The following is a 576716-nucleotide window of genomic DNA, read 5'->3' on the forward strand; positions in this document are numbered from 1 at the left end:
TTTGAACCGTACTGAAGAGGTTAAGAGCAGTCAAGAGTTTTTATGAGAGTAGTAGAGCTTGTGTTAGGATTAGAAATGGAGAGTGTGAATGGTTTGAGGTAAAGGTGGGACTTCGTCAGGGGTGTGTTATGTCGCCCTGGCTGTTCAATCTTTACATGGATGGGGTGGTGCAAGAGGTGAATGCAAGGGTAGTGGGTCAGGGGTTGGAGATGATTAAAGAAAATGGAGAAAAGTGGGAGGTGAGCCAGTTGTTGTTTGCTGACGACACTGTGCTTGTAGCAGGATCAGAGGAGGGATTGAGGAAGTTAGTGACAGAGTTTGAGAAGGTGTGTGAAAGAAGGAAGCTGAAGATAAATGTGGGCAAAAGTAAGGTGGTGAGATGTACAAGGGGGGAGAGTGACAGCAGGCTGGAAGTGAGCATTAACCCATTAAACTCCGATGACAAGATGTCTTGTCATTTGGTCAAATAAAACAAAAAATCATAAAACACCAAAATGTTTTATCAAGACGTCATATTCTTCTGGTGTTTGATCAAACATTTTGGTGTTTTATGATTTTTTGTTTTATTTGACCAAATAACAAGACATCTTGTCATCGGAGTTTAATGGGTTAAGGGTGAGAAACTGGAGGAAGTGGATAGTTTCAGATACTAGGGTGCAAATGTGACAGGAAAGGGAGGAGTGGGGGGTGGAGGTAGAATGTAGATTGAGAGAAGTGAGTAGATGTCTTGGTAGATTAAAAAGGGTAATGAGAAATAGACATCTGGGAATGGATGCTAAGAGGAGGTTATATGAAGGAGTGATTGTGCCAACAGCAATGTATGGGGCAGAAACATGGAACATGAGAGAGGAAGAGAGAAGGAGTTTGAATGTGTTTGAGATGAAATGTCTGAAAAGTATGATAGGGGTTACTAGGCTAGATAGAGTGAGAAATGAGGAGGTGAGGAGGAAAACTGGGGTGGAAAGGGAGCTGGGAGATAGGGTTGATGAAAGAGTATTAGGATGGTTTGGACACATGGAAAGAATGAGTGAAGAAAGACTAGTAAAAGAAGTGTGGAAGGAGTGAATATGAGGGGGCGTCCTTGTCTGAGATGGATGGATAGGGTGAAAGGGGCTTTACAAAAGAGAGGAAGGACAGGAGAGGACAGAAGATAGGGGTGAATGGAGAAGGATTGTGTATAGATGAGGCTGTGATGCATGAGGGGGAGTGGGTGGGGGATGGGGGGTGAGGAAGTGTGTATGAGAAAATTTTATGCAGCCCGAAGGGATTTCTCCCCATCTTCTCCTTTCCTGCATGAGGGGACGGAGAGGGTGGGTCACCGAATTTATGAAGCGGCCTTGCTGTGGATATGCTGTGTCTTGCGACACTGCTTCTGACCCAGGGCAGTGGACAGGATGCAGGGATGACCCGTCATCCAGGAGGTGCCAAGATAGGAAGGAAGGTGGAGGGGAGTGGAATGTATGGGAAATGAAATGGGTGGGAGTGATTTCTATGCCTTTTTCTTTTTGGCTACCCTCCCCCCCATGTTAGGGGGAAAAAGCCTTTGGTATATGTATGTTCTTTTTGGCTACCTCCCTTGTAAGGGGGAAAAGCCTTGGTATATATATGTAAACGACATGGATGAAGCTGTAGAATGTTACATGAACTTCTTTGCAGATGATGCAAAGCTACTAAAGAAAGTGAGTACAGAAAAAGATTGTGAATCAATACAGAGAGCTCTGGACAAGGTCTGGGAATGGAGCCAGAAGTGGGAAGTGGACTTCATCATGAAGAAATGTAGTATAATGGAATTTGAAAAAAGTAAAAAGGAATATAGGGGACAATATAAAATTGATGCAAAGGAAGTAAAGAAAGTTGGTTCCAAAAAGGGCCTAGGAGTAATCATCACCAAAGACATGTCCTGAAACAAGCAGATAAACAAAATTTATGCACATGCGCACACACACACATAATTTCTTGGATGGATGAGGTAATGGTAAAGAAAATACTAGTCACATTGATAAGACTAAGATTGGAGTACACTGCAACACTATGGACACCCAGTACAAAAAGGAATATAAGGAAAATAGAAAGAATCCAAAGAGCAATGACAAAGATGGCCCCAACACTTTCAAAATTGACATATGAGCAAAGACTGTCTAAAATGGAACTACCAACCCCGGAACAAAAAAGGGAAAGAGATCTATTGGCCATTTACAGAATCGTGAAAGGCATGGAAGTCCTTGACAGAGAAGACTTACTAAATTGGGATAGAAGGAAAACAAGGGGACATGAATAGAAACTCATAAAGAACAGTTATAGAAGAGATCTGAAGAAAAAAAGTTTTCCATAAATTGGACAAAACAATATTGTGTGTAAACACCATACATGAATTTAAGAACAAACTAGATGTTGTGAGATACAAAGACAGGTCACCACATGCATAGCTCCCCTTCCTGTACAATACAGCTAGGTAAATACACAGTAGGTGAAGTTGGGAATAATCGGCAAGGTTATTAGGCACAAATATTTTGGAGCTCTTCTATTGTGGAACATCATTAAGGGTAATATTACAGATTGCAGCTGCATCCTGTTTTGATAATGAACATCAGTTCCCCTGTTATATATGCATGTCGTCATAGTGACAACATGCATATATTGACGCTCCTGAAATACTTTAAAAACAAAATATTTTAACAGAGATACAATTAATTTTGCATCGTCTGCAAAGAAATTCATATAACTGTTTCCATACCTGTCAAGCTACTGTGGTGTCTTGCTGTAAGATTTTGTGTTAGAGACTATAAGTTTGTGTATAAAACAGTAATAACCATAAGAAGATAATATTTTTTTGTCATTCAATATTTACTTGTTTCAAAATAAATGCAGAATGAAAACAGTGTAAACACACAGTATGAACACCACATAATGAAAAACAGTACTGTTTACAAAAGTTCTTGTAAACAGTAGTTTTTCATTGTGTGGTGCTCATACTATGACATGTGTTTACATTGTGTACAACAACAGTAGTACAAAGACCATCAATGAGGTACATTGAAACACATAAAAAAACACATCGCAAGCATAGAAAAGGCGTAACAGTTTTAACTTACGCCATAAGACTTGAAAAGACTTACGCAAAGAAACATAAGACTTAACAGGTATTTGTTTCTTTGTCACTGGCAGAAAGTTGTAGGGAGAGGACAGCAGTTGCCAATTGTCAGCTTTTCATGTGTGATAAAGTGTAAGAAATATAGCTGAAGTTGATAGATCATGGGTCCAGACTGGAGATTGGGTGTTAGTGCATGAGTTCTTCACCTCCTGATGGAGGTGAGAAGGTTAATGGCTCTTAAAAATGAACAGCTTTGCTGTCCATTTTGCAGGACCACCACATGCAAGTACCCATCAATGTTACTTGGCACATGGATTTTTTGAGTAGCAGTGCAAGTTTTCCACATTTGTTAAAGCTTCTGCTTGACCATTTTGGTTCCCATTATTATCTACACAGTAGCCAAGCAGTCCTCTTGTTTGCCAGGGAAAGTAATTTCCATTTGGGCAGCAGTGAGGCTTTGTACTCAGTTTTGCATCTTCCAGAAGCTTTCGATGATGAGCACAGTCTGAAAGAAGAGAGGCAGAGTGAATTTGATTTTAATACAGTGTATTTCTCCAAACACCTAGAGTCCAGTCATGTGTACATACCAACCAAGAAGGAGACCCTCAAGAAAATATCCTCAGTATTCTTCTTTTCACTGAGCCTGCTGATGACATTACAAGAGAAATACCTTCACCTAAAATAACTGCCAGTGTATGTCAACAACCTAGCTCTTTTCTGCAGCAGAACCCACCAACTGCCTTCTGCAAAAAGCCATAACCCAAGTGCACCAATGGGCAGAAGACTATTAGAATGAAATTTTTCACCTTTAAAAATCAGTCACCATGCACTTCTGTTGATGACATTGCTGCAAAGATATTTCATCAATACAAATAAAAAAAATCATACTCCAAATAGTAAAAACAAACCCAATTTCTGGGCCTGATCCACGTCATTAGACTCACATGGACTTACAACTAAAAGCATTCTGTCCTCATGGTTGCAAACTCCCAAGATTATCTTGCACAAGATAGAGAGTGGGTGAATGTTGATCCTCATGGCAAACCTACATACCAATCACTTTTCAGACCACCATCTCCAAAATATGACATATAATCTGGAAAATTTCAAACTAACCACTTTCATCTTCCAATCAATAATCACCTCATTTCCTCAGCACCTCAAAAGGCAGACTATGGCAAAAACATTATTATTAGCCTTTAACCTAACCATATAAACTACAAATCCACATTCCTGTCTCTGAAGACTAACCTGGAATCAAAATAAAGTGTCCTCAGCATCTTTAACTTTACTATAGTTATTGATTATACTGTATATTTACCCCAAAATATACAGTATAATCAATAACCTACCCTGTACATATTGACCACTTTCTCCAGTGAACTGTATCTTCTGTAATCTAATGGGTTGAAGAGTTTTATTTTTTCACCTTAAAACCAGTTATTATACATTTCTCCATGCATAACCTGCCCTGTATATATTGACCACTTTCTCCAGTGAACTGTATCTTCTGTAATCTAATGGGTTGAAGATTTTTATATTTTTCACCTTAAAACCAGTTATACATTTCTCCATGCATCACAGCTGCAAAGATACCTCTGTCATGATTGAATTTGATCTCTAGGTCTGATCCTCAACTCTCATTTCTTGGATCTCACCTAAAACATCTAAAAACTTTCTGCATTCAAATCTGTGGCCTCAAATTGTTGTTCCACACAAGTTTAATATGTCTTTCCATTCTAAAAATTCCTCGTACATTACCAAGAGCTTCTTCCCCCTTACAGGGGAGATAGCCAAAGTCAAAAGGCATAATTCCACTTACACCCATTCCATCCCCACCCACCCCACTCCCATTCACCACCCCTCCCTCTTATCTTGGCTCCTGGAAAAGGGTCATCCCTGCATCTTGCCCAATGCCCTAGATCTGAAACATGGAGCAAGACACAGCACATCCACAGTGAGGCTGCTTCATTTAATTGGTGACCCCCCCCCCTCTATCCCCTTATATAGAAACATTTAAGACCTTGTACAAAGCAAGATGGGTTACAGATGCCAAGCTTACTCCTCTGCCTCACCCACAGCTCTTTGAGTGCTAGACCATATACACTTTCTTGGCTGACACCTTAGCACAGGTGTTTTCGGCAGAACCCCAGTGAAGAGTTTATATTCAGAAAATGGATACCCCATTTAAACATACATATACCAAAGGCTTTTTCCCCCTACATGGGGGGTAGCCAAAAAGAAAAAGGCATAGAAACCACTCCCACCCATTCCATTTCCTATATATTCCACTCCCCTCCGCCCTCCTCCCTCCCTCTTATCTTGGCATCTCCTGGATGACGGGTCATCCCTGCATCCTCTCCACTGCCCTGGGTCAGAAGCAGTGTCGCAAGACACAGCACATCCACAGCAAGGCCGCTTCATAACTTCGGCGACCCCCCCCCCTCTGTCCCCTCATGTGCAGTTTGCTCGTGACCTCAGCTAGAGAGCTCGTTTTTCTGCACAGACACCAGCTAGCGAATACCTGTGAAATTTATATCTCCGAATAGTGTTAAGTGATTGTGTTGTGTTGGACTAGTAATTGGTTGAATGGTCGAAAACAGAGAGTTGTTTTAAATGGAAAAACTTCTAGATGGAAAAATGTTACAAGTGGAGTTCCTCAGGGTTCCATTCTTGGGCCACTTCTATTCATAGTATATATAAATGATATAGACCATGGACTAAAATCTGCTGTTTCCAAATTTGCTGATGATACAAAACTGTGCGGAGTGGCAAATGATCACTCAAACCAATTAGATATTCAAGAAGATTTAGATGAATTACAGCAATGGTCTGAAAAGTGGCTAATGAAATTTAGCACAAAACTGTGCGGAGTGACAAATGATCACTCAAACCAATTAGATATTCAAGAAGATTTAGATGAATTACAGCAATGGTCTGAAAAGTGGCTAATGAAATTTAGCACAAGTAAATGCAAGGTAATGCACATAGGTAAAAATAACAGTAAGTACGATTACAAGTTATTTGGAAATTCGTTAGTAAAAGTGGATAGTGAAAAAGATCTCGGCGTAATTATCAGTAACGATCTCAAATCATCCAAGCAGTGTATTTCAACCTCTGAGGAAGCAAATAAGATTCTAGGACTGATTGTGCGATCTTTTGACTTCAAAAGTCCATCACTCAATAACAAGCTATATAAAACGTTAGTTCGTCCACATTTGGAATATGCTGTTTCCGTATGGTCACCGAATCTCATTAAAGACATTGACAGACTGGAAAAAGTACAACTGCGAGCCACAAAACTGATACCAAATATCAAAAAGAAATCATACGAAAATCAACTAAAACATATGAATCTGTTTTCCCTAAGAAAGCGCAGACTCAGAGGTGACTTGATACAGGTCTTTAAGATCTTAAAGGAAATTGACAACATCAAAAGTGACAAAATTTTCACATTGAATGAGAATCAGACAAGAAACAATGGTCTCAAACTGTGCAGAAATAGATTCAATTTGGAAGTAGGTAGAAACAACCTTGCCAACCGTGTAGTTATTGAAGGGAATAAACTTCCTGCACAGGTAGTGCAATGTAGTTCAGGTCGAAGCTTTAAAAATCATTTAGATAAACACCTAAGGAAAGATGCTGTAATTATGATTTATTTCATATTATTTGTTTTTTTATCATTTGTTTTGATTTTCATTTATTATTAGTTATATGTCAATTGACGCAGCCCGAAGGGATTTCTCCCCGTCCTCGCCTTATATGCAGAGGGGGACGGAGAGGGGGGGTCGCCGATTAAATGAAGCGGCCTTGCTGTGGATGTACTGTGTCTTGCGACACTGCTTCTGACCCAGGGCGGTGGGCAGGGTGCAGGAATGACCCGTCATCCAGGAGGTGCTCAGATGAGAGGGAGGGTGGGAGGGGTGTGGAGTGTATCTAGGGATGAAATGGGTGGGAGTGTTTTTATGCCTTTCCCTTTTTGGCTACCTCCCTTGGAAGGGGGAAAAAGCCTTGGTATATGTATGTATGTATATGTCAATTCATTATTATTTACTATTTACCTGTTTGTTTATTATCTAACTATACCTATCCATTTATTTATGTATTTTATTTGTTATTTACATTATTATAGTTTTTATTTAATATTTTATTATGATTTTTTTCACATCCGACCTAGATATGGACCAAAAGGTCTCCTGTCGGTATGCTCCGCCTTTGTAAACCTTTGTAAAAGGAGAAGACGGGGAGAAATCCCTTCAGGCTGTGTCAAATTTTTTCTCATACATACTTCCTCACCCCCCATCCCCCACCCACTCCTCCTCATGCATCACAGCCTCATCTATACATAACCCCTCTCCATTCACCCCTATCTTCTGTCCTCTCCTGTCTTTCCTCCAGAGACATTCCTCTCTTTTGTAATGCCCCTTTCACCCCATCCATCCATCTCATCCTAGGATGCCCCCTCATATTCACTCCTTCCACCTCTGCCTTCCACACTTCTTTCACTAATCTTTCTTCACTCATTCTTTCCATGTGTCCAAACCATCCTAATACTCTAAACATCCCAGCACCAAATGAACCAACAAGGTAGCTTGGGGTGCAGCATCGACCCCTTTCTGCTTAGACAAGATTTCCACCTTTTCCTGTCCATGCGATAAAACGCATGGCAAAAATGCTGGAATGAATTCCTGACAAACCAGCTATAGACTATCAAGCCTCATGTTTGCCCATGGCCCAATTATTACCAATATATAAATGCTTTGAGACAGCAGTGACATGCTAGAACAGGACATTCTTGTATCACCCATGGCTTCTCATGTCTCATGACAACCCTCCTTCTGCTCTTGTTGTACTCCTATTATAGCCCACATTTTACTTGAATATCCTACCTACTCAACCCCTCATAGCAGCCTCCTCCTTATTCTTCTTCCTTCTCAAGCAACTATTTCATTATGTCTTATTTTAGGATATCATCACCAATACCTCTATCTTCTCTTAACATTTTCCTTCAATGGCCAACTTCTTTTCCAAAATATAATCCCTTATACCATACACACCTTCAAACATAACACCAATGCTACTGTAGTTTAAAGATGTCACACTTCCATATTTACCCCCACATGCTTCTAACCAACCCACCCCTACCACCTTACTCCATAGCCCCCATTATGATCTTCAGCATCAGCACTATATTACCCTCAAGGATTAAAGCACTTGTGAATAGTCAGTAACAAAATATAAATACAAATACATCTCATTTATGGAAACCAACTTAATACCCTGATCTCTCCACTCTCTCTCATGAAACAAACCTTCATTACAAACTACTGTATATCCCCCATGTATTAATTATACTTTACATAACATCCTAACACCTAAGCAGTTCCAATAAATCATAATTCCATATTTACACCCACACTCTCCTAACCCACATCCATCATACTTCATAGTCCTATTATGATCTTTAAAATCAGTGTGCCATGGGCCTCAAACATAGGATTGCTGGTGGACTGCTGGCAACAATACACAGTATTTAGTATTATACGGGAAGGGAGCAATGCTCGTGGTGACCCATCTTTGTATCTTTCAGCATCAAGGTTTTTCTTAAAATGTTGAATAGTATTTGCACCCACTGTTTCTTTATCTAAGTTATTCCAGATATCCAGCACAAAGTGTGCAAAGATGGTGTGTGGAACAAGAAGGACAGGAGGAAACAGAAGGAAGGGTAGTGAATGGTAGGATGAGGAAACAAAGAAGGTTGTAGAAGGGAAGAAGCGACCTTTCACAGATTGGTTACAAAATAGGACGAGGGAGTCATATGAGAGGTACAAAGAAAAGAAAAGAGAAGTAAAGCACAAGGTAAAGGAGGCAAAGAGGAGAGCAGATGTGAAATGGGGTAATAGTATGACAGAAAATTTTGAAAGTAATAAAAAGATGTTTTGGAAAGATATTACGAGAGGAAGAGGAGGCAAATCAAGTAGAGAGGAAAAGGTAAAAGGTGTAGATGGAGAGATGATAATGGAAGAGAAAGCAGTAAGGGGAAGATGGGCAGAGTATTTTAGGGAGTTGCTTAATGTGAAGGAGGATAGGGAGGAAAAGATAGTTGCAGTGGGAAATGCTAAGAAAATTACCGTGATGAGTGAGGAAAATGGAGGAGAAATAAGGAAGGATGAAGTGAAGGCTGTTGTTAAGATGATGAAAGCAGGTAAGGCACCTGATCTGGATGGATACCGTGCAGAATGTCTAAAAAAAGGAGGTACAGTGATGGTGGACTGGCTGGTGAGGTTATTTGATGTTTGCTGGAGATAGGGTAGAGTGCCGGAGGACTGGAGGAGTGCCTGTATAGTTCCACTTTACAAGGGAAAAGGGGACAAGTGTGAATGTAGTAGTTTCAGAGGGATTAGCTTGTTAAGTGTAGTTGGGAAGGCTTATGGGAGGATCTTGATTGAGAGGGTTAGGAGAGGAACAGAAGGAGTAATTGGTGAGGAACAGTGTGGATTTAGGACAGGTAGAGGTTGTGTAGATCAGATTTTTGTGGTAAGACAGATATGTGAGAAAGCTATAGGAAAGGGGAAGGATGTTTTTTTGGCTTTTATGGATCTGGAAAAGGCTTATGATAGGGTAGACAGGAAGGCACTATGGGAGGTTTTGCGGATATACAGGATAGGAGGAAAGCTTTTAGGAGCTGTCAAGAGTTTTTAAGGGAATAGTAGAGCATGTGTCAGGATAAGAAATGGAGAGGTTGAGTGTTTCAAGGTAAAGGTGGGACTTCATCAGGGATGTGTTATGTCGCCCTGGCTGTTCAACTTGTACATGGATTGGGTGGTGCAAGAGGTAAATGCAAGGGTGGTGGGTCAGGGATTGGAGATGGTTAAAGAAAATGGAGAAAAGTTGGAGGTGAGCCAGCTGTTGTTTGCGGACAACACTGCGCTTGTGGCAGGATCGGAGGAGGGATTGAGGAAGTTTGGGAGAGTGTGTGAAAGAAGAAAGCTGAAGATAAATGTGGGTAAAAGTTAGGTGATGAGATGTTCAAGGGGTGAAAGTGGTAGCAGACTGGAAGTGAGCATTAAGGGAGAGTGACTGGAGGAAGTGGTTTTAGATACTTGGGTGCAAATGTGGCAGGTAAAGGTGGAGTGGAAATGGAGGTAGAATGTAGATTGAGAGAAGCGAGTAAATGCCTTGGTGGATTAAAAAGGGTAATGAGGAATAGACATTTGGGAATGGATGCTAAGAGGAGACTGTATGAAGGAGTAATTGTGCCAACAGCACTGTATGGAGCAGAAACATGGAACATAAGAGAGGAAGAGAGAAGGAGTTTGAATGTGTTTGAGATGAAGTGTCTGAGAAGTATGATGGGGGTTACTAGGCTAGATAGAGAAATTAGGCGGTGAGGAGGAGAACAGGGGTGGAAAGGGAGTTGGGAGATAGGGTTGATGAAAGAGTATTAGGATGGTTTGGACACATGGAAAGAATGAGTGAAGAAAGACTAGTAAAAGAAGTATGGAAGGCAGATGTGGAGGGAGTGAACATGAGGGGACATCCTAGGATGAGATGGATGGATGGGGTGAAGGGGGCTTTGGGGAAGAGGGGAATGTCTGTTGAGGAAGGATGGGAGAGGACAGAAGACAGGGGTGAATGGAGAATGGTTGTATATGGATGATGTTGTGATCCATGATGGGGGGCGAGGTAGTATGTGTGAGCAAAATTTGACGCAGCCTGAAGGGATTTCTCCCCGTCTTCTTTTATGCATGGGGGGGGGATGGAGAGGGAGGGTCGCCGATTTAATGAAGCAGCCTTGCTGTGGACGTGCTGTGAATTGCGACACTGCCTCTGACCCAGGGCAGTGGACAAGGTGCAGGGATGACCTGTCATCCAGGAGGTGCTAAGATGGGAGGGAGGGTGGAGGGGAGTGGAGTGTATTTAGGGATGGAATGGGTGGGAATGATTTTATAGGGTGCTCCAGAATAAATGCCACAGATTTTATCTCAGTTTATTTAAGAACGAACAGAGATGCAAGAACAAACTTTAGCATTCTGAAAAGCTAATATGATGGCAATTTGTTCAGCACTCGAGCAAACTTCTTGAAGTGCACGTGCCCGGTGTGAGCACCACGTCAATTAAAACATGGTTTGATCCGGAGGCAGAAATTCTCCGCGATTTTGCAGCATATCTCCGCCGTCACATTGGCTGCATAAGCTTCGACATTCTGCTTTAACTGGTCAAGGGTGGTTGTTGTTGTTGTTGTTGTCGTTCCCTAGACTGTCTGTCCGAGCAGTCCCGTCTCCCCAAGGAAGGCCACAGCCGAAACTGGGTTTTCCCACAAATCCTTTATAGAGTGTATGTTGTGTTGTTTGCGTGCATGATTGTGTATAATGCAGTCTTCCATTATGTGTTGTATGGTATGGGGTGAAGTGTTACATCCTGGGCAGCTGTTCACAACACGGTCGTCCAGCCTCTTCTGGTAGCTTAGAAGTGCTGGGTGGTGACCGCATCGCAGTCTGGCCAAGTGGACTCTGTCCTTTCGTGGGAGAGAGGATTCAGAAGGGTGGATATCAGGGGGTCTGGCATGCAGCAGTGTGTTGTCTTTCAGTGTGTTAATGGAGCGGTGAGTGATATGATTATGAATATGTTTCCGGAGGCTGGTATTTGGTGGTTGTGGAGGAAGAGAAGAGAGTATCTGCGTAATAAAGGTCTTTGGGTGTAGTTTTAATGTTTCTTGGTGTGTGTGGGTGTTCTGTTATGTAGTGTAGCGGGTGTGATGTGTTTGTGGTGGCTGCAGCAAGTGTTTGTGTGCCTCTCATGTCGAGGTGGTCCTTGACTTTGAGGACTTTTGTTTCATGGTGTAAATGGTCTGTAGGTGTTGTATTTGTGCAGCCTGTAATTGTTTTTAGGGCTTTGTTTTGTATGATTTGAAGGGTGTTATGGTGTGTCTCACTGAGATTAGGAGCCCATGCAGGACTCGCATAATTCATCACTGAGCGTATGCATTGTTTGTATATTGTTATATTAGTTTCTTTGTTTTGTCCAAATGTTGTTCCAGTGATTGACTTAAGTGCGTTAAGTCTAGGTGTGCATTTGTTCTTTATGTTTGTGAGGTGTTGTTTGAAAGACATGGATGTATCGTATGTTACACCAAGAATTTTCGGTGTGTTTGTGTGTGGTATTAGAGTGTTGTTGATGTAGAGATGAGGTATGTATTTGTGTTCTTTTGTCCAGTTGGTGAGAAGTGTTGCTGTAGATTTGGTTGGAGCTATTTTGAGTCTGTTTGTGATGAACCATGTGTTGAGTGTGTCAAGGTAAGGCTGGATTATTTCTGCAGCTTTGTCTGTGTTACGATGTGTGCATGTGATTGTTATGTCGTCTGCGTAGGAAGAGATTTGTATTTCTGAGGTGTCTGTTGTGGGTAAGTCATGCATGTATAGATTAAATAATGTGGGGGATAGAACTGAGCCCTGTGGTACTCCGTTCTTAATGTTTCTGATGTGCGATGATTGGCCATTATATGACACATGAGCATTCCTGCCTGCCAGATAATTGGCCAGCCATCTTTTGGTGTTATTGTGCATGTCTGTGTTATATATTTTATTTGTTAGGTTGTGGCGGGGGATAGCATCAAAAGCTTTACTAATGTCCAATGTTATAAGAAGTGTTCTGTGGTGGGGCCTATCTGAATTGATGCCATCTAAAATTCTTTGTGTGAGGTTTGTCAGAAGAGTGTTTGTGGAGTGTAGTGGCCTAAAACCGTGTTGTGAGTCAGCAAGGGGAATATATGGTGTGACAAGTTTAAGTATTAGGCGTTCAATGATTTTAGAGGGGGTGCAGAGAAGTGTGATTGGGCGGTGCGATGTTGGGATTGTTGGGTCTTTGTTCGGTTTTGGAATGGTGATTATTTTACCATGCTTCCAGATGTCGGGTATAGTGTTGGGTGAATAGCTGTAGTTTGCAATGTTTGTGAGTGCGTGTATACCTTGTGGTCCAATGTGTTTTAGGTGGATGTTGCTTATGTTATCAGGGCCACAGGCAGATGAGTGCTTGAGATTATGCATTGTGAGTTTTGTCTGACTGTCTATGAAGGGTGTATAGTCTGAGTCTGTGGGGAAGTCTTTCTTACGTCGAATGGTGCGTCGGTCGTCAGGGTGAGATGTAAGATGGCTCGTCTGTGCAAAATGACGTATGAGTGCGTTTGCTTGTTGTCTGTTTGAGGGTAGATTATCTGTTGTTGTGATTATTGCTGCGTGAGAGCGTGTAGTGTTAGTGTTGGATAGTGTGATGCTGTTGAGTGTTTTGTACAATTTGCTGGTGTTTGTTTTGTGATCAAGTGTATTGATAAAGTTTTGCCAATTTTGTGTTTTTTGTTCATGTATTTTATTGGCAATCGCAGTGTTTAGTGTTTGTATTTGGTCTGCTATGTTTTGAGGGATAGGTGTGGGGGTATCGTGTTTAAGTGTGTCACGTTGTCTGATGAGGCCTTGGATTTCTGGTGTGAAGTTGGGGTTGTGTGATTTTCTGTTGCCTCTAGGGATGTATCTCTTGTCTGCGTTTTGTATGATTGTATTAAAAGCGTGCACAGCATTGTTTATGTTTGTGATTGGTGTACTGTTAAGTGTTTCAAAATGTTGTTCTGTCTCTTCAGTAAAGGCTTCCCAGTTAGCTCTCTTGTAATTGGTGTAAGTGTGTCTGTGGCCAGCTGGGGTGCATCTTGTTTTGGTGGTGATGATGATTGGAAGGTGGTCAGAGCCAAGGGCTCCGACCACTCTCCATGATGTTGTTGGGGTTAGGCAGGGGGAGCAAAAGGTGATATCAGGAGAGGAGGGAGTGTAGAGGGCTTGGTATGGGATATGTGTATGATTATGCGTGTTGTTCATGATAGTCAATGAGTCGAATTGAGTCTGTATATCAAGCCCTCTGTCTGTGTCAGGGTTGTCGACATACCAGGCAGACGACTTGGCGTTGAAGTCACCACCCATGATCAGGTTGGGGATTGAGGTTAGTTGGCTAAGTTGAGGTCTGAAGGTGTTTGGAACTGTGGGGGATGATTGGGGGGGAATGTACATGTTAACTATTATCAGTGTTGAATTGTTGCCTGTGCGGATATGAATGGATTGGGTTTCTGTTGTGTTATCTGTGGTAGGGAGGAGAATTTTGGTTGTGGCACTTGTGTCCACAAAACAGATGGAGTGGTGGTCAAGGGTGGTTGGCTTGTTTGCATACACCTCTCCCTTAGACGCTCCCCACAACCAAAAGTCCAAGGGATTGAGGTCAGGGCTATGAGGTGCCCACTCGTGTGTTGTGCGTAAACTGATTACGCGGGATCCGAAAAGCTCTTTCAGCAAGCCGAGAGAATCGTGAGCTGTATGGGGCGTAGCTCCATCTTGCTGAAACCACATTCTGCTCTTCTGGTGGACAGTGAACCTTTGACCTAGTTCAGTGTTGAGCTTGTTGATGATTTCACAGTAACGTTCGCTGTTGACTGTCACTGTCTTGCCACGCCCGTCCTGAAACCAGTATGGTCCAAGAAGACCATGTCTGGGGTTGAATGCAATCCATGCAGTCACTTTGGCGCCCTTCAGATGTTTCTCACTCATCTCCTCAGGAGGCTCCTCGCCCCATAAAACGTTATTGTGATTGTTTACCTTCCCATTGAGGTGATAATGAGCCTCATCACTGAACCAGATGTTGTTCAACCACCCAGGTGAGCACTCCAGCTTCTCGTCCAACCACTCACACATTTCAATGCGCCTGGTCTTGTCCTCATCCTTCAAGACATGATGAGTGGAAATCCTGTAGGGGAAGAGCTTCAGATCATTCCTTTCCTCATGGAGCGCAGCAGTGTGGTTGGTGAAAGGCTTAGCTCATGTGCCCGTCTGCGATAGGACATTTTGGGGCTTCTCACAACTGAGTCCTTGATTTGCCGGCGTTTCTCTGGCGTCAGGATTGATTTTGCGCCACTTCTACCCTTGTTGCTATTGTGGAGTGTTTGCTCCTTTTCGAAGTGTTTAACAATCCTCCAGATTTACTTGTTGTCCAGTGTTTTGATGCTATGATGAAGTCCAAATTTGTTCTGGAATTTACGACGAACCTCCACGTACGAATATCTCTTGTACCAGAATTGCACAATTCTTTGCTTCTGCTTTAAAGTGAACATTTTCCAGCTGCTCTAAAAAGCAAAAACATGGTTAAAATTGCCACTAAGTAGTTAACAAGCCCCGAAAAGGAAATATTGGTAAAGCAAAAATTACGATTTTCACAGCCAAAACAAGTTGTGGCATTTTTTCTGGAGCACCAGGTATGCCTTTTTCTTTTTGGCTACCTCCCTTGAAAGAGGGAAAAAGCCTTGGTATATGTATGTATGTATTTTCAGATCTCTTCTATAGTTATCTTTTTTGAGTTTCTTTTCATGACCTTGTTTTTCCATTGTCATTTTTTAGTAAATCATTCCTATCAAGGATTTTCATTCCTTTCATGATTCTATAGATAGTAGTTCACCTCTTTTTCTTCTCTGCTCCAGTGTTGGTAGTTCCAATTTAGATAATCATTGTTCGTATGTTAATTTGGAAAGAGCTGGTGCCAACTTTGTCATCGCTCTCTGTATTCTTTCTAATTTCCTTATATTCTTTTTAGCACTGGGTGTCCATAGTGTCACTGTGTATTCCAGTTTTAGTCTAATCAATGTAACTAATATTTTTTAATCATTTCTTCATCCAAATAGTCAAATACCACTTTCATTGACCTTAATAGGTTGAAGGTTTCTCCAACTATTTTGTATATATGTTTATCCGGTGTCATGTCTTTGCTGATTATAACTCCAAGGTCTCTTTCAGAGTACACTATAAAGCTTGTTTTAAGAAAATGTTCTTGCACTATTGATCTATTTGTTGTATAGATGTATGATATTATAGGGGAAAAATGTGGAAGTAGTAGTATGTGTACTATGAATGACATGAGAAAAATTTAGACAAGAAATAAGTTATCCTTACTGCAGTCCATATCATCTGATTGGTAGATGGGTGCTGTGAAGTTTTCAATCTGTTTACCATTCTTGTCAGCACAGAAGGCATGGGTATCTACATACTGAACTTGATGGTAAAAGCCATCAACTGTACATCGTGGCTTTCGTGCTCCTGTTGAAAGTATGGTAGGCATAAGGTAAAGGTAGCAGAAATGTTTAAAACAAACGAAATTCTATATCCTTGTGTTCCTTCTTATTCTCATGCAGTGAAATCTGTGTGACATTGTATCACATATTTGTTGGTTTGTGTTAAATGACTGGATTGGGAAATTTTGAATACACAAAGTTGCTATTTCAGATGTAAAACTACATTTTTGTCTGACACTGTATATTAATAGCCTAACTAATATTTAGAGTAAAAAGTCCATATTCTGCTCATATGATTGTGAGCAGATCCCTCAGATCTCCCTATAGTTATACACACCAAGTTTCTAGCAACTGGGATGGTTTTTCGAGCCATGCTATCCCATTCTTGTCTTAGGTAATGTGACAGATGCTTGAATGAGTTGTTAAACTCTGGATACAAAAAATAAGCAACTTGAGTCCCTTGGACTACTATGTTTGGAACATTGATAAAAATGAGACCAATCAACATCACCTACAATCCCACATATTTTACTGAAGGCTACCATCGTTAAGATAATGTCCAAAATGAATAAGGAACAGTTTATTTGTGCTTGTCAACACTTCTGATCTCGCATTGAAATAATTGATGCTTAAGGCACATATAATAAACCTATAGTACAGATATTCACTGATAATATCATCTGCACACATTTTCATGAAAATATGGTTTTTGGTCAAATAAAGTTGTTCCACTAGATCATCAAATATGTCCTAAGATATTCTATGTAGTCTAAACCCAATGGTAAATGAGAGTTTGGGTAGAGGAAGATTATAACAAAATGGGCTGGATGTAATGCTGACAGCTAGTGAAGAAGCTATCACTATTAGTAGTGTTTTGAATCATTGGGCTGTCATTTCATAAGAACAGTGTTTAAAACATGCAGGGGTGGTGAAGTGAGAAGTCGCAACATTTTTTTTTTTTTTTTTTTTTTTTTTTGGGGGGGGGGGGGCAAATGAATGTGTTTAGTTGCCATACATTCCAACATCATTGAACATATATTTCATGCAGTGACCATGTAAGGAGCTGCGTAAAAATCAAAACTATCCTACTGTCAGTTGTTGAGAATGAGAATTGAAGTGATTTTAGTGCAAATAATCAGGTACCAGGAATAGGAAAATTTTCTGATTTTTTTATGTAGACTTTAAAATTAAATAATTAATGCACTGAATATTGCTGATGTATCTAGTCCCCAAATTATGTACAGTATTTGAAATTTTGTAGGTATTGATAAAGGTGTAAACAGAATGATAAACCAGTCCACCATCACTGAATGATAATTATTATAATAATAATAATGATGACGATAATAATATGTCGCATTCATTGAACTTGTTAAAACTAAATTTTCCATTACAACTGTTGTATGCCTCCAAAATAAATGCCATTCACAAAAACTTCTTACCTGTCGTGAAGTTTTGGGTTTCAGCCTCCATATATTTGTGATAGGCTTTCTCACATGGCTGCCAGTATGTCGAAGTATGTATGCTTTTGTTGTCTACCGCACCATTAAAGGATAGGAAGATATAAAAAGATATAAAGATTCATATGCACCTAGTTATTTTCATGAATAAATATACCTGTACTGTCTCTCTATTCCTTTCTCAATCTCTCTCTCTATATATATTTTTTTTTTTCTCGCACACATATATGAGGAAAGAGTAAAAGCACTGGGTCTGCCATCTTTGAAATAATGAAGAGAAAGAGGTGATATAATTGCAGTATTTAGGTCACTAAAGGGGATTGAGTGCATTGACAGAAAATATGGGAGAGGTGAGGTTGTGGGAACAAATTAAGAAAGACCACATCTTAAGGATGTGAAGAAATATATTTTTCTGTATTGATACATAAATACTTGGAATAGCTTTGATGGTGCTATAGCCCAAGCCTGAACAATACATGAATTCAAATCTAAAATTATGATAATTAAAAGTCAAGGATATAGATTAAATTGGAACTGTACATGAATTTGAGGCAAAGTATGATAAACTGGAGAGTAGGAAATGGGACCTAATAAGCATTGCTCTTTTTCCTGTATAGTACAATTAGGTAAGTACACAAATTATATATAGAATTCACATATATATGAACAACTGACTAAGATATATAGATGAGCATGAAAATGGTATGTTAGATAAAATGCAGGAGAATTATATCAGGACCATATCAAATGAAGATGAATGGGGCAATGGAAAATCAGGAATATTGAGCTACTATTCAAGGAAAAGATACATTAAAATTTGAAGAGATCATAGAAAAACAAAAGAAAGCGGGACAAAAAAAAATGAACATGCAGTGAAGGACCAAAAAAAGGAGAATCTTCTCAGAGAAGTTGTTGAGAAAAGGTGATGGACAGGGAGAGTTCTGGAGGTAAATGTATTCAAGGGAGAGGGCAGTGGTTTAGCAGGTTACTATCTAGTAGAAGGGATATTGATAATGGAGATGAAAAGGGAGGGAGGCAGAGAAGTGCTGAAGGTGAGTATATTAGATGAAAAGGAAAGAGAAAGAATATGAGGCAAAGCTGAGAGAAGTATGGGATAAAGGAGAAATGGGTAGAGAAGAATGGGTATTTCAAGGAGGAAGTGCCCAAAGATGACATGTGGGATAAAGAGGATAGGGTTAGCATAAGGAGAAACAGCTAATAATGGAATGAGATGAGGTAGGTGGTGGCAGAGAAATGAACATTTGCAGATTGGTTGCAAAGAAGAAATGGGGACAGAATCAAAACACAAGGTGAGAGTCCAAAAGGAGAACAAATGTAAGGTTTGGCAGGTATTTGATGGAGAATCTTAAATAAAAGTAAGGAAATTATAAAGGTGAGGGGTGAGTCCTGTAGAGGGTATAGATAGATGCTAATGGAAGTGAGGGTGGTAAAGGGAAGGTGGGTGGAGTATTTTAGGGGTTGAATGAACATAGAGGAGGCTTGGATTGTGGCAGAGAGATACCAGGAAAATTATCTTGAAAGAGAACAATAGCATAGGAAAAGAGGAGATATATATAAAGGAAGGTGGTGAGGAACATATGCCAGGAAGCACATAGCTGTGGCCAAAGCTGTCATCTGTGCTATATACACTTGGTTATTGGGAAAATTAACGGTTACTGCTGGGAATCGGAGGGGAGTGTAGGATTCAAACCCACAACAAAGTGAATGTGAGACCAGCACACTTCCAGTTATGCCCTTAGCACACACAAATATGGAGCATTAACCTCTTCACTCCGGGGCGCATCGCACATCTGGCAGCATTAGCTGCCCGACGTGCGATGTTGCGTCATAATAATCGCATTATAAAAAATAAAGTCAGTGCTCAATCGTTCATTCTCTTTCACCCGTGAATTTTGATAACCATTGAAAATATGATAAAGCCAGTTTAGAGAGAATGGAGGTTACGTAGGTACGACTAAAATAAATATAATCAAGACGCTGACGTCGGCATCATCACGTACCCACTTGCTCCTCATAACGCCTACATAGGCATCACCATATGGAAGTGGTTAAAGTTATGAAAGTTGGTAAGACTCCTGAATTAGATTGTTGTCACAGAGTATCAGCCAAGGAGTAGTTACAGTAGAAAGACTAGTGAGATTGCTTAATGTGTGTACTCTCATGGACTGAAGGGATGCATGTATAGTTACACTATATATGGGAAAAGTGAACAAATATGAATGTAGTAGTTTTAGAGGGATAAGTCTGTTAAGTATTTACCTAGTTGTATTTTACAGGACGGGAGCTATGCTCGTTATGACCCATTTTTCTATCTCTCCACATCCAATTTATTTTTGAACTCATGTATAGTTCTGGCATTCACTGTTTCACTGTTTAGTTTGTTCCAGACATCAATCACTGTGCAGGAAACTGTTCTTTTTCAGGTCTCTTCTGTAATTGTCCTTCTTTAGCTTTTTATTGTGTCCTCTAGTTTCTCTCTTGTCCCATTTCAATAGGTCATCTCTATCAAGAACTTCCATCCCTTTCATAATTCTGAAGATGGTCAACAGGTCGCTTTTTTCCCTTCTCTGCTCCAATATTGACAGCTGTAATTTCTCCAATCTTTGTTCATATGTCAAATTTGATAGTGTGGGTGCCATCTTTGTCACCGCTCTTTGGATTCTTTCTAATTTCTTTGTGTTTTTTCTTTGTACTTGGTGCCCACATTGATATAGCATATTCTAGTTTCGTTCTTATCAATGTAGTAATTATTTTCTTAAACATCTCTCATCCATATAGTCGAAGGCCACTTTTATTGATCTTAATAAGTTTTAAGTCTCTCCAAATAGTTTATTTACGTGTTTGTCCGGTGTTTACAAGTGTAGTTGATAAGATGTATGTCTTTGCTATAGACTGTAGTTTACCAGCACTTCTGTCCTTTTGGACAATCTCGTGTTACTGTTGTGCAGGTAAGTTGTATGGGAGTGTGTTAATTGAGAGGCTTAGGATGGAAACAGGTGGTAATTGGAGAACAGCATGTATTTACCTAGTTGTATTTTACAGGACGAGAGCTATGCTCGTAGTGACCCGTTTTTGTATCTCTCCACATCCAGTTTATTCTTAAAATCGTATTCACTGTTTCTCCGTTCAGTTTGTTCCACACATCAAACACTCTATGTGGGAAGCTATTCTTTTTCAGGTCTCTTCTGTAGCTGCCCTTCTTTAGTTTCTTTTCGTGTCCTCTTGTTTCTCTTCTGTCTCACTTTAATAAGTCGTCTCTGTCGAGAATTTCCATCCCTTTCATAATTCTGAAAATGGTCAACAAATTGCCTCTTTCTCTTCTCTGTTCCAGTGATGACAGATGTAATTTTTCCAATCTTTGTTCGTATGTCAGGTTTGTCAGTGTAGGTGCCATCTTTGTCGCTGCTCTTTGTATTCTTTCTAACTTTCTTATGTTCTTTGTGCTAGGTGCCCATAGTGTTGCAGCATATTCTAGTTTAGGTCTTATCAGTGTAACAACTATTTTTTTAACCATCTCCTCATCTATGTAGTCGAAGGCCACTTTCATTGACCTCAGTAAGTTACTTATTCCAAATTCCATTATGCTACATTTTTTAATGTTGAAATTCATCTCACTTTTCTGACTCCATTCCCATATTTTGTGTAGGTCTTCTTGTAGCAATATGCAATCTTCTTCTTACTCTCTTGAGTAATTTGGCATTGTCAGCAAAGAAGTTTATATAACAGTTTACTCCCTCTTCTATATCATTTATATATATGACAAACATTAAAGGAGCCAGTACAGACATGTGATAAGTTTTTGGCACTAGGGAATGTCTTCTGCTTTTTCATGATTTTGGAGAAGGCACATGAGAGACTGACATAGAGATGTTGTCGTTGTTGTTGTCGTTCACTGTCTGTCCGAGCAGTCCCGTCTCCCCAAGGAATGCCACAGCTGAAACTGGGTTTTCCCACAAATCCTTTATAGAGTGTATGTTGTGTTGTTTGCGTGCATGATTGTGTATAATGCAGTCTTCCATTATGTGTTGTATGGTATGGGGTGAAGTGTTGCATCCTGGGCAGCTGTTCACAATGCGGTCATCCAGCCTCTTCTGGTAGCTTAGAAGTGCTGGGTGGTGGCCGCACCGCAGTCTGGCAAGGTGAACTCTGTCCTTTCGTAGGAGAGAGGATTCAGAAGGGTGGATGTCAGGGGGTCTGGCATGCAGCAGTGTGTTGTCTTTCAGTGTGTTAATGGAGCGGTGAGTGATATAATTATGAATATGTTTCCGGAGGCTGGTATTTGGTGGTTATGGAGGAAGAGAAGAGAGTATCTGTGTGTGATACAGGTCTTTGGGTGTTGTTTTAATGTTTCTTGGTGTGTGTGGGTGTTCTGCTATGTAGTGTAGCGGGTGTGAAGTGTTTGTGGTGGCTGCGGCAAGTGTTTGTGTGCCTCTCATGTCGAGGTGGTCCTTGACTTTGAGGACTTTTGTTTCATGGTGGAAATGGTCTGTAGGTGTTGTATTTGTGCAGCCTGTAATTGTTTTTAGGGCTTTGTTTTGTATGATTTGAAGGGTGTTGTGGTGTGTCTCGCTGAGATTAGGAGCCCATGCAGGACTCGCATAATTCATCACTGAGCGGATGCATTGTTTGTATATTGTTGTATTAGTTTCTTTGTTTTGTCCAAATGTTGTTCCAGTGATTGACTTAAGGGGGTACGCGACACCTAGGGGGGTGAATTTGGTCAAGATATGGCATTTTTCAAAACTGTGTTCAAAATGTTCATATACCACTTAGAAATAAATCCCGACAAATAATTTTCCAGCCGCGCGCAATTTAAAGGTCCTGGGTGAGGTTTAAAGGGACAGATTTAAAGGCGCAACCCACACTAGAGGGAGGCGTGCCACTTAGGACCTTCAGGCGCAGCGAATAACGTTGAAATTTGATTGAATTTACACTCGCCCAGTGTATCAACGGCCAATACGATTGTGGAGGGGAAGGGAGGAAGGTGGAGGGAGAATATTTCGCCAACTTTGTGCGAAACTAAGCATTAGTTCCCGGCTAGCTCTGAAAAGGGAAGTACGCATGTCTCATGAGCTCTCATTGCAATCTATTACTTTAGCTAGTACATATTACTCTTTAGTACAGTCATCATGGGTAGCAAAAAGAACAAAAGAACATCACAATGACAAAAACAGCAGTTAAAGATGGCAAGCAGTCAAAGACGACTAAAGATCTCACCACCTCTCACTCCACCACCGCCCTCACCTGCACCTCTGTGACGGTGACAGAGGTAAAGGACAACATTAGACTAAACAATTCAAAGAGGAAGATTAAATCCAAAGAAGAAAGCAAGAGGAAAAAGATCAAGGCTATACAGGAAGAAGAAAGAAGAAGGGACATCATATGATGCTGGAGGGGGTGCCCTACCAACATAGATTGGCGAGGGGAATCTGATGAGGAAAGAGAAGGCGCCCACTACTGGAAAATAAACCTCTTTCCAATGATTTAGATACCCTGAAGACCCCCAGCAGAGAGGTTTCATATGAAGAAACCGCCAAAGGTGCAAAAAAGCAAATTATATGATGTTGTCGTCTATGCGTCGTCACTACTGTGACATACTTATACTTTATTTTTTCAGTATTTAAAGTACTTATAATTAAAATATGTTGATAATTTTTACTGTACTTACTTATTATATGATAAGAATTAAGCCATGAAAAAATCAGTCAAATTGGTGAAACTATAAGCAAGTTACAGATATATTCATATTTCAAGTTGCCATATCTCCGTTCGATATTTTTCTACTTTTTTTTAATCATAAAAAATCTAATATACATCAGATTTAGATGAAACTTACAGGGAATATTACTTTTAGTAACTGCTAGGGCCGATCGTTCGAATATTTTGAATAGGATGAAAGAGTTCGGAGTAATAATGGAAACGAGCAAATTTTTTTTATTTTTCACGATTTTTGCCAGACATTAAAATTGAAATGCCTGTATGCAAAAGTATAAAGGAAATTGTTCAATTACTCAATGACCGGCCCTAGGTGTGCCTACTGACTAATCATAGCCAAAATATAAAACAAATTGGTCCACGTATTATGGTGCTGTGCACTTTTAAATGTCGCTACTGGTATACGTACATGTGTACATACATCATTCTGCTTCACCTAAAATGTAGGCAATATGGATACCTATTTACCTGAGAAGTTTCAGCTCTTTACTCTAAATATTTTAGAAAATGACCTCCAGGTGTCGCGTACCCCCTTAAGTGTGTTAAGTCTGGGTGTGCATTTGTTTTTTATGTTTGTGATGTGTTGTTTGAAAGACATGGATGTATCGTATGTTACACCAAGAATTTTCGGTGTGTTTGTGTGTGGTATTAGAGTGTTGTTGATGTAAGGATGAGGTATGTATTTGTGTTCTTTTGTCCAGTTGGTGAGAAGTGTTGCTGTAGATTTGGTTGGAGCTATTTTGAGTCTGTTTGTGATGAACCATGTGTTGAGTGTATCAAGGTATGGCTGGATTATTTCTGCAGCTTTGTCTGTGTTACGATGTGTGCATGTGATTGTTATGTCGTCTGCGTAGGAAGAGATTTGTATTTCTGAGGTGTCTGGTGTGGGTAAGTCATGCATGTATAGATTAAAGAGCATGGGGGATAGAACAGAGCCCTGTGGTACTCCATTTTTAATGTTTCTGATGTGCGATGATTGCCCATTATATGACACATAAGCATTCCTACCTGCCAAATAATTGGCCAGCCATCTTTTGGTGTTATTGTGCATGTCTGTGTTATATATTTTATTTGTTAGGTTGTGGCGAGGGATAGCATCAAAAGCTTTACTAATGTTTAATGTTATGAGAAGTGTTCTGTGGTGGGGCCTATCAGAATTGATGCCATCTAAAATTCTTTGTGTAAGGTTTATCAGAAGAGTGTTTGTGGAGTGTAGTGGCCTAAAACCGTGTTGTGAGTCAGCAAGGGGAATATGTGGTGAGACAAGTTGAAGTATTAGGCATTCAATGACTTTAGAGGGAATGCAGAGAAGTGTGATGTTGGGATTGTTGGGTCTTTGTTCGGTTTTGGAACGGTGATTATTTTACCATGCTTCCAGATGTCGGGTATAGTGTTGTGTGAATAGCTGTAGTTTGCAATGTTTGTGAATGCGTATATACCTTGTGGTCCAATGTGTTTTAGGTGGATGTTACTTATGTTATCAGGGCCACAGGCAGATGAGTGCTTGAGATTATGTATTATGTGTTTTGTCTGACTGTCTATGAAGGGTGTATAGTCTGAGTCTGTGGGAAAGTCTTTCTTACGTCGAATAATGTGTCGGTTGTCAGGGTGAGAAGTGAGATGGCTTGTCTGTGCAAAGTGATTTTTGAGTGTGTTTGCTTGTTGTCTGTTTGAGGGTAGATTGTCTGTTGTTGTGATTATTGCTGCGTGAGAGCGTGTTGTGTTACTGTTGGATAGTGTAATGCTGTTGAGTGTTTTGTACAATTTGCTGGTGTTTGTTTTGTGATCAAGTGTATTGATAAAGTTTTACCAATTTTGTGTTTTTTGTTTGTGTATTTTATTGGCAATCACAGTGTTTAGTGTTTGTATTTGGTCTGCTATGTTTTGAGGGATAGGTGTGGGGGTATTGTGTTTAAGTGTGTCTCGTTGTCTGATGAGACCTTGGATTTCTGGTGTGAAGTTGGGGTTGTATGATTTTCTGTTGCCTCTAGGGATGTATCTCTTGTCTGCGTTTTGTATGGTTGTATTAAAAGTGTGCACAGCATTGTTTATGTTTGTGATTGGTGTACTGTTAAGTGTTTCAAAATGTTGTTCTGTCTCTTCAGTAAAAGCTTCCCAGTTAGCTCTCTTGTAATTGGTGTATGTGTGTCTGTGGCCAACTGGGTTGCATCTTGTTTTGGTGGTGATGATGATTGGAAGGTGGTCAGAACCAAGGGTTCTGACCACTCTCCATGATGTTGTTGGGGTTAGGCAGGGGGAGCAAAAGGTGATATCAGGAGAGGAGGGAGTGTAGAGGGCTTGGTGTGGGATATGTGTATGATTATGTGTTGTTCATGATAGTCAATGAGTCAAACTGAGTCTGTATATCAAGCCCTCTGTCTGTGTCAGGGTTGTCGACATACCAGGCAGACAACTTGGCGTTGAAGTCACCCACCCATGATCAGATTGGGGATTGAGGCTAGTTGACTAAATTGAGGCCTGAAGGTGTTTGGAACTGGGGGTGGGAATGTACATGTTAACTATTGTCAGTGTTGATTTGTTGCCTTTGCGGATTCGAATGGATTGGATTTCTGTAGTGTTATCTGTGGTAGGGAGGAGAATTTTGGTTGTGGCACTTGTGTCCACAAAACAGATGGAGTGGTGGATCAGGGTGATGAGTCCACCACCATTGCTGTCAGTCCAGTCTTGTCTGATGGTGTTTTGTGTGAGTGTCTTAGTTTTGTTTCTTGTATAATTGCAATGTGTATGTTGTGTTGTTTAAGAAAGTGTTCGAGTTCATGTTTTTTCGTGTTAATACCGTCAATGTTGTGTTGTAATATGTTGATGTTGTGTATTTACCTAGTTGTATTTTGCGGGAAGGGGAGCTATGCTCGTGATGTCCCGCCTTTGTATCTTGCAGTGTCTAGTTTGTTTTTAAACTCATGAATGGTTTTTGCGCATACTATTCCATTGTCCAGTTTGTTCCAAGTGTCCAAAACTCTATGAGGAAAACTGTTTTTCTTCAGTACTCTTCTATAGCTATGTTTTTTTATTTTCTTTCCATGTCCTCTTGTGTTTCTTTTGTCCCAGTTAAGTAAGTTCTCACTATCGAGTACCTCTGTGCCTTTCATGATTCTGTAGATGGTCAATAGGTCACCTCTCTCTCTTCTTTGCTCCAGTGTCGGTAACTCCAGTTTAGCCAATCTCTCCTCGTATGATAGGTTTGCAAGTGCAGGTGCCATTTTTGTAGCTGCTCTTTGGATTCTTTCTATTTTCTTTATATTCTTTTTGGTACTGGGGGACCACAATGTCGCTGCATACTCTAATCTAGGCCTTATCAATGTAACCAATATTTTTTTCATCATGTCTTCGTCCAAGTATGTAAACGCCACTTTTATTGATCTTAGCAAGTTGTAAGTCTCCCCGACAATTTTGTTAATCTGTATATCATAGGACAAGTCGTTCGTGATAATTACTCCCAAATCTTTTTCGGATCCTACTTTCTTTACTTCTTTGGTTCCAATTGTATATTTTCCTGATATTCTGTTTTTGCTTTTTCCAAACTCCATTATGCTACACTTCTTAGTATTAAAGTCCACTTCCCATTTCTGACTCCAGTTCCATACCCTATTTAGGTCTTCTTGCAGTGCTTCACAGTCCTCATCAGTTTCTATTTTCCTTAGCAGTTTGGCGTCATCGGCAAAGAAGCTCATGTAGCAGTTCACGTCCTCATCCATGTCATTCATATAGATAGCAAACATTATTGGTGCCAGCACAGATCCTTGCGGTACTCCACTGATCACCTCTTTCCAGTCTGAATATTTTTCTCTGAGCACTACTCTCATCTTTCTACCAGTCAGAAAGTCCTCTATCCATTTTAGTAGGTTTCCCTGTATTCCTCCTATGTGTTCCAGTTTTTTTAGTAGTTTTCTGTGTGGTACTTTGTCAAAGGCTTTTTGCAAGTCTAGGAATGCACAATCAGCCCATCCATTTCTTTCTTGCACTATGTCTATTAGTCTTGAGTAAAAGCATATTAAGTTTGTGGAGCATGATCTTCCTTGTCTGAATCCGAATTGTCTTGGGTTTAATATGTCATTGTCTTCCAGATGTTTTACCCATCTATTCTTGATTATTTTCTCACAAATTTTAGCTATGGTGCTTGTTAGTGATACTGGCCTATAGTTGGTGGGTTCTTCTTTGTTTCCTCCTTTGTGTATTGGTACAATGTTAGCGTTTTTCCAGTCCTCGGGTATCTTTCCTTCTTTGAGTGAGCTGTTTATTAAGATGTGTATTTTGTCTGTTAGTTCTTCTTTGCACTCCTTTAGAATCCAATTTGCAATACCGTCCGGGCCATGTGATTTTCTGACATCCAGCCTTGATAAATGTTCTGATATTTCCTTTAGTGATGCTGTAAACTCATTCATGAGGGGAGATTTCTTGTTTTTATCTATGTCACAATTTGGTATTTTCTCTCTGGTGAAAACAGATTTAAAGTGATTGTTCATGACTTCGGCCATCTCTAAATCTTCTGTGTATTCTATGTTTCCTTGGCATAGTTTCACCAATTCCTGTTTGTTTTTAAGTTTACCATTCACATACCGATAGTTTGGGTTGCTCTTTGCATTTGTCTATAATATCCTTCTCATGGTTCCTTTTCTCCTCTCTTCTCACATTAACATACTCATTTCTATAGTTAACATAAATTTGCCATTTGCTTTGTTTTTTGTCTTTTCTCCACTTTTTCCAAGCTTTGTCCCTTCTGTCTTTTGCCTTACTGCATCTTTTGTTGAACCAACATTTAATGTACTCTCTCTCTCGCTTTTGTCTTGGTACATGCCTGTTTACCCCTTCATTGTAGTTTTCCATCAATATATTCCATTTCTCTTCCACTGTTGTTTCTTCCCTGTAAAATATTTCCCAGTTTGCATTCCGGAAGAATGTCTTTAGTTTTGTAAAGTCTGTTTTGTTGTACCTCAGTCTTCCTTTCCTATGCTTTTCGTTCCTCTCTATGTCTATTTCTTCCTTTAGTATAGTTTCGATGAGTACATGGTCACTCTTTCCAATTGGTGTCTCATACTGGACTTTATGCACTATTTCAGGCTCTGTTGTAAATATTAGATCTAGTTTCGATGGCTCTTCATTATTTCTGTACCTTGTGTTTTCACGGACCCATTGGGTCATTGTGTACTCCATGGTCATATCTAGCAGTACATTGCCCCACGAGTCATCTCCTCCTTGCACTGTCATGCTGTCCCAGACATAGAAGTGTTGTGGGATGTGGTTGTATTGGATAGGGGAAAGCCATATAAGGGTTGTCAAAAGTTTTTACTTGAGGGAAAGAGATGACATGTTCATAGTAGTCAGGCCATTAAAGGGAACAGATAAAACTGGAGGAAATATTTTTGGTATGGGATGGATGATCCTCTCAAGATCATGGGGAAAAAAAATGAAGGATTTCAAGAAATACAGTTTTCCATACAGATGCATCATCTCCAAGAATAAATTAGAAGCTAATATTACCCAGACCAAATCTATAAGCAATTTCAAAGTTGAGGTATAATGGATGTGTGATAGGGAGCATCACTGAAAAGCTGGCACTGCCCTGGAATCAAACCTGGGACATCCCACTGTCCAGCCAGGCATGCTTACCAATTTCACCATAGTCACCTCTAGTGACCACTGGCACATCTCCTTTCCCTGGGCCCCACCAGTCTGGGAATGTGCACCATTGCAGGGGTCCTACTCACTGCACCATATATGATAGGGAGTGTGACTGAAAAGCTGGCACTGCCCAGGAATTGAGCCTGGGACATCCTGCTGTCTGGACAGGTGTGCTTACTGATTACACCACAGTCATCTCTAGTGACCATTTACACAATGGAGAATATAACTCTTTTCCTGCTCATTACAATATGATAAACATACAAAAGGAAGAAATTAAGAACTTTAACAAAGGAATAGAGAAAAATGAAAAGTGGTTAAACATACTAAGTAGATGCAGTGATATGAAATGGAAGTGACTAAATATGGTGATGTGAGGTGGAAGAAAAAATATACGAGTCAAAAAGAAATGCAAGATATCAGATTAGAAATTCCACCCAGTGCCTGGGGAAAAGAAAAAGAAAAAAGTATTCAGGAATATAAGATAAATAGAACAGAACTCCATAAAAAGTTGGTCAGTAGAGAAGTGATGAAGTCAGATAAAGTACAAAGATTAGTGGTAAAAAAAATGCACAGAAGGACCCACCTGAATACAGTACTGGTACAGTATATATACAAAACCCACTAAGGATCAAATTTATATGAAATGGATATCCTAAAAGTATTAAAATGACATTGAGATTTAGGGGAACCATTTATATGTCCTAGGAAGACCAGAATGAAGACTAAAAATAGAAGTAACATTGACATTCCTGAATTCAATTAAATACTGTATCCCAACCACTGCCCTAGGTCAGAAGCAATGCAGCAAGACACAGGATGGGATGGATGGGAGTGGGTACTTACCTTTTGACTTGGCTTCCTCCCTTGTAAGGGACCTTGGTATATAGGTAGACTATGAAATTGGAGAAAAATATGAATAGTAACAAGGGTTATATCAGAATAATCTGACTTTCCAGTTTAGGAGCAACTGTAAGTCCTATGAAACACTTGTTACTTACAACAGTCCAAATAAATCAAAATGTTCATTGGTATGGGGCCAGATGTCAGGGTTTGTGAGTCACTATCAAAGCAGAAGCAAACATTATTAATGCACTGAAGTGCATCAAAGTTGCCATTTGTCAAACATCGCATTCCAGAAGATAATTGGTCCTCGTCTATCTCATTCCAGTACCTCGAACATTCTGTAAATATTTTAGTAATCAAACTGAAGAACTTTACAAGCTGGAATATTTTCAGAGAGTTTTATTTGCTAATGTATGGGCCAACCCAGTACCTGTGACTACATTATTCTGATCTATGGATCTACAAGAAAGAATTGAGGCTAGAGATTGGCCAACTGATTTCAAGGTTTTCATATCTGGATTAGCCTACTGCAGATTTTAAAGATTAGTTAAATATGGTGTAATTTTACTATGGCCTTGGGTAAAAAGTCTCTAGGACAGCTAGTCACTGGACAGTTAGTTTCCAGAATATTCATCCCCAAATAGATCACCAAGAATAATTCATCACTATGTAGTATTGAATAAATGTATATCCTTGAGTAATAGTATATATTTTTAAGCTGAAGTTAGAGGGTCTACTCATATATACATGCTTTCTTTTTCAAAGGGGTTAGATATGTGATTGGAATGAGTTAGAATAAAAGCCAGATCAGTATGAAAAATATGAACAAAAGAAAAAAAAATAATATATGTCTAAAAAACAACAGTCTCCATAGCCCCAAAAGCACATTTTTGAGCTAGGCATTTGGGTTGAGCTCATCCCAGACCCTTATAGCACAAATCACCTTGCATTCAGAGCTATGGAGACTTGTTTCATAGACCAGATTTACTATACTAGTAACCTGGTTATAGACTTGAACAAAGTAGCTTAATTACCAAGGTTATAACTGGTTAGATGTGAACAATATATCTTAATTATAACCAAGGCTATAAATTTTCATTTAGCAAAACAGCTGAGAAATGTAACAATAGACTGATGTGATGCTGTATATATGGTAAGACAGGTTATAAAAAAGTAAGGGTGAAAAATTATGGGTTATAAGAGGGATTACTGCTTCACCACTTTTGATGCATTACAGTGGGCCTGAAAAGTAGGGCCAACTTTTACACCAATATGATAATTTTCTAGGTTTTTTGGCCACCAATAGGGAGTCAACTTTTACCAGTTAGTGATTTTTGGCGTCTCACAGGCTTATAATAAATATTTTTGCCTATAATAAAGGAACGAAAATGAAAACTATCCTTGATTGTGGGAATATAAAACAGAATATTTTTAGGTATTGTGTTTTAAGAAGAAAAGTTAGATCATACCACAGTTCATGTTGTCTGCATCTACCGCCAATGCTTCCCCAAAGATCCGGTTGCCATCTTTATCCACACAGTAACATCTGTAGGAAATTTAGAAAAATAACTGCTGCTTGTGTTTTAGAGAAAGTGAAACAGGATGCTTATGATAGTTTGTGGGTTGAGTTAACCCAAACAAATGGGGAAAAAAATGAATGTAGGTGTAATATATAGGCCAAAGACATTATCATTAGCAGACGACAAACTGTTATTTCAAGAACTGTCTAGTTTCTGCAACCGGGATTTATTGATAATGGGTGATTTCAATTTTACTGACATTGATTGGATGACCCTTGAACATGGCCATATAGGTAGTCGCTTGATTGATTTTCTTGGTGACAATTACTTTATTCAGCATGTAAAAGAGCCCACAAGATATGGAAACTTAGTCGATCTATTGATCAATAGCCGCGAAAGCATGCTAACTAATGTAGAAGGCTGTGCAACTGTTGCAAATAGCGATCACAACTTAGATTCAAACTCCTAAATAAAATTAGAATAGATACAGACGCTCCTCAACTTACGTTTTAGTTACGTTCCGAACGGCCGAACGTAAGTTGAAAATGAACGTAAGTTGTTACTGTACTATACATCGGTAAATTCTATTACCGTATCATATAAAACGCACCTAAATCATTAATTAAACACATAACATTGTAAAATAATAACATTAATTTCAAATAGATTAAATTCAAGCAACATAAATTGAGATGGAGGAGGAGGCAAGGCATTTTCAGTTTGTCGTCTGCGCAATGTAAATAATGGACGCAGCGTCATGCGCAAGTATCGTTTGAACTACGGAGAGCGCGGTAAACTAAAAAATTCACTCAAAAAAAATTACAATATTTTTTTTTTTTTTTCCGTCAGTTCAAACGTAAAATCGAAAAAACGTAAAACGAATGAACGTAAGTAGAGGAGCGTCTGTACTTGTGTTTCTAAAATACCTGATTTCAGTGAAGCTCAGTTCATAGGACTACGTCAGGAGCTTTGATCAGTTTAAAGATTGGGAGGCAAAATTAAGCGAAAGATCAGATGTGGGAAATATTTCAAAATACACTCACTAAGATGATTCATACTTCCATTCCTTTTAAGGACAGACGTCCCCCAAATCAGGCTCGCCCAAAGTGGCTCGACAAAGAAACTGAAAAAAGTATTGCTAAAAAGAGACGGGCTTATAAGAAATATAAGTGCTCGGGTGCATCTAATGACTATGAAAGTTATGTATCAATACAAAGAGATTTAAAAAAAAAAAAACAATAAAGAAAACGACAATACGAAATTAACATTGCTGATAAATCCAAAGAGAATCCCAAAGAATTCTATAGTTACATTAGAGATAAAAAGGTTGTTAGGAATCACATCATTCCACTATTATCTGCTGACGGTCAACTTGAATATTCAAATGAAGGAATGTGTAATATTTTAAACAATTATTTTAGCTCGTTATTCGTAAACGAAACACCTCAAAGAGAATTCCAAATGGAAACCTGTGAAAAGTCTAGGGTAAACTTACCACGGTAAATATAACAAAAGAAAAAATTAAAAGGTGTATAGAGAAACTCATAGTTAATAAAACACCAGGGCCTGACGGGTGGCATCCAAGAATCTTAAAGCAAATGAAAAATGAGATCGTTGTTCCATTAGAAATTATTTTCAAGAAATCCAACATATCCGGAGATGTCCCAAGAGAATGGAAGCTAGCTAACGTTACTCCCATATTCAAAAAAGGTGACAAAAAGAAACCATATAACTATAGGCCTATAAGTTTGACTTCAATCATAGGAAAAATAATGGAAACTATCATCAGAGATGCTATCGAATATCATTTAGAAAGTAACCGTTTGATAAATGATAGCCAGCATGGTTTCAGACGGAAACATTCTTGCGTGACTAACTCGAATTCTACAACACAGTTATCTCGAATTATGACAAAAGAAACAATATAGATTTAATATATCTAGACTTTGCAAAAGCTTTTGATACCGTCCCACACGAAAGACTACTCACTAACTTAGCTTTACACAGAATAAGTGGTAGCCTATTAAGTTGGACTAGTAATTGGTTGAATGGTCGAAAACATAGAGTTGTTTTAAATGGAAAAACTTCTAGAAGGAAAAAATGTTACGTGGAGTTCCTCAGGGTTCCGTTCTTGGGCCACTTCTACTCATAGTATATATAAATGATATAGACCATGGACTAAAATCTACTGTTTCCAAATTTGCTGATGATACAAAACTGTGTGGAATGGCAAATGATCACTTAAATCAATTAGATATTCAAGAAGATTTAGATAAATTACAGCAATGGTCTGAAAAGTGGCTAATGAAATTTAACACAAGTAAATGCAAGGTAATGCACATAGGTAAAAATAACTAAGTACGATTACAAGTTATTTGGAAATTCGTTAACAAAAGTGAATAGTGAAAAAGATCTCGGCGTAATTATCAGTAACAATCTTAAATCATCCAAGCAGTGTATTTCAGCCTCTGAGAAAGTAAATAAGATTCTAGGACTGCGCAATCTTTTGATTTCAAAAGTTCATCACTCATGAACAAGCTATATAAATCGTTAGTTCGTCCACATTTGGAATATGCTGTTTCCCTATGGTCACCGAATCTCATTAAAAACATTGACAGACTGGAAAAAGTACAACGGCGAGCCACAAAACTGATTCCAAATATCAAAAATAAATCATACAAAAATCGACTAAAACATGAATCTGTTTTCTCTAAAAAAGCGTAGACCCAGAGGTGACTTGATACATGTCTTTAAAATTCTAAAGGGAATTGACAACATCAAAAGTGACAATTTTCACATTGAATGAGAATCAGACAAGAAACAATGGTCTCAAACTGTCCGGAAATAGATTCAATTTGGAAGTGGGTAGAAGCAACTTCGCCAACCGTATAGTTAATGAATGGAATAAACTTCCTGCACAGGTAGTGCAATGTAGTTCAGTTCGAAGCTTTAAGAATCAGATAAACACCTAAGGAAGATGCTGTAATGATTATAATTTATTTCATATTTGTTTTTGTTTTGTTATCATTTGTCTCTTTTGATTTTCATTTATTATTAGTTATATGTCAATTCATTATTATTTACTTTTTACCTGTTTGTTTATTATCTAACTATGCCTATGTATTTATTTATGTATTTTATTTGTTATTTACATTATTATAGTTTTTATTTATTAATTCATTATGATTTTTTTTCGCATCCGACCTTGATATGGACCAAAAGGTCTCCTGTCGGCATGCTCCTCCTTTGTAATCCTTAGTACTAGCTTTGGCATGTAGGCATGCTTGTATTGTGTTCCCAAAAGAAGCTTTTCAATATTTACAGTATAAGTAAATATTAATCCTTGCATCTGTTACATGAACTTCTTTGCCGACGATGCAAAATTTATTGCTCAAGAGAGTGAAAACAGAAGAAGATTGCAGATCGTTAGAAGATGTATGGGAATGGAGTCAGAAATACGAAATGAATTTCAACAACAAGAAATGTAGCATAATGGAGTTTGGAAAAACCCAAAATAGAGTCTCAGGAAACTATATGATTGGAGATAAAGAAGTGAAAAAAGTTAACTCAGAGAGGGACCTAGGAGTAATCATCTCAAGTGACTTGACTCCTGACGAACATGTAAACAAGATATTTGGAGAGACTTACAATCTGTTAAGATCTATGAAAGTGGCCTTCGACTACATGGATGAAGAGATGGCTAAGAAATTAATTGTTGCATTGATAAGACCAAAACTAGAATATGCTATATCATTGTGGGCACCAAGCACAAAGAAATTAGAAAGAATCCAGAGAGCAGTGACCAAGAAGGCACCTACACTATCAAATTTGACATATGAACAAAGATTGGAGGAATTACAACTGATAACAGTAGCGCAGAGAAGGGAGAGAGGCGATTTGTTGACCATCTTTAGAATTATGAAAGGAATGGAAGTTCTTGATAGAGATGACCTATTAAAATGGGACAAAAGAGAAACAAGAGGACATGCAAAGACAGTTACAGAAGAGACCTGAAAAAGAACAGTTTCCCACACAGGGTGATTGACGTCTAGAACAAATTGAACAGTGAAACAGTTAATGCCAGAAATATACACGAATTCAAAAGCAAACTAGATGTAGAGAGATACAAAAACGGGTCAACACAAGCATAGCTCCAGTCCCATAAAATAAAACTAGGTAAATACATATATATGTACAGACGCTCCTCTACTTACGTTCATTCGTTTTACGTTTTTTCGATTTTACGTTTGAACTGACTTTAAAAAAAAAATTGTAAAAAAAATTTTTTTTTAGTGAATTTTTTAGTTTAGCGCGCTCTCCGTAGTTCAAACGATACTTGTGCATGACGCTGCGTCCATTGTTTACATTGCACAAACGACAAACTGAACATGCCTTGCCTCCTCCTCCACCATCTCAATTTATGTTGCTTGAATTTAATTTATTTGAAATTAATGTTATTATTTTACAATGTTATGTGTATAATTAATTATTTAGGGGTGTTTTATAAGATACGGTAATAGAATTTACGGATGTATAGTACAGTAACAACTTACGTTCATTTTCAACTTACGTTCGGCCGTTCGGAACGTAACTAAAACGAAAGTTGAGGAGCGTCTGTATATATATATTTGTGTGTGTGTATTTACCGAGTTGTATTTTACAGGAAAGGGAGCTATGCTCGTGGTGTACCGTCTTCATATCTCGTTTTATCTAGCCTATATTTAAATTCATGTATTGTTTTTCCACACACCACATTTTCATCTAGCTTGTTCCAAACATCTATTATCCTGTGAAGAAAGCTGTTCTTTTTCAGGTCTCTTCTATAATTGTCCTTTTTTTATTTTCTTTCTCCTCTTGTATCTCTACCATCCCATTTTATTAGATCCTCTCTATCAATTTCTATACCTTTCATGATTCTATAAATAGTTATCAAGTCTCCTCTCTCTTCTTAACTCCAATGTCTGTAGTTCAATTTTTGCCAGCCTCTCCTCATATGATAGTTCAGAAAGTGTTGGTGCTAATTTTGCAATTGTTCTTTGTATTTTTTCAAGTTTTGTTATACTTTATTTATTTTTTTTTTTTTTTTTGTACTTGGTGACCACACCATCGCTGCATACTCCAATTTTGGTCTAATCAAAGTGACTAGTATTTTCTTCACCATTTCTTCATTCAGGTATGTAAATGCCACTTTGATCTTATTAGATAATAAGTTTCTCCAAAATTTTATTTATGTTTCTCAGGGGACATATTATTCATGATAATGACTCCTAGGTCCTTCTCTTTTTCCACTTTTTTAATTTCTTCCTCTCCCAATGTATATGATCCCACTATTTTTTTTTTCTTCCAAATTCCATTATACTACACTTCTTAATGTTGAATTCCGTCTCCCACTTCCTACTCCATTCCCATACTTTATTGAGGTCACTCTGCAGCAAATCACAATCTTCTCCAGTGCTCACTTTTTTTCAACATTTTTGCATCATCTGCGAAGAAGCTCATATAACTCTCAATTCCTTCATTCATGTCAGTAACATAAATAGCAAACATTATTGGGGCCAAAACTGTTCCTTGTGGAATTCCACTAGTCACCTCATCCCAATTGGAATGTTTGTCTCTTATCACCACTCTCATTATTCTTTCATGCAAGAAGTCTTCCATCCTTTTAAGTAGTTTGCCCTGTATTCCTCCTGTAGTTTCTAATTTCTTGAGCAATTTCTTATGTGGCACCTTATTAAAAGCTTTTTTCAGGTCCAGTAAGGCACAATCAGCCCATCCATCTCTTTCTTGTATTATATCTATTAGTCTTGAATAGAAACACATCAAGTTTGTGAGATGTGCATTTACCTAGTTGTATTTTATGGGAAGGGTACCTATGCTCGTGGTGTCCCATCTTCACATCTCATTTTATCTAGATTGTAAATTCATGTATCGTTTTTGCACACACCACATTTTCATCTAACTTGTTCCAAGCATCTATTATCCTGTGGGGAAAACTGTTCTTTTTCAGATCTCTTCTATAATTGTCTTTCTTGATTTTCTTTACATGTTCTCTTGTATCCCTACCATCCCATCTTATTAGATCCTCTCTATCAATAATTTCCATGCATTTCATGATTCTATAAATAGTTACCAAGTCTCCTCTCACTCTTCTTTGCTCCAATGTCTGTAGTTCAAATTTTGCCAGCCTCTCCTCATATGATAGTTCTGAGAGTGTTGGTGCCAATTTCTTTATTGCTCTTTGTATTCTTTCAAGTTTTGTTATACATTTTTTTGTACTTGGTGACCACATCGTCACTGCATACTCCAATTTTGGTCTTATCAAAGTGACTAGTATTTTTTTCCACCATTTCTTCATCTAGGTATGTAATTGCCACTTTGATCTTATTAGATTAAAAGTTTCTCCAAATTTTTTGTTTATGTGTTTCTCAGGGGACATATTATTCATAATAATGACTCCGAGGTCCTACTCTTTTTCCACTTTTTTTTAATTTCTTCCTCTTCCAATGTATATGATCCCACTATTCTTTTTTTACTTCTTCCAAATTCCATTATAGAGTGAGTCCTCCTTATACGGTAATTCTTTATCCGGTAAATTCACAGTTATGGTATTTAGTAATTACCACCATCGATTCTATTTGCAGTAAGAAAAATTCACAGATTCAGTATCCGCTCGTGTTTTGAAGAGGAAAGAGCACAGAGAAGGTAAGTCTGCCATATCCTATTATTACATGTTATAATGGGTTCAGTATACGGTAATTTCAATTTGCGGTAAGGTTTTCAGGAACACATATGTATCATATAACGAGGACTTACTGTACTACACTTCTTAATGTTGAATTCCATCTCCCACTTCCTACTCCATTCCCATACTTTATTGAGATCACTCTGCAGCAAATCACAATCTTCTTCAGTGCTCACTTTTTTCAACATTTTTGCATCATCTGCAAAGAAACTCATATAACTTTCAATTCCTTCATCCATATCATTAGTATATATAGCAAACATTATTGGGACCAAAACTGTTCCTTGTGGAACTTCACTAATCACTTCATCCCAATTGGAATGTTTGTCTCTTATCACCACTCTCATTTTCCTTTCATGCAAGAAGTCTTCCATCCACTTCAGCAGTTTGCCCTGTATTCCTCCTGTAGTTTCTAATTTCTTTAGCAATTTCTTATGTGGCACCATATCAAAAGCTTTTTTCAGGTCTAGAAATGCGCAATCAGTCCATCCATCTCTTTCTTGTATTGTATCTATTAGTCTTGAATAGAAACACATCAAGTTTGTGACACATGATCTTCTTTGTCAAAATCCAAACTGCCTCAGATTTAGTACTTTTTTTTTTTCCCAAATGCTTTACCCATCTAATTTTGACCATTCCTTCACAAATTTTAGCTACCGTACTTGTAAGAGAGACCAGTCTATAGTTTGTAGGATCTTCTTTGTTTCCCCCTTTATATATTGGTACTATATTTGCTCTTTTCCAATCCTCTGGAACTTCTCCTTCCTTCAATGAATTGCTTATTAGACTATGTATTTTGTCTGTTAGTTCGATCCTGCATTCTCTCAAAATCCATTTTGCCATGTCATCTGGACCATGTGATTTTCTAACATCGAGATTACTCAAGTAGTTCATTATTGCATTCTTCGTTACTTCTATCTCTTTCATAGGGGTGACTTTCCCCTCCCACTCAACATCTCTAAGTTGTATGTTCTCTCTCGTAAACACTGATTAAAATTCTTGTTCATAATTTCTGCCATTTCTATTTCCTCTGTGTATTCTATTCATCTTTGTCGTAGTTTCACTAATTCTTGTTTGTTTTTCAGTTTGTTGTTTACAAATATATAAAATAGATTTGGTTGATCTTTACATTTTTCTATGACATCCTTTTTGTATTTTCTCTCTTCTCTGCACACTTGTACATATTCATTTCTAATGTACGAAAAAAGCTGGAGTCCGGGAACCATAATGGTGGAAACGTAGAAAACACCAGACTCAGGAGTAGGTAATTTATTCCCGACGAGATATATGGGGGAAACAGGAAAGCAGGCTAGTACCAGACTACAGGAACACCAAAGGGCAGTAAGCAGAAAGGACCAGAGTTCGGCAGTGTACAAACACATGGAACTGCATCAGCACGAATTCGACTGGCAGGGCGCTAAGGTTCTATACAGTGACAAAAAGAAAGGAAGCAGATTGTTCTTAGAAGCGTGGGCCACCAACGAAGACAGCATCAACAGGTCCATTACACTCAACTCTATATAGGCAGGAGCAAGAAGCAGGTTGACAGGTAACACTTCTCTCCCTCCCCCCCTGACCCTCCACCACACACTCTCGCTTGACCCAGGTCACAGCGCCTACCTTCTCCCCCTCCACCACCACACACTCTCGCTTGACCCAGGTCATAGCGCCTGCCTTCTCCCCCCCCCCTATGACAGGTTACCGCGTCCCCCCGGCGGGCGTAGCTACTAGTATATTAAGACCATGTGATCTCTGTATCCCATTGTATCCCATGAGGACGAGTCCCGGACAGGACTCGAAACGTCGGGAATAAATTACCTACTGAGTCTGGTGTTTTCTACGTTTCCACCATATTCATTTCTATAACCAAAGGATTAAAAAGGCGGAGCATGCCGACAGGAGACCTTTTGATCCATATCTAGGTCGGATGCGAAAAAAAAATCATATTAATAAAATGATAAAAACTATAATAATGTAAATAACAAATAAAATACATAAATGCATAGGTATAGTTAAATAATAAACAAACAGGTAAATAGTAAATAATAATAACTAATAATAAACGAAAATCAGACAGACAAATGATAACAAAACAAAAACAAATAATATAAGATAAATTATAATCATTACAGCATCTTGCTTAGGTATTTATCTAAATGATTCTTAAAGCTTCGAACTGAACTACATTGCACTACCTGTGCAGGAAGTTTATTCCATTCATTAACTACACGGTTGGCAAAGATGTTTCTACCTACTTCCAAATTGAATCTATTTCCGGACAGTTTGAGACCATTGTTTCTTGTCTGATTCTCATTCAATGCGAAAATTTTGTCACTTTTGATGTCAATTCCCTTTAAAATCTTAAAGACCTGTATCAAGTCACCTCTGAGTCTACGCTTTTTTAGGGAAAACAGATTCATGTGTTTTAGTCGATTTTCGTATGATTTATTTTTGATATTTGGAATAAGTTTTGTGGCTCGCCGTTGTACTTTTTGCAGTCTGTCAGTCTTTAATGAGATTCGGTGACCATACGGAAACAGCATATTCCAAATGTGGACGAACTAACGATTTATATAGCTTGTTGAGTGATGGACTTTTGAAATCAAAAGATCGCGCAATCAGTCCCAGAATCTTGTTTGCTTTCTCAGAGGCTGAAATACACTGCTTGGATGATTTGAGGTCGTTATTGATAATTACGCAGAGATCTTTTTCACTATCCACTTTTGTTAACGAATTTCCAAATAACTAGTAATCGTACTTAGTTATTTTTACCTATGTGCATTACCTTGCATTTACTTGTGTTAAATTTCATTAGCCACTTTTCAGAAAATTGCTGTAATTTATCTAAATCTTCTTGAATATCTAATTGGTTTGAGTGATCATTTGCCACTCCGCACAATTTTGTATCATCAGCAAATTTGGAAACAGTAGATTTTAGTCCATGGTCTATATCATTTATATATACTATGAGTAGAAGTGACCCAAGAACGGAACCCTGAGGAACTCCACTTGCAACACTTTTCCATCCAGAAGTTTTTTCCATTTAAAACAACTCTCTGTTTTCGACCATTCAACCAATTACTAGTCCAATCTAATAGGCTACCACTTATTCCATGCAAAGCTAATTTAGTAAGTAGTCTTTCGTGTGGGACGTTATCAAAAGCTTTTGCAAAGTCTAGATATATTAAATCTATATTGTTTCTTTTGTCATAATTCGAGATAACTGTGTTGTACAATTCGAGTAAGTTAGTCACGCAAGAATGTTTCCGTCTGAAACCATGCTGGCTATCATTTATCAAACGGTTACTTTCTAAATGATGTTCGATAGCATCTCTGATGATAGTTTCCATTATTTTTCCTACGATTGAAGTCAAACTTATAGGCCTATAGTTATTTGGTTTCTTTTTGTCACCTTTTTTGAATATGGGAGTAACGTTAGCTAGCTTCCATTCTCTTGGGACATCTCCGGATATGATGGATTTCTTGAAAATAATTTCTAATGAAACAACAATCTCATTTTTCATTTCCTTTAAGATTCTTGGATGCCAACCGTCAGGCCCTGGTGTTTTATCAACTTTGAGTTTATCTATACACCTTTTAATTTTTTCTTTTGTTATATTTACCGTAGTGAGTAAGTTCACCCTAGACTTTTCACAGGTTTCAGTTTGGAATTCACTTTGAGGTGTTTCGTTTACGAATACCGAGCTAAAATAATTGTTTAAGATATTACACATTCCTTCATTTGAATATTCAAGTTGACCGTCAGCAGATAATAGTGGAATGATGTGATTCCTAACAACCTTTTTATCTCTAATGTAACTATAGAATTCTTTGGGATTCTCTTTGGATTTATCAGCAATGTTAATTTCGTATTGTTTTCTTTTTCTTATTGTCTTCTTAAAATCTCTCTGTATTGATACATAACTTTCATAATCATTAGATGCACCCGAGCACTTATATTTCTTATAAGCCCGTCTCTTTTTAGCAATACTTTTTTCAGTTTCCTTGTCGAGCCACTTTGGGCGAGCCTGATTTGGGGGACGTCTGTCCTTAAAAGGAATGTAAGTTTGAATCATCTTAGTGAGCGTATTTTGAAATATTTCCCACATCTGATCTACAGGTCTTTCGTTTAATTTTGCCTCCCAATCTGTAAGCTGAAGCTCCTGACGTAGTTCTATGAACTGAGCTTTACTGAAATCAGGTATTTTAGAAACACAAGTATCTATTCTAAAATTGTTTAGGAGTTTGAATCTAACTAAGTTGTGATCGCTATTTGCAACAGTTGCACCGACTTCTACATCAGTTAGCATGCTTTCGCGGCTAGTGATCAATAGATCGACTAAGTTTCCATATCTTGTGGGCTCTTTTACATGCTGAATTAAGTAATTGTCACCAAGAAAATCAATCAAGCGACTACCTATATGGCCATGTTCCAGGGCCATCCAATCAATGTCAGTAAAATTGAAATCACCCATTATCAATAAATCCCGGTTGCAGAAACTAGACAGTTCTTGAAATAACAGTTTGTCGTCTGCTTATGATAATGTCTTTGGCCTATATATTACACCTACATTCATTTTTTCCCATTTGTTTGGGTTAACTCAACCCACAAACTATCATATGCATCCTGTTTCATTTTCTCTAAAACACAAGCATGAACATTGTTTTTAACGTACAACAGAACACCCCCACCTTTCTTTTGGTTTCTATCCTGATGAAAGTGTTTAAATCCCGCAATATTAAATTCAGCTTCGAACTCTGTACCATTTAACCATGTCTCAGTTATTCCTACCATATCGACATTTTCGCTTTTGACATACGCCTGTATTTCTTGAAATTTGTTCCTAATACTACGAGCATTAAAGTACACGGTTTTAAGAAACTCGTGATTATTTCTTTTTGACACATTTTGAGTTTCAATATCATGTCTTACATTATCCTTTTGTTTTTTATTTATACCTTGCTCTATATCATTATTTGGTCCTTCATTGACATTCAATGCCTCATTAACATTTCTCCCATCAAAATTAACATTTCCCCCATCACGGACATCTGGTCGATCACGGTCATCCGATCTCTTTTGTACATTTTGTCCCCCTATGTCACCGTGATTCACGCCGGCCTCCCGTCGTTCATTGACATTATGTCCGGCATCCCTTCCTAAAATTATATTTTGTCCTACCGTGATATTTTTTCCTCCTATAATTACATCCCATCGTGATCTTTTGTCTTCCACTGTCATTACATCCTATCATGATATTTTGGCCTTCATTGACATTTTGTCCGGTATCCCTTCCTAAAATTATATTTTGTCCTCCACTGACATTATATCCTACCGTGATATTTTCTCCTCCATTATCATTACATCCTATCGTGATATTTTGTCCTCCACTGTCATTACTTCCCATCGTGATCTTTTGTCCTCCACTGTCATTACATCCCATTCCGACATTTTGTCCTATGACATTACATCCTAATGTAACATTTCGTCCTCTAGCGACATTATATCCTAAAATTATATTTTGTCCTATACAGGCACATTGTTCTACATTAATGCTATACTCTACACTGTTTTCCCAAGTACATTCTATTTCCCCTTCCCTTTGGGCTTCTACCCTAAAAAAGGAGCTAATTCATTACAAACTCCCACAATGAGGTTTGTAAGAACATCTTTGCCTCTGCGGGTAAGGTGGATCCCATCAGAAGCGTAAAGGTCATGGCCCCTAGAAAAGCGATACCAAGGATCAAGAAAGTGGTATCCCAATTGTGTGCACAACTGCGATATCCTATCATTGATCCCTATGGCTCTGTTCCAACACGAGCCTGCATAGATCCTCGGGAGGATCCCACAGACTACGTGACGGCCCCCACGTTCCTTCATCTCCTGAAGGAGGACCTTGTAATTCCGAACAAGCTCATCTGATCTCACCCTACCTACATCGTTACTTCCCGTATGAACAATCGTAACCGTGTTCTTCCGTCCTTGCTCCCTGATGGACTGGGTACAATTGGCGATCCCACGGCCCGGTTGACATACAAGCTTGCAACGTCGCTTAGTCTTCCGCTGCATGATGTCGTCATAGCCTCGCACCATGGAGTCCCCCACCACCAAGAACTGGTTTTCAGCCACTTCATCCTCCAGTAGAGCAAAACGATTGGCTAGAGCCAGCGGTTGCTCCACAGGGCACACGTCTACCGAACGCGGGCTCGACAAACGGGACCCCACGGAGCGCCACTCGCTCACGGCAGTCACTTTCACTTATTGGTGTCTTATATTCAATTTTGTCCAATATTTCAGGCTCTGAATTATTAGGTCCAGTCTCGATGGCTCTTCTTCATTTCTATACTTAGTATTATCTTGTATCCATTGTATCATTGTATGCTCTATGATCATATCAAGTAGTACATTTTCCCATATGTGATCTCTACCCTTCACTGTCATCTCTTCCCAGCAGATTTCTTACAATTAAAGTCATCCAATATAATCATTCTTCCTCCATCTTCCATTATCTTATTTACTGTTATCCTTGTGTCTTCTAACATATTCTTGTGCTCCCTTCCAACGAAGCTGTTTTTGGGAGGCACATAATTTACCACAAACTTCCTGCTCTTTTTGCCCCTGTCCTCTATTTCCATCATAATCATTTCCACTCTATTCTTTCCATATGTAACATTCCTCACATTTATATCCTTCTTAGTCAGGAACATAACTCCACCACCTTGTTTTACTTCTCTGTTTCTAATCCAATAATGATATACACCATGCCCTACACTGTTGGGTGGTAATGGACCTTTCAATTTTGTCTCCACAATTCCCATTATGTCAGGTTCCTTTTCCATCAGGTAATCATTCATCCATCTATATTTGTGAAGGACACATTTTCTGCTACCTCCATCCTGTTTTCTGTTTCCCTTCTTTTTTTCTCTCCTATAAACCATTTCCTCACTTTCATATCGACTACTCTCCAATAGAATTTCTCTGACTCTGTTCTGTTCTCCTTTTTTTTTTTTTCTTAGCTTTTATTCTTTTTGTTTTCTCTTCCTCACTTTCCTCTTTATTCATCTCTCTTCTTATCCATACCTGTTTGTACTGATCACTTTCTGCTAGTTTTCCTGTTTTTGATAAGACATTCTCTGCTGTCGTTTGTGACCTAAATTTAACCTTAATTGGTCTGGTCTTGTCTATATAGTATTTCCCCCAGCCTATATATTTCTTCAGTTTCTTTCCCCATTTCCTGTTCACCTTGAAGTATTTTTAGTACCTTGTTCACTCTTTCTCGTCTCTTACTCTTGTAGTCCTATTTGGATTGTTTCTCTTCCATTCCTAATATAATTATACATTTCTTTTTATCTGCTAAGTCTCTTACTATATTCTCCTCTCTCATCACTTTAATAACTGTTGTTTCACTTTATCTCTAAATTCAATGTTGCTATTCTACTGAACCTTTTTCCAACCACTTACCTCTTTTTGTATGAACTCTTTATTTTCTTTGTTATTCCTCTTTAATTCCTCATTCTCATCTTTTCTTTTAACTGTCTTTTTAATTTTTCTATTTAGGTTTTGGTTCTCCTTCTTTAGTTCTTCCAATTTATCAACTCTTTGTGCCAGTTGACTAAACCTAACCTCCCATGATTCGTTCATTTTTGCTAGTTTTTCCTTTGGGCTTGCTAATCAGGGGAGGTTGTCACCTCCCTCATTAAATCCATAGAACTAATTATCTCCATTTTCTATTGCGATGACCTTATCTATATTTCTAATTTTCCTGCCTTTACTGATTTCTTCGACTTCACTTGTGTCATCTGCACATCTTTTTTTTTTGCATTCCTTCTGACGTCCGGGGCCCGTTCGTCCCCTTCCTCATTTTCTTCCATTTTCCTCAATAATCCCTCCCCTTCTCCTTTTTCTTTACATTCCCACTACACTATGAGTTTTTCCCTTTCCTATTAATACAACACAGGTACTCCCACGCCGTTGAAATCCACGAAAATTGCGTTTCTTTCCGGAGTTCCAATCTTCGCCGTCAATTCGACGATTGTGTGTATATTTACCCAGTTGTATTATACAGGAAGGGGAGCTATGCTCGTAGTGACCCATATTTGTATCTCGCAACATCTAGTTTGTTCTTAAATTTTTGTATGGGGTTTGCACACACTGTCTCATCCAATTTGTTCCAGATATCCACCACTGTGTGGAAAACTGTTTTTTTTTTTTTTTTTTTTTAATCCCTTCTACAACAATCCTTTTTAAGTTTCTTTTCATGTCCCCATGTTTTTCTTCTGTCCCACTTTAATAAGTCTTCTCTGTCAAGGACTTCCATGCCTTTCATGATTCTGTAAATGGACAATACATCGCCTCTTTCTCTTCTTTGTTCCAGGGTTGGTAGTTCCAGTTTAGACAATCTTTGCTTATATGTCAGTTTTGAAAGTGTTGGGGCCATCTTTGTGTATTTACCTAGTTGTATTATACGGGAAGGGGAGCTATGCTCGTAGTGACCCATCTTTGTATCTCTCAGCATGTAGTTTGTGTGTGTGTTTTCTCTAATACTTTTTGTACTTCCTAATTTCTCTGCCGATTCCCCAATGGTATCCACTAAATTCAAATTCATACCTTGAATGGTGTCCTTGTTAATTCTTAGAGCTTCAAATCTATTTTTAATTTCTAACTGTAATTCGTTCTTGTTATCCTTAACCTTCGCAATCCTTATTTTCTTTTTAAAACTATTTCACTTTTCTCAGCTTTGAAACTGAATTTAGCTGTGCATTCTTTGGTCACTACCTATGTTGACTTTATTTATGACTATAACATTGCTAACGCTCTTGCTCTCATCTCCTGATATGAAGTTTACTTTGTTCTTTGTTGTTCCATCTGGACTTCTCCAGGTCCATTTACGACCTACATGCTTTTGGAAGAAAGTGTTCATTATTCTCATGTAGTTCTCTGCAAATCTGAATAACATCTCGCCTCTGTCATTTCTTTCACCTACTTCAAACTTCTCAGTGAATGACTCATCTTGTATCTTCTACACTTTAACATTAAAATTGCCTATTACAAACGTATACTTACTTTTTTCTTGATCCATTTCCTGAATCAAATCATCATAGGACTCAATTTCATCATAGAGTGTACCTTTTACACGGCCTAATCACAATCCAAGCCATCCCGTCAGATAAACTACTGAACTTCACTACATTACCAGCATCCTCTCGGTTTATCAAGAATCCTACTCCCCTAGATCTTTCTTTTTCCTTGCCTTTATAGTAGAACAGATGGTGACTATCTTGTAACTGTATCTTTTCTTGTGCTCTTCGGACTTTGCTCAGTCCAACGATGTCCCACTTGATGTTGTCTAGTTCTTCCATTAAACTCGCCAGCCTGTGCTCTTCCGAGAGGGTTCTTACGTTGTAAGTATAGATCTTCATTTCCTTCATGCTATATAATGCCTAAGACGTGGATCTGCACGGACAGTGCTTACTCACATTTGGTGGCACACTGTACGTTAGCACACAAGGCAATGCAGTTGGACTTTCAAGGGACAATGATCCAACAAGAACGTCCGGCTTTCTTTTGGTTGTGCAATTAATTTTTGCTATGAAGGAATTTTGGCAGTAATCTCACCTCCCTGCTAAATGGTTTCTGGAGAGATATTTCTTTGGTGTCACCTTATTCAGTGTATTCGGTGGAGCTCTACATATCTATAGGGTGCCCAGTGGTCCACGCCGTCATTATGACGGTACTTCATAAATCTATGAGGAATTCCCTTGTTCACCATCAGGGACGTGCCAGTTAGCAGTGGATCCTGCAACTGTGTGCGAGCTGCTCTTTGTCTCATCTTTCATACAATACCTATTCGATATGGGTGACCCTGCAGAGATTTTCATCTCTATCAACATAGCTTTTGTAGTCATTAAGATTTTCAAGCCTATCCACCACGTGGAGGTGTCAACTCTCGGGTAGGCAAATACTCCAAAGCTACAAATAACCTAATAAAAAGAAGAAGGACTATGCAGATTAAAAGCAGGAGAGACGAAATAGAGTAGAACTAAACAAGCTTATGAACAAAAGACAGAGATCAGAGAAAGGAAAAGGAAATATGGATAAAATAAGGGAAAATACTGGGAACGGTAAGAGTATTAAAGGGACCGAGCGCAGACATGCTTTAGGAAGACAGCAAGTTATATACTTGAAGGATAGAAATGGAGAGATCAGTAAATGCAGAAAGAAATTGGCTGTGCAAACCATGATAACCACGTGGCATGGAACGCGCGTTATATCGCCCTTCACGGAAAACCGAAGGACCTCCTGAGGAACCCCGCCGTGCAAGCTGCCTTCTTCAACATCAAAAAAATACCTTTTCCGTGCCACCACCCCCTCCTTCCCTGCATCAGGTGCCCAGCTACAATTGGCACACATACACCCCTCGGTTTCTTCAGCACCAGTGTAGTAATGCTACTGTGAGAAGAGAAAGAGGTTTTGGTGAGTTCGTCTCCTTTATTTGTAAGGTAAAACTGAACTGATTTTACTTTTTTCTAGTTGAGTCCTAGCGGCTCTAGCCGATATAGGGACTTAATTTTCCTGTATAGGAGGGAAATTACTCATGTGAGATGGGAAACTGGATAGGTGGGAAGTGATTAATGAGGTTGAACGTGTCGGAGAAAGTGCGTGTGTGGGGGGAGGGGTTCAGGTTAGAACTGCTTTACAGCAGGGCTCCTACAGGGGAGGAGAATTGGCCATTCCAATATTACCCATAAATCTTTTATGGCAACTGGAGCAGAAAAGCTGGCCCCCAATGCCCCACTTGCCAAGTTGTTTTTGCAATTAAACACATTTTAACTCAGTGCCCTGCATACTCTAATAAGCGCAGGACAAACTTTTTAACAAATTTATCTCTTAAAGAAATTTTAGGAGAAGAGGCTCATGTAAAGAATGTTTTAAAGTTTTTAAAAGACATCAATTTATTTTATGAAATTTAAAATTGTGTATATGATTGATTGTGAGTGTATCTTGTTTTCATGTGTTTTTGTGAGTGGTTATTGTTTTTACTGTTTTACTTGAAATTTTATATATTCATATATGATAGACATGCGCTGAATGGCCTGCCGGCTCCGGCGCTTGGCCCTCAAGCCAAAAATTCCATAAATCAATTTCCCCTGTAGGGGAGGAGCAGATGAGGTGGGCTGCAAGGACTAACAGTGGTATTCTTGAAAATGAAATTTTCCTTATATAATTTTTTTTAAGAATACCACCGTAAGAATTTTATGGTGGTATTCTTAAAAAAATCTAATATAAATATTTTCTTATATAAATCCTTGGAAGAAAATATTTTTTTAAAGAATACCACCGTAAGTGTCTTCGTCCGACATCTGTGTCTAATGCTGTGTCAGGGTTACCAAGAAGGTTTCTGAGGTCGTTGAAATAATGTTCCAGGTCTGGGCAGAGAAAAACGCAGTGGCTGAAGGACACCAAAGGGTTCTTCGTCTGTAGAGTTTGTTACTCTGGCAGAGCTGAAGAGGTACCGGCATGCATCCATCTTTATGCAGCACCAGAGTGGCAAAACGCCAGCTTCGCTGTACACCTGCTCTTGAGGGACCGACCGCGGTAGAGAGTCCCACTCGTTGTGCCCGGCATTCAATGTCTATCATTCTGTGTATTACATACCTTGGCAGGTCGTGCAGGACAGGAGCACCAAACAGGAACCTTGAGCGTACTAAACTCTGCACGATGAGGACTAGAGTTTTTCGGTGCTGGTCTCAGGGCTCGTGCCCAATTGTTCTGACGAGGTTGAGGGCCCATTGTGCGTTGAGTGTGACCTGCTGTATATGCTTGGATCATGTATCGTCCCGTTGAAAGGCAACCCCTAGGTACCTGACGGACTTTGCTGGTTTTACCGGCGTTCCACATACATTTATATGACTCCAGTCCGGGTATGTCCCACTGTTATAGCCTATCTGGTGCACTGGCATGTACGTCGTTTTGGCTGCGGAAAGCGAGAACCCAAGGCTTGTGAGTTGGGTCACGACCAGGTCGACCTGACTTTGGAAGGGACGAAGCTCCGCCCTATGCTGAACCGAATCCCTCTTGGGCCGTCGGTGCCTAGACTTCCTCCAGAGAGCTATGTCATCGGCATAGACCGTGTCCCCTCGCACACTATTCCCCACATCTGCGAGAAGTAGCGTGAAGAAGAGGGGGGCCACGATTGAACACTGGGGGGACCCCATGTCAATGAGTGCTTTGGCACTAAGGGCACCGTGTCTTCTTACCGAGATGGGACGGCCAAAGAGGAAGGAGCGGACGAACTTGTACATTGCCGAGTTACTTCAATATCCACAGGAGCTTGGTGTGCCAGATTGTGTCGAAGATCTTGGCGATGCCAAGGAAGCATTTGTGGAGTACTCTTTTTTGTCTCTGAACCCTGCGGATGTGCTCAGAGAGACGGACGACGTGATCCGTAACACCCCTCGCTTTCCTGAATCCATCCAGGTGTGTCGGCAGCGCCCCTCTGGATTCAGTGAAGTCTTTTAGGCGATTGAGCACCACTCTCTCATACACCTTGCCAATGTGCGATGTTAGGGCAATCGGCCTGTGGTTCGCAATCTTGCCACTATGTTTCCCTGCCTTAGGGATGGGGACCACGACGGCGTAATTCCATACTTCAGGGACGTATCCCTCTTTCCAACATTTGTTGAAGAGGAAAAAAGAGGGCTTCCTTCATGGAAGAGGGAATGTGCTGCAGCAGCAGGTAGGTTACCCTGTCTGCACCTGGAGTCTTCTTGGTGGCCTTAGCTGCCCTCAGGGCCCAGTGCAGTTCATGGAGGGTGAAGTCTACGTCTGCCCCCGGTGGGGTGGAGAGGTCCATGCGGTCTTCTTCCTGGCGGGTTCGACGTTGGGCGTCAGGGAGGTTTTCAGGGGAGCTTGCTCCGGCAAAGTGGCGGAGAAAGTCCTCTGCATTTTCCTCCGGAGTGCGTAGTAATCCTCCATCGGGGACAGTGAGGTTTCTACTTGGTGGGCTGTAGCGCCGTTTGATTATTTTGAACTTCTCCCAAGCCGCAGTCAGGTCGAGATTGTCCTTCCTATTGTTTTTCCAGAAGTCCAGTTTGCCCTTGGCTATGATCCTCATGCACTCCGCTTTCGTTGCCTTCAGAGCGGTGAAAGATTCCTCCAGCCCATCCTTTAGGTAGCGGTAGTAGGCCTTCCCCTTGTTGTGGACAGCGAGCTGGCACTCATCCGTCCACTAGGGGTGGCCCCGCCTCCCAGTGTCGGTGTTTACTGGAGGGATGGCATGCTGTGCTGCTGCGAGCACAGTGGCAGTGAATCCTTTGTTCAAATCTTCTATCGTGGAGTCGGGGTCTTGACGGTAGTTTGATTTGACCAGGAAGGCTTGGAACTCATTCCAGTCGGCTTTGTTAAGGTTCAGTTTATCCTGCACTGGGGGAAGATGGAGTGTGGGGGAGAGGTGGATGGTGATAGATATTGGAAGGTGGTCCAAGGACATAGGGTCATCGATGGGGAGTCAGTCTGAAGCCCCCCACAAGGTTGGAGGACACGAAAGAAAAGTCGATGGCCGTCTTGTCGTGCTCTGTAACGTCGGGAAGCCTGGTGTAACTACTGTCATTGAGAAGGACCATGTCGGTAGCGTCTATCTGGGAGGTAATGGTCAGGGAGATATGGGCGTAGTTGCTGTCCCAAAGGGCGTCGCGACGGTTGAAGTCACCCACCACTACCCAGTTTTCGGGGAGGTCTTCAAGCCAGGCAAAGTCTCGGGAGGTCTTGGGATTGTACACATTGATGATGTAAATGGTTTGATCTCCTTCCACCGAGACGGGAATGGCCGGGTCCCTTCCTCCAGGGAGGGCTCCGGCAGTTTCCATGGTTGGGCGATCAGTCCCAGCGCAACATGTGTGGCCACATGTGCCTCTCCTGCTTCGTCTGTCTTGTAGAAGGGAGGGTAGTGGTAGCTGGGCAGAGTCGGGAGATGGTAAGGTTTCTTTCGAAGGAATTGGAATACAATGACCTCGTAGGAATTCCCCAAGAAGTGCTGCACCAGGATATCCCAGGCAGTGTTAATTGTCCGGCAGTTCCATTGCATATTTTCAAACGCAGCCATGGTTTGCAATATCAGCAATGGTTTGAAGAATCATGAAGATCCCATCCAATAGGCGAGCCACTTGAGGGTTTGATTTGGCCAGTTCCTGTTGAAATTCTTTTACAGTTCCTCGGATATGGCCGATGAAATTTCTAAAGAGTGGCTCCGTGAGGGGGCGGTAGGGGCCGTATGGGAGGCATCTGTTTTCTGTGGTTCTTCACTTCTTGGTGGGTCAGGGGAAGTAGGAGAGAAGGCTACTTGGATGGTAACTGGGGTAGCGGTTCTCTTTCGATTTTTCCTCTTTGTCTCTTCCCTCACCCCTCTTAGTCTGCGTTGGTTGGTGCTGAAGTGGGTGGGTGGTACTTTGCCAGGGACGCCAGTGCTCTCGTTGGGTTTGGGCGGGTTAGGAGCTATGCCGGGGGGTGCGCCGTCTGAAGTGCCGGTGGCTGGGATTGTGCCCGGGCTCTTATTCCTCGTTGGGGTCGTTGTGTCTGAGCCCTCGGTCCTCGCCGGGGCCTTATGGCTCTTTTGTGCAGTCTCGAAGTCCCTGTCACGGATCCATTCATCCTTGAAATGGGTGCTCCATCGTTCCCTGGCGACGGCTAGGGCTTCGGAAAAAGTGACGTACTGCTGGTTTTTTAGTTCACGAGCAATGTTCCTGATGGCGAACTCGGAGCAGTTAGGGTTGATTCACACTATCGGTCCGGTCGCGCTCCACTCCCGCTCCGCTCTCGGTGCGGTCCAATATTGTCTCATTAATTTCAATGGAAGCATTCACACTGGCGCTCTCGCTCCAGTCTCGCTCCGGTTTCGCTCCGGTCACGGTTCCGTCAAAAGATATTTTTACTGGAGTGAGACCGGAGCGTGACTGGACCGTGAGCGCCAGTGTGAACTCAGTTGCCACGGTCCTGCTCCTCCTGCTCCACTCCAGTCGAGATTCAGCCTTCATATAAGCAAGTAGTGTTACCTTCTGTCCTACCAAACCATGGATAATCCAAAGGAAACACCACAATGGGATCATGAGAAAGTTAGAAAAATGATAAAAATACATTTTATTTTTATTTATCACTGATACAATGACAATGCGTACAGCGAGGATATACATAAGCACCAACTGAATAAAATATAACCTACAAAACTTACTTTAATTTTGTGGATTTAGATGAAATGCTAATAGAATTAGTCAAAAGGTAAACCAGAGCTGTATGACCCGACTTCGCTGCACTACAGTGATAATGTTTGCATACTTATCATATTGCCAAGGTACTGAGAGAAAAAAATACACATTATTAACCGAAGAAAGAAATTCCATATGTATAATAACAACCTATTATCCACTGCGGAAATGCATCTCCTTAGCTCACTCAACAAATATTCCTACACAAGTTTGTTTGTCTACTTATATTTTATCATTTTGCCAAGGCATTGAACCAGCTGGGGAGCTGAAATAATCTTTCAGTGTTTCTCTCGCGCCAAAAGCCTCCTTTGTAGCATTATCCCCTCTTCCTCTCATTGGACGTACTGTGTTTGATGGAAGCATGACAACAGTATCTGGTAATGCAACAGCATTTGGGTGTATCAGATTGTGAAGTATGCATGTTGTTGTAATGATTGCATTAGCGTTAGAAGGCATAGCTTTAAGTTTCCTTAAATATATTCTGAAGGTTTGCACTAGAATACCAAATGTGCACTCAACTATCCTCCTGGCTCTAGATAATCTATAATTAAAAATCCTCTTCTCTACCTTATGTTCAGTCTGTGAACCTGGGTAGGGCCTCATCAAATTTCTCTTCAGCGGGAAAGCCTCATCTCCCACTATAACGTATGGTGCAAGCACATCAGTGCCAGGAAGTGCAGCATCTTCTTGTACATTTCAAGTCATCCTCAATTTTGGATAGTATTTTCTCAAATGTTCCTTTGTTCATTCTGAAATAGCTGTGGAATTTACTCTCATCATCAATAAGACGAGGCTACAGAGTATGAAATTCTCCTTCAGTCTTCCTATCTTGCAACATAGGATGAACCCACAATCTTTCTTTTTCTATTTTTTTTTCTTCTTCTTCTTCTTCATCAAGTGCAATAGCGATTATTGCCAACTCGGCGTCAGAAAAGTCACACATCCTTCGTAACTGATGGTAAGACTTCTACTGGTGTCGAGGGAGGGGGGATGACGGGAACGAGAGCGGACCGATAGTGTGAATACCTCAGAACCGAGAGCGGAGCGCGACCGGACCGATAGTGTGAATCAACCCTGAATACCTCAGAACCGGAGCGGAGCGAGAGTGGAGCGCGACCGGACCGATAGTGTGAATCAACCCTTAGGGTATGCAGCAGAGTGGTTTCCGCAGCAGTTTACCCAGAAAAGTTGCCTTTCCTGACATTTCTGTGTGACCCAGAAACTGACTGTTTGTTCATCTCCGCACAGGGGTGATGTAGGGAACTACCTGGTGAAGGGTGTAGCCCAGTTTAACCGTGGAGGGGAGGGAGGCCATGAGGAAGGCACTGAGCTGGTCAGAGCCCCGTCCCGGGACTTATGTCGTTTGATCGAGTCGACAGGAAGGTCGTGAGCCTCCATGTCGGCTTTAAGGAGTTGCTCAGCAATGTCGTCGAGAGGTACTCCTTTTCTTACTCCTACGACGATGGTCTTGGGGATTCTTATTAGAATATTTAATGGTGGTTGATGATCTGTTGCTAGCGTTGACGTGAAGCAGCTAATCAGCCATTCGCCGTTTGGGGTTTGGCGAATACCTTCTACTGGCCTAACTGCGTCATTAACAAGTTGGGCTTTTCTCCAGGAGCCCATCTTTGTGAAGAGGGAGGGGTTGTCAGCGGGTTTGAAGATGACCGGGAACTTTGAGTGTGCGTCGATTTGAGACGAATTGCCACTCGCCCCCGGTCGGATCACGGGAAGAGGTTATAGCAGCAGCGTATGATAAACGCATTGGAGCGTCTCCCTTATCTTCCTCATGAGCGATGACGGAGGCTTTCTCAAGCGGGGGAGGCGGGTGGGATTTGTCGGTGATGGGCTCGGCGGGTGGTAGGCAATTGTCCACTGGTAGAGCAAGGTCACCATCCATTTCTTTCTACAGGTCCGAAGGTCCGGGAGACGTGTAACTGTCTCGGAGTTTGCGCCACGGAGACGCTTACGGCGATGAAGGTCGGGTTGGGAAGAAACATCATCTTCCTCCTCACTGCAGGAAAAGATGCTTTTTGGGTGAGAGGGTTCTACCATAGGGACGAAATGAGTGGGTCTTGACACTCGTGCACTCGTCACTGTCTCAATGTAAACTGTGTGTGATTTTACATGCTCCTGCTGATAATGATGATAATTTTTTCATGTGAACTATGGTGGAGCCCGCCGATTTTACATGCGGCCAGGAGCCGATATATATACCGCATGGGTAGTGCCGTCTGATGTGTAATCACATAATTACACTGGATTAGGTTAGGTCGAGTCAAGCAAGGTCGCACTGTCATAGACGCGTCAGGTCTAGCCTTGTGGGCGACATAAAGTGCGTTCCATGCAACGTGGTTATCATGGTTTGTACATGGTAAACAAAACAGAAGAAATTTTACCACGAGCTTTATTCGTGGAAGACCGTAGTTGAATCAGTAAAATTCATCTGTAGAATTTAGTAGTGTACCAGAAATTACAAAGGAAGAAATAGCTCTAGAAAATATAAAACTAGGAAAAGCACCCGGTGAATATGGTATATCGATAGATCTTTTGAAAGACACAGGGAAAGAAATTTATATCAAATTAGCTCAGTTGCACACCCAGTGTCAAGAAAGCGTTCCCGAATCCCGGTGCAAAGTAATAGTGATTTTGCTTCATAAAAAGGAGACCAGAAGGACCTGAGTAACTACCGACCGATTAGCTTGCTATCAAATGCATATGAAGTATCCTTCAAGGTACAAATAGACTGAGTCCATTTTTAGATGGAAACCGAGAAAACAGGCAGATTTTAGAAATGGATATTCGACCCTAGACCATTTGCAGGCGATGAACCAACTAAACGAGAAAACGACAGAATACAATATACCTATCTGTTTAACTCTTGTAGATTACGAGAAGGTCTTTGACTCGGTAGATCAAATAGTAATATTAAACTCGCTACGCAAGCAGGGTGCAAACGAAGAGATAGTAAGGGTCCTAGAAAAGATTTATGCGAAAAATACTACTGTAATTCAACTACATAAAGATAGAGAAAAAATCAAGATCGAGAAAGTACAGCAAGGCGATACAATTTCACTAAAATCTACAGCTTGTTTGGAAGATATTTTATGAAGGTTGAGTTGGGAAGAGAAAGGTTTGAAGATTAATTGCGAATATTTTAACCACCTAAGATTTGCGGATAACATTATCTTTATTTCAGAAAGAGCAGAAGAATTGCAAGATATACTGAGTGATCTGAGCAAGGAAAGGTTCAAAGTAAGTTTGCAAATGAATAAGAGTAAAACCAAATTAATGTTTAACACGAAAGTTCAAAATATAGAGATTATAATCGATGGGGAGAGTCTTGAAGAAGTTGAAGAATATAATTATTTAGGCCAGATGGTGAAAGTGACCGAAGATCATGATAATGAAGTAAAAATGCGTATTACAATTGAAAAATGTATGGTAAGTATAATAAAATCCTGAGAGGCTCTCTACCTAATATTTCAAACGTAAAATTTACAATCCATGCATTCTGCCAGCAATAATCTATGGATGTGAGACTTGGAAACTGACGAAAGCGATAGAAACAAAGCAAAGGAATGCATAGAGGAGTGATCTGAACAAGGAAAGTCTCAAAGTAGGTTTGAAAATGAATAAGAGTAAAACCAAAGTAATGTTTAACACGAAAATTCAAAATATAGAAATTATAATGGATGGGGAGAGTCTTGAAGAAGTTGAAGAATATAATTATTTAGGCCAGATGGTGAAAGTGACCAAAGATCATGATAATGAAGTAAAAATACTTATTACAATTGAAAAGTGTAAGGTAAGTATAGTAAAAACCTGAGAGGCTCTCTACCTAATATTTGAAACAAGATTTACAATCCATGCATTCTGCCAGCAAATAATCTACGGGTGTTAGACTTGGAAACTGACGAAAGCGATGGAAACAAAGCGATGAATATGCTATTTATCGGCTGAAAGAAACCTGCACAGCGAATCTATAGCGATAATCCCATATCACACTCCTGGTCATATGGCCACTTCCCGAAGGTTGAGTGTGGTTGGAATTTTCCGCCAGAATCATCAGAAATTTAAAATTCCCGGCTCTGTGTAGGAATGCGCATTGTCGACCCCACCTACCCCTCCCTTCTTAGCCGGCTCGCCTGAGTCGTCACTTCTAGCGCGGAAACGGACTGAGCGGTATACCCGCTGCCGGCATTTGTTTTTTTGCCGGTGAGTCTCTTTCCTGCTTGTTAATCAACTGATAGTTTCAGCGCTTTCTGCATGGTTGCCGGTGAGTCTCTTTCCTGCTTGTTAATCAACTGATAGTTTCAGCGCTTTCTGCATGGTTGCCGGTTTGTCCCATTCTTCGACCACCCTATTAGTGAACCAGTTGTTGCCTTAAATCTATTTGGTCCGGTTTGTGCCCATTACTACGAGTCTGGTGGTGCGGAGGGGGGCGCCCCCGGGGGTCGTCTGGCCTCTCGGCGGCCCCATACCTCCTACGATCAATGGTCCTCTAACGCCTCACGGCTTGCATCGTCAGGCCCTAGGCGTAGTCTTTGCTCTTATACGCTCGCAATCCGTCCCCGTCTCCGAGTCGTCCCTGGTAAACAACCCGGGTCCTCTCGGAGGACAGGGGGACGTGTCTTATGGTACGGAGTGTGGCGCCCCCGAGGGTCATCAGGCCTCTCGGCGGCCCCATACCTCCTACGATCAATGGTCCTCTAACGCCTCACGGCTTACATCGTCAGGCCCTAGGCGTAGACTTTGCTCTTATACGCTCGCAATCCGTCCCCGTCTCCGAGTCGTCCCTGGTAAACAACCCGGGTCCTCTCGGAGGACAGGGGGACGTGTCTTATGGTACGGAGTGTGGCGCCCCCGAGGGTCATCAGGCCTCTCGGCAGCGCCATACCTCCGACCATCAATGGCCCTCTAACGCCTCACGCCTTGCATCGTCAGGCCCTAGGCGTAGACTTTGACCTTATACGCTCGCAATCCGTCCCCGTCTCCGAGTCGTCCCTGGTAAACAACCCGGGTCCTCTCGGAGGACAGGGGGACGTGTCTTATGGTACGGAGTGTGGCGCCCCCGAGGGTCATCAGGCCTCTCGGCAGCGCCATACCTCCGACCATCAATGGCCCTCTAACGCCTCACGGCTTCCATCGTCAGGCCCTAGGCGTAGACTTTGCTCTTATACGCTCGCAATCCGTCCCCGTCTCCGAGTCGTCCCTGGTAAACAACCCGGGTCCTCTCGGAGGACAGGGGGACGTGTCTTATGGTACGGAGTGTGGCGCCCCCGAGGGTCATCAGGCCTCTCGGCAGCCCCATACCTCCGACCATCAATGGTCCTCTAACGCCTCACGGCTTCCATCGTCAGGCCCTAGGCGTAGACTTTGACCTTTTCCACTCGTTATCCGTTCCCCATACGTCTTCGGGTCGTCCGTGGTAAGAACCCGGGTCCTCTCGGAGGACAGGGGGACGTGTCTTATGATACGGAGTGTGGCGCCCCCGAGGGTCATCAGGCTTCTCGGCAGCCCCATACCTCCGACCATCAATGGTCCTCTAACGCCTCACGGCTTGCTTCGTCAGGCCCTAGGCGTAGACTTTGACCTTATACGCTCGCAATCCGTCCCCGTCTCCGAGTCGTCCCTGGTAAACAACCCGGGTCCTCTCGGAGGGCAGGGGGACGTGTCTTATGGTACGGAGTGTGGCGCCCCCGAGGGTCATCAGGCCTCTCGGCAGCCCCAGGTCCAGACCCAGGCCGAGACCCAGGCCAGGGCACAGGCCGAAGCCGAGGCCTCAGACCCAGGCCGAGGCCCAGGCCCGGGCCCAGACCGAAGCCCAGGACCAGGCACAGGCCCATGCTCAGGCCCAGGCCGAAGCCGGAGTCCAGGCCGAGGCCGAAGCCCAGGCTCAGGGCCAGGCCCAGGCCCAGGCCAAAGCCAAGACTCAGGCCGTGGCCCTCTAACACCTTTCGGCTTGCCTTTTCGGGCGGGTCCGTGAGCCCACCTTCCTCCCGGAGCCGCTCACGTAGACCCAACAGGAAGTCCCGCTCGAGAAAGAGTTCTATCTCTCCCAAGAGGCCTAGGACACTCAGCTCGTCCACACCCTCCACATCCCGGTCACGGCACCACCCTCCTTCCGTCCCTGAAAGGCCCCTCTCATGAGGAACCCCCTCCCCCCAATCAGACGACCGTCGGGTTGGGGGACGGGGTGAAGGACCACCTCCGTTCATCTTTACCTTATCCTCCTACCACGACGGACTCTTACGAGATCCGCCCCTTCTCATGGTGTGACCTTACATACATCCCCCTTGTGTAGCGGCGAGGGATTTTATTCAGCAAAGAGGGGGTCTCGCCTGGTGGAAACGCTCTTCAGTACGGGGTCCTCTCATCACCTGAATGACATCATTTGACGTCTCGATCTGGACTCCGCCCTACTAGGCTGTCCAGGCACCCAGGAAATGACACCTCTCTATATCATGTGATCCTGTGACGTCAGTGATCCTTTGAAGTCACTATATGATTCTTGGATGTCACGATGTGTTTCTGTGACATCACGATGTGATCCTATGACGCCGTGATGTGATCCTGTGACGTCACGTGATACTGTGACATCACAATGTGACCCTGTGACGTCGTGATGTAACCCTGTGGCATCACTAATTCTGTAAAATTACTGTATGGTCCAGTGGAATTACAATGAAAACATATGACGTCACGATGGGGGTCCTGTGACGTCATTTTGTTGGTGTCGTCACGATATGATTACATGATGCCACGATGTGATAATAGTTCACGATGTGACCAGGTAACGTCAATATGCAATAAAGTGATGTCACGGTGTGATAAGATGACGTCATTATGTGATAAAATGACGTCACGATGTAGTCCTATGACGTCAGTTTGTGTCCCTGTGACGTCACGAGGCGATCCTATGACGCCATGATGAAATCCGGTGACGTCACAGTATAATCAAATGTCACTAGGTATTAAACATATGGAAGTCAGCTTGTGGGTGATGAGACGTCACAAACTGCCATAGAACACTATTGGATGAGGACGCTCGCCACGGGCCTCGAGGACTTCCCGCGGGAAGACTTGGGGTGAGTTGGATACATACCGAGGGTCCAGGCCCGTCTTAGCGGGAGACGCTCATGGAACGTCTTCACCCAGGACGAAGCCTCTTGACTAACGCCCACGGACGAGGTCGCTCGAAAACGACCTCGGCCTCGCATGTATACTGTTATACGTTCTACAATCGATTTTGTGACTTCACTACACCCTCCGGGGATCGGGATCCACCTTGCCCTACTAATTTGATTCTCTTTACCATACCAAAAAAGGCCCAGGAAAAACGAGACTGGCTATGAACCTGAGCGCATTGAACAAATTCTTGAAAGCCCTGCGATTCAATATGGTGTCGGTGGCTCAGGTCCGGTCAGCACTCCGGGGGGGGGGGGCGGTTGCCTCAACTTCGCGACCCCGGCCCTTCCACTGAGCCGCTTGGGGCGCCGACGGCTGGTACGGGAGGTCGACAGGAGCATACTGCTCCCGCGCGACCTGCCCGGGCCGGTACCCTCAGCACTCCACAGCTTGTTGCGTCCCTGGCTTCGGTCGGGGGCCCTACGCCGTTCGGTCCCATAGTCCCCGCCCCCACCTTGAATGGCAGGAGCGGCGGACGCCTCGCCTCGGACATGGGGTGGGGCTTCCAGTCGAGCTGGAGACATCAAGCTTGCCGGGGATGGTCGGAAGATAGAAGGTCACTACACATCAACCTTCGGGAGCTGATAGTGGTGAAAGAATGACTCGAGCGACACCCCGAATCCTCCTGCATGAGCGTCCGCTTGGACATAGACAATGTGACCGCAGTACAGTGCGTGCAGAGGCAAGGTACGGCCCGACCAGGTCCACTCCTAGCCCTGTCGGAAGACATCTTCGCCGAGGCATCACGCAGGGCCATATCACTCTCGGCGAAGTATGTTCCGGGCCGAGAGAACGACTGAGCGGACGCTCTATCCAGGTTTCAGGAGACCTCCGTGGTGTGGCAACTACGCCCACAAGTGTTCGAGTCGCTCTCCCTCCGCTACGGCACCCCAGAGGTGGACCTGTTTGCCTCCCCAAACACGACCCAGCTCCCCTTCTACCTCACCTGCATCCAAAGGACACGCACAGGAGGCCCAGACGCCTTCACGGAGGACTGGAACAGCTGGAAGTACGTATTCATTTTCCTCTTCCAGCGACACAGGTCCTCCTGAGGTGATGCAGACCCTCAGGTCCTTCAAGGGTCAGGTCCTCCTGATAGCTCCCTACTGGCCAACCCAGCCGTGGTTCGGGGAGCTAATGAGATGGGGCCCTTCTCCCCTTCTACTGGGGTCAGCCTGCCTAGCCAACAGCCTTACCGCACCTCTCCAAGCGTCACTTCAACTTCATACTTGGAGTTTCTACGGGGAGCTCTCAGCCAACTCTTCTCTACAGAGGCAGCAGACAAGATGCTCAGAGCTCACCTTCCGTCCTCAGTGCGGCAGTGTGGGTCCTGCGGACGGAGATTTCGGAACTGCCTTCGGAGACACACGATGGGGACCATCTCCGCCAGCACGGTTCTGGACTTCCTGACTTGGCTGGCTGACTCCACCAACAGGGCACCGGCGACTATCTTGCCTCACTATACAGCCCTCACTGATCCTCTACGCTTTGGCATGAACATCCGAGTGCCACAGAGGGCGCGAACCCTTCTAATGAAGGGGATCAGCGCCTCGAGAGAGCCGAGACATCAACCGGTCCTGGCCTGGTCCTTGCATCGTCTTCTGCAATACCTGGCGTTCGAAAAGGCCATTGTGGAGGAAGAACAATTCCCTCAACGTGTCGTCTTTCTGCTCGCCTTGACTACGGACTACAGGGCTTCACAGCTGGCGGTAAGCACCCGCCACCCGTCCTTCTCCAAACTGGAGGAGGACAGCTCGGCCCTAACCCTCTCTCCATCACCAACATTCCTGGCCAGGAACGGCCGAGCGGACGACATGATTGGCCCTCTCAGAATACAATCCTTCCGGGAGGGAGGACGCCCACAACCGCTGCGCCCGGTCCGTGCGTTCGAAGACTACATGGAGCACACGGAAGAGATTTCTGAGGATCATCTCTTCTACAACTCGAAATTTAGGATTCCCCTAACCCCGAGGTCCCGGGCGCACCTGCTTTGCCGCATTTTGGAGAGAGCCGACCCGGGCCATGCCCCGCACGCCCACAGCATCAGGGACTTCGTGGCATCGCTGGCGTTTCTCCCCACCCACTCTGGAGCGGGTGCGGGACCTAGGGGCTGGACATCGACGACTCCCTTGGGGACACGGTGTCTCTACCACTCGGTCGCCCCTGTCCCGTGTGTCGCCATGGAAACGGCTCCACCCCTCTCATCTTAAAAAAAAAAAAAAAAAAAAAAAAAAAAAAAAAAAAAAAAAAAGGTGGGTGGGTGGAGGGGGCAAAGGGCGACCGAGGAGTGGGGAGGGGCCCAGGAACCGCTGAACAGGATACGATTTTCGTATAATTTACGCATTGTATGAACAGTGCAATGTTGTGCATGTCACATTATTCGGTGCGGGTACTTGACTTTTCTTTTCTCCCCTCTACTGAGTGATAAAATGAATAAGTCTCCCAAAGGAAAGACACACGTAATAACGGTTTGAATCAGGCTTCACCTCTCCTCTCACCTGTCCTCGTCTAATGCATAGCTTCGCTGTGCAGGTTTCTTTCAGCCGATAATATTTCTTTGTCGCGGCTCGTGCCGCTTAAATTGTTTTTATCAGCTTAAGAAACCTGCACAGATTTAGGGTCCCTCCCTCCTCCCACAGGCGAAGCCTTCATTTCTCATTGAAGTGACGACTCAGGCGAGCCGGCTAAGAAGGGAGGGGGAGGTTGAGTCGACAATGCGCATGCCTGCACAGAGGCAGGAATTTTAAATTTCTGATGATTCTGGCGGAAAATTCCAACCACACTCAACCTTCGGGAAGTGGCCATATGACGAGGAGTGTGGTATGGGATTATCGCTATAGCTTCGCTGTGCAGGTTTCTTAAGCCGATAAAAACAATTTAAGCGGCACGAGCCTTGACAAAGAAATATTTTTGTTCGTTTATTTTTGTAATGTAAGTGATAAATCTTTACAAAAAGTGTTCATTTGTTGAGATAATGGTAAAATAGCATACCACAGAAAATAGTGCCCGAGAAATCTGATTTTTTTTCAAATATGTGCTTTTAAGTTCAATGAACTAATATCTTATATGCAATATGTGGTGTCAATTAAATTGCACATGTCGCACAACACCCAGTATGGGTCGTCCCCATATAGGGGGCGACCCGTACAAAATAAAAAATAATTTCAAATCCTCGGGAAAAAAAATGTCCTAACTGGGAAACCTTGAGGTGGATGCCATACATGGCTAAATATTTTAGATTTATTTTGCACCCATTGTGATTTCTCTCACCTCAAAAACTGAATCTTAAGAAATATTTTTCCACTCGTAGTACTACTCGCCCCAATATCAGCCACTTCCCCAAAGCTGAGCTTTGACCTTATAAGACGCAGACTGGTTTCCTGAGATTTTTTAAGCGCGTCTTACTAGCCATCAAATACAGTATTTGAATTTAGTTACATGCTTTCGTGCACACACAAGGTAACTTGAATGTTTACATATGCAAACATACAATAATAGCATGAATGGCCGGTACAGGTTGTTACCGATGACTTCCAAAAAATAGGCATACAGCTATCCTACCGTTTATGTAACTGTCATCGCTGGTCTCAAAACGTTCACTAGACTAAATAGTGCATTGATACTCACGTGCCTCCTGTTGTACACTGTCTGCCTGCATATTTGCCTTCACCATCACAGTTGGGTCGCAACTCACCAGGGTTAAAGATACCAGTTGTTTCATATTGTACAGATGCATTGATACAAGGTTTTTGGAGGTCTGGAAGTATTCGAGTCATCAAGGAAAGAAGTGGACTGTCTCTTACATTAAAACAATTTGCACAAACAAGGAAATGCCACAGATCGATACCACATTTTTTCTATAATGCCAACATTATCTGATTATTAATTTTATCAATAACAAAAAAGATGTTTTCTATTTTGTAAAGGAAATCTGAATAACTTGCTTGGAAAACAAACGGCAAATTTGTTACTCACTTTAGTGCTCAAGTGAGCCACCATTCTTAGGGTTTATGTATGAAATATAAATAGAATTGAGCATGCATTTTATTGTTTATACGCAAGTTTTTATCCTCTATTTCTAATTGTCACTATACACATTATTAAAGCATGAAAATAATATTATTCTTTTACAACCGCAGTAAGACTCGTTTGCAAAACATTCCCTGTGTGACGGATATGCAAGAATTTGCTAGCAAAGCAAGTACCAAAAACGAGTAGCATGGTAGCAAGAAGTGCTTAGTGTGCCACCACCTTAACGATCACAAATGCGACAAAGTAGTCCCCAAGATCTATATACTCGTATACCAGGTCTACCCATTTGAGCAGTTCTGCGCAGCTTCTGACATCATCGGGCTGCTTCTGTTTTCTCTTTGTGAAACACTGAAGAAAACTGAAACGCTAAGGAAGACTGGAATTATTATATTTTCCCCCGTTATCTCTCTCTCTAGCTCATTGCTATTATTATCAGTGTGTGTGTGTGTGTGTGTGTTATATCTACACCTGTCGCTGCTGGGACTCCTCATAAAAATTGTGATTCATTAGTACGAGTGTGTGGCCAAGAGGGATTTAAGAAATGCAATAATAGTACCAACCCTCACATATGCAATTGAAACATGGCTTTGGAATGAGAGTCAGAGGTCTAGAGTGCAGGCAGTGGAAATGAGTTATGTGAGAAGTGCTTGTGGTGTAAGTAGAATGGATAGAATGAGTAATGAAAGTGTGTATGAGCTTTTTCCAATGGGTCTCAAAGGCGAGGGGAAGAAATGTAGAGTGGTTGAAGAGGTAGAGATAGACGTTAAAGTGGTTTGGCCACATGGAGCGAATGGAAGAGAGTAGGATGACCAAGAGGATGTATGTGAGATAGAGGGGGGAATGATAAAGGGTGACCTCCAGTAAAATGATGGAGGGATAGGGTGCGGGAGTATGTCAGTGAGAGGTGTGAAAGATCATTGAGAGATCTTGAACAGGCAAGGAGAGTGTGTTTGGATAGAGATGGAAGCTCTTCTGCCGTGGTCATCTCGCTGTGGGAGCTCCTGGGAGCAGACGTCAAAGATGATGATAATGATTAGTGTGTGCTTGTACGTAAACATTCTCTCTCTCACACACACACACAATGGAATATCAAAACCGAAATAACAGGTAATAGCTTTTATTTGACTAGTTTAGAATATTTCCTTTTTTCACTCTTGTGAAGTCTTAGATTTCTATTTAGGTTACGCATTCTAAAAAACATGCGTGTCATTACAAAAAAAAAAAGGAATAACCTCTTGAGGCAATGTCAAATATGTACAGATTTGCGTTGTTAATTTCTCTGTGGAGTTGTTCCTGGTGTTAGTGATTTCTGGCCATTTTCTCAAGATCACACAAAAAACTCTCACTTGGTGTCATTAAACCACCAGAATATAACTAATTGCGTGGAGCGGTGCGAGCGGAGGCAGCAACATATCCAAGCAAAGAACCAGCTACAACTAACAGCGATGGGGTGCGCGAACCCCACTTTGACCAGCCCGGTGACGTCACGGGCCCGCTGTGCCAACACCCTCGAAATTCGGTCGGAAGTGGTTAGACCTGGTATATATAGACCTTGGTAGTCCCCATGCAAAGGGAAAAAGTTCTGCGGCCCCAGGCCCGGGCCGTCTCTCTTCAGATGTTGCAACGTCCAGATAGACAGAGACGAACTTGCTGACTGACTGCATTATCCTACAGCTTCATATGAATATCTCTTTACAAGATATGACCACATTATCTAGCATGAAAGACTTCCAACTTTGCGCTTTTGACATACTGCATTGTACTATTATATCATAATGAGTTATCCTGTGTTTCTTCCTTCACTTAAGGCCATTATCATATACTTTATATAGTAATATGAATTTTGTGGTTACATACTGCATTTTACTTATATATCATAGTGAATTATCTGGTGTTTCTCTCGTGACTTAACCCCCTGAACATGTAAAGATAATTTTGTTCGAAGCTGATTTTGACTAACGTAGACCATCTTCAGGCCGAAGTTCGTCCCTTCATATGGACAAAATCGCCAGTCCTCTGCCGGAGCAAAAATCTTAAAGTATAAAACCATGTTAACAGAATTAAGAATAGTTTAGTGTCAATGGATTAAACTTACTTTTGCCACAGGTGCGGTCACCTGTTCCTGTAGTTTTATCGATGCACTCCAATCCCCAGCCACATATCTCATCGGGCATATCTACATATACTCTACTGAAGCACTTTTCCTTTTCCTCTGAAAAGAGTATGGCGGTTTGTAATGGAGACAAGATTAACAAACCCATGTTATGGCAACTACTAACATGGAACTATACTTAAAAGTATTCAACCAATCTACATCAATGGAGTCAAGGAATCAGGTATATTGCAGAAGACATGCGGCCACCGGATTCCCACAGTCATTCGAGAAAGAGATATTGGGGTGTATGGGAATGGCTACAAGCAGAACAGTGAAGGATGAAAATCATATTCCCAGTTTTCGCCAGGTCTAGGTCATTGCCGGACATTTTGCTATCCTGTGGCCACATTTTTTCGTCTGGAATATATATATATATATATATATATATATATATATATATATATATATATATATATATAGTATATATATATATATTATATACATATATATATATATATATATTATATACATATATATATAATATATATATTATATACATATGTATATATATATATATATATATATATATATATATTATTTTTTTTTTTTTTTTTTTTTTTTTTTTTTTTACAGCTTAAACACAAGACTTTGATCCACCGTATTCAAAGACTCGAGAAATAATGAATGAAATGATGAAGGTCGTACACTAACCGAGATGCGAAAAACCATGAGCGGTATGTATTCAAGTCATGTTCAATTTTGACTCATGAGATTGATTAGGGTGGAGGGAGGTAAGGAGTGGGTCAAGACGCTGTGCTTCCCGCCACCCGTCCGGTATTAAAAGATAATTATATAAACCTTCCATTTTCTCTTTCATGTGTCACTTTATGGCAGGGGTTTTTAACCTTTTTTCTCCAATTCCCCACTTTTTAGTGAGCCAACTCTCCATTTCCCTCCACAGCATCGGTCTTTGACAAATTCGATTTTAACCCATGCAGTGTTTAGTTACTAAACACTGCATGGGTTAAAATCGAATTTGTATATTTACAAATTCACGAAATGTGACAAGAAGACACCAGAAACAAACAAAAAGAAACAAAAACACATCGATTAAAAAAAAAAAAAAAGACTGGTTCTTCTGTCCGACCGGTCATTCCCTACTTGGCAACTCCGCCATTCCCCACAGGTTAAGAACCACTGCTTTATGGGGTATGTGAAAGCACAGTCATATTCATGACTATTCTATATCATGGAAGATATGTTAAATTTTACAACCAGCCTCATAATGACTGGACACAGCGATAATAAGTAAAAGGCTGTATAGACATGAAAATTATATTCCTTTTCTTATACTCGCTATAATTTCTTTGCACTATCGAGATGGAAATATATGTCTAGGAAGCTTGAGGTTTCAGCCAGGTCAGCGGGGGAAGGGTGAGCAGGGCTGCCAACCGAAAACGCAGGATCGACTGAGATTGAGTGAATTGCCTATAGTTTCACTTAAAAAAAAAAAAAAATTAGATTCTTTAATTTACCTATAGGATTTATACAATAGAATCCACAATTGCAGGTGGTAATGTTTTTCAGTACGACGCCATCCTTGCAGGTCTCCGCGGGGTTGAGCTGCATATCAGAAGAAAAAAAAATATCATGTTTAGTCTGAGGTAGATGAAAGGGCACTCAAAAATGTTACTGTCATTTCAACAGAATGACAACTTTAATGAATACTGGAAGACCCGCCCTAGACATATACTAACAGCCATGTTACCAACAACTATCGTTTATGCATACACACAGATAAAAGTAACTGAAGGAAAAAATATTGTAGAATCAATTACGATACAAGTTGAAAGCAAACATATGAAGAGTAGAAATTTGTAGTGGTGTATGTGACCCCCAAAACACAGTCCTGGACAGAAAGCGATCATTCCAAAATATTAGAAGATACAAAAAATTAATTAACTGATATACTGAAGGACAGAGGAAATACAGTAATTGTGGGTGACTTTAATTCAAAAGAAATATGTTGGGAGGAAATGACAATGAAGGGCGTAGAGGAACTCTGGGGCAACGTCCTGCTCGACATGACCATCGAATACACAATGACTCGGTGGATAAAGTGAAAATACAAGATACAGAGGTAGTGAAGAACCATCAAGGCTGGATTTAATACTCACGACAGAACCTGAAATTGTCAATAAAATAGATTACAAAATTCCGATAGGAAAAAGTGCCCATGTACAAATAGAATTTGAGTTGAAAGAGCAAATGGATCAAAGCAGAAATGATAAACATAGAATAGGAAGACTAATGTACAACAAAACAAATTTTGAGAAACTCAAAAAATTCTTTCGCAACGCGAACTGGAAAAAATCCTAAATGAAGAAACAGGGATGGAAGAGAAATGGAATATACTAAAAGAAATTTATAATGAGGGAGTGAATAAATACGTACCACAACAAAAAATGGAAAGAACATACATAAAAAGCTGGTACAACAAAAGGTGTAGTGAGGCTAAGGATAAAAGAGACAAAGCTTGGAAGAAATGGAAAAGAGACAAGAAAACAAGCAAATGGCTAATGTACATCAAACTAAGAAATGATTATGTAAAAATACGCAGAGATAAAAAGAGAAACTATGAAAAGAATAGAAAAATGCAAGGAAGAACCCAAACTATTTTACAGATATGTAAATGGTAAACTGAAGACAAACAAAAAATAGAAAAGCTGCGCCAAAGTAAATATGAATATACAGAAGAACTGGAAATGGCTGAAATTATGAACAACCACCTCAAATCGGTATTCACAATAGAAAACCCACCTAACTGTGAGGAAATAGAGACATCCCCCTCAATGAAAGAAATAATTGTAACAGAAGGAAATCAGCGACCAAATCAAAACCATTGACGTCAGAAAATCACATGGTCCAGACGGATTTGCAAATTGAATACTGAAAGAATGCATGGAAGAATTAACAGATAAAATATACAATATAACTAAATTCTCACTTAAAGAAGGAAAAGTGCCACAGGACTGGAAGAATGCAATCATTGTACCGATTTATAAGGGAGGAAACAAGGAAGACTCATCAAATTACAGACTTGTCTCCCTGACAAGCACAGTAGCAAAAATTTGCGAAAAGGTCGTCAAAAAATAGATGGGTTAAACATTTGGAAGAAAAAAACTATACTGAATTCGATAAGGTACCACACAATAAACTAATAAGGAAGATAGAGTTAATAGGTGGCATCAGAGGAAAATTATTGGAATGGATGAAAGACTTCCTGACTGGGAGGAAAAAGAGAGTAGTAATTAGAGATAAATTCTCAAATTGGGAAGAAATGATAAATGGTGTCCCGCAGGGATCAGTACTGGCCCCGATTATGTTTGCCATATACATAAATGACATGGATGAAGGAGTAGAGTATTATATGAATTTCTTGGCAGACGACGCAAAAATACTAAAGAGACTAAAAACGGAGGAGGATTGCAACTCATTACAACAAGACTTGGACAAGATCTGGAAATGGATTCAAAAGTGGGAAGTAAAATTCAATATCAAGAAATGTAGTATAATGGAATTTGGAAAAAAGTAAAAACAGAATATCGAGAGATTATAAAATTGGTGAAGAAGAGGTCAAAAAAGTAAACTCGGAAAAAGACCTTGGAGTGATGATCAGCAAAGACTTGACACCGGATAAGCATATTAATAAAATAGTCGGAGAAACCTATAATTTATTGAGGTCAATGAAAGTGGCATTTGCCTATTTGGACGAGGAAATTATGAAAAAAATAACTGCACTAGTAAGACCAAAACTCAAGTACGCAGCAACACTATGGACACCCAGTACCAAAAACAATATAAAAAAAAAATAAAAAGAATACAAAGAGCAACAATAAAACTGACACCAACTCTTTCCAAAATGACATATGAACAAAGACTGTCCAAATTAGAATTACCAACTCTGGAACAAAGAAGGGGAAGAGGAGACCAACTATCTATAGAATTATAAGGGGAATGGAAATCTTAGATAAGAATGATTTATTGAAATAGGACAATGGAAAAAGAAGAGGACACGAAAAGAAACTAAAAAAAAGATAATTACAGAAGAGATCTGAAAAAAAAAAATAGCATCCCACACAGAGTAATAGATACTTGGAACAAATTAGATAAAGAAACAGTGTGTGCAAACACTATTCAATATTTTAAGAAAAAACTTGATGCTGAGAGATACAAAGACGGGTTACCACGAGCATAGCTCCCTTCCCGTATAATGCAACTAGGTAAATGCAACTAGGTAAATACACACACACACACACACACACACACAGTGCGCGCGCACGCGTGTGTGTATGTGCAAGTGAGGTTCACCTGCTTCAGTGCAGGAACGGCCTGTCCCTAGGGAAATGAAAGTCCCCTCTGTACCCCACTATGGTAGTTTAGTGTATAGTAAGGAATGCACTATACACAGTCATTAACATATTACAATGACTGTGGTTGTGATTGCAGTTCAAGGCTAGTGTAAATAGCTCGGTCATACTGACAACGTGCTTACAATGAAATGCGGTACTGGTATTTCGCACCTCTGATGCCCAAAGTTCCAGGGAGAGGTTGGAAACCCATGAAAGTGCCTCACACTAATTGGAGCAACTTATACCATGACCTCACGCGCCTTATTCAAGAACGCTATTTACTAGTTAATAGATTCTCTAATATCGTATCATACTATACTATCGTATCTTATTTTAGACTATGAATGAAGTTATTCCGTCCATTATTGACGCAGCTGAGATGGATCTCCACTGAGGTCCCCTGAAGGACGATGCAGCCTTTGTACCTCACCACAGTGGTTTAATCCTGCTTGGTAAGGTTGTAAGCATGGTAAGAAGTGCTTCATGTGATTTTCTTTTTCTTATGTTGGATGGCTGTGGTTGTGAATGGAGTTTGAAATCAGTGAAATCAGCTCGATCATACTGATTAGGTGCTAGCATATATATATATATATATATATATATATATATATATATATATATATATATATATATATATATATATACACTTATATGCGGCACTGATATACCGCATCTCTGATGCCCGCCGTTGTGAAGAGGGGTTGAAAGGCCATAAAAGTACTTTTGCACTTACCGTGGAAGGAGTGAATATGAGGGGGCTTCCTAGGATGAGATGGATGGATGGGGTGAAAGGAGCTTTACAAAAGAGAGGAATGTCTGTAGAGGAAGGACGGGAGAAGACAGAAGATAGGGGTGAATGGAGAAGGGTTGTGTATAGATGAGGCTGTGATGCATGAGGGGGAGTGGGTGGGGGATGGGGGGTGAGGAAGTATGTATGAGAAAAAAATTTACGCAGCCTGAAGGGATTTCTCCCCGTCTTCTCCTTTCCTGCATGGGGGGACGGAGAGGGGGGGGGGTCGCCGAATTTATGAAGCGGCCTTGCTGTGGATGTGCTGTCTTGCGACACTGCTTCTGACCCAGGGCAGTGGACAGGATGCAGGGATGACCCGTCATCCAGGAGGTGCCAAGATAAGAGGAGGGAGGGGAGTGGAATATATGGGAAATGAAATGGGAGGGAGTGATTTCTATGCCTTTTTCTTTTTGGCTACCCCCCGTGTAAGGGGAAAAAAGCCTTTGGTATATGTATATTATACTGTATTATATTATATATTGTATATCATATATTATATTATATATATTATATTACATTATACTATATTATATTATATCATATATTATATATTATATTATATTATACTATATCATACCAATATTGTATCATACTCGTGTTATATTACATATTACATATATCAAATGATCTTTCCTCCTTACAAAGGTCGCCTATTCAAAATATACTCCCACCATATTCCCATGCTACAACCATCCAAAAATCCACTCATCCCCCCGTCTTATCTTCTGGTGAATGGTCTCCCCTGTCCCCTGTGGTCAGAGGTAATGCAGCAAGACACAGTACCTCCACAGTAAGGACCGACAGCAAGAACTGGTTTACCCCTCTCGCCACTTCGTTTCTTGGCGCCCCCCTCCCCCACCAACTATCATTACACTACGTGATTTACATACTGTGGTGAAAAAGTGTAACATCGACTTCAACAACTGGGAAGAAAATGCAAGAGACCGAAACTTCTGTAGGTCCACCATTCGCGAAGGAACAACAACATTCGAAACAAACCTATATGAAGAGTTGGAAGAAAAGCGAAGGAGGAAGGAGAGGCAACTCCAACCGAAACCAGATCTCCCGCAAGGAACAACGTGCCCAACATGCGGAGAGCCTTCAAAGCCCGAATTGGTCTTATCAGCCACCTTCGGGTGCACAAATAACCACACTCAGACCAGAACGAAGACCATCATCCTCTGAAGAGAGAGGGATAGCCACGACGATAAAAGCGAATAGACGAGAAAAAATACACTAGGCTACACCACCTTAAAGAGAGAAAAAGTAACAATTGGGAGAGGGATAGAATTGCCGTACCTCTAAGACTCCCTGCGATTTGCAGATGGCCTTCATGTCATCGCAGAGAATTGATTTGACTTCGCCTGCCTTTGTCTTGCTTATCCCGACAGCTGCCAGCAGGACGACGATTGTCGCCGCGACCCATCTACCGAGCTTCATGGTGACAAGAGTTGATCTCTGTTTCTGGCCCTTTAATACGGATATCCGTGTTCTAAAAAAAGAAAAATTCTGTTTTTATTTTACTTGTTTTGTTTTTCAGCCACAGAAAACTCGACCGCAAAACGGATGGCCCGATGTCAGTTAATCCTTTGAATTTCATATTCGTCTCGTTTGCTACCACCATACGATTTTCTTCAGTTGAGGGACTTCCTCCAAGGTTTCATGAAAAAAGTTCCATCTCCTATGTAGGTCTATATATGTATATGAGTGTGAGTGTGTATTTCACAGGAAGGATTATCCAATACTCGTTGCTTTCCCTATCTATTCTTAATAGTCCTAGGGTAACACAATCCTTTTGAAAGATTCGACTCAAACCAAGCGTTTCTTTATGCTATACTGTATATTGTTTCTCGTTGTTTTTATTTATCTATTTATTTGTTTATTTATCTACGTAACTATTGATCACTTTATTGATAAATCAACTTATCCATTTATTCATCTAATTTTCTGGTTCGATTACCCCTTCACGCCCCTTCCCCGGAAGGGTATCGACTGCTTGCAGTCAGTATTAGGACTTCTGACATCCCTTCGGACCAAGTCACTCAGCATTTTTTCATGATTGGAAACTTGTCTCCGCTCAAAAATTAATATTGATCACTTTTAATTTCTAATATTCCTTCAATTTGCTACGTGCCTATCTTTTTCATTTCCACCTCTAAGATTCAACTTCTTCAATCCGTTATTGTCCTCGAGGATAGAAACGCTATTTCCAACAAAATACTCCATTTTTCATTTCCTTTTGCCGTTGTTTCCGGATGCCATGTTTTTGCCTGGCAGCATTTATAAAGGATTACAAAGAAAGGGCATACCGACAGGAAACCTTTTGGTCCATAACTAGATCGGATGTGAAATATATAAGTGTATATATATATATATATATATATATATATATATATATATATATATATATATATATATATATATATATATATATATATATATATATATATAGACAAATAGATCAAATAATTAGATAAATGAATAGATAATGATAACTAATAACAAATAAATGATAAATGATGATAAATATATAAATAATAATCATAATTGAATAGATATATAAATGAACAAATAAACAATAAAAATAGATAAAAAAAATAGTAATAATAAATGACAGGCATTACAGCATATTGCTTAGGTGTTCTAATGAATTTTAAAACTTCGAACTGTAGGCCTACTACCCTGCACTGCCTCTGTAGGAAGTATATTCCATTAATTTACTACACGGCGAAATTGTTTCTACCAACTTTCAAATTAAATCTACTTCGTGACAGTTTAACATCATTATTTTTGTCTGATTCGCATTCAGTGTGAAAAATTCGTCACTTCTGATGTCGCCAATTCCCTTTAGAATCTTAAAGGCCTGTATCAAATCACCCCTGTTGTAATGTACCGGAAAATAGCTATATTTGTGCGATAGTCTGCCTCCACTGATCATACTTGGCTCTAAATTCATTTATGATCTTTTATGAAAATATATCTTATAATAGGTCATTTGCAGGTGTATCCCTGGAAATGGTAACACGTAACTCATTACTACCTGCCACATTTTCTGCTGCCTTGCAGCCATAACCATCTGTGTGAAAGGCTTCAGGATTAAGCCTCGAGGCAAAACCAGGAGATGGTGTGTCGCAGGCAGTTCGCTATTGTATAACAACATCGCTTTGGGTACCCCACCGCTGGCGCTGTTGACAAAGTGTAACATTTCTGTTCCTTTGGAACTGCTGGTCCTCCATATCTTCTCGCCCTGGCTTGTGGCTTGGAAGGACGCAGCATTTATAGGATGTTCCAGAAAATTATTTAGTTTTACGGAAAGCTGTGTTTCATGATATCCCTCAAGCGCCTGGTCTTTTTATTTATCTGTTATTCTTTTTTTTTTTTCTGTGCCCTCGTTTCGCTCTCCCGTCCCAAGATAAAATATCACCCCTGTAAAATTTACCCACTCCTTTATTGATCTGATCACAGCGACAGCGTCACCTCTTTTTGGGCAGAGATCGTCATTTAGACAGTGGTCGTCAATCTGGTCAGGTCTCGCTGGGAAAGTTGGGACAGCTGTTCTGAACAGAGAGATGGGAAGTGATTGTGTTACAGTGAATAATATCGAGGTGCTCAATCTTTACGTAGTAGAATTGTAGCCTTAGAAGAGACTATTGCGAGCCTTTGAGATGAGAATAGAGTTCTTCGCTCTGCCCAAAACGTGGACGAAAATCCGTTTATGAAATCAGCTGATAGTGTGTGGAAAACAGTGACCAGTAAAATACAGGGGATGGAAGAAAGGTCTCATTAGGTCCGCCTGAGTGCAAGAACTCGTTCCGAGCTCTAGCACAGGGGTGCTTACGATCGAAGACATATCATGTGAGATTATACTGATAAAGATCGATAATTAGTTTGTTACTGATTTTATTTAAATTGGGATCACAAAAATAAGAATTGTCTGAAACAAATGTATTTTCCTTACTATAAATGAGCAAATGAAAGGCTACCGTACCTTATTATTATAATGTACAATCATAAATAATTACTTAATATTGGTTAACTGGGATGATTACACACGTACCATACTACAATACGTGAATCATACGTGTCAGACTCATAAACAGACAGCCAAGGATCACTCAATCTAATAATTAAAATTTTCAAGTAATATGTTATTTTCTGTTCTAATATAATAAAAAATATGTATCTTTGTGAACGAAATAGAAAAAATATGGTGAAATTGGTACACAAGAATATGAATTATTCAAACTCTCGGTGGGCTCTAGTTGGTAACACTCTCTCTCTCTCTCTCTCTCTCTCTCTCTCTCTCTCTCTCTCTCTCTCTCTCTCTCTCTCTCTCTCTCTCTCTCTCTCTCTCTCTCTCTCTCTCTCTCTCTCTCTCTCTCTCTCTCTCTCTCTCTCTCTCTCTCTCTCTCTCTCTCTCTCTCTCTCTCTCTCTCTCTCTCTCTCTCTCTCTCTCTGAGGGCCGCACTATAGCTTATCTATTTTTAGGAGAAAGGGCCGCAATGAAAGCCTTTGACGGCCCTTGGGCCGCAGGTTGCACAGGGCTGCTCTAGCAGGACTGCAACAAGAGGCGATGGAGGTGCAAGAGAAGAAGAGGAGGGCATTCGCTAAATCCCTGCCCACAGCCCACAGGTAAAATTTTAGTTGTGAGGGGATAGCCAAGTGAGGTATTTAGATAGGGCCATGCGTTACAAAGATAGGAAACATTGGGCACAGGTGTGTTTCCCGGGGGTGGGGGGATAAGTGGTGTTAACGACAAGGTCGAAGCATGCATTGTCTATCTGAGTACAGGAAAGTTAGCAAGTGAGGAAGTGTTTGCACGGTTTTGGGATGCGTTAAACAAGATTAGGGAAAAGAGTGGAGTTCCTCTTATATGTGGAATCCTTTCGAGGCTTACAGTTTGTGGCATGTGGCATTCTAAGGCTGTTACAATGAATTGTATGCTGTCAAATAATTGTAAAACCAATTTATAGGCATTTATCGATATTTGAAATAACTTTTACTATAAGAATTATCTATATACAATTGACGGAGTGCACTTGTCACTCAAAGGTTTTCTGCTCCTTGCTGAATCACTTGCGGGAAGTAGAATGTGTAGGGGTCGGGAAAAAAGTATCAAAAAATAGTTTAGACAAGAAAAACAGCTCGGAGAGGGACTGAAAGAATCACCTGAACAGGTAAACACAATGTTTACTATACAAACAGTAAAAGTGTAATGAATAAAATTGATTTGTTGAGAGGCAAAGTGTGCGTAATGGGATTTGATATCATAGGTTTTACTGAATTCTGGATCAATATGGCAGATAGGAATTTCCTTTCGGAAATCGAGATAGAGGGATATAGACTACTTTACAAGGATAGGGTAGGCAGGAAGGGGGGGAGGGAGAGGTAGAACTTTTCGTTAAAAACACAACTAAATTTATTATCAACGTATTGATTGAGGAAGAGGTGAGGACAGAATCTATTTGGGTAAAGATTATCAGGAGGAAAGAGACACTGAACCCTATTTTGACAAATTCATCTGTGACTCTCAGTCAGCGCTCCGCGCTCTCTCATCTACCAGTCCTATACATCAGCAAGTGGTAACACAAATAATGCGACAACTGGCCACCAGTTATTGACTAGGTAGTACCTGTAGAATGAAAAGAAATACTACATGGTCAACACCAAGGTGTTAAGACAGTACTGTATAAGGCTTGGGTATTTCTTAATAAGCCTGATGGTTGGGATCTCACTGGAAACTGTACGTGCATGGGAGCTAAGCTTGTGTGGCAGCACATCTCTTCAAGATGGAAGCAGCAGTACACTTCAAATTAAACGAGCCAGCCGCATGAACCAGCCAACTTTATTCCTGGAAGGCATCCAGGAAAAATGTCAATCCAGATCCTATCAGTGCAATATATTTCTCCAGATCAAAGAAATATTGTCTCCGCCCCCCAAAAATATAAATACATCTGTTGCAAGACTTTATACATGTACAGACCCAACATTTGGAATAAGCCCTATCTCACAAGAAAAGATCCAACAATTATATAAATTTATCCACAGACAGGGATAAGAGTATGACAGAAATGTTTTAAAGTAATACAAATATTTCTGGAAGGGAATTAAGAGAGGAAAAGGAGGCGAATCAAGTAAAGAAGAAAAGGTAAAAGGTGCTGATGGAGAGATGATAATAGAAGAGACACCAGTAAGAGGAAAATGGGCAGAATATTTTAGGCAGTTGTTAAGTGTGAAAGAGGATAGGGAGGAAAAGGTAGTTGCAGTGGGAAGCGTAATGAAAATAACAGTGATGAATGAGGACAATGGAGGACAAATAAGTAAAGATGAGGTGAAAGCAGTTATTAAAATGATGAAAGCAGGTAGGGCACCTGGGTTAGATGGGTGCCATGCGGAGTGTCTAAGAAAAGAAAGGAGGTACAGTGATGGTGTACTGCCTGGTGAGGCTGTTTAATGTTTGTCTAAAAGAAGGAGAGTGCTGGAGGACTGGAGGAGTGCCTGTAAAGTCCCGCTTTATAAAGGAAAAGGGGACAAATGCGACTAGTAGTTTCAGAGGAATCAGTTTGTTGAGTGTAGTTGGGAAGGCTTAGGGGAGGGTTTTGCTTGAGAGGATCAGGAGAGGAACAGAGGTGATAATTGTGAGGAACAGTGTGAGTTTAGGACAGGTAGATGTTGCGTGGATCAGGTTTTGTGGTAAGGCAGATATATCAGAAAGTTTTAGGAAAAGTAAAGGTGTTTTTGGACCTTTATGGATTTGGAAAAGGCTTATGACAGGGTAGACAGGAAGATACTATGAGAGGTATTGCAGATATATGGGATAGGAGGAAAGCTGTTAAGAATAGTAAAGATTTTTTACGAGAGTAGTAGAGTTTATGTTAGAATTAGAAATAGAGAGAGTAAGTGGTTTGAGGTAAAGATGGGACTTCGCCAGGGTTGTGTCATGTCACCATGGCTGTTCAATTTATACATGGATGGGGTGGTGCAAGAGAATGCAAGGGTAGTGAGTCAGGGATTGGAGATGGTTAAAGAAAATGGAGAAAAATGGGAAATAAACCAGTTGTTTACTAACGAAACTGCTCTTTTAGCAGGATCAGAGTTAGGAAGTTAGTGACAGAATTTGGGAAGGTGTGTGAAAGAAGAAAGTTGAAGATAGATGTGGGTAAAAGTAAGTTTATGAGATTTACAAGGGGAGAGGGTGGCAGTAAGTTGGAAGTGAGTATTAAGGGAGAGAGACTAGAGGAAGTGGATATATTTAAGTACTTGAGCGAATGTGGCAGGAAGGGGAGGAGTAGAGGTGGAAGTAGAATGTAGATTGAAAGAAGCGAGTAAATGCCTTGGGGGATTAAAAAATGTAATGAGAAATAGACATTTGGGAATGGGTGCTAAGAGGAGATTGTATGAAGGAGTGACTGTATCGACAGCACTGTGTGGGACAGAAACATAGAACATAAGAGAAGAGTTTAAATGTGTTTGAGATGAAATCCCTGAGAAGTATGGTAGGTGTACAACCAATAACACAACAACTGTGTGGCATTTTTCGTATCAAAAGTGTAACGCAAATCTCAAAAGTTCCGTAAAATTAGATTATCATTAATTATGACAATGACAGATCACGGCCAATGTTTAGCCCCACACCTCTCGCGCGCAGATACATGTAGACATTGCGAGTCTAGTTCAGAGTGAACCAAAACTATGGGTGTGAGATTCTGTGGCGCCACGACTAGGATTAGGCTCGAGCTATCCAACATGGCTGACAATGAAGGCTCTGAGTCCTGTATCGTGAATACGCCTGACCCTTGTAGTGCTTGAAGTTCTAATTCTGTGGTAACATTTCTGTACGAATTTTGTAGAGCCCATAGTTGTAAGCTACTTGTCAGCGTTATATGAAAAGCCATTCTTCGTGCATTTTTAGATCATAACATTACAATTTAAGTAAGATCTCTGGTAAAATCAACAACAATGTTTCACTTGAAGTTCTTGGCACGTCAATAACTTCTGTAGAAAGCAAACATTTTGATCAGGGCTCCTACAAAGGGAGATCAATTCCCTATATTCGTGCTGAAAATCCCTAGATTGGATAAAAAGTTCCTAGTTTACAAATTTTCACATAGATGTACTTACAGTATAAGAAAAAAAAACATAAATGAATATATAAATGAAATTAAGATTAAATTAAATTAGATTAAATAAGGATTACAAAGGATTACAAAGGTTGAGCATGCCGACAGGAGACCTTTTGGTCCATATCTAGGTCGGATGCGAAAAAAAATCATAATAATAAATTAATAAATAAAAACTATAATAATGTAAATAACAAATAAAATACATAAATAAATGCATAGGTATAGTTAGATAATAAACAAACAGGTAAATAGTAAATAATAATGAATTGACATATAACTAATAATAAATGAAAATCAAAACAGACAAATGATAACAAAACAAAAACAAATAATATGAAATAAATTATAATCATTACAGCATCTTCCTTAGGTGTTTATCTAAATGATTCTTAAAGCTTCGAACTGAACTACATTGCACTACCTGTGCAGGAAGTTTATTCCATTCATTAACTACACGGTTGGCGAAGTTGTTTCTACCTACTTCCAAATTGAATCTATTTCCGGACAGTTTGAGACCATTGTTTCTTGTCTGATTCTCATTCAATGTGAAAATTTTGTCACTTTTGATGTTGTCAATTCCCTTTAGAATTTTAAAGACCTGCATCAAGTCACCTCTGAGTCTATGCTTTTTTAGGGAAAACAGATTCATATGTTTTTGTCGATTTTCGTATTATTTCTTTTTATATTTTGAATCAGTTTTGTGGCTCGCCGTTGTACTTTTTGCAGTCTGTCAATGTCTTTAATGAGATTCGGTGACCATACGGAAACAGCATATTCCAAATGTGGACAAACTAACGATTTATATAGCTTGTTAATGAGTGATGGACTTTTGAAATCAAAAGATCGCGCAAAGTCCTCGAATGTTATTTGCTTTCTCAGAGGCTGAAATACACTGCTTGGATGATTTGAGATCGTTACTGATAATTACGCCGAGATCTTTTTCACTATCCACTTTTGTTAACGAATTTCCAAATAACTTGTAATCATACTTGCTGTTATTTTTACCTATGTGCATTACCTTGCATTTACTTGTGTTAAATTTCATTAGCCACTTTTCAGACCATTGCTGTAATTTATCTAAGTCTTCTTGAATATCTAATTGATTTAAGTGATCATTTGCCATTCCGCACAGTTTTGTATCATCAGCAAATTTGGAAACAGTAGATTTTAGTCCATGGTCTATATCATTTATATATACTATGAATAGAAGTGGCCAGAACGGAACCCTGAGGAACTCCACTTGTAACATTTTTCCATCTAGAATTTTTTTCCATTTAAAACAACTCTCTGTTTTCGATCATTCAACCAATTACTAGTCCAACTTAATAGGCTACCACTTATTCCGTGCGAAGTTAATTTAGTAAGTAGTCTTTCGTGTGGGACGGTATCAAAAGCTTTTGCAAAGTCTAGATGTATTAAATCTATATTGTTTCTTTTGTCATAATTCGAGATAACTGTGTTGTAGAATTCGAGTAAGTTAGTCACGCAAGAACGTTTCCGTCTGAAACCATGCTGGCTATCATTTATCAAACGGTTACTTTCTAAATGATGTTCGATAGCATCTCTGATGATAGTTTCCATTATTTTTCCTACGATTGAAGTCAAACTTATAGGCCTATAGTTATTTGGCTTCTTTTTGTCACCTTTTTTGAATATGGGAGTAACGTTAGCTAGCTTCCATTCTCTTGGGATATCTCCGGATATGATAGATTTCTTGAAAATAATTTCTAATGGAACAACAATCTCATTTTTCATTTGCTTTAAGATTCTTGGATGCCAACCGTCAGGCCCTGGTGTTTGATTAACTTTGAGTTTCTCTATATACCTTTTATTTTTTTCTTTTGTTATATTTACCGTGGTGAGTAAGTTTACCCTAGGCTTTTCACAGGTTTCAGTTTGGAGTTCTCTTTGAGGTGTTTCGTTTACGAATACTGAGCTAAAATAATTGTTTAAGATATTACACATTCCTTCATTTGAATATTCAAGTTGACCGTCAGCAGATAATAGTGGACCAATGTGATTCCTAAAAAACCTTTTTATCTCTAATGTAACTATAGAATTCTTTGGGATTCTCTTTGGATTTATCAGCGATGTTCATTTCGTATTGTCGTTTTCTTCTTTTTATTGTCTTTTTTAAGTCTCTTTTGTATTGATACATAACTTTCATAGTCATTAGATGCACCCGAGCACTTATATTTCTTATAAGCCTGTTTCTTTTTAGCAATACTTTTTTCAGTTTCTTTGTCGAGCCACTTTGGGCGAGCCTGATTTGGGGGACGCCTGTCCTTAAAAGGAATGTAAGTATGAATCATCTTAGTGAGTGTATTTTGAAATATTTCCCACATCTGATCTACAGGTCTTTCGCTTAATTTTGCCTCCCAATCTGTAAGCTGAAGCTCCTGACGTAGTCCTATGAACTGAGCTTTACTGAAATCGGGTATTTTAGAAACACAAGTATCTATTCTAAAAAAAATTAGGAGATCGAATCTAACTTAGTTGTGATCGCTATTTGCAACAGTTTCACCGACTTCTACATCAGTTAGCATACGTTCGCGGCTAGTGATCAATAGATCAAGTAAGTTTCCATATCTTGTGGGCTCTTTTACATGCTGAATTAAGTAATTGTCACCAAGAAAATCAATCAAGCGACTACCTATATGGCCATGTTCAAGGGTCATCCAATCAATGTCAGTAAAATTGAAATCACCCATTATCAATAAATCCCGGTTGCAGAAACTAGACAGTTCTTGAAATAACAGTTTGTCGTCTGCTTATGATAATGTCTTTGGTCTATATATTACACCTACATTCATTTTTTGTCCATTTGTTTGGGTTAACTCAACCCACAAACTATCATATGCATCCTGTTTCACTTTCTCTAAAACACAAGCATGAACATAGTTTTTAACGTACAACAGAACACCCCCCACCTTTCTTGTGGTTTCTATCCTGATGAAAGTGTTTAAATCCCGCAATATTAAATTCAGCTTCGAACTCTGTACCACTTAACCATGTCTCGGTTACTCCTATCATATCGAGATTTTCGCTTTTGACATACGCCTGTATATGAATATGATCATGAAATAAGATATAAATAAATAAATAAATAAAATAAACAGAATAAATAAACAAGAATTGATAGATAAATGAATAAGCAATAATAATAATAATAATAATAATAATAATAATAATAATAATAATAATAATAATAATAATAATAATAATAATAATGATGATGATGATGATGATGATGATGATGATGATGATGATGATGATGATGATGATGATGATGATGATGATGATGATGATGATGATGATGATGATGATGATGATGATGATGATGATGATGATGATGATGATGATGATGATGATAATAATAATAATAATAATAATAATAATAATAATAATAATAATAATAATAATAATAATAATAATGATAATAATAATAATGATAATAATAACGATAATAATGATAACGATAATGATAATAACGATAATAATAATAACAATAATAACGACAATAACAACAATAATAATAACACAAACAATAATAATAATAATAATAATAATAATAATAATAATAATAATAATAATAATAATAATAATAATAATAATAATAATAATAATAACAATAACAACAATAATGATAACAGTAACGATAATAATAATAATAATAATAATAATAATAATAATAATAATAATAATAATAATAATAATAATAATAATAATAATAATAATAATAATAATAATAATAATTGCATTATAAGAAAAAAAAAATTTTGAGTATTCAGAAGTTTATCTTCTATCATTATGCAAATATTCCATTACAGTAACTACTGAAAAAAAACTCTTTTTGACAATGATTTCCCTCGAGACAAAAAATGAATCAGTAACATAATGTTTGATTATTTCTTCTGATAAGAAAATTTCCATCATGTTTTTAATGAAAGAGATATATGAGATTTCTTAGCAGCTGAGATAGATTAGAGCGATTTTCATCAAGTTATATAACTAACAAATATTAAATTAGAATCTATAAAGAAATATAAATGCCAAGCATTAGCACTTTGACATTTCCCCAGTCAACAAAATATGAAAAAAAAAGACTTTTCATACTTTTTTTTATGTTGTTGACTCCGGTATCCAATGTTCGCTTGCGCATTGCCATTTAATAAACGCCAAGAAATAATTCTAAGTATTAGGATAGTAATAATAGCTGTAAATCCCTATATTATCACTAAAGACGACCAGAATCCCCCAGAATATCCCCCCCCAAACAAAAAAAATCACCAGATTGTCACTGAATTAATGAAAAAGTCCTAATCTGGGCAAAAACTCCCCAGAGGAGCCCTGATTTTAATCAAACTTCATGTTGTTTAGGGGATTAGTTGGGAGCATGCGCAATCTGAACTCGCCAATGAACTGAACTTAGAACTAGGTTTCAAACACTTAAGTCATGCGCCCTTACATGCCTAACTGCCGCCCCGAGGCAAAGTTCTCAATCCCCCCTCTCCCGCCATCATCACTTCCCTTCTCCACCATTCCTTGCTGCCTATGTTCCTAATTTGTGGGACGTGACTCTGGGATACCAGTATACATAATAAAAGATACATTTGCTGAGCATGGATAAACAAATAGACATTTTAACTATTGGCTTGCAAAATAATTAAACAGATGTTAGAAAAATAAATGTCACTATTACAGAAAGGATAAAAGAAAATATTTCATATTTCGTTCATTCTAACGCAGAAATCGTCGATTACGGTAAAATATTCAAGGGTCCTTTGACCTCTTTTTATTATCATTATTTTGTCAGCTTTGTGGGGGGGGCAAGTCCAGGCTAGAATTGCCGCCCCTCTCAAAGTGTCGCCCTCATGTATAAGCCCCCCCCCCCCCCATGTGAGGGCCCTGATGTCATGAAAAGATAACCATTTCCTTGTGGTGCAATTCCTGTTTTATTTGATCGAGATTGTTCTATTTATCGTCTAGTTATTATTTATTTGTTTGTCTGTTTATATCATTTTATCAAAAGTTGTTTAAAAAATTAATGTTTGGAAGTTCTTTTGGGATTGCTTGCTGTTTGCAAGGTTCAGAGTTCCAGTAAAATTCATCCAAGGCGCATTCAGAATTACCAACCGCCCTACTTTTCCCTGTGGGATCTAACATAGTTGTTAGCGTTTACCTTCAAACCCATGTTCTAGAAGTGCCATCGACTAGCTATAGTATCACACCTGCTAAATGAAACTAAACAAATAATGTTACCGCTTGGGACACTGATCCTCGTTTTCACTAACGGTATCACAACCACACTGTGCGAGACTAAGCGGCACTATATCTCATATGCCTTATCAAATTGCGTTATCAGTTGCTCAACACTTCACACTAAGCTCAGCAAAGTCAGTCTTATCAGATTTGGAAACAGGAAATTAAAGCATGTCTTCATAACACAAGTAATTGCGGTGATAAACTTTGGAATTCAACCAATAGGAAGGAAATGGAAAGCAAGTGATAACGACAATGGCCATAGCTCACCAACACTTAGCCATTATAAAATACAAAACTGGGGGTTCTGATTTTTTTTTTTTAATTGCAGAGAAGGTTCCTCTTAGCTGAACAAAATCCTAACATGTTTTAAGCATTCTTGCTTTTTCAACTTTTTACTGCGACTTCATGTTGATCTTTCATCCCATACTAGCAAGTTCTATCTGACATTTTTTTTATACAATCTTCTGATAAATATAATTATCTTATCACCTATTTTTCTTCGCTCTCCTAATAAGGGAAGTCTCGGTTTTCTCAATCTTTCCTCATACGTCTTATCATTTAGGTTGGAGATCATCTTGATTACTGCTCTTTGTCCCCATCTATATTTTCTTGTATATTTCTTTAGGTGCTGTGACCACACCACTACTTATTCCAGTCTGGAATGAATCACTCTTTCAGTTATTTTCTTCATCGAGTCCTCATCCATGTTATGAAATGCTACTCTTATTCTTCAACAATTTTTAATTCTCTCATGTTATTCTCTTTACACTGTATTGTAATGCCCACATTTTCATATTCAGTTATTCAAAATCACTGTATGGGATGCCTAGGGGAATTAAAAAAAATCTGAGATGTACCGCGACTGTAATTTATTATTCTTTGTCCAAAAATTCCGCATGTCTTACGATGCTCAGGAACCTGTATTTGGGAGCCCTCTCACCCTCCTTAATATCCAACCTATATTAAAAATTCTTATTAACTAGACAGGAAGTCACGGTCATGAATTCGTAATCAGAAAATGTCAGGGTTCGCGGAGCTTGAAGGATCGCTTGAAGGTGTCACTTTAAACCAGACCCTCCGCTCCAACATAAGAACATAAGAACATAAGAAATAAAGGAGACTGCAAAAGACCATAAGGCCTACACTAGGCAGCTCCGTATCCATCACCACCTGTCATCCCCATCCATAAAGTTGTCTAATCGTTTTTTAAAACAACTGATAGTATCAGCGCTTACTACGTGGTTACTAAGTTTATTCCATTCATCGACCACCCTATTTGTAAACCAATTCTTGCCTATTTCCTTCTTAAATCTAAATTTGTCCAGTTTATACCCATTACTGCGAGTCCTGCCCTGTTGTTTTATTATGATGACCTTGTTTGCATCACCCTTGTTATAGCCTTTGATCCACTTGAACACTTCTATTAGATCACCCCGCACTCTGCGTCTTTCCAGAGAGTGTAAGTGTAGGTGCCTAAGCCTCTCTTCGTAAGGCAAATTTCCGAGTCCTTGTATCATTTTGGTCATTCTTCTCTGTACTGATTCTAGTGAATTTATATCCATTCTGTAGGACGGAGACCAAAACTGTACCGCATAGTCAAGGATGGGTCTAACTATCGCTAGATAGAGTTTAATAATTACCTCTGCACTTCTATTCGTTACCGTCCTAGCAATGAAGCCTAATGCTCTGTTTGCTTTATTTCTGGCGCTAATGCACTGCTTCCTGGTTTTAAGGTCCGGACTCACCAGAACTCCCAAGTCCCTCTCGCAATCAGATTTTTCTAAAAACGTGTTATCTAAGTTGTATCTATTTTCGGGGTTGTGTAGCCCTACGTTTAACACGCTACACTTAGAGATATTGAAGTTCATTTGCCATTTCACCGACCATGTTAACAGTTTATTAAGATCATCCTGCAGAATCTGGGCGTCTTCTCCTGACCTAATTAGGCGTCCTATTTTAGTGTCGTCCGCAAACTTACTAAGAGGTAAGTACCCTCTCGTATCCTAGTTCCTCCCCAATCTTGAAATACCACCCCCTTTGGAAATATATCTATACAGTGACACACCTTTAGTAGCCAAAATTGATATGTATAGACCTTAAGCCAGACCCTCCGCTCCAACAGGGTCCACGTCTCAATATACGTACTGTAAGTTCAGTAGGTGCATTCAGAATAAACACACCACAAAAAGTTACGACAAAGGGGATGAATACATGATGAAGTGAAATACTAATAGAGAACAGGTGGTAGGGGTTGACGCAGTATGGCCTTAAGTTGCCCTCTGTTTCGTCGGGGATTGTATGAATAATAACGAGCTTTGTAATTATTTTGGTATTATTCTCTCTCTCTCTCTCTCTTTCACCACCCCTTGTCACCACTGTCACTTAAATTTGACTTGTAATATCACTCGTCTCAAGGCCCCGTGCCTAGTTCTCTCGTCCTTTGGGTTAATAAAAGGGTGGTGAATTTTCTTTCTTCTTTCACTGTAATTTCACCTTCTGCTTACACTCGGGATCTCTTTCTCTCGTCTCTACATCGTCTCCTGATCCTCTGTCGATCCTCTCTCCACACCCTCTCTCACGAGATCCCGTATCCTACGCTAAGCTACCTTCGTCTGACGTCACTAATTTTTCTAAACCAATCTCCGGTGACTTCTCAAATAAATGTCACTCCTTATGGGCGTGACTTTGAATTCATGCACCAATAGTTTTTTCCTCCTTCTCCACCTTGCACCAAGCCGGAAAGCCATTACAATGCCACTAGCGATATTGTTTACCTCAGCATTAGTCAAACGAAGCTAACCCGCGCTTACAGAGTTTGATTACATCATCGATTATAAAACAGTCACCACCGTCGGTGTGTTTACAAAGACATAGCGTCACCTCATGTTTTCAAAACAACAGGCGAGCAGGCTGGCTCATTTCCATTCGTACAACTACCGGCCTCTTACAGGGCTCGGCAGCTACCCTTGGTCGTCCCGACCAATTTCTTATTTCCCTCTTACAGGGCTTGCTAATATATTTCTAGAATAAGCTAATCTACCCTTGCGTAATTGTTAATCTACCCTCCAAAATACATCATTCATGCAATAAATTGGGAATAATACATAAACATAATACCTATAAATGTGAATAACATGCATCTCAATATATATATAAGGTATTGAATTAAGCGGTTACATGGTTGATTTGCTTTGACAGAGCCAATCTCCGGAATACAACAAAGGCAATCAGTGCTGCCACTAACACTGAAAGTAAGGGTATGATAAGGATTGGTAGTATATGTAAATCATTTGAGGGAGATCTTGACAATGGTCTTCTCTTAATTTTCAAGGGAGGAGAGTTTTCAGGCAATGTGAAGTTGAAGGTTGAAATGTAGGTGTCCTCGGTTAAATGCATTGTATTAAGGGTATTAGAAATGGTGGAAATAGTGTCTGCATGCAATTCGCAGTTATCTTGAATAGAGACAAGACCTTCAACCAAATCCAATTTAGGACTCAACCCGGGACAATTTATTGATACCTTTGTCTTGTTAGGGAAAAACAGGTAATGAGATCCTTGTATGTTACAATGAGGGATCTGGTCTACCAAAATTCGTTGGTAATGACAATTGTTCATAACAGACATATTCCTAACCAGAGAGTTCATGTGAAGCCTCTCGAACACAAAAGAGATCATGCTTTCTCTTAGATTGTCTACAGTAAGGATGTAATTGATTAGAAAATTCACTATGAGCACTAACTTTCAAATTTGAATGGTTTATAATCTTTTCAAAGATAATAGCAATTAATTTGCAAAACACACTAATCTAAAGTTTGTGTTTCTCTTCTTGTTCAATATTCATTTTTTTTTCAACACACTTCATTTCAAAGAGTCTCATTACTTTAAAATGGTCACAATACTCATGTGTGTACTCAGATGAGAGGTCCTTAAGTCCTTAAGGTTCCAAGTCTGACCACAGCAGATCCTAGGTTTTAGGTTTCCATGTATCTGCTTGACACCAAGTTCCAGTTGTTTAGGTCTCCCATCCCAAATACATACAAATGGTCAATACTATCTGTAAAATACATCAAGATTAATATTCAACTCTTGAAAAATATCATTATAATATTCTCCATATTCTCCAGGGTTATTAATATTTATGCACAAAGTATTACTATAATCATCTTCATAGATCTGCAAGCTAATTTTCCTTATGTCATCTAAATGTCCTATCAATTCTTCTCTTGATTCTAAATGTTTAAGTTTAAACTTGTTTCCACCTGCAGAATCAATTACCCTATATGGACCAGTGTACCTTGGTGAAAGTTTATTATTGGGTGAGGTTATTTTGACCATTACTAATTCTCCAATTTTCAATTCTAGTTTATGAGCTATTTTGTGTTGTTGTTCCCTCATCTCTTGTGAATACACCTGCATATGTTTCCTAACTCTTTGGTGAATACTTTGAAGAGTATTTATCCTATTGGATATATAATCATCCATATTATATATGGGTTTTTGCTCTGCAGTCAACATTTCATATGGCAGAGTTTTGTCCTCCCCAAAAATTATAAAATGAGGTGTATCCCCAGTTGCTACATTAATTTGATTGTTCAGGGTACACTTAACACAAGGAATCCAAGTATCCCAAGTTACACTATGAGGACTTATTAGGGTTCTAAGACATATAATTATCTTTTTGTTTAACCTTTCTACTACTCCATTACTTTGGGGATGGTTAACGAGTATATTGACTTTCTTGATGTGGAATACATTACATAGATTTTTCCAAGATTTTGTTATTAAATTCAGTCCCATTATCTGAAACTAGGATGTTAGGTGTAGTAAAATTACAGATTATCTGATCATAGATTACGGAAGCAATAGTTTCAGCTTTCTTGTTGATTATGGGTTGTAATATACAAAATCTTGAAAAATAATCAATAGCAACAAATAGGTATTTAAAGCCGTTCTCGGATAATGGTAATTCCAATGTATCCATGTGAACTCTTTCCCAAGGTTTCTGTGGAATGGGATAGGTGAGTATAGGAGCAGGTTTTTGTGTATTTCCCTTCACCTTTACACATTTTACACACTTTTCTATATAATCATATATAGTTTTCTTCATACCTAGCCAAAAGTACTTAAGTTGTGCCTGTCTATAAGTTTTATCCTTTCCAGGATGTGAACTACAATCACTATCATGAAGTAACTTCAATATCTCATTTACCAGAGTTTGTGGTATAACCAACTGATTTACTTGACCTCTAGAAATATCTTTCCCATTTACAAATGTTTTCCTATACAAAATTCCATTAATCAAATGAAATTCCTCTATCTTATACCCCTTTGGTAGCTTTGGAGGATCTCCTCTTGGGTTCATCAAATGCTTGATTATTGAATCACATGTCTCATCATCTCTCTGTTCTCTTATTAGCATTTCTTCATCTAAAGTTACTAATTCTTCTATACTACAAACAAAATTAATCAACCCAGTCCCAGTCATTGGTTGACTAATGTTTCTAGAAAGTGGATCTGCTACATTCCTTCTACCCGGAATATAATTAAATTGAACTTCATAGCACTGAAGTATCGCAAACCATCTAGCAAGTCTGCCTCTAAGATTCTTATGCTTAAATAAGTTCTTAATAGCTGTGTGATCAGTCCAAACTCTGATGGGATACCCTAGTATCATATCCCTAAAACTTTCTAAAGAATATATTACTGCTAAAGTTTCTCTTTTCAGTTATTACAAAGTCTGGATGTGTAAGCTATGGGTTTCAAAGTTCCATTTCTCTCTTGCATTAGTATGCCTCCTAACCCTATGTCAGACGCATCAGTACAAAGAATAAATTCTTTTTCATAGTCGGGAAAAATTAAAATAGGTGAACTCGTGAGTTTATCTTTCAACTTGTCAAAAGCTTGCTGTTGCGCAGGTCCCCATATGAACTTTGAGTCCTTTCTCAACAAAGAACTTAGTGGATTAGCAATGTCAGCATAACTTTGAATGAATTTTCTATAATATCCTGTTAATCCCAAAAAGCTCCTAACCTTGTCTACATTGGTCGGAACTGGAAAATTCTTGACAGCGTCAACCTTTGAATTTACTGTACTCAGTCCGTGTCTGTCTATCTTATGTCCTAAGTAAATGACACTGTCTTGCAAGAACTTACATTTTTCAAGTTTTACTTTTAACCCAGCTTCTCCTAGTCTTGAGAATATCAAATCTAATTTCTTGAAGTGCTCCACTGCAGTCTGAGAAACTATTAAAATGTCATCTAGAAATACACTGGCAGTGTTTCCTAACAATCCATCTAGAATAGTATTCATTAATCTCATGTAAGTTAATGGACTATTACATAACCCAAATGGCATTCTCTTGAACTCATAATGTCCTGTTGTAGTAGAAAATGCTGTAAACTCTCTTGAATCTTCATGCAATTCTATTTGCCAAAAAGCTGATTTGATATCTATAGTACTAAAATATCTATTCTCAGTTCCCAAACTTCTCAAAATGTCACCGATAATGGGTAATGGTAACCTGTCACGAATGGTGTGCTTATTCAGTTCCCTGTAATCAATAACTGGTCGCATAGTCCCATCAGACTTTGGTACTAAGATCAACGGAAAATTCCACTCACTTTTACTATGTTCAATAATATCCTGTGATAACATTTCAGTGATGAGTTTATCTACTACAGCTAATTTAGAGTGAGGAACTCTGTAGGCTGGTATGTAGATAGGTTGTGTTCCTGGTTTTAACTTAATGTGATGTTTTAAAACAGTTGTTTTGCCTAAGGCGTCCCCCGGCAAAGCAATTGCTTTTTTATGTTTCATAAGCAAAGCAAATAAAGCTTCATCCAACTCAGGGCAATTAGTTGATTGTAATAATTCTTTATATCTATTTCTTAAGTCTATGCCTTCTTGTACTGAACAAATTGATGAAGTTGGTAATTCTATCTCCTCACTATTCTCATTTAAAATCTTAATAGGTTTAGTACACACCTGAATACATCCTATTTGTGTACCTTTCTTTAAAACTATCTCTTTATTCATAGTATTAATTACTAATACTTCTACTCTGTTCTTATTTGTCTTATAAATCCCTGAGTCCCACTTCAATCCTTTAAGTTTAACTGATTCTGGGACTGTAATTACTTCAGAGTCTACATTGATTCCTTTCAAACACACTTCAACCTTATTAATTGACATGGGATGTAACAATGTCGACCTTGTTAATCCGCAATCTGCAATTCTCAAGGCATCTGTGGTTGATAATTTAGTAATCTCTGGGATTTCCTGATCTTCTGAGTTGGGTTCACAAATTGTTTTACTTTCTGTAGGGTTGGACCGCTCGGCCTCGCTATCTAGGATAGAAATGTTATCTAAGGATTCATTGATTCCTGTCACTGGTCTTAAGTCTGGTTGATTTAAGAATGGGATTAACTGTGACTTCACTAAAATTCCTAAGTCAGCAGGACAAATTACCATGTTTTCTTTTCTCATAGTTGCAAATCCTATCAATAAATCTCCTGGAAAAACAGACTCTTCTACCACTATCACTGGGATGTACAATTGTTCATTTGTATACAAGGCAACTTCTAGCTCAATCTTACCTAATGTTTTTAACTGATTTCCAGTTACACCTTGCAATGTGTAACGGATTGGTTCCAACATTTTCACTCCTGGGTTCAACTGGTTTAAAACTTTACTAGTAATTACATTAACTACAGACCCTGTATCAATAAAAATTTGAATAGGCTTATTGAACACTTTACCCGCAATGAGAGGTCCTACAGAAGTTTTACCAACAGTAATTATCAGTTTGTCAGTTTCTTTCATCTCCCTTGCATTCCCATATTTAACACAATACCGCCTATCGGTATATATATGGGGAGGTCTGAAATGGTTTATTCTGTGTCTGGGGGTTTTCCTCTTAGCCCTGGGGGTACCCGAAAATTCCGGCATTCATGAGTTCTGTGTCCGATTATATTATGGTAAATACAGAATGGAGGGTTCCTACATTGATACTCATTGTGACCTTCGTATTTACAATTTCTGCAAATAATCCCATAAAAACATTCTTGTGCCTTGTGTCCCCATGCATTACAATTAAAACATAGGATTCTGGTATCCCTATCCCTAGATGGACTTCTAGCATGTCGCCTATGTCCTACTTCTGTTTTCTTAAACTCTCTAGAGTTCCTATATTGGCTATGTTGATTTATAGGCATTACATATGGGTTTATTGTTCTGGTCTCACTGTATCCTTGAAGAAGATAATCTACTTCTCCTAAACAGATATTTGATTTTAAATCTTTGTACAGCCTTTCTGCTGTTAAGTCATCAGAATTCTTTGCCAATAAGCTAAATGTAATCAATTTGATTACCTGTGAGATTTTCATCTTCTCACTAGATCTTTCTATCCAGTCTGAATCTTTCAAGATAGAATTCATGTCTTTTGACCATCTATCTAATCTAGCTAAGTACTCTGTGTCAATTTCACTTGTCCTAACTTCCTTAATCATTTTTACCAATGATCTGATAGGATCCTGATCACATTTGGACATGAAATGTTTAAGAAAGGCTGTTTTGTAATTATCATATCGATTAATTGCTTCCATTTGCTGGAAGTTAATGACAAACCTCGCCCTTCCATGCTCTGGATCTATATTCTCCTTGAAAATCTCAATCTTACGATTCTCATTTGTAATGTTTTTACTAACTATAAGAGTGTCAATGAGGTTCAGGAACTTGTTTACACCATATGTGTTAGACTCTCCTGTGAATTTTGGAATATTTGTATTTGATGTGTGAATTTCGTGTCTCAACACGTTAGAATTCTGAGGGGTACTCATACTTATTACTAATACCTTGCTTTAGCCTGGCTGTTTGCGATGTCGCTTCGTGATGTCAATGTCTGGTTTGACGTCCTTCTACGGTCTTGTCATTCGTCAACGACGTTGTTCCTCCTCCATCACACACTCTGCCTTGAAGACCGCCTTGTAGATGATGATCACCTTGAAGAATCTTGAAGAATGCTTGTTCCCATCGTAGCAGTTACTTGAAGTTGTAGATTTCTCTCGTAGTCGTCTTGGTTGTCTTGTTCCCGTAGACTTCTTGCGCCACTTCTCTTCGGAGGTGTTTAACACCCAGTTCGTTCGTCGCACCGCTGTTCACCACTTTCACCACCCCTTGTCACCACTGTCACTTAAATTTGACTTGTAATATCACTCGTCTCAAGGCCCCTTGCCTTCTTTTTCCTGTAGTCTCACTATTTTCTAGGCCCCGTGCCTAGTTCTCTCGTCCTTTGGGTTAATAAAAGGGTGGTGAATTTTCTTTCTTCTTTCACTGTAATTTCACCTTCTGCTTACACTCGGGATCTCTTTCTCTCGTCTCTACATCGTCTCCTGATCCTCTCTCGATCCTCTCTCCACACCCTCTCTCACGAGATCCCGTATCCTACGCTAAGCTACCTTCGTCTGACGTCACTAATTTTTCTAAACCAATCTCCGGTGACTTCTCAAATAAATGTCACTCCTTATGGGCGTGACTTTGAATTCATGCACCAATAGTTTTTTCCTCCTTCTCCACCTTGCACCAAGCCGGAAAGCCATTACAATGCCACTAGCGATATTGTTTACCTCAGCATTAGTCAAACGAAGCTAACCCGCGCTTACAGAGTTTGATTACATCATCGATTATAAAACAGTCACCACCGTCGGTGTGTTTACATAGACATAGCGTCACCTCATGTTTTCAAAACAACAGGCGAGCAGGCTGGCTCATTTCCATTCGTACAACTACCGGCCTCTTACACTCTCTCTCTCTCTCTCTCTCTCTCTCTCTCTCTCTCTCTCTCTCTCTCTCTCTCTCTCTCTCTCTCTCTCTCTCTCTCTCTCTTTCTCTCTTTCTCTCTCTCTCTCTCTCTCTTTCTTTCTCTCTTTCTCTCTCTCTCTCTCTCTCTCTCTCTCTCTCTCTCTCTCTCTCTCTCTCTCTCTCTCTCTCTCTCTCTCTCTCTCTCTCTCTCTTGCTCGAAGTAAGATTATCCAAACATATCCTTCGAAAAGATTCTAATTATTTCTTTTTTATTATTTGGTATTTGCCTGGATTGGCCAAACGCTACCCAAACCCATCCAGTTAAGATATACATGTTGTGGAAATATGATATTGTTCAAATTAATGATAAGGATTACCATTTAGAATATCTGTTTTAGAAATAAGTACAGGTTCGTGTAGGTATGCGTGTAGAATAACACTGTAAGAGAAGAATAAAGTCGTAGAAGAAATCAGTGTATCTAACAGGAGAAATATTTTGTGGTTTATTTTTCTTCATTTTATTTCAGTAAGAGCAGAAGACTTGCAATGTATGCTGAGTGATCTGAACAAGGAAAGTCTCAAAGTCGGTTTAAAATTTAATAAGAATAAAACCAAAGTAATGTTCAACACGAAAGTTCAAAGATATTATAATCGATGGTGAGAGTCTTCAAGAAGTTGAAGAGTATAATTATTTAGGCTAGATGGTGAAAGTGGCCAAAGATCATGACAATGAAATAAAAATGCGTATTACAGTTGGTTGAAAAGTGTTTGGTAAGTATAAAAAAAAATCCTGAGAGGCTCTCTACCTTTATGTTTAAAAAGTAAAATTTGCAATCAATGCATTCTGCCAGGAAATTCCTATGGGTGTAAGACTTGGAAACTGACGAAGGCAATGGAGACAAAATTAAGGAATGTACAGAGGAGAATGGAGAGATCAATGATGAGAATAACGTTGAGAGACCGACAGCAAATTAGGTGAAAGAGCAGACTGGAGTGAAGGATGTTGTGGAGGCAGTAAAAGAGAGGTAATGGAATTGGGCAGGTAAGTTGGCGCGAACGCCTGATGAGCGATGGAGCAAGTGTGATACTGAGTGAACGCCACGAGATGGGAAGCGTGGAAGAGGGAGACGAGATAGAGAAATTTGCAGGAGTGACGTGGCAGAGGTCGGCGCGGTCATGTGAATCATGGAATGCTATGAAAGAGGCCTTTGATCGGCAGTGGACACAGGATGGCTGATTTGATTTGATTTTTTTTTTTTTTTCTTAACAATCTCGCAGCATTATAGAGGACAGCAATGGTCAGATGATAGAAATCCAGGTTATTACAATGGTAATTCATAACAATGGAAAAAATATCAACTGCATTACAGTATGACTTCCTGGCGATAGATCAGCCCTCATTAAAATCTCTAAATCCTTTTTTCCTATTTCCAGTTTGTTTGTGTGTGTTTGCCTTATTGTGTTTATCTAATTGTAATGTACAAGAAAAGAACCATACTCTCTATCTCTCTCTCTCTCTCTCTCTCTCTCCTCTCTCTCTCTCCTCTCTCTCTCTCTCTCTCTCTCTCTCTCTCTCTCTCTCTCTCTCTCTCTCTCTCTCTCTCTCTCTCTCTCTCTCTCTCTCTCTCTCTCTCTCTCTCTCTCTCTCTCTCTCTCTCTCTCTCTCTCTCTCTCTCTCTCTCTCTCTCTCTCTCTCTCTCTCTCTCTCTCTCTCTCTCTCTCTCCAGCTGTCACACCTAGTTATGGGGTCGCTCATGGATTTAGCTTGAGCTATATTACAGGGCATGATTTTAACATGATTTATTTTTCTCTGGGGGTAGTCAGAATTATATATCATAACACAACACTTTTTTATTTGTGAAATTCATGCTCTAATTCTTGTATAGTGGAATAAATAATGTTACAGTTTTAGTCTAGAAAATGTAAAGAAATTACGCTTCCTCTACATACAAGACTGCAGAACTGAAGGATAATTAAATATAAACAGTTTAATTCTTCTTTCAATCAGATATATTTACAATACTGTGGGTCCTCGAGTTACAACAGTTTTGTTCCTACGCCACGTCGTAAACCAGTTTTCGGCGTTGGTCGAGACCAAACCTAACTAAACACCTTTCGTGGTGATTTTTTTTTTTTTTTTTTTTTTTCGATGCACTGCCATCAGAAAAGTGTACCTTACTATTGGGAGTCAAAAAAGTAATCCAAAACAGAGCACAACCTTCAGTCTATCGTCGCACGGCGACGTAGTCCACCACACTCACCAAATAGTCTTTTGTATTATAATTGGTGAGGAACAGTGTGGTTTTAGGACAGGTAGGGGAGGTGTAGATCAGATTTTTGTGGTAAGACAGATATATGAGAAAGCTATAGGAAAAAGTAAGGATGTTTTTTGGGCTTTTATGGATCTGGAAAAGGCTTATGATAGGGTAGACAGAAAGGCACTGTGGGAGGTACCGCAGATATATGGGATAGGAGGAAAACTGTTAAGAGCAGTCAAGAGTTTTTATGAGAGTAGTAGAGCTTGTGTTAGGATTAGAAATGGAGAGAGTGAATGGTTTGAGGTAAAGGTGGGACTTCGTCAGGGGTGTGTTATGTCGCCCTGGCTGTTCAATCTTTACGTGGATGGGGTGGTGCGAGAGGTGAATGCAAGGGTAGTGGATCAGGGGTTGGAGATGATTAAAGAAAATGGAGAAAAGTGGGAGGTGAGCCAGCTGTTGCTTGCTGACGACACTGCGCTTGTAGCAGGATCAGAGGAGAGATTGAGGGAGTTAGTGACAGAGTTTGAGAAGGAGTGTGAAAGAAGGAAGCTGAAGATAAATGTGGGCAAAAGTAAGGTGATGAGATATACAAGGGGAGAGAGTGACAGTAGGCTGGAAGTGAGCATTAAGGGTGAGAAACTGGAGGAAGTGGATAGTTTCAGATGCTTGGGTGCGAATGTGACAGGAAAGGGAGGAGTGGGGGTGGAGATAGAATGTAGATTGAGAGAAGCGAGTAAATGCCTTGGTGGATTAAAAAGTGTAATGAGAAATAGACATCTGGGAATGGATGCTAAGAGGAGGTTATATGAAGGAGTGATTGTGCCAACAGCAATGTACGGGGCAGAAACATGGAACATGAGAGAGGAAGAGAGAAGGAGTTTGAATGTGTTTGAGATGAAATGTCTGAGAAGTATGATAGGGGTTACTAGGCTAGATAGAGTGAGAAATGAGGAGATGAGGAGGAGAACAGGGGTGGAAAGGGAACTGGGAGATAGGGTTGATGAAAGAGTATTAGGATGGTTTGGACACATGGAAAGAATGAGTGAAGAAAGTTTAGTAAAAGAAGTGTGGAAGACGGAGGTGGAAGGAGTGAATATGAGGAGGCGTCCTAGGATGAGATGGATGGATGGGGTGAAAGGGGCTTTACAAAAGAGAGGAATGTCTGTTGAGGAAGGACGGGAGAGGACAGAAGATAGGGGTGAATGGAGAAGGGTTGTGTATAGATGAGGCTGTGATGCATGAGGGGGAGTGGGTGGGGGGTGGGGGGTGAGGAAGTATGTATGAAAAATAATTTACGCAGCCCGAAGGGATTTCTCCCCGTCTTCTCCTTTCCTGCGTGAGGGGACGGAGAGGGGGGGGGGTCGCCGAATTTATGGAACGGCCTTGCTGTGGATGTGCTGTGTCTTGCGACACTGCATCTGACCCAGGGCAGTGGACAGGATGCAGGAATGACCCGTCATCCAGGAGGTGCCAAGATAGGAGAGAGGGAGGAGGGTGGAGGGAAGTGGAATATATGGGAAATGAAATGGGTGGGAGTGATTTCTATGCCTTTTTCTTTTTGGCTACCCCCCGTGTAAGGGGGAAAAAGCTTTTGGTATATGTATGTATAAAAAATGGGACTGTACAGAGATCAGAGCTGCAAGCGTTGTCACCACGAAACGACGGAAGTCGAGACCGTCGTAAACTGAGGGTTCCCTGTAATCATTTGTAAAACTCGACGCTTTGAAAGATCCTTTGGTACATACTCGTGAACGCTCGGCCAATGGATTAAACCCCATCACTTAAACTAATATACTACAAATGAAATTACATTGATAATAGGATACCTATAAAAAAAACTCAGCATTAACAAATTCGGACTACATGATATCTACACGCGAAGTCCACGTGGACCAAACTATGCCTCGATCCGCCCTTAGCTCCTTACTAAAGGTAGGGTTACACCAGTTGACGTTAAGCTTGCAGTCCACTATAATAAGTGATTACACGTAAGTCCAGCCTTACAGTATAGCGAAATTCCCGCCGAGCGCGTAAAAGGAGTTACAGCAAGTCCCATTCTTTATTCAGAATGAGGAACTCTCATTGGCAGACCCAATGCCTATGCTACTGTCTCAAATATTTTATTCACATAATGAGCTCTGAGTTCTCTTTCGGGAGAGAAATAGCTGTCGATCACGAGTCCAACACGTGATCCAAGACCATGTGGTGAATCATACACACACGCACACACATAGATTATCGAGGACTAGGCAGAAGATATTTGTCATCCATAGAGAACGGTAATTGAAGGGCTGACTCAGTGAAACAAAGAGATTATATGATAATTATCTCTTAATGTAATCGGGGTGTGTTGGGTGGGTACAATACGTTTTCCCTCAGCGCCACCTATATAATGAGGCGTGCGGGCACTGGACTATTGCGTGCGTATGCACATCCAATATATGTATGAGTGTGTGTGGCCAAGGTCACACACACTCATACATTGGATCACCCCCCTCCCCCTTATCTACTTTATAAAACGAAGATGTCACCAGTTACAATATAATACAGCTATATCGAGAAGGGTGCATTCACGGAGATGTGCATGCGCATTCTTATGCGTGTGCACATCTTGTGAATGTACGAGTGTGTGTGGCTGGGCCCACACACACTCGTACGTAATATCACCCACCAAACGGGCTCACAACCAAAGCCCGTGGGAGCCTCTCTCCCAATTAAACACACACACACACACACGCACTGGAGACACTGAGAAAAGATTTTCCGCTCTGTATGGACACTCTCGCTTCGTCGTCTCGCCACGTGATTCTCAAGATTTCAGCCGCAAATACCCGAGTCACTCGCTCTGTTTGTCGTGCTGCCGCTCACAATCCGTTTGCCCTGCTACCCGAGCTAATTCCCTCTTCTTTCGCGGAATCTCGCTCTGGCAGGTTATGCCCCATATAACTCTCCCTGCACGGTTAGCGTAGCCCTTGTGGTTCTTTTAAAAATAGTTTTCACGGCGGGAGAGGGGGGACCCTTCGTCAAGCATTAGCCCGGTCTCGCGCAACCGAGCCTCGTAATTTCGTTACTGCTTACAGATAGACAGGATAAGACACGGTATGAACGCGCTAGGTAACGCCCGCGATCACTTGCCCTTAAATTGCGAACTTATTTTTATTTTTATTTTTTTTTTTTCCCGTTCAAGTTGTTGAGGATACGTAGGATTCACACACGTTAGCATATCAGTGCCGCCATGGCGGCATCTGATACCGTTACTGGCGTGGTGAAGCGTAGGCGCTGCGCTCCAGGATCAGAGCCTCCATCTGATGATGAGGCTGCCGTGGTGATGGCCCCTCCTCACAATAGGGGTGGCAAGCTCCCCACTTTCAAGGTCGTACCCTCAGCAGGGTACGACACGGCTTTTGAAGTGGTACGAGCTCTTGAGAGGGGTCCCCTCCACGGCAAACTGATTTCCCTCCGGCCCCTCGGCGACGGTAACTTGTTGCTGTTACCGAGCAGTTACCAGTTTGTCGAGGAGCTTGAGGCGGTCACTTCGTTGAATGGACAGCCTCTGACCCTGGAGCGTCTTAATCCCGAAGACAGGCGACAAAGACTCGTGGTGCACGACTACCCGACCTCATACTTCACCGAGGCCATTGAGGACCATCCTCAGGTGGTCGGGGCCATGAGAATGCGTCGCTGGGATAAGACGCCCACCCGCCAGGTTATCATCACCATTAAAGGAGAACCATTCTCACGTATTGACCTGGGGATGTATGGCAGCTATGATGTACGAACGTACATTCCTGATCCTCTCCGTTGTTTCAGATGTCAGCGCTATGGTCATCACCAGGCGAGGTGCTCAGCGAAGCAACCCAAGTGCGGTATTTGCAGCTCGCCTCACGCCACCGAGACTTGCCTCGACAAGTTCAAGGCTGGCGCTGAGACAGTTCCCAAATGCCCGAATTGTAGCAAGAAGCACCACGCTTGGAATACCGGGTGCGCAGTGCGTAAGGTTCAGGCCATTGCCTCTAAGGAGAGGACAGAGAAGCGACAGGATTTCATACCTGCCCCCCCAGGAACATTTGTATGGGGCAGCAGGAAACACTCTCCCACCACAGTAACACAACCACCTACACATAACGCTCCTGATTTAAACAATCAGGAGCAATTTCCGTCACTAAACCCAGACCCCACACAGACACAACCAGCTCCCAAGAAAGCTAGCGCACCCCAACCCACGTCAACCTCTAAAACCGCACCCACTTCCAAACCCGCTACCAAATCCGCTCCCACTTCCAAACCCGCTTCCAAATCCGCACCCACTTCCAAAAACACACCCGCCTCCAAACCCAACTCTAAACCTAAAGCCAAACCCACGCCCCCTGTACCAACCCCACGAGCACAGGACAGACGGTCCCCTCCACCTCAATATCCGGCCGATATCATCCCCCTTAGGGAGGATGATATCGACCTGATTGTGACTGGTGTCGTTGCTGCAGTAGCTACCACCCTTGGAGAAACTGATCCAGACAGGACACTAGTCATCGTGGACAGGGCCGTCAAGAACGTGCTCAAACTCCTTAAAGCGAAGAGGAACCCTAGACGAAAGGAGAGGACTCCCTCCCCCTCCCCCTCCACCTCCTCCTCTCCTGCCTCCTCCCCCGCCTCTTCCACTACCTCTTCCTCAACCTCCTCCTCCTCCTCCTCCTCCCCTTCCAATTCCCCCGAGCCAGCCAAACCCACTTTCACCATTGGGACATCGACACCCACAACATCCAAGACGAGGAGAGTGTCTTCTGCCAGGCCCCAACGCCAACTTGCATTGAGGCTTGAAGACTCCTCTTCTGATGAGGAGGAAAAGGCGTCCACTGTTCTAAAGTCGCAACCCATCTTGTCGTCTGACCGGGGACAACAAGATGAGACCTTCATGGAAACTGACAGGGAAGAACATCGCCCTGTTCAATAATCACTTGAGGTTGCTACAGTGGAACCTTAACGGGTTCCGCAGTAAAAGTTCGTATCTCCTTGCGCTTGCGCAAGAGCATGATTACGATATCATGCTTCTCCAAGAGACATTGGTGAGCGACGAGGTGCGATTTCCGGGATATCGCATCTTTTCCCTCCCTCGTTCACTCACTGCTAGGGGGTGCATGATCTTAGTCAAATCATCCATCCCCTGCAGTGAAATCACGGACCCTGTATCATGTGGGGATGGTGTAGAAGTTCTTGCGGTTCGACTTCATCGGGCCCACGAAACGTACACCATCTACAACATATACAGGGGCCTGAGAGCGGAACTGGACCTTGGAGAAGTATGTACTCTTGCTGCGGACAGGCTCCTCATCATAGGAGGGGACTTCAACGCCCACCATGATATTTTGATGTCGACCCAAGGGCCCAATGTCGCTGGGCGCCACTTAAGTTCAGTATTAGATGAATGCCCTGACATTGCGTTGTTGAATGATGGAAATCCGACGCACGTGCAAGGTGGACGACTTGATCTGACCTTGGCGACGGCCACTCTCCTCCCTAGGGTAACCTGGGAGGTGCATCCTATTGTCACTAGCGATCACTTCGGTGTCTCTATGCACATACGGGATTCACCACCCATACCAGCTGTATTACCTGTTCCCAGGTGGAAGACAGCTTTGGCAAACTGGCCAGTGTTTGAGAAGTCTGTTGAAGAATGGGCAGCGTCCTACGTCCCACCACAAGACGTGGAAACGTTGGAAGCTGACTTTTCTGCAGCCATTCAGGTGGCTGCCAACAGAGCCATCCCAAAGACTCGCCAGTCCACCAGAGAACATAAGAACAGCTGGTATTATACCCCCGAGGTGAGAGAGGCCGACCATCGGGTGAACATGCTTAGGCGTGTTTTCCGACGGCACCGAACTCAGACCAATTTGGCCAACTTACGCGCTGCAGTACATGACGCTCACGTCATAGCTGCAGATGCCAGAAGAGCTAAATTTCTTGAATGGTGTGAGGGCTTTACTGCTCACACCTCCCTAGCAGAGCTGTGGTCTAAGCTCCGTAGGGCTACTGGCAGGACTCAACCACGACGCACTCATCATGCCCCTGATGCTGAGGCGAAGCGGCTGGTGCAGGAGTTTGTCTCTCGCTCCAGCAGCACCTCACTCCCGCAGTGTGTTCAAGACACATTGCAGGACCTCCAAGGAGTGAGGCGCCATGGTGTTGAAGACATGGTGAGTCGAACGGATGATACTGACGCTAGCTTTACGCTTCAGGAGCTACGGGTCACGCACAAGACCAGCTCAGACACGGCACCTGGAGAGGACCTCATCACCTACTCCATGCTGGCCCACCTTGGACCAGCGGGTGACGAGGCACTTCTACGGGTGATAAACGCGTCTTGGCGGACTGGCAAGCTACCAACAGCCTGGAAGACGGCAATCATAACGCCAATTCCAAAGCCAAAGGAACCAAGTGCTTACCGCCCCATCAGCCTGACAAGCTGCATGGGAAAGACAGCGGAGAGGATGGTGCTAAACAGGCTGCTGTGGAAACTGGGCCCATTGCATGAGCATATCCATGCTTACTGCAAGGGCACTGGCACAGGAAACAGTATAGCAACACTCCTCAATGCTGTCAGTGGAACACCGTCCATTGTGGTCTTTTTGGATTTGGAAAAGGCGTTTGAGCTGGCCAGTCCACTTGTGATATTAGACACCCTTGCTCGCAAGGGCGTAAAAGGCAAGCTGCTTTCTTGGATTGCTGACTATCTCAGTCACCGGTCTGCGAAAGTACGCTTTCAAGGTCACATATCAGAGGCCAGAATGTTGGAGAATGGCACTCCACAGGGGGAGTTCTCAGCCCCACTCTGTTCAATGTGTTCGTCTCCAACATTCTGGAACTACCTCTACCACAGGGGTGCAAGGTCATCTGCTATGCAGATGACATTGCGCTCTTAATTACTGGGAAACGGCAGTGCTTCAACAGGGCCCAAAGCTGTTTAAGCACTGTGGCAACGGAATGTAGCAGGTTGGAGTTAAAGATCTCCCCTACAAAGTCGAAAGCTATGGCACTGAGACTTAGGATAGAGGGGAAGCACCTCACCATCCAGGACCTTAGGCTGGACTGGGTTCACCAGTATCAGTACCTGGGGGTCTGGATTGATGAGAGGCTTACCTTTCAGAGGGAACTTACCTATCTCAAGGAGAGACTGAAGGCAAGAACCACAGTTATGAGAGCAATGACGGGGAAGGCACTCGGTGCCACGCATCGGGTCCTTCGCACATTCTATGTGCACGCAGTCCGCAGTCTGGTGGACTACGCTGCCCCAGCTCTCATAAATGTGGCGACTGCCAAGCTTGAAGACCTGGAGCCTTGCCAAAATGCCGCAGCAAGGATTATCCTAGGAGCTCAACCTTGGACTAAGATCGTTAACCTCCGAATGGAGGCTTCGTTGCCTTCATTAACATCACGGGTCAGAAGGCTGGAGGTCGACTTTCTTGCCAAGTTGGTCCAGAGCCCCAGGATAACTGAGCTGAGTCAGAGCCTTGTGACAGCTCTGGGACGGTTGGGTACTTTTATCCACTCCGATACCTGGCTGGCACAGGCGGCAGGGATCCTGGACTCCTTCAAGCTCACCAGCACTCTCCTTGAGAAAAGTAGGGACTCTCCACATTCAGAGTTCGAGCCCCCACCACCATGGCTGTCGATACCTGCAACTTTCGTTGTCACAAAGCTTCCCAATAAGAAGAAGTTATGTGACCAGGAGAGAGTACGAGCGCAGGCCCTACAAGGCGTCCGCGCACTGTCGAGACCTGGAACGGCGGTCTATTACACGGATGGCTCCGTAGACCCCAACAGGCCTCGTAGTGCGGGATCTGCTTTTGTGACGGATGGTTTGACCTACGGCAGGAGAGTATCTGATCATGCGTCCACTCTCCAAGCTGAGGCCATAGCGGTCCAAGGAGCGTTAGAGCATGCTCTAATATCTCGAGCTGGTCCTGTGGTGATCCACACGGATTCACAGTCCTTGCTAGGCAGTTTAGAATCGATACAGCCCAGCGACAATGTACGCCTACTGACCTCCATCCTAGCACTCCTGCTGAAGCTGCATCAGCAAGGCAGGAGTGTTACGCTCAACTGGGTGCCAAGCCACGTAGGCGTCCCAGGAAATGAGCTAGCCGACGCCGCGGCTGAAGCGGCGCGCAAAAGACCCGAAATCGATGTTGTCGTCCCTCTCAGCAGAAATCAGTTGCGCCTACGCACCAGGGCTCTGAATCAGGTACAACGGTTCCTTCAGCACAGACTGGAGGCAGAGGTGTCAGAGAGGGCGAGGTGGTACAGGGCAGTCACAGACTATGAGCCCCTTGTACGTCCTCGCTCCACACCAAGAAAAGTGGAAACTCTGCTCTTCCGTCTGCGGCTGAAGGACCGTTGTTTCTGGGAAATAAAGACCAACTCCACTCCTGAAGAAAGAAGATGCAGTCACTGCCGCCACCCCGAAGCCACCCTGAACCACTACCTCAAGCATTGCCCCGCAACTGCTTTTCTGAGGAGAGGGCCTCCGACAACATCTGAGGGTCTTGTGCGTCGCCTATGCCGCCACCTTAGCGATTACGAACTGCGTCGGCTGTTGGAGTGTCAGCCCCCCCTTTAATTATTATATATACATGTCTCTGTTCGGAAGGGTGAATTCATAGCGATGTACATACGTATATTGCATACGTATGCACATCTAATGTATGTATGAGTGTGTGTGACCAAGGACACACACACTCATACATTGAATCACCCCCCCCCCTTTTATTTGAATATATATATGCTCATTGTCCGGAAGGGTGTATTCATGGTGATGTGCATACACATATTGCATGCGTATGCACATCCAGTGTATGTATGAGTGTGTGTGGCCAAGGTCACACACACTCATACATTGGATCACCTTCCTCCCCTTTTTCTTACATTATATGAAGATGTCACCACCTACCATCAATTTAGTTACATTAAGAAGGGTGCATTCACGGAGATATGCATGCGCATTCTTATGCGTGTGCACATCTTGTGAATGTATGAGTGTGTGTGGCGGGCCCACACACACTCGTATGTACAATCACCCACCAAACGGGCTCACACTCAAAGCCCGTGGGAGCTCTCCCAAATTAAACACACACACGCACTGGAGAGGGCCTCCGACAACATCTGAGGGTCTTGTGCGCCGCCTATGCAGCCACTTAAGTCAGTTTGAACTGCGTCGGCTGGTGGAGTGTCAGCCCCCCCTTTAAAATATTATATATACATGTCTCTTTTGGAAGGGTGAATTCATAGCGATGTGCATACGTATATTGCATACGTATGCACATCTAATGTATGTATGAGTGTGTGTGACCAAGGACACACACGCTCATACATTGAATCACCCCCCCCCTTTAATTTCAATTTATATATGCTTATTGTCAGGAAGGGTGTATTCATGGTGATGTGCATGCGCATATTGCATGCGTATGCACATCCAATGTATGTATGAGTGTGTGTGGCCAAGGTCACACACACTCATACATCGGATCACCCCCCTCCCCTTTTCTTATATTATATTCACGAAGATGTCACCACTTACCATCCAATTCAGCTATAGTGAGAAGGGTGCATTCACGGAGATGTGCATGCGCATTCTGATGCGTGTGCACATCTTGTGAATGTACGAGTGTGTGTGGCTGGGCCCACACACACTCGTATGCACAATCACCCACCAAACGGGCTCACACCCAAAGCCCGTGGGAGCCTTAACTCCCAAATTAAACACACAAACACACACTCCCGGGCACCATCAAATTTAGTTACATTAAGAAGGGTGCATTCACGGAGATGTGCATGCGCATTCTTATGCGTGTGCACATCTTGTGAATGTATGAGTGTGTGTGGCGGGCCCACACACACTCGTATGTACAATTGTAAGGACAGGAATTTTGAAGGGATATTATTTTTGGAATTTCGTTTTATTTATCTATTTATTTATTTGAGAGACTGGGTATTATGGACGTCGTGACGGTTTTACTCAACCAAGAAGCAAAGTAGAAAATAGAGCCTTAATAGACCATGAATTTATTCTATTCTATATCTGCCTATCAAGATGTGTTGGCAAAGAGCCTTACTATAATCATTGAAGAAAAACATACAATAGGAGATAGCTACAAATATATTTCAGCTGATTTTGGTTCAACTAAAGCTTCGAGACGACATTAGAATGTTCTCGAACATAGCGGGCGCACCGTAGCTCCGCCCACCCGTGACGTCACTAAACACGTTCGGACAGAGGCGTAAACTAAGGCCATTAATTTTAAGAGTAATAGGAAAAATTCCCAACTTTCAGTTCAGGATTCCACTAGAGAAATAGTTTAGGGAGAGATTGTAGCAGCTAGGGGCTCTGTTGAGAAGCGAAATGAAGTTTTACGAAATAATACAACAGGGAGGTTAGTAGTTTACCCATAGATACGAACACATAGCCGTCTCGTTCTTTTTGTGCGCAGCTAAAATTTTAATCTGATGCCAAAAATGATTCCGATAACAGGTATGAACACGTTCTGTAAGATTAATGAAAACAAATGTCAATATGTGAGTTAAATGATATAGTGCAGATATAGTAGGTAGATAGTTATTATTATTATTAAGTTTTGAATCTGATGCCAAAAACGATTCCGATAACAGATATGGAAAAAGGGGTTTAAGGGAGTGTACTTCACAAACACTTTGCGTATATACATTAGCTATGAGGGTGTAATCCTTAGAGTACAATTCTGTCTGTGATCGTTCTCTAATAAGAATACGGGGTTGAAGGTAGACACAGTGCTGGAAGTAGACACAATATTGTAAGTAGACTTATACAGTGACCGGAAGGTTGGAGCGTAAATAACTACGTTTTTCCACGTGCCTGTGACCTTACTTATGATGCCCATAAGCAAAAAAAAAAAAAAAACTGTGTTATTAAATGTCTCGCATACCCATATATTTTTCATATTGTAAGGATCATTAGATTAGTTGGAGAAAACCACAATATACTTTTGTATTTCCTTACTATATTTTTGCTTCAGTGTAATAATTAACACATAGCAGACCTTCACTTATATTCTTTTACTACCCCCACTTGGGCATAGGCCTTTTCGCTACCCAGAACCAACCCCGAACGACCTGAGGAAAGGGGACGGAGTCAGACGTGAATAACAAGGAGCAGTTTCCATTTATGGTCAGATATATCCATATAGACGATTGGGTGGTGGCAGCGTATACCTTGATTTTTTTTATTTCCCAAATCGTTCTTATGTGGGTATCTCTGATCACTCCCATTGGAGGTGCTCTTGGTTAATCAATCGCAATCAATCGACGGCACCACACAATCACCCACCAAACGGGCTCACACTCAAAGCCCGTGGGAGCTCTCCCAAATTAAACACACACACATTCCCGGGCATTCCCTGACAGTCACTGTACGCTCGTAGAGCAAGGACCCAACATGGCGCAGTGAGTTCTCAAGTACCTACGATTGCTCAAGATGCCCCCACCTCGCCGGTCACCACGCTCGACGCCTTGGACCATCACCGAACAGCAGCAGGCCAACATGACGGCCCTTGGCGCCCACAGCAACACATTACCCACATCTCGGGTACCCCCCTCGGCTACTCCTGAGAAATGTGACCTGGAAATGACGCCGGCAGCCTTCAGGTCTTGGAGACGGTCAATGGAATGCTGGCTCCTTCTATGTAAATGGCCACAACAGGATGCGGTCCACCACATCAGGCTCCTCTGTACTCCATTACTGCAGCGCGCGATAGACGCCAGGTTCACCCTCGCCGAGTGGGACGCCCTAACACAACAGGAGTCGTTAGATGCCATAGGTAAGTTAGTGCTTCGCTCCTCGAACAAAGCGGTACAGTGGGCCGAGTTCTTTAATATTGCCCAGGGGCAGGACGAGTGCGTCAGTGACTATTTCATAAGGGGTGCTCAGAAAGCTAACGACTGTGCGTTTCAGTGTCCCCAGTGCAATTGCAACCTCTCAGAGTACCTGCTCCTGAAAAAGCTTACGGTAGGACTGCGTGACACGGTGTTAAAACAGCAGGTGTACCAAGTGTGCGATTCTACAGACAGCGTTGACGCCCTTAGGGCCATGTGTTCCGCGTACGAGGCGGCTCGCCGGCACGCCATGGACGAGAGCCCATGGCGGGAAGCCGGTCGTGCGGCTGGCACCGCACAGGTCATCGAAAACGAGAACTGCCCGCCTGACGTTGCGGCCACCACAGATGGCAAGGCGCAGCCCTCGCGTACCTGCTGGAACTGCGGTACCACACACGCCCTGGACAAGGCTTCTTGCCCGGCCAGGGAAGCTTACTGCATCGGATACAAGAAACGGGGCCACTTTAAGAGATGCTGCAGGAGCTCGAAGCGCCCCAACAACGCCACGCCTGCCAACGTCATCTCAGGCTCCGTGACAATAGCAGGCACACAGGTAACCCGCCAACCCACCGTGGAGGTAACAGTTACGCATGGAGGGGGAGCCAGGCACCGCACCGCGGCCATCGCAGACACCGGCGCCCAGGTGTGCGTCGCCGGGGAGGCTCTGCTGTCCAGGCTCCGCATTAGACCCGCGCAGCTGCGGGGGAAGGCGGCCTTGCGGGACGTGGCAGACCTGCCACTACAATGCCTCGGATCGTGCCGGTGCACCATATCCTTAGGCGGCCTTGCAGCAGAGCAAGACGTATACATCATACCCTCTGCCAAGTCGCTGTTCCTGTCGCTCAGCGCGTGCCAGGAGCTGGGATTAGTGCCCGCCAGCTTCCCCCACCACTCCCGGCCGGCGGTGCGGACGCTGACGGCAGAAAGTACAGCTCCTGAGTTCGGTCAGCCACCTATGAGACCTGAGACAATGCCATTCCCGCCACATGAGGAGCAGACGAAACGGCTGGAGGAGTGGCTGCTACAACACTTCTCGGCCACAACCTTCAATACCACCAGGAATCCTCTACCGGTGATGGAGGGCGTGCCTCACCACATCCACCTGGCACCCAACGCCATCCCCCACGCCTGCCACAGACCGGCGTCGGTGCCGAGACACTGGGAGGACGAAGTGAAGGCCCAGCTAGAAGAAGACATCAAGCGGGGCGTCATCGAGCCCGTCCCGGCAGGGGAGCCCACGGAGTGGTGCGCCCGCATGGTGGTGGTACCCAAGAAGTCTGGCCAACCTCGGCGCACTGTGGACTATCAGCGCCTCAACGCCGCGTGCCGAAGGGAGACGCACCACACCCCCGCCCCTTTTGACATGGTCTCTGGAGTCCCCAAGCACTCCTTCAAGACAGTAGCAGACGCCTATTGGGGGTACCACCAGGTTGAACTGGACAAGGAAAGCCGCCGTCTCACCACCTTCATCACCCCATGGGGAAGGTTCAGGTACTGCCGTACTCCCATGGGCCACTGCTCCGCCGGCGACGCGTACACCAAGCGTTTTGACGATGCCATTTAGGGCATTACGAGAAAATACAAGTGTGTCGACGACACCCTCCTCTACGACAGCAGCATCGAGGAGGCTTTCTGGCACACTTACGAATTCCTGTCGACATGTGCAGCCAAGGGGATTACTCTGAAGCCGGAGAAATTTCAGTTCGCTCGGAGGGAAGTCGATTTTGTGGGCTTCCGTCTGAACTGGGACGAATATAAACCCACGGATGAACGCCTTGCGGCCATCAAGAACTTCAGCATGCCGGACAAGCCCTCCATCTCGGACATCAGGTCGTGGTACGGGTTCGTGAACCAGCTTGCCCCCTTCCTCACCACGGCCCCAATCATGAACGACTTTAGGGAGCTCCTGAAAAAACCATGCGGCAGATCGGTGTATTGGGACGAGCAACTGCAAGAAAAGTTTCGTCGAGCCCAGGACACCATATGCCAGCTGGCCAAGGACGGCCTGGCGTACTACGACAAGACACGCCCGACAGTAGCCATCACGGACTGGAGCAGGGAAGGTATCGGATTCGTCATCCTGCAGCAATACTGCCAGTGCTCATCCGCTGTTGCCCCCTTCTGCTGCAAGGCGGGCTGGCGCCTGGCCCTGTGCGGCAGCCGCCACCTCACTGCTGCTGAGGCTGGCTACGCCGTAGAGGGAGAAGCTTTAGCCGTGGCGTGGTGCCTCCAGAAAGCCAGGCTGTTCTTGCTGGGATGCCCGAACCTCACAATTGTCACCGACCATCGCCCCCTCACCAAGCTCTTGGGGGACAGAGCTCTGTCAGAGGTGGTCAACCCGCGACTCTTCCGGCTAAAGGAGCGAACGTTGCAGTACCGCTTCCAGGTCAAATACCTGCCCGGGAAGAGAAACGCCGCGGCGGACTTTCTATCCAGGTACCCAGCCCTCAGAAGCCCCCCATCGGACGTTGATGCGGACCTGGACGAGGACCTCACCGAAGCAATCGCAGCTGCGGTGATTGCCACAGCAGGATACGAGGGTCACATCCTGGATGAGTCAGCGGTGAGAAAGCTCGCCGCCAACGACCCCGTGTATCAACTACTGGTGGCCAAAGTGCTAGCCGCGGACTGGCACCAACACAAATCACAAGAGGTGACCTGCCTGCGCCCATTCTATGGCGTAAGAGACAGGCTGGCAGTTATGCAGGACCTGGTGACGTACACATTCGAACAGGGGTGTGTACGCCTCGTGATCCCAGAGTCCCTCCGTCCACAGGTGGCTGCGAACTTACACGCCGGGCACCAGGGGCTCGACTCGATGCTGCGGAGGGCAAGGCAATGCGTATACTGGCCCGGAATGGAGGGAGACCTGCAGCACTACAGGGCATCCTGCACGTCATGCGAAACACACGCCCCCTCGCAGCCCGCGGAGACACTCGTCATCACACCGCCCCCAGAATACCCGTTCCAGTCTACAGTGGCAGACATGTTCCAGCACGAGGGAAACACTTACATGGCGTACGCCGACAGGCTCACTGGTTGGCTGGAGCTTACCCACTTCCCCTCCGGTGCCACATCGCAAAGAATCAAGACCCAATTGAGGCGTTACTTCACGCGATGGGGTGCCCCGGAACAACTGTCCACCGACGGAGGCACGAACCTGGCGAGCGAGGAAATGGCTGAATTCCTTAGGGACTGGGGCGTCATAGCACGCATATCGTCAGCACAGTACCCCCAGTCAAACGGGCGAGCAGAGGCGGCAGTAAAATCAGCCAAGAGAATCATAAAAACCAACACGGGCGGCGGTGGGACATTGGACACCGATAAAGCCTCCCTCGCTTTGCTCCAGTACCTCAACACTCCACTGCGAACAATAAACAAGTCCCCCGCCCAACTTGCCGCCGGCAGACAGCTGCGCGACGGGGTACCCACGGCCCGTTGGCACCTTAGGGTGGACAGGCACTGGGGCGGAACGCTTCGCCAGAGAGAGGTGCAGATAGGGGAGGCTGGTAACACCCTGATGGCCAACAGCACGCCCAGACACCTTCAACCCCTGGCCCCCGGTACCCGCGTGAGGGTTCAGAACCAGGCATCCAATGTGTGGGATCGCACGGGCATGGTAGTGGAGGCGCTCCCTCACAGGCAGTACACCATCAGACTCGACGGGAGTGGCCGCATTAGCCTCAGGAACAGGAAACACCTTAGGCCTACTTCCGCGCGAGCACTACCAGAGGCACGGAACGAGGTAACCTTAACAACCGAGCCCCCATCAACTCCTTCTCCACCCCAGCAACGCCTGAGAAGACAAACGAAGCGCCCAGGGTGGCTAAATGACTATATCTAATGTAGTGTACGCCCATTGTAATGTATAACGGGCACTGTCCCGTTGCACTCACAGTTGTGACGAACTGTATTCTATTTTGTTTCTTTGTATGCCTGGCCACTTTCGTTTCCTTGTGCCTTGTGGCCTACTGTACGTGACATTCGTCAGCTCAATGTGTTCTTGTTAGCACACATTATCTTGGAGGGGGGATGTTGGGTGGGTACAATACGTTTTCCCTCAGCGCCACCTATATAACGAGGCGTGCGGGCATTCCCGGGCTCTTCTGGCATCTGCAGCTATGACGTAAGCGTCATGTACTGCAGCGCGCAAGTTGGCCAAATTGGTCTGAGTTCGGTGCCGTCGGAAAACACGCCTAAGCATGTTCACCCGATAGTTGGCCTCTCTCACCTCGGGGGTATAATACCAGCTGTTCTTATGTTCTCTGGTGGACTGGCGAGTCTTTGGGATGGCTCTGTTGGCAGCCACCTGAATGGCTGCAGAAAAGTCAGCTTCCAACGTTTCCACGTCTTGTGGTGGGACGTAGGACGCTGCCCATTCTTCAACAGACTTCTCAAACACTGGCCAGTTTGCCAAAGCTGTCTTCCACCTGGGAACAGGTAATACAGCTGGTATGGGTGGTGAATCCCGTATGTGCACAGAGACACCGAAGTGATCGCTAGTGACAATAGGATGCACCTCCCAGGTTACCTTGGGCCAGCGGGTGACGAGGCACTTCTAAGGGTGATAAACGCGTCTTGGAGGACTGGCAAGCTACCAACAGCCTGGAAGACGGCAATCATAACGCCAATTCCAAAGCCAAAGGAACCAAGTGCTTACCGCCCCATCAGCCTGACAAGCTGCATGGGAAAGACAGCGGAGAGGATGGTGCTAAACAGGCTGCTGTGGAAACTGGGCCCATTGCATGAGCATATCCATGCTTACTGCAAGGGCACTGGCACAGGAAACAGTATAGCAACACTCCTCAATGCTGTCAGTGGAACACCGTCCATTGTGGTCTTTTTGGATTTGGAAAAGGCGTTTGAGCTGGCCAGTCCACTTGTGATATTAGACATCCTTGCTCGCAAGGGCGTAAAAGGCAAGCTGCTTTCTTGGATTGCTGACTATCTCAGTCACCGGTCTGCGAAAGTACGCTTTCAAGGTCACATATCAGAGGCCAGAATGTTGGAGAATGGCACTCCACAGGGGGGGGTCCTCAGCCCCACTCTGTTCAATGTGCTCGTCTCCAACATTCTGGAACTACCTCTACCACAGGGGTGCAAGGTCATCTGCTATACAGATGACATTGCGCTCTTAATTACTGGGAAACGGCAGTGCTTCAACAGGGCCCAACGCTGTTTAAGCACTGTGGCGACGGAATGTAGCAGGTTGGGGTTAAAGATCTCCCCTACAAAGTCGAAAGCTATGGCACTGAGACTCAGGATAGAGGGGAAGCACCTCACCATCCAGGACCTTAGGCTGGACTGGGTTCACCAGTATCAGTACCTGGGGGTCTGGATTGATGAGAGGCTCACCTTTCAGAGGGAACTTACCTATCTCAAGGAGAGACTGAAGGCAAGAACCACAGTTATGAGAGCAATGACGGGGAAGGCACTCGGTGCCACGCATCGGGTCCTTCGCACATTCTATGTGCACGCAGTCCGCAGTCTGGTGGACTACGCTGCCCCAGCTCTCATAAATGTGGCGACTGCCAAGCTTGAAGACCTGGAGCCTTGCCAAAATGCCGCAGCAAGGATTATCCTAGGAGCTCAACCTTGGACTAAGATCGTTAACCTCCGAATGGAGGCTTCGTTGCCTTCATTAACATCACGGGTCAGAAGGCTGGAGGTCGACTTTCTTGCCAAGTTGGTCCAGAGCCCCAGGATAACTGAGCTGAGTCAGAGCCTTGTGACAGCTCTGGGACGGTTGGGTACTTTTATCCACTCCGATACCTGGCTGGCACAGGCGGCAGGGATCCTGGACTCCTTCAAGCTCACCAGCACTCTCCTTGAGAAAAGTAGGGACTCTCCACATTCAGAGTTCGAGCCCCCACCACCATGGCTGTCGATACCTGCAACTTTCGTTGTCACAAAGCTTCCCAATAAGAAGAAGTTATGTGACCAGGAGAGAGTACGAGCGCAGGCCCTACAAGGCGTCCGCGCACTGTCGAGACCTGGAACGGCGGTCTATTACACGGATGGCTCCGTAGACCCCAACAGGCCTCGTAGTGCGGGATCTGCTTTTGTGACGGATGGTTTGACCTACGGCAGGAGAGTATCTGATCATGCGTCCACTCTCCAAGCTGAGGCCATAGCGGTCCAAGGAGCGTTAGAGCATGCTCTAATATCTCGAGCTGGTCCTGTGGTGATCCACACGGATTCACAGTCCTTGCTAGGCAGTTTAGAATCGATACAGCCCAGCGACAATGTACGCCTACTGACCTCCATCCTAGCACTCCTGCTGAAGCTGCATCAGCAAGGCAGGAGTGTTACGCTCAACTGGGTGCCAAGCCACGTAGGCGTCCCAGGAAATGAGCTAGCCGACGCCGCGGCTGAAGCGGCGCGCAAAAGACCCGAAATCGATGTTGTCGTCCCTCTCAGCAGAAATCAGTTGCGCCTACGCACCAGGGCTCTGAATCAGGTACAACGGTTCCTTCAGCACAGACTGGAGGCAGAGGTGTCAGAGAGGGCGAGGTGGTACAGGGCAGTCACAGACTATGAGCCCCTTGTACGTCCTCGCTCCACACCAAGAAAAGTGGAAACTCTGCTCTTCCGTCTGCGGCTGAAGGACCGTTGTTTCTGGGAAATAAAGACCAACTCCACTCCTGAAGAAAGAAGATGCAGTCACTGCCGCCACCCCGAAGCCACCCTGAACCACTACCTCAAGCATTGCCCCGCAACTGCTTTTCTGAGGAGAGAGCCTCCGACAACATCTGAGGGTCTTGTGCGTCGCCTATGCCGCCACCTTAGCGATTACGAACTGCGTCGGCTGTTGGAGTGTCAGCCCCCCCTTTAATTATTATATATACATGTCTCTGTTCGGAAGGGTGAATTCATAGCGATGTACATACGTATATTGCATACGTATGCACATCTAATGTATGTATGAGTGTGTGTGACCAAGGACACACACGCTCATACATTGAATCACCCCCCCCCTTTTTATTTCAATATATATATGCTCATTGTCCGGAAGGGTGTATTCATGGTGATGTGCATACGCATATTGCATGCGTATGCACATCCAATGTATGTATGAGTGTGTGTGGCCAAGGTCACACACACTCATACATTGGATCACCTTCCTCCCCTTTTCTTACATTATATATACGAAGATGTCACCACCTACCATCAAATTTAGTTACATTAAGAAGGGTGCATTCACGGAGATGTGCATGCGCATTCTTATGCGTGTGCACATCTTGTGAATGTATGAGTGTGTGTGGCGGGCCCACACACACTCGTATGTACAATCACCCACCAAACGGGCTCACACTCAAAGCCCGTGGGAGCTCTCCCAAATTAAACACACACACACACGCATTCCCGGGCCCTTGGCCAAGGTCACACACACTCATACATTGGATCACCCTCCTCCCCCTTTTTCTTACATTATATTTACGAAGATGTCACCACTTACCATCCAATTCAGCTATATCGAGAAGGGTGCATTCACGGAGATGTGCATGCGCATTCTTATGCGTGTGCACATCTTGTGAATGTATGAGTGTGTGTGGCTGGGCCCACACACACTCGTATGTACAATCACCCACCAAACGGGCTCACACCCAAAGCCCGTGGGAGCCTCTCTCCCAATTAAACACACACACATTCCCGGGCATTCCCTGACAGTCACTGTACGTTCGTAGAGCAAGGACCCAACAGGGTGTCTCACATCCCAAAGCGCCTCTTGTAGTCGTATTTTCTCTATTAAAACATGGATAACTTCAGTATCCCACTCCATCACGGCGAAAAGTGTAGATATCAAGGAAATGGTGAAAAGAGTTTCCGCGCGTAAGAAAACTGACCAATGTTTACATACTGCAGTATTCAGACGACTGTTTGATTATTGCCACGATATACATTCTATAAATTTTATTTTCTATTTCAAAATAATTTTATCTGAATAAGTTGTATACATATATTTATATATGTCGTAAATATGAATATGAGCGGTGGGTCCCCAGACTGGCCGTGGTGAGGTCACCTAAATCTACGACGAGTAAAACTATTAACATATATTTTCAGTTTCTTTCATCTTCTCCGAGGTGTGGACTACAACGGTTTTGCGTTGGGCGTCCCTAGACTTGGATTCCAACCCAAATCCTCCAGTGCTGGACGAAATCCATCCTTAGGCTCGGAATCCAACCCATTCGTTGACAAGTGTAACCGCACATTCTTAAAGGCGGGAGGACGCAAACGAAAAAGTTTTGTAGAATCGCGCCGCATATTTTGTAGTCAGCAAGGGCGAACCATGACTGACTTCTCGTTGGAGGAATATACTGAGTGACGGATCCCTAGTTACATCGTTCCGTCGTAATTAATTGACTTTTACGACATGCATGGGAAGCACGGTTACATAATTTTCCTTTCACTCCGCCATCACCACTGTAGTAATTCTTCTCTACTTATAGTCAGGCGCGGATACAAGGCCCCCCCCCCCCCCCAACGCCCCGAGTATGGTAAAAGCATAAATAGAACGTTGGACAATATGTTTAGTTCCCCAACGTTCAGTTCTCTGATGGGCGCGCAAGTGCACGCGAGTGCGAACATGTTTCCCAACATATCATGCCTTTTGAAAGTTGTGTTAACGCAACCGGTGTCAAATGCTCAAGCTGAGAGGTCTTTTTCAGCACTTAAAAGACTGAAACCATATCTTAGAAGCACAGTTGGGCAGGAACGCATGAATGGTCTTGCATTGCTCTCAGTGCATAATACCATTCCCATTTTCGTGGAGCAAATCCTGAACAAATTCAATGGAAAAGAACCGCCGTTTACTTTTCACTTGATATGTTGTTGCGTTGTGTTGTTGAACATTGGTGTCAATGGTGTATTACTGTTTTATTATGGTACCAAAACATCATTATTATCAATGGTGTGTTGTATTATTTGACGGTAATTGAGTAGTAAGCACACCTTTATGTTTTGCAGAGCGCGATCTAATGTCATGTTATTTTCATTAATGTGTGCAACAGAAACGCGGGGGGACGTTTGGAGTCTTTATTAATAAGTGGGTTATGCGTACAGAGGTGAGTCACAATAGGAGAGCTACATGCTCACAGTAAGACGGACAGTTCTAGACTGACTTGGGGGTAACGTCGTATTCCCTGCGCAGAGGGAAAACTATGCCACGTCCTACATATTTATCAATGAGGGCCTTGTGCCCAAAGAGTCCTTGTAAACCTATGGTGCCCTGCTCGTGTCGAACGCCAGGGCCCATGATAACACTATACCACAATTAATGATAATAAAAAAAAAATCACTCATCTCGAGTTTGATTCTCCTTGGATAAACACTTTTTAGTGCAAATTTATGTTTTGAATTATATTTGTGAATTGTATATGATTTAACATACAATTACGAGCAAAACAGACTTAGGTATCTGGACCAATCTCCAAGCCAACAGCATTATTCTTGGGGTTAAAATATCGGCGTGTTTCAAGTAGCAGTTATCGGTTCGGGCCTCCCCCCCCCCCCAATAACATTCCTGGATCCGCGCCTGCTTATAGTTACTTATAGTTAGTATATATCATTCTTTTCCTTATTCTATATGTAATACTCCTTTATTGTATATGTAGTACTTAATCTCAATATATAGAAAATGCTTTTATATAAGTAGTCGACCTAGTCATTACATAACGTAATCGCTTCCCATCCAAACAACAACCACCGCGATGGGTTTATTAAATTAACAAAGACGGCCAGCCGCTTGATACTTCGCGAGGCAGAGCGTAGAAGGACGAGAGGTCAGGTCGATCATGGTGGAACGCGGATAGATTCGGCGGGTATTTAGGGGGTGAATTGTTTGAATGTGCATGTACTCTGAAGAAGTCCTGGTAAGGACGAAACGTCAGAATAAATCCCTAAACGGTTCCCTGTGTTTATCTCACCACCCGTCCACTCATATATAAATATATATATAAATATATATATATATATATATATATATATATATATATATATATATATACATATATACGTATGTATATGTATATATATATGTATGTATGTATAAATTATGTATATATATATGTATATATATATATTTATGTATATATATATATATATTTATTTATGTATATATATATATATATATATATATATATATATATATATATATATATATATGTATGTATATATGCCTGTATTGTTCTACCTACAAGTTCCACTTGGCAACAGGGTGCCAGAAGTAAGTCAGAGGTCATGCTCCTACCCTGTGCCAGGCTCCCAGCTTACGCCTGAAGGTAGAAGGTACTTGGCTCTGGTAGTACGTAGATCTACGAAATAAACTCCGTGATATCGTAGTAAACGATGTTTCATTTAACCACACTACCACGACAAGGCGATCCAGGAAATGTAGTCATAAAAGTGGTAAAGGACAGGGCTGTGTAATGTCACTATTGTTGTTCATTGTGTACATGGATGGGGTGATACAGGAAGTAAATACGGGTATGATTGGCAGGGGATTGGAAAAGGTTAGTGAGAGTGAGGGGAGAAAATTGTAAGTAAATGTGGATAAAAGCACGGCGATGAAATAAGGCAAAGGGGAAGAATGAAAATGAGTTGTAGGTAAATATTTATGGAGAGAATCTAGCGGTGGGGATAAACCAGCTTTGGTTGTCGGGCCCCAGCTGTAATAATCTGACCCTGGCAGTGGGAGGGTGTCTGGGATGGTCTTTCGTCCAACTCCAAGGAACTAAGATAAAAGAAAAAACAAATGGATGCTGGATGGATGAGGGGTGGGGTGCATACCTTGGCTGACCTCCCATATATGGAGAGAGAGGCCTTTTGCGATATGTATGTTTGCATGTATATATTGTAAGTTGTTGGACTACATTAGTTTGAAGGCGTTGAGATAAAAATGCGTCGTTTGACTTCTATTTGTTAGTAAGTCTTGGCGGTAGCATAGTTAAGCCTAGTCTGTCGCTTGCCATCTTTGGGATTGACAAAGAGAATGCGTGTCGGCTGCCAACACGGTTACAATCCTATAAATATATTGCTTGTGACTAATTTTATGTACAGAATAGAACTGAGTGTGAGCATCCAGTATTATATATATATATATATATATATATATATATATATATATATATATATATATATATATATATGTATATATATATATATATATTTATATATATATATATATATATATATATATATATATATATATATATACACAGAATGTGTGTGTGTGTGTGTGTGTGTGTGTGTGTGTGTGTGTGTGTGTGTGTGTGTGTGTGTGTGTGTGTGTGTGTGTGTGTGTGTGTGTGTGTGTGTGTGTGTATTTACCTAGTTGTATTTTACGGGAAGGGGAGCTATGCTTGTGGTGTCCCGTCTTCATATCTCATTTTGTCTAAACTATTTTTAAATTCATGTGTTGTTTTTGCACACACCACTTTCTCATCTAACTTGTTCCAACTGTCTATTACTCTGTGAGGAAAGCTGTTCTTTTTCAGATCTCTTCTATAGCTGTCTTTCTTGATTTTCTTTCCGTGTCCTCTTGTATTTCTGTCATCCCATTTTATTAGATCCTCTCTATCAATAATTTCTATGCCTTTCATGATTCTGTAAATAGCTATCAAATCTCCTCTCTCTCTTCTTTGCTCTAGTGTCTGTAGTTCAAGTTTTGCTAGTCTCTCTTCATATGATAGTTTTGAGAGTGTTGGTGCCAATTTTGTAATTGCTCTTTGTATTCTTTCAAGTTTTTTTATAAAAAAAATTGTACTTGGTGACCACATCGTTGCTGCATATTCCAATCTTGGTCTTATCAAAGTGATTAGTATTTTCTTCACCATTTCTTCATCCAGGTATGTAAATGCCACTTTGATTGTTCTTATTAAATTATAAGTTTCTCAAAAAATCTTATTTATATGTTTCTCAGGTGACATATTATTCATAACAATGACTCCCAGGTCCTTCTCATTTTCAACTTCTTTTTATTCTTTCTTCTCCCAATTTATATGATCCTGTTATTCTGTTTTTGCTTTTTCCAAATGCCATTATATTACACTTTTTAGTGTTGAACTCCATCTCCCACTTCCTACTCCATTCCCATACTTTATTGAGATCACTCTGTAGTGACTCACAATCTTCTTCCGTGTTCACTTTTTTAATAGTTTTGCATCATCTGCAAACAAGCTCATATAACTTTCAATTTCTTCATCCATATCATTAATATATATAGCAAACATTATTGGGGCCAGAACTGTTCCTTATGGAACACCACTTATTACTTCATCCCAGTTAGAGTGTTTGTCTCTTATCACTACTCTCATTTTTCTTTCTTGCAAAAAGTCTTCCATCCATTTAAGCAGTTTGCCCTGTATTCCTCCTTCAGTTTCTAATTTCTTAAGCAACTTCTTATGTGGTACTTTGTCAAAAGCTTTTTTTAGGTCTAGAAATGCACAATCAGCCCATCCATCTCTTTCTTGTATTATATCTATTAGCCTTGAATAGAAACATATTAAATTGGTTATGCATGATCGTCCTTGTCTGAATCCAAATTGCCTTGGATTTAGCACGTTGTTTTTTTTTTCTAAATATTTTACCCATCTACTTTTGACAATTCTTTCACAAATTTTTGGTATTGTACTTTTTAGAGAGACTGGTCTATAGTTGGTAGGGTCTTCTTTATTTCCCCCTTTATATATAGGTACTATATTTGTTTTTTGTTTTTCCAATCTTTTGGAACTTTTCCTTCTTTCAAGGAACTGTTTATTATGCTGTGTATTTTGTCTGCCAGTTCATACCTGCATTCTTTCAAAATCCAGTTTGCTATTTCATCTGGTCCATGCGATTTTCTGACATCAAGATTACTCAAGTGTGTGTGTGTGTGTGTGTGTGTGTGTGTGTGTGTGTGTGTGTGTGTGTGTGTGTGTGTGTGTGTGTGTGTGTGTGTGTGTGTGAAGATATGGAGTCTGGGATCCATATTAGAAAACTGTAAGCACCAGACTCAATTTAAGGGTTTATTTGCCCGACGTTTCGATTCCCGTCCAGGAATCGTCTTCAGGAAGTATAATGGTTACAAGATTGTGAACTCCTTATAAATCGTCAAAGTGGTAAATTCTCTCAATCACATGTACAAAGCATACCTTTTTACAATGTTAAATACACTACAATTGAAATGAAATATTGGTACCAGATAAAATAAAATAAAATAAAATAAAATAAAATAAAATAAAATACAAATAAAAAGTTACATGGCTGTGAACATAAGACAAGCGTAGCAAAAGTAACAAAACGTAAAACTACCGTAAAAACATCAGAACATAGGACAGAGATGCAAATGGAGGTGGACCAAATGTCCGCAATGAAGTGTCAAGAACAAACGACTAAATTACAATCAAACAAAATACACTACAAAAAATACAAATAAGATAAGTTACATGGCTGTGAACATAAAACAAGTGTAACAAAAAAGCATCAAACGTAACACTAACGTAAAAACATCAGAACATAGGACAGAGACGCAAATGGAGGTGGACCAAATGTCCGCAAAGAAGAGTCAAGAACAAACGACTAAATTACAATCAGACAAATAAAAAACAAACAAAATAAAAAGTTAAGTGGCAGTGAACATAAAGCAAGTGTGGCAAAAAAGCATCAAAACGTAATCCAAATGTAAAAACAACAGAACAAAATCCAAAGACGCAAATGAAAGTGAACCAAATGTCCGCAAAGGAGGAAGGGGGAACAGGAGGAACATGTCTCAATAACAAACGACTACGTTACAATCAGACAAATAAAAAGAAAGGTAGAACCGACGAGAAAAAGGAAGTAGACTAAAACTGAAAAAGGAGGACAAAAGTCACGGGAAGGAGAGTTGAAAAGGTGTACTGGGAGACCGCTTTCGAGAAAGGAGGTCGGCCAAAAGCCAACTGGTGAACAAACGACAGGTCGTAAAGAAGCAGGCAGAGACTAGAAAACAGAACAAAGAAATAAGACTGTGTTATTACTCGTTCCTAGATAAATAGGATTGAGATCAATGCACCTGTTTATGCAATTACTCTTACTTTCCCATGCTTCCAAAAATAGTCTTTTCTTTTTGTTATTTTCTTTGTGTAGAGTTGTCACTCCATCCCAATCAATCCTGTGTTGGTGTTCTGTAGTGTGTTTGTACAGGGCCGATTTCGGATCTTCTCGCCTAACTGCACGTTGGTGTTCTTGTACTCTAGTGGCTAATTTCTTTTGTGTTTCTCCTACGTATTCCGTGTCACAGTCCGTGCAGCCTATGCGGTAAACTACACCGGCCAGTTGTGTAGGTTCTTCGGTGTCTTTGACTTTGGTGAGATTTCGGTGCAAGGTGTTGAGGGGTTTGTGTGCCACTTGTACTCCGTTGTCTCGTAAGACTCTTGCAGTAACCTCAGGTGCTCCTTTGATATAGGGGATAGTGACTCTGGGTGTGATGTGTGGTCTCTGTTCTGGGGTGTCGGTGGGTCGTGCTTTTGTCCATTTCCGTATAGTTTTGCTGGGATAGCCGTTGTTCCGGAACACCTGTAAAATGTGTTTTCTTTCGGCCTTCTTAGATTCCGCAGAAGAACTGACTTTATCTGCTCTGTTCCATGAAGTCCTGATCACACTCCTTTTGCGGCAATCTAGATGGTAGCTATCAAAGTCCAACAGTCTATCTGTGTGTGGGGGCTTTCTGTAGACACTTTTACTGAGGGTGTCACCTTCGCGCTTGACGCAGACGTCCAGGAACGGCATTTGGAAATCTTTCTCCAGTTCCATTGAAAATCGAATGGCCGGTTCAATAGTATTGATGTGACTGAAGAAAGGTTCTACGTCCTTGCTGTTCAAAATGGCGAACACATCATCGACGTATCTAGTCCACAGTTTAAGCGAAGAAGGTGCAGCACTTAGAAGTTGAGCTTCTAGTCGTTGTATCACTACTTCAGCCACCACAACTGAAATAGGCTATCCCATAAGTGTGCCCTTACGTTGGTAATAGGTGTGACCCCTGAAGCGGAAATATGTGGAGTCAAGGCACAGGGAGATGAGTCCCATGAGTTCTGACAAGGAAAGTATCTGATTATCCAAGAATCCCCGGTTCTCCTCCATGGCCGACTTCAGCGTTCTTTTTGCCAATTTTCGTGGGATGGACGTAAACATGGATTGAACATCGAAGGAAACCAAGACATCTCTCCTTAGGTTAAGTTCTTTGATTCTTTCAATGAAGTCAGTTGAATTCTGAAGCATGTGTGGCAATATTCCTGGTCCTCTTCGGAGCTTGATACAGGTGATCGTGAGGCCCCCCTTTCTGACCTAGAGCCACGTCACACAATAGGCATCCGTTGAAGCTTACCCCCATATACCACCTTTCACCATGGCCACACATGTACACATGCACCAGCACAGACTGAAAAAATAATAAATTCAAGGGTAAGCATAAAAACATGTAGCCTATGTATTGTCTTGCAACTGTATGTATATGTGATTCACCATGGTTCACCATGGTCTTGGATCACGTGTTGGAGTTGTGATCGACAGCCATTTCTCGCCCAGAAGAGAGGTCAGAGCTCATATATGACCGATCTATGGGTAATGTTGTGACCTTACACGCACACACACTCCCAACTCCCCGCCCACGAGTTTGAGTAACAACCCGCAGCACAGTGATACTGAAATTATTTCAGCCCTGGGCGGGATTCGAACCCGGACCGCCGTAGTGGCAGCCGGGAACTCTACCATCTGCGCCACAAGTATGTATGCATGTATGTGTGTATGTATGTATCTATGTATGATGGTGAGCCAACTTAACTCTGCTAAATGTCTGAATCATCCATTTGATCACAAGCCATAACCTTATTGCTCCTAATTTGCCTCTCACACTATTTTTCAAATGGAATTCTGGGTTACAAGGAAATTAATACAAACAATCTTATCAATTGACAACCCCCATCGTCACCGGTCTTCACGTGTTTTATCTGAAGTAACGAATCCTGATATGCTCTGGCTTGGCTTAGCCCAAATTTTCCCCCTGCTCTTTTCTACGACGTCGATCCTCTCCAAAAAGTATATTTCATAACAACGAATATACACGTTTACTACATAATTCACAACATTATCAACGATCATCTCAAAATTAAACAAATAGATAAGTATAAAAATAAGATAAAAAAATAAGAATTATAAGTAAATAAAAATAAGAATAAGTAAATAAGTAAATAGCAATAATACATATTTAAATGAATGAAGTACAAAACTACAAACGACAATGTATAGCATCGTAATACCTATTTCCAATTTAAAACAACTGCTCCAGGCCAGACAATATACACTATTATATGGTGACGCTATGAAAAGGTAGTGGGGAAGTAAGAATAGTGGTCTTCTTGTGGTGATCCCCACCTCTATAACCTGTCAGCCATCTATACCCAGATTGATGTGTCTATCGTATCTAGCCTTGAGTGTGGCTATTGATAGAGCAGTTACTACACTCTCTGAGAGTGCATTGCAAGGGTCGATGACCCTAAGGGTAAACCTCTGAGATCGTTTGTGTTTAACTGGAAGAACTGTATGTGGGGGATATCCTCATAGCCTTGTAAGATCTTAAAGGTCTCTATCATATCCCCTCTCACTCTTCTCTCCTCCAGTGACTGTAGTCCAAAAGAGCAACAACGTGACTCATAGGGCAGTTGGGCAATGTCCGGTACCAATTTTGTTGCGCTCTTCTGTACTCTCTCTAGGGCCTGGATGTCTCGTGCCAATTACAGGGACCATGACTGGGCTCTAGAGTCCACAATGGGCCGGACCAGAGTTAAGTAAAGTGATAACACGATGTCCTTGGTGAACACACTAAAATTCCTCTTGATAATGAAGTCTGCTGTTTGCCTTGGTTGTTATCGCTGTTACATGGGCTGAGGAATTGAGATCATTGGAGACAATTAGCCAAGGATATGACACCATCAGGCGCGGATCTAGGGGGGGGGGCTGAGGGGGCTGAGGGCCCCCCCCCAAAAAAAAAATTCTTCCATGAATCATTGTAAGGATGTCATTTAATCGATTTTAGTACTTTCTGATGTTTTGCCAGGTCTGGGGGTTGAATAAGCTGACAGCATGTGTGCGGTATTTGGGCGGAATTGTGTTGTGTTTGGGATTTGTTTAATTCCATTTATCTGTTTTGTGCTGCGCGTGTTGTAGGGTTGCCAGGGTTGTGTCTCAGTTGCGCTGAAAGGGGATAGAAAGGAGATATACCACGTTCGTTGGCCGTTTAACATACCTGTATTGTCACCTATATGATTGTTTTGTGTTGTTGAAGCAATCAATCAAGAAGTATCATCTACAAACAGTAAGTATTCAGGAATACCACAGGCTTTATAGATATCGTTAATGTAAATCAAAAACAAAATAGGACCTAGAATACTACCTTGAGGTACACCCATACTTACACCCATTAATCTCGATTTAACACCGTTAAATAAGACAACTTGATTACGATTAGATAAATATGACTGAAACATCTGAAGTTCAAAGTCTCTTATTCCGTATTCAGCCATTTTCATCAATAGAATACTATGATCAACTGTGTCAAAAGCCTTTTTAATGTCTAGAAAAACTGCAGCACATATTTTTTATTAGATAGTCGAGTTGCAATATATTCATGTAAGAGAGCAACAGGCATATATGTTGAGTGGTTTTCACGGAATCCAAATTGATTATAATATATCGAAAATGATCCCATGGTACTCAAGGTAATCTACCAATTGCTCAAGAATAACGGTTTCAAGTACTTTAGACAATACCGGAAGGATCGAAATCGGACGAAAATTTGATACGTTTGATGTGGGCCCATCTTTATGGATCGGGTGTACTACAGCAATTTTTAGGACATTAGGAAAGCAACTCTGTTGAAAGCACAAAGTGATTAAATGCATGAGTAAATGAATAATTTTGGGAGCAGCAAGTTTAAGGATCTTTGTATTAAGGCAATCATAGCCATTGGACTTATTTTTAAGATTATTTATAATACGCAAAATATCGTGAGTTGATGGTTTTATTAGACTAAATTGTGATGAGACTGGAGTTATATATTGAAGTGGGTTTCCTGGGTCATTTGGCAGCTTATCAGCCAATAAACTACCAATCGAACAGAAAAATTTATAAACATGTCAGCGATCTCATGGTTGTCAGTCACCTGCCTGTTATTGTGAATAAACAAATTGGGAGTATTATTACTTCTCTTTTTATTAATTACTTCAAGAAGTATTGACCAGAGTTTCTTCGGGACCGATGAATTTTCTTCAAGTTTTTTGAGATAGTATTGCTTGCGAGCCGATTTAATTGATGAGTTGAGAACATTAAGATATCTGATAAAATTGTGTTTATTAAGTTCAGAATTGCATTTAATGTATTTTTTATAAAGTTTATTTTTTAAATTTATGCATTTCAATAAGTTATTTGTTATCCAAGGTTTGATTGGTATCTTTCTTCTTGATGTTACTTTAGTTATTAATTTAGTAATTTCTTCATTAAATGTAGTTATCATACAATTGGCGAAATCATTGTGGTGACAAGTATAATGCACAGTTGCAGTTAAACGTTGAGGTGTAAGCATCTACTCGAGTAAGCAGGTAAACTATTACTTATTCGTTTATAATATCTCTTGCAATTGTTTAATAACCCGAAGGGAAATTGAATAGTGGAACACCTTTCTATAAAAGAAAATTATTACTTTAACTTGATATCGAGATTACCATGTATCTAAGTTATTAAAAAAATTATGGTGCCCCTAACTCGGACCATGGCAAAAAACGGACACCCCCGGGCCGGCCCGGTGTAAGGGTTTATCAGCGTTTCTCGGGTGTAAAGATTGACCCCCTCTACTACGTGGGGTCATATTAAATTGCAATATGGGTGAAGATTCAAAGACAATGAAGAGACGAAATCGACACTTCTGGGGGTGGGTTACTCGAGAAAAAAAGTTAACTAAAGGGGAGTTAAATGCCAACAAAAAACTAACACAGCAGATGAAAAGTGAACATATGTCTACTTTCCCAGACCTGTACCAACAAACTAAAGTCTCAAATGTAAAGGAGTCGATAAAAGTGTTTCAGCGAAAGCTATTGACGTTTAATAAGAAGTTAAACGAGGACAAAAACTACAACTACAGTGATGATGTTTTAGATTCCCTGGAGGTTTACGTTGGTGAAATACCAAAAGAGAGAACAGAGGGTTTTGAAAAGCATTATTTTGCTGGTTACAAAAGTTTCACTAAGAATGGGGGAAAATCTGACCATACAGAGTACCAGAAGCATTATTTGCAGAGGACTTTTCAGTCTCAAAGGAGGTTAGACAAAGCTAAAAAGTACGCCATAAAAAGAGCGTGCAAAGAAATGCCAAAATATGTACCTGGAGTTGTGAAAAAAGACGATGTCTCTTCTACAGATACCGTAGTTGCCACAGTTGACACAGTGACTTCAAGTTTAAACGATATCACAGCAACAGAGCCACTTCCGTTAGACCCTGATAGCACATTGGTGGAGATAAAGACAACCCTGAGGGAAACTAAACGAGAGATAGAAGCAACGGCAAAAAGTAATCCTTTGAGACGTAAAAGACGAACAAAAGCGGAGATCGCAGCAGACAAAGTTAAGAGAGAAGAAGATAAAAAGCGTAAGAAAGCTATAAAGCAACAGATAAAGTTCATGAAGAGGGATAACTTTTTAGCCTCTGACGCAGATGTTTCAACTGAAGCATTTGAAAGGATAAACAAAATGCGGGTAGAACGTAAAGACCTTGGTAAAAAGCCTGAGTTTTTAGAAATGAAAGAGCGTTTAGCGCTATCATATCGCGGCCATATTACGGAGACTTCTGAGGCGAAAGTTACACCTCACTCGGTCGGGGAGTTAGGTGCGTTCAGGTGTAAGATGTGTCAAGCACTACTGTTCAAGCGAGAACGCAAGACCATGTGCTGCAATGGAGGAAAAACTCCCATAAATACACTGGCATTGACAAAATTGGGTGACAATATTAAGGGGCTTTACGATGGTAGTTCTCCGCTCTCAAATTACTTCCTCAAAAACATTGTAGCGTTTAACAACGTCTTCTGTTTTACTTCGTTTGCAACTTCGGGGGCGTTAAATGATAAACGAGAATCGGCACTGTGTTACAAAATTCAAGGTAAAGTTTACCATAGGTTAGGCCTGATGAAGCCAGGTTTGTTAACAGGACAACAAAATGATGCAGCCGTTGTCAATAAACCATTTTGGAAGTCTGCGGAAAATTTCTTGGATTTGTACTTTTACCATGACAAAGAACAGCAGATAAAGTTACGTTGTGATAGGTTTGAACGTTATACCGGCAAGAAAGATAATGAGAAAGAGGCATGTAACGAAACTGTTAAAAGAAGAAGGCGGGAAAACGCTGAGTGCCTTAGGAATGAAAACATTATCGAACAATTCTATGATTATTTGACAAATAACAATGTTTCCCTCAAGGGCATGTTAGAAGAGATAAAAACAGCAAAGAAGTTGATTGAGACGTATGTTGAAAACAGGAAGAAAATACCAGACGTGACAATAAGTTTGGAGACAGCTGAAAAGGTTAGAACAAAGGAACACAAAGGTGTCTATAGTTTACCAACAGCCTCCTGTCAGGTTGGGGCTATAGTTAATTTTGGGCCAGATAAAGACACTCTAAAAGTTACAATCGCGTCTCCTCTCCCAGATTCAAATTTTGCTCTTAGAATGTTGAGCTCGACAAACTTCTTTTACGATATCTTCCAGTATCCTTTATTGTTGCCTAATGGAGACAGAGGTTACAGTTTTAAAATGGAAAAGAAGGGAAGCAGTAAATGTCTTTCGGCGTTGATGTACTATTCGGCACTTTACATGGAAAGAGAAGGAATTTTCAACTACATCTTAAGAGGGCGACGTCTCTTTCAACAATTTGTCGTCGATAATTATGTGAAAATTGAGACAAGCAGGTTGAGGTTTTTGGAATACAACCATAGTAACATACGTAAAGAGAGAATCGACCTTTTAAGGGTCAATGACAAAAACAGGACAGGGCAAAGGATTATACTTCCTCCAACTTTTGTAGGAGGTCCAAGGTATATGAAGCAACGCCAGCAGGATGCTTTAGCATATGTGTCTTCTTATGGTTCACCTGATTACTTCATTACCTTTACGATGAACCCTAAATGGTCGGATCTTACTGAAGCGTTAGAAAAATTTAGCGGGCCAGGAACACAGCCGTGCGATCGCCCAGATATCGTAAGTCGGGTTTTCAAGTTGAAATTAGACAGTTTAATAGATGATTTGACGCAGAAAAATGCTTTTGGCCCTGTTAAGGCGCACCTTTATAGTGTTGAATGGCAAAAACGTGGTTTACCTCATGCCCATATATTACTTTGGATGTCAATTCGAGTAACGGCAGACATAATATCACAGATAATAAGAGCAGAGATACCGGATAAAGAACAGGAACCCAGGTTATACGAGACAGTAACACGTTGTATGATACATGGTCCTTGCAAGGGCTACGACGAGTCACAGGTGTGTTGTCTAGGAAAAAGTTCTAAACCTGATAAGTGTGCTAAAGGATATCCTAAAACTTGCAGGAACGACTTATTGTTTGGCAACAACGGTTACCCGGAGTACGTTAGGCGTTCGATTGGTGAAGGTGGTAACTCTTTTCAGTTGAAATTGAAAGACGGGCAAAAAACTATTGATAATTCGTGGGTTGTTCCTTATAACCCCTTTCTTTGCTTAAAGTATGATGCGCACATCAATGTTGAATGCTCCAATTCAATTAAAGCTATTGCTTACGTGACTAAATACGTAAACAAAGGTTCTGATCGGATACTATTTACAAAAACTTCAGGCGAAGATGAGGTGGTGAACGAAGTTAAGAACTTCCAAGAAGCACGTTACATCAACGCTAATGAAGCGACGTGGAAGATATTAAAATTTGAAATCCATAGGTCTTCTCCCCCCGTGTTTGCATTGGATATACATTTAGAGGGTGAAAACTCAGTGTTTTATAGTGAAGGAGCGTCAGAGCAGGAAATTACTTCTAAGATACAAAAAGATACGCAGTTAACTGCCTTTTTCAAATTATGCAACACAGACGAGTTTGCAGCGACATTGTATTACAACCAGTTGCCCTTCCATTACGTTTATGACGCACAGAAGGCTATTTGGGAGGAACGCTTAGGGCGTACGTATAGTTTAGGACGCATTCGTGCTGTAACCACCAAGACGGTAGAACTGTTTTACTTGAGGCTCTTGCTTACTCATAAGAAGGGCCCAAAATCATTCGAAGACCTTCGCACTATTGACGGAGTCATGTATGAGACAAACAGAGAAGCCGTTAAAGCGTTAGGGTTGCTGAGTGATGAAGAAACTTGGAAAGAGACGATTTTTGACATCATTAATCATACCAATGATAGAAATCAACTACGAGAGACCTACGCAAGCATGTTAGTCTTTTCAGATCTCGAAGACCAATCGGGTATATGGGAAGAAGTCAAAGATTACTTTTCCAGCGATTACTTACACAAGGCTAAGTTAACAGAGTACAACGATGAAATCTACTTGGACGCTTTAGATAACATTCAACAACATGTGTGGAATTGCGGTGGAGGGTCGATTACCGAATATGGATTACCATCTTCTAGAGGAGGCAAAAGGTCATCTAATGTTATCAGAAGGGAAAAAGCTTACAACAAGCAACAGCTTAAGGAGAACGTCGACGAAAAGATAAAGCTTCTAAACGACAAGCAACGGAATGTCTATGAAACTGTGATGAAACGAGTGAAAAAAGGATACGAGTATAGCAACAATAGCATATTCGTTAAAGCTGCTGGAGGCACTGGGAAATCTTTTGTCTTGAATCTGTTGCTAGACACTGTTCGTTCTCAAGGAAAGATCGCTTTGGCTGTTGCTTCCTCTGGAATTGCAGCCACGGTTCTTTCAGGAGGAAGAACGGCTCATAACATGTTCAAGATTCCGTTAATGGAACATCGCTTTGGCTGTTGCTTCCTCTGGAATTGCAGCCACGGTTCTTTCAGGAGGAAGAACGGCTCATAACATGTTCAAGATTCCGTTAATGGAACACGATGAAGTTAGAGCGTGTAGTGTTAAGAAAAACACAGAAATGGCAAGATTATTAGAAGAAACTTGCCTGATAGTCTGGGACGAAGTTGTAATGGCCAATATAAACATGTTGACGTCACTTGATATTACCTTGCGAGACATTATGGAGAACGATAAGTTTATGGGAGGAAAAGTGTTTGTCTGTGCTGGCGATTTTCGACAAATTCTACCAGTTATAAGAGGCGGAGGAAAAGCGGAGGAACTCGCATATTGCATAAAGTCCAGTTACATGTGGGATGGCCTAACAAAGCTTGAACTGACAGAAAATGTGCGTTTAAAGAAGGGTGATGTTAGAAACATCAAGTTTGCGAAGCAACTTTTAGCTATTGGCACCCATAAAGACGGCGACATCGTTTTCGAGAAGAATTTTGGTGTACGGGCTTATTCACGGGACGAGTTGGTGTCAAAAGTTTACGATGGCTTGGAGGAAAACCACTTGAACATGTCTTACTTTGAAAAGAGAGCAATAGTCTCGCCCACAAATGACGATGTCGACAGTGTCAACCAGATGATACACGAAAGCAATAAAGAAAAGGAAAAGGTCTACTATAGCGTAGATACACCGGTGGAAGAAGAAACAGATGTCCAAACATCGGTTTTTAATGCAATGACAAGCCCGTCGTTGCCCTTACACGCTCTAAAGGTGAAAGTTGGAAGCATTTTGATGAATATCCGAAATATTTGTCCTCCTAGGCTTTATAATGGTACTCGAATAATGGTAACGAATTTGAAGAAAAATGTAATAGTCGGGAAGATACTTGGAGGCAGTTACCGGGGGGAACAAGTCCTAATACCCCGTATAGTGTTAGAGGCTCAAGACACACCAGTTCATTTTAAACGTAAACAGTTTCCAGTTAACTTAAGTTATGCCATGACTATTAACAAGAGTCAAGGGCAAACATTTGAGCGATGCGGGTTACTGCTTGATTCCGTCCAATGTTTTGCTCACGGACAACTTTATGTCGCGTGTTCACGAGTTACCAGTTGGGATTCGTTGATATATTATACGGGATGGCGCAAAGGAGATGAAGGTATTGTACAGAGGCCAGCTCATAACAGAGTATATAAGGAGCTGTTTATAGAGGACGAGCCCGCTATTGTCGAGGAGGAGCCATCGAGAGACGCTGTCGCAAATAAAACTCTTTTTGAAGAGGAAGAAGTCGAGTTCGAAACAAAAGACATCCCAAAGGATATCCATAGGATTACGGAGGAGGAATCCATCAAAATGATTATGCCAGACTGGGTTATGCGTGATGATGTTGAAGAGGAGGACGAGGCTACAACATCAAGTAAAAGGGAAGGTAAAGAAGAAGAAACTACACCCACAAAAAGTGTCGAGGAGATGTTTGCCTATTTGAAGAAGAGTATTGAAGACAATAACAAAGCGCTGTCAGAAATCAAAGAGACCATAAAGCGACAAAGTGACGACGAAGACAGCAGGTCTCCAAAGAGGAAACGGTCTTCAGAAGACGAAGAGGTAGTTCAAGACAACAAGGTTGCCGAGGATAAGGAGGTTGCCGAGGACAATGGTTCTTCTTCGCCTCCGCCACAAAAGAAACAAAAACAATGTAAAAATGTTGAATAAAATGTCAGAGTTTTTTAAAGCCTTTTATTTAACCCGTGGGCGAAGCCCAGGGCGCGTGCGAGCTTTTGCCGAAGGCCAAGCCCCCAGGCGTAGCCTGGCCGGCGAAGCCGGTGGGCTTCTAATATAAAAAAATTTAATGGTTGCTTACGCCGTCCGGTGGTAATTCGGTCACACACAGGTGGTGGTTGGGAAGGATGGCCGGGGATTCGTCAAAGTTAAAGATGCAACGGTATCGTCACTTCTGGAGTTGGGTGACGAAGGAAAAGAAGTTCAGTAAAGGAGAGTTAATGAAGAATAGGAAATTGAACCAAGCGCTAAAAAGTGAACATGAGAAGGCGTTTCCTCACCTTTACGAACAGACCAAGGGGTTACAAGTAAGGGAGTCGATAAAGATGTTTCAGCGAAAGCTACTAACGTTTAACAAGATGCTAAAGGAGAAGAAAGACTGCGTCTATAGCGACGATTTGTTGGATTCCTTGGAAGTTTACGTTGGAGAAATTCCTGAAGAAAGGATAGAAGGTTTTGTGAAGCACTATTTTGCTGGATATAAAAGCTTCACAAAGCATGGAGGAAAATCTGATCACATAGAGTACCAGAAACAATATTTGCAGAGGAGTTTCGAGGCTCAAAAGCGCTTAGACAAGGCGAAAAAGTACGCCATAAAAAGAGCCTGCCAACAAAACCCGAAGCCTGTAGAACCTTCTCAGAGTGAAACCACACCTATAGTTGTTGAAAAAGAGCCCGTGGCGGAGCCTTCAAATAGAGAAGAGGAGCCCGTGGCTATGTCTTCAGATAGTAAACAGGAGCCTGTTGTTTTGCCTTCGGATAGAAAAGAGGAACCAGTGGCTATGCCTGCAAATATAGAAGAGGAGCCGGTGGCGGGCCCGTCGACTGATGCAGAGATCAATGTGGCAAAAGAAAAGAAGGCTAAAGAAGCCAAGGTACCAAAAGCTATAAAGGCAGAGATTAAACGTATGAATAGGAGCGATTTCCTATCTTCGCTTATTCCAGTAGCTGCCGCGGATATTCGTGCTGGAGCCGTTGAAAAGATAGCCAATATGCGCGAGGAACGCAAAGATCTCGGCAAAAAACCACAGTTCTTAGAGATGAAAGAGCGTCTGATGATGTCATTCTGTGGTTATATGACAGAAAGCGACGAGTCACGGGTACCTCCTCACTCAGTCGGTGAGATGGGCGCATTTAGGTGTAAGAATTGTCAAGCTTTGCTTTTCAAGACAGAAAGGAAGACCATTTGTTGCAACGGAGGCAAAACTCCCAAGGCGACACTAGACGAGGGCATCAAGGGACTTTATGATGGTTCCTCTTCACTCTCAAGGCACTTTCTCGATAACATTGTAGCGTTTAACAACGTCTTCTCCTTTACCTCCTTCGCAACCTCAGGTTCCCTAAGTGACAAAAGAGAAATGGCGCTTTGTTACAAGATTCAAGGCAAGGTTTATCACCGTTTGGGTTCGATGAAGCCGAACCTGTTGGTATCAGAACACGACGACTGGGGTTTAACAAACGCACCGTTTTGGAAATCTGCAGCAAGTTTCCTCGATTTGTACTTTTACCACGACAAGGAACAACAGCTAAAACTACGTTGTGAAACGGTCGAACAGTTCATGAATCAAAGAAAAAAGGGGCCGAAAGCGAACACCGAGACGATTAAACGTAGAAAGCGTGAAACCGCCGAATTCTTGAGGAACTAAGAGATCATAGAGCAACTATACGCGCATTTGGTTAAGCACAACGCATCACTGAAGGTAATCTTGGAAGAATTGGAAACCTCAAAGAAACTCATTCAGACTTACGTTAATAAGGAGAGAGCTATACCAAACGTGGCTATTACGTTAAAGACCGCAGAAGGGGTTGCAACCAGGGAACACAAAGGTGTCTATCATTTGCCAACGGCGTCCTGCCAAGTAGGAGCCATAGTCAATTTGGGGCCAGAAAAGGACACCTTGAAAGTTACAATAGCGTCCCCTCTTCCTGGTTCGAAATACGCCCTTCGGATGATTAACTCGACCAATTACTTCTACGATCTCTTTCAATATCCTCTGCTATTACCTAACGGAGACAAAGGCTACAGCTTTACGATGGAAAAGAAGGACTCCGAGAAAAGACTTTCAGCACTTATGTACTATTCAGCTCTTTACATGGAGAGAGAAGGTGTTTTCAACTACATTGTAAAAGGACGACGACTGTTCCAACAGTTTGTAATTGACAACTACGTTAAAATAGAGACGAGCCGTCCACGCTTTCTGGAACACAACCACACCGGTATGCGAAAAGAAAGGGTCGATCTATTGCAAGTGACTGAAAAAAGTAAGACGGGACAACGAATTGTGTTGCCTCCGACATTTGTAGGAGGTCCTAGGTACATGAAGCAGCGCCAGCAGGATGCGTTGGCTTATGTCACGGCTTATGGATCACCCGACTATTTCATCACCTTCACTATGAACCCTAAATGGGCAGATGTCACAGAAGCATTAAGCAAGCTTGACGGACCAGGGGCACGAGCATGTGATCGTCCAGATATTGTAAGTCGGATATTTAAGTTGAAGTTGGATAGTCTGATGGGTGATTTGGTGCACAAGAAGGCTTTTGGAGCCGTCAAGGCCCACCTTTACGGCGTAGAGTGGCAAAAACGTGGGCTACCACATGCTCACATATTGTTTTGGATGGCAGTGCGTGTGACAGCGGATACAGTCGCACAGATAATAAGAGCGGAGATACCCGATAAGGAGAAGGAGCCAAGGCTATACGAGACGGTTACACGGTGTATGATACACGGCCCCTGCAAAGGTTACGACGAGTCCCAAATATGTTGTCATGGGAAGAGCGCGAAACCCGATCAGTGTGGTAAAGGATTCCCTAAGACGTGCAGAAGCACCTTATTGTTCGGAAACAACGGTTACCCGGAGTATGTTAGGCGTTCAGTAGGAGAAGGCGGTAACTCTTTTCAACTCAAACTGAAGGACGGTACAGTAACCGTAGATCATTCGTGGGTTGTGCCTTATAACCCCTATCTTTGTCTCAAATACGACGCACACATTAACGTGGAGTGCTCAAATTCTATAAAAGCTATAGCTTATATCACCAAGTATGTTAATAAAGGTTCTGACAAGATATTGTTCACCAAAACTTCAGGAGAAGATGACTCTGTGAACGAAGTCAGAAACTACCAGGAGGCCAGATACATCAATTCTAACGAGGCGACGTGGAAGATTTTCAAATTCGACATCCACAAATCTTACCCACCGGTGTTTCCGTTGGATTTGCACTTAGAGGGTGAGAATTCAGTATTCTACCACGAACAGATGACAGATGAGCAACTTTCTCAAAAAGTTAAAAGGGACACTCAGTTAACCGCCTTTTTCAAGTTGTGTGAGAAGGACGCGTTCGCAGCCACGTTATACTACAGCCAGTTGCCCTTCCATTACATCTATAACGCACAAAAAGCCATATGGGAGGAACGAGTTGGGCGTACATACAGTCTGGGTCGCATTCGCGCTGTAACCACCAAGACGGTAGAACTGTTCTATCTGAGGCTCCTGCTGACACATAAAAAGGGGCCAAAGTCGTTCGAAGACCTTCGTACCATAGACGGCGTCATGTACGAAACAAATAGAGAAGCCGTTAAAGCACTCGGTTTGCTCAGTGATGAAGCAACTTGGAAAGAGACGATTATGGACATTATCAACCACACTAACGACAGAAAACAACTCAGAGAAACTTATGCAAGTATGTTGGTCTTTTCTGATCTCGAGGACCAGTCCGGCATATGGGAAGAGGTCAAAGACTACTTTTCCAGCGATTACTTGCATCAAGCCAAGCTGACAGAGTACAACGATGAAATATATTTGGACGCCTTGGATGAGATCCAACACTTTGTGTGGAACTGCGGCGGGGGTTCGATCACACAGTACGGTCTTCCAGCTTCAAGAGGAGGTGCACGGTCATCTAATGTCATCAGAAGAGAGAAGGCGTACAACAAGCAGAGGCTGAAACAGTCTGTTGAGGAAAAGTCTAAGCTTCTGAATGACAAACAGCGAAATGTCTTCGAAACTGTTATGAAGCGAGTGGAAAAGGGATACCTCTATAAGAATAACGGCATATTTGTCAACGCTGCAGGAGGCACCGGGAAGTCTTTTGTCTTGAATTTGTTGTTGGATGCTGTTCGTTCCCAGGGAGAGATCGCTTTAGCTGTTGCTTCGTCTGGGATTGCAGCAACCGTCCTTTCTGGGGGAAGAACGGCTCACAACATGTTCAAGATACCCTTGATGGAATACGATGAAACTAGAGCGTGTAGCGTCAAGAAGAACACAGAAATGGCAAGACTGCTAGAACAAACTCGACTGATAGTTTGGGACGAAGTCGTAATGGCGAACAAGAACATGTTGACGTCTTTAGACATCACTTTGAGAGACATCATGGAGAACGAAAAGTTCATGGGAGGCAAGGTGTTTGTCTGCGCAGGAGACTTCCGACAAATCCTGCCGGTCATAAGAAACGGAGGGAAGACAGAAGAACTGGCTTACTGCATCAAATCGAGTTACATGTGGGAAGGGCTGACAAAGTTGGAGTTCACAGAAAACGTACGCCTTAAGAAGGATGACGTCAAAAACAAGAGGTTTGCCAAACAACTTCTAGCCATCGGCACCCATAACGACGGCGAGATCGTCTTTGAGAAGGATTTTGGTGTTCGGGCAAACTCACGAGAGGAGTTAGTGTCTAAAGTTTACGACGAGTTTGAAGAGAACCATCTCAACATGTCTTACTTCGAGAAGAGAGCAATAGTATCACCCACAAATGACGACATGGGAAGTATCAACCAGTTTATATACGACCGTAACCAGGAGAAAGAGCGGATTTACTTCAGCGTCGACACACCCGTGGACAACGAGACTGACGTCCAAGCGTCAGTTTTTAACGCCATGACAAGCCCGTCGTTGCCTCTACACGCTTTGAAGGTGAATGTAGGATGTGTCCTCATGATCATCAGAAACATCTGTCCTCCTAGGCTTTGCAACGGAACCCGGATAATGGTGACTAACTTGAAGAAGAACGTGATAGTCGGAAAGATACTAGGAGGGAGCTACCGCGGCGAGCAAGTTTTGATTCCACGTATAGTGTTAGAGTCTCAAGATACCCCAATCCACTTCAAGCGTAAGCAGTTTCCCGTCAAGCTCAGTTATGCCATGACCATCAACAAAAGCCAGGGGCAAACTTTCGAGCGATGTGGACTTCTGCTTGATTCCGTCCAATGCTTCGCACATGGACAACTATACGTGGCCTGTTCACGAGTAACCAACTGGAACGCGTTGGTGTACTACACGGGCTGGCGTAGAGGTGATGAAGGAGTTGAACGCCGGCCGGCCTTTAACAGGGTATATAAAGAGTTGTTTGTTGAAACCGAGACCGTAGATGTCGAGGAGGAGCCAGCGAAGGACGCTATTGGTAGTAAAGCTCTTTTTGAGGAGGAAGAAGTTGAGTTCGAAAGCAAAGACATACCCGAAGGTATTCACAAGATCACAGAAGAAGATTGCATCAAGATGATCATGCCAGATTGGGTAATGCGTGATGAAGAGGAAGAAGAGGAAGTTAACGCACCCGAGCAAGGGGATGAAGGGGTTGTCAAACCACCTCCGTCTCCTGACAGCGACGAAGAAGTAAGCGATGAGGAGCTGTTAGCGTATTTGAGGAGAATCATTAAGCGTAAAATGTCACCGAAGAAAAGACAGGGTTCAGAAGACGAAGAGGTCACCCAAGGCGATCAAGACTCCGAGGACAGAGGATCACCGAAGAAAAGACGGGCTCCAGAAGACAAAGAGGTCAACCAAGGAGATCAAGACACCTCCACCATCAAAGAAATGTAGGGATTGTAAATGTGTTGAATAAAGTACCAATTGCATTCTTATTCTTTAATTATCCATAGGCTATAGTATCCACAAAGTGGGCGAAGCCCAGGGCGCGAAGCGCCCGCGAGCGCACCGAGCATTGCCGAAGGCCAAGCCCCCAGGCGAAGCCTGGCCGGCGCAGCCGGTGGGCTTGTTATACATAAAAAATATTTTTCTCTAAACCTTCCAACCTCCAAATATTTTTCTCTAAACCTTCCAACCTCCTACTCCGGAAATGAGTCATCACCGGAAATACTAACTGCGGGGGACACATCTGATTCAGACTCAGAGAATCTTTACGAAATATTACCAAGAGAATCTTTACGAAATAACGCTAAGAGAATCTTTACGAAATATTGCCAAGAAAATATATATACATAAAAACGGAATTACGGAATTCTGACAAAAGAATCTTTACGAAATATTAATGAGAAAATATTTACGAAATATTGCCAAGAGAATCGTTACCAAATGTTAACAAGAGAATCTTTACGAAATATTACCAAGAGAATCTTTACGAAATATTGCTAAGAGAATCTTTACGAAATATTGCCAAGAGAATCTCCACTCCACTAACATAAAAAAATGTTTCTCTAATACGTTAATAATATTACCATGAAAAAGAAAGTGGTGCTAACAAGAAAAAGAGAATCTTTACGGAATTCTGACAAAAGAATCTTTACGAAATATTAATAAGAAAATATTTACGAAACATTGCCAAGAGAATCTTTACCAAATGTTAACAAGAGAATCTTTACGAAATATTACCAAGAGAATCTTTACGAAATATTGCTAAGAGAATCTTTACGAAATATTGCCAAGCGAAACGAAGCGAGCTACGCCGTAGGCCAAGCACATCTGGCGAAGCCAGGTCCGGGTGCTTGTTTTCCCAAATTATATTTAATTTAATCTAGCAGTTCTCCACAATGTTCTTCCATTTCCTTCTATAATTTTTACCAGAGACCTTACTTGAGATTATGTTTGTGGCAGAATTCTTCTATGAAAATAAGCCTGTGTCAGATATTTGTTTTTTGCCCCTGCCAGGCTGGCAGGTCTAATAAAATGAAGCGAGCAGGGGAACCCGCCAAGATCACTGCATTTTTTAAGCGACGACCTGAATGTGTGCAGATGGATAATGCCACCACAGAGGCAAGTGTTCCGGAGGAAGCCAAGACTGCCGAGGTCCCCCACTCGTCACGTGAAGACGGCAGGCACAGTTGCAGGGGCAGCTTCTCAAGAGCCTCGACTTGACATTGCTGATTTCGTGAGGAAGAAGGGAACAGATGCAGAGAAGGTGGTCATCATCCACCAGAAAGTCCCAGTTATCGAGGCTCTTCCATTCAGCTACGAAGGCGGTCAAAAGAGGCGGTTCCAGCCTACCTGGTGCTCAACATACCTGTGGCTCAAATATTCAGTTTTGAAGAACGGAGGATACTGAGCTCGTAAAAGACCACACGTCCACGAAGCGGAAGAAGCTGGTCAGCCTCTGCGCAACTAGATGGGTTGAGCGACACGACTCAGTCATTGTGTTTATGGAATTCCTGCCAGTTATTGCCGTCTTTCTGGAGAACGAGAGCAACTCGGACGCGACGGTGGGACAACTACTAAAAGCAATCCGAGAGCCACGCTTTCTGATTGGTCTCGCCGTCGCTGAGTCTGTGCTAGCTCACACTGTGGAGCCGAGCCGAGCCCTGCAGTCCCTTATGGTCGATCTAGTCTCAGCGTACGCTATGGTTGGTGATGTGGTGACGCATCTAAACAAGACCCGGGAAGGTGCCCTGACCAACTTCCAGGACATCTTCAAGAAGGCAGAGGGGCTCCTCCAGGAGATCGGTTCATCACACGACACTATTCCTGTACCTCGAGTTTGCAAGCGCCAAACGCAGCGAGCGAATTTACCCTTCCAGACACCTGAGAAGTATTACCGAAGATCTGTATATGTCCCATTCCTCGACCATGTATTGACTGAGCTGCAGACTCGGTTCGGGAATGATACTATTCCTGTTGGCTTCAAGATCAAGAATCTGCTCAGCAGCGCTGACGGAGAGGTTGCTGCTGTACTGGAAGCGGCAAAGGTTTATGAGGCTGACATCGAGACCTTGAGCCTCGTGAAGGCGGAAGCAGAGCGCTGGTATTCAACAACAATGAAGTTCGAATCCATTGGAGATGCCCTTGCCCACGCCCAGACCCGAATGTATCCGAACCTGGCCAAGCTCCTCCGAGTTTTGATCACGCTCCCAGTCTCGAACGCAGAGGCCAAGCGTTCATTTCCCTGAAGCGACTGAAGACCTACCTAAGGAATACTGTACTATGGGCCAAGATCGCCTCAACGGCCTGGCGCTACTCGGCGTTCACAATGAAATCAATATTGAAGTAGACAGTGTAATCAATGTATTTGCCCAAAAAAACAGGAGGTTGATGTTTGTGTGAGATCCCATGAACAATGCTGTGTGTTATTAATGTAATTTAGATACTTTTATTAACAGGTTCAGAAGTTCATACACGTTTTTGTTTGTATTTCTGATTATTAAAGCTACTTTTATTTTTTATTACTTCCATGAGTCCATGTGCACTAACACTACACACGGATCCTGCAATAATTTCTCTCTATGCGAGAGTATACGGGTGCCAGTGCCTTATCACTGACTAGCACAAGCGTGTAACAATATAAAACGAATATACATTCTATCATATATGTCTAAAATATAGAAAAATCTGAAAAACATTATAAAGTTAAGTATACCTCAGACTTCTGATACATCAGACTACTCAGAGGAAGGAATTCAGGTTATCCCCCACCCCCCAAATTTTTATCCTGGATCCGCCACTGGACACCATCCAACAGCGACATCCTTTACACAAAACCATTTCTATCGATTATGGATGGAAGGCATTCTCTCAATTACTTAAGGAAGAAGCACTCGTCATCTTCCCCAAACGAAGAGAAGACAAATATATATATATATATATATATATATATATATATATATATATATATATATATATATATATATACATACATACATACATACATACATACACACACACACACACACACACACACACATATATATATATATATATATATATATATATATATATATATATATATATAACACGGACAGTTGTTTTTACAAAGTACCTCTGCAAATCCAGAAAAAAATGTCTCATTTTGATTCTCATGACAACTAAAACACATTTTTTTCATGTTACACCTTCAATCACACTTGAACCGGCTGCACCATAGTCGCCAACAAACATGTCTGTGCCGTATTTTTTTTTTCGATCTGGAAAAGAACAATACATTGCCTGGAAACGATGAACCATACATTAGCTCTATCTTCTAAGATTCTGGTGGAACTTTCAATCAAATCAGCCTTCCTGAGTCCACTGCTGAACACAGGCCTCCTTCATAGCATTCCATGAATCACACGACCGTGCCATCATCTGCCTTGTCACCCCTGCAAATTTCTCGATCTCGTCTCTCCACCTTCTGTCTGGTCTCCCTCTTCCACGCTTCCCATCTCGCGGCATCCACTCAGTTACACACTCGCTCCATCGCTCATCAGTCGTTCACACTAACTTACCTGCCCAATTCCACTTCCTCTCTTTTACTGCCTCCACAATATCTTTCCCTCTAGTCTGCTCTCTCACCCAATTTGCTCTCTTTCGGTCTCTCAGTGTTATTCCCATCATTGATCTCTCCATTCTCCTCTGTGCAATCCTTAGCTTTATTTCCATCGCCCTCGTCAGCTTCCAAGTCTCACACCCTTAGATTATTGCTGGCAGAAGGCATTGATTGTAAACTTTACGTTTCAAACATAAAGGTAGAGAGCCTCTCAGGACTTAATTATACTTACCAAACACTTTCCAACCAATTGTAATGCGTCTTTTTTTTTCATCATCATGATCTTTCGTCACCCTCACCATCTGGCCTAGATAATTACACTCTTCAACTTCCTCAAGACTCTCACCATCAATTACACTCTCTTTACTTTGAACTTTCGTATTGAACATTACTTTGGTTTTACTCTTATTCATTTTTAAACCTACTTTGAGACTTTCTTTGTTTAGATCGCTCAGCATATCTTACAAATCTTCTGCTCTTTCTGAAATAAGAATAATGTCATCCGCAAACCTTAGGTGGTTCAAATATTCGCCATTAATATCCAAACCTTTCTTTTCCCAATTCAAACTTCTGAAAATATCTTCCAAATAAATTGTAAATAATTTGGGTGAAATTGTATCGCCTTGTCGTACTCCTTTCTCGATCTTGATCTTTTCTGTATCTTTATGTAGTCGAATTATAGCGATATCTTTCGCATAAATCTTTTCTAAATCTTTTATGATCTGTTCGTTTGTACCCTGCTTGCGTAGCGAGTTTAGTATTGCTATTTGTTCTACCGAGTCAAAGGCCTTCTCGTAATCTACAAAAGCTAAACACAGAGGTATATTGTATTCTGTCGTTTTCTCGATTAGTTGATTTATCGCCTGCAAATGGTCTAGGGTCGAATATCCGCTCTTAAAGCCTGTCTGTTCTCTCGGTTGGTTTCCATCTAAAAATTTACTTAGTCTATTCGTAAGGATCTTGGAGAATACTTTATATACGTTTGATAGCAAGCTAATCGGTCGATAGTTACTAAGGTCCTTCTGGTCTCCTTTTTTATGACGCAAAATCACTATAGCATTGCACCACGCATCAGGGACGCTTTCTTGACGTAAACACTGGGTGTACAACTGAGCTAATTTAATATGAACTAATTTCCCTGCGTCTTTCAACAGATCTTCCCCAGGTGCTTTCCCTCGTTTCATAGTTTTTAGAGCAAATTCTACTTCTTCCTTTATAATATCTGGTACACTACTAACGTCTGCACATGAATTTACTGACTCAACTACGGTCTTCGACGAGTAAAGCTCTTGGTAAAATTCTTCTACTCTTTTTACCATTTTGTCTCTACATTTAATTATTTCTTCATTTCTATCTTTCAAACATATCATTTACTGTCTTCCTAAAGCATGTCTGCGCTCGGTCATTTTAATACTTTTACTTTTCCGAATAGTTTCCTCTATTTCATCCATGTTTCTCTTTCTTTTCTCTAACCTCTGCCTTTTGTTGATAAGCTTGTTTAGTTCTACTCTTTCTATTTCGTCTCTCCTGCTTTTAATCTGCATGGTCCTCCTTTTAATTAGGTCATTTGTAGTTTGGAGTATCTAATTGTTCTCTCTAATGTTTTTTGTACTTCCTACTTTCTCTGCCGATTCCCTAATGATATTCACTAAATTCAAATCAATATCTTCCACGCTGTCCTCGTTAATTCTTAGAGCTTCGAATATATTCTTAATTTCTAGCTGAATTTTCTTATCATTATCCTTAACCTTTACAAGGCTTATTTTCTTTTTTTTAAGACTAGTTTATTTCTCTCGGCTCTGAAATTAAATTTAGCCGTGCAACCTACCATTCTATGGTCACTACCTATGTTGACTTTTTTTTTATCACCATAACATCGTTAACGCTTTTGCTCTCATCTCCTAATATGAAATATATTTCGTTCTTTGTTGTTCCATTTGGACTTCTCCATGTCCATTTACGACCTACACGCTTTTGGAAGAAAGTGTTCATTATCCTCATGTTGTAGTTCTCTGCAAAATTGACTAACATCTCGCCTCTGTCATTTCTTTCACCTACTCCAAACTTCCCAATGCACGTCTCATCTCCCATCTTCTTCCCCACTTTAGCATTAAAGTCTCCTATTACCAACATGTACTTACTTTTTTCTTGATCCATTACCTGACTTAAATCATCATAGAACGACTCAATTTCATCGTCTGAACTCTGTGAAGTTGGTGCATAAACCTGAACTATTTTTAGAGTGTACCTTTTACACAACCTAATCACAATCCAAGCTACCCTGTCTGACAAACTACTGAATTTGACTACGTTACCAGCAACCTCTCGGTTTATCAAGAATCCTACTCCACTAGATCTTTCTTTGTCCTTACCTCTATAGTAGAACAGGTGGTGACCATCTTGTAATTGTATCAGCTTTTTTTCCGCTCTTCGGACTTCGCTCAGTCCTACGATGTCCCACTTGATGTTGTCTAGTTCTTCCATTAAACTCTCCAGCCTGTGATCTTCTGAGAGACTTCTTACGTTGTAAGTATAGATCTCCATTTCATTCATGTTGTTTGATGTCCAAGACTTGAATCTGCTTGAACAGTGCTTACTCACATTCGGTGGCACACTGCCCGTAAGCACACGAGGCAATGCGGTTGGACCTTTAGGAGACGATGATCCAACAGGAACGCCCGGTTTTGTTTTGGTTGTGATACTCATATTTATTATGAAGGGGGGTTGGCAGTAATATCACCTCCTTGCCAACTGGTTTCTGGTGAGATATTTCTCTGGTGTCACCTTATTAATTATATTTGGTGAAGCCCTATATCTATAGGGTGCCCAATGGTCCACGCCGTCATAATGACGGTACCCCATATATCTATGAGGAATTTCCCTGTTTTCCATAAGCGACGTGCCAGTTAGCAGTAGGTCCTGCGACTGTGTGTTTGAGCTGCTCTTTGTCTGATCTTTCCTACAAAACCTGTTCGATATGGGTGACCCTGCAGAGATTTCCTCTCTATCGACATAGCTTTTGTAATCATTAAGATTATCAAGCCTATCCACCATGTCAAGGTGTCAACTCTCGGATAGGGGTAAAGTTCCACCCTCTCTATCCAAGGGTGGAACTTTACCATTTCCTAATTCATAAAACTTCCCTGGTATAACGGTGGGGACGGATATTTCGATTGTCTTTTGGTGCGTAGTTAGATGAGATATTCCTAATCTTTTTGAAAACTTTCATTGTTATCTACATTTTAAGTTCTCATGACACTTACTCTGGGTGTGTGGCGACGTGCCGCAGGTCTAAACCAGACTAGCCGTGACACATCCCGACCTAGGCTTTTATACTGCTCATAGTTGGTAAGCGTAGTCAGCAAGGACGTCCGAGCGCAAGGCAACTGACCAATCAGGAGCTCGGAAAACTCGCCGGAGACCGGTCGGCCTACGACCCGACCTAGGCCTATGTACCCGCTAGCTATCGTTGGCAAGCATAGTTAGCAAAGACGTCCATGCCCAAACTAACGGACCAATCAGGAGCTCGGGAAGTTGGCCGGATTCCTCACCAGCCTCCTATATAAGGAGGGGAACCAAGCCGAGCCAGGCAATTCACTCCAGGACACGACGTCTTCAAGCAGCTCTCCTCTCCAAGCAGTAGTCCTCTTCAAGCAGCTCTCCTCTCCAAGCAGTAGTCCTCTTCAAGCAGCTCTCCTCTCCAAACAGTACTCCTCTTCAAGCAGCCCACTTCTTCAAGCGGTACTCCTCTTCAAGCAGCTTTCCTCTCCAAGCAGTACTCCCCTTCAAGCGGCTCTCCTCTCCAAGCTTGAAGTTCCCCGTAGCTCTTAGGTTTTTTCCTTTACGAGTTTAGAGTTAATTAATTGTCCGAACCATATTACAACAAAGTGGTGACACCGAGTGAGGAGAATCAGGAAGATGGCAAGCTCACAGATTAAACTTCCAAGTTTCTCCCATGACTTGGAGAGCTGGCTAGTTCACGCCGAGGCGTACTTAGCCACCCAGACCGACGTGCCAGACAAGCAAGCCTACGGAGCATACATCGCCGCACTACCGACGGACGTCATTGCTCTTGTCCGTGACGTCGTCAGTTCACCACCGGAGGAAAACAAGTGTGCAGACCTCAAGACTGCCCTGAGGAAACACTACGCCAGGCCCGATAACGAGCTGTACAAGGAAATCCAGCACAGCGAACTCGGAGACGACCAACCATCACAACTCTTCAGTAGAATTGCCACCCTTAACGCAGGGGCAAAGGTACAGTTGCCCAAGGAACTCCTCCGGTCATTGCACCTCGCCAAGATGCCGGAGGCCCTCCAGTTAAATCTGGAAGCCCTAGCCGCCGACAAGGACGACGACGCCTACTGCTCCATCGCCGACGGGATGTACCAGCGCCATAGCTCTCCGCGAGGAGCATCATTTACAGTGACGATGTGATACATAATATAAGTGAAGTGCACAGTGAGAAACAAGATGCTAGTGATCACGGGATTCACGGTTACAACCCCCTAACCAGCTGTCCCTCAGACATTAGTGCAGTGAGTAAAACCACGCTTTCATCGTACAATACCAAGGATCAAAGTGTACAGCAGCTACGGCAGGAAATCACCGACATGAAGAAATTGCTGTGTCGGTTTTTGGACGAAAAGGAACGCCATCAAACAACACGAAGCACCGTCCCGGGACAGGATAGTGGGCCCTGCTGGTACCATACCCGTTTCGGCAACAAGGCGCGGGGGTCGTTGAGCACTCCCCCCCCCCCTGCTAACCATGCCCACATCCTCCTCTCAGTGCGCGATAGTCATACTGGCCTATCGTTACTGGTGGACACTGGCTCAGCCGTCAGCATCATGCCTCCGACGGGAGACCCGAGCCAAGGTACAAGCCTCCCGTCGTACGACCTGCTTGCAGCCAACGGTACACCTATCGCCACGTACGGCAGCCACTACAGCGTCCTAGACCTCCAGAATGGCAAGTTCCCTTGGACCTTCATTGTCGCATATGTCCGCCCACTCATTCTTGGCTACGATTTCCTACAATACTACAAAATGGCAGTCAGCGCCAAGGATAACTACTTGTACCATGCAACAAGACGCATACCAGGAAGCACCACCAACGCCACTTCTCTTAAAGTGTCTTCCCTTCAGCCAGCTGGTGAATACACACGCATCCTGCAAGATTTTCCTCAGCTGGCGTCTCCATGCAAGGCCACCACTACCCGCCCCCACAACATTGTACATCACATTCAAACAATCGGCCCGCCGGTCTACAGCAAGCCTCGACGCCTCTCCTCAGAGAAGTTGGTCGCCGCCAAACAATAATTCCAAGACCTCCTTGACCAAGGCATCTTCCGCCCATCGGAGAGTGCGTGGGCATCGCCACTCCACATGGTCCCCAAAACACCTCCACCACCCAACCAGTGGCGGGCCTGCGGTGACTATCGCCATCTTAACCGCATCACCAAGGCCGACTGCTATCCTATCCCACACTCCCAAGACTTCCACTTCAAGCTCTCCGGGAAGCAAGTCTTCTCCAAGATCGACCTGGTTAGGGCGTTCCACCAGATTCCTGTGGCACCAGAGGACATCCAGAAGACAGCAATCGTCAAGCCGTTTGGTCTTTTCGAGTGGAAAATTATGTCGTTTGGCCTCCGTAATGCTGCCCAAACGTTCCAGCGGTTTATGGACCACGCCCTCAGAGAATTCAACTTCATCACCGTCTACATTGATGATATATTGGTGGCCTCGGACAATCACGACCAACACCGCCAACACCTCCGCCTTCTCTTCCTCCGACTGCAAGAGTATGGCCTCCGTATCCACCCGTCTAAATGCCTCCTAGGAGTGTCATCGCTCGACTTCCTCGGACATCGCATCTCAACAGCAGGCCTGTACCCTCTCACTCAGAAGGTGGACACCATCATAGACTTCCCACAGCCAACATCCGTCAAGATGAAGCGCCAATTCCTAGGGATTGTCAATTATTATCATAGATTCATCGCCGATGCAGCCACCAAACTCGCACCACTGAACGACCTCACCAAGAACCGTTCCAAGCGGTCGGTCGTACCCGTGAAGTGGTCTCCTGAAGCTACCCAAGCATTTGGGCAGGTCAAGGCTGCTATTGCACAGGCTGCCCGCCTATCCTACCCGGTGGCCCACGCCCCCACCTTCCTTACCACCGATGCCTCCTTCACAGCGATAGGTGCAGTCCTCCAACAAAGGGTCAACGGACAGCTCCAGCCAATTGCATTCTTCTCCAAACGACTGGATCCTTCTCAAATGCGCTATAGTGCATTCGACAGGGAGCTTCTGGCCATATTTTCAGCCGTGAAGCACTTCCTCTATTTCTTAGAAGGCCGGCCATTTACCATCCTTACCGACCACAAACCGCTCACCCATGCACTGGAGAGGATCTCCGACCACCACTCACCAAGAGTCTCTCGGCAATTGTCATTCCTATCCCAATTTGATACTCACATTGAGTACATCAAGGGAGAGCACAACCAAGTGGCCGAAGCCTTGTCCAGAATTACCTCTAGCATCCTTCCTGATCACCACCACGTCGACTACGCCCGCATCGCCGCCTCCCAGGGTAACGACGAGGAACTACGTCTCCTACGCCAGCATGGCACCTCCTCCCTGCAGCTCCGACAGTTCCCCAACACTCCTGTACCATTGTGGTGTGACGTCTCTACAGGCAAACCCCGGCCGTACATCCCCGCCTGTCATCGTAAGGAGGGTGTTCTCGGCATTCCACGACCGCAGTCATCCTGGTATCACGGATCGGGTCGTCTGGCCAGGCATCAACAAAGACGTCAGAGAATGGACCCGCACCTGTCTTCCCTGCCAGTCTTCAAAGGTCACGCGCCATGCCCGTGCCCCACTCCAACGTTTCCCTACACCCACAGCACGCTTCCAATCAATCCATGTGGATATTGTGGGCCCCCTTCCACCGTCCCGTGGCATGCGTTACCCGCTCACGTGCGTCGACAGGTACACCAGGTGGCCAGAGGCGATCACTCTCCCGGATATATCTGCCGAGACAACAGCCCGTGCTTTCCTCTCCGGTTGGGTATCCAGATTCGGCGCCCCCCCATACCACTGTCACCGAATCTGATCTCTGGTCCAGAATGCTCAAGTTCCTTGGCATCAACCGCAACCGGACTACCGCCTACCACCCTCAAGCCAATGGACTAGTAGAAAGATTCCACCGCCAGCTGAAGAAGTCGCTCAAGGCACAGCAATCTTTATACAACTGGGCTCACGCCCTCCCCATGGTGCTCCTCTCCATTCGCAACACTTCCAAAGTCGACAGTGACGTATCTCCATCTCAGCTAGTGTACGCTGAAAACCTTCGCCTTCCTGGGGAGATTGCCACCCCCGCCGTTGGCGATCCCAATCGTTACGCCCTCCTTCAGCTCATCAAGGAATCCTTCGCCAACACCCGTCCCCCGCCACCTCGGACGCCACAATCAAAGCCAGTGCATGTTCCCCCGGCCCTCGCTGCTAGTGACTACGTTTTCGTCAGGCGATACTCCAGACGAACCCCTCTCCAACGCCCGTACGATGGACCCTTCAAAGTCATCAGCAGATCGGCGAAACACTTCCTAAACCACCGAGATGCTAAGCCAGATCGCATCTCTATCGACAGGCTTAAGCCAGCCTACCTTCCCCTACCAACGCTCCCCATCACCTCCAATTTCTCTTACAACATGATTCTTACCCCCATCCCTACCACTGAGCAACGCCCCATATCGAGTGTTCCTCCCTGAACCTCAAGACACCACCCCTCCCCTGGGACCACTCGTCTCTTCAGGCCACCCCTTTCCACATGATTTCCCAACCCCACATAGCCAGGCTCAGTCAGATTACTCACGGCACCCGCCCCCTCCATCACCCAGGCCAACCCTGCATCCCACCACCAGTGTTCCCCCCAGCCCCCAAGACCCTAATTTCCCTCCGAACTCACTCTCTCCTTCACTGCAACCATTCTCACCTAACCGTATATCCCCACAGCTCCATGCCCAGCCGGACCACCCTCGCCAACACAGCAACCACGCCTCCAGCACGCTGCCGCCGCCTTCTCCATCATCCAGGCCGTCATCTCCGGAGATGCCATCTGATGGCACAATCACTCGTTCCGGTCGGGTGGTAAAGGGGCCGGCCCGATTCTGCCACATCACTCGCGTCTCGCCTTACCCTCCGCGGCGCTCGCTCCCAAAGAAGGGGGGAGTATTGTGGCGACGCGCCACTGGTCTAAACCAGACTGGCCGTGACACATCCCGACCTAGGCTTTTATACTGCCCATAGTTGGCAAGCGTAGTCAGCAAGGACGTCCGAGCGCAAGGCAACTGACCAATCAGGAGCTCGGAAAACTCGCCGGAGACCGGTCGGCCTACGACCCGACCTAGGCCTATGTACCCGCTAGCTATCGTTGGCAAGCATAGTTAGCAAAGACGTCCATGCCCAAACTAACGGACCAATCAGGAGCTCGGAAAGTTCGCCGGATTCCTCACCAGCTCCCTTTATGAGGAGGGGAACCAAGCCGAGCCAAGCAGTTCACATAACCAACATAGCACTCGCAGAGGTCGGACGTCGCTTTCCGCTCCAGCACACTCAACATGCGCTCAGGAATCTTCGCCGGCCGGTGGCGGCAAGGAGATTTTTCTCATTCGCTGCTGCCGGTCTGGCACAGGCCGACCTCTTCATTGACGTCGACAGGCGGAGCTACACCAAGGACAAATACACACATTTCCCAAGTCACGTAATTCTCTGTTTTCAGAGTTGTGCTTAGAAGAAAAGAGATACACGCACACTTGTTCGCTGGCTTAGCGGGAGCCCACAATTCAACTCTGATTCAGAGCACTTAACTCTTCGCCGGCTGGTTGCGAGAGAGATATTGGGGAGCCTCTCTTGCCGACCAGCCCGCACCCATGCCCTGGCCTCTTCGCTGACGCTGGCGAGCGGGTTTACACTTCTGACATTTACACACAATTCCCAAGTCACGTAATTCTCTGCTTTCAGAGTTGTGCTTGGAGGGAGAAAGTACAACACCCGCCCGCCTGCCCCCCTCCCCCTCCCACCGCCATTGGATCCACTCTCCTGACTCTCAAGTCCAACCTGGGGATAAAAAGGAACGCTCATGCCCAACCTGGGGCTAATCAGGAACGCGCTCTCTACACGCGGGAAGTGAACTCTACTCACTTCCCGTAAGATACATACACACACCTCTCACGAACATAGCCACGCCCCATGCACAAACATCTACATGTACTTTTTCTTCGACTAAAATTCACTTCCTTTCTAACTTTCTTTTATACAAATATAGAGCTAATATGTATTTCTCATACAAATCTGACGGATAATCATATACATATTCGTGAAACGTGACAAAATATTTTCTCTTTAGCACATTTTGTTGTAAAATGACAACAAATGAATCAGTAATAAATTTCTTTTGCAATCTTTCTAGCTTTCGAAAAGCGGATTTTTACTTGGAGTAGAAGGGAAAGTTTGAATCTCTAAGAACTCTTTAAATGAAAAGGAGAAGGAGTACAAGAAGAAACTGAAGGAGGAGTGGGAGGGAGTGAAGGATAGAGTTGAGCTAGGTGTGGAGGAAGAATGGGGATGGTTCAAGGAGGGAGTTTCAAAGTGTGCAAGTATGGTGTGTGGAACAAGAAGGACAGGAGGAAGAAGAAGGAAGGGTAGTGAATGGTGGGATGAGGAAACAAAGAAGATTGTAGAAGAGAAGAAGCGAGCTTTCACACTTTGGTTACAAAATAGGATGAGGGAGTCATATGAGAGGTACAAAGAAAAGAAAAGAGAAGTAAAGCAAAAGGTAAAGGAGGCAAAGAGGAGAGCAGATGTGAAATGGGGTAAGAGTATGACAGAAAATTTTGAAAGTAATAAAAAGATGTTTTGGAAAGAAATTACGAGAGGAAGAGGAGGCGAATCAAGTAGAGAAGAAAAGGTAAAAGGTGCAGATGGAGAGATGATAATGGAGGAGAAGGCAGTGAGGGGAAGATGGGCAGAAAATTTTAGGGAGTTGCTAAATGTGAAGGAGGATAGGGAGGGAAAGATAGCTGCAGTGGGAAATGTGAAGAAAATGACCGTGATGAGTGAGGAAAATGGAGGAGAAATAAGGAAGGATGAAGTGAAGGCAGTTGTTAAGATGATGAAAGCAGGTAAGGCACCTGGTCTGGATGGATGCCATGCAGAATGTCTGAAAAAAGGAGGTACAGTGATGGTGGACTGGATGGTGAGGTTATTTAATGTTTGCTGGAGAGAGGGTAGAGTGCCGGAGGACTGGAGGAGTGCCTGTATAGTTCCTCTTTACAAGGGAAAAGGGGACAAGTGTGAATGTAGTAGTTTCAGAGGGATTAGCTTGTTAAGTGTAGTTGGGAAGGCTTATGGGAGGATCTTGATTGAGAGGATTAGGAGAGGAACAGAGGGAGTGATTGGTGAGGAACAGTGTGGATTTAGGACGGGTAGAGGTTGTGTAGATCAGATTTTTGTGGTAAGACAGATATGTGAGAAAGCTATAGGAAAGGGGAAGGATGTTTTTTGGGCTTTTATGGATCTGGAAAAAGCTTACGATAGGGTAGACAGAAAGGCACTGTGGGAGGTTATGCAGATATATGGGATAGGAGGAAAGCTTCTAGGAGCTGTCAAGAGCTTTTATGAGAGTAGTAGAGCTTGTGTCAGGATTAGAAATGGAGAGAGTGAGTGGATCGAGGTAAAGGTGGGACTTCGTCAAGGATGCGTTATGTCGCCCTGGCTGTTCAACTTATACATGGATGGGGTAGTGCGAGAAGTAAATGCAAGGGTAGTGGGTCAGGGATTGGAGATGATTAAAGAAAATGGAGAAAAGTGGGAGGTGAGCCAGCTGTTGTTTGCGGACGACACTGCACTTGTGGCAGGATCGGAGGAGGGATTGAGAAAGTTGGTGACAGAGTTTGGGAGAGTATGTGATAGAAGAAAGCTAAAGATAAATGTGGGTAAAAGTAAGGTGATGAGATGTACAAGGGGTGAAAGTGGCAGTAGACTGGAAGTGAGCATTAAGGGAGAGCGACTGGAGGAAGTGGATAGTTTTAGAAACTTGGGTGCAAATGTGGCAGGAAAAGGTGGAGTGGAGGTGGAGGTAGAATGTAGATTGAGAGAAGCGAGTAAATGCCTTGGTGGATTAAAGAGTGTAATGAGGAATAGACATTTGGGAATGGATGCTAAGAGGAGACTATGAATGAGTGATTGTGCCAACAGCACTGTATGGGGCAGAAACATGGAACATAAGAGAGGAAGAGAGAAGGAGTTTGAATGTGTTTGAGATGAGGTGTCTGAGAAGTATGATAGGGGTTACTAGGCTAGATAGAGTGAGAAATGAGGAGGTGAGGAGGAGAACGGGGGTGGAAAGGGAGTTGGGAGATAGGGTTGATGAAAGAGTATTAGGATGGTTTGGACACATGGAAAGAATGAGTGAAGAAAGACTGGTAAAAGAGGTATGGAAGGCAGATGTGGAGGGAGTGAACATGAGGGGACGTCCTAGGATGAGGTGGGTGGATGAGGTGAAGGGGGCTTTAGGGAAGAGGGGAATGTCTGTTAAGGAAGGACGGGAGAGGACAGAAGACATGGGTGAATGGAGAATATTTGTATATGGATGATGTTGTGATGCATGAGGTGGAATGGGTGGGGGGATTGGGGGGTGAGGTAGTATGTGTGAGCAAAATTTGACGCAGCCCGAAGGGATTTCTCCCCGTCTTCTCCTTTTATGCAATGGGGGGACGGAGAAGGGGGGGTCGCCGATTTAATGAAGCGGCCTTGCTGTGGATGTGCTGTGACTTGTGACACTGCTTCTGACCCAGGGCAGTGGACAAGGTGCAGGGATGACCCGTCATCCAGGAGGTGCTAAGATGAAAGGGAGGGTGGAGGGGTGTGGAGTGTATTCAGGGATGGAATGGGTGGAAATGATTTTATGCCTTTTCCTTTTTGTCTACCTTCCTTGTAAGGGCGAAAAAGCCTTGGTGTATGTATGTATGTACATTTTGTTGAAAATGACAACAAATGAATCAGTAATAAATTTCTTATGCAATCTTTCTAGCTTTCGAAAAGCGGATTTTTACTTGGAGTAGAGGGGAAAGTTTGAATTTCTAAGATTCATTGAGATTTTAATAATGAACCGGGAAGACGAAACACAGATAAAATGAAAAATCACCAAAATGTTTCGCAAAACATTCTGCATCTTCATTTGGAATGTTTGTATTCGAGTCAGCATATTCATCGGAAAGATAACGTTGCTTATTGCCTGGCTGGCGCCATTACTCTGACTTCCTATCAGTCTTTCTGATCAACTATAAAACACGAATTTAAGCATCCGTGGGTTGCCTGGGTGCGGAAGGCTCAGCTCTCGCATCACGGATTTCTCTTCTAATAAAAATATTTATGTTTGGGAGGAGGCCGATGTCGCGAAGCTGTAAGGTATTTGTTATGTGCTCTGCATTTTGTCAAGCAGTAACCCCATGGTACACAAGCAATAACTGATTATCAACTTTCCTGTCCTGTCTAATGTTCGTTTGACAGCATGGCATTCAGGTAATGGTAGGGTTGCCAACCGTCCTTTATTTCAAAGGACAGTCCTATATTCAGCTCTATTTGTCCTTGTCCTTTATTGACATTTGAAATTACACTGTTTGTCCTTTATTTTGAAATCGTTTTGACTGGTAGTTCAATTTCCTGCTCTCAAGACGTGATTGCAAAAGTGTTTATTTCTTGTAAGGGTGCAGACTCTGTCAACTCTAGTCAGCACAATACCAGAAGCACAGAGCAGCAGACAGCAGACCGCATACCGCATAGCCTCATTTTATGTATAACTCAATTCTCCATTAAAAAAAATGCGTTCATTTAGGGAAAACCTAAAAATCATAAACGATGTTCCTAAATCTGAGAATCACAAAATAATAATAATAATAATAATAATAATAATAAAAAATAAATAAATAAATAAATAAATAGAGGAAGAAAGGAGGTGCCGTGGTACGTTTGGAAAGGCAATACCCTCCGTCTATCAACTGAACTCACGAAGAACCAAAACAAATATGGCGCATTATACAAGTTTGTGATGAAGCCCTTCACAAAATCGAGCCGTAATTTGTTATAAATACCAGAAGAACAGTGAAATTTATGCGAGAAAACTTGTAATAGTAGTGCCAACATTTCATGTTATTATCAGATATTTGGAAAAACACAATAGATTTCGATGAAAATTCAACATTCGGCTAATTATCAAACCTAAGTTTCCTAGGCCATTCATTCCCAAAGTTTCAGAAATTTGTAGAGGTAGTAGAATATTTGAAGTTAGAAGGAAAGCTTCAATTAAAAATGGATGAACTTTTTGATGAAGTAGTATTAATTCAAAGAAACTTCGACATTATCAAAAGCTTTGAACTCTCCATAAACTCAAAAACAAAAAGCAGATAGTGGTATTTTATTTTGAAATCTATGGACTTTAAATGTATCAATGTTTTCAAAATAGTTTCTTTTGTACTATCAATTCAGACCATCATCTTATTATGAGAAAGTTTTTAGTTTAATGTCATCTAAATGGAGAGATGAAAGGAACTGATGCTCTGTTGAATTAAGAATGAACTCATATATTTTAAAATAAAAGATAGTTGCTTGGAATTCGCTAAAAACATAAAAGATGATACAATTTTCTGAAGGCAGCAAAAAACTTCTTTGATGAAGGTAAAATAAATGTCTTCTCATTCTTGTTTTTTGTATTTTCATCTGCATTTAATATTGGCATCTATTATGATCTATAGCCACTTAGATAAATATTTATAAAGTTTTTGTGTCCTTCATTGTAGCTTAACAGAGTTGGCAACCCTAGGTAATGGTAGCTTTAAAAAAAATGCAAGATGTGTGGGGAAGTTTTATATTGCATTTTCCAGGTACAACAATTATGGCTCTAGAACTACTGGGTTATTAATTTACCATACATTGAGAAACTGTATATGTTTTCAGTAAAGTCTAGCAAAACGAACTTTAAGTCTAGCGGTTTTTGTAACAACCGGCTACCTGGCAACTGTGACTAGTTATTTGTTTACACTTCGAAAGTTTGGGTTAGAGTGCATGACCAATAATTGGTGAATAGATGAAAAGACGAGGATTTAGAAGGGAATCAGCATTGCTCCCTATGGTTTTTAGCATCTGTATAATTAATTAACAGAAAGATGGATCTTCCTCAGCCACCACAAGGTAAGATCCCAATTGACAAATCAGGACGAAATCGCTTCATGATCATCTACTCTTGGAGTAGACTCATGCTCCATAGATACTTCTTATAGTTAGAGTACTTAAAGCTGGAGAGTCACTACCTATAATAAGAGCTGTCGGGTTTCAAACTGTCATTCATATTTCCTTCATTTGCAGTGGTGAGAAATTTGGATAGTAATCACAAAATCAGTCTTGTCATTTCTCTATTATAATTATGTTGTGGAAATTTGGAATTAGTTCAGATGAGTACAGGAATGACTTATTCCGTTAAATATTTATAAGTGCACAACTATGCAATATAGTGATAGAAAATTAAACAATTTTGTTATATTACATCATATGATAATATATGTTATTCATGGTGGTAAATGTTCTAGGTACGCGCGGCACCACTATCACGCATGTACTGTTTACATTGCCATCTTTTGCAGCCCATTGAATTTCGTTTGGCTTAGTTTGAATGCTTGGAGCGTTCAGCGCATGAGCAGGGTATTCAAATTATCTTGTTGTTGTGCAAGTATGTAGGTACCCCCGAATCCACGCGCGGCGCCACCGTCGACCATGTATTGTTTTCATGGCCATATGTTGCGGCCCACTAGGTTTTATTTGGTTCAATTTGAATGCTTCATGCGCTTAGCGCATGCGAAAGATATTCAAATTATCTTGTTGTTTTGCAAGTGTAAGGCTAATTCTTGAAATAGAAAAAAAAAATTCAGCGATTTAAACGGAAATTTGGTTGTCAAACTCGGCAACATAGTTTTCCGAGTAAAAATATTAAGGTAAGGCATCTCTAAACATAATTTAAGTTGCATAAACAAGTTTATCAACCTATTTTCTCCCGGACATGAGAAGCTTAATATCGTGTATTACATCATAATTGAGCTTAAATCCCCGGAATGTAGCCATATCACCCATGAATCTGATGCGTCCAGTTCGCGTTCGATTTTGTTTACTTATTACCATTGACGACCAAAATCACACAATGACGGTTTTTGCTCAAATGCATAATTTATATATATAATAAATAGCATATGGTTGCATTATTTGACCTATTTTCTTTAAAATGTGTGATTTCCATGTAGAATGATCGAAGAGAAGTTACGTTTTTATCCTCTACAAAATTATCAACCGGCAACCAACGCCGTCATTGTTTGGGTTTCGTCGGCGTTGGTTGCCGGCTGATAATTTTTCAGAGGATAAAAACGTAACTTCTCTTTGATCATTTTACGTGGAAATTATCCATTTTAAAGAAAATAGGTCAAATAATGCAACCATGTGTTATTTTTTATATATAAGTTATGCATTTGAGCAAAAACCGTCATTGTGTGGTTTTGGTCGGCGTCGGTCGACTTTGGTCGGCGTTTAGCGACAGCTTCATGGGTGCCATGAAAAGGCAAATATGGTATGATGGAGATGTCTCACATTGTTTTTGACATGCTCATGTGATTTGTTGATCCATAAAACCCAAGTATTCCGAATTTTAATAAAATTGGACCAGTGGTTTTGAGTTAATGTGTATTTCTTTACCGAAATCTTTACAAATTACCGCCCTTAATTCTATGGTAAAGCTTTACAAATTACCGCCCTTAATTCTATGGTAAAGTCTAGTCAAAAATGCGGGCTAAGAAAATAATTCAAAAAATCGTATCTTCCTTATTTTTCAAGCTATTTCAAAAATTTAAAAAACATTTTGTTTCTAATAAAGTTGTCTTTCATATGCAACAATAATTTAAAGGTTAATTTTTTTTTTTTTAATTTTGTGGGGGTACCTAAAGTATGTGCCCAATTCTTTAAAAGCAAATAGATTTTCACCAATATAAATGCAAATTTGGTTATTATCCTTGGCAAATTAGTTTTCCGAGTAAAAATCTAAAGGCAAGAAACTATCAAATATAATTTTGGTTAATTTAGTTTCACCCAACCAACGATTTTGATATGTGGCTTATGTGTTTCTGGTGAGAAATGTTGTGATATGAACGATGGTGTACATTATTTTCGTCGCAAATTCGTACTTTTCAAGTAATTAATTATTGAAGTTATGCACTTATGCCTACATCTCCCCAACGATCTGGGGGGACCTGTGGGAAATCGTGGTTTTTAGGTGGGAAGCACTAATAAATTGAGTAATGCGTGTTGCAAAACAGGTATAAAATGAACAAAAACACATAAAAAGTATATAAAAACCCCCATAAATTTCACCTTTGAGGTCCGGAGTGTGGTTGACTAACGTGAGCGGTAGCCATGTTTGTTTACCAGTAACGAAGTCGTACTGGATGAATGGTACACCATGTTTGTTTTGATAGATGCTGACGTCGAAGAAATGAAAGGATAAATTTGTCTATTCTAACCTAACCTAACCTATCCTTACGTGTATTCAGTAAATCTGTATCTGTAATTTAAGGTCATCTGGATTGTCGTTGTCGTCACGGATGTCGGCGGCCTGTTCAATCACACTTTCTGATTGCAGGGTATATAGGTTTCTCATAGCTTAAAGGAATGCATGGATTTCAGCTTAATAACATTCCATCAAGAATATATACCGTGTGAAGTACTGGCAGAAGTACACCAGGCCCCAGCTGGACTGGGCAGACAACACTTGACAGACAACAAGATGACGTCCCGATCCTATGCTAGCAACTTTGTTAGTATATTTGCTTGTAGCAAGTTTTTTTTTTCCGCCAAGAAAATTGCATATTACACTTCTCTCATTCTACATTCTACCTCCACCTTCACTCCACCTTTTCCTACCACATTTTTCACCCAAGTATCTAAAACTATCCACTTCCTCCAGTCACTCTCCCTTAATGCTCACTTCCAGACTACTGCCACTTTCACCCCTTGTACATCTCATCACCTTACTTTTACCCACATTTATCTTCAGCTTTCTTCTATCACACACTCTCCCAAACTCTGTCACCAACTTTCTCAATCCCTCCTCCGATCCTGCCACAAGTGCAGTGTCGTCCACTAAGAACAGCTGGCTCACCTCCCACTTTTCTCCATTTTCTTTAACCATCTCCAATCCCTGACCCACTACCCTTGCATTTACCTCTCGCACTACCCCATCCATGTATAAGTTGAACAGCCAGGGCGACATAACGCATCCTTGACGAAGTCCCACCTTTACCTCGAACCACTCACTCTCTCCATTTCTAATCCTGAAACAAGCTCTACTACTCTCATAAAAACTCTTGACAGCTCCTAGAAGCTTTCCTCCTATCCCATATATCCGCAAAACCTCCCACAGTGCCTTTCTGTCTACCCTGTTGTAAGCCTTTTCCAGATCCATAAAGGCCCAAAAAACATCCTTCCCCTTACCTATAGCTTTCTCACATATCTGTCTTACCACAAAAATCTGATCTACACAACCTCTACCCGATCTAAATCCACACTGTTCCTCACCAATTACTCCCTCTGTTCCTCTCCTAATCCTCTCAATCAAGATCCTCCCATAAGCCTTCCCAATTACACTTAACCACTTCAGTACGGGACTTAAATCTCGCGGGCAGCAGCCAATGCCAGCCGTATGACGTGTCGTAATAATATTCGCATCATAAAATATAGTCATCGCTTATATCGATCATTCTCTCTTTCACCCACGAATTTTGAAAACCACAGAGAATGGGATTCAGGGCGCATTTAGGAGAATGTAAAAACACAGGGGCGACTACAATAAATATAATCAAGACGCCGATATGGCAGCGTCGCGAATCCACTTGCTCCTCATGACGCCTACGTGTGCGGCACCGTATGGAAGGGGTTAACAAACTAATCCCTATGAAACTACTGCATTCACACTTGTCCCCTTTTCCCTTGTAAAGTGGAACTATACAGGCACTCCTCCAGTCCTCCGGCACTCTACCCTCTCTCCAGCAAACATTAAATAACCTCACCATCCAGTCCACCATCACTGTACCTCCTTTTTTTTAGACATTCTGCATGGCATCCATCCAGACCAGGTGCCTTACCTGCTTTCATCATCTTAACAACTGCCTTCACTTCATCCTTCCTTATTTCTCCTCCATTTTCTTCACATTTCCCACTGCAGCTATCTTTCCCTTCCTATCAGCGAAAAAATACACGGGAGCGACGAGCGATTTCGCTCGGGAAAGTTCCAATGTCGCTCTTGCAAATCCAATAGCGGGAGTGATCCCCCACAAAAAAATCGCTCCCGCAGCAAGATTCAGCATTTTTCATGCATTATCCATCAGTTGGCAATCCCTGAATCCCATCACCATTGATAAAAGGATCAGAGCAAACACAACTTACCCGTGATCAATCATTGCATTATCAGTCGATATCATAAGCGGAACGCATCAATCAACTTTAATTTGTTGATATACGTACGTATGTGTACGCGGTATAGCTGCTAGAGTTCAATGGCTTACCAAGCCTAGCTTCGTATCAGCTGCATGCGCGCGTATATTAGTACATGTTGACTAGACTCTACACGACTATTGTGCTACATAATGTCGCTAGTTGCGAATTGCATGGTACCTGTATGCAGGGAAGTTCATTGGTTGCATGCAGCTAGCTGCCCAACCAATGCACTGACTACATGTACAATGCACCATACCCAATACCACATCACTGCATGCATACGTACACTGTACATATAGAAACTCACTCGAGGCCTAGGAGGGAAACTGGGAAATCCCATTTATAACCTCGTTCGCGTATTTATGAGAAAACAAATGGAATCAAATGTTTGGTTAGTAATTGAAAGTAAATAAATTTAAGTATGAATATGAACATTTGATAATTATATATTTAGTTCATAAATATAGATCTTTGGAGGGAGAATAAAAAATACAAAAATGAAAAATTATTCGTTAGCTAGCTTAGATTTATGGTAGCTAGGTCTACGTTCATACGTCACGTCCATGCCAAACTTTCGATGATCGTACATCATGGAGTGATTTCTAGTGAAGCGAGTGAAGATGGTTTGCCCTCAGATTCAGTCTTTTCAGAATCGAGGGAGAGTGTTTTGACGGCAGGAACCGCTTCTGGACCAGCAAAGCCTAATTCAAACTCTACGGGCAAGGGCCAAGGAAAACGAAAGCCAGCAAAGCATGAATCTACTATACGCTCATGGAACCTAGATTGGCTTGAAGTGGATCAGGGCAGTGATGGTACTCTAACGGTGTATTGCAAGGCTTGTCGTGCATTTCCACCCCCAACCACTGCCAGTGGAACCAGAGGCGCTGTGTCTGCCGATCAGTTTCACCCATCCCCCTCCCCCCAAAATTAAAGGCTGATTTGTTAAAAAAAATATATATATTTTTGATGCACATGAGTATTTATTTATTTGGAGATTATTTGGCATCAGATGTACATGAGTAATGAGTTAGCCTTCCAAGAGTTTGAAGGAAATCGAACCTGCAAAAACATGGCTCTGGAAGTATCAAAAATGACTCTGGTAATTAAAAAAAAATGGCTCTGGTGAAATTTAGAAAACAATGGCTCTGGAAAAAATAAAAGTATTTTTTCCCCTGCTCCCTATCCTCCTTCACATTTAGCAACTCCCTAAAATATTCTGCCCATCTTCCCCTTACTGCCTTCTCTTCCATTATCATCTCTCCATCTGCACCTTCTACCTTTTCTTCTCTACTTGATTCGCCTCCTCTTCCTCTCGTAATTTCTTTCCAAAACATCTTTTTATTACTTTCAAAATTTTCTGTCATACTCTTACCCCATTTCACATCTGCTCTCCTCTTTGCCTCCTTTACCTTTTGCTTTACTTCTCTTTTCTTTTCTTTGTACCTCTCATATGACTCCCTCATCCTATTTTGTAACCAAAGTGTGAAAGCTCGCTTCTTCTCTTCTACAACCTTCTTTGTTTCCTCCTCCCACCATTCACTACCCTTTCTTCTATTTCCTCCTGCCCTTCTTGTTCCACACACCATCTTTGCACACTTTGTGACTCCCTCCTTGAACCATCCCCATTCCTCCTCCACACCTAGCTCTACTCTATCCTTCACTCCCTCCCACTCCTCCTTCAGCTTCTTCTTGTACTCCTTCTCCTTTTCCTTTACAGTTGCTAAAACCGATTTACTAATGAAGCTGCTGCAGGTGAAAGATATGCCATGTTTTTGATAGATGCAGAGGTCAAAGAAATGAAAGGATAAATATGTCTTCAGTATTTTTTTAGAATTGTATACCTATTCGATATAACATTAGAAAATTAATTATTAATTTTGTATATTATAATACATCAACGTAATATGTTTTTCTTGGCGGAAATAAAGTGGTATTAGGAAAGAGGGGAATGTCTGTTGAGGAAGGATGGGAGAGGATGGATAGGGGTGAATGGAGAAGGGTTGTGCATGGATGATGCTGTGATACATGAGGGGGAGTGGGTAGGGGATGGGGGTGAGGGAGTATATGTAAAAAATAAATTGATGTAGCCTGAAGGGATTTCTCCCCATCTTCTCCTTTTATGCATGAGGGGATGGAGAGGGGGATTGCTGATTTAATGAAGCAGCCTTGTTGTGGATGTGCTGTGTCATGTAACACTGCTTCTGACCCAGGGCAGTGGGGGAGATGCAGGGATGACCCATCATCAAGGAGGTGCCAAGATAAGAGGGAGGGAAAGGGGTGGATGGAAGTAGAGTATGTTGGGGATGGAATGGGTGGGAGAGGTTTTTATGCCTTTGTTTTTTGGCCGCCGCCCTTGTAAAGGGGAAAAGCCTTTGGTATATGTATGTAATAAGTATTCTCAGGAAAATTAACTTAGGTATCTGTTTTATAAGGGAGTAAGTTTTAATAAAGTACCCTTGCAAAAAAATTTGTTTACCAAATATATACAAAAGCACAGGAATCAGGCTGGGTTTTTTTTTTTTTAGTCGTCTTCTTCTCCTCCTCCTCCTCCTCCTCCTCCTCCTCCTCCTCCTCCTCCTCCTCCTCCTCCTCCTCTTCTTCTTCTTCTTCTTCTATTGCACATTGGCTTGGTAAGGTTTTCCTTGCCAAAAAGGGTAATGGACAGAGAGTTGAGGAAACAACTGCTGTTGCCAGAAACCTGTACAGGAACCTTCTCTTTACATGATCCTAGACTAACCTAAAGGATTGACTGTGTTGGCATCCACAGTCATTCTGTGAGAGGGATAGAATATTTCTCTCCTACTGGAAATTAGACTTATAGTTTGACTGCACAGAAAAATGGCTTTCTGCTTGGCAGCCACTTCAGTGTCTCCATGGACTCTTCAGAAGCAGATTGCAGTCTCTTTAGTAGCCATAATTAAAAAAGCCTTGGTGTTCATGACATAATGATAGGAATAACACCAATAATCCAGGGCACCATGTAATACTAAAAATTTATTTCAGTCTATATTTTTCAAATCACTTTTATGCATTCCGGGCCAACTACATTTTCAAGTTGTGTACCACCAAAGAGCCACCTGGTACATTAACTTCTCCCACTCCCAATCCAGAACTGTTCCTGCCATTTTCTAGAAGTGTTTGCACCACAGGTCATTCATAATGCAGTATGTGTTTATTTGTCAAATTAATTAATTTTTGTGGCTTGATAGGTAGAGTTTCATCCACTTCCCATACCCATGGTAGGTGTAGTATAACTAGGGGAATGCACTCCAATTTCTATTTGAGCAATTTTCTGGTCGTGTAATGGCAAAAGAATGCATATATCATATTAATAAATAAATACATGCATGTATTATTTTGCTGCACCCCATGAAAATACCTCCCTGGAACCCCTCCCCCCCATTTCCTTATATAACTAAAGAAAAAACTACATGTTTATAGGTACTAGCCAGTTACCTGAGGGCTCTGGATCTTTTGCAAGAGACCAGGGGTATTGGGTTGATTGACAGCCACTTTTAATATTTAATTAAAACGCATAAAAAAATGTTAATGATAATACTGTAATATAAGATAATAATGAATATGACACTGGATGGTCTGTTCCAATGACAGTACAAGTGGTAAAACAACAGAATATGAGCATAACCATTATTAAACCTTAAATGACAATTAAAAACATTTTAGTCATATCATACATATTTGGGGAGGAGGGGAGTGTCTGTTGGGGAAGGAATGGAGAGTGGTTGTATATGGATGATGTTGTGATAGCATGAGGTGGAATGGACGGGTGGATGGGGGGTGAGGTAGTATGTGTGAGCAAAATTTGACGCAGCCCGAAGGGATTTCTCCCCGTCCTCTCATTTTATGCAATGGGGGGACGGAGGGGGGGGGGGTCGCTGATTAAATGAAGTGGCCTTGCTGTGAATGTGCTGTGTCTTGCGACACTGCTTCTGACCCAGGGCAGTGGACAAGGTGCAGGGATGACCCGTCATTCAGGAGGTGCTAAGATAGGAGGGAGGGTGGAGGGGTGTGGAGTGTATTTCAGGGATGGAATGGGTGGGAATGATTTTATGCCTTTTTCTTTTTGGCTACCCCCCTTGTAAGGGGGAAAAGCCTTGGTATATGTATGTATACATATTTTGTAAAGAATAAAGAACACAATAAAACAGTGTCATAAACTTTGCCTTGGAAAATTATACACAGAAGACAATACAGTAATTCATTAGTCATTAGAGAATTTTGTAGATAAGATTAATAAAACCATGTTAGCTGTAGGTAATAGCCAACATTTTTTTGCAAATTTTTGGTATGAAGTAAATCTCAGTTTATCGAATATGATGTACCATACAGTAAAATTCCTTTTATCCGACCTTCAAACACCTGACTTTTTTCTTCAGTGTTCCAAGTCAGATAAAAGTTGAATTTGTCCAAGCATCCAACTGTCGAATAATTGTTTAGTCATTGCTCTCGCCGCTACCGACTCATGGCACTCAGGTTGGCTGTTATTTTCGCGAGCATTTCAGCGTTTGTTTATGTTTGGCCTTTGGTGGTTATTTCTCCTCAACTCTGCTTTGTTGTTTATTATGCTTTATTGTACTGTAAACAAGTGAAAATGTCTCAAACCAATGAGTTTTTATTTATTTATTTATTTTTTTAGTGTACATTCAAATATCCGACTTTTCCAAACATCCAATCTAGGGTAGGTCCCACCAAAGTTGGATAAAAGGAATTTTACTGTACAGGTATATATTTAATTGTATATAATTTTTATGTTAATTCTATTCATAGTTATTTACTTATTTATTTTATTTTTTGAAAACAAAAAAAAATCACACTCTTTGATCACAATGTAGTTGACATTCCTGAGTGACCTAAGGTTGAATGTAATAATATTTGCCAAACTGAAATTTACTTTAGGGAAGTGGTATATGTCTGCAGCACAACTAAAAGTGATCACTATGAGGTCATGTGTGCTGTAGTTTGAATAGTACCTAAACTATCACATAGGTTGATGGTTTATCTTCAGCAAGGATCATTTTACTTAATGGGATAGACTAATGTGTTTATAAGTATATTTTTGTTAAAGAATGTATTACTATGTTCCGACTTATAAACTTGTTTTTTAAATTTAATAGAAAGAATTTGCCTTGATCTATCTGATCTTGATCTTGTTTTACAATATTGACATGGTGCTAGTATTGAAATGCAACACTGGTCCTCTGCTTATAGATACCATCAAAACTTAAATATCAAAATGTTATTTTATATAAACAAAATATTTAAAGTTGTTTTATATTTGCAGATCAGGAACTAAAGAACATAATTGACAAGCTTGCACAATTTGTTGCCCGCAATGGACCTGAATTTGAGCAGATGACCAAAAGCAAACAGAAAGACAATCCAAAGTTTAGTTTCCTCTTTGGTGGGGAGTTTTTTAATTATTATCAATATAAAGTTACTACTGAGCAAGCAAGTAAGTAAGCATGTCATTTTTTTTAATGTTGTATGTTATGTGGATACTATTTTCAGAGCCTTTCCATATTACAAATTATGCTTGAGAAAAATATAAGATTCATTATTAGGAAACTTATAACACCTTTGACAATTGTGGAGATGATGATTAAGGCATCTCTTTTATTTCCATAGTTTTGAAACACAAACAAGCAAGAGAACAACAGCAACAGCCACCACCTCCTCCTCCAGGAAATTTTCCATCTGGACCAGTTGTGTACCCAGGAACCCAAGTCCCTGCTGGTCCACCTCCTGGATATAACTATGGATATCCTCCTGGTTCTTTTCAAGGTGGAGATATTCCACAGCAGTATCCACCCCAAGCTCCTCCATATCCTCCTGGAGATGGTGGATACTCACAGCCACCAGGAGTGTATCCTCCCAACAATGAACCTTACAATGTTCCTCCAAGCAGTAATTTTGGGCCTGATTCCTATGCTGCATCTTCTACATACCCTTCATCTACATCATCAGATCCTTCATACTCTCAGCAAGCTATGTACCCTCCAGGAACAGAAGTAACACCGAGTCCTCAGGTAAAAAAGTCTCTTACTTTGTTCAAACAACTTTTAATGGGGAACTATGATACAAATGACTAGGGGATGCAAGCAAGGTAAATATAAGAGAGTCATATCCCTGCAACCCATCTTCAAAACTTGTTAATACCCTTACCTCTATTGGAGGTACAACTCTCAGAAGCTAACACTTAGTCTCTGGCCTGGGCCCAAGATCTCAGTGAACTTCAGGTGTATTTCCTCCAAATTTTCATATAAAGAGAGCTGACAACTTGTGACATCTTCCCTCCTTCCACTGCTATAAGTTAGTAACTGACCCCACACTAGTACAACTTGGACAACAATTAAAAGTTTCTTCTAGGGATGACTCAAAGACTGTCTCTAGTCACTGTGGGTTTGTAGGCAGTGAAACTTGAAGCAACAATTGTCATTGTCTACTGATAATACATCAAGAAGTGTAGAATGGGTATGGAATATTACTTCAAAGTGCTGTAAGTGAAAGTCATGGCTTTGTTGTATACCACACAAAAAGCATGGGTATGGCATTTGAGCAGAATTGTTGTTATAAATAACAGTCAAAAGTATGACAATTTGGCCATAGCAAAGCCATACCATGCCCAAATGAGACCCCCTGGTCCCCAGGAGCAAACCTAGCCAGGAAGGACTGGGTCACCCTAAACAGAGGAAGAGCCAAGGTGGGCAAAATAAGAGAAAACCAATACAAGTGGGGATACACCAACAGCCCCAAATGTCCCTGTGGTAAAGAAGTACAGATAATGGTCCACATCCTCCAGGAATGTCCAATGGGTCCTCATTGCTCCGACCAAGACCTCAAGGAAGTAAATGAAACTTCCCTTATATGGACACTGTTCTGGTGCAACAAAATATGATCATAAGTTAAGTTTTGAATAAGAATTATTTATTGATATTGGGGCCCATAGGCAAGAGATTTTCATGTGTTGAAAGAGTGTACTGCCTATCCTGAGTAAAGTTCTTTAGAATGTTGGTTTGCACTTTTGAAATAGTATAGGAATAGAGTTTCCATGATATCTACCAGTTTGTTGATAATTTTTTACACAATCCTCACTGACAGGAAATTTGCAGCCCTACATTAGTTAGCAATGATCCTTGGGTCCTTCCATCAATCTTTCTGCAAGAAACATCATACATTTGTCTGTGTTGTATTAGTGTAGAACTGTTCTGTGTTACCAACTTTTAGTAGTAGGAAGAAGAGACCAGTCACCATCAGTGTTTCTTAAGTGAAATGATGGAGGAAATATAAAGATGTATCCAGTCCAAATATTGAATGGCAGCATCAGGGGCTACACCTGTAGATGGAGGTGAGGGTGTTATGGGTTTTGAAGACAGACAACAGGGAGATGTTTCTCTCTGATGTTTGTCTCACAAGAGCACCATTAGGAGGTACCTATTGTTGGTCTCATCAGTCTGTTTACTTGGGTATCAATGTATCTGTCACCGGCCCCCAGCTTGGCCCTCATCATTTAGAGGAGAAATATTGTGCTGCTGTCTGTTAGAGACAGCGAGAAAGGAGGTGAGGATGAGAGTGGGGTACGAAAAGGAGATGGAAGATAGTGCTGATGAAAGTGTATTTGGATAGTTTGGACACATGGAAAGAATGAGTGAAGAAAAATCAGTAAAAGAAGTGTGGATGGCAGAGGTGGATGGAATGAACTTAGGGGATAACTGAAGATGAGATGAAATGGACTTTCAGCAAGAGGGAAATGTCTGTTGATCAAGGGAGAAGGCAGGAGATAGGGGTGAGTGGAGAATGGCTGTGTATGGATGATAGATTGATGCAGCATGAAGGGATTTCTCCCTGTCTTCTCTATTTTCTGCATGTGGGATAGAGGGGGGATGTCATTGAATAAGTGAAGCAGCCTTGAAGTGGATGTACTGCATTGCTTCCAACCTGGGTAGTGGGTAGGAGACAGTGATGATCCTTCATTCATGAGGAGCTAAGATGAGAGGGTAACTGCCCTTTGACTTGGCTACCTCCCTTATAAGGGGAAAGAAATCCTTGTTTTATAGATAGTCTGTATTGATGTGAATTTTAAGTCGTGTAAGTATGTGTTGTATGTTATATATGTTGTCTTTGATATCTGAAACCAAGCCACTTCTGTGTTGGTACTACCAGAGTACTAGTTGATAAATCAATCAATTTGTTGCCCCTTGTCTCTTGCAGAAGACCCACAGCATCCAGGAAACTGATAACAACCTCAAGTTACTGTGTATCTTGGGTGGTAAAGGGTTTGAGTGGCTTCTGTATCTATTTTTTATTTGCTGTATATTCTTTGTGAGTGACTAAAGATGGATCAGATATCTACCTGAAAATCTAGTAAAGATAATGTACAAGGTTGTGAGAGGTGGGGGGTGAGTATGATTATTCACTGTTTTGGTGTTTGGACAAATTGATTACTTGATAGCATAAAGGCTCACCACACAGAAGAGAAAATACATCCTCTGCTCTGCAGATGTGCTCTACAAGCAACAGTACACTGTGTACAGAGAAATCTTAGGTTTTGTCTGACCTGTGGCCATAATTCTCACTGACCAAGAAGAATCTATTTATATGCTTCCCAAATTTTCCATGCAGTTTTCCTGTGCTGTCTTTAAGGAGCACTTTTATATGGGATAGTGATCATTGATTATATCTTCAAAATGAAAGGATGATGATGATGACATGGTTTAACATCACACACTCCCCCCTATCTGGAGGCTAGGACGGTGCCCCTCACAGAGGGCTTTGTAGTGTGGAATTTAATGAACCATGCCCTTGGTTCAACTTCGCTGGTGGCAGGATTCGAACTGCCCTCACCTTGACCTTTGCCGCAAGTAACGACGCCCTAACCCGCTCAGCCAGCGAGCTTCCCAAAATGAAAGGGAAATTAATCATTTGTTTAGTGCATGAGTGGTCACTGCAGGCAACTGTGGTGTAATTGGTAAGCACGTTTGCTTGGACAGTGGGAGGTTCTGGGTTCAATGCCCGGATGGTGCCAGCTTTGCAGTGACACTCCCTATCACATATGATACAGTGAGTAGGATTCCTGCAGCAATGCACATTCCTGGACTAGCAGAGGCCCAGGAAGGGAGATGTGTAAGTGGTCACTGGAGGCTACCATGGTGTTATCAGTAAGCACACCTGCCCCAACAGTTGGAGGTTCCAGGTTTGATTCCCCTTGGGGTGCCAGCTTTGCAGTGATGCTCCCTATCACACATGTAGTGATTGGTAATTCTAATTTGAGTACAGACGCTCCTCAACTTACGTTTTAGTTACGTTCCGAACGGCCAAACTTAACGTGAAAATGAATGTAAGTTGTTACTGTACGTTCCAGTTATGTATGACCGTTCATACTGTACAGTACTATACATCCATAAATTCTATTATCGTATCTTATAAAACACCCCTAAATCATTAATTATGAACATAACATTGTAAAATACTAACATTAATTTCAAATAAATTAAGATCAAGCAACATAAAGTGAGATGGTGGAGGAGGAGGAGGAGGCGGCAAAGTACATTCAGTCTGTCGTTTGTGCCACGTAAACAATGGATGCAGCGTCATGCGTAGGTATCATTTGAACGTCTCGTACTACGGAGAGCGCGCAAAAACTCAGATTTTTTTTTTTTTTTTTTTTACAATTTTTTTTTACAGTCAGTTCAAACGTACATACATACATATACCAAGGCTTTTTCCCCCTTACCAGGGAGGTAGCCAAAAAGGACAAGGCATAAAATCATTCCCACCCATTCCATCCCCGAAAACACTCCACACCCCTCCACCCTTCCTCCCATCTTAGCACCTCCTAGATCACGGGTCATCCCTGCACCCTGTCCACTGCCCTGGGTCAGAAGCAGTGTCTGGGGTATTGGCTGCTTGTTACTGTGGCAAAGTAGCATGCAGTCGATACTTTAGGGTCTATATGGGGCGCCCCTACGGACCAGAGCCACACATCATTTTGTCTATGATAGAGGAAAACTCTGTTCATAGAGAAATGATGACACTTTTATACTACGACTGTCCCTCCGTTATGCTGTCCCCCAACCCTTGTTGCTATACTGTACCATTTCTCTAAGTATTTTCTTTTTCTGTGGTGGGGGAAAAGAATACTGCCACCAAGTATTCCCACTTGGATCGTAAGAGGCGAGAATAAAGGGACTGGGATTGGGACTAGGCATCCTTCTCCTTGTAGCCCCACAGGGGAAATTCCTAAAAGCAAAGGCAGTTCAAACGTAAAATCGAAAAAACGTAAAACGAATGAACGTAAGTAGAGGAGCGTCTGTATACAAAACTTTATGACTGCAAATTCTCTCTTTATGTTTTATCCAACCATACTTTTAGTTTTCTTTCCTTTTTTAACACTGTTAAAATTCTTCCTTAGAATCATATGTACTTCATTATGGTCCGTTATTAAGAACCTCCATATTTTCAGGCAAATGAACCTCTGACATTTGGAGGGAATTCTTATCAACAGCCCCCACCCGCTGCTCCACCCACAGCTCCACCTGTTCCACCAGCTCCACCAGTTCCACCCACCCCACCAGCTGTAAATCTTGAGAGTCTCAATCAACAGATACAGCAGTTGCAGGAACAGATTAAGCAAAGTGAACAGAATTTATCTGCACAGCAGCAGGTTTGTATCCCTATTCTGAATATGTTGTCGTAATTTTTGTCACAAAATTCACACACACACAAACACACTCATTGTTGGAGAGGAAGTCTAGCAAATGAGCTCCGACTTAAGTGTCTTTGTCACTTGGATCAAGGAAACTCCTTGTTGTATTTACGAAATGAGAGTGTCCGGTAAGGTGTAAAATCCAGTTTTTGGAAAAGTATAGTATAGCTTGAAATGGAGGAAGGAAGAGAAGACAAAAGAGTCAATGAACCAATGAAGAGAGGATTGGACATGAGTAGAGTGGAATCACCACTGGGTGTGATACCAAAGAGGATATGTCTAAACGACACTCTGAAGTCTACTTAAAGGTGGGAAAACAATGTTTTTTTCAGGTTTTCAGAGAGAAAGGGGAGCAATAGGATAAGTTATGGATACAGAAAGAGAAACTAGGTATAGCAGTGTACTAAGGAATCGAGACATCAACAACTTGAAGGAGAAATTAATACATATATATACCAAAGGCTTTTTCCCCCTTACAAGGGAGGTAGCCAAAAAGAAAAAGGCATAAAAACCATTCCCACCCATTCCATCCCTAATACACTCCACTCCCCTGCACCCTCCCTCTTATCTTGGCACCTCCTGGATGACAGGTCATCCCTGCATCTTGTTCACTGCCCTGGGTCAGAAGTAGTGTCACAAGACACAGCACATCCACAGCAAGGCTGCTTCATTAAATCAGCGACCCCCCTCTCTGTTCCCTCATCCATAAAAGAAGATGGGGAGAAATCCCTTCGGGTTGCGTCATTTTTCTCACACATACTATTTCACCCCCATCCCCCCATCCATTCCACCTCATGCATCACAACATCATCCATATACAACCATTCTCCATTCACCCCTGTCTTCTGTCCTCTACCATCCTTCCTCAACAGACATTCCCCTCTTCCCCGAAGCCCCTTTCATCCTTTCATCCTAGGTCGCCCCCTCATGTTCACTCCCTCTACATATGCCTTCCATACCTCTTTTACTAGTTTTCACTCATTCTTTCCATGTGTCCAAACCATCCCAATACTCTTTCATCCACCCTATCTCCCAACTCCCTTACCACCCCTGTTCTCCTCCTCACCTCCTTATTTCTCACTTTATCCAGCCTAGTAACCCCCATCATACTTCTCAGACACCACATCTCAAACACATTCAAACTCCTCTCTTCTTCTCTTATGTTCTATGTTTCTGTCCCATACAATGCTGTTGGCACAATCACTCCTTCATACAATCTCCTCTTAGCCTCCATTCCCAAATGTCTATTCCTCATTACACTTTTTAATCCCCCAAAGCATTTACTCACCTCTCTCAATCTACATTCTACCTCTACCTCCACTTCTCCCTTTCCTGCCACATGAAAGAATGAGTGAAGAATGACTAGTAAAAGGGGTGTGGAAGGAGTGAACATGAGGGGTCAACCTAGGATGAGATGGATGGATGGGGTAAAAGGGGCTTTGGGAAAGAGGGGAATGTCTGTTGAGGAAGTACGTGAGAGGACAGAAGACAAGGGTGAATGGAGAATGGTTGTATATAAATGATGTTATGAAGCATGAGGTGGAATGGGTGGGGGATGGGGGGTGAGGTAGTATGTGTGAGAAAAGTTTGATGCAGCCCGAAGGGATTTCTCCCCGTCTTCTCCTTTTCTGGATGAGGGGACAGAGAGGGGGGGTTGTCGATTTAATGAAGCGGCCTTGCTGTGGATGTGCTGTGTCTTACGACACTGCTTCTGACCAAGGACAGTGGACAAGTTGCAGGGATGACCCGTCATCCAGGAGGTGCCAAGATAAGATGTAGGGAAGGGGGTGGAGAGGAGTGGAGTGTGATAAGGATGGAATGGGTGGGGGTGGATTTTATGCCTTTGTTTTTTGGCTACCTCCCTTATAAGGGGGAAAAAAGCCTTTGGTATATGTATGTATCAGTTAATAGAGAAACCAGGCATAATGGAAATTGTGGAGACAAATTGAAAGGTCCTCTATCATTAAGTATGGTGGGACAAGGTCTTTACAACCATTGGGCAAAAAATTCAACATCAAACAGGGAGGAGGAGTCATATTATTAACTAGAAAGGGCTTAACCACTTCCATACGGTGACGCCTACGTAGGCGGCATGAGGAGCAAGTGGGTACTCGATGATGCCGACGTCGGCATCTTGATTATATTTATTGTAGTCATACATACATACATATACATATACCAAGGCTTTTTCCCCCTTCCAAGGGAGGTAGCCAAAAAGGGAAAGGCACAAAAACACTCCCACCCATTACATCCCCAAATACACTCCACACCCCTCCCACCCTTCCTCTCATCTGAGCACCTCCTGGATGACGGGTCATCCCTGCACCCTGCCCACCGCCCTGGGTCAGAAGCAGTGTCGCAAGACACACTACATCCGACTTAAATCTCGTGGGCAGCAGCAGTACGTGTCGTAATAATACTCGCATCATAAAATATAGTCACGGCTTATATCGATCGTTCTCTCTTTCACCCGTGAATTTTGAAAACCACAGAGAATGGGATTATGAGAAGATTAGGGAGAATGTAAAAACACAGGGGCGACTACAATAAATATAATCAAGACGCCGATATGGCAGCGTCGCGAATCCACTTGCTCCTCATGACGCCTACGTGTGCGGCACTGTATGAAAGGGGTTAAAAGAGAAAGAGGAGGCGAATCAAGTAGAGAAGAAAAAGTAAAAGGTGCAGATGGAGAGATGATAATGGAAGAGAAGGCAGTGAGGAAGGTGGGCAAAGTATTTTAGAGAGTTGCTAAATGTGAAGGAGGATAGGGAGGAAAAGGTAGTTGCAGTGGGAAGCGGTAAGAAAAGGAGAGTAATGAGTGAGGAAAATGGAGGAGAAATAGGGAAGGATGAAGTGAAAACAGCTGTTAAGATGATGAGAGCAGGTAAGGCACCTGGTCTGGATGGATGCCATGCAGAATGTCTGGAGAAAGGAGGTACAGTACACCAGACTGGCTGGTGAGTTTATTTAATGTTTGTTTAAGAGAGGTTAGAGTGCCGGAGGACTGGAGGAGTGCCTGTATAGTCCTGGCTTACAAGGGAAAGGGGGACAAGTGTGAGTGTAGTAGTTTCAGAGGGATCAGCTTGTTGAGTGTAGTTGGGAAGGCTTATGGGAGGATCTTGATTGAGAGAATTAGGAGAGGAACAGAGGGAGTAATTGGTGGGGAACAGTGTGGGTTATATGAGAAAGCTATAGGAAAAGGTAAGGATTTTTTGGGGCTTTTATGGATCTGGAAAAGGCTTATGACAGGGTAGACAGGAAGGTACTGTGGGAGGTACTGCAGATATATGGGATAGGAGGAAAGCTGTTAACCCCTTCCATACGGTGCCGCACACGTAGGCGTCATGGACTTAGATCTCGGTGGCAGCAGCCAATGCCAGCCGTACGACGTGTCGTAATAATACTCGCATCATAAAATATAGTCACCGCTTATATTGATCGTTCTCTCTTCACCCGTGAATTCTGATAACCATAGAAAATGCGATTACAAAAGAATTAGAAAGAATGTCATTATGGAGGGGCGACTACAATATATATAATCAAGACGCCGATATGGCAGCCTCGCGAATACACTCGCTCCCCATGACGCCTACGTGTGCGGCACCGTATGGAAGGGGTTAAGAGCAGTCAAGAGTTTTTACAAGAGTAGTAGAGCTTGCGTTAGGATTAGAAATGGATGATTTATGTCGCTCTGGCTGTTCAGTCTTTACATGGATGGGGTGAAGCGAGAGGTGAATGCAAGGGTAGTGGGTCAGGGGTTGGATATGATTAAAGAAAATGGAGAAAAGTGGGAGGTGAGCCAGTTGTTGTTTGCTGACGACACTGTGCTTATAGCAGGATCAGAGGAAGGATTGAGGAAGTTAGTGACAGAGTTTGAGATGTGTGAAAGAAGGAAGCTGAAGATAAATGTGGGTAAAAGTAAGGTGATGAGATGTACGAGGGGAGAGAGTAACAGCAGGCTGGAAGTGAGCATTAAGGGAGAGCGACTGGAGGAAGTGGATAGTTTTAGATACTTGGGTGCGAATGTGGCAGGAAAGGGAGGAGTGAGGGTGGAGGTAGAATGTAGATTGAGAGAAGCGAGTAAATGCCTTGGTGGATTGAAAAGTGTAATGAGAAATAGACATCTGGGAATGGATGCTAAGAGGAGGCTATATGAAGGAGTGATTGTACCAACAGCATTGTACGGGGCAGAAACATGGAACATGAGAGAGGAATAGGGAAGGAGTTTGAATGTGTTTGAGATGAAATGTCTGAGAAGTATGATAGGGATTACTAGGCTGGATAGAGTGAGAAATGAGGAGGAGAACAGGTGTGGAAAGAGAACTGGGAGATAGGGTTGGTGAAAGAGTATTGGGATGGTTTGGACACATGGAAAGAATGAGCGAAGAAAGATTAGTAAAAGAAGTGTGGAAGGAGTGAATATGAGGGGGTGTCCTAGGATGAGATGGATGGATAGGGTGAAAGGGGCATTACAAAAGAGAGGAATGTCTGTGGAGGAAATACGGGAGAGGACAGAAGATAGGGGTGAATGGAGAGGGGTTGTGTATAGATGATGCTATGATGCATGAGGGGGAGTGGGTGGGGGGTGGGGAAGTATGTATGAGAAAAAATAAGTCGCAGCCCGATGGTATTTCTCCCCATCTTCTTTTCTGCATGGGGGGATGGAGAGGGGGGGTTGCCGAATTTATGAAGCGGCCTTGCTATTTGGATGTGCTGTGTCTTGGAACACGGCTTCTGACCCAGGGCAGTGGACAGGATGCAGGGATGACCCATCATCCAGGAGGTGCCAAAATAAGAGGGGGGGGGAGGGTGAAGGGGAGTGGAATATATAGGAAATGGAATGGGTGGGAGTGGTTTCTATGCCTTTTTCTTTTTGACTACCCCCCTGTGTAGGGGGAAAAAGCCTTTGGTATATGTATGTATGTATGTGCCCCCAAAAACACAGGCTTTGTCTGATAATGATCACTCTAAATTACTGGAAGACACAAAGACTGCATTATTTGAGTTACTGATAGATTGAGGAAATATAGTAATTATGGGTGACTTTAACATAAAGAAAATAAATTGGGAAGAAATAATAGTAAAAGGTGGAGAGAAACTATGGGGCAACACTACTGGATATGACCATTGATTTTACATTGACTCAATGGGACGAGGAAAATACCAGATATAGAAACAATAAGAACCATCGAGACTAGACTTAATATTCTCACCAGAGCCTGAAATTGTGGACAAAATGAATTACAAGACACCAGTTGGGAAGAGTGACCACATACTAATTGAGTTCGAACTAAAAGAACAAATTGATATGAGAAGAAATGAGAAACATTGAGAAGGAAGATTAATGTACAACAAAATGGACTTTGTAAAACTTAGAAAAAAAATTCAAAGCACTAACTGGAATTTTTTTTCAAATGAAGAAACAACGATGGAAGAGAAATGGAATATATTAAAAGAAAAATACAAGGAGGGAACAGATAAATATGTACCAAAGAAGAAACAAAAAAGGGTTTACATAAAGTGTTGGTTAACAAAAGGTGTAGTGAGGCTAAAGATAGAAGAGACAAAGCCTGGAAAAGATGGAAAAAAGACAAAAAAAAAAAATACTAAATGGTAGACATACATCAAACTGAGAAACAAATATGTAGGTTGTTGTCGTTCCCTAGACTGTATGTCCGAGCAGTCCCGTCTCCCCAAGGAATGCTACAGCCGAAACTGGGTTTTCCCACAAATCCTTTATAGTGTATGTTGTGCTGTTTGCGTGCATGATTGTGTATAACGCAGTCTTCCATTATCTTTCAACACCAATAACAACAAATATGGTATACGCAGGGAAGAAACTACGAAAAAGATATACAGGTAGTTGTCGACTTACGACTGATCGACTTTACGACCACGAGATAGTGCAATAATATTTAACATTTAATAGAGTAATAGAATTGCAATGTTATGCCTGGCAGTGCAGTACAATTACTTTGCACGCCGCGAGACGCGAGTACGATAGTTTTGGCAGGTTACCGGCAGCGTCAGCTTCCCTCTCATTCAGGAGCATGTGGTATTTCTGACTTCATTCATGACAAGGATTATATCATTAATTTTTTTGTGCTTCAAACCCCCATGAAGATGTCTAAAAGAAAATTATCTTTCGATATTTCCAAGCCTGCCAAGAAACAAAGAAAGGTTATTGATCTTGACACGAAAATGAAAGTGATAAAACATTATGAAGGAGGGAAGAAAGTTAATGTGATAGCACGTGAACTTCAGTTATCACATTCTAGTGTCGATAATTTTAAAAGACAAACGAGAGGATCTCAATTTTGCCTTGGATTTTATATTTTGATATGTTTTGCAATTAATAAAATGTAATAGTAAAACTTTTTTATGCCTAGTCTGTTGTCGATAATATGTTCGGTACAGCATTTTGTATTTTTATGTTTTGCAATATTTTCGGTACAGTACGTAAACGAAAATAATTTTTTTCCTAATTTTGCCTTGCATTATGTATTTTTATGTTTTGCAATTAATGAAATGTAACAGTAAACTTTGTTTAAGCCTAGTCTGACTCTCTTGTCGATAACAATATTTTCGGTACAGTACGTAAACGAAAAGAATGTGTTTTGAAATAAAAAAAATCCTAATTTTGCCTTGCATTTAGTATTTTTAATGTTTTGCAATTAATAAGATGTAAACTATACAGTACAATGATTTTAATTTAACCAACAAAAAAGTATTTGTAGGTCAAAGATGACAGGACTTTATTCAGTATGCTTAGGCCTACGCTACATTTCCTAACGACAATTATAAAAAGAATAATGAATATTAAACAACGTAGCTCAAAGATGATAAGATTTTATTCAGTATGCATACGTTTCCTAAAGAAAGTGATGATAGAATAATAAAAATGTTAAAAAATACAGTATTAAATATCATAGGTCAAAGATGATAGGATTTTATTCAGTATGCTACGTTTCCCAAAGAAAACAAGATATGATTATAAAAAAGGTTTAAAAAATACTATACAACATAGTTCAAAGATGCTAAGATTATTTCAGTATGCTAAATATAATATAGAATATACATGTATACAGTAACAAAAATAATATTTAAAGGGTAATATATACTGTATATGTATAAAGTCCGACTTGCGTCCAGATCGACTTAGGACCTGTCTGTCGGAACCGAACTCGGTCGTAAGTCGACGACTACCTGTAATAGATAAGTGCAAAGACCAACCTAAACTATTTTACAGATATATAAATGATAACTAAAAGGCAAACACAAAATAGTGAAACTGCGTGAAGAAATAAAGTGTTGCAGGTGGAGTTCCTCAGGGTTCCGTTCTTGGGCCACTTCTATTCATAGTATATATAAATGATATAGACCATGGACTAAAATCTACTGTTTCCAAATTTGCTGATGATACAAAACTGTGCAGAGTGGCAAATGATCACTCAAACCAATTAGATATTCAAGAAGATTTAGATAAATTACAGCAATGGTCTGAAAAGTGGCTAATGAAATTTAACACAAGTAAATGCAAGGTAATGCACATAGGTAAAAATAACAGTAAGTACGATTACAAGTTATTTGGAAATTCGTTAACAAAAGTGGATAGTGAAAAAGATCTCGGCGTAATTATCAGTAACGACCTCAAATCATCCAAGTAGTGTATTTCAGCCTCTGAGAAAGCAAATAAGATTCTAGGACTGATTGCACGATCTTTTGATTTCAAAAGTCCATCACTCATTAACAAGCTATATAAATCGTTAGTTCGTCCACATTTGGAATATGCTGTTTCCGTATGGTCACTGAATCTCATTAAAGACATTGACAGATTGGAAAGAGTACAACGGCGAGCCACAAAACTGATTAAAAAATAAATCATACGAAAATCGACTAAAACATATGAATCTGTTTTCCCTAAAAAAGCGTAGACTCAGAGGTGACTTGATACAGGTCTTTAAAATTCTAAAGGGAATTGACAACATCAAAAGTGACCAAATTTTTACATTGAATGAGAATTAGACAAGAAACAATGGTCTTAACCCCTTCCATACGGTGCCGCACACGTAGGCGTCATGAGGAGCAAGTGTATTCGCGACGCTGCCATATCGGCGTCTTGATTATATTTATTGTAGTCGCCCCTGTGTTTTTACATTCTCCCAAATGCGACCTGAATCCCATTCTCTGTGGTTTTCAAAATTCGCGGGTGAAAGAGAACGATCGATATAAGTGGCGACTATATTTTATGATGCGAATATTATTTCGTTACGTCATACGTCTGGCATTGGTTGCTGCCCGCGAGATTTAAGTCCCGTATTGAAGTGGTTAAACTCTCCGGAAATAGATTCAATTTGGAAGTAGGTAGAAACAACTTTGCCAACCGTGTAGTAAATGAATGGAATAAACTTCCTGCACAGGTAGTGCAATGTAGTTCAGTTCGAAGCTTTAAGAATCATTTAGATAAATACCTAAGTAAGATGCTGTAATGATTATAATTTATCTTATATTATTTGTTTTTGTTGTTATCATTTGTCTGTCTGTGATTTTTATTTATTATTAGTTATATGTAAATTTATTATTATTTACTATTTACCTGTTTGTTTATTATTTAACTATACCTATGCATTTATTTATGTATTTTATTTGTTATTTACATTATCATAGTTTTTATTTATTATTTTTTTATTAATATGATTTTTTTTTTTCGCATCCGACCTAGATATGGATCAAAAGGTCTCCTGTCAGCATGCTCCACCTTTGTAATCCTTTGTAATATATAGATGATGTAGAAATGGCTGGAGTTATGATCAGACATTTTAGGTTTGTATTTACAATTGAAAGCCCACAATTTTGGGAGGAAGGACAGCGAGGAAGAGCCCCTGAAATGAAAGAAATAGTAACACAGAAAGAAATAAGGGACTCAATAAAAAACCTTGATGTTAGAGAGTCTCACGGGCCGGATGGAATTGCAAATTGGATATTGAGTGTATACATGAACTAACGGACAAAATACACAAGATAATTGACTTTCACTCAGGGAAGGAAAAGTACCACAAGATTGGAAAAATGCAAACATCGTACCAATATACAAAGGAGGAGACAAAGGAAATCCAACAAACTAGACTGGTATCCCTTACAAGCACAGTAGTAAAAATATGCAAAAAAGTTATTAGGAATAAATGGATTAAACACTTGGAAGAGAACAAAATATTAAAGCCTAAACAATTTGGTTTTAGAAGTGGAAGATCATGTACCACAAACTTAATATGCTTTTACTCAAGATTAATAGAAATAATACAAGAAAGAGACAGATGGGCAGATTGTGCTTTCTTGGACTTACAAAAGGTTTTTGGCAAGAAGGAGTACGAAAAGAAGCTGAAGGAGTGGGAGGGAGTAAAGGATAGAGTGGACCTGGGTGTGGAGGAGGAATGGGGATGGTTCAAGGAGGGAGTCATAAAGTGTGCAAGGATGGTGTGTTGAACAAGAAGGACAGGGGGAAATAGAAGAAAGGGTAGTGAATGGTGGGATGAGGAAACAAAGAAGGTTGTAGAAGAGAAGAAGCGAGCTTTCACAGATTGGTTACAAAATAGGACGAGGGAGTCATATGAGAGGTACAAAGAAAAGAAAAGAGAAGTAAAGCAAAAGGTAAAGGAGGCAAAGAGGAAAGCAGATGTGAAATGGGGTAAGAGTATGACAGAAAATTTTGAAAGTAATAAAAAGATGTTTTGGAAAGAAATTAAGAGAGGAAGAGGAGGCAAATCAAGTAGAGAAGAAAAGGTAAAAGGTGCAGATGGAGAGATGATAATGGAAGAGAAGGCAGTAAGGGGAAGATGGGCAGAATATTTTAGGGAGTTGCTAAATGTGAAGGAGGATAGGGAGAGAAAGATAGCTGCAGTGGGAAATGTGAAGAAAATGAGAGTGATGAGTGAGGAGAATGGAGGAAAAATAAGGAAAGATGAGGTGAAGGCAGTTGTTAAGATGATGAAAGCAGGTAAGGCACCTGGTCTGGATGGATGCCATGCAGAATGTCTGAAAAAGGGAGGTACAGTGATGGTGGACTGGCTGGTGAGGTTATTTAATGTTTGCTGGAGAGAGGGTAGAGTGCCGGAGGACTGGAGGAGTGCCTGTATAGTTCCTCTTTACAAGGGAAAAGGGGAAAAGTGTGAATGTAGTAGTTTCAGAGGGATTAGCTTGTTAAGTGTAGTTGGGAAGGCTTATGGGAGGATCTTGATTGAGAGGATTAGGAGAGGAACAGAGGGAGTAATTGGTGAGGAATAGTGTGGATTTAGGGCAGGTAGAGGTTGTGTAGATCAGATCTTTGTGGTAAGACAGATATGTGAGAAAGCTATAGGAAAGGGGAAGGATGTTTTTTGGGCTTTTATGGATCTGGAAAAGGCTTATGATAGGGTAGACAGAAAGGCACTGTGGGAGGTTATGCAGATATATGGGATAGGAGGAAAGCTTCTAGGAGCTGTCAAGAGTTTTTATGAGAGTAGTAGAGCTTGTATCAGGATTGGAAATGGAGAGAGTGAGTGGTTCGAGGTAAAGGTGGGACTTCGTCAAGGATGCGTTATGTTGCCCTGGCTGTTCAACTTATACATGGATGAGGTGGTGCGAGAGGTGAATGCAAGGGTAGTGGGTCAGGGATTGGAGATGGTTAAAGAAAATGGAGAAAAGTGGGAGGTGAGCCAGCTGTTGTTTGCGGACGACACTACGCTAGTGGCAGGATCTGAGGAGGGATTGAGGAAATTGGTGGCAGAGTTTGGGAGAGTATGTGATAGAAGAAAGCTAAAGATAAATGTGGGTAAAAGTAAGGTGATGAGATGTACAAGGGGTGAAAGTGGCAGTAGACTGGAAGTGAGTATTAAGAGAGAGCGACTGGAGGAAGTGGATAGTTTTAGATACTTGGGTGCAAATGTGGCAGGAAAAGGTGGAGGTAGAATGTAGATTGAGAGAAGCGAGTAAATGCCTTGGTGGATTAAAGAGTGTAATGAGGAATGGACATTTGGGAATGGATGCTAAGAGGAGACTGTATGAAGGAATGATTGTGCCAACAGCACTGTATGGGGCAGAAACATGGAACATAAGAGAAGAAGAGAGAAGGAGTTTGAATGTGTTTGAGATGAGGTGTCTGAGAAGTATGATGGGGGTTACTAGGCTAGATAGAGTGAGAAATGAGGAGGTGAGGAGGAGAACAGGGGTGGAAAAGGAGCTGGGAGATAGGGTTGATGAAAGAATATTAGGATGGTTTGGACACATGGAAAGAATGAGTGAAGAAAGACTAGTAAAAGAGGTATGGAAGGCAGATGTGGAGGGAGTGAACATGAGGGGACATCCTAGGATGAGGTGGATGGATGGGGTGAAGGGGGCTTTGGGGAAGAGGGGAATGTCTGTTGAGAAAGGACAGAAGACGGGTGAATGGAGAATGGTTGTATATGGATGATTATGTGATTGCATGAGGTGGAATGGGCGGGGGGATGGGTGGTGAGGTAGTATGTGTGAGCAAAATTTGATGCAGCCCGAAGGAATTTCTCCCCGTCCTCTCCTTTTATGCAATGGGAGGACGGAGAGGGGGGTCGCCGATTTAATGAAGTGGCCTTGCTGTGGATGTGCTGTGTCTTGCAACACTGCTTCTGACCCAGGGCAGTGGCCAAGGTGCAGGATGACCTATCATCCAGGAGGTGCTCAGATGGGAGGGAGGGTGGAGTGTATTCAGGGATGGAATGGGTGGAAATGATTTTATGCCTTTCCCTTTTTGGCTACCTCCCTTGTAAGGGGGAAAAAGCCTTGGTATATGTATGTATCACACAAAAAGCTACTAAGAAAAATTGAAACAATAGGTGGAATACAAGGAAAGTTATTGGAATAGATGAAAGATTTCTTGAACGGGAGAAAAATGAGGATGGTACTTAGAGACAAAAACTCAAATTGGGAAGATATGATAAGTGGAGTCCCACAAGGCTCTGTACTGGCTCCAATAATGTTTGACATTTATAAATCACATGGATGAAGGTGTGGAATGTTATATGAACTTCTTTGCAGATGATGTGAAACTACTAAAGAGAGAAAGTACAAAGGAAGATTGCAAATCTTTTCAAGACCTGAACAAATGGAGTCAGAAGTGTGAAGTGAACTTTAACATTAAGAAATGTAGTATAATGGAATTTGGAAAAAGCAAAAATAGAATCTCGGGTCAATATAAAATTGGTACAAAGGAAATTAAAAAAAGTAAACTCCGAAAGGAACCTAGGAGTAACTATCTCAAATGACATGACACCAGACAAACATGTCAACAAATTAGTCGGAGAAACGTTTAACTTATTAAGATCAATGAAAATAGCTTTTGACTACATGGATGAAGAAATGATAAAGAAAATATTAGTTACACTGATAAGACCAAAATTGGAATACGCTGTGACACTATGGATACCTACAGTACCGGACAAAAGTGGTGGCCAGGTGGGGTGGGAGGACAAGAATTTTGCCCGTTTTATAACCATACCTATAGGAGATAGTATTGAATTCGGACAAAAGTGATGGCCAGGCTGTGTGTAGTGTAGGATAGTCTGAGTCACGTGGCAGCATAAAATTGCAGTTAGTGTGCATCTAGCTGTTGTGGGAAGAGGATTGCTGCAGTGATTGCTCAGAATTTTTTCTCCGACAAGTCACATTTTTACCACTCCAGGCATCCATACGACCCTAATATGATCTCTAGGAGGGAATATTCATGTGAAGCAGTTGCTCAGGTAATTGCTTTAAAAAGCAAATAGTGCAGCAAATTGGTGCCAGTGAGAGAACAGTGTGCTGGTGAGTTGCCAGTTTTTATGAGGAGGGAGGGAACAACCTGCCATCTTCAAAACCAAGGTCTGGTAGGTCTAAGAAGACTTCGGGTTGGGCCCACAATATTTTGAAACATACTTTGGAGTCTACTCTAAGAACCACAGCCAGGAAAATCAAGCAGGACAACCCAGATCTGTTTGGTAGTGTGTCTGTGAGGATAGTACACTGCCACATCAAGGACCTGAATTACAAATTGTGCCGCCCTGTGAAGAAACCCATCACTAGCAATAATGTGCTGCACTATTTGCTAGGTTTGCAGGCCAGATACCTTTAAAACAATTATCTGAGCAACTGTTTCACATGAATATTCCCTCTAGGGTCGTACGGATGCCTGGAGTGGTAAAAATGCGACGGAGTGGTAAAAATGCGACGTGTCAGAGAGAAAATTCTACAAGCACTGACTGCAGCAAACCTCTTCCCACAACAGCTAGATGTACACTAACCGCCATTTTGTGCTGCCACGTGACTCAGACTATCCTACACTACACACAGCCCGGCCATCACTTTTGTCTGAATTCACTACTACCTCTAATGGGTATGGTTATAAAATGGGCAAAATTCTTGTTCTCCCACCCCACCCAGCCATCACTTTTGTCCGGTACTGTAGTTCTAAAAAAACATAAACCTAAAAGAATTCAAAGAGCAATGACAAAGATGGCACCAGCACTAACTTGACATATGAACAAATATTGAATAAACTAAATCTACCAACCCTGGAACAAAAAAGAGGAAGAAGTAATTTGCTAATCATCTACAGAATTATGAAAGGTATGGAAATTCTTGATAGAGACAACTTACTAAAAGTGGGACAGAAGGGAAAAAAAGAGGACATGAGAAGAACCTTAAGAAGGACAGTTACAGAAGAGATCTGAAAAAGAATAGCTTCCCACACAGAGTGATCTGGAACAAACTGAATGAGGAAACAGTGATTACTAAAACTATACAAGATTTTAAGAACAAACTGGATGCGGAAAGATACAAAAGTGGGTCACTACAAGCATAGCTCTCTTCCTTTAAAATACATACATATATATATACCAAAGGCTTTTTCCCCCTTACAAGGGAGGTAGCCAAAAAGAAAAAGGCATAAAAACCATTCCCACCCATTCCATCCCAAATACACTCCACTCCCCTCCACCCTCTACCCTCCCTCTTGTCTTGGCACCTCTTGGATGACGGGACATCCCTGCATCTTGTCCACTGCCCTGGGTCAGAGGCAGTGTCGCAAGACACAGCGCATCCACAGCAAGGCCACTTCATTAAATCAGCGACCCCCCTCTCCGTCCCTTCATGCAGAAAAGAAGACAGGGAGAAATCCACTGCCCTGGGTCAGAGGCAGTGTCGCAAGACACAGCGCATCCACAGCAAGGCCACTTCATTAAATCAGCAACCCCCCTCTCCGTCCCTTCATGCAGAAAAGAAGACAGGGAGAAATCCCTTAGGGTTGCGTCAAAGTTTTCTCACACATACTACCTCACCCCCCATCCCCCCACCCATTCCACCTCGTGCATCACAACATCATGTACAACCATTATCCATTCACCCCTGTCTTCTGTCCTCTCCCATCCTTCATCAACAGACATTCCCCTCTTCCCCAAAGCCCCTTTCACCCCATCCATCCATCTCATCCTAGGTTGCCCCTTCATGTTCACTCCCTCCACATCTGTCTTCCATACCTCTTAGTCTTTCTTCACTCATTCTTTCCATGTGTCCAAACCATCCCAATACTCTTTCATCCATCCTATCTCCCAACTCCCTTACCACCCCTGTTCTCCTCCTCACCTCCTCATTTCTCACTCTATCCAGCATAGTAACCCCCATCATACTTCTCAGACACCTCATCTCAAACACATTCAAACTCCTTCTCTCTTCCTCTCTTGTGTTCCATGTTTCTGCCCCATACAGTGCTGTTGGCACAATCACTCCTTCATACAATCTCCTCTTAGCCTCCATTCCTAAATGTCTATTCCTCATTACACTTTTTAATCCACCAAGGCATTTACTCGCTTCTCTCAATCTTCATTCTACCTCCACCTCCACTCCACCCTTTCCTGCCACATTTGCACCCAAGTATAGCTAAAACTATCCATTTCCTCCAGTCGCTCTCCCTTAATGCTCATTTCCAGTCTGCTACCACTTTCACCCCTTGTACATCTCATCACCTTACTTTTACATACATACATACTGTATACCAAAGGATTTTTCCCCCTACATGGGGGGTAGCCACAAAGAAAAAGGCATAGAAACCACTCCCACCCATTCCATTTCCTATATATTCCACTCCCCTCCACCCTCTTCCCTCCCTCTTATCTGGGTCAGAAGCAGTGTCGCAAGACACAGTGCATCCAGAGCAAGGCCGCTTCATAAATTCGGCGACCCCCCCTCTCCGTCCCCTCATGCAGAAAAGGAGAAGACGGGGAGAAATCCCTTTGGGCTGCATCAATTTTCTTCTCACACATACCTCCCCACCCCCCATCATCTATACACAACCCCTCTCCATTCACCCCTATCTTCTGTCCTCTCCCATCCTTCCTCCACAGACATTCCTCTCTTTTGTAGAGCCCCTTTCACCCCATCCATCCATCTCATCCTAGGACACCCCCTCATATTCACTCCTTCCACCTCTGCCTTCCATACTTCTTTTACTAATCTTTCTTCACTCATTCTTTCCGTGTGTCCAAACCATCCTAATACCCTTTCATCAACCCTATCTCCCAGTTCCCTTTCCACCCCTGTTCTCCTCCTCACCTCCTCATTTCTTACTCTATCTAGCCTAGTAACCCCTATCATACTTCTCAGACATTTCATCTCAAACACATTCAAACTCCTCTCTTGCTCCCTTATGTTCCATGTTTCTGCCCCGTACAATGCTGTTGGTACAATCACTCCTTCATATAACCTCCTCTTAGCATCCATTCCCAGATGTCTATTTCTCATTACACTTTTCAATCCACCAAGGCATTTACTCGCTTCTCTCAATCTACATTCTACCTCCACCCCCACTTCCTCCAGTCTTTCCCCCTTAATGCTCATCTCCAGCCTCCTGTCACTCTCTCCCCTTGTACATCTCATCACCTTACTTTTACCCACATTTATCTTCAGCTTCCTTCTTTCACACACCTTCGCAAACTCTGTCACTAACTTCCTCAATCCCTCCTCTGATCCTGCTACAAGCACAGTGTCGTCAGCAAACAACAACTGGCTCACCTCCCACTTTTCTCCATTTTCTTTAATCATCTCCAACCCCTGACCCACTACCCTTGCATTCACCTCTCACACTACCCCATCCATGTAAAGATTGAACAGCCAGGGTGACATAACACATCCCTGACGAAGTCCCACCTTTACCTCAAATCATTCACTTTCTCCATTTTTAATCCTAACACAAGCTCTACTACTCTCGTAAAAACTCTTGACTGCTCTTAACAGATTTCCTCCTATCCCATATGTCTGTAGTACCTCCCACAGTGCCTTCCTATCTACCCTATCATAAGCCTGTGTACTAATCACTTTGATAAGACCAAGATTGAAATATGCAGCAATGATGTGGTCACCAAGTACAAAAAAATGTATAACAAAACTTGAAAGAATACAAAGAGCAATTACAAAATTGACACCAACATTCTCAAAACTATCATATGAAGGGAGACTAGCAAAACTTGAACTACAGACACTAGAGCAAAGAAGAGATAGAGAAGATTTGATAACTATTTACAGAATCATGAAAGGCATAGAAATTATTGATAGAGAGGATCTAATAAAATGGGATGATAGAAATACAAGAGGACACGAAAAGAATATCAAGAAAGACAGCTATAGAAGAGATCTGAAAAAGAACAGCTTTCCTCACAGAGTAATAGACAGTTGGAACAAGTTAGATGAGAAAGTGGTGTGTGCAAAAACAATACATGAATTTAAAAATAGTTTAGATAAAACGAGATATGAAGACAGGACACCACGAGCATAGCTCCCCTTCCCGTAAAATACAACTAGGTAAATACACACACACACGCACACACACAAAATATATATATATTTTCTACTCATATGTATATAACAACCTACCACCAGTACCACACATACATCCATACATAAACATATTCACACCAAGGTCCCTAAACAAACTTCAAACAGACCACCAAGCTTGGTACTTCATTAACCTCTTCACTCCGGGGCACATGGCACATCTGGCAGCATTAGCTGCCCGACGTGCGATGTTGCGTCATAATAATCACATTATAAAAAATAAAGTCAGTGCTCAATCGTTTGTTCTCGTGAATTTTGATAACCATAGAAAATATGATGAAGTCAGTTTAGAGAGAATGGAGGTTACATAGGTACGACTACAATAGATATAATCAAGATGCTGACGTCGGCATCATCGCGTACCCACTTGCTCCTCATGCCGCCTACGTAGGCGTCACCGTATGGAAGTGGTTAACATCCCACAGACATCAGCCCCTCAGAAATGCCCTCAAGAGAAGTAAGGATCACACTGGCATGCTTGTGTTCAGGTCACCATGCATCTCCAAAACATTATCAACACAGAATGAAACTGTCTTAGATGTACATACATATACTAAAGGCTTTTTTCCCCCTTACAAGGGAGGGAGCCAAAAAAAACAAAGGCATAGAAACCACTCTCACCCATTCCATCCCCAACATACTCCACTCCCCTCTATCCTCTTCCCTCCCTCTTATCTTGGTACCTCCTGGATGATGGGTCATCCCTGCATCTTATCCACTGCCCTGGGTCAGAAACAGTGTCGCTACCTAATTTGGCATCCAAAAATAGGGTGCCAAATTAGGTCAGGAGAAGATACTGGGATACTGCTGAAAGATCTTAACCCCTTCCATATGGTGCCGCATACGTAGGTGGCATGAGGAGCAAGTGGATACGCGAGGCTGCCATATCGGCGTCTTGATTATATTTATTGTAGTTGCCCTTGCGTAATGACATACTCTCTAAACTGTCTTCATCACATTTTCTATGGTTATCAAAATTCACGGGTGAAAGAGAGAACGATCGATATAAGCGGTGACTATATTTTATGATGCGAGTATTATTATGACACATTGTACGTCTGGCAGCTAATGCTGCCCGCGAGATTTTGGCCCGTACTGAAGAGGTTAACAAATTGTTCACATGGTCAATGAAATGGCAAATGGAGTTCAGTATTTCAAAATGCAATGTGTTAAATGTAGGTGTACTCAACCAAGAAGGCAGATATAGCTTAGATTTTTTTTTTTTTTTTTTTTTTTTTTTTTTTTTAGAAAACTGAGTGTGAGAGGGACTTTGGAGTGCTAGTGAGTCCTGACCTTAAATCCAGGAAACAGTGCATTAGTCCCAAGAATATAGCTAACATAGTATTAAGTTTCATTGCTTGGATGATTATGAATAAAAGTGTAGAGGTAGTTATCAAACTCTATCTGGTGTTAGTGAGACCCATCCTTGATCATGTGGTACAGTTTTGGTCTCCATCCATTAGAATGTATATTAATTCACTAGAATCTGTACAGAGAAGAATGACCAAAATAATACATGTGCTCAGAAATTTATATTACAAGAACAGGCTTAGGCACCTTAACTTACACTTTCTGGAAAGACGTAATGCTGGATCAAATAGAGGTGTTCAAGTAGATCAAGGGCTTTAACAAATGCTTACAAGGTCATCATATTAAGACAATAGTGCAGGACTCATAGTAATGGTTTTAAATTGGACAAATTTAGATTTAAGAAGGAAATAGGCTAGAATCTGTTATATTTGTATTTGACTCAGGGAAGATGTAACACCAGCTTGAGCTTTCTTCTATTCATTGTCAAGAAATAGGTTGTATACCACAGATTGGGGGGCCATCCCACTGGCAAGAATTGGGTGGTCAACTCTTATCCCTGAATGGCATGGACATCTGCTTATGACCCTAACATATGTCTATTCCGCATTTTAGCAAATGGGTGCCAGTTTGGCTTTTCGTATTAATGTAACGTGTTAGTTATAGTCTACGGGATAAGGGATTGAATCAGTATTAGTAAATGTGTCTTGATGTGATGTATAATGAATTACCAAAGTCTATACGACTCCTTAGAATAGCATTTATTTGATGTCGTGCATTTTCACTGTCAGCTTTTAACAAAAAGGTGTGTAAAGGAATATTGTTGCCTGTAAATTTTGGGAAAGGGCTCATCATGTACTACTGTGACTAGGTTGTGGGAAGGCAAAGTGGATGATGAAGGATGTGAGCTAGAAGTATTCCCATAGCCATAGTAGTGGGAATTGAGGTCGTAAAAGTGAGGATTGAAGTGTATTTGCAACTGAACTTGGAGTGCTAAATTGAAATGCACTGGTAAAGGGATCAAGATTTTGCAATAGAAATGGAAATTGAGCTTGTACATTACAACAACAACTTCAATAACTTCAAGTGTCATGGGGAGAAAATTTGACTGAATTACACTTTGGCATGAAAATAATATAATGTGGGAAATGTAAAACAATGGTGCCAACACATATTACATGCATATACCAAGGCTTTTTCCTCCTTACAAGGGAGGTAGCCAAAAAGGAAAAGGCATAAAATCATTCCCACCCATTCCATCCCTGAATACACTCCACACCCCTCCACCCTCCCTCTTATCTTAGCACCTCCTGGATGACGGGTCATCCCTGCACCTTGTCCACTGCCCTGGGTCAGAGGCAGTGTTGCAAGACACAGCACATCCACAGCCAACACATATTACTTACCAAATTATGAAATATGACAGACTAATGGCAACGGTGTCTGCAGATGGCGTAGAACAATTATAAAAACTCACAAGGCACTGTATGAACACAAATATTATAAAATCAATGTAGCACAAAACACAAGTTAAATGCAGAAGTCTGTCTTAACCCCTTCCATACGGTGATGCCTACGTAGGCATCATGAGGAGCAAGTGGGTACACGAGGATGCCGACGTCGGCGTCTTGATTATATTCATTGTAGTCGTACCTGCGTGACCCCCATACTCTGTAAACGGGATTCATCATATTTTCTATGGTTATCAAAATTCACGGGTGAAAGAGAACAAGCGATAGAGCAGTGACTTTATTTTTTATAATGCAAGTACTATAACGCAACATCGCATGTCTGGCAGCTAATGCCGCCAGACATGCGATGTGGCCCGTAGTGAAGGGGTTAATGAGTTCCTGAATTTGGCACAATCCCAAATGGGTAGGGGTACACACACAGGGCATAGTGTCAATCATCTGAGCGGGTGTGTTGTGACGTTAATAATGTAGAATTACATCATATGTGGGGTTGGAGTCCGGTTGATGTGGTGATGTCACTGGGAAAGACAATGATGTGGCGGAATGAAGTCACTGCGATGGCAGCATCAGCTGAAACAAATTCCTAGGTGTAGAATGTATGTTCTATGGTGCAATGCTGTGAAGATCTGATAGCTGTCAGGTTGTAGAAGTAAATGATGAGTGTTGTAATCAGGGATGTCAACAGCTATGTATATGCTTTGTAGGAAAATGTAGAGCAATCCTAGCATCTTGCGCGTATGGGATGCATATACAGCTAATGGCTGTGACATGGAGAATGTGTTGCTACATGTGCATCTGAAAGTTGAAGAGGAATTTGATGAGTTTTATTGGCATGGGGTGCCTTGTATACTGCTGGGTGATTAGGAGAAACCAGCAGACAACACTTGCAGCAGTAGAAAGGGCAAGCTACAAATATATGTAGCATCTGAGGAATGTGTGAGGTTCTTCGGTGCATGGTGTCTCATAGAAGCTTGTAACAAGATAAGTTTGTAGAAGTCTGTTATGAAATGATTAAGGCCAGGGGCTGAAGAGAAGTGTTGTATGTATAAGTTGGCAGCCAACATGTGTAGCATGCATCAACAAAAGATGTGAATGACAAAGGTAGAAGTTTTGAGTGTGTAGACTGATGCCTTGTAGAATGTTCATCAGAGGGCACCTGAATAGAAGCGTCTGGCCACTGTAGAGGATGTAGAACTTCACTGCACTTTATGCTGACACAAAGGCTATTTGGAGAACTTGGACACTGCTGCCACCATTATGTAGCTGTTATCTGCTACATTTGTACTAGGTGCAGGGAAGATACTGTATTTTTTCAGCCAATACCCCATCTAGAGTATTAGCTGCATGTTATTGTGGCAAAGTAGCATGCAGTTGATACTTCAGGGTCTATATGGGGCGCCCCTATAGACCAGAGCCACACATCATTTTGTCTGTGATAGAGGAAAACTCTGTTCATAGAGAAATGATGACACTTTTATACTACGACTATCCCTCCGTTATGCTGTCCCCCAACCCTTTGTTACTGTCCTGTACCATTTCTCTGAATATTCATTTCCTTTTTTCGCCTACCTTATGGTGGGGGAAGAGAATGCTACCACTAAGTCTTTCCACTTAAGTCATAAAAGGCAACAAAAAACGGGATGGGGGATGGGATTAGGATTTCTACTACCTGTAGCCCCAAAAGGGGATATTCCTAAAAATAAAAAAAAGTAAAGGCATAAGAGGGTCTGGGAGTTTTCCAACCAGTACCCTAAGGTTTGGGTCTTTTAATGTGTGTGGATGTGGTACTGATGAGAGTAAAAGGGAAGAGATAGGCAGTATGTTTGTGAGAAGAAAGATGGATGTGCTGGCTTTGAGTGAAACTAAAATGAAAGAAAAGGGCAACTGTGAGTTTGGTAGTGTAGCTGGGAGGAATTCAGGAGTGAAGAGGGGACAAGGGAGAGAAGGGGTGGCTATACTAGTAAGTGAAGAGATAAGTAAGCAGTTAGTGGAGTGGAAGAAGGTTTCATCAAGGTTGATGTGGATGAAGGTAAAGCTGGGAAGGGAGATGTGGGTTTTTGTAAGTGAATATGGGCCTGGTAGTGAGAAGAGTGTAGAGGAAAGGGAGGATTTTTGGGTAGATATAAATGAGTGCATAGAGGGATTAGGGGGAAATGTCAGTGTAGTTGTATTGGGAGACCTTAATGCTAGGGTAGGAAATGAACCAATAGAGGGAGTGATTTGGAAGTATGGAGTTCCAGGTAAAAATTGTAGTGGAGAAATTATGGAGATGTGTCTTGAAAGAGAGTTGATGATAGCAAATACAGTGTTTAGGAAGAAAGTCAAGCAGAAGTACACATGGGAGACGGTGGTAGATGGAAGGGTGGCAGATAGTGTTAATGGACTTTATAGTGGTGACCAGGAATATGGTAGGAAGAGTTAAGGATGTACACATTCTAAGGGGAGAGAGTGAGGGAATATCAGATCATTTTCTGGTGGAAGGTAAAATGAGAGTGGAGAATAGGTGGAGAAAGAGGAAAAGGGCAGAAGGTAGGGAGGTACTTAGAGTGAACTGCTTAAATGAGGAAAAAAAGGAGAATGAGTATAAGAAGCTGAAAGAGGAGTGGGAGGGAGTAAAGGATAGAGTAGAACTAGGAGTGGAGGAGGAATGGGGATGGTTCAAGGAGGGAGTCATAAGGTGTGCAAAGATGGTGTGTGGAACAAGGAGGGCGGGAGGAAATAGAAGGAAGGGTAGTGAGTGGTGGGATGAGGAAGCAAAGAAATGTGTAGAAGAGAAGAAGCAGGCATTCATAGATTGGCTACAAATTAGGATGAGGGAATCGTATGAGAGGTACAAAATAAAGAGAAGGGAAGTTAAGCATAAGATAAAGGAAGCAAAAAGGAGAGCAGAAATGGGGTAAGAGTATGACAGAAAATTTTGAAAGTAATAAAAAGATGTTTTGGAAGGAAATTAAAAGAGAAAGAGGAGGTGAATCAAGTAGAGAAGAAAAGGTAAAAGATGCAGAATGAGAGATGATAAAGGAAAAGAAGGCAGTGAGAGGAAGATGGGCAGAGTATTTTAGAGAGTTGCTAAATGTGAAGGAGGATAGGGAGGGAAAGGTAGTTGCAGTGGGAAGTGCTTAGAAAATGAGAGTGATGAGTGAGGAAAATGGAGGAGAAATAGGGAAGGATGAAGTAGAAGCAGCTGTTAACCCCTTCCATATGGTGCCGCACACGTAGGTGTCATGAGGAGCAAGTGTATTCGCGACGCTGCCATATCGGCGTCATGATTATATTTATTGTAGTCGCCCCTGTGTTTTTACATTCTCTCTAATCTGCTCTTAATCCCATTCTCTGTGGTTTTCAAAATTCACGGGTGAAAGAGAGAACAATCGATATAAGTCGTGACTCTATTTTATGATGCGAGTATTATTACGACACGTTGTACGGCTGGCATTGGCTGCTGCCTGCGAGATTTAAGTCCCGTAGTTAAGTGGTTAAGATGATGAGAGTAGGTAAGGCACCTGGGTTGGATAGATGCCATGCAGAATGTCTGAAGAAAGGAGGAACAGTGATGGTGGACTGGCTGGTGAGGTTATTTAATGTTTGCTGGAGAGAGGGTAGAGTGCTGGAGGAGTGCCTGTATAGTTCTGCTTTACAAGGGAAAGGGGGACAAATGTGAGTGTAGTAGTTTCAGAGGGATCAACTTGTTGATTGTAGTTGGGAAGGCTTATGGGAGGGTCTTGATTGAGAGGATTAGGAGAGGAACAGAGGGAGTAATTGGTTAGGAACAGTGTGGGTTTAGGACAGGTAGGGGTTGTGTAGATCAGATTTTTGTGGTAAGACAGATATGTTAGAAAGCTATAGGAAAAGGTAAGGATGTTTTTTGGGCTTTTATGGATCTGGAAAAGGCTTACGACAGGGTAGACAGGAAGCACTGTGGGAGGTACTGCAGATATATGGGATAGGAGGAAAGCTATTAAGAATAGTCAAGAGTTTTTACGAGAGTAGTAGAGCTTGTGTTAGGATTAGAAATGGGGAGAGTGAGTGGTTTGAGGTAAAGGTGGGACTTCATCAGGGATGTGTTATGTCGCTGTAGCTGTTCAGTCTTTACATGGATGGGGTGGTGCGAGAGGTGAATGCAAGGGTAGTGGGTCAGGGATTGGGGATAATTAAAGAAAATGGAGAAAAGTGGGAGGTGAGCCAGCTGTTGTTTGCTGACGACACTGTGTTGTAGCAGGATCAGAGGAGGGATTGAGGAAGTTAGTGACAGAGTTTGAGAAATTGTGTGAAAGAAGGAAGCTGAAGATAAATGTGGGTAAAAGTAAGGTGATGAGATATACAAGGGGAGAGAGTGATAGCAGGCTGGAAGTGAGCATTAAGGGGGAAAGACTGGAGGAAGTGGATAGTTTTAGATACTTGGGTGTGAATGTGGCAGGAAAGGGAGGAGTGGGGGTGGAGGTAGAATGTAGATTGAGAGAAGCGAGTAAATGCCTTGGTGGATTGAAAAATGTAATGAGAAATAGACATCTGGGAATGGATGCTAAGAGGAGGTTATATGAAGGAGTGATTGCCAACAGCACTGTATGGGGCAGAAACATGGAACATGAGAGAGGAAGAGAGAAGGAGTTTGAATATGTTTGGGATGAAATGTCTGAGAAGTATGATAGGGGTTACTAGGCTAGATAGAGTGAGAAATGAGGAAGCAAGGAGGAGAACAGGGGTGGAAAGGGAGTTGGGAGATAGGGTTGATGAAAGAGTATTAGGATGGTTTGGACACATGGAAAGAATAAGTGAAGAAAGTTTAGTGAAAGAAGTGTGGAAGGCAGAGGTGAAAGGAGTGAATATGAGGGGGCATCCTAGGATGAAATGGATGGATGGGATGAAAGGGGCTCTACAAAAGAGAGGAATGTCTGTGGAGGAAGGATGGGAGAGGACAGAAGATAGGGGTGAATGGAGAGGGGTTGTGTATAGATGATGCTGTGATGCATGAGGGGGATGGGGGGTCAGGAAGTAATGTATGAGAAAATTTGATGCAGCCTGAAGTGATTTCTCCCCCTCTTCTCCTTTTCTATATGGGGGGGGGGGGTCGCCGAATTTATGAAGCGGCCTTGCTGTGGATCTGCTGTGTCTTGCGACACTGCTTCTGACCCAGGGTAGTGGACAGGATGCAGGGATGACCCATCATCCAGGAGGTGCCAAGATAAGAGGGAGGGAGGAGGGTGAAGGGGAGTGGAATATATAGGAAATGGAATGGTTGGGAGTTGTTTCTATGCCTTTTTCTTTTTAGCTACCCTTCGTGTAGGGGGAAAAAAACCTTTGGTAATTTTTTTTTTTTTTTTTTTTTTTTTTTTTTTTTAAGGGGGAAAAGATACTCCAAATCTGCCCTGTTAGTGCCAAGACAGGCCAATGCTATGTCTAAATATAATACTCTAATACTCTAGCAATAGCTCTGAAGTGAAAATTTATCACAATAATAATGTTTGCACACATGGAAATTTATTAAATGGTTTCCAAAGTATATTCAAACTTATAAAACTTACTAATATGCCACATCTTTATTGATGATGATCTGTTTAATCACACTTGATTTTATATTGGTATGGGACTTCAATCATCTAGGTAAAGGGATTTGAAGACACATCTGATATGTTGTCATGAGTTTGTTTACAATTGCTTCGCCACTACCCAGCTGGCTTCTTCTTGTGACCTGTTCCACTTTGAATTGGTTCTTAGGTCACTCTCCTTCATCTTCCTTTACAATCTTGTATGGTTATCTCTTATTATCCAGCACTTAGTAAGAATGTTTTCATATTATGAAAATTCATGTGAACAAGTTGCATAAACACAGCAAAGGAAACATGGACTGGAAGTGAAACGTTTATTCTTGACATCGTCAATAGACGAAACGTCAGGAATAAACACATCACTTCCAGTCCATGTGTCCTTTTCCGTGTTCATGCAACTTTTTCATATTATGGTTCACTATTACACTGTCAGTCTCTCTGTCCCATGTCAGTTCAAGCACTGTTTTTAATTCCTCACTTCCAGTACTACAGTATACCACTTTAACATACTGTTATTATTGATATGATGTATTTGTAATAGTAAGACTTTTGGATGAAATACACACATGCACATATACTCAGTATTTATATACATAAACCAAGGGCTTTTACCCCCTTATAAGGGAAGTAGTCAAAGTCAAAAGGCACAATACCACTCCCACTCATTTCATCCCCACCAACTCCCCTCCACTCCCATTCATCACCTCTCCCTCCCTTCCTCTTATCTTGGCTCCTCATGGATGATGGGTCATTCCTGCATCTTGCCCACTGCCCTGGGTCAGAAGCAGTGCAGCAAGACAGCACATCCACAGCAACGCCATTTCATTTAATCAGCGACCTCCCCTATCCATCCCCTCATACTCAGTATTTACATAGATATACCAAATACCCTTACTAGGGAGGTAGCCAAAAAACAAAGGCATAAAATCCACTCCCACCCATTCCATCCCCACATACCCCACTCCCATCAACCTTCCTCCCTCCCTCTTATCATGGGTCATTCCTATATCTCACTCACTGCCCTGGGTCAGAAGCAGTGTTGCAAGACACAGCACATCCACAGCAAGGTCGCATTATTAAATCAGTGACCACTCATGCAGAAATGGAGAAGATGGGGAGAAATCCCTTTGGGCTGCATCAATTTACTTTTCATACATACTCCCTCACCCCCATCCCCCACCCACTCCCCCTCATGCATCACAGCATCATCCATACACAACCATTCTCCATTCACCATTATCTTCTGTCCTCTCCTGTCCTTCCTCAACAGACATCCCCTCTTTCCCCATGCCCCTTTTACCCCCATCCATCCATCCATCCATCCCCTCATGTTCACTCCTTCCACCTCTGCCTTCCACACCTCTTTTACTAATCTTTCTTCACTCATTCTTTCCATGTGTCCAAACCATCCCAATACTCAATATTTAATTTCTGAAAATTTACCATGATGTGTAGGTATTTTGACCCCCCTTTTCTTCTTCTTCTTCTTCTTCTTCTTCTTCTTCTTCTTCTTCTTCTTCTTCTTCTTCTTCTTCTTCTTCTTCTTCTTCTTCTTCTTCTTCTTCTTCTTCTTCTTCTTCTTCTTCTTCTTCTTCTTCTTCTTCTTCTTCTTCTTCTTTCTTCTTCTTCTTTCTTCTTTCTTCTTTCTTCTTCTTCCTCTTCCTCTTCCTCTTCTTCTAACCTAAAATGAAATTATGGTATAATGCTGGCTTGAGCTTTCTTCGATTTATTGACGAGAAGTTGGTTATGTGCAGCAGATCAGGGGACCATTTCCCACTGGTAAGAATGGGGTGGTCAAGTCCTATTCAGGAACAGTAGCCATCCACTTATAACCATAACATTTGTCTATTCAACATTATTAGAGGGGTGCCAGTTCAGTTTTATATCATTGCTAATGTAATACCTGTCAGTTAGTTATAGTCTAAGGGACTGAGTTAGTATTAGTAAATGTATCTTGCTGTGATGTATGGTCCTCTTATGTTGATTGAGTCTTTTGTTAAGTATGTGAATGTTTAATTTGTCTGGCAGGATGTGTAACCATAGTGTCTTCCATGGGCAAGTGTGTGACCATGACGTCACATGCTGACCGAGAGTCTGTGAATGCCTTAGGTCATTAGTGCTGTGTGAGTGACTGGTGTGGGATTTGTATGTGGTTATATTTATGTGGAATATATGCCTATAGTTATACATGCAATGCAAGCTGGTTTACCACTAGTGGTCAATGAATGGAATTGACTTAGTAACTGTGTCGTGAGTGCTGAAACTATCAGTTGTTTTAAAGAAGGTTAGAAAACTTTATGGATGGTGATGATAGGTGGTAATAGATTTAGAACTTCCTAGTGTATGCTTTATGGTCTCTTGCAGCCTTTTTCATTCTTTGTTCTTATCACACAAAGGACACTGAACATATCCTACAATACTCCATGCTGACAATCCCTAGACAACAACACAATATTTTTGCCCTGACTAGGCCTGCCCAGTGACCATTGCTGGTTACCTGGGAGCCATGGATCTGCAAGAGAGACCAGTGCCAACAGATTGACTTATTCAATTTTAATTTTTCAACAGGTGTTGCAGCAGCAGAAAGAGGGACAGGTTAGAGAAGGCATTTACGTAGCACGTGGAGAAGTTCTTCGTAATGAGGCTTCAGAATATAGCTTGATTCCCACTGAGCTGGATGAACTTCTTGGTCCAATTACAGAATCATGCACCAAAGATTCTATATCCAATGGCAAACATTGGATATTTACCAAAGCCACTAGCTCCCAGAAGAACAATTGGATTGCTAAATACCTTTTATGGAAGTACGTAATTATAGTTAACATGTGTGCAAAAGGGATTGAAAGGGGCAAGGACATTCCTCCCCTCCCTTTCCCCCTCTGTCCCCCCCCCCCTCTCTCTCTCTCTCTCTCTCTCTCTCTCTCTCTCTCTCTCTCTCTCTCTCTCTCTCTCTCTCTCTCTCTCTCTCTCTCTCTCTCTCTCCCCCCTCTCTCTCTCTCTGTCCCTCTCTCTCTCTCTCTCTCTGTCCTCTCTCTCTCTCTCTCTCTGTCTCTGTCCCTCTCTCTCTCTCTCTCACTCTCTCTTTCTCTCTTTCTCTCTATCCCTCTCTCTCTCTCTCTCTGTCTCTCTCTGTCTCTCTCTGTCTCTCTCTGTCTCTCCTCATCTCTCCCTCCCTTCCTCCCTCAACACATGGTTCATCACAAACAGACTCAAAATAGCTCCAACCAAATCTACAGCAACACTTCTCACCAACTGGACAAAAGAACACAAATACATACCTCATCTCTACATCAACAACACTCTAATACCACACACAAACACACCGAAAATTCTTGGTGTAACATACGATACATCCATGTCTTTCAAACAACACCTCACAAACATAAAAAACAAATGCACACCTAGACTTAACGCACTTAAGTCAATCACTGGAACAACATTTGGACAAAACAAAGAAACTAATATAACAATATACAAACAATGCATACGCTCAGTGATGAATTATGCAAGTCCTGCATGGGCTCCTAATCTCAGTGAGACACACCACAACACCCTTCAAATCATACAAAACAAAGCCCTAAAAACAATTACAGGCTGCACAAATACATCACCTACAGACCATTTACACCATGAAACAAAAGTCCTCAAAGTCAAGGACCACCTCGACATGAGAGGCACACAAACACTGGCTGCAGCCACCACAAACACATCACACCCGCTACACTACATAGCAGAACACCCACACACACCAAGAAACATTAAAACTACACCCAAAGACCTTTATTACACACAGATACTCTCTTCTCTTCCTCCACAACCACCAAATACCAGCCTCCGGAAACATATTCATAATCATATCACTCACCGCTCCATTAACACACTGAAAGACAACACACTGCTGCATGCCAGACCCCCTGATATCCACCCTTCTGAATCCTCTCTCCCACGTAAGGACAGAGTCCACTTGGCCAGACTGCGATGCGGTCACCACCCAGCACTTCTAAGCTACCAGAAGAGGCTGGACGACCGTGTTGTGAACAGCTGCCCAGGATGTAACACTTCACCCCATACCATACAACACATAATGGAAGACTGCATTATACACAATCATGCACGCAAACAACACAACATACACTCTATAAAGGATTTGTGGGAAAACCCAGTTTCGGCCGTGGCCTTCCTTGGGGAGACGGGACTGCTCGGACAGACAGTCTAGGGAACGACAACAACAACAACAACCCTGAACCAGTGAACTACCTCATCATTTGCCGATTGCGACAATTTAATCTGTTGACATATACATACATACATACATATACATATACCAAGGCTTTTTCCCCCTTCCAAGGGAGGTAGCCAAAAAGGGAAAGGCATAAAAACACTCCCACCCATTTCATCCCTAAATACACTCCACACCCCTCCCACCCTCCCTCTCATCTGAGCACCTCCTGGATGATGGGCCATCCCTGCACCCTGCCCACCGCCCTGGGTCAGAACCAGTGTCACAAGACACAGCACATCCACAGCAAGGCCGCTTCATTTAATCGGCGACCCCCCCTCTCCGTCCCCCCTTGCATATAAGGAGAGGACGGGGAGAAATCCCTTCGGGCTGCGTCAAAATTTACTCACACATACTACCCCACCCCACACCCCCCGCCCATTCCTCCTCATGCAATCACAACATCATCCATATACAACCATTCTCCACTCACCTCTGTCTTCCGTCCTCTCCCTTCCTTCCTCTCCCTTCCTTCCTCAACAGACATTCCCCTCTTCCCCAAAGCCCCCTTCACCCCATCCATCCACCTCATCCTAGGACGTCCCCTCATGTTCACTCCCTCCACATCTGCCTTCCATACCTCTTTTACTAGTCTTTCTTCACTCATTCTTTCCATGTGTCCAAACCATCCTAATATTCTTTCATCAACCCTATCTCCCAAATCCTTTTTCACCCCTGTTCTCCTCCTCACCTCCTCATTTCTCACTCTATCCAGCCTAGTAACCCCCACCATACTTCTCAGACACCTCATCTCAAACACATTCAAACTCCTTCTCTCTTCTTCTCTTATGTTCCACGTTTCTGCCCCATACAGTGCTGTTGGCACAATCACTCCTTCATACAGTCTCCTCTTCGCATCCATTCCCAAATGTCTATTCCTCATTACACTCTTTAATCCACCAAGGCATTTACTCGCTTCTCTCAATCTACATTCTACCTCCACCTTCACTCCACCTTTTCCTGCTACACTTGCACCCAAGTATCTAAATCTATCCACTTCCTCCAGTCGCTCTCCCTTAATGTTCACTTCCAGACTACTGCCACTTTCACCCCTTGTACATCTCATCACCTTACTTTTACCCACATTTGTCTTTAGCTTTCTTCTATCACATACTCTCCCAAACTCTGCCACCAGCTTCCTCAATCCCTCCTCTGAAATAGATTTCAAGGGAAATACATATATTATGTTTTAGAGTGCATTCCTAATTTGTCTCTACAGTGTTTATTCAGTGACTTTTCATTTTCAGGGCAACAGCAAATAGTGGTCCATTCACTCACAAACTGCACATCATTTATTTAATGAATGATGTGTTACACCATTGGTAAGTCTCATTTTAACTGAATAAGCTAGGTTAATGTATATGTACTGAATCTTTACCCCATTTAGGGGTGACTGAGTTAAACCACACCTATATCATAAACAAATAAAACTTGTTCAAGCAGGTCACCAATCTCAGCACTTTGGAGATGAAGGGTCACCCCATCTCCTGTTACACTGCTTTTTTCAAAAGTAATGCAATGAGACACAGCTCTTCCACAGTATTCAGCCTTGTGTATTTTACTTAGCTAAACTTCACACACACACGTGCGCGCGCACACACACGACGGTTGAGGTGACAGCAAAGTTCGGACTCTGGAGTTATCCAAGAATTTCAAAGGATTATAAAGGCGGAGCATGCCGACAGGAGACCTTTTGGTCCATATCTAGGTCGGATGCGAAAAAAAATCATAATAATAAAATATTAAATAAAAACTATAATAATGTAAATAACAAATAAAATACATAAATAAATGCATAGGTATAGTTAAATAATAAACAAACAGGTAAATAGTAAATAATAATAAATTGACATATAACTAATAATAAATGAAAATCAGACAGACAAATGATAACAAAACAAAAACAAATAATATAAAATAAATTATAATCATTACAGCATCTTGCTTAGGTGTTTATCTAAATGATTCTTAAAGCTTCGAACTGTACTACATTGCACTACCTGTGCAGGAAGTTTATTCCATTCATTAACCACACGGTTGGCAAAGTTGTTTCTACCTACTTCCAAATTGAATCTATTTCCGGACAGTTTGAGACCATTGTTTCTTGTCTGATTCTCATTCAATGTGAAAATTTTGTCACTTTTGATGTTGTCAATTCCCTTTAAAATCTTAAAGACCTGTATCAAGTCACCTCTGAGTCTACGCTTTTTTTGGGAAAACAGATTCATATGTTTTAGTCAATTTTCGTATGATTTTTGAAATTTGGAATCAGTTTTGTGGCTCGCCGTTGTACTTTTGTGGCTCGCCGTTGTACTTTTTGTGGCTCGCCGTTGTACTTTTGTGGCTCACAACGACAAGAAAGTACCTGTGTTGTATTTATAGGGAAGGGGAAAGCTCGTGGTGTAGTGGGAAGGTGATGGAAAAGGAGAAGGGGAGGGATTACTGAGGGAAATGGAAGGAAATGAGGAAGGGGAGGACTTGGTCCAGGCAGACAGACCCCATGTAAACAGCAAAAGAGGTCCAGAGAATTTGAGTGATGAAGAAGGGATTAGCAAAAATGTAAAGATTAGAAATATAGATAAGAGCAGCACAATGGAAAGTGAAGATAATTATTTCCAATGATTTAATGAGGGGAGGGGGGATACCAACCTCCCTGATTAGCAAGCCTAGAAGAAAAATTTGAGAAAATTGTCAAACATTGGGAGGATAGGTTTGATGAACTCACGAAGATCATGCAGAGAGAGAGAGTTGAAAAATTAGAAGAATTAGAGAAGGTAAACCAAAAACTAACTAAAGAAATAGAAGTATTAAAAAGACAGTTAAAAAAAGTAAACGATGAGAATGAGGAATTAAAGAAGAAGAATAAAGAGAATAGAGTCCATAGCAAAAGAAGCACAGGGTTGGAAAAAAAATCCAAGAGAACAGCAAAATTGCATTTAATGACAGTAAAACAACAGATGAAAGAACAAACTGAAGACACAGTCATTAAAGTGATGAGACAGGAGAATATAGTAAGAGACTTAGCAGATAAAAAGAAATAATTATATTAGGAATGGAAGAGAAGTATAATCTAAATAGAACCACAAGAATCAAAGAGGAAAAAGAAAAAGTAAGCAGTTTACTAGAATTAGTTCAGGAAGATGAACCTGAAATCGTGAAACAAATTGAAGAAATGTATAGGCTCGGGAAATATAGTACAGATAAGACCAGACCAATTAAGGTTAAATTCAGGTCACAAACGACAGCAGAGAATATCTTAGCAAAAACAGGGAAACTAGCAAACAGTGAACAATATAAAGTATGGATAAAAAGAGAAATGAATAAAGAGGAAAGAGAGGAGAAAGAATGAAAAGATAAGCTAAGGGAAAAAACGAGAACAGAAGAGTCAGAAAAAGAGGAATTCTGTTGGAGAGTAGTCAATATGAAAGTGAGGAAATGGGCCATACCAGAGAAAAACAAAAGGGAAACAGAAAATACAATGGAAGTAGCAGAAAATTAAGAGTGTCTTACACAAATATAGATGGATTAATAACAGGATTGAATGAACTGAATGATTATCTGAAGGAAAAAGAACCGGACATAATGGGAATTGTAGAGACAAAATTAAAAGGTCCACTACCACCCAACAGTGTAGGACATGATGCATATAATTATTGGATTAGAAACAGAGACAAAACAAGGGGGTGGAGTTATGTTCCTGACTAAGAAGGATATAAACGTGAGGAGTGTCACATATGGAAAGAATACAGTAGAGATGGTTATGATCGAAGAGGAAGACAGAGATAAGAAGAGCAGAAAGTTTGTAATAAATTATGTGCCTCCAAAAACAGCCTCGTGGGAAGAGAGTGAACATAAAAGTATGTTAGAAGACACAAGGATAACATTAAATAAGATAATGGAAGATGGAGGAAGAATAGTTATGATGGGCGACTTTAATTGCAAAGAAGTCTGCTGGGAAGAGATGACAGTAAAGGGTGGAGACGACTCATGGGGAAATGATCTACTCGAGATGATTATTGACCATACAATGACACAAAGGATTCAAGAGAACACTAGGTATAGAAATGAAGAAGAACCATCGAGACTAGACCTAATAATCACATCAGAGCCTGAAATAGTGGAAAAGATTGAATATGAGACACCAGTAAGTAATAGTGACCACATATTGATTGAACTGGAACTAAATGAGGAAAAATTCATGTAAAGAAATTAACAATATAGAAAAGGAAGAATGATGTGTGAAAAAACAAATTTTGATAAAATAAGAGAATTCTTTCAAAAAGAAAACTGGGAAAGAATATATAAAGAGGAAACAACAGTGGAAGAGAAATGGAATATTTTGACAAAAAAAAAAAAAAAAAAAAGGAGTGGAAAAGTATGTCCCAAGACCAAAGCAAGAAAAAGAATATGTAAAGTGCTGGTACAACAAAAGTTGTAGGGAGTTAAAAGACAAAAGAGATAAAGCTTGGACCAAATGTAAGAAAGACAAAAGACCTGAAAAATGGAAAATATATACTTGTTATAGAAATGAATATGTACAAGTGTGCAGAGAGGAAAAAAGAAAATATGAAAAAGATGTCACAGAAAATGTAAAGATCAACCAAAACTATTTGACAGATTTGTAAACAACAAACTGAAAAACAAACAAGAATTAGAGAAATTACGACAAGGAGGAGTTGAATACACAGAGGAAATAGAAATGGCAGAAATTATGAACAAGCATTTTAAATCAGTGTTTACAAGGGAGAACATACAACCAGGAGAGATCGAATGGGAAGAGAAAATCCCCCCATGAAAGAAATAGAAGTAACAAACAATGAAATAATGAAACACTTGAGTAATCCTGATGTCAGAAAATTGCATGAACCAGATGAAATAGCAAACTGGATTTTGAAAGAATGCAGGAATGAACTGGCAGACAAAATACATAGCATAATATACAGTTCCTTGAAAGAAGGAAAAGTTCCAGAAGATTGGAAAAAAACAAATATAGTACTTATATATAAAGGAGACCCTACCAACTATAGACCAGTCTCTCTAACAAGTACATACATACATACATATACCAAGGCTTTTTCCCCCTTCCAAGGGAGGTAGCCACAAAAGGAAAGGCATAAAAACACTCCCACCCATTTCATCCCTAAATACACTCCACACCCCTCCCACCCTTCCAAGTACAATAGCAAAAATTTGTGAAAGAATTATCAAAAGTAGATGGGTAAGGTATTTTGAAAAAACAATGTGCTAAATCCAAGGCTGGTGAGGTTATTTTATGTTTGCTGGAGAGAGGGTAGAGTGCCGAAGGACTGGAGGAGTGCCCGTATAGTTCCACTTTACAAAGGAAAAGGGGACAAGTGTGAATGTAGTAGTTTCAGAGGGATTAGCTTGTTAAGTGTAGTTGGGAAGGCTTATGGGAGGATCTTCATTGAGAGGATTAGGAGAGGAACAGAGGGAGTAATTGGTGAGGAACAGTGTGGATTTAGGACAGGTAGAGGTTGTGTAGATCAGATGTTTGTGGTAAGACAATTATGTGAGAAAGCTATAGAAAATAGGTAAGGATGTTTTCTGGGCTTTTATGGATCTGGAAAAGGCTTACGATAGGGTAGACAGAAAGGCACTGTGGGAGGTACTGCAGATATATGGGATAGGAGGAAAGCTTCTAGGAGCTGTCAAGAGTATTTATGAGAGTAGTAGAGCTTGTATCAGAATTAGAAATGGAGAGAGTGAGTGGTTCGAGGTAAAGGTGGGACTTCGTCAAGGATGCGTTATGTCGTCCTGACTGTTCAACTTATACATGGATGGGGTAGTGCAAGAGGTAAATGCAAGAGTAGTGGGTCAGGGATTGGAGATGGTTAAAGAAAATGGAGAAAAGTGGGAGGTTAGCCAGCTGTTGTTTGCGGACGACACTGCGCTTGTGGCAGGATCAGAGGAGGGATTGAGGAAGTTGGTGGAAGAGTTTGGGAGAGTGTGTGATAGAAGAAAGCAAAAGATAAATGTGGATAAAAGTAAGGTGATGAGATGTACAAGGGGTGAAAGTGGCAGTAGACTGGAAGTTAGCATTAAGGGAGAGCGACTGGAGGAAGTGGATAGTTTTAGATATTTGGGTGCAAATGTGGCAGGAAAAGGTGACTTTGTAAAACTTAGAATTTTTTTCAGAATGCCTGGTGGCAAAAATTTGCAAATGATGAAACAAAGACAAGAGAAATGGAACATTTTCAAAGAAATATATAATGAGGGAACAGACAAACATGTGCCTAATCAAAAACAGAAAGGGAGTACATAAAGTGCTGGTATAATAAAAAGTGTAGCGATGCTAAAGATAGAAGAGACAAAGCTTGGAAAAGAGACTAAATGGCAAACATACATCAAACTGAGAAATGAATACATAGACATACGAAGAGAGGAAAAAAGAAACTATGAAAAAGATATAATAACGAAATGCAAAGAGCAACCTAAACTATTTTAAATATATGTAAATGACAAACTAAAAGACAAACACGAAATAGTGAAACTGTGTGAAGGAAATCAAGAATACACAGATGTAGAAATGGCTGAAGTAATGACCAGTCACTTTAAGTCTGTATTTTCAATTGAAAGCTCACAATTGTGGGATGATAGTCACCAAGAAGGATCCCCTAAAATGAAAGAAATAATGATGACACAGAAAGAAATAAGGGACCAAATATGGAAACTCGATGTCAGAAAATCACATGGGCCAGATGGAATAGCATACATACATATACCAAGGCTTTTTTCCCCCCTTACCAGGGGGGTAGCCAAAAAGGACAAGGCACAAAAACATTCCCACCCATTTCATCCCCGAAAACACTCCACACCCCTTCACCCTCCCTCCCATCTTAGCACCTCCTAGATGACGGGTCATCCCTGCACCCTGTCCACTGCCCTGGGTCAGAAGCAGTGTCGCAGGACACAGCACATCCACAGCAAGGCCGCTTCATTAAATCGGCAACCCCCCCTCTCCGTCCCCCCATATAAAGGAGAGGACGGGGAGAAATCCCTTCGGGCTGCGTCAAAAATTTTTGCTCACACACACTACCTCACACCCATTCCCCCGTTCAATCCACCTCATGCATCACAACATTTTCCATATACAACCGTTCTCCATTCACCCCTGTCTTCTGTCCTCTCCCGTCCTTCCTCAACCAACATTCCCCTCTTCCCCAAAGCCCCCTTCACCCCATCCATCCATCTCATCCTAGGACGTCCCCTCATGTTCACTCCCTCCACATCTGCCTTCCATACCTCCTTTACTAGTCTTTCTTCACTCATTCTTTCATACACTCATACATACATACATACATATACCAAGGCTTCTTCCCCCTTACAAGGGAGGTAGCCAAAAAAAGAAAAGGCATAAACTCATTCCCACCCATTTCATCCCTGAATACACTCCACACCCCTCCACCCTTCCTATCATCTAGCACCTGGATGACGGGTCATCCCTGCACCTTGTTCACTGCCCTGGGTCAGAAGCAGTGTCGCAAGACACAGCACATCCACAGCAAGGCCACTTCATTAAATCGGCGACCCTCCCCCTCCGTCCCCCCATGCATATAGGAGAAGACGGGGAGAAATCCCTTTGGGCTGCGTCAAAATTTGCTCACACCCCATTCCACGTCATGCATCACAACATCATCCATATACAACCATTCTCCATTCACCCCTGTCTTCTGTCCTCTCCCGTCCTTCCTCAACAGACATTCCCCTCTTCCCCAAAGCCCCCTTCACCCCATCCATACACCTCATCCTAGGACGTCCCTTCATGTTCACTTCCTCCACATCTGCCTTCCATACCTCTTTTACTAGTCTTTCTTCACTCATTCTTTCCATGTGTCCAAACCATCCTAATACTCTTTCATCAACCCTATCTCCCAACTCCCTTTCCATCCCTGTTCTCCTCCTCACCTCCTCATTTCTCACTCTATCCAGCCTAGTAACCCATATCATACTTCTCAGACACCTCATCTCAAACACATTCAAACTCCTTCTCTCTTCCTCTCTTATGTTCCATGTTTCTGCCCCATACAGTGCTGCTGGCACAATCACTCCTTCGTACAGTCTCCTCTTAGCATCCATTCCCAAATGTCTATTCCTCATTACACTTTTTAATCCACCAAGGCATTTACTCGCTTCTCTCAATCTACATTCTACCTCCACCTTAACTCCACCTTTTCCAGCCACATTTGCACCCAAGTATCTAAAACTATCCACTTCCTCCAGTCGCTCTCCCTTAATGCTCACTTCCAGACTACTGCCACTCTCACCCCTTGTATATCTCATCACCTTACTTTTACCCACATTTATCTTCAGCTTTCTTCTATCACACACTCTCCCAAACTCTGCCACCAACTTTCTCAATCCCTCCTCCGATCCTGCCACAAGCGCAGTGTCGTCTGCAAACAACAGCTGGCTCACCTCCCACTTTTCTCCATTTTCTTTAACCATCTCCAATCCCTGACCCACTACCCTTGCATTCACCTCTCGCACCACCCCATCCATGTATAAGTTGAACAGCCAGGGTGACATAACGCATCCCTGACGAAGTCCCACCTTTACCTCAAACCACTCACTCTCTCCATTTCTAATCCTGACACAAGCTCTACTACTCTCATAAAAACTCTTGACAGCTCCCAGAAGCTTTCCTCCTATCCCATATATCCGCATAACCTCCCAGAGTGCCTTTCTGTCTACCCTCTCGTAAGCCTTTTCCAGATCCATAAAGGCCCAGAAAACATCCTTCCCCTTACCTATAGCTTTCTCACATATTTGTCTTACCACAAAAATCTGATCTACACAACCTCTACCTGTCCTAAACCCACATTGTTCCTCACCAATTACTCCCTCTGTTCCTCTCCTAATCCTCTCAATCAAGATCCTCCCATAAGCCTTCCCAACTACACTTAACAAGCTAATCCCTCTGAAACTACTACATTCACACTTGTCCCCCTTTCCCTTGTAAAGTGGAACTATACACGCACTCCTCCAGTCCTCTGGCACTCTACCTTCTCTCCAGCAAACATGGAATAGCAAACTGGATATTAAAAGAATGCATAGACGAACTCAGATATAATACACAAAATAATTTACTTCTCACTTAAAGAAGGAAAAGTACCACAAGACTGGAAAAATGCTAATATTGTACCAATATATAAGGGAGCAAATAAAGAAAATGCAACAAATTATAGACCGGTATCCCTTACAATCACAATTGCAAAAATATGCGAAAGTTATAAAAAATAAATGGACTAAACACTTGGAAGAGAACAAAATATTAAACCCTAATCAATTTGGATTTAGAAGTGGAAGATCATGTACTACAAACTTTATATGCTTTTACTCAAGATTGCTAGACATAATACAAGAAAGAGGTGGCTGGGCAGATTGTGTCTTCCTGGATCTACAAATCGCTTTTGACAAAGTACTACACAAAAAACTACTAAGAAAAATTGAAATAATAGGTGGAATACAAGGAAAATTATTAGAATGGATGAAAGACTTCTTGGAAGGAAGAAAAATGAGAGTGATACTTAGAGAAAAGAACTCAAAATGGGTAAACATGATAAGTGGAGTCCCTCAAGGCTCTGTCCCCCCCGAGGCCCAGTACTTTGAAGTAGTGGGGCGGCTTGCGTGTTGTGAGGAAGGATTGAGCTGTGCCAGCCAGGTCCAACCATGCTGGAGAGGTCAATCTTGAGCTTCCAGACTAAAACTGTGCCAAACAGACAAATATAAATTGACGACCCCGGCCTGATCTTGATTATGAACTGGACTATTCTCTGGATTCGACGCCCTCACCCCATGACAGTTGTCAGAGAGTGAGATATCAGGGGTAACGAATATATAGGGGACCCTCCACCCTCATTACCCAGTGAACTCCCCTATACCTTTTCTTCTTATTCGCTACCCTAACCTCCTTTTCTCAACTTTTTCTTTTACTACTCGAGAGGTTCTGACAGTTAAAGGTTTCCCTGAAACCCCACCAGAAACCAGCTGGGTGATGGGATATACCGCGAGGTCCCTACTCATTGTGAGGGGCAAAACCCCGTATGCTGGTGGAGGAGGGGCAGAGGGGATACCTTTGACTGCCGACTCTCTATCCATCTTCCAGTGCACACAGGGAGTAGCAACGCCGGCTCCATACTCTATGGAACAAAACTAAAGGACAAATCGGGTTGTGAAAGCTTATACTCATGACCGAGACCCCCTGTTTGTAAATAGTCGTATTCTGGATCCTTCCGACTCTGCAGAGACTACTTCTTTCATTGCTTGAGGCATCAAGCAACTGCAGTATCTTCTTCCATGTACATTAACTAAAAATTTCTAATATATGGTGACGCCCAAGAGATAAACTTGACAATGGCAACTCCACTACCAGGCTTCCTTGGAGGCCCCCCAGGCTACACCGGAGGCCCCTCTGGCTTCTGCGATGGCACATGAAACATCCTCAAAGCCCCCTAGGGTCCCCCCCATCTGCTTCTGAGAACCACAAAACAGACTATGGGACCCTAAGCAAGAAAAGTCACAACCTTGTACAACCAAAAGTACAAAACTCAAAATCCAAGGAGATGCAAAACTCCTATAAGAAAAGACCCCGAACTCTCTCCCCTACCCAAGTAACACCTGAAGGTGCCCACCAAAAGAGATCCAATCACTCCAACTCGGGACCATCCCACCCAGAAAACAAAACCTGGAATCCCAAAAAAGAGACACCTAAAACAAGCCCCACTAGAGACCCAGTAAAGAAGCGACCTAAATAATGTCTCTTATCCAGTGGAACATACGTAGTTTCAACTCTAACCTAGAACAACTTCGGATCCTTTTTAAAGAACATAAAGTCTCTGCCATTTGCTTACAAGAGACTATGCTAGGAAACACTTCCCCAAATTTAGGACATGAATATGCTATCTACATATCCCCACCTCCTCCAGGTGTACCTATACAAGAAGGACCAGGGATAGGTACAGGCATAATTATTCATAAGTCAATGAATCATCGAAGCCTTCACGCAAAATTCAGCTTTACAAGTATGTGCAATTCAGATTTATACAACTAAATGGATTACTCTATGCTCATTATATCTAGAGCCTGCACTAGAAAACAGATTGCAAGATGAATTAGGCAATCACCAACAACTAAAACTGGAAGACCTACAGAACCTAATATACCAGCTACCCCAACCATTCATTTTAATGGGGGATTTTAATGCCAGACACAGGCTGTGGGGAGAAAGAACATGTAATCGTTGGGGCAATATAGTAGAAAACCTACTAAACAATAACGACATTGTACTACTAAACGAAGGTTCCCCAACCAGATATGATATCACCCACAATTCTAAATCTGCCATTGACCTCACGATCTGCTCCTCTTCGTTGAGACCAGAATACCAATGGTCTGTGGACGAAAATTTATACGGAAGCGATCACTTCCCTATCCATATGAAATTAAATAGAAATATTCCATCCCCTTGTTTACCAAAATGGAAAGTTGAAGAGGGAGATTGGAAAACATACCAAGACTTCACAAAAATTGACCAAAATAATGAAGATTTTCCAAATGCCTATGTTGCCTACGAACATCTCGAGAGAATTATGATAAATGGGGCCATGAAGTCTATACCAAAAACTCAAGGAAATCCTAGATGCGCTCTAGTTCCATGGTGGACAGATGCCTGTGCCTTAAGCAGAAAAATCACTAGAATTTGCTACAAAAAGTACAACAGATGACCTATAACAGTTAACCTAATAATTTACAAAAGAGCACTGGCCAAACAAAAGAAAACATTCAAAAAAGCAAGGAGAGAATCGTTTATCAGATACATAAGTAAATTGAAACAAGACTCTCCCGTAAGCTTAGTATGGAATAGAATCCGAAAACTGATGGGAAAATTTGTACCATCTCCATTACCCATCCTTAAAATTAACAATGAAATAGTTTCTGATCCCCTTGAGGTAGCAGAAACATTTGGACGATACTTCACAAACATTTCAAGTGCTCTCCACTACACTCCCTTCTTCAGGAAAATTCGAGAATGTACAATAGTTGTCCCTCCAAAAAGTAAAAACATGGAGGCATATAATCTCCCCTTTACACTAACTGAACTAGAGCACGCACTACCTCTATCATCTCCAACTTCACCTGGTGAGGATGATATAATTTACTCAATGATTTCACATCTTCCTACATGCACCAAAGAATTTTTCCTAAATATACTGAACAAATTTTGGACTACAGGATCTTCACCAAAGTCGTGGAAGACTTCGATCATTATAACCATACTAAAACCAGGAAAAAAAAACAGTCTCCCTCAAGGGTATAGATCCATTGCTCTAACCAGTTGTGTATGCAAAATATACGAACGAATGATCAACACGCGTCTTGTCTGGATATTAGTAGAAAAATCTCCTCTCAAACAGACAGTTTGGCTTCAGAAAAAACAGAAGCACTATAGACCCACTGATATTTCTTACCCTAAAAATTCAGAATGCTTTCGCCACACAGAGCCAAACCATAGGAGTCTTTTTCGATCTAGAAAAGGCATATGATACCACCTGGCATGATGGCATCCTAAAACAACTTGCCGAATGGGGTGTAGGAGGAAATATGTTCTTTGCAATTAAAGATTTTCTTACTGATCATATCCTAAAAGTAAGGGTAGATTCATCTCTCTCTTCACCTTACACCCAGGAGGAAGGCATACCCCAAGGAAGTGTCCTCAGCCCAACACTGTTCAACATAGCCATCAATGGACTACTAGAACAAGTACCGATCGAAGTGCATAGCTTGGCATATGCAGACGACATTGTTCTAATCTGTAGCAGACCATCAGCACTGGAGGCAAGCCAGAAAATATAGACTGCCATTAACTCTACCACTGCATGGGCGGAAAAAAGAGGCTTTAAATTCTCCCCGGAGAAAACTAAAGCAGTCCGCTTCTGCCGAAGAAAGATAAGAGAAGAAATCCCAACCCTAATGCTGGAAGACTCTATTCTTCCATACGAGGATCAGATCAAGTACCTAGGACTAAGCCTTGACAAAAAACTAAACTTTAATACACACATTAATGAAATAATACACAACGTGAAACAACGCTTCAACATCTTAAAAGTAGTTTCACGTTTCAACTGGGGAGCTGACAGAACAACTCTGTTACGAATATACCAAGCTTTGTGCCAAAGCAAAATAGATTATGGATGCCAAATCTATGGGGCCGCATGTAAAACCACCTTAGAAAAACTAGATATCATCCAAAACATGGCTATACGCATCTGCACAGGTGCGTATAAAACGTCACCCATAGACAGCCTAAATGTTGAAGCCGGCATTCCTCCTCTCCCAATTAGAAGGCAGGAACTAAGATTGAGATACCTAAAAGAGTACTGTCTTCCAAAAACAACCCCAACTACAAGTTTGTTAGAACACCCAAAGACAGAGCTCCAACTCGACCTAAGCTCTCCAAACCGCTGGAAGTTAGACTGGAAAATAGTGCCAAGAACATAGACCCGACCCCTCTACACGTCGAAGAAAGTTTACCAGCTAAATACCCTCCCTGGTGTAGACCCGAAATCAACATTTGCACTTTCTGGTGTAAGAAAAATAGCTGCCCAGAGTCCGAACTTAGAAGTAAATTCCTTGAACACAGCAGGACCCACACAGATGCAACTAATCTATACACTGATGGATCAAAAACTGCAGACAGGGTGGGTTTCTCAGTGATTACCCCTCAATCTATTATAAAAAAGAGAGCTCATTTTAACATTTCTATTTTTACCGCAGAACTGCTGGCAGTTCTTAATGCATTAATTTATATTTTTAACAATGCATCTGACAAAAAATTTGTCATATATACAGACTGTAAGAACATTTTAACATCAATAAAATCAATATTTCCAGTCAACCCCATTATCGGACAAATACAAGATTGGCTGGTCCTCCTCAGTAACAGAAAGAAAATAACTGTGAACTTCTGTTGGGTTCCTTCCCATGTGGGAATAAAAGGAAATGAGTTAGCCGATACTGCAGCTAAAGAAGCAGCTGGGCTGGCACATATCTCCCAACTCAAAATCCCCAAAATGGATTTTAAAATTCGCATTAGAAGTTACACCAGAGAACAGTGGCAACTTCAATGGAATAATGGAAATGACAATCTAAAGCTCAAATCCATCAAACCTTCTGTCATCCCTTGGAGTCATTTCCAGGGAGACAGGAGGACAGGTATCGTCATGACTCGCCTTAGCGGGCACACCTTTTTAACCCACAAGTACCTGTTGACGACTGGAGCGGAGAGACAGGCTCCCCTCTGCCCCACTTGTCGAAAGAATATTACAGTAAAACACATTTTAAAGGAATGCCCACAATTCAGGTCTGCTAGAAGAAACAATCTAGAGGGGCTTACTATCACTAAAGTTTTAGGAGAGGACGCTCCCATAGATCAGATAAAATGTTTTTTAAAGGAAATAGATTTGTTCTATCATATTTAAATTTTTACAGAAATTGAGTGGATGAATTGAAACGAGTAAATGTTTTAAAGAATAAGTAGATATATATGCGCTGAATGGCCCCAGGCTCCGGCGCTTGGCATACTAGCCAAAAACTTCATAAACCAACCAACCTCAAGGTTCTGTGTTGGCACCAATAATGTTTGCTATTTATATAAACTACATGGATGAAGGAATTGAATGCTATATAAACTTTGCAGATGATGCGAAACTATTGAAGAGAGTGAGTATTGAAGAAGATTGCAAATCTTTTCAGGGAGACCTGGACAAAGTCTGGAGTTGGAGTAAAAAGAATGAAGTGAATTTCAACATTGAAACATGTAGTATAATGGAATTTGGAAAAAGCAAAAGTAGAATATCCGGTCAATACAAAATTGGAACAAAAGTTACAGAAGTAAACTCAGAAGGAGACTTAGGAGTAATCTTTTCAAATGATACGACACCAGACAAACGTGTAAACAAAATAGTTGGAGAAACCTACAACTTAATAAGATCAATGAAAGTGGCCTTTGACTACATGGACAAGGAAATGGTGAAGAAAATACTAGTTACACTGATAAGACCAAAATTAGAGAATGCAGCGTCACTATGGACACCCAGTACAAAAAAACAAAACAAAACAAAGAAACGAGAAAGAACTCAAAGAGCACTAACAAAGATGGCACCAACACTTAGCATGTTGACATACGAACAAAGATTGGACAAACTAAACTTATTAACTCTGGAGCAAAGAAGAGAAAGAGGCGATTTGATAACCATCTATAGAATTATGAAAGGGATGGAAATCCTTGATAGGAATGATCTACTTAATTGGGACAGAAGAAATACAAGGAGACACAAGAAGAAACTTAAGAAGGACAGTTACAGAAGAGATCCGAAAAAGAACAGCTTTCCACACAGAGTGATAGATACATGGAATAATTGAAAAGAGAAAACATTGAATGCTAAAACTATACATGACTTTAAGAAAGAACTGGATGTGGAAAGATACAACTGCGGGTCTCTACGAGCATAGCTCTTCTCCTGCAAAATACAACTAAGTAAATACACACACATTAAATGAGATGGTGAAGGTTGAAGGTAATGTACTTATGGGAGATTTTAACTGCAAAGAAATCTGTTGGGAATAGATGACAGTGAAAGGTGGAGAGGATCAAAGGGGAAATTTATTACTTGACATGACCATAGAACATACCATGACACATTGGGTAAAAGAAAACACTAGATTTAGAAATAAGAACCATCAAGACTAGATTTATTATAATTAAGTCTGAACCTGAAATTTGGACAAAATTGAATACAAGACACCAATTGCAAAGAGTGACCACATATTACTTGAGTTAGAACTAAAGGAGGAAATATATATAGAGAGAAATGAGAAATACAGAAAAGGAAGACTGATGTATAGTAAAACTGACTTTGAGAAACTTAGGAAATTTTTTCTTAAAGAGAGCTGTGAAAAATTCTACAATGAAGAAACAAGTGGAAGAGGAGTCTGAATACCTCTGTGATGGTTGCATAGGGCAGTTTGACTCTGGCTAGGTCTTTTCTGTATTGGTTCTGTCATAGAGGTGGATGATGTCATGAACACAAGCATACTAATGTGGTTCTTGCTTCTCTTGAGAAAGATTTTTCTATGGGACAGAATAGGGTGAGGGGTTTGGTGGTCTGTCTTAATGAGCTTGTTTTGTGATCAAGCTGTATGCATTTATTTAATGTTATTATATCTTTATTTATCCATCAATTTATTTATTTGGATGTTTGCTTGCTGAGCAGGCTAGAGTGTTGTTACTTGCAGTGGAGGTCAAGGTGACAGCAGTTTGAACTCTGCTGCCAGAGAGTTGGACCACAAGTATAGTTGATTAAATTCTATGCTTCAAAGTCCTCTGTCATAGCTTCCTGGTAGGGGTGGGGGGGGGGTTGCGACATTAAACCAAATCATCGTCATTATCATTTATATATCTATTATTATTACTGATTTTTTTCTTCAGGCTGCATCAAAATATTCACATATAAGCACCCCCTATCCCCATTCCCTGCCCCTCCCTTCCTTGCATAACAGTATTATCTATACACAATCACTCTTCACTCATCCCTATTTCCTGCATTCTCCCTTGCTCAACAGACATTCCCCTCTTGTTCAATGCCCCCTTCAATCCATCCATCTTATCTCATCCGTGGTTGTCCCCTTAAGTTCACTCCATTCACCTCTGCCTTCCACACCTCTTTTACTAATTTTTCATCACTCTTTTCATGTGTCCAAACCATCCCAATAAGCTTTCATCAGCCCTATTTGCCATTTTTTTTCCACTCCTGCTTTCCTCCGCACCTCTTTGTTTCTCACTCTGTCCAACCTAGTAATCCCTACCATACTTTTAAGACATTTCATCTCAAACACATTTAAATTTTTTCTCTTTGTCTCTCTTAGATTATAAGTCTCTGCCCCATACAGTGTTGTTGCCACAATCACCCCTTCATAAAGTCTCCTCTTTGAATCCATTTCTTTATGCCTATTTCTCATAACACTTTTTAATCCCCCTGGCATTTACTTGCTTCTTTCAGTTTACAATTTACCTTCACTTCCATTCCTGCCACATGTGACCCCAGTTACCTAAAGCTATTCATCTCCTCCAGCCTCTCTCCTTTTATACTTGCTTCCAACTCACTGCCATCCTCTACCCTTGTACGTCTCATCACCTTGCTTTTACCCACATTTACTTTCAACTTTCTCCTATCATATATCTTTCCAAACTTCGTCACTAACTCCCTTAATCCCTCTTCTGATCTTGCCACAAGCGCAGTGTCGTCAGCAAACAACAACTGGCTCACCTCCCACTTTTCTCTATTTTCTTTAACCATCTCCAGTACCCTGCCCATTACTCTCATCTTTACCTCCTGCACCACCCCATCCATGTAGGTACAGCTGGGTAGATACAGCTGGATAAATATGGACAGTATACATCAACAGCACATGCAGAACCCATGGTGTGTGACTACCCCATTTATAATAACCTCCCCATACTAGGAAATTTGAAATCAGTGTTGAATTAGTGAAGGAACTGGATAGCAGGTAGTTATATTAATGAAGGTTTATCTATACCAAGAAATTCTGCTGTAACATCTTTAGGAAATACCATAACCCTATGTCAACCCTTAGCAAAGGTTATCTCAGTTACCATACTTGTGTTGATGCAGAATCTTTCATCTGCAAAGTTTACAAAGCTGATTTATACATTTCAATAAAGACCAGTATACACAAAAAAGGGTGCTGGTAGTAAGGCATCATACATAATCACAACATTTGTGCAACCTATCATGCTCACCTGATATATTATTCAGACAACACACACAAAATTAATGCCAGTCCAACTCTTTCCTACCACCAGCATACTCTACCTCAAAGTCAAGGACCACCTCGACATGAGAGGCACACAAACACTTGAGCAGCCACCACAAACACATCACACCCGCTACACTACATAGCAGAACACCCACACACACCAAGAAACATTAAAACAACACCCAAAGACCTGTATCACACACAGATACTCTCTTCTCTTCCTCCACAACCGCCTAATACCAGCCTCCGGAAACATATTCATAATCATATCACTCACCGCTCCATTAACACACTGAAAGACAACACACTGCCGCATGCCAGACCCCCTGATATCCACCCTTCTGAATCCTCTCTCCCACGAAAGGACAGAGTCCACCTGGCCAGACTGCGGTGCGGCCACCACCCAGCACTTCTTTCACCTCTATAGAACAAATAATAAAGAAAGAATAGGACCAATTAAAAACGATGAAAATGTCATGATTGAATCGGAAGAAAAAATGAGTGAGGAGTTTAACAATTATTTTCTATCGGTGTTTACTAATGAGAGGTTAGATAAAGTACCTGACTGCGATCCGATTTTCAGAGGGGCAGAATATTTTAGGGAGTTGCTGAATGTGAAGGAGGATAGGGAAGGAAAGATAGCTGCAGTGGGAAATACGAAGAAAATGAGAGTGATGAGTGAGGAGAATGGAGGAGAAATAAGGAAGGATGAGGTGAAGGCAGTTGTAAAGATGATGAAAGCAGGTAAGGCACCTGGTCTGGATGGATGTCATGCAGAATGTCTGAAAAAGGGAGGTTCAGTGATGGTGGACTGGTTGGTGAGATTATTTAATGTTTGCTGGAGAGAGGGTAGAGTACCGGAGGACTGGAGTAGTGCCTGTATAGTTCCTCTTTACAAGGGAAAAGGGGACAAGTGTGAATGTAGTAATTTCAGAGGGATTAGCCTGTTGAGTGTAGTAGGGAAGGCTTATGGGAGAATCTTAATTGAGAGGATTAGGAGAGGAACAGAAGGAGTAATTGGTGAGGAACAGTGTGGATTTAGGACGGGTAGAGGTTGTGTAGATCAGATCTTTGTGGTAAGACAGATATGTGAGAAAGCTATAGGAAAGGGGAAGGATGTTTTTTGGGCTTTTATGGATCTGGAAAAGGCTTATGATAGGGTAGACAGAAAGGCACTGTGGGAGGTTATGCAGATATATGGGATAGGAGGAAAGCTTTTGGGAGCTGTCAAGAGTTTTTATGTGAGTAGTAGAGCATGTGTTAGGATTGGAAATGGAGAGAGTGAGTGGTTTGAAGTAAAGGTGGGTCTTCGTCAAGGATGCGTTATGTCGCCCTGGCTGTTCAACTTATACATGGATGGGGTGGTGCGAGAGGTGAATGCTAGGGTAGTGAGTCAGGGATTGGAGATGGTTAAAGAAAATGGAGAAAAGTGGGAGGTGAGCCAGCTGTTGTTTGCGGACGACACTGCGCTTGTGGCAGGGTCAGAGGAGGGATTGAGGAAGCTGGTGGCAGAGTTTGGGAGAGTATGTGATAGAAGAAAGCTTAAGATAAATGTGGGTAAAAGTAAGGTGATGAGATGTACAAGGGGTGATAGTGGCAGTAGACTGGAAGTGAACATTAAGAGAGAGCGACTGGAGGAAGTGGATAGTTTTAGATACTTGGGTGCAAGTGTAGCAGGAAAAGGTGGAGTGAAGGTGGAGGTAGAATGTAGATTGAGAGAAGCGAGTAAATGCCTTGGTGGTTTAAAGAGTGTAATGAGAAATAGACATTTGGGAATGGATGCGAAGAGGAGACTGTATGAAGGAGTGATTGTGCCAACAGCACTGTATGGGGCAGAAACGTGGAACATAAGAGAAGAAGAGAGAAGGAGTTTGAATGTGTTTGAGATGAGGTGTCTGAGAAGTATGGTGGGGGTTACTAGGCTAGATAGAGTGAGAAATGAGGAGGAGAACAGGGGTGAAAAAGGATTTGGGAGAGAGGGTTGATGAAAGAATATTAGGATGGTTTGGACACATGGAAAGAATGAGTGAAGAAAGACTAGTAAAAGAGGTATGGAAGGCAGATGTGGAGGGAGTGAACATGAGGGGACGTCCTAGGATGAGGTGGATGGATGGGGTGAAGGGGGCTTTGGGGAAGAGGGGAATGTCTGTTGAGGAAGGAAGGGAGAGGACGGAAGACAGAGGTGAGTGGAGAATGGTTGTATATGGATGATGATGTGACTGCATGAGGAGGAATGGGCGGGGGGGTGGGGGGTGGGGTAGTATGTGTGAGTAATTTTGACGCAGCCCGAAGGGATTTCTCCCCGTCCTCTCCTTATATGCAAAGGGGGACGGAGAGGGGGGGTCGCCGATTAAATGAAGCGGCCTTGCTGTGGATGTACTGTGTCTTGCGACACTGCTTCTGCCCCAAGGCGGTGGGCAGGGTGCAGGGATGACCCGTCATCCAGGAGGTGCTCAGATGAGAGGAAGGGTGGGAGGGGTGTGGAGTGTATTTAGGGATGAAATGGGTGGGAGTGTTTTTATGCCTTTCCCTTTTTGGCTACCTCCCTTGGAAGGGGGAAAAAGCCTTGGTATATGTATGTATGAAGAAAGTAGTCTAACTAATATCAGCATTAGTAAAGAAGTAGTCAAGCAGATTGACAGACTTAAAGCTACAAAATCTCCGGGTCCAGACAAAATTTTTCCAAGAATGCTTAAAGTGTGTAAATTTGAAATCTGCGACCAGTTAACTGAAATATTCAATAAATCGGTAGACACTGGTTCTGTTCCAACTGCTTGGAGGCAGGCAAAGGTTGTTCCTGTTTTTAAGAAGGGAGATAGATCGTCTATATGCAACTACAGGCCAATCAGTTTGACATCGGTTATAGGAAAAATGCTTGAATCAATAATAGTAAATAGACTCAGAGAACACATTGAAGGGCATAATTTAATTCGTGTTTCACAGCATGGTTTCTCCAAGGGTAAGTCATGTGTGACTAATCTTCTATCCTTTTACACTAAGGTATATAAGGCGTCAGACAACAATGAAAATTACGATGTTATTTACCTTGACTTTAGCAAAGCGTTCGACAAAGTGCCACACCAGAGACTACTAAATAAAATCAAAGCCCATGGCATAGGAGGAAAAGTGTTAGAATGGATTAGAGCTTGGATTAGTAACAGAAAACAGCGGGTCACCATAAATGGAATAAAATCTAGGGGCAATGTTACTAGCGGGGTCCCCCAGGGCTCGGTTTTGGGTCCCTTGTTGTTCATTATGTATATAAATGACTTAGACAAAGGGTTAAATAGTGATGTTAGTAAGTTTGTGGACGACACTAAAATAGGACGCCTAATTAGGTCAGGAGACGACGCCCAGATTCTGCAGGATGACCTTAATAAGCTGTTAACATGGTCGGCGAAATGGCAAATGAACTTCAATATCTCTAAGTGTAGCGTGTTAAACGTAGGGCTACACAACCCCGAAAATAGATACAACTTAGATAACACGTTTTTAGAAAAATCTGAGTGCGAGAGGGACTTGGGAGTTCTGGTGAGTCCGGACCTTAAAACCAGGAAGCAGTGTATTAGCGCCAGAAATAAAGCCAACAGAGCATTAGGCTTCATTGCTAGGACGGTAACGAATAGAAGTGCAGAGGTAATTATTAAACTCTATCTAGCGATAGTTAGACCCATCCTTGACTATGCGGTACAGTTTTGGTCTCCGTCCTACAGAATGGACGTAAATTCACTAGAATCAGTACAGAGAAGAATGACCAAAATGATACAAGGACTCGGAAATTTGCCTTACGAAGAGAGGCTTAGGCACCTAAACTTACACTCTGGAAAGACGCAGAGTGCGGGGTGATCTAATAGAAGTGTTCAAGTGGATCAAAGGCTATAACAAGGGTGATGCAAACAAGGTCATCATAATAAAACAACAGGGCAGGACTCGCAGTAATGGGTATAAACTGGACAAATTTAGATTTAAGAAGGAAATAGGCAAGAATTGGTTTACTAATAAGGTGGTCGATGAATGGAATAAACTTAGTAACCATGTAGTAAGCGCTGAAACTATCAGTTGTTTTAAAAAACGATTAGACAACTTTATGGATGGGGATGACAGGTGGTGATGGATACGGAGCTGCCTAGTGTAGGCCTTATGGTCTTTTGCAGTCTCCTTTATTTCTTATGTTCTTAGCTACCACAATCCTTTTTTTCCAACACACAATGTTACGTTTTTTCTGCACTGAGGGGTCATTTTCCGGCGATCACCCCTCTTCTTCTACTTTTAGCCGGAGATGTAGAGAGCAATCCTGGGCCCACCACAAAATACACATGCCCAACATGCTCTAAACCCATTACTTCGAGCAAACAGACAAAGGGCTCAGTTCAGTGCAATATGTGCAAAAACTGGGCCCACCTCACTTGTACAACACTTGCTGACACAAACCAATACACAAACACTTGGACATGTTCTACCTGCCCTCCAGTAACCCCAATCCCACCTCCCCAACCACAGCCAACACCCTTACCCACTCCCAATTTCCCCTTGCCCTTACCCCCGATTAGTACTCCCCTTCCTTTGTCCCCGATCTCTCCTTTCCCCCCCTCTGACCCAGATCCTACACCTTCCCCACTACCACCCCAACCTCAACCCCAAACGGCAACATACAACACATACAAAACACACAACATCAACATATTACAACACAACATTGACGGTATTAACACTAAAAAACATGAACTTGAACACTTTCTTAAACAACACAACATACACATTGCAATTCTACAAGAAACAAAATTAAGACACTCACACAAAACACCATCATTTCATAATTACACCACCATCAGACAAGACCGGACTGACGGCAATGGCGGTGGACTCATCACCCTGATCCACCATTCCATCTGTTTTGTGGACACAAGTGCCACAACCAAAATTCTCCTCCCTACCACAGATAACACAACAGAAACCCAATCCATTCGTATCCGCACAGGCAACAATTCAACACTAACAATAGTTAACATGTACATTCCCCCCCAATCATCCCCCACAGTTCCAAACACCTTCAGACCTCAGCTCAGCCAACTAACCTCAATCCCCAACCTGATCATGGGTGGTGACTTCAACGCCAAGTCGTCTGCCTGGTTTGTCGACAACCCCGACACAGACAGAGGGCTTGATATACAGACTCAACTCGACTCATTGACTATCATGAACAACACGCATAATCATACACATATCCCATACCAAGCCCTCTACACTCCCTCCTCTCCTGATATCACCTTTTGCTCCCCCTGCCTAACCCCAACAACATCATGGAGAGTGGTCGGAGCCCTTGGTTCTGACCACCTTCCAATCATCATCACCACCAAAACAAGATGCACCCCAGCTGGCCACAGACACACTTACACCAATTACAAGAGAGCTAACTGGGAAGCCTTTAATGAAGAGACAGAACAACATTTTGAAACACTTAACAGTACACCAATCACAAACATAAACAATGCTGTGCACGCTTTTAATACAATCATACAAAACGCAGACAAGAGATACATCCCTAGAGGCAACAGAAAATCACACAACCCCAACTTCACACCAGAAATCCAAGGCCTCATCAGGACAACGTGACACACTTAAACACGATACCCCCACACCTATCCCTCAAAACATAGCAGACCAAATACAAACACTAAACACTGTGATTGCCAATAAAATACATGAACAAAAAACACAAAATTGGCAAAACTTTATCAATACACTTGATCACAAAACAAACACCAGCAAATTGTACAAAACACTCAACAGCATCACACTATCCAACACTAACACTACACGCTCTCACGCAGCAATAATCACAACAACAGATAATCTACCCTCAAACAGACAACAAGCAAACGCACTCATACGTCATTTTGCACAGACGAGCCATCTTACATCTCACCCTGACGACCGACGCACCATTCGACGTAAGAAAGACTTTCCCACAGACTCAGACTATACACCCTTCATAGACAGTCAGACAAAACTCATAATGCATAGTCTCAAGCACTCATCTGCCTGTGGCCCTGATAACATAAGCAACATCCACCTAAAACACATTGGACCACAAGGTATACACGCACTCACAAACATTGCAAACTACAGCTATTCACACAACACTATACCCGACATCTGGAAGCATGGTAAAATAATCACCATCCCAAAACCGAACAAAGACCCAACAATCCCATCATCGCACCGCCCAATCACACTTCTCTGCACCCCCTCTAAAGTCATTGAACGCCTAATACTTAAACTTGTCACACCATATATTCCCCTTGCTGACTCACAACACGGTTTTAGGCCACTACACTCCACAAACACTCTTCTGACAAACCTCACACAAAGAATTTTAGATGGCATCAATTCAGATAGGCCCCACCACAGAACACTTCTTATAACATTGGACATTAGTAAAGCTTTTGATGCTATCCCCCGCCACAACCTAACAAATAAAATATATAACACAGACATGCACAATAACACCAAAAGATGGCTGGCCAATTATCTGGCAGGCAGGAATGCTCATGTGTCATATAATGGCCAATCATCGCACATCAGAAACATTAAGAACGGAGTACCGCAGGGCTCAGTTCTATCCCCCACATTATTTAATCTATACATGCATGACTTACCCACGCCAGACACCTCAGAAATACAAATCTCTTCTTACGCAGACGACATAACAATCACATGCACACATCGTAACACAGACAAAGCTGCAGAAATAATCCAGCCTTACCTTGACACACTCAACACATGGTTCATCACAAACAGACTCAAAATAGCTCCAACCAAATCTACAGCAACACTTCTCACCAACTGGACAAAAGAACACAAATACATACCTCATCTCTACATCAACAACACTCTAATACCACACACAAACACACCGAAAATTCTTGGTGTAACATACGATACATCCATGTCTTTCAAACAACACCTCACAAACATAAAAAACAAATGCACACCTAGACTTAACGCACTTAAGTCAATCACTGGAACAACATTTGGACAAAACAAAGAAACTAATATAACAATATACAAACAATGTATACGCTCAGTGATGAATTATGCGAGTCCTGCATGGGCTCCTAATCTCAGTGAGACACACCACAACACCCTTCAAATCATACAAAACAAAGCCCTAAAAACAATTACAGGCTGCACAAATACATCACCTACAGACCATTTACACCATGAAACAAAAGTCCTCAAAGTCAAGGAACACCTCGACATGAGAGGCACACAAACACTTGCTGCAGCCACCACAAACACATCACACCCGTTACACTACATAGCAGAACACCCACACACACCAAGAAACATTAAAACTACACCCAAAGACCTTTATTACACAAAGATACTCTCTTCTCTTCCTCCACAACCACCAAATACCAGCCTCCGGAAACATATTCATAATCATATCACTCACCGCTCCATTAACACACTGAAAGACAACACACTGCTGCATGCCAGACCCCCTGATATCCACCCTTCTGAATCCTCTCTCCCACGTAAGGACAGAGTCCACTTGGCCAGACTGCGATGCGGTCACCACCCAGCACTTCTAAGCTACCAGAGGAGGCTGGACGACCGTGTTGTGAACAGCTGCCCAGGATGTAACACTTCACCCCATACCATACAACACATAATGGAAGACTGCATTATACACAGTCATGCACGCAAACAACACAACATACACTCTATAAAGGATTTGTGGGAAAACCCAGTCTCGGCTGTGGCCTTCCTTGGGGAGACGGGACTGCTCGGACAGACAGTCTAGGGAACGACAACAACAACAACAACAACAACCTTTATATTAAAACCTGTGTATTCAACTATGGTTAGGCATGTCTGGGTGAAGGTATTTAGTATTTCATTGGAAATAACCAACAGTTCCATCCATGATGGCAATATCAATATCATAATCTAGGTGAAAGTGGGTTATGCTTTTGTGGAAGAAGGAATACATCTTTGATGCACAGGACAGGGTGACAGACATCACCTTATTTGATTTATTTTGTTTTACAGTGTACGAAAGAATGCAGAGGACCTGAAGGAGACCTTGCAAACTGTATTAGCACCTATGTTTTGCAATGCTGCCACAGTTGCAAGTGATGATCAGAAAGTCAAATTAAATAAGGTAAGGATATATTCATCAGAACTCATTGTTATTATTATTAATGTGCATTTAGATTATGGTGAAGTCTTTTTCTAGAGTGAAATGTGAATGATGTCAATGGTGAAGACATGCATGACCAGGAAATGTACATGTCAAAAGTAAAGTCTAGGATTTAAGGACTTCTGTCCAGTGGAAGAAGTTGGTTGATCATTGATATGTCTTTGATTCATGGTTATCTGGAGTAAGCAGTGTCACTGATGGTTTGTCATGGTAACCAGTGTAATTACAGTGCCACAATGATCAAAATTAGTCTCTCATTCTCATTTTGTCTCTCATTTTGTATCTAATTCTTAGTCTGGCCTTCATTCTCATTCTTGTTCTCATTTTCATTTTCTCATTCTCATTCTCATTCTCTTATTCTCATTATCTCGTTCATTCATTCTCATTTTCTCCATTCTCTTATTCTCATTTTTTCGTTCTCATTTTCTCAATCTCATTCATTTTCATTCTCCCATTCGCATTCTCTCATTCTCATTTTCTCATTCTTACTCTCTCATTTTTGTTCTCTCATTCTCTTATTAGTATTCTCATTCTCATTCTCTCATCCTCTCATTCTCAGTTTCTCATTCTCATTCTATCATTCTCACTCTCTCTTTCCCATTCTCATTCTCATTCTCTCATTTTCATTCTCTCATTCTCATTCTCTCATTCACATACTCTCAATGCACATTCTCTCTCTTATTATCTCTCTTCTCTTCTCATCTCTTCTCTTTTCTCTTTCCTCTTTCCTCTTTAATGGTGATTATATTTTGAAAGGTGCATTTGTTGTTATTGATACATTTTTTTCATTTATCATTGCAGCTATTGACATTGTGGGAATCCAAGCTACAGTTGGAGGACAAAGTCATAGATCAACTGAAGTCTCCTGTGGAGTCATGGGCAGGATTTGAAAAAGCTATGATTGATGAATTTCCCCAGGTAGTGGCCACAATCACACAGCACATCAATGCTACCTTTGAGGTGAGAGTTCTAATACTCAGTTTCTTCATTGTTGTAAATACAGTGTCCAGGAGCCTTGGGTAGCTCCATGCTTCCCACTCCTGGATGAATAAAGAGAGGAAAACCTGGGGAAAACACAAAGATGGGTGATGGTAGTAAGGGTGTATAAGTAGACAGTAAATGTGTATGCTGCATTGCTTCTGACCCAGGCAGTGGTTGGAGGGCAGGGATGGCCCTTCATCCACAAAGAAATAACTGTCATGCAATTGGCATAACAAATTTGCCAGGTTGTGTGCTCTGTCTGGTGAAGTGGGCATTTACTGTGGCCTGGCTTGGCCTGACACTGGCTAGGGCATGCCTGGCAGCGATCACATGACTAGCTGGATCATGCTAGGTGCGCTCGAGTAGTTGTCCTGCGCATGCATGAGCTAGGCCTATTTAAGTGGGTGTGTGCAGAGATGATCTTGTTGTTGTTATTCTTCCTCTCGTTGAGAGTCATTGCTTCCCATAGGAGGTGAACTGCCTTCAGGGAATTAGAGAAGGCTGGGTTAGTGATTTGTAATCCTGATTTTGTATCTAGTGTTTGTAAGGAGATATTCATTGACTAAATATATTAAGTGAACACAGCTCTTTATTTGTCCCCCCCCCCTGCATTCTTTGTTACAACTCTACTCCACACAGGCCTCTATATCAAGGATATAGAGTGGTTATTGTAACTAGTGGGGGCCTGGCTGTAGATTGTGGTTAAAATTCCAGTTGTGAAATTGTGTAAGTGATTTTGTGATTGGTTTGCTTTAGGTGCTTGGAGGTGTGTTGTGAATCTGCACTAACCCATGTGGTCTGTATGGACAAGTTGGTCAAAGATTGAGTTATGCTCTTTGTGTAGTAATCAATATTCATACTCCATTGGTGAGTTAGTTCATGTTTGACCCTAGGAAATTTCTTTTTTACGTTTAATTTGAATCTTCAGGGGGCAGTGCAGAGTGCATTCATTTGTTCAATTCTCTAGCTTGAGTCAGGGAAAAATCAGGATTTCAAGTTATTGTTTAGCAATACTTTGTTCCATAGTGACCAGTTCATGACATAACATGTTCACAAAAGAGGATTTCAAGGTAAATCCCTCAGTGGAAGCCCTGGGGGGACCTTGCAAATCCTCAATGAAGGTCATTAGATCACTATGAGGTTGAGGTGTTGGTGAACGCAAAGATAAGGAAGACTGTGGCAGACTATTTAGTGCAGTGGGAAATCATTACACAGGAAGAATCTGAGTAACTGGAAAGGCTAAGTGATTTGCTAACTTCATAAATTGGAACCAGAATGTGAAAAGATCAAATTAGAATCTTTGCCATTACTGTCTCAACCACAGCATGCTGGAAGTTGTTGTTGTTGTCATTCCCTAGACTGTCTGTCCGAGCAGTCCCGTCTCCCCAAGGAATGCCATAGCCGAAACTGGGTTTTCCCACAAATCCTTTATAGAGCGTATGTTGTGTTGTTTGCGTGCATGATTGTGTATAATGCAGTCTTCCATTATGTGTTGTATGGTATGGGATGAAGTGTTACATCCTGGGCAGCTGTTCACAACGCGGTCATCCAGCCTCTTCTGGTAGCTTAGAAGTGCTGGGTGGTGACCGCACCGCAGTCTGGCCAAGTGGACTCTGTCCTTTTGTGGGAGAGAGGATTCAGAAGGATGGATATCAGGGGGTCTGGCATGCAGCAGTGAGTTGTCTTTCAGTGTGTTAATGGAGCGGTGAGTGATATGATTATGAATATGTTTCCGGAGGCTGGTATTTGGTGGTTGTGGAGGAAGAGAAGAGAGTATCTGTGCGTGATAAAGGTCTTTGGGTGTTGTTTTAATGTTTCTTGGTGTGTGTGGGTGTTCTGCTATGTAGTGTAGCGGGTGTAATGTGTTTGTGGTGGCTGCTCAAGTGTTTGTGTGCCTCTCATGTCGAGGTGGTCCTTGACTTTGAGGACTTTTGTTTCATGGTGTAAATGGTCTGTAGGTGTTGTATTTGTGCAGCCTGTAATTGTTTTTAGGGCTTTGTTTTGTATGATTTGAAGGGTGTTGTGGTGTGTCTCACTGAGATTAGGAGCCCATGCAGGACTCGCATAATTCAACACTGAGCGTATACATTGTTTGTATATTGTTATATTAGTTTCTTTGTTTTGTCCAAATGTTGTTCCAGTGATTGACTTAAGTGCATTAAGTCTAGGTGTGCATTTGTTTTTTATGTTTGTGATGTGTTGTTTGAAAGACATGGATGTATCGTATGTTACACCAAGAATTTTCGGTGTGTTTGTGTGTGGTATTAGAGTGTTGTTGATGTAGAGATGAGGTATGTATTTGTGTTCTTTTGTCCAGTTGGTGAGAAGTGTTGCTGTAGATTTGGTTGGAGCTATTTTGAGTCTGTTTGTGATGAACCATGTGTTGAGTGTGTCAAGGTATGGCTGGATTATTTCTGCAGCTTTGTCTGTGTTACGATGTGTGCATGTGATTGTTATGTCGTCTGCGTAGGAAGAGATTTGTATTTCTGAGTTGTCTGGCGTGGGTAAGTCATGCATGTATAGATTAAATAGTGTGGGTGATAGAACCGAGCCCTGTGGTACTCCGTTCTTAATGTTTCTGATGTGCGATGATTGGCCATTATATGACACGCAAGCATTCCTACCTGCCAGATAATTGGCCAGCCATCTTTTGGTGTTATTGTGCATGTCTGTGTTATATATTTTATTTGTTAGTTTGTGGTGGGGGATAGCATCAAAAGCTTTACTAATGTCTAATGTTATAAGAAGTTTTCTTTGGTGGGGCCTATCTGAATTGATGCCATCTAAAATTCTTTGTGTGAGGTTTGTCAGAAGAGTGTTTGTGGAGTGTAGTGGCCTAAAACCGTGTTGTGAGTCAGCAAGGGGAATATGTGGTGTGACAAGTTTAAGTATTAGGCGTTCAATGACTTTAGAGGGGGTGCAGAGAAGTGTGATTGGACGGTGCGATGTTGGGATTGTTGGGTCTTTGTTCGGTTTTGGAATGGTGATTATTTTACCATGCTTCCAGATGTCGGGTATAGTGTTGTGTGAATAGCTGTAGTTTGCAATGTTTGTGAGTGCGTGTATACCTTGTGGTCCAATGTGTTTTAAGTGGATGTTGCTTATGTTATCAGGGCCACAGGCAGATGAGTGCTTGAGACTATGTATTATGAGTTTTGTCTGACTGTCTATGAAGGGTATATAGTCTGAGTCTGTGGGAAAGTCTTTCTTACGTCGAATGGTGCGTCGGTCGTCAGGGTGAGAAGTGAGATGGCTCGTCTGTGCAAAATGACGTATGAGTGTGTTTGTTTGTTGTCTGTTTGAGGGTAGATTATCTGTTGTTGTGATTATTGCTGCGTGAGAGCGTGTAGTGTTACTGTTGGATAGTGTAATGCTGATGAGTGTTTTGTACAACAAACGGCAGCAACTACCCCTGGCCACCGGCATGCTGGAAGTTGGAGGAGGTGGTGTGCTTCATGCCAGACTTCGACGAGGAGGAACCAGAGCAAATATTTCCTCACTTTAAGTGACTCACCTCCATCCATGAGTGGCCTCAGGAAAAATGAGTGTTACTAATTACTAACATATTTATGGGCATAGCCCAAGATGTCTTCACGGTGCTTGACCCAGTGGATTGCTCATCATATGACAAGGTCAAGCAATTGGTGCTAAATGCCTATTATTGCACACCTGAAGCTTGTAGGCAGCAGTTTCAACATTCGGAGAAGTTGGAGAACCAGAACTATCTGGAGTTCTTCAAGCTGAAGCAGTTGTATTGCCACCACTGGATGAAGAGTCTCCTCGAGACCCCATCGTATGAATTCCTCTTGGAACTCATCACCCTAGAGGAGATCAAAGGCTGCATCTTGGCTCAGGATCGAGCCCATATAGATGAGTGGGAGCTGAAAACGATTGCTGAGGCAGGATCAGCAGCCGATACATACCATCTGATCAATTTCAGACCATCAGTGAATGGATCAACCCAGTTTGGAACAAGAGAGACACAGGAGACTGCCATAGGGCAAACAATGTGCCAAGACTGACAGGAAGAACATGAAGAGATTCTAGATCTCTAAGGATGCCATTGAAGCTACACTCACCACCTTCAGCTTGAAAATACCTCCTTCAGAAGGTTGCTTCAAGGAACTTGTTCACATCCCAAGGGACCTCAGTCTCATTGCCCTCGAGCTGAACCAACACCTTAGAGGAAGCATTGTCACCCCAGTGTCTGCCCTCCTGGCCCTGAAGTGTCAAGCCTTTACCATCAAGACCTTGCCACAAGCAACACCATGCTGGAACAAGACTCTCATACAAAAGGACCTACAGGGTGTGCATGGTAATTGTTTTGTTTTTAGGGTCACACAAAATAAGTCACTATTTAGTTGAAAATGCATATATTGCAAAAAAGTAAACAGACTCTGTATCAGTACACTTCTGGTGTCCCATTACTCGATGAATCCACCCTTGGCATCACGACATCAATGACATCCTCAACATACATACATACATACATACATACATATACCAAGGCTTCTTCCCCCTTACAAGGGAGGTAGCCAAAAAAGAAAAGGCATAAACTCATTCCCACCCATTTCATCCCTGAATACACTCCACACCCCTCCACCATTCCTATCATCTTAGCACCTCCTGGATGATGGGTCATCCCTGCACCTTGTCCACTGCCCTGGGTCAGAAGCAGTGTCGCAAGACACAGCACATCCACAGCAAGGCCACTTCATTAAATCGGCGACCCTCCCCCTCCGTCCCCCCATGCATATAGGAGAAGATGGGGAGAAATCCCTTTGGGCTGCGTCAAAATTTGCTCACACATACTACCTCACACCCCCGCCCATTCCACGTCATGCATCACAACATCATCCATATACAACCATTCTCCATTCACCCCTGTCTTCTGTCCTCTCCCGTCCTTCCTCAACAGACATTTCCCTCTTCCCCAAAGCCTCCTTCACCCCATCCATCCACCTCATCCTAGGACGTTCCTTCATGTTCACTTCCTCCACATCTGCCTTCCATAACTCTTTTACTAGTCATTCTTCACTCATTCTTTCCATGTGTCCAAACTATCCTAATACTCTTTCATCAACCCTATCTCCCAACTCCCTTTCCATCCCTGTTCTCCTCCTCACCTCCTCATTTCTCACTCTATCCAGCCTAGTAACCCCCATCATACTTCTCAGACACCTCATCTCAAACACATTCAAACTCCTTCTCTCTTCCTCTCTTATGTTCCATGTTTCTGCCCCATACAGTGCTGCTGGCACAATCACTCCTTCATACAGTCTCCTCTTAGCATCCATTCCCAAATGTCTATTCCTCATTACACTTTTTAATCCACCAAGGCATTTACTCGCTTCTCTTAATCTACATTCTACCTCCACCTTAACTCCACCTTTTCCAGCCACATTTGCACCCAAGTATCTAAAACTATCCACTTCCTCCAGTCGCTCTCCCTTAATGCTCACTTCCAGACTACTGCCACTTTCACCCCTTGTACATCTCATCACCTTACTTTTACCCACATTTATCTTCAGCTTTCTTCTATCACACACTCTCCCAAACTCTGCCACCAACTTTCTCAATCCCTCCTCCGATCCTGCCACAAGCGCAGTGTCGTCCGCAAACAAGAGCTGGCTCACCTCCCACTTTTCTCCATTTTCTCTAACCATATCCAATCCCTGACCCACTACCCTTGCATTTACTTCTCACACTACCCCATCCATGTATAATTTGAACAGCCAGGGCGACATAACGCATCCTTGACGAAGTCCCACCTTTACATCGAACCACTCACTCTCTCCATTTCTAATCCTGACACATGCTCTACTACTCTCATAAAAACTCTTGACAGCTCCTAGAAGCTTTCCTCCTATCCCGTATACCCGCAAAACCTCCCAGAGTGCCTTTCTGTCTACCCTGTCATAAGCCTTTTCCAAGTCCATAAAGGCCCAAAAAACATCCTTCCCCTTTCCTATAGCTTTCTCACATATCTGTCGTACCACAAAAATCTGATCTACACAACCTCTACCCATCCTAAATCCACACTGTTCCTCACCAATTACTCCCTCTGTTCCTCTTCAAATTCTCTCAATGAAGATCCTCCCATAAGCCTTCCCAACTACACTTAACAAGCTAATCCCTCTGAAACTACTACATTCACACTTGTCCCCTTTTCCCTTGTAAAGTTGAACTATACAGGCACTCCTCCAGTCCTCCGGCACTCTACCCTCTCTCCAGCAAACATTAAATAACCTCACCAGCCAGTCCACCATCACTGTACCTCCTTTTTTTAGACATTCTGCATGGCATCCATCCAGACCAGGTGCCTTACCTGCTTTCATCATCTTAACAACTGCCTTCACTTCATCCTTCCTTATTTCTCCTCCATTTTCCTCACTCATCACAGTCATTTTCTTAGCATTTCCCACTGCAGCTATCTTTCCCTCCCTATCCTCCTTCACATTTAGCAACTCCCTAAAATACTCTGCCCATCTTCCCCTTACTGCCTTCTCTTCCATTATCATCTCTCCACCTGCACCTTTTACCTTTTCTTCTCTACTTGATTCTACATTAACACACTGAAAGACAACACACTGCTGCATGCCAGACCCCCTGATATCCACCCTTCTGAATCCTCTCTCCCACGAAAGGACAGTCCACTTGGCCAGACTGCGGTACGGTCACCACCCAGCACTTCTAAGCTACCAGAAGAGGCTGGATGACCGCGTTGTGAACAGCTGCTGAGGATGTTACACTTCACCCCATACCATACAACACATAATGGAAGACTGCATTATACACAATCATGCACGCAAACAACACAACATATGCTCTATAAAGGATTTGTGGGAAAACCCAGTTTCAGCTATGGCATTCCTTGGGGAGACGGGACTGCTCGGACAGACAGTCTAGGGAACGACAACAACAACAACTTGATTCACCTCCTCTTCCTCTCTTAATTTCTTTCCAAAATATCTTTTTATTACTTTCAAAATTTTCTCTCATACTCTTACCCCATTTCACATCTGCTCTCCTCTTTGCCTCCTTTATCTTTTGCTTTACTTCTCTTTTCTTTTCTTTGTACCTCTCATAAGACTCCCTCATCCTATTTGTAACCAATCTGTGAAAGCTCGCTTCTTCTCTTCTACAACCTTCTTTGTTTCCTCATCCCACCATTCACTACCCTTTCTTCTATTTCCTCCTGCCCTTCTTGTTCCACACACCATCTTTGCCCACTTTGTGACTCCCTCCTTGAACCATCCCCATTCCTCCTCCACACCTAGCTCTACTCTATCCTTCACTCCCTCCCACTCCTCCTTCAGCTTCTTGTACTCCTTCTCCTTTTCCTTTTCATTTAAGGAGTTCACTCTAAGCACCTCCCTACCTTTTGTCCCTTTCCTCTTCCTCCATCTATCCTCCACTCTCAACTTACCTTCCACCAAAAAATGATCTGATATTCCCCCACCCTCTCCCCTTAGCACATGTACATCCTTAACTCTTCCTATCATAATCCTATTTACCACTACATAGTCCATTAATGCTCTGTCTATCACCCTTCCCTCCACCACCCTCTCCCATGTGTACTTATGCTTGACTTTCTTCCGAAACACTGTATTTGCTATCATTAACTCTCTAGACACATTTCCACCATCAACTCTCCACTATGATTCTTTCCTGGAACTCCACATTTCCCAACCACTCCATCAATTGGATCATTTCCTACCCTAGCATTAAGGTCTCCCAGTACTATTACATCGATATTTCTCCCTAAATCCTCTATGCACTCATTTAAATCTATCCAAAAAGCCTCCCTTTCTTCTACGCTCTTCTCACTGCCAGGCCCATATGCACTTACAAAAACCCACATCTCCTTTCCCAGTTTCACCTTCATCCACATTATCCTTGAGGAAACCTCCCACTCCACTACACGTTTACCTATCTCTTCACTCACTAGTATAGCCACCCCTTCCCTCCCTCGCCCTCTCTTCACTCCTGATATCCTCCCACTTACACTCACCCTTCCCTTTCAGCTTAGTTTCACTCAAAGCCAACACATCCATCTTTCTTCTCACAAACATACTACCTATCTCTTCCATTTTACTCTCATCTGTACCACATCCATGCACATTAAAAGACCCAAACCTTAGGGTGCTGGTCGGAAAACTCCCAGACCCTCTTATGCCTTTGCTTTTTCTTTTAGGAATGTCCCCTGTGGGGCTACAAGGAGAAGGATGCCTAGTCCCACTCCCCGTCCTTTTCTTCTCGCCTCTTACAATCCAAGTGGAATTACTTGGTGGCAGTATTCTTTTCCCCCACCACAGGGAAGGTAGGCGAAAGAGGAAATGAATACTCAGAGAAATTGTACAGGACAGTAACAAGGGGTTGGGGGACAGCATAACGGAGGGACAGTCGTAGTATAAAAATGTCATCATTTCTCTATGAACAGAGTTTTCCTCTATCACAGCCAAAATGATGTGTGGCTCTGGTCCGTAGGGATGCCCCATATAGACCCTAAAGTATCAACTGCATGCCACTTTGCCACAATAACATGCAGCCAATACCCCAGACGGGGACATCCTCAACACACTCATGAAATCTGGCACAGGGCTTCTTCATGACCTCCTTGGAGAGATTGGAGAAGACAACCTTGATCTGACTGATCAGATCATACTTACGCTTGCATGGGGTGCAGTTAGTATCTTGTTCAACTGTGCCACATACAAAATAGTGCATAGGGGTTGAGGTCAGTTGAATTTGGGTGCAACTCATCAGGGGCTACAAAGTCAAAGAAATTGTTGGAGAGTCATTTCTGAGATTTTCTAGAGGTGTAACATGGTGCCAAGTCCTGTTGCTACACGTAGGGGCTACTAGCAGCTACTTCCTCAATCCATGGCTTCACTTGGGTCTGTAGGACATTGATGTACACTTCAGTGCTCATTCTGAGCCCCTGGAGAAAGAAGACATACATACATATACCAAGGCTTTTTCCCCCTTACAAGGGAGGTAGCCAAAAGAAAAAGGCATAAAATCATTCCCACCCAATTCCATCCCTGAATACACTCTACTCCCCTTCACCCTCCCTCTTATCTTAGCACCTCCTGGATGACGGGTCATCCCTGCACCTTGTCAACTGCCCAGGGTCAGAAGCAGTGTTGCAAGACACAGCACATCCACAGCAAGGTCGCTTCATTAAATCGGCGACCCCCCGCCCTTCTCCGTCCCCCCATGCATAAAAGGAGAAGATGGGGAGAAATCCCCTCAGGCTGCATCAAATTTTGCTCACACATACTACCTCACACCCCATCCCCCCACCCATTCCACCTCATACATCACATCATCCATATACAGCCATTCTCCATTCACCCCTGTCTTCTTTCCTCTCCCATCCTTCCTCAACAGACATTCCCCTCTTCCCCAAAGCCCCCTTCACCCCATCCATACACCTCATCCTAGGATGTCCCCTCATGTTCACTCCCTCCACATCTGCCTTCCATACCTCTTAACTAGTCTTTCTTCACTCATTCTTTCCATGTGTCCAACCATCCTAATACTCTTTCATCAACCCTATCTCCCAACTCCCTTTCCACCCCTGTTCTCCTCACCTCATTTCTCACTCTATGTAGCCCAGTAACCCCCATCATACTTCTCAGACACCTCATTTCAAACACATTCAAACTCCTCTCTTCCTCTCTTATGTTCCATGTTTCTGCCCCATACAGTGCTGTTGGTACAATCACTCCTTCATACAGTCTCCTCTTAGCATCCATTCCCAAATGTCTATTCCCCATTACACTTTTTAATCCATCAAGGCATTTACTCGCTTCTCTCAATCTACATTCTACCTCCACCTTCACTCCACCTTTTCCTGCCACATTTGCACCCAAGTATCTAAAACTATCCACTTCCTCCAGTTGCTCTACCTTAATGCTCACTTCCAGACTACTGCCACTTTCACCCCTTGTACATCTCATCACCTTACTTTTACCCACATTTATCTTCAGCTTTCTTCTATCACACACTCTCCCAAACTCTGTCACCAACTTTCTCAATCCCTCCTCCGATCCTGCCACAAGCGCAGTGTCGTCCACAAACAAGAGCTGGCTCACCTCCCACTTTTCTCCATTTTCTTTAACCATCTCCAATCCCTGACCCACCACCCTTGCATTTACCTCTCGCACCACCCCATCCATGTACAAGTTGAACAGCCAGGGCAACATAACGCATCCCTGACAAAGTCCCACCTTTACCTCGAACCACTCACTCTCTCCATTTCTTATCCTGACACATGCTCTACTACTCTCATAAAAACTCTTGACAGCACCTAGAAGCTTTCCACCTATCTCGTATATCCGCAAAACCTCCCACAGTGCCCTCCTGTCTACCCTATCATAAGCCTTTTCCAGATCCATAAAAGCCCAAAAAACATCCTTCCCCTTTCCTATAGCTTTCTCACATATCTGTCTTACCACAAAAATCTGATCTACACAACCTCTACCCATCCTAAATCCACACTGTTCCTCGCCAATTACTCCCTCTGTTCCTCTCCTAATCCTCTCAATGAAGATCCTCCCATAAGCCTTCCCAACTACACTTAACAAGCTAATTCCTCTGAAACTACTACATTCACACTTGTCCCCTTTTCCCATGTAAAGCGGAACTATACAGGCACTCCTCCAGTCCTCCGGCACTCTACCCTCTCTCCAGCAAACATTAAATAACCTCACTAGCCAGTCCACCATCACTGTACCTCCTTTTTTTAGACATTCTGCATGGCATCCATCCAGACCAGGTGCCTTACCTGCTTTCATCATCTTAACAACTGCCTTCACTTCATCCTTCCTTATTTCTCCTCCATTTTCCTCACTCATCACAGTCATTTTCTTAGCATTTCCCACTGCAGCTATCTTTCCCTCCCTATCCTTCACATTTAACAACTCCCTAAAATACTCTGCCCATCTTCCCCTTACTGCCTTCTCTTTCAGAAAGAAGAAAGAAGAACTGGGGCATAATGTGGCCCTCGCTGCAGACTACCCCAAATACCATGACAGTTGCAGGAAACTTCGTTTTCATGACTTGCCACATCCTTGGGACAGACAGCCAGAATTGTGGGTGTGGTCCTGGTAGAAGTTCTTTTCATCTGAAAAGAACCAGAGCATGTCCTTCTCCAGAGGGTGCTTCAGTTTGTTGACCATCTTCTTGCTCTTCTTGAAGCAGTTCTCCGGCATCTTTGTGGAGAGTTGACCCTTACGCATCTTGTATGACTTGTATTTGATATCTTCATGCAAATACTTCCTTACAGTGCCCTCAGACACTTGCAGCTCTCTGGCAATGGACCTCATGGACCAGCTGGGGTCTTCATCAACCATATCTTGCAATTGAGTGACAAATTTGGCATCCCTGATGGTGTCTGATAATCAAGAATGATGTTTCCGCTTGGCAACACCTTCATAATCATAGAAGAAATCAACTCCCTCCTGATGGTCCTGGCATCCCTGATGGTGTCTGATCATCAAGAATGATGTTTCCTCTTGGCAACACCTTCATAATCATAGAAGAAATCAACTCCCTCCTGACAGTCCTGATGAACTGTTCAGTCACTTTTAGCAGTTCTGAGATCTTGCTGCTGCTGTATCTGGTGGGGATTAACATAAGTATCACATGCATTTTCCATAGATGAGGAAATGTAAAGCTCTCCATGGATGCAAGATGTTGCTGGGACAAAATCTCAACATATACTGATCAATTGCTTTTGTTTTGAGTGGCGTGGTTACCTGCGTCTTTCCCCATTGTGTCCCCGAAACAACAAAACAATTACCGTACGCACCCTAGTGTCATATATTATTTACATGTGTCCTAAAATTAAGTATGGTTTGGTAGGTTAAATATTGACAAGGGTATGTGTTTGTTAATTCTCAATTCTGGTCAGGCTTTACAAGCATTTTAGTGCAGGGGATATGTCATGCAATTGGCATAACTTTTCTGCATGGGCTCCTAATCTCAGTGAGACACACCACAACACCCTTCAAATCATACAAAACAAAGCCCTAAAAACAATTACAGGCTGCACAAATACAACACCTACAGACCATTTACACCATGAAACAAAAGTCATCAAAGTCAAGGACCACCTCGACATGAGAGGCACACAAACACTTGCTGCAGCCACCACAAACACATCACACCCGCTACACTACATAGCAGAACACCCACACACACCAAGAAACATTAAAACTACACCCAAAGACCTTTATTACGCACAGATACTCTCTTCTCTTCCTCCACAACCACCAAATACCAGCCTCCGGAAACATATTCATAATCATATCACTCACCGCTCCATTAACACACTGAAAGACAACACACTGCTGCATGCCAGACCCCCTAATATCCACCCTTCTGAATCCTCTCTCCCACGAAAGGACAGAGTCCACTTGGCCAGACTGCGATGCGGTCACCACCCAGCACTTCTAAGCTACCAGAAGAGGCTGGACGACCGTGTTGTGAACAGCTGCCCAGGATGTAACACTTCACCCCATACCATACAACACATAATGGAAGACTGCATTATACACAATCATGCACGCAAACAACACAACATACAGGTCCTGGAGCTGCAACGTCTACGTCGTGGGACCACCCCCCAACCCCAAGACAGACAGTCTAGGGAACGACAACAACAACAACACAACATACACTCTATAAAGGATTTGTGGGAAAACCCAGTTTCGGCTATGGCCTTCCTTGGGGAGACGGGACTGCTCGGACAGACAGTCTAGGGAACGACAACAACAACAACTTTTCTGCTTTGTCTGGTGAAGCCAGCATTCACCACAGCCTGGCTTGATCTGACACTGGCTAGGACATGCCTGGCAGCAATCACTTGACTAGCAGGAGCACACTAGGTGTGCTCAAGTAGTTGCTCTGTGCATGTACGAGCTAGGCCTATTTAAGCAAGGCGTGCACAGAGACAGTCTTGTTGTTGTGATTCTTCCTCTCCTTGAGAGTTGTCGCCTCCTGTAGGAGGCAAACCACCCTCAGGGAATTGGAGAAGGCTTTAGGGGTTAGTGATTTGTAATCTTGATCTTGTATCTGGTGTTTGTGAGGAGATATTCATTGACTAAATATATTGTTAAGTGAATGCAGCTCTTTACTTCCCCCCCCCCTACTTGCATTCTTTTTTACAAGTCTACTCCACACAGGCCTCATCAAGGATATAGAGAGGTGATTGTAACAGTAAGATAGATGGGAAACAAATGGGTGATGGATAGGTGGGGCTGGGTGGTGCATACCTTGGGGGAAGAGGCCATTTTGTGTATAGATAGACATGTATTCATGGACCAATGATGGATACCTTTATGTGGTGGTCCTACAAGATGGTCAGCGAAGCTGTACATTTTCAAAACCCATCAACCACCTTTCCTCAGTCAGGAGGTGCAGGGAGTTGACAACTGGTGACTGGTTTCCTCTTCCTATCATTTTCAGCTGGTGACATAGAAACAGTCCCACACTGACACAACACAGACAGCAGCCCAAAGTTTCCTTCAAAAGATATCTGTGGGAATTTCCGAGGACCATTGCCAGCCACTGTGGAACTTTGGGTTTTCCACTTAGTGAAACTCGAGGCAACAATTGATTCATTGATTGTTTGCACCCTGTCAGGCTCAAATGGTGTCTTATCTAGACAACATGCCCACACACAAAGCTAGTCCAACATTTCCCTACCACATACACACTCAACCTTGATACTAAAATGTGTTTCATGATGGTCTTGGACTACATGCTGGATTCATGATTGACATCTTACCCTCCTTCATGAGAGCTCAGAGTGTGTATATAGACTGATCTATTGGCATTGGTCTGACTTTATAAGAATGAAAATATTTATGTGTAGATTATATGGTCATTTAATGCTTGTAAAAGGTGGGCAGGGTGCAGGGATGACCAGTCATCCAGGAGGTGCTCAGATGAGAGGGAGGGTGGGAGGGGTGTGGAGTGTATTTAGGGATGAAATGGGTGGGAGTGTTTTTATGCCTTTCCCTTTTTGGCTACCTCCCTTGGAAGGGGGAAAAAGCCTTGGTATATGTATGTATGTATGTAAAAGAGTATTCCTTGTTGGAAGGCTAACAGAGCTGTCATGATGATTGGATCAAATATTTTCCTGTACTCACCAATTTTCTTATTGATATGAAAATGTTTTACTTGAAATTAATTTTCCTAATGGGAGTATCTCTTGTTCTCATTTCAGAATTATCAGCAACAGCATAATGCTTTTGTTCAACATGCGACTTCCCAAATTCAGACCATCCAGACACAGAAACAACAAATTGAGCAGCAGCAGCAGCAGCAGCAGCAACAGCAGCAACAACAACAACAGCAACAACAGCAGGCTGCTGGTAAAGTTGAAGCTGTTTGTTTTAGTTGACAAATATGTTGTTTTATGAATAATAGACAAGTTTATCAGTGGATTAGTGTATGTTTTTTAAATAGTTTATTTTCAATGGATTATGGAGTACTGTAGGTAAGAGGTGGAAATATTGATAAATTACCCATTAATATAGGTGAGTATGATCGATTTGTTTAAAATTGCTCTAGTAGTAGAAGACCTAGTGGTAATTCATACTTAAAGTATAAGAGGTTTTTGAAAGTGGAGCGACTCACCATGTTCTTGGATCATGTGCTGGACTTGTGATCAACAGTTGTTACCCTCCTAGATGAGAGTTTGGAGCTCATAGAATCTGATCCATGGATAATGCTAGGACTTTACACACACCACACACCTCTTGCTCAAGGGGGACAGCAGTGGTCTGTAGTGTTTGTGATGTTTTCACACACTAGTGAAGTGCCAGCCTAAGACCTCCAGTGTAGGACCTTGATATGCTAATCACTCCAACAGCAAGCTATGTGTGTGTTTATTTACCAAGTTGTGTTTGTGTCTGTGTGTGAGAGTGATGTGTACATGTTATAGGTTATGATTATGTTTGGGGTTTGGGATTATTTGCTTCTTGATTACTGAAACTACATTTTTATTATATCACATAATACAGTGGAACCCCACCATTCGTCCGCCTCTCTATTCGTACAACTCATTATTCGTCCAACTTGTTCAAGGTAAAATTCAACTCGTCATTCGTACTTGCCCCGCAATTCGGACAGCGTCACCTTGTTACTGGTCGTGCCATGTGATCGCTTCAGCTTACCGTATTTTCCGGCTTAAAATGCGCATCGGGTTATAATGCGCATCCATGCACTTCGTTATCTCACTACACAGATAGCGCGCACCAACGTATAACGCGCATGCCCGATCGCATTTGTCTATAACACAGTTTTACCTCTGTATTTATATCATGCGAACGAGGTTACATGGAGAAGTATTTTTCATTGGCTAGAGCCACCGCTGGGAAATCTGTTGATTTGTCACTAAATTAAGTGTCAGTTGAGGCATCAATCAGGACACAACTAAGAAAAAGTCGGAACTACATGTACCAGTATATGACTCATGTTGTGCGTTGGTCCCTTATTACTTTGTAGCTTAAATAGTTTGTAGGAAATATGATCTAAAAAAAGTTTATTGAAAGTAAAATATACAGAAAAATTTCGGGATTTTTACAGAAAATGTTCATTTTATATCTTGAGGAAATAATTCGTCTTTACCATTTTTTATTTAATACTGAAACAAACTACAGACTGTTTCGTTTTAGCTTTGAACCTGCAATGACAGAGGTGAAATAGGACAGTCTCTCATCGAGGTGACGTTTAGTTAATATAACTCCCGAAAGAGGGTGTTGTTGTCAGGTGTTTGACACGAGTTTATGAACGGCCGCAACGGAATTTGTACCATACCTAAAGTGAAACAACAAAGCCAACATAAAAATTCAAACTAGGATGCTGTGAACATGGGCAAATATCATGAATATTGATCATGTTTCATGGTGTTTAGGCCTATTTAAACATGAAAAATAAGATTTGACAGATACCTACCTATACCAAATATTTATATACGGTAGCCCATGCTGGCGTATTCTTTCATGTCACCATGGCTGTTCTTCTTGTTCTCACGGAACGTCATGGAGAAGTGTGCCGTCCCGACTTTGTGACGGCCAACATCGTCACATTGTTGTGAAAAAAATTACACACACAGCCGCAGAATTTTTATCGTAGGCCGTAGATAATGCACACGACCGGATAACGCACACCCCCCATTTTTAGGCCCTTCCAACGGAAAAAAGTCGTGCACTATACGCCGGAAAATACGGTAGTCTCGTGCTAGCTTCCGTAAACTAAACATCATCTACGCAAGCTTCGTAAAACTTTGTGCTACTTTATTTCTATTTTTTGTTATCTTTATTAAAAATAGTGCAGCCATGGGTCCAAAAAAGATTAGTGATTCAACCAAGCCTAAAAGGAAAGCAGTGAGAATGACAATTGAATTGAAAAAAGAACTCATTGCGAAGTTTGAAAGTGGAACTTGTATCTCTGACCTGGCAACTCAGTATGGCATGGCAAAATCAACCATATCGTCCATACTGAAAAATAAAGACATAGTAAAAGAGGCTAATGTGGCAAAAGGAGTGACTGTTCTTGCTGTGAACAGGTCACCTATAATTGAATAAGTGGAAAAACTTTTGTTAATTTGGATTAACAAAAAACAACTTGCTGGTGACAGCATTTCTGAAACAATAATTTGTGAAAAGCAAAGCGGTTGCATGATGACCTTAAGCGAGACAGCTCTGGAACCAGTGCACAAAGTGATGAATTTAAAGCAAGTAGGGGGTGGTTTGATCGATTTAAGAAACGAAGTGGCATTCACAGTGTTGTTAAGTGTGGGAAGGCTGCCAGTGCAAACAAAGATGCTGTTGAAAAGTTTGTTGGGGAATTTAAAAACTTTGTAGAGAGTGAGGGATTTACTCCTCACCAAGTTTTTAATTGTGATGAAACTGGCCTCTTCTGGAAGAAGATGCCTAAGAGGACCTACATCACAAAAGAGGAGAAATCATTGCCAGGACACAAGCCTATGAAAGACAGGCTTACACTCTTGTTGTGTGCTAATGCTAGTGGGGACCTCAAAATTAAACCTTTGCTTGTCTACCACTCAGAAACCCAAGAGTGTTCAAGAAAAATAATGTTATAAAAAGTAAAATCAGTGTAATGTGGAGAGCTAATAGTAAGGCTTGGGTAACAAGGCAGTTCGTCACCGAGTGGATATGTAAAGTGTTTGCCCCAAGTGTGAAAAAATACCTAGAGCAGAAAAATTTACCACTCAAGGCCCTTCTGGTAATGGACAATGCTATGCTCACCCTCCAGGCTTGGAGAAAGATCTGGTGGGTGAAATACAGCTTCATCCAAGTGAGGTTTTTGCCCCCTAATACCACTCCTCTAATCCAGCCCATGGATCAGCAGGTCATTTCAAACTTCAAAAAGCTTTACACAAAAGCACTTTTTCAAAGGTGCTTTGAAGTGACCTCTGACACAGAACTAACCCTCAGGGACATTTGGAAGAACCATTTCAATATCCTTTATTGTTTGAGGATAATAGACAAAGCCTGGGGGGAAGTTTCTTTTAGGACACTGAACTCTGCCTGGAAGAATCTGTGGCAAGACTGTGTGGCAGCCAGAAACTTTGAAGGCTTTCATACGGAGCCTGTAGTGGTGGATGATATTGTGTCCCTGGGGAAGTCCATGGGATTGGATGTAGACAGTGATGATGTGGAGGAGTTGGTCAAAGACCATAGAAATGAGCTGACAACTGAAGAACTCCAAGAACTGCACAGGGAGCAGCAAGAAGTAGTTGAAGAACTTTCTTCTTCAGAGGAGGAGGAAAGTAGAAAGGGAAGCATTTCCACTGCAGAAATTAAAGAACTGTGTTATCACTGGGAGAAAACACAGAGAGTGGTGGAAAAATGGCATCCTAACACAGCTGTGGTCAACAGGAGCATCAATTTGTTCAATAACAATGTTATTGATCATTTTAGAAAAATTCTGAGAAATTGTCAAAGGCAGACAACATTGGACAGGTTTTTAAAGAAAGAATCCCAAGATTCTTTTAGTGCAAAAAGACAGAAAAAAGAAAGAATACCAAAAAGAGAAAAAACACCTGAAGGGATGTTACATACATACATATACCAAAGGCCTTTTCCCCCTTACACAGGGGGTAGCCAAAAAGAAAAAGGCATAGAAATCACTCCCACCCATTTCATTTCCCATATATTCCACTCCCCTCCACCCTCCTCCCTCCCTCCTATCTTGGCACATTGAAGGGATGTTACCTGATGTTTATATGGAAGGTGACTCCCCTTCCAAACAGTAACATCAACATCCCTCCTCCTCCTCTACACCTTCCACTTATGCCATCAGCTCACCTCAGTACAGGTAAAGTCCAGTTAATTTTTTTTTTATTTCATGTACTGTACAGTACTGTATATTTATTTTTTTCATAGTTTTTATGTATTCTATGCTTAAAATATTATTAAAATAAGCAATGATGTGTGGGTCTGGAATGGATTAATCCAATTTACATCATATCTTATGGGAAAAAATTATTCGCCATTCAAACAGCCTCCTGGAATGGATTGTGTACGAATAGTGAGGTTCCACTGTAATAATTTTTCCCTCGAATTTCACTCGTGGAAACCCATGCTTCACAGCAGTTGGCAGTGGTCCACAGGCCCTGCCATAGATCTATCTGGGAACAGAATTTGAAGTGTGACTGTTTCAGTCACCAGCTTATAGTAGTAGGAGAGGAGCAGTTGTTGGTTTTCACCAGTTCTTGTTTGGAAAGGTGGTGGAAATAGTCATAGTTGACAGTGAGAGATCTTAGGCTGAGTCATGAAGCCAAGTGTCAGCTTCTGGGGCAGCACTTCCAGATGGAAGTGAGAACATTGAGAAGTTATGAAGATGGAGAGCAAAGAAATGACTTTCTCTGACATTTAACTCTCAGGGACACCTTGTGCAGGTACCAATTGTTGGTCCCACCTGATAATTCAGTATGGTTTGATGTTGATGTTTTCTGTAGTGATCAGAATGTATCATTTTGTCTTGTACGTTATTAGGGGTGATTTGGATTTTTTAGGGTATTATATGGGTATAGAGTTTTAGCTCTTTTTTGAAGAATTTAGTGAAAAGTTTAAGAATTTAGTTTGTACATATTTTAGGAGTACTGCTGATGAGAACCCAATTTAGAATAATATAGAAAGATAATTAAGTACTTATGGACTGGTCTGTGATTGAGGACATGCTAAGTAAAAGTTAGTTTGTTGTATTAACCTTCTCAGTGAAAGGGTGTACTGGACAAGATCACTAATTTACCAAAGTACTGAAGGGGCATTTGGTGTATGTAAACACCCTTATTTGCAGGGATGCAGTGCCAGTTTTATAGGTGCTGGAGCTCTGGAGGGTCTGACAAAAGCCTGCCATCCCTATCATGTTTGTATATATGTACAGTGGGCCCACTGTATGTTACATACATATACCAATGGCTTTTTCACCCTTACAAAGGGGTAGCCAATGTCAAAAGCATAAATCTACTCATACTCATTTCATCCCCACATACTCCATTCCCACTCACCACCCCTCCCTCCCTTTTTTCTTGTATGTTACATGATGATTAAGTATTTTATGTTTGCCCTCACTAATTATCATAAAATAAATATAATTAGCAAGCAAATGAAGAAAAAAAGAGCCACCCACTTACAGAGGTACTTGATTGGTGCTTCAGTGAGCTCTGGCAGCACTGCACCCGTTTGTTTGTCAGAGGGTGTAAAATAAAAGAAATTCAACCATTGCATTGGATTGATTCATGTGCTTTAAATTTTTGATAACTTCCAAAATTACCATTTATGTTATGAAATGGTGGTTTTTCATGAAAGTTTATAATTTCCAAACACCAGAGCGGCATAGAATTTATGATATCCGATTATTCAAATATTTTTGGATAAATCATAGTTGTTGTTCCATCACTTCATTGTGAATTCTTTTTTACACCTTTTGAAATATGAAGAGTTTAACAGAGTTAATTAGAATGAGTTGAGTAGGACTAATATTGCTTTATTAAAACTAAATGCACATTTAACTATAAGTGATAGTTCATTTTTAATTTATGATGCTGCACATATGTTTAAACAAGGTGATGCACATTGTCATAATTGTGCATAGTAAGTAACACATTTTCAGGGTTCTATTGGTCATAAAACCTAAGTTAAGGCTATTAATAAGCATCAGATAATTAAATATGAATGCTAATCTTGAGTATGTAGATGTATTTAGGATAACCAAAGGAGTGCAAGAAGCTAAATCTAGTATTTTCTCCAGAGCCTGATGTCTCTGGGAGTGAAATCAGTAAGTGGTTCCTTTTCTGTCCATGTATGTATGTCCATGTTAAGATTTTTACATCATTTACTTTGTCGTATGTTTTTCCCTTCTGAAGGCTGAGCTATAATGTATGATATTAATTATTGTAGGAAGTTGCAGCTTTTTTAAACTCACTTCTGTTATTGTGCATCACTGTTTTCAAGGAAGTTACTTTTAATCTCCATCCCTCTATTTATTTTCTACTGAGTTGTTATAATCATAAATGAAAATTCATTTATGTTGAGTGTGATTTTGCTTCTGGGTGATTTGATTATTGTTGGTAAATATGTTTCAATACTTAACAATGATGGGAGATGATGATTGCTTGCTTGAGTTTCACTGACTCAAAACTCACATCCCCACAATGGCTGGCATGTTCTGGGACCCACTCATAGATCTCCATGGGAAGAAATTTTGGACTGTTTTCAGTGATTTATTAGTGTGAGATTGTTTCTGTCACTGGTTGAAGGGTATAGGAAAGGGAGCAGTTGCCATTTGTCAGCTCTGTTTGTGAAAAGGTGGAAGAAATACAGTTGAAGTAGATACGAAGATATCTTGTGCCAGGTTCAGGTGAAGGAGTTTGACTTGTTGAATGGGCAGCAGGGGAATGATTTTCTCAATCATTCATCTTGCAAAACCACCACAAAGGAGACCTATCAGTGGCCTCTAAAAAACATGTTAACTGAGGAATTAAGTTTGAAAAATAGTAAAGATGAAATTAGTTCATCATTTAGTGAATTTGTTCAGTTATTCTCATATGGAAGCTCGCTGGCTGAGTGGGTTAGGGCATTGTTACTTGCGGCGAAGGCCAAGGTGATGGCGGTTCAAATCCTGCCACCGGCGAAGTTGAACCAAGGGCATGGTTCATTAAATTCCAAGCTACAAAGCCCTCTGTGAGGGGCACTGTCCTAGCCTTCCAGTAGGGGGAGTTTGTGATGTTAAACCATATCATTTTCATAAAGTTATTGATTTACAATGTATTAATTGTAAATTTGTAAGTGTTGGGAAGACCAAGAATGAGATGGATGGGTGAAATGAAGGGGGCCTTGAGTAAAAAGGGAATGTATGTTGATCAGGGAAAAGAGAAGGCAAGAAATAGATGCGAGTTAAGAATGGTTGTGACTGGATAATAAATTGATGTGGACCAAAAGGATCTCTCCCATCCTCTCCATTTATGCATGAGGGGGACAAGGTAAGGGTTGCCATATAAATTAAATGGTGGGGGTAAACCAGCTTAGGCTGTTGGACCCTGCTTTGGGTGTGCTGTTTCTTGTTGCATTGCTTTTGACCTGGATATTGGGCAGGAGAGGATGGCCTTTCATCCCTCTATCTTTTTACATTAATGTCTTCAAGGCATCAGATAACAATGATAGTTATGGTATTATTTACCTTGACTTTAGCAAAATGTTTAACAAGGTGCCCCACCAGAGACTACTAAATAAAATCAAAGCCCATGGTATAGTAGGATAAATGCTTGAATGGATCAGTGACAGAAAACAGTGGGTTACCATAAATTGTGTAAAATCCAAATGGGGGTGTTTTTAATGGAATTCCCAAGGGCTTGGTTTTGGGACCCTTATTGTTCATTATAAATGACTTGGACAATGGGATTAATAGTGATGTTAGTAAGTTTGCAGACAACACTAAAATAAGATGCCTATTGAGGTCAGAAGACACAGAGATTTTGCAGGAAGATCTGAGTAAGGGTGAAGCAAACAAGGTCATCTTATTGAGACAACAGGGCAAGAGTCGCAGTAATGGATTTAAGTTGGACAAATTTAGGTTTAACCCCTTCCATACGGTGCCGCCTACGTAGGCGGCATGGGGAGCAAGTGGATACGCGAGGCTGCCATATCAGCATCTTGATTATATTTATTGTAGTTGTCCCTGCATAACTGACATACTCTCTAAACTGGCTTCATCATATTTTCTATGGTTATCAAAATTCACGGGTGAAAGAGAGAACAATCGATATAAGCAGTGACTATTTTTTATGATGCGAGTATTATGACGCAACCTCGTACGTCTGGCAGCTAATGCTGCCCGCAAGACTTTGGCCTGGAGTGAAGTGGTTAAGAAGGAAATAGGCAAGAATTGGTTTACCAATAGGGTGGTCATTAAATGGAATGGACTTTTGGAACCATGTAGTAAGTGCTGAAACTATTGGTTGTTTTAAGAAAAGATTAGACAACTTTATGGATGGGGATGACATGTAGTAATGGACATGGAACTGCCTAGTATAGGCCTTATGGTCTCTTGCAGTCTCCATTCTTATATTCTTAATGAACTAAGATAAAGGGACATGACATGGGTGGAGGGTGGGTGCATGCCTTGACAAGCTACCTCCTTATAAAGGGGAAGAAACTTGTTGTTGTTGTTGTCGTTCCCTAGACTGTCTGTCCGAGCAGTCCCATCTCCCCAAGGAATGCCACAGTCGAAACTGGGTTTTCCCACAAATCCTTTATTGAGTGTATGTTGTGTTGTTTGCGTGCATGATTGTGTATAATGCAGTCTTCCATTATGTGTTGTATGGTATGGGGTGAAGTGTTACATCCTGGGCAGCTGTTCACAATGTGGTCATCCAGCCTCTTCTGGCAGCTTAGAAGTGCTGGGTGGTGGCCACACCGCAGTCTGGCCAGGTGGACTCTGTCCTTTCGTGGGAGAGAGGATTCAGAAGGGTGGATATTAGGGGGCCTGGCATGCAGCAGTGTGTTGTCTTTCAGTGTGTTAATGGAGCGGTGAGTGATATGATTATGAATATGTTTCCGGAGGCTGGTATTTGGTGGTTGTGGAGGAAGAGAAGAGAGTATCTGTGTGTGATACAGGTCTTTGGGTGTTGTTTTAATGTTTCTTGGTGTGTGTGGGTGTTCTGCTATGTAGTTTAGCGGGTGTGATGTGTTTGTGGTGGCTGCAGCAAGTGTTTGTGTACCTCTCATGTCGAGGTGGTCCTTGACTTTGATGACTTTTGTTTCATGGTGTAAATGGTCTGTAGGTGTTGTATTTGTGCAGCCTGTAATTGTTTTTAGGGCTTTGTTTTGTATGATTTGAAGGGTGTTGTGGTGTGTCTCACTGAGATTAGGAGCCCATGCAGGACTCACATAATTCATCACTGAGCGTATGCATTGTTTGTATATTGTTATATTAGTTTCTTTGTTTTGTCCAAATGTTGTTCCAGTGATTGACTTAAGTGCGTTAAGTCTAGGTGTGCATTTGTTTTTTATGTTTGTGATGTGTTGTTTGAAAGACATGGATGTATCGTATGTTACACCAAGAATTTTTGGTGTGGGACCACCCCCCCTACCCCAAGAGTTGAGGGCCAAACGGCAGCAACCAGCCCTGGCCTCTACGCAGGAAGAAACTTGTTGATGTATGTGTATATATATATATATATTTATATATGTACATACAATCACTCCTCGTTTAACGACAACAATTGGGACCAGCGTCGCTGTCATTAACCGAATTGGTCGCTAAGCGAAAGTGTATACATATACGTACATGTACTGTGTGTGTTGGAGGGAGTTTTGGTGGTTTCTAAAACACGGATGGTTTCTTCCGGTTTATTGCCGAGCCTAAAAAGTTCTGATACAATCTTGGTCTCGCTGCTCCGAAGAAAACTTTGGAGGTGCCAGATCTTCCTAGCTAAATGAAAATTACAAAACTGGGCGTGTCATACGAGAAAGGTGCCCAATAGAAAAACTGCAGTAGGGTGGCACTCTTGTGATGCCAGTCCGTATAGCGTCTTGACCTCTGACCCTGACTTGAGCGAGACTTCATGTTGTTTGGGATGATCTGGCAGATGTATGGGACTGAAGGTCACTTCGTAACCTCCGAGCTCAGCTGCGGGTCTGAGAGGCCTTGCGTACTGAAAGGCTTTGTTGTTCTTCATGATGGAGAGATGGTGGAGGGGAAGAAATCATCTGCCGCCTCACATTGCTCGGCCACGCTATCGTCACTGTCCCGGTGACTGTACACTTAGAGAAACAAGAAAGCAAAAAAATAGAAGGCAAGGTCCTAATCAAGGCCTTGGCATGAAGGTTACATACATATAAGTTTGGCAAATGGGTGCCGTAAAGGAAATATACAAGAACAAAACATATGAAGAACGTGAGGAACTTAAAATTAAGAATATCGGAAAGTAGATATTGTTTCCGTTCACCTAGACAATAATATACATTTATGAAGGTGTGGCTCTGTTACGAAGACTATAACGGGGAAGTGGCAAGGGTGGAATTTGCGAAGAGGTTTGTGTGTTCTCGTCTCTGTTCTGATTAGGGGGAGCTTGAGAAACAACAGTTTCTATGTCTAAGCCACGGAGAACCTTTTTTATGTGATCTTTATGCAACAGGGTCTCTGTCAGATTTGGCAAACTGAGTGCCTTGACTTTATTGTCAGATTCGTGGTCAATGATACGATAGGGTCCTGCGAATTTAGGTGAGAGCTTAGAGGTAGGTGTGTGGTTAAGAGTATAAACAATGTCTCCAATATCAAAGGTATCAGTTCTGGCTGATTTGTTGTGCAAACAGACCATTTCATCCTTCGTTAGATGGAGGGAATTATGTATTCTTTGGAAAAGGTGATTGAAATTAGCTACTTTAACCTTTACAAAATCATTGAAGTTATAAATTGGCAGTAATTCTGAAAGGAGAAGATCATAAGGGAGCTGTTTGTCTGAACCAAAAAGACAAAATGGGGTGACTCCGATATGGATTTATTTATTGCAGAATTTAGACATGCTTGAATCATGGGGACATGTTCATCCCAGGAAGGTTGAATATCAGAAGCAAGATGTCTGATAACATTGAGAATCTTTCTATTCTGGCGTTCAACTAAACCATTTGAACTAGGATGGTAAGCAGTAGTATTACATTTATTGATTTGAAAATGATCGCAAATGTGCGAAAGAATCTCATTGTTGAACTCACTTCCGTTGTCAGAAATTAGAGTCTTGGGTGTCGTAAATGGGCATATGAGTTTGTCAATAATTGTCTTTGCAACGTGCTGTGCTGTCTTGTCTGGTAAGGGGGCGAGAATACAGAATCTAGAAAAGTGGTCGACACAGACAAAGAGGTACCTGTTTCCAGTAGGTGTAATGGGTAACTTAAGAAGATCAACAGCTACTGTGTCGAAGGGTTTCGAAGGTGTAGGGTAATTTAGAATTGGAACATGACCGCTAATATGACCTTTGTGACTCGCGCAAGAATGACAAGAGTCGATGTGCTTGTGTATGTCCTTACGCATGGTTAGCCAGAAAAAATGTAATCTAGCCTGAGCAACGCATTTGTCTTTGCCAGGGTGTGCAGCAATAGGGGAATCATGTATAAGTTTCAAGACTTCCGGAATGAGATCTGTAGGGACTACTAGTTGGAGGACCGATCTGTTGGGTTCCTGCTTGTTTGTTAGTGTTGTTTTATGATAGAGAATGTCATCCACTAGTGTGTAGTTGTCAATATCTGGAGGAAAATTGTCTGTGTCACATGTGTCTGCAGATTCGAGGAAATATATGACACGTTTCCAAAGAGGGTCTGATCTCTGTGCTGCTGCTATGCGCGCTTGTGTAATATTAACTGAAATAGGGTCTTGAATAATGGTCGCAATATGTCGACTAAGAGCGTCTGCGACAATGTTAGCTTTTCCCTGAATGAAATGGAAGGTAGGCATGAATTCCTGTATGGTGAGGAACCATCGGGCAAGTTTCCCGGAAAGATTTTTTCCTTTGAACAGGAGTAAGATTAGTTGATGGTCTGTGTATATGTGTATTTTGTACCCGAGGATGATGTCTTTGAAATGTTTGAGGGCGTATATCACTGCTAAGGCTTCTATTTCTGTGACTGAGTAATTACGTTCGTGCTTGTTAAGTGTGCGGCTCGCATATGCAATAGGTCTGAGTTTTGAGTCGTGTTCTTGCATGAGAACAGCGCCTAATCCGGAATATGACACATCTGTGTAAATTGTAAAGGGAAGCTTGTGGTTTGGGAAGGCAAGGACAGGTGCTGTGGTTAAGGCTTTCTTTAAGTCAGTAAATGCTTTCTCTTGGTCAGGTGTCCAATTGAAGGGTATGTCCTTCTTAAGAAGTGACGTCAAAGGTGCTGCTATACTAGCGTAACCTTGAATGTAATGTCTGTAAAAACCTGATAGACCAAGGAATGAGCGTACGTGATCTACGGAAGTAGGATGTGGAAAATCAATGACTGCCTTGACCTTGTCCTGCGAAGTTAAAATTCCTTTTGAATTTAGGACGTGTCCTAGGAAGTGTATTTCTTTCTGAAGGAAGGAACACTTCTTAAGCTTCAGTTTGAGACCTGCTTGTTCTAGCCGTGAGAAAACAGTGTGTAGAATGTGTAGATGTTTGTCAATTTATTTGGAAGCTATGATGACATCATTGAGATACATGAATACAGAATCACCCAGAAGACCAGAAAGTACTTGATGCATGAGATGTGTGAACACTGAAGGGGCTGATACGAGACCCATGGCAAGTCGTTTGAATTGATAGTGTCCTGTGGGTGTGCTAAAGGCTGTCAGAGGCCTCGACTCTGGCGCAAGGGGGATCTGGAAATATCCCGACATAAGGTCTAAGGTCGTGAAGACTATATTGTTTTCACCAACAGAGTGGAGGAGCTCGTTTTGAAGTGGAATCGGGTGTCGGTCAGGTATGATGAGTTTATTTAGTTCTCTGAAGTCTACTACAGGTCGGAAGGACCCGTCTTGCTTTGGCACTACAAAGAGTGGAAAATTCCATTCACTAATAGACGGTTCAATCACGTCTTGTGCAATTATGTCTTGAATAAGGGTATCTACAATCATGCGTTTAGAGTGTGGTAATCTGTATGCGGGAATGTAACACGGTTTTGAGTTCTCACGAAGGGATATATGATGCTGAATGATATTAGTGGCTCCAAGGGGTTTACCTTCTGTGGCAATGGTCTGTCTGAACTTGTTGCAAAGTGCAAGCAAGTCTGCTTGTGCATCAGGGAAATCAATTGGGTTAAGTTGAGATGCATCAATAGGTTCCTGTGCTGCTTGCACATTGGGAACTGTGGCACAAACTTGAGAAGTTGGGAGCTCGTCATCCATGATTTTAATACGTGAAGGATAAATTTGGAAATCACAGATGTTTGTGCCAACTGTGAGGTGGAGGAGTGCGTTAGTGTCATTGGCAATTAAAATGCAAGTATGACCTTTCCTTGAAGTGGAGCTGATGGCTGAAAACAGGGAGATGCCATTTACGCGGCAAGTTTCTGGCATACAGAGTACATCGATGTCTGGTGCTTGGAAGACTAGTATATGTATGCATGTGTACTCACGAGGAAACAGTGTCTTTGGGGTGATAAGCACTGCGTGAGTAATATAGCAATAGAAAATTAATTATTAATTTTGTAAATTAAAATATATCAACGTAATATGCAATTTTGTGGGCGGAAATGAAAATAAAAAATACCTTGCTACAAGTAAATATGCTAATGAACGAAGTCGGTAGCATAGGATCGGGACGCCATCTTGTCGTCTGTCAATTGACGGCCTAGGTACTTCCGATAGTACCTCGCCAGGTACATTTTCTTGAAGGAATGTTATGGAGCGGAGATACATGCATTCCTTCAAGCTCCAAGAATTTTGTATATCCTGCAATCTGAGAGAGTGGTTGAAAAGCCTGCCAACGTCTCTCCCGACAACGACAACGAGGATGAGCCAGATGACATTTAATTTGCAGGTAATGGTTTATTAAACACAGGTTAGGTTAATTTAGTTTAGGTTAGACGAATTTATCATCCTTTCATTTCTTCGACATCGGCATCTATCATAACAAACATGGCGTACCATTCGTCCGACACCACTTCGTTACTTACGAAATCTGTTTTAGCACCTTTTTTGTTTTGTTTTTATTTCCACTCACAAAATTGCATATTACATTGATACATTATAATTTACAAAATTAATAATAAATTTTCTATTGCTATATTGCGCCCATGGTCGAAACTAGAAATTTAGCAATACTGGTATATACTGTCAAGGATGCGTTATGTCGCCCTGGCTGTTCAACTTATACATGGATGTGGTAGTGCGAGAGGTAAATGCAAGGGTGGTGGGTCAGGGATTGGAGATGGTTAAAGAAAATGGAGAAAAGAGGGAGGTGAGCCAGCTGTTGTTTGCGGACGACACTGCGCTTGTGGCAGGATCGGAGGAGGGATTGAGGAAGTTGGTGACAGAGTTTGGGAGAGTATGTGATAGAAGAAAGCTAAAGATAAATGTGGTCAAAAGTAAGGTGATGAGATGTACAAGGGGTGAAAGTGGCAGTAGACTGGAATTGAGCATTAAGGGAGAGCGACTGGAGGAAGTGGATAGTTTTAGATACATGGTGCAAATGTGGCAGGAAAAGGTGGAGTGAAGGTGGAGGTAGAATGTAGATTGAGAGAAGCGAGTAAATGCCTTGGTGGATTAAAGAGTGCAATGAGGAATAGACATTTGATAATGGATGCTAAGAGGAGATTGTGTGAAGGAGTGATTGTGCCAACAGCACTGTATGGAGCAGAAACATGGAACATAAGAGAGGAAGAAAGAAGGAGTTTGAATGTGTTTGAGATGAGGTGTCTGAGAAGTATGATGGGGGTTACTAGGCTTGATAGAGTGAGAAATGAGGAGGTGAGGAGGAGAACGGGTGGAAAGGGAGTTGAGAGATAGGGTTGATGAAAGAGTATTAGGATGGTTTGGAAACATGGAAAGAATGAGTGAAGAAAGACTAGTAAAAGAGGTATGGAAGGCAGATGTGGAGGGAGTGAACATGAGGGGACGTCCTAGGATGAGGTGTATGGATGGGGTGAAGGGGGCTTTGGGGAAGAGGGGAATGTCTGTTGAAGAAGGACGGGAGAGGACAGAAGACAGGGGTGAATGGAGAATGATTGTATATGGATGTTATTGTGATGTATGAGGTGGAATGGGTGTGGGGATGGGGGATGAGGTAGTATGTGTGAGCAAAATTTGACGCAGCCCGAAGGGATTTCTCCCCGTCTTCTCCTTTTATGCAATGGGGGGATGGAGCGGGGGGGGGTCACCGATTTAATGAAGCAGCCTTGCTGTGGACCCAGGGCAGTGGACAAGGTGCAGATGTATATATATATATATATATATATATATATATATATATATGTATATATATATATATATATATTTATATATATACATATATATATATATATATATACATATATATATATATATATATACATATATATATATATATACATATATATATATATATATATATATATATATATATACACATATACATCAACAAGGAGAAGAAACTTGTTGATGTATGAGAAAAAAAATTACGCAGCCTGAAGGGATTTCTCCCTGTCTTCTCCTTTCCTACATGACGAAATCTGTTTTAGCACCTTTTTTGTTTTGTTTTTATTTCCACTCACAAAATTGCATATTACATTGATACATTATAATTTACAAAATTAATAATAAATTTTCTATTGCTATATTGCGCCCATGGTCGAAACTAGAAATTTAGCAATACTGGTATATACTGTCAAGGATGCGTTATGTCGCCCTGGCTGTTCAACTTATACATGGATGTGGTAGTGCGAGAGGTAAATGCAAGGGTGGTGGGTCAGGGATTGGAGATGGTTAAAGAAAATGGAGAAAAGAGGGAGGTGAGCCAGCTGTTGTTTGCGGACGACACTGCGCTTGTGGCAGGATCGGAGGAGGGATTGAGGAAGTTGGTGACAGAGTTTGGGAGAGTATGTGATAGAAGAAAGCTAAAGATAAATGTGGTCAAAAGTAAGGTGATGAGATGTACAAGGGGTGAAAGTGGCAGTAGACTGGAATTGAGCATTAAGGGAGAGCGACTGGAGGAAGTGGATAGTTTTAGATACTTGGTGCAAATGTGGCAGGAAAAGGTGGAGTGAAGGTGGAGGTAGAATGTAGATTGAGAGAAGCGAGTAAATGCCTTGGTGGATTAAAGAGTGCAATGAGGAATAGACATTTGATAATGGATGCTAAGAGGAGATTGTGTGAAGGAGTGATTGTGCCAACAGCACTGTATGGAGCAGAAACATGGAACATAAGAGAGGAAGAAAGAAGGAGTTTGAATGTGTTTGAGATGAGGTGTCTGAGAAGTATGATGGGGGTTACTAGGCTTGATAGAGTGAGAAATGAGGAGGTGAGGAGGAGAACGGGTGGACCCAGGGCAGTGGACAAGGTGCAGATGTATATATATATATATATATATATATATATATATATATATATATATATATGTATATATATATATATATATATATATATATACATATATATATATATATACATATATATATATATATATATACATATATATATATATATACATATATATATATATATATATATATATATATATATATAGACATATACATCAACTATGAGAAGAAACTTGTTGATGTGTGAGAAAAAAAATTACGCAGCCTGAAGGGATTTCTCCCTGTCTTCTCCTTTCCTACATGAGGGGACAGAAAAGGGAGGTTGCCAAATTTATGAAGTGGCCATGCTGTGGATGTGCTGTGTCTTGCGACACTGCTTCTGACCCAGGGCATGAAATGGGTGGGAGTAATTTTTATGCCTTTTTCTTTTTGGCTACCCCCCATGTCAGGGGGAAAAAGCCTTTGGTATATGTCTGTATGTATATATATATATACATATATATATATATATATATATATATATATATATATATATATATACACATATACATCAACAAGGAGAAGAAACTTGTTGATGTATGAGAAAAAAAATTACGCAGCCTGAAGGGATTTCTCCCTGTCTTCTCCTTTCCTACATGACGAAATCTGTTTTAGCACCTTTTTTGTTTTGTTTTTATTTCCACTCACAAAATTGCATATTACATTGATACATTATAATTTACAAAATTAATAATAAATTTTCTATTGCTATATTGCGCCCATGGTCGAAACTAGAAATTTAGCAATACTGGTATATACTGTCAAGGATGCGTTATGTCGCCCTGGCTGTTCAACTTATACATGGATGTGGTAGTGCGAGAGGTAAATGCAAGGGTGGTGGGTCAGGGATTGGAGATGGTTAAAGAAAATGGAGAAAAGAGGGAGGTGAGCCAGCGCTGTTGTTTGCGGACGACACTGCGCTTGTGGCAGGATCGGAGGAGGGATTGAGGAAGTTGGTGACAGAGTTTGGGAGAGTATGTGATAGAAGAAAGCTAAAGATAAATGTGGTCAAAAGTAAGGTGATGAGATGTACAAGGGGTGAAAGTGGCAGTAGACTGGAATTGAGCATTAAGGGAGAGCGACTGGAGGAAGTGGATAGTTTTAGATACTTGGTGCAAATGTGGCAGGAAAAGGTGGAGTGAAGGTGGAGGTAGAATGTAGATTGAGAGAAGCGAGTAAATGCCTTGGTGGATTAAAGAGTGCAATGAGGAATAGACATTTGATAATGGATGCTAAGAGGAGATTGTGTGAAGGAGTGATTGTGCCAACAGCACTGTATGGAGCAGAAACATGGAACATAAGAGAGGAAGAAAGAAGGAGTTTGAATGTGTTTGAGATGAGGTGTCTGAGAAGTATGATGGGGGTTACTAGGCTTGATAGAGTGAGAAATGAGGAGGTGAGGAGGAGAACGGGTGGAAAGGGAGTTGAGAGATAGGGTTGATGAAAGAGTATTAGGATGGTTTGGAAACATGGAAAGAATGAGTGAAGAAAGACTAGTAAAAGAGGTATGGAAGGCAGATGTGGAGGGAGTGAACATGAGGGGACGTCCTAGGATGAGGTGTATGGATGGGGTGAAGGGGGCTTTGGGGAAGAGGGGAATGTCTGTTGAAGAAGGACGGGAGAGGACAGAAGACAGGGGTGAATGGAGAATGATTGTATATGGATGTTATTGTGATGTATGAGGTGGAATGGGTGTGGGGATGGGGGATGAGGTAGTATGTGTGAGCAAAATTTGACGCAGCCCGAAGGGATTTCTCCCCGTCTTCTCCTTTTATGCAATGGGGGGATGGAGATGGGGGGGGGTCACCGATTTAATGAAGCAGCCTTGCTGTAGACCCAGGGCAGTGGACAAGGTGCAGATGTATATATATATATATATATATATATATATATATATATATATATATATATATATATATATATATATATATACATATATATATATATATACATATATATATATATATATATATACATATATATATATATACATATATATATATATATATATATATATATATATATATATATACACATATACATCAACAAGGAGAAGAAACTTGTTGATGTATGAGAAAAAAAATTACGCAGCCTGAAGGGATTTCTCCCTGTCTTCTCCTTTCCTACATGACGAAATCTGTTTTAGCACCTTTTTTGTTTTGTTTTTATTTCCACTCACAAAATTGCATATTACATTGATACATTATAATTTACAAAATTAATAATAAATTTTCTATTGCTATATTGCGCCCATGGTCGAAACTAGAAATTTAGCAATACTGGTATATACTGTCAAGGATGCGTTATGTCGCCCTGGCTGTTCAACTTATACATGGATGTGGTAGTGCGAGAGGTAAATGCAAGGGTGGTGGGTCAGGGATTGGAGATGGTTAAAGAAAATGGAGAAAAGAGGGAGGTGAGCCAGCTGTTGTTTGCGGACGACACTGCGCTTGTGGCAGGATCGGAGGAGGGATTGAGGAAGTTGGTGACAGAGTTTGGGAGAGTATGTGATAGAAGAAAGCTAAAGATAAATGTGGTCAAAAGTAAGGTGATGAGATGTACAAGGGGTGAAAGTGGCAGTAGACTGGAATTGAGCATTAAGGGAGAGCGACTGGAGGAAGTGGATAGTTTTAGATACTTGGTGCAAATGTGGCAGGAAAAGGTGGAGTGAAGGTGGAGGTAGAATGTAGATTGAGAGAAGCGAGTAAATGCCTTGGTGGATTAAAGAGTGCAATGAGGAATAGACATTTGATAATGGATGCTAAGAGGAGATTGTGTGAAGGAGTGATTGTGCCAACAGCACTGTATGGAGCAGAAACATGGAACATAAGAGAGGAAGAAAGAAGGAGTTTGAATGTGTTTGAGATGAGGTGTCTGAGAAGTATGATGGGGGTTACTAGGCTTGATAGAGTGAGAAATGAGGAGGTGAGGAGGAGAACGGGTGGACCCAGGGCAGTGGACAAGGTGCAGATGTATATATACATATATATATATATTATATATATATATATATATATGTATGTATATATATATATATATATATATACATATATATATATATACATATATATATATATATATACATATAAATATATATACATATATATATATATATATATATATATATATCTATATATACACATATACATCAACAAGGAGAAGAAACTTGTTGATGTATGAGAAAAAAAATTACGCAGCCTGAAGGGATTTCTCCCTGTCTTCTCCTTTCCTACATGAGGGGACAGAAAAGGGAGGTTGCCAAATTTATGAAGTGGCCATGCTGTGGATGTGCTGTGTCTTGCGACACTGCTTCTGACCCAGGGCATGAAATGGGTGGGAGTGATTTCTATGGCTTTTTCTTTTTGGCTACCTCCCGTGTAAGGGGGAAGAAGCCTTTGGTATATGTATGTATATATATATATATATATGTGTGTACATATATATATATAGAAAGAAATATTGAAAATATTTGTATGCTTCATCCATGATAATAAGTTGTTGCCTGGATTTTCATTAACTGGAAATTACAATGCCACAGCAACTGGAAATAGTCCTTTGGCCTTTCATAGATCACATCAGGAAGAATTTTAGACTAATGTATTGTATCACTGTGGGACACTTTTTATATCACCAGCTGATAGGAATTGGAGGAGGGAGGTGGTCATAAAATTTTCAACTTTCCATTTTGTAGAAAGGGAGAGATAATACAGTAGAAGTTAACAGTGAGGAATATTGCTCCAGAAACCAATTGTCAACTCTGGGAATTGGAGGTGATAATGTTGAGTTTTGAAGATGTCAGTCAATATGTTTTCCCAATTCTTTATTGCAAATGTACCGTATTTTCTGGCTTAAAATGCGCATCGGGTTATAATGCGCACCCATGCACTTCGTTATCTCAGTACACAGATAGCGCGCACCGACGTATAACGCGCATGCCCGATCGCCATCTAGCGAGAGAATCGAGAACCAATTTTAGTTCCACATCTCAACGCTCCGTGGCGCTAGGCTTGGCAAAGATGGCATACCCTCGGTATTTATATCATGTAAACGAGGTTACATGGAGAAGTATTTTTCATTGGCTAGAGCCACCGCTGGGAAATCTGTTGATTTGTCACTAAATTAAGTGTCAGTTGAGGCATCAATCAGGACACAACTAAGAAAAAGTCGGAACTACATGTACCGGTATATGACTCATGTTGTGCGTTGGTCCCTTATTACTTTGTAGCTTGAATAGTTTGTAGGAAATATGATCTAAAAAAAGTTTATTGAAAGTAAAATATACAGAAATATTTCGGGATTTTTACAGAAAATTTTCATTTTATATCTTGAGGAAATAATTCGTCTTTACCATTTTATATTTAATACTGAAACAAACTACAGACTGTTTCATTTTAGCTTTGAACCTGCAATGACAGTGGTGAAATAGGACATTCCCTCATCGAGGTGACGTTTAGTTGATATAACTCCCGAAAGAGGGTGTTGTAGTCAGGTGTTTGACACGAGTTTATGAATGGCCGCAACGGAATTTGTACCATACCTAAAGTGAAGCAACAAAGCCAACAAAAAAATTCAAACTTGGATGCTGTGAAGATGGGCAAATATCATGAATAATGATCATGTTTCATGGTGTTTAGGCCTATTTAAACATGAAAAATAAGATTCGATAGATACCTACCTATACCAAATATTTATATACGGTAGCCCATGCTACTGTATTCTTTCATGTCACCATGGCTGTTCTTCTTGTTCTCACGGAACGTCACGGAGAAGTGTGCCGTCCCGACTTTGTGACGGCCAACATCGTCACGTTGTTGTGAAAAAAAATTACACACACAGCCGCAGAATTTTTATCGTAGGCCGTAGATAATGCGCACCACCGAATAACGCGCATCCCCCATATTTAGGCCCTTCCAACGGAAAAAAGTTGCGCACTATACGCCGGAAAATACGGTACTTACGTACATATACCAAAGGCTTTTTTCCCCTACAGGGGGGGGGTAGCCAAAAAGAAAAAGGCATAGAAACCACTCCCACCCATTCCATTTCCTATATATTCCACTCCCACCCATTCCATTTCCTATATATTCCACTCCTCTCCACCCTCCTCCCTCCCTCTTATCTTGGCACCTCCTGGATGATGGGTGATTCCTGCATCCTGTCCACTGCCCTGGGTCAGAAGCAGTGTTGCAAGACACGGCACATCCACAGCAAGGCCACTTCATAAAATCAGCACCCCCCCCCCTCTCTCTCTCTCTTTTTGTCCCCTCATGCAGAAAAGGAGAACATGTCGAGATATCCCTTCAGGCTGTGTCAAACTTTTTCTCATACATACTTCCTCACACCCCATCTACCCACTCTCCCTCATGCATCACAGCATCATCCATACACAACCCTTCTCCATTCACCCATATCTTTTGTCCTCTCCCGTCCTTCTTCAACAGACATTCCTCTCTTTTGTAATGGCCCTTTCACCCCATCCATCCATCTCATCCTAGGACACCCCCTCACATTCACTTCTTCCACCTCTGCCTTCCACACCTCTTTTACTAGTCTTTCTTCACTCATTCTTTCCATGTGTCCAAACCATCCTAATACTCTTTCATCAACCCTATCTCCCAACTCCCTTTCCACCCCTGTTCTCCTCCTCACCTCCTCATTTCTCACTCTATCTAGCCTAGTAACCCCGATCATACTTCTCAGACACCTCATCTTAAACACATTCAAACTCCTCTCTTCCTCTCTTATGTCCCATGTTTCTGCCCTGTACAGTGCTGTTGGCACAATCACTTCTTCATATAACCTCCTCTTAGCATCCATTCCCATATGTCTATTTCTCATTACACTTTTTAATCCACCAAGGCATTTACTCACCTCTCAATCTACATTCCTCCACCCCCACTCCTCCCTTTCCTGCCACATTCACACCCAAGTATCTCAAGCTATCCACTTCCTCCAGTCTCTTACCCTTAATGCTCACTTCCAGCCCGCTGTCACTCTCTCCCCTTGTACATCTCATCACCATACTTTTGCCCACATTTATCTTCAGCTTCCTTTTTTCACACACCTTCTCAAACTGACACTAACTTCCTCAATCCCTCCTCTAATCCTGCTACAAGTGCAGTGTCGTCAGCAAACAACAATTGGCTTATTTCCCACTTTTCTCCATTTTCTTTAACCATCTCAAACCCCTGACCCACTACCCTTGCATTCACCTCTCGCACCACCCTATCCATGTATAGATTGAACAGCCAGGGCGACATAACACATCCCTGACGAAGTCACACCTTTACTTCAAATCATTCACTCTCACCATTTCTAATCCTAACACAAGCTCTACTACTCTCGTAAAAACTCTTGACTGCTCTTAACAGCTTTCCTTCTATCCCATATATCTGCAGTACCTCCCACAGTGCTTTCGTGTCTACCTCCCATAGTGTGTTCTTGTCTACCCTGTCATAAGCCTTTTCCAGATCCATAAAAGCCCAAAAAACATCCTAACCTTTTCCTATAGCTTTCTCACATATCTGTCTTACCACAAAAATCTGATCTACACAACCCCTACCTGTCCTAAAACCACACTGTTCCTCACCAATTACTCCCTCTGTTCCTCTCCTAATCCTCTCAATCAAGACCCTCCCATAAACCTACCCAAATACACTCAACAAGCTGATCCCTCTGAAACTACTACACTCACACTTGTCCCCTTTTCCCTTGTAAAGCGGAACTATACAGGCACTCCTCCACTCCTCCGGCACTCTACTCTCTCTTAAACAAACATTAAATAACCTCACCAGCCAGTCCCCCATAACTGTACCTCCTTTTTTTAGACATTCCACATGGCATCCATTCAACCCAGGTGCCTTACCTCCTCTCATCAACCTAACAGCTGCTTTCACTTCATCTTTCCCTATTTCTCCTCCATTTTCCTCACTCATCACTCTCATTTTCTTAGTATTTCCCACTGCAACTACCTTTCCCTCCCTATCCTTCACATTTAAGCTACTCCCTAAAATACTCTGCCCACCTTCCTCTCACTGCCTCCTTCTCTTCCATAATCATCTCTCCATCTGCACCTTTTACCCCCTCTTCTCTACTTGATTCACCTCCTCTTCCCCTTTTAATTTCTTTCCAAAACATCTTTTTATTACTTTCAAAATTTTCTGTCATACACTTACACCATTTCACATCTGCTCTCCTCTTTGCTTCCTTTATCTTATGCTTAACTTCCCTTCTCTTTACTTTGTACCTCTCATATGATTCCCTCTTCCTAATTTGTAACCAATTTATGAATCCCTGCTTCTTCTCTTCTACACCCTTCTTTGCTTCCTCATCCCACCACTCACTATCCTTCCTTCTATTTCCTCCTGCCCTCCTTGTTCCACCACATCTTAAGTCCTTGAATAGTATTTGCACACACTGTTGCATTATCTAATTTATTCCAGATATCCACTACTCTGTGTGGGAAGCTATTCTTTTTCAAATCTCTTCTATAATTAACCTTTTTGGGTTTCTTTTCATGTCCTCTTGTTTTTCCATTGTCACATTTTAGTAAATCATTCCTATCAAGGATTTTCATTCCTTTCATGATCCTATAAATAGTAGATCTCCTCTCTCTCTTCTTTGTTCCAGAGTTGGTAGTTCCAATTTGGACAATCTTTGTTCATATGTCAATTTGGAGAGTGTTGGTGCCATCTCTGTTGTTGGTCTTTGTATTCTTTCTAATTTCTTTATATTCTTTTTATTACTGGGTGTCTATAGTCGTTTACCTAATTGTGATATTCAGGAACGGAGTTATGCTTGTATGGTGTTTTAATTTCCAATTGTCGTACCTTGGTTTAAATTCATGAATGGTTCTAGTGTGTAGTATATCTTCCCCTGGTCATTCCAGGAGTTTACACATCTGTTTGGAAAACTGAATTTATCATATCCTCTTGAATACAATGATGCCTATGTATGAGTTGTGAGTCAGGTATATGAGGATGCCAGTGTCAGCATCCTGATTATATTTATTTTGTAATTGTAGCTGGTTGGTTGGTTGGAAAACTCCTAGACCCTCTTATGCCTTTATTTTTTTTAGGAATGTCCCCTGTGAGGCTACAGGGAGAAGGATGCCTGGTACCAATCCCCGTCCCTTTTTTCTCGCCTCTTACGATCCAAGTGGGAATACTTGGTGGCAGTATTCTTTTGCCCCCACCACAGGGTAGGTAGGCAAAAAAGGAAATGAATATTCAGAGAAATTGTACAAGACAGTAACAAGGGGTTGGGGCACAGCATAATGGAGGGACAGTCGTAGTATAAAAGTGTCATAATTTCTCTATGAACAGAGTTTTCCTCTATCACAGACAAAATGATGTGTGACTGGTCTGTAGGGGTGCCCCATATAGACCCTAAAGTATCAACTGCATGCTACTTTGACACAATAACATGCAGCCAATACCCCAGACAGGGAGGTGAGCATGAGGTGGAATGGGTGGGGGGATGGGGGGATGGGGGGTGAGGTAGTATGTGTGAGCAAAATTTGACACATCCCGAAGGGATTTCTCCCTGTCTTCTCCTTTAATGCATGGGGGGACGGAGAGGGGGGGTCGCCAATTTATTGAAGTGGCCTTGCTGTGGATGTGCTGTGACTTGTGACACTGCTTCTGACCCAGGGCAGTTGACAAGGTGCAGGGATGACCTGTCATCCAGGAGGTGCTAAGATAAGAGGGAGGGTGGAGGGGAGTGGAGTGTATTTAGGAATGGAATGGGTGGGAATGAAATTATGCCTTTTTCTTTTTGGCTACCTCCTTTGAAAGGGGGAAAAGCCTTGGTATATGTATGTAATTGTAGCTGACCCCGGTATTCTGTGAACAGGCTTCATCACATTTTCTGTGATGGATTTATTCAGGGTGAAAGAAAAAGAGTATAACAGCAGTAACTTAATATTTTGTAATGTGCATATTGTGATGCACTATTGTACATCAATCAACTTGATGTATTTACCTAGTTGTATTATACGGGATGGGAGCTATGCTCATGGTGACCCGTCTTTGTATCCTTCAGCATCAAGTTTTTTCTTAAATTTTGAATAGTGTTTGCACACACTGTTTCTTTATCTAGATTATTCCAGATATCCACCACTCTGTGTGGGATTTTTTTTTTTTTCCTCCTATAAATATCCTTTTTGAGTTGCTTTTCATGTCCTATTGTCTTTCCATTGTCACTTTTTAGTAAATCATTTCTATCAAGGATTTCCATTCCTTTCATGATTCTATAGATAGTAGATCACCTCTTTCTCTTCTCTGCTCCAGTGTTGGTAGTTCCAATTTTGATAATCTTTGTATGTTAATTTGGAAAGAGCTGGTGCCAACTTTGTTGTTGCTCTCTGTATTCTTTCTAATTTCTTTATATTCTTTTTAGTACTGGGTGTCCATAGTGTTGCTTCATATTCATGTTTTGGTCTTATTAATGTAACTAATGTTTTTTTAATCATTTCTTCCAAATAGTCAAATGCCACTTTCATTGACCTTAATAGGTTGAAGGTTTCTCCGACTGTTTTGTTGATATGTTTGTCCGGTGTCATGTCTTTGCTGATTATTACTCCAAGGTCTTTTTCCGAGTTCACTTTTTTTATTTCTTCTTCACCAATTTTCATAATTTTTTTATATATTGTTTTTACTTTTTCCAAACTCCATTATACTACATTTCTTGATATTGAAGTTCACTTCCCACTTTTGAGTCCATTTCCAGATTTTGTCCAGGTCTGATTGTAATGATTCACAATCCTCCTCTGTTCTTACTTTCTTTAGTATTTTTGCATCATCTGTGAAGAAATTCATATAACACTCCACTCCTTCATCCATGTCGTTTATATATATGACAAACATGATTGGAGCCAGCACCGACCCTTGCGGGACACCACTTATCATTTCCTCTCATTTCGAGTATTTGTCTCTAATTACTACCCTCATTTTTCTCCCAGTCAGGAAGTCTTCCATCCACTCTAATAATTTACCTGCGATGCCACCTATTGATTCTAATTTTCTTTTTAATTTCTTGTGTGGTACCTTATCAAATGCTTTTTGTAGGTCTAGATAGGCACAGTCTACCCATCCATCCCTCTCTTGTATTATATCTATTAGTCTTGAATAGAAGCATATCAGGTTTGTTGTACATGATCTTCCTTGTCTAAATCCAAATTGATTTGGATTCAGTATAGTTATTTCTTCCAGATGTTTAACCCATCTTTTGATCACTTTTTCACATATTTTTGCTACTGTACTTGTTAGAGAAAACTCCTTTTGTTTTGGAAAGAAATTAAGAGAGAAGGCAGTAAGGGGACGGGAGAGGACAGAAGACGGGTGAATGGAGAATGGTTGTATATGGAAGATGTTGTGATGCATGAGGTGGAATGGACGGGGGGATGGGGGGTGAGGTAGTGTGTGTGAGCAAAATTTTGACGCAGCCCGAAGGGATTTCTCCCCGTCCTCTCCTTTATATGGGGGGACGGAGAGGGGTGGTCACCAATTTAATGAAGCGGCCTTGCTGTGGATGTGTTGTGTCTTGCGACACTGCTTCTGACCCAGGGCAGTGGACAAGGTGCAGGGATGACCCGTCATCTAGTAGGTGCTAAGATGGGAGGGAGGGTGGAGGGGTGTGGAGTGTTTTCGAGGATGGAATGGGTGGGAATGATTTTTATGCCTTTTCCTTTTTGGCTACCTCCCTGGTAAGGGGGAAAAAGCCTTGGTATATGCATGTACCTAGTTGTATTTTACGGGAAGGGGAGCTATGCTCGTGGGGTCCCGTCTTCATATCTCATTTTATCTAAACTATTTTTAAATTCATGTATTGTTTTTGCACACCACTTTCTCATCTAACTTGTTCCAACTGTCTATTACTCTGTGAGGAAAGCTGTTCTTTTTCAGATCTCTTCTATAGCTGTCTTTCTTGATTTTCTTTCCGTGCCCTCTTGTATTTCTATCATCCCATTTTATCAGATTCTCTCTATCAATAATTTCTATGCCTTTCATGATTCTGTAAATAGCTATCAAATCTCCTCTCTCTCTTCTTTGCTCTAGTGTCTGTAGCTCAAGTTTTGCTAGTCTCTCTTCATATGATAGTTTTGAGAGTGTTGGTGCCAATTTTGTAATTGCTCTTTGTATTCTTTCAAGTTTTGTTATACATTTTTTTGTACTTGGTGACCACATCGTCGCTGCATATTCCAATCTTGGTATTATGAGAGTGATTAGAATTTTCTTCACCATTTCTTCATCCAGATATGTAAATGCCACTTTGATTGTTCTTATTAAAGGATAAGTTTCTCAAAAAATCTTATTTATATGTTTCTCAGGTGACATATTATTCATAACAATGACTCCCAGGTCCTTCTCATTTTCTACTTTTTTTATTCCTTCTCCCAATTTATATGATCCTGTTATTCTGTTTTTGCTTTTTCCAAATTCCATTATACTACACTTTTTAGTATTGAACTCCATCTCCCACTTCCTACTCCATTCCCATACTTTATTTAGATCACTCTGTAGTGACTCACAATCTTCTTCCATGTTTACTTTTTTTAATAGCTTTGCATCATCTGCAAAGAAGCTCATACAACTTTCAATTTCTTCATCCATATCATTAATATATATAGCAAACATTATAGGGGCCAGAACTGTTCCTTGTGGAACACCGCTTATTACGTCATCCCATTTTGAGTGTTTGTCTCTCATCACTACTCTCATTTTTCTTTCTTGCAAAAAGTCTTCCATCCATTTAAGCAGTTTGCCCTGTATTCCTCCTTCAGTTTCTAATTTCTTAAGCAACTTCTTGTGTGGTACTTTGTCAAAAGCTTTTTTTAGGCCTAGAAATGCACAATCAGCCCATCCATCTCTTTCTTGTATTATATCTATTAGCCTTGAATAGAAACATATTAAATTAGTGACGCATGATCGTCCTTGTCTGAATCCAAATTGCCTTGGACTTACAATGGATTACAATGGCGGAGCATGCCGACAGGAGACCTTTTGATCCATATCTAGTTCGGATGCGAAAAAAAAAATCATATTAATAATAAAATAATAAATAAAAAACTATGATAATGTAAATAACAAATAAAATACATAAATAAATGCATAGGTATAGTTAAATAATAAACAAACAGGTAAATAGTAAATAATAATAAATTGACATATAACTAATGATAAATAAAAATCAGACAGACAAATGATAACAAAACAAAAACAAATAATATAAGATAAATTATAATCATTACAGCATCTTACTTAGGTATTTATCTAAATGATTCTTAAAGCTTTGAACTGAACTACATTGCACTACCTGTGCAGGAAGTTTATTCCATTCATTAACTACACGGTTGGCAAAGTTGTTTTTACCTACTTCCAAATTGAATCTATTTCCGGACAGTTTGAGACCATTGTTTCTTGTCTGATTCTCATTCAATGTAAAAATTTGGTCACTTTTGATGTTGTCAATTCCCTTTAGAATTTTAAAGACCTGTATCAAGTCACCTCTGAGTCTACGCTTTTTTAGGGAAAACAGATTCATATGTTTTAGTCGATTTTCGTATGATTTATTTTTGATATTTGGAATCAGTTTTGTGGCTCGCCGTTGTACTCTTTCCAATCTGTCAATGTCTTTAATGAGATTCGGTGACCATACGGAAACAGCATATTCCAAATGTGGACGAACTAACGATTTATATAGCTTGTTAATGAGTGATGGACTTTTGAAATCAAAAGATCGCGCAATCAGTCCTAGAATCTTATTTGCTTTCTCAGAGGCTGAAATACACTACTTGGATGATTTGAGGTCGTTACTGATAATTACGCCGAGATCTTTTTCACTATCCACTTTTGTTAACGAATTTCCAAATAACTTGTAATCGTACTTACTGTTATTTTTACCTATGTGCATTACCTTGCATTTACTTGTGTTAAATTTCATTAGCCACTTTTCAGACCATTGCTGTAATTTATCCAAATCTTCTTGAATATCTAATTGGTTTGAGTGATCATTTGCCACTCCGCACAGTTTTGTATCATCAGCAAATTTGGAAACAGTAGATTTTAGTCCATGGTCTATATCATTTATATATACTATGAATAGAAGTGGCCCAAGAACGGAACCCTGAGGAACTCCACTTGCAACACTTTTCCATCCAGAAGTTTGTCCATTTAAAACAACTCTCTGTTTTCGACCATTCAACCAATTACTAGTCCAACCTAATAGGCTACCACTTATTCCATGCAAAGCTAATTTAGTAAGTAGTCTTTCGTGTGGGACGGTATCAAAAGCTTTTGCAAAGTCTAGATATACTAAATCTATATTGTTTCTTTTGTCATAATTCGACATAACTGTGTTGTAGAATTCGAGTAAGTTAGTCACGCAAGAACGTTTCTGTCTGAAACCATGCTGGCTATCATTTATCAAACGGTTACTTTCTAAATGATGTTCGATAGCATCTCTGATGATAGTTTCCATTATTTTTCCTACGATTGAAGTCAAACTTATAGGCCTATAGTTATTTGGTTTCTTTTTGTCACCTTTTTTGAATATGGGAGTAACGTTAGCTAGCTTCCATTCTCTTGGGACATCTCCGGATATGATGGATTTCTTGAAAATAATTTCTAATGGAACAACAATCTCATTTTTCATTTCCTTTAAGATTCTTGGATGCCAACCGTCTGGCCCTGGTGTTTTATTAACTTTGAGTTTGTCTATACACCTTTTAATTTCGTTTACGAATACCGAGCTAAAATAATTGTTTAAGATATTACACATTCCTTCATTTGAATATTCAAGTTGACCGTCAGCAGATAATAGTGGACCAATGTGATTCCGAACAACCTTTTTATCTCTAATGTAACTATAGAATTCTTTGGGATTCTCTTTGGATTTCTCAGCGATGTTCATTTCGTATTGTCGTTTTCTTTTTCTTATTGTCTTTTTTAAATCTCTGTATTGATACATAACTTTCATAGTCATTAGATACACCCGAGCACTTATATTTCTTATAAGCCTGTCTCTTTTTAGCAATACTTTTTTCAGTTTCTTTGTCGAGCCACTTTGGGCGAGCCTGATTTGGGGGACGTCTGTCCTTAAAAGGAATGTAAGTTTGAATCATCTTAGTGAGCGTATTTTGAAATATTTCCCACATCTGATCTACAGGTCTTTCGTTTAAATTTGCCTCCCAATCTGTAAGCTGAAGCTCCTGACATAGTTTTATGAACTGAGCTTTACTGAAATCGGGTATTTTAGAAACACAAGTATCTATTCTAAAATTGTTTAGGAGTTTGAATCTAACTAGGTTGTGATCGCTATTTGCAACAGATTCACCGACTTCTACATCAGTTACCATGCTTTCGCGGCTAGTGATCAAAAGATCGAGTAAGTTTCCATATCTTGTGGGCTCTTTTACATGCTGAATTAAGTAATTGTCACCAAGAAAATCAAACAAGCGACTACCTATATGGCCATGTTCAAGGGTCATCCAATCAATGTCAGTAAAATTGAAATCACCCATTATCAATAAATCCCGGTTGCAGAAACTAGACAGTTCTTGAAATAACAGTTTGTCGTCTGCTAATGATAATGTCTTTGGCCTATATATTACACCTATATTCATTTTTTGTCCATTTGTTTGGGTTAACCCCTTCCATACGGTGCCGCACACGTAGGCGTCATGGGGAGCGAGTGTATTCGCGAGGCTGCCATATCGGCGTCTTGATTATATTTATTGTAGTCGCCCCTCCATAATGACATTCTTTCTAATTCTTTTTTAATCGCATTTTCTATGGTTATCAAAATTCACGGGTGAAGAGAGAACGATCGATATAAGCGGTGACTATATTTTATGATGCGAGTATTATTACGACACGTCGTACGGCTGGCATTGGCTGCTGCCACCGAGATCTAAGTCCATGACGCCTACGTGTGCGGCACCGTATGGAAGGGGTTAACTCAACCCACAAACTATCATATGCATCCTGTTTCACTTTCTCTAAAACACAAGCATGAACATTGTTTTTAACGTACAATAGAACACCCCCGCCTTTTTTGTGGTTTCTATCCTGATGAAAGTGTTTAAATCCCGCAATATTAAATTCAGCTTCGAACTCTTTACCATTTAACCATGTCTCAGTTATTCCTATCATATCGAGATTTTCGCTTTTGACATACGCCTGTATTTCTTGAAATTTGTTTCTAATACTACGAGCATTAAAGTACATGGTTTTAAGAAACTCGTGATTATTTCTTTTTGACACATTTTGAATTTCAATATCATATCTTACATTATCATTTTGTTTTTCATTTATACCTTGCTCTATATTATTATTTGGTCCTTCATTGACGTTCAATGCCTCATTAACATTTCTCCTATCAAAATTAACATTTCCCCCATCAAAATTAACATTTCCCCCATCACGGACATCTGGTCGATCACGGTCATCCGATCTCTTTTGTACATTTTCTCCCCCTACGTCACCGTGATTCACGCCGGCCTCCCGTCGTTCAGAGACATTATGTCCGGCATCCCTTTCTAAAGTTATATTTTGTCCTCCAGTGACATTATATCCTACCGTGATATTTTTTCCTCCAGTGACATTATATCCTACCGTGATATTTTTTCCTCCATTATAATTACATCCCATCGTGATCTTTTGTCTTCCACTGTCATTACATCCTATCATGATATTTTGGCCTTCATTGACATTCTGTCCGGTATCCCTTCCTAAAATTATATTTTGTCCTTCACTGACATTATATCCTACCGTGATATTTTCTCCTCCATTATCATCCACATCCTATCATGATATTTTGTTCTCCACTATCATTATTTCCCATCGTGATCTTTTGTCCTCCACTGTCATTACATCCCATTGTGACATTTTGTCCTATGACATTACATCCTAATGTGACATTTCGTCCTCTAGCAACATTATATCCACTGTCATTACATCCTATCATGATATTGTGGCCTTCATGGACATTCTGTCCGGTATCCCTTCCTAAAATTATATTTTGTCCTTTACTGACATTATATCCTACCGTGATATTTTCTCCATTATCATTACATCCTATCGTGATATTTTGTTCTCCACTATCATTACTTCCCATCGTAATCTTTTGTCCTCCACTGTCATTACATCCCATTGTGACATTTTGTCCTATGACATTACATCCTAATGTGACATTTCGTCCTCTAGCAACATTATATCCTAAAATTATATTTTGTCCTATACTGGCACATTGTTCTACATTAATGCTATATTCTACACTGTTTCCCCAAGTACATTCTATTTCCCCTTCCCTTTGGGCTTCTACCCTAAAAAAGGAGCTAATTCATTACAAACTCCCACAATGAGGTTTGTAAGAACATCTTTGCCTCTGCGGGTAAGGTGGATCCCATCAGAAGCGTAAAGGTCATGGCGCCTAGAAAAGAGATACCAAGGATCAAGAAAGTGGTATCCCAATTGTGTACACAACTGCGATATCCTATCATTGATCCCTATGGCTCTACTGTTCCAACACGAACCTGCGTAGATCCTCGGGAGGATCCCACAGACTACGTGACGGCTCACACGTTCCTTCATCTCCTGAAGGAGGACCTTGTAATTCCGAACAAGCTCCTCTGATCTCACCCTACCTACATCGTTACTTCCCGTATGAACAATCGTAACCGTGTTCTTCCGTCCTTGCTCCCTGATGGACCGGGTACAATCGACGATCCCACGGCCCGGTTGACATACACGCTGTTTTTTTCTAAATATTTTACCCATTTACTTTTGATAATTCTTTCACAAATTTTTGGTATTGTACTTGTTAGAGAGACTGATCTATAGTTGGTAGGGTCTTCTTTATTACCTCCTTTATATATAGGTACTATATTTGCTTTTTTCCAATCTTCTGGAACTTTTCCTTCTTTCAAGGAACTATTTATTTTGCTATGTATTTTGTCTGCCAGTTCATTTCTGCATTCTTTCAAAATCCAGTTTGCTATTTCATCTGGTCCATGCGATTTTCTAACATCAAGATTACTCAAGTGTTTCATTATTTCATTCTTTGTTACTTCTATTTCTTTCATAGGGGGGACTTTCTCTTTCCATTCGATCTCTTCCGATTGTATATTCTCCCTTGTAAACACTGATTTAAAATGCTTGTTCATAATTTCTGCCATTTCTATTTCCTCTGTGTATTCAACTCCTCCTTGTCTTAATTTCTCCAAATCTTGTTTGTTTTTCAGTTTGTTGTTTACAAATCTGTAGAATAGTTTTGGTTGATCTTTACATTTTTCTAGGACATCTTTTTCATATTTTCTCTTTTCCTCTCTGCACGCTTGTACATATACATTTCTATAACAAGTATATATTTTCCATTTTCAGGACTTTTGTCTTTCTTTTGATGTACCAGCACTTTACATATTCTTTTTCTTGTTTTTGTCTTGGGACATACTTTTACACACTTTTTTTTTTATAAATTTTTGTCAAAATATTCAATTTCTCTTCTACTGTTGTATCTTCTTTGTGTATTCTTTCCCAGTTTTCATTTTGAAAGAATTCTATTATTTTTCAAAATATGTGTTTTCATACATCAATCTTCCTTTTCTATATTCATTTCTTTTCATGTATTTTTTTCTCATTTAGTTCTAGTTCTATCAATATTTGGTCACTTTTACTTATTGGTGCCTGGTATTCTATCTTTTCCACTTTCAGGTTCTGATGTGATTATTAGGTTTAGTCTCGATGGTTCTTCATTTCTATACCTAGTGTTCTCTTGAATCCATTGTGTCATTGTGTGATCAATAATCATCTCAAGTAGAACATTTCCCCATGAGTCTTCTCCACCCTTTACGGTCATCTCTTCCCAGCAGATTTCTTTGCAATTAAAGTCGCCCATCATAACTATTCTTCCTCCATCTTCCATTATCTTGTTTAATGTTATTCTTGTGTCTTCTAACACACTTTTATGTTCACTCTCTTCCCACGAGGCTGTTTTTGGGGGCACTTAGTTTATTACAAACTTTCTGCTCTTCTTATCTCTGTCTTCTACTTCTATCATAATCATCTCTACTGTATTCTTTCCATATGTGACACTCTTCACGTTTATATTCTTCTTAGTCAGGAACATAACTCCACCCCCTTGTTTTATATCTCTGTTTCTAATCCAATAATTATATGCATTGTGTCCTATGCTGTTGGGTGGTATATAATTTTGTCTCTACAATTCCCATTATGTCCGGTTCTTTTTCCTTCAGATACTCGTTCAGTTCATTCAGTCCTGTTATTAATCCATCTATATTTGTGTAGGACACTCTTAACTTTCTGTTATTTCCATTGTATTCTCTGTTTCTTTTTTGTTTCTCTGTGTTATGGTCCATTTCCTCAATTTCATATTCACTACTCTCCAGTAGAATTCTTCTTTTTCTGACTCCGTTCTGGTCTTGTTTTTTCTTTAGCTTCTTTCCTTTTAATTTTCTCTCCCTCTCTTTCCTCTTTATTCATTTCTCTTTTTATCCATACCTTTTTATATTGTTCACTTGCTGCTAGCTTCCCTGTTTTTGCTAAGATATTCTCTGCTGTTGTTTGTGACCTGAATTTAATCTTAATTGGTCTGGTCTTATCTGTACTATATTTTCCGAGCCTAAACATCTCTTCGATTTGTTTCATGATTTCAGGTTCATCTTCCTGAACTAATTCTAGTAAGCTGCTTGCTTTTTCTTTTTCCTCACTGATTCTTGAAGTTCTATCTAGGTTATGTTTCTCTTCCATTCCCAATATAATTATACATTTCTTTTTATCTGCTAAGTCTCTTACTATATTCTCCTTCTGTCTCATCACTTTGATAACTGAGTCTTCAGTTTGTTCTTTCATTTGCTGTTTAATTATGTCAGTAAATGCAACTTTACTGTTTTCCTGGATTTTTTTCCAACCCTTTGCTTCTTTTGGTATGGCCTCTTTATTGTCTTTATTATTCCTCTTTAATTCTTCATTTTCCTCTTTTACTTCTTTTAACTGTCTTTTTAATTCTTCTATTTCATTAGTTAAATTTTTGTTCGCCTTCTCTAGTTCTTCCAACTTTTCAACTCTCTGCGCAATGTTGGTTACGTTACCGAATCTGTCTTCCCAATGTACAATCATCTTATCAAGTTTCTCCTCTAGTCTTGTCAATCGGGGTAGGTTGGTATCCCCCCCCACCCCCATTAAATCCCTGGAAATTATTTTCCTCACCTTCCATTGTGCTGCTCTTATCTATATTTCTAATCTTTACAATTTTGTTAATCCCATCACCAGAATCTTTGGTCCTCCGTTTGTTTACAAGACGTCTGGCCTCTTGGACCAAGTCCTCCCCTTCCTCATTTCCTTCCATTTCCCTCAGTAATCCCTCCCCTTCTCCTTTTTCCTCACTTTCCCACGACACCACAAGTTATCCCCTTCCCTGTAAATACAATAGGTACTTCCTTTGCATTGAGGCCCACGAAAATTTCACTTTTTCTTCAGAACTCTAATCCTCGCCGTTCATCCGACAAAAGTGTGTGTGTGTGTGTCGTGTAACAATGATATGAGCTGTCTGTGAATTTCGCGGAATATTAGTCATAGCTTCGTGTTTGGTTCGATGTACATAATTCTAGCGATTAATAGGACTGGGCAGTTGGTTTTTGGATAGTGAGCGTTATTGTTGTGTTGTTGCAGAAAACGTAGTTCGTTATTATAGAAGTATTTTTCGTGGTGATTACTCTCGCATACTGATTTTGAATTTTCCCATCAACTTACTGTTTCATTATTTTGTTTTCCTATTATACTGTCTATTTCTACTTGAATATATTCCTGCTACAATTATACTTTATACATATACTGAATTATATATTATTGTATATATATATATACAGACGCTCCTCAACTTACGTTTTAGTTACGTTCCGAACGGCCGAACGCAAGTTGTTACTGTACCATACATCCGTAAATTCTATTACCATATCTTATAAAACACCCTTAAATCATTAATTATACACATAACATTGTAAAATGATAACATTAATTTCAAATAAATTGAATTCAAGCAACATAAATTGAGATGGAGGAGGAGGAGGAGGCAAGGCACGTTCAGTCTGTCGTTTGTGCCATGTAAACAATGGACGCAGCGTCATGCGTAAGTATCGTTTGAACTACAGAGAGCGCGCTAAACTAAAAAATTCACTAAAAAAAATACAATTTTTTTTTTTTTTTTTAACAGTCGGTTCAAACGTAAAATCGAAAAAACGTAAAACGAATGAACGTAAGTAGAGGAGCGTCTGTATATATATATTTATATACCTCCAAAGTACTAAATTATAAATTTTTCCTTGACTCCACCACAATCTGGTAACATTGGACTCTGAGACACGCATGTGGCCAGTTGACGGAAAATGCTCAACTTAGCTTACCATTCCCGCTAAATTGAGCTATTTCCGTAGACGCGCGTCTGGCCAGCTAGCGGAAAATGGTCAACTTAGCGGACCATTTCTGCTAAGTTGAGAATTTTCGTTATTGCTATTTGCAGTTCGCTAATTTGAGCTTCCGCTAAATTGAGATTCGTTAAATTTAGCTTCTACTGTAGTTGGAAGGTTTATGGGAGGATCTTGATTGAGAGGATTAGGAGAGGAACAAAGGGAGTAATTGCCAAAGAAGTGTGGATGGACAGGTAGAGGTTGTGTAGATCAGATCTTTGTGGTAAGACAGATATGTGAGAAAGCTATAGGAAAAGGTAAGGATGTTTTTTGGGCTTTTATGGATCTGGAAAAGGCTTATGACAGGGTAGACAGGAAGTCACTATGGAAGGTTTTGCAGATATATGGGATAGGAGGAAAGCTTCTAGGAGTAGTCAAGAGTTTTTATAAGAGTAGTAGAGCTTGTGTCAGGATTAGAAATGGAGAGAGTGAGTGGTTCGAGATAAAGGTGTGACTTCGTCAGGGATATGTTATGTCGCCCTGGCTGTTCAACTTATACATGGATGGGGTAGTGCGAGAGGTAAATGCAAGGGTGGTGGGTCAGGGATTGGAGATAGTTAAAGAAAATGGAGAAAAGTGGGAGGTGAGCAAGCTGTTGTTTGTGGACAACACTGCGCTTGTAGCAGGATCAGAGAAGGGATTGAGGAAGTTGGTGACAGAGTTTGGGAGAGTGTGTGAAAGAAAAAAGTTGAAGATAAATGTGGGTAAATGTAAGGTGATGAGATGTTCAAGGGGTGAAAGTGGCAGCAAACTGGAAGTGAGCATTAAAGGAGAGCGACTGGAAGAAGTGGATATTTTTAGATACTTGGGTGCGAATGTGGCAGGAAAGGGAGGAGTGGAGGTGGAGGTAGAATGTAGATTGAGAGAAGTAAGTGCCTTGATGGATTAAAAAGTGTAATGGGGAATAGACATTTGGGAATGGATGCTAAGAGGAGATTGTATGAAGGAGTGATTGTGCCAACAACACTGTATGGGCAGAAACATGGAACATGAGAGAGGAAGAGAGGAGTTTGAATGTGTTTGAGATGAAATGTCTGAGAAGTATGATATGGGTTACTAGGCTGGATAGAGTGAGAAATGAAGAGGTGAGGAGGAGAACAGGTGTGGTAAGGGAGTTGGGAGATTGGGTGGATGAAAGAGTATTGGGATGATTTGGACACATGGAAAGAATGAGGGAAGAAAGACTAGTAAAAGAGGTATGGAAGGCAGATGTGGAGGGAGTGAACATGAAGGGTCGACCTAGGATGAGATGGATGGATGGGGTGAAAGGGGCTTTGGGGAAGAGGGGAATGTCTGTTGAGGAAGGACAGGAGAGGACAGAAGACGGGTGAATGGAAAATGGTTGTATATGGATGATGTTGAGGTGGAATGGCTGGGGGATGGGGGGTTGAGGTAGTATGTGTGAGAAAAATTTCCCGTATGCATGAGGGAATGGAGAGGGGGGGTTGCTGATTTAATGAAGCAGCCTTGCTGTGGATGTGCTGTGTCTTGCGACACTGCCTCTGACCCAGGGCAGTGGACAAGGTGCAGGGATGACCCATCATCCAGGAAGTGCCAAGATAAGAGGGAGGGTAGAGGGTGGAGGGGAGTGGAATGTATTAGGGATGGAATGGGTGGGAATGGTTTTTATGACTTTTTCTTTTTGGCTCCCCCCCTGGAAAGGGGAAAAAAGCCTTTGGTATATGTATGTATGTATGCTTGTTAGGGAGACTGGTCTGTAGTTAGTTGGATTTTTCTTGATTCCTTGTTTGACTTGTATTGAAGAGGATATTCTTCAGACAAATAGTCTTATTCAGTTTGTGACTATGACCTCTTAATACCTTCGTATCCCAGATCAAAATATCTTCTCTGTCACCTTTGTCTACCCCCTTCAATGCTGTGAACACTGCAGTCAGGTCTCCTCCTTCCCTCCCTCTCTTTGATCTTTCAACATTAGTAGGTTCAGTGCTTCCAGACCTCACATCATATACTTGTAAGGTTGACAATAATTTTGGTTGCTGCTCTTTGTATTCTCCAGATCTTGTTTATATATATGTTTTTTATTTTGTGTGAGGACCCTACCAGTAATACATACTCATGTGTTGGATGGATTAGTGTGCCCATGATATTCTTCATCATCTCTCTATACCCTAGTAGTGAAAGGTCACCTTTGCATTTTTCAGCAGACCATATTCTCTTCCACAGTTTTACTATATCCACACTCCCAGATCTTTTTCCTTTTTCAGCTATGTAATATTTTCACTTACCATTGAATATTTTAATAATGGTCTCTTTGAGCTAGTACCCTTTTCTAATACTTTACATTTTGACATAGAAATTAATTTTCTACTCTTGATGCCAGACATTTGTGTGTTTAAATCTTTATGCAACACCCTATTGTTCACATTACTCCTTACTCATTTATTCCCCTCCTGGTCTTTATATCATTTGCAAACATGTTAGTATAGCTTATACCTTCCAGTATATCATTTACATAAGTAAGGAGCATAGTACTGACCCTTGTGGGACTGGTAGTCACTGCCCTCTATCCTATCATCTCATCTTTCACTAATGTTCTTCCTTGTAGGAAACATTTCATTCATGAAAGAGGTTTACCTCATAGTGATACTACTCATTCCAATTTCCACAGTTGTTAATTGTGAGGGACTTTGTTGAAGGCTTTCTCTAGATCCAGGTAAACTTAATGTACCCAGCTCTGTTTCTCTCCTTGCAGTACATCAGTCACTAAAGTAAAAGCTTAAATGGTCTATATACAAATCACTAATCTACTGTATAGATTAGTGAGTAGATTAATCTACTATGTGTTGTGTCTTGCTACATACCTTCTGACCCAGGGCAGTGAGCGGGAGATAGAGATGACCTATCATCCATGAGGAACTAAGATGAGAGGGAGGCAAGGGTGGTAGATGAGAGTGGGTGTGTGCCTTTCGATTTGGATACCCTTGGTATATACTCTTACATATAGATAGACTAATCTTTAAAAAAGAAAAAAAAAAAAGCAATCCGGTTTTCAATCCCCTTTGACAAAAACCCAGAAAAAAAAATAATAAAAACAGACATGATTCACAATCATATGTCACAACACAGGATACCATCCACCATTAAAATAGTACTGTATAAGCAAAAAACCAATTGCACCCTAAACACCAACATTTGCTCTTTTTGAGTGTGTATGAGGTCTGTTAGAAAATGATCTGACTTTGTTTATTTATTTATTTATTTTATTTTTTTTGCAAAAACCTGATGGATTTGAATGAAGCACACTGGCATGAGCCAACCTTGAACCTTCGTGTGCATGCATGAATTTTTTCCTGCCTGTCGATAGCGTCAGTTGCTGGCAAGTAGCATTTGCGTGAGGTAGTGTGTAGTGCACTCGACAGTTTTTCATTGCTTCCAATGTGACAACTGGGATTTGGTTTCAGGGTCATACCCATACAACCAGGATTCGTTACCAGTGATTATGGTATTCATGAAGTTGGGGTAACTGTTTGTGGAGTCATGCATGTCCTGTGAGACTTCAACATGAAGTTGCTTTTCCTCAGCCGTCATTAGCTTCGTCATGAATTTCGCCGCCACTCTCTTCATGGCCAAATCTTCGGTCACAATGAAATGTGCGGAAAAAGTGCTGATGCCCACCTCTTCCGCAATTTCTCAGATAGTCATACAATGGTCCCGCATCACCATAGGGTTCACTTTGGCAATGGCCTGGTCATTTCGGCATATTGATGGCCGACCGGAGCTTGGTTTGCCCCCCACTGTTGAGCACCAATTTTTAAACTGGTTGTACCACTCCTTAGTCTGTGTGATGCCCATAGCATCATCACCGAAAGCCGTCTGAATCTTCCAAATGGTTTTCACGTGGGTGTCGCAAAATTTAATGCAGTAGCACTGCTCCAGTCGTTCCATCATTTTCCTTGCAATGAAAAACTGTCGAAAGAAAGAAGGGGGGTAACATGATTGTGATGTTTACATACAGACATATACCAAAGGCTTTTTCCCCCTTACAAGGAAGGTAGCCAAAAAAAAAAAAGACATAAAAACCATTTCCACCCATTTCATCCCTAATACACTCCACTCCCCTCCACCCTCTACCCTCCCTCTTATCTTGGCACCTCCTGGATGACAGGTCATCCCTGCATCTTGTCTACTGCCCTGAGTCAGAAGCAGCATTGCAAGACACAGCACATCCACAGTAAGGCCGCTTTATAAAATCGGCGACCCCCTTCTCCGTCCCCCCATGCAGAAAAGGAGATGAGGAGAAATCTCTTTGGGCTGCATCAAATTTTTCTCACACTACCTCACCCCCCATCCCCCACCCATTCCACCTCATGCATCACAACATCATCCATATACAACCATTCTCCATTCACCCCTATCTTCTGTCCTCTCCCGTCCTTCCTCCACAGACATTCCCCTCTTCCCCAAAGCCCCTTTTACCCCATCCATCCATCTCATCCTAGGTTGCCCCCTCATGTTCACTCCCTCCACTTCTGCCTTCCACATCTCTTTTACTAGTCTTTCTTCACTCATTCTTTCCATGTGTCCAAACCATCCCAACACTAATTCATCCATGCTATCTCCCAACTCCCTTACCACCCCCGTTCTCCTCCCCTCCTCATTTCTCACACTATCCAGCCTAGTAACCCCTATCATACTTCTCAGACACCTCATCTCAAACACATTCAAACTCCTCTCTTCCTCTCTTATGTTCCATGTTTCTGCCACATACAGTGCTGTCAGCACAATCACTCCTTCATACAATCTCCTCTTAGCATCCATTCCCAAATGTCTATTTCTCATTACACTTTTTAATCCAACAAGGCATTTACTCGCTTCTCTCAATCTACATTCTACCTCCACTCCTCCCTTTCCTGCCACATTTGCACTCAAATATCTAAAACTATCCACTTCCTCCAGTCTCTCACCCTTAATGCTCACTTCAAGTCTGCTGCCACTTACACCCCTTGTACATCTCATCACCTTACTTTTACCCACATTTATCTTCAACTTTCTTCTTTCACACACTCTCCCAAACTCTGTCACAAACATCCTCAATCCCTCCTCTGATCCTGCTACAAGCACAGTGTTGTCCACAAACAACAGCTGTTTATCTCCCACTTTTCTCCATTTTCTTTAAACATCTCCAATCCCTGACCCACCACCCTTGCATTTACCTCTCGTACCACCCCATCCATGTATAAGTTGAACAGCCAGGGCGACATAACACATCCCTGACAAAGTCCCACCTTTACCTCGAACCACTCACTCTCTCCATTTCTAATCCTGACACATGCTCTACTACTCTCGTATAAACTCTTGACTGCTCCTAAAAGCTTTCCTCCTATCCCATATAACTGTAAAACTTCCCATAGTGTGTTATTGTCTACCCTGTCATAAGCCTTTTCCAGATCCATAAAAGCCCAAAAAACATCCTTACCTTTTCCTATAGCTTTCTCACATATCTGTCTCACCACAAAAATCTGATCTACACAACCTCTACCTGTCCTAAATTCACACTGTTCCTCACCACTTACTCCCTCTGTTCCCCTCCTAATCCTCTCAATCAGGATCCTCCCATAAGCCTTCCCAACTGCACTTAACAAGCTAATCCCTCTGAAACTACCACACTCACACTTGTCCCCTTTTCCCTTGTAAAGTGGAACTATACAGGCACTCCTCCAGTCCTCTGGCACTCTACCCTCTCTTCAGCAAACATTAAATAATCTCACCAGCCAGTCCACCATCACTGTACCTCCTTTTTTCAGACATTCTGCATGGCATCCATCCAGACCAGGTGCCTTACCTGCTCTCGTCATCTTAACAACTGCCTTCACTTCATCCTTCCTTATTTCTCCTCCATTTTCCTCACTCATCATGGTCATTTTCTTAGCACTTCCCACTGCAACTACCTTTCCCTCCCTATCCTCCCTATCCTCCTTCACATTTAGCAACTCCCTAAAATACTCTGCCCATCTTCCTCTTACTGCCTTCTCTTCCATTATCATCTCTGCATCTGCATCTTTTACCTTTTCTTCTCTACTTGATTCACCCCCTTTTCCTCTCTTAATTTCTTTCCAAAACATCTTTTTAATACTTTCAAAATTTTCTGTCATACCCTAACCCCATTTCACATCTGCTCTCCTCTTTGCCTCCTTTATCTTGTGCTTTACTTCTCTTCTCTTTGTACCTCTCATATGACTCCCTCGTCCTATTTTGTAATCAATCTGTGAAAGCTCGCTTCTTCTCTTCTACAACCTTCTTTGTTTCTTCATCCCACCACTCACTGCCCTTCCTTCTATTTCCTCCCGTCCTTCTTGTTCCACACACCATCTTTGCACACTTTATGACTCCCTCCTTGAACCATCCCCATTCCTCCACTCCTAGCTCTACTCTATCCTTCACTCCCTCCCACTCCTCTCTCAGCTTCTTCTTGTACTCCTCCTTTTCCTTCTCATATAAGCAGTTCACTCTAAGCACCTCCCTACCTTTTGTCCTTTTCCTCTTTCTCCCATCTATCCTCCATTCTCAATTTACCTTCCTCCAAAAAATGATCTGATACCCCATGATCTCCCCTTAGAACTAGTACATCCTTAACTCTTCCTATTATACTCCTATCAACCACTACATAGTCCATTAAAGGTCAGATATCAACAGATATACCATTCACTAAAAATCATCGAAAAAGTACTTTTTAAAAGCATACAAATAAAGTTTTTACCTATTACAGAAGAATTTATTCAGAAAATTCACTTTTAATTGCGCCTCGCATACCACTTTTCCGAAGTCTAGATATTCAGAATAACAATATTGTTTGTTTGGCAACTGTGACGTCACGAACGCGGAATTCCCCGAACCTTTCACGAAGCGCACGGGCGGAATGTTTCGAATAGCAGACGACGCAATGAAATGAAGACAAAACTGTTTTTTGCCAAATTTGATAAGATGTAGATGGTGGAATTATATAGAATACTGTCAGTATGTTTATTTATGTACATTAAACTGTAAATACAAAAAAATATGAAAGTCTTGATATCTGACCTTTAAAGGTCAGATATCAAGACTTCCATAATATTTTATGTACATTAAACTGTAAATACAAAAAAATATGAAAGTCTTGATATCTGACCTTTAAAGGTCAGATATCAAGACTTCCATAACATTTTGTATTTACAGTTTAATGTACATAAAAAAACATACTGACAGTATTCTATATAATTCCACCATCTACATCTTATCAAATTTGGCAAAAAACAGTTTTGTCTTCATTTAATTGCGTCGTCTGCTATTCGAAACATTCCGCCCGTGCGCTTCGGGAAAGGTTCGGGGAATTCCGCGTTCGTGACGTCACAGTTGCCAAACAAACAATATTGTTATTCTGATTATCTAGACTTCGGAAAAGTGGTATGCGAGGCGCAATTAAAATTGAATTTTCTGAATAAATTCCTCTGTAATAGGTAAAAAATTTATTTGTATGCTTTTAAAAAGTACTTTTTCGAGCAATACGATGACTTTTAGCGAATGGTATATCTGTTGATATCTGACCTTTAATGCTCTATCTACCACCCTTCCATCCACCACCCTCTCCCATGTGTACTTATGCTTGACTTTCTTCCAAAACACTATATTTGCTATCATCAACTCTCTAGACACATCACCATCAACTCTCCAATACAATAAGAACATAAGAATGAAGGAGACTGCAAGAGACCATAAGGCCTACACTAGGCAGCTCCAATTCTTTCCTGGAACTCCACATTTCCCAACCACTCCGTCTATTGTTTCATTTCCTACCGTAGCATTAAGGTCTCCCAATACAACTACAGTACATTGACATTCCTCCCTAATCCCTCTATGCACTCATTGTGATGTTTAGGTCATGGAAAAGAATGGACTTAACCTATTAAAATATATATATATATATTGTGATGCAAGAGCATCATGAAGTCACAGGGACAAATTTAAAAAGACCACGTCTGAACAATATAAATCCCTGGAATACCCTAGAAGAGGGTATAGCTTAAGCTAAAACCATGATTGAGCAACAGAGAATGATGGAGAGAAAGAGACAGGACTCTACAAGCTTAGTGCCTTTCCTATATATTACAGTAAGGTAAATATAATCAGTCAGTCCTTTGCAGATCTGCAGCCCTCAGGCAGCTAGCTAAGGCCACTGGTTTAGCCCATTAGTCATTCAGTGAAGAAATTTTGTGTTACTGTGGGAAAGGGGTGAATATAGGGCAGTACAGAAGAAGGTTCTCAGCATGGTGAAAAATACTCATTTAACTGATTGAGGAACTGGAACTCAATGTAACATCAATCCTTCCTTCTTAATGAGGTAGTAATTGTGCAAACCCACCAGCTCAGAATTTGAATGAAAATACTGATGAATTGCATAATGTAAGTATTCAAAATAGTGGATGGACTATCTACAAATTTCACTTGTAGTGAAGGGCCACTTACCAAATAGTCTCTAATGCAAGGGCATTAAATAATGTTGTAAATTTGACCATCTAGATATTTGATAATGTTTAAGAAATTCACATGGAAATGCAAATGGGGATAAAGAATAACAGTCTCACCCAACCATATCCAACTCAACCCAGAGCTATAGCACTCTAGTCATGATTAGACTGACAGTACTACTGTGTACCAAAGATTCATAAGTTCATTATTTTGATGGCTAACAAGTAAATCCAGTTTACTATGGAGATGTTGGAAAAGAAAGTACCTTCCTTTTTTATGACCTGCTGGTTGTACCATTGTCCTTGCATATATTTAACACTTTGGTCTTACAATTCTTGATTTGCCTTTTTAAGTATCTTCTTACAATCTTCCTGAAATTGTTAATTTCCAAGATGTAGAAAATTTTGACTTATGTTAGATGTACCTGCAGCACTGAAGTGGCACCGATTATGATGTGGAAGAACACTTAATTTTCCTTTATTCATATTTAACATAATTTCTGAGTAGCCAGGATATGGAATGTTTTATTTTTCTTCTGATACGGCACACAAAACTTTATAATAGTAACCAAATCAATGTCCCATTAATAGCAAATGAATATTTGCATAATGTCATTCTGTCCTTGTGTACTAATTATGATGGAGTAACTTTTTCATTCATCATGATCTGGAAATTGGCATTCCACTCAATGCTGGAAATAATAATTGATGTGGATACAGTAGTGATATATTTTGCAGATAACATTAACAGAGAATGAAGATTTTATATGTGTGTGTGTGTGTGTATATATATATATATATATATATATGTCTGTGTGTGTGTGCTTGTACAGACATACAGTGGTACCTCTATTTATATGATTAATCCGTTCTGTACGCCTCCATGTAAATAGAAATTTGTGTAAATGGAAACGCTATTTCCCAGTGAAATCAATGTTAATTCAATTAATCTGTTCCCGACCTTGAAAAAGTCTACTTTTTTCCTTCTGATATGAGGAAGCCTGTCACCAAACAGACATGAATAGATATGATTATGATGTTCCTGCAACATTAATGCCAAAAAATCAATGTTAAAGACCACTTACAATGTAAAATATATAATTAAAAAAGCCATCTTTTATACCAACCGATGGTAAGGCTTGCAGCTGGCGTAGGGGGATGAGAGTGAGGAAGTAGTGGAGTGGTGGGGGCTTACTGACCCCTTCTGAAGGAGGTGCTCCTTCAGCTGGAGTGGCACCCTCATCAGGGCTCTGTCGTTTGGCTCGAGCCTGGAAGAACTCTGTGATGGTTGCTTGCCAGCACTGTGTGTGCAGGATTTGGTGGTAGTGAGGCATGACCAATTCATTGAACTGGCCTGCAACATGGCTCACTAGTGTCTGGTCCGGGTGTGTGACCTCCATGAAGTCATAGAGCTTCCTCCACATTACACAGGCCTCCTTCACCTCCTCTGTGGTGAGACCCTGAACACGATCGTTGTCTCCCTCAACCTCTTGCTGTTCCCGGGCCCGTTCGGTGACCTGCTCCTGATGCAGCTCCCTCAGCTCCTTGATGGTCAGTTCATCCTCATGCTCCCCTACTAACTCCTTGACATCCCCGTCCTCCATCTCCAGGCCTAGGTCCCTCCCTAACGCAACAATGTCCAAGATGACTGATAGACCAGCTGGCTCAAAGCCCTCAGAGTCTCACTCCCTATCAAATGATGGCCAAAGCTTCTTCCATGCTGCCTGTAGAGTCCTGATGGTAACCTGCTCCCAGCTCTTAGTAATCATCTTGACACAGTGCAAGATGTTGTTGAAGTGGGACTTCAAAAATTCCCACAGGGTTAGGTCTGTGTTGGTGGTAGTATTGAAGCAGCTTCAAACAGAGCATGCATGTACAGCTTCTTGAAATTAGAAATGACCTGCTGGTCTATTGGTTGCAGAATGGAAATGGTGTACGGAGGCAGGACTTTAATTGTGATGAAATCCAGGTCTTGGGGAAGATGTGCCTGCATGTCGAGGGGATGTGCTGGGGCATTATCCAGCAGCAGGAGGCACTTCAGTGGCAGTCCATTCCCCTGAAGAATTTTTTTTATCTCAGGGCTGCATGCCCCTTCAAGCCACTCCTGACACAGCTGTAAGGTTGCCCACGCCTTCAGGTTGGAACGCCACATCAATGGAAGTCTGCTCTTCAGGATGTTGCCCCTCTTGAATGCTCGTGGCGTCTATAAATGATACACTACAAGCAGTGTGATCTTGCAGTTGCCACTTGCATTAGCACACAACATCACTGTAAGCCTGTCTTTCATAGGCATATGCCCCAGCAAAGCTTTCTCCTCAGCAGTAATGTAGGTGCTGTTAGGCATCCACTTCCAAAAGAGCCCTGTTTCATCACAATTAAATACCTGCTGTGGCAGGTAACCCTAATGACACACCAGCTCCTCAAACTCCTTGATGAATGCCTCAGGTGCGTCCATGTCTGTGCTTGCCGCCTCACTATGCTGTGTCACTCTGTGGATGCCCATATGTTGCTGAAACTTCTCAAACCACCCCCTACTGGCTGTAAAGGGCACTGAAGGTGGTGTAAGCTGGCCACTGGTACCAGCCTGTTGCCGCTGCAGGTCGGCATACACTTGGTGAGCCCTTGAACAGATCATTTCCTCACTCAAGCTGTCACTCTTATGCTGCTTCTCCTGTATCCACACAAGCAATAACCTTTCCACCTCGTCCAACAATGCTGGCCTCTTATGTGTGCTCACATACCTTATACCCTTAGACACATTAGCTGACAGAATTTTATCTTTATTTAAAAAAAAATTGTTCTTATTGTTGACTCAGGCATACCAAACTCTCTCACCAGCTTACACACACATAAACCTTGAGCAGCTTTGGCAATCGCTTCCCTCTTTTTCTCAATTGTGATGCTTGTTTTCTTATGAGCACCAGCTTCAGTAGGACTTCTCACCTGTTTTGGAGGCATTTTAAAGGCACAAACAGTACAATACCAAGGGGTAGGTGCCAAAAGAAGGACCAGTCGTGCTCACAACAAACAAAGATGGCGGGAAGAGACACAACACAGCGTGTGAATGGTGACGTCAGCAAGATGGCGGCACAGGATTTGATTTTCCCCATTATTTGACCTCATAAATAGAATTTCGCGTACATAAAGGCATGCGTTAATAGAGGTTACCACTATATACACATGTGAGTGGGAATAGGAAATGCAGGAGTCTTAATCTGAGTTCATACCTGACTAGTTTCATAGATAAGCCAGCCTTTTCAAAGTAATGGTGCACAGGATAAGTGGTGGATACTTTTCTTTTTCAAAAAGCTTATCTGCAAAACTAGTTAGGAATAAACTTAGATTAAGACTGATGGGTTTCCTATTTCCACTTGTATCAATCTGTCAAAATGTCTCAACACACATTTTTGTATGTATATACATGCACATACTTGTAGTAATCCATATTGGTTTTCATATCCCTCATCTTCCTTAGGTTTGTTATGGTATTGCATGTTTTTAGCATAGGTTCAGTAGTAGCTGTTTATTTTTGCATGAATTTTTGTAATTGTAGTGTTTTCATGTCCTTTTAGTGAAAATTTACACATTGCATGTGCTAATGAGTTTGTTATCTTTAGTTGCATGAACAATATTACTAATGTTTTTCATTAAAGATTTGCATTACTGTCTAACTTTAGATTAAGGTTGCACAATCTTTAATTCCACATGTTTTTAGGAACATTCTTTTATCATCATATCTTGTTTCCTACACTTTAAAATTTGCTTGTCTTAAATGCATTGGAAAAAATGTCTATTCAATCTACAATAGGCTGTAGACAAGTGTGTAGTTTTAGGAATTAACAAACACTTGTGACATTTTCTTTTTTTATGATCAGTTTGTGTTTGGAATAAATGTTTTCTTATCACATTTTTTATAGATAGAAAATTAACTGCATTTATTTTTGCACTAATTGTTTTTATTTGATAATTATGTGTGTATGTGTATATATGGATATTTATTTTTGTATTTACCTGTGTCTTGTTGTATTACCTCTGACCAGGGGACAAGGGTGACCCTTTATCAGTTAGGTGCTAAGATCAATCAGTCAGTCAATCTATTGCCCCAGATCTCTCTTGCAGGTGACCCATAAGTTACTTAAGGAAGAAATATTGTGTTGTTATCTGGGTAAGGTAGGGGTGGGGCATTGTAGGATGTATTTGGTGTCACCTGTGTGATGATTGCATCTGAGACGTTTTGTTTCTCTAGCCAGGCCTATTCTTTGTTGGTATTGTTTTAGTGCTCCATGGTGACCTGAACATAGTCATGCTAGTGTGGGTCTTGCTTCTCGTGGGAGGTGTTTTCTATGGGGTAGTGGGGTAATATCTGGAGAAGTTTGAAGGAGTAGGGAGTTTGGTGGTTGGTGTTGAAGTGCTTAATTTGTGATGTGTGTATAAATATGTGTTTGTTGGAATTTGATGTGCAGTATAGATGACATATTGTTTTAGATATTTAGGTAATATTCTGCTGGTTTGTTTTAAGATGGGAAGGACAACAAATGGTTTTGGATGGGTGTAGGGTGGGTGTTTGCTTTGACTTGTCCGCTCCCCTTATAAGGAGGAAAAGGGTTTTTGGTATATGTATGTATTTACTACCTGATTGTAATATACAGGAAAGGAATTACATTAATAGGGATCTATCCCTTTTTCTCAAATTGTTATCCCAAAATTTGATTTTGAATATAGTTTTAGCTAGGGTTTTATCATCTTTTTAAGTTATTCTAGTAGTTGCTGCATCTCTGTAGAAAACTGTATAAAAAAAATAATACATCCTTTGGATATAGGGTCTTTTTCAATTTGTTCACATGCCATCATGACTCCCATCCCAGACCAAGAGATCTTTTCTGTCACTTTATTCCCTTTGATGGCCTGAAAATTTTGTCAGGTCACCTTTTCTTTGCTTTCCATTATGGAAGGTCCAATATTCTTAATATCTTTTTGAGAATTCTATCTGCAATTTGATTGATGCTCTCTTTTCTCATAATCTTTTTTTATATCCTTCACTTATGGTGATCACACCACTGCTATGTATTCTAATCTAGGATGGATCAGATATTTTATATTTTTCATCTTTTCCATGTAGTGGTTAATGTATTAAAAAAAGAAAATAAATAATTCACTCTATAATACTTTGGAGTATTTTCATGATTGTAATGTTAAAAATGTATACAAGTTTTATGTGGGTATCTATGATTTAGGGTTGCTACTGATACATGCAGGGCTACAATAGCCTTGGTTATATATTGAGTTTGTGATATTGATAAGATTGTATGCATGTTTTGCTTAAGAAATTTAATGGGAAAATCTCCAATAGCCAACAATCCTGGACCAAATCTTAGTTGAGACAAGTACAATGAAGGTCAGGAAAAATGTGTTTTTAATATTTTCCTAAATATTCCTTGACAAATTATAGGTGTATCTTATATGCTGGTGCATCTTATATTCACCTTATATGCATCTTATAGGCTTATGACAGGGTATACAGGAAGGCACTGTGGGAGATATTGCAGATATATGGGATAGGAGGAAAGCTGTTAAGAGCAGTCAAGTTTTTATGAGAGTAGTAGAGCCTGTGTTAGAATTAGAAATGGAGAGAGTGAGTGGTTTGTAGTAAAGGTGGGACTTTGCCAGTGATGTGTCATGTCGCCTTGGTTGTTCAGTTTATACATGGATGGGTGTGATGCGAGAGGTAAAGACAAAGGTAATGGGCTGGGGATTGGAGATGGTTAAAGAAAATGGAGAAAAATGGGAAATATGCCAGTTGTTGTTTGCAGACGACGCTGAGCTTGTGGCAGGATCAGAAGAGGGATTAAGGAAGTTAGTGCTGGAGTTTGGGAAGATGTGCAAAAGAAGGAAGTTGGAGATAAATGCAGGTAAAAGTAAGGTGATGAAATGTACAAATGGAGAAAGTGGCAGCAGATTGGAAGTGAGTATTAAGGGAAAGAGACTGGAGGAAGTAGATAGCTTTGGATACTTGGGTGTGAATGTGGCAGGAAAGGGAGGAATGGAGGTGGAGGTAGAATGTAGATTGAGAAAAGCAAGTAAATGTCTTTGGGGATAAAAAAAAAGTGTAATGAGAAATAGACATTTGGGAATGGATGCTAAGAGGAGATTATATGAAGGAGTGATTGTGCTGTAGGGGGCAGAAACATGGAATATAAGAGAGGAAGAGTTTAAATGTGTTTGAGATAAAATGCCTGAGAAGTATGATTTGGGTTACTAGGCTGGATAGAGTGAGAAACAAAGTGAGGAGGAGAACAGGGGTGGAAAGGGAGTTGGGAGATAGGGTTGATGAAAGAGTATTGGTATGGTTTGGAGACATGGAAAGAATGAGTGAAGAAAGATTAGTAAAAGAGGTATGGAAGGCAGAGGTGTAGGGAGTGAAAATGAGGGGGCGACCAAGGATGAAATGAATGGATGGGGGTAAAAGGGGCATTGGGAAAGAGGGAAAGAAGCGAATATCTGTTGAGGAAGGACAGGAGAAGACAGAAGATAGAGGTGAGTGAAGAATAGTTGTGTATAGATGATGCTTTAATGCATGAAAGGGAGTGGATGGGGGATGGGGGTGTGAGGGAGTATGTATGAATGATAGTTTGATGCAGCCCAAAGGGATTTCTCCCCATCTTCTCTTTATCTGCATGAGGGGATGGAGAAGGTGGGTTGCCAATTAAATGAAGTGGCCTTGCTGTGGATGTGCTCTGTCTTGCTACATTGCTGCTGGCCCAGAGCAGTGGGCAAGATGCAAGGATGACCCATTATCCAGGAGTAGCCAAGAAAAGAGGGAGGGAGGGGTGGTGAATGGGAGTGGAGTATATGGGGATGAAATGAGTGGGAGTGAATTTATGCCTTTTGACTTTGGCTACCTCCCTTGTAGGGAGGGGGGGGGAAAGCCCTTGGTATATGTGTGTTATATATATGCATCTTATAAACTGTGTCTTGTTGCATTGCTTTTGACCCAGGGCAGTGGGCAGAATACAGGGATGACCCATCATTTATAAAGAGCTAAGAAGAGAAGGAGGAAAGGGTGGTACATGGGAATGGAATCAGTGGGAGTGGGTATATGTCATTTGAATTTGGCTACATCCCTGGTAAGGGGGAAAAAGTCTTTGGTATATAGATAGATAACATCTTATGTGATGGGAAATACAAGACTTTGGGACAAAGTTGAAAAAGATAACACGTTAATTATCTTTTACCCGACTTCTGTACTTTAATTTCACATTTCTGCAATTGAGATCTCCAAGTGTCCTGTCTCCAGTTTCTCCATTTCACTTTTTGAACACACCTAAAACTATTTATTTATATATATATGGGCCAAAAGGTCTCCTGTCGGCATGCTCCACCTTTGTAATATATACATATATATATATATATATATATCTTTTCAACCACAAATTACTTTTAATTCCATGGCATCACAGTCCAGGCTGACAAGGAGCTCGAAGGAAGCATATGTTGGAAATTGAAACGTGGTCGAGCCGAGGATTCGAACTCGGCTCAGATATGACAAAGCACCAGTGACTTAACCCATTGTGCAATGGGCTAAGTCACTGATGCTTTGTCACGTGCGAGCTAAGTTCGAGTCCTTGGCTTGACCATGTTTCAATTTCCAACATATGCTTCCTTCGAACTCCTTGTCAGTCTTCACTGCGATAGCATGGAATTAAAAGTGATTTGTGGTTAACCACTTCCATACGGTGACGCCTACGTAGGCGGCATGAGGAGCAAGTGGGTACTCGATGATGCCGACGTTGGCATCTTGATTATATTTATTGTAGTCGTACCTAAGTAACCTCCATTCTCTCTAAACTGGCTTCATCATATTTTCTATGGTTATTAAAATACACGGGTGAAAGAGAACGAACGATTGAGCACTGACTTTATTTTTTCATAATGCGATTATTACGACGCAACATCGCACGTCGGGCAGCTAATGCTGCCAGACGTGTGATGTGCCCCGGAGTGAAGAGGTTAATCTGTTCACTGGGAACCATTCAGTGTATTTACCTAGTTGTATTTTGCGGGAAGGGGAGCTATGCTCGTGTTGTCCCGCCATTGTATCTCTCAGTGTCTAGTTTGTTTTTAAACTCATGAATGGTTTTTGCGCATACTATTTCATTATCCAGTTTGTTCCAAGTGTCCAAAACTCTATGTGGAAAACTGTTTTTCTTCAGTTCTCTTCTATAGCTATGTTTTTTTATTTTCTTACCATGTCCTCTTGTGTGTCTTTTGTCCCAGTTAAGTAAGTTCTCTCTATCAAGTATCTCTGTGCCTTTCATGATTCTGTAGATGGTCAATAGGTCACCTCTCTCTCTTCTTTGCTCCAGTGTTGGTAATTCCAGTTTAGCCAATCTCTCCTCGTATGATAGGTTTGCAAGTGCAGGTGCCATTTTTGTAGCTGCTCTTTGGATTCTTTCTATTTTCTTTATATTCTTTTTGGTACTGGGGGACCACAATGTCGCCGCATACTCTAATCTAGACCTTATCAATGTAACCAATATTTTTTTTTATCATGTCTTCGTCCAAGTATGTAAATGCCACTTTTATTGATCTTAGCAAGTTGTAAGTCTCCCCGACAATTGTATGTGTGTATTTACCTAGTTGTATTTTATGGGAAGGGGAGCTATGCTCATGGGGTCCCGTCTTCATATCTCATTTTATCTAAACTATTTTTAAATTCATGTATTGTTTTTGCACACACCACTTTCTCATCTAACTTGTTCCAACTGTCTATTACTCTGTGAGGAAAGCTGTTCTTTTTCAAATCTCTTCTATAGCTGTCTTTTTTTATTTTCTTTCCGTGTCTTGTATTTCTGTCATCCCATTTTATCAGATTCTCTCTATCAGTAATTTCTATGCCTTTCATGATTCTGTAAATAGCTATCAAATCTCCTCTCTTCTTTGCTCTAGTGTCTGTAGTTCAAGTTTTTCTAGTCTCTCTTCATATGATAGTTTTGAGTGTTGGTGCCAATTTTGTAATTGCTCTTTGTATTCTTTCAAGTTTTTTTTATACATTTTTTTGCACTTGGTGACCATATCGTTGCTGCATATTCCAATCTTGGTCTTATGGGGGTGATTAGGATTTTCTTCACCATTTCTTCATCCAGGTATGTAAATGCAACTTTGATTGTTCTTATTAAATTATAAGTTTCTCCAAAAATCTTATTTATATGTTTCTCAGGTGACATATTATTCATAACAATGACTCCCAGGTCTTTCTCATTTTCTACTTTTTTTATTCCTTCTTCTCCCAATTTATATGCTCCTGTTATTCTGTTTTTGCTTTTTCCAAATTCCATTATACAGTAAAAGCCCTTGTATCCGGCACCAATGGGGCCGAAGACGTACCGGATACGAGAAAATGCCGGATACGGGAAGGGATATTAAAAAAAATACATTTATTTACATTGTTCTTTTACTTATTAATAGATATTAATTTGCTTTAATAATAAACACATCCACATATCTATATATTGTAAATTCTATCAGTATAGAGTAAATCCAATCAATATACATCAGTTATAATCATCACAGCATTACCAGTTATCTAATTCATCATCTGATAATTTTACGACGGAGTTGTGAATGGCCGCGTTCAGTGTTGGTGGCTGAGAGGGTGCATTCACCTCTACACTCGAGTTTTCTTTCACTAAATTTTGTACCAACTTTCATAAAATATATGATGTCTCTGCTTAGAATTTTTTCCTCTTTGTTTGTGCACTGTTCTGCAAATTTCACAAACACTGCTAGACCCTTCGCTGCATCCTTCCATGACACTTTCATCTCAGGGTCGTCTTCTTCACTATCTGCCTCTGTCGTTTTCGCGTGTTCATCGGGAAGTGATTGTAAAATTTCATCATCACTAAGTGAGAATGTTGCTGCTCGGTCACTGTCCATATCTACACAAACTTGTATCGCTTCGTCACTAATGCAAAGTTTAGCGCGACAACCCATCTTTCAATTCTTTCACCACCGATTCTTTCTTACTGACGGAAAACCCTCAAATTTCTTATTCCCTTCCTGATCTTCAAACATTATTTGCGGATATGATTTTCTCTAACATCGCATTAGAGTTTGTTGTTTTTCATCCTCCCAAGCTAGCGATTCCATAAAAATAGCATCTTTAACATTAAGCCCACGTTGGAATTCGGAAATGCTACCGTCCTCAAAATAAACTAGTTTGCGCATAGAACTTTTCCGATAATTCTTTTTTAAGTTTTGAATCACTCCTTGATCCATGGGCTGGATCACACTTGTTACGTTCGGCGGTAAATACACAATCAAAATTTTTCCATTGCTCAGTTCCTCAGCTTTATTGTTGTCGAGTAGGAGAATAAATTTGCTGTCCTCTAGAAGATGGGACAAACACATGCTTGAGCCAGTTCATGACTGTTTCTGAGTCCATCCATGGGTTATTTTGTGGGCGATAATCCACTGGCAAGTTATATTAGATTTTTAAAACAACGTGGCTTCCGGTATTTTCCAACGACACACAATTTGACTTTATGGGTCCCTGCCATGTTCGTACACAGTAACACCGTCAGTCTATCCTTGCTTTGTTTGAATCTTTTGGTGGTTTCCTCTGCTTCACTGGCTAGTGTACAGTAGATGTCGGTAGACAGCGGTAGAACAGGCCGGTCTCGTCAACGTTGTAGATCTGTTCCGATTTCAGATCGTCCTCGGCAACCAATTTTGCAAACCTATGACAGAAAGGAGGAAAGAAAAGTTAAAAAAAAAAAAAAAAAATATTATATATGTATATATATATATATATATATATATATATATATATATAAATGCACTATGCATCCGTGTATGCAAGAAATAAATTGAGATATGAGATGCGAATCTTTACCATGTAGGCATAGGTTAATTAACGTACCTGTCTATAAACTCCTCTGCAAAAGGTAAATCAGCAGATTTTATTTCCCTAAACACATCAAGACGACATATTCAATGGCGATTCTTGAATCTTCTAAGTCACCCATTTGAGAACTGGCACGATTCTCCAATTGACATCTTTTCAGCAAAATCTTTGGCTTTTTCTTGCAGCGTTGGGCCTAATATAGCTGCACCTTCAGACTTTTTAAGACAAAACCACTCGTACAACACTTTGTCCAGCATTTCCACACGTTTATGTTGTTGTTGTTGTCGTTCCCTAGACTGTCTGTCCGAGCAGTCCCGTCTCCCCAAGGAAGGCCACAGCCGAAACTGTGCAAAATGACGTATGAGTGCGTTTGCTTGTTGTCTGTTTGAGGGTAGATTATCTGTTGTTGTGATTATTGCTGCGTGAGAGCGTGTAGTGTTAGTGTTGGATAGTGTGATGCTGTTGAGTGTTTTGTACAATTTGCTGGTGTTTGTTTTGTGATCAAGTGTATTGATAAAGTTTTGCCAATTTTGTGTTTTTTGTTCATGTATTTTATTGGCAATCACAGTGTTTAGTGTTTGTATTTGGTCTGCTATGTTTTGAGGGATAGGTGTGGGGGTATCGTGTTTAAGTGTGTCACGTTGTCTGATGAGGCCTTGGATTTCTGGTGTGAAGTTGGGGTTGTGTGATTTTCTGTTGTTGTTGTTGTTGTTGTCGTTCCCTAGACTGTCTGTCCGAGCAGTCCCGTCTCCCCAAGGAATGCCACAGCCGAAACTGGGTTTTCCCACAAATCCTTTATAGAGCGTATGTTGTGTTGTTTGCGTGCATGATTGTGTATAATGCAGTCTTCCATTATGTGTTGTATGGTATGGGGTGAAGTATTACATCCTGGGCAGCTGTTCACAATGCGGTCATCCAGCCTCTTCTGGTAGCTTAGAAGTTGTTGTTGTTGTCGTTCCCTAGACTGTCTGTCCGAGCAGTCCCGTCTCCCCAAGGAAGGCCACAGCCGAAACTGGGTTTTCCCACAAATCCTTTATAGAGTGTATGTTGTGTTGTTTGCGTGCATGATTGTGTATAATGCAGTCTTCTATTATGTGTTGTATGGTATGGGGTGAAGTGTTACATCCTGGGCAGCTGTTCACAACACGGTCGTCCAGCCTCTTCTGGTAGCTTAGAAGTGCTGGGTGGTGACCGCATCGCAGTCTGGCCAAGTGGACTCTGTCCTTTCGTGGGAGAGAGGATTCAGAAGGGTGGATATCAGGGGGTCTGGCATGCAGCAGTGTGTTGTCTTTCAGTGTGTTAATGGAGCGGTGAGTGATATGATTATGAATATGTTTCCGGAGGCTGGTATTTGGTGGTTGTGGAGGAAGAGAAGAGAGTATCTGTGTGTAATAAAGGTCTTTGGGTGTAGTTTTAATGTTTCTTGGTGTGTGTGGGTGTTCTGCTATGTAGTGTGATTTTCTGTTGCCTCTAGGGATGTATCTCTTGTCTGCGTTTTGTATGATTGTATTAAAAGCGTGCACAGCATTGTTTATGTTTGTGATTGGTGTACTGTTAAGTGTTTCAAAATGTTGTTCTGTCTCTTCATTAAAGGCTTCCCAGTTAGCTCTCTTGTAATTGGTGTAAGTGTGTCTGTGGCCAGCTGGGGTGCATCTTGTTTTGGTGGTGATGATGATTGGAAGGTGGTCAGAACCAAGGGCTCCGACCACTCTCCATGATGTTGTTGGGGTTAGGCAGGGGGAGCAAAAGGTGATATCAGGAGAGGAGGGAGTGTAGAGGGCTTGGTATGGGATGTGTGTATGATTATGCGTGTTGTTCATGATAGTCAATGAGTCGAATTGAGTCTGTATATCAAGCCCTCTGTCTGTGTCAGGGTTGTCGACAAACCAGGCAGACGACTTGGCGTTGAAGTCACCACCCATGATCAGGTTGGGGATTGAGGTTAGTTGGCTGAGTTGAGGTCTGAAGGTGTTTGGAACTGTGGGGGATGATTGTAGAGTTATGTTGTAGAGTGTGGCGATTTTCTGCAGCTTCAGGCGTGTCACTCAACTTCGCAAACTCTCTTAGCTTTTTGGATTGGTCCTTGATATCGTAAATGGTAGACGACCCAATGCCGTATTCTTCCTTTACTATTTTTCTATTTTCGCCTTTCTTCAATCTTCTTCATATATCCACCTTCTGCTTAAGTGAAAGCCCCACTCTTTCCTTTTCTCAACTTTGGGCATGATAAAATAGAGTTGGCTAACATGTGCATGGAGGTGGCTAACACGTGGCAGGAGAAGTGAATGGGACTGAGAAGCCCTGGTGGCGGCGAGAGCAACTACAACCATGCCAGGGATTTTATACACACGTGGGAAATTAAAATTTATTTAATTTTTGTATACGTCTATCTTTATCACAATTTTTCGATTTTCGTGAAAAATATGCCGGTTATTTGAAATGCTGGATACAAGAAGGCCGGATACGAGGGCTTTTACTGTACTACACTTTTTTGTATTGAACTCCATCTCCCACTTCCTACTCCATTCCTGTACTTGATTTAGATCTCTCTGTAGTGATTCACAATCTTCTTCAGTTTTCACTCTTTTCAGTAGTTTTACATCATCTGCAAAGAAGCTCATATAGCTTTCAATTCCTTCATCCATATCATTAATATATATTGCAAACATTATTGGGGCCAGAACTGTTCCCTGCGGAACACCGCTTATTACTTCATCCCATTTTGAGTGCTGGTCTCTTATCACTACTCTCATTTTTCTTTCTTGCAAAAAGTCTTCCATCCAATTTAGTAGTTTGCCCTGTATTCCTCCTACAGTTTCTAATTTCTTAAGCAACTTCTTATGTGGTACTTTGTCAAAAGCTTTCTTTAGGTCTAGAAATGCACAGTCCGCCCATCCATCTCTTTCTTGTATTATATCTATTAGCCTTGAATAGAAACATATTAAATTGGTAACGCATGATCGTCCTTGTCTGAATCCAAATTGCCTTGGATTTAACACTTTGTTTGTTTTTTTCTAAATATTTTACCCATCTACTTTTGATAATTCTTTCACAAATTTTTGCTATTGTACTTGTTAGAGAGACTGGTCTATAGTTGGTAGGTTCTTCTTTACTTCCTCCTTTATATATAGGTACTATATTTGCTTTTTTCCAATCTTCTGGAACTTTTCCTTCTTTCAATGAACTGTTTAGTATGCTATGTATTTTGTCTGCCAGTTCGTTCCTGCATTCTTTCAGTATCCAGTTTGCTATTTCATCTGGTCCATGCGATTTTCTGACATCAAGATTACTCAAGTGTGTTAATATTTCATTCTTTGTTACTTCTATTTCTTCCATAGGGGGGACTTTCTCTTTCCATTCGTTCTCTTCAGGTTGTATGTTCTCCCTTGTAAACACTGATTTAAAATGTTTGTTCATAATTTCTGCCATTTCCATTTCCTCAGTGTATTCAACTCCCTCTTGTCTTAATTTCTCCAAGTCTTGTTTGTTTTTCAGTTTATTGTTTACAAATCTGTAGAATAGTTTTGGTTGATCTTTACACTTTTCTATGACATCTTTTTCATATTTTCTCTTTTCCTCTCTGCACGTTTGTACATATTCATTTCTATAACAGGTATATATTTTCCATTTTTCAGGTCTGTCTTTTTTCCATCTGGTCCAGGCTTTGTCTCTTTTGTCTTTTAACTCCCTACAACTTTTGTTGTACCAGCATTTTACATATTCTTTTCTTTGTTTTTGTCTTGGGACATACTTTTCCACTCCTTTTTTGTAAATTTTTGTCAAAATATTCCATTTTTCTTCTATTGTTTCTTCTTTGTATATTTCTTCCCAGTTTTCCTTTTGAAAGAATTCTCTTATTTTATCAAAGTTTGTTTTTTCATACATTCTTCCTTTTCTATATTGTTCATTTCTTTTCATATATTTTTCTTCATTAAGTTCCAGTTCAATCAATATGTGGTCACTTTTACTTATTGGTGTTTTATATTCAATTTTGTCCACTATTCTAGGTTCAGATGTAATTATTAGGTCTAGTCTCGATGGCTCTTCTTCATTTCTATACCTAGTGTTCTCCTGTATCCATTGTGTCATTGTATGGTCAGTAACAATCTCAAGTAGAGCGTTTCCCCATGAGCCGTCTCCACCCTTTACTGTCATTTCTTCCCAGCAGATTTCTTTGCAATTAAAGTCGCCCATCATAACTATTCTTCCTCCCTCTTCCATTATCTTGTTTAATGCTATCTTTGTGTCCTCTAACATACTTTTATGTTCACTCTCTTCCCATGAGGTTGTTTTCGGGGGCACATAATTTATCACAAACTTTCTGCTCTTCTTATCTCTGTCTTGTACTTCCATCATTATCATCTCTACTGTATTCTTTCCATATGTGACACACTTCACGTTTATATCCTTCTTAGTCAGGAACATAACTCCACCCCCTTCCTTTTTCACTCTGTTTCTAATCCAATAATTATATGCATCATGTCCTACACTGTTGGGTGGTAGTGGACCTTTTAATTTTGTTTCTACAATTCCCATTATGTCTGGTTCTTTTTCCTTCAAATAATCATTCAGCTCATTCAATCCTGTAATTAATCCATCTATATTTGTGTAAGACACTCTTAGTTTTCTGCCACTTCCATTGTGTTCTCTGTTTCCCCTTTTGTTTTTCTCTTGTATGTCGACTTTCTTTAGTTTCATATTCACTACTCTCCAATAGAATCTCTCTTTTTCTGACTCCGTTCTTTTCTCGTTTTTTTCCTTAGCTTCAAGTCTTTTCTGTTTTTCTTCCTCTCTTTCCTCTTTATTCATTTCCCTTTTTATCCATACCTTTTTATATTGTTCACTTGTTGCTAGTTTCCCTGTTTTGGATAAGATATTCTCTGCCGTCGTTTGTGACTTGAATTTAATCTTAATTGGTCTGGTCTTATCTGTGCTATACTTTCCGAGTCTAAATTTCTCTTTGATTTGCTTCATAATTTCTGGTTCATCTTCCTGAACTGATTCTAGTAATTGGCTTACTTTTTCATTTTCCTCTTTGATTCTTGTGGTTCTATCTGGGTTGTGTTTTTCTTCCATTCCTAATATAATTATACATTTCTTCTTGTCTGCTAAATCTCTTACTATATTCTCCTTTTGTCACATCACTTTAATAACCGAGTCTTCAGTATGTTCTTTCAATTGCTGTTTGACTATGTCAGTGAATGAAACTTTATTGTCTTCTTGGGTTGCTTTCCAATTCTTAGCTTCTTTAGTTAAGGCCTCTCTGTTTTCTTTACTATTCCTCTTCAATTCCTCATTCTCCACCTTTACTTCTCTTAACTGTCTTTTTAGGTCTTCTATTTCATCAGTTAAGTTTTTGTTCGCCTTCTCTAGTTTTTCCAATTTTTCAAACCTCTCGGCGATTTTTGTCATCTTGCCAAACCTAACTTCCCAGTTGTCAGACATTTGTTTAAGTTTTTCCTCCAGTTTTGTCAGTCGGGGGAGGTTGGTATCCGCCGCCCTTTCATTAAATCCTTTGAAATTATCATCCTCACCTTCCATTGTACTGCTCTTATCTATGTTTCTGATCTTTACATTTTTATTAGACATTTCGTCGTCACTCAGTTGGTCGGGGGGCCGTTTTTTTATGTTTACATTTCGTCTGTCTGCCTGGGCCAAGTCTTCTCCTTCCTCATTTCCTTCCATTTCCCCCAGCAATCCCTCCCCTTCTCTTTCCCTACTTTCCCACTACCCCACAAGCAATTTCCCCCCCACCCTGCAAATACAATAGGTACTTCCTTTGCTTTGGAATCCTCCATTTTTCACTTTTTCTTCAGAACGTCTTCTAAGCCGTTCGTTCGTTGAAGTGTGTGTGTGTGTGTATATATATATATATATATATATATATATATATGTATATATATTAGAAGCTTCGTCCAATAAATGGTTGTATGGGATCTTTATACAAGTATTGTCCCAATTGTGCTGGTTGTTTGTTTGGAAAGAGTTCTTGTAATAGCTGATTTTTGCCTTGCTAAGAGCTTTTGTCAACAACCAAGTTGGATAACCTACATAGCAGAACACCCACACACACCAAGAAACATTAAAACAACACCCAAAGACCTTTATAACGCACAGATACTCTCTTCTCTTCCTCCACAACCACCAAATACCAGCCTCCGGAAACATATAATCATAGCACTCACCGCTCCATTAACACACTGAAAGACAACACACTGCTGCATGCCAGACCCCCTGATATCCACCCTTCTGAATCCTCTCTCCCACGAAAGGACAGAGTCCACTTGGCCAGACTGCGGTGCGGTCACCACCCAGCACTTCTAAGCTACCAGAAGAGGCTGGATGACCGCATTGTGAACAGCTGCCCAGGATGTAACACTTCACCCCATACCATACAACACATAATGGAAGACTGCATTATACACAATCATGCACGCAAACAACACAACATACGCTCTATAAAGGATTTGTGGGAAAACCCAGTTTCGGCTATGGCATTCCTTGGGGAGACGGGACTGCTCGGACAGACAGTCTAGGGAATGACAACAACAACAACAACCTAATTTGCTCAATTGTAAGTTTATTGTATCTAGATAAAAATTGAACGCTACAAATTCTTAATGCTCTTAAATAGAGGCCCGAAGCAACACTTAGTTTAACCCTTTCTGGATGGTAACTAAAAAAATGTAAATAGCTACCAGTATGCGTGGGCTTTCTATATACTGTAAAATACAAATGTCCATGACTTCTGATCACTAGTATGTCCAGAAAGGGAATGCTGTTGTCCTCTTCCCATTCAACTTTAAATTTTATACTAGGTGACAAATTATTAAGTGTTGCTTCGGGCCTCTATTTAAGAGCATTAAGAATTCGTAGCGTTCAATTTTTAAATAAAGAATTAGATACAATAAACTTACAATTGAGCAAATTAGGTTATCCAACATGGTTGTTGACAAAAGCTCTTAGCAAGGCAAAAATCAGCTATTATAAGAACTCTTCCCAAACAAACAACCAGCACAATTGGGACAATACTTGTATAAAGATCCCATATGTATATATGTATTTACCTAGTTGTATTTTACTGGAAGGGGAGTTATGCTCATGGTGTCCCATCTTCATTATCTCATTTTATGTAGACTGTTTTTAAATTTGTATCGTTTTTGCACACACCACATTTTCATCTAACTTGTTCCAAACGTTTATTACCCTGTGGGGGAAGCTGTTCTTTTTCAGGTCTCTTCTATAACTCTTGATTTTCTTTCCGTGTCCTCTTGTATCTCTACTATCCCATTTTATTAGATCCTCTCTATCAATAGTTGCCATGCCTTTCATGATTCTATAGATTGTTATCAAGTCTCCTCTCTTTCTTCTTTGCTCTAATGTCTGTAGCTCAAGTTTTGCTAGTCTCTCTTCATATGATAGTTCTGAGAGTGTTGGTGCCAATTTCATAATTGCTCTTTGTATTCTTTTAAGTTTTGTCATACATTTTTTTTTTTTTTTGTACTTGGTGAACACATCTTCGCTGCATACTCCAATCTTGGTCATATCAAAGTGACTAGTATTTTCTTCACCATTTCTTCATCCAGGTATGTAAATGCCACTTTGATTGTTCTTATTAAATTATAAGTTTCTCCAAAATTTTTGTTTATATGTTTCTCAGGGGACATATTCATAATAATGATTCCCAGGTGTTGGACCATCAACATAGGTTGTAACGAAAGATATAGAGTTCCGGGTCATGGTTTATTTGATCACTGAATGTACACACCTTACCACTCACTCAATACCCTTTCACTCTGGTAGCCCACTCACAAACTGACTAATGCCACCTCTGCGCATCCCTTTCCACTCGAGCATATCTATGGTTACCATTTTCTCAATTTGGTTTCAGTTATTCCCTTCCACACAGAAAACAATGGACACTCAATAATACATTAACTATGTTAATTATATAATGATAATCTATTTTACATTCATATAACTTTTGCATTACAATAATAGAAATGATAATTAAATGCGTAAACAGAAATGACAATTTGTGATTCCTTCCTGGAGCTTCTAGAACAAGTTGACACACACATGTACACACACACTCTGATAAGACCAAGATTGGAATATGCAGCAACGATGTGGTCACCAAGTACAAAAAAAATGTATAAAAAAAATTGAAAGAATACAAAGAGCAATTACAAAATTGGCACCAACACTCTCAAAACTATCATATGAAGAGAGACTAGCAAAACTTGAGCTACAGACACTAGAGCAAAGAAGAGAGAGAGGAGATTTGATAGCTATTTACAGAATCATGAAAGGCATAGAAATGATTAATAGAGAGGATCTAATAAAATGGGATGATAGAAATACAAGAGGACATGGAAAGAAAATCAAGAAAGACAGCTATAGAAGAGATCTGAAAAAGAACAGCTTTCCTCACAGAGTAATAGACAGTTGGAACAAGTTAGATGAGAAAGTAGTGTGTGCAAAAACAATACATGAATTCAAAAATAGTTTAGATAAAATGAGATACAAAGACAGGACACCACGAGCATAGTTCCCCTTCCCGTAAAATACAACTAGGTAAATACACACTTCCAATTACACATTTACTTGCATTTCCTATAATGTTACTCTGGTAATATACAATACAGGTCCTTCTCATTTTCTACTTTTTTAATTTCTTCCTCTCCCAATTTATATGATCCCACTATTCTTTTTTTGCTTCTTCCAAATTCCATTATACTACACTTCTTAATATTGAATTCCATCTCCCACTTCCTACTCCATTCCCATACTTTATTGAGATCACTCTGCAGCGACCCACAATCTTCTAGTGTTCACTTTTTTCAACAATTTTCCATTGTCCGCAAAGAAGCTCATATAACTTTCAATTCCTTTATCCATACCATTAATATATATCGCAAACATTATTGGGGCCAGAACTGTTGCTTGTGGAACTCCACTAATCACTTCATCCCAATTAGAGTGTTTGTCTCTTATCACCACTCTCATTTTTCTTTCATGCAAGAAGGCTTCCATCCATTTAAGCAGTTTGCCTTGTATTCCTCCTGCAGTTTCTAATTTCTTTAGCAATTTCTTATGTGGCACCTTATCAAAAACTTTTTTCATGTCAAGAAATGGACAATCAGCCCATCCATCTCTTTCTTGTATTACATCTATTAGCCTTGAATAGGAACACATTAAGTTTGTGATGCATGATCGTCCTTCTAAATCCAAATTGCCTTGGATTGAGTACGTTGTTTTTTTCCAAATGCCTTACCCATCTAATTTTGATAATGCTTTCACAAATTTTAGCTATCGTACTTGTAAGAGAGACCAGTCTATAGTTAGTAGAGTCTTCCTTGTTTCCCCCTTTATATATTGGTACTATATTTGCTCTTTTCCAATCTTCTGGAACTTTCCTTCTTTCAATGAACTGCTTATTACACTATATATTTTGTCTGTTAGTTGATTCCTGCATTCTCTCAAAATCCAGTTTGCCATTTCATCTGGTCCATGCGATTTTCTGACATCGAGATTATTCAAGTGATTCATTATTTCTTTCCTTGTTACTTCTATCTCTTTCATAGGGGGGACTTTCTCCTCCCACTTGACATCTCTAAGTTGTATGTTCTCCCTCGTAAACACCGATTTAAAATGCTTGTTCATAATTTCTGCCATTTCTATTTCCTCTGTGTATTCAACTCCTTGACGTAGTTTCTCTAATTCTTGTTTGTTTTTCAGTTTGTTGTTTACAAATCTGTCAAACAATTTTGGTGGTCCTTACATTTCTCCATGACATCTTTTTCGTATTTTCTATTTTCTTCTCTGCACACTTGTACATATTCATTTCTATAACTAGTATATATTTTCCATTTTCAGGTCTTTTGTCTTTTTTTCCATTTTATCCAAGTTTTATCCCTTTTGTCTTTTAACTCCCTACATCTTTTGTTGTACCAACACTTTACATATCCTTTTTCTTGTTTTTGTCTTGGAACATGCTTTTCCACTTTATGAATTTTTGCCAAAATATTCCATTTCTCTTCTATTGTTGTTTCCTGCTTGTGTATCCTTTCCCATTTTTCTTTTTGAAAGAATTCTCTTATCTTAGTACTACTAAAAAATTAATATGGACGATCATCGTTGAGTCAAGAACGATCATCGTTGAGCCATGGACGATCATCGTTGAGCCATGGACGATCATCGTTGAGCCATGGACGATCATCGTTGAACCATGGACGATCATCGTTGAACCATAGACGATCATCGTTGAACCATGGACGATCAACGTTGGGCCGTGGACGATCATTGTTGAGCCATGGATGATGATCGTTGAGCCGTGAACGATCATCGTTGAACAATGGACGATCATCGTTGAGCCATGGACTATCATCGTTGAATCAAGAACGATCATCGTTGAGCCATTGACGATCATCGTTGAGCCGTGGACGATCATTGTTGAGCCATGGACGATCATCGTTGAGCCGTGGACGATCATCGTTGAGCCGTGGGTGATGATCCTTGAATCGTGAACGATCATCGATGAGCAATGGACGATCATCGTTGAGTCAAGAACGATCATCGTTGAGCCATGGACATTGTTGAGTCAAGAATGATCATCGTTTAGCCGTGGACGATCATAGTTGAGCCGTGGACGATCATCGTTGAGCCGTGGACGATCATCGTTGAGCCGTGGACGATCATCATTAGGCAATGGACGATCATCGTTGAGCCGTGGACGATCATCGTTGAGCCATGGACGATCATCGTTGAGCCGTGGACGATCATCGTTAAGCAGTGGATGATCATCGTTGAGTCAAGAATGATCATCGTTGAACCGTGGACGTTCATCGTTGAGCCATGGACGATCATCGTTGGGCTGTGAACGATCATCGTTGAGCCGTGGATGATGATCGTTGAGCCGTGAACGATCATCGTTGAGCAATGGACGATCATCGTTGAGTCAAGAACGAACATTGTTGAGTCAAGAACGATCATCGTTGAGCCATGGACGATCATCGTTGAGCCATGGACAATCATCGTTACCAATAATAAATTAGATTAAACTATTTCAAAGGTGACACATTTGAAAAATTTTACATGTCTTGGAGAGGAAGGTCTGTAAGTCCTCCAAGGTCGTAAGTTCTCCGAGGCAGTAAGCCTTTCGAGGCTGTAAATTCTCCGAGGGTACAAGTTCTCCGAGGGTGCAAGTCCTCCCAGGGTGCAAATCCTCCAAGGGTGCAAGTTCTCCGAGGGTGCAAGTCCTCCGAGGGTGCAAGTCCTCCGAGGGTGCAAGTCCTCCGAGGTTGCCAGTCCTCCGAGGGTACAAGTCCTCAGAAGTTTTTGACAATTATACGACTAGGTGGTCGACGAAATGCCAGGGGAACCCGACGCCGTGCAGAAGAAGTGACAACGCCACTTTTGGAAATGGGTGACATGTCAGAAAAAAATTCAAAAAGCTGACCTACAATCCAATAAACAGTACCTTTGCCAGCTAAGGGCAGAACACAGCAAAACATTCCCCGCTCTATATACTACAGTCAAACATTTCTCGACAAAAGAGTCGGTAAGACAGTTTCACCGAAAAGTCCTTAAGCCGAAAACTCCATGCAGGACAAAATTAATTTCCCTGCAGGAATTCGGAGAAGAACCCCACCAGCTGGAGCCTGGGTCACAGCAATATGATTGCTGCGCCTTTTAAAGGCTCCTCACGTTGTTGCATCGGCCATTGATATTGGCTCAGGCGAGAAACCCGCCAGCTAACAACGGACCCTCAAGTGAGGGAAATTCTTCTGGCCCCAAGCCCCAAAAGTAGTGATCGAAGAAACTAACAACGTATATCAATTTCCATCTGTACACGCAACCCAGATATGTTCAATATTGGGTGTCATGACATATATATATATATATATATATATATGTATATATATTATATATATATAAATATGTATATAATATATATATACATATATATATATATATATAATATAGTGTATGTGTGCGTGCATGTTTGTGTGTATATATATATATATATATATTTATATATATATACATATATATATATATTGTGCGTGCATGTGTGTGTATTTTACCTAGTTGTATTTACCTAGTTGTATTTTGCGGGAAGGGGAGCTATGCTCGTGTTGTCCCGCCTTTGTATCTTGCAGTGTCTAGTTTGTTTTTAAACTCATGAATGGTTTTTGCGCATACTATTTCATTGTCCAGTTTGTTCCAAGTGTCCAAAACTCTATGAGGAAAACTGCGTTCGTGTGTGTGTGTGTGTGTATGTATGTGTGAGTCTATTGGCGAATACCATAAAATTGAATATTAGGATTTAGAGGAATTAATAGAAAAAATTAAAGAAGAAATGAAGAAGGTGAAGAAGGGGCAAGAAGGAATGAAGGACTTCATCGTGAAGGCGGTAAAGAGATGGAGTGACGATGACGACAATGATGATTCGGAAGACGAAGTTAGGACTCCACCACGTAAACGACCTAAAGCGTCCAAAGATGTTATTACCGGTACTGAATAAAAAAAAAACCTGTATGGGTTCCTCTCTTTTATTATCTAAACCAAACTGAACAAATCATACATTAAAACAATGAGGGCGGAGCCCTGGGGCGCGAAGCACCCTGAGAGCGAAGCGAGCAGCGCCACAGGCCAAGCAACCATGGCGGAGCCATGGCCGGCGTCAGCCGGGTGCTTGTTTTATAAAAATAAAAAACCATACATCAATCTTCCCTTTCGTTTTTTCCATGTATTTTTCCTCAGTTTCAGTTCAACCAATATGTGGTCACTTTTACTAATTGGTGTCTTATATTCAATCTTGTCCACTATTTCAGGTTCTGATGTGATTATTAGGTCCAGTCTCAATGGTTCTTCCTCATTTCTATACCTAGTATTCTCTTGTATCCATTGCGTCATTGTATGTTCTACAATCATATCAAGTAGTACATTTCCCCATAGGTTGTCTCCACCCTTCACTGTCATCTCTTCCCAGCAGATTTCTTTACAATTAAAGTCACCCATTATAACTATTCTTCCTCCATCTTCCATTATCTTATTTAGTGTTATCCTTGTGTCTTCTAACATATTTTTATGTTCTCTCTCATCCCATGAAGCCGTTTTAGGAGGCACATAATTTACCACAAACTTCCTGCTCTTCTTGTCCCTGTCCTCCACTTCCATCATAATCATCTCTACTCAATTCTTTCCATATGTGACATTCCTCACATTTATATCCTTAGTCAGGAACATAACTCCACCCCCTTGTTTTACCTCTCTGTTTCTAACCCAGTAATTATATGCACCATGTCCTACACTGTTGGGTGGTAGTGGACTTTCAATTTTGTCTCTACAATTCCCATTATGTCCAGTTCTTTTTCCTTCAGGTAATCATTCAGTTCATTCAAGCCTGTTATTAAGCCATTTATATTTGTGTAAGACACTTTTAATTTTCTGCTACTTCCATCATGTTTTCTGTTTCCCTACTAGGCCAAAGACATTATCATTAGCAGACAACAAACTGTTATTTCAAGAACTGTCTAGTTTCTGCAACCAGGATAAATTGATAATGGGTGATTTCAATTTTATTGACATCGATTGGATGACCCTTGAACATGGCCATATAGGTAGTCGCTTGATTGATTTTCTTGGTGACAATTACTTAGTTCAGCATGTAAAAGAGCCCACAAGACATGGAAACTTTCTCGATCTATTGATCACTAGCTGCAAAAGCATGATAACTAATGTAGAAGTCGGTGAAACTGTTGCAAATAGCGATCACAACTTAGATTCAAACTACTAAAAGATTTTAAAATAGATACTTGTGTTTCTAAAGTGCCCAATTTCAGTAAATCTCAGTTCATAGGACTACGTCAGGAGCTTCAGCTTACAGATTGGGAAGCAAAATTAAGCAAAAAACCTGTAGATCAGATGTGGGAAATATTTCAAAATACGCTCTCAAAGATGATTCATACCTACATTCCTTTTAACCCCATGACATGCACGTTACACAATTATAAGCTGTGTGTATTGAGGGCTCTCAAGGCCTCGGTTTCTGGGTTATTTCTACCCACGTGGTGGCAAGTGTCTGTGTTTACACACATAAGGCTCCAGCCATTCGTGGGACGGTTTGAAACGTTTGTTTACGTAAGGTTGACGGGTCGGTAACGAAGGGGTTAAGGACAGACGTCCCCCAAATTAGGCTCGCCCAAAATGGCTTGACAAAGAAACTTAAAAAAGTATTGCTAAAAAGAGACAGGCTTATAAGAAATACTGTATAAGTGCTTGGTGCATCTAATGACTATCAAAGTTATGTATTAATACAGAGAGATTTAAAAAAGACAATAAAAAGAACGAAAACGACAATACAAAATGAATATCGCTGATAAATCCGGAGAGAATCCCAAAGAGTTCTATAATTACATTTGAGATAAAAAGGTTGTTAGGAATCACATTGGTCCACTATTATCTGCTGATGATCATCTTGAATATTCAAATGAAGGAATGTGTAATATTTCAAACAATTATTTTAGCTTGGTATATGTAAACAAAACACCTCAAAGTGAACTCCAAACAGAAACCTATGAAAAGTCTAAGGTAAACTAACTTATTGAGATTGTTCCATTAGAAATTATTTTCAAGAAATCCATGATACAAGATGTCCCAAGAGAATGGAAGCTAGCTAACGATACTCCCATATTCAAAAAAGGTGACAAAAAGAAACCAAATAACTATAGGCCTATAAGTTTGACTTCAATCTTAGGAAGAATGATGGAAACTATCATAAGAGATGCTGCCAAACATCATTTAGGAAGTAACCATTTGATAAATGATAACCAGTATGGTTTCAGACGGAAACGTTCTTGCGTGACTTACTTGAATTCTGTAACACAGTTATCTTGAATTATGGCAAAAGAAACAATATAGATTTAATATATCTAGACTTTGCAAAAGCTTTTAATACAGTCTCCCACGAAAGACTTCTTACTAAATTAGCTTCACACGGAATAAGTGGTAGCCTATTAAGTTGGACTAGTAATTGGTTGAATGCTCAAAAACAGAGAGCTGTTTTAAATGGAAAAACTTCTAGATGGAAAAATTTTACAAATGGAGTTCCTCAGGGATCCGTTCTTGGGCCACTTCTATTCATAGTATATATAAATGATATAGTCCCTGGACAAAACTGTGCGGAATGGCAAATGATCACTTAAACCAATTAGGTATTCAAGAAGATTTAGATATATTACAGCAATGATCTGAAAAGTGGCTGATGAAATTTAACACAAGTAAATGCAAGGTAATGCACATAGGTAAAAATAACAGTAAGTACGATTACAAGTTATTTGGAAATTTGTTAACAAAAGTGAATAGGGAAAAAAGATCTCTGCGTAATTATCAGTTATGATCTCCAATCATCCAAGCAGTGTATTTCAGCCTCTGAGAAAGCAAATAAGATTCTAGGACTGATTGCACAATTTTTACTTCAAAAGTCCATCACTCATTAACAAGTTATATAAATCATTAGTTCGTCCACATTTGGAATATGCTGTTTCCATATGGTCACTGAATATCATTAAAAACATTGACAGATTGGAAAAAGTACAACGGCGAGCCACAAAACTGATTCCATTTATCAAAAATAAATCATATGAAAATTGACTAAAACATATGAATCTGTTTTCCCTAAAAAAGCGTAGACTCAGAGGTGAATTGATACAGGTCTTTAAGATTTTAAAAGGAATTGACAACATCAGAAGTGACAAAATTTTCACACTGAATGAGAATCAGACAAGAAACAATGGTCTCAAACTGTCCGGAAATAGATTTAATTTGAAAGTGGGACGAAACAACTTCGCAAACCATGTAGTTAAACTTCCTGCAGAGGCATTGGAATGTAGTTCAGTTCGAAGGTTTAAGAATCATTTAGATAAACACCAAAGCAAGATGCTGTAATGATTATAATTTTTTTTATATGTTCATTTTTTTGTTATTTGTCTGTTTATCATTATTTGCTTGATTCTCATTTATTATTAGTTATATGCCAATTTATTATTGTTTACCTGTTTGTTTATTAACTATACCTATGCATTTATTTATTATTTACATTATTATAGTTTTTATTTAATTTGTGGAGTGGAGGTGGAGGTAGAATGTTGATTGAGAGAAGCGAGTAAATGCCTTGGTGGATTAGAGTGTAATGAGGAATAGACATTTGGGAATGGATGCTAAGAGGAGACTGTATGAAGGAGTGATTGTGCCAACAGCACTGTATGGGGCAGAAACATGGAACATAAGAGAGGAAGAGAGAAGGAGTTTGAATGTGTTTGAGATGAGGTGTCTGAGAAGTATGATAGGGGTTACTAGGCTAGATAGAGTGAGAAATTAGGTGTGGAGAAGAACGGGGGTGGAAAGGGAGTTGGGAGATAGGGTTGATGAAAGAGTAATAGGATGGTTTGGACACATGGAAAGAATGAGTGAAGAAAGACTAGTGAAAGAGGTATGGAAGGCAGATGTGGAGGGAGTGAACATGAGGGGACGTCCTAGAATGAGGTGGATGGATGGGGTGAAGGGGGCTTTGGGGAAGAGGGGAATGTCTGTTGAGGAAGGACGGGAGAGGAAAGAAGACGGGTGAATGGAGAATGGTTGTATATGGATGATGATGTGATGCATGAGGTGGAATGGACGGGGGGATGGGGGGTGAGGTAGTATCTGTGAGCAAAATTTGATGCAGTCCAATGGGATTTCTCACCGTCTTCTCCTTTTATGCATGGGGGGACGGAGAGGGGGGTCGCCGATTTAATGAAGCGGCCTTGCTGTGGATGTGCTGTGTCTTGCGACACTACTTCTGACCCAGGGCAGTGGACAAGGTGCAGGGATGACCCGTCATCCAGGAGGTGCTAAGATAAGAGGGAGGGTAGAGGGGTGTGGAGTGTATTCAGGGATGGAATTGGGTGGGAATGATTTTATGCCTTTTCCTTTTTGGCTACCTCCCTTGTAAGGGGGAAAAAGCCTTGGTATATGTTATGTTTTATGTTACGATTTTTTTCGCGTCCAACTTAGATATGGACCAAAAGGTCTCCTGTCAGCATGCTCCGCCTTTGTAATCCTTTGTAATAGAATTTCTCTTTGTTCTCTTTTTGTTTTCTCATCCTCTCTTTCCTCTTCATTCATCTCTCTTTATATCCATACCTGTTATTGATCGCTTTTTGCTAGTTTCCCTGTTTTTGCGAAGATATTCTCTGCTGTCTTTTGTAACCTGAATTTAACCTTAATTGGTCTGGTCTTATCTGTACAGACGCTCCTCAACTTACGTTTTAGTTACGTTCCAAACGGCCGAACGTAACGTGAAAATGAACGTAAGTTGTTACTGTACTATACATCCATAAATCATATTACCGTATCTTATAAAACACTCCTAAATCATTAATTATAAACATAACATTATAAAATAATAACATTAATTTCAAATAAATTACATTCAAGCAACATAAATTGAGATGGTGGAGAAGGAGGAGGAGGAGGCAAGGCATGCTCAGCCTGTCGTTTGTGCCATGTAAACAATGGACGCAGCGTCATGCGTAAGTATCATTTGAACTACGGAGAACGCGCTAAACTAAAAAATTCACTCAAAAAAAAAAATTACAATTTTTTTTTACAGTCAGTTCAAACGTAAAATCGAAAAAACGTAAAACGAATGAACGTAAGTAGAGGAGCGTCTGTATTGTATTTCCCTATTCTATATATTTCTTCAATTTCTTTCCCTGTTTCTTGTTCATCCTCTTGAACTACTAATATCTTGTTTCCCCTTTCATTCTCCTCTTTTACTCTTGTAGTCCTATTTGGATTATGCTTCTCTTCCATCCCTAATATAATTATACAATTCTTTTTATCCGCTAAGTCTCCTATTATATTTTCCTTCTCCCTCATCACTTTAATAACTGTGTCCTTAGTTTGTTCTTTCATCTGTTGTGGCACTCTATCTCTAAATTCAATTTTGTTCTCTTGGACTTTTCTCCAACCCTGTGCTTCTTTTGCTATAGACTCTTTATTCTCTTTATTCTTCTTCTTTAATTCCTCATTCTCATCTTTTACTTCTTTTAACTGTCTTTTTAATTCTTCTATTTCTTTATTTACGTTTTGGTTCTCCTTTAGTTCTTCCAATTAATCAACTCTTTGTGTAATCTGTGTAAGTTGGCTGAACCTAACCTCCCACTGTTTATGTTCTAGTTTTTCCTCTAGACTTGCCAATCGGGGGAGGTCGTCATCCCCTCCCTTATTAAATCCATGGAAATGATTAGCTCCACTTTCTATTGTGTTTTTCTTATCTATATTTCTAATTTCAATGCCTTTACTGATATTTTTTACTTCACCTGCATCGTCTGCAGCCCTTTTGTTTAAAAGAAGTAAAAGATGAGAATGAGGAATTAAAGAAGAAGAGTAAAGAGTCCATAGCAAAAGAAGCACAGGGTTGGAGATGACGCAGAGATTCTGCAGGATGATCATGATAAATTGTTAACATGGTCAGTGAAATGGCAAATGAACTTCAATATCTTTAAGTGTAGCATGTTTAACGTAGGGCTACACAACCTCGAAAATAGACATCTTAGATAAAACATTTTTAGAAAAATCTGAGTGCGAGAGGGACTTGGAAGTTCTGGTGAGTCCGGACCTTAAAACCAGGAAGCAGTGCATTAGCGCCAGAAATAAAGCTAACAGAATATTTGGCTTCATTGCTAGGACGGTAATGAATAGAAGTGCAGAGGTAATTATTAAACTCTATCTGGCGATAGATCCATCCTTGACTATGTGGTACAGTTTTGGTCTCCGTACTACAGAATGGACATAAATTCACTAGAATCAGTACAGAGAAGAATGACCAAAATGATACATGGACTCGGAAATTTGCCTTACGAAGAGAGGCTTAGGCACCTAAACTTACACTCTCTGGAAAGACACACAGTGCGGGGTGATCTAATAGAAGTGTTCAAGTGGATCAAAGGCTAACAAGGGTGATGCAAACAAGGTCATCATAATAAAACAGCAGGGCAGGACTCACAGTAATGGGTATAAACTGGACAAATTTAGATTTAAGAAGGAAATAGGCAAGAATTGATTTACTAATAGGGTGATCGATGAATGGAATAATCTTAGTAACCATGTAGTAAGTGCTGAAACTATTAGTTGTTTTAAAAAATTATTAGACAACTTTATGGATGGGGATGACAGGTGGTGATGGATACGGAGCTGCCTAGTGTAGGCCTTATGGTCTCTTGCAGTCTCCTTTATTCTTATGTTCTTATGTTGTTGTCATTCCCTAGACTGTCTGTCTGAGCAGTCCCGTCTCCCCAAGGAATGCCACAGCCGAAACTGGGTTTTCCCACAAATCCTTTATAGAGTGTATGTTGTGTTGTTTGCGTGCATGATTGTGTATAATGCAGTCTTCCATTATGTGTTCTTATGTTCCTTCTGATGTCCGATAGAGCCCGTTCGTCTCATCATTTTCATCCATTTTCCTCACTAATTCCTCCCCTTCTTTTTCTTCACCTTCCCACTACACCATGAGCTTTCCCCTTCCCCACTAATACAACAAAGGTACTCCCTTGTCGTTTAGATCCGTGTAAATTGTAGTTTTTTCAGGAGTTCCAATCTTTGCTGTCACTTCAACTGTCGTGTGTGTGTATTTACCTAGTTGTATTTTACCTAGTTGTATTTTGCAGGAAGGGGAGCTATGCTCGTGTTGTCCCGCCATTGTATCTCTCAGTGTCTAGTTTGCTTTTAAACTCGTGAATGGTTTTTGCGCTTACTATTTCATTATCCAGTTTGTTCCAAGTGTCTAAAACTCTTATGTGGAAAACTGTTATCTTCAGTTCTCTTCTATAGCTATGTTTTCTTAATTTCCTTCCATGTCCTCTTGTGTTTCTCTTGTCCCAGTTTAGTAATTCTTCTCTATCAAGTATCTCTGTGCCTTTCATGATTCTGTAGATGGTCAGTAGGTCTCCTCTCTCTCTTCTTTGCTCCAGTGTCGGTAGCTCCAGTTTAGCCAATCTCTCCTCGTATGATAGGTTTGCAAGTGCAGGTGCCATTTTTGTAGCTGCTCTTTGGATTCTTTCTATTTTCTTTATGTTCTTTTTGGTACTGGGGGACCACAATGTCGCCGCATACTCTAGTCTAGGCCTTATCAATGTAACTTTTTTTAACATGTCTTCGTCCAGGTAAGCAAAAGCCACTTTTATTGATCTTAGCAAGTTGTAAGTCTCCCCGACAATTTTGTTAATCTGTGTATCATAGGCCAAGTCGTTTGTGATAATAACTCCCAAGTCTTTTTCGGATCCTACTTTCTTTACTTCCTTGGTTCCAATTGTATATTTTCTTGATATTCTGTTTTTGCTTTTTCCAAACTCCATTATGCTACACTTCTTAGTATTTAAATCCACTTCCCATTTCTGACTCCAGTTCCATACCCTATTCAGATCTTCTTGCAGTGCTTCATAGTCCTTATCAGTTTCTACTTTCCTTAACAGTTTGGCATCATCAGCAAAGAAGCTCATGTAACAGTTCACGCCCTCGTCCATATCATTCATATAGATAGCAAACATTATTGGAGCCAGTACAGATCCTTGTGGTACTCCACTGATCACCTCTTTCCAATCTGAATATTTTTCTCTGAGTACTACTCTCATCTTTCTTCCAGTCAGGAAGTCCTCCATCCATTTTAGTTGGTGTATTTACCTAGTTGTATTTTACGGGAAGGGGAGCTATGTTCGTGGTGTCCCGTCTTCATATCTCATTTTATCTAAACTATTTTTAAATTCATGTATTGTTTTTGCACACACCACTTTCTCATCTAACTTGTTCCAACTGTCTATTACTCTGTGAGGAAAGCTGTTCTTTTTCAGATCTCTTCTATAGCTGTCTTTCTTGATTTTCTTTCCGTGCCCTCTTGTATTCTGTCATCCCATTTTATCAGATTCTCTCTATCAATAATTTCTATGCCTTTCATGATTCTGTAAATAGCTATCAAATCTCCTCTCTCTCGTCTTTGCTCTAGTGTCTGTAGCTCAAGTTTTGCTAGTCTCTCTTCATATGATAGTTTTGAGAGTGTTGGTGCCAATTTTGTAATTGCTCTTTGTATTCTTTCAAGTTTTGTTATACATTTTTTTGTACTTGGTGACCACATCGTTGCTGCATATTCCAATTTTGGTCTTATCAGAGTGGTTAGAATTTTCTTCACCATTTCTTCATCCAGGTATGTAAATGCCACTTTGATTGTTCTTATTAAATGATAAGTTTCTCCAAAAGTCTTATTTATATGTTTCTCAGGTGACATATTATTCATAACAATGACTCCCAGGTCCTTCTCATTTTCTACTTTTTTTTTATTCCTTCTCCCAATTTATATGATCCTGTTATTCTGTTTTTGCTTTTTCCAAATTCCATTATACTACACTTTTTAGTATTGAACTCCATCTCCCACTTCCTACTCCATTCCCATACTTTATTTAGATCACTCTGTAGTGACTCACAATCTTATTCCGTGTTCACTTTTTTTAATAGTTTTGCATCATCTGCAAAGAAGCTCATATAACTTTCAATTTCTTCATCCATATAATTAATATATATAGCAAACATTATTGGGGCCAGAACTGTTCCTTGTGGAACACCGCTTATTATGTCATCCCATTTTGAGTGTTTGTCTCTCATCACTACTCTCATTTTTCTTTCTTGCAAAAAGTGTTCCATCCATTTAAGCAGTTTGCCCTGTATTCCTCCTTCAGTTTCTAATTTCTTAAGCAACTTCTTATGTGGTACTTTGTCAAAAGCTTTTTTTAGGCCTAGAAATGCACAATCAGCCCATCCATCTCTTTCTTGTATTATATCTATTAGCCTTGAATAGAAACATATTAAATTAGTGACGCATGATCGTCCTTGTCTGAATCCAAATTGCCTTGGATTTAGCATGCTGTTTTTTTCTAAATATTTTACCCATTTACTTTTGATCATTCTTTCACAAATTTTTGCCATTGTACTTGTTAGAGAGGCTGGTCTATAGTTGGTAGGGTCTTCTTTATTTCCCCCTTTATATATAGGTACTATATATGCTTTTTTCCAATCTTCTGGAACTTTTCCTTCTTTCAAGGAACTATTTATTATGCTATGTATTTTGTCTGCCAGTTCATTTCTGCATTCTCTCAAAATCCAGTTTGCTATTTCATCTGGTCCATGCGATTTTCTAACATCAAGATTACTCAAGTGTTTCATTATTTCATTCTTTGTTACTTCTATTTCTTTCATAGGGGGGACTTTCTCCTTCCATTCAATCTCTTCCGGTTGTATATTCTCCCTTGTAAACACTGATTTAAAATGCCTGTTCATAATTTCTGCCATTTCTATTTCCTCTGTGTATTCAACTCCTTGTCTTAATTTCTCCAAATCTTGTTTGTTTTTCAGTTTGTTGTTTACAAATCTGTAGAATAGTTTTGGTTGATCTTTACATTTTTCTATAACATCTTTTTCATATTTTCTCTTTTCCTCTCTGCATGCTTGTACATATTCATTTCTATAACAAGTATATATTTTCCATTTTTCAGGTCTTTTGTATTTCTTCCATTTGGTCCAAGCTTTATCTCTTATGCCTTTTAACTCCCTACAACTTTTGTCGTACCAGCACTTTACATATTCTTTTACTTGTTTTTGTCTTGGGACATACTTTTCCTCTCCTTTTTTATAAATTTTGTCTAAGTATTCAATTTCTCTTCTACTGTTGTATCTTCTTTGTGTATTCTTTCCCAGTTTTCATTTTGAAAGAATTTTCTTATTTTATCAAAATTTGTTTTTTCATACATCAATCTTCCTTTTCTATATTGTTCATTTCTTTTCATGTATTTTTTCTCATTTAGTTCTAGTTCTATCAATATTTGGTCACTTTTACTTATTGGTGCCTGGTATTCTATCTTTTCCACTATTTCAGGTTCTGATGTGATTATTAGGTTTAGTCTCGATGGTTCTTCATTTCTATACCTAGTGTTCTCTTGGATCCATTGTGTGGTCAATAATCATCTCAAGTAGAACATTTCCCCATGAGTCTTCTCCACCCTTTACTGTCATCTCTTCCCAGCAGATTTCTTTGCAATTAAAGTCGCCCATCATAACTATTCTTCCTCCATCTTCCATTATCTTGTTTGATGTTATTCTTGTGTCTTCTAACACACTTTTATGTTCACTCTCTTCCCACGAGGCTGTTTTTGAGGGCACGTAGTTTATTACAAACTTTCTGCTCTTATCTCTGTCTTCTACTTCTATCATAATCAGCTCTACTGTATTCTTTCCATATGTGACACTCTTCACGTTTATATTCTTCTTAGTGAGGAACATAACTCCACCCCCATTTTTTTTATCTCTGTTTCTATTCCAATAATTATATGCATTGTGTCCTATGCTGTTGGGTGGTAGTGGACCTTATAATTTTGTCTACAATTCCCATTATGTCCCATTCTTTTTCCTTCAGATACTCTTTCAGTTCATTCAGTCCTGTTATTAATCCATCTATATTTGTGTAGGACACTCTTAACTTTCTGTTATTTCCATTGTATTCTCTGTTTCTTTTTTGTTTCTGTTATGGTCCATTTCCTCAATTTCATATTCTCTACTCTCCAGTAGAATTCTTCTTTTTCTGACTCCGTTCTGGTCTTGTTTTTTTCTTTAGCTTCTTTCCTTTTAATTTTTTCTCCCTCTCTTTCCTCTTTATTCATTTCTCTTTATCCATACCTTTTTATATTGTTCACTTGCTGCTAGCTTCCCTGTTTTTGCTAAGATATTCTCTGCTGTTGTTTGTGACCTGAATTTAATCTTAATTGGTCTGGTCTTATCTGTACTATATTTTCCGAGCCTAAACATCTCTTCGATTTGTTTCATGATTTCAGGTTCATCTTCCTGAACTAATTCTAGTAAGCTGCTTACTTTTTCTTTTTCCTCACTGATTCTTGAAGTTCTATCTAGGTTATGTTTCTCTTCCATTCCCAATATAATTATACATTTCTTTTTATCTGCTAAGTCTCTTACTATATTCTCCTTCTGTCTCATCACTTTGATAACTGAGTCTTCAGTTTGTTCTTTCATTTGCTGTTTAATTATGTAAGTAAATGCAACTTTACTGTTTTCCTGGATTTTTTTCCAACCCTGTGCTTCTTTTGCTATGGCCTCTTTATTGTTTTTATTATTCTTTAATTCTTCATTCTCCTCTTTTACTTCTTTTAACTGTCTTTTTAATTCTTCTATTTCATTAGTTAAATTTTTGTTCGCCTTCTCTAGTTCTTCCAACTTTTCAACTCTCTGCGCAATGTTGGTTACGTTACTGAACCTGTCTTCCCAATGTTCGATCATCTTATCAAGTTTCTCCTCTAGTCTTGTCAATCGGAGGAGGTTGGTATCCCCCCCACCCTCATTAAATCCCTGGAAATTATTATCCTCACCTTCCATTGTGCTGCTCTTATCTATATTTCTAATCTGTACATTTTTGCTAATCCCATCACCAGAATCATCAGTCCTCCGTTTGTTTGCAAGACGTCTGGCCTCTTGGACCAAGTCTTCACCCTCCTCATTTCCTTCCATTTCCCTCAGTAATCCCTCCCCTTTTCCTTTTTCCTCACTTTCCCATGACACCACAAGTTATCCCCTTCCCTGTAAATACAATAGGTACTTCCTTTGCGTTGAGGTCCACGAAAATTTCACTTTGTCTTCAGAACTCTAATCCTCGCCGTTCATCCGACAAAAGTGTGTGTGTGTGTGTGTGTGTATATATATATATATATATATACATATATATATATACATATATATATACATATATATATATATATATATATATATATATATATATATATATATATATATACCACGCCTCGTTTAACGACGACAATTGGGACCAGCGCGCCGTCTTTAACCGAATTGGTCGTTAAGCGAAAGTGTATACATATACGTACATGTACTGTATGTACAATGTCCAGCAATACATGTATCTTTATTTTTGTGTATTTCCCTCTTTTATACAGTACATTAAAGCGTTATTTACTGTTTATTTACGGTGGTTATGTTCCCGAAATTACCGTATATGACCAAATCCGCGTATGCTGACATTCCATATTGAATACCGGGGTATTTTTTTAGTTTCGACCAAGGGCGCAATATAGCAATAGAAAATTAATTATTAATTTTGTAAATTATAATGTATCAACGTAATATGCAATTTTTTGAGCGGAAATAAAAAAAAAGGTGCTAAAACAAATTTCGCAAGTAACGAAGTCATGTCGGACGAATGGTACACCATGTTTGTTATGATAGATGCCGATGTCGAGGAAATGAAAGGATGATAAATTCGCCTAACCTAACCTGTGTTTGATAAATCATTACCTGCAAATTAAATGTCATCCAGCTCGTCCTTGGTGTCGTCGTCGTGAGTGACGTTGGCAGACGACAAGATGGCGTCCCGATCCTATGCTACCGACTTCGTTCATTAGCATATTTTCTTGTAGCATGGTATTTTTTACTTTCATTTCCGCCCACAAAATTTACCACTACCAGTATATATTGTACCCCAGGTAGTTTTTCCAGCTTGCAGGATGGTAATGTAGACCTAAGCGTCGGAACACTTTACCTCACAGCTAATATCCACCGTACAAGTTTATTTATAACATTATACAAATTTGCCTCAGCCAACTTAATTATCGTACACGACGTCGTAACTTCGGGAGATTTACGTTAAACGAATATTGGTCTGTCAGAAAGCCCGTCGTTACTCCGAGTTGTCGTTAACCGAGTAGGTCGTTAAACGAGGAGTGCCTGTATATACATATATATATATATATACACTGAATTGAACACCACAGCATTTTCACAGTTATTAATTTTCTTCTTAATATTTTCAAGTTTCCTCACTAAAGTTCTAATATTGGGAGGATGAGCGGAAACGAACTTTCCAAAGTTCTCTATTTTCATTATTTGACGTTTCAACTGCAGAGAGTCATTATCAAGTTACAAGAACAGTTAAGGCAACACAATCTACAGATACGTTACATGGTCACAGGAAAAATTAGAATGCTACAGTCTTAGGTCAAGCGCGATCTTTAAACCTCCGATGACCTGACCCTGGAAGACTTTCTCAGAGCTTGAGGAGGGGGAGGGAGAGGTGAGGGGGGGAGAGTAGGAGTCGGAGTAAGGTGAGGTGAAGTAGTGTGTCTAGCATACATAGGGAGGTTATGTACAACATGTTGCGTGGACGTATTAAATAAAGAAATAGCAGACAACAAATTAGCCTGTACATTGATCACAGGAGACAATTCTCTTATATACACAGCCTCTAACATTTTTAGTTCCTTAATGTTATTACACTGGGCTAGCACTTCAGTGTTATGAACAATGGTTGCTCTATCCAACACAGACTTGTGAAACTGTACAAAATGATTTTTAATGGCTCCCTGTTGGAGGTGGAGAGTTAAACGTCTGCTAAGGCTGCATGTCATATGACCAACATAGCTACGAGGAAAGAGCTCACAGGAGACAATTCTCTTATATACACAGCCTCTAACATTTTTAGTTCCTTAATGTTATTACACTGGGCTAGCACTTCAGTGTTATGAACAATGGTTGCTCTATCCAACACAGACTTGTGAAACTGTACAAAATGATTTTTAATGGCTCCCTGTTGGAGGTGGAGAGTTAAACGTCTGCTAAGGCTGCATGTCGTATGACCAACATAGCTACGAGGAAAGAGCTCACAGTCTCCAGTAATGCATTTGAACTGATAGACTACGTTAGTTTTTGACAGCATCCCAGAAGTGCCAGGGAACTAGTGCAGGTTTTTTTTTTTTTTATAAAATATCACCAAGCTCAAGACATCATTTTCATCCACCGGTTTACAATTTCGAAAAAACAATGTCTTTAATGCATTTCTCATCCTCACGGTAAGGGCTGTTGAAGATATTCTTATAAAAAACTTTGATGATATTATTGTGGGGAGGGGATGGTTATACAATACTGTCAAGCATTTTATTGGTAATGTCAAAGTCTGTGTTGGAATAACCGTTATTCACTGACAGCTGGCGTAGGTGTTGTAGTTCTGAGTGGAGTGAATGCCAGGACGAGCAAACCTTAATCGCCCGTCGCACGTAGGCTTTAATAACACCTCTTTTGTACTCAGCCGTACATTCACTCTCACCGTTCATTCACTCTCACCGTTCATGCATTTCCCAGCATTGGTGGGCTTGCGGAAAACAGAAGTGATGAAGTTGTCAGAAGACGCGTCCACCATAACATCAAGAAACGGGAGTTTGTTGTTATCGTTTAACTCAACAGAAAATTTTAAACCTGAAACTTCCTGGAGGTTCGATCTAAGTTCTTCAAGTAAACGCATGTCATTGACACACACAAAAATATCGTCTATATACCTGCGGTACAAAGAGGGTTTAATAGGGAGGTTGCTAATTACTTCTTCCTCAACATGGGCCATGAAGGCTTGAGCAAATAAAACCCCCAGGGGGGACCCCATGGCAACCCCGTCAGTCTGAATATACAAATTACCTAAAGGGCATTTAAAAGGGGCTTCTGATGTACAAGCCATGAGCATGTCTTTCAAGATAGGCTCAGAAAGTTTGGGGGGAGGGAGCACTGGATGGCGGTAGGTGTAATTTAAGATGATGTCAATAGTTCTAATCAAGGGGACATGGGAAAAGAGACTCTCAGCGTCCAGAGAGGCTAAAATGCCCGAGGGCTTGTTACATCTTAAAATGTCAACAAATTCATCAGTAGATTTAAGGGAATGAGTGGTGGGGATGTAAGGGGTGATAATCTGATTTAAGCGTTTAGCTAGGGAATAAGTGGGGGTAGGTATTTGAGAGATGATAGGTCTTAAGGGGTTACCTTCCTTGTGGGTTTTAACATTCCCGTAAAAATAGCCGGGGGCAAAATCACCAGTAATGGAATCAAATTTAAGGTCACCAATGACCGCATTAGCAGCGTGAATAAGTGAATTAACCTTAGACTTAAGATTAACAGTGGGGTTACGAGACAAAAGTTTGAATTTAGAGGGGTCTCCTAAAAGATTATTACACTTATCCAAGTAACAGTCACGATCTAGGATCACAAAGGTATTAGACTTATCCGCTTTGCGAATAATAATGTGCTCATTGTCACGGAGCTGCTGTGCGGCCTCGCGAAGGCGAGGGGACAAAATACCCTGAGAAGGACGGTGTCTCTTCTTAGTGCTCTCTGCTTGCAAGTTCTCTTGAAGGTCAGGGTTGATAGAGATTTTACCTTCACGTTCTAATTTACATAGATTATCATACAATGATGCAAGTTTTGTCTTTTTGTTGACACTGTTCAATTTCGGAGAAATGTGACAATTAATTCCTAAATTTAAAAACTCCACTTGCGCATCAGAAAGAACAACACTCGAGAGATTCACAAAGCTATCTGACGGCTTAGGGATGGCCAAGGAACCACCATAAAGCCGGATCAACTTCTTCAGGATACGAGTTTGCCCCACTTGAAAATGGGAGGCCACAAGGTTGTCAAGCGCGGCCATCGTTTGCTGCTTCAGGTCGAGACTCACGGACGAGGAATCATAAAGAGTGGTAGCCTTTACTAATTCTTCACGTAAGGACTGCAACTGTAACTTCTTGTGCTGGGACTGTTCTTCAACCAATTTCCTCCGGAAATCTAAGGTGAAGTTATTCTGCTGTACTGCACAGTCGTGCAGGCAAAGAATTGTATACTTAGGGCGCAGGTTTTCTTTTATACACACTGAATTGAACACCACAGCATTTTCACAGTTATTAATTTTCTTCTTAATATTTTCAATCAATGTACAGGCTAATTTGTTGTCTGCTATTTCTTTATTTAATACATCCACGTGACATGTTGTTCATAACCTCCCTATGTATGCTAGGCACGCTACTTCACCTCACCTTACTCCGACTCCTACTCTCCCCCCTTCACCTCTCCCTCCCCCTTCCCCTCCCCCTCCTCAAGCTCTGAGAAAGTCTTCCAGGGTCAGGTCATCGGAGGTTTAAAGATCACGCTTGACCTAAGACTGTAGCATTCTAATTTTTCCTGTGACCATGTAACGTAACTGTAGATTGTGTTGCCTTAACTGTTCTTGTAACTTGATAATGACTCTTTGCAGTCGAAACGTCAAATAATTAAAATGGAGAACTTTGGAAAGTTCGTTTCTGCTCATCCTCCCAATATTAGAACTTTAATGAGGAAACTTGAAAATATTAAGAAAAAAATTAATAACTGAAAATGTTGTGGTGTTCAATTCAGTGTGTATAAAAGAAAACCTGTGCCCTAAGTATACAATATATATATAATATATACATATATATATTATATATAATATATATAATATATATATATATATATATATACACACACACACACACACACACTTTCAACGAACGGACGGCTTGACGAACGCTCTGAAGAAAAGTGCAGATTGAGGATACCAACGCAAAGAGAAGTGCCTTTTTGTATTTGCAGGGGGGGGGAATTGCTCGTGAGGTAGTGGGAAAGTAAGGAAAGAGGAGAGGGGGAGGGATTACTGGGGAAATGGAAGGTAATGAGGATGTGGAGGACTTGGCCCAGGCAGACGGGCGGAAGGTCAACATGAAACGACCACCGGATGACGAAATGGCAAATAAAAATGTAAAGATTAGAAGTATAGAGAGGAGAAATACAGTAGAAAGTGACGAGAATATGTTCCAGGGATTTAAAGAGGGTGGGGGGGACACAACCCCCCCCAGACTGATAAGACTAGAGGAGAGAGTTGATAAGGTGATCGAGGACTTGGAACGTAAGTTAGGTAATGTAGGCTCCATTCTCCAAAGAATTGAAAGATTGGAACAACTAGAGAAGGCTAACAGAAACTTAACTGAAGAAGTAGAGGACCTAAAAAGACAGTTAGGAAATGTAAAGGAGGAGAATGAGAAATTGAAGAAGAATAGTAATGAAAACAGTGAGAAAATAGCTACAGAAGCTAAAAATTGGAGAATAACTCAAGAAGGGAATAAGGTTTCATTCACTGACATAGTCAAACAGCAATTGAAAGAACATAATGAAGACTCAGTTATTAAAGTGATGAGACAGAAGGAGAATATAGTAAGAGAATTAGCTGACAAAAAGAAATGTATAATTATATTAGGAATGGAAGAGAAACATAACCCAGATAGAACCGCAAGAATCAAGGAGGAAAATGAAAGGGTAAGCAGTTTATTAAAATTAGTCCAGGAAGATGAACCAGAAATTATAAAGGAAATTGAGGAAAAATTCAGACTCGGAAAATATAGTACAGATAAGACCAGACCAATTAAGATTAAATTCAGGTCACAAACAACGGCAGAGAAAATTCTATCCAAGACAGGGAAACTAGCAACAAATGATCAATATAAAAAGGTATGGATAAAAAGAGAAATGAATAAGGAGGAAAGAGAGGCAGAAAAGCAGAAAAGAATTGAAGCTAAGGCAAAAAACGAGGAAAGAACGGAGTCAGAGAAAGAGAGATTCTATTGGAGAGTAGTGAACATGAAAATAAAGAAGTTCGACATACTAAAGAAAAACATAAGGGAAACAGAGAACACAATGGAAGTGGCAGAAAACTAAGAGTGTCTTACACAAATATAGATGGATTGATAACAGGATTGAATGAACTGAATGATTATTTGAAAGAAAAAGAACCGGACATAATGGGAATTGTAGAAACAAAATTAAAAGGCCCACTACCACCCAACAGTGTAGGACATGATACATACAATTATTGGATTAGAAACAGAGAGAAAAAACAAGGGGGTGGAGTTATGTTCCTGACAAAGAAGGATATAAACGTGAAAGGTGTCATATATGGAAAGAATACAGTAGAGATGATTATGATAGAAGTGGAAGACCGAGATAAGAAGAGCAGAAAATTTGTGATCAACTATGTGCCTCCGAAAACAGCCTCATGGGAGGAGAATGAACATAAAAGTATGTTAGAGGACACAAAGATAGCATTAACTAAAATAATGGAAGACGGAGGAAGAATAGTTATGATGGGCGACTTTAATTGCAAAGAAATCTGCTGGGAAGAAATGACAGTAAAGAGTGGTGATGACTCATGGGGAAATGCTCTACTTGAGATGATTACTGACCATTCAATGACACAATGGATACAAGAGAACACTAGGTATAGAAATGAAGAAGAACCATCGAGGCTAGACTTAATAATTACATCTGAACCTAGAATAGTGGACAAGATTGAATATAAAACACCAATAGGTAAAAGTGACCACATATTGATTGAACTGGAACTTAATGAAGAAAAATATATGAAAAGAAATGAACAATATAGAAAAGGAAGAATGATGTATGAAAAAACAAACTTTGATAAAATAAGAGAATTCTTCCAACAAGAAAACTGGGAAGAAATATACAAAGAAGAAACATCAGTGGAAGAGAAATGGAATATTTTGACAAAAATTTACAAAGAAGGAGTGGAAAAGTATGTCCCAAGACAAAAACAAGAAAAAGAATATGTAAAATGCTGGTACAACAAAAGTTGTAGGGAGTTAAAAGACAAAAGAGACAAAGCCTGGACCGGATGGAAAAAAGACAGAAGACCTGAAAAATGGAAAATATATACTGGTTATAGAAATGAATATGTACAAAAGTGCAGAGAGGAAAAAAGAAAATATGAAAAAGATGTTATAGAAAAGTGTAAAGATCAACCAAAACTATTCTACAGATTTGTAAACAATAAACTGAAAAACAAACAAGACTTGGAGAAATTAAGACAAGGGGGAGTTGAATACACTGAGGAAATGGAAATGGCAGAAATTATGAACAAACATTTTAAATCAGTGTTTACAAGGGAAAATATACAACCTGAAGAGATTGAGTGGAAGGAAAAAGTCCCCCCTATGGAAGAAATAGAAGTAACGAAGAATGAAATATTGACACACTTGGGTAATTTTGATGTCAGAAAATCGCATGGGCCAGATGAAATAGCAAACTGGATTCTGAAAGAATGTAGGAATGAACTGGCAGACAAAATACATAGCATAATAAGCAGTTCCTTAAAAGAAGGAAAAGTTCCAGAAGATTGGAAAAAAGCAAATGTAGTACCTATATATAAAGGAGGAAATAAAGAAGAACCTACCAACTATAGACCAGTCTCTCTAACAAGTACAATAGCAAAAATATGTGAAAGAATTATCAAAAGTAGATGGGTAAAATACTTGGAAAAAAACAACGTACTAAATCCAAGGCAATTTGGATTCAGACAAGGACGATCATGCGTCACCAATTTAATATGTTTCTATTCAAGGCTAATAGATATAATACAAGAAAGAGATGGATGGGCTGATTGTGCATTTCTAGACCTAAAAAAAGCTTTTGACAAAGTACCACATAAGAAGTTGCTTAAGAAATTAGAATATGAAGGAGGAATACAAGGTAAATTGCTAAATTGGATGGAAGACTTTTTGCAAGAAAGAAAAATGAGAGTAGTGATAAGAGATCAGCACTCAAAATGGAATGAAGTAATAAGCGGTGTCCCGCAGGGAACAGTTCTGGCCCCAATAATGTTTGCTATATATATTAATGATATGGATGAAGGAATTGAAAGCTATATGAGCTTCTTTGCAGATGATGCAAAATTACTGAAAAGAGTGAAAACTGAAGAAGATTGTGAATCACTACAGAGAGATCTAAATAAAGTACAAGAATGGAGTAGGAAGTGGGAGATGGAGTTCAATACAAAAAAGTGTAGTATAATGGAATTTGGAAAAAGCAAAAACAGAATAACAGGATCATATAATTTGGGAGAAGAAGGAACAAAAAGAGTAGAAAATGAGAGGGACCTGGGAGTCATTGTTATGAATAATATGTCACCTGAGAAACATATAAATAAGATTTTTGGAGAAACTTATAATTTAATAAGAACAATCAAAGTGGCATTTACATACCTGGATGAAGAAATGGTGAGGAAAATCCTAGTCACCCTGATAAGACCAAGATTGGAATATGCAGCAACGATATGGTCACCAAGTACAAAAAAATGTATAAAAAAACTTGAAAGAATACAAAGAGCAATTACTAAACTGGCACCAACACTCTCAAAACTATCATATGAAGAGAGACTACAAAAACTTAAACTACAGACACTAGAGCAAAGAAGAGAGAGAGGAGATTTGATAGCTATTTACAGAATCATGAAAGGCATAGAAATTACTGATAGAGAGAATCTGATAAAATGGGATGACAGAAATACAAGAGGACACGGAAAGAAAATAAAAAAAGACAACTATAGAAGAGATTTGAAAAAGAACAGCTTTCCTCACAGAGCAATAGACAGTTGGAACAAGTTAGATGAGAAAGTGGTGTGTGCAAAAACAATACATGAATTTAAAAATAGTTTAGATAAAATGAGATATGAAGACGGGACCTCACGAGCATAGCTCCCCTTCCCGTAAAATACAACTAGGTAAATACATGCATACAGAAGAGACCTGAAAAAGAACAGCTTCCCACACAGAGTGATAGATATATGGACCAAATTGGATGAAAAAATAGTGTGTGCAAACACAATACAAGAATTTAAGAACAAACTTGATCTTGCAAGATACAAAAATGGGTCACCATGAGCATAGCTCCTCTTCCCATATAATACAGCTAGGTAAAACTAGGTAAATATGTACATATTATATTTAGTGACCTCATTTCAGACCTCATGGGATACAGTGTCAGGATTTCTTTCCTTAGTTTTATCTATCCATTAACTCCAATTTTCAAGATTAGTCCATCAACAGAGGAGTGCACTGTCCTGATTTTTTCCCCCAATTCTTTCTATTAGTATCACTTCACAGTATAGAAATAAAATTTACTTTCTCTTTTTCACTTATGGTTCTTGCTTGATGTTTGCTATGCTGTGTTCATTAGAGCTCACTTTCAGTCCTAATACACACTCATTTACTTATAAGTGTATTGTAATCCCTTCAGCATGAAATCTTGTACTAATCTGAATAAAACCATTTATTATTAGCAAGAACAAAATGCATTGGTGTTGCTGTAGTAGACTTATTAAATAAGATAGCTTTAACCCTGTAAGCATGAAGTTTTTCCCAAAACAGATTGAAATTGACATCACCCAGAAAAAATCTGTGAAGATCATTATTGTGCAGGTTAAGGATTATGTATATTCTGTATGCCCTGTCAACTGTGATGATTTAGAATACCAGTCTGAAGGTCTATATTTTCCTTTTTATATTTTCTCATCAGTGTGCATTTCCTCATTACCCTCTGTTTCTTGGTTAGATCTTGTGCTAACTGTCGCTTCTTTCATATATTGTCAGTATTCTTTGTTCATGCTTATCCAGGACTTCTTTGTTAGGTCATATATTTTTTTTTTTTTTTTTTTTTTTTTTTCCATCATCATTCTGGTCTGTCAAGATCACTCCCCTTCCATGGCTCTGCCCCTTTTTAGAAAATCATCTTGCCCCATTTCTTACCAAATTTCTTCCCTCCCAACTCCATTAGCTGATAAATCTCTCTCTCTTGACACACAGAGAAACCAGCTAGAATGAGGCGAGAGGATAGACCGGCGATACTGGACCTCTTATTCAACAGAATGGGAAATGAAGTGGCAAACATCACACATGAAGCACCATTAGGCAAGAGTGACCATATACTACTAGAATTTGACTATACATTAAGCAACAGTTTTGAGGCAAAGGAAGAAATGCACAAAGTATATGGGTAACATTTCAGGAGAGGAACTTAAGTGGAATTACAGGATTCTAGAGGACTAGACTGGGCACACTTATTCCTGACTCCTGGATGAAACCTATTACAGATTTTGTTCGGTCTGAACACCTGATGCCCATATGGGGTATTAACTGCATAGATTTTATGCAATCAGTATTTCATTGACTTAGTGATATTCCTATAGACCAGAATTATGCATTATTCATTTGTGATTTTAGACTAATCTCCTAAAAAAAAAAAAAAAAAAAAAAAAAAAATTATACTACTACTTTCTAATTTCCCTCCCATAGAATTCTTCTTTACTACCTTTATGACTCCATCTCTTTGATGCAATATTGTCCCCAAGGATAGAAACACTGATTATCTCTGACAAAATATTAAATACCTGAGAAAGAGTGGGATCTTCATCAGAACTGAGATATTAATTTTATCCTAAATTATTTCATATGCCTTCAAGACAGACCACCAAACTCAGTACTCCACTAACATCCCCTAGACATAAGCCCCACAGAAAAAAAGCCACACTGACATGCTTGTGTTCAAGATACCACCAACATTGAAACTGTACCAACACAGAATAGGACACACAATGAAGAAAAGGTGAAAAAAGTAAACTCAGAGAAAGATCTTGGAGTGATGATTGGCAAGGACATGACACCAGATAAGCATATTAACAAAATATATGGGGAAACCTACAATTTATTGAGATCAAAAATAGATGGGTAAAGCACCTGGAAGAAAAAACTATACTAAATCCAAATCAATTTGGATTCAGACAAGGGAGATCATGTACAACAAATTTGATCTGCTTCTACTCAAGATTAATAGACATAATACAAGAAAGAGATGGGTGGGCAGACTGTGCCTTTCTCGACCTACAAAAGGCATTCGACAAGGTACCACATAAACTTATAAAGAATATAGAGTCAAAAGGTGGCATCAGGGGAAAATTATTGGAATGGATGAAAGACTTCCTGATTGGGAGGAAAATGAGAGTTGTAATTAGAGAAAAATTCTCAAACTGGGAAGAAGTGAAAAGTGGTGTCCCGCAGGGATCAGTACTGGCCCCGATCATGTTTGCCATATACATTAATGACATGGATGAAGGTGTAGAGTGTTATATGAATTTCTTTGCAGTTGATGCAAAGATACTAAAGAAGGTAAAAACGGAGGAAGACTGCAACACATTGCAACAAGATTTGGACAAGATTTGGAATTGGACCCAAAAGTGGGAAGTAAAATTCATATATACATACATACATATACCAAAGGTTTTTTCCCTCTACACAGGGGGTAGCCAAAAAGAAAAAAGGCATAGAAACCACTCCCACCCATTCCATTTCCTTTATATTCCACTCCCCTCCACCCTCCTCCCTCCCTCCCATCTTGGCACCTCCCAGATGAAGTAAAATTCAATATAAAGAAATGTATAATGGAGTTTGGAAAGAGTAAAAACAGAATATCAAAAGATTACAAAATTGATGAAGAAAAGGTGAAAAAAGTAAACTCAGAGAAAGATCTTGGAGTGATGATTGGCAAGGACATGACACCAGATAAGCATATTAATAAAATATTCGGAGAAACCTACAATTTATTGAGATCAATCAAAGTGGCGTTTGCCTATTTGGACGAAGAAATTATAAAGAAAATCTTAACTACACTAATAAGACCAAAACTTGAGTACACAGCAGCACTCTGGACACCCAGTATCAAAAAGAACATTATAAAACTAGAAAGGTTACAAAGAGCAACAACCAAACTAGCACCAACTCTTTCCGAACTAACATATGAGCAAAGACTTTCCAAATTAGAACTACCAACTTTGGAACAGAAAAGAGAAAGAGGTGACCTTCTGACTATCTACAGAATAATGAAAGGAAAGGAAGTTTTAGATAGGGATAACTTGTTAATATGGGATAACAGTAAAATGAGAGGACACGAAAAGAAACTAAAAAAGATAGTTACAGAAGAAACTTAAAAAGGAACAGCTTCCCGCACAGAGTGATAGATACATGGAATAAATTAAACAATGAAACAGTGTGTGCAAACACTATACAAGATTTTAAGAAAAAACTTGATGCTGAGAGATACAAAGATGGGTCACCATGAGCATAGCTCCCTTCCCATATAATACAACTAGGTAAATACTAATAATCCCCAGGCAATAGCAACAATCTTCTCTGAGTAACTTGGGCACCTGCCTGAAGGCCTTTGCTGATTACCTAAATGCCATAGGTCATGTGAAAGAGAGACCAGGAGTAATGGATGAATTGGTTTCATATGCCAAATAAAATTGCCTGCCATTTACTGCCATCTGTACCAAATTCACATGCATGTGATGTCTCATTTACTAGAGTTTAGATTGGAAGCCTCTTCCAAAACCTTCTTAAACCATAACTTTTCATAGAAGGAAAATACAAAGGGGATCCTTAAACCCCTCATTCCAGCCCATTTAGTCACTTTCTACAACATGCATTAGAACACAGTGGTGGCATCTCCCCCCCTCTCTCTCTCTCCACAGGGGAATGTTAAGTAATAGAGGTGTTAAAGAATAGGTTTGAGGAGACATCATAGTACAAAAGCATCTAATTCCTTTATAAGTAGAGATTTTGTTCTAACATAGATGAATGATGTGAAGCTCTGGTCCATAGGGACACCTCCAAAACAGTCCCTAAATTATTAACTTCATGTCACCATGCAGGTGGGAAGTGTGGACAAAAATTAAGTTATTGTGGTAGTGGTTTGAAGTTGAGTTTAAATGGCAAGGAGCTGAGGAAAGTGGAGAGCTTTAAGTACTTGGGGTTACATGTAGCTGGGAATAGAGTGGAGGCAAATTATAGAGAAAGGGAAGCAAGTAGATGTCTAGGGGAATGAGTTTCATGAGAAATAGGTATCTAGGGGTAAACACAGAGAAGAATGACCAAGGGAGGGATTGTGTTCGCATCATTGTATAGAACAGAGGATTGGAGATTGAAGAAGGCAGAAAGTAAGACCCTAAATGTATTTGAGATGAAGTGTGTTAGAAGTATGGTGGGGTTACAAGGATGGATATAGTGAGAAATGTGGAGGTGAGGAGGAGTGTGAGAGTGGAAAGAGAGCTAGTTGTTGTTGTTGTTCTCTAGACTGTCTGTCCAAGTAGTCCCGTCTCCCCAAGGAATGCCATGGCCGAAACAGGGTTTTCCCACAAATTCTTTATGGAGTGTATGTTGTGTTGTTTGCATGCATGATTGTGTAAAATGCAGTCTTCCATGGCATGTTGAATAGTATGGGGTGACGTGTTACATCCTGGGCATTTGTCCATAATGCGGTCAACCAGTCTCTTCTGGTAGCTTAGAAGGGCTGGGTGGTGGCCACATCGCAGTCTGGCCAGGTGGACTCTGTCCTTTTGTGGGAGAGAGGATTCAGAGGGATGGATATCAGGGGGTCTGACATGCAGCAATGTGTTGTCTTTGTGTGTTAATGGAGCAGTGAGCGATGTGATTATGAATATGTTTCTGGAGGCTGGTATTTGGTGGTTTCGTGGGAAGAGAAGAGAGTATTTGTGTGTAATATAGATATTTATATGCTTTTTTTTATATTTCTTGGTGTGTGTGGGTGTTCTGCTATGTAGTGTAGCGGATATGCTATGTTTTTGGAGGCTGCAGCAAGTGTTTGTGTGCCTCTCATGTCAAGGTGATCTTTGATTTTGAGGACTTTTGTTTCATAGTGTAGGTGGTCTGTAGGTGTTGTATATGTGCAGCCTGTAATTGTTTTTAATGCTTTGTTTTGTATGGTCTGAAGGGTGTTGAGGTGTGTCTCACTGAGATTAGGTGCCCATGCTGGACTCTCATAATTCATCACTGAGTGTATGCATTGTTTGTATATTGTAGTATTAGTTTCTTTTGTCCAAATGTTCCAGTGATTGATTTAAGTGCATTGAGTCTAGGTGTGCATTTATTTTTTATGTTTGTGATGTGTTGTTTAAATGACATGGATGTATCATATGTTACACCAAGAATTTTCGGGATGTGTGTGTGTGTGGTATTAGTGTTGTTGATATAGAGTTGAGGAATGTATTTGTGTTCTTTTGTCCAGTTGGTGAGAAGTGTTGCTGTAGATTTGGCCGGGGCTATTTTGAGTCTGTAATAAACCATGTGTTGAGTGTATCAAGATATGGCTGTATTATTTCTGTGGCTTTGTCTGTGTTACGATGTGTATGTGTGATTGTTATGCTGTCTGCATAGGAAGAGATTTGTATTTCAGAGGTGTCTGATGTGGGTATATCATGCATGTATACTCGTAGATTAAAGAGTGTGGGGGATAGAACAGAGCCCTGTGGTACTCCAATCTTAATGTTTCTGATGTGCGATGATTGGCCATTATATGACACATAAGCATTTCTGCCTGCCAGATAATTGCCCAGCCATCTTTTGGTGTTATTGTGCATGTCTGTGTTATATATTTTGTTTTTTAGTTTGTGGCAGGGGATAGCATCAAAAGTTTTACTAATGTCTAATGTTATAAGTAATGTTCTGTGATGGGGCCTGAGTTGATGCCATCTAATATTCTTTGCATGAGGTTTATTAGAAGAGTGTGGAGTGTAGTGGTCTAAAACTGGTGTGATTCAGCAAGGGGAATATGTGGTGTGATGAGTTGAAGTATGAGGTGTTCAATGACTTTGGAGGGGGTGCAGAGAAGTGTGATTGGGCGGTGTGATGTTGGGATTGTTGGGTCTTTATTGGGTTTTGGGATTGTGATTATTTTCCCATGCTTCCAGATGTCAGGTATAGTGTTGTGTGAATAGCTGTAGTTTGCAATGTTTGTGAGTGCATGTATACCTTGTGGTCCAATGTGTTTTAGGTGGATGTTACTTATGTTGTCAGGGCCACAGGTGGATGAGTGCTTGAGGTTATGTATTATGTGTTTTGTCTGACTGTCTATGAAGGGTGTATAGTCTGAGTCTGTGGGAAAGTCTTTCTTATGTCGAATGGTACATCAGTTGTCAGGGTGAGAAGTGAGATGGCTTGTCTGTGCAAAATGACTTATGAGTGTTTGAGGGTAAATTATGTGTTGTGGTTATTGCTGTGTGAGAGTGTGTTGTGTTACTGTTGGATAGTGTAATGCTGTTGAGTGAGCTAGTAGAGAGGACTTATCAAGAATTAAATAGTTTGGGCATACAGGGAGAATGAATGTCATATGGAAAGAATGAGTGGAGAAAAACTAATATAGGAAACAGGGAAAGCAGAAGTGGGTGGAGATAACTTGAGGGAAGACCAAGAATAAGGTGGATTAACAGGATGAAAGGGATATTGGATGCAAAAGAAATGTCTGTTGTGTAAGGAAGAGTGCAAAAGATAGATGTGAATGGAGAGTGGTTGTTAATGGATGAGGAAATGACATGCCCCATAGGGATTTCTTGTTTTCATTTAGTTATTGTAGTTCTCTTTCTTGTTTGACTTTTGGCTTGCTGTTTAGTTTATTTCTTTTATTTTTAGGGTGGCTTTCTCTGGTATGATTTTTTTTTTTTTTTCTTTTCTTTTTTTTTCTTTTTTATGTAGCCTCTTGGAATATGTCTCTTGTAGGCCCTCTGTATGGTCACAGCAATTTTTTGCACTGTTCTGCCTCTGGATGGGAAATCTATGGCAAAGGTCTTATAGTTCATCTCTGCACTATTTCCTTTGTCTTTTTTAAGTGTATAAATGTTTTCTTAAGGTGACATAAATTGGACAGAGGATAGCACTAGGCATACTGCTCTCTCTAGCCCCAAAGGGGACATCTCTAAAAAAAAAAAAAAAAAAAGGCATAAGAGGGTCAGGGAGTTTTCCAGCCAGAACCCTAAGGTTTGAGTCTTTTAATGTACATGGGTGTGGTACAGATGAGAGTAAAAGGGAAAAGATGGGCAGTATGTTTGTGAGAGGAAAGATGGATGTGTTGGCATTGAATGAAACTAAGGTGAAAGGGAGGGGGTGAGTTTGAGTTTGGGAGTGTAGTGGGGAGGGTATCAGGAGTGAAGAGATGATGAGGGATGTTTGCATGCTATCCTGCAAGCAAAGGGCAACAGTGAAATGCGGGGAGGATGTTGTACATGTTTATTAATCAGTGGGTTATACATACATGGGAGCATGTGGTACACATGGGAAGACAGATGGGTATCAACTGGTATGGGGGCAGCATTTTTCACTACACAGGGCAAAGATGATGCCATATCCAGTATAAGTATGAAAAGGGGCCTTGTCAGCCATAACAAAGAGTCCTTGTACAGGAATCATCTTTGCTGATCAGGGCATGCTACGATACCATGGTACCTTGCCCTATGCTACTATCCTATGCTAAAGCATATACCACACCTGTGCACAAGGACTGCAGGTCCTCCACTGAGGGATGGGACACGATGGGGACAGTGTTTTTGGGGGCCGGCGGGCACTTCCATATGGAGGCAGGGACAACGATGCATTGGCCACATGTGCCAGTTCCCCGTTGGTGGAGAGGGTGTCCCAGAGCTTCCAATATGGGGGACGGGATTGGGTAGAGTGAAGCGGTTAAACAGGAACCTGGAGGAAATGCAGGTAAGCAGGTGGCCGCAGGTGGGGTTTATCCATGCTACGGCCCGAGTCTTTGGAGCATCCTGTCGGCAGTGGTGGCAGGTGACAGGTCATCCCAGTGAAGCGCCGACATTGCCGGTGATGACACTCCTGATGTGAGGATAAGGATGAGCAGACGATGGTTTGTTTATTATTTAACTATACCTATGCATTTATTTATGTATTTTATTTGTTATTTACTTTATTATAGTTTTTATTTATTGTTTTATTATTAATATGATTTTTTTTCGCATCCGACCTAGATATGGACCAAAAGGTCTCCTGTCGGCATGCTCTCCCTTTGTAATCCTTTGTAATCAATGTGAAGTGGGGCATCCAAACTGATATAGTGTGCATTTGGACGCGGCCCAGGTGACAGCAAGCATCTCCAGTGATAGTGGCATATTGGGTTTCGGCATCCATCAGAAACCATGAGCCACACTGGATGAGACTTAAGTGCCCCAGACTGTGGTCTTGAAGGAGGGCATACCCAATGCCATAGAGGCGTGATGCATACGTCTGCAGTACTACTGGCAGAGCAGGGTCGAAGGTCACCAACACAGGCAGCAACAACAAGGCTTGCCTCACTGATAGGCATGATGATACCTTGGTGCACCATTGAGTCAAATTCTTCCTTCACTTGATCCTGAAATGCGAATGGTATCGACCTAGGCATGTGGGCAATGAGGGGCGCTGTGTCTGTTTTCTGGTGGATATCATGGGGGAAACCCACTATCTTTCCTAGGGAGGCAGTGCGGGGCTCATCCTTGGAAACCAGCACGTCGCTAAATTCCCATAGGAAGTAGTTGCAGATGGCAGCTGGTGAGCTGTCAATGGGTAGTGTTAGCTTGGTGCACTTGTTTGCTTATGTTACCACCAGAATAAGCTTTGGGAAGTCGGGCAGAACCATGGCTAACTCCCAACAGTAGCCGAAGGAGAGGAGGGGTGTTTGGACCTCCTTGTGAACCCATATGGCAGCAGTGGAGTCCCTGTCTCTGGGTGGCAGGGTAGCCCAGAAGCGTCCCATTGCAGGGGGCATGTGAGATATGTCAGCCACGTACATCGGTGCTGAGAGCCACGGCTGTAAGCTGGCGCTGGATATCTCCAACATGCATAGGTGCCAAGTGCCTATCCCCGTGATGTCTGCACCTGTGTCAGGCAGCACAAGCAAGCTCAAGGATATGTGGCAGGGTGGAGGGCTATTGGAGCCATTGGACACTGGGCAGCAGGTGCCATGCTTCCCAGGGGAAGGTGCGGGGGCAGGGAGGCCACTGAGACAGGGGTGCGTGCCTGGCATGGAGCCCTTTAGCATGTCGACACAGCGCATGTGTGTGGGTCCTCCTTGACATCCGAGATTGTCACTCTCAATACCTTGTGTGAGCGGCAGTTGGTCACTACTTCCTGGAGCGAGGGAGCTAAGGTGTTGTACGAGTTCCTCAGCTGGGTGGATGTGGCCTGTGTGGGTCGGCTGGGCTCTATGCATGGGTTGCACTTGCAGCAGGTAGGGCTCAGCCAAGAGGCTCAGTATGCAGGAGAGTGGGATGAAAGCCCCTTTGGTCGCACCACTATGTGTCCATGAAAGTGCGTCACACTGTCGCATGGCATTTCATGGTCCAGCATATACACTGGATGTGGAGAGATATGAAAATGGGTCACTACAAGCATAGCTCTCGTCCCATAAAATACAACTAAGTAAATACAGCACATTCATGGTCCAACATGTACACTGTTGCCTATTTGTCTAGTTCTCTCATTGCTTTGTTCACATACACACCACCAATTCGCGTATCATCCCATGTTTCACTGTTGCAAGTTGCAAGCAGTTGCAGGCAATTGCAAGCAATCCTCACTGTGCCATGTTTGCATACTATTCTGCAAGTAAAGGGCAACAGTGAAACACGGGGTGGTGAATGGGACTGGAGTGGGTGGGGATGAAAGGGGTGGGAGTGGATTTATGCCTTTGACTTTGGCTACCTCCCTTGTAAGGGGGGAAAAGCCCTTGATATATGTATGTATGATATTTGTTGGTAAGTGGTGTGTGTGAAGTGGACCCATATGTAGCACATGTTGCATGAGGTAAATGTACAGTATATGAGAAATTTACAGGTTTAGTGCATGTATAACATCTGTATTGGCTTGAATTGGTTTCCATTCTCCAGCTAGAAGTAAAAGGTGTGGGAATACTGACCTCATGTGAAAAACAGAAATAAAAGAGAAGATGGGTTAATAGGAAGTGAGAGAGAGAAAATTGTGATTTTTTTAGGCTTCATTCAAAGTCCTAGTACCAGGCCTTAAGTCCACACTTCCTTGCAGAGGTAGGGGTGTGGCAACACTTTGCAACCAGGTGGTGTCTGGGTCCTCATGGTAGGGTTGTTTCCTTCAGCAGTTCTCTGTTCTCTCCTAAAAAGTTTCTTTAGATGAAAAAAGAGAGCATAGGAATGTTATGTTAAAAGATGTAAATATGGAAGTAAAAGAAGGAAAGCTACTAGAGATAGATAATGAATGAGCTGTCCAACTAGACACTTAAAGAAAATAGGGAAGAACTGGCTGACAAAGTTCACAGGATTGGAAAAGGACCAGTGTTACTGACCAATAAATATGATAACAAAATTGTGTGAGAAAATTATGAAAAACAAATGGATTGAATATATAAAGGAGGTGAAGATTTTGGCAGACAACCATCTTGGATTCAGATATGGAAGATCATGTGTCTGGTAAGCATTTAGTTAAGGGCAGTAGATATACTCCAAGAAAAATGAGTGGGTGGACTGTATGCACCTAGAACCAGAGAAAGACTGACAAGGTATCACACAACTATCGTGGAAATTTGAACATATTGGAGAACTTAACAGAAGCCTCCTGGAATGGATGAGAGATTTCTGAAAGACTGATACATGAGAACAGTAATAGGGGACAGGATGTCAGAATGGAAGGAAATAGCTAGAAAATCCTCACAAAGATTTGTATTTGCATTCATGATTGAAGGAACAATATACAATTCACATTGCTGATTACTCGGAGATCATGTGCAAAATAAGGTGAAGAAGATTGCAGTGTGTTACAAAAACTTTTGACAATTTATAACTGGTACCATACATACATACATAACAAAGGATTTTTTTTCCCCTTACAAGGGAGGTAGCCAAAAAACAAAGGCATAAAAACCACTCCCACTCATTTCCATCCCTATCATACTCCACTCCCCTCCACCCTCTTCCCTCCATCTTATCTTGGCACCTCCTAGATGACAGGTCATCCCTGCATCCTGTCCACTGCCCTGGGTCAGAAGTAGTGTCACAAGACACAGCACATCCACAGCAAGGCCACTTCATTAAATTGGAGACACCCCCCCCCTTCATCCCTTCTTGCAGAAAAGGAGAAGATGGGGAGTTGTTGTTGTTGTTGTTGTCGTTCCCTAGACTGTCTGTCCGAGCAGTCCCGTCTCCCCAAGGAAGGCCACAGCTGAAACTGGGTTTTCCCACAAATCCTTTATAGAGTGTATGTTGTGTTGTTTGCGTGCATGATTGTGTATAATGCAGTCTTCCATTATGTGTTGTATGGTATGGGGTGAAGTGTTACATCCTGGGCAGCTGTTCACAACACGGTCGTCCAGCCTCTTCTGGTAGCTTAGAAGTGCTGGGTGGTGACCGCATCGCAGTCTGGCCAAGTGGACTCTGTCCTTTCGTGGGAGAGAGGATTCAGAAGGGTGGATATCAGGGGGTCTGGCATGCAGCAGTGTGTTGTCTTTCAGTGTGTTAATGGAGCGGTGAGTGATATGATTATGAATATGTTTCCGGAAGCTGGTATTTGGTGGTTGTGGAGGAAGAGAAGAGAGTATCTGTGCGTAATAAAGGTCTTTGGGTGTAGTTTTAATGTTTCTTGGTGTGTGTGGGTGTTCTGCTATGTAGTGTAGCGGGTGTGATGTGTTTGTGGTGGCTGCAGCAAGTGTTTGTGTGCCTCTCATGTCGAGGTGGTCCTTGACTTTGAGGACTTTTGTTTCATGGTGTAAATGGTCTGTAGGTGATGTATTTGTGCAGCCTGTAATTGTTTTTAGGGCTTTGTTTTGTATGATTTGAAGGGTGTTGTGGTGTGTCTCACTGAGATTAGGAGCCCATGCAGGACTCGCATAATTCATCACTGAGCGTATGCATTGTTTGTATATTGTTATATTAGTTTCTTTGTTTTGTCCAAATGTTGTTCCTGTGATTGACTTAAGTGCGTTAAGTCTAGGTGTGCATTTGTTTTTTATGTTTGTGAGGTGTTGTTTGAAAGACATGGATGTATCGTATGTTACACCAAGAATTTTCGGTGTGTTTGTGTGTGGTATTAGAGTGTTGTTGATGTAGAGATGAGGTATGTATTTGTGTTCTTTTGTCCAGTTGGTGAGAAGTGTTGCTGTAGATTTGGTTGGAGCTATTTTGAGTCTGTTTGTGATGAACCATGTGTTGAGCGTGTCAAGGTATGGCTGGATTATTTCTGCAGCTTTGTCTGTGTTACGATGTGTGCATGTGATTGTTATGTCGTCTGCGTAGGAAGAGATTTGTATTTCTGAGGTGTCTGGCGTGGGTAAGTCATGCATGTATAGATTAAATAATGTGGGGGATAGAACTGAGCCCTGTGGTACTCCGTTCTTAATGTTTCTGATGTGCGATGATGGGCCATTATATGAGACATGAGCATTCCTGCCTGCCAGATAATTGGCCAGCCATCTTTTGGTGTTATTGTGCATGTCTGTGTTATATATTTTATTTGTTAGGTTGTGGCGGGGGATAGCATCAAAAGCTTTACTAATGTCCAATGTTATAAGAAGTGTTCTGTGGTGGGGCCTATCTGAATTGATGCCATCAAAAATTCTTTGTGTGAGGTTTGTCAGAAGAGTGTTTGTGGAGTGTAGTGGCCTAAAGCCGTGTTGTGAGTCAGCAAGGGGAATATATGGTGTGACAAGTTTAAGTATTAGGCTTTCAATGACTTTAGAGGGGGTGCAGAGAAGTGTGATTGGGCGGTGCGATGTTGGGGTTGTTGGGTCTTTGTTCGGTTTTGGAATGGTGATTATTTTACCATGCTTCCAGATGTCGGGTATAGTGTTGTGTGAATAGCTGTAGTTTGCAATGTTTGTGAGTGCGTGTATACCTTGTGGTCCAATGTGTTTTAGGTGGATGTTGCTTATGTTATCAGGGCCACAGGCAGATGAGTGCTTGAGATTATGCATTATGAGTTTTGTCTGACTGTCTATGAAGGGTGTATAGTCTGAGTCTGTGGGGAAGTCTTTCTTACGTCGAATGGTGCGTCGGTCGTCAGGGTGAGATGTAAGATGGCTCGTCTGTGCAAAATGACGTATGAGTGCGTTTGCTTGTTGTCTATTTGAGGGTAGATTATCTGTTGTTGTGATTATTGCTGCGTGAGAGCGTGTAGTGTTAGTGTTGGATAGTGTGATGCTGTTGAGTGTTTTGTACAATTTGCTGGTGTTTGTTTTGTGATCAAGTGTATTGATAAAGTTTTGCCAATTTTGTGTTTTTTGTTCATGTATTTTATTGGCAATGACAGTGTTTAGTGTTTGTATTTGGTCTGCTATGTTTTGAGGGATAGGTGTGGGGGTATCGTGTTTAAGTGTGTCACGTTGTCTGATGAGGTCTTGGATTTCTGGTGTGAAGTTGGGGTTGTGTGATTTTCTGTTGCCTCTAGGGATGTATCTCTTGTCTGCGTTTTGTATGATTGTATTAAAAGCGTGCACAGCATTGTTTATGTTTGTGATTGGTGTACTGTTAAGTGTTTCAAAATGTTGTTCTGTCTCTTCAGTAAAGGCTTCCCAGTTAGCTCTCTTGTAATTGGTGTAAGTGTATCTGTGGCCAGCTGGGGTGCATCTTGTTTTGGTGGTGGTGATGATTGGAAGGTGGTCAGAGCCAAGGGCTCCGACCACTCTCCATGATGTTGTTGGGGTTAGGCAGGGGGAGCAAAAGGTGATATCAGGAGAGGAGGGAGTGTAGAGGGCTTGGTATGGGATATGTGTATGATTATGCGTGTTGTTCATGATAGTCAATGAGTCGAATTGAGTCTGTATATCAAGCCCTCTGTCTGTGTCAGGGTTGTCGACAAACCAGGCAGACGACTTGGCGTTGAAGTCACCACCCATGATCAGGTTGGGGATTGAGGTTAGTTGGCTGAGTTGAGGTCTGAAGGTGTTTGGAACTGTGGGGGATGATTGGGGGGGAATGTACATGTTAACTATTGTTAGTGTTGAATTGTTGCCTGTGCGGATACGAATGGATTGGGTTTCTGTTGTGTTATCTGTGGTAGGGAGGAGAATTTTGGTTGTGGCACTTGTGTCCACAAAACAGATGGAATGGTGGATCAGGGTGATGAGTCCACCGCCATTGCCGTCAGTCCGGTCTTGTCTGATGGTGGTGTAATTATGAAATGATGGTGTTTTGTGTGAGTGTCTTAATTTTGTTTCTTGTAAAATTGCAATGTGTATGTTGTGTTGTTTAAGAAAGTGTTCAAGTTCATGTTTTTTAGTTTTAATACCGTCAATGTTGTGTTGTAATATGTTGATGTTGTGTGTTTTGTATGTGTTGTATGTTGCCGTTTGGGGTTGAGGTTGGGGTGGTAGTGGGGAAGGTGTAGGATCTGGGTCAGAGGGGGGGAAAGGAGAGATCGGGGACAAAGGAAGGGGAGTACTAATCGGGGGTAAGGGCAAAGGGAAATTGGGAGTGGGTAAGGGTGTTGGCTGTGGTTGGGGAGGTGGGATTGGGGTTACTGGAGGGCAGGTAGAACATGTCCAAGTGTTTGTGTATTGGTTTGTGTCAGCAAGTGTTGTACAAGTGAGGTGGGCCCAGTTTTTGCACATATTGCACTGAACTGAGCCCCTTGTCTGTCTGCTCGAAGTAATGGGTTTAGAGCATGTTGGGCATGTGTATTTTGTGGTGGGCCCAGGATTGCTCTCTACATCTCCGGCTAAAAGTAGAAGAAGAGGGGTGATTGCCGGAAAATGACCCCTCAGTGCAGAAAAAACGTAACATTGTGTGTTGGAAAAAAAAGGATTGTGGTACTCCCCCAGGTAGGCGTAGTTCCTCCTTGGGGATCGGTGCCATCTGCGTAGAGCTAATGGCCAGGGGTGGTTGCTGCTGATTGGCCCCCAACTCTTGGGGTTGGGGGGTGGTCCCACGACGTAGACGTTGCAGCTCCAGGAGTAATCCTTTCGGGCTGTGTCAAATTATTTCTTGCACATACTCCCTCACCCCCACCCCCCACCCCCAACCCCCCACCCATTCCACCTCATGCATCACATCATCATCCATATACAATCATTCTCCATTCACCCCTGTCTTCTGTCCTCTCCCATCCTTTCTCAACAATCCCGTCTTTCCCAAAGCCCCATTTACCCCATCCATCCATCTCATCCTAGGTCGACCCCTCATGTTCACTCCTACCTCTGCCTTCCACATCTCTTTTACTAGTTTTTCTTCACTCATTCTTCTCATGTGTCCAAACCATCCCAATACTCTTTCATCAACACTATCTCCCAACTCCCTTTCCACCCCCATTCTCCTCCTCACCTCCTCATTTTTCACACTATCCAGCCTAGTAACCCCTATCATACTTCTCAGACATATCATCTCAAACACATTCAAACTCTTTCTCTCTTCCTCTCTATTGTTCCATGTTTCTGCCCCATACAGTGCTGTCGGCACAATCACTCCTTCATACAATCTCCTCTTAGCATCCATTCCCAAATGTCTATTACTCATTACACTTTTTAATCCCCCAAGGCATTTACTCGCTTCTCTCAATCTACATTCTATCTCCACCTCCACTCCTCCCTTTCCCACTACATCTGCACCCAAATACAGGGGTCCCTCAAATAACGCAGATTCGAATAACATGGATTCAATCATACGCAGATTTTATTTCAAAACCATCTCAAATGTAGAGAACCGTTTTAAAATTCGCGCCGAGTCGGGCACGCATATGCACACATGCGGCAACATCGCAAACAATTTTACCGCCCTAACCTGTTAAAGTGTAATGTTTCTTTCATTTGGAACACAACAAATAAGTCTGATAATGACTGCGCTTGTCGTGTCTTAATTTCTCTTATGAGGTTCTTGTTACTGACGGTGGTGGTTTGGGAGATCAAAAACAGACTTGCACACGTAGACACGTGTTAGACAACCAGTGTATGTTGTGAATGCACGTGCGTGTACACACAAATACGAACACAGACACATGCATGTACATGCTTACTTGTACATGTTAACACAGACGCATACACGCACGCATGCACACACACACACACACTTTCAACGAACGGACGGCTTGAAGAACGTTCTGAAGAAAAGTGAAGATTGTGGATCCCAACGCAAAGAGAAGTGCCTTTTTGTATTTGCAGGGTGGGGGGAAATTGCTCGTGGGGTAGTGGGAAAGTAAGGAAAGAGGAGAGGGGGAGGGATTGCTGGGGAAATGGAAGGTAATGAGGAGGTGGAGGAAATGGCCCTGACGGGCCGCCGTAAGGTAGACAAACGACCCCAAGACGAGTTGGATGATGACGACATGTCTAATAGGAATGTGAAGATTAGAGGTATAGATAGGAGCAATATAGCAGAAAGTGATGAGAATATTTTCAAGGGATTTAAAGAGGGTGGGGGGGACACAACCCCCCCCCCCCGACTGACAAGACTAGAAGAGAAGGTCGATAAGGTGATCGAGGACTTGGAGAGTAGGTTAGGTCATATGAACACCATTTTACAAAGGGTTGAAAGATTGGAAGAACTGGAAAAGGCGAATAAAAACTTAACTGATGAAATAGAAGACCTAAAAAGACAGTTAAGAGAGGTAAAGGTGGAGAATGAGGAATTGAAGAAGAATAGTAAAGAAAACAGAGAAACGATAGCTAAAGAAAGTAAAAATTGGAAGAAAACCCAAGAAGGAAATAAGGTTTCATTCACTGACATAGTCAAACAGCAATTGAAAGAACATACTGAAGACTCAGTTATTAAAGTGATGAGACAAAAGGAGAATATAGTAAGGGATTTAGCAGACAAGAAGAAATGTATAATTATATTAGGAATGGAAGAGAAACACAACACAGATAGAACCACAAGAATCAAAGAGGAAAATGAAAAAGTAAGCCAATTACTAGAATCAGTTCAGGAAGATGAACCAGGAATTATGAAACAAATCGAAGAGAAATTTAGACTCGGAAAGTATAGCACAGACAAGACCAGACCAATTAAGATTAAATTCAAGTCACAAACAACGGCAGAGAATATCTTATCCAAAACAGGGAAACTAGCAACAAGTGAACAATACAAAAAGATATGGATAAAAAGAGAAATGAATAAAGAGGAAAGAGAGGAAGAAAAGCAGAAAAGACTGGAAGCTAAGACAAAAAACGAGAACAGAACGGAGTCAGAGAAAGAGAGATTCTATTGGAGAGTAGTGAACATGAAACTAAGGAAGTTCGACATACAAAAGAAAAACATAAGGGAAACAGAGAACACAATGGAAGTGGCAGAAAACTAAGAGTGTCTTACACAAATATAGATGGATTAATAACAGGATTGAATGAGCTGAATGATTATTTGAAAGAAAAAGAACCGGACATAATGGGAATTGTAGAAACAAAATTAAAAGGCCCACTACCACCCAACAGTGTAGGACATGATGCATACAATTATTGGATTAGAAACAGAGAGAAAAAGCAAGGGGGTGGAGTTATGTTCCTGACTAAGAAGGATATAAACGTGAAAGGTGTCATATATGGAAAGAATACAGTAGAGATGATTATGATAGAAGTGGAAGACAGAGATAAGAAGAGCAGAAAATTTGTGATCAATTATGTGCCTCTGAAAACAGCCTCATGGGAGGAGAGTGAATATAAAAGTATGCTAGAGGACACAAAGATAGCATTAACTAAAATAATGGAAGACGGAGGAAGAATAGTTATGATGGGCGACTTTAATTGCAAAGAAATCTGCTGGGAAGAAATGACAGTAAAGAGTGGTGATGACTCATGGGGAAATGCTCTACTTGAGATGATTACTGACCATTCAATGACACAATGGATACAAGAGAACACTAGGTATAGAAATGAAGAAGAACCATCGAGGCTAGACTTAATAATTACATCTGAACCTAGAATAGTGGACAAGATTGAATATAAAACACCAATAGGTAAAAGTGACCACATATTGATTGAACTGGAACTTAATGAAGAAAAATATATGAAAAGAAATGAACAATATAGAAAAGGAAGAATGATGTATGAAAAAACAAACTTTGATAAAATAAGAGAATTCTTCCAACAAGAAAACTGGGAAGAAATATACAAAGAAGAAACATCAGTGGAAGAGAAATGGAATATTTTGACAAAAATTTACAAAAAAGGAGTGGAAAAGTATGTCCCAAGACAAAAACAAGAAAAAGAATATGTAAAATGCTGGTACAACAAAAGTTGTAGGGAGTTAAAAGACAAAAGAGACAAAGCCTGGACCAGATGGAAAAAAGACAGAAGACCTGAAAAATGGAAAATATATACTGGTTATAGAAATGAATATGTACTAAAGTGCAGAGAGAAAAAAAGAAAATATGAAAAAGATGTTATAGAAAAGTGTAAAGATCAACCAAAACTATTCTACAGATTTGTAAACAATAAACTGAAAAACAAACAAGACTTGGAGAAATTGAGACAAGGAGGAGTTGAATACACTGAGGAAATGGAAATGGCAGAAATTATGAACAAACATTTTAAATCAGTGTTTACAAGGGAAAATATACAACCTGAAGAGATTGAGTGGAAAGAAAAAGTCCCCCCTATGGAAGAAATAGAAGTAACAAAGAATGAAATATTGACACACTTGGGTAATTTTGATGTCAGAAAATCGCATGGGCCAGATGAAATAGCAAACTGGATTCTGAAAGAATGCAGGAATGAACTGGCAGACAAAATACATAGCATAATAAGCAGTTCCTTAAAAGAAGGAAAAGTTCCAGAAGATTGGAAAAAAGCAAATATAGTACCTATATATAAAGGAGGAAATAAAGAAGAACCTACCAACTATAGACCAGTCTCTCTAACAAGTACAATAGCAAAAATTTGTGAAAGAATTATCAAAAGTAGATGGGTAAAATACTTGGAAAAAAACAACGTACTAAATCCAAGGCAATTTGGATTCAGACAAGGACGGTCATGCGTCACCAATTTAATATGTTTCTATTCAAGGCTAATAGATATAATACAAGAAAGAGATGGATGGGCTGATTGTGCATTTCTAGACCTAAAAAAAGCTTTTGACAAAGTACCACATAAGAAGTTGCTTAAGAAATTAGAATATGAAGGAGGAATACAAGGTAAATTGCTAAATTGGATGGAAGACTTTTTGCAAGAAAGAAAAATGAGAGTAGTGATAAGAGATCAGCACTCAAAATGGAATGAAGTAATAAGCGGTGTCCCGCAGGGAACAGTTCTGGCCCCAATAATGTTTGCTATATATATTAATGATATGGATGAAGGAATTGAAAGCTATATGAGCTTCTTTGCAGATGATGCAAAACTACTGAAAAGAGTGAAAACTGAAGAAGATTGTGAATCACTACAGAGGGATCTAAATAAAGTACAAGAATGGAGTAGGAAGTGGGAGATGGAGTTCAATACAAAAAAGTGTAGTATAATGGAATTTGGAAAAAGCAAAAATAGAATAACAGGATCATATAATTTGGGAGAAGAAGGAATAAAAAAAGTAGAAAATGAGAAGGACCTGGGAGTCATTGTTATGAATAATATGTCACCTGAGAAACATATAAATAAGATTTTTGGAGAAACTTATAATTTAATAAGAACAATCAAAGTGGCATTTACATACCTGGATGAAGAAATAGTGAGGAAAATCCTAATCACCCTGATAAGACCAAGATTGGAATATGCAGCAACGATATGGTCACCAAGTACAAAAAAATGTATAAAAAAACTTGAAAGAATACAAAGAGCAATTACAAAACTGGCACCAACACTCTCAAAACTATCATATGAAGAGAGACTACAAAAACTTAAACTACAGACACTAGAGCAAAGAAGAGAGAGAGGAGATTTGATAGCTATTTACAGAATCATGAAAGGCATAGAAATTACTGATAGAGAGAATCTGATAAAATGGGATGACAGAAATACAAGAGGACACGGAAAGAAAATAAAAAAAGACAGCTATAGAAGAGATTTGAAAAAGAACAGCTTTCCTCACAGAGTAATAGACAGTTGGAACAAGTTAGATGAGAAAGTGGTGTGTGCAAAAACAATACATGAATTTAAAAATAGTTTAGATAAAATGAGAAATGAAGACGGGACCCCACGAGCATAGCTCCCCTTCCCGTAAAATACAACTAGGTAAATACAACTAGGTAAATACACACTTTCAACGAACGGACGGCTTGAAGAACGTTCTGAAGAAAAGTGAAGATTGTGGATCCCAACGCAAAGAGAAGTGCCTTTTTGTATTTGCAGGGTGGGGGGAAATTGCTCGTGGGGTAGTGGGAAAGTAAGGAAAGAGGAGAGGGGGAGGGATTGCTGGGGAAATGGAAGGTAATGAGGAGGTGGAGGAAATGGCCCTGACGGGCCGCCGTAAGGTAGACAAACGACCCCAAGACGAGTTGGATGATGACGACATGTCTAATAGGAATGTGAAGATTAGAGGTATAGATAGGAGCAATATAGCAGAAAGTGATGAGAATATTTTCAAGGGATTTAAAGAGGGTGGGGGGGACACAACCCCCCCCCCGACTGACAAGACTAGAAGAGAAGGTCGATAAGGTGATCGAGGACTTGGAGAGTAGGTTAGGTCATATGAACACCATTTTACAAAGGGTTGAAAGATTGGAAGAACTGGAAAAGGCGAATAAAAACTTAACTGATGAAATAGAAGACCTAAAAAGACAGTTAAGAGAGGTAAAGGTGGAGAATGAGGAATTGAAGAAGAATAGTAAAGAAAACAGAGAAACGATAGCTAAAGAAAGTAAAAATTGGAAGAAAACCCAAGAAGGAAATAAGGTTTCATTCACTGACATAGTCAAACAGCAATTGAAAGAACATACTGAAGACTCAGTTATTAAAGTGATGAGACAAAAGGAGAATATAGTAAGGGATTTAGCAGACAAGAAGAAATGTATAATTATATTAGGAATGGAAGAGAAACACAACACAGATAGAACCACAAGAATCAAAGAGGAAAATGAAAAAGTAAGCCAATTACTAGAATCAGTTCAGGAAGATGAACCAGGAATTATGAAACAAATCGAAGAGAAATTTAGACTCGGAAAGTATAGCACAGACAAGACCAGACCAATTAAGATTAAATTCAAGTCACAAACAACGGCAGAGAATATCTTATCCAAAACAGGGAAACTAGCAACAAGTGAACAATACAAAAAGATATGGATAAAAAGAGAAATGAATAAAGAGGAAAGAGAGGAAGAAAAGCAGAAAAGACTGGAAGCTAAGACAAAAAACGAGAACAGAACGGAGTCAGAGAAAGAGAGATTCTATTGGAGAGTAGTGAACATGAAACTAAGGAAGTTCGACATACAAAAGAAAAACATAAGGGAAACAGAGAACACAATGGAAGTGGCAGAAAACTAAGAGTGTCTTACACAAATATAGATGGATTAATAACAGGATTGAATGAGCTGAATGATTATTTGAAAGAAAAAGAACCGGACATAATGGGAATTGTAGAAACAAAATTAAAAGGCCCACTACCACCCAACAGTGTAGGACATGATGCATACAATTATTGGATTAGAAACAGAGAGAAAAAGCAAGGGGGTGGAGTTATGTTCCTGACTAAGAAGGATATAAACGTGAAAGGTGTCATATATGGAAAGAATACAGTAGAGATGATTATGATAGAAGTGGAAGACAGAGATAAGAAGAGCAGAAAATTTGTGATCAATTATGTGCCTCCGAAAACAGCCTCATGGGAGGAGAGTGAATATAAAAGTATGCTAGAGGACACAAAGATAGCATTAACTAAAATAATGGAAGACGGAGGAAGAATAGTTATGATGGGCGACTTTAATTGCAAAGAAATCTGCTGGGAAGAAATGACAGTAAAGAGTGGTGATGACTCATGGGGAAATGCTCTACTTGAGATGATTACTGACCATTCAATGACACAATGGATACAAGAGAACACTAGGTATAGAAATGAAGAAGAACCATCGAGGCTAGACTTAATAATTACATCTGAACCTAGAATAGTGGACAAGATTGAATATAAAACACCAATAGGTAAAAGTGACCACATATTGATTGAACTGGAACTTAATGAAGAAAAATATATGAAAAGAAATGAACAATATAGAAAAGGAAGAATGATGTATGAAAAAACAAACTTTGATAAAATAAGAGAATTCTTCCAACAAGAAAACTGGGAAGAAATATACAAAGAAGAAACATCAGTGGAAGAGAAATGGAATATTTTGACAAAAATTTACAAAAAAGGAGTGGAAAAGTATGTCCCAAGACAAAAACAAGAAAAAGAATATGTAAAATGCTGGTACAACAAAAGTTGTAGGGAGTTAAAAGACAAAAGAGACAAAGCCTGGACCAGATGGAAAAAAGACAGAAGACCTGAAAAATGGAAAATATATACTGGTTATAGAAATGAATATGTACAAAAGTGCAGAGAGGAAAAAAGAAAATATGAAAAAGATGTTATAGAAAAGTGTAAAGATCAACCAAAACTATTCTACAGATTTGTAAACAATAAACTGAAAAACAAACAAGACTTGGAGAAATTGAGACAAGGAGGAGTTGAATACACTGAGGAAATGGAAATGGCAGAAATTATGAACAAACATTTTAAATCAGTGTTTACAAGGGAAAATATACAACCTGAAGAGATTGAGTGGAAAGAAAAAGTCCCCCCTATGGAAGAAATAGAAGTAACAAAGAATGAAATATTGACACACTTGGGTAATTTTGATGTCAGAAAATCGCATGGACCAGATGAAATAGCAAACTGGATTCTGAAAGAATGCAGGAATGAACTGGCAGACAAAATACATAGCATAATAAGCAGTTCCTTAAAAGAAGGAAAAGTTCCAGAAGATTGGAAAAAAGCAAATATAGTACCTATATATAAAGGAGGAAATAAAGAAGAACCTACCAACTGTAGACCAGTCTCTCTAACAAGTACAATAGCAAAAATTTGTGAAAGAATTATCAAAAGTAGATGGGTAAAATACTTGGAAAAAAACAACGTACTAAATCCAAGGCAATTTGGATTCAGACAAGGACGATCATGCGTCACCAATTTAATATGTTTCTATTCAAGGCTAATAGATATAATACAAGAAAGAGATGGATGGGCTGATTGTGCATTTCTAGACCTAAAAAAAGCTTTTGACAAAGTACCACATAAGAAGTTGCTTAAGAAATTAGAATATGAAGGAGGAATACAAGGTAAATTGCTAAATTGGATGGAAGACTTTTTGCAAGAAAGAAAAATGAGAGTAGTGATAAGAGATCAGCACTCAAAATGGAATGAAGTAATAAGCGGTGTCCCGCAGGGAACAGTTCTGGCCCCAATAATGTTTGCTATATATATTAATGATATGGATGAAGGAATTGAAAGCTATATGAGCTTCTTTGCAGATGATGCAAAACTACTGAAAAGAGTGAAAACTGAAGAAGATTGTGAATCACTACAGAGAGATCTAAATAAAGTACAGGAATGGAGTAGGAAGTGGGAGATGGAATTCAATACAAAAAAGTGTAGTATAATGGAATTTGGAAAAAGCAAAAACAGAATAACAGGATCATATAATTTGGGAGAAGAAGGAATAAAAAAAGTAGAAAATGAGAAGGACCTGGGAGTCATTGTTATGAATAATATGTCACCTGAGAAACATATAAATAAGATTTTTGGAGAAACTTATAATTTAATAAGAACAATCAAAGTGGCATTTACATACCTGGATGAAGAAATGGTGAGGAAAATCCTAATCACCCTGATAAGACCAAGATTGGAATATGCAGCAACGATATGGTCACCAAGTACAAAAAAATGTATAAAAAAACTTGAAAGAATACAAAGAGCAATCACAAAACTGGCACCAACACTCTCAAAACTATCATATGAAGAGAGACTACAAAAACTTAAACTACAGACACTAGAGCAAAGAAGAGAGAGAGGAGATTTGATAGCTATTTACAGAATCATGAAAGGCATAGAAATTACTGATAGAGAGAATCTGATAAAATGGGATGACAGAAATACAAGAGGACACGGAAAGAAAATAAAAAAAGACAGCTATAGAAGAGATTTGAAAAAGAACAGCTTTCCTCACAGAGTAATAGACAGTTGGAACAAGTTAGATGAGAAAGTGGTGTGTGCAAAATCAATACATGAATTTAAAAATAGTTTAGATAAAATGAGATATGAAGACGGGACCCCACGAGCATAGCTCCCCTTCCCGTAAAATACAACTAGGTAAATACAACTAGGTAAATACACACCCTTTCACCGAATGGACGGCGAGAACTGGTGTTCCAAAGAAAAAGGAAAAACTATGTGGATCTCAACATCCAGGAAGTGCCTTTTTGTATTTATAGGGAAGGGGGAGTGCTCGTGGAATAGTGGGGAAGTGATAGGGAAGGAGAAGGGAAGGGATATTGAGGGAAATGGAAGGAAATGAGGAAGGGGAGGACTTGGTCCAAGAGTCCAGGCGGCTTGTAAACAAACGCCGAACGGATGACTTGGATTTCGATGATGGGACTAACAAAATTGTAAAGATCAGAAACATAGATAAGAGCAGTTCAATGGAAGGTGAGGATAATAATTTCCAAGGATTTAATGAGGGGGCGGCAGATACCAACCTCCCCCGACTGGCAAAACTGGAGGAAAAACTTGAACAAATGACTGAAATATAGTACAGATAAGACCAGACCAATTAAGATTAAATTCAGGTCACAAACGATGGCAGAGAATATCTTGTCCAAAACAGGGAAACTAACAACAAGTGAACAATATAAAAAGGTATGGATAAAAAGGGAAATGAATAAAGAGGAAAGAGAGGAGGAAATAAGGAAAAGACATGAAGCTAAGAAAAAAACGAGACCAGAACGGAGACAGAAAAACAAGAATTCTACTAGAGAGTAGTGAATATGAAATTGAAGAAATGGAAAATAACAGAGAGAAACACAAAAGAAACAGAATACAATGGAAATAACAGAAAGTTAAAAGTATCCTACACAAATATAGATGGATTAATAACAGGACTGAATGAACTGAACAAATATCTGAAAGAAAAAGATCCGGACATAATGGGAATTGTTGAGACAAAATTAAAAGGTCCACTACCACCCAACAGCATAGGACACAATGCATATAATTATTGGATTAGAAACAGAGAGATAAAACAAGGGGGTGGAGTTATGTTCCTGACTAAGAAGGATATAAGCGTGAAGAGTGTCACATATGGGAACAATAGAGTAGAGATGATTATGATAGAAGTAGAAGATAGAGATAAGAAGAGCAGAAAGTTTGTAATAAACTATGCGCCCCCAAAAACAGCCTCGTGGGAAGAGAATGAACATAAAAGCATGTTAGAAGACACAAGAATAACACTAAACAAGATAATGGAAGATGGAGGAAGAATAGTTATGATGGGCGACTATAATTGCAAAGAAATATGCTGGGAAGAGATGACCGTAAAGGGTGGAGAAGACTCATGAGGAAATGTTCTACTTGAGAAGATTACTGACCACACAATGACACAATGGATCCAAGAGAACACTAGGTATAGAAATGAAGAAAAACCATCGAGACAAGACCTAATAATCACATCAGAACCTGAAATAGTGGAAAAGATAGAATACCAGGCACCAATAAGCAAAAGTGACCACATATTGATAGAACTAGAACTAAATGAGAAAAAATACATAAAAAGAAATGAACAATATAGAAAAGGAAGATTGATGTATGAAAAAGCAAATTTTGATAAAATAAGAGAATTCTTCCAAAATGAAAACCGGGAAAGAATACACAAAGAAGATACATCAGTAGAAGAGAAATGGAATATTTTGGCAAAAATCTATAAAAAAGTAGTAGAAAAGTATGTCCCAAGACAAAAACAAGAAAAAGAATATGTAAAGTGCTGGTACAATAAAAGTTGTAGGGAGATAAAAGACAAAAGAGACAAAGCTTGGGCCAAATGGAAGAAAAACAAAAGACCAGAAAAATTGAAAATATATACTTGTTATAGAAATGAATATGTACAAGCGTGCAGAGAGGAAAAAAGAAAATATGAAAAAGATGTCATAGAAAAATGTAAAGATCAACCAAAACTATTCTACAGATTTGTAAACAACAAACTGAAAAACAAACAAGATTTGGAGAAATTAAGACAAGGAGGAGTTGAATACACAGAGGAAATTGAAATGGCGGAAATTATGAACAAACATTTTAAATCAGTGTTTACAAGGGAGAACATACAACCTGAAGACATTGAATGGAAAGAGAAAGTCCCCCCTATGAAAGAAATAGAAGTAACAAAGAATGAAATATTGACACACTTGAGTAATCTTGATGTTAGAAAATTGCATGGACCAGATGAAATAGCAAACTGGATTTTGAAAGAATGCAGGAATGAACTGGCAGACATAATACATAGCATAATAAACAGTTCCTTGAAAGAAAGTAAAGTTCCAGAAGATTGGAAAAAAGTAAATATAGTACCTATATATAAAGGGGGAAATAAAGAAGACCCTAACAACTATAGGCCAGTCTCTCTAACAAATACAATAGCAAAAATTTGTGAAAGAATTGTCAAAAATAGATGGGTAAAATATTTAGAAAAAAACAACGTGCTAAATCCAAGACAATTTGGATTCAGACAAGGACGATCATGTGTCACCAATTTAATATGTTTCTATTCAAGGCTAATAGATATAATACAAGGCTAATAGATATAATACAAGAAAGAGATTGTGCATTTCTAGACCTAAAAAAAGCTTTTGACAAAGTACCACATAAGAAGTTGCTTAAGAAATTAGAAACTGAAGGAGGAATACAGGGCAAACTGCTAAATTGGATGGAAGACTTTTTGCAAGAAAGAAAAATGAGAGTAGTGATAAGAGACCAACACTCAAAATGGGATGAAGTAATAAGCGATGTTCCACAAGGAACAGTTCTGGCCCCAATAATGTTTGCTATATATATTAATGATATGGATGAAGGAATTGAAAGCTATATGAGCTTCTTTGCAGATGATGCAAAACTATTGAAAAAAGTGAACATGGAAGAAGATTGTGAATCACTACAGAGAGATCTAAATAAAGTACAGGAATGGAGTAGGAAGTGGGAGATGGAGTTCAATACAAAGAAGTGTAGTATAATGGAATTTGGAAAAAGCAAAAACAGAATAACAGGATCATATAAATTGGGAGAAGAAGGAATGAAAAAAGTAGAAAATGAGAAGGACCTGGGAGGCATTGTTATGAATAATATGTCACCTGAGAAACATATAAATAAGATTTTTGGAGAAACCTATAATTTAATAAGAACAATGAAAGTTGCATTTACATACCTGGATGAAGAAATGGTGAAGAAAATTCTAATCACCCTGATAAGACCAAGATTGGAATATGCAGCAACGATATGGTCACCAAGTACAAAAAAATGTATAAAAAAAAACTTGAAAGAATACAAAGAGCAATTACAAAATTGGCACCTACACTCTCAAAACTATCATATGAAGAGAGACTAGCAAAACTTGAACTACAGACACTAGAGCAAAGAAGAGAGAGAGGAGATTTGATAGCTATTTACAGAATCATGAAAGGCATAGAAATTACTGATAGAGAGAATCTGATAAAATGGGATGACAGAAATACAAGAGGACATGGAAAGAAAATAAAAAAGACAGCTATAGAAGAGAACCTGAAAAAGAACAGCTTTCCTCACAGAGTAATAGACAGTTGGAACAAGTTAGATGAGAAAGTGGTGTGTGCAAAAACAATACATGAATTTAAAAATAGTTTAGATAAAATGAGATATGAAGACGGGACACCACGAGCATAGCTCCCCTTCCCGTAAAATACAACTAGGTAAATACACACACACGCCACACACACATACATACGCCACATACACACACATATACATACGCCACACACACACAATGTGTATACGCCACATACACACACATGTATATACGCCACATACACACACATGTATATACGCCACATACACATATGCATATACGCCACATACACATGTATATACGCACAAACACATACGCCACATACACATGTATATACGCACAAACACATACGCCACAAACGCCACATACATACACCACTTACACGTGCGCGCGCACACACGCACACACACACGTACACATACATATACATATGGTTCTCGGTATTTAATATGGAAAGTCAGCATACGCGGTAATTTCAGGAACCTAACCCCCGTGTTATTTGAGGGACTCCTGTACCTAAAACTATCCATTTCCTCCAGTCTCTCTCCCTTAACCTCTTCAGTATGGGCCAAAATCTCGCGGGCAGCATTAGCTACCAGACGTACGATGTGTCGTAATAATACTCGCATCATAAAATATTGTCACCGCTTATATCGATCGTTCTCTCTTTCACCCGTGAATTTTGATAACCATTGAAAATGTGATGAAGACAGTTTAGAGAGTATGTCATTACACAGGGGCAACTACAATAAATATAATCAAGACGCCGATATGGTAGCCTCGCATATCCACTTGCTCCTCATGCCGCCTACGTATGTGGCACCATATGGAAGGGGTTAATACTCACTTCCAGTCTGCTGCTACTTTCTCCCCTTGTACATCTCATCACCTTACTTTTACCCACATTTATCTTCAACTTCCTTCTTTCACACACCTTCCCAAACTCTGTCACTAACTTCCTCAATCCCTCCTCTGATCCAGCCACAAGCGCAGTGTCATCCACAAACAACAACTGGCTTATCTCCCACTTTTCTCTATTTTCTTTGAGCATCTCCAATCCCTGACCCACCACCCTTGCATTTACCTCTCACACCACCCCATCCATGTATAAGTTGAACAGCCAGGGCGACATAACGCATCCCTGACGAAGTCCCACCTTTACCTTGAACCACTCACTCTCCATTTGTAATCCTTACACATGCTTTACTACTCTTGTATAAACTCTTGACAGCTCCTAAAAGCTTTCCTCCTCTCCCATATATCTGCAATACCTCCCACAGTGCCTTCCTGTCTGTCCTGTAGTAAGCCTTTTCCAAATCCATAAAAGCCCAAGAAACATCCTTACTTTTTCCTATGGCTTTCTCACATATCTGCTTTACCACAAAAAACTGATCTACACAACCCCTACCTGTCCTAAACCCACATTGTTCTCACCAATTACTCCCTTTGTTCCTCTTCTAATCCTCTCAATCAAGACCCTCCCATAAGCTTTCCCAACTACACTTAAGCTGATCCCTATGAAACTACTACACTCACATTTGTCCCCTTCTCCCTTGTAAAGTGGAACTATACAGGCACTCCACCAATCCTCCGGCACTCTAACCTCTCTTAAGCAAACATTAAATAACCTCACCAGCCAGTCTGCCATCACTGTACCTCCTATTTTTCAGACATTCTGCATGACATCCATCCAATCCAGGTGCCTTACCTGCTTTCATCATCGTAACAACTGCCTATACCTCATCTTTCCTTATTTCTCCTCCATTTTCCTCACTTATCACGATAATTTTATTAGCACTTCCCACTGCAGCTACCTTTCCCTCCCTATCCTCCTTCACATTTAGCAACTCCCTAAAATACTCTGCCCTTCTTCCTCTTACTGCCTTTTCTTCCATTATCATCTCACCATCTACACCTTTTACCTTTTACCTTTTCTTCTCTACTTGATTCACCTCTTCCTCTCTTAATTTCTTTCCAAAACATCTTATTATTACTTTCAAAATTTTCTGTCATACTTTTACCCCATTTCACATCTGCTTTCCTCCTTGCCTCCTTTATCTTATGCTTTACTTCTCTTCTCTTTACTTCGTACCTCTCATATGACTCCCTTCTTTTTTTCTACAACCTTCTTTGCTTCCACATCCAACCACTCACTACCCTTCCTTCTATTTCCTCCCATCCTCCTTGTTCCACACACCATCTTTGCACACCTTGTGACTCCCTCCTTGAACCATCCCCATTCTTCCTCCACTCCTATTTCTACTCTATCCTTCACTCCCTCCCACTCCTCTCTCAACTTCTTCTTGTACTCCTTCTCCTTTTCTTTCTCATTTAAGGAGTTCACTCTAAGCACCTCCCTACCTTTTGTCCTTTTCCTCTTTCTCCATCTATCCTCCACTCTCAACTTACCTTCCACCATAAAATGATCTGATATCCCCACACTCTCTCACCTCAGAACATGTACATCCTTAACTCCTATTTACCTCTATATAATCCACCACCCTCTCCCATGTGTACTTATGCTTGACTTTCTTCCTAAACACTGTATTTGCTATCATCAACTCTCTAGACACATCACCATCAACTCTCCACTATGATTATTCCCTTGAACACCACACTTTCCTACCACTCCGTCTATTGGTTCATTTCCTACCCTAGAATTAAGGTCTCCCAATACCACTACATTGACGTTTCTCCCTAATTCCTCTATGCACTCATTCAAATCTATCCAAAAAGCTTCCCTTTCTTCTACACTCTTCTCACTACCAGGTCCATATGCACTTACAAAATCCCACATCTCCCTTCCTAGTTTCACCTTCATCCACATTAACCTTGAAGAAACCTCCGTCCACTCCACTACATGTTTACCTATCTCTCCACTTACTAGTATAGCCACCCCTTCTTTCCCTCATCCTCTCTTCACTCCAGAGAACCTCCCAACTACACTTTCACTGAAAGCCAACACATTTTTTTTTTTTTTTTTTTTTTTTTTTTTTTTTTTTTTTTTTTTTTTTTTTTTTTTTTTTTTTTTTTTTTTTTTTTTTTTTTTTTTTTTTTTTTTTTTTTAGGAATGCCCTCTGTGGAGCTACAGGGAGAAGGATGCCTAGTGTTAATCCCTGTCCCATTTTTGTCACCTCTCATGATCAAGTGGGAACACTTAGTGGCAGTATTCTTTCCCTGCACCACAGGGTAAAAACTGGAACCAATTATGGGAAATAAAAAAAAATAACTTATTTTCTAAAAAGTGTAAAGTATTGGAAATGGGTGAAAGTACAAAGAGGCAATCAGTGAGATAACTGATGTGAAATGAAACTATTTCAGGGGTGAAAGAAAACCTATGGGATGGGAAAATGACAAGTGGTCATGCAAAAATTAAAAAAGACAGCTTGATGCATAAACTTTTGGAATAGTTAATCATTTTTGCCCTGAGTTTCACTGACTGGATAACTGCAGCCCAATAGAGTCCTCTTGGAGGAAACTTTGGACTGTTGTCTGTGTTGTATTTGTGTGGGATTATTTCTTATTACATCCTAAAAACAAATAAACAAAGCTGTAGTAATAATAATAAGGTGCATTTAAACCACCACATCCAGAAACAAAAATTCTCACTATAGAACAGCACATAAAAATGATAGGCACACAGTTCTATGCTAAAGCCCCCAAACTCATGTAGCTTTCCCACATTGTTACACAAACACAACTGCTTGAATGCATAAAAATACAACCCCAACATCATACTACTCGACATCTTTCTTCAACAACCTACCTTTTGTACCTCACATGCCCGTAAAAAAAAAAAAAAAATCACTCCAATCACAAAGCAAACACCCCAAGACTGTCCCCCCAAATTCCATAGTCCACCTGATTTCCCCAGATATCTGTCTATCCAAGAAGTCCTGCCCACAGCAAGCAAGAACCACATTGGCATGTTGATATTCTGGCCATCACCCAGCATTAAAAGACTCAGATTGCCCCAGATGTAGTCACTATACAGAACACCTCATCCTACATTCATTGAAATTCAAGGAAACAGTTGTAGATATTCTTAAAAGAATTTCTAGTCCTGTAAAGCTCATTTTGGCAAAATTCTGTGAATTGCATCTATATGATTCATCTATTAGTTTTGTATTTCCTACTTAGTGAAATTCAATGACTGCATGATTGCTTTTATCTGTAGGGCACTAGTATTTTAACTTAACCACTTCGGTATGATGATGCCCACATAGGTGTCATAAGGTGCAAGTAGGTACACAAGGATGCCAGCATTAGCATCTTGATTATATATATATTTTTGCAATTGTACATGAGTTACCCCCGGATTCTGTGAACTGGTTAGATCACACTTTCTGTATTTATTATTACTCAGAGTAAAAGAGAACAAGTAATACAACAGTGACTTTATATTTTATAATGTAAATAGTGTGATGAATTGTACATTTGGCAGTTGATGCTGCACACTAAAATTTGAGTCATACTTGAAGTGGTTAAATGATATGGAGTTCTTTTATTACAAGTAGATCCAGTATGGGTGCATCTTCTCTTGTATATTTTGTTTCTTTAACTCATTGGGTCATTGTTCATTGTTCATTACTATACTCAACAATATTCTTATATTAGTGCCTACCAGTAAGTTTTACAATAATGAGCTATGGTGAATAATTCCTTGAATTTCACAAAACCACACTTGATTGCACCTCCACAACATAATTCCCAATGGTCAGGAAGACAAAGATATCCTCCAAACAGTGCAAAATAGGACATTGAGAGTAATAACCAGGTGCACTAAAACCACCCCAATGGAACATTTATTCATAGAAACCAAAATCCTTTCCAAATAACAACACATGAAACTGATAAGTATGGAAAAGATGTGTTTATACTTCATGCAAATCTGGAAGAGCCCTCAAACCCTCCCATCTTTCCCACCACATGCAAACATAACCAACTAAAAGGACCAATAACATTTATCTGCATGTAATTGTCCCACAAGATGGACAGTGAAGTTGTCCATTTTCAAAACCCAGTGATCATTAAATCTCCCCATGGCTTATTGTCTGTGTTGTATTAGTGTAGGTGTTTCTTTGTTACTGGCTAGCAGGAGAAGGAGGGGAACAGTTGCTGTTTGACACCTCTCCATTTGTGACGTGTGGGGTCACCAGATGGTGTAACTGGATTCCTAGCAAGAGAGATCCAGGGCAACAGAAAAAGTGGTGGGAAAAATCAAAAGTGAAAGAGTTTTTGCCTGATCTGGAGACTGTCTCGAGGACATCTCCAGATGTAGGTGAGGGTGTTGATAGGTTCTCAAGATGGGCAGTTGTGAGACGATTTCCTCTAATGGTTATATTGCAGGACTGCCAGTGGCAAGTACCAAATATCAAATATTTGTCCCCTTCTGATATAAATCACACATTGCATTCTGTCACTTTATTTTCATAAATTCAAAATATATGGACTGGTTATTTTGAACCATCTGAATGTCCAAGATGCCATCACCCTTTTGTAGGTTTCCATCTGCTTGTGTCCATGTGATGTGTAGGTATTTATATTTTTTTCTTTTCACCTGTGTGTGCATATGTTTATTGACTTGTTTGTCATATATATATATATATATATATATATATATATTTTTTTTTTTTTTTTTTTTTTTTTTTTTTTTAATCCCTATTGGAAGGTTCTCTATTTGTTATGAAGACAAGATGAATATTTCCTTGGTTTTACTATTAGTTTTAAACAAGACCTTCATAGTGTATTAAGTATATGATTTTTTTTCTGTTTTCTTATAGTACTGTATATCAGACAAAAGAGAACAGATTTGTATGGAAAAGATGTGTTTATACTTCATGCAAATCTGGATGTAATTTTTTTATTGTGTGTGAAATTGAAAGTCAGAGGTGTCTTGATATGTTTATATTTATAAATTGTTTATTAATCAGTTTACTTCCAAATTCTAACATTAAGGTGATACACATTGTTTTGATATCCAACTTATCTCAGCATCATTTTCTTCTACAGCAGCAGCTGCTGCAGCTGCTGCAGCTGTGCAGGTGAGTGGGGCTTTTCCGCAACAACAACAAACACAACAGTTTCCTCCACCTCCTTCCCCAGCTCCACCTTCAACTGGGACACATCCACTTTCATCTCTAGATTTTAATCAGCCACCACCAGGTTTTCCTCCATGTAAGTATATTTTTTGGTTACCTTCCTTGTAAGGGGGGAAAAGCCTTTGGTACATGTAAGTATGTTATGATAAAAAGGGATAATTCAGTGATGTAAATTAATAGTTTCAATCTGTTCTATTAATACGTTACTTTATATCTTTTCATGCATCAAAGTTCAAATTGGCACTCTTGCATTCAAGACACCATCCAGTATTAACCACTTCACTCCGGACTTAAATCTCGCGGGCAGCAGCCAATGCCAGCCATACGACATGTCGTAATAATACTCGCATCATAAAATATAGTCACCGCTTATATCGATCGTTCTCTCTTTCACCTGCGAATTTTGAAAACCACAGAGAATGGTATTCAGGGCACATTTGGGAGAATGTAAAAACACAGGGGCGACTACAATAAATATAATCAAGACGCCGATATGGCAGCGTCGCGAATCCACTTGCTCCTCATGACGCCTACGTAGGCGGCACCGTATGGAAGTGGTTAAAACATTATGAATACAGAATAGGCCTGGCCACAGAATGAAACTGCCCTAGATACAATCACCATACAAAGAACACTGACCACCTCATACTACAATGCCCCACACTAACAAAACCTAGACAACAATACAAGATCATTTCCTTGAGTGACTTATGGTTGCACCTGGCGGATGTGGCCAGTTTACCTGGGAGCTGTGGGTCTCCTGTAAAAGAGACCTGTGGCGAACCAATGATTGATATACCTGGGCCAGGGTGATTGGTGTAGGAAAGTAGTTGCAAAGGTATGAATGAATTATGTAGTGATGTCCAAATGGAGGACTGGAATATTTCTGGATATAAATGAGTTCCCCGTCTGGGGTATTGGCTGCATGTTATTGTGGCAGAGTACCATGCAGTTCATACTTTAGGGTCTATATGGGGCACCCCTATGGACCAGAGCCACACATCATTTTGTCTGTGATAGAGGAAAACTCTGTTCATAGAGAAATTATGACACTTTTATACTACGACTGTCCCTCCATTATGCTGTCCCCCAACCACTTGTTACTGTCCTGTACTATTTCTTTGAATATTCATTTCCTTTTTTCGCCTACCCTGTGGTGGGGGAAGAGAATGCTACCACCAAGTCTTTCCACTTGAGTCGTAAAAGGCGACAAAAAACGGGACGGGGGATGGGATTAAGAGTCCTGCTACCCATAGCCCCAAAGAGGACATTCCTAAAAAATTTAAAGGCATACTCATAAGAGGGTCTGGGAGTTTTCCAACCAGTACCCTAAGGTTCGGGTCTTTTAACGTGTGTGGATGTGGTACAGATGAGAGTAAAAGTGAAGAGATTGGCAGTATGTTTGTGAGAAGAAAGATGGATGTGCTGGCTTTGAGTGAAACTAAAATGAAAGGGAAGGGCAAGTGTGAGTTTGGGAGTGTAGCTGGGAGGTACTCAGGAGTGAAGAGGGGACAAGGGAGAGAAGGGGTGGCTATAATAGTAAATGAAGAGATAAGTAAGCGTGTAGTGGAATGGAAGGAGGTTTCATCAAGGTTGATATGGATGAAGATGAAGCTGGGAAGGGAGATGTGGGCTTTTGTAAGTGCATATGGGCCTGGTAGTGGGAAGAGTGTAGAAGAAAGGGAGGCTTTTTGGGTAGACATAAATGAGTGCATAGAGGGATTAGGGAGAAATGTTGATGTAGTTGTATTGGGAGACCTTAATGCTAGGGTAGGAAACGAACCAATAGACGGAGTGATTTGGAAGTATAGAGTTCCAGGTAAAAATCGTAGTAGAGAATTGATAGTGGAAATGTGTCTTGAAAGAGAGTTGAAGATAGCAAATACAGTGTTTAGGAAGAAAGTTAAGCATAAGTACACATGGGATGAGGGTGGTGGAGGGAAGGGTGGCAGATAGAGCATTAATGGACTACATAGTGGTGACCAGGAGTATGGTAGGAAGAGTTAAGGATGTACGTGTTCTAATGGGAGAGAGTGGGGGAATATCAGATAATTTTCTGGTGGAAGGTAAATTGAGAGTGGGAGAAAGAGGAAAAGGGCAGAAGGTAGGGAGATACTTGGAGTGAACTGCTTAAATGAGAAAGAAAAGAAAAATGTGTATAAGAAGAAGCTGAGAGAGGAGTGGGAGGGAGTGAAGGATAGAGTAGAACTAGGAGTGGAGGAGGAATGGGGATGGTTCAAGGAGGGAGTCATAAGGTGTGCAGAAATGGTGTGTGGAACAAATAGGGCAGGAAGAAATAGAAGGAAGGGTAGTGAGTGGTGGGATGAGGAAGCAAAGAAAGGTGTAGAAGAGAAGAAGCAGGCATTCATAGATTGGTTACAAATTAGGATGAGGGAATCATATGAGAGGTACAAAGTAAAGAGAAAGGAAGTTAAGCATAAGATAAAGAAAGCAAAGAGAAGAGCAGATGTCAAATAGGGTAAGAGTATGACAGAAAATTTTGAAAGTAATAAAAAGATGTTTTGGAGAGAAATTAAGAGAGGAAGAGGAGGCGAATCAAGTAGAGAAGAAAAGGTAAAAGATTCACATGGAGAGATGATAATGGAAGAGAAGGCAGTGAGAGGAAGGTGGGCAGAGTATTTTAGGGAGTTGCTAAATGTGAAGGAGGATAGGGAGGGAAAGGTAGTTGCAGTGGGATGCACTAAGAAAATGAGAGTGATGAGTGAGGAAAATGGAGGAGAAATAGGAAAAGATGAAGTGAAAGCAGCTGTTAAGATGATGAGAGCAGGTAAGGCACCTGGGTTGGATAGATGCCATGCAGAATGTCTGAAGAAAGGAGGTACAGTGATGGTGGACTGGTTGGTGAGGTTATTTAATGTTTGTTTAAGAGAGGGTAGAGTGCCAGAGGACTGGAGGAGTGCCTGTATAGTTCTGCTTTACAAGGGAAAAGGGGACAAGTGTGAGTGTAGTAATTTCAGAGGGATCAGCTTGTTAAGGGTAGTTGGGAAGGCTTATGGGAGGATCTTGATTGAGAGGATTAGGAGAGGAACGAGGGAGTAATTGGTGAGGAACAATGTGGGTTTAGGACAGGTAGGGGTTGTGTAGATCAGATTTTTGTGGTAAGACAGATATGTGAGAAAGCTATAGGAAAAGGTCTAAGGATATTTTTGGGCTTTTATGGATCTGGAAAAGGCTTACTACAGGGTAGACAAGAAGGCACTGTGGGAGGTACTACAGATATATGGGATAGGAGGAAAACTGTTAAGAGCAGTCAAGAGTTTTTATTAGAGTAGTAGAGCTTGTGTTAGGATTACAAATGGAGAGAGTGAATGGTTTGAGGTAAAGGTGGGACTGCATCAGGGATGTGTTGTGTCACCCTGGCTGTTCAATCTATACATGGATGGGGTGGTGAGAGAGGTGAATGCAAGGGTAGTGGGTCAGGGGTTTGAGATGGTTAAAGAAAATGGAGAAAAGTGGGAGGTGAGCCAGTTGTTGTTTGCTGATGACACTGCATTTGTAGCAGGATCAGAGGAGGGATTGAGGAAGTTAGTGAGAGTTTGATAAGGTATGTGAAAGAAGGAAGCTGAAGATAAATGTGGGCAAAAGTAAGGTGATGAGATGTACAAGGGGAGAGAGTGACAGCAGGCTGGAAGTGAGCAATAAGGGTGAAAGACGGGAGGAAGTGGATAGTTAAAGATACTTGGGTGTGAATGTGGCAGGAAAGGGAGGAGTGGGGGTGGAGGTAGAATGTAGATTGAGAGAAGCAAGTAAATGCCTTGGTGGATTAAAAAGTAATAAGAAATAGACATCTGGGAATGGATGCCAAGAGGAGGTTATATGAAGGAGTGATTGTGCCAACAGCACTGTACGGGGCAGAAACATGGAACATAAGAGAGGAAGAGAGTAGGAGTTTGAATGTGTTTGAGATGAAATGTCTGAGAAGTATGATAAGGGCTACTAGGCTAGATAGAGTGAGAAATGAGGTGAGGTATATGTATGCATGTATAAATGAGTTCAGATGAAAGTGCATTGGATCATCAGATCATTGTCTGGTGGAAAGGATATTAAGAGTGAAGGTAAAGTAGAGAAGTGAGAAAAGGGAGTATTAGACCAATGTTGCTCCAGTCACCTATTCCTTTACACAAGGGATCCAACACTCCATATAGCAGCTCAACAACACTGCCATCTAGTGTCTGTTCACTGAACCACATAAAATCCAACGGAGCCACACTCAGCCAAATGACAACAAATGAACACTCCAGCAATGCTTGGTCTTTTCTCTCTCTCTCTCTCTCTCTCTCTCTCTCTCTCTCTCTCTCTCTTTTTTCCAAAGTATTTATAAGCCACGGAATCCTATTGATTGGCAAGTTGCTCAGAGGTTCCAACCCAAGAAACAGAGTTAATCTCACCACTCTCGACAATATATCCTTCAACAGTGCAATATCAATGCAAAGATGATGATCCTCCACACCATAAGAAGAATTCAAGGCCTCCACCAAAGTCTTGTTGTCAACCAAGCAGAGTACAGCTAAGGTCTGGCATTTGACAGTGTCCCTGATAACCCGTCCAAGATAGGGAACGGCTTCAGTGCACTCAATGAGTGCCAGGGTCTCAGCAGACAATGTGGATTTCACCAGTCAGTGCAGTGTCCTTGATTGCCAATAAATTGGGCATCTTCTTCCTACTCCATCTTTGAGAAAAATCACAAATCCTCCCTGGGAGCCACCATCAGATAGATTCCCAAAGGAAGCATCTGAGAAGCACTCAATTATACAGTTCACAGCTGACAGCTTTCTAAACAGCAAGCAAAAATGGTCACCCACAACTCAGTTGATAATCTTATTGAGTCTCACAGCATCAGCCACTGTGGCATTTTTACAATGTCCACTCAGTTCACACACATCAAAGGCAATGTCAGGTCTTGTTTGTGTAGTTATCCAACTCAGTTGACCAATCAGAGCACAGCATCCCAAACTCAGTGGTGTGAGTAGACTGGCATAGCTATACTGACCAACTTTTATACCTTCAGCTGTAGTGCCCACTTCCAAACCTATGTACTTGAAGGTAGATTATGCTGTGCTTCCCATACAGAACTCTCCTTTAAGAACATCAATAACCGTCTCCTGGAACACCCCAGTGACCATCCAGAGAAAATCATCCACATATACACATATAATACCATGAAGTTCACCACCATAATACTAAAAAAACAAGGATGATTCAAATGGACACACTTCAGTTGACAGAGACAGTAGCTGACTCTTGACACGCAAGTACCACACTCTCTGCATCACATAGACTGTACAGTCTTTTTCAGTCTCCAAAGCTGACCACAATAATATTCTGGGGGAGGACGCAAGCAAACCTCTCACTCTGTGTAGATGCCCTGAAGGTAAGTTGACTTCACATCCAGGCTGTGACACTCCCAACCAAATGCAGAAGTCATTGTCAGATCCAATCTGATAGATTCTTTAGAACAAGCTGGAGAGTCCTTCCTAAAGCTGGATGTGTCCTCAAAACCCCTTGTTACAAGGCATGCCTTGATTATAGGGCTTCCATCTTTCACTTTTTCTGTGATAACTCACTGCACAGGTATAACTTCCTGTCCCCTGTCCTCCACCTCATAAACTTTTTTTTTTTTTTTTTTTCCAGCTGTGTTTTTATCATTTCTTCATTGAAGTAAGACACAAACATCTCCACTTCATCAGGGACAGCTTCCAATTCTGTAACTTCTGAAAAATCCACACTCTACATTCCCATCAGAATCTTTTTGGAAGTTGAACTAATTTTTATATTTCCTTTACCTTTACCCCCTTTGTCTTTGTTGTACCTCCTATACATCACCTACTTCCTCAGTGTTTTCAGATGTCGGTGCAGATGAAGCGAACCCCTCTGAATCCTCATGCACCCCCTCCTGGTTTGAGGTAAAGGTGGGACTTTGTCAGGGGTGTGTTATGTCACCCTGGCTGTTCAATTTTTACATGGATGGGGTGGTGCAAGAGGTGAATGCAAGGGTAGTGGGTCAGGGGTTTGAGATGATTAAAGAAAATGGAGAAAAGTGGGAGGTGAGCCAGCTGTTGTTTGCTGAAGACACTGCGCTTGTAGCAGGATCAGAGGAGGGATTGAGGAAGTTAGTGACAGAGTTTGAGAAGGTGTATGAAAGAAGGAAGCTGAAGATAAATGTGGGCAAAAGTAAGGTGATGAGATGTACAAGGGGAGAGAGTGACAGCAGGCTGGAGGTGAGCATTAGGGTGAGGAACTGGAGGAAGTGGATAGTTCCAGATACTTGGGTGCGAATGTGGCAGGAAAGGGTGGAGTGGGGGTGGAGGTAGAATGTAGATTGAGAGAAGCAAGTAAATGCCTTGGTGGATTAAAAAGTGTAATGAGAAATAGACATCTGGGAATGGATGCTAAGAGTAGGTTATATGAAGAAGTGATTGTGCCAACAGCAATGTACAGGGCAGAAACATGGAACATGAGAGAGGAAGAGAGAAGGAGTTTGAATGTGTTTGAGATGAAATGTCTGAGAAGATGATAGGGGTTACTAAGCTAGATTGAGTGAGAAATGAGGAGGTGAGTAGGAGAACAGGGATGGAAAGGGAGCTGGGAGATAGGGTTGATGAAAGAGTATTGGGATGGTTTGGACAAATGGAAAGAATGAGTGAAGAAAGATTAGTAAAAGAAGTGTGGAAGGCGGAGGTGGAAGGAGTGAATATGAGGGGGCGTCCTAGGATGAGATGGAAGGATAGGGTGAAAGGGGCTTTACAAAAGAGAGGAATGTCTGTAGAGGAAGGACGGGAGAGGACAGAAAATAGGGGTGAATGGAGAAGGGTTGTGTATAGATGAGGCTGTGATGCATGAGGGGGAGTGGGTGGGGGATGGGGTGTGAGGAAGTATGCATGAGAAAAAAATTGACGCAGCCCGAAGGGATTTCTCCCCGTCTTCTCTTTCTCTGCATGAGGGGATGGAGAGGGGGGGTCGCCAAATTTATGAAACGGCCTTGCTGTGGATGTGCCATGTTTTGCGACACTGCTTCTGACCCAGGGCAGTGGACAGGATGCAGGGATGAACCATCATCCAGGAGGTGCTAAGATAGGAAGGAGGGTGGAGGGAAGTGGAATATATAGGAAATGAAATGGGTGGGAGTGATTTCTATGCCTTTTTCTTTTTGGCTACCCCCCCCCCCCCCCGTGTAAGGGGGAAAAAGCCATATATGCATGTATGTACTTTCAGTTTACTGCCATCCTCTCCCCTTGTACATCTCATCACCTTACTTTTACCCACATTTATCTTCAACTTCTTTTGCACACCTTCCCAAACTCTGTCTCTAACTTCCTTAATCTTTCCTCTTATCCTGCTATAAGCACAGTGTTGTCAGCAAACAACTGGTTTATCTCCTATTTTTCTCCATTTTCTTTAATCATATTCAATCCCCAGCCCATTACCCTTGTATTTACCTCTCCCGCCACCTCATCCATGCATAAATTGAACAACCATGGCAAAGTGACACATCCCAGGCAAAGTCCCACCTTTACCTCAAACCACTCTCTCCATTTCTAATTCTAACAGGCTCTACTATTGTAAAAAATCTTGTCTGCTCTTAACAGCTTTCCTCCTATCCCATATATCTGCAATACCTCCTACAGTGCCTTCCTGTCTACCCTGTCATAAGCCTTTTCCAAATCCTTAAAGCCCAAAAAAACATCCTTTCCTTTTCCTAAAGCTTTTCACATATCTGCTGTACCATAAAAATCTGATCCATGCAACTCCTACCTGTCCTAAACCCACACTGTTCCTCACCAATTACTCCCTTTGTTCCTCTCCTAATCCTCACAATCAAGACCCTCCCATTATTTTGCCAACTACACTCAACAAACTGATTCCTCTGAATCTACTACACTTACACTTGTCCCCTTTTCCCTTGTAAAGTGGAACTATACAGGCACTCCTTCAGTCCTCCAGCACTCCACACTCTCTTAACCTCTTCCATACGGTGCCACCTACGTAGGCGGCATGAGGAGCAAGTGGATACGCGAGGCTGCCATATCGGCGTCTTGATTATATTTATTGTAGTTGTCCCTGCGTTACTGACATACTCTCTAAACTGGCTTCATCACATTTTCTATGGTTATCAAAATTCACGGGTGAAAGAGAGAACGATCGATATAAGCGGTGACTATTTTTTATGGTGCGAGTATTATGACGCAACATCGTACGTCTGGCAGCTAATGCTGCCCGCGAGATTTTGGCCTGAAGTGAAGTGGTTAAACAAACATTAAATAACCTCACCAGCCAGTCCACCATCACTGTACTTTCCTTTGTTAGACACTCCACTTGAGTGTGTGTGTGTATTTACCTAGTTACCTAGTTGTATTTACCTAGTTGTATTTTACGGGAAGGGGAGCTATGCTCGTGGGGTCCCGTCTTCATATCTCATTTTATCTAAACTATTTTTAAATTCATGTATTGTTTTTGCACACACCACTTTCTCATCTAACTTGTTCCAACTGTCTATTGCTCTGTGAGGAAAGCTGTTCTTTTTAAAATCTCTTCTATAGCTGTCTTTTTTTATTTTCTTTCCGTGTCCTCTTGTATTTCTGTCATCCCATTTTATCAGATTCTCTCTATCAGTAATTTCTATGCCTTTCATGATTCTGTAAATAGCTATCAAATCTCCTCTCTCTCTTCTTTGCTCTAGTGTCTGTAGTTTAAGTTTTTGTAGTCTCTCTTCATATGATAGTTTTGAGAGTGTTGGTGCCAGTTTTGTAATTGCTCTTTGTATTCTTTCAAGTTTTTTTATACATTTTTTTGTACTTGGTGACCATATCGTTGCTGCATATTCCAATCTTGGTCTTATCAGGGTGACTAGGATTTTCCTCACCATTTCTTCATCCAGGTATGTAAATGCCACTTTGATTGTTCTTATTAAATTATAAGTTTCTCCAAAAATCTTATTTATATGTTTCTCAGGTGACATATTATTCATAACAATGACTCCCAGGTCCTTCTCATTTTCTACTTTTTTTATTCCTTCTTTTCCCAAATTATATGATCCTGTTATTCTGTTTTTGCTTTTTCCAAATTCCATTATACTACACTTTTTTGTATTGAACTCCATCTCCCACTTCCTACTCCATTCTTGTACTTTATTTAGATCTCTCTGTAGTGATTCACAATCTTCTTCAGTTTTCACTCTTTTCAGTAATTTTGCATCATCTGCAAAGAAGCTCATATAGCTTTCAATTCCTTCATCCATATCATTAATATATATAGCAAACATTATTGGGGCCAGAACTGTTCCCTGCGGGACACCGCTTATTACTTCATTCCATTTTGAGTGCTGATCTCTTATCACTACTCTCATTTTTCTTTCTTGCAAAAAGTCTTCCATCCAATTTAGCAATTTACCTTGTATTCCTCCTTCATATTCTAATTTCTTAAGCAACTTCTTATGTGGTACTTTGTCAAAAGCTTTTTTTTAGGTCTAGAAATGCACAATCAGCCCATCCATCTCTTTCTTGTATTATATCTATTAGCCTTGAATAGAAACATATTAAATTGGTGACGCATGATCGTCCTTGTCTGAATCCAAATTGCCTTGGATTTAGTACGTTGTTTTTTTCCAAGTATTTTACCCATCTACTTTTGATAATTCTTTCACATATTTTTGCTATTGTACTTGTTAGAGAGACTGGTCTATAGTTGGTAGGTTCTTCTTTATTTCCTCCTTTATATATAGGTACTATATTTGCTTTTTTCCAATCTTCTGGAACTTTTCCTTCTTTTAAGGAACTGCTTATTATGCTATGTATTTTGTCTGCCAGTTCATTCCTGCATTCTTTCAGAATCCAGTTTGCTATTTCATCTGGCCCATGCGATTTTCTGACATCAAAATTACCCAAGTGTGTCAATATTTCATTCTTTGTTACTTCTATTTCTTCCATAGGGGGGACTTTTTCCTTCCACTCAATCTCTTCAGGTTGTATATTTTCCCTTGTAAACACTGATTTAAAATGTTTGTTCATAATTTCTGCCATTTCCATTTCCTCAGTGTATTCAACTCCTCCTTGTCTTAATTTCTCTAAGTCTTGTTTGTTTTTCAGTTTATTGTTTACAAATCTGTAGAATAGTTTTGGTTGATCTTTACACTTTTCTATAACATCTTTTTCATATTTTCTTTTTTCCTCTCTGCACTTTTGTACATATTCATTTCTATAACCAGTATATATTTTCCATTTTTCAGGTCTTCTGTCTTTTTTCCATCTGTTCCAGGCTTTGTCTCTTTTGTCCTTTAACTCCCTACAACTTTTGTTGTACCAGCATTTTACATATTCTTTTTCTTGTTTTTGTCTTGGGACATACTTTTCCACTCCTTTTTTGTAAATTTTTGTCAAAATATTCCATTTCTCTTCCACTGTTGTTTCTTCTTTGTATATTTCTTCCCAGTTTTCTTGTTGGAAGAATTCTCTTATTTTATCAAAGTTTGTTTTTTCATACATCATTCTTCCTTTTCTATATTGTTCATTTCTTTTCATATATTTTTCTTCATTAAGTTCCAGTTCAATCAATATGTGGTCACTTTTACCTATTGGTGTTTTATATTCAATCTTGTCCACTATTCTAGGTTCAGATGTAATTATTAAGTCTAGCCTCGATGGTTCTTCTTCATTTCTATACCTAGTGTTCTCTTGTATCCATTGTGTCATTGAATGGTCAGTAATCATCTCAAGTAGAGCATTTCCCCATGAGTCATCACCACTCTTTACTGTCATTTCTTCCCAGCAGATTTCTTTGCAATTAAAGTCGCCCATCATAACTATTCTTCCTCCGTCTTCCATTATTTTAGTTAATGCTATCTTTGTGTCCTCTAACATACTTTTATGTTCACTCTCCTCCCATGAGGCTGTTTTCGGAGGCACATAATTGATCACAAATTTTCTGCTCTTCTTATCTCGGTCTTCCACTTCTATCATAATCATCTCTACTGTATTCTTTCCATATATGACACCTTTCATGTTTATATCCTTCTTAGTCAGGAACATAACTCCACCCCCTTGTTTTTTCTCTCTGTTTCTAATCCAATAATTGTATGTATCATGTCCTACACTGTTGGGTGGTAGTGGGCCTTTTAATTTTGTTTCTACAATTCCCATTATGTCCGGTTCTTTTTCTTTCAAATAATCATTCAGTTCATTCAATCCTGTTATCAATCCATCTATATTTGTGTAAGACACTCTTAGTTTTCTGCCACTTCCATTGTATTCTCTGTTTCCCTTATGTTTTTCTTTAGTATGTCAAACTGCTTTATTTTCATGTTCACTACTCTCCAATAGAATCTCTCTTTCTCTGACTCCGTTCTTTCCTCGTTTTTTGCCTTAGCTTCAATTCTTTTCTGCTTTTCTGCCTCTCTTTCCTCCTTATTCATTTCTCTTTTTATCCATACCTTTTTATATTGATCATTTGTTGCTAGTTTCCCTGTCTTGGATAGAATTTTCTCTGCTGTTGTTTGTGACCTGAATTTAATCTTAATTGGTCTGGTCTTATCTGTACTATATTTTCCGAGTCTGAATTTTTCCTCAATTTCCTTTATAATTTCTGGTTCATCTTCCTGGACTAATTTTAATAAACTGCTTACTCTTTCATTTTCCTCCTTGATTCTTGCAGTTCTATCTGGGTTATGTTTCTCTTCCATTCCTAATATAATTATACATTTCTTTTTGTCAGCTAATTCTCTTACTATATTCTCCTTCTGTCTCATCACTTTAATAACTGAGTCTTCATTATGTTCTTTCAATTGCTGTTTGACTATGTCAGTGAATGAAACCTTATTCCCTTCTTGAGTTATTCTCCAATTTTTAGCTTCTGTAGCTAGTTTCTCTCTGTTTTCATTACTATTCTTCTTCAATTTCTCATTCTCCTCCTTTACATTTCCTAACTGTCTTTTTAGGTCCTCTATTTCTTCAGTTAAGTTTCTGTTAGCCTTCTCTAGTTGTTCCAACCTTTCAATTCTTTGAAAAATGGAGTCTACATTACCTAACTTACGCTCCAAGTCCTCGATCACCTTATCAACTCTCTCCTCTAGTCTTATCAGTCGGGGGGGGGGGGGGGTTGTGTCCCCCCCACCCTCTTTAAATCCCTGGAACATATTCTCGTCACTTTCTTCTGTATTGCTCCTCTCTATACTTCTAATCTTTACATTTTTATTAGACATTTGATCCTCGCTAAGTCTTTTGTTTACCTTCCGCTTGTCTGGCTGGTCAAAGTCTACTCCCTCCTCATTTCCTTCCATTTCCCTCAGTAATCCCTCCCCTTTTCCTCTTTCCCTACGTTCCCACTACTCCACGAGCAATTTCCCCCCCACCCTGCAAAAACACTAGGCACTTCTCTTTGCGTTGGGATCCACAGACTTCACTTTTCTTCAGAACGTCTTCTAAGCCGTCCATTCGTTGAAGTGTGTGTGTGTGTGTGTGTATATATATATATATGTATATATATATATATATATATAATATATATATATATATGAGGTTTCCTCAAGGATAATGTGGATGAAAGTGAAACTGGGAAAGGAGATGTGGGTCTTTGTAAGTGCATATGGGCCTGGCAGTGAGAAGAGTGTAGAAGAAAGGGAGGCCTTTTGGATAGATTTAAATGAGTGCATAGAGGATTTAGGAAGAAATGTCAATGTAATAGTACTGGGAGACCTTAATGCTAGGGTAGGAAATGGTCCAATCGATGGAGTGGTTGGGAAATGTGGAGTTCCAGGAAAGAATCGTAGTGGAGAGTTGATGGTGGAAATGTGTCTAGAGAGTTGATGATAGCAAATACAGTGTTTGGGAAGAAAGTCAAGCATAAGTACACATGGGAGGGGGTGGTGGAGGGAAGGGTGGTAGATAGAGCGCTAATGGATTATGTAGTGGTAAATAGGATTATGATAGGAAGAGTTAAGGATGTACATGTGCTAAGGGGAGAGGGTGGGGAATATCAGATAATTTTTTGGTGGAAGTTAAGTTGAGAGTGGAGGATAGATGGAGAAAGAGGAAAGGGACAAAAGGTAGGGAGGTTCTTAGAGTGAACTCTTTGAATGAAAAGGAAAAGGAGTATGAAAAGAAGCTGAAGGAGGAGTGGGAGGGAGTGAAGGATAGAGTAGAGCTGGGTGTGGAGGAGGAATGGGGATGGTTCAAGGAGGGAGTCATAAAGTGTGCAAAGATGGTGTGTGGAACAAGAAGGACGGGGAAATAGAAGAAAGGGTAGTGAATGGTGGGATGAGGAAACAAAGAAGGTTGTAGAAGAGAAGAAGCGAGCTTTCACAGATTGGTTACAAAATAGGACGAGGGAGTCATATGAGAGGTACAAAGAAAAGAAAAGAGAATTAAAGCAAAAGGTAAAGTAGGCAAAGAGGAGAGCAGATGTGAAATGGGGTAAGAGTATGACAGAAAATCTTGAAAGTAATAAAAAGATGTTTTGGAAAGAAATTAAGAGAGGAAGAGGAGGAGAATCAAGTAGAGAAGAAAAGGTAAAAGGTGCAGATGGAGAGATGATAATGGAAGAGAAGGCAGTAAGGGGAAGATGGGCAGAATATTTTAGGGAGTTGCTAAATGTGAAGGAGGATAGGGAGGGAAAGATAGCTGCAGTGGGAAATGCGAAGAAAATGAGAGTGAGTGAGGAGAATGGAGGAGAAATAAGGAAGGATGAGGTGAAGGCAGTTGTTAAGATGATGAAAGCAGGTAAGGCACCTGGTTTGGATGGATGCCATGCAGAATGTCTGAAAAAGGGAGGTACAGACGATGGTGGACTGGCTGGTGAGGTTATTTAACCTCTTCAGTACGGGCCTTAAATCTCGCGGTCAGCAGCCGCTGCCAGCCGCACGACGTGTCGTAATAATACTCGCATCATAAAGTATAGTCACCGCTTATATCGATCATTCTCTCTTTCACCCGTGAATTTTGATAACCATAGAAAATGTGATTAAAGACAGTTTAGAGAGTATGTCATTACGCAGGGGCAACTACAATAAATATAATCAAGACGCTAATATGGCAGCCTCGAGTCTCCACTTGCTCCTCATGCCGCCTACGTATGCGGCACCGTATGGAAGGGGTTAATGTTTGCTGGAGAGAGGGTAGAGTGCCGGAGGACTGGAGGAGTGCCTGTATAGTTCCTCTTTACAAGGGAAAAGGGGACAAGTGTGAATGTAGTAGTTTCAGAGGGATTAGCTTAAGTGTAGTTGGGAAGGCTTATGGGAGGATCTTGATTGAGAGGATTAAGAGAGGAACAGAAGGAGTAATTGGTGAGGAACAGTGTGGATTTAGGACAGGTAGAGGTTGTGTAGATCAGATCTTTGTGGTAAGACAGATATGTGAGAAAGCTATAGGAAAGGGGTAGGATGATTTTTGGCCTTTTATGGATCTGGAAAAGGCTTATGATAGGGTAGACAGAAAGGCACTGTGGGAGGTTATGCAGATATATAGGATAGGAAAGCTTCTGGGAGCTGTCAAGATTTTTTATGAGAGTAGTAGAGCTTGTGTCAGGATTGGAAATGGAGAGAGTGAGTGGTTCGAGGTAAAGGTGGGACTTCGTCAAGGATGCGTTATGTCGCCCTGGCTGTTCAACTTATACATGGATGGGGTGGTGCGAGAGGTAAATGCAAGGGTAGTGGGTCAGGGATTGGAGATGGTTAAAGAAAATGGAGAAAAGTGGGAGGTGAGCCAGCTGTTGTTTGCGGACGACACTGCGCTTGTGGCAGGATCGGAGGAGGGATTGAGGAAGTTGGTGGCAGAGTTTGGGAGAGTATGTGATAGAAGAAAGCTAAAGATAAATGTGGGTAAAAGTAAGGTGATGAGATGTACAAGGGGTTAAAGTAGCAGTAGACTGGAAGTGAGCATTAAGGGAGAGCGACTGGAGGAAGTGGATAGTTTTAGATACTTGGGTGCAAATGTGGCAGGAAAAGGTGGAGTGAAGGTGGAGGTAGAATGTAGATTGAGAGAAGCGAGTAAATGCCTTGGTGGATTAAAGAGTGTAATGAGGAATAGACATTTGGGAATGGATCCTAAGAGGAGACTGTATGAAGGAGTTGTTGTACCAACAGCACTGTATGGGGCAGAAACATGGAACATAAGAGAGAAAGAGAGAAGGAGTTTGAATGTGTTTGAGATGGGGTGTCTGAGAAGTATGATGGGGGTTACTAGGCTAGATAGAGTGAGAAATGAGGTGAGGAGGAGAACAGGGGTGGAAAAGGAGCTGGAGATAGGGTTGATGAAAGAATATTAGGATGCTTTGGACACATGGAAAGAATGAGTGAAGAAAGACTAGTAAAAGAGGTATGCAAGGCAGATGTGGAGGGAGTGAACATGAGGGTACGTCCTAGGATGAGGTGGATGAATGGGATGAAGGGGGCTTTGGGGAAGAGGGGAATGTCTGTTGAGGAAGGACAGGAGAGGACAGAAGACAGGGGTGAATGGAGAATGGTTGTGTATGGATGATTTTGTGATTGCATGAGGTGGAATGGGCAGGGGGATGGGGGTGAGGTAGTATGTGTGAGCAAAATTTGACGCAGCCTGAAGGGATATCTCCCCGTCTTCTTTTATGCAATGGGGGGACGGAGAGGGGGGGGTCGCCGATTTAATGAAGTGGCCTTGCTGTGGATGTGCTGTGTCTTACAACACTGCTTCTGACCCAGGGCAGTGGACAAGGTGCAGGGATGACCCGTCATCCAGGAGGTGCTAAGATAAGAGGGAGGGTGGAGGGGTGTGGAGTGTATTCAGGGATAGAATGGGTGGAAATGATTTTATGCCTTTTCCTTTGTGGCTACCTCCCTTGTAAGGGGGAAAAAGCCTTGGTATATCTATGTGTGTATATATACATATATATATGTATATGTATACAGTAAACCCCCGATATACCGGATATCAGATATGACGGACAAAATATCTGACTTGACAAACCCTCACTATGACGGATTTTCATCCGTTATAGCAAGGGATCCTCATATATAATGACAGACCCATCCCTATATCATCTGTTATATTGAGGGTTTACTGTAATTTCTAATTCTACTAATTTCTAATACCAGAGAAACTTCAGGATATAATGGATCTGTCTGGTATTTCCATTGGATATAACAGATCCTCAGTTATAACAGATCTTCAGATATAACAACATACCCCTATCCTCATATCGTCCATTATATTGAGGGTTTACTGTATATATATATATATTTTTTTTTTCTCTCTCTCATTTACAGACAATATTATATGATACAGCTATTTGGGCCTTGTTCATTATTTATTGTATTTTGTTTGTATTACAACTTTTCATATCGCTGTGGGCAAAGCTTCTAAGAGTGTGTCAAAGGAAATGGTATTTGCAGAGTTTAATTCTATCCTTAGTAACATCTGGTAGAGGTCTTATATGTAAAATTTTGCTCTATTTTGTTCCCCCCACCAGCTTTGCCACCAGTGGTTGATTTTAGCAAGCCTCCTCCTGGTTTCCCAATTGAAGAACAAAAGGAGAACTTGGTACCTTCATTGCCATACTATGAATTACCTGCTGGTCTTATGGCACCCCTGGTTAAAGCAGAAGACCACAAATATCGACCTTTGGACCCAAAGGACTTGAGATTACCTCCACCAACGCCACCGAGTGAACGGCTACTGCGGGCTGTTGAAATATTTTATGCTCCACCTTCACACGAAAGACCAAGAAATAGGTATGTACAATAATGTCAGAAACATGTTATTTGCTTATCACTATACATTATAGTGTAATACTTGTATCCAGAGATCCGTGATAGATACCTGTTTGTGGTGGTCCTGCAAGATGGACAGTGGAAAGAATCATCATCCTGCTGCCTAATTTCAAAATCCATCAACCTTGTTACTTCCATCTGGAGATGAATACCTGAGGGGCTGATACTGGTGTGAGGGCCCAAGGATTCCAGTCAATGAAACTGAAGAATAACAATTGTACCATACAGTGCTGTTGGTACAATCACTCCTTCATATAACCTCCTCTTAGCATCCATTCACAGATGTCTATTTCTCATTTCACTTTTTAATCCACCAAGGTATTTACTCATTTCTCTTAATCTACATTCTACCTCCACCCCCACTCCACCCCTCCACCAATTACTTCCTCTGTTCCTCTCCTAATCCTCTCAATCAAGATCCTCCCATAAGCCTTCCCAACTACACTTAACCACTTCACTCCGGGGCACATCGCATGTCTGGCAGCATTAGCTGCCCGACGTGCGATGTTGCATCATAATAATCGCATTATAAAAAATAAAGTCAGTGCTCAATTGTTCGTTCTCTTTCACCCATGAATTCTGATAACCATAGAAAATATGATGAAGCCAGTTTAGAGAGAATGGAGGTTACGTAGGTACGACTACAATAAATATAATCAAGACGCCTACGTCGGCATCATCGCGTACCCACTTGCTCCTCATGACGCCTACGTAGGCGTCACCGTATGGAAGTGGTTAATGCTCACTTCCAGCCTGCTGTCACTCTCTCCCCTTGTATATCTCATCACCTTACTTTTGCCCACATTTATTTTCAGCTTCCTTCTTTCACACACCTTCTCAAACTGTCACTAACTTCCTCAATCCCTCCTCTAATCCTGCTACAAGCGCAGTGTCGTCAGCAAACAACAACTGGCTTATTTCCCACTTTTCTCCATTTTCTTTAACCATCTCCAACCCCTGACCCACTACCTTTGCATTCACCTCTCGCACCACCCCATCCATGTATAGATTGAACAGCCAGGGCAACATAACACATCCCTGATGCAGTCCCACCTTTACCTCAAACCATTCACTCTCTCCATTTGTAATCCTAACACAAGCTCTACTACTCTCGTAAAAATTCTTGACTGCTCTTAACAGATTTCCTCCTATCCCATATATCTGCAATACCTCCCACAGTGCCTTCCTGTCTACCCTGTCGTAAACCTTTTCCAGATCCATAAAAGCCCAAAAAACATCCTCACCTTTTCCTATAGCTTTCTCACATACCTGTCTTACCACAAAAATCTGATCTACACAACCCCTACCAGTCCTAAAACCACAGTTCCTCTCCTAATCCTCTCAGTCAAGACACTTCCATAAGCCTTCCCAACTACATTCAACAAGCTGATCCCTCTGAAACTACTACACTCACACTTGTCCCCGTTTCCCTTGTATAATGGAACTATACAGGCACTCCATTTTCCTCACTCATCACTTTCATTTTCTTAGCGCTTCCTACTGCAACTACCTTTCCCTCCCTATCCTCCTTCACATTTAGCAACTCCCCAAAAAGACTCTGCCCACCATCTTCTCAATGCCTTCTCTTCCATTATCATCTCTCCATCTGCACCTTTTACCTTTTCTTCTCTACTTGATTCGCCTCCTCTTCCTCTTTAAATTTCTTTCCAAAACATCTTTTTATTACTTTCAAAATTTTCTGTCATACCCTTACCCCATTTCACATCTGCTCTTCTCTTTGCTTCCTTTATCTTATGCTTAACTTCCCTTCTCTTTATTTTGTACCTCTCATACAATTCCCTCGTCTTAATTTGTAGCCAATCTATGAATGCCTGTTTCTTCTCTTCTACACCCTTCTTTGCTTCCTCATCCCACCACTCACTACCCTTCCTTCTATTTCCTCCCGTCCTCCTTGTTCCACACACCATCTTTGCACACCTTATGGCTCCCTCCTTAAACCATCCCCATTCCTCCTTCACTCCTAGTTCTACTCTATCCTTCACTCCCTCCCACTCCTCTCTCAGCTTCTTATACTCTTTCTCATTTAAGCAGTTCACTCTAAGTATCTCCCTACCTTCTGCCCTTTTCCTCTTTCTCCACCTACTCTCCATTCTCAATTTACCTTCTACCAGAAAATGATCTGATATTCCCCCACTCTCTCCCCTTAGTACATGTACATCCTTAACTCTTCCTACCATACTCTTGGTCACCACTATATAGTCCATTAACACTCTATCTGCCACCCTTCCATCCACCCCCCTCTCCCATGTGTACTTATGCTTGACTTTCTTCCTAAACACTGTATTTGCTATCATCAACTCTCTTTCAAGACACATCTCCACCGTCAATTCTCTACTACGATTTTTACCTGGAACTCCATATTTCCAAATCACTCTGTCTATTGGTTCATTTCATACCATAGCATTAAGGTCTCCCAATACAACTACATCAACATTTCTCCCTAATCCCTCTATGCACTCATGTATATCTACCAAAAAAGCCTCCCTTTCTTCTACGCTCTTCTCACTACCAGGCCCATACACACTTACAAAAACCCACTTCTCCCTTCCCAGCTTCACCTTCATCCACATCAACCTTGATGAAACCTCCTTCCACTCAACTACATGCTTACTTATCTCTTCACTTACTAGTATAGCCACCCCTTCTCTCCCTTGTCCCCTCTTCACTCCTGAGTACCTCCCAGCCACACTCCCAAACTCACACTCACCCTTCCCTTTCATTTTAGTTTCACTCAAAGCCAGGACATCCATCTTTCTTCTCACAAACATACTGCCTATCTCTTCTCTCTTACTCTCATCTGTACCACATCCATGCATATTAAAAGACCCAAACCTTAGGGTACTGGTTAGAAAACTCCCAGACCCTCTAATGCCTTTACTTTTTTTTAGGAATGTCCCCTTTGAGGCTACAGGTAGTAGCCTAATCCCATCCCCCGTCCCGTTTTTTTCGCCTCTTACGACTCAAGTGGAAAGACTTTGTGGTAGCATTCTCTTCCCCCACCACAGGGTAGGCAAAAAAAGGAAATGAATATTCAGAGAAATGGTACAGGACAGTAATGTGGTTGGGGGACAGCATAACGGAGGGACAGTCGTAGTATAAAAGTGTCATGATTTCTCTATGAACAGAGTTTTCCTCTATCACAGACAAAATGATGTGTGGGTTTGGTCCATAGGGGCACCCCATATAGACCCTAAAGTATCAACTGCCACAATAACATGCAGCCAATACCCCAGTAAAGAATAATAATAATGACAGTTGTTGCCTCAAGTTTCACAGAATGGAAAACCAGTAGTTTCACCATGGCTAGCAACAATCCTTAGACCCTCCCACAGACCTCTATGAAGAAACCTTGAAATGTTGTTGGTGTTGTATTGGTGTAGACAGTTTGTGTCACTGGATGAAAGTAGCAGAAGGAGGGGAGCAGTCACTGGAGAACAGTTGCTGAGTATTAGCTCTCATGTGTGAAAAGATATTAGTAATACAGAGGCTTTTTTCCCTCCTTACAAGGGAGGTAACCAAAGTCAAAAGGCATGATTCCACTCTCACCCATTTCATCCCTACCCACTCCACTCCCATTCACCATCCCTCCCTCCCTCCCTCTTTTCTTGGCTCCTCCAGGATGATGGGTCATCCTACATCTCACTCATTGCTGTGGATCATAAGTAATGCAGCAAGACACAGCACATCCACAGCAAGGCCACTTCATTTAGTCAGCAGCCCCCCTCTCTGTCTGTTCATGTAGAAAAAGAAAAGACAGGGAGAAATCCCTTTGGTGTGCATCAAAATATCATTCACATGTAACTACTCCCTAACCCCCCATCCCTCACCCACTAACTTCCATGTTGAAGTTGATAGAGAGAGAAATATTGGGCCCAGTCCATGGATTGTGTTCCTTGGGTGCACCTCTTGCCAGTGAAGGGGCTAACAGATTATGAAAGTGGATAACTTTGTTTTTGACCTTGCAGGACCACCACAATCAACTGCCTGTCATTGGTCCCTCAGTGAGGAAGAAGACAGTTGTATGAACAGTGATGGGTCTAGACATGAGGGCTTGTGAGATAGATTCTCTCTCTCTCTCTCTCTCTATATATATATATATATATATATATATATATATATATATATATTTCAGCTAGTGTTGCTATTATCTTCCATAGGGGAGGGATTTCACTTCTCACCCTTCATCCCGGTGCCATACTTTTTCTCTAGTGAAAACCAATTTGAAAGGTTTATTCATGACCTCAGCCATTTCTATATCTCCTAAGTATTCCATGTTCCCCTGGCATAATTTCCCTGTTTTGCTTGTTTTTCAATTTACCATTCTCATATCTATAAAGTTTTGGTTGATCCTTACATTTTTCTGTTTGTGTGTGTGTATTTATATATATACAACCATTCCTCGTTTAACGACGACAATTGGGACCAGCGCGCCGTCGTTAACCGAATTGGTCGTTAAGCGAAATTGTATACATATATGTACATGTACCGTATGTACAATGTCCAGCAATACATGTATCTTTATTTTCGTGTATTTTCCCTCTTTTATACAGTACATTAAAGCTTTATTTACTGTTTATTTACGGTGGTTATGTTCCCAAAATTACCGTATATGACCAAATCCGCGTATGCTGACATTCCATATTGAATACCAGGGTATTTTTTTAGTTTCGACCATGGGCGCAATATAGCAATAGAAAATTAATTATTAATTTTGTAAATTAAAGTGTATCAGCGTAATATGCAATTTTGTGGGCGGAAATGAAAGTAAAAAATACCATGCTACAAGAAAATATGCTAATGAACGAAGTCGGTAGCATAGGATCGGGACGCCATCTTGTCGTCTGCCAACGTCTCTCACGACGACAACAATGAGGACGAGCCGGATGACATTTAATTTGCAGGTAATGATTTATCAAACACAGGTTAGGTTAGTTTAGTTTAGGTTAGGCGAATTTATCATCCTTTCATTTCCTCGACATCGGCATCTATCATAACAAACATGGTGTACCATTCGTCAGGACATGACTTCGTTACTTACGAAATTTGTTTTAGCATTTTTTTTTTCATTTCCGCTCACAAAATTACATATTACGTTGATACATTATAATTTACAAAATTAATAATTAATTTTCTATTGTTATATTGCGCCCATGGTCGAAACAAAAAATTTACCACTACCGGTATATATTGTACCCCAGGTAGTTTTTCCAGCTTGCAGGATGGTAATGTAGACCTAAGCTTCAGAACACTTTACCTCACAGCTAATATCCACCATACAAGTTCATTTATAACATCATACAAATTTGCCTCAGCCAACTTAATTATCGTACACGACGTCGTAACTTCGGGAGATTTACGTTAAACGAATATTGGTCTGTCAGAAAGTCCGTCGTTACTCCGAGTTGTCGTTAACCGAGTAGGTCGTTAAACGAGGAGTACCTGTATCTGATCATTTTTATGACACTCGCATGTAGGATTCGAACCCACTGCTCTCAGCCACCTGTAAGATTACCTTCACAGAGCCATAACCCACTACACCACAGAGACTGTGGTGTAGTGGGTTAAGGCTCTGTGAAGGTAATGTTACGGGTGGCTGAAAGCAGTGGGTTCAAATCCTGCATGCGACTGTCATAAAAATGATCAGATTGATGTCGCTGTTACTAGCAAATTTCTCTCATATATATATATATATATATATATATATATATATACATATATATATATGTGTGTGTGTGTGTGCAGGAAAAACACTGGAAGCGTGTGTTCTTTGAAATGCAAGGTTGACCAGGAAGAAAAACTATTAAAGCAGGGCGCTTTCATGTATTCACATCTTCAGTGTAAATAATACATAGTGAAAGGTACAAAGGTGCAGAATATATAGGTGGGAAACATGGGGGACGTGGAGACATCCTGGTGAGAGAGGTGAGGTAGTACCCATGGACCAACTGTCCGTCTGTTGTTGTTGTTGTCGTTCCCTAGACTGTCTGTCCGAGCAGTCCCGTCTCCCCAAGGAAGGCCACAGCCGAAACTGGGTTTTCCCACAAATCCTTTATAGAGTGTATGTTGTGTTGTTTGCGTGCATGATTGTTTTAATGCAGTCTTCCATTATGTGTTGTATGGTATGGGGTGAAGTGTTACATCCTGGGCAGCTGTTCACAACACGGTCGTCCAGCCTCTTCTGGTAGCTTAGAAGTGCTGGGTGGTGACCGCATCGCAGTCTGGCCAAGTGGAACTCTGTCCTTTCGTGGGAGAGAGGATTCAGAAGGGTGGTTATCAGGGGGTCTGGCATGCAGCAGTGTGTTGTCTTTCAGTGTGTTAATGGAGCGGTGAGTGATATGATTATGAATATGTTTCCGGAGGCTGGTATTTGGTGGTTGTGGAGGAAGAGAAGAGAGTATCTGTGCGTAATAAAGGTCTTTGGGTGTAGTTTTAATGTTTCTTGGTGTGTGTGGGTGTTCTGCTATGTAGTGTAGCGGGTGTGATGTGTTTGTGGTGGCTGCAGCAAGTGTTTGTGTACCTCTCATGTCGAGGTGGTCCTTGACTTTGAGGACTTTTGTTTCATGGTGTAAATGGTCTGTAGGTGTTGTATTTGTGCAGCCTGTAATTGTTTTTAGGGCTTTGTTTTGTATGATTTGAAGGGTGTTGTGGTGTGTCTCACTGAGATTAGGAGCCCATGCAGGACTCGCATAATTCATCACTGAGCGTATGCATTGTTTGTATATTGTTATATTAGTTTCTTTGTTTTGTCCAAATGTTGTTCCAGTGATTGACTTAAGTGCGTTAAGTCTAGGTGTGCATTTGTTTTTTATGTTTGTGAGGTGTTGTTTGAAAGACATGGATGTATCGTATGTTACACCAAGAATTTTCGGTGTGTTTGTGTGTGGTATTAGAGTGTTGTTGATGTAGAGATGAGGTATGTATTTGTGTTCTTTTGTCCAGTTGGTGAGAAGTGTTGCTGTAGATTTGGTTGGAGCTATTTTGAGTCTGTTTGTGATGAACCATGTGTTGAGTGTGTCAAGGTAAGGCTGGATTATTTCTGCAGCTTTGTCTGTGTTACGATGTGTGCATGTGATTGTTATGTCGTCTGCGTAGGAAGAGATTTGTATTTCTGAGGTGTCTGGTGTGGGTAAGTCATGCATGTATAGATTAAATAATGTGGGGGATAGAACTGAGCCCTGTGGTACTCCGTTCTTAATGTTTCTGATGTGCGATGATTGGCCATTATATGACACATGAGCATTCCTGCCTGCCAGATAATTGGCCAGCCATCTTTTGGTGTTATTGTGCATGTCTGTGTTATATATTTTATTTGTTAGGTTGTGGCGGGGGATAGCATCAAAAGCTTTACTAATGTCCAATGTTATAAGAAGTGTTCTGTGGTGGGGCCTATCTGAATTGATGCCATCTAAATTTTTGGTGTGAGGTTTGTCAGAAGAGTGTTTGTGGAGTGTAGTGGCCTAAAACCATGTTGTGAGTCAGCAAGGGGAATATATGGTGTGACAAGTTTAAGTAATAGGCGTTCAATGACTTTAGAGAGGGTGCAGAGAAGTGTGATTGGGCGGTGCGATGTTGGGATTGTTGGGTCTTTGTTCGGTTTTGGAATGGTGATTATTTTACCATGCTTCCAGATGTCGGGTATAGTGTTGTGTGAATAGCTGTAGTTTGCAATGTTTGTGAGTGCGTGTATACCTTGTGGTCCAATGTGTTTTAGGTGGATGTTGCTTATGTTATCAGGGCCACAGGCAGATGAGTGCTTGAGATTATGCATTATGAGTTTTGTCTGACTGTCTATGAAGGGTGTATAGTCTGAGTCTGTGGGGAAGTCTTTCTTACGTCGAATGGTGCGTCGGTCGTCAGGGTGAGATGTAAGATGGCTCGTCTGTGCAAAATGACGTATGAGTGTGTTTGCTTGTTGTCTGTTTGAGGGTAGATTATCTGTTGTTGTGATTATTGCTGCGTGAGAGCATGTAGTGTTAGTGTTGGATAGTGTGATGCTGTTGAGTGTTTTGTACAATTTGCTGGTGTTTGTTTTGTGATCAAGTGTATTGATAAAGTTTTGCCAATTTTGTGTTTTTTGTTCCATGTATTTTATTGGCAATCACAGTGTTTAGTGTTTGTATTTGGTCTGCTATGTTTTGAGGGATAGGTGTGGGGGTATCGTGTTTAAGTGTGTCACGTTGTCTGATGAGGCCTTGGATTTCTGGTGTGAAGTTGGGGTTGTGTGATTTTCTGTTGCCTCTAGGGATGTATCTCTTGTCTGCGTTTTGTATGATTGTATTAAAAGCGTGCACAGCATTGTTTATGTTTGTGATTGGTGTACTGTTAAGTGTTTCAAAATGTTGTTCTGTCTCTTCAGTAAAGGCTTCCCAGTTAGCTCTCTTGTAATTGGTGTAAGTGTGTCTGTGGCCAGCTGGGGTGCATCTTGTTTTGGTGGTGATGATGATTGGAAGGTGGTCAGAGCCAAGGGCTCCGACCACTCTCCATGATGTTGTTGGGGTTAGGCAGGGGGAGCAAAAGGTGATATCAGGAGAGGAGGGAGTGTAGAGGGCTTGGTATGGGATATGTGTATGATTATGCGTGTTGTTCATGATAGTCAATGAGTCGAATTGAGTCTGTATATCAAGCCCTCTGTCTGTGTCAGGGTTGTCGACATACCAGGCAGACGACTTGGCGTTGAAGTCACCACCCATGATCAGGTTGGGGATTGAGGTTAGTTGGCTAAGTTGAGGTCTGAAGGTGTTTGGAACTGTGGGGGATGATTGGGGGGGAATGTACATGTTAACTATTGTCAGTGTTGAATTGTTGCCTGTGCGGATACGAATGGATTGGGTTTCTGTTGTGTTATCTGTGGTAGGGAGGAGAATTTTGGTTGTGGCACTTGTGTCCACAAAACAGATGGAGTGGTGGATCAGGGTGATGAGTCCACCGCCATTGCCGTCAGTCCGGTCTTGTCTGATGGTGGTGTAATTATGAAATGATGGTGTTTTGTGTGAGTGTCTTAGTTTTGTTTCTTATAAAATCGCAATGTGTATGTTGTGTTGTTTAAGAAAGTGTTCAAGTTCATGTTTTTTAGTGTTAATACCGTCAATGTTGTGTTGTAATATATTGATGTTGTGTGTTTTGTATGTGTTGTATGTTGCCGTTTGGGGTTGAGGTTGGGGTGGTAGTGGGGAAGGTGTAGGATCTGGGTCAGAGGGGGGGAAAGGAGAGATTGGGGACAAAGGAAGGGGAGTACTAATCGGGGGTAAGGGCAAAGGGAAATTGGGAGTGGGTAAGGGTGTTGGCTGTGGTTGGGGAGGTGGGAGTGGGGTTACTGGAGGGCAGGTAGAACATGTCCAAGTGTTTGTGTATTGGTTTGTGTCAGCAAGTGTTGTACAAGTGAGGTGGGCCCAGTTTTTGCACATATTGCACTGAACTGAGCCCTTTGTCTGTCTGCTCAAAGTAATGGGTTTAGAGCATGTTGGGCATGTGTATTTTGTGGTGGACCCAGGATTGCTCTCTACATCTCCGGCTAAAAGTAGAAGAAGAGGGGTGATCGCCGGAAAATCACCCCTCAGTGCAGAAAAAACGTAACATTGTATGTTGGAAAAAAGGATTGTGGTACTCCCCCAGGTAGGCGTAGCTCCTCCTTGGGGATCGGTGCCATCTGCGTAGAGCTGATGGCCAGGGGTGGTTGCTGCTGATTGGCCCCCAACTCTTGGGGTTGGGGGGTGGTCCCACGACGTAGACGTTGCAGCTCCAGGACCCTGTCCGTCTGTGTTTACAATGGGTGCGGAAATGTCCTACATGTTTACAATTTATACATCTTTTAAATTTTCTTTACAAATAAAGCTGTTTAGTTTATATTATAATTTTTCAGTGCGAATAATACATAGTGAAAGGTACAGAGGTGCAGACAGTATGGGTTATAGTGCGGTCCAACTGTCCGTCTGTGCTTACAATGGATACAAAATGTCCTACATGGTTACAACTTTATTTGTAAAGAAATTTCTAAGATGTAAGTTGTAACCATGTAGGACATTTTGTATCCATTGTAAGCACAGACAGACAGTTGGACCGCACTATAACCCATATTGTCTGCACCTCTGTACCTTTCACTATGTATTATTTGCACTGAAAAATGATAATATAAACTAAACTTTATTTGTAAAGAAAATTTATAAGATGTATAAATTGTAAACATGTAGGACATTTCCACACCCATTGTAAACGCGGACGGACAGTTGGTCCATGGGTACTACCTCACCTCTCTCACCAGGATGTCTCCACATCTGTTTCCCACCTCTATATTCTGCACCTTTGTACCTTTCACTATGTATTATTTGTACTGAAGATGTGAATATATGAAAGCGCTCTGCTTTAATAGTTTTTCTTCGTGGTCAACCTTGCATATACACTCCTCCCTCGATTTACAAACTAATTACGTTCTTGAAAAACCGTTTGTATATCGAATATACTTAAATCAAGCAATTTTTTCCCATATAAACCCATTATATTATGTGAGATAGGTTCTTACTAACAAATTTTATGTCCCTATAAAGTCATCACAACATTAAATATGCATAATCTTGAATACTGTTCTCTGCTAATTACATACAGGCACATAAAATATTAATATGCAAAGTAGATGATAACACTTAGGAGGCACAATGTCACTTGAAATAATGCTAATAATCCACGATTAACCGAGACCGAGTGAGTAGACCGAGCAGTACACGGAGTTGTTTTGAAAACAATAACAAACTGGGCGGTTGGTTCTTTCTCAGTATGTACGTATCTATTTTCACTTTTATTTTATTTTTACCTGGACATATAGCAGTTTTTTTTTTTTTTTTTTTTTTTTTTTTTTTTTTTTTTTATGATGTAAAAATAATTTTATTTTTTAATATTTATGATTTAAAAATACAATCATTTTTTCAACAGGATTTTATTCGTTATGGCAAATTTTTAGTTCGTATTTCGATTTTTGGGACAATTTTTTTTTTTCATTTTGGCAAAAATTCATACATGGAGCGTTCTTAAATTGAGGGAGGAGTGTATATATATACGTATATATATACATATATATATATATATATATATATATATATATATATATATATATATATATATATATATATATATATATCACAATCATCTTTGTCCGTCCTGCAAGAATGAGGTCAGAGAAATCTCACTACTACCAGTCATCAAACCTGTCAACTTTCTCACTTCTGTTTGGAAATGTAGCCTTTACTTGGTCTTTTGTGTTACCTCCATGAGAATTAGTGACTAATAAAGTATAAAAAAAAAGTTATAGTAATGTTGATAATAATATTTATTATACACTTCATTTCTATCAGTGAGGGATGGGAGCAGCTTGGTTTGTTTGATTACTACAAGAACAAGAGTCAAGCAGTTAAACAGCATGAAGCAGATCTTGAGAGTGGGGCCCGAGAACAGTCAAGATCTCCTTCACCAGTTGTTATAGAACCTCCTGCAGAAGAGGAGGAGAAGCAACCAGAACAACCCGTCCGAAGATATCGGTAAGTCCAACAAGTGATGGCATCGTGATAAATGATACATATACCAAGGGATTTTTCCCCCTTACAAGAGAGGTAGCCAAAGTCAAAAGACATAATTCCACTTCAACCCATTTCATCTTCACCCACTCCACTTCATTCCCATTCACCACCCTTCCCTCCTTCTTATCTTGGCTCCCTTTGGATGACAGGTCATTCTGCATCTCACCCACTGCCCTGGGTCAGAAGCATTGCAGCAAGACACATCACATCCACAGCAAGGACGCTTCATTTAATCAATGACTCCCCCTCTGTCCCCTCATGCAGAAAAGGAGAAGACAGGGAGAAATCTCTTCGGGCTGCATCAAAATAACATTCACACATAGCCACTCCCTATGTCCCACCCCATCCCCTTCCATGCATCACAACATCATACATACACAAGGTGGATGAACAAGATTAATTAAGCTATGAAAGTTTGGGTTCAATTTTGAACAGAAGAGAATATCTGTAAATGACAGAGTGAATTGAAGAAGAGTGAATAGATTAAAGTGACAACCTGTTTCATGTGGTATGTATATAAAATTAACTGACAGTAATGGTGGGAAAGGAATATGGTGTAATTATCCCGTGATTCTAACCAGGAAGGATCAAAAGGGATGCATGAAGTATGAATGATGGGAATGAAGAATTCTCTCCCATGCCTAGCTACCTTGCCTTGTGAGAAACAGCATGTATTATACATTGAAAAAATAATTACAATTTATTCATGCAAACCCCTGTTGTGAGGAGAGAAAAATGTTACCATTATGTTCTCGTACATACATTTACCTAATTGTAATACACAGGAAAGGAGCAATTCTTGTTAAGCCTCATCTCCTGTTCTCCATATCTAGCATCAAATTCATGTTAAAGAAGATTTATGGGAATGGTATAAAGATAAATTTATTTAAATGAGTATGTAAAGAGTTTTGGGAAAAATTTAAATGTGGTGTTAGGGGTTCTTAATACTTGAGTAGATGAGCCAGTAAATGTGATAGGTATGAGGTAGTAGGCAAAGAGATGTTGGGATGTATACAGAAAAGGGAATAATGATAGCAATATCAGTGTTTAAGAAAAGTATAAGTATATGTGATCCACAGTGGTTGGTGGAAGGTTAGTCAAAAGTGCTATGTAGAGGTGCCATAAAGGAGGCTTGGAAGAGTTCTGGACATAAATGTGTTCAGGAGTAAGGGCAGTTAATTGTCACAGTATCTGGTGCAAGGAAAATTAAGAGGAGAACTTAAGTGGAGAATGAAGAAAAGGAAGTTAATGAGGTGCAGAAGGACAGGAGTGGAATTACAATGAGAAAGAGAAAGAATACCAGGCAAAGCTGAGAGAGATATGGGATGCAAGGAAGGGAAGGTATTAGAGGATGAATGGGTAGGAGGGAACAGGAGAATCAATGAATAATGGGATGAAGAATTGAAGGCAGTGGTGCTAGAAAAGAAGCATATAAAGAATGGTCACAAAGAAGAAATGGGGAAGCATATGAAAGATAAACTAAAGAGAATGGAAGGAAAATGCAAGGTGAGGAAGGCCAAGAGGAAAATGGATATGAGGTGGGGTTATGTATTTAATGAAGAATTTTAAAAAGAATGAGAGCACATTTTGGATGTGAAAAGAGTGATGGGAGGCAAGCGGGGTGAGATAAAGAGTGCAGATAGACAGATGTTAGTGGAAGTGAAGGTGGATATGATTAATGTTGAGGAAAATCAGGAAGCTTTTGATTGTGGTAGTGGGAGATGCTAGGAAAATGACTATGATAGGACAGGAGAATAAAAGGTTTATAGTAAAAGATACATAAAGTGTTGAAAGAAATTAAATTGGTAAAGCACTTGGATTAGATGGTTATCATGTGGAATACATGATGAAGAGAGTAGTTATAGTGAAATGGGTGGTGAGATTGTTTAATATGTGCCTTAAGGAAGAAAATGTTCTGGTAGACTGGAGGAGCGCATTTATAGTTACTCAATACAAGTGAAAAGGGGACAAATATAAATGTAACAGGTTTAGAGAAATTAATCTGTCATGTATTTACCTAGTTGTATTATACAGGAAGGGGAGCTATGCTCGTGGTGACCCGTTTTTGTATCTCACAAGATCAAGTTTGTTCTTAAATTCTTGTATTGTGTTTGCACACACTATTTCTTCATCCAATTTGTTCCATATATCTATCACACTGTGTGGGAATCTGTTCTTTTTCAGGTTTCTTCTGTAGTTATCCTTTTTGAGATTCATTGCATGTCCTCTTGTTTTTCCTCTCTATCAAAGCATTTTCCTTTCGTAATTCTGTAGATGGTTAGTAGGTCCCCTCGTTCTCTTCTTTGTTCTAGGGTTGGCAATTCCAGTTCGACCTGTCTTTGTTCATGTGTCAGGTTTGCAAGTGTTGGGACCAACTTTGTCATTGTTCTTTGTATTCTTTCTAATTTTCTTATATATTTTTTTGTACTGGGTGACCATATCAGTGCTGCATATTCCAGTTTTGGCCATATCAGTGTTTGTAATATTTTCTTGATCATTTCCTTATTCCTTTATTGATCTCAACAAATTGTATGTTTCTCCGACTATTTTATTTATATGTTTATCTGGCGACATGTCTTTGGTGATGATTACTCCTAGGTCCCTTTCAAAATTTACTTTCTTTACTTCTTTTCCATCAATTTTGTACTGTCCTGTTATTCTCTTCTTGCTTTTTCCAAATTCAATTATACTGCACTTCTTGATGTTGAATTCTACCTCCCATCTCTTGCTCCACTCTAAGATGTTCAGATCCCTCTGCAAACAGTCACAGTCTATTTTGGAGTTTATTCTCTTTAATAATTTTGTGTCATCCACAAAGCAGTTCATGTAACTTTCAATGCCTTCGTCCATGTCATTTATATATATAGCAGACATTATCAGAGCTAGCACGGACCCCTGTGGGATGCCACTACTCATTTCTTCCCATTTTGAATATTTGTCTCTGAGCACCACTCTCATTTGTCTTCCATGTAAGAAGGCCTCCATCCAATTCAATAGTTTTCCATGTATACCTCCTATTGTTTCCAACTTATATAGTAATTTTCTGTGTGGTACTTTATCAAATGCCTTTTGTAGGTCCAGGAATGCAGTCTGCCCAGCCATCCCTTTCTTGCAATGTATCTATCAATCTTAACCACATCAGTACGGAACTTAAATCTCGCGGGCAGCAGCCAGTGCCAGCCGTACGACGTGTCGTAATAATACTCGCATCATTAAAATATAGTCACCGCTTATATCGATCGTTCTCTCTTTCACCCGCGAATTTTGAAAACCACAGAGAATGGGATTCAGGGCATATTTGGGAGAATGTAAAAACACAGGGGCGACTACAATAAATATAATCAAGACGCCGATATGGCAGCGTCGTGAATCCACTTGCTCCTCATGACGCCTACGTGTGCTGCACCGTATGGAAGGGGTTAATAGAAACAAATTAGATTAGTGGTACATGATCTTCCCTGTCTGAATCCAAATTGGCTCGAGTTCAGTATATTATTCTCCTCCAGAGAGTGAAAGGTAGTGCAGTGGGAAGCGCTAAGAAAATGAGAGTGAGGAAAATGGAGGAGAAATAGGGAAGGATGAAGTGAAAGCAGCTGTTAAGATGATGAGAGCAGGTAAGGCACCTGGTCTGGATGGATGCCATGCAATTTGTCTGAAGAAAGGAGGTACAGTTATGGTGGACTGCCTGGTGAGGTTATTTAATGTTTGTTTAAGAGAGGGTAGAGTGCCGGAGGACTGCCTATATAGTTCCGCTTTATAAGGTAAAGGGGGACAAGTGTGAGTTTAATAGTTTCAGAGAGATCAGCTTGTTGAGTGTAGTTGGGAAGGCTTATGGAAGGGTCTTGATTAAGAGGATTAGGAGAGGAACAGAGGGAGTAATTGGTGAGGAACAGTGTGGGTTTAGGACAGGTAGAGGTTGTGTAGATCAGATTTTTGTGGTAAGACAGATATGTGAGAAAGCTATAGGAAAAGGTAAGGATGTTTTTTGGGGTTTTATGGATCTGGAAAAGGCTTGACAGGGTAGACAGGAAGGCACTGTGGGAGGTACTGCAGATATATGGGATAGGAGGTAAGCTGTTAAGAGCAGTCAAGAGTTTTTACGAGAGTAGTAGAGTGTGCGTTAGGATTAGAAATGGAGAGAGTGAATGGTTCGAGGTAAAGATGGAACTTTGTCAGGGATGTGTTATGTCGCCCTGGTTGTTCAATCTTTACATGGATGGGGTGGTGCAAGAGGTGAATGAAAAGGGTAGTGGGTCAGGGGTTGGAGATGATTAAAGAAAAGTGGGAGGTGAGCCAGTTGTTGTTTGCTGACGACACTGGGCTTGTAGCAGGATCAGAGGAGGGATTGAGGAAGTTAGTGACAGAGTTTGAGAAGGTGTGTGAAAGAAGGAATCTGAAGATAAATGTGGGTAAAAGTAAGGTGATGAGATGTACAAGGGGTGAAAGTGGCAGCAGGCTGGAAGTGAGCATTAAGGGTGAGAGACTGGAGGAAGTGGATAGTTTTAGATACCTGGGTACGAATGTGGCAGGAAAGGGAGGAGTAGGGGTGGAAGTAGAATGTAAAGTAAATGCCTTGGTGGATTAAAAAGTGTAATGAGAAATAGACATCTGGGAATGGATGCTAAGAGTAGGTTATATGAAGGAGTGATTGTGCCAACAGCATTGTACGGGGCAGAAACATGGAATATGAGAGAGGAAGAGAGAAGGAGTTTGAATGTGTTTGAGATGAAATGTCTGAGAAGTATGATAGGGGTTACCAGGCTGGATAGAGTGAGAAATGAGGAGGTGAGGAGGAGAACAGGGGTGGAAAGGGAACTGGGAGATAGGGTTGATGAAAGAGTATTAGGATGGGTTGGACACATGGAAAGAATGAGTGAAGAAAGATTAGTAAAAGAAGTGTGGAAGGCAGATGTGGAAGGAGTGAATATGAAGGAGCATCCTAGGATGAGATGGATGGATGGGGTGAAAGGGGCTTTACAAAAGAGAGGAATGTCTGTTGAGGAAGGACGGGAGAGGACAGAAGATAAGGGTGAATGGAGAGGGGTTGTGTATAGATGATGCAGTGATGCATGAGGGGGAGTGGGTTGGGGATGGGGGTTGAGGAAGTATGTATGAGAAAAAATTTGACACGGCCCGAAGGGATTTCTCCCCGTCTTCTCCTTTTCTGCATGAGGGGACGGAGAGGGGCGGTCGCCGAATTTATGAAGCGGCCTTGCTGTGGATGTGCTGTGTCTTGCGACACTGCTTCTGACCCAGGGCAGTGGACAGGATGCAGGGATGACCTGTCATCCAGGAGGTGCCAAGATAAGAGGGAGGGTGGAGGGGAGTGGAATATATAGGAAATTAAATGGGTGGGAGGGGTTTCTATGCCTTTTTCTTTTTGGCTACCCCTAGTGTAGGGGGAAAAAGCCTTTGGTATATGTATGTATGTTACATATTTTCTTTCTAACTACTCCCAAAGGTGTTTCATACTTACTCATGTCCAATCTTCTTTTGGTTGTCTCTGTGTATGTTGGTTTATCATCCATTTCCCTTCTTTTTTCTATTCTTGTTACACTTAAATCACTTTGCTACATCACAGTACCACTCGTCATAGCCCCCCTCCGATCTGTTTACAATTAGGTAAATTGTCAATTTTCGGTCAAAAAATTGCTAGATTTAGCGCTAGCTTGCAGAGCGTTCTCAGGCATGTCCGATCCGTTCGACTGTCACTGTGCATGTGGGTTTTTGTAAGTTCATATAGGTCTGGTAGTGAGAAGAGTGTAGAAGAAAGGGAGGCTTTTTGGATAGATTTAAATGAGTGCATAGAGGGATTAGGGAGAAACATCATTGTAGTGGTATTGGGAGACCGTAATGCTAGGTTAGGAAATGAACCAATAGACAGAGTGGTTGGGAAGTGTGGAGTTCCAGGAAAGAATCATAGTGGAGAGTTGATGGTGGAAATGTGTCTAGAGAGTTCATGATAGCAAATAGTGTTTAGAAAGTCAACCATAAGTACACATGGGAGAGGGTGGTGGAGGGAAGGGTGGTAGATAGAGTGTTAATGGACTATGTAGTGGTAAATAGCAGTATAATAGGAAGAATGAAGGATGTGCATGTTCTAAGGGGAGAGAGTGTAGGGATATCAGATCATTTTCTGTTGGAAGGTAAGTTGAGAGTGGAGGATAGATGGAGAAAGAGGAAAAGGACAAAAGGTAGTGAGGGGCTTAGAGTGAACTATTTAAATGAGAAAGAAAAGGAGAGTGAGTATAAGAAGAAGCTGAGAGAGGAGTGGGAGGAAGTGAAGGATAGAGTAAAACTAGGAGTGGAGGAAGAATGGGGAAGGTTCAAGGAGGGAGTCACAAAGTGTGCAAAGATGGTGTGTGGAACAAGGAAGATGGGAGGAAATAAAAGGAAGGGTAGTGAGTGGTGGGATGTGGAAGCAAAGAAGGTTGTAGAAGAGAAGAAGCAGATGTGAAAAGTGTAAGAGTATGACAGAAAATTTGAAAGTAATAAAAATATATTTTGGAAAGAAATTAAGGAAGGAAGAGGAGAGAAATCAAGTAGAGAAGAAAAGGTAAAAGGTGCAGATTCAGAGATGATAATGGAAGAGAAGGCAGTAAGAGGAAGATGGGCAGAATATTTTAGGGAGTTGCTAAATGTGAAGGAGGATTGGGAGGGAAAGGCAGTTACAGTGAAAAGTGCTAAGAAAATGACCGTGATGAGTGAGGAAAATGGAGGAGAAATAAGGAAAGATGAAGTGAAAACAAATGTTAAGATGATGAAAGCAGGTAAGGCACCTAGTCTGGATGGATGTCATATAGAATGCCTGAAGAAAGGAGGTACAGTGATGGTGGACTGGCTGGTGAGGCTATTTGTTTAAGAGAGGGTAGAGTGCCATAGGACTGGAGGAGTGCCAGTATAGTTTCACTTTACAAGGGAAAAGGGGACAAGTGTGAGTGTAATAGTTTCAGGGGGATCAGCTTGTTAACCACTTCCATATGGTGATGCCTACCTTAGCGTCATGAGGAGCCAGTGGGTACGCGATGATGCCGACATCGGCGTCTTGATTATATTGTAGTCGTACCTACGTAACCTTCATTCTCTCTAAACTGGCTTCATCATATTTTCTATGGTTATCAAAATTCACAGGTGAAAGAGAATGAACGATTGAGCACTTACTTTATTTTTTTTATAATGCGATTATTATGACGCAACATCACACGTCGGGCAGCTAATGCTGCCAGACATGCGATGTGCCCTGGAGTGAAGTGGTTAAGTGTAGTTGGGAAGGCTTATGGGAGGGTCTTGATTGAGAGGATTGGGAGAGGAACAGAGGGAATAATTGGTGAGAACAGTGTGGGTTTAGGACAGGTAGGGGTTGCATAGATCAGATTTTTGTGGTAAGACATGTGAGAAAGCTATAGGAAAAGGTAAGGATGTTTTTTGGGGATTTAACCTCTTCATAAGAACATAAGAAATAAAGGAAACTGCAAAAGACCATAAGGCCTACACTAGGCAGCTCCGTATCCATCACCACCTGTCATCCCCATCCATAAAGTTGTCTAATCATTTTTTAAAACAACTGATAGTTTCAGCGCTCACTACATGGTTACTAAGTTCCATTCATCGACCACCCTATTTGTAAACCAATTCTTGCCTATTTCCTTCTTAAATCTAAATTTTTCCAGTTTGTACCCATTACTGCGAGTCCTGCCCTCTTGTTTTATTATCATGACCTTGTTTGCATCACCCTTGTTATAGCCTTTGATCCACTTGAACACTTCTATTAGATCACCCCACACTCTGTGTCTTTCCAGTGAGCGTAAGTTTAGGTGCCTAAGCCTCTCTTCGTAAGGCAAATTTCTGAGTCCTTGTATCATTTTGGTCATTCTTCTCTGTACTGATTCTTATGAATTTACGTCCATTCTGTAGGACAGTTTACGTCCATTCTGTAGGACAATTTACGTCCATTCAGTACGGTTCAAAATCTCGCGGGCAGCATTAGCTGTCAAACGTACGATGTGTCGTAATAATACTCGCATCATAAAATATAGTCACCGCTTATATTGGTCGTTCTCTCTTTTACCCGTGAATTTTGATAACCATAGAAAATGTGATGAAGACAGTTTAGAGAGTATGTCATTACGCAGGGGCAACTACATTAAATATAATCAAGACGCCGATATGGCAGCCTCGCGTATCCACTTGCTCCTCATGCCGCCTACGTATGCGGCACCGTATGGAAGGGGTTAATGGATTTGGAAAAGGCTTTTGACAGGGTAGACAGGAAGCCCCTGTGGGACATATTGCAGATATACAGGATAGGAGGAAAGCTTTTAGGAGCTGTCAAGAGTTTTTATGAGAGTAGTAGAGTGTGTGTTAGGATTAGAAATGGAGAGAGTGAGTGGTTGTTGTTGTTGTTCCCTAGACTGTCTGTCTGAGCAGTCCCGTCTCCCCAAGGAATGCCACAGCTGAAACTGGGTTTTCCCACAAATCCTTTATAGAGTGTATGTTGTGTTGTTTGCATGCATGATTGTGTGAGTGGTTCAAGGTAAAGGTGGGACTTTGTCAAGGATATGTTATGTCACCCTGGCTGTTCAATCTATACATGGATGGGGTGGTGCGAGAGGTAAATGCAAGGGTAGTGGGTCAGGGATTGGAGATGGTTAAAGAAAATGGAGAAAAATGGTAGATAAGCCAGCTGTTGTTTGCAGACAACACTGCTTGTAGCAGGATCGGAGGAGGGATTGAGGAAGTTAGTGACAGAGTTTAGGAAGGTGTGTGAATGAAGGAAGTTGAAGATAAATGTGGGTAAAGGTAAGGTGTTGAGATGTACAAGGGGTGAAAGTGGCAGCAGACTGGAAGTGAGTATTAAGGGAGAGCGACTGGAGGAAGTGGATAGTTTTAGATACTTGGGTGCGAATGTGGCAGGAAAGGGAGGAGTGGAGGCGGAGGTAGAATGTAGATTGAGAGAAGCGAGTAAATGCCTTGGTGGATTAAAAAGTGTAATGAGAAATAGACATTTGGGAATGGATGCTAAGAGGAGATTGTATGAAGGAGTGATTGTGCTGACAGCACTTTACAGGGCAGAAACATGGAACATAAGAGAGGAAGAGAGAAGGAGTTTGAATGTGTTTGAGATGAGGTGTCTTAGAAGTATGATAGGGGTTACTAGGCTGGATAGAGTGAAAAATGAGGAGGAGAACAGGGGTGGAAAGGGAGCTGGGAGATAGTGTGGATGAAAGAGTGTTGGGATGGTTTGGACACGTGGAAAGAATGAGTGAAGAAAGACTAGTAAAAGAGGTGTGGAAGGCAGATGTGGAACTAGTGAACATGAGATGTCGACCTAGGATGAGATGGATGGATGGGTAAAAGGGGCTTTGGGAAAGAAGGGAATGTCTGTTGAGGAAGGACAGGAGAGGACAGAAGACGGGTGAATGGAGAATGGTTGTATATGGATGATACTGTGATGCATGAGGTGGAATGGGTGGGGGATGGAGGGTGAGGGAGTATACATGAGAAATAATTTGATGCAGCCCAAAGGGATTTCTTTCCATCTCCTTTTCTGCATGAGGGGACAGAGAGGAGGGATCGCCAAATTAATGAAGCGGCCTTGCTGTGGATGTGTTGTGTCTTGTGACATTGCTTCTGACCCAGGGCAGTGGCAAGGTGCAGGGATGACCCATCATCCAGGAGGTGCCAAGATAAGAGGGAGGGAAGATGGTGGAGGGGAGTGGAGTGTGATGGGGATGGAAAGGGTGGAAGTGGTTTTTGTGCCTTTGTTTTTTGGCTACCTCCCTTATAAAGGGGAAAAAAGCCTTTGGTATATGTATGTAAATCCTTCAAATGGTTTTGAAATGACAGAAGATAAAAAAAATTATCAAATTGATCCTGAACGCCCTGTATGTATACAAATGTACATTTGGATTTTTTTGTAGTTGTGCAAGTCCTGAAAAACATAAAGAAAGTTATTAATTGTCAGATTACTTTTCATATAAGTTATGTACAAGTGTACACTTTGATTTATTTTTGCAGGTCTGTAAGTCCTGAAAAACCTGAAGAAAAGAAAAAGGAATCTGACTCAAGATCCAGAAGTCGAAGTAAGAGCCCAAGAAGGAAATCTCGTCGTTCAAGGTCTCGTTCAAGGTCTAGATCTAGGTGAGCAATATTGCATTAGTTTGAGAAAAGTAGTAGCAAGGCATTAGCTTTAAATCAATTGATAAATAGATAAATAGATAAAAAAAAGTTCTAGGGAACTTGATACAGATCTGGCTACTGCCTCCAGATTTGCCCCTAAGTCATTCAATAAAGAGATATTGTGTTGTTGTCTAAGGAGTATATACTAGCTTGAGGTTGATTGAAGGTCTTGGCTGTTGGGTTTCCAACCATCCTTCATCCATGTTTAGCTTTGCATGGCATCCAAGCACAGGTCCAGTGCAGTGTATAATTTAATACTAAGTACCAGGTCATGTAAAGCCTTAAAGAATATGTTAAACAAATCCCAAGAGCCATCCTCTATAGTAAAACCATTACATATCTAAATTAATGCATATCTTAGTATTGTCGTAATTAGATCAACAAAACAGAACGTTAGAGAATCTTACCTGAATGAGTTCTCTAACAAAAATCGTTAGAAATATATATATATGCTTGAGACTTCAATGGCTAGTTCCTTGCCGAGGTTTTATCATCCTTTTGGAGACACGGTTAAAGCTTGTCACGGTACCAGTGTTGAAGCTAGTCACTGGGACGAGGGTTGCAGCTAGTCTGACGTACCGTGACAGAAAGTTGGTCTTGTTTGGCAGGAGTTTTATTGAGCCTTCAAAATGGTTTCGAAGTCACGGGACAACAGATACTTGACGTAAGTTCTCAAGTTCCTGATTTGTTAATCAAATTATGACATAGGTTTAAATAAATAATAAAGAGGGAGGGGAGTTTAATAATATTCATTAAAATTACAATAGTGTGGTACGAAGTTACAGGAAGATTCCCAAATAAAAAATTAAACGAGCTTTCGGGAAATTGCCGTAGCTCCAGGTAAACAAAGTCATTCCCGTAACCACAATTACCACAGCCTCCCCAACAACAAAAAGAAAGTGTTTAAAAAATACAACACTTTCAAACAAAATTTATAACAAGTTTTTTCTTGCAAGAGACCTTACTAGGTCTCTAGAGGCCAGTGCAGTCCCACGAGTCGGCCTCACAGAGGTAGGTTCCAGAGAGACAATCGTCTTGTAAAGAGTTAACCTCCTCTGCGTCTGAGACCTCTTCAAAGGGTTCAGACTCTCTAGCCTGAACATTAGGAACCCCAGGGGATTCATCCTCAAGACAGGAACTCAACTCAGCATGGAGCTCTAGAGGGATTAGTAGTTTGATATTCACTTTAATAGAGTTTCCATCAGGCTTAACGACAGAGACTGTACGTATCACCTTGTCTTGGTCCGGAAAAGTTTCCACAATACGAACTAAGGGCCAAAAGGGTCTGGTCTTGAAGGGGAGTTTCAAAAAGGCAATATCTCCCTTTTCCCAGTTTCTCGAACTGTGATATGCAGCTCTATCCCTTTCCCTTAAGCTGACCAAGTACTCTGTCAACCATCGTTTCTTGAACTCTTCATAGAAATAATCCCTACAGTCCATAACCAAGTTGAGAAGAGAAGGGTAGTCTTCTCCTGATTCCCATTCAGGGACTTGTTCCAAGTCTCCAAACATCAAGGAAGGAATGGTCCTTCCAATAAGAAAATTATTTGGGGTAATAACATCTACCTCATTTTCACTTGAACGATAAGTTAGTGGTCTGTTGTTCAAAATTTTTTGAACATCAGACAAAAGAGTGGTAATCTCTGCCAGGGCAGGAACAGACCTACCCAATACCTTATACAAACATTGTTTCACTGTCTGTATTAACCTTTCCCAAGTGGCACCATACCAAGCAGCATAAACAGGAATGGTTCTATGCTTAACAGGGGAAGTTTTAAATTTCTCTTCAAATTCTGAAGAAGATAAAAGTTGTTCAATAACATTTCCTGCTTGAACGAAAGATTTAGCATTGTCAGAATAAACAGCAGAAGGAATTCCATACCTGTTAGCAAACCTAACAAAAGCCAAAATAAACTCAGGAGTGGACATAGTATTCACAACTTCCAAATGAACTGCTCTAGTATTGAAACATGTAAAGATAAGAATGTATATTTTAACCTTCTCTCCATTCCTGTCTCTAACCCATAAGTGTCCAGTGTAGTCTACACCAGTATGGGCAAAGGGCACACTTAGATTCACCCTAGAGGCAGGTAAAGAGGAAGGAGAAGGATAATTAACTGCATGGGAATTGTATTTCCTACAAACTATACAATCCTTCAAAATGCTTAAAACAGCTTGTCTGGCCTTAAGTATCCAGAATCCATGCATACGAAGGAAATTAAGTGTGGCTTGTAGTCCCATGTGCATAACTTGACATTGAGCAAAGAAAATTAGGATCTTAGCTAAATGATGAGATTTGGACAAGAGAAGGGGATTGACAACCTCATATTTGAGGTTAATGTTCTTGTCAATTCTGCCCTTGGACCTAATCAAACCGTTCTTGTCCAAGAACAAGTTCATTTGACTTACCAAAGGAGGTACGTCATTAGTGTTGGAATTCTGCAAATAAGCCAATTCAGCAGGAAAGGAATCCCTTTGCACAATACTCATCAAATAATTAGATGCTGCCTTAACAGGGTCAGCATTAGACTTCTTGAACAGAAAGACAGCCTTAAAAATCAAAGAAGAGTGATGAAGAAGTTTACTATAGGAAGAAAACTTAAAGACATCTATTAGAGGAGTGTCAACTTGTACAACAGCAGCATTGACAATGTCTCCCTTGAAACAGGAGGGAATACATCCCAAGTGACCCACCAATTTAATTTTTCCTTGAACACCTTAGCACTACAAGGTCTAGTTAAGAAATCAGCCATATTATGTTCAGAAGGAACATAAGTAAAGGAAATGGGTGTGAACTTGGCCTTGAAAATTTCCAAAAGATTGGAAATTTCCTTCAATCTATTATTGACAAATATATTTTTCTTAGGAGCCTTGTTGGTCAGGATCCAAGAAAGGGCAACTTGACTATCAATAAAAAGAACCACTGATTCAACCAGTGGTGCAGACACCAGTCCTTCCTCAAAAATAGTGTTGAGGCATTTCAAAGATAGAAAAGTTGCCATAAGCTCCAAAGATGGTAAAGTTCTCTGTTTAATAGGAGCCATCTTGACCTTGGCAAATAGAAGAGAGGTATTAGACTCCTGTAATTCTCTTTCTTCTTGCCCTACATATATGGCACATCCATAGGCTTCTTTGGAAGCATCAGCAAATACAAACAATTTAATGGGAAATTCTATAGAAAAGGTTTTCCTGTTAAAGGATAGGTTATTAACCTTCTTAAAATTTTCACACAACTTGTTCCATCTAACAAGTAACTCTCTATCCAATTTCCCATCCCAATCCACCATCCTTTGGCACATCTCTCTAATAAGGATTTTTCCATGCAAGAGCACAGGATCAAATACAGAAGACAAGGAAGACAAAACTTGTCTTTTGGTCGATGCATTTTGGTCAAGGGAAACATCCTTGATTCTCAAAGTATCATGATCTTTATTATAAATATAACCCAAGACTTTAACCTCCTCTTTATTGCAAACTACTTCTTGATCAAGAACAGAGAGAACAGAAGTCGAATTGCATGTCCACTCCTTGAGAGGTAAACCTCCATTGAGCATGATCTCATTAATCTTCTCGACCATTGCAGGGAGGGAACAAAGCTCGTTAGTAGTGTAGACCAAATTGTCTACATAAAATTTATCCTTTATTAAGGAGGCAGTTAGAGAGTCAGGCTGCAAAGAAAGATGGTGTTGGATAATGAAATTTAGAATGAAAGGAGAGCAAATGAAGCCAAAAATGATAGTATTATACCTGAAGGGTATATACTGGTCAATCCTCCTAAAGAAACAGAATCTGTTTCGATCAGCTTCATCCTTCAAACGGATCTGCAAGAAGGCTTTCATAACATCTGCCAAAATTACTTGATTACACTGGCCTGCGAAGTTTCAAAGGTAAAGCATCTGATAACTGATTCTAGGGTAATTTGCTATGCAGAATCTAAAAATCACACTCATTTTCTTCAATCAGGTCACGTTTTTGAGATACAAGGCGGTAAAAATAATTAAAAACGCAATATAGTGCTATTTATTCCCTTTAATTTTGGAAAAAAAATTCTTGACAAAAGAAATAATTTTTTCTTGCATAGTTCAGAAGATAAAGAGAAAATCTAATCATGGATGAAGGGCCTTTTCAGTGACTTTCTCCTGTGTTGGGCAGCCACCACGTCTTGTTTCAAACACCAACAGTAGTCCGCAAGAAAGTTCACATCCCACCGGCCTTGGTAGCGTTCTTCCATGACACGAATATCCTGGTGGAAACGTTCTCCCTGTTCCTCACTGAAGTCACCACAGTTCTGAGGGAAATAGTCTAAGTGGGACCGTAGAAAGTGCATTTTGACTGACATGCGAGCCCCTAATTTTTTATAGCTGTTCAAGAGCTCATCGACTTCTTTCTCGTGTTCTGCACTTCGGTTATTTCCTAGAAAGTTTCTTATCACTGACTTAAGCGACCACCAAACGGACAGCTCAACTGCATTCAGTGCATCGTCAAACATTGAGTCCTTCATAAGTTCCCTTATCTGAGGCCCATCAAAGATGCCAGCCTTAAGCTTTTCCAGACTGATCCGAGGAAACTTCTGCTGAAGAAAAGTAAATCCCATGCCGTCCTTGTCCATTGCCTTCACAAAGTTCTTCATCAGTCCCAGTTTGATATGTAAAGGTGGGAGTAAGACCTTGTTTGGTTCAACAAGAGAACGAGCCTGAACATTGTGTGAACCAGGTTCCAAACGTTGTCGTGGTGGCCATTCTTGTCTGACCAAATATTGATCATCAGCCCGACTATCCCACAAACACAAAAAGCATGGATACTTTGTGTACCCACCCTGTAGTCCCAAAACCAATCTAACTACCTTAAGATCTCCACAGATCAACCAACCATGGTCATTGTAGTTCAGAGCAGACAGTAGCTGATCCATGTTGTCATGAGTTTCTTTCATTTGCACCGAATGACCGATTGGAATTGAAGAGTATTTATTTCCGTTGTGAAGGAGGACTGCCTTGAGACTTCTGCTGGAAGAGTCGATGAACAGTCTCCATTCAGTAGCAACATAGTCCAGCCCCATTGATTGAATCAAACCAGCAATGTTGTTGCAGTAAACTAATGACGAGTCCTTCTGGGTTGTGAAGAACTGTCTAAATTCTCTTTCACGCTCTCGGTACCAAAAGAATGTTGTCTCAGGTGCTAGCAAATTTTTCTCACGAAGACGAGAACCCAGAAGCTGTGCTGATTCCTTTGATAGGTTTAGATCCCGTGTCAGGTCATTGAGATCTGCTTGTGTTAGAGGCACTGGCCGGTCATTCTCTTCTGGCATGTATTCTCCACCCTCTGCCCTGTCTAGTGCGTTATCAGATACAGATTCAGAGCTAGATTCCATTGCAACATCTGGCTCGGGAACGGGCAGGCCTGGACCATGAGGGACTGGTCGTATGGCAGAGGGAACATTAGGATACTGAATATAATGCTTGTTCTTGCGGTTGACTCCTTTAAGATTAGTCATGCAGAAATAGCAGTCTGACACATGATCTTAACCCTCTCTCCAAACCATTGGAACAGCGAATGGCATACTCTTCCTTTTTTTATTTCTCCAATCACGCAAGTTCTCGACACATGTTTTGCAGCTAACATGGGGTGCAAATGGCTTGTCCTGGTCCCCAAGTTTAACTCCAAAGTAAGCATGATATGCCTTCTTCACAAAATCAGTTATATTTGCTAGTCGACGAGGAAGAATCACATTACCACATATGTAGCAGAACCTATCAGGATGATTTGTGCATTTGCGTTCCATTTTCTGTCAATCTAAGATACGTGTCCAAAATAGAAACACAAGAAGCACAGATTCTTGTAAAAAGCACAGATTCTTATAAAATCAGTCACATTGATTGGAGATCACACTTTTCTAAACCATTTTCAGTTTCAGTGTTGTCAATGCAGTTTCAGTTTCAGTTTCCTGAAAGTAAACAAACACATAATTAGGTTTCAGTATCAGTTTCGGGGTGCTACAGTATAATTTTTATGAAAAAAAAAATAAGAATAGGCTATACCTGCAGCCTCGTTTTCCTTATACTTAGTACTATACAAGGCCCAAAAGTCGCACTTCTCATATCTCAAAAACTAGACCTGATCCAAGGAAACGGATGGCATTTTTGGATTCAGTGCACCAAAAAACCTATAAATCACTTGAAAAACCTTCGACCTCTGAAAAAAAGAAAATTAAACGCAGGCCAGTGTTATTGGTCCTGAAATACAACAAGAGAGAGAGAAGATTGTTCATCAAGTCAACTCCCGGGAATGCAACTTCATTTAAGGAAGGAGCTTTTCCTACTTTGAGAGAACAATTGAAAACTGGCCTTATTCTCGAAGTGGAAAGATCATCATCCTTCAGCACATGTCTATGGGGTATAAAGATTTGTATAGGGACTCTTTTAGTTACTGGCTCGATAATACCCAAGGCCTCTTGCTGGTCAAACACAGCTTCATAATCCTCTCTAAGCCCCTTTTGCTCAAGTTTGTCATAAACAAGATCCACCAAATCCCTTTTCCACGGGATCTTCACATAGTAATGTCCATTCTTGAAGGAAATGGACTTTTTAAATTCATCTAAATCATCAATATCTGGGGTCAGTTCCTCTTTAATACCGATGGACTCTAAAGAATAGAAATTGTCAAGACCATACTCAACATTAGAATTAATAAAAACTTCCTGCAAAGGATCAAATTGAGAACTTACAGGTTCTAAACAGAAGTTGACAAGAAACTTTTCCTTGCCTAACCTTTTGGGAGGAAAATATTTAACAGTCTTACAATACTGAGTAAGGGAAGAGCCTTTCTCAGTTTTCTTTAGAGAAACTCCATTGGTCTTAAAAGAAGAATTAAAGAAAACAAGTGAATCTCCATTATATTCCTCTAAGCAATTAAAAGAATCCACTCCAAGGTCAGAGTCTGGTTTTATCCTCAAAGGCCTCTCCTTGCATTTGAAACCATCAACATCTTTGTTTTCATTAGAAGGCATTTCAGGAATCCCCCTTATCATTCTCTTTAAGTAGAAAGGCTTCTCACTAGGAGTGTATTGGGCCCCAGTCCTGTATGGAATGTAACCATTAGCAAGTTTGATAACCTTGCATGATGGGCTACCATACAAGGGGGCACTTTCTATTGAAAAAGTTGAGAAGTTTTGAAGAATATTGTTTCCGATTATCCCCAAAACGTTTAATTGGTCTCCCTTCACCTTTGGAAAACTTGGCGAGACAAAAAATTGGTGATTATTCATACTAAGTAGTATAGAAGACAAGGCAGGAATTTGTAAGGACAAGTTGAATCCTTCAATGGCAAAGAACAAACTAAACAAATTCATCCCTGAAGGGAGTTTTAAGTTAGCAGTGTAGTTAAAACCTCTTTTATTCATTAGAGGTAAACCAAAGGAAGAAACTAACTTGTCCATAGGAGGACTTAAACAAGGTCCAACTTTGTCCTCTACAAATTCCTTATTAATGATAGAAAACTGTGCTCCAGTGTCCAACAAAAAGAGACATTGGGCAGTTCTTTTTCCTCTGCTAATAGGAAGGGAGACCAAAGGAACAATAGAATCTGTTGAATTAAGAAAATTAAACACTTTCCCTTCAGAAAGTGGTGTCTTATAAGTCATAGGACACATGGCTCCATGATTTAGGCATCTATTGCACAGTCCTAACTGAGATGCTCTAACTTTCCTGTGCTCAAGGGATTTATAAGAAGTACACTTCGAACTAGCATGGTCGGAAGCGGGGCAAAATTTACATATACTAATAGACTTTTTAATGGGATTAGAATTGGCCTTAAAGGACCCATCAACTCCCTTACTGGAATCAACTGGTTTTTTCAAGGAAATTTCCTTGAAAGCAAGGGAGCTGGTAGTAAGGCTTCTTTTCGGTTTGACACCAAGATCATCTGATCCCATTTTGAGTCTAACCAGAACTGACTGGTAAACTTCCTTGATTTGGTTAAAATTGGGGTAATTAGAATTAATCACCCGAGACAATTCAATAAGAAAAAATTTAGGCAATTTAATTAAAATTAATTTGCTTATTAAGAGGAGGCCCTCGCTTCCTGGCCTAGTGAAATCTACCCCAATTCCCTTAAGGTCTTGTAGCTTGGAATCTACAGACCTAATGTAACTTTCAAGGTCTCTCATGAGCGAGACCTCCGGTGCATTGATAATTGAAATCAACACCTTATCAAGAATTTCTTCCTTGTTGAAATATAATTCATCAAGAAGATGGAAAGCAGAGTCAAAACTTAAATCATCCACTGGAAGGTTCTCTACTAAATGGAAAGCTTCCCCTCTGAGGTATCCCTTCAAATAAATTAATTTCTGACTATTGGTCAGATTGGGGATACCAGCTAAAGCATTCAGAAAACCCTTTTTAAAGTTTAAATAGGCAAAGGGATTGCTAGAGTTATTCTCGAAATGTTGAAGAATAATAGGAGGAAGAGGAAGTTTTACAGAATTATCAGTGGACTTTAGTTTTTCACCCTTTTGAGATTCAAGAACTCCCTTCAATTCTTGTCTTCGTTCTTTATACGGAGACAATTGAAGAAGAACGGACAGGCGGTAAGTTCTAGATGTCTCCATATCCTCGTCCTTTTCTTCTTCGGGGAGCATCTCGAAGATTTCCTCGTCATGATCTTGTATTTTTGAGAGGAAATCTTCAATCTGATTTAACATATCGTCAAGGACGGAAATAGATAGAGAGTCAGACTTGGCATTTAGAGCCTTAAGGTCCTTAGTGATAAGCCCCTTTTTGTGAGCTCTCTGTCTTCGGAGTTTTTGTAAGACTTCCGAATCGGACAACGTCTTATCGTGGCTAGCCACAACAACTCCAACCCAAACGATTCAGTACAAATACATGAGCAAATAGTCGTGCTGAAAACAGTCTTATGGACTAAGCACAACGAAGACAGAAACTAAGTAAAAAATTATTAATTTGATTTAAATATTAGCTTAAATTGGATGAAGGCAATGGATCAAAAGAAACCACGACAATACAACAATAGAGGCCACCAAGAATAGAGAACTATTCGGAAATTTCTGAATGTTCACGAGAAAAACAAGGTACCAAAGCCGGCAGAATTTCCCGAAAGTTAAGTGTCCTCAAACGAGGAAATTAATAAAACCGAACAAACTCGGTATAAAGAACAGGAAACCGGACTTCGTACACACACTATCGTAACCTTATGAATGGAAACACGCTTACATAGCGGCTTACGACACAAAGGGGGAAATAAGTTAAAGTCGAAATCGACTTCTAAAGTTAAATTTTAAATTTTAAGTAAATTCTCAAATTCAGAGATGAAAAAACTAAAGCCGAGAATTCAGATTAGTTGGGAAAAAAAGCTATAGTAATATAAGACTGATCGGAATTCTTGATTTTTGTTAGAGAAAAAACCTATGTCGTAATTAGATCAACAAAACAGAACGTTAGAGAATCTTACCTGAATGAGTTCTCTAACAAAAATTGTTAGAATTATATATATATGCTTGAGACTTCGATGGCTAGTTCCTTGCCGAGGTTTTATCGTCCTTTTGGAGACACGGTTAAAGCTTGTCACGGTACCAGTGTTGAAGCTAGTCACTGGGACGAGGGTTGCAGCTAGTCTGACGTACCGTGACAGAAAGTTGGTCTTGTTCGGCAGGAGTTTTATTGAGCCTTCAAAATGGTTTCGAAGTCACGGGACAACAGATACTTGACGTAAGTTCTCAAGTTCCCGATTTGTTAATCAAATTATGACATAGGTTTAAATAAATAATAAAGAGGGAGGGGAGTTTAATAATATTAATCAAAATTACAATAGTGTGGTACGAAGTTACAGGAAGATTCCCAAATAAAAAATTAAACGAGCTTTCGGGAAATTGCCGTAGCTCCAGGTAAACAAAGTCATTCCCGTAACCACAATTACCACAGTATACTGGATAAAATTGTTCAAATGTTCCTTGCAAAAAACTGTTGCCTGTGGCTTATTCCTGGCATATGTTGACATAAGTTTGTATTTGCAGGTCTCCAAGAAGACATCGATCTAGGTCTAGGTCTCCAAGAAGATCTAGGTCACGTTCCAGGTCTCCGAGGTCACCTTCTAGGTCTCCAGCCCATGTGCCATTTAAGCGATCACCTTCTCATAGCCCAACTCCTCCATCATTTGGGTAAGTTTCTTACCTGTGTGCTTGTAAAAACTGTTGAATTGCTGAATAACATGACTCAGTGACATGAGACAAAATTATGTACCTGTCCACTGTCTTCAAAGCCTGTCAACGTCCTCACTCTATTTAGGGATGGAATGGGTGGGAAGGATTTTATGCCTTTTCTTTTTGGCTACCTCCCTTGTAAGGGGGAAAAAGCCTTGGTATATGTATGTATGTATGTTTGCATCTTTCCAATCTTGCAGTACCTTTCCCTCTTTGAGTGAAAAGTCTATTATCTTTATAATTTGTCTGTCAGCTCATCTATACACTCTTTCAGTATCCAATTTGCAATTCTATCCGGTCCATGCGATTTCTTGACATCTAGGTTTTTTATTTGGTGTCTTAATTCTTTTTGTGTTCCCTTTATTTCTTTCATTTTGGGTGATCTTTCTTGTTGTCCATCTTCCCAAGATTGTGAGCTCTCAATTGTAAAAACAGACCTGAAATGTCTGATCATAACTTCTGCCATTTCTGTATCATCTATATATTCTTTATCTCCTTGCAGTTTCACTATTTCATGTTTATCTTTTAGTTTTTCATTTATATATCTGTAAAAGAGTTTAGGTTGATCCTTACATTTGTATATAATATCTTTTTCATAATTTCTTTTTTCTTTCCTGCATATATTCACTTATTCGTTCCTAAGTTTTATATATGTCTGCCATTTGGATGTTTTTTTGTCTTTTTCCCATCTTTTCCAGGCTTTGTCTCTTCTGTCTCAAGCCTCACTACACCGTTTGTTATACATACGTACATACATATACATACATACATATACCAAGGCTTTTTCCCCCTTTCAAGGGAGGTAGCCAAAAAGGAAAAGGCATAAAATCACTCCCACCCATTTCATCCCTAAATACACTCCACACCCCTCTCATCTGAGCACCTCCTGGATGATGGGTCATCCCTGCACCTTGCCCACCGCCCTGGGTCAGAAGCAGTGTCGCAAGACACAGCACATCCACAGCAAGGCCGCTTCATTTAATCGGCGACCCCCCCCTCTCCGTCCCCCCTTGCATATAAGGAGAGGACGGGGAGAAATCCCTTCGGGCTGCGTCAAAATTTGCTCACACATACTAACTCACCCCCCACCCCCTCGCCCATTCCTCCTCATGCAATCACAACATCATCCATATACAACCATTCTCCACTCACCTCTGTCTTCCGTCCTCTCCCGTCCTTCCTCAACAGACATTCCCCTCTTCCCCAAAGCCCCCTTCACCCCATCCATCCACCTCATCCTAGGACGTCCCCTCATGTTCACTCCCTCCACATCTGCCTTCCATACCTCTTTTACTAGTCATTCTTCACTCATTCTTTCCATGTGTCCAAACCATCCTAATATTCTTTCATCAACCCTATCTCCCAGCTCCTTTTCCACCCCTGTTCTCCTCCTCACCTCCTCATTTCTCACTCTATCTAGCCTAGTAACCCCCACCATACTTCTCAGACACCTCATCCCTCCACCCTTCCTCACATCTTAGCACCTCCTGGATGACGGGTCATCCCTGCACCTTGTCCACTGCCCTGGGTCAGAAGCAGTGTCGCAAGACACAGCACATCCACAGCAAGGCCGCTTCATTAAATCGGCGACCTCCCTCTCCGTCCCCCCATGCATAAAAAGAGAAGATGGGGAGAAATCCCTTCGAGCTGCTTCAAATTTTGCTCACACATACTACCTCACTCCCTATCCCCCTGCCCATTGTATACCTGTATACCTGTGTATACGTTATATACGTGGTCGTGGCCACCGCTGCTGCCGCCAGTGTAACCGTTATGGTAGGTTATATGGTTACGTAGGGAAGTCTTAATGTGGCAAGATAGACTCCAAAGCGGGAGTTTTCTTTGTTTATTTAAACAAGAGATTCAGGTTAAACTACAAATGCAATTGCCCCTTTGGGCTAAATACAATAAGTGCCAGGCCTTGACCTAGGGCACAATAGCTCTGACCTCCGGCCGGTAGGTTCGTGACCTACCCAGCCTCTGGCAGTAGGTTCTTCACCTACCCCAGCTCTGGCTACGTGACATGGGTGTTAAACATTTTATAGGAGTGTTAGTGGTTTCAAGCAAGGGTGTTAGTCTTGTTATTCATTGTATGGGGTCTGTTCTATGTAAGAGGGTCAGTCCTACAATTGGTGGATATTGTTTGGTATATTATATATATATACTAGTTTATGCTTAATACACTAGGGCAGTTATAATAAAAGGATTTATGATAGGTTAGTCTGGTGACACTAGGCATCTATATCTTGTTTGTCTTCAAATGTGCTGCGTTAGGTGTACATGTCGTGGGTAAAACGCAAGGTAAGCAAGAGGAACTCTCGCTCTGTTGCAAGCATGTGGATCACGTGCGTGGTGGGTGATGGTTAGTAAGTGGTAATGGATACACCATTCCACCTCATGCATCATAACATCATCCATATACAACCATTCTCCATTCACCCCTGTCTTCTGTCCTCTCCCGTCCTTCCTCAACAGACATTCCCCTCTTCCCCAAAGCCCCCTTCACCCCATCCATCCACCTCATACTAGGACGTCCCCTCATGTTCACTCCCTCCACATCTTCCTTCCATACCTCTTTCACTAGCCTTTCTTTACTCATTCTTTCCGTGTGTCCAAACCATCCTAATACTCTTTCATTAACCCTATCTCCCAACTCCCTTTCCACCCCTGTTCTCCTCCTCACCTCCTCATTTCTCACTCTATCTAGCCTAGTAACCCCCATCATACTTCTCAGACACCTCATCTCAAACACATTCAAACTCCTTCTCTTCCTCTCTTATGTTCCATGTTTCTGCTCCATACAGTGCTGTTGGCACAATCACTCCTTCATACAGTCTCCTCTTAGCATCCATTCCCAAATGTCTATTGCTCATTACACTTTTTAATCCACCAAGGCATTTACTCGCTTCTCTCAATCTACATTCTACCTCCACTACCACTCCACCTTTTCCTGCCACATTTGCACCCAAGTATCTAAAACTATCCACTTCCTCCAGTCTCTCACCCTTAATGCTCACTACCAGTCTGCTGCCACTTTCACCCCTTGTACATCTCATCACCTTACTTTTACCCACATTTATCTTCAGCTTTCTTCTATCACACACCCTCCCAAACTCTGTCACCAACTTCCTCAATCCCTCATCCGATCCTGCCACAAGTGCAGTGTCGTCTGCAAACAACAGCTGGCTCACCTCCCACTTTTCTCCATTTTCTTTAACCATCTCCAATCCCTGACCCACCACCTTGCATTTACCTCTCGCACTACCCCATCCATGTACAAGTTGAACAGCCAGGACGACATAACGCATCCCTGACGAAGTCCCACCTTTACCTCGAACCACTCACTCTCTCCATTTCTAATCCTGACACAAGCTCTACTACTCTCATAAAAACTCTTGACAGCTCCTAGAAGCTTTCCTCCTATCCCATATATCTGCAAAACCTCCCACAGTGCCTTTCTGTCTACCCTATCTTAAGCCTTTTCCAGATCCATAAAAGCCAAAAAAACATCCTTCCCCTTTCCTATAGCTTTCTCACATATCTGTCTTACCACAAAGATCTGATCTACACAACCTCTACCTGTCCTAAATCCACACTGTTCCTCACCAATTACTCCCTCTGTTCCTCTCCTAATCCTCTCAATCAAGATCCTCCCATAAGCCTTCCCAACTACACTTAACAAGCTAATCCCTCTGAAACTACTACATTCACACTTGTCCCCTTTTCCTTTGTAAAGTGGAACTTTACAAGCACTCCTCCAGTCCTCCGGCACTCTACCCTCTCTCCAGCAAACATTAAATAACCTCACCAGCCAGTCCACCTTCACTGTACCTCCTTTTTTCAGACATTCTGCATGGCATCCATCCAAACCAGGTGCCTTACCTGCTTTCATCATCTTAACAGCTGCCTTCACTTCATCCTTCCTTTATTCTCCATTTTCCTCACTCATCACGGTCATTTTCTTCGCATTTCCCACTGCAGCTATCTTTCCCTCCCTATCCTCCTTCACATTTAGCAACTCCCTAAAATATTCTGCCCATCTTCACTCTTCCATTATCATGTCTCCATCTGCACCTTTTACCTTTTCTTCTCTACTTGATTCGCCCATCTTCACTCTTCCATTATCATCTCTCCATCTGCACCTTTTACCTTTTCTTCTCTACTTGATTCGCCTCCTCTTCCTCTCTTAATTTCTTTCCAAAACATCTTTTTATTACTTTCAAGATTTTCTGTCATACTCTTACCCCATTTCACATCTGCTCTCCTCTTTGCCTCTTTTACCTTTTGCTTTACTTCTCTTTTTTTTTTTTTTTTTTTTTTTTTTTTTGTACCTCTCATATGACTCCCTCGTCCTATTTTGTAACCAATCTGTGAAAGGTCACTTCTCTTCTACAACCCTCTTTGTTTCCTCATCCCACCATTCACTACCCTTCCTTCTATTTCCTCCTGTCCTTGTTCCACACACCATCTTTGCACACTTTGTGACTCCCTCCTTGAACCATTCCCATTCCTCCTCCACTCCTAGTTGTACTCTATCCTTCACTCCCTCCCACTCCTCCCTCAGCTTCTTCTTGTACTCCTCCTTTTCCTTTTCATTTAAAGAGTTCACTCTAAGCACCTCCCTACCTTTTGTCCCTTTCCTCTTTCTCCATCTATCCTCCACTCTCAACTTACCTTCCACCAAAAAATGATCTGATATTCCCCCACCCTCTCCCCTTAGCACATGTACACCCTTAACTCTTCCTATCATACTCCTATCTACCACTACATAAACCATTAACGCTCTACCACCCTTCCATCCACCACCCTCTCCCATATGTACTTATGCTTGACTTTCTTCCGAAACACTGAATTTGCTATCATAAACTCTCTTTCTAGACACATCTCCACCATCAACTCTCCACTACGATTCTTTCCTGGAATTCCACATTTCCCAACCACTCCATCAATTGGATAATTTCCTACCCTATCATTAAGGTCTCCCAGTACTATTACATTGACATTTCTCCTTAATCCCTCTATGTACTCATTAAATCTATCCAAAAAGCCTCCCTTTCTTCTACACTCTTCTCACTACCAGGCCCATATGCACTTACAAAAACCCACATCTCCTTTCCCAGTTTCACCTTCATCCACATTATCCTTGAAGAAACCTCCTTCTACTCCACTACACGTTTACCTATCTCTTCACTTACTAGTATAGCCACCCCTTCCCTCCCTCGCCCTCTCTTCACTCCTGATAACCCCCCACCTACACTCCCAAACTTAAACTCGCCCTTCCCTTTCAACTAAGTTTCACTCAAAGCCAACACATCCATCTTTCTTCTCACAAACATACTACCTATCTTTTCCCTTTTACTCTCATCTGTACCACATCCACGCACATTAAAAGACCCAAACCTTAGGGTGCTGGTCGGAAAACTCCTAGACCCTCTTATGCCTTTATTTTTTTTAGGAATGTCCCCTGTGGGGCTACAGGGAGAAGAATGCCTGGTCCCAATCCCCATCCCTTTTTTCTCGCCTCTTACGATCCAAGTGGAAATACTTGGTGGCAGTATTCTTTTCCCCCACCACAGGGTAGGTAGGCAAAAAAGGAAATGAATATTCAGAGAAATTGTACAGGACAGTAACAAGGGGTTGGGGGACAGCATAACAGAGGGACAGTCGTAGTATAATAGTGTCATGATTTCTCTATGAACAGAGTTTTCCTCTATCACAGACAAAATGATGTGTGGGTTTGGTCCATAGGGGCACCCCATATAGACCCAAAAGTATCAACTGCATGCTACTTCGCCACAATAACATGCAGCCAATACCCCAGACCGGGACCTTTTGTTATACCAACACTTTATTATAAATCTACTTTTGTTTCTTTTTTGGTACATATTTGTCAATTCCTTCCTTGTACTTTTCTTTGAATATGTTCCATTTGTCTTCCATCTTTGTTTCCTCTTTAGAGAATTTATCCCAGTTTGTGTTTTGGAAAAAATGTCTTAGTTTGGAAAATCCATTTTGTTGTACATTAATCTTCCCTCTCTTTGTTCATCATTCCTGCCTACATTGTTATGTTCTTTTAATTGAAACTTTATTAGTATATGGTCACTTTTTCCAATTGGTGTTTTATACTCCACTTTGTTCACAATATCTGGTTCAGAAGTTAATATTAAGTCTAGTTTTGACAGTTCCTCATTGTTTCTATATCTAGTATTTTCCTTAACCCATTGTGTTAGGGTGTATTCGATGGTCATATCCAGTAGAATGTTGCTCCAAAGTTCCTTTTACTATCATTTCTTCCCAGATTATATCTTTTGCATTAAAATTGCCCATGATTACTATGTTTCCAACCTCTTTCAGTAATTCGTTTAGCACATTCATTGTGTCTTCCAGTAATTTAGAATGTTCGCTATCCAACCAAGGCTGTGTTTTTGGTGGTACATAAACTGCTACAAATTTTCTGCTTTTCATCTTTTTGTTTACAATTTTTATCATAATTAATTCTACATTTCCTCGACCTTCATTAATTTTTGTCACATTTAGATCCTTTTTGGTCAATATCATGACACCTCCTCCCTGCTTGTCTGTTCTATTTTTCACCCAGTGGTTGTATAGACCTTGTCCAACTAAGCTTGTTGATAGAGGTCCTTTCAGTTTGTCTCTACAATAGCCATAATGTTGGGTTTTTCTATTTCTAGATAGTCATTTCATTCTTTGATTCCAGAGATCATGCCATCAATATTTGTGTATGCCACTTTTAGTTTCATATTTTCTTTTCTTTTTTGGTTTAAGTTTCCATTTTTTTGATGTACCATTTTTTCAGTCTCAAGTCCAGCACTCTCCAAATAAATTGTGATGGGGTGAAGGGGGCTTTGGGGAAGAGGGGAATGTCTGTTGAGGAAGGACGGGAGAGGACAGAAGACAGGGGTGAATGGAGAATGGTTGTAAATGGATGATTTGACGCAGCCCGAAGGGATTTCTCCCCGTCTTCTCCTTTTATGCATGGGGGACGGAGAGGGGGGGTCGCCAATTTAATGAAGCGGCCTTGCTGTGGATGTGCTGTGTCTTGTGACACTGCTTCTGACCCAGGGCAGTTGACAAGGTGCAGGGATGACCCGTCATCCAGGAGGTGTTAAGATAAGAGGGAGGGTGGAGGGGTGTGGAGTGTATTCAGGGATGGAATGGGTGGGAATGATTTTATGCCTTTTCCCTTTTGGCTACCTCCCTTGTAAGGGGGAAAAAGTCTTGGTATATGTATGTATGCTGTTCTTTTCTAATTTCTATCATTGGCTTCAATTCTGAGAGCTTTGTCTTTCTCTTTTTCCTCATCACTCATTTCCTTTTGTATCCATATCATACATACATGCATATACCAAGGCTTTTTCCCCCTTACAAGGGAGGTAGCCAAAAAGAAAAAGGCATAAAATCATTCCCACCCATTCCATCCCTAAAAACACTCCACTCCCCTCCACCCTCCCTCCCATCTTAGCACCTCCTGGATGACGGGTCATCCCTGCACCCTGTCCACTGCCCTGGGTCAGAAGCAGTGTCACAAGTCACAGCACATCCACAGCAAGGCCGCTTCATTAAATCGGCGACCCCCCCTCTCCGTCCCCCCATGCATAAAAGGAGAGGACAGGGAGAAATCCCTTCGGGCTGCATCAAATTTTGCTCACATATACTACCTCACCCCACATCCCCCCACCCATTCCACCTCATGCATCACAACATCATCCATATACAACCATTCTCCATTCACCCCTGTCTTCTTGATGAAGGTGAAACTGGGAAAGGAGATGTGGGTCTTTGTAAGTGCATATGGGCCTGGCAGTGAGAAGAGTGTAGAAGAAAGGGAGGGCTTTTGGATAGATTTAAATGAGTGCATAGAGGATTTAGGGAGAAATGTCAATGTAATAGTACTGGGAGACCTTAATGCTAGGGTAAGAAATGGTCCAATCGATGGAGTGGTTGGGATATGTGGAGTTCCAGGAAAGAATCGTAGTGGAGAGTTGATGGTGGAAATGTGTCTAGAAAGAGAGTTGATGATAGCAAATACAAAGTTTCAGAAAAAAGTCAAGCATAAGTACACATGGGAGAGGGTGGTGGATGGAAGGGTGGTAGATAGAGCGTTGATGGATTATGTAGTGGCAAATAGGATTATGATAGGAAGAGTTAAGGATGTACATGTGCTAAGGGAAGAGGGTGGGGGAATATCAGATCATTTTTTGGTGGAAGGTAAGTTGAGAGTGGAGGATAGATGGAGAAAGAGGAAAGGGACAAAAGGTAGGGAGGTTCTTAGAGTGAACTCTTTGAATGAAAAGGAAAAGGAGTATGAAAAGAAGATGAAGGAGGAGTGGGAGGGAGTGAAGGATAGAGTAGAGCTAGGTGTGGAGGAGGAATGGGGATGGTTCAAGGAGGGAGTCATAAAGTGTGCAAGGATGGTGTGTGGAACAAGAAAGACAGGAGGATATAGAAGAAAGGGTAGTGAATGGTGGGATGAGGAAACAGAAGGTTGTAGAAGAGAAGAAGCGAGCTTTCACAGATTGATTACAAAATAGGACGAGGGAGTCATATGAGAGGTACAAAGAAAAGAAAAGAGAAGTAAAGCAAAAGGTAAAGGAGGCAAAGAGGAGAGCAGATGTGAAATAGGGTAAGAGTATGACAGAAAATCTTGAAAGTAATAAAAAGATGTTTTGGAAAGAAATTAAGAGAGGAAGAGGAGGCGAATCAAGTAGAGAAGAAAAGGTAAAAGGTGCAGATGGAGAGATGATAATGGAAGAGAAGTAAGGGGAAGATGGGCAGAATATTTAAGGAAGTTGCTAAATGTGAAGGAGGATAGGGAGTGAAAGATAACTGCAGTGGGAAATGCGAAGAGTATGAGAGTGATGAGTGAGGAGAATGGAGGAGAAATAAGAAAGGATGAAGTGAAGGCAGTTGTTAAGATGATGAAAGCAGGTAAGGCACCTGGTCTGGATGGATGCCATGCAGAATGTCTGAAAAAGGGAGGTACAGTGATGGTGGACTGGCTGGTGAGGTTATTTAATGTTTGCTGGAGAGAGGGTAGAGTGCCGGAGGACTGGAGTGCCTGTATAGTTCCACTTTACAAGGGAAAAGGGGACAAGTGTGAATGTAGTAGTTTCAGAGGGATTAGCTTGTTAAGTGTAGTTGGGAAGGCTTATGGGAGGATCTTGATTGAGAGGATTAGGAGAGGAATAGAAGGAGTAATTGGTGAGGAACAGTATGGATTTAGGACAGGTAGAGGTTGTGTAGATCAGATCTTTGTGGTAAGACAGATATGTGAGAAAGCTATAGGAAAGGGGAAGGATGTTTTTTTGGCTTTTATGGATCTGGAAAAGGCTTAAGATAGGGTAGACAGAAAGGCACTGTGGGAGGTTTTGCAGATATATGGGATAGGAGGAAAGCTTTTGGGAGCTGTCAAGAGTTTTTATGAGAGTAGTAGAGCTTGTGTCAGGATTAGAAATGGAGAGAGTGAGTGTTTCGAGGTAAAGGTGGGACTCGTCAAGGATGCGTTATATCGCCCTGGCTGTTCAACTTACACATGGATGGGGTGGTGCAAGAGGTGAATGCAAGGGTAGTGGGTCAGGGATTGGAGATGGTTAAAGAAAATGGAGAAAAGTGGGAGGTGAGCCAGCTGTTGTTTGCAGACGACACTGCACTTGTGGCAGGATCGGAGGAGGGATTGAGGAAGTTGGTGGCAGAGTTTGGGAGAGTATGTGATAGAAGAAAGCTAAAGATAAATGTGGGCAAAAGTAAGGTGATGAGATGTAGAAGGGGTGAAAGTGTTAGTACACTGGAAGCAAGTATTAAGGGAGAGTAACTAGAGGAAGTGGATAGTTTTAGATACTTGGGTGCAAATGTGGCAGTAAAAGGTGGAGTGAAGGTGGAGGTAGAATGTAGATCGAGAGAAGCGAGTAAATGCCTTGGTGGATTAAAGAGTGTAATGAGGAATAGACATTTGGGAATGGATGCTAAGAGGAGACTATATTCACTTGGTCTTTTGGATCACGTGTTCGACTCGTGATCGACAGCTATTTCCCTCCTGGAAGAGAGCTCAGAGCTCGTAGGTCCGATCTATGGGTAATGCTATGACCTTTCACACACACACACCCCCAACTCCCCGCCCACGAGAGTCAGAGTAACGACCCGAAGCGCAGCTGTACCGAAATTAATTTCGGCCCTGGGCAGGATTCGAACCAAGCACTACGCGCACCACCATGCTAGTAGTTCATCGTTCTACCAATATGAAGGAGTGATTGTGCCAACAGCACTGTATGGGGCAGAAACATGGAACATAAGAGAAGAAGAGAGAAGGAATTTGAATGTGTTTGAGATGAGGTGTCTGAGAAGTATGATGGGGGTTACTAGGCCAGATAGAGTGAGAAATGAGGAGGTGAGGAGGAGAACAGGGGTGGAAAGGGAGTTGGGAGATAGGGTTGATGAAAGAATATTAGGATGGTTTGGACACATGGAAAGAATGAGTGAAGAAAGACTAGTAAAAGAGGTATAGAAGGCAGATGTGGAGGGAGTGAACATGAGGGGACGTCCTAGGATGAGGTGGATGGATGGGGTGAAGGGGGCTTTGGGGAAGAGGGGAATGTCTGTTGAGGAAGGACAGGAGAGGACAGAAGACGGGTGAATGGAGAATGGTTGTATATGGATGATGTGATTGCATGAGGTGGAATGGGCGGGGGGATGGGGGGTGAGGTAGTACGTGTGAGCAAAATTTGACGCAGCCCGAAGGGATTTCTCCCTGTCTTCTCCTTTTATGCAATGGGGGGACGGAGAGGTGGGTTCGCCGATTTAATGAAGTGGCCTTGCTGTGGATGTGCTGTGTCTTGCGACACTGCTTCTGACCCAGGGCGGTGGACAAGGTGCAGGGATAACCCGTCATCCAGGAGGTACTAAGATAAGATGGAAGGTGGAGGGGTGTGGAGTGTATTCAGGGATGAAATGGGTGGAAATGATTTTATTCCTTTTTCTTTTTGGCTACCTCCCTTGTAAGGGGGAAAAAGCCTTGGTATATGTATGTATATATATATATATATGTATTTATATATGTGTGTATTTACCTAGTTGTATTTTACGGGAAGGGGAGCTATGCTCGTGGTGTCCCGTCTTCGTATCTCATTTTATCTAAACTATTCTTGAATTCATGTATTGTTTTTGCACACACTACTTTCTCATCTAACTTGTTCCAACTGTCTATTACTCTGTGAGGAAAGCTGTTCTTTTTTCAGATCTCTTCTATAGCTGTCTCTCTTGTTTTTCTTTCCGTGTCCTCTTGTATTTCTATCATCCCATTGTATTAGATCCTCTCTATCAATAATTTCTATGGCTTTCATGATTCTGTAAATAGCTATCAAATCTCCTCTCTCTCTTCTTTGCTCTAGTGTCTGTAGCTCAAGTTTTGCTAGTCTCTCTTCATATGATAGTTTTGAGAGTGTTGGTGCCAATTTTGTAATTGCTCTTTGTATTCTTTCAAGTTTTTTGTACATTTTTTTGTACTTGGTGACCACATCGTTGCTGCATATTCCAATCTTGATCTTATCAGAGTGATTAGTATTTTCTTCACCATTTCTTCATTCAGGTATGTAAATGCCACTTTGATTGTTCTTATTAAATTATAAGTTTCACCAAAAATCTTATTTATTTGTTTCTCAGGTGACATATTATTCATAAGAATGACTCCCAGGTCCTTCTTATTTTCAACTTTTTTTATACTTTCTTCTCCCAATTTATATGATCCTGTTATTCTGTTTTTGCTTTTTCCAAATTCCATTATACTACACTTTTTAGTATTGAACTCCATCTCCCACTTCCTACTCCATTCCCATACTTTATTTAGATCACTCTGTAGTGATTCACAATCTTCTTCCGTGTTCACTTTTTTTAATAGTTTTGCATCATCCGCAAAAAAGCTCATATAACTTTCAATCTCTTCACCCATATCATTAATATATATAGCAAACATTATTGGGGCCAGAACTATTCCTTGTGGAACACCACTTATTCATCCCAATTTGAGTGTTTGTCTCTTATCACTACTCTCATTTTCCTTTCTTGCAAAAAGTTTTCCATCAATTTAAGCAGTTTGCCCTGTATTCCTCCTTCGGTTTCTAATTTCTTAAGCAACTTCTTGTGTGGTACTTTGTCAAAAGCTTTTTTTAGGTCTAGAAAGGCACAATCAGCCCATCCATCTCTTTCTTGTATTATATCTATTAGCCTTGAATAGAAACATATTAAATTGGTGATGCATGATCTTCCTTGTCTGAATCCAAACTGCCTTGGATTTAGCAAGTTTTTTCTAAATATTTTACCCATCTACTTTTGACAATTCTTTCACAAATTTTTGCTATTGTACTTGTTAGAGAGACTGGTCTATAGTTGGTAGGGTCTTTTTTATTTCCCCCTTTATATATAGGTACTATATTTGCTTTTTTCCAATCTTCTGGAACTTTTCCTTCTTTCAAGGAACTGTTTATTATGCTATGTATTTTGTCTGCCAGCTCATTCCTGCATTCTTTCAAAATCCAGTTTGCTATTTCATCTGGTCCATGTGATTTTCTGACATCAAGATTACTCAAGTGTTTCATTATTTCATTCTTTGTTACTTTATTTCTTTCATAGGGGGGACTTTCTCTTGCCATTCGATCTCTTTAGGTTGTATGTTCTCCCTTGTAAACACTGATTTAAAATGCTTGTTCATGATTTCCGCCATTTCAATTTCCTCTGTGTATTCAACTCCTCCTTGTCTTAATTTCTCCAAATCTTGTTTGTTTTTCATTTTGTTGTTTACAAATCTGTAAAATAATTTTAGTTGATCTTTACATTTTTCTGTGACATCTTTTTAATATTTTCTCTTTTCCTCTCTGCACACTTGTACATATTCATTTCTATAACAAGTATATATTTTCCATTTTTCAGGTCTTTTGTATTTCTTCCATTTGGTCTAAGCTTTATCTCTTTTGTCATTTAACTCCCTACAACTTTTGCTGTACCAGCACTTTACATATTCCTTTTCTTAATTTTGTCTTGGGACATACTTTTCCACTCCTTTTTTATAAATTTTTGTCAAAATATTCCATTTCTCTTCTACTGTTTTCTTCTTTGTATATTCCTTCCCAGTTTTCTTTTTGAAAGAATTCTCTTATTTGATCAAAGTTTGTTTTTTCATACATTATTGTTCCTTTTCTATATTGTTCATTTCTTTTCATGTATTTCTCCTCATTTAGTTCAAGTTCAATCAATATGTGGTCACTTTTACTTATTGGTGTTTTATATTCAATCTTTTGTGTGTGTGTGTGTGTATTTACCTAGTTGTATTTTACGGGAAGGGGAACTATGCTTGTTGTGTCCCATCTTCATATCTCATTTTATCTAGACTGTTTTTAAATTCGTGTATCGTTTTTGCACACACCACATATTCATCTAACTTGTTCCAAACATCTATTACCCTGTGGGGAAAGCTGTTCTTTTTTAGGTCTCTTCTATAACTGTTTTTCTTGATTTTCTTTCCATGTCCTCTTGTATCTCTGATATCCCATTTTATTAGATCATCTCTATCATTAGTTTCTATGCCTTTCATGATTCTATAAATAGTTATCAAGTCTCCTCTCTCTCTTCTTTGCTCTTATATCTGTAGCTCAAGTTTTGCTAGTCTCTCCTCATATGATAGTTCTGAGTGTTGTTGCCAATTTCGTAATTGCTCTTTGTACAGTCGTACCTCGGTACTCGACCAAATCGGTGCTCGACCAAAAAATTCGAGTAGAAAATGCATCGGACCTCGAACAGATTTTCGGTACTCGACTAGCTCGAACAGCGGGTAAGCGTTAGTTCGACTCAGACCGCCAGCGGAGTAAGACGTACGCAGTTTGTTCGAGTATTTCTTCCCAGATTTAAACTTTTTCGTGTTGCTCTAGCCCTTAATAATGGGTCCAAAGAAAGACAGTGATAAGGGGAAAATTGGTTTCGGTGTTCGAACAAATCGGTGCTCGACCACCACCTCAGAACGGATTATGGTCGAGTACCGAGGTACGACTGTATTCTTTTAAGTTTTGTTGTACATTTTTTGTACTTGGTGACCACGTTGTCGTTGCATACTCCAATCTTGGTCTTATCAAAGTGACTAGTATTTTCTTCATCATTTCTTCATCCAGGTATGTGAATGCCACTTTGATTGTTCTTATTGAATTATAAGTTTCTCCAAAATTTTTGTTTATATGTTTCTCAGGTGACATATTATTCATAATAATGACTCCCAGGTCCTTCTCATTTTCTACTTTAATTTCATCCTCTCCCAATTTATATGATCCCACTATTCTCTTTTTGCTTTTTCCAAATTCCATTATACTACACTTCTTAATATTGAACTCCATCTCCCACTTCCTACTCCATTCCCATACTTTATTGGGATCACTGCAGTGACTCACAATCTTCTACAGTGTTCACTTTTTTCAACAATTATACATTGTGTGCAAAGAAGCTCATATAATTTTCAATTCCTTTATCCATATCATTAATATATATAGCAAACATTATTGGGGCCAGAACTGTTCCTTGTGGAATTCCACTAATCACTTCATCCCAATTTGAGTGTTTGTCTCTTATCACTACTCTCGTTTTTCTTTCATGCAAGAAGTCTTCCATCCACTTCAGCAGTTTGCCCTGTATTCCTCCTGCAGTTTCTAATTTCTTTAGCAATTTCTTATATGGCACCTTGTCAAAAGCTTCTTCAGGTCTAAAAATGCACAATCAGTTCATCCATCTCTTTCTTGTATTACATCTATTAGCCTTGAATAGAAACACATTAGCCTCTTCAGTACAGGCCAAAATCTCACGGGCAGCATTACATGCCAGACGTACGATGTGTCGCAATAATACTCACATAAAATATAGTCACCGCTTATATCGATCATTCTCTCTTTCACCCGTGAATTTTGATAACCATAGAAAATGTGATGAAGACAGTTTAGAGAGTATGTCATTACGCAGGGGCAACTACAATAAATATAATCAAGATGCCGATATGGCAGCCTCACGTACCCACTTGCTCCTCATGCCGCGTATGCGGCACCGTATGGAAGAGGTTAAGTTTGTGATGTATGATCGTCCTTGTCTAAATCCAAGCTGCCTTGGATTTAGTACATTGTTCTTTTTTCCAAATGCCTTACCCATCAGATTTTGATCATTCTTTCACAAATTTTAGATATCGTACTTGTAAGAGAGAGTGGTCTGTAGTTAGTAGGGTCTTCTTTGTTTCCCCCTTTATATACAGGTACTATATTTGCTCTTTTCCAATCTTCTGGAACTTGTCCTTCTTACAATGAACTGCATTCTCTCAAAATCCAGTTTGCCATTTCATCTGGTCCATGCGATTTTCTGACATCGAGATTACTCAAGTGATTCATTATTTCTTTCCGTGTTACTTCTATCTCTTTCATAGGGGGGACTTTCTCCTCCCACTCAACATCTCTAAGTTGTATGTTCTCCCTCGTAAACACCAATTTAAAATGCTTGTTCATAATTTCTGCCATTTTTATTTCCTTTGTGTATTCATAATCATCTCTACTCTATTCTTTCCATATGTGAAATTCCTCACATGTATATCCTTCATAGTGAGGAACATAACTCCACCCCCTTGTTTTACCTCTCTGTTTCTAATCCAATAATTATATGCACCATGTCCTACACTGTTGGGTGGTAGTGGCCCTTTCAATTTTGTCTCTACAATTCCCATTATGTCCGGTTCTTTTTCTTTCAGGTAATCATTCAGTTCATTCAAGCCTGTCATTAAGCCATATATATTTGTGTAAGACACTTTTAATTTTCTTTTACCTCTATCCTGTTTTCAGTTTCCCTTCCATTTTTCTCTATGAACCATCTCATTTTCATATCCACTACTCTCCAATAGAATATCTCTTTGACTCTGTTCTGTTTTCATTTTTTTCCTTAGCTTCTATTTTTTTTTCTATTCCTCTCTTCTTTATTTGTCTCTCTTTTTATCCATACCAGTTTATATAGATAACTTTTTGCTAGTTTCCCTGTTTTTTGATAAGATATTCTCTGCTGTCATTTGTGACCTGAATTTAACCTTAATTGGTCTGGTCGTATCTATATTGTATTTCCCTATTCTATATATTTCTTCAATTACTTTCCCTGTTTCTTGTTCATCCTCTTGAACTACTAATATCTTGTTTACTTTTTCCTTCTCCTTTACTCTTGTAGTCCTATTTGGATTATGCGTCTCTTCCATCCCTAATATAATTATACATTTCTTTATATCCACTAAGTCTCTTACTATATTCTCCTTCTCTCTCATCACTTTAATAACTGTGTCTTTAGTTTGTTCTTTCATCTGATGTTTTACTATATCTCTAAATTCAATTTTGTTGTTCTCTTAGACTTTTCTCCAACCCTGTACCTCTTGTGCTATGGACACTTTATTCTCTTTATTCTTCTTTAATTCCTCTTTCTCATTCTTTACTTCTTTTAACTGTGTTTTTAATTCTATTTCTATATTTAGGTTTTGCTTCTTCAGTTCTTCCAATTAATCAACTCTTTGTGTAATCTGTGTAAGTTGACTGAACCTTATTCAAATTTCTCTTTCTCCTTCAACAGAGGAGGAACATTTGGAAAAGTTGAGCAACGTCTTGACGAATCAAACAAAGGTCACCAGATGTTACGGAAAATGGGCTGGGGAGGCTCTGGCCTAGGAGCTAAGGAGCAGGGTATTGCCAATCCCATTGCAGCTGGAGAGGTGCGTGATAGCCCACAGGATAGATTTAAAGGTCTTGGAGTTGCCACCTCACAGACTGATCCATATGAAGCCTTCAGAAAAAATAAGGGCATGGCTTTTATCAATAGAATGAAGGCAAGAGCAGAGGATAAGTATTAAGCATTATGGTTTGTGCCTGAACAGATGGCTTTTGCTGTATTAAAGTTGTATGGCTATGGAAAGGTATTGTTTTCCTCTACATGACAAGTAAGTTCAAAGAGAACTGGATATAAGTAAAAATTTTTAGAATTTTTGAAATGTAGTTTTCAATTTTTGTTATTTCCATCCAACCTAGATTTTGGTGAGGTCAAAAGAAATAATGAAGAAGTTGAGGGTTATGTTTATAGGGGGCTCCATGCATTGATGAATTTATATCATATAATGCAGTCAAGTAAACCTACACTTCTCTTTATTTTCTTCATAGTTAATAATTTATTATACAACAATTTTGTTTAATATCATGAAGTCACCTTCTCAGAGGAGGATAGGATGGTGCATCCATCTGGAGGATTTTTTTGAAACATGGAATTTAATGTAGTATGCCCTTACAAATTCATGTGCTAGGCAGGATTCAAAATGCCTCCACTCCCAATCCTTGCCACAAGTAGTGACATTCTAACCTGCTTAGCCAATAAGAATTAAAATGAGAAAGTTATTTACTTGGAAATGATATTTAAGATAAAAAAAAATTAAGTCTTACCACATTGTATCTGGTTTAATATCTTACAAAATAAGCAAAGAAATTTTTGTATCTGCTCTTGCAAATTATTTAGACTTAAAGAAATTTTATGTCTTTTAATGAGGCCAATGTAAAATGTATCTTCCTATATTAATTTAGAACAAGGACATCTTCCAGCCTGTTTCAAGATCTTTAGCCTGGGGATTGCTCTAAGGATATTTAAATAATTTGGCATCACATTAAAAAATAAATAAATAAATAAAAATTAATCCCTTGTTGTTTATGTCGAATTCAGGAGATAGTGAAAATATAATGAACCCTGTTCTATGCAGGGGCCATGCCACCCCAAAGTTGAAGGAGATTGTAGTTAGATTTTAATGAATCAGTCAGAACAGGATCTATGAGGTATTCCATCTTATTGAAGGTGTTAAGCTAGAAAATATATATGGGATATTGAGCAGTAAATGGTATATAGTGTACATTTGTCATTGTGAAGTGATTTTTGACTTCTTATCTTTTTGTCAGATAAGTTACTGTTTGGATGTATATGAGACAATTTATGATTTTCTTTCAAGCCAGATTTCATTACTGTGTTTAAATGTGACAAGATTAAAATGTTGGCACTGATTTTCTGTGTAATTACTCACCTGTTTGTACTCACCAATTTGTATCCTACATGATAAGTGAATGTGAGAAGATTAAAGAGGTGAATAACAATGTCTGTCAGGCAAGGAATAGAGTGCAAAAGATAGGGGTAAATGAAGAGTAATTGTAACTTCCTTCTTTCACACACCTTTCCAAACTTCACAAATTTCCTTAATCCCTCCTCTGATCCTGCTAAAAGCTAATGTTGTCAGCAAACAACAACTGGCTTATCCCCCACTTTTCTCCATTTTCTTTAACCATCTCCAATCCCCGGCCCCATTACCTTTGCATTTACTTCTCACACCACCCCACCCATATACACATTGAACAGTCATGGCAACCTGACACATCCCTGGTGAAGTCCCACCTTTACCTCATACCACTTGCTCTCTGTGTATTTAATTCTATCACAGACTCTACTACTACTTTAAACTCTTGACTGCTCTTAACAACTTTACTCCTATCCCATATATCTGCAAAACTTTCCACAGTGCCTCTCTGTCTACCCTGTCATTAGCCTTTTCCAAATCCATAAAGGCCCCAAAAAACATCCTTTTTTTCCAGAGCTTTCTCACATATCGCCTTACCACAAAAATCTGATCCACACAACCCCAACCTTTCTAAAAAACACACTGTTCCTAACCAATTACTCCCTCTGTTCCTCTCCTTGTCCTCTCAGTCAAAACCCTCCCATAAGCCTTTCCACCTACACTGAATAAACTGATCCCTCTGAAACTACTGCACTCACACTTGTCCCCTTTTCCCCTGGCACTCTACCCTCTTTCAGACATGCATTAAACAATCTCAAAAGCCTGTCCATCATCACTGTACATACATACATACATATACCAAGGCTTTTTCCCCCTTACAAGGGAGGTAGCCAAAAAGGGAAAGGCATAAAAACACTCCCACCCATTTCATCCCTACATACACTCCACACACCTCCCACCCTCCCTCTCATCTGAGCACCTCCTGGATGACGGGTCATCCCTGCACCCTGCCCACCGCCCTGGGTCAGAAGCAGTGTCGCAAGACACAGCACATCCACAGCAAGGCCGCTTCATTTAATCGGCGACCCCCCCTCTCCGTCCCCTCTTGCATATAAGGAGAGGACGGGGAGAAAATCCCTTCGGGCTGCGTCAAAATTTACTCACACATACTACCCCACCCCCCACCTCCCTGCCCATTCCTCCTCATGCAATCACAACATCATCCATATACAACCATTCTCCACTCACCTCTGTCTTCCGTCCTCTCCCTTCCTTCCTCAACAGACATTCCCCTCTTCCCCAAAGCCCCCTTCACCCCATCCATCCACCTCATCCTAGGACGTCCCCTCATGTTCACTCCCTCCACATCTGCCTTCCATACCTCTTTTACTAGTCTTTCTTCACTCATTCTTTCCATGTGTCCAAACCATCCTAATATTCTTTCATCAACCCTATCTCCCAAATCCTTTTTCACCCCTGTTCTCCTCCTCACCTCCTCATTTCTCACCCTATCCAGCCTAGTAACCCCCACCATACTTCTCAGACACCTCATCTCAAACACATTCAAACTCCTTCTCTCTTCTTCTCTTATGTTCCACTTCTCTTATGTTCATCACTGTACCTCCCTTTTTTAGACACTCCACATGACACCCATCTAACCCAGGTGCCTTTACTGCTCTCATCATTTTAATAACTGCTTTCACCTCATCTTTTCTTATTTTTCTCCCATTTTCTTCATTCATCACTGTCATTTTTTTTAGCACCTCCCACTGCAACTACCTTTCCCCTCCTGTCCTTCACATTTAGTAACTTCCAAAAATACTCTGCACATCTTCCTTCTTACTGCCGTCTTCCATTATCCTGTCTCCATCTGCACTTTTTACCTTCTCTACTTGATTTGCCTCTCCTTCCTCTATTTCCCTCCAAAACCTTTTTTATTACTATAAATTTCTGTCATATGCTTACCCCATTTCACATTTGCACTCATTTTTGCCTCTTTTATATTATGCTTTACTTCTCTTCTTTTTTCTTTGTACCTCTTATAGGTTTCTCTTGTCCTATTTTGCAACCAATCTACAAACCCTTGTTTTCTCTCTTCTACAACCTTCTTTGCTTCATCCCACCACTCACTACCCTTCCTTGTATTTCCTCCCATCATCTTTGTTCTACACACCATCTTTGCACACCTTGTGACTCTCTCCTTGAAACATCCCCATTCTTCCTCCATTCCAAGTTCTACTCTATCCTTCACTCCCACTCTTCTCTCAGCTTCTTGTACTCCTTTTCTCATTTAAGCAGTTCACTCTAAGCACCACCCAGTCTCCTGTCTTTTTCTTCTTTCTCCATCAATCCTCCACTCTCAACTTACCTTCCACCAAAAAAATTGTCTGATATTTCCCCCATTCTCTCCCCTAAGAATTTGTACATCCAAGATTCTTCCACCTCTTCTCCTGGGCCCATATACTATACAAAATTTGTTAGCACTAACAAATAGCTGTTAAGGGTAACAAATTCCTGTTAAGGCTAACATTTAGCTGTTAAGCACTAACAGTGGATACAGAAAACTTGTTAGGGGCTTAAAAGTACTGTTAAGGTAAAATTGCTGTGGAGGACTATTAAGCTCTTAGCAAATTCCTGTTATTAGAGAAGATGGCGGAGCAACAACAACAACTACAGAGACGACAGCGACGGGACATATTTAATGAGTACAATGACGACGAACTCATCAAACGCTTCAGGATGAACCGTGCTAGTATAATAACAGTGGTTGATTTAGTGAGGGACCAACTTCAGTCCTGAACGAGGAAGATGAACTGTTCAACGATGCAGCTGAAGCCTGAAGGGGACGTAGGTGTAGATGAAGAAGAAGAGCCAGGTGAAGCAGAGATACCTCCTAATCCTGGTAGACCGGCTGGCTGTAACGGACATCCATTTCGAGATTACATTGCCAATCTTCATTTCAGGTATGTGCTACTTATCCTTATCAATTTTTCTGAATGTACTGTACTGTATACTGTACAATACAGTATACTGTATACATTACAATATATGTTCACTAAATTAATAAATTGTTAAGTACAGTATAGTACTGTACTTAATTACCCTTGCTCAGAGATGCAGTACTGTGCATAAATATTTGTGATTGGTGCCAGTCTTATTTTCTAAACTGTACTAAATTTTTGTACATTATTTTATATTGCAGTGGACCAATGGCCGAGTGAGGTATCATGAAGGTGTGATTGCTGTTGCAGTGCTCTCTCTCTACTACCAAGTTTTCATTCCACTTATAGTCAAAAGTGAAAGATAAAATGAATTGAAACAAATACAGTTTATAAAATAATATAATTTGTATTTTTTACCTTTACATACATGCTACAGTATATAACACTGGCCTGCGTTTAATTTTTTTTTTCAAAGGTCGAAGGTTTTTCAAGTGATTTATAGGTTTTTTGGTGCGCTGAATCAAAAAATGCCATCCGTTTCCTTGGATCAGGTCTAGTTTTTGAGATATGAGAAGTGCGACTTTTGGGCCTTGTATAGTACTAAGTATAAGGAAAACGAGGCTGCAGGTATAGCCTATTCTTATTTTTTTTGCATAAAAATTATACTATAGCACCCCGAAACTGATACTGAAACCTAATTATGTTTTTGTTTACTTTCAGGAAACCGAAACTGAAACTGAAACTGCATTGACTACATTGACAAACTGCATTGACAACACTGAAACTGAAAATGGTTTAGAAAAGTGTGATCTCCAATCAATGTGACTGATTTTATAAGAATCTGTGCTTCTTGTGTTTCTATTTTGGACACGTATCTTAGATTGACAGAAAATGGAACGCAAATGCACAAATCATCCTGATAGGTTCTGCTACATATGTGGTAATGTGATTCTTCCTCGTCGACTAGCAAATATAACTGATTTTGTGAAGAAGGCATATCATGCTTACTTTGGAGTTAAGCTTGGGGACCAGGACAAGCCATTTGCACCCCATGTTAGCTGCAAAACATGTGTCGAGAACTTCCGTGATTGGAGAAATAAAAAAAGGAAGAGTATGCCATTCGCTGTTCCAATGGTTTGGAGAGAGGGTAAAGATCATGTGTCAGACTGCTATTTCTGCATGACTAATCTTAAAGGAGTCAACCGCAAGAACAAGCATTGTATTCAGTATCCTAATGTTCCGTCTGCCATACGACCAGTCCCTCATGGTCCAGGCCTGCCCGTTCCCGAGCCAGATGTTGCAATGGAATCTAGCTCTGAATCTGAATCTGATAACGCACTAGACAGGGCAGAGGGTGGAGAATACATGCCAGAAGAGAATGACCGGCCAGTGCCTCTAACACAAGCAGATCTCAATGACCTGACACGGGATCTAAACCTATCAAAGGAATCAGCACAGCTTCTGGGTTCTCGTCTTCGTGAGAAAAATTTGCTAGCACCTGAGACAACATTCTTTTGGTACCGAGAGTGTGAAAGAGAATTTAGACAGTTCTTCACAACCCAGAAGGACTCGTCATTAGTTTACTGCAACAACATTGCTGGTTTGATTCAATCAATGGGGCTGGACTATGTTGCTACTGAATGGAGACTGTTCATCGACTCTTCCAGCAGAAGTCTCAAGGCAGTCCTCCTTCACAACGGAAATAAATACTCTTCAATTCCAATCGGTCATTCGGTGCAAATGAAAGAAACTCATGACAACATGGATCAGCTACTGTCTGCTCTGAACTACAATGACCATGGTTGGTTGATCTGTGGAGATCTTAAGGTAGTTAGATTGGTTTTGGGACTACAGGGTGGGTACACAAAGTATCCATGCTTTTTGTGTTTGTGGGATAGTCGGGCTGATGATCAATATTTTGTCAGACAAGAATGGCCACCACGACAACGTTTGGAACCTGGTTCACACAATGTTCAGGCTCGTTCTCTTGTTGAACCAAACAAGGTCTTACTCCCACCTTTACATATCAAACTGGGACTGATGAAGAACTTTGTGAAGGCAATGGACAAGGACAGCATGGGATTTACTTTTCTTCAGCAGAAGTTTCCTCGGATCAGTCTGGAAAAGCTTAAGGCTGGCATCTTTGATGGGCCTCAGATAAGGGAACTTATGAAAGACTCAATGTTTGACGATGCACTGAATGCAGCTGAGCTGTCCGTTTGGTGGTCGCTTAAGTCAGTGATAAGAAACTTTCTAGGAAATAACCGAAGTGCAGAATACGAGAAAGAAGTCGATGAGCTCTTGAACATCTATAAAAAATTAGGGGCTCGCATGTCAGTCAAAATGCACTTTCTACGGTTCCACTTAGACTATTTCCCTCAGAACTGTGGTGACTTCAGTGAGGAACAGGGAGAACGTTTCCACCAGGATATTCGTGTCATGGAAGAACGCTACCAAGGCCGGTGGGATGTGAACTTTCTTGCGGACTACTGTTGGTGTTTGAAACAAGACGTGGTGGCTGCCCAACACAGGAGAAAGTCACTGAAAAGGCCCTTCATCCATGATTGGATTTTCTGTAATATATCCTCTTTATCTTCTGAACTATGCAAGAAAAAATTATTTCTTTTGTCAAGAATTTTTTTCCAAAATTAAAGGGAATAAATAGCACTAAATGGCATTTTAAATTATTTTTACCGCCTCATATCTCAAAAACGTGACCTGATTGAAGAAAATGAGTGTGATTTTTAGATTCTGCATAGCAAATTACCTTAGAATCAGTTATCAGATGCTTTACCTTTGAAACTTCGCAGGCCAGTGTAATCTTATGGATCTTATGAAGATTGTCCACCCCAAGCGCATTAAGGTGGACAATCTTCATGAGAGCAAGACTGGGTGGACAATCTTCAGCTGACCCGACCATTCCCTAACCTAACCTAAACTTTGGTGTTGGATGCCGCGATCAGTGGGGCATACGAGCTCGGTTGGGGTGGACAATCTTCATGAGAGCACGGCTGGGGTGGACAATGTTCAGTTGGGTACTCGGGTGGACAATCTTCATGAGATCCAATCTTGTTAATAAATGAATAATTAATTTATATTTCATATACAGTACAGGCAAGCTACAGTACTCCAATATACTGTATAATCTTAATAAATAAAATAATATATTTTTATTTCCTCAGCATAAATTTCTACTGTACCAATGTATACAAATATACAGTGAGATGCGCCTTCATCCAAAAATATGTCGTTGGTTAATAAGTACTCCTAAAAAAAACATACATACGATATTTATGTGCTATCATGATACTCTATTAATAAATTCTGAACTGCATTAATAACACTGTTTTATGTGTGCAATTTTTAATAATATGTCCATTTACATGTTCATAAGCTGCTAACTTCAGCATTGTTTAGCGGGACTTGACAAACAACTGTTTACTAGCTAACATTTGTTAGTTAAGCACTGGTGCATAACTTTTTGTGATTTTCTGTTAGCTAGCAGAGATTGTTAAGGCTACCAAAAAGTTTTGTGTATATGGCCCCTGGTTACCAATATATAGTCCTTTTAAAGCCCGATCTACCACCCTTCCATCCACCACCCTCTCCCATGTCTACTTATGCTTGACTTTCTTCCTAAACATTGTGTTAGCTCTCATCAACTCCCTGGACTCATCTCTGACATCAACTCTCCACCATGATTTTTCCCTGGTACTCCACTTTCCCAACCACTCCATCTATTGGTTCATCTCCTACCCTAGCATTGAGATCTCCCAATACCACTATATTGACATTTCTCCTTAAAACCTCTATGCACTCATTTAATTCTATCCAAAAAGCTTCCCTTTCCTCTACATCCTTCTCACTACCAGGCCCATGTGCACTTACAAAAGCCCACATCTTCCTACCCAGTTTCACCTTCCACATTAACAATGAAGAAACCTCCTTCCACTCTACCACATGCTTACCTATCTGTTCACTTACTAATGTAACCACCCCTTCTCTCCCTCATCCTCTCTTCACTCCTGACACCCTCTCCAATACACTCCCAAACTCAAACTCACCCCTCCCTTTAAACTTAGTTTCACTCAATGCCAGCACTATCTTCTTATAAACATACTTCCTATCTCTTCCCTTTTACTCTCATCTGTACCACACCCATGCACATTGAAAAACTTAAAACTTAAGATTCTGGTTGGAAAACTCCTCCCTGACCCTTTTATGGCTTTGCTTTTTTTAGAAATGTCCCCTTTGGAGCTACAGAGAGTAAGATGCCTAGTCCTATCCCTGTCCTTTATTGTTGTCTTTTATGACTCAAGTGGGAACACTCAGTGGTAGTATTCTTTCTCCCCTACCACAAGGTTTGCCAAAAAAGGAAATGTATATGCCAAGAAATGCTACAGGACAGTATTAAGAGTTGGGGGACAGCATAACGGAGGGACAGTTGCAATATAATAAAGTAGCATCACTTCTCTATGAATAGAGATTTCCTCTAACACACAAAATTATGTGTGGCTCTGGTCCATAGAGGTGCCCCATATAGACCCTAAAATATCAGCTGCATGTTACTGAGCAGATTTTAACTTCACAACATGCAGCCAATATTCCAGATGGGGGTATGTATGTAATATATATATATAGTAAAATTAGATGGCCAAAGCTTTCCATTGGAGAAGAATCTTAAAATTCTAGGCCACACATTTGATACTCATACTTCTTTCAGCCCACATATCAAAGACCTGACACACACACACACTTTCGTCGGATGGACGGCGAGAACTGGAGTTCCGAAGAAAAAGCGAAATCTTCGTGGATCTCAACATCAAGGAAGTACCTTATTGTATTTATAGGGAAGGGGAAAGCTCGTGGTGTAGTGGGAAGGTGATAAAAAAGGAGAAGGGGAGGGATTACTGACGGAAATCGAAGGAAATGAGGAAGGGGAGGATTGGTCCAGGAGGCCAGGCGTCTTGTAAACAAGGGAAGGACCGAGGATGATTTTGGTGATGATGGGACTAACAAAAATGTAAAGATTAGAAATATAGATAAGAGCAGCAAAATGGAAGGTGAAGATAATAATTTCCAGGGATTTAATGAGGGGGGGGGGATACCAACCTCCCCCGATTAGCAAGACTAGAGGAAAAACTTGAAAAAATGACCAAACATTGGGAAAGTAGGTTCGGTAACATAGCAAAGATTGCCAAGAGAGTTGAAAAATTGGAAGAACTAGAGAAGGTGAACAAAAACTTAACCAAAGAAATAGAAGAATTAAAAAGACAGTTAAAAGAAGAGAATGAGGAATAATAAAGAGGCCATAGCAAAAAGAAGCACAGGTTTGGAAAAAAATCCAAGAAAATAATAAAGTTGCATTTACTGACATGATAAAACAGCAAATGAAAGAACAAACTGAAGACTCAGTTATTAAAGTGATTAGACAGAAGGAGAATATAGTAAGAGACTTAGCAGATAATAAGAAATGTATAATTATATTAGGAATGGAAGAGAAACATAACCTAAATAGAACCACAAGAATCAATGAGGAAAAAGAAAAAGTAAGCAGTTTACTAGAATTAGTTCAGGAAGATGAACCTGAAATCATGAAACAAATTGAAGAGATGTATAGACTCGGAAAGTATAGTACAGATAAGACCAGACCAATTAAGATTAAATTCAGGTCACAAACAACGGCAGAGAATATCTTAGCAAAAACGGAAACTAGCAGCAAGTGAACAATATAAAAAGGTATGGATAAAAAGAGAAATGAATAAAGAGGAAAGAGAGGAGGGAAAAATGAAAAGACATGAAGCTAAGGAAAAAAACGAGAACAGAAGAGAGTCAGGAAAAGAGAAATTCTATTGGAGAGTAGTGAATATGAAAGTAAGGAAATACGACATACTAGAGAAAAACAAAAGGGAAACAGAGAATACAATGGAAGTGGCAGAAAACTATAGGTGTCTTACACAAATATAGATGGATTAATAACAGGATTGAATGATTAGCTGAATGAAAAAGAATTGGACATAATGGGAATTGTAGAAACGAAATTAAAAGGTCCACTACCACCCAACAGTGTAGGACATGATGCATATAATTATTGGATTAGAAACAGACAAAACAAGGGGGTGGAGTTATGTTCCTGACTAAGAAGGATATAAACGTGAGGTGTGTCACATATGGAAAGAATACAGTAGAGATGATTATGTTCGAAGTGGAAGACAGAGATAAGAAGAGCAGAAAGTTTGTGATAAATTATGTGCCTCCAAAAACAACCTCGTGGGAAGAGAGTGAACATAAAAGTATGTTAGAAGACTAAAGGATAGCATTAAATAAGATAATGGAGGAAGAATAGTTATGATGGGCGACTTTAATTGCAAAGAAGTCTGCTGGGAAGAGATGACAGTAAAGGGTGGAGACGACTCATGGGGAAATGTTCTACTCGAGATGATTATTGACCATACAATGACACAGTGGATACAGGAGAACACTAGGTATAGAAATGAAGAAGAACCATCGAGACTAGACCTAATAATCACATCTGAACTTAGAATAGTGGAAAAGATTGAATATAAAACACCAATAAGTAAAAGTGACCACATATTGATTGAACTGGAACTAAATGAGGAAAAATACATGAAAAGAAATGAACAATATAGAAAAGGAAGAATGATGTATGAAAAAACAAACTTTGATCAAATAAGAGAATTCTTTCAAAAAGAAAACTGGGAAGGAATATACAAAGAAGAAACAACAGTGGAAGAGAAATGGAATATTTTGACAAAAATTTATAAAAAAAAAAAAAAAAAAAAGGAGTGGAAAAGTATGTCCTAAGACAAAAACAAGAAAAAGAATATGTAAAGTGCTGGTACAACAAAAGTTGTAGGGAGTTAAAAGACAAAAGAGATAAAGCTTGGACCAAATGGAAGACAAAAGACCTGAAAAATGAAAAATATATACTTGTTATAGAAATGAATATGTACAAGCGTGCGGAGAGGAAAAGAGAAAATATGAAAACGATGTCATAGAAAAATGTAAAGATCAACCAAAATTATTTTACAGATTTGTAAACAACAAACTGAAAAACAAACAAGATTTGGAGAAATTAAGACAAGGAGGAGTTGAATACACAGAGGAAATAGAAATGGCGGAAATTATGAACAAGCATTTGAAATCAGTGTTTACAAGGGAGAACATACAACCTGAAGAGATTGAATGGAAAGAGAAAGTCCCCCCTATGAAAGAAATAGAAATAACAAAGAATGAAATAATGAAACACTTGAGTAATCTTGATGTCAGAAAATCACATGGACCAGATGAAATAGCAAACTGGATTCTGAAAGAATGCAGGAATGAACTGACAGACAAAATACATAGCATAATAAACAGTTCCTTGAAAGAAGGAAAAGTTCCAGAAGATTGGAAAAAAGCAAATATAGTACCTATATATAAAGGGGGAAATAAAGAAGACCCTACCAACTATAGACCAGTCTCTCTAACAAGTACAATAGCAAAAAATTTTAAAAGAATCGCAAAAGTAGATGGGTAAAATATTTAGAAAAAAAAACGTGCTAAATCCAAGGCAATTTGGATTCAGACAAGGACGATCATGCGTCACCAATTTAATATGCTTCTATTCAAGGCTAATAGATATAATACAAGAAAGAGATGGATGGGCTGATTGTGCATTTCTAGACCAAAAAAAAAAAAAACTTTTGACAAAGTACCACATAAGAAGTTGCTTAAGAAATTAGGAACCGAAGGAGGAATACAGGGCAAACTACTTAAATGGATGGAAGACTTTTTGCAAGAAAAAAAATGAGAGTAGTGATAAGAGACAAACACTCAAATTGGGATGAAGTATGTGGTGTTCCACAAGGAACAGTTTTGGCACCAATAATGTTTGCTATATATATTAAAGATATGGATGAAGAAATTGAAAGTTATATGAGCTTCTTTGCAGATGATGCAAAACTATTAAAGAAAGTGAACACACAAGAAGATTGTGAATCACTACAGAATGATCTCAAGAAAGTATGGGAATGGAGTAGGAAGTGGGAGATGGAGTTCAATACTAAAAAATGTAGTATAATGGAATTTGGAAAAAGCAAAAACAGAATAACAGGATCATATAAATTGGGAGAAGAAAGAATTAAAAAAAGTTGAAAATGAGGACGACCTGGGAGTCATTGTTATGAATAATATGTCACCTGAGAAAAAAATAAATAAGATTTTTGGTAACACTTTTTCCTCACCCACTTAAGAATTTACAGAGCAAACAAGAAGAAATCCTTTCAAATCATATCCATCATCAATTCACCACTCATGCCTATCAGTTGCCTTCTCTCTTCCATGCTCAATAGACATTCCCCTTGTACCCAGAGCCTTCTTCACCCATCCATCCATCACATTTTCAGTCTCCTGAAATTCACCATTCACTTCAACCTTCCACACATTTTTTGCTAATCTTTTTTCACTTATTCTTTTCAAATCCCCAAACCAATAGAGATGACCACCCTATGAATAAAATAAAATAGGAAACAAAAACTCACAGAATAAGAAAGAGCTGCCACAACAACTAAACAAAGACACCATAAAAATAATAAACAAAAAAGAATATACAGACATATACCAAAGGCTTTTTCCCCCTTACAAGGGAGGTAGCAAAAAAAAAAAACCATTCCCAATCATTCCATCCCTAATTCACTCCACTCCCCTCCACCCTCCCTTTTATCTTGGCACCTTATGGATGACGGTCATCCCTGCATTTTGTCCTTTGCCCTGGGTCAGAAGCAATGTCACAAGACACAACACATCCAAAGCAAGGCTGCTTTATTAAATCAGTGACCTCCCCCCCCCCCTCCGTTCCCTTCGGGCTGCGTCAAATTTTCCTCACACATACTACCTCACCCCCCATCCCCCTACCCATTCCACCTCATGCATCACAACATCATCCATATACAACCATTCCCCATTCACCCCTGTCTTTTGTTCTCTCCCGTCCTTCCTCAACAGACATTCCCCTCTTCCCCAAAGCCCCTTTCACCCCATCCATCCATCTCATCCTAGGTTGCCCCCTCATGTTCACTCCCTCCACATCTGCCTTCCATACTTCTTTTACTATTCTTTCTTCATTCATTCTATGTGTCCAAACCATCCCAATACTCTTTCATCCACCCTATCTCCCAACTCCCTTACCACCCCTGTTCTCCTCTTCACCTCTTCATTTCTCACTCTATCCAGCCTAGTAACCCCTATCATACTTCTCAGACACCTCATCTCAAACACATTCAAACTCCTCTCTTCCTCTCTTATGTTCCATGTTTCTGCCCCATACAGTGCTTTTGGCACAATCACTCCTTCATACAATCTCCTCTTAGCCTCCATTCCCAAATGTCTATTCCTCATTACACTTTTTAATCCACCAAGGCATTTACTCACTTCTCTCAATCTACATTCTACCTCCACCCCCACTCCTCCCTTTCCTGCCGCATTCACACCCAAGTATCTAAAATATCCACTTCCTCCAGTTGCTCTCCCTTAATGCTCACTACCAGTCTGCTGTCACTTTCACCCCTTGTACATCTCATCACCTTACTTTTACCCACATTTATCTTCAAATTTCTTCTTCCACACACTCTCCCGTACTCTGTCACCAACTTCCTCAATCCCTCCTCTGATCCTGCTACAAGCGCAGTGTCGTCCGCAAACAACAGCTGGCTCACCTCCCACTTTTCTCCATTTTCTTTAACCATCTCCAATCCCTGACCCAACACCCTTGCATTTACCTCTCACACCACCCCATCCATGTATAAGTTGAACAGCCAGGGCGACATAACACATCCCTGATGTAGTCCCACCTTTACCTCGAACCACTCACTCTCTCCATTTTTAATCCTGACACATGCTCTACTACTCTCATAAAAACTCTTGACAGCTCCTAGAAGCTTTCCTCCTATCCCGTATGTCTGCAATACCTCCCACAGTGCCTTCCTGTCTACCCTGTCATAAGCCTTCTCCAGATCCATAGAAGCCCAAAAAACATCCATACCTTTTCCTATAGCTTTCTCACATATCTGTCTTACCACAAAAATCTGATCTATGCCACCTCTACCTGTCCTGAATCTGCACTGTTCTTCACCAATTACTCCCTCTGTTCCTCTCCTAATCCTCTCAATCAAGATCCTCCCACAAGCCTTTCCAACTACAATTAACAAGCTAATCCCTCTGAAACTACTACAGTCACACTTGTCCCCTTTTCCCTTGTAAAGTTAACTATACGGGCACTCCTCCAATCCTCCGGCACTCTACCCTCTCTCCAGCAAATATTAAATAACCTCACCAGCCAGTCCACCGTCACTGTACCTCCTTTTTTTTTTTTTTTTTTTTTTTTTTTTTTTTTTTTTTTTTTTTTTTTTTTTTTTTTTTTTTTTTTTTTTTTTTTTTTTTTTTTTTTTTTTTTTTTTTTTTTTTTTTTTGACATTCTGCATGGCATCCATCCAGACCAGGTGCCTTACCTGCTGTCATCAACTTGACAATTGCCTTTATTTCATCCTTATTTCTCCTCCATTTTCCTCACTCATCACTCTCATTCTCTTAGCACTTCCCACTGCAACTACCTTTCCCTCCCTATCCTCCTTCACATTTAGCAACTCCCTAAAATACTCTGACCATCTTCCCCTTACTGCCTTCTCTTCCATTATCATCTCACCATCTGCACCTTTTACCCTTCTCTACTTGATTCACCTCTTCTTCCTCTCTTAATTTCTTTCCAAAACAACTTTTTATTACTTTCAAAAATTTCTGTCATACTCTTACCCCATTTCACATCTGCTCTCCTCTTTGCCTCCTTTACCTTGTGCTTTACTTCTCTTTTCTTTTCTTTGTACCTCTCATATGACTCCCTCGTCCTATTTTGTAATCAATCTGTGAAAGCTCGCTTCTCTTCTACAACCTTCTTTGTTTCCTCATCCCACCATTCACTACCCTTCCTTCTATTTCCTCCTGTCCTTGTTCCACACACCATCTTTGCACACTTTGTTACTCCCTCCTTGAAGCATCCCCATTGCCACTCCGCATACTGTGCGGAGTGGCAAATGATCATCTAACCAATTAGATATTCAAGAAGATTTAGATCAATTACAGCAATGGTCTGAAAAGTGGCTAATGAAATTTAACACAAGTAAATGCAAGGTAATACACATAGGTAAAAATAACAGTAAGTACGATTACAAGTTATTTGGTAATTCGTTAACAAAAGTGGATAGTGAAAAAGATCTCGGCGTAATTATCAGTAACGACCTCAAATCATCCAAGCAGTGTATTTCAGCCTCTGAGAAAGCAAATAAGATTCTAGGACTGATTGCGCGATCTTTTGATTTCAAAAGTCCATCACTCATTAACAAGCTATATAAATCGTTAGTTCGTCCACATTTGGAATATGCTGTTTCCGTATGGTCACCGAATCTCATTAAAGACATTGACAGACTGGAAAAAGTACAACGGCGAGCCACAAAACTAATTCCAAATATAAAAAATAAATCATACGAAAATCGACTAAAACACATGAATCTGTTTTCCCTAAAAAAGCGTAGACTCAGAGGTGACTTGATACATGTCTTTAAGATTTTAAAGGGAATTGACAACATCAAAAGTGACAAAATTTTCACATTGAATGAGAATCCGACAAGAAACAATGGTCTCAAACTGTCCGGAAATAGATTCAATTTGGAAGTAGATAGAAAAAACTTTGCCAACCGTGTAGTTAATGAATGGAATAAACTTCCTGTACAGGTAGTGCAATGTAGTTCAGTTCGAAGCTTTAAGAATCATTTAGATAAATACCTAAGTAAGATGTTGTAATGATTATAATTTATCTTATATTATTTGTTTTTGTTTTATCATCATTTGTCTGTCTGATTTTCTTTTATTATTAGTTATATGTCAATTTATTATTATTTACTATTTACCTGTTTGTTTATTATTTAACTATACCTATGCATTTATTTATGTACTTTATTTGTTATTTACATTATTATAGTTTTTATTTATTGTTTTATTATTATGATTTTTTTTTTCGCATCCGACCTAGATATGGATCAAAAGGTCTCCTGTCGGCATGCTCCGCCTTTGTAATCCTTTGTAATCCTTCCTCCTCCACTCCTAGTTGTACTCTATCCTTCAGTCCCTCCCACTCCTTTCTCAGCTACTTGTACTCCTCCTTTTTCTTTTCATTCAAAGAGTTCACTCTAAGCACCTCCCTACCTTTTGTCCTTTTCCTCTTTCTCCATCTACCCTCCACTCTCAACTTACCTTACACCAAAAAATGATCTGATATTCCTCCACTCTCCTTATTAAAATATGTACATCCTTAACTCCTCCTATTATACTCCTATCTACCACTACATAGTCCATTAACGCTCTATCTACCATCTTTCCATCCACCACCCTCTCCCATGTGTACTTATGTTTGACTTTCTTCCGAAACACTGTATTTGCTATCATCAACTCTCTAGATACATCTCCATCAACTCTCCACAACAATTCTTTCCTGGAACTCCACATTTCCCAACTATTCCGTCAATTGGTTCATTTCCTACCCTAGCATTAAGGTCAATACTACTACATTGACGTTCCTCCCTATTCCCTCTACGCACTCATTTAAATCTATCCAAAAAGCCTCCCTTTCTTCTACACTCTTCTCACTACCAGGCCCATATGTACTTACAAAAACCCACAGTTTCACCTTCATCCACATTAGCCTTGAAGAAACCTCCTTCCACTCCACTACACGTTTACTTATCTCTTCACTTACTAGTATAGCCACCCCTTCTCTTCCTCGCCCTCTCTTTACTCCTGAGAACCTCCCAACTACACTCCCAAACTTACACTCGCCCTTCCCTCTCAATACAAGATGGGAAAACAAATAGAATTATTATACATACATATACCAAGGGCTTTTCCCTCTTACAAGGGAGGTAGCCAAAGTCAAAGACATAAATCTACTCCCACCCATTTCATCCCCACATACTCCACTCCCATTTACCACCCCTTCTTCCCTCTTTTCTTGGCTCTTCCTGGATGATGGATCATCCCTGCCACTGGCCCACTGCCCTGGGTCAGAAGCAATGCAGCAAGACTCAGTATCCACAGCAAGGCCGCTTCATTTAATCAGCGATCCCTCTCTCCGTCCCCTCATGCAGAAAAAGAGGGGACAGAGAGAAATACCTTCGGGCTGTGTCAAAATAATCATGAAAACTATAAAAACCATAAAAAGAGGACATCCCATACCCATGAAGCAGTTAGCAACCCAAGGAAAATTGACATGAACATCACTTAAACACTGATGCAATATCATTAACAAACACTTCTTCACAAACAAATTTCAAACCACAACTCCAAAAAGCAGGAAAATAACTACAGTTGACTCCTCCCTATTTACAATTATTCGCATATTCGACTGTACTACCCACATTTGTAAGGGTAGTAGTAGTCCCGTAATAATTTTCAGGTACTCCACAAAGAAACAATAGAACATTGATTTAACGCAATATAGAGTCCCCGAGACTTCACTTTTGATTTATTTTTGTTTAAATTTGGATGTGCTGTGTCTTGCTGCATTGCCTCTGACCCAGGGCAGTAGGCGAGATACAGGATGACCCTTTATCCAGGAGGAGCCAAGAAAAGAGGGATGGCGAATGGGAGTGGAGGGTGTGGGGATGAAATGGGTGGGAGTGGATTTATGCCTTTGAGTTTGGCTACCTCCCTTGTAAGGGAGAGCGGGAATCCCTTGATATATGTATGTAAGTACATTTAGATATTGTTTTATAAAGAGGTGCAATATTCACGTCATGTAAAGAGGATCACTCCAGTCAGTCTAGAATAAAAAAGAAATTGGGTTAGAATTATGCTGAGATTATAAATTATTAAATGACACATATAACTATGGAATGCGAAACTGCCAATTTGGCCCAAACTTGCCTCACAGGTAGAAAGTGGTGCACACTGCAAGGTAATCATATGAGGAACGTTGACCCAAAAGGCTTTTGCGTGGGCCCCAGCCTTTTCATTTTCAGATTTCCACCACTGGCGCCCGCACCTTAATTTGGCCTGAATGGTGTCCAAATGAAATCTGCCTGAGGCCTCGTGGCCCTCGATCTGTGGGTGAGGTTGTAGTAGTATTTGGTTCGGAACAACGGCAGGACAAATGAAAAACAAAATATCTAATCTCTTTCTTTTGGTAATAAGCCACAAGGTGCGACACTAGAAGGGTCACATGAGAAATGTAGGTGAAGCTCGGACTAAGGCCACAGCTTAGTGGAGCTTCTGGTTGTAGCTGGACGTGGAGCCTAACGTCAGCGAGGCGGTAGCAGATGATGACGTCGAGGCTCGATGGGACGGCTAGAAGATTGGACGAGGAGATGTTGTGTGCGCTGGTCGGTACTGTTCTGCCCATCTCGGCGAAACGCCGACCTTTTTAAAGGAGGCTGGCGGGAACGTGAGAAGCTTTCCAAGTTCCTGATTGGCTGACCGCTGGCTGGTCGAGACGTCCTTGCTAACTACGCACTACGGGAACTTGGAAAGGCTTGCTCCGAAGATTTCTTTGTTCAGTGTATGACGGGTCGTAGGGTGCGTCACGTCACTACACCACTCCCCCCCCCCCCGCTCTTCGAAAGCGGGCGTCGAGGAGGATAGGGAGCGACGTACTTGAACCGGTCTGGCCTTCGGATCAATCGCCCCGAACGAGTGGTCATGCCGTCAGGGGGCATGTCTGGCGAGGAGGGCCTTGATGGAGGGGGGGCTCGAGTGCAGGGTGGTGTTGTCGAGGTCGGAGGTCTGGTGATGGGAGGTCGGTTGAGTATGGAGCTGTGGAGACATAAGGTTGGGTGAGAATTGTTGCAATGCATGGTCGAGCGGGGGCGTGGGGTGGGGAGGATCTTGCGGGGTGCCGGGAACAGTTGTAGAAGGGCGTGGTTGTGGGATAGGAGAAGGATAAGGGTTCACCGTCGCGTACGCGTGATCTGTGTGAGTTTGGGTGGGGGGCTGCTGCAGGTGCTGTGGTGGTGGGGAGTTAGGGGCAGGAGGGCCGGACGCCCTCCACCTACACCTGGAAGCTCTAGCCGGCGATAAGAACGACGAACAATACTGCGAAATAGCAGATAGATTGTTCCATCGTCATAACTCGGTACAAGTCCGGTCAGCCACCAGCTTACAACGCAGCGGCGAACCAGTGCATAGTGTTCAGTGTAGTGACAATAGTGCTGTGAGTGAAAATAGTGCTGTGGGCGAAAACATTCCCGTGTCATATAGTGCCAGTGACCAAACTGTGCAGCAGCTACGACAGGAAGTGGCCGACATGAAGACATTGCTCAACCAGTTTTTAGCCGAGAAAGGAAGCCATCAACCACCACGTAGCCCCGCTCCACGACAGGATAATACCTCCTGCTGGTACCATTCCCGCTTCGGAGCCAAGGCGCTCAGATGCACGCAACCATGCAGCTGGTCGCAGGGAAACGCCAAACGCGGGGGTCGGTAACCACCCCTACCTCCGCTAACCATACCCACACCCTCCTCTCAGTGCATGATCGCCATTCTGGCCTATCCTTCCTGGTAGACACAGGTTCAGCCGTCAGCATCATACCCCCGACGGAAGAACCCAACCACGGTACACGTTGGCCATCCTACGACCTGCTTGCAGCCAACGGTACGCCCATCGCAACGTACGGCAGCCACCACAGCGTCCTGGAACTCCACGATGTCAAGTTCCCTTGGACATTCGTCATAGCAGCGGTACGGCAACCCATTCTTGGCTACGACTTCCTCCAGCACTACAATATAGTAGTTAGCGCCAAGGATAACTGCTTGTACCATGGCACAACAAGCATACCAGGAACCACCACTAACGCAACTTCCCACCAGATATCGTCACTCCAGCCCGATGGCGATTATGCACGCATCCTGCAGGAGTTTCCCCAGCTAACATCGCCAGACAAGACCAACACCACCACTACCCCTCACAACATCATGCACCACATCCAGACATCTGGACCGCCAGTATACAGCAAGCCTCGACGACTTTCCCCAGAAAAGTTGGCCGCTGCCAAACAGGAGTTCCAAGAACGTTCCAAAGGTTCATAGACCATGCCCTGAGAGACTTCGACTTCATCACCGTTTACATCGACGACATCCTCGTAGCCTCCGATACTCACGACCAGCACCGCCAGTACCTCCGCCTCCTCTTCCGCCGCCTCCAAGATTATGGCCTCCGGGTACACCCGTCCAAGTGTCTCCTCGGAGTTTCATCTCTCGACTTCCTCGGACACCGTATCTCAACGGCAGGCCTGTATACTCTCCCTCAAAAAATCGACACCATAAAAGACTTCCCACAACCAACATCCATCAAAATGCTCCGACGATTCCTAGGAATCGTCAATTGTTACCATAGATTCGTCCCCGACGCAGCTGCAAAACTCGCCCCCTTGAACGACCTCACGAAGAACCATTCCAAGCGGTCGGTCAAACCTGTGAAGTGGTCTTCCGAAGCGACCCAAGCATTCGGGCAAGTCAAGGCGGCAATCGCTGAGGCCGCCCGCTTGTCCTACCCGGTAGCTCACGCCCCCACATTCCTTACCACCGATGCCTCCTCCTCAGCAATTGGCACCGTCCTCCAACAGAAGATCAACGGCCAGCTCCAGCCTATCGCCTTTTTCTCCAAACGTCTGGACCCTCCTCAAATTCGCTACAGCGCCTTTGACAGGGAACTACTAGCCATAGTCTCGGCCGTCAAGCACTTCCTTTATTTCCTTGAAGGCCGGCCTTTCGTCATCCTTACAGACCACAAGCCACTCGCCCATGCCCTAGACAGGGTCTCCGACCATCACTCCCCAAGAGTCTCCCGGCAGCTGTCATTCCTCTCCCAATTTGATACTCGAATTGAGTATATCAAGGGAGAGGATAACCAGGTGGCCGACGCCTTGTCTAGACTCACATCCAGCATCCTCCCTGACCACAACATAGACTACTCACGCATCGCCGCATCTCAGAATAACGACAGTGAACTCCGCCTCCTACGTATGCACGACACCTCTTCCTTACAGCTAAGACAGCTTCCTAACAACCCCGTACCATTGTGGTGTGACGTCTCCACAGGCAAACCCCGCCCGTACATCCCCGCCTGCCACCGTAAGGACGTCTTCACCTCCTTCCATGACCACAGTCATCCGGGCATCCGCGCGACACAACGCCACATCAGGGATCGAGTCGTCTGGCCAGGCATCAACAAGGATGTCAGACAATGGACCCGGACCTGCCTACCCTGCCAGACGGCCAAGGTTACGCGCCACGTCCACGCACCACTCCAGCGTTTTCCTACACCCACGGCACGTTTCCAGTCAGTCCATGTGGACATTGTGGGCCCCCTTCCGCCTTCTCGTGGCATGCGTTACCTCCTTACGTGTATCGACAGGTACACCAGGTGGCCAGAAGCGATCCCCCTTCCGGATATATCCGCCGAGACGACCGCCCGTGCTTGCCTCTCCGGTTGGGTATCCAGATTCGGCGCACCTCACATCATTGTCACCGATAGGGGCCCTCAATTCGAATCTGACCTATGGTCCAGCCTCCTCAAGTTCCTTGGCACCAAACGCAACCGAACTACGCACTACGGGAACTTGGAAAGGCTAGCTCCGAAGATTTCTTTGTTCAGTGTGTGACGGGTCGTAGAGTGCGTCACGTCACTACAAGGTTGTAGCCAAATAGGATCGAATGGCCACAATTATCTATGTGAAAAAAGACGAAAGTCACAACCATCTATAGCAACCCTGCTACGGTCTAGTGCGTTGTGAATTAGATAACCATGATTAGTTGTAGGAAAAGGAGCACCCGCCATTTCCGAATTAACCGTAACTACTCGTATGCATGGTGAGAGGAAAGAAATGGACTGAAACGTGTGGATACCTTATTAACACAACACAACATAACCTGCATATAAGTTTCATGTAGCCTAATCAAAGAACAGAACCAACATTCAACAAGAGGAATTCAGGAGGAAATTGTTAGAAACTAAGAGATCATTCATACAAAGGAAGTAATCTATTGGTTGCCGTTTCCACACTTCCAGGGAGAAGGGAAATGACGCGAACCCCATGATGTCATCTACGTACTGGTGTAGTACGATGTTCATAATGGATAACTACTCGCAGAATTGGAACAAAAGAATGCAACTATTTTTGATAGTTTAGTTTGGTAGTTCATTTCTTCACAAAATAACTGTATATATAAATTATTACAAGGTCAACGCATCACGCACAAACTAAGTAAAGAAGATTAAAGGGGTTATCATACTGAAATAGGAGTCGCAAATACTTCAAGGCGAGACACCCACGTGGGCCACTTTCTGCGCAGCAGAACATTTATATTGTAGAACGTTCTAGCAACGGTATGTTGAATATATTTCTTAATACTTCCGACGTAGCCGTAAAAAAAAACTGAAATAAGTATTTCACGGTTATTTTCTTATTTATCTGCTAAAGTTGTTCCTTTTCTCGCACGATTATGCACCCAGACACCTACGAGTCTTCTTTTATATTGTATCCACTATTATCACTGGTAGTGCTGGGCAAATACCGCTAATTTCAATACCGGAATTACCGGTAAACAACAATACCGTTACCGGAATTACCGGTAATTTACCGGTAAAAGACTCGTGAGGTAGTAGTGACGTCCCAAGTTCGAGTCGCCTTTATGACTTAAATCTAAACAAATTTCATCCTACTATGGTGTGTAGTCACAAGTTTTGTAACGTCGTCACTATAAAAATCCTGCGCTCCGAGTCGTTACTCCAACTCTCGTGGGCGGGGAGTAGGGAGGGGGTGCGTGTAAGGTCACAGCATTACCTCCTCTCCCTCAGTGCATAGGCCTACGCACCAATCCCCCCCTCCCCCTCTCACACTCCACTTCCGTCTCTATGTAAGTGCAATTTCATACAAAGAATATATTTTTCACAGAAACACAATTTCATAAAAGAAAAATAATTACATGCACCATTTTTACACATTACACATAAAAATTCATTTCCAAAATCACCCATTTTTCATTTAGTCAGGACAAAGCTTTTTTGTACAATTGAGGTTTTAAAGGTTTTGTGCGAGATGAATTGACATATGTAGGTCATTTCCATAATGTTTTTTTTACCAAGTTCCTCTTATATTAGGCTCAGGAACACAATCTCAACCCTTTGAATTTCTGTCAAAGTTTTTTTCAATTGTTCATAGTTGTCATTTTTTATATTGGAATTACGTTAATTTTGTATTAGCAGGACTCTATGATCCCTATATTTATATTATAGTACCTTTAAATGGACAAAAAACACACGCATATATATATATATATTTTTTTTTTTATTCTGTGTATCCATTTGGATACATGCCCACCGGAATCGCCAGCGCGCGCCACCTCCACCAATCTAGGGTAAGGCTCGCAAATATTAGTTACTTAAGACTACGCGAATAATAATTACATGCGTATCACTAACAAAATATGATTTTTGAATAACACGTTACCTTGCGTCGTAGAGGCCACTTCAATGGGCACAGTGTTAATCCACCAGAATCTTTGATCGTCTCTGCCCGCTTATTCTTGTCTCTGCTTTCCGTGAGTCTGTTGTGGTGTACTGTATTCCCTGCGTGTGTGTTTAATTGGGAGAGAGGCTCCCACGGGCTTTGGTTGTGAGCCCGTTTGGTGGGTGATTGTACATACGAGTGTGAGTGGGCCCAGCCACACACACTCATACATTCACAAGATGTGCACACGCATAAGAATGCGCATGCACATCTCCGTGAATGCACCCTTCTCGATATAGCTGTATTAGATGGTAAGTGGTGACATCTTCGTGATTATAAAGTAAGATAAAGGGGAGGGGGGTGATCCAATGTATGAGTGTGTGTGACCTTGGCCGCACACACTCATACATACATTGGATGTGCATACGCATGCAATATGCGTATGCACATCACCATGAATACACCCTTCCTGACAATGAGCATATATATTGAAATAAATGGAGGGGGTGATTCAATGTATGAGCGTGTGTGTCCTTGGTCACACACACTCATACATACATTAGATGTGCACACGCATGCAATATACGTATGCACATCGCTATGAATTCACCCTTCCGAACAGACATGTATATATAATAATTACAGGGGGGGCTGACACTCCACCAGCCGACGCAGTTCGTAATCGCTAAGGTGGCGGCATAGGCGACGCACAAGACCCTCAGATGTTGTCGGAGGCCCTCTCCTCAGAAAAGCAGTTGCGGGGCAATGCTTGAGGTAGTGGTTCAGGGTGGCTTCGGGGTGGCGGCAGTGACTGCATCTTCTTTCCTCAGGAGTGGAGTTGGTCTTAATTTCCCAGAAACAACGGTCCTCCAGCCGCAGACGGAAGAGCAGAGTTTCCACTTTTCTTGGTGTGGAGCGAGGAAGTACAAGGGGCTCATAGTCTGTAACTGCCCTGTACCACCTCGCCCTCTCTGACACCTCTGCCTCCAGTCTGTGCTGAAGGAACCGTTGTACCTGATTCAGAGCCCTGGTGCGTAGGCGCAACTGATTTCTACTGAGAGGGACGACAACATCGATTTCGGGTCTTTTGCGCGCCGCTTCAGCCGCGGCGTCGGCTAGCTCATTTCCTGGGACGCCTACGTGGCTTGGCACCCAGTTGAGCGTAACACTCCTGCCTTGCTGATGCAGCTTCAGCAGGAGTGCTAGGATGGAGGTCAGTAGGCGTACATTGTCGCTGGGCTGTATCGATTCTAAACTGCCTAGCAAGGACTGTGAATCCGTGTGGATCACCACAGGACCAGCTCGAGATATTAGAGCATGCTCTAACGCTCCTTGGACCGCTATGGCCTCAGCTTGGAGAGTGGACGCATGATCAGATACTCTCCTGCCGTAGGTCAAACCATCCGTCACAAAAGCAGATCCCGCACTGCGAGGCCTGTTGGGGTCTACGGAGCCATCCGTGTAATAGACCGCCGTTCCAGGTCTCGACAGTGCGCGGACGCCTTGTAGGGCCTGCGCTCGTACTCTCTCCTGGTCACATAACTTCTTCTTATTGGGAAGCTTTGTGACAACGAAAGTTGCAGGTATCGACAGCCATGGTGGTGGGGGCTCGAACTCTGGATGTGGAGAGTCCCTACTTTTCTCAAGGAGAGTGCTGGTGAGCTTGAAGGAGTCCAGGATCCCTGCCGCCTGTGCCAGCCAGGTATCGGAATGGATAAAAGTACCCAACCGTCCCAGAGCTGTCACAAGGCTCTGACTCAGCTCAGTTATCCTGGGGCTCTGGACCAACTTGGCAAGAAAGTCAACCTCCAGCCTTCTGACCCGTGATGTTAATGAAGGCAACGAAGCCTCCATTCGGAGGTTAACGATCTTAGTCCAAGGTTGAGCTCCTAGGATAATCCTTGCTGCGGCATTTTGGCAAGGCTCCAGGTCTTCAAGCTTGGCAGTCGCCACATTTATGAGAGCTGGGGCAGCGTAGTCCACCAGACTGCAGACTGCGTGCACATAGAATGTGCGAAGGACCCGATGCGTGGCACCGAGTGCCTTCCCCGTCATTGCTCTCATAACTGTGGTTCTTGCCTTCAGTCTCTCCTTGAGATAGGTAAGTTCCCTCTGCAAGGTGAGCCTCTCATCAATCCAGACCCCCAGGTACTGATACTGGTGAACCCAGTCCAGCCTAAGGTCCTGGATGGTGAGGTGCTTCCCCTCTATCCTGAGTCTTAGTGCCATAGCTTTCGACTTTGTAGGGGAGATCTTTAACCCCAACCTGCTACATTCCGTCGCCACAGTGCTTAAACAGCGTTGGGCCCTGTTGAAGCACTGCCGTTTCCCAGTAATTAAGAGCGCAATGTCATCTGCATAGCAGATGACCTTGCACCCCTGTGGTAGAGGTAGTTCCAGAATGTTGGAGACGAGCACATTGAACAGAGTGGGGCTGAGAACCCCCCCCCCCCTGTGGAGTGCCATTCTCCAACATTCTGGCCTCTGATATGTGACCTTGAAAGCGTACTTTCGCAGACCGGTGACTGAGATAGTCAGCAATCCAAGAAAGCAGCTTGCCTTTTACGCCCTTGCGAGCAAGGGTGTCTAATATCACAAGTGGACTGGCCAGCTCAAACGCCTTTTCCAGATCCAAAAAGACCACAATGGACGGTGTTCCACTGACAGCATTGAGGAGTGTTGCTATACTGTTTCCTGTGCCAGTGCCCTTGCAGTAAGCATGGATATGCTCATGCAATGGGCCCAGTTTCCACAGAAGCCTGTTTAGCACCATCCTCTCCGCTGTCTTTCCCATGCAGCTTGTCAGGCTGATGGGGCGGTAAGCACTTGGTTCCTTTGGCTTTGGAATTGGCGTTATGATTGCCGTCTTCCAGGCTGTTGGTAGCTTGCCAGTCCTCCAAGACGCGTTTATCACCCTTAGAAGTGCCTCGTCACCCGCTGGTCCAAGGTGGGCCAGCATGGAGTAGGTGACGAGGTCCTCTCCAGGTGCCGTGTCTGAGCTGGTCTTGTGCGTGACCCGTAGCTCCTGAAGCGTAAAGCTAGCGTCAGTATCATCCGTTCGACTCACCATGTCCTCAACACCATGGCGCCTCACTCCTTGGAGGTCCTGCAATGTGTCTTGAACACACTGCGGGAGTGAGGTGCTGCTGGAGCGAGAGACAAACTCCTGCACCAGCCGCTTCGCCTCAGCATCAGGGGCATGATGAGTGCGTCGTGGTTGAGTCCTGCCAGTAGCCCTACGGAGCTTAGACCACAGCTCTGCTAGGGAGGTGTGAGCAGTAAAGCCCTCACACCATTCAAAAAATTTAGCTCTTCTGGCATCTGCAGCTATGACGTGAGCGTCATGTACTGCAGCGCGCAAGTTGGCCAAGTTAGTCTGAGTTCGGCGCCGTCGGAAAACACGCCTAAGCATGTTCACCCGATGGTTGGCCTCTCTCACCTCGGGGGTATAATACCAGCTGTTCTTATGTTCTCTGGGGGACTGGCGAGTCTTTGGGATGGCTCTGTTGGCAGCCACCTGAATGGCTGCAGAAAAGTCAGCTTCCAACGTTTCCACGTCCTGTGGTGGAACGTAGGACGCTGCCCATTCTTCAACAGACTTCTCAAACACTGTCCAGTTTGCCGAAGCTGTCTTCCACCTGGGAACAGGTAATACAGCTGGTATGGGTGGTGAATCCCGTATGTGCACAGAGACACCAAAGTGATCGCTAGTGACAATAGGATGCACCTCCCAGGTTACCCTAGGGAGGAGAGTGGCCGTCGCCAAGGTCAGATCAAGTCGTCCACCTTGCACGTGCGTCGGATTTCCATCATTCAACAACGCAATGTCAGGGCATTCGTCTAATACTGAGTTTAAGTGGCGCCCAGCGACATTGGGCCCTTGGGACGACATTAAAATTTCATGGTGGGCGTTGAAGTCCCCTCCTATGATGAGGAGCCTGTCCGCAGCAAGAGTACACACTTCTCCAAGGTCCAGTTCAGCTCTCGGGCCCCTGTATATGTTGTAGATAGTGTACGTTTCATGGGCCCGATGGAGTCGAACCGCAAGAACTTCTACACCATCCCCACATGATACAGGGTCCGTGATTTCACTGCAGGGGATGGATGATTTGACTAAGATCATGCACCCTCTAGCAGTGAGTGAACGAGGGAGGGAAAAGATGCGATATCCCGGAAATCGCACCTCGTCGCTCACCAATGTCTCTTGGAGAAGCATGATATCGTAATCATGCTCTTGCGCAAGCGCAAGGAGATACGAACTTTTACTGCGGAACCCGTTAAGGTTCCACTGTAGCAACCTCAAGTGATTATTGAACAGGGCGATGTTCTTCCCTGTCAGTGTCCATGGCGGTCTCATCTTGCTCTCCCCGGTTAGAGGACAAGATGGGTTGCGACTTTGAAACAGTGGGTGCCTTTTCTTCCTCATCAGAAGAGGAGTCTTCAAGCCTCAATGCAATTTGACGTTGGGGCCTAGCAGAAGACACTCTCCTGGTCTTAGATGTAGTGGGCGTGTCTTTCCCAATGGTGAAGGCGGGTGTGTCAGGCTTGGGGGAGGTGGAAGGGAAGGAGGAGGAGGAGGAGGAGGAGGAGGAGGTTGAGGAAGAGGAAGAAGTGGTGGAAGAGGCAGGGGAGGAGGAGGTAGAGGGGGAGGGAGTCCTCTCCTTTCGCCTTGGATTCCTCTTCTCTTTAAGGAGCTTGAGCACATTCTTTACGGACCTGTTCACCAGCTCCAGCATCTTGCTGGTGTCATCATCGCCATAAGTCGAGGCGACAGCAGCAACAACGCCAGTCACTATCAGCTCGATGTCATCCTCTTTGAGGGGGATGACATCGGACGGATATTCAGGTGGAGAGGACCGTCGGTCCTGTGCTCGTGGGGTTGGTACGGGGGGTGTGGGTTTGGCTTTGGATTTAGGGTTGGGCTTAGAGGCAGGTGTGGATTTGGAGATGGGTGCAGGTTTGGAGGTGGGAGCGGCCTTTTTGGGAGCTGGTTGTGTCTGTGTGGGAGCTGTCTTCAATGTTGGGAAGTGCGCCTGATTGTTCAAATCAGGAGCACTGTGTGTAGGTGGTGGTGGTGCAGTGGCAGGAGACTGTTTCCTGCTGCCCCATACAAATGTTCCTGGGGGGGCAGGTATGAAGTCCTGCTGTTTCTCTGTCCTCTCCTTTGAGGCAATGGCCTGCATCTGACGCACTGCGCACCCGGTATTCCAGGCGTGGTGCTTCTTCCCACAGTTCGGACACTTTGGAACAGTCTCAGTGCCAGCTTTGAACTTGTCGAGACAAGTCTCCGTGGCATGAGGCATGCTACAAATTCCGCACCTGTGCTGTTTAGCAGAGCACCTCGCCTGGTGATGACCGTAGCGCTGACATTTAAAACAACGGAGAGGATCAGGAATGTACGTTCGTACATCATGCCTGCCAAACCAACCCAGGTCAATGGTATCAAATGGTTCGCCTTTAATGGTTATAAGGACCTGGCGTGTCGGCGTCTTGTCCCACCGGCGCATTCTCCTGGCCGCGATTACCCGTGGGTGTTCCTCAATGATATCGGTAGTCCAACAGGTGTCGAAATCGTGTACCACGAGACGATGCTTCCGGTCTTCAGGGTTTAAACGCTCCAAGTTCACCGGCTTACCATTGAGCGTCTTGGTCCTGTCCAACTCCTCGACGACGTCGTAGCTGCTCGGTAGCAGAAGCACGCTACCATCGCCGAGGGGTCGAAGGGACAAGAGCTGACCGTGGAGAGGGCCCTTCTCTAGTGCTCTCACCACTTCAAATGCCGTGTCGTATCCTGCCGAGGGTACGACCTTGAAAGTGGGGAGCCTGCCACCCTTAGCATTAACTGGGGCCATCACCGCGGCAGCTTCGCTACTCAATGGAGCCGGCGAACTAGGAGCGCAGCGACGCTTCTTGGACACGCAGGTCCATGACTCAGTGTCCGCCATGGCGGCACTGAGAACGAGAAAAAAGAAACAATGCTAATCGTAAATATGTGTGTAACCTATTGATCCTCAACAACTCGCAAAAAAAAAAAAAAAAAAAAAAAAATCGTAATCTAAGGGCAGAGATCGCGGGCGTTACCTAGCGCGTTCGTACCGTGTCTTATCCTGTCTATCTGTAAGCAGTTCACGAAATTACGAGGCTCGGTTGCGCGAGGGTGCGCGAGACCGGGCTAGTTCTTGACGAAGGGTCCCCCCTCTCCCGCCGTGAAAGCGATTTTTTAAAGAACCACAGGGGCTACGCTAACCGTGCAGGGAGAGTTATACGGGGCATAACCTGCCAGAGCGAGATTCCACGAAGTAAGGGGGAATTAGCTCGGGTAGCAGGGCAAACGCAATATTAACGGCAGCACGACAAACAGAGCGAGTGTCTCGGGTATTTGCGGCTGGAATCTTGCTGAATCACGTGGCGAGACGACGAGGCGAGAGTGTCCATACGGAGCAGAATATCTTTTCTCAGTGGTATTCCCTGCCCCAACCCATAGCTTATATATATATCCTTGTCAGTCATCACTCGTGCGAGTCTGATAAGTGTATTTGTGAACTTGTTTGTGATTAACTCCAATACAAGTACAGTACAAATAGATTGTAATATGCAGATGGTGTCTTTCATGAGCAACTGCGTACATTTATGTAAATATGCATATATTAATAAACATTAAATATAAAGTTAAATATGAAGATCTGGTAAGTGTGGAAACAGTGTCTCTCCAATCTCCCCGTTCTGTGAGCTTTCATGTCCGTTCTACAAACTTTACAACGTGCCTTATTTCCATCCTCTTTCACTTCCGCTAACCATTTTTTAAACAGGGATCCTTTAACCAGGCAGACTGAAAAGTTTTCGAGTAGTTTGACCACCTCTTCATTTCTAGATCACATAGGCTGACTAATCGAATACGTACATTTTGCACTGAACCTCTGCGGCCGAGATGCGAACAAAACGATCTAGCACGTCTGTTAATTTTCATATTCGAATACGTACATTTCGTATTGTGCATCTGTGGGCCGAGAAGGGAGCAGGACGATCTAGCACGTTGAATACGTTCCTGTTAATTTTCATCCTACGTAGGGCCGTCAGTACTGTCACTCAGTACCACCAAGCCGAAACGTGCTTACCGCTCTCTGAGTATTATGGGATAGCTTATCGGTTAACGGAGCCTAAACGGTAGCAGATTTTTTGCTGGTAAGCTACCGTCAAGGTTGTTACTGATAAAACCCGTAACTACCGGTAGCTGCCCACCACTACCGTCACTCAGTACCACCAAGCCGAGACGTGCTTACCGCTCCCCGAGTGTTTGGTATAGCTTATCGGTTAACGGAACCTTAACGGTAGCAGAATTATTGCCGGTAAGCTACCGTCAAGGCTGTTACCGATAAAACCGGTAATCTTAGCTGCCCACCACTAATCACCGGTAACTTTAATAAAATATGAAACAAGTACAATCGAATAGGAGTGGGCATACCTTGCCCACCGTGTATAATTCATGAATGTATAAAGAATGGAAACGAGTGAATGTAGTCCTGCAAAAAATAGTAATAGGATTTGGATATATATAGATTAAGTAAAGAGATAAAAGAGAGAGGCCTGTTACTAGAACCTAAACATTTGGTGTTTGATCCAAAATGAACATACGTAGCCCTTGTTAAATAACGAAGATTAACATACGTTTTTTGTAAATTCATGGAAAACAATTAAAAGTAGTGTTCTAAAATTACATAAGAAAACTGATAAACGATCTTACATCCACGTACCTCCTTATTGTACCTGTTTTCTTATATTTCTTATGTCTTTTTATACTGTTATGAATTTAAATATTATTTAAGGCCATTAAATGATCCTTATTTTGTTTAATCAACACTTTTAATTATGGAAAGTTGTTACGTGATCAATCATGATTCCTCCGTTACGATACCTAAGAGATTGTGATTCATGCATTTAGGTTTTACCAATCCACTGTATCCCTCCTTCATATGTAAACAGTGGGAATGACCGGGTGTGCTATTTGTGTGTGACAGCTATACAGGCCAAGTGTAAGTAATTATATAATTCAAGCTAAATAATGTGAATAATTTCGTAGATAACACGATAAAAACGAGATATAACTGATTCTTGATATTCCTTTCCCACTCAAGAATGTCAATGTTGTTGAGGAACGAAGTCTGGTTTGACATTTGGGAAATGTTTCCGCAAATTATTAATAGATTTAAGATTAGTTTTTTCTGTAGATACAAAACGAAAGAACATGCAGTTCTTTGCATGTACGACCAATAGAACGATGGGGTGGTGGTGAATATTACAATTGAAGTTTACTGGAAGAGGCCTTATGTGGCCTGTGACTCCAGTCACCAGTGTGGCAGCCTGATTTCTAGTATGGTGTTGGCCGCGTGCAGTGTTAATTTGTGCTCTATAGTTAAATATTTGCTCTTGATCCTCCCAGAATTTGTCTAGCCTTGCCTCAAACTTTTTGACTGAGTCTGCATTTACTAGCTAGATCAATATGAAAATGGAATTCCTGATATTTGAGCTGAAGTAGTTCTCATGGGATGCAAAAAGTCGCTATGAGTATAATGCAATTTGAATTATCCATCTAGCTGTCCTAGTTCTCGAGATATTGCATTTTGAATGGAATTAAATCTGGCCTATTTTGTCCGAGGAAATCGGGCCGAAACGTGCGGTCTGACTAATCGCCGATCAAACGTATACAATGACGGTTTTTACTGACAGGCACAATTTTATATAAAAAATAGCATATGGTTGCATTATTTGACCTATTTTCTATAAGATGTGTGATTTCCATGCAATCTGATCATAGAATTATGTTTTTATCTTCTGTAAAATTACTCACCACAGCTACCAATTTCGTCAAATTACATGAAAATCACACATTTTAAAGAAAATAGTTTGAATAATTCAATTATATGCAAGCTATTACACTAAATAACCCAATAGTAACAAACTTAATAGTGTAGTTTGATCCATATCACCAGTGATCATAGCTAGCGGGCAGGACGAATCGTAGCTGTGGTCCGTAATATTACGGAGGATGAAAACGTAACTTCTCTGATCAAATTACATGAAAATCACACATTTTAAAGGAAATATTTTAAATAATTCAACTATAAGTCTATTACACTAATAACATAATAGTAAGAAACTTAATAGAGTGAAGTTTGGTCCATACCACCAGTGATAGATAAGATGGCGGGATGGATGTTGATTTTGTTGTCCGATAATCCGACCCGATAGAAAAAAACTAATTAAAACCACCGATTTCTCAGCTCTACCGTAACACGCTGCCTTTATTTTGGTATTAGAATAATCCGCGATACTAGTAGTTTTGGTTAATTATGGTCAGTTGCCCGCACGATAAATTTGTTAGCTCATTTTTTACGTTGAAACATATACCAATTTTCGATCTACTGCTGAATGCAGGCCGCCATGTTTATCTTATGTTTTTATTGACCGACATGTAACTGATGATGTGAATGTTTGAAATTTACTACGATCGTAGTAAATACACTCACACAACATTTTTATTAATTAAATTTCCCGCGGTATGTAAATTTGGCCGTTTGAATGGCGTGCGCATAAAATGACACGCTATTGTGCTCGTCATCGACGGTGGCGCCTCTGGTGGTGTTTGACCTACCTACATTTACCACCCACTCTGGCAGCTCATTTCAATTATTAATGACTATTGTTAAAGGAGTACTTTCTCAGGTCCAACTGTGCTCTTGGCTTTGATATTTTATAATTTTCCAACTATTTCCCCTTGTACTGGACCCCTCTCTAAATTCAAAGATACCCTTAGTGCAGTCTCTATCATATACTCCAGTGACAATTTTGTAGGTCTCAATTTGGTCCCCCCAGGATCTCCTGTACGCCAAGGTGGGCAAGTTCAACTTGCTCAGTCTCTCTTCGTAAGTTAACTCCTTGAGGTATGACATTGATTTAGTAGCTCTCTGCTGTACATTCTCCACAGCCTCCAAATCCATCACCAGATGGGGACACCATACTGGTTTGGCATACTCCAAGTGTAGATACAGGCGCATCAGCTCGTGGCGCCACTATCGCACATATTAGGTACGGGCACAAAATTTTCATTTTTTTTAACTCTTAAATTATTGTTGCACATGAAAGGCAATTTTATTAGAAACAAAATGCTTTTTAAATTTTTGAAATAGCTCAAAAAATAAGTGAGATACGATTTTTTAAATTATTTGTTTAGCCCGCATTTTTGGCTGGACTTCACCATAGCAAAATGTTAGAATTAAGGGTGGTCATTTGTAAAGATTTTGGTAAAGAAATACACGTTAACTCTAAACCACTGGTCCAATTTTATTAAAATTCGGAATACTTGGGTTTTAAGGATCAACAAATCACATGAGTATGTCAAAAACAATGCAAGACATCTCCATCATACCATATTTGCCTTTTCATGGCAACCATGAAGTTGTCAATTTTCAGATTATCATAAATAAAATCCAAACCCCTGGCCCAACTGACATGCAACTTGGCATTTCTAGGTTTTATGGGTCAATAAAACACCTGAGCATGTCAATAACATTGCAGGACCTTCTTCTGACACCATTCTTACAAATATCTATCACGTTGCCATGGCAACTGTTGTCAATATAGAAATAATCAATAAAATCCAAACCGTTGGCCCAACTGACATGCAACTTGGCTTGCACAGGTTTTATGGGTCCAAAAATATCCTGAGCATGTCAAAAACAATGCAGGACTTTCCTCTTACACCGTTCTTACTGACACCTATCACGTTGCCATGGCAACAATATGTCGAATAGGCATCTAAGCTTCAAGAAACTTAGATTGCACAACTGCGCTATTACCAACGATTTCAAAGTTGCTCATATCCGGTAGAATAGAGGCTAATAAACAACATTATTACATTCAATATTATATGATTTAGTTTCTTGCCTTTACACTTTTACTCGGAAAACTAATTTGCCAAGGCTAATATAAAAAATTGCGTTGAAACCGGCAAGAATTAGTAAAGTTTTGAAGAACGGCATAAACTTGTTTAACAACAAGATAATTTTAATACCCTGTGGATGTGCTGAACGCTCCAAGCATTCAAACTAAGCCAACCAAAAATCAAAATCCAACGGGGCGCAAAAGATGGCGATATCGGCGCCGCGCATGGTTTCGCGCGTTACCATATGCCTACATGTGATGACCCTAAGCTCAAACATGAAGTGATCAACGATCTTAAGCTTCTCATTTCCGGGAGAAAATAAGTTGATAAACATGTTTATATAAATTAAAATAATATTTAGTGATGCATTACCGTAATATTTTTACTCGAAAAACTATGTTGCCAAGTTTGATAACCAAATTTCCGTTTAAATCGCTGGGCATACATTTGCAAAACAACAAGGTAATTTGAATATCTTGCGCATGCGCTGAACGCAGCAAGCATTCAAACCAAGCTAAACAAAAGCTAGTGGGCCGCAAAAAATGGCGATGTAAACAGTACATGGTCGACAGTGGCGCTGCGCGTGGATTCGCGCGTACCTACACATATACTGTTTACAACGCAATCTTTTGTGACCCATTTAAATAAGTATGTCTCAGTTTGAATGCTTGCATCTTTCAGCGCATGCACAGGGTATTCAAATTATCTTGTTGTTGTACAAGTGTATGCCCAATTCTTCAAATACAAATTTTTTTTCACTGATTTAAATGGAAGTTTGGTTATTAACCTCGGCAAAATAGTTTTCCAAGTATAGTCGAACCTCGAAAGCCCGGACTAATTGGGGGGAAGGGTAGTCCGGTCATGCCAAATGTCCGGTCATCAAAAATATCGCCCTAATACCCGTAGATTTTCATAGCGGTATACGTATAGGTAATGTATGATATGGCATAGAAACACATAAGAATAATACTCTAACACTGTAATAATAACAATACTGTAATAATAATGCTATAATACTAATAATTCTGTAATAATAACTGTAATACAGGCATGTAAATATACTGTATATACAGTGTACTGTACTGTATTTTTTATTACGTACACTGTAAATATCGGAAGGTATGCACGCGGGACAGTGGTGGTGGCCAGGGTTGCCGCGTTTTCTACACTGCCGTGTAGAATGGGAGTGTTGCCATACCGGGGCATACATTTTTCTCGGGCGTGTGCAGACTTTCATAGCAAGATATACTTGTCAAACTTTGACAAAATGTTGGTTCTAGTTTTTTTTATTCTTGAATGTATATAAGGCCCCCATGTCCTAACATATTCAGTAAGATATACTTTTTTTTTATATTATTATCGCTAAAAGAAAGCTGAAACTTTAGCATAGAATTTTTTCAACACGTTAAAAACGTATCTTTTGGGGTATAATATTTTATAAGTAACACAATTACCAATAAAAGTCATATTTTGATGTACCATTTATTATTTGATAAATAGTTTTATGATTTTTAAACAAAAGTTTGAGTTTTTGAATGTTTTTAACAGCCCGCTGATATGTAAAAAAAAATTCCTCATGTCCTTGTGCAGTTGCCACGTGCCGCTATTTTACTACGTTTTGGTACAAAATTCTACGAAACGGCAGCCCTGGTGGCGGCTTGACTGGTCTGGGTTTGAGTACACGTGTACGGCCGTCGCTACCACCTACCGGACAAATAGGGAACTTTGCTTGAAAAGTCCGCCCTTTGTTTATTTCGACCGGTCATATGAGGGTCCGGGCTTTCGAGGTTCGACTGTAAAACTATTAAGGTAAGGCCTCAATAAAGCATATTGTAAATTAAATAGACATGTTTTTTAACCTATTTTCTCCCGGAAATGAGAAGCTTAAGATTGTTGGTTAATCAACATTTGAGCTTTATTGTAATACATGTAGGCATATAGTCATGTGCAAAACCATGCGCGGCGCCGCTATCGCCATCTTTTGCGCCCCATTGGATTTTGATTTTGTTTGACTTAGTTTGAATGCTTGGAGTGTTCAGCGCATTGGCAGGGTATTAAAATTATCTTGTTAAACAAGTGTATGCCCAGTTCTTCAAAACTTTACTAATTCTTACCGATTTCAACGCAGTTTTTGATATTAGCATTGGCAAATTAGTTTTCCAAGTAAAAATCTAAAGGCAAGAAACTAAAATATATAATATTGAATGTAATAATGTTGTTTATTAGCCTCTATTCTACCGGATATGAGCAACTTTGAAATCGTTGGTAATAGTGCAGCTGTGCAATCTAAGAATCTTGAAGCTTAGATGCCTACTCGACATATTGTTGCCATGGCAACGTGATAGGTGTCAGTAAGAACGGTGTAAGAGGAAAGTCCTGCATTGTTTTTGACATGCTCAGGAGATTTGTTGACCCATAAAACCTTCACATGCCAAGTTGCATGTCAGTTGGGCCAGCGGTTTGGATTTTATTGATTATTTCTAAATTGACAACAGTTGCCATGGCAACATGATAGATATTAGTAAGAACAGTATAAAAGGAAGGTCCTTCATTGTTTTTGACATGCTCAGGAGATTTGTTAACCCATAAAACCTTCACATGTCAAGTTGCATGTCAGTTGGGCAAGTGGTTTGGATTTTATTGATTATTTCTAAATTGACAACAGTTGCCATGGCAACATGATAGGTGTTAGTAGGAATGGTATAAGAAGAAAGTCCTGCAATGTTAATGACATGCTCAGGTGATTTGTTGACCCATAAAACCTTCACATGTCAAGTTGCATGTCAGTTGGGCCAGGGGTTTAGATTTGATTGATTATTTCTAAATTGACAACAGTTGCCATGGCAACATGATAGATGTTAGTAAGAATGGTATAAGAAGAAGGTCCTGCAATGTTAATGACATCTTCAGGTGATTTGTTGACCCATAAAACCTTCACATGTCAAGTTGCATGTCAGTTGTGCCAGTGGTTTGGATTTGATTGATTATTTCTAAATTGACAACAGTTGCCATGGGAACATGATAGATGTTAGTAGGAATGGTATAAGAAGAAGGTCCCGCAATGTTAATGACATGCCCAAGTGATTTGTTGACCCATGAAACCTTCACATGCCAAGTTGCATGTCAATTGGGCCAGCAGTTTGGATTTTATTGATGATAATCTGAAAATTGACAACTTAATAGTTGCTATGAAAAGGCAAATATTGTATGATGGAGATGTCACACATTCTTTTTAACATGCTCATGTGATTTGTTGATCCATAAAACCCAAGTATTCAAAATTTCAATAAAATTGGACCAGTGGTTTGGAGTTTGTGTGTATTTCTTTACCATAATCTTTACAAATTACCACCCTTAATTCTAACATTTTATGGTAAAGTCTAGCCAAAAATGTGGAATTAAAAATTGCATATCCCTTATTTTTTAAGCTATTTGAAAAATTTAAAAAGCATTTTGTTTCTAATAAAATTGCCTTTCATATGCAACAATAATTTAAGGATTAAACAAAATTGAAAATTTTGTGCCCGTATCTACCAAGTGCGGCCTTACTAGAGCCGTGTACAGAGACTTGAGAATGTTTGGTTCTAGATGTTGGAAGTTTCCTTCTGATTAGCCCTTCTATCATATTGGCTTTGTTGATCTTTTCTGCCAAGTGGCTGGAGAAACTTAGTTTATCATCTATGATCACCCCTATGTCTTTTTCATTTCTTGTCTTGCTGATGTTACCATACAAGCTATAACCCTTCTCTTCCACCGTGGTCCTCCCTATCCTCATAAACTTGCTCTTCTCAGGATGAAAACTTAGGAGCCACCTCTCTCTCCATTCTTTGAGTTCGTCCAGGTCCCACTGTAACCTATCACAGTCTTCAATGCCTTGTATTGTCCTGTATATCTTAATGTCATCTGCATATAGAAACACTTTACTTCCATTCACTGCTGCTTCTGGCAGGTCATTGATGAATATTACAAAGAGCGTGGGGCCAAGAACAGAGCCCTGCGGGACTCCGCTTGTTACTTCCTTCCATCTAGAAGCCTCTCCATTTATCAACACCCTCTGTTTTCTCCCTGTTAGAAAGTTCTGGATCCATCTTAATATTTTACCTTCTACCCTGTAGCTTGATATTTTTTCCATCAGACATTTATGTGGTACTTGGTCGAAGGCTTTCATAAAGTCCAAATATACCATATCCACAGCCAACCCTTCATCCATTGCCTCAGTCCAGTCATTCAGTACTTTGATTAACTGTAATGTAGTTGATCTCCCAGAAATGAAGCCAAACTTTTTCTTAATAAATAACTTATTCTCCTTCGTATGTCTAATTATCTCCTCCCGCAACAGTGCCTCCATAACCTTTCCTAGGACACTTGTTAGGCTGACAGGTCTGTAGTTACCTGGATCACATTTGTTGCCTTTCTTGTAGATGGCCGTGACATTGGTAATACACCAGTCCTCGGGTACCACTCTGTCCTGCAATGAGCTGTTTTATATTATTCTCAGGGGTTCCAGTAAGTCTTCCATCAGTTCCTTAATTACCCTTGGATGTATCCCATCGGGTCTGGGTGATTTGTTCCTCTCGAGCTTTTGCAGGGCATTCCTTATTTTGTCTACAGTGATTTCCATACTATCCAGTGTTGTTGCCTCCCTTATAGCCACCCTAGGTGGATCTTCATCTGATTCATGTATGAAAACCCTTGAGAATTGCTCTGAGAGTATGTCAGCCTTTTCCTTTGGAGTTCTTTCTTATTTTCATACAGTTCTCCAATGCGGGCCTTTGTTCTCATCTTTGATGTTACATACTTCCAGAACACTTTCGGATTCTCCTTCACATACCTTGCTATTTCCCTCTCTTGATTTCACAGCATTCCTAGTTTGTCTTCTGACTTGGTTATTGACTCTTCTGTACTCTCTTTCTGTGTCCTGGTATCTCCTGTTTAGTGTTCTGTCATTTTCCTGTTTCATTTTCTTCAATTTTTCCCACATTCTTTGTTTCCTTTTAATCTTAGCCTGTAGTTTTCTGGTCATTGGTAGGTTTTCATTTATTCTTGTACTATTATTATTTACCCCTCTAATATGTTTCCTGGGAACACCTTCCTCAATCACTTCATGTAATTTATTGGTGAATTTCTTCCACATTTCCTCTGTACCCAAGTCCTGTAGATACTGATTCCAGTCAATTTCAAGCCTCTTTTTCATGAGCTGATAGTCTGCCTTCTCATACATATAGATTTGTCGCTTATTGGTATCCATCTGCTCCTGAGTGTCACAAGTGAACAGAATGCTTGCATGATCACTTTTTTCCAGCAGGCTTTTTACACTGATTTCTCCAATTATTATTTCATCATTAGTAAATATTAGGTCTAGTGTGTTTCCAGTGTTGTCCCCTCTTTTCTGGCGATATCAAGTATATGTTGGGTAAAAAAGCAATCTCTCACTTTCTCAATGAATTGACTATTGTAATCCATGTAACTAGATTCTGTTGTATAGTTGCTCCAATTGATGTTAGGAAGGTTGAAGTCCCCTAGTAGTAGTTTATATTGCACATTCATATCACTGACTTCCTGCATCAGTTGGAGCAGGCCAGCATTATTGCTTTCATCACTGTTTGGGCTTCTGTATATAGATATGACCATTAATTTCTCATTTCCGCATTCTATCAGTACGCCACAGTATTCACAGTACAGTAAAAGCCCTTGTATCCGGCACCAATGGGGCCGAAGACGTACCGGATACGAGAAAATGCCGGATACGGGAAGGGATATTTGAAAAATACATTTATTTACATTGTTCTTTTACTTATTAATAGATCTTAATTCACTTTAATAATAAACACATCCACATATCTATATATTGTAAATTCTATCAGTATAGAGTAAATCCAATCAATATACATCAGTTATAATCATCACAGGATCACCAGTTGTCTTATTCATCATCTGATAATTTTACGACGGAGTTGTGAATGGCCGCGTTCAGTGTTGGTGGCTGAGAGGGTGCGTTCACCTCTACACTCGAATTTTCTTTCACTAAACTTTTTGTTCCAACTTTCATAAAATATATGATGTCTCTGCTTAGAATTTTTTCCTCTTTGTTTGTGCACTGTTCTGCAAATTTCACAAACACTGCTAGACCCTTCGCTGCATCCTTCCACGACACTTTCATCTCAGGGTCGTCTTCTTCACTATCTGCCTCTGTCGTTTTCGCGTGTTCATCGGGAAGTGATTGTAAAATTTCATCATCACTAAGTGAGAATGTTGCTGCTCGGTCACTGTCCATATCTACACACGCTTGTATCACTTCGTCACTAATGCAAAGTTTAGCGCGACAACCCATCTTTCAATTCTTTCACCACCGATTCTTTCTTGGCGATGGAAAACCCTCAAATTTCTTATTCCCTTCCTGACCTTCAAACATTATTTTCGGATATGATTTTCTCCAACATCGCATTAAAGTTTGTTGTTTTTCATCCTCCCAAGCTAGCGATTCCATAAAAATAGCGTCTTTAACATTAAGCCCACGTTGGAATTCGGAAATGCTACCGTCCTAACAATAAACTAGTTTGTGCATAGAACTTTTCCGATAATTCATTTTAAAGTTTTGAATCACTCCTTGATCCATGGGCTGGATCACACTCGTTACGTTCGGCGGTAAATACACAACAGAAATATTTCCATTGCTCAGTTCCTCAGCTGGTGGATGTGCTTTACTGTTGTCGAGTAGGAGAATAAATTTGCTGTCCTCTAGAAGCCTTTTCCTTTTCAAATTTTCTTTCACTGATGGGACAAACACATGCTTGAGCCAGTTCATGAATGTTTCTGAGTCCATCCATGCGTTATTTTGTGGGCGATAATCCACTGGCAAAGTATGTTAGATTTTTAAAACAATGTGGCTTCCGGTATTTTCCAACGACACACATTTTGACTTTATGGGTCCCTGCCATGTTCGTACACAGTAACACCGTCAGTCTATCCTTGCTTTGTTTGAACCTTTTGGTGGTTTCCTCTGCTTCACTGGCTAGTGTAGATGTCGGTAGACATCGGTAGAGCAGGCCGGTCTCGTCAGCGTTGTAGATCTGTTCCGGTTTCAGATCGTCTTCGGCAACCAATTTTGCAAACCTATGACAGAAAGGAGGAAAGAAAAGTGAAAAAATGAATATATATATAAATGCACTATGCATCCGTGTATGCGAGAGATAAATTGAAATATGAGATGCGAATCTTTACCATGAAGGCATAGGTTAATTAACGTACCTGTCTATAAGCTCCTCTGCAAAAGGTAAATCAGCAGATTTTGCTTCCCCAAACACATCAAGACGACGTATTCTATGGCGATTCTTGAATCTTTTAAGTCACCCATCTGAGAACTGGCACGATTCTCCAATTGGCATCTTTTCAGCAAAATCTTTGGCTTTTTCTTGCAGTGTTGGGCCTAATATAGCTGCACCTTCAGACATTTTAAGACAAAACCACTCGTACAACACTTTGTCCAGCATTTCCACACGTTTGTGTTGTAGAGTGTGGTGATTTTCTGCAGCTTCAGGCGTGTCACTCAACTTCGCAAACTCTCTTAGCTTTTTGGATTGGGCCTTGATATCATAAATAGTAGACGATCCAATGCCGTATTCTTCCGTTAGTGTTTTTCTATTTTCGCCTTTCTTCAATCTTCTGCATATGTCCACCTTTTGCTTAAGTGAAAGCTCCACACTTTCCTCTTCTCAACTTTGGGCATGATAAAATAGAGTTGGCTAACATGTGCACGGAGGTGGCTAACACGTGGTGGGAGAAGTGAATGGGACTGAGAAGCCCTGGTGGCGGCGAGAGCAACTACAACCACGCGCAGGGATTTTAAACACACCCGGGAAATTTAAATTTATCTATTTTTTGTATACGTCTATCTTTATCACAATTTTTCGGATTTCGTGAAAAATATGCCGGTTATTTGAAGTGCCGGATACAAGAGGGCCGGATACGAGGGCTTTTACTGTATTTGGTTTTCAGATCGACTAGATTAAACTTTGTACCTTTCTTAACATAGATAATAAGTCCCCTTCCTATGTTATTATGTAAGTTCAATAAGATTGTATCCTTCCAAGTTATATTCTGCATTGGTCCTTTCATATCTAAAAATTTTTGGTTTGACCTCCTGCAGAGCTATGATATGAGGTGTATTTTCCAATTCACTTATTCTATTACTTTTATCAAAATTAAATATATCCACATTCCTGTTTACACTGTTTACACTTTTGCAAGGATTCCCTCCAAATTTTTGTTTGGAAGTTCCCTGGTTTTGACTACCCTTCGTTTCCATGGGGGGGCCAACCACTGTGTGTTTGCCTTTCCCCGCTGCTATCAAGTTTTTTGCCTCTCCATAATTTTACCTCCTGTTCCCTCTCCCTCTTGTTGAGATCATGTGCCAACCTCACATTCTCATATTCCATGTTGCCCTGCAATCTTTTTACATTTCTGAATATACAGGTTTTCATTGAGTTGTCATGTTGCTTTATAAGAAGAGGCCTTGGCTTGTTACCGGTTTGTTTACCCATCCTATACACTCTAAACAGCCTGTCCTGGTGTTATTTTTCATTACATGTTACAAGTAGCTTCTTGACAAATTCCCTGTCGTGTTCAATTCTTTCTTTATCTCCATTTGCTGTAGATTCAGGTGCCCCATATATCACAAAATTATTTTCTCTCTCCCTCAAATCACTGATTTCCTGATAGAAGGTTTCACTTAATCCTCAACTTACGCCTCCAGTGTTTCTGTTTTCCTTTGAGGTATCCACCACACTATCCTCCTTTACTATATCACATGATGCAATTTTTCCCTCTAAATTTATTACTTTAGTCTCTAGGGTCCCTAATCTGCTATCCAAAAATTTTCTGTCTTCAGTGCTCTTGCCAGTTATTTCCCTGACTTTAATAGCCTTTGCTTCTAAGTCCCCCACTTTGTTGTCCAATTCCTTTTTTCTTTCTTGGTCAACTTTTATTGCTTTTTTGATTTCATTAACTATAAATTCTAGTTTATCTTGTCTCTTTCCCATTTCACTATGTTGTTTCTCTATTTTACTCATTCTCCTGTGTAATTTGGAACACCCCCTCTTACAATATTTACAACTCCATAGCAGTTGTTCCCCAACCTCCTTCACCATAAATTTGTAAATTTCCTCTGACATATTTTCACATTTGATATGAAACCATGCCTCACAGATCTCACATGCTATGGCTTTGTCATTATCCTTTACCAATGTTCTTGATTTTTCATCTTTTTGTTCCTCATTTGTGCTTGCCCGAGTTTTATTTTTGTTGTCCGTCATAATTGTTCCAGTTTTGTTGTTGTTGTCCGCCATATATGTTCCAGTCGTTCCACCAGCCCCTTTAATCTTGTCTTTATTATGCCTTCACCACCTTCTGATCCTTATTTATTTCACTTTCCGGGTAGCCACTGCACTTTCATAAACTAAATTTACCACAAATATTTCCTATTTAACTTGTTTATTCCCAATGAAAGTCCAAAAAACTCAGGACTCGATAGCACAACACCACAATACATGGAAGGCTAGTCGGTAAATGTATTGGTCCCCAGGAGGGGTCAGTGTAACTGCCCTTTTTACCTGGTACACTGGATGCTTCTGAAGGGGGGGACCCTACCTATTTGTCATGTTATAATTAGATGTATTATGCCTTATATACTTTTATTGTTGTTTCTGATTGATACATATGCATTTACTTTATAAAAAAAATCAACTTATATGTAGTAAACATAATTGTGATCAAATCATCAAATGCCTATGTAGCAGCTATGCAAAAACCATGGTACATTGGGGTGGTTATACTAAATGCCATCCAAAGCCGTCCAATTCTAAATTAAGCCATCTTTTTTCATCATAATGCCTTTAAATGGTGTATTCTTCAATTTACAGCAAGTATACCTAATTTCAGCGAGTTTGGTTGAAGATTGATAAAGTTATCTGCACCGATACTAAAGACCAGCTTACCGTCCAACTAACTGTTGGGAGCCTCACTAATTACCGACAAAACTGACAAAAACCCGACAAATCCCAAACAAGGACGGTTTTTGCTCAAATGCACAATTCTATATACAGTATATGGTTGCATTATTTGACATATTTTCTTTAAAATGTGTGACTTACATGTAATTTGATCCAAGAGAAGTCCCATTCCTAGCCTCTGCAAAATTACCCACCACAGCTATGCATACCGTCTGACTCACTAAATACCGACAAAACCCGAACAAGGACGGTTTTTGCTCAAATGCACATTTTTATATAAAAAATTAGCATATGGTTGCATCATTTGAACTAATTTCTTTAAAATGTGTGATTTCCATGTAATATGATCAAAGAGAAGTTACATTTTTATCCTCTGCAAAATTACCCACCACAGCTACGATTCGTCCAGCCCGCCATCTATGATCACTGGTGGTATGGATCAAATTACACTCTATTAAGTTTCTTACTATTGTGTTATTAGTGTAATAGATTGCATATAGTTGAATTATTTCAATTATTTTCTTTAAAATGTGTTATTTTCATGTAATTTGACCAAAGAGAAGTTGTGTTTTAGCCTCAGCAAAATGACTGACCACAACTACGAATATTGTAACAAATTAGCATATGGTTACATTATTTGATCTATTTTCTTTAGAATGTGTAATGCCCATGTAATTTGATCAAAGAGAAGTTACGTTTTTATCCTCTGCAAAATTACCGACCACAGCTATGAATACCGTCCGATTCATTAATAGCCGACCAGTGTCGACCAAACCCGAACAAGGACGGTTTTTGCTGAAATGCATGATTTTATATAAAAAATTAGCATATGGTTGCATTATTTGACCCATTTTTTTTTTATTAAATGTGTGATTTCCATTTATTTGATCAAAGAGAAGTTACGTTTTTATCCTCTGCAAAATTACCGACCACAGCTATGATTCATCCAGCCTGACATCTATGATCACTGGTGATATTCATCTGACCCGACAATAACATTTGAAAAATCAACTGACGAAGCTGTTACCTCTTCAACCAAACTCGCTGAAATTAGGTATACTTATTGTAAATTGAAGAATACACCATTTAAAAGCATTATGATGAAAAAAGATGGCTTAATTTAGAATTGGATGGCTCTGGACGGCATTTAGTATGACCCACATTGGGGTGTTTACTTGGGGTGACCTGATGTACCAATCTATCATGTTAGTATCAAATATATTGTGGCTTATATACTTTTATTGTTGTTGTTGTTGTTGTTGTCGTTCCCTAGACTGTCTGTCCGAGCAGTCCCGTCTCCCCAAGGAAGGCCACAGCCGAGACTGGGTTTTCCCACAAATCCTTTATAGAGTGTATGTTGTGTTGTTTGCGTGCATGATTGTGTATAATGCAGTCTTCCATTATGTGTTGTATGGTATGGGGTGAAGTGTTACATCCTGGGCAGCTGTTCACAACACGGTCGTCCAGCCTCCTCTGGTAGCTTAGAAGTGCTGGGTGGTGACCGCATCGCAGTCTGGCCAAGTGGACTCTGTCCTTACGTGGGAGAGAGGATTCAGAAGGGTGGATATCAGGGGGTCTGGCATGCAGCAGTGTGTTGTCTTTCAGTGTGTTAATGGAGCGGTGAGTGATATGATTATGAATATGTTTCCGGAGGCTGGTATTTGGTGGTTGTGGAGGAAGAGAAGAGAGTATCTTTGTGTAATAAAGGTCTTTGGGTGTAGTTTTAATGTTTCTTGGTGTGTGTGGGTGTTCTGCTATGTAGTGTAACGGGTGTGATGTGTTTGTGGTGGCTGCAGCAAGTGTTTGTGTGCCTCTCATGTCGAGGTGTTCCTTGACTTTGAGGACTTTTGTTTCATGGTGTAAATGGTCTGTAGGTGATGTATTTGTGCAGCCTGTAATTGTTTTTAGGGCTTTGTTTTGTATGATTTGAAGGGTGTTGTGGTGTGTCTCACTGAGATTAGGAGCCCATGCAGGACTCGCATAATTCATCACTGAGCGTATACATTGTTTGTATATTGTTATATTAGTTTCTTTGTTTTGTCCAAATGTTGTTCCAGTGATTGACTTAAGTGCGTTAAGTCTAGGTGTGCATTTGTTTTTTATGTTTGTGAGGTGTTGTTTGAAAGACATGGATGTATCGTATGTTACACCAAGAATTTTCGGTGTGTTTGTGTGTGGTATTAGAGTGTTGTTGATGTAGAGATGAGGTATGTATTTGTGTTCTTTTGTCCAGTTGGTGAGAAGTGTTGCTGTAGATTTGGTTGGAGCTATTTTGAGTCTGTTTGTGATGAACCATGTGTTGAGTGTGTCAAGGTAAGGCTGGATTATTTCTGCAGCTTTGTCTGTGTTACGATGTGTGCATGTGATTGTTATGTCGTCTGCGTAAGAAGAGATTTGTATTTCTGAGGTGTCTGGCGTGGGTAAGTCATGCATGTATAGATTAAATAATGTGGGGGATAGAACTGAGCCCTGCGGTACTCCGTTCTTAATGTTTCTGATGTGCGATGATTGGCCATTATATGACACATGAGCATTCCTGCCTGCCAGATAATTGGCCAGCCATCTTTTGGTGTTATTGTGCATGTCTGTGTTATATATTTTATTTGTTAGGTTGTGGCGGGGGATAGCATCAAAAGCTTTACTAATGTCCAATGTTATAAGAAGTGTTCTGTGGTGGGGCCTATCTGAATTGATGCCATCAAAAATTCTTTGTGTGAGGTTTGTCAGAAGAGTGTTTGTGGAGTGTAGTGGCCTAAAACCGTGTTGTGAGTCAGCAAGGGGAATATATGGTGTGACAAGTTTAAGTATTAGGCGTTCAATGACTTTAGAGGGGGTGCAGAAAAGTGTGATTGGGCGGTGCGATGATGGGATTGTTGGGTCTTTGTTCGGTTTTGGGATGGTGATTATTTTACCATGCTTCCAGATGTCGGGTATAGTGTTGTGTGAATAGCTGTAGTTTGCAATGTTTGTGAGTGCGTGTATACCTTGTGGTCCAATGTGTTTTAGGTGGATGTTGCTTATGTTATCAGGGCCACAGGCAGATGAGTGCTTGAGACTATGCATTATGAGTTTTGTCTGACTGTCTATGAAGGGTGTATAGTCTGAGTCTGTGGGAAAGTCTTTCTTACGTCGAATGGTGCGTCGGTCGTCAGGGTGAGATGTAAGATGGCTCGTCTGTGCAAAATGACGTATGAGTGCGTTTGCTTGTTGTCTGTTTGAGGGTAGATTATCTGTTGTTGTGATTATTGCTGCGTGAGAGCGTGTAGTGTTAGTGTTGGATAGTGTGATGCTGTTGAGTGTTTTGTACAATTTGCTGGTGTTTGTTTTGTGATCAAGTGTATTGATAAAGTTTTGCCAATTTTGTGTTTTTTGTTCATGTATTTTATTGGCAATCACAGTGTTTAGTGTTTGTATTTGGTCTGCTATGTTTTGAGGGATAGGTGTGGGGGTATCGTGTTTAAGTGTGTCACGTTGTCTGATGAGGCCTTGGATTTCTGGTGTGAAGTTGGGGTTGTGTGATTTTCTGTTGCCTCTAGGGATGTATCTCTTGTCTGCGTTTTGTATGATTGTATTAAAAGCGTGCACAGCATTGTTTATGTTTGTGATTGGTGTACTGTTAAGTGTTTCAAAATGTTGTTCTGTCTCTTCATTAAAGGCTTCCCAGTTAGCTCTCTTGTAATTGGTGTAAGTGTGTCTGTGGCCAGCTGGGGTGCATCTTGTTTTGGTGGTGATGATGATTGGAAGGTGGTCAGAACCAAGGGCTCCGACCACTCTCCATGATGTTGTTGGGGTTAGGCAGGGGGAGCAAAAGGTGATATCAGGAGAGGAGGGAGTGTAGAGGGCTTGGTATGGGATATGTGTATGATTATGCGTGTTGTTCATGATAGTCAATGAGTCGAGTTGAGTCTGTATATCAAGCCCTCTGTCTGTGTCGGGGTTGTCGACAAACCAGGCAGACGACTTGGCGTTGAAGTCACCACCCATGATCAGGTTGGGGATTGAGGTTAGTTGGCTGAGCTGAGGTCTGAAGGTGTTTGGAACTGTGGGGGATGATTGGGGGGGAATGTACATGTTAACTATTGTTAGTGTTGAATTGTTGCCTGTGCGGATACGAATGGATTGGGTTTCTGTTGTGTTATCTGTGGTAGGGAGGAGAATTTTGGTTGTGGCACTTGTGTCCACAAAACAGATGGAATGGTGGATCAGGGTGACGAGTCCACCGCCATTGCCGTCAGTCCGGTCTTGTCTGATGGTGGTGTAATTATGAAATGATGGTGTTTTGTGTGAGTGTCTTAATTTTGTTTCTTGTAGAATTGCAATGTGTATGTTGTGTTGTTTAAGAAAGTGTTCAAGTTCATGTTTTTTAGTGTTAATACCGTCAATGTTGTGTTGTAATATGTTGATGTTGTGTGTTTTGTATGTGTTGTATGTTGCCGTTTGGGGTTGAGGTTGGGGTGGTAGTGGGGAAGGTGTAGGATCTGGGTCAGAGGGGGGGAAAGGAGAGATCGGGGACAAAGGAAGGGGAAGTACTAATCGGGGGTAAGGGCAAGGGGAAATTGGGAGTGGGTAAGGGTGTTGGCTGTGGTTGGGGAGGTGGGATTGGGGTTACTGGAGGGCAGGTAGAACATGTCCAAGTGTTTGTGTATTGGTTTGTGTCAGCAAGTGTTGTACAAGTGAGGTGGGCCCAGTTTTTGCACATATTGCACTGAACTGAGCCCTTTGTCTGTTTGCTCGAAGTAATGGGTTTAGAGCATGTTGGGCATGTGTATTTTGTGGTGGGCCCAGGATTGCTCTCTACATCTCCGGCTAAAAGTAGAAGAAGAGGGGTGATCGCCGGAAAATGACCCCTCAGTGCAGAAAAAACGTAACATTGTGTGTTGGAAAAAAAGGATTGTGGTACTCCCCCAGGTAGGCGTAGCTCCTCCTTGGGGATCGGTGCCATCTGCGTAGAGCTGATGGCCAGGGGTAAATGCTGCTGTTTGGCCCCCAACTCTTGGGGTTGGGGGGTGGTCCCACGACGTAGACGTTGCAGCTCCAGGACCCGGATTGTTGTTGTTGTTGTTGTCGTTCCCTAGACTGTCTGTCCGAGCAGTCCCGTCTCCCCAAGGAAGGCCACAGCCGAGACTGGGTTTTCCCACAAATCCTTTATAGAGTGTATGTTGTGTTGTTTGCGTGCATGATTGTGTATAATGCAGTCTTCCATTATGTGTTGTATGGTATGGGGTGAAGTGTTACATCCTGGGCAGCTGTTCACAACACGGTCGTCCAGCCTCCTCTGGTAGCTTAGAAGTGCTGGGTGGTGACCGCATCGCAGTCTGGCCAAGTGGACTCTGTCCTTACGTGGGAGAGAGGATTCAGAAGGGTGGATATCAGGGGGTCTGGCATGCAGCAGTGTGTTGTCTTTCAGTGTGTTAATGGAGCGGTGAGTGATATGATTATGAATATGTTTCCGGAGGCTGGTATTTGGTGGTTGTGGAGGAAGAGAAGAGAGTATCTTTGTGTAATAAAGGTCTTTGGGTGTAGTTTTAATGTTTCTTGGTGTGTGTGGGTGTTCTGCTATGTAGTGTAACGGGTGTGTGATGTGTTTGTGGTGGCTGCAGCAAGTGTTTGTGTGCCTCTCATGTCGAGGTGTTCCTTGACTTTGAGGACTTTTGTTTCATGGTGTAAATGGTCTGTAGGTGATGTATTTGTGCAGCCTGTAATTGTTTTTAGGGCTTTGTTTTGTATGATTTGAAGGGTGTTGTGGTGTGTCTCACTGAGATTAGGAGCCCATGCAGGACTCGCATAATTCATCACTGAGCGTATACATTGTTTGTATATTGTTATATTAGTTTCTTTGTTTTGTCCAAATGTTGTTCCAGTGATTGACTTAAGTGCGTTAAGTCTAGGTGTGCATTTGTTTTTTATGTTTGTGAGGTGTTGTTTGAAAGACATGGATGTATCGTATGTTACACCAAGAATTTTCGGTGTGTTTGTGTGTGGTATTAGAGTGTTGTTGATGTAGAGATGAGGTATGTATTTGTGTTCTTTTGTCCAGTTGGTGAGAAGTGTTGCTGTAGATTTGGTTGGAGCTATTTTGAGTCTGTTTGTGATGAACCATGTGTTGAGTGTGTCAAGGTAAGGCTGGATTATTTCTGCAGCTTTGTCTGTGTTACGATGTGTGCATGTGATTGTTATGTCGTCTGCGTAAGAAGAGATTTGTATTTCTGAGGTGTCTGGCGTGGGTAAGTCATGCATGTATAGATTAAATAATGTGGGGGATAGAACTGAGCCCTGCGGTACTCCGTTCTTAATGTTTCTGATGTGCGATGATTGGCCATTATATGACACATGAGCATTCCTGCCTGCCAGATAATTGGCCAGCCATCTTTTGGTGTTATTGTGCATGTCTGTGTTATATATTTTATTTGTTAGGTTGTGGCGGGGGATAGCATCAAAAGCTTTACTAATGTCCAATGTTATAAGAAGTGTTCTGTGGTGGGGCCTATCTGAATTGATGCCATCAAAAATTCTTTGTGTGAGGTTTGTCAGAAGAGTGTTTGTGGAGTGTAGTGGCCTAAAACCGTGTTGTGAGTCAGCAAGGGGAATATATGTTGTGACAAGTTTAAGTATTAGGCGTTCAATGACTTTAGAGGGGGTGCAGAGAAGTGTGATTGGGCGGTGCGATGATGGGATTGTTGGGTCTTTGTTCGGTTTTGGGATGGTGATTATTTTACCATGCTTCCAGATGTCGGGTATAGTGTTGTGTGAATAGCTGTAGTTTGCAATGTTTGTGAGTGCGTGTATACCTTGTGGTCCAATGTGTTTTAGGTGGATGTTGCTTATGTTATCAGGGCCACAGGCAGATGAGTGCTTGAGACTATGCATTATGAGTTTTGTCTGACTGTCTATGAAGGGTGTATAGTCTGAGTCTGTGGGGAAGTCTTTCTTACGTCGAATGGTGCGTCGGTCGTCAGGGTGAGATGTAAGATGGCTCGTCTGTGCAAAATGACGTATGAGTGCGTTTGCTTGTTGTCTGTTTGAGGGTAGATTATCTGTTGTTGTGATTATTGCTGCGTGAGAGCGTGTAGTGTTAGTGTTGGATAGTGTGATGCTGTTGAGTGTTTTGTACAATTTGCTGGTGTTTGTTTTGTGATCAAGTGTATTGATAAAGTTTTGCCAATTTTGTGTTTTTTGTTCATGTATTTTATTGGCAATCACAGTGTTTAGTGTTTGTATTTGGTCTGCTATGTTTTGAGGGATAGGTGTGGGGGTATCGTGTTTAAGTGTGTCACGTTGTCTGATGAGGCCTTGGATTTCTGGTGTGAAGTTGGGGTTGTGTGATTTTCTGTTGCCTCTAGGGATGTATCTCTTGTCTGCGTTTTGTATGATTGTATTAAAAGCGTGCACAGCATTGTTTATGTTTGTGATTGGTGTACTGTTAAGTGTTTCAAAATGTTGTTCTGTCTCTTCATTAAAGGCTTCCCAGTTAGCTCTCTTGTAATTGGTGTAAGTGTGTCTGTGATATCAGGAGAGGAGGGAGTGTAGAGGGCTTGGTATGGGATATGTGTATGATTATGCGTGTTGTTCATGATAGTCAATGAGTCGAGTTGAGTCTGTATATCAAGCCCTCTGTCTGTGTCGGGGTTGTCGACAAACCAGGCAGACGACTTGGCGTTGAAGTCACCACCCATGATCAGGTTGGGGATTGAGGTTAGTTGGCTGAGCTGAGGTCTGAAGGTGTTTGGAACTGTGGGGGATGATTGGGGGGGAATGTACATGTTAACTATTGTTAGTGTTGAATTGTTGCCTGTGCGGATACGAATGGATTGGGTTTCTGTTGTGTTATCTGTGGTAGGGAGGAGAATTTTGGTTGTGGCACTTGTGTCCACAAAACAGATGGAATGGTGGATCAGGGTGACGAGTCCACCGCCATTGCCGTCAGTCCGGTCTTGTCTGATGGTGGTGTAATTATGAAATGATGGTGTTTTGTGTGAGTGTCTTAATTTTGTTTCTTGTAGAATTGCAATGTGTATGTTGTGTTGTTTAAGAAAGTGTTCAAGTTCATGTTTTTTAGTGTTAATACCGTCAATGTTGTGTTGTAATATGTTGATGTTGTGTGTTTTGTATGTGTTGTATGTTGCCGTTTGGGGTTGAGGTTGGGGTGGTAGTGGGGAAGGTGTAGGATCTGGGTCAGAGGGGGGGAAAGGAGAGATCGGGGACAAAGGAAGGGGAGTACTAATCGGGGGTAAGGGCAAGGGGAAATTGGGAGTGGGTAAGGGTGTTGGCTGTGGTTGGGGAGGTGGGATTGGGGTTACTGGAGGGCAGGTAGAACATGTCCAAGTGTTTGTGTATTGGTTTGTGTCAGCAAGTGTTGTACAAGTGAGGTGGGTCCTGGAGCTGCAACGTCTACGTCGTGGGACCACCCCCCAACCCCAAGAGTTGGGGGCCAAACAGCAGCATTTACCCCTGGCCATCAGCTCTACGCAGATGGCACCGATCCCCAAGGAGGAGCTACGCCTACCTGGGGGAGCACCACTTTTATTGTTGTTTCTGCTTGATAAATATGTACCGTCTTTATCAAAATTTCAGCTTATGTGTAGTAATAAAAATTGATCAATCACAATTTTGTTTACTACATATTATGGCTTCTATACTTTTATTGTTGTTTCTGCTTGATAAATATGTACTGACTTTATCAAAATTTCAGCTTATGAATGTGTAGTAATAAAAATTGTGATCAATCATAATTTTGTTTACTACATATTCATGAGTTGAAATTTTTATAAAGTCAGTATATATACATCAAGCAGAAATAATAATAAAAGTATATAACCCATAATATATTTTATACTAACATAATAAATATGTACATCAGGTCCCCACAAGGAAACCCCCAATGTATCAGGGCTTTCACATAGCTGCCAAGTAGGCAATCGGTCACAGTTATGTTTACTATATATTTATAAGCTGAATTTTTTATCAAGTAAATGCATATGTATTAATCAGAAACAACAATAAGAGTATGTAAGGCATAACACATCTAATAATATGATAAAAAGGTACATAGGTTCCCCATACAGAAACACCCAGTATACACCCTTTGTACTAGGTAAAAAGGGCTATTTACACTGACTGTCCAGGAGGAGTGCTATATATTGCTTGAATTTGTTGCTTCTCTCCATAACAGTATATGTAACCTTCTCTGGCAGAACCTGATAACTTGTTTTGGTATTTTTTAGTTGTGCACACATACACGCTATAGGATTAGAAAATTGAATATTTTGTAAATTATAATACATCAGTGTAATACACATTTTTCCTGGCGGAAATCAATATCAGAAATCGTTACTAAAACCTATATAGAAACGAATGAAGTTGCTTAGACTCCTTTAGATGCCATCTTTGTTTTGATAGATTCAGAGGTTGGAGGAGATGACAACAATCCTGATGACCTACCACATTATTAAATGCAGGTTAGGTTATGTAGGTAGGTTAGGTTAGAATAGATGAATTTATCATACTTTTAATTTCTACAGCCTCTGCCTCTACCAAAACATAGATGGCATCTCAAGCAACTGAAGTGGCTATATCAACTTAATATATGTTTTTCATGGTGGAAATCAGTTACAAGAAACCTTGCTAAAAGCAAATACATTACTGAATGGAGCTGCAATGAGTTTTCAGACACCATGTTTGTGTTGTCTGTTCAGTGTCATCAGTGTCAATTTGACAATGGTGATGGTTACCATGTGCATACCTAAATGATATATCAATATATTTGATATTAATTTTGTAAATTAAAATGTATCTATCTTGGCAGAAATCAATAACAAAAAAGAACTACTAAAACTGAGCCAATCATTTAGTTCTCTATGCAGCGAGTTACCTGTCCATGTAGTTGTCAATGCAGTCTGATGTTGGTTTGATGATGGCAATAGCTATGTTGTGTACTGGGTGTTCTCCCACACCACCAGTATCTTGCATAATACATTGTTTTTTAAACAGCACTACGAGGCTGAGCTTCATGCTTTTCTTGAAGCAGTGGAATGTCTTTACACCTCCAGTCTGATCAGATGCCAAACCAGCTGTCAACATGCAGCTGTCAATATCCCTCTGTAAGGGGCACTGTCCTTCCCGATAGGGGCGAGTTTGTGACATTAAACCAAATCACTCAATCCAGTTTCTTATTAGTGGTAGTAGATTCACTTGAGTTATACAAAAACACATTCACATTCAGATCACAAAACAAGCTTTTCAAGACTGACCACCAAATTCTTTACTCCATCAAACCCCTCCATAAGTCCCTCTCAAGTGAAACAAGACCCACACTAGCATGACTGTTCAGCATTAAAACAGCACCAACACAGAATAGACCTGCCTGCAGAAACTGCCCTAGGTGCAACCATCATTTAGAAGAATCTGAATACTAATCTTATACCCCACACTGTGATTTCCAAAATTTTGCATATTATATATTGATTCATCAGTCATTAGGTCTTGATGAAAAAAAAGAAGAAAAAATCATAAGTTTCTGATGGATTTTCCTCCAGAGACCCCTCCAACAGAGGCAATGACATCATATTCAGTTAGAATAAATCAATCAAACCATATGGTGAAAAGATAATCCATTTGAAGAAATCAAACCTACTTAACCCCTTGAATATGATGATGCCTACATAGGTATAATGAGGTGTGAGTGAGTATATGAGGCATCCTAATTATATTTGTTTTGTAGCTGAGTGACCCCCATATTCTATGAACAGGCTTGATCGCATTTTCTATGGTTATAAACATTATGGGTGCAAGAACACGAGTATAACAGATATAACTTTGTCATTTATAATGTGTGTATTTACCTAGTTATATTTTGCATGAGAAGAGCTATGCTCGTAGGGACCTGCAGTTGTATCTTTCTGCATCCAGTTCTTTCTTAAAGTCGTGTATAGTTTTAGCACTCAATGTTTTCTCTTTCAATTTATTCCACATTCAGTTCATCCAGTTCTGGAAGCTTGCTGGCTGAGTGGGTTAGGGTGTCGTTACTTGCAGTGAAGGTCGAGGTGAGGGCGGTTCGAATCCTGCCACTGGCGAAGTTGAACCATGGGCATGGTTCATTTGATTCCACGCTACAAAGCCCTCTGCGAAGGGCACCGTCCTAGCCTCCCAATAGGAGGGAGTGTGTGACATTAAACCAAATATATATATATATACACTCACTATCCGAGTTACGACCTAGATCGGTTCCAACCATCTGGTCGTAAGTCGAAACGGTCGTAACTCGGACCGTATACATTCGAGGTGTATACTCAAGGACATATGATGCAGAGCGTAAATCCAGCTCAAATGTTTCGTTTGTGGCCTCATTGTAGAACATTCTCAGTGTATGCAAAATATCCAATACTCTTTGATTGTTAAATAATAAATTAATAATAATGAATTAATAGGATAGGGTAAAGAAAGAAAATATATTACACAGGATTCTTATTAGAGACCGAAAATGCAAATTAACACAAAGATACAAAATATAGAAAATAGAAAATATGCATGTAAAAAACAAAAAAATTAAAATCCACTTTTTGGTTGCACGTCATCTACACTTTCGTCGTGCATACAGTCGAGGGAAAGATCAGGCAGTAGGTCTGGCGAGGCACCATGGGGGATCCGTTGGTATCCGCGGGTCGAGGCATAATTAATAAAAAGAGGTTGAAGTAATAAAGGCTTAATAACATTTAAAATAATTCCCTCAAATGTACATGAAAACAAGTACAAGATTCACTTCTATGCACTGGGCTCAATCGTCGCCTCCCATGCGAAAACGTTCGGTCTCTCTTCGTAAGAAAAGAACGATAATCATAGCATAACGTTATTTCATCAAATAAATATTTTATGCATGGAATAGTACAGTGAGATATATTGTCTTGTTGAATATAAGATATACTTCAGAACTCCAGGAATATCATAGACTTGGGTTAAAGCTATTTGTATCCATGTTCATACACTACAGCTTTCGACTTTCGACCTATAGAGAACTCGAACCAGAATGAAAAGTACGAATGCAGGACTACTGTAAACCGACTCTCTGTCTTGGCTTTCAGGGAAGCGTGTATCAACGATCTGGCAAAACTGCCCTTTCTGACCATTCCCACCTGCCCTGATTATCGGTGGGAACTGGGAATCGAAATACGGTATGATATAAATTCCAGTAAAATTATGGTATATGGTAGACATCGTATGGTAGATGGTAGACACACACTAAATTATGGTAGAAATACCATAATTATGGCAGACAGCGCAACCTTGGTGAGATGCTGTGCTGTGCTGCCGTAACTGTCGTACGGGATGCTGGACGCCACGTGCAAACGTACAGTAAACCAGTAAACTCATAATATGTGCTTGTAGGCATCTGCTGAATGTGGTCATAAGTACGGGTGGACGTAAGTCGCACAGGTCGTAACTCGGATAGTGAGTGTATAGTTCTTTCTTAAAGTCGTGTATAGTTTTAGCACTCACTGTTTTCTCTTTCAATTTATTCCATGTATCTATGACTCTATGTGGAAAGCTATTCTTTTTCAGATCTCTTCTGTAACTGTCCTTCTTAAGTTTCTTCTTGTGCCCCCTTGTATTTCTTCTGTCCCATTTAAGTAGATCATCCCTGTCAAGGATTTCCATCCCTTTCATGATTCTATATATGGATATCAAATCGCTTCTTTCTCTTCTTTGCTCCAGAGTTAATAAGTTTAGTTTGTCCAATCTTTGTTCGTATGTCAATATGCTGAGTGTTGGTTCCATATTTGTTAGTGCTCTTTGAATTCTTTCTATTTTTGTACTGGGTGTCCATAGTGACGCTGCATACTCTAATTTTGTTCTTATCAGTGTAATTAGGATTTTCTTCACCATTTCCTCATTCATGTAGTCAAAGGCCACTTTCATTGATCTTATTAAGTTATAGGTTTCTCCAACTATTTTGTTTACATGCTTGTCTGGTGTCATGTCATTTGAAATGATCACTCTTAGGTCTCTTTCTGAATTTACTTTTGTAACTTCTTTTGTTCTAATTTTGTATTTACCAGATATTCTATTTTTGCTTTTTCCAAATTCCATGCATCATTGTACATCAAGCATTCTGATGTCCACGCAAATATTTTACATAAGAACATAAGAATGAAGGAGACTGCATGAGACCATAAGGCCTACACTACCCCCCTGTAGGCAGCTAGTGTATTGAAGAGGTTAAATACATTGTATGCACAGACTTTGGAGAACAGGAGGAAACTCCACTATCTTCAAGCAATTCATGGGCACCACCCATGACTATGCCTCAGCAGCATGGTTTCCAATAATCAATAAGAAAAACACAATTTTCAAATTTTACATAATGGACCACCCCAATTGGACATCTGCATACTGAAACCAAAATCCTCTCCACAGAATACCACAAAAAAAAATGACATGAACACAATTCAATGACAGAACCTATCCTATAACACTACACACACTTCACACTACATCTCACAAGCACCACCAATAGAATAACAACAACAAAAAAATGCTGCATATTACTTAGATGTTTATAACAATTTACCACCTAAACCACGCAAAATATCTACACAAAAACTCAATAATCTGATCACTAAACAAGCCCTTGAAGACAGACCACCAATCACAGTACTCTAACAATTGCCAGATCTAAGCCCCGCAGAAAAGAACTCTTTAACACCTAGTAATAACCACATTGGCATGCCTGTGCTGGGGACACCATCCAGCATTGGAACAGTACCTATACAAAATAAACCTGACCATAGATATAAATTACCCCAGAGGTAACCACCACACATATGGTAAAGGACACCTTATACTACAGTGCCCCACACTAAGAATCCCTAAGCAACACAGTATATCTACCCTGAGTGATTCTTGGTCTGTTATTTTATAATTTGGATTACAAAAGGTAAGTTACAGGTACTCCTCGTTTAACAACGACAATTGGGACCAGCGTGCCATCGTTAACCGAATTGGTCGTTAAGCGAAAGTGTATACATATATGTACATGTATATGTACAATGTCCAGCAATACATGTATCTTTATTTTCGTGTATTTTTCCTCTTTTATACAGTACATTAAAGCTTTATTTACGGGGGTTAGGTTCCTAAAATTACCGTATATGACCAAATCTGCGTATGCTGACATTCCATATTGAATACCGGGGTATTTTTTTAGTTTCGACCATGGGCGCAATATAGCAATAGAAAATTAATTATTAATTTTGTAAATTAAAATGTATCAACGTAATATGCAATTTTGTGGGCGGAAATGAAAGTAAAAAATACCTTGCTACAAGAAAATATGCTAATGAACGAAGTCGGTAGCATAGGCTCGGGACGCCATCTTGTCGTCTGCCAACATCTCTCACGATGACGAGCCGGATGACATTTAATTTGCAGGTAATGATTTATTAAACACAGGTTAGGTTAGTTTAGTTTAGTTTAGGTTAGACGAATTAATTTATCATCCTTTCATTTCTTCGACATCGGCATATATCATAACAAACATGGTGTACCATTCGTCCGACATGACTTTGTTACTTACAAAATCTGTTTTAGCATTTTTTTTTTCATTTCCGCTCACAAAATTGCATATTACGTTGATACATTATAATTTACAAAATTAATAATTAATTTTCTATTGCTATATTGCGCCCATGGTCGAAACTAAAAATTTACCACTACCGGTATACACTGTACCCCAGGTAGTTTTTGCAGCTTGCAGGATGGTAATGTAGACCTAAGCTTCAGAACACTTTACCTCACAGCTAATATCCACCATACAAGTTCATTTATAACATCATACAAATTTGCCTCAGCCAACTTAATTATCGTACACGACGTCGTAACTTCGGGAGATTTACGTTAAACGTCATTAAGCCCGTCGTTACTCCGAGTTGTCGTTAACCGAGTAGGTCGTTAAACGAGGAGTACCTGTATGTGTTAACCATTCTTATGTCATGATGGTTTGAATTATTTCTATTCCCTCTGCTGACAATGTCTTTTAGTTGCTTGTATTAATCATAGAAATCAACAATGGTTGCTTGCATCTAATTGTCCTGAAGGACAAACATCAGAGAAAATTATTTTTCCACCACCTACCCCCAAAACTGTTCAATACTTTCTTTTTTACCTCTACCTCTACCTCTCTAGTCTAGCTCCAAAATGTCATTCTCCATTAAAATTCATTATTTTCCCACTAGTTTCTCTGATTCCTAGCAGTGGCTGTTACCTGCCCCAACAGTCATGACAGAACCTGAGATTATTGAAAAAATTTATTATAAAACTCTGATAGGAAAAAGTGACCACGTACTAATAGAAATGGAATTGAAAGAACAAATGGATCAAAGCAAAAATGATAAACATAGAATAGGAAGACCTATGTATAACAAAACAAACTTTGAAAAACTTAAAACATTCTTTCGCAATGCAAACTGGGAAAAATTCCAAAACGAAGATACAGGGATAGAAGAAAAATGGAACATATTAAAAGAAATTTATAATGAAGGAGTGAACAAATATGTACCACAACAAAAAATGGAAAAGGCATACATAAAGAGCTGGTACAACAAAAGATGTAGTGAAGCTAAGGAAAAAAGAGACAAAGCTTGGAAAAAGTGGAAAAGAGATAAGAAACAAAGCAAATGGCAAACGTACATCAAACTAAGAAACGAATATGTAAAAATATGCAGAGATGTAAAGAGGAATTATGAAAAAAAGATAATAGACAAATGTAAGGAAGAACCCAAACTATTTTACAAATATGTAAATGGAAAACTGAAAAACAAACAAGAAATAGAAAAACTGCGCCAAGATAAAAAGGAATATACAGAAGAACTGGAAATGGCTGAAATTATGAACAACCACTTCAGATCAGTATTCACAATAGAAAACTCGCCTAACAGTGTAGATAGAGAGAGAGAATTATCCCCAGCAATGAAAGAAATAAACGTAGCACAAAAAGAAATCAGTGATCAAATTAAAACCCTTGGATGTCAGAAAATCACATGGCCCAGACGGAATTGCAAACTGGATACTGAAGGAATGTATGGAAGAATTAACTGACAAAATATATAATATAATTAAATCCTCACTTAAAGAAGGAAAAGTACCATTGGACTGGAAGAAGGCAAACATTGTACCAATTTATAAAGGAGGTGATAAAGAAGATCCATCTAATTACAGACCGGTCTCACTAACAAGCACAATAGCAAAAATTTGTGAAAGAGTTGTCAAAAACAGATGGGTTAAATACCTGGAAGAAAAATCTATACTGAACCCAAATCAATTTGGATTCAGACAAGGGAGATCATGTTCAACAAATCTGATCTGCTTTTACTGAAGATTAGTAGACATAATACAAGAAAGAGATGGATGGGCAGACTGTGCTTTTCTGGACCTGCAAAAGTCATTCGATAAGGTACCTCATAGGAAATTAATAAATAAGATAGAATCAAAGGGTGGCATCAGAGGAAAATAATTGGAATGGATGAAAGACTTCCTGATTGGGAGGAAAATGAGTTGTAATTAGAGAAAAATTCTCCAACTGGGAAGAAGTAAAAAGCGGTGTCCCGCAAGGATCGGTACTGGCTCCGATCATGTTCGCCGTATACAATAATGACATGAATGAAGGCGTGAAGTGCTATATGAATTTTTTTGCAGATGATGCAAAATTACTTAAGGTAAAAACGGAAGAGGACTGCAACTCGTTGCAACAAGATCTGGACACGATATCGAATTGGACTCAAAAGTGGGAAGTGAAATTTAATATAAAGAAATGCAATATAATGGAATTTGGAAAGAGTAAAAACAGAATATCAAAAGATTACAGAATTGGAGAAGAAAAAATAAAAAAGAAAACTCTGAAAAAGATCTTGGAGTGATGATTGGAAAGGACATGAAACCTGATAAGCATATAAATAAAATATTCGGAGAAACCTACAATTTATTGAGGTCAATCAAAGTGGCATTTACTTATATGGATGAAGAAATGATAAAGAAAATACTAACTACACTAATAAGACCAAAACTTGAGTACGCAGCATCACTTTGGACACCCAGTACCAAAAAGAATATTAAGAAACTAGAAAGATTACAAAGAGCGACAACCAAACTAGCACCCACTCTCACCAAACTAACATATGAACAAAGACTATCCAAACTGAACCTACCAACTCTGGAACAAAGAAGAGAAAGAGGAGATTTGCTGACTATCTACAGAATAATGAAAAGAATGAGAGTTTTAGACAGGAATGACCTGTTAGTGTGGGACAACGGTAAAACAAGAGGACACGGAAAAAAACGGAAAAAAGATAGTTATAGAAAAAACTTGAAAAGGAACAGTTTCCCTCACAGAGCGATTAATACATGGAACAAATTAGACAACAAAACAGTATGTGTAAACACTATACAAGATTTTAAGATAAAACTTGATGCGGAGAGATACAAAGACGGGTCACCACGAGCATAGCTTCCCTCCCGTATGTTACAACTAGGTAAATACAACTAGGTAAATAAATACAGGGCAAAGGTGATGGCTACACACCTCCTGGCATAGACTCCTCCTCTTTTTCTTCTTTTCCAATAGAGAGAAATTTCAGACAATGACTCTTCCAAGCTGGTGACACTGGAGCAGCCCTACACTCACACTGTACTGGCAACAGTCCAGCATTTCTTCTTGAATACACCCATCTGTTGGTAGGGCCTGAAAACATGTGCAGGATTCTGTAGGGCTGGAAATTTCTGGTTATAAAAGTTCAAGGCAACAGTTGAATTGTAAGACTGGGGGATGAACATGCTGAAATTTTGGTGAATTTATAAAATATAATTATTTTTACACATTTTATACCCATTATTATTGTTGTTACTATTATGTTCTACTTGAGTGTTCACTCAAATGGCAGGCCCCCATTCAGTTCAATTCATGAGTTTCCATCCTCATGTCCTTGACAGTAGGCATCATGGTGGCAGGCCTGCAGTTCCCTTCATTTTCCACGCTGGTTTGTGGATTGTTCACTGCCTACATCCTTCATTCCGTCTGGACCCTGGCCCAACTCTTCATGCCACCCAACTGCTCAGAAGACATACCATGTATTTATCCTGCTCTGGCCAACAACCCAAAGTTACAGGTTAGGCCAGTTGTCCTCAAGGTTTTTTTTGTTTATAGATATCTAACTTTGTGTATGCTTAACAGTGGCATTGTTGCATCTGTAATGGTAGTTGTTTTGGTTTAGAGTACTTTGATTACTAAACATCCATATGTAGCAGTTACACTTTCATAGGGTATAATTTGTCTTAATATCTTTTACAGCTTATTGTTTATACATCAGTTAAGAGAATGCCAGACCATGCCTCGGATTTGACTTTGGTCCACAGAATACGAGATTTTGATTACCATGAGCCCCAGGAGAGTGTGGTCCATCTTACTTTACCTAAGAGGGTTCGCAAGAATGGAACACTGCTTTTACACTTCTTTATGACATCTCCATATGTTGATCCAGAGGTTAGTTGCCTTACTTGTTACCATAAGATGGGGGGTAAATAGGCAACATTTTTGTGGGGTTTTGGGTTATTGGAAGCACAAATAAAAGATAAGTAAAACTTTTATTGCATGATTGTGGAAAGCTTTGCAGGCACTTTGAGACATGAACATGCAAATATTCTACTAAGGTATTGCAGTATTTTAATAGGCAGGTGGGCCTTTTACCCCATGTTTTTGTGTAAATGAGCCACCTCATCCTTCTCATTACAATAATGGAAAAATTAATATTGTTTTGTAAACTATTACAAATCATATGAGTGATGGGTTTACATCCACCTGCTGTAACGTTCTAACCTCAAGGTCACTTGTTAAAGGGATAGATTCCAATTGTTCTTCATTCCATAGAAGAGCTGAAAGAGGAGTGTAACTATTGCTTATGCAGCATTGTGTTATGTTTACCAGGTTCATTTCCATTTGGTTAAGACCTTTCACCCAACTTTTTTCATTAGCCCATACTCTGCTACATCTAGGGGTTGTAGGAGGTAGGTACTGTTTTAGGTAAGGAGTTGAGTGACACTAATAGTGTCGCTTGATTCCTGAGATTTAGCATTCAAATGAAATGAAAGTTTGTAATCACCCTGGGACATGCATTGTTGAGGTTTTTCAAGTATGGCACTACAGTATTGGCTCACCAGTCTGAAAAGAAGTATGCATCAAACTATCCTACATTACTCTAAGTATACCATGCATAAGCTGGACCCCCACTGTGATTATATAAACCTTCCAACATGATTTGATGGTAGTGGACCTTTTAATTTCATCTACACAGAGAAGAAAAGGTAAAAGAAGAAGAAAAGGTAAAAGGTGCAGATGGAGAGATGATAATGGAAGAGAAGGCAGTAAGGGGAAGATGGGCAGAGAAGAAAAGGTAAAAGGTGCAGATGGAGAGATGATAATGGAAGAGAAGGCAGTAAGGGGAAGATGGGCAGAATATTTTAGGGAGTTGCTAAATGTGAAGGAGGATAGGGAGGGAAAGATAGCTGCAGTGGGAAGTGCTAAGAAAATGAGAGTGATGAGTGAGGAAAATGGAGAAGAAATAAGGCAGGATGAAGTGAAGGCAGTTGTTAAGATGATGAAAGCAGGTAAGGCACCTGGTCTGGATGGATGCCATGCAGAATGTCTAAAAAAAAGGAGGTACAGTTATGGTGGACTGGCTGGTGAGGTTATTTAATGTTTGCTGGAGAGAGGGTAGAGTGCCAGAGGACTGGAGGAGTGCCTGTATAGTTCCACTTTACAAAGGAAAAGGGGACAAGTGTGAATGTAGTAGTTTCAGAGAGATTAGCTTGTTAAATGTAGTTGGGAAGGCTTATGGGAGGATCTTGATTGAGAGGATTAGGAGAGGAAGAGAGGGAGTAATTGGTGAGGAACAGTGTGGATTTAGGACGGGTAGAGGTTGTGTAGATCAGCTTTTTGTGGTAAGACAAATATGTGAGAAAGCTATAGGAAAGGGGAAGGATGTTTTTTGGGCCTTTATGGGCCTGGAAAAGGCTTACGACAGGGTAGACAGAAAGGCACTGTGGGAGGTTTTGCGGATACACGGGATAGGAGGAAAGCTTCTAGGAGCTGTCAAGAGTTTTTATGAGAGTAGTAGAGCTTGTGTCAGAATTAGAAATGGAGAGAGTGAGTGTTTCGAGATAAAGGTGGAACTTCGTCAAGGATGCGTTATGTCGCCCTGGCTGTTCAACTTATACATGGATGGGGTGGTGTGAGAGGTAAATGCAAGGATAGTGGGTCAGGGATTGGAGATGGTTAAAGAAAATGGAGAAAAATGGGAGGTGAACCAGCTGTTGTTTGCAGACGACACTCTGCTTGTAGCAGGATCGGAGGAGGGATTGAGGAAGTTGGTGACAGAGGTTGGGAGAGTGTGTGATAGAAGAAAGCTGAAGATAAATGTGGGTAAAAGTAAGGTGATGAGATGTACAAGGGGTGAAAGTGGCAGTAATCTGGAAGTGAGCATTAAGGGAGAGCGACTGGAGGAAGTGGATAGTTTTAGATACTTGGGTGCAAATGTGGCAGGAAAAGGTGGAGTGAAGGTGGAGGTAGAATGTAGATTGAGAGAAGTGAGTAAATGCCTTGGTGGATTAAAAAGTGTAATGAGGAATAGACATTTGATAATGGATGCTAAGAGGAGACTATATGAAGGAGTGATTGTGCCAACAGCACTGTATAGGGTAGAAACATGGAACATAAGAGAAGAAGAGAGAAGGAGTTTGAATGTGTTTGAGATGAGGTGTCTGAGAAGTATGATGGGGGTTACTGGGCTAGATAGAGTGAGAAATGAGGAGGTGAGGAGGAGAACGGGGGTGGAAAGGGAGTTGGGAGATAGGGTTGGTGAAAGAGTATTGGGATGGTTTGGACACATGGAAAGAATGAATGAAGAAAGACTAGTAAAAGAGGTATGGAAGGCAGATGTGGAGGGAGTGAACATGAAGGGACGTCCTAGTATGAGATGGATGGATGGGGTGAAGGGGCTTTGGGGAAGAGGGGAATGTCTGTTGAGGAAGGACGGGAGAGGACAGAAGACAGGTGAATGGAGAATGGTTGTATATGGATGATGTTGTGATGCATGAGGTGGAATGGGCAGGGGGATGGGGGGTGAGGTAATATGTGTGAGCGAATCTTGACGCAGCCCAAAGGGATTTCTCCCCATCTTCTCCTTTTATGCATGGGGGGACGGAGAGGGGGGGGTCTCCAATTAATGAAGCGGCCTTGCTGTGGATGTGCTGTGTCCTGCGACACTGCTTCTGGCCCAGGGCAGTGGACAAGGTGCAGGGATGACCCGTCATCCAGGAGGTGCTAAGATAAGAGGGAGGGTGGAGGGGTGTGGAGTGTATTCAGGGATGGAATGGGTGGGAATGATTTTATGCCTTTTCCTTTTTGGCTACCTCCCTTGTAAGGGGGAAAAAGCCTTGGTATATGTATGTACAGGAGTCCCTCAAATAACGCGGGGGTTAGGTTCCTGAAATTACCGCATATGACCAAATCCGCGTATGCTGACTTTCCGTATTTGTGTGTACACGCACGCGCATTCACAATATACACTGGTTGTCTAACACGTGTCTACGTGTGCGTGTCTACACGTGTGTAAGCGTGTATATGTCTGTTTTTGATCTCCCAAACCACCACCGCCAGTAACAACAAGAACCTCATAAGAGAAATTAAGACACGACAAGTGCAGTCATCAGATTTATTAGTTGTGTTCCAAATGAAAGAAACATTACACTTCAACAGGTTAGGGCGGTAAAATTTCACGATAGCACAGCGCAGATGGTGGAAGCGACAAGCTAAAGCTTGTTGGCTACTCCCTACCACCCCCTACTCCCCCTCTCCTCCCCTCCTCCCCTCCCTCCCTCCTGCATCAGTACCCGAAGGTTGACACGTAACCACAGGCAGCCACCCACGGCTATCCCCTCGCCCCACACCCTTGCTTGAGCAGTTCCCAGTGTACATAATGACCGCGTTATATGAGGATCAACTGTAAATGGTAAAATAGAAAGCAGTCACCACAAATGTTTGCGATGTTGCCGCATGTGTGCGTATGCATGCCCGACTCGGCGCGAATTTTAAAACGATTCTCTACATTTGAGATGGTTTTGAAATAAGATCCGCGTATGATTGAATCCGTGTTATTCGAATCCGCATTATTTGAGGGACTCCTGTATGTACACAATTGTCATTATATCTGGTTTTTCTTCTGCCAGATATACATACATATACCAAAGGCTTTTTTTCCCCTTACACGGGGGGGGGGGGTAGCCAAAAAGAAAAAGGCATAGAAACCACTCCTACCCATTCCATTCCCTACATATTCCACTCCCCTCCACCCTCCTCCCTCCCTCTCATCTTGGCACCTCCTGGATGACGGGTCATCCCTGCATCCTGTCCACTGCCCTGGGTCAGAAGCAGCATCGCAAGACAGCACATCTACAGCAAGGCCGCTTCATGAATACGGTGACCCCCCCCCTCTCCATCCCCCCATGCAGAAAAGAAGACGGGGAGAAATCCCTTTGGGCTGCGTCATATTATTTCTTACACATACCTCCTCACCCCCCATCCCCCACCCACGCCCCCTTATGCATCACAGCATCATCCATACACAACCCTTCTCCACTCACCCCTATCTTCCATCCTCTCCCATAAGCCTTCCCAACTACACTCAACAAGCATGTTGAGAAAAAGGAATGTGGTACTCCCCAAGGCAGATGTAGCTCCTCTTGGGGATCGGTGCCACCTGCTTAGAGCTGGTGGCCAGGGCTGGTTGCCGCTGTTTGGCCCCCAACTCTTGGGGTTTGGGGGGTGGTCCCACGACGTAGACGCTGTGGCTCCAGGACCAAATCAAATCTACAGCAACACTTCTCACCAACTGGACAAAAGAACACAAATACATACCTCATCTCTACATCAACAACACTCTAATACCACACACAAACACACCGAAAATTCTTGGTGTAACATACGATACATCCATGTCTTTCAAACAACACATCACAAACATAAAAAACAAATGCACACGTAGACTTAACGCACTTAAGTCAATCGCTGGAACAACATTTGGACAAAACAAAGAAACTAATACAACTATTCAAACAATGCATACACTCAGTGATGAATTATGCGAGTCCTGCATAGGCTCCTAATCTCAGTGAGACACACCACAACACCCTTCAAATCATACAAAACAAAGCCCTAAAAACAATTACAGGCTGCACAAATACAACACCTACAGATCATTTACACCATGAAACAAAAGTACTCAAAGTCAAGGACCACCTCGACATGAGAGGCACACAAACACTTGCTGCAGCCACCACAAACACATCACACCCGCTACACTACATAGCAGAACACCCACACACACCAAGAAACATTAAAACAACACCCAAAGACCTGTATCACACACAGATACTCTCTTCTCTTCCTCCACAACCACCAAATACCAGCCTCCGGAAACATATTCATAATCATATCACTCACCGCTCCATTAACACACTGAAAGACAACACACTGCTGCATGCCAGACCCCCTAATATCCACCCTTCTGAATCCTCTCCCACGAAAGGACAGAGTCCACCTGGCCAGACTGCGGTGCGGCCACCACTTCTTAGCTACCAGAAGAGGCTGGATGACCTCATTGTGAACAGCTGCCCAGGATGTAACACTTCACCCCATACCATACAACACATAATGGAAGACTGCATTATACACAATCATGCACGCAAACAACACAACACCCCCTCCTCTCCTGATATCACCTTCTGCTCCCCCTGCCTAACCCCAACAACATCATGGAGAGTGGTCGGAACCCTTGGTTCTGACCACCTTCCAATCATCATCACCACCAAAACAAGATGCACCCCAGTTGGCCACAGACACACATACACCAATTACAAGAGAGCTAACTGGGAAGCTTTTACTAAAGAGACAGAACAACATTTTGAAACACTTAACAGTACACCAATCACAAACATAAACAATGCTGTGCACACTTTTAATACAATCATACAAAATGCAGACAAGAGATACATCCCTAGAGGCAACAGAAAATCACACAACCCCAACTTCACACCAGAAATCCAAGACCTCATCAGACAACGTGACACACTTAAACACGATACCCCCACACCTATCCCTCAAAACATAGCAGACCAAATACAAACACTAAACACTGTGATTGCTAATAAAATACACGAACAAAAAACACAAAATTGGCAAAACTTTATCAATGCACTTGATCACAAAACAAACATCAGCAAATTGTACAAAACACTCAACAGCATTACACTATCCAACAGTAATACTACACGCTCTCACGCAGCAATAATCACAACAACAGATAATCTACCCTCAAACAGACAAAAGCAAACGCACTCATACGTCATTTTGCACAGACAAGCCATCTCACTTCTCACCCTGACGACCGACGCACCATTCGACGTAAGAAAGACTTCCCCACAGACTCAGACTATACACCTTTCATAGACAGTCAGAAAAACTCATAATACATAATCTCAAGCACTCATCTGCCTGTGGCCCTGATAACATAAGCAACATCCACCTAAAACACATTGGACCACAAGGTATACACGCACTCACAAACATTGCAAACTACAGGTATTCACACAACACTATACCTGACATCTGGAAGCATGGTAAAATAATCACCATTCCAAAACCGAACAAAGACCCAACAATCCCAACATCGCACCGCCCAATCACACTTCTCTGCACCCCCTCTAAAGTCATTGAACGCCTAATACTTAAACTTGTCACACCACATATTCCCCTTGCTGACTCGCAACACGGTTTTAGGCCACTACACTCCACAAACACTCTTCTGATAAACCTCACACAAAGAATTTTAGATGGCATCAATTCAGATAGGCCCCACCACAGAACACTTCTCATAACATTAGACATTAGTAAAGCTTTTGATGCTATCCCCCGCCACAACCTAACAAATAAAATATATAACACAGACATGCACAATAACACCAAAAGATGGCTGGCCAATTATCTGGCAGGTAGGAATGCTTACGTGTCATATAATGGCCAATCATCGCACATCAGAAACATTAAGAATGGAGTACCACAGGGCTCAGTTCTATCCCCCACTATTTAATCTATACATGCATGACTTACCCACACCAGACAACTCAGAAATACAAATCTCTTCGTACGCAGACGACATAACAATCACATGCACACATCGTAACACAGACAAAGCTGCAGAAATAATCCAGCCATACCTTGAGACACTCAACACATGGTTCATCACAAACAGACTCAAAATAGCTCCAACCAAATCTACAGCAACACTTCTCACCAACTGGACAATAGAACAGAAATACATACCTTATCTCTACATCAACAACACTCTAATACCACACACAAACACACCGAAAATTCTTGGTGTAACATACGATACATCCATATCTTTTAAACAACACATCACAAACATAAAAAACAAATGCACACCTAGACTTAACGCACTTAAGTCAATCACTGGAACGACATTTGGACAAAACAAAGAAACTAATATAACAATATACAAACAATGCATACGCTCAGTGTTGAATTATGCGAACTTGCCGCAGCCACCACAAACACATCACACCCGCTACACTACATAGCAGAACACCCACACACACCAAGAAACATTAAAACAACACCCAAAGACCTGTATCACATACAGATACTCTCTTCTCTTCCTCCACAACCACCAAATACCAGCCTCCGGAAACATATTCATAATCATATCACTCACCGCTCCATTAACACACTGAAAGACAACACACTGCTGCATGCCAGACCCCCTAATATCCACCCTTCTGAATCCTCTCTCCCACGAAAGGACAGAGTCCACTTGGCTAGACTGCGGTGCAGCCACCACCCAGCACTTCTAAGCTACCAGAAGAGGCTGGATGACCGCATTGTGAACAGCTACCCAGGATGTAACACTTCACCCCATACCATACAACACATAATGGAAGACTGCATTATACACAATCATGCACGCAAACAATACAACATACACTCTTTAAAGGATTTGTGGGGAAACCCAGTTTCGGCTGTAGCATTCCTTGGGGAGACGGGACTGCTCGGACAGACAGTCTAGGGATTGATTGATTGATTGATTATAAGCGTTCAATCTGGTGGAACAACAACAACAACAACACAACATACACTCTATAAAGGATTTGTGGGAAAACCCAGTTTCGTCTGTGGCATTCCTTGGGGAGACGGGACTGCTCGGACAGATAGTCTAGGGAACAACAACAACAACACTCAACAAGCTGATCCCTCATAATTTTTTTTTTTTTTTTTTTTTTTTTTTTTTTTAGGCATTCTGCATGGCATCCATCCAACCCAGTCATCCATCCAACCCAGTCAGACAAAACTCATAATGCATAGTCTCAAGCACTCATCTGCCTGTGGCCCTGATAACATAAGCAACATCCACCTAAAACACATTGGACCACAAGGTATACACGCACTCACAAACATTGCAAACTACAGCTATTCACACAACACTATACCCGACATCTGGAAGCATGGTAAAATAATCACCATCCCAAAACCGAACAAAGACCCAACAATCCCATCATCGCACCGCCCAATCACACTTCTCTGCACCCCCTCTAAAGTCATTGAACGCCTAATACTTAAACTTGTCACACCATATATTCCCCTTGCTGACTCACAACACGGTTTTAGGCCACTACACTCCACAAACACTCTTCTGACAAACCTCACACAAAGAATTTTTGATGGCATCAATTCAGATAGGCCCCACCACAGAACACTTCTTATAACATTGGACATTAGTAAAGCTTTTGATGCTATCCCCCGCCACAACCTAACAAATAAAATATATAACACAGACATGCACAATAACACCAAAAGATGGCTGGCCAATTATCTGGCAGGCAGGAATGCTCATGTGTCATATAATGGCCAATCATCGCACATCAGAAACATTAAGAACGGAGTACCGCAGGGCTCAGTTCTATCCCCCACATTATTTAATCTATACATGCATGACTTACCCACGCCAGACACCTCAGAAATACAAATCTCTTCTTACGCAGACGACATAACAATCACATGCACACATCGTAACACAGACAAAGCTGCAGAAATAATCCAGCCTTACCTTGACACACTCAACACATGGTTCATCACAAACAGACTCAAAATAGCTCCAACCAAATCTACAGCAACACTTCTCACCAACTGGACAAAAGAACACAAATACATACCTCATCTCTACATCAACAACACTCTAATACCACACACAAACACACCGAAAATTCTTGGTGTAACATACGATACATCCATGTCTTTCAAACAACACCTCACAAACATAAAAAACAAATGCACACCTAGACTTAACGCACTTAAGTCAATCACTGGAACAACATTTGGACAAAACAAAGAAACTAATATAACAATATACAAACAATGTATACGCTCAGTGATGAATTATGCGAGTCCTGCATGGGCTCCTAATCTCAGTGAGACACACCACAACACACTTCAAATCATACAAAACAAAGCCCTAAAAACAATTACAGGCTGCACAAATACATCACCTACAGACCATTTACACCATGAAACAAAAGTCCTCAAAGTCAAGGAACACCTCGACATGAGAGGCACACAAACACTTGCTGCAGCCACCACAAACACATCACACCCGTTACACTACATAGCAGAACACCCACACACACCAAGAAACATTAAAACTACACCCAAAGACCTTTATTACACAAAGATACTCTCTTCTCTTCCTCCACAACCACCAAATACCAGCCTCCGGAAACATATTCATAATCATATCACTCACCGCTCCATTAACACACTGAAAGACAACACACTGCTGCATGCCAGACCCCCTGATATCCACCCTTCTGAATCCTCTCTCCCACGTAAGGACAGAGTCCACTTGGCCAGACTGCGATGCGGTCACCACCCAGCACTTCTAAGCTACCAGAGGAGGCTGGACGACCGTGTTGTGAACAGCTGCCCAGGATGTAACACTTCACCCCATACCATACAACACATAATGGAAGACTGCATTATACACAATCATGCACGCAAACAACACAACATACACTCTATAAAGGATTTGTGGGAAAACCCAGTCTCGGCTGTGGCCTTCCTTGGGGAGACGGGACTGCTCGGACAGACAGTCTAGGGAACGACAACAACAACAACAACAACCCAGGTGCCTTACCTGCTCTCATCATTTTACCAACTGCTTTCACTTCATCTTTCCCTATTTCTCCACCATTTTCCTCACTCATCACTCATTTTCTTAGCACTTCCCACTGCAACTACCTTTCCTTCCCTATCCTCCTTCACCTTGAGCAGCTCCCTAAAATACTCTGCCCACCTTCCTCTCACTGCTTTCTCTTCCATTATCATCTCTCCATCTGCACCTTTTACCTTATCTTCTCTACTTGATTCACCAGATGATCATTAATTTATCAAATCATGAAATCAGACCATCTATGTTGGTATAAGTTACTTTTAATTTTTTCCTTTTCCTCCTTGTTTTCAGTTTCCTGGGTTCCCTTTCTTTTGATATACCATTTTCTCAGCCTCAATTCCAGCACTTATAAAAAAAAAATCTTATTATCTTTGAGCTATGTTTAATATTCATTAACTTTTTATCATTTTCGTTAGGAAACGTAGCCTAGGCCTACGCATACTGAATAAAGTCCTGTCATCTTTGACCTACAAATCCTTTTTGTTGGTTACATTAAAATCATGGTAAAGCAAAATTAGGAAAAAATATTTCGAAACACATTCTTTTCGTTTACTGTTACATTTTATTAATTGCAAAACATAAAAATACAAAATGCTGTGCCGAACATTTTGTCATCGACAACAGACTAGGCATAAAAAAATACTGTTACATTTTATTAATTGCAAAACTTAAAAATACAAAATGTAAGGCAAAATTAGGATTTTTTTTATTTCAACAAAACACATTCTTTTCGTTTAAGTACTGTACCGAACATATTGTTATCGACAACAAACTAGCCTAGGCATAAAAAGTTTGTTATATTTTATTAATTGCAAAACATACAGAAATACAAAATGCAATGCAAAATTAGGAAACATTTTACTTCAAACAAACAAAATGAAAGAATATTTAGCTGGCTGGGATGCTGACGCTGCCGGCAGCCTGCGAAAACTATCGTACTCGCGTCTCGCAGCGTGCGGAGTAATGTACTGCACTGCCAGGCATAACATTGCAATTCTATTACTCTATTAAATGTTAGATATTATTGCACCATCTCGTGGTCGTTAAGTCGATCAGTCGTAAGTAGCATAGGTCGTAAGTCGACGACTACCTGTAGTTAAACTTTTTTTTTTATCATTTCCTTGTCTAAATAGGCAAATGCCACTTTTATTGACCTCAATGAATTGTAGGTTTCTCTGACTATTTTATTAGTATGCTTATCCGGTGTCAAGTCTTTGCTGATCATCACTCCAAGGTCTTTTTCTGAGTTTACTTTTTTGATGTCTTCATCAATTTTATAATTTCTTGATATTCTGTTTTTACTTTTTCCAAATTCCATTATACTACATTTCTTTATATTGAATTTCACTTCCCACTTTTGAGTCCATTTCCAGATCTTGTCTAAGTCTTGTTGTAATGAGTTGCAATCCTCCTCAGTTTTTACTTTAGTATTTTTGTGTCATCTGCAAAGAAATTCATATAACGCTCTACTCCTTCATCCATGTCATTTATGTATATGTTAAACATGATTGGGGCCAGTACTGATCCCTGTGGGACACCACTTATCATTTCTTCCCAGTTTGAGAATTTATCTCTAATTACTACTCTCATTTTCCTCCCAGTCAGGAAGTCTTTCATCCATTCCAATAATTTTCCTCAGATACCACCTATTGACTCTATCTTATTAGTTTATTGTGTGGTACCTTATCAAATGCCTTTTGTAGGTCCAGAGAGGCACAGTCTGCCCAACCATCTCTCTTGTATTATGTCTATTAACCCCTTCAATACGGGCCAAAATCTAGCGTGCGAGGTTGCGTCATAATACATTATAAAAAATAAAGTTATCGCTGTATTGCTCGTTCTCTTTCACCCGTGAATTTTGATAACCATAGAAAATATGATGAAGCCAGTTTACAGAGTATGGGGGTCACGCAGGTACAACTACAATATATATAATCAAGACGCCGACATCGGCATCCTTGCGTACCCACTTGCTCCTCATGATGCCTACGTAGGCGGCGTCATATCGAAGGAGTTAATCTTTAGTAGAAGCAGATCAAGTTTGTTGTACATGATTTTCCTTGTCTGAATCTAAATTGATCTGGATTCAGTATAGTTTTTTCTTCCAAATGTTTAACCCATCTATTTTTGACGATCTTTTCGCAAATTTTTGCTACTGTGATGTCAGGGAGACTGGTCTGTAACTTGATGGGTCTTCCTTGTTTCCTCCCTTATAAATTGGTACAATGTTTGCCTTCTTCCAGTCCTGTGGCACTTTTCCTTCTTTAAGTGAGAATTTAATTATATTGTGTATTTTATCTGTTAACCCCTTCCATACGGTGCCGCATACGTAGGCGTCATGAGGAGCAAGTGGATACGCGAGGCTGCCATATCGGCGTCTTGATTATATTTATTGTAGTTGCCCCTCCGTAATGACATACTCTCTAAACTGTCTGTAATCACATTTTCTATGGTTATAAAAATTCACGGGTGAAAGAGAGAACAATCGATATAAGCGGTGACTATATTTTATGATGCGAGTATTATTACGACACTTCGTACGGCTGGCATCGGCTGCTGCCCGCGAGATTTAAGGCCCGTACTGAAGAGGTTAATTCCTCCATGCATTCTTTCAGTATCCAATTTGCAATTCCATCTGGACCATGTGATTTTCTGATGTCAAAGGTTTTGATTTGGTCACTGATTTCCTTCTGTGTTACAATTATTTCTTTCATTGAGGGGGATATCTCTCTATTTCCTCACAGGTGAGTTTTCTATTGTGAATACTGATTTGAAGTGGTTCATATTTTCAGCCATTTCCAGTTCTTCTGTATATTCATATTTCCCTTGGTGCAGCTTTTCTATTTCTTGTTTGTTCTTCAGTTTGCCATTTACATACCTGTAAATTAGTTTGGGTTCTTCCTTGCATTTTTCTTTTTTTTTCATAGATTCTCTTTTCATCTCTGCGTATTTTTACATAATAATTTCTTAGTTTGATGTACATTAGCCATTTACTTGTTTTCTTGTCTCTTTTCCATTTCTTCCAAGCTTTGTCTCTTTTATCCTTAGCCTCACTACACCTTTTGTTGTACCAGATTTTATGTATGTTCTTTCCATTTTTTGTTGTGGCATGTATTTATTCATTCCCTCATTATAAATTTCTTTTAGTATATTCCATTTCTCTTCCATCCCTGTTTCTTCATTTAGGAATTTTTCCCAGTTTGCATTGCGAAAGAATTTTTTGAGTTTCTCAAAATTTTTGTTGTACATTAGTCTTCGTATTCAATGTTTATCATTTCTGCTTTGATCAATTTGCTCTTTCAATTCAAATTCTATTAGTACATGGTCACTCTCTCCTATTGGAGTTTTGTAATCAATTTTATCGACAATTTCAGTCTCTGTCGTAAGTATTAAATCCAGCCTTGATGGTTCTTCACTACCTCTGTATCTGGTATTTTCATTTATCCGCTGAGTCATTGTGCATTTGATGGCCATGTGGAGCAGGACATTGCCCCAGAGTTCCTCTCCACCCTTCACTGTCATTTCCTCCCAACATATATCTTTTGAATTGAAGTCACCCTTAATTACTGTATTTCCTCTGTCCTTCAGTATATTAGTTAATTCATATTTTGTATCTTCTAATATTTTGGAATGATCATTTTCTGTCCAGGACTTTGTTTTGGGGGGCACATACTCCACTACAAATTTTCTACTCTTCATATGTTTGCTTTCAACTTGTATCATAATTGATTCCACATTATTTTATCCTTCAGTTATTTTTGTTACATTTAAATCTTTATTAGTCAAAATTAATACTCCGCCACCCTGTTTATCCTTTCTATTTTTTTGTCCAGAAGCTGTGTAAACCTTGTCCCACAGTGTTGGGTGGTGGAGTATACTTTAATTTAGTTTCCACTATTCCCATTATTTCTGGTTTTTCTAAGGCCAGGTAATCATTTAATTTGTTCATTCCTGAAGTTATTCCATCTGTATTGGTATAAACTATTTTTAATTTCCTTTCTCCTTGTCTTTTTCTGTCTTCTTTGTTACCTTTTTCCTTATAGAGTGAGTCCTCCTTATACGGTAATTCTTTATCCGATAAATCCTTTTATCCTTTTAAAAAGGATTTATTGGATCAAGAATTACTGTATAAGGAGGACTCACTCATGCCATGCACACAAAATAGATCCAGAACTGAACAGGTCGTGTCAAATAATTACAGGTACCCTAAAACCAACGCCCCTACATACTATCTACAGACTGGCAGGGATTCCACCACCCCACACTCGGTGCAAAATAATTACCAAGGAAAAATATAAACAACAAAATGATCCCAGGCATCCACTATACGGTCACCTGAAGTCCCGCCAAAGCTTCATGATGGTGGAGGGACTGGATCCAACCCAAGCTGTGGCCCATAGACTAGAATGTTGGCAGGAATATGACAATCTGGGCCATAACGAGGCCATACCATGCCCAAATGAGACCTTGCCCCCAGGAGCAAACCTAACCAAGAAGGACTGGGTAACCACAGAGGAAGAGCCAAGGTGGGCAAAACGAGAGAAAATCAACACAAGTGGGGATACACTAATAGCCCCCAATGTCCCTGTGGCGAAGTACAGACGATGGTCCACGCCCTCCGGGAATGTCCATTGAGTCCCCATTGCTCCGACCAAGACCTTAGGGAAGCAAATGAAACTGCCCTTATATGGACACGGTTCTGGTGCGACAAGATATGATGATGATGATCCGATAAATTCACAGTTACAGTATTTGGTCATTACTACCCTCGATTCTATTTATAGTAAGAAAAATTCACAGATATGGTATCCGCTTGATATTTTGAAGAGGAAAGAACAGGGAGAAGGTACGTCTGCCATATCCTATTATTACATAACTACAATGTTGTAACACATTTGTAAAATTCAACAAGAACCCACTGTGTTGGATAAGAAGTGAAAAAGATGATATCCACATATTTCGATCACGGACTGTGATCCTCTTCAGTGGATCACAGTCTGAAGAGGATCACAGTCCAAGATCGAAATATATGGATATCATCTTTTTCATTTCTTCTTATCCAACACAGTGGGTTCTTGTTGAACTATTATTACATGTTATAATGGGTTCAGTATACAGTAATTTCAATTTGCAGTAAGGTTTTCAGGAATGCAAATGCATATGTACCATATAACAAGGACTTAGTATACCATTTTCTCAGCCTCAGGTCTACCACTCAAAAAAAAAATTGTTTTTTCAGTTTCAGTTCTTTTTTTTTTTTTAATTCTCTTTGTATGGGTAATCCTGTGACCTTACATCACACACATTTCCAACTCCCTGCCCATGAGAGTTGGAGTAACAGCTCACAGGACAGCGATACTGAAAATATTTCCGCTCTGGGCAGGATTTCAACTCGCACCACTGGTGTAGTAGTAGTGAATGCTACCACTGCCATCATTATGTGGAAGAGGTCTGGTGGGATGGCTGCCTCCAGTTTGATTTATTGTGGTCTTGGATCACGTGTTGGATTCATGATCAACAGCTATTACCTTCCCAGATGAGAGCTCAGAGCTCGTATATGACCAGTGTATAGGGAATGCTATGACTGTACACACACACACTCCCTGTGGAGTTCCACAGAGATCGGTACTGGCGCCAGTAATGTTTACTTTTTATGTGAATGTTATGGACGAGGGTGTGGACAGTTACCGGTACATGAACTTCTTTGCTGATGACACAAAGTTGTTGAGAAAAGTGAGCTCTGAAATAGACTGTGAGTCACTGCAGAGAGATCTGAACAAAATTTGGGAATGGAGTCAGAAGTGGGAAGTGGACTTCAACATGAAGAAATGTAGTATAATAGAATTTTGAAAAAGTAAAAACAGGATATTAGGGCAATATAAAATTGGTGAGAAGGATGTAAAGAAAGTGGGATTTGAAAAAGACCTGGGAGTAATCATCACAAAGAACATGTCCCCCAATAAAAAGATAAAAAGAATTGTCAGAGAAACCTACAACTTGCTGCGGTCAATAAAAGAAATGGTGAAGAAAATATTAGTCACACTGATAAGACCAAGACTGGAGTATGCAGTAACACTATGGTCACCCAGTACCAAAAAGAATAAAAGGAAAATTGAAAGAATCCAAAGAGCAACTATGGAGATGGCCCACACTTCCAGAACTGTCTTACAAAGAGAGAGATTGTGAAAGCTAGAATTACTGACCCTGGAACAAAAAGAGAAAGAGGAGACTTGTTTACCATCTATAGAATCATGAGAGGTATGGAAGCCCTTGATAGAGAAGAATTACTAAAATGGGATACTAGAAATACAAGAGGACATGGAAAGAAACTCAAAAAGGACAGTTATAGAAGAGACCTGAAAAAGAACAGCTTTCCCTACAAAGCAGGTGATATATGGAACAAACTAGATGATGATAGTGTGTGCAAAAATCATACATGAATTTAAGAACAGTTTAGATACTGTGAGATATAGAGATGGGACACCACAAGCATAGTTCCCCTTCCCATAAGATACAACTAGGTAAATACACACAACTCCCTGCCCACAAGAGTTGGAGTAATGGCTCACAGTGCAGTAATACTGAAATTATTTCAGCACTGGGCAGGATTTGATTTGTACTGCTGGAGTAGTGGTTGTGAACCCTACCATTGTGCCATTGAACTGTCAAGTGCATCCGACTTTGAAATGCAGTATTTTAAAAATTGAAAAAAGTAGACTATGCTATTATGGCTAAATACATAAAGAAATCTTGCATATATTAAATAGCTGATAAAAAGTATATATGCTGTAGCAGAGGGCAAGTGGTATTGCCATTAAATCATATAATACAGGTTGTTAAAAAAGTTGCACATAATATATTTGTGAATCACAAAATTTGGGTGGACACTACATATCATGAATGTTGCCCATTTCTGTAAAATGAGCAATGATCTAGATTCAATTGAATAATGGACAGGGTGCAGTTCATTGAAGTAATTTGTAATTGATCATAATAAAGAACCAAGATGTTAATTTCTCAGCCATTTTAGATATGGAAGAAAAAAAAATACTATTTCAAATATAATTGTAATGTAGCATAACTTTTGATACGCCCTTGGCAGGGATAAAATTTTTGCATATTATATTAAAGTACTTCTTCCTGTGTTTGGCTTGATTCTACAGAATTGGATTGAATTGAAGAGCAATGAGTGGACCATTTATGCAATGACACCTTTCACACAACATGTGGTGCCTCAGCCACAAACATTCAGCCTGCTTGGGGAAGAGGAGAATAGCAAAGTAAGTCTTGTCACATAATATTTACCTAATTTTGTGTACTAAATTGTAATATAAAAAATATAATCTGAAATCTGCCTGTTCTTAGGCTTGGCCATCCCCTTTATAAGGGAGAAAGGTTCTTTGGTATGTATATATTTGATACAAAAGAAGTACACTTATGCCCTGTCTCTTTTTTTTAAGTGTCACCAGTATTTTTAGATTCTTATTTATTTTTAGCTTAGGCTGTATCATCAAAGCTATTCCAAGAGTTGATGTATCTATTTTTTTTTTCTTTTTTTTAACCTTTTTTTTTAACGTACCCTAGAAATGCCTTTTTTTTTTTTTTTTTTTTTTTTCCCCTATGATCTCATGATGCCCTGTTGTCTCAAACCAAGAAACCTTATCTAACAATTTTATCAAATCCCTTCACTAACCAGAATACTACTATCAAATCACCATTTTCTCTTCTTTTACACAATGCTAACAGGTCCTGTGACAAAATGATGTGTGGCGTCAATAGGGGCACTGCATATAGTTCCTAAAGCATTAGCTGCATGCTATCTATATACCAAGAGTTTTTCCCTCTTATAAGGGAGATAGCTAAGACAGAGGTACATACCTATTCCCACCCATTTCACTCCCATCCACCATCCTTTCCACCCCTCCCATCTCAGGGATAATGAGTCATCCCTGCATCTGCCAATTGCCCTGGGTCAAACACAATGCAAGAAGACACAACATATCCAGGGCAAGGCCATTTCATTTGATCGGCGACCACCCCCTCTCCATCCCTTGAAGAAGAAGAAAAAAAAAAATATATATATATATATAGTAGACAGGGAGATCCCTTTGGGCTGCATCAAAATATACATAAGCACCCCCCCCCCAACCCTCCCTGTCTTGCATAATAATATCATCCATACACATTCTTTACTCATCCCTATCTCTTGCATTCTCCCTTCCTTACTCAACAGACATTCCCCTCTTGCTCAGCACCCACTTCACTCCATCCATCCATCTCATCCTTGGTTGTCCCCTCAAGTTCATTCCCTTCACCTTTGCCTTCCAGTGCCCAAACCATCCCAATAATCTTTCATCAGCCCCACTTCCATTTCCTCTTCCACTCCTGCTCTCCTCCTCACCTTGTTTCTCACTATATCCAACCTATAAAAACAGAACAGAGGACAGGACTAGGTATCCTACTCTCTGTAGCCCCAAAAGGGGACATTCCTAAAACAAGTAAAGGCTGCATGCTAATTAGCAAAATTTTTCTGCACACTAACATGTAGCTAATACCCCAGATGGGGTAAATACCCCAGACAGGGATAAAATATACAATGAGAGATTAAAAGCACAGGACCTGTTAGCATTGTGTAAAAGAAGAGAAAATGGTGATTTGATAGTAGTATTCTGGTCAGTGAAGGGAGTTGTTGTTGTTGTTGTCGTTCCCTAGACTGTCTGTCCGAGCAGTCCCGTCTCCCCAAGGAAGGCCACAGCCGAAACTGGGTTTTCCCACAAATCCTTTATAGAGTGTATGTTGTGTTGTTTGCGTGCATGATTGTGTATAATGCAGTCTTCCATTATGTGTTGTATGGTATGGGGTGAAGTGTTACATCCTGGGTAGCTGTTCACAACACGGTCGTCCAGCCTCTTCTGGTAGCTTAGAAGTGCTGGGTGGTGACCGCATCGCAGTCTGGCCAAGTGGACTCTGTCCTTTCGTGGGAGAGAGGATTCAGAAGGGTGGATATCAGGGGGTCTGGCATGCAGCAGTGTGTTGTCTTTCAGTGTGTTAATGGAGCGGTGAGTGATATGATTATGAATATGTTTCCGGAGGCTGGTATTTGGTGGTTGTGGAGGAAGAGAAGAGAGTATCTGTGTGTAATAAAGGTCTTTGGGTGTAGTTTTAATGTTTCTTGGTGTGTGTGGGTGTTCTGCTATGTAGTGTAGCGGGTGTGATGTGTTTGTGGTGGCTGCGGCAAGTGTTTGTGTGCCTCTCATGTCGAGGTGGTCCTTGACTTTGAGGACTTTTGTTTCATGGTGTAAATGGTCTGTAGGTGATGTATTTGTGCAGCCTGTAATTGTTTTTAGGGCTTTGTTTTGTATGATTTGAAGGGTGTTGTGGTGTGTCTCACTGAGATTAGGAGCCCATGCAGGACTCGCATAATTCATCACTGAGCGTATGCATTGTTTGTATATTGTTATATTAGTTTCTTTGTTTTGTCCAAATGTTGTTCCAGTGATTGACTTAAGTGCGTTAAGTCTAGGTGTGCATTTGTTTTTTATGTTTGTGAGGTGTTGTTTGAAAGACATGGATGTATCGTATGTTACACCAAGAATTTTCGGTGTGTTTGTGTGTGGTATTAGAGTGTTGTTGATGTAGAGATGAGGTATGTATTTGTGTTCTTTTGTCCAGTTGGTGAGAAGTGTTGCTGTAGATTTGGTTGGAGCTATTTTGAGTCTGTTTGTGATGAACCATGTGTTGAGTGTGTCAAGGTAAGGCTGGATTATTTCTGCGGCTTTGTCTGTGTTACGATGTGTGCATGTGATTGTTATGTCGTCTGCGTAGGAAGAGATTTGTATTTCTGAGGTGTCTGGCGTGGGTAAGTCATGCATGTATAGATTAAATAATGTGGGGGATAGAACTGAGCCCTGTGGTACTCCGTTCTTAATGTTTCTGATGTGTGATGATTGGCCATTATATGACACATGAGCATTCCTGCCTGCCAGATAATTGGCCAGCCATCTTTTGGTGTTATTGTGCATGTCTGTGTTATATATTTTATTTGTTAGGTTGTGGCGGGGGATAGCATCAAAAGCTTTACTAATGTCCAATGTTATAAGAAGTGTTCTGTGGTGGGGCCTATCTGAATTGATGCCATCTAAAATTCTTTGTGTGAGGTTTGTCAGAAGAGTGTTTGTGGAGTGTAGTGGCCTAAAACCGTGTTGTGAGTCAGCAAGGGGAATATATGGTGTGACAAGTTTAAGTATTAGGCGTTCAATGACTTTAGAGGGGGTGCAGAGAAGTGTGATTGGGCGGTGCGATGTTGGGATTGTTGGGTCTTTGTTCGGTTTTGGAATGGTGATTATTTTACCATGCTTCCAGATGTCGGGTATAGTGTTGTGTGAATAGCTGTAGTTTGCAATGTTTGTGAGTGCGTGTATACCTTGTGGTCCAATGTGTTTTAGGTGGATGTTGCTTATGTTATCAGGGCCACAGGCAGATGAGTGCTTGAGACTATGCATTATGAGTTTTGTCTGACTGTCTATGAAGGGTGTATAGTCTGAGTCTGTGGGAAAGTCTTTCTTACGTCGAATGGTGCGTCGGTCGTTAGGGTGAGATGTAAGATGGCTCGTCTGTGCAAAATGACGTATGAGTGCGTTTGCTTGTTGTCTGTTTGAGGGTAGATTATCTGTTGTTGTGATTATTGCTGCGTGAGAGCGTGTAGTGTTAGTGTTGGATAGTGTAATGCTGTTGAGTGTTTTGTACAATTTGCTGGTGTTTGTTTTGTGATCAAGTGTATTGATAAAGTTTTGCCAATTTTGTGTTTTTTGTTCATGTATTTTATTGGCAATCACAGTGTTTAGTGTTTGTATTTGGTCTGCTATGTTTTGAGGGATAGGTGTGGGGGTATCGTGTTTAAGTGTGTCACGTTGTCTGATGAGGCCTTGGATTTCTGGTGTGAAGTTGGGGTTGTGTGATTTTCTGTTGCCTCTAGGGATGTATCTCTTGTCTGCGTTTTGTATGATTGTATTAAAAGCGTGCACAGCATTGTTTATGTTTGTGATTGGTGTACTGTTAAGTGTTTCAAAATGTTGTTCTGTCTCTTCAGTAAAGGCTTCCCAGTTAGCTCTCTTGTAATTGGTGTAAGTGTGTCTGTGGCCAGCTGGGGTGCATCTTGTTTTGGTGGTGATGATGATTGGAAGGTGGTCAGAACCAAGGGCTCCGACCACTCTCCATGATGTTGTTGGGGTTAGGCAGGGGGAGCAAAAGGTGATATCAGGAGAGGAGGGAGTGTAGAGGGCTTGGTATGGGATATGTGTATGATTATGCATGTTGTTCATGATAGTCAATGAGTCGAATTGAGTCTGTATATCAAGCCCTCTGTCTGTGTCAGGGTTGTCGACAAACCAGGCAGACGACTTGGCGTTGAAGTCACCACCCATGATCAGGTTGGGGATTGAGGTTAGTTGGCTGAGCTGAGGTCTGAAGGTGTTTGGAACTGTGGGGGATGATTGGGGGGGAATGTACATGTTAACTATTGTTAGTGTTGAATTGTTACCTGTGCGGATACGAATGGATTGGGTTTCTGTTGTGTTATCTGTGGTAGGGAGGAGAATTTTGGTTGTGGCACTTGTGTCCACAAAACAGATGGAATGGTGGATCAGGGTGATGAGTCCACCGCCATTGCCGTCAGTCCAGTCTTGTCTGATGGTGGTGTAATTATGAAATGATGGTGTTTTGTGTGAGTGTCTTAATTTTGTTTCTTGTAGAATTGCAATGTGTATGTTGTGTTGTTTAAGAAAGTGTTCAAGTTCATGTTTTTTAGTGTTAATACCGTCAATGTTGTGTTGTAATATGTTGATGTTGTGTGTTTTGTATGTGTTGTATGTTGCCGTTTGGGGTTGAGGTTGGGGTGGTAGTGGGGAAGGTGTAGGATCTGGGTCAGAGGGGGGGAAAGGAGAGATCGGGGACAAAGGAAGGGGAGTACTAATCGGGGGTAAGGGCAAAGGGAAATTGGGAGTGGGTAAGGGTGTTGGCTGTGGTTGGGGAGGTGGGATTGGGGTTACTGGAGGGCAGGTAGAACATGTCCAAGTGTTTGTGTATTGGTTTGTGTCAGCAAGTGTTGTACAAGTGAGGTGGGCCCAGTTTTTGCACATATTGCACTGAACTGAGCCCTTTGTCTGTCTGCTCGAAGTAATGGGTTTAGAGCATGTTGGGCATGTGTATTTTGTGGTGGGCCCAGGATTGCTCTCTACATCTCCGGCTAAAAGTAGAAGAAGAGGGGTGATCGCCGGAAAATGACCCCTCAGTGCAGAAAAAACGTAACATTGTGTGTTGGAAAAAAAGGATTGTGGTACTCCCCCAGGTAGGCGTAGCTCCTCCTTGGGGATCGGTGCCATCTGCGTAGAGCTGATGGCCAGGGGTAGTTGCTGCTGATTGGCCCCCAACTCTTGGGGTTGGGGGGTGGTCCCACGACGTAGACGTTGCAGCTCCAGGACCAGTGAAGGGAGTTGATAAAATTGTTAGATAAGGTTTCTTGGTTTGAGACAATAGGGCATCATGAGATCATAGGAGCAATAAAAAAAAAATGCATTTCTAGGGTACGTTAAAAAAAGGGAAAAAATATATTTCCATTTTCACTCCTGTCCCCTGTGGTAGGGAGAGGAAAGAATGTTGATACAGAGTTTTTCCACTCGGGTCTTTAATGATGGCTGAAATGGAAAGGAGTGATGGAACTAGGTATCCTGCTCTCAGTAACCCTAAAGGGTACATTCCTAGGAGAAGTCAAGGTAAAAGAGGGTCTGGACAGAGTTTTCCAACCAGGACCCTAAAGTTTGGTTCTTTTAATGTGCATGAATGTGGTACAGATGATAGTAAAAGGGAAGAGATAGGCAATATGTTGTGAAAAGGAAGGTGGATGTGCTGGCATAAAGTGAAACTAAGTTGAACAGGAAGGGTGAGTTTGTTTGGGAGTGTAGTGGGGAGAGTGTTGAGAGTGAGAAAAGGATGAGGAAGGGAAGGGGTGGCTCTACTAGTAAGTGAAGAGATAGATAAGCATGTGGAGTGGAAGAAGGTTTCTTCAAAGTTAATGTGGATGAAGTTGAAACTGGGAAGGGAGATGTAGGTCTTTGTAAGTGCATATGAGCCTGGTAGTGAGAAGAGGAAAGGAAAGCCTTTTGGGTAGATTTAGATAAGTGCTTAGAGAGTTTTAGGAGGAATGTCAATGTGTTATTGGGAGATCTCAATGCTAGAGTAGGAGATGAACAAATAGAGTGGATGGGAAGTGTGGAGTGCCAGGTAAAAATTATAGTGGAGAGTTAATGGTGGAGATGTGTTTAGAGAGTTAATGATTGTGAACACAGTGTTTAGGAAATAAAGTCAAGCATAAGCACATATCCCCGTCGGGTATTGGCTGCATGTTGTGGCAAAGTAGCATGCAGTTGATACTTTAGGGTCTATATGGGGTGCCCCCATGGACCAGAGCCACACATCATTTTGTCTGTGATAGAGGAAAACTCTGTTCATAGAGAAATGATGACACTTTTATACTACGACTATCCCTCCGTTATGCTGTCCATCAACCACTTGTTACTGTCCTGTACCATTTCTCTAAATATTAATTTCCTTTTTTTGCCTACCCTTTGGTGGGGGAAGAGCATGCTACCACCAAGAGGGTCTGGGAGTTTTCCAACCAGTACCCTAAGGTTTGGGTCTTTTAACCTCTTCAGTACGGGCCAAAATCTCGCGGGCAGCATTAGCTGCCAGACGTACGATGTGTCATAATAATACTCGCATCATAAAATATAGTCACTGCTTATATCGATCGTTCTCTCTTTCACCCGTGAATTTTGATAACCATAGAACATGTGATGAAGACAGTTTAGAGAATATGTCATTATACAGGGGCAACTACAATAAATATATTCAAGACGCCGATATGGCAGCCTCGCGTATCCACTTGCTCCTCATGCCGCCTACGTATGCGGCACCGTATGGAAGGGGTTAATGTGCATGGATATGGTACAGATGAGAGTAAAAGGGAAGAGATAGGCAGTATCTTTGTGAGAAGAAAGATGGATGTGCTGGCTTTGAGTGAAATTAAATGAAAGGAAAGGGCAACTGTGAGTTTGGGAGGTATTCAGGAGTGAAGAGGGGACGAGGGAGAGAAGGGGTGGCTGTACTAGTAAATGAAGATATAAGTAAGCGGGTAGTGGAGTGGAAGAAGGTTTCATCAAGGTTGATGTGGATGAAAGTGAAGATGGGAAGGGAGATGTGGGTTTTTGTAAGTGCGTATGGGCCTGGTGGTAAGAAGAACATAGAGGAAAGGGAGGCTTTATGGGTAGATATAAATGAATGCATAGAGGGATTAGGGAGAAATATCAGTGTAGTAGTATTGGGAGACCTTAATGCTAGGGTAGGAAATGAACCAATAGATGGAGTGATTGGGAAGGATAAAGTTCCAGGTAAAAATTGTAGTAGAGAATTGATGGTGGAGATGTGTCTTGAAAGAGAGTTGAAGATAGCAAATACAGTGTTTAGGAAGAAAGTCAAGCATAAGTACACATGGGAGAGGGTGGTGGATGGAAGGGTGGCAGATAGAGTGTTAATGGACCATATAGTGGTGACCAGGAGTATGGTAGGAAGAGTTAAGGATGTACATGTTCTAAAGGGAGAGAGCGGGGGAATATCAGACTATTATCTGTTGGAAGGTAAATTGAGAGTGGGGAATAGGTGGAGAAAGAGGAAAAGGGCAGAAGGTAGGGAGGTACTTAGAGTGAACTGCTTAAATGAGAGAAAAAATGAGAATGAGTATAAGAAGAAGCTGAAAGAGGAGTGGGAGGGAGTAAAGGATAGAGTAGAACTAGGAGTGGAGGAGGAATGGGGATGGATCAAGGAGGGAGTCATAAGGTGTGCAAAGATGGTGTGTGGAACAAGGAGGGTGGAAGGAAATAGAAGGAAGGGTAGTGAGTGGTGGGATGAGGAAGCAAAGAAAGGTGTAGAAGAGAAGAAGCAGGCATTCATAGATTGGCTACAAATTAGGTTGAGAGAATCGTATGAGAGGTACAAAGTAAATAGAAGGGAAGTTAAGCATAATATAAAGGAAGCAAAGAGGAGATCAGATGTGAAATGGGTAAGAGTATGACAAAATTTTAAAAGTAATGAAAAGATGTTTTGGAAGGAAATTAAAAGAGAAAGAGGAGGTGAATCGGGTAGAGAAGAAAAGGTAAAAGGTGCAGATTGAGAGATGATAATGGAAGAGAAGGCAGTGAGAGGAAGGTGGGCAGAGTATTTTAGGGAGCTGCTAAATGTGAAGGAGGATAGGGAGGGAAAGGTAGTTGCAGTGGGAAGCACTAAGAAAATGAGAGGGATGAGTGAGGAAAATGGAGGAGAAACAGGGAAGGATGAAATGAATGCAGCTGTTAAGATGATGAGAGCAGGTAAGGCACCTGGTCTGGATGGATACCATGCAGAATGTCTGAAGAAAGGAGGTACAGTTATGGTGGACTGGCTGGTGAGGTTATTTAATGTTTGTTTAAGAGAGGGTACAGTGCTGGAGGAGTGCCTGTATAGTTCCGCTTTACAAGGGAAAGGGGGACAAGTGTGAGTGTAGTAGTTACAGAGGGATCAGCTTGTTGAGTGTAGTTGGGAAGGCTTATGGGAGGATCTTGATTGAGAGGATTAGGAGAGGAACAGAGGGAGTAATTGATGAGGAACAGTGTGGGTTTAGGACAGGTAGGGGTTGTGTAGATCAGCTTTTTGTGGTAAGACAGATATGTGAAAAAGCTATAGGAAAAGGTAAGGATGTTTTTTGGGCTTTTATGGATCTGGAAAAGCCTTATGACAGGGTAGGCAGGAAGGCACTGTGGGAGGTACTGCAGACATATGGGTTAGGAGGAAAGCTGTTAAGAGCAGTCAGTAGTTTTTACGCGAGTAGTAGAGCTTGTGTTAGGATTAGAAATGGAGAGAGTGAATGGTTTGAGGTAAAGGTGGGACTTTGTCAGGGATGTGTTATGTCGTCCTGGCTGTTCAATCTTTACATGGTTGGGGTGGTGCAAGGGTAGTGGGTCAGGGGTTGGAGATGATTAAAGAAAATAGAGAAAAGTGGGAGGTGAGCCAGTTGTTGTTTGCTGACGACACTGTGCTTGTAGCAGGATCAGAGGAGGGATTGAGGAAGTTAGTGACAGAGTTTGAGGTGTGTGAAAGAAGGAAGCTGAAGATAAATGTGGGCAAAAGTAAGGTGATGAGATGTACAAGGGTAGAGAGTGACAGCAGGCTGGAAGTGAGCATTAAGTGTGAAAGACTGGAGGAAGTGGATAGTTTTAGATACTTGGGTGCAAATGTGGCAGGAAAGGGAGGAGTGGTGGTGGAGGTAGAATATAGATTGAGAGAAGCGAGTAAATGCCTTGGTGGATTAAAAAGTGTAATGAGAAATAGACATCTGGGAATGGATGCTAAGAGGAGGTTATATGAAGGACTGATTGTGCCAGCAGCACTGTATGGGGCAGAAACATGGAACATGAGAGAGGAAGAGAGGAGTTTGAATGTGTTTGAGATGAAATGTCTGAGAAGTATGATAGGGGTTACTAGGCTAGAGTGATAAATGAGGAGGTGAGGAGGAGAACAGGGGTGGAAAGGGAGTTGGGAGATAGGGTGGATGAAAGAGTATTAGGATGGTTTGGACACATGAAAAGAATGAGTGAAGAAAGATTAGTAAAAGAAGTGTGGAAAGAGTGAATATGAGGGGGCGTCCTATTCTGAGATGGATGGATGGGGTGAAAGGGGCATTACAAAAGAGAGGAATGTCTGTTGAGGAAGGACGGGAGAGGACAGAAGATAGGGGTGAATGGAGAAGGGTTGTGTATAGATGATGCTGTTATGCATGAGGGGGATGGGGTGTGAGAAAGTATGTAAGAGAAAAAATATGACGCAGCCCGAAGGGATATCTCCCCGTCTTCTCCTTTTCTGGTTGGGGGGACGGAGAGGGCGGGTCGCTGAATTTATGAAGTGGCCTTGCTGTGGATGTGCTGTGTCTTGCGACACTGCTTCTTACCCAGGGCAGTGGACAGGATGCAGGAGATGCCAAGATGGGAGGGAGGGAGGAGAGTGGAATATATAGGAAATGAAATGGGTGGGAGTGGTTCCTATACCTTTTTCTTTTTGGCTACCTCCAGTGTAGGGGGAAAGCCTTTGGTATATGTTTGTATGTATAAGCACATATGGAAAAGGGTGGTTGATAAGGCATTAATGAACTTGTAGTGGTATCCGGGAGAAAAGTGGGAAGAGTTCTTAGGGGAGAGAGTGGGGGAATATCAGATCATTTTTGGTGGAAGCTAAATTGAGAGTGGAGGATAGGTGGAGAAAGAGGAAAAGGGCATAGGGTAGGGAGGTGCTGAGAGTAAACTATTTAAAGGAAAAGGAGCAGGAGCTTCAGGAGAAGCTGAGAGAAGTGTGGGAGGTGGTGGAGGATGGAGGTAGGAGTAGAAGAAGAATGGGAGTGTTTCAAGGAGGGAGTAATAAGGTGTGCAAAGATGGTATGTGGAACAACGAAGATGGGAGGGAATAGAGGGAAGGTTAGTGAGTGGTAGGGTGATGAAATGAAGAAGTTTGTAGAAAAAAGCTAGCATTTGGGACTGGTTGCAAAGTAGGATAAGAGAAACATATGAGAGGTACAAAAAAAAAAAGAAGAGGAGCAAAACACCATATAAAGGAGACAAAAAGGAGGAAGAATATGACAAAGTTTTGAAAGTAATGAAAAGATGTTTTGGAAGGAAGTTAAGAGAGGAAGGCGAGGCAAATCAGGTAGAGAAGAAAAGGTAAAAGGCAGGGATGGATAGATCTTAACAGAGGAGGAGGCAGAGGAATATGGGCAGAGTATTATATGGAGCTGTTAAATATGAATGAGGTTAGGGAGAGATTGGTGGTAGCAGTAGGAGCCACTAAGAAAATTACAGTGATGGGATAGGAGAAATAAGAAAAGATGAGGTGTATTAGGGTGGTTGAAGGCAAACTTTGATGGAATGAGTGTTGGTTTTATTTAGCAATGAATTTGGGCACCAGTGTTATGTGATTCACTTCTAAGGGTGAGAAAAGAGGAGGGGATGAGATGGTGAGGGAGGTAATGATTTGCTTGTGGGGGAGGAGGTGAAAAAGTAAAGAGACCAGGCGTGAGGTCAAATTCAATGCCTGGAAAGTCAGATGCAAAATGTCATGCCAGTGACTCACTAGGTATTGGGGTGTGCATCCCTCAATGTGTTCATCATACATCCTCACTTGGCTGGCCGATGTTGGTGAACTGCATGTACATTTCCTCAAGGAGTCTGTGTCCCATGGGCCTCAAGGAAGCTTGGTCAAGTCACACAGCTGGGTGGCACAAGTGCATCCCCCTGGGATGAAAGGATCATTACCATCAAATAGTGTAGGACAAGGAGTATATAATTGTTGGTACAGAAATAGAGAAACAAAGCAGGGTGGAGGAGTGATGTTATTAACCAAGAAAGGCCTAAATGTGACAAAAATTACAGAAGGAGAGAACAATGTGGAATTGATTATGATAAGAGTTGAGGATAGAGATATGAAAAATAGAAAATATGCAGCGATTTATGTCCCACCCAAAACTCATGCATGGAATGAAAGTGAACACTAAAATGCTGGAAGACACAAGAAATACACTAAATTAAATACTAAAGAAAGAAGGAAATCTGGTAATTATGAGTGTAAAATTTTAACTCAAAAGAAATATGTTGGGGAGAGATGACTGTGAAAGGTGAAGAAGATCACTGGGGAAACATATTACTGGAAATGACCATTGATTACACATTGACACACAGGGTCAAGGAAAACACCAGATATAGAAATAACAATGAACCATAAAGATTGAATTTGATATTCACATCAGAACCCGAAATTGTCGATAAAATCGAATACAAGACTCCAATTGGAAAAAGTGATCACATACTAATGGAACTAGAATTAAATGAAGAAACAGTATAGAAATTAACAAAAAACACAGAAAAGGAAGACTAATGTAAAACAAAACAGATTTTGAGAAACTTAGAAAATTCTTTAGGGAAGCAAATTGGAAGGATTTTAATAATGAAGAAACAAAGGTGGAAGAGAAATGGAGAATTTGGAAGGAAATTTATAATGAGGGTATGAATAAGTATGTACCTAGACAAAAACATGAAAGGGTATATATAAAATCCTGGTATAATAAAAAGTGCAGGGAGGCAAAATACAGAAGAGATAAAGCCTGGAAAAGATGGAAGTGTGGTAAGTGCCAAATACACTGTACTTTCTGGTAGGAGTTTATTACGTAGGTCTACACACAAGTATGTCAGGAAGAGATCTCTCAAGCAGATGCTAGGGAGGCCTCACCTTGGGCATGGATGCACACACGACCCACTTTTCTGATGCACTGTTGCCAGGCGGAGAAAAGATCAGGCAAAACAATACAGACAAATATATATAGGTATATACATAAGAATATACAGAAACAAGAGAACAATTATATATACCGTATATACTCGTCTATAGGTCGAAATCTTAAGGATTTTTTTTAGGCCAAAACCTAGGGGTCGACCTATACTCAAGTAAAAATCTTGTTAGGTTGAAATCCAGACATGACAAGAAAGGCTAGGAAGAACTCTTACCTTTTCTTTAGGTTCAGAAATCAAAATATTTACCTGCTAGTTACTACCAGTAAACAATGGGGACATAAAATACACGGTATGTACCAAAACATGTGAAATTCCTTCTAGATACGGTAACCCCATACTGTGGTTTTACCTGTTTGTTAAAATTCTTAGCACAGGCGAGCTTATTATATCATGTATACTATTATAGTACCCATAGTTGTTTAAAAAATAATAAAATGCTGTGATATTCTCAAATTTAGGTATTTTTTTAGTTTCGACCATGGGCGCAATATAGCAATAGAAAATTAATTATCTTGTAAATTAAAATGTATCAACGTAATATGCAATTTTGTGGGCGGAAGTAAAAATAAAAAATACCATGCTACAAGCAAATATGCTAATGAACGAAGTCGGTAGCATAGGATCGGGACGCCATCTTGTTCTCTGTCAATTGATGGCCTCGGTACTTCCGACAGTACCTCGCCAGGTACATTTTCTTGAAGGAATGTTATGGAGTCGAGATACATGCATTCCTTCAAGCTGCAAGTACTTTGTATACCCCTTTGGCGGTTGAAAAGCCCGCCAACGTCTCTCACGATGACGACAGCGAGGATGAGCTGGATGACATTTTAATTGCAGGTAATGATTTTTTAAACACAGGTTAGGTTAGTTTAGGTTAGACAAATTTATCATCCTTTCATTTCTTCAACGTCGGCATCTATCATAACAAACATGGCGTACCATTCATCCGACACGACTTCGTTACTTACGAAACCTGTTTTAGCACCTTTTTTGTTTTTTATTTCCACTCACAAAATTGCATATTACGTTCATACATTATAATTTACAAAATTAATAATTAATTTTTTATTGCTATATTGCGCTCATGGTCAAAACTAAAACTTTACCCAAATTTAGCTTTCTATATGGTATATATTATTGTTACCATTACCAAAACAATGCATGGATCTCACCATCACAAAAACAAACTGTTCAGTATTGCCAACTTGTTACTGTTACAGTGACACATGGTATAATCCTAAATATTTTAACTAAAATCCACCAAAATAGTTTTCCTTGCTGTTGTCATCTTCACCACCAAACAGCTCCTCCCACTCACTTCTGTGTAGAGTATCGTCATACGGATCAACTTCATCAGCCATAGGAACATCAACATCTTCCTCCTCCACATTATCATTAGCCTGATCACCCACACAGTTGAGATTACAAGACTACTCTGAGACACTGTTGGTTAAAATTGTTTCTAACGAAACACGCCTAGCCAGTTTATTCTGTATACTGTACATTACTTGGTAATCTGTTCAAGTTTTTCACTCCGCTGAAATGGCGACTTCAGTGAAACTTATTAAATATTAAAATCAGTGAACTTGAAAAAAAACATAAACCAAAATACATCAGAATTAATGATGTGAAAAAACCATAATAATCAATTGCTATACCAGGCAAGCCATACAACTTCCAAGCATTAAGACAGTGGAATGCTCACAGCACCAAAACAAAAACAAGCCACTCGACCTGTACATGAGGTACAGGTATATGGAAAATTCCAGATTTTTTGGCCTAAAATGGGGGTCGACCTTTACACGAGATCGACCTATAGACGAGTATATACGGTAATGAGGAATATGCATGCAAAATGGTTAAGGGTAACATTATACTGAATACCTTAATGCTATGGCACGTAAAATTGGCATAGACGCATATGCCTGTAGCATACGCCTAATGACATATATATAATCGGTTATATAATTGTGTATAGGGCACTTATATAATGTAATGATTACATAGGCTTACTTATACAATACATTTACAATAAATATATGTTGATATTAAGTACTCATGTATAACAAAGAAGTGTTACATATACAATAAAGGAGATACATATACAATAAATATATACAATGAGTAAGGAAGGACTTGCCACAGTACTCCCCCTTGAGAATGTAGCATCAGAGAAGAAATTCTTTAGTAGTAGTAAAAATCATATTTATCGTGGAACCTAACGGTCCTGCCTGCACGAGTTGTGTATGGAAGAGCGGAAGTATGAGGGTGGGAGGGAGGGGAAGAGGTGATAGGGTGGCCAAGGTCATTGGTATCAGCTGTGGGTGGTATGGGATTCGGTGGGATGACACTGGAAGTGTCCGAAATAGGAACAGGAGGAGTGGAAGGTGTTGAGGGTATGTCTGGGGTTACATGGAGACGGGTCTTAGGGCGAGGAGAAACAGATAGGAAAGCTGGTTTCAAACGATCAATGGAAATTGAGGTTTCGCCTTGAGGTAGGGTAAGGATGAAGTACTTAGGTTCACGTCGAATGACATCATAAGGACCAGCGTACGGAGCCTCCAAACTCTTACGAATTCTGTCAACTCGTACCCAAACTTTAGAGCAAGAGTGAAGGTCGTGAGGGAGATATGGTTGAGGTGGTGTATGACAGTCACCGGATGCGAGGTCTTGGAAATTGATTGACTGCATTTCCTTGATAAGATGAAGGATGTTTGCATCGTCCGAAGAGGGGGTGTGTTCCTGAGTAATGGCAACAGAAGGGCATAACATATGAGTGCCAGTAACGGCGGTAAATGGGGAAAATTTAGTGACGTGAGGTGTCATGCGATAGCCAAGAAGGACGAGAGATAAGGAGTAAAACCAGTTATCTTGCCTAGCTCGAAGAGCTGATTTCAGAGAACGGTGGAAACGTTCAATCATGCCGTTAGCTTGGGGGTGATAACTAGTAGTACGCATATGGTGGAAGCCAATGATAGATGAAAGCTTAGAGAAAAGTTCACTCTCGAACTGGGAACCTCCATCCGTGATGACATGAAGTGGAACACCGAAACAGCATATCCAACCATTCACAAAAGAGATTGCTACAGAAGTGGCAGTAGTGTCAATGAGGGGAATTGCTTCAGTCCAACGAGTAGCTTGGTCAATGCAAGTCAACAAGTATTTGTAGGGGAGAGGATAAGGATAGTTAGGGAGAGTAGCAGGGGGCAGCGGTCCTACAATATCAATGTGTACTGATTGGAAGTGGTCAGTAGGAGTAGATATAGAGGAAACTGGAGAGGAAGTGTGGTGGGTAGTCTTAGACTGTTGACACCTAAGGCATTGTCTCACAAATGTCTTTATATCTCTGTCAATGTATGGCCAGAAGTAACATTGTTTTACCAACTTAGAGGTGGACTGAACACCAGGATGAGAAAGGTTATGCAAAGAAGAGACTACATCATTACGTAAGGGTAATGGAACAAAAGGTCGAGGAGTCTTAGTAGAGGTATCACACCAGTGTCAAATCAGAGGGTAAAATGAATTTAGAGAGTCTAGGCTTGAAAATTTCCAGTTCATCATCTATTGTCTGACTTTGAGCGATGCCACTTAAGTCAAAAGCGTCGAGTGTAACAGCGCATGACGTGCGAGATAAGCAATCAGCAACAACCTTGTTGTTGCCACGGATATACTCGACTGTGGAAACGTATTCAGAAAGAACAGAGAGTTGTCTTCGTTGTCTGTCAGTTTTAGTAAGCGATTTAGAGTAAAAGGCAGCTACGAGGGGTTTGTGGTCAAGAAATAGGGTAACTGTATGTCCATCAATGAGAGTCCTGAAATGCAAAACAGTGAGGTAAGCAGCTAATAACTCACGGTCGTAGGTGGAATAGGTATGTTGTGCGTCCGAGAGTTTCTTCGAGTAAAAACCTAGGGGCGTTGGCTCGCCGTCTATAACTTGATAGAGAGCGGCGCCAACAGCTAGGCTTGAACTCTCAGTCAAGAGTTGGTAGTTTGTCGGTATTAGGGAAGGGTAAGCTAAGGTTGGACAGTCCAGTAAGGCTTGCTTCAAATTATTGAAGGAGTCCTTTGCTGCATCAGTCCAAGTGAGACACTTTGAAGAAGGATATTGTTTAAGAAGCTCAGTAAGGGAATAGGCTACGGTTTCAAAATTAGGAATCATGGGCTGAAAATTTTTTATCATACCCATGAAACAGCACAAAGCCTGTGAAGTCTGAGGCAAAGGGAAATCGGAAATGGCTGTGGTATGGTCTTTAGGTGGCTTAATCCCTTGTGAGCTAATCTCGTAACTGAGAAAGGTAAGGTTTGACTTGAAGAATTGACATTTGTCGAGAGAAAGTCGCATATTATGCTGAACCAAAATGGAAAGAACAGTTTGAACATCTGAAATATGTTCTTCAAGGGTCTCACTAGCAATCAGTACATCATCAATGTACGTAAATGTGTTGTTTACGTTAGCTAAGAGAGTATCTATAAAGCGCTGAAATGTGGCCCCGGCATTTTTCAATCCAAAGGACATGCACAAGAATTCAAATAAACCAAAGGGCGTGCATATTGCAGTCTTAGGAATGTCTTGTTCAGCTACAGAAATCTGCAGATATGCACATTGTAAGTCTAACTTAGAGAATGTAACTTTATTCTTAAGTGACATGGTGAGAGAGCACAAGTGTGGTATGGGATATTTGTCATTTACAGTTACATCGTTTAGACCTCAGTAATCTCTGCAAGGTCTCCAGGAATGTGGTTCTTTCTTGGAAACCAAATGAAGTGGGGACGCCCAAGGTGAGTTGGAGCGTCGTATGATCCTTGCATTAAGCAAAAATTTAAATTCATCCTTTGCTGCTTTGAGCTTCTCACCTGTCAATGGCCTTACTTTACAAGATATAGGGGAAGAATCACCTGTATCAATATGATGATAAGTAGTACCTTCTAGTGTTAGAGGATCAGACAGTTGTTGGGGCACGGTAAGTACGGGGAATTCTGAAAGAAGAGCAATGGCTCTTGGATCAATATCCCCATAATGTACAGCGTGTGAAGAGATAGGGAGAGGAGAAGCCTTAAGGGGAATGGTGCATGCAGTGGAGGGATCAGAGAGGAGGCGATTTCTACGATCAACTACTAGTGAGTTATGGATTAAAAAATCAGTTCCAAGAATTGGGCGGATGACATCAGCCACGACGAAGGACCATGGAAAAGAACGTGTGATATGTTGAATCCCAAGTCCCATGTTGACTTTGCCGTACATTCGAATACGGGTACCGGAAGCAGTAGTAAGTTGTACTACCGTGGAACGGAGCAGTGGAGTTAAACTTGAGTCATAGGGAATGAGAGAGACTTGAGAACCGGTGTCGATAAGAAATTCATAGTTCTTGCAACCTATCTTAGCGTTGATAATGAGTGGCAGTCCTGCGGTTGCAAGGGATACTTCTACAGACTGCCCATCGAGTTTCCCATGTTAATCAGCGGGCCTAGGGATGAAGGACGTGAGTTAGGGTGTGAATTAGGGCGCGAGCTAGGCAACACGTTAGCACTAGTGGAAGTTCTAGCACTGTTGCCGTAGAAGAGGTGGTAACGGCACACTTGTTGCCTTTGGCCATCGTAAAATGGAGTTAATCAGAGTGGAAAGGTAGTGGATGCTGAAACACGTGTAGTGGGGTTACCATTATGAAACACTGGCACACTATCACTCTGTGGAGCCATTGGCACCAGCTTGTTCACCGATGACGCACTTATCTCTTTGTTTCCGTGGCCATGGGCCATGAGTGTATCAGGGACGTGGGCCAATTCATCTAGGGAACCGGCATGTGTTACTAGTAGTGGTCGAATATCACTTGGCACTGCACGTAAAAACTTCAGACGGATGAAGTCATCGTCGACATCGAGTTGCTTCCTTATGGTGCGAAGTTCTCGTAGGAAGGTCATTGGCTTGTCGTACATTATGTTATTCTGGTGGACCAAAGCATCGAAGAGTTCCGGCAGAGACCTGGTAAGGACGTCGATTAGCGCCTTCTTCAAGCGGTCGTAGTCGCCGGAGGTAACGACATCGTCGTTGAGCTGGTTGAGCACTGGGATGGTTAAGTTTGCTAGTGCATGGTTGAACTTTGTTTGGGGAACGGTTATGTTGGCTAGTGCAAATTGCGCCTATAGCAACGAACACCATCTTGCCGGTGATGCTTCGTCGAATGGTGGAGGTCGAACAGCAACAGCGGCCGAAGTCGTGAAATACGTAGAGGAAGAAGTGCTTCATGCTGCTGCTGCTGTCGTTGAAGTGGCTACAGTGATTGTAGGCGGAGAAGGGGGATTCATGGTGTTGTCGGATGTATCCCAGTATACATGTTGTGTGTTGTATATTTGTTGCTTGTAGATCTAAAGGCTGTTAACAATGCCGCACACTCCGATTATTTCTAGCACACTGTGAAGTTTGTAAATGCGTAGTTACATGCACGTGACGAGTCACAGTTTATGAATACACATAGGCACTTGACCACGTAATCTGTATGACCCTAAATTACTTAGGTACGGAGTACTGGGTATTAGGGTCACTTGGGCACTGTCACTCCGAGGTCACCACTGTGGTAAGTGCCAAACACACTGTACTTTCTGGTAGGAGTTTATTATGTAGGTCTACACATTCCTAGACTTGCAAAAAGCATTTGACAAAGTACCACACAGAAAACTACTAAAAAAAAAACTGGAACACATAGGAGGAATACGAGGGAACCAACTAAAATGGATGGAGGACTTCCTGACTGGAAGAAAGATGAGAGTAGTACTCAGAGAAAAATATTCAGATTGGAAAGAGGTGATCAGTGGAGTACCGCAAGGATCTGTACTGGCTCCAATAATGTTTGCTATCTATATGAATAATATGGACGAGGGCATGAACTGTTACATGAGCTTCTTTGCTGATGACGCCAAACTATTAACCACTTCAGTACGGGACTTAAATCTCGCGGGCAGCAGCCAATGCCAGCCATATGACGTGTCGTAATAATATTCGCATCATAAAATATAGTCACCGCTTATATCGATCGTTCTCTCTTTCACCCGCGAATTTTGAAAACCACAGAGAATGGGATTCAGGGCGCATTTGGGAGAATGTAAAAACACGGGCGACTACAATAAATATAATCAAGACGCCGATATGGCAGCGTCGCGAATCCACTTGCTCCTCATGACGCCTACGTGTGCAGCACCATATGGAAGGGGTTAAGGAAAGTAGAAACTGATAAGGACTGTGAAGCACTGCAAGAAGATCTGAATAGGGTATGGAACTGGAGTCAGAAATGGGAAGTGGATTTTAATACTAAGAAGTGTAGCATAATGGAGTTTGGAAAAAGCAAAAACAGAATATCAAGAAAATATACAATTGGAACCAAGGAAGTAAAGAAAGTAGGATCTGAAAAAGACTTGGGAGTTATTATCACAAACGACTTGTCCTATGATACACAGATTAACAAAATTGTCAGGGAGACTTACAACTTGCTAAGATCAATAAAAGTGGCTTTTTACCTGGACGAAGACATGATAAAAAAAATATTGGTTACATTGATAAGGCCTAGACTAGAGTATGCGGTGACATTGTGGTCCCCCAGTACCAAAAAGAACATAAAGAAAATAGAAAGAATCCAAAGAGCAGCTACAAAAATGGCACCTGTACTTGCAAACCTATCATACGAGGAGAGATTGGCTAAACTGGAGCTACCGACACTGGAGCAAAGAAGAGAGAGAGGAGACCTACTGACCATCTACAGAATCATGAAAGGCACAGAGATACTTGATAGAGAAGAATTACTAAACTGGGACAAGAGAAACACAAGAGGACATGGAAGGAAATTAAGAAAACATAGCTATAGAAGAGAACTGAAGAAAAACAGTTTTCCACATAGAGTTTTAGACACTTGGAACAAACTGGATAATGAAATAGTAAGCGCAAAAACCATTCATGAGTTTAAAAACAAACTAGACACTGAGAGATACAATGGCGGGACAACACGAGCATAGCTCCCCTTCCCGCAAAATACAACTAGGTAAATACAACTAGGTAAATACACAAGTATGGCAGGAAGTGATCTCTCAAGCAGATGCTAGGGAGGCCTCGCCTTGGGCATGGACACACACATGACCCTCTTTTCTGATACACTGTTGCCAGGCGGAGAAAAGATCAGGCAAAACAATACAGACAAACATATCTAGGAATGTACATAAGAATATACAGAAACAAGAGAACAATTACATATAATGAGGAATATGCATGCAAAATGGTTAAGGGTAACATTATACTAAATATCTTAATGCTATGGCGCATAAAATTGGCATAGAAGCATACACCTGTAGTGTACGCCTAATGATGTATATATAATCGGTTATATAATTGTGTATAGGGTACTTATATAATGTAATGACTACATAGGCTTACTTATACAATACATTTACAATAAATATATGTTGATATTAAGTACTCATGTATAACAAAGAAGTGTTACATATACAATAAAGGAGATATATATACAATAAATATATACAATAATTAAGTAAGGAAGGACTTGCCATAGAAGAAGAAAAAAAAAACTGAGAAATGGAAAATATACCAAACTAAGAAATGAATATGTAAAATTACGTAGAGAAGAAAAAATGAATTATGAAAAGAACATAATAGATAAATGTAAAGATCAACCCAAACTATTTTAGAGATATGTAAACAGCAAGCTAAAAAATAAACAGGAAATACACAAATTATATCAAGGTAATAGAGAATATGCAGAAGATATAGAAATGGCAGATATTATGAAAAAATATTTCAAATCTGTATTCACCAAAGAGGAAAAAAATCTGCAAAACTGTGATAAAAAAAATTGAAGTAAGATTTCCTCCACTGAAGGAAATAAACATTACTCAGAATGAAATAAAGAATCAAATACTAAAGGTCAACATTAACAAGTCACATGGACCAGACGGGTTTCAAACTGGATACTGAAGGAATGTATAGATGAACTAACAGAAAAATTATACAAAATAATGGAATGCTCTCACAAAAAAGGAAAACTACCAGGAAACTGGAAATATGCTGATATATAAAGGGGGAAATAAGGAAGACCCAACAAATTATAAAACGGTGTCCCTAACAAGTACAATAGTCATAATTTGTGAATCATCAAAGATAGATGGACAAAATATCTGGAGGAGAATGATATACTGAACCCGAGGCAATTTGGATTCAGACAAGGAAGATCATGTACCACTAATTTAATTTGTTTCTATTCAAGATTGATAGATATATTGCAAGAAAGAGATGGCTGGGCAGACTGTGCATTCCTAGACCTACAAAAGGCACTTGATAAGGTACCACACAGAATATTACTATATAAACTGGAAACAATAGGAGGCATACAGTCATCCCTCGTTATTTGCGGGGTATACATTCTCAAAACCCCTGTGAATGGCTAAAACCGCGAATACTCTTTTTGAGAAAAACATTGAAAATCTACGGAATATCACCGCAAAAACTCGCACTCTCGTGCTTCATTCTAGCCACACTTCTCTACTAACAGTTGAAACATGCTTTAAATGTCTTCCACTTATAATAAATTCACTTATCCTATATCAGTGGTTAATAAGTATAATTTAGTAACACTTAATAAACTAAGAATAATACAATATGGCCCATAATAGGGCCATTCATTCACTGACTTCATATCTCGTATTTCTTACCCTCCTTCTTCATTGCTAAAATCCAACTTTTAATGCATGCCATAAAAGGAAATACTTCAAAGACAAATATCAACAACAAAACATTTATTAACACAATAGTCAGCAGTGATGCCTGGCCCGGCACGCGCAGTCGACAGTCAACCGTGGCCAACAATTGGTCGACAGGCCACGCCCACTGCGTCGACGCAGTAGCGCTCTGAGTGATACAATTTAACATAGGTCTAGTTTTTTGCTATTTTTGGACAAGCTATTGCTGATATTGGGGAAAATTTGGTACTGATCAACAGGAAACTGATGAATGAACAACTACAGAAAAAATAATTATTCTGCGATTATTCACCTTGTAATTATTTACCTTGAAGAACATGTGTGAACTGAGTGGCGGGTCATGCTGCCTGCGGGATGCATTAGTGGCTTTCCAATGGGTCATTTTTTTTTTTTTTTTTTTTTTTTTTTCAATTGAAATCCGTGAATAGTCAAAACCACAGATAAAAAACCTGCGAATAACAAGGGATGACTGTACATGGAAAACTATTGAATTGGATGGAGGACTTCCTACATGGAAGAAAAATGAGAGGTGCTCAGAGACAAATATTCAAAATGGGAAGAAATGAATAGTGGCGTCCCACAGGGATCATTACTAGCTTCGATAATGTTTGCTATATATGTAAATGACATGGACGAATGCATTGAAAGTTACATGAACTGCTTTGCAGATGACACAAAATTATTAAAGAGAATAAACCCCGAAATAGCAAGAGATGGGAGGTAGAATTCAACATCAGGAAGTACAGTATAATTGAATTTGGAAAAAGCAAGAAGAGAATAACAGGACAGTATAAAATTGATGGAAAAGTAGTAAAGAAAGTAAATTCTGAAAGGGACCTAGGAGTAATCATCACCAAAGACATGTCACCAGATAAACATATAAATAAAATAGTCGGAGAAACATACAATTTGTTGAGATCAATAAAGGTGGCCTTTAAATACCTGGATAAGGAAATGATCAAGAAAATATTACAAACAACAATAAGGCCAAAACTGGAATATGCAGCGCTGATATGGTCACCCAGTACAAAAAAAAAATATAAGAAAATTAGAAAGAATACAAAGAGCAACAGCAAAGTTGGTCCCAACATTTGCAAACCTAACATATGAACAAAGACTGGCCGAACTGGAATTGCCAACCCTGGAACAAAGAAGAGAATGAGGGGACCTAATAACCATCTACAGAATTATGAAAGGAAAAGAATGCCTTGATAGAGAGGAAAAACAAGAGGACATGCAAAGAAATTCAAAAAGGATAATTTCAGGAGAGACCTGTAAAAGAACAGCTTCCCACACAGAGTGATTGATATATGGAACAAATTGGATGAATAAATAGTGTGTGCAAACACAATACAACAATTTAACCACTTCCATACGGTGACACCTATGTAGGCGGCATGAGGAGCAAGTGGGTACTCGATGATGCCGACGTCGGCATCTTGATTATATTTATTGTAGTCGTACCTACGTAATTTCCATTCTCTCTAAACTGGCTTCATCAATTTTCTATGGTTATCAAAATACACGTGTGAAAGAGAATGAACGATTGAGCACTGACTTTATTTTTTATAATGTGATTATTATGACGCAACATCGCACGTTGGGCAGCTAATGCTGCCAGATGTGCGATGTGCCCCGGAGTGAAGAGGTTAAGAACAAACTTGATCTTGCGAGATACAAAAACGGGTCACCACAAGCATAGCTCCCCTTCCCGTATAATACAACTAGGTTAATACTTGTGGGTCAACAAGGTCATGGGACAGGCAGAGAAGAGGCGAGAAATGGAGGAGGAAGAGTGAGGACAGTCTTCCTAACAAGGTGCAAGTAGTTTTGAAAATTATGAGAACAAGTAAGGCACCTGGGTTAGATGGGTGTCATGCAAAGTGTCTGAAGAAGGGAGGTACAATAATAGTGGACTGGATAATGAGGTTGCTTCATGTTTGTGTAAGAGAAGGTAGTGTGTCAGAGGACAGGAGGAATGCCTGTACAAGGAAAAAGAGGACATACGTGTGTAGTAGTTTTAGAGGGATCAATTTGTTGAGTGTTATTGGAAAGGCATATGGGAGGGTTTTAATTGAGAGGATTGGGGGAAAGCTGTTAAGTGTAGTCAAGAGTTTTTATGAGAGTAGTAGAACATGTGTTAAAATTGGAAATGGAGAGAACAATTGTTTTAAGGTAAAGGGGCTGCATCAGGGATGAGTCATGTTAACATGGCTGTTCAATGTCTACATGGATGGGGTGGTGTGGGAGATAAATGCAGAGGTAATGAGCAGGGGTGGGGACTAGAGATGGTTAAAGAAAATGGAGAAAAGTGGGAGGTGAGCCAGTAATTGTTGATGACACTGCTCTTTTGGTAGGGTCAGAGGTGGGATTAAGGGAGTTAGTGACAGGGTTTGGGAAGGCATGTATATACCTAGTTGTATTATAAGGGACGGGAGCTATGCTCGTTGTGACCCGTTTTTATATCTCTCCACATCCAGTTTATTCTTGAACTCGTGTATAGTTCTGGCATTCACTGTTTAGTTTGTTCCAGACATCGATCACTCTGTGTGGGAAACTGTTCTTTTTCAAGTCTCTTCTGTAACTGTCCTTCTTTAGCTTCTTATCATGTCCTTTTGTTTCTCTCTTGTCCCATTTCAATAGGTCATCTCTATCGAGAACTTCCATCCCTTTCATAATTCTGAAGATGGTCAACAAGTCGCCTCTTTCCTCTCTCTGCTCCAATGTTGACAGCTGTAATTTCTCCAATCTTTATTCATATGTCAAATTTGATAGTGTGGATGCCATCTTTGTCGCCGAAACTCTATTTTTGCCTCTTCCACATTCCATTATGCTACATTTCTTGATGTTGAAGTTCCTATTTCTGGCTCCATTCGCATACTTTATCCAGGTCATCTTGTAGCAATCTGCAATCTTCTTCTGTTTTCACTCCCTTGAAAAATTTGGCATCATCAGCAAAAGAAATTCATGTAACAATTTACTCCCTTGTCCATATCATTTATGTGTATGGCAAACATTAAAGGAGCCAAGACAGAGCCTTGTGGGATGCCACTTTTTACATCCTCCCATTTAGAACTTTTGTCTATAAGTACCACTCTCATTTTTCTCCCAGTTAAGAAGTCCTTCACCCATTCCAATAGTTTACCTTGAATTCTTCCTATTTATTCAATTTTACTTGCTAATTTTTTGTGTGGTACCTTGTCAAAAGCTTTCTGCAAATCCAGGAAGGCGCAGTCTGCCCATCCATCTCTTGTATTATCTCAATTAGTCTCGAGTAAAAGCAGATTAAATTTGTGGTGCACGATCTTCCACTTCTATAACCAAATTGTTTGGGGTTTATTATTTTATTTTCTTCCAAGTGTTTGGTCCATCTGTTCCTCATAAACTTTTCGCATATTTTTGCTACTGTGCTTGTGAGGGACACTGGTCTAAAGTTTGTAGGATCTTCCCTGTTTCCTCCTTTGTGTATTGGTACTATGTTTGCATCTTTCCAATCTTGCAGTACCTTTCCCTCTTTTAATGAGAAGTCTATTATCTTGTGTAGTTTATCTGTCAGTTCATTTATACACTCTTTCAATATCCAGTTTGCAATTTCATCTGGTCAGTGTGACTTTCTGACATCTAGGCTTTTTATTTGGTCTCTTATTTCCCTCTGTGTTATTTTTATTTCCTTCATCATGGGTGAACTTTCTAGTTGTTCGTCCTCTCGGGGTTGTGAGCTCTCAATTGTAAAAACAGACCTGAAATGTCTGATCATAACTTCTGCCATCTCTGTGTCGTCTATGTACTCTTTATCTCCTTCATGCAATTTTACTATATCATGCTTATCCTTTAGTTTGTCTTTTATATATTTGTAAAAGAGTTTTGGTTGATCCTTACATTTGTCTATGATATCCCTTTCATATTCTTTTTTCTTTCCTACATATGTTTACATATTCATTTCTAAGTTTTTTCTATGTTTGCCATTTAGATGTTTTCCTATCTTTTTTCCATTTTTTCCAAGCTTTATCTCTCCTGGCTTTAGCCTCACTACATCGTTTGTTGAACCAACATTTTATATAAATTTCTTTTTGTTTCTTTTTTGGTGCATATTTGTTAACTCCCTCTTTATAATTTTCTTTAAATATGTTGCATTTATCTTCCATCTTTGTTTTCTCTTTAGAGAACCTATCCCAATTTGCGTTTTAGAAAAATGTCTAGTTTTACAAAGTCTGTTTTGTTGTACATAAATCTTCCCTATGTTTTTCATTTCTATGTTGTTCTGTTCTTTTAATTCAAACTCGATTAGTATATGGTAGCTTTTTCCAATTGGTGTTTCATACTCCATTCTGTTCACAGTATCTGGTTCAGAGGTTAATATTAGGTCTAGTTTTGATGGTTCCTCATTGTTTCTATATCTAGTATTCTCCTTAACCCATTGTGTTAGGGTGTATTCGATGGTCATATCTAGTAGCATGTTGCTCCAGAGTTCATCTCCCCCTTTAACTGTCATTTCTTCCCAAATTATGTCTTTTGCATTAAAATTGCCCATGATTACTATGCTTTCACCCTCTTTCAGTAACTCATTTAACACCTTTATTGTTTCTTCCAATAATTTGGAATATTCACTATCTGGCCACGCATGGGTTTATGGTGGTACATACACTACTAAAAATTTTCTGCTTTTCATCTTTTTGTAGGCAATTTTATTCATAATTACTTCTGTATTGCAGGGATGACCCGTCATTCAGGAGGTGCTAAGATAAGAGGGAGGGTGGAGGGGTGTGGAGTGTATTCAGGGATGGAATGGGTGGGAATGATTTTATGCCTTTTTCTTTTTGGCTACCCCCCTTGTAAGGGGGAAAAAGCCTTGGTGTATGTATGTATGTATGTGCTTCTGTATTTCCCAGACCTTCAATTATCTTTGTCACATTTAAACCTTTTTTGGTCAATATCATGACACCTCCTCCTTGCTTTTCAGTTCTGTTTTTCGCCCAGTGGTTATATAGACCATGTCCCACTATGCTTGTTAATAGCAGTCCTTTCAATTTTGTCTCTACTATGCCCATGATGTCAGGTTTTTCTATTTCTAGATAGTCATTTAGTTTGTTGATTCCAGAGATCATACCATCGATGTTTGTGTATGCCACTTTTATTCTCATATCTTCTTTTCTTTTTTGGTTTAGGTTTCCATTTTTTTGATGTATTATTTTTTCAGTCTCAAATCCAGCACTCAATTTTTTTTTTTTTTTTTTTTTTCTGTCTGTTCTCTTTTCATTCCTATCACTTGCTTCAATTCTGAGCGCTTTGTCTTTCTCTTTTTCCTCATCATTCATTTCCTTTTGTATTCTTATATTTTTGAATTTCTCGCTATTTGCCAGTTTGACCGCTTTTGATAATACTTCCTCTGCCATCATTTGTGTTCTTAGTTTCATTTTTAGAGGTCTGTGGTGTTTTTCTTTTGAGTATTTGCCTATCCCGTGAATCTCGTCAATTTCTTTAACGAGATTCTGATCTTCATCCTGTATTTCTTTCAGAATTTCTTTGACTAGTTCCTTCTCCTTTTCTTTTCGGTATCTATACATATCATGCTTTTCCTGTATACCATGGACCACAATGCACTTGCCTTTGTCAACTGTGTCTCTCACCAAATTTTCCTTCTCTTTAATCACTTTTATAACTTTCTTTTGTATTTTCTTCCATCTGCTCTTTCAATATTTTTCTAAATGATATTTCTTGATTTTCCTGTTCTATCTTCCATTGATTCTTTATTTCAATGAGGTCTGTTTCTTTAATTGATTCTGCTACTTTACCAGTCACTACTTGCAACTGTTCATTTACCTCCTTTTTTAGTTTGTCATTTTTATTCTCATTTTTCAGTCTTTTGTTTTCTCTCTTAAGACTTTCTATTTCATTTTTTAAGTCACTCAATTCTTCGATAGTTTGCTCATTGTTTTTTCGTAGTGTAATCAGTTCCTTGTGAACAGCTCGGTAATCAAATTTAAAGTCTATGATTTCTTCCATTAGTTTGCTTATTTCGCAATTTCTTAGTGCATTGCTATACGTACTTTCTCTATATCAAAACTTCTTCCTATTTTGCTTGAATTCCTTTGAAAACCTGAAAAATTATTATTTTCCCACCTTGGGTTTTTCCTCAGAGTACATAAGAACGTAAGAATGAAGGAGAGTGCAAGAGACCACAAGGCCTACACCATCACCGCCTGTCATCCCCATCCATTAAGTTGTCCGATTGTTTCTTAAAACAACCGATAGTTTCAGCGCTTACTACATGGTTACTAAGTTTATTCCATTCGTCAACCACCCTATTAGTAAACCAATTCTTGCCTATTTCCTTTTTAAATCTAAATTTGTCCAGTTTAAAACCATTACTGCGAGTCCTGCCCTTTTATTTTAATATGATGACCTTGTTTGCATCACCCTTGTTAAAGCCTTTGATCCACCTGAATACCTCTATTAGATCACCCCGCACTCTGCGTCTTTCCAGAGAGTGTAAGTTAAGGTGCCTAAGCCTCTCTTCATAAGGCAAATTTCTGAGTCCATGTATCATTTTGGTCATTCTTTTCTGTACCGAGTATCCAATACACAATGGCGCCTCGGTATCACACCTCTTGGGCTCTCAACTATACTCACTTCCAGTCCTCTCTTCGTTGTTTTTTCTTCCCTATCCTTTTCCATTTTTGCCAGAAACTATACCAAAAAACTAGAACTGGAGAGAGAAGCATTCACCGGTCACAACAAGTAGCGATCTCGCATAGTAACAAATAGGTTTTCTTCGTTGCTGGTTACGAAACTGCTAGGCAGACGCGCTGTGATAGGAGAAAGTTGATATTTTGAAGCAGCAAGTTGGAAGTAAGTCTTAAAGGGGAGAGGCTGGAGTAAGTGGTTAGCTTTAGGTATTTGGGGTCACATGTGGCAGGAAAGGGAGGAGTGGAGGTGGAGTTCCTTGTTCATCACTGTCATTTTCTTAGTGCCACCCACTGCAACTACCTTTTCCTTTCTACCCTCCTTCACATTCAGCAATTCCGTAAAATACTTTGCCCATCTTCCTCACCTCTTCCATTATCATCTCTTTATCTGCACCTTTACCTTTTCTTCTCTACTTGATTTTTCTCCCCTTCCTCTTAATTTCTTTCCAAAACACCTTTTTCTTGCTTTAAAAAAAATTCACACTTGTCTCGTGTTTCACATCTGCTCTCCTTTTTGCCTCCTTCATCTTATGTTTTACTTTTTTTTCTCATGTGTTTCTCTTGTTCTATTTTGCAACCAATTTGTGAATGCTCTTTTCTTCTCAACAACCTTCTTTGCTTCATCATCCCACCACTCATTACCCTTCCTTCTATTTCCTTCCATCCTCCTTGTTCCACACACCATCTTTGCACACCTTGTGGTTCCCTCCTTGAAACACCCCCATTCATCTTTCATTCCTAGTTCTACTCTATCCTTCATTTCCTACCACACTTCTTTCAGCACCTTCTAGTAGTCCTTTTCTTTCTCATTTTGCAGTTCTACTCTATCCTTCATTTCCTACCACACTTCTTTCAGCACCTTCTAGTAGTCCTTTTCTTTCTCATTTTGCAGTTTACTCTAAGCACCTTCTTACCTTCTGTCCTTTTCCTCATTCTCCATCTATCCTCCACTCTCAACTTAACTTCCAAATTATGATCAGATATTCCCCCACTCTCTCCTCTAAGGATGTGTACATCCAAAACTCTTCCTACTCTTCTGGTTACCACTATATAGTCCATTAATACCCTATCTTCCAACCTTCCATCCACCACCCTCTCCCATGTGTACTTATGCTTGACTTTTTTCCAAAACACTGTTATCTATCATCAGTTCTCTTTCTAGACACATCTCCACCATCAACCCTCCACTACAATTTTTTCCTGGCACTCCACACTTCCCAACCATTCTATCTATTGGTTCATCTCCTACTGTAGCATTGAGATCTTCCAATACCACTACACTGATATTTCTCCCAAAGCCATCTGTGCACTCATTTAAACCTATCCAAAAACCCTCTATGTATATATATATATATATATATATATATATATATATATATATATATATATATATATATATATATATATATAAACCAATACACCATCAAGATGGTGTATTGGTCTAAGACAATACTGCGCTGATAACGTGCTCGCAGCCGGTAGTTCGTGTCCTTGGGTGTACCACATTTCAATTTCTGCATGTGCCTCCACGGTTCTTCCGACATTGATGGCTTACAATTAAAGTTCATTGTGGTTGATAGAAATGTATCTCTAGTCACTGGAACCCATTCAGTGTTGTACATATATATATATATATATATATATATATATATACAGTAGAAGCCCGATTTAACGAACTAATTCAGCCAAGGTCCAGTCTGCTAAATTGAATTTTCCGTTAAATTGGGCGAGTGAGCGTTGGTGTAACAGTGTTGCCAGAGCGGATTATAAAAATGATACTTACCTAAAAATTCCCTAGTGTACACACACACACATATACATAAATACATACATATACCAAGGCTTTTTTCCCCCTTACCAGGGGGGTAGCCAAAAAGGACAAGGCACAAAAACATTCCCACCCATTTCATCCCCGAAAACACTCCACACCCCTCCACCCTCCCTCCCATCTTAGCACACACACACATACAGTATATATATTATTGTAAGTGAATTACGTATAAGCAGCACAATCGTGAATTGCAAACGAACAGCAACGTGCAGTAATTTGTTGCAACATGTATTTACCTAGTTGTATTTTACGGGAAGGGGAGCTATGCTCGTGGTGTCCCGTCTTCATATCTCATTTTATCTAAACTATTTTTAAATTCATGTATTGTTTTTGCGCACACCACTTTCTCATCTAACTTGTTCCAACTGTCTATTACTCTGTGAGGAAAGCTGTTCTTTTTCAGATCTCTTCTATAGCTGTCTTTCTTGATTTTCTTTCCGTGCCCTCTTGTATTTCTATCATCCCATTTTATCAGATTCTCTCTATCAATAATTTCTATGCCTTTCATGATTCTGTAAATAGCTATCAAATCTCCTCTCTCTCTTCTTTGCTCGAGTGTGTATTTACCTAGTTGTATTTACCTACCGGGTAGTTGTATTTTACGGGAAGGGGAGCTATGCTTGTGGTGTCCCGTCTTCATATCTCATTTTATCTAAACTATTTTTAAATTCATGTATTGTTTTTGCACACACCACTTTCTCATCTAACTTGTTCTAACTGTCTATTACTCTGTGAGGAAAGCTGTTCTTTTTCAGATCTCTTCTATAGCTGTCTTTCTTGATTTTCTTTCCGTGCCCTCTTGTATTTCTATCATCCCATTTTATCAGATTCTCTCTATCAATAATTTCTATGCCTTTCATGATTCTGTAAATAGTTATCAAATCTCCTCTCTCTCTTCTTTGCTCTAGTGTCTGTAGCTCAAGTTTTGCTAGTCTCTCTTCATATGATAGTTTTGAGAGTGTTGGTGCCAATTTTGTAATTGCTCTTTGTATTCTTTCAAGTTTTTTTTATACATTTTTTTGTACTTGGTGACCACATCGTTGCTGGATATTCCAATCTTGGTCTTATCAGAGTGATTAGAATTTTCTTCACCATTACTTCATCCAGGTATGTAAATGCCACTTTGATTGTTCTTATTAAATTTTAAGTTTCTCCAAAAATCTTATTTATATGTTTCTCAGGTGACATATTATTCATAACAATGACTCCCAGGTCCTTCTCATTTTCTACTTGTTTTATTCCTTCTCCCAGTTTATATGATCCTGTTATTCTGTTTTTGCTTTTTCCAAATTCCATTATACTACACTTTTTAGTGTTGAACTCCATCTCCCACTTCCTACTCCATTCCCATACTTTATTTAGATCACTCTGTAGTGACTCACAATCTTCTTCCGTGTTCACTTTTTTTTAATAGTTTTGCATCATCTGCAAAGAAGCTCATATAACATTCAATTTCTTCATCCATATCATTAACATATATAGCAAACATTGTGAGAATAAACACCTTGTGAGATCGAAACCTTTATTGGTACTACGTTTCGCTTGTTACAGCTTTTTCAAGTACAGACATGACACACACTCTGAGCACATATAAGCCAACAGGGAAGGAACTGGGAGAGGTTATCAGGGAGGGGTGGGTGGTAGGTGGAGGGGGAGGAGGGGGACGGGTGGGACTTGGTGGAGACAAAGGAGGACATTTCGGACAGTTTGTAGAAGTGGACTAAGGGGGACATTTCATACATTTATTTAATGCGGGTAACAGATGTCTGTACTTGAAAAAGCTGTAACAAGCGAAACGTACCAATAAAGGTTTCGATCTCACAAGGTGTTTATTCTCACAGTCTTGTCGGCTTTTGCCATTGTGATTCATAGCAAACATTATTGGTGCCAGAACTGTTCCTTGTGGAACACCACTTATTACTTCATCCCAGTTAGAGTGTTTGTCTCTTATCACTACTCTCATTTTTCTTTCTTGCAAAAAGTCTTCCATCCATTTAAGCAGTTTGCCCTGTATTCCTCCTTCAGTTTCTAATTTCTTAAGTAACTTCTTATGTGGTACTTTGTCAAAAGCTTTTTTTAGGTCTAGAAATGCACAATCAGCCCATCCATCTCTTTCTTGTATTATATCTATTAGCCTTGAATCATCATGGCTATCCCTCTCTCTTCAGAGGATGATGGTCTGAGTGCGGTTATTTGTGCACCCGAAGGTGGCTGATGAGACCAATTCGGGCTTTGAAGGACCTTCCGCATGTTGGTCACATTGTTCCGTGCGGGAGATCTGGTTTCGGTTGGAGTTGCCTCTCCTTCCTCCTTCTTCGCCTTTCTTCCAACTCTTCACATCGGTTTTTTCGAATGTTGTTGTTCCTTCGCGAATGGTGGACCTCCAGAAGTTTCGGTCTCTTGCATTTTCTTCCCAGTTGTTGAAGTCGGATGTTACACTTTTTCATGTTGGCCTTCAACAGATCCTTGTATCTCTTCTTCTGTCCTCCTTTCTTCCGATTTCCTTCTTTCAGTTGCGAATAGAAAATCTGTTTTGGTAAACGGTCATCGGACATTCGAACAACATGCCCACTCCATCTCAGTTGACTTTTGATGATGTGAGCCTCAATGCTTGTTGCTTTGGCTGCTTTCAGGATGCTAACATTAGTTCTTAGAACTAATTAGTTCATTAGAACTAATGTCAGCGTCCTGAAAGCCTTGAATAGAAACACATTAAATTGGTGACGCATGATCGTCCTTGTCTGAATCCAAATTGCCTTGGATTTAGCACGCTGTTTTTTTCTAGATATTTTACCCATCTACTTTTGACAATTCTTTCACAAATTTTAGCTATTGTACTTGTTAGAGAGACTCGTCTATAGTTGGTAGGGTCTTCTTTATTTCCCCCTTTATATATAGGTACTATATTTGATTTTTTCCAATCTTCTGGAACTTTTCCTTCTTTCAATGAACTGTTTATTATGCTATTTATTTTGTCTGGCAGTTCATTCCTGCATTCTTTCAAAATCCAGTTTGCTATTTCATCTGGTCCATGCAATTTTCTGACATCAAGATTACTCAAGTGTTTCATTATTTCATTCTTTGTTACTTCTATTTCTTTCATAGGGGGGACTTTCTCTTCCTATTTGATCTCTTTAGGTTGTATGTTCTCCCTTGTAAACACTGATTTAAAATGCTTGTTCATGATTTCCGCGATTTCTATTTCCTCTGTGTATTCAACTCCTTGTCTTAATTTCTCCAAATCTTGTTTGTTTTTCAGTTTGTTGTTTACAAATCTGTAAAATAGTTTTGGTTGATCTTAACATTTTTCTATGACATCTTTTTCATATTTTCTCTTTTCCTCTCTGCACGTTTGTACATATTCATTTCTATAACAAGTATATATTTTCCATTTTTCAGGTCTTTTGTCTTTCTTCCATTTGGTCCAAGCTTCTCTTTTGTCTTTCTTCCATTTGGTCCAAGCTTCTCTTTTGTCTTTTAACTCCCTACAACTTTTGTTGTACCAGCACTTTACATATTCTTTTTCTTGTTTTTGTCTTGGGACATACTTTTCCACTCCTTTTTTATAATTTTTTTGTCAAAATAATCCATTTCTCTTCTACTGTTGTATCTTCTTTGTGTATTCTTTCCCATTTTTTATTTTGAAAGAATTCTCTTATTTTATCAAAATTTGTATTTTCATACATCAATCTTCCTTTTCTATATTGTTAATTTCTTTTCATGTAATTTTCCTCATTTAGTTCTAGTTCTATCAATATGTGGTCACTTTTACTTATTGGTGCCTGGTATTCTATCTTTTCCACTATTTCAGGTTCTGATGTGATTATTAGGTCTAGTCTCGATGGTTCTTCTTCATTTCTATACCTAGTGTTCTCTTGAATCCATTGTGTCATTGTGTGGTCAATAATCATCTCAAGTAGAACATTTCCCCATGAGTCTTCTCCCTTTACTGTCATCTCTTCCCAGCAGACTTCTTTGCAATTAAAGTTGCCCATCATAATTATTCTTCCATCTTCCATTATCTTGTTTAATGTTATTCTTGTGTCTTCTTCCCACGAGGCTGTTTTTGGGGGCACATAGTTTATTACAAACTTTCTGCTCTTCTTATCTCTGTCTTCTACTTCTATCATAATCATCTCTACTCTGTTCTTTCCATATGTGACACTCTTCACGTTTATATCCTTCTTAGCCAGGAACATAACTCCACCCCCTTGTTTTATCTCTCTGTTTCTAATCCAATAATTATATGCATTGTGTCCTATGCTGTTACGTGATAGTGGACCTTTTAATTTTGTCTCTACAATTCCCATTATGTCCGATTCTTTTTCTTTCAGATACTCATTTAGTTCATTCAGACCTGTTATTAATCCATCTATATTTGTGTAGAACACTCTTAACTTTCTGTTATTTCCATTGTATTTTCTGTTTCTTTTTTGTTTCTGTTATGGTCCATTTTCTCACTTTCATATTCACTACTCTCCAGTAGAATTCTTCTTTTTCTGACTCCGTTCTGTTCTCATTTTTTCTTTAGCTTCTTTCCTTTTCATTTTTTCTTCCTCTCTTTCCTCTTTATTCATTTCTCTTTTTATCCATACCTTTTTATATTGTTCACTTACTGCTAGTTTCCCTGTTTTTGCTAAGATATTCTCTGCTGTTGTTTATGACCTGAATTTAATCTTAATTGGTCTGGTCTTATCTGTACTATATTTTCCGAGCCTAAACATCTCTTCAATTGTTTCATGATTTCAGGTTCATCTTCCTTAACTAATTCTAGTAAACTGTTTACTTTTTCTTTTTCCTCTTTAATTCTTGTGGTTCTATTTTGTTTAAATTTCTCTTCCATTCCTAATATAATTATACATTTCTTTTTGTCTGCTAAGCCTCTTACTATATTCTCTTTCTGTCTCATCACTTTGATAACTGAGTCTTCAGTTTGTTCTTTCATTTGTCGCTTAATTATGTCAGTAAATGCAACTTTACTGTTTTCTTGGATTTTTTTTCCAGCCCTGTGCTTCCTTTGCTATGGCCTCTTTATTGTCTTTATTATTCCTCTTTAATTCCTCATTCTCTTCTTTAAGTTCTTTTAACTGTCTTTTTAATTCTTCTATTTCTTTGGTTAAGTTTTTGTTCCCCTTCTCTAGTTCTTCCAATCTTTCAACTCTTTGTGCAATTTTGGCTATGTTACCGAACCTGTTTTCCCAATGCTCGGTCATCTTATCAAATTTCTCCTCTAGTCTTGCCAATTGGGGGAGGTTGGTATCCCCTCCACCCTCTTTAAATCCCTGGAAACTATTATCATCACCTTCCACTGTGCTGCTCTTATCTATACTTCTAATCTTTACATTTTTGTTGATCCCGTCATCACCAAAGTCAATGTTATCGGTCCGCCTTTTGTTTACAAGACGCCTGGCCTCCTGGACCATGTCCCCCTCTTCCTCATTTCCTTCCATTTCCCTCAATAATCCCTCCCTTTCTCCTTCCCTATCACCCCCCCCTACACCACGAGCTCTCCCCTTCCCTATGAATACAATGAGGCACTTCCTGGACATTGAGATCCACGTAGATTTTCCTTTTTCTTCGGAACTCTAATTCTCGCCGTCCATTCGACGAAAGGGTGTGTGTGTGTCATGTAACAATGATATGAGCTGTCTGTGAATTTCGCAGAATATTAGTCATAGCTTCGTGTTTGCTTCGATGTACATAATTCTAGCGATTAATAGGACTGGGCAGTTGGTATTTTGGATAGTGAGCATTATTGTTGTGTTGCAGAAAATGTAGTTCGTTGTTATAGAAGTGTTTTTCGTGGTGATTACTCTCGCGTACTGATTTTGAATTTTCCCATCAACTTACTGTTTCATTATTTTGTTTTCCTGTTATACTGTCTATTTCTACTTGAATATATTTCTGCTACAGTTATACTTTATGCATATACTGAATAATATATTATTGTATATATATTATAGTACGTATATATATATATATATATATATATACAGTATATATATATATATACAGTATTTATATACCTCCAAAGTACTGAATTATACATTTTTCCTTGACTCCACCACCACAATCTGGTAATATTTGGTAACATCGGACTCTGAGACACGCATGTGGCCAGTTGACGGAAAATGCTCAACTTAGCTTACTGTTCCCGCTAAATTGAGCTATTTCCGTAGACGCGCATCTGGCCAGCTAGCGGAAAATGGTCGACTTAGCGGATCATTTCCGCTAAGTCGACCATTTTCGTTATTGCTATTTGCAGTTAGCTAATTTGAGCTTCCGCTAAATTGAGATTCGTTAAATCGGGCTTCTACTGTATATATATATATGCACCAAGATATTTCTGCCAGATTGAGCCTTATGTGTTGGTCAGGTCAATTGGGGTAAGGTCATCCCCCCTCCTCACATTGTATTGTCTCCCCCCTTCCCCCCCTATGGTTGCCACCTGATACTTACATTTAAACCCATCTCTGTATGTCTGTCATTTAGTCTGAAGATGTAATATACGAAAGTACTTACTGTCTACAAGTTTCCCTTCTGTGGTTATTTTACATATATATATATATATATGTATATATATATATGTATATGTATGTGTGGATTTAGGACGGGTAAAGGTTGTGTAGATCAGATCTTTGTGGTAAGACAAATATGTGAGAAAGCTATAGGAAAGGGGAAGGATGATTTTTGGGCTTTTATGGATCTGGAAAAGGCTTACGATAGGGTAGACAGAAAGGCACTGTGGGAGGTTATGCAGATATATGGGATAGGAGGAAAGCTTCTAGGAGCTGTCAAGAGTTTTTATGAGAGTAGGAGAGATTGTGTCAGGATTAGAATTGGAGAGAGTGAGTGGTTCGAGGTAAAGGTGGGACTTCGTCAAGGATGCATTATGTCGCCCTAGCTGTTCAACTTATACATGGATGGGGTAGTGTGAGAGGTAAATGCAAGGGTAGTGGGTCAGGGATTGGAGATGGTTAAAGAAAATGGAGAAAAGTGGGAGGTGAGCCAGCTGTTGTTTGCTGATGACACTCTGCTTGTGGCAGGATCGGAGGAGGGACTGAGGAAGTTGGTGACAGAGTTTGGGAGAGTATGTGATAGAAGAAAGCTAAAGATAAATGTGGGTAAAAGTAAGGTGATGAGATGTACAAGGGGTGAAAGTGGCAGTAATCTGGAAGTGAGCATTAAGGGAAAGCAACAGGAGGAAGTGGATAGTTTTAGATACTTGGGTGCAAATGTGGCAGGAAAAGGTGGAGTGAAGGTGGAGGTAGAATGTAGATTGAGAGAAGCGAGTAAATGCCTTGGTGGATTGAAGAGTGTAATGAGGAATAGACATTTGGGAATGGATGCTAAGAGGAGACTGTATGAAGGAGTGATTGTGCCAACAGCATTGTATGGGGCAGAAACATGGAACATAAGAGAGGAAGAGAGAAGGAGTTTGAATGTGTTTGAGATGAGGTGTCTGAGAAGTATGATGGGGGTTACTAGGCTAGATAGAGTGAGAAATGAGGAGGTGAGGAGAAGAACGGGGGTGGAAAGGGAGCTGGGAGATAGGGTTGATGAAAGAGTATTAGGATGGTTTGGACACATGGAAAGAATGAGTGAAGAAAGATTAGTAAAAGAGGTATGGAAGGCAGATGTGGAGGGAGTGAACATGAGGGGACATCCTAGGATGAGGTGGATGGATGGGGTGAAGGGGGCTTTGGGGAAGAGGGGAATGTCTGTTGAGGAAGGACGGGAGAGGACAGAAGACAGGGGTGAATGGAGAATGGTTGTATATGGATGATGTTGTGATGCATGAGGTGGAATGGGTGAGGTAGTATGGGGGGTGAGGTAGTATGTGTGAGCAAAATTTGACGCAGCCCGAAGGGATTTCTACCCGTCTTCTCCTTTTATGCATGGGGGGACGGAGAGGGGGGGTCACCGATTTAATGAAGCGGCCTTGCTGTGGATGTGCTGTGTCTTGTGACACTGCTTCTGACCCAGGGCAGTGGACAAGGTGCAGGGATGACCCGTCATCCAAGAGGTGCTAAGATAAGAGGGAGGGTGGAGGGGTGTGGAGTGTATTCAGGGATGGAATGGGTGGGAATGATTTTATGCCTTTTCCTTTTTGGCTACCTCCCTTGTAAGGGGGAAAAAGCCTTGGTATATGTATGTATGTATGTAGTAGAGATTGTGTTGTGATTAGAAATGGAGAGAGTGAGTGGTTTGAGGTAAAGGTGGGACTTCGTCAGGGATGTGTTATGTCACCTTGGCTGTTCAAATTTATACATGGATGCAGTGGTGTGAGAGATGAATGCAAAGGTAGTGGGTCAGGGATTGGAGATGGTTAAAGAAAATGGAGAAAAGTGGGAGATAAGCCAGTTGTTTGCTGATGACACTGCACTTGTAGCAGGATCAGAGGAGGGATTGAGGAAGTTAGTGACAGAGTTTGGGAAGGTGTGCAAAAGAAGGAAGTTGAAGATAAATGTGGGTAAAAGTAAGGTGATGAGATGTACAAGGGGAGAAAATGGCAGCAGACTGGAAGTGAGTATTAAGGGAGACTGGAGGAAGTGGATAGTTTTAGATACTTGTGTGCGAATGTGGCAGGAAAGGGAGGAGTGGGGGTGGAGGTAGAGTGTAGATTGAAAGAAGCAAGTAAATGCCTTGGGGTTTAAAAAGTGTAATGAGAAATAGACATTTGGGAATGGATGCTAAGAGGAGATTGTATGAAGGAGTGATTGTGCTGACAGCACTGTACGGGGCAGAAACATAGAACATAAGAGAGGAAAAAAGGAGTGAATATGTTTGAGATGAAATGCCTGAGAAGTATGATAGGGGCTGGATAGAGTGAGGAATGAGGAGATGAAGAGGAGAACAGGGGTAGAAAGGGATTTGGTAGATAGGGTTGATGAAAAAGTATTGGGATGTTTTGGACACATGGAAAGAATGAGCGAAGAAAGATTAGTAAAAGAAGTGTGGAAGGCAGAGGTGGAAGGAGTAAACATGAGGGGTCGACCTAGGATGAGATGGATGGGTTAAAAGGGGCTTTGGGAAAGAGGGGAATGTCTGTTGAGGAAGGATGGGAGAGGACAGAAGATAGGGATGAATGGAGAATGGTTGTGTATGGATGATACTGTGGTGTGTGAGGGGGAGTGGGTGGGGGATGGGGGGTGAGGGAGTATGTATGAGAAATAAATTGACGCAGCCCAAAGGGATTTCTCCCCGTCTTCTCCTTTTCTACGTGAGAGGACAGAAAGGGGGGTCACCGAATTAATGAAGTGGCCTTACTGTGGTTGGGCTGTGTCTTGTGACACTGCTTTTGATGCAGGGCACTGGACAAGGTGGAGGGATGACCCATCATCCAGGAGGTGCCAAGAAAAAAGGGAGAGAAGAGGGTAGAGGAGTATGTAGGGAATGGAATGGGTGAGAGTGGTTTTTATGCCTTTGTTTTTTGGCTACCTCCTTTGTAAGGGGGAAGAAAGCCTTTGGTATATGTATGTATGCATGTGCACTTGATGTTAGATATGGAAGAATAAACATATTTCCATGTGAAATTTAAAGTTGCACTCTATTTCATACATGACAGATAGAGGAAACAGCTGGCTCAGCCTCCCTAGATAAGCCAGTATCCCACTACAAGTCCCAGGTTGCATTTTCACTCTTAACAGAGCTGGTGGGTCTTCCAAAGAATGCCATGCCATATGAAATTGGTAGATCCTTACGGTAAGTGTACCGGCATGAGGACTTATGATTTCTGTTGATATTAAGTATGCTTTTGTCATCAGATTTTGACTTGTTTCATCATGTTTTTTTGCTATTTGATATTGTAAAATCACGAAGAAAACTTTTTCTTCAGTCCAGTAGTTATAAATGCACATTTGTAACAAGTTTACTTATTATTAATTAATGATTATTAGGAGACAGAAATATATATTTTAGAAATAAGGCACCTGGTCTGGATGGATGCCATGCAGAATGTCTAAAAAAAAGGAGGTACAGTGATGGTGGACTGGCTGGTGAGGTTATTTAATGTTTGCTGGAGAGAGGGTAGAGTGCTAGAGGACTGGAGGAGTGCCTGTATAGTTCCACTTTACAAGGGAAAAGGGGACAAGTGTGAGTGTAGTAGTTTCAGAGGGATTAGCTTGTTATCCACTTCACTACGGGACTTAAATCTTGTGGGCAGCAGCCAATGCCAGCCGTACGACGTGTCGTAATAATACTCGCATCATAAAATATAGTCACGGCTTATATCGATTGTTCTTTCTTTCACCCGTGAATTTTGAAAACCACAGAGAATGGGATTAAGAGCAGATTAGGGAGAATGTAAAAACACAGGGGCGACTACAATAAATATAAACAAGACGCCAATATGGCAGCGTCGCGAATCCACTTGCTCCTCATGACGCCTACGTGTGCGGCACCGTATGGAAGGGGTTAAGTGTAGTTGGGAAGGGTTATGGGAGGATCTTGATTGAGAGGATTAGGAGAGGAAGAGAGGGAGTAATTGGTGAGGAACTGTGTGGATTTAGGATAGGTAGAGGTTGTGTAGATCAGATCTTTGTGACAGATATGTGAGAAAGCTATAGGAAAGGGGAAGGATGTTTTTTGGGGGTTTTATGGATCTGGAAAAGGCTTACAACAGGGTAGACAGGAAAGCACTGTGTAAGATTTTGCAGATATATGGGATAGGAGGAAAGCTTCTAGGAGCTGTCAAGAGTTTTTATGAGAGTAGTAGAGCATGTGTTAGGATTAGAAATGGAGAGAGTGAGTGGTTCGAGGTAAAGGTGGGACTTCATCAGGGATGCATTATGTCGCCCTGGCTATTCAACTTGTACATGGATGGGGTGGTGTGAGAGATAAATGCAAGGGTAGTGGGTCAGGGATTGGAGATGGTTAAAGAAAATGGAGAAAAGTGGGAGGTGAGCCAGCTGTTGTTTGCGGACAACACTGCGCTTGTGGCAGGATCGGAGGAGGGACTGAGGAAGTTGGTGACAGATTATGGGAGTGTGTGTGAAAGAAGAAAGCTGAAGATAAATGTGGGTAAAAGTAAGGTGATGAGATGTACAAGGGGTGAAAGTGGCAGCAGACTGGAAGTGAGGATTAAGAGAGAGTGACTGGAGGAAGTGGATATTTTTAGATACTTGGGTGCAAATGTGGCAGGAAAAGGTGGAGTGAAGGTGGAAATAGAATGTAGATTGAGAGAAGCGAGTAAATGCCTTGTTGGATTAAAAAGTGTAATGAGGAATAGACATTTGGGAATGGATGCTAAGAGGAGACTATATGAAGGAGTGATAGTGCCAACAGCACTGTATTGGGCAGAAACATGGAACATAAAAGAGGAAGAGAGAAGGAGTTTGTGTTTGAGATGAGGTGTCTGAGAAGTATGATGGGGGTTACTAGGCTAGATAGAGTGAAAAATGAGGAGGTGAGGAGGAGAACAGGGGTGGAAAGGGAGTTGGGAGATAGGGTTGATGAAAGAGTATTGGGATGGTTTGGACACATGGAAAGAATGAGTGAAGAAATACTAGTAAAAGAGGTATGGAAGGCAGATGTGGAGGGAGTGAACATGAGGGGATGTTCTAGGATGAGATGGATGGATGGGGTGAAGGGGGCTTTGGGGAAGAGGGGAATGTCTGTTGAGGAAGGATGGGAGAAGACAGAAGACAGGGGTGAATGGAGAATGGTTGTATATGGATCATGCCGTGATTCATGAGGTGGAATGTGCAGGGGGATGGGGGGTGAGGTAGTATGTGTGAGCAAAATTTGACACAGCCCGAAGGGATTTCTCCCCGTCTTCTCCTTTTATGCATGGGGGGACGGAGAAGGGGGGTCGCCAGTTTAATGAAGCAGCCTTGCTGTGGATGTGCTGTGACTTGTGACACTGCCTCTGACCCAGGGCAGTGGACAAGGTGCAGGGATGACCCGTCATCCAGGAGGTGCTAAGAGGGAGGTTGGAGGGGTGTGGAGTGTATTTAGGGATGGAATGGGTGAGAATGATTTTATGCCTTTTTCTATTTGGCTACCTCCCTTGAAAGGGGGGAAAAAGCCTTGGTATATGTATATGTATGTATGTAGAAAAAAGCTTCCATTATACTTTTGTAATAGTTGTAATACCGGGTACATTTTGCCCTGTATTGGGGTTTTGATAGCATAATTATATACAGTCAGTACTTCTGTGAATCCTTGGGTATCCTTATGAACTAGAACCATACATCATTCATCTTGATACAGAAAACATTACTCATAGAGGAATGATGAGTTTTTTTCCACTATTGCTACCCCTCACTTGTTACCTCTTTGAATCTCTTGTTTACCACTCCGTAGCCTTTTCATTTTCTAAGCCACTCCTCTTCCTTTTCCTCTGTTCCTGTGGCAGTGAAGGATATGCTACCACTGTGTTCCTATGCATATTGTGCAAGGTGACTAAATTGGATAGTTTTCCCTAGTAAAATCAGGCCAAAGGATTATCTTGGAGGAAGACTAACTAGAATTTTAATACAGTGGCCTCTTGAGTTAAGTGAGGGATACATATTTGAATAGGTTTTATAACCTAAAATTGTATATTTCAAACATATGATTCCTATGAGAAACAATGTTAATTTGTTTACATTCTTGGACTCCTATTTTTCTGATATGCTACCATGATAATTAAGCATGCATGGGTTACATATACCAAGAGGCCCTTTCTCCCTTATAAGGGAGTAGCCCAACCAGGGTGGCTCAACCCATTCTTTATCCATCCAATACTCATTATGCATGGGTTGGTTGAGTAAATGATATAAACATATTACTTGTTTTATATATGCTACATACACTCTGTGCAGATGAAATACAAATACAGTTACTCCCAGTCCTCCTTACACTTGTAACCTTTCTTGCATTCTCAGCTCTCCTTTCAATCCCAACCCCCTCCCATGCCCAGCCTTTCTCATTCTTGTCATGCAGACTCTGCCTTTTTCTGTGCATTAACACAGCATTGACAATGCAGGCTGTGCTTTCTCCACAATCGTAGCATACCAACACTTCCATCTTTTGGTGGATGCTCAGATGACATGGTGACGAAAATCTTGGCAAATGGCTTGAATAAAAAGACAGGAGAGTTGCTGGGAAGGTTCTGCATACAGCATGGGTTCACTTGAGAATAGTGCACTTTTTCTGTAAGTGGTGTGGGTTTGGATGTTTGTAAACTGACCAGGATGGATGTGATTTCCCTTTCAGTATACATATCCAACATCATTTCTATACTATTATTTCATCCTGCCTCCCCATACCTTCCAACTACTCCCTCTCATTTTCTCTAGCATTAACCTCTTCAATACGATGACACCTTATGTAGGTGTCATGAGGTGCAAGTGACCCCTGAATTCTGTGAACTGGTTTGATCACGTTTTCTGTGTTTATTATTACTCAGAGTGAAAGGGAACAAGTAATACATCAGTGACTTTATATTTTATAACACAAGTAGTGTGATGCATCGTACATTAAGCATCTGATGTTGTGCACATCAGAATTTCACTCGTATTGAAGAGGTTAAGATCCCCCAACACCACTACATTGACATTTCTCGTAAAACTCCCCACACACTCGTATAAATCATTCCAAAATACATCTCTTACCTGTTTACCTTTCTCACTACCTCATTAAGGAAAGCAGTCTCCACTGCCTCTCCATGACTGAAGCTGAACTCCCTTGGTTACTTCTAGTGTGTATGCCCCTTTTGTATACTTCCATGTTTTCTATATTTCTATACACTTCCCTCCCTGAAGATGACTTATGTGGTTGAAAGACATTTTGGAAATAAACATTTAAATGTTACTTTAATTTCTGTTAAACACCTTCACACCTTCACAGAAAGATAATGTTCAAAAGCTAAGAAAGCTTCAGTATAAACTCAACAATGCTTCCATTATTATTGAGTTCCCCTGTCTTCATGTATTCAACATAGCCTACATGAGTTCAAATCTAAATATGATAATTGGAAATCAAAGATATAGATTAAGTTGGAATTGTACATAAATTTGAGTCTAGGTATGTTAGAAATTTGAGAATAGGAGACAGGACCCAATGAGTGTTGCTCCTGTCCTGTATACTACAAGTAGGCAATTACACATGCACACACACAAACACACTCATTTCATGCAGCATGATGGATCATGTTAATTATATTCCATAATAGTTCTTTTGGTGTTATTGTTAATTTGATTACTGTGAAATGTATTTGACCTTTATTGTATGTACCCTTTGAAAACTATTATTAATCTTAACTAACATCTTTCTCATGATGATGGCCCTTTATCAGAGTAGAACCTTTTGATGTTCAGACAAAATTATTTCATGGCCATTACTGCATCAGAGGAGTTGGTTTGTTACAGTTGAGTCCATCTGAATTTTTCATTCATCAGACATCCCTAGGTCTTGAAGCATTCAGATGATGGTGACTCTACTTACTATATGACAGTGACACCACCTCAGCTGAATCAAAGTCATCTTGACTAAGCCAAAACAAAAGGAAGGACATCCCCATATTGAAGGGGTGAATTGTCAAAATTTTAATACAATCTAATGGAAAATAAATTATTTCTAGCCTGACCAGTCGTGGACTGTACCTGCCAGTCATCTATGTGGATGAAATGAGCTCAAGAATAAGGGATCTTGTTAAAGTTGAAGCTTCATCTGTTAAGGTCAACTTCACCCTGAAATATGAAACAATTTCATATGGAAAGTACAGGTATGTATGATATCTAGGAAATAGGTAATGGCTAAATGAAGTGGTATTAGGGGACTAGGGATACCCCTTTATATTTCTCTTCCACAGAGTCTGCTAATGCTTCTGTGGCTTAGTCACCCTCATTACAATTTGAAAATGGTCATTGGTATGTACAAGCAGTGACATTGTTTGTGTGGATAGTATTTTCCATCTACAGCAGTGGTTCCCAACCAGTGTGCTGCGGCACCAAAGGGTGCCGTGAGATCAACTGAGGGTGCCACCAACATTCAGGGCAAAAATAATTTTTGTTTTACCGACTCTCTCTGTCATCCATTTTTGTTTATTAAAGCAGCATCAGTGTGAAGATAAGCATTTTCATATTATCCAGGGACAAAATTTTGTTACACTGATGTTGAATCAACAAAATACTGACAAACTAGAATTTAGATTTTCTAATAAGGGTGCCGGGGACTTCTGAAAGGCTTGCCAAGGGTGCCAGGGACTTCTGAAAGGCTTGCCAAGGGTGCCAGGGACTTCTGAAAGGCTTGCCAAGGGTGCCTCAAGCCAGAAAAGGTTAGGAACCACTGATCTACAGCCTAGCTTTTGCCTCCTTCAGTTACAACAGGCTATATAGAAATTAAATAGTATACTTCATTGCCACTCTGAAAGTCACCCAGAAAACTCATATTTTAAGGCCAAATGCACAGAAATTACTTCCATTATTTGTTTATTTTGAATAAACTTAAAAAACTTTTTAAAATAATAGCATTAGTAACATAAGAAAAAATTACCAGTGTAGTGGGTTTGTGAGTTGTTGTTCCCTAGACTCTCTGTCCAAGCAGTCCCGTCTCCCCAAGGAATGCCACAGCCGAAACTGGGTTTTCCCACAAATCCTTTATAGAGTGATGTTGTGTTGTTTGCGTGCATGATTGTACACTCACTATCCGAGTTACGACCTAGATCGGTTCCGACCAACCGGTCGTAAGTCGAAACGGTCGTAACTCGGACCGTATACATTCGAGGTGTATACTCAAGGACATATGATGCAGAGCGTAAATCCAGCTCAAATGTTTTGTTTGTGGCCTCATTGTAGAACATTCTCAGTGTATGCAAAATATCCAATACTCTTTGATTGTTGTACTAAATAATAAATTAATAATAATAAATTAATAGGATAGGGTAAAGAAAGAAAATATATTACACAGGATTCTTATTAGAGACTGAAAGTACAAATTAACACAAAGATACAAAATATAAAAAATAGAAAATATGCAGGTAAAAAACAAAGAAATTAAAATCCACTTTTTGGTTGCACGTCATCTACACTTTCTTCGTGCGTACGGTCGAGGGAAAGATCAGGCAGTAGGTCTGGCGAGGCACCATGGGGGATCCGTTGGTATCTGCTGGTCGAGGCATAATTAATAAAAAGAGGAAGTAATAAAGGCTTAATAACATTTAAAATAATTCCCTCAAATGTACATGAAAACAATTACAAGATTCGCCTCTATGCACTGGGCTCAATCATCGCCTCCCATGCGAAAACGTTCGGTCTCTCTTCGCAAGAAAAGAAGGATAATCATAGCATAACGTTATTTCATCAAATAAATATTTTATACATGGAATAGTACAGTGAGATATATTGTCTTATTGAATATAAGATATTATACTTCAGAACTCCAGGAATATCATAGACTTGGGTTAAAGCTATTTGTATCCATGTTCGTACACTACAGCTTTCGACTTTCGACCAATAGAGAACTCGAACCAGAATGAAAAGTACGAATGCAGGACTACTGTAAACTGACTCTCTGTCTTGGCTTTCGGGGAAGCGTGTATCACCGATCTGGCAAAACTGCCCTTTCTGACCATTCCCACCTGCCCTGATTATCGGTGGGAACTGGGAATCGAAATACGGTATAATATAAATTCCAGTAAAATTATGGTATATGGTAGACATCATATGGTAGATGGTAGACACACACTAAATTATGGTAGAAATACCATAATTATGGCAGACAGCGCAACCTTGGTGAGATGCTGTGCTGTGCTGCCGTAACTGTCGTACGGGATGCTGGACGCCACGTGCAAACGTACAGTAAACCAGTAAACTCATAATATGTGCATGTAGGCATCTGCTGAATGAGGTCGTAAGTACGGGTGGACGTAAGTCGCACAGGTCGTAACTCGGATAGTGAGTGTATATAATGCAGTCTTCCATTATGTGTTGTATGGTATGGGGTGAAGTGTTACATCCTGGGCAGCTGTTCACAGTGCGGTCATCCAGCCTCTTCTGGTAGCTTAGAAGTGCCAAATGGGCCAAACGGCGGCAACCAGCCCTGGCCACCGGCTCTATGCAGGTGGCACCGATCCCCAAGAGGAGCTACAACTGCCTTGGGGATTACCACAATCCTTTTTCTCAACATGGGTTTGTGAGTTGTTTGCATGCTTTGTTCCAGCTATCACACATATAACTAATGAATCGTGAATGCACCAATTGTACTGGTACACATGTAGCCCCCCTCCCCCCAAAAAAAAAAAAAAATCTATTGCAAGTAGAAAAATATTTTACACTGTTGCACAATTTAATGTATAGTAGGAATGGTAAGACATGAAAATTAGAGGTATGGGTTGAACATCCTTTATTTGAAATGCTTGGTATTGAAAGTGCGAGATGAACCAGTTATTGTTTGCTGATGATGCTGTACTTGTGGCTTGGTCAGATGGTCTAAGGCTGGTGACAGTTTGGGAAGGTATGTGATAGGAAATTGAAACTGAATGTGGGTTAAAGTAAAATGATGAGATGTAGAAAGGTGGCAGTGAGTTGGGGGTAAGTCTTCAGGGGATAGGCGAGGAAGTGAATAGTTTTAAGTATTTAGGGTTGCATGCAACAGGTAATGGAGGAGTTGGGGTGTAGGTAAAATGTAGATAGGGAAGCAAGTAAATGTCTTAGGGGAATGAAAAGTGGTACATACAGGACACCAGTGGTGGTAACTCAGACAGTGACACCTTTACTTACAATCTGCTAGAGCTGCAGTACTCTTCCAGTTTTAATAGACACTTAACCACACAGATTTTATACAGGGACCCATACAATCTGCCATGCCTGCATACTTCAACTCCAACTAGAAAAGAAAGAGGATGGGGAGGAAGGGAAGCAGGAGAGTGAGCAACCAGATAGTGAATCACCACCTCTGTGCTTTAACATGTGGATCATCCACTCTTGTACCTTGATGATTACATTAGAACAAATTGACTGATTTATGTCTGTCATTCTGCTTGTTATTTTTAAGGCATGTGTATCAGTAGCACAATATTGAGCTCAGATGTTCACATTTCTTTCACCTTCCGTAAAAATTATGCTTAGTACAGTGGAACCTCGCTATTCGTACACAATCCATTCCAGAAGGCCCGTTCAAATGGCGATTTGTACGAATGGCAACTCATTTTTTTCCCATAAGATATAATGTAAATTGGATTAATCTGTTCCAGACCCACATATTATTGCTTATTGTAATAATATTTTAAGCATAGAATGCTTAAAAACTATGAAAAACAATAAATATACAGTACTGTACAGTACATGAAATAAAAAAATCTAACTGAACTTTACCTGTACTGAGGTGAGCTGATGGCATAAGTGGAAGGTGTAGAGGAGGAGGAGGGATGTTGATGTTACTGTTTGGAAGGGAAGTCACCTTCCATATAAACATCAGGTAACATCCCTTCAGGTGTTTTCTCTCTTAATGGTATTCTTTGTTTTTTCTGTCTTTTTGCACTAAAAGAATCTTGGGATTCTTTCTTTAAAAACCTGTCCAATGTTGTCTGCCTTTGACGATTTCTCAGAATTTTTCTAAAATGGTCAATAACATTGTTATTGAACAAATTGATGCTCCTGTTGACCACAGCAGTGTTAGGATGCCATTTTTCCACCACACTGTATTTTCTCCCAGTGATAACACTTCTTTAATTTCTGCAGTGGAAATGCTTCCCTTACTACTTTCCTTCTCTGAAGAAGAAAGTTCTTCAACCACTTCTTCTTGCTGCTCCCTGTGCAGTTCTTGGAGTTCTTCAGTTGTCAGCTCATTTCTATGGTCTTTGACCAACTCCTCCACATCATCACTGTCTACATCCAATCCCATGGACTTCCCCAGGGACACAATATCATCCACCACTACAGGCTCTGTATGAAAGCCTTCAAAGTCTCTGGCTGCCACACAGTCTTGCCACAGATTCTTCCAGGCAGAGTTCAGTGTCCTGAAAGAAACTTCCCCCCTAGGCTTTGTCTATTATCCTCAAACAATGAAAGAATTTTGAAATGGTTCTTCCAAAAGTCCCTGAGGGTTAGTTCTGTGTCAGAGGTCACCTCAAAGCACCTTTGAAAAAGTGCTTTTGTGTAAAGCTTTTTGAAGTTTGAAATGACCTGCTGATCCATGGGCTGGATTAGAGGAGTGGTATTAGGGGGCATAAACCTCACTTGGATGAAGCTGTATTCACCCACCAGATCTTCCTCCAAGCCTGGAGGGTGAGGAGGAGCATTGTCCATTACCAGAAGTGCCTTGAGTGGTAAATTTTTCTGCTCTAGATATTTTTTCACACTTGGGGCAAACACTTCATATATCCACTAGGTGAAGAACTGCCTTGTTACCTAAGCCTTACTATTAGCCCTCCACATTACACTGATTTTACTTTTTATAACATTATTTTTCTTGAACACTCTTTGGTTTTCTGAGTGGTAGACAAGCAAAGGTTTAATTTTAAGGTCCCCACTAGCATTAGCACACAACAAGAGTGTAAACCTGTCTTTCATAGGTTTGTGTCCTGGCAATGATTTCTCCTCTTTTGTGATGTAGGACCTCTTAGGCATCTTCCAGAAGAGACCAGTTTCGTCACAATTAAAAACTTGGTTAGAAGTAAATCCCTCACTCTACAAAGTTTGTAAATTCCCCAACAAACTTTTCAGCAGCATCTTTGTTTGCACTGGCAGCCTCCCCACACCTAACAACACTGTGAATGCCACTTCATTTCTTAAATCGATCAAACCACCCCCTACTTGCTTTAAATTCATCACTGTGTGCACTGGTTCTAGAGCTGTCTCGCTTAACCACTTCAATACGGGACTTAAATCTCGCGGGCAGCAGCCAATGCCAGCCGTACGACGTAACGAAATAATATTCGCATCATAAAATATAGTCGCCGCTTATATCGATCGTTCTCTCTTTCACCCGCGAATTTTGAAACCCACAGAGAATGGGATTAAGGGCGCATTTGAGAGAATGTAAAAACACAGGGGCGACTACAATAAATATAATCAAGACGCCGATATGGCAGCGTCGCGAATCCACTTGCTCCTCATGACGCCTACGTGTGCGGCACCGTATGGAAGGGGTTAAGGACATCATGCAACCACTTTGCTTTTTCACAAATTATTGTTTCAGAAATGCTGTCACCAGCAAGTTGTTTTTCGTTAATCCAAACTGACAAAAGTTTTTCCACTTGTTCAATTGTAGGTGACCTGTTCACAGCAAGAACAGTCACTCCTTTTGCCACATTAGCCTCTTTTATTATGCCATTATTTTTCAGTATAGATGATATGGTTGATTTCACTTTGTGCACTGGTTCTAGAGCTGTCTCGCTTAAGGACCCCTTCCATACGGTGCCGCACATGTAGGAGTCTTGGACTTAGATCTCGGTGTCAGCTACCTATGCCAGCCGTTCGACGTGTTTTTCGTTAATCCAATACTCGCATCATAAAATATAGTCACCGCTTATATCGATCGTTCTCTCTTCACCCGTGAATTTTGATAACCATAGAAAATGCAATTACAAAAGAATTAGAAAGAATGTCATTATGGAGGGGCGACTACAATAAATATAATCAAGACGCCGATATGGCAGCCTCGCGAATACACTCGCTCCCCATGACGCCTACGTGTGCACCGTATGGAAGGGGTTAAGGACATCATGCAACCACTTTGCTTTTTCACAAATTATTGTTTCAGAAATGCTGTCACCAGCAAGTTGTTTTTCGTTAATCCAAACTGACAAAAGTTTTTCCACTTGTTCAATTGTAGGTGACCTGTTCACAGCAAGAACAGTCACTCCTTTTGCCACATTAGCCTCTTTTATTATGCCTTTATTTTTCAGTATAGATGATATGGTTGATTTCACTATGCCATACTGAGCTGCCAGGTCAGAGATACGAGTTCCACTTTCAAACTTTGCAATGAGTTCTTTTTTCAATTCAATTGTCGTTCTCACTGCTTTCCTTTTAGGCTTGGTTGAATCACTAATCTTTTTTGGACCATGGCTGCACTATTTTTAATAAAGATAACAAAAAATAGCAATAAAATAGCACAAAGTTTCACGAAGCTTGCATGGATGATGCGTAGTTTACGGAAGCTAGCATGAGACTAAGCTGAAGCGATCGCATGGCATGACCAGTAACAAGGTGATGCTGTCTGAATTGCAGGGCAAGTACGAATGACGAGTTGAATTTTACCTTGAACAAGTTGGACGAATAACAAGTTGTACGAATAGAGAGGCGGATGAATGGCGGGGTTCCACTGTACAGTGTGTTCTTCACAGCTAAGATTATGATCCATATATATTTACATGTATTTAACTAGTTGTATTATACGGGAAGGGAGCTATGCTCGTGGTGACCCATCTTTGTATCTTTCAGAGTCAAATTTTTTCTTGAAATCTTGAATAGTGTTTGCACACACTGTTTCTTTGTCTAATTTGTTCCAGGTATTTATCACTGTGTGGGAAGCTATTCTTTTTCAGATCTCTTCTGTAATTATCCTTTTTGAGGTTCTTTATGTGTCCTCTTGTTTTTCCATTGTCCCATTTCAATAAATCATTCTTATCCAAGATTTCCATTCCTTTCATAATTCTATAGATAGTAGGTCTCCTCTTTCCAATTCTTTGTTCCAGAGTTGGTAATTCTAATTTGGGCAGTCTTTGTTCATATGTCATTTTGGAAAGAGTTGGTGCCGTATTTTTCGAACCATAAGGCGCTTCGTACCATAAGGCGCACCCGTAATTTGCTATTCCCCGTCCTTACATAAGGCGCACCTGACCATAAGGCGCACCTGGTTAGGTAGGTCAAACACCACCAGAAGCGCCACCGTCGATGACGAGCACAATAGCGCGTCATTTTATGCGCACGCCATGCAAACGGCCAAATTTACATACCGCGGGAAATTTCATTCATGCAAATGTTATACGAGTGTATTTACTACGATCGTAGTAAATTTAAAACAATTACATCATCAGTTACATGTCGGTACATAAAAACATAAGATAAACATGGGGGCTTGCATTCAGCAGTAAATCGAAAATTGGTTTATGTTTCAGTGTAAAAAATGAGCTCAATAAATTCAGTGTATTGGCAACTGACCAAAATGAACAAAAACTACTAGTCTCGCGGATTATTCTAATACCAAAATACAGTAAAGGCAGCGTGTTACGGAAGAGCTGAGAAATCGGTGGTACTAATTATTATTATTATTATTTTTTTCTATCGGGTCGGATTATCGGATGACAACAACATCAACGTCCATCCCGCCATCTTATCTATGATCACTGGTGGTATGAATCAAACTGCACTCTATTAGGTTTCTTACTATTATAGACTTATAGTTTAATTATTTGAACTATTTTCTTTAGAATGTGTGATTTTCATGTAATATGATCAAAGAGAAGTTACGTTTTTATCCTCCGTAATATTACGGACCACAGCTACGATTCGTCCTGCCCGCTATCTATGATCATTGGTGGTATGGATCAAGCTACACTATTAAGTTTGTTACTGTTGTGTTACTAGTGTAATAGATTGCATATAGTTGAATTATTCAAACTATTTTCTTTAAATTGTGTGATTTTCATGTAATTTGACGGTATTCGTAGCTGTGGTGGGTAATTTTACATAGGATAAAAACGTAATTCTTTGATTAAATTACATGGAAATCACACATTCTAAAGAAAATAGGTCAAATAATGCAACCATATGCTAAATTCTTATATAAAATTGTGCCTGTCAGTAAAAACCGTCATTGTTTACGTTTGATCGGCGATTAGTCAGACCGCACGTTTCGGCCCGATTTTCCCTTCAAAATGCAATATCTAGAGAACTAGGACAGCTAGATGGATAATTCAAATTGCATTGTCCTCATAGCGACTTCCTGCATCCCATGAGAACTACTTCAGCACAAATATCAGGAATTCCATTTTCATGTTGACCTAGCTAACCTTGTCTCGTCATCGGATAATCATGCAAATGTGAGTGCATTCAGAACTGAACATTTTCGTTGTTGAATGAGAAAAATCGGTTGGGATTTAGCAAAATTACAAAAATAAATGATATATTTTTTATTTTGGTCAGTGAAATCAGACCACCTCCATGGACGGTCTGCCCTGCCAATACCCCTATAAAACAACAAACATGTTACGGGAATTGTGGGGAATAAAACCAACAGTAGCAGTTTATTCCCGGAATTCTCTATTCACTTAAAAACAAGATTACAAATGAAGGTAAATTTTTAGTTTCGACCTTGGGCGCAATATAGCAATAGAAAATTAATTATTAATTTTGTAAATTATAATGTATCAACGTAATATGCAATTTTGTGAGCGGAAATAATAGAAAAAATGATGAAACGGATTTCGTAAGTAACGAAGTCGTGTCGGACGAATGGTACGCCATGTTTGTTATGATAGATGCCGACGTCGAAGAAATGAAAGGGTGATAAATTCGTCTAACCTAATCTAACCTGTATTTAATAAATCATTGCCTGCAAATTAAATGTCATCCGGCTCGTCCTCGTTGTCGTCGTCGTGAGAGACGTTGGCGTCCCGAGCCTATGCTACCGACTTCTTTCATTAGCATATTACGTTGATACATTTTAATTTACAAAATTAATAATTAATCTTATATTGCTATATTGCGCCCATGATCGAAACTAAAAAAATACCCAAATGACTACAGTCTGAGTGAAGCGAGACTAGACCAATGCAAAATGGCTGTCTGTGTTGTGGACGCTATCATGTCATAGCCATGATAGCGTGAATGAATGCGGTGGCATGGACCCGAAAACTGTCGAAGTTTTCGCAATTTTCTTGTCAAGATACATGCACCTTGGTTATAACTTGATTGTAACTTTTGTTAAGCCTATGCACTGTCGCCGTCGTCAGGCTAGCTACGAAACGTGTCAAAATAGTACGTCACTATCCGAGGCATTTTTTTTTGCACTGAAGCCACACATAAGGCGCACCGCACGATAAAGCGCATCACCCGATTTTGGCCGATTTTAAAGATTTTGCCCGCGCCTTATGGTCCGAAAAATACGGTATTTTTTTTATATTCTTTTTGGTACTGGTTGTCCACAGTGTTCCTGCATACTCGAGTTTTGGTCTTATTAGTGTAGTTAATTTTTTTTTTTATCATTTCCTCATCCAAATAGACAAATGCCACTTTTATTTACCCCAATAAATTGTAGGTTTCTCTGACTATTTTATTAATATGTTTGTCCGGTCATGTCTGCTAATCATCACTCCAAGGTCTTTTTCAGAGTTTACTTTTTTGACCTCTTCTTCACCAATTTTATAATTTCTCGATATTCTGTTTTTACTTTTTCCAAATTCCATTATACTACATTTCTTGATATTGAATTTCACTTCCCACTTTTGAGTCCATTTTCAGATCTTGTCCAAGTCTTGTTGTAATGAATTGCAATCCTCCTCCATTCTTACTCTCTTTAGTATTTTTGCGTCGTCTGCAAAGAAATTCATGTAACACTCTACTTCTTCATCCATGTCATTAATGTATATGGCAAACATGATCGGGGCCAGCACTGATCCCTGCAGAACACCACTTATCACATCTTCCCAATTTGAGAATTTGTCTCTAATTACTACTCTCATTTTCCTCCCAGTCAGGAAGTCTTTCATCCATTCCAATAATTTTCCTCTGATGCCACCTATTGACTCTATTTTCCTTATTAGTTTCTTGTGTGGTACCTTATCAAATGCCTTTTGTAGGTCCAGAAAGGCACAGTCTGCCCAACCATCTCTCTCATGTATTATATCTATTAATCTTGAGTAGAAGCAGATCAAGTTTGTTGTATTTACCTAGTAAAAGAGGTATGGAAGGCAGATGTGGAGGGAGTGAACATGAGGGGACGTCCTAGGATGAGGTGGATGGATGGGGTGAAGGGGGCTTTGGGGAAGAGGGGAATGTCTGTTGAGGAAGAAAGGGAGAGGATGGAAGACAGAGGTGAGTGAAGAATGGTTGTATATGGATGATGTTGTGACTGCATGAGGAGGAATGGGCAGGGGGGTGGGGGGTGGGGTAGTATGTGTGAGTAAATTTTGACGCAGCCCGAAGGGATTTCTCCCCGTCCTCGCCTTATATGCAAAGGGGAATGGAGAGGGGGGGTCGCCGATTAAATGAAGCGGCCTTGCTGTGGATGTACTGTGTCTTGCGACACTGCTTCTGACCCAGGGCGGTGGGCAGGGTGCAGGGATGACCCGTCATCCAGGAGGTGCTCAGATGAGAGGAAGGGTGGGAGGGGTGTGGAGTGTATTTAGGGATGAAATGGGTGGGAGTGTTTTTATGCCTTTCCCTTTTTGGCTACCTCCCTTGGAAGGGGGAAAAAGCCTTGGTATATGTATGTATGTACCTAGTTGTATTATACGGTAAGGGGAGCTATGCTCGTGGTGACCTGTTTTTGTGTCTTGCAAGATCAAGTTTGTTCTTAAATTGTTGTATTGTGTTTGCACACACTGTTTCTTCATCCAGTTTGTTCCATACATCTATCACTCTATGTGGGAAGCTGTTCTTTTTCAGGTCTCTTCTATAGTTATCCTTCTTGAGTTTCATTGCATGTCCTCTTGTTTTTCCTCTCTCTATCAAGGCATTCTTTTCCTTTCATAATTCTGTAGATGGTTATTAGATCCCCTCGTTCTCTTCTTTGTTCCAGGGTTGGTAATTCCAGTTCGGCCAGTCTTTGTTCATATGTTAGGTTTGCAAATGTTGGGACCAACTTTGTCGTTGCTCTTTGTATCCTTTCTAATTTTCTTATATTCTTTTTTGTACTGGGTGATCATATCAGCGCTGCATATTCCAGTTTTGGCCTTATTGTTGTTTGTAATATTTTCTTGATCATTTCCTTATCCAGGTATTTAAAGGCCACCTTTATTGATCTCAACAAATTGTATGTTTCTCCGACTATTTTATTTATATGTTTATCCGGCGACATGTCTTTGGTGATGATCACTCCTAGGTCCCTTTCAGAATTCACTTTCTTTACTTCTTTTCCATCAATTTTATACTGTCCTGTTATTCTCTTCTTGCCTTTTCCAAATTCAATTATACTGTACTTCTTGATGTTGAATTCTACTTCCTATCTCTTGCTCCACTCTGAGACTTTATTCAGATCCTCCTGCAATGAGTCACAGTCTATTTCGGAATTTATTCTCTTAAATAATTTTGCATCATCTGCAAAGCAGTTCATGTAACTATCAGTGCCCTCATCCATATAATTTACATATACTGTATAGCAAACATTATCAGAGCTAGTACTGATCTTGTGGGATGCCACTACTCATTTATTCCCATTTTGAATATTTGTCTCTGAGCACCACTCTCATTTTTATTTCATGTAGGAAGTCCTCCAGCCAATTCAATAGTTTTCCATGTATGCCTCCTATTGTCTCCAATTTATATAGTAATTTTCTGTGTGGTACCTTATCAAATGCCTTTTGTAGGTCTAGGAATGCACAGTCTGCCCAGCCATCTCTTTCCTGCAATGTATCTATCAATCTTGAATAGAAACAAATTAAATTGGTGGTACATGATCTTCCTTGTCTGAATCCAAATTGCCTCGGGTTCAATATGTTATTCTCCTCCAGATATTATGTCCATCTATCTTTGATGATTCTCTCTCAAATTTTTACTATTGTACTTGTTAGGGATACCGGTCTAAAATTTGTTGGGTCTTCCTTATTTCCACCTTTATATATCAGCACTATATTGGCATATTTCCAGTCTCCTGGTAGTTTTCCCTCTTTGAGAGAGCATTCAATTATTTTGAATATTTTTTCTGTGGTGGGGGAAAATAATACTTCCAAGTATTTCCACTTGGATTGTAAGAGGCGAGAAGAAAGGGACGGGGATTGGGACTAGGCATCCTTCTCCTTGTAGCCCCACAGGGGACATTCCTAAACAAAAAAGAGAAGGCATAAGAGGGTCTGGGAGTTTTCCGACCAGCACCCTAAGGTTTGGGTCTTTTAATGTGCGTGGATGTGGTACAGATGAGAGTAAAAGGGAAGAGATAGGTAGTATGTTTGTTAGAAGAAAGATGGATGTGTTGGCTTTGAGTGAAACTAAGTTGAAAGGGAAGGGTGAGTGTAAGTGAGAGGTTATCAGGAGTGAAGAGAGGGCAAGGGAAGGAAGGGGTGGCTATTCTAGTAAGTGAAGAGATAGGTAAACGGGTAGTGGAGTGGAAGGAGGTTTCCTCAAGGATAATGTGGATGAAGGTGAAACTGGGAAAAGAGATGTGGGTCTTTGTAAGTGCATATGGGCCTGGCAGTGAGAAGAGTGTAGAAGAAAGGGAGGCCTTTTGGATAGATTTAAATGAGTGTATAGAGGATTTAGGGAGAAATGTCAATGTAATAGTACTGGGAGACCTTAATGCTAGGGTAGGAAACGGTCCAATCGATGGAGTGGTTGGGAAATGTGGAGTTCCAAGAAAGAATCATAGTGGAGAGTTGATGGTGGAAATGTGTCTAGAGAGAGAGTTGATGATAGCAAATACAGTGTTTCGGAAGAAAGTCAAGCATAAGTACACATGGGAGAGGGTGGTGGATGGAAGGGTGGTAGATTATGTAGTGGTAAATAGGATTATGATAGGAAGAGTTAAGGATGTACATGTGCTAAGGGGAGAGGGTGGGGGAATATCAGATCATTTTTTGGTGGAAGGTAACTTGAGAGTGGAGGATAGATGGAGAAAGAGGAAAGGGACAAAAGGTAGGGAGGTGCTTAGAGTGAACTCTTTAAATGAAAAGGAGCATTAAGGGAGAGCGACTGGAGGAAGTGGATAGTTTTAGATACTTGGGTGCAAATGTGGCAGGAAAAGGTGGAGTGAAGGTGGAGGTAGAATGTAGATTGAGAGAAGCGAGTAAATGCCTTGGATTGAAGAGTGTAATGAGGAATAGACATTTGGGAATGGATGCTAAGAGAAGACTGTATGAAGGAGTGGTTGTGCCTACAGCACTGTATGGGGCAGAAACATGGAACATAAGAGAGGAAGAGAGAAGGAGTTTGAATGTGTTTGAGATAAGGTGTCTAAGAAGTATGATGGGGGTTACTAGGCTAGATAGAGTGAGAAATGAGGAGGTGAGGAGGAGAAAGGGGATGGAAAGGGAATTGGGAGATAGGGTTGATGAAAGAGAATTGGGATGGTTTGGACACATGGAAAGAATGAGTGAAGAAATACTAGTAAAAGAGGTATGTAAGGCAGATGTAGAGGGAGTGAACATGAGGGGACGTCCTAGGATGAGGTGGATGGATGGGGTGAAGGGGACTTTGGGGAAGAGGGGAATGTCTGTTGAGGAAGGACGGGAGAGGACAGAAGACAGGGGTGAATGGAGAATGGTTGTATATGGATGATGATGTGATTGCATGAGGTGGAATGGGCGGGGGGATGGGGGGTGAGGTAGTATGTGTGAGCAAAATTTGACGCAGCCCAAAGGGATTTCTCCCCATCTCCTTTTATGCAATGGGGGGACGGAGAGCGGGGTTCGCCAATTTAATGAAGCGGCCTTGCTGTGGATGTGCTGTGTCTTGTGACACTGCTTCTGACCCAGGGCAGTGGACAAGGTGCAGGGATGGCCCGTCATCCAGGAGGTGCTAAGATAAGAGGGAGGGTGGAGGGGTGTGGAGTGTATTCAGGGATGGAATGGGTGGGAATGATTTTATGCCTTTGTTTTTTGGCTACCTTCCTTGTAAGGGGGAAAAAGCCTTGGTATATGTATGTATGTATGTATGTATTTATTCTTCAGTTTGCCATTTACATACATGTGAAATAGTTTGGGTTCATCCTTGCATTTTTCAATTTTTTTTTTTTTTTTTTTTTTTTTTTTTTTTCATAGTTTCTCTTTTCATCTCTGCATATTTTTATATAATCATTTCTTAGTTTGATGTACATTAGCCATTTGCTTGTTTTCTTGTCTTTTTTCCATTTCTTCCAAGCTTTGTCTCTTTTATCGTTACCCTCACTACACCTTTTGTTTTACCAGCTTTTTATGTATGTTCTTTCCTTTTTTGTTGTTGTGGTACATATTCATTCACTCCCTTGTTGTAAATTTCTTTTAGTATATTCCATATCTCTTCCATCCCTGTTTCTTCAGTTAGGAATTTTTCCCAGTTCACGTTGCAAAAGAATTTTTTGAGTTTCTCAAAATGTGTTTTGTTGTACATTAGTCTTCCTATTCTATGTTTTTCATTTCTACTTTGATCCATTTGCTCTTTCAACTCAAATTCTATTAGTACATGGTCACTCTTTCCTATCGGAGTTTTGTTGACAATTTCAGGCTTTCATAAGTATTAAATCCAGCCTTGATGGTTCTTCACTACCTCAGTATCTGGTATTTTCCTTTATCCACTGAGTCATTGTGTATTTGATGGTCATGTCGAGCAGGACATTGCCCCAGAGTTCCTCTCCACCCTTCACTGTCATTTCTTCCCAACATATTTCTTTTGAATTAAAGTCACCCATAATTACTATATTTCCTTTGTCCTTCAGTATATTAGTTAATTCATATTTTGTATCTTCTAATATTTTGGAATGATCACTTTCTGTCCAGGACTGTGTTTTGGGGGTACACCACTACAATTTTTCTACTCTTCATATATTTGTTTTCAACTTGTATCGTTTCTTTTTTTATCCATGTGTTTTTGTATTCCCTCTTTGCTAATTTTGTTCTGGATAATATTTCCTCTGCAATTGTTTGTGATCTAAGCTTTACTTTCAGTGGCCTGTATTGTTTTTCTCTAGAGTATCTACCCATACTATAAGTCTCCTCAATTTCTTTATCTAAACCCTGTTCTTCTGCTTGTACCGTATTTTTTGGACCATAAGGCGCTTCGTACCATAAGGTGCACCCGTAATTTGCTCTTCCCCGTCCTTACATAAGGCGCACCTGACAATAAGGTGCAGCTGGTCTCGTCATTGGATAATTATGCTTATGTGAGTGCATTCAGAACTGATCATTTTCGTTGTCGAATGAGAAAAATCATTTGGAATTTAGCAAAATTACAAAAATAAATGGTATATTTTCTTTATTTTGGTCAGTGAAATCAGACCACCTCCATGGATGGTCTGCCCTACCAATACCCCTAAAAAAACAACATAAACATGTTACGGGAATTGTAGGGAATAAAACCAGCATTAGCAGTTTTATTCCCGGAATTCTCTATTCACGTAAAAACACAAGATTACAAATGAAGGTAAATTTTTAGTTTTGATCATGGGCGCAATATAGCAATAGAAAATTAATTATTAATTTTGTAAATTGTAATGTATCAACGTAATATGCAATTTTGTGAGCGGAAATAAAAATAGAAAAAAGTTACTAAAACAGATTTCGTAATTAACGAAGTCTTGTCGGACAAATGGTACGCCATGTTTGTTATGATAGATGCCGACGTCTAACCTAGCCTGTGTTTAATAAATCGTTACCTGCAAATTAAATGTCATCCGGCTCATCCTCGTTGTCGTCGTCGTGAGAGACGTTGGCGGGCTTTTCAACCACTCTCTCAGCTTGCGGGGTATACAGTTCCTATGCTACCAACTTCGTTCATTAGCATATTTGCTTGTAGCAAGGTTTTTTTTTTTTTTTTTTTTTCATTTCCGCCCACAAAATTGCATATTACGTTGATACATTTTAATTTACAAAATTAATAATTAATTTTCTATTGCTATATTGCGCCCATGATCGAAACTTAAAAAATACCCAAATGACTACAGTCGGAGTGGAGCGAGACTAGACCAATGTAGAATGGCTGTCTTTGTTGTAGACGCTATCATGTCATAGCCATGATAGCATTAATGAATGCGGTGGCATGGACTCGAAAACTGTCAAAGTTTTCGCAATTTTCTTGTCAAGATACATGCATCTTGGTTATAACTTGGTTGTAACTTTTGCTAGGCCTATGCACTGTCACCGTTGGCAGGCTAGCTATGAAACGTGTGAAATAGTACGTCACTGTCCGAGGCATTTTTTTTTTGCAATGAAGCCACACATAAGGCGCACCACCCAATTTTGGCCGATTTTAAGGATTTTGCCCGCGCCTTATGGTCCGAAAAATACGGTAATTCTTTCAGAATTTCCTAAGCAATCTCTTTCTCCTTTTCCCTCTTGCAGTAGCGTCATTTAAACTCGTTACTAAAAACGCACGAAACAAATGAACGACACTTTCGGACGTAGAGAGAGTGCGGACGACAGCCTGGCGTGAGCGGGTCGGATCGGTCAGTCGAGTACAGTACAGTCAGTTACTAGAAGCACGCCAGTTGGGTAGCACTCACCGACTAGAACGGATCGGTAGCAGTATATCACCAATCTAAAGAACTTATACTTAACTACTTAAACTTTGACACATAAGACGCCGGTAAGACAATCCGGAGACAGGTACGTAAGACATTGTTGATGATTATGACTAAACAGACTTATACTTTTGAGTACCGGCTTTCTGCGATTGCTCCTACCGGCCCCTACCTCTTCTATGGGACCTGTGCCTACCGTAAGTAATTGGTAACTATCGTTAATATATATTTCCTAATCCTATTCATTATATATGGGTACAATCCTGCACCTCTGATATCTAGGAACATCGTGCTTCTCTTTAATGTCATAGATTACAATACATCTTTTTTTTATCCACTGTGTCCCTAACTAAGTTGCCTTTCTCTTTAATCACTTGGATCACCATTTCCTTGGCATTCTCCTTGACTTGTTGCTCCACCATTTCTTTAATTAAAGGATACTGTTTGACATTCCTGTTCTACTTTCCACTGCTTATTTCCTGTAAGTCTTTTTTTTTTTTTTTTTTTTTTTTTTTTTTTTTTTTTTTTTTCCACCTTTTCAGTCACTGCCTGCATTTGACCTTTTTATCTCCTTTTTTAATGCCTCGTTACTATTTATATCTTCTCTTTTCAACCTTTCATTTTTTCCCTTTAATTTATTTAATTATTTTTTTAAGTCATCTATCTCCCTATTATTCTCCTCATTAGCTTTCCTTAGCAGAGCTACTTCTTTTTACATTATTTTATACTCACTTTTGAGCTCTATTAATTCATCCATGTCATTAATATCTCTATTTCTCATTATATTTCTATACCTGGGCTCTCTATCCATTTCTAACCCTCAATGCATAATATTTCCTTCCCCTTCAAACCCCGAAAAAATACCTCTTTCAAACCTATAGTACTCCCTTGGTGTTTGAGAAAGACATGTCTTCTTTCGAATGACACCAAGTGAAGTCTCTATTCTGCTTTCTTCCAAGCATCTTTTTGCTGGTTCTTTGTCTTTCGGAGTTTCTTTGTTTCTTTCCATTTTTTATAAAAAAGAACAAAGAAAAAAAAAAAAAGAGAAAATGGAGATATAAAGACTGTTACATTCTCGTCACACCGAATACACTTCTCCCTTCACTGTATCTTTGTAAACAACTAGGCTTGCTTTCAAATCCGTTCGTTCGTGAATCGCTAAATAGCAGGTTCAGAGCGTTCATTCCGGCATGTCTTGCTTCGACCGTGGTCTCTGTGGTTTATGTTTGTGTGTGCATGTTATATTCCATCAGAATGGCTGTGTATAGGTGATACTGTAATGCAAGGATGGGAGGAAGCAGATGGGGAGGTAATAGGGAGTGATTAATTATGTGTGAATGATATTTTGATGCAGCCTGAAGGGAGTTCTCCCTCTCCTCTCTTTTTCTGCATGATGAGACCAAGAGGTTGGGGGGGTCACTGAAAAAGTGAAGTGGCCTTGCAGTGGATTTTTGTGTTGCTGCATTGCTTCTGACCCAAGGCAGTGGGTGGGATACAGGGATGACCTGTCATCCATGAGGAGCTAAGATGAGAGGGAGGAAAGGGTGGGGGCTGGGAGTGGATATGTACCTTTTGACTTGACTACCTCCCTCATAAGGGGGAAAAAGCCTTTGGCTTATAGATAGATTAATGTGCTAATACACACCATACAGGGTTTGCCTATACATTATTGTCATGGTTAGTTTTATGCAAAGGACAGAATGAGAGAGAGATTGTTAATCATCATCCTTTGACTTTGCTACAAAGAGGGTGTAATGGAAATGAATGGAACAGCCTGGTGAATGTCAGAATAAAAGGAAAAAAGCCAACCAGTGAAGTGATTAATTTTTTGTGCAATTTTTTGCAAAGTCAGGTGATTTTATTGTGTTGAAAGGCACATCCTGACCAGAATGGGGTTGTGTTTGGTTTAGACCTTGTTCTGGATAGGGTCCAGTCCTCTCCTGAGTAAGATTG

At 40.8% G+C, this 576716-nt stretch overlaps 6 protein-coding genes and 1 pseudogene across 15 annotated transcripts in view; 6 read left to right on the forward strand and 1 right to left on the reverse strand.

Moving 5' to 3' along the window:
• Positions 1-2455: 2455 nt before the first annotated feature.
• Positions 2456-85400, reverse strand: LOC143041002 (uncharacterized). Of its 2 annotated transcripts, none has more exons than XM_076212525.1 (10): positions 85295-85400; positions 73209-73401; positions 68243-68330; positions 66708-66824; positions 64208-64337; positions 31339-31415; positions 30025-30207; positions 17630-17722; positions 16069-16212; positions 2456-3596 (listed from the first exon to the last, which is right to left on the reverse strand). In XM_076212525.1, the coding sequence occupies exons 2-10, from the start codon at positions 73347-73349 to the stop codon at positions 3391-3393; spliced, it is 1179 nt and encodes a 392-aa protein (XP_076068640.1). In that variant the 5' UTR covers positions 73350-73401; positions 85295-85400; the 3' UTR covers positions 2456-3390. The 2 variants fall into 2 exon arrangements, with proteins under 2 accessions (XP_076068640.1, XP_076068641.1); XM_076212526.1 differs by having other exon boundaries at positions 85215-85350.
• Positions 85401-108853: 23453 nt separating this feature from the next.
• LOC143041211 (uncharacterized) lies at positions 108854-113335 on the forward strand (annotated as a pseudogene).
• A 14809-nt stretch (positions 113336-128144) lies between these two features.
• LOC143041212 (uncharacterized) lies at positions 128145-132326 on the forward strand. The gene has a single exon (XM_076213057.1). The coding sequence runs from the start codon at positions 128145-128147 to the stop codon at positions 132324-132326; it is 4182 nt and encodes a 1393-aa protein (XP_076069172.1).
• Positions 132327-136076: 3750 nt separating this feature from the next.
• LOC143041213 (uncharacterized) lies at positions 136077-139859 on the forward strand. Its single transcript, XM_076213058.1, has one exon. The coding sequence runs from the start codon at positions 136077-136079 to the stop codon at positions 139857-139859; it is 3783 nt and encodes a 1260-aa protein (XP_076069173.1).
• An 8262-nt stretch (positions 139860-148121) lies between these two features.
• On the forward strand, positions 148122-148829 carry LOC143041214 (uncharacterized). Its single transcript, XM_076213059.1, has one exon. The coding sequence runs from the start codon at positions 148122-148124 to the stop codon at positions 148827-148829; it is 708 nt and encodes a 235-aa protein (XP_076069174.1).
• Positions 148830-157575: 8746 nt separating this feature from the next.
• On the forward strand, positions 157576-433997 carry scaf6 (SR-related CTD associated factor 6). Of its 5 annotated transcripts, none has more exons than XM_076212514.1 (17): positions 157576-157760; positions 167401-167571; positions 167745-168145; positions 172579-172779; positions 200588-200823; positions 203546-203620; positions 228213-228324; positions 229165-229323; positions 243587-243734; positions 249646-249672; positions 334347-334451; positions 367092-367256; positions 383627-383888; positions 395291-395473; positions 405530-405652; positions 415716-415859; positions 432534-433997. In XM_076212514.1, the coding sequence occupies exons 1-17, from the start codon at positions 157736-157738 to the stop codon at positions 432808-432810; spliced, it is 2814 nt and encodes a 937-aa protein (XP_076068629.1). In that variant the 5' UTR covers positions 157576-157735; the 3' UTR covers positions 432811-433997. The 5 variants fall into 5 exon arrangements, with proteins under 5 accessions (XP_076068629.1, XP_076068630.1, XP_076068633.1 ...); XM_076212515.1 differs by having other exon boundaries at positions 367095-367256; XM_076212516.1 differs by lacking the exon at positions 249646-249672 and having other exon boundaries at positions 157577-157760.
• A 30407-nt stretch (positions 433998-464404) lies between these two features.
• Positions 464405-576716, forward strand: part of LOC143041005 (lipid scramblase CLPTM1L) — a 138888-nt gene continuing 26576 nt past the window's right edge. The window contains exons 1-7 of one of the 5 annotated variants that reach the window (XM_076212538.1): positions 464417-464526; positions 489517-489606; positions 495416-495591; positions 495774-495965; positions 512940-513056; positions 553036-553172; positions 558034-558177. In XM_076212538.1, the coding sequence (XP_076068653.1) occupies positions 495424-495591; positions 495774-495965; positions 512940-513056; positions 553036-553172; positions 558034-558177 (758 nt within the window). In that variant the 5' untranslated portion in view covers positions 464417-464526; positions 489517-489606; positions 495416-495423. Of the gene's footprint in view, positions 464527-466478; positions 466580-489516; positions 489607-495415; positions 495592-495773; positions 495966-512939; positions 513057-553035; positions 553173-558033; positions 558178-576716 lie in introns of all 5 variants that reach the window. The other 4 variants (XM_076212539.1, XM_076212540.1, XM_076212537.1 and 1 more) reach the window with 4 other exon arrangements.

The sequence above is a fragment of the Oratosquilla oratoria genome, chromosome 30 (assembly GCF_046742065.1).
Source record: "Oratosquilla oratoria isolate Oo_2021 chromosome 30, ASM4674206v1, whole genome shotgun sequence".
Lineage (NCBI taxonomy): Eukaryota > Metazoa > Arthropoda > Malacostraca > Stomatopoda > Squillidae > Oratosquilla > Oratosquilla oratoria.

Bases quoted from the DNA above. Each gene is read 5' to 3' on its own strand.
- LOC143041002 (XM_076212525.1), bottom strand. From the start codon at position 73,349: ATGAAGCTCGGTAGATGGGTCGCGGCGACAATCGTCGTCCTGCTGGCA. The intron at 64,338-66,707 runs GTAAGTTTAATC...GAATACTTCCAG, and splicing joins TGACCGCACCTGTGGCAAAA to ACCTCCAAAAACCTTGTATC. The intron at 30,208-31,338 runs GTATGATCTAAC...AAATATTTACAG, and splicing joins TGCAGACAACATGAACTGTG to AATGTTCGAGGTACTGGAAT.
- scaf6 (XM_076212514.1), top strand. From the start codon at position 157,736: ATGGATCTTCCTCAGCCACCACAAG. The intron at 383,889-395,290 runs GTATGTACAATA...CATTTCTATCAG, and splicing joins CACGAAAGACCAAGAAATAG to TGAGGGATGGGAGCAGCTTG. The intron at 405,653-415,715 runs GTGAGCAATATT...TTGTATTTGCAG, and splicing joins CGTTCAAGGTCTAGATCTAG to GTCTCCAAGAAGACATCGAT.
- LOC143041212 (XM_076213057.1), top strand. From the start codon at position 128,145: ATGGGTGAAGATTCAAAGACAATGAAGAGACGAAATCGACACTTCTGG.
- LOC143041214 (XM_076213059.1), top strand. From the start codon at position 148,122: ATGAAGAAATTGCTGTGTCGGTTTTTGGACGAAAAGGAACGCCATCAA.
- LOC143041213 (XM_076213058.1), top strand. From the start codon at position 136,077: ATGGAAAAGAAGGACTCCGAGAAAAGACTTTCAGCACTTATGTACTAT.